The sequence below is a fragment of the Myodes glareolus genome, chromosome 25, assembly GCF_982192425.1.
Source record: "Myodes glareolus chromosome 25, mMyoGla1.1, whole genome shotgun sequence".
In the NCBI taxonomy this organism is placed as follows: Eukaryota; Metazoa; Chordata; class Mammalia; order Rodentia; family Cricetidae; genus Myodes; species Myodes glareolus.
Genome location: NC_142050.1, coordinates 28,930,083 through 29,506,798, shown reverse-complemented (window position 1 = coordinate 29,506,798; position 576,716 = coordinate 28,930,083). Strand labels below are relative to the sequence as shown.

Genomic DNA, 576,716 nt, shown 5'->3' with positions numbered 1-576,716 from the left:
GAAGTTGCTTCTAGAAGGCCAGAATACTCTCTGGGGCAGGTCCCCAAGGTGAATCAAGGCAATGGCGTCTATAGGAGCTGTCATTGTATTCTTTATATTTGGGCATTCATGGAGTGGGTGATTTCACTCAGGATTTTTTTTATAAATTTCTTGTAATTTTGAATTTAGAACTACCTCATTTTCCTGAGGTTCCCTTTCCTCCCTCCACAGCCTCCCATATACCTCTCCTTGCTACCTTTCAAATTCATGGCCTCTTTATAAATTAATTGTTGTTACATGCATACTTATGCATGTATACTGAAACACAACCTTCTCGGGTTGTGTAATATTATTTATATCTGTTTTCAGGGCTGACCATTTGGTATTGGACAATCAATTGGTGTGCTCCCTGGGAAAGGCTATTTCTCTTGCTCTCAGTATTTCTTAGCAGTGGGAATTTTATTTTTATTTCTTTCTTTATTTGTTTTGTTTTGCCAGACAGGCTTTCTTTGTGTAACAGCGAATGACCTTGTGTTTTTTATTCCCCTGCCTCCATCTCTCAGGTGCCAGGATTACAGGCATGCACCACTAAACCAGATTTTATGCCATGTCGGAAATTAACACCAAAGCTTCAGTCATGCTAGGAAAACACTTGGCCAAGTGAGGCCTGTTACTAGTCCCCATCCTTCTCAGAGTCTCACAAGTTGTGATTCTCCTGCTGCAGCCTCCTAAGTACGGGGATTACAGACGTGTACCCTCACACCCAGCAAGGATGCTTAACAATGAAAAGTATTCATTTTATTAAGCCTTTTTCTTCCTTCCTTCCTTTCCCCCCCCCCTCTCTTTCTTCCTTTCTTGTGTGTATCCTTGACTTTCTTGGAACTCAATCCGTAGACCATGCTGACCTCAAACTCACAGAGATGAGCCTGACTCTGCTTCCCATCTTTTCTCTTCTGTTTGTTCATTTATTTGTTTGTTTGTTTGTTTGAGATAAGTTTTATCTGTGTAGCTGGGGTTATCCTGGAACTTTCTGTGTAGAGCAGGCCTCCCTCTGCCTCCCATGTGCTGGGGTTAAAAGCATGTGCCTCCTTTGCCTGGCTGTTTGTTACATTTTACTGATGTATCATGTGATTGGTGCTGAACTATCCCATCTTCAGTTGGTCACGGAACCTACCCCACCACCCTTTCTTCCTCCCTCGCTCTCTCTCTTTCTGTCCCAAATCTCATGTAGCCCAGGCTGGCCTTAAACTTGTTTTGTAACCAAGAATGACCTTGAACGTCTCATCTTCTTGCCTTCATTTTCAGTACAGGAACTGTAGGCATGCACCACCAAGCCAAATTTATTTATGCAATGCTGGTGATCACACACAGGGCTTTGTGCCCGCCATACAGGTACTCTGCCAACAGAGCTACGTTCCCAGCCCTGATATTTAAATGCTTTTCAATTTGGACCTGCTTGTTTTTGTTGTTGTTGTTGTTGTTGTTGAGACTGGATTTCTCTACACAGCCCCCGCTGTCCTGGAACTCGCTTTGTAGACCAGGCTAGCATTGAACTTACAGAAATCCCCCTGCCTCTGCCTCCAGAGTGCTATGATTAAAGGTATGTACCACCACACCCACCTAAATTTTTTCTCTTTTTGTCAACTTTCTTGTCAGGATAAGTGGGTTGTGTCACAGTGACTAGTCCATCAAAACCAGCCCCAGTATAGTGACTATCAGGTGATTCGATGTGGCACTTCTAGGCTACTTCTAGAATGTGTGTGAGGCTGCCATGTGACACACATACGTGATTTCTAAAGTCACTATCCTCTCTAGGGAACCTTCTGAACACAGAGCCCGGGCACCAGAGCTTGACCTGTGGGGCTACATATCTGGCTTGGTCTATTGCTCACTAATAATGAGGGACAGACACCTACCAAGCCCTGGGGCACAGTGAGAAGCTGAGAGCTAGACCCTCTCCTTCTGTTCAAGTGTAAGAGGAACACCTAGAACAAACAATCAAATGGCCAATAGATTCTAAGTTGTTGTATGGAAGACAAAGTGGGTGATAGGAGAGCCAAGATGCTTAGGGGACACATCTCTTCTTCTATTTTCCCGTCTGTGAGACTAAGATTCTGGGGTAGACAGTTAAGAAAGAAAGGGTTAGCGGTGAACAGTACCCAGGGGAGAGAAGAGAAAGAAGAGAGAAGTGATTCAAACAGTTGGGCGATGCAGGAAGCTACGGGGTCAGAGCACCAGCACCGGTAGCCTCGCCAGCACTGGTTAGTCAAACCTTGCAGGGACAGAAGCCGCAGCTCACCAGGGTCCCAGCCTTCCCTGCTGCCTGTTGGTTGAAATCCTCCCCTCTGTCTCTGGCCTCTTTTTTCCATGGGTTCCCCCACACTTGAGATCTCACAGAGTCCCACAGATCTTCTGAGTGAGGCAGGCTGATACTGAAGGAGTAGGGGCCCATCGTGAACAACCAGAGCCCTGACTTTCTGGCTGGGAACACTGATGGGAGAGTGATAAGCAGTTGCCTCCTGAAATCTGGGGGCCCCCAGGCCAGGCAAGGGTCACTCTGTAAAGGCTGGGCGGATGCAGACTCCAGGTTGTGCCCAGCCCTGCTGAGCCTCCTGTGAGCACACTCAGTAACAAGCTGGACTCCGGGAGTTGGGCAGCAGCACTGCAGGGTCAGCAAAGTGTGCAGCCTGGGAATAGCCAAGTCCGGGCTGTGGAAGGCCACCCAGAGCTGCTAAGGAAGCAGGAAACACAGAGGGGGTGGGGATGGACAGGTCTAAGCCTTACCTGATGCCAAACCCTCCCTCCCCAGAGGTTACTCCTTCAGCTTTTCCCCACAACATCCAATTCACCCCTCTGTTATTTATAACCCTCTGAACTCATGGGAATAGTTCGATAATCATGTTCAATAGTCAATGACATTTCCATGTAACAGCCCCTACAGAAAAAACACAATCTTGCCCACCCCACCCCACCCCCCAAAAAACACAGAATGTCACATATTCCAGAATGGCCTCAAACTCAAAATGTTGAGTCTTTGACTCTCCCACCTTAGTGCCAGGATTAGAGGTATGTGCCACCGTGATCTGTCTATGCAGTGCTGGGAATTGAAGCCAGAGTGTCACATCTGCTAGGCAAGTGCCCTACCGACTGAGCTAGAATCCCAGCTTGATCATCTTTCTGATGCAGCAGTAGCAAAGACTCATTAAGGAAAAACTATTCAAAATAGTGAATATATGATATATCTGGCCTGGGTGGAGACCTCGGATGGCAGTTAGGCAGGTCAATGACCATTTGGTTAAGGGACTGCTGAACCTCAGGAAGACAGGTTCATCTTAACACAAGCTAAACGAATTGGAGGCAGAGTCAGAGAGCAACTTCCCATAATTCCTTGAGGAGGATTGTGTTGACCTGGAGCTTGAAGAGTGTAGGGCACCTGAATGTGTGTTATCTACATGTTCCTATACCACACATGCATGCATTTATATATAATAATACATGCATAGTCCATATCCAAAAATAAAAAATAAAAATAAGAAGAATCCTTTGGTGCCAACTCTTATCTAGAAAAGAGCAAGTACAGGAAAAGAGTCTCCGGGTCTGACTGCCCTGTGAACCAGCCACACTGGGGAAGTAAAAGCTGGAGTTAGATGGACAGAAATGGAGAAGGAGTCCTTTTCCTTAGCAAGCACTACACCTCCCACGCTCACCAAAATCAAACCAATCAACCCGCTGTGTCCCAGCTCCATTTTCAGCCCCTGTGCTGACTGCCCCATAGCAATTACTGTCCGTCGCTGGCTTACATCCTTGGCACAACCATCTCAGCCAAGCTGAAAGAGGGTCCCCCTGGGGTTCTATCCCCATTCAGCAGACAGGCAGCTGGCGCCCACCCTTTTCTCTAGGCACCAGCCCCCATGGAGCTATGCTCGAATGGGCTCTCCAAGCTGCTGTTTTAACCCATTCCGGGGTGGGGGGCACATACTTACCCAGTGAGCATGGGCACCCCTTCATTCGTGTGCTATGTCCCCGTACAGTTGCAAATGCCACTGGGTGGAAGAGGGTATCAGTTAGAGACTGTGTGACTTCTATTGTTCTCCCTCTGGGAAGATACCTGCAAGGCCCCTTCTCTGGCCCAGGCAGGGTCAGGAGGAGCAGCAAATGTTGTTCTACCAATGCCACACGTCCACCAGAGTCTGCGTCTGCCGGAGACCCACCCGTCATGCTCAATGCCGTCTCTGTTGTGAGATTCTTTGTGAAAAGCCCCTGTGTTATGGCTCCCGGCTCCAGCAAGGGCTTCAATACAAGGTCCCCATTCATTCAAGGCTCACCATTCTTGGCCACACAGGCTGCTGGCTCCCTGAGGGAAGCTGCCTGGGTGCAGAGTGATCTTCCCATTTGGCGTCTGAAGAGGCCAAAAGCAAGCTGACTGAAATCCCCTTCGTCACCCCAGTGGCCTTCTGGGAAATGCTGGCAGGCTCAATGCACCGGACTAGGTAGTATATGCCAGTCAGCCAGTCTCTGAGGAGAGTGTATAAATCTCTTTTAGCATCTCTGTCAGCTTCCAAGCTCCTGAGCAACATGGTATCAATGGCAGAAGACACAAAGCATACAGAAGAAACTTTGTATCCTCTGATAAGTTAAAGGGGTGGAAAGTACTGGCTCTCAGATTCCTAGATCTGAGAACTGGATGAAAAGTTGGTTCTAAGGAGAGGGGCAGCTGGGAAAGTGTCTGTCTGTTTGTGTAGTACTAGCGATGAAGCCCAGAGCCTTGCATAAGTGTTCTGCCACTGAGCCACATCTCCAGGCCAGATAATTGATAATTGATAATTTGAGCTCAAGTAGGCTATTTTGGTAAACCAATCTTGCTCCCAAAGATTACCACACTGGTTATCAAATCCCAAAGGTACATCAGAATTATCTAGAAGGTTTGTTAAATAATATGGAGGCCGTCCAAGAAATGGCTCGGGGATCTACGTGGAAACAGAGGAGAGTGTAAGAGAGGCAGGTGGTGGATGACTCCAAGGAAACACCGTCTTCCAGACACGAGAGAACGGATGCACATATGAACTCAGAGACTGTGGCAGCACACACAAGACCTACACGGGTTCAAATCTCAGTGCTGAAAAGGTGAAATGGTTGTGATAGCCCACCTTAACCGATAAATGATTTGCGATTAATACCTGCTGGGAAAAGGAAAGTTTTCTCTGATGGAGTGTGCAGGGCAAGTCCCATGCTCAGAAATAGTTGGCCAAAACCAAACTGACTCCATGTTTTTTAGTGAGTTTTTTTCCTAGTGTGGTTTTTGTTGGTTTTGTCATATTGGTTTTCATTTGTTTGTGTTTTATTATTCTTTTGTTTTACTTTGTTTGGGGGAGGGAAAACAGGAAGTTGGGGAGGTAAAAAGGTGAGAACTTGTTGGAAGTAGTTGGAGGAAAGGAAAAGAATATGATCAAAATACATTGCATAATTTTTTTTAAGAATTAGGGACTCTAGTACTGGTCTGGAGTCTGGCAATCAACGTGCCCGGCAAGCAGTTGGGGACTCTCACTTTGTGAGCCACTGGGGCAGAGTCTCCTCAGACTTCAAGGGTTACACACTGTTTGAGACAACTAAGACATAACTAGTATATTCCCAAAGACAGTTTCAAAGCAAAAAGTACCAACTGAGGCAGACAAGATAACATAGGGACCACTGCGGGCAACTAACAGCTAACACAGCCGCAGAGCCATGGGGCAACAGAACATCATTGATCCGTGAAGACTCTTAAACTGGCTGGGACCCACAGAGTAGACATGGACAACCCCAGCTGCTCTTTGCTTCATGAGAATGGTGTCTCCGTGGAGACGGAGCCCTCACTCTGGATTCCCATAGGTTCCCAGGACCCATGTGATAGCTGTGTAAAGAATTCAGATGAGACGTGCATGGCATAGCAGAAAAGGTAGGGAGAGTCTATTGCAGAGAAGAGCAGAGTCACATGCTCCAGGAGGAGACCAGACAATGGCCAAAGGGGACTCTGTGTCCATCTTCAGGTCACACAGGCTTCATCTACTCCTAAAATCTCTAGAATAGGCAGTCTTCCCGAAGGGCTTTGTCCAGCCCGGATGATTGACAAGCACATTTGCACTGACTCTTCCAGGAGGAGAAAATGGGATGACTTTGAACTTTGTCATAAAGCCTTCTTCTAGAAGGTAACCCTGTTAGCACTTCTGAAGTCAGGTTTAGGTAGTTATCTATTAATGACCCTACATGCAGCCGGAATGTCACATTTCCTGATGGGTCAGCAATATGATTTATAGCCTCTGAGTAGTACACAAAGTCCTGCAGCTTGGGTCCTTGATGGTCCAGGCTGTTGAGGGAAAGGTCCAGCCCCAGTGCCCTCCAAGCCTGCTTGCTGCTATCTGCCTGGTTTCTAAGAGCATCATTGGCCTTGCAGAACTGGCTGTGCCCATCTTGCATCTTCTATAGACGATGAGAACAGAAGAGCGAAAACTGGTCCGGCAGTTCAGGGGAGGAACCTCAAGAAGTGAACAGCTCTACTCTTTGTTCTTGCTAACCAGTTCTGGTTTGACCAGAAGCCAAAAATACCCTTAGTTCTAAGAGCAGTTGTGTCCTGGCCAGAGATCAGAAATGCAAAGGAAAATGTTTTAGAGGCACTGGCGTGTGTCCTGGGGCGTAGCTGTTATCTTACTCCTTCTACAGTCCCTCTGGGGACTCTCTGAGGACTCTCTGGCCACAGGGAGCTCTGCTAGCTTTCTCTGGAGCTTTCTTCTGCAATCCATCCCAAATCCCAACCCAAATCCATCCTTCCATTGTTTATGATACTCATTCTTCAAATCTGCAAGACAAAGAATTTGGAAGCCACTGGGTTGGGGTAGCTTTGGTGGCTGCTGATTGGATAATCTGAGACAGCTTGTTCCGTAAATTCGGTACTAAGGTCGAGTGGGCCTGACCTCAGGGCAGCAATGGGTTGTCAAGAAAACCTGTTAGAGGGAGAGAGACTCAAGCAGGATGACAGGCAGATGATTGGGGAAGAAGAGGCGGGAGTACTCACAACGCCACAAGGATAGGGTGAATGATCTCTCCAAGGGTGGGCTGTGAGCTGCTACCGCAGACCTCAGGACCAGACTCAGGGACCGGAGGGTGCCACTTTCCATGCCAGCAGTGGCAGACTAAACTGGTGTTTGCAATAGTGTCAGCAGGAGGGGGCAGCCTTCTTCACAACGGGTCGTGGCAAAGAAGGAGGTGATTCCACGGGCGACGCTGGGGTTAGTGCTGCGGTTGACCTGTCCTGCTCTTTCTCGTTTTCCTGGGAAAAGACGACCCACCCCCAGGCCCAGTTTTTTTTTTTTTTATTTATTATGTATACAATATTCTGCCTGCATGTATGCACGAAGGCCAGAAGAGGGCACCAGACCTCATTACAGATGGTTGTGAGCCACCATGTGGTTGCTGGGAATTGAACTCAGGACCTTTGGAAGAGCAGGCAATGCTCTTAACCACTGAGCCATCTCTCCAGCCCCCCAGGCCCAGTTTTTTACAGAGAAAGGACAAAGGAGCAGGCGATGAGTAAAACAACTCGGAAAGGCCCTCAGACATTTGTCTAGACTATCAGGAGACCCAAATGTCACTTTGTGTGCCTCAAGATGTCTTTTCGGTTTTGTTTTTGAGACAGGGTCTCATGTAGCTCAAACTAGTCTTGAACCTTATGTAGCCAAGGATGGCCTCCTGCCTCTGCCTCCTGAGTACCGGGATTCCAGGCAGGCACCACCACAGCTGGTTTCCTGTGGTACTTGGGATTGAACTCGGGCCTTGGGCGCGCTGCAAACAGTCTGCCCACTGAGAGACATTCCAACTCTGAGATGGGTTAAAGGAGGACTCTGAGTCCTTGCCTGTCTTTGTTCCTCATGGTGATTTAATGAAATCCTCTTCCCTCTTGTTCAGCCTCCAGTGGGAAAAGAGAACCAAAGAGCCCAGAGCCTAAGGAGGGCTCCTCCAGGGACCTGATTCAGAGTTGAAATAGTCTCACTGCTCTAGCATGGCAGGGCTACTTGACTACTCCCCCTGCCACCGGGGAAGGAGCATCACCCTCCAGTGCAAACGTCCCTGACTAAGTCAAGAAGAACCGCGAACAAGGCCCATGACCCTTCCAGTACTCAGAAGTATCTTTTAACCTGGCAGCCAGCGCATGGGCTGAACAGGAAGATTCCTAATTTCTTACAGCTCTGATACAAACTTTAATGGTGTGGGCAGCAGGCCAGGCCCAGACTAGAGAAGAAAGCTGCCATTCCCAACCACGAGAGCCGCGCGGAGTGGAGCCAGGGAGGTGGGGGAGATGCTGTACGAAATTCCTTACATTTTTTTGCTCTTTGTCTCTGGGCATTGAGATGAAGAGCCACGTTTGACTCTGTTCCAGTTCCCACCTCTCTTTTGCATTCAAAAGGGAGATCCCAGGGAGCACCGAAGAATCCACTGGCTCTTTTTTCATCTCAGTGGACACCCACTAGCGTGAGGTAGAGGGCCTGGCTGGGAGGCAGACTTTATTTTTGCTCTGTGTTCCTGCATTTCCCCATCTCGGTGACTGAGGCCTGACTCATGTCTTCAGTGATGCAAATGTGATGCCTTCTTCCGAGATGGGTGGTCCACTCTACTCCTCAGTAGTGGAAAGATCAAAGGTACCTGTGTGCCCGCTGGAAACGGGGCACTGGGATACGCGATTAGTACAGAGACACCATAGCTAATTCCACGAGGGCTCTGGCCAGGTACTGGGATGGCATTCAGTGGTAGGGCATGTGTTCTGTGTGCGTGTGGACAGCTCTGGGTTCAACTTAGCACTGAGGGGAAAAATGAAGAGGGGAGCCAGAAGCCCCTTTCCCAGGACCCTTTACAGACTGCAAGGCTCTTATCACCGGTGTGAGCAAGGATCCCTCTGTTATGGACATAAGGCCCATGTCCTGCTGCCCCATGAATGGCTCACCAACCCCACAATAAGCCTCTTTCCACTCCAGCCAGCTGATTCCCAAGCCAGCACAGGGCCACCAAGCCCAGCTAACGACCTGCATTCCTCCTTCGTGAAAGAAGAGCTGGGATTTTTTTCCTTACCCTCCTACTGCCGTCCCGACCCTCTTGTCACCAAGTGACGCCCTCATCTTCCCAAAGTGGTAGAGAGCCTCACAGAAGGTGGGACAAAGATCTCTTGTCCCACCCAGTACCAAGTCGACAGACCTGTGCCTATTGTCTGGCTTCCTCCCACTCCCACCCCGCAAAAGAAAACTGAACTTCCTTTGAGTGAGCTTGCCAGACTCCCCCCCCCCCCATCACTCATTACAGGACTTCCCAGGAGGAATCACATCCTTACCAAGTTCAATTTCCACCTCTGAGATGGAGGGAGCTGTCATAAAGACCTCCATGTGTTTCCCCCTGCCTGACAGCCCAGAGTGCAGGTATGAGTTACGCACTCCACAGCAGGGATTACTCCCCCAAGTCCCAAGTCCTCCCTGCTTTGGTGTTGGACACGGCAGAGGGATCCCTGTGGCTAGCATCCAGCTCCTGATCCTTTTCGGTTCAACTCTGTTGGTGGGTGTAGACTGCAAACCACAGACAAGTGTCAGCCACACTTGGGTACAACACGTCACTTAACCAGACGAACCACAGTGTTACTGGGGAATCTGGGTTTCCCTTTCATGAGTTCTGGGCCTCCTTACTAAAAGAATTTTAAAAATGGGCTCAGAAAGAAGCTCAAGGGCCATTCTATTAAAGTTAGAAAGAAAGACAATAGGGCAGACAGGCTATAAATCTCAGCCCACGCTGGGAGGAAGGAGACAGAAAAGTAGAAGATAGTGATGTCTTTGAGTTGGACTATAAAACACCAGGCAGAGGCAGGGGTGGTGGTGCACGCCTTTGATCCCAGGGTTCAGGAGGCAGAGACAGAACTCTGTGAGGTCCAGGCCATCCTGGTCTACATAGTAAGTTCCAAGATAACCAGGGCTACATAGCAGACCCTGTCTCAAAACAAACAAACAAACAAATAATTAGACAGACAGACAGACAGACAGATAAATAAACTGGGCATGTTGGCTGGTGGTGCACACATTTGATCCCAGAGCTCAGGAGGCAGAGGCAGGTGGATCTCTGTGTTCCAGGTCAGCCTGTTCTACAAAGTGAGTTCCAGGATAGCTACACAGAAAAACCCTGTCTCAAAGAGAGAAAGAGAAAGAGAAAGAGGGAGAAACAAAGAGAGAGAGAGAGACAGACAGAGACAAGAGAGACAGAGAGAAAAAGAAAAATACTTTTTGAGTTAGAACTCAAAAGCTCGGGCAAGCTGCAGGCAGACTTAGTAGTGAGGATCTGTAAGCAATTGCATAGAGAAAGGCTTCTGAGAGGTAAAAAAAAAAAATCATCTCATTAAGGGAAAATTATTCCTCCTGTCTCCTTCACAAATCTCCACGTAAATCGACATTCCTGAGGGGTGGTCTCCAGCCAGGTGACTGACAGGCTTAATCTTTTTTAACTTTTTTTGGGGGGAAGGGGGTATGCAGGCAACAGTAGGTAATGTTATCTAATTTGGGAGACAGCTCACAATGTCACATTTGCACCCAAAGCCTGGATACATCTCATACCCCATGCTTTTGCCTAACAGGAAATAGTTCTTCCTGAATGAACCTCAACAGTGCCTGAAACACTCACTTTTTCATGTAGTATTATTAAATCTTTTTCCTAAATTATTTTTATACTTATTTATCTATTTGTTTTGCTTTGTTTTCAAAACAGGGTTTCTCTGTGTAGCTCTGGCTGTCCTGGAACTCACACTCTGTAGACCAGGATGACCTCCAACTCAGAGATACACCTGCCTCTGCCTCACCAAGGGTTGGAACTAAAGGTGTGCGCTCAGCTTAGTTTAAATTTTTTTTCCATACAACAGACATATTTCGATCATATTCTTTCCTCTTGCTCAGAGGGGGCAGTTGTGATGCAGGAGGTGCAGTCCAAAGTGGCAGGCCCACCCTCATCGGCCTTCCAGACGGCTAATATCTTTCTAGCCACCTAACAACAGCACCATGAGAACCTTTGAGGACCATGGTCTGGGGCTTGGTAACTGTGTCCCCTCTGAGTGCTGGACCACAGCCTAACCATGCTCAGACCTGGGCTCCCAAAGCATTTCTACTCCAGATTGTCATTTCTGCTCTTCCAAGTTTGGCTCTTTGATCTCTGTGTCCATCTGTTCTTGGATCTCTCTGCCTGCCTCTCTCCTTCGCCTGGAGCCTCTATCCCTCACTGAGTATGTCTAGATGTCTGTCTGTCTGATTTATCTCCTATCTCCATAGGTCCCCCTGATTTCCTTCCAATTTTTTTTTTTTGTCCAAACTTCTACTACTTCTTTTTTTTTAAAGGGAAGCAGGTTTGGGTGTGTCCCCACGGACAGCCTCTGTGCTAAAGCTGCTCTTCTGTAGAGGCTCAAGTCAGTGCAGCCGATCTCCCAGGAAAACACAAACTCCACATACTGAGCATGGTAGCCGGGAATCCAAACTCTTGGGAGACTGAGGCAGGAGGATTGTTGCAATTTCAAGGCCGGCTTGGGCACATGGCCTTTCAGGCTCCCGTGTTACCTAATGAGACTCTGAGGGAGTTGAGGCTCATTTGGTTGGGTGCTTAACCAGCGTGGCTCGTTAAGCCCTGGGCTCAATCTCCAGCCTAAACCATGCATGTTAGTCTGTGTCTGCGATGCCAACATCCAAAGGTGAAAGCAGGAGGATTCACTGTCGGTTTGGGAAGAACAATCATTACAGCTCCATGGCTAGAAGTCTTGCAGAGCAATGTATACTTCTTCAGTGTCCATGGGATGACAAAGGAAAGATTGTAGTACGTGTTGATTGTACCACAAATTTTAGTCTTATTTGAATGTGCTCTCTCTCTCTCTCTCTCTCTCTCTCTCTCTCTCTCTCTCTCTCTTCCTCTCTCTCTCTCTCTCTCTGAAATTCTTCTGAATGTTGTCATTGCTTTAGACCAAATGGAACACTACCACAGCTCCCTTCAAAGACACCGTCCTGGGCCAGGGCACCAAGAGAAGGGGATGGGACGTTGCAGTACATCACGGTCATAGCCTATTGGACCAAAACTGAGCACCTGACCTAAAGGCTACCCAGTGTCCTGTGAAGTAGCCCAGTAGAGATTGCCTAGACCAGATTCCTCCGTGTGATGCAGGGACTGAGCCAGGTGGAGGTCAGGAAGAAACAGATGGTAGGTACAGCTAATAAAACAGAACTAGCTGGAGACGCTGCCCTGTGGTACCAGAGCCGAGAGAGCAGAGCCCTGCTGGGGAAAGTCTGCAAGTCTATGAGTCTGCAAACAGGGAGCTGGCAGAGAGGGGCAAGGGCAATCTGTTTCTATGCACCCCTGCCTTCCAGTCTCTACCTACCCAGCACAGCGGGCACTCTGTGGGCTACCACACAGCTACTTATTGGCTTCTCTGAGGCTTCCTAAAAGTGCTTCCACTCCCTCAATCCACATGCCGTTCTCCCTGAGGCCTCTTTGGTAATCGCAGACTTCCTGATTGAGTGGCTACCCGTGTGTCCTTCAGAGTTGGTCCTTCGTGCCTAACCCTTCGTTTTGTTTTGAGACGACCTTATTATACGTCCCTGGCTAGCCAGGAACTTACTATGTAGAGCAGCTGGTCTCCAACTCAGAGATCCAAGTGCTGGGTTTAAAGGCACACCCCACTTCAAAGCCTCTTTTGGAGACAAGTTTCCTCTTTCTTAGGCTGACATACAGTGGAGGATCACCTGGGACCTCTGACCCTCCCAGGTTTGTCTCCCTCATGCTTATCTTCCTGGTATATACCACTGCCTGCTTAGCCGGGATGCTCTTGCCTAAGCTTCACCCCCACTTCCTGAAGATGCTGTTTTCGTGTGTTCCACACAGGTCAGGTTTGCCACTCATTAAGGTCTCTGGCTGCCATCTGTGAAACTGAAGCACTGGAGAATGGGGCGTGTGGTGTCAAGTCATAGGTACTGATGTAAGACTGAGAATGTTGTTGTCTATCATGCCCTTCAGACCCTCACATGAGGATGCATCTTCCCCCATGCTCATTCCAGAGAGTTATCTCTCTCTTCTCAAGTAGCAAGGATCACCCGCTGGTCTGCTGGATCCCACGAGTCCTCTCCGGGACTTTCAGTGGAAGGGGAGCGAAGCTAGAGAAGAATGTGTGGAAATTTGGGGCTTTCATCTCTTAAACAAATAGCGAATTCCTCTGGGTTGCCGCTGCTGCTGGAATTAAACAATGATGTGTTCAGGGAGGCTCCAAGGCGTTACCTTAGCAACGCCCAGGCTGTTTTCATGCAAGATCTCGTTAAAGAGGAAAGAGAACAAAAATAATCAAGGGGCAGTCCTGGCTGGGGTCCAGAAACGAGGGTCTTTGGCCGAGTATTTGTGTTTTGTGTTCTGATGTCCTTTTTCAAAGCTTCCTCTGGCTCCTCCGGTGTGTCCACACTGGTGAGGTTGGCTCCCTGGAATACTAACACAGGTTCAGAAAGGAGAGGGACAGATGTCACAGGTGGTATGACCTAAGCAGAGGTGACGTGCATGTAACCTGCCAGGCGGGGTCTTAAAATCATAAAGGTCACAAGCCTAAGATACGTGAGGATGCCTCCATCTTCTCCAAGGTGACTGGCTGTCCTTTGATGGAAGCCTGTATGGGAGTGACAAACAGGCCCCTGCTGCCCACAGCATGGACCCTGGTCCAGAAGGATCGGTGACTCTCAGGAGCCTGATAGAAATGCGGTATGCCCCAGCACCCTGGGCGGGTCACTTGTGCCTCAAGCCCAGAAGCTGAAGGAACTGACATGCGGTGGTAGTTCACGTCTATAATCCCAGTCCTGGGAGACTGAGGCACCAAGCTTGTTACACATTCCAAGTCTGCCTGGGCTAAGGACTGAGACCTTGAAACAAACAAACAAAACTTCAGCCCAGCGCGAGCAGCTTTCAGGAGTCGCTCTCCTCTCACCACGTGGTTCCTGGGCATTGCTGAGTTCAAGTTGTGGGCTCAGCAGCCAGATCCCAACTCTGGACCCATCTCTCCAGCGTGAAATCTGTTTCTTTTCCCTTCTTTTTTCTTTCCTTCCTTCCTTCCTTCCTTCCTTCCTTCCTTCCTTCCTTCCTTCTTTCCTTCCTTCCCTTTCTTCATTTGTTTGCTTTGAGACAGGGTTTCTCTGTGTATCCCTGGCTGTCCTGGAACTCACTCTGTAGACCAGGCTGGCCTCGAACTCAGAGATCCTCCTGCCTCTGCTTCCCAAGTGTTGGAATTAAAGGTGCCACTACTGAACAGCGGGTTTATTCCTTAACATCAGTTTTTAAAAAGTGTTTATTTATTTTATTGTGTGTGGGGACACTTGAGTGTATGTATGCCCACCACATGCATGCAAGAGCCTGTGGGGATAGAAAAGGCATCAGAGCCCCTGGAGCTGGAGTTACAGACGATTGGGAGCCATTATACAGGTGCTAGAAACTGAACCCTGTTCCTTTGCAAGAGTAGTAAGTGCCTTAACCTCTGCGCCATCTCTCCAATTCCTTTTTCATGTTTAGCCTGTATGTATATATGTGTCCCACGTGTGTGTATGTGCACCACATGTGTGCAGTGTCCAGGAGACCAGAAATGGGTGTCAAATCCTCTAGAACTTACAGGGTTGTGAAGCAGCCAAGTCCTAACACCTCCGCAAATAGGATCACTGCGTGTTTATGTGTGTATATGTGTGTGTGTGTGTGTGTGTGTGTGTGTGTGTGTGTGTGTGTAATATATAGCCTGATCTCTAATTGGCCTTAATCTGGAATTAGATACAGGGGCAAATGCTGAAAGATCAGGGAGACAAAAGAGCAAGTCATAGCCACCTCTTACCTCTCCAACCCCTCAGCCTGGAAAGGGGTGAGCTCTTGTCTCCACCCGCCTTATATTCCTCTCTCTGCCCAGCCATATCACTTCCTGTTCTCTCTTCCTTAGTACTGGGATTAAAGGCATTGAGATCTCAAGTGCTGGCTTTAAAAGTGTGTGCCACTATTGCCTGGCCTCTTTGGTTAACTAGTAGCTAGCTCCACACTCTGATCTCCAGGCAAGCTTTATTTGTTAGAACAAATACAAAATATCACCGTGTGTGTGTGTGTGTGTGTGTGTGTGTGTGTGTGTGTGTGTGGTTTTGCAAGGCAGAGTTTCTCTGTATTTTTTTCATTATTAGTACTATTATTTCAAGATAAGGTCTTACTACATAGCTCATTATTTTGACTCTGTTCCTGTGCTTCTTTACAAGACACCAAGAATATTCTTTTCCAGCACTACCCTTGCCAAAGACCCACATTCAATTCTGAGCATCCACATGGGGTAATATATGACCACCAATAACTCCAGTTCCAGGGGGCACCTGCCCTTTTGTCCATACCAACCCAATATACATAATTATAAATAAAAAATTTTAAAAAAATTAATAATGTTTCAAAGCCTTTACCTTCCTCTTTCTCCCCCTTCCATTTCCCTGCCTCAGCAACTTTCCTGCTTGGGAACTCTGGACCAATGACGCGACCTTCCCGCTTAGCTGCACTGTAGTAAGAATGTGGTGATGTCCCTCGGGCTCTGTGTGTATTTTTGGTTGTCTTAGAACTTGCCTTGTAGATCAGGCTGACCTTGAACTCCCAGAGATTTGCCTGCCTCTGCCTCCTGAGTCCTGGGATTAAGGATGTGTGCTACCACTTCCCAGATACACACACACACACGCACACACACACACACACACACGCACACGCATGCACGCACACGCACACGCACAGGCACGCACACGCACACACACACACACGCATATAAAGATGAGGTCATTAGTGTCAGTCCTAATTCAAAGTCTGTTGTCCTCAGGAAAGGAACGTTTGGGCAGAGATACACAAAGAGGGAGTCACGTAAGGACGAGGCAGAGACTAAAGATGTCACCATGAAAGGATGTCAGAGAATTTCTGAGAAACTAGGAGAGAGGCATGGAGCCCCCAAGATGCTGTGCTGAGCCCCCAAGAAGGAAGAAGCCATGGGCAGGCATCTGACCTGAGTACTGGCCCCCGGCACTGAGAGACAATGGACTCCAACGGTTTAGAGCCTCCCAGTCTCTGGTGTTTGGGATGGTGACTTTGTCAAACTCCTAGAGCAACACTTCCTGGCTGGTGCCCCGTTCTGTCAGAGCAGAAATCCTCACCTGCTTTACAGAGAAGGAGGCCCTGCTAGCACTCTGTGAGGGCAGAGAGCCGTGGTCCTCGGGCCGCCCATCGAGAGGCAGTCAGAGCTGGGTCTACCTAGCACTCAGCCAGGCCCACGGGACAGGGAAAAGGGCTCACAGAGTGTACGGGCCTGTGACCTGTGTTCCTTAGCTCCCTGCCAAGGACACATGGCTAGAGGGAAGACTAGTCTCATCAGGCTTTTTCCCCATGTGAGATGAAAGACAGTCATGTCCACCATTCCATGCGGGTCAGAGCACCATCATCAGTGCGTTTGCTGGCCAAAGAGTGGACACAGCCCAAGGATGTACCTTGCATGGAACCTGTCTGTTCAGACCTGAGTTGTCAAGTGTTCCTGCCACGATGACCCTTTCTCCAAAGTCGCCATGCCCTGTTGCGTTCTCTTTATAGTATCTCACACCAAGCACAGTACTCCTGCCTAGGGACTGGTTACATGTGCACTTCCGGCCTCCGGGGATAGAGCCTCCATTCTGCTTCGTAGAGCAGGGCTGTAGCCGGGGCTTCGGTAAAAAACGCAGTGAGAAAGTTGAGCGCACAGCTGAGTGGTCGAGCGCTTGCTTTGGATGGCCCTGCCGGTTTGAACAGTGCTGCAGGCTGATCATACGGGATGGATATTCAGGGTCGGGCTGAAGGAGGCCAGGTATGTCAGTCACAGTTCCGAGGATCCTCCTGTCCCTTCTGTCATATCTGCTGGTGACAACATAAGGGAGTCCTTCCGGAGCTTTTCCCGAGGACACTGATGTGGTTTGATGACGACCAGTAAGGGAAATGAGAACAAGGGGAAGGAAAGAATCACCAGGGGGGCTAGCTGAGAAAGCCACCCACCCTGATCCCCACCCTGGCAGACGCCAGCCCTGGGCTTATCTTCCTGTATTCTGTTCATGACGCAGAGTGACGCACCACATATACTCAGACCAAGGTGGGGAGAAGGACACTGCCTTCCCCGACACAAAGGAGAAAGGGGATGCCTAGCTTCAGGAAGCACCAGTCCCCACCCACTGCCAGCTACACCATTGATTCCCCGACCAGTGACCAGCTTCCTCTTCTCTCCCTGGCCCTCCCCACCCCAGCAGAGGTAACTCCACAGTTCTCTGAGGCCTTCTTTGAGTTTTACTTGGACACTGGTCTTTATACAAACCCTGGGCTTCCTGCCTGGATCCTTTGTTAAGGCTCTGTTTCCTCTGCCTGCAGACTCCGCCCCACGCACACCCATGTCTCCCCAGCAGAGGCTGGGAGCTGCTTCTTCCAGCACAGAGCCCCTGAAGCATCTACTGAACTCTGGTTTAGCTCCACTGTATTCAGCTTTCCCCGTGCTGCAGCTGTTAGGGAATATGCTGGCCGGGATACAAGACTGTGTTACCTACAAAGAACCCACTCGGTTCCCCAGAACCTACAGGGGCTCCTTGAAAAGAGGGTTTGTTTTTAGCCAGTGTTCTGTGCCCAGAGTCACACTGTGCACTGTGAAGGACACAAGATGAAGCAGCTAAATATGTTCTCCTCCTAGAAGCCAGATGTCAGTTAAAGGAAAGGAACCGAGATGGTGGCAGGAAATGCCAGAAAGCCATGTTGATTGGGTCAGTAGCAGTGATACCCCAGCAGCACAGTGGCCTCACCTGTGCCCAGACGTCATGCGACAGCACTTGCATACTTGCTGCCGTACCAGCAGCCAACTGAATTTTGTTCCAGGGCTCTTCGGGAAAACCAAGGTCAGGAGAATGTTGGCAAGGCCAGGAGAACACGGGAACCGATAGAAAGATGCCACCAGGACGATTTGGGGACCTGTTCTGTGTGTTTCTCGGAGATCCCTAACCCTGGTGACTGCCAGCAGAGACCAGCCTAAAAGCCTGTCCCCTTCCTGTCACTTTCCAGTTCCGCGCCCATGCTTAGGGAATCCCGTCCCCTCAGGATCACGGGAGTCACTTCCATCTTTGTCTTTTCCGCAGGAACTGAAGCTGCAGAGACCATGACGGTGGTTCTGGCTCACATGACTTTGATCCTGGTGAGGGCTGGGAGCTAGGGCCAGGGGCTAATCCACAATCTAATCTAATAATCATCTTATCGGAGGATTGAGTGCAGGTCAGCTCTGACAAATGTTAGCACAAGGACCAGAGTCCTTGGCCACTCATTACCTACGTGGCCCTGGAGAAGTCAGTCCACCTGAGTGTCTCTGTCTCCTTATGTTATGGCATTTGAAGAATGACAAAAAAAATAGTCGCCGCCTCACCATGACGTGATGCTGCACAAGCTAGTCCATGTAAAGCTATCTAAAGTTATCTAAAACAACCTTTGCCTGTTCAGCTCCGGCCACAAAGCTCGTTTTCACACACCTGCCACTCTGGAAAACACTGCACGTGGGCAAACACAGGAGGCTCATGCCAGAAAGCCGTCGAGAATAATTTTGTGCTTTAGGAATTGGAAAGCCAACTTCAAACTTCAAAAACACTGGGTGATGGTGGCACATGCCTTTAATGCCGTCACTTGGGAGGCAGAGGCAGGTGAATTGAGCCCAGCCTGGTCTACAGAGCGAGTTCCAGGAGAGCCAGGGCCTCGCGGAGAAACACTGTCTCAAAACACAAATAGACAAACCTTCAAAAGTACTCACAGGAGTTAAAAGGTCTGAATAACAAAACAAAGATTTATAAGTAAAATTTTCATCCAGGTGATGGAGCGGGAGAAGAGAAGGCCAGATCTAAGATGAGCTTGCCAAGGGCTTCCAGAAGTCAACAAAGAGGGCCAACTTATTATTATTATTATTATTATCATTATTATTTTGTTTGTTTTTCTTTTGATTTTTGAAACAGGGTTTCTCTATGTAACAGTTCTGGCTGTCCTGGAAGTAGCTCTTGCAGACCAGGCTGTCCTCGAACTCACTGAGAGCCACTAGTGAGAAGGTGAACTTGTATAAGTCATTGGAAAGTGAACCAATGATAGGTGCAGACAGAACAGCTTTGAAGACCACGAGGAAAGCTCTGTGGTCATCATCAGGGGATTCGCGTTGGGAGTGTGGTGGTTCTGATGGGCGTGCCCCGTGACAAGGCTCTCTGAGGTCCAGGGGCACTGGGACAGGAGCTGGCGGACATGACCCAGCTCGTTGGCTACTGAGTAGCTAACTAAAGAAATTCTACAGGTTAGTCTACCTTGTTTTTTGAGACAGGGCCTACTGCTGGGAGCACAAAGGTCATCTTGCTCACAGATAAGCCGTAGGAAACCAAGAATGTTAAACACACAGCATTGTCTCTTCAGCAGAAACCAAGAATGTTAAACACACAGCATTGTCTCTTCAGCAGAAGAAATGGATAGCCTGCTTTTCCACCCAGAAGGCTGGGAGTGGAGATAGTTAATAACTTGGTGATCCATGTTATCTGCAGGGCCAGAACATACCAAGCTCCCACAGCAGGACCGAAGGGGGCACTAATAGTCTAGACAACCTTTGCATTATCTGTGTAGCCAGCAGCTCCCCCAAACCCCCACAACCAGGACTAGAGATACTTAATAGACTGGGAGATCTTTGCATTATCTGTATGGTCAGGAGCTCCCCCAAGCTCCACAACCAGGACTAGAGATACTTAATAGACTGGGAGATCTTTGCATTATCTGTATGGCCAGGAGCTCCCCCAAACCCCCACAACCAGGACTAGAGATACTTAATAGACGGGGAGATCTTTGCATTATCTGTATGGTCAGCAGCTCCCCCAAACCCCCACAGCCAGGACTAGAGATACTTAATAGACTGGGAGATCTTTGCATTATCTGTATGGTCAGGAGCTCCCCCAAGCTCCACAACCAGGACTAGAGATATTTAATAGGTTAGGTGACCTTTGTGTTGTTTGTATGACCAGAGGCTCCCCCAAGCTCCCCCAAGCAGGCCTGGAGGTAACCAATAGTTCAAATGGCCTCCACACTATGCGTATGACTGAGACCACACCAAAGCCTCCTTGAGGCCCTTAAGATAATACATGTAGCCTATCTCTAGACCCCACCTTCGTAGAAGAACTGTCATAAAATGACATGCAGTTTGAGAAGAGCTTCATTGTAATCATTTCTCCTTGTCCAGAGGGATTGTGTTACACCAGGGAACTTTTTTCCAATTGAATTGTACTTAAATATACTTACGACAAACTGCCTGATGTCAGCCTCTAGAAGTCTGAATCAACACTAAATTGGGTTGAAATGGATTTTCTTCTTGCTTCACACGGATCATTACCCTGATGACCCTGGTGGTTACAGAGACCCCCCCACAGTCTACACACACACTTAAACACACATGTACACACACTTACACACACATTCAAACACATATACATACACAAGCAGTGCATGCACTCAAACACACATACACACACACATACTCAAACACATTCAAATATATGCACACATACATACATTCAAGCACACATGCACACACATACACGGAAACATACATGTACACACATTCAAGCAGATGCACACACATGTACACACTCAAACACACAGAAGAGTTTTGTATTTTAATAGGACATGGAAGGAAAGAAGGAAGGGAGGGAGGGAGAAAGGGAGGGAGGGAGGGAGGGAGGGAGGGAGGAAGGGAAGAAGGAAGGAAGGAGGGAAGGAAGTGATGGAGGAGGGTTATCTGTCTATTGTGTTATTTTCATTGGTCAATAAAGAGACTGCCTTGGCCCTTTGATAGGACAGAAAATTAGGTAGGCGGAGTAAACAGAATAGAATGCTGGGAAGAGGGCTATGAAGCAGACGCCATGGAGCCAGCCACCAGGTCAGACATGCTGAATCTTTCCCGGTAAGCCACTCCTCGTGGTGTGATACAGATTAATAGAAATGGGTTAATATCAAGATATGAGAGTTAGTCAGTAACTAACTCTCTAGAGATAATGGGCCAGGCAGTGCTTAAATGAATACAATTTGTGTGTTATTATTTCTGGGGCTAAACTAGCTGTGCGGGAGCCGGGCAGGATGAAAAGCAGGCCTGCCCGCAGTCCCTCACTACAGATGGCGCCCACGTGGATAACTGAATTCACAGAAAGCCTGAGAAAGCTTGGGAAAGAATAGAGTAAAGCATGTTTTCTTGGTATGGTAGCAGCAATTTCTCAGGTCTACTCTGCTTGCTAGAGGCAAGCAAGCGCTCTCGTCTAAGAGAGGCTTCCTGACTCAGCTTTAGCTGCAAAACCCTGCAGCTCATTAAGAGGTCCTGCCACGAAACACTTAAACGTTGATGAAAAGCTGAACGCATGCTTTTCGGTTTTCAGCCATAGCAGGAAAAAACCTGTGCTGCTTTAAAATGCCGGCTTTCTGGGCCGTCCTGCCAGGGCAAACTCTGACTCTTTCAGGCCGGCAGTCTGACTGAGAGTGGTCTGTGAGCAGAATGCTGCAGCTTGCTTGCTGACAAGGACCTTGAAACGCCATAGAGTTGTGGCAGTGAACACAGCTCTGGCTGGTACCTCTACCATGAGTCTTGAAAGCTAAGAAATGGACTGGGTCTAGCCATCAAAGCCACGGTTTTAGACTCATGTGGTCAGAAAAAGAGATATACAGTAAAAAAAAGAGTCAAAGAGGAAGGAAAACCTCTAAATGGTTTACTATGAGTTAAAAATATATGTAGGCTAAAGGTTAAAGTTCTTAGGGTAAAAAAGGAAGAAAGAGAGTAGTTGGGTGTGGTGGTATACACCTTTAATCCCAACACAAGGAAGGCAGAGGTAGACTGACCTCTGTGACCTCAAGGTGTGGTAGTACACACCTTTAATCCAGTGCCTGGGAGGCAGAGACAGACAGATCTCTGTGAGTTCAAGGTGTGGTAGCATACACCTTTGAGCCCAACACTTGGGAGGCAGAGACAAGTGGATCTCTGTGAGTTCAAGGACAGCCTGGTCTACAGAGTTATTCCAGGACAAAGATATATACAGAGAACCTATCTCAAAAAGCCAAAAGTTAAAAGAAAAATTAAAGAAATAGAGGTTAAAATAAAGCTGCATAAAGATGGAAAATACACAGAGAATCTTGATATTGTATGTTATTATGCTCTCTTTGAATTGTTTGAATGCTGAGGAAGGAGCAACAGCTGCTAAAAGACTTTTGTTTATAAATGCTGCTGAATTAACCCAAGATAGGTATTTTGAAAATACCTTGACTTCAGAATTTGGGTCTAAGAATATGATGCTTTGGAAAGGAGGTCCTTCTTTTGTTTTCACAGAGGATGAGACCCTGTGGATTGCTTCTATCCCAATATGGTATGATAGACCACGTCCTCCTGAAAGGTTGCTGTGAACATCCTCAAGAAATTACTTCACTCAACTGCCAACTGAGATGAACCTGGCAGACAGGTTATACCATGAAAGACCTGATTAACAGCGCCCTTATACAGCAGGAAGAAGTTTGGAGAGAAATAACTACGTCCATATTCCCAAATATTGCTTATAAATGTTCTTTTACATTTAAAGGGGGATATGATATAGATATGAATAGTTTGCATTGGTATGGATTTTAAGGTCAATTTTGTTATATGTGTATATATTTCTGATTTTGATTGTGTAGTTAATTTTAAAATGCAATGTATAATTAAAAATATAGGTTGTTAATGGATAATCATCAATAATAGTCAAGCTTGAAGTAATGTTAGTCTGATTTTCTAGAAGTGCATAGATATATTTCAGATAGACATTCACATCTTTCAAAGACTACAGAACATGGCATTTAATGTTTTAATAACTTAGGACTTTTCATGACAATGAGACACGTCTGCTCCTGGCAGCACCAATCTACTTCAAGAGGAAGATGGGCATCGAAGAGGCTCCTTATGGAGTTGGTTAGCCATTTGGGCAAGAAACAGCTCTTGCCTGGACTGTTATATAAACTGGACACAGAGAACCCGCAGAGAGAGGACTGCTGAACTTGCCTAAAGGTGAGATGATCTTTCGGGGTTCCTGATTCATGAAAGAGTCTGTGAGACATTCTGCAGGACACAGCAGATAGTGACTGAACTGTCTTTAAAAGTTCCAGCTTCATGGAAATGTCTGCTGGATATTATGGGCCTGAAGGCCGAAAATGGATGCCCCAACGATACAGAGGAACTTTGGGTGACTGTCCAGGCAGCGAGATGTCTCTGTCATTTCTAGAGTTTTGGAAGTTGCTTACTTCTTGTTTACTTAGGTAATATATCCTTCTAGAGTCTTTGATGGAGTTGAAGAATGGATAGTCATAGTTATAGTTTTCCATTATTATGATAAAGATAGAGTTATAAATATTGTGACTGTAATTCTTGCTTGATAACTGTTTTGTTATATGTAATTTTACTATGTTAAAATGAAAGCCTTTCTTTTTTGTTTAAACAGAAAAAGGGGAAATGATGGAGGAGGGTTATCTATTGTGTTATTTTCATTGGTCAATAGAGAGACTGCCTTGGCCCTTTGATAGGACAGAAAATTAGGTAGGCGGAGTAAACAGAATAGAATGCTGGGAAGAGGGCTATGAAGCAGACGCCATGGAGCCAGCCACCAGGTCAGACATGCTGAATCTTTCCCGGTAAGCCACACCTCGTGGTGTGATACAGATTAATAGAAATGGGTTAATATCAAGATATGAGAGTTAGTCAGTAACTAACTCTCTAGAGATAATGGGCCAGGCAGTGCTTAAATGAATACAATTTGTGTGTTATTATTTCTGGGGCTAAGCTAGCTGTGCGGGAGCCGGGCAGGATGAAAAGCAGGCCTGCCCGCAGCCCCTCACTACAAGGAAGGAAGGAAGGAAGGAAGGAAGGAAGGAAGGAAGGAAAAAGATAAAGAGAACTCTCCCAAGTCCACAAGGGATCTTGCTGGATGCTAGCTACAGTCTTACCTCATATGGTATCTGGACTTGGAAGCCATGAGTTCATTTGAGGGTTCTGAGCAATTCCACTCCCTACACAGAATCTAAGAAACTGAGCTATTGATATTTATTTTTATTGCTAAATTAATGGGAAAGAATAAAAAACTCCATAGGTAGGACTATGTCAGCAGGGACAGTGTCAGGAAGGACGAGCATAAGGTGGAAGGATGGGCAAGGTCCTCCCTAGGGAGGAAATGTTGCAAACGGAGCCCACAGGAAAGCAAAGGGAGACAAGGAGGTCTCTAGGAGGGCAAGGGGAAGGACACACAGGACTGGGGCTGACCGGAGAAGGTTCCTGGGTTGGCCACTCTCTGAGGGGACCTAGTAGGTAAAAAGGACCTACTGTGCTTCCCGAAAAGTGATGTCTGTGGGAGCCAGGTGACACTGATGGACCCGCTACCTGTCACTCCACTCCAATCATAGCATAGGCATCCATACCCCTAAACACAGACTCGTGCGTGCTGCACTGTACATACTTCACACCTAATGCCCATCACACACACCACACCTCTCACACCACATACACAGATCTACAGCTAAACACTCACACCAGGTGCACAGCCACACCTAGCCACTCACACCAGGTGCACAGCCACACCTAAACACTCACACCAGGTGCACAGCTACACCTAAACACTCACACCACATACACAGATCTATAGCTCACCACTCACACAGGTGCACAGCTACACCTAACCACTCACACCAGGTGCACAGCTACACCTAAACACTCACACTAGGTGCACAGCTACACCTAAACACTCACACCATATACACAGATCTACAGCTAACCATTCATGCCATATACACAGATCTACATCTAACCACTCACGTCAGGCGCACAGCTACACCTAACCCCTTTTCTCACATTGACCTTCATCTGCTCATTAATCAACCCTACATAGACATACCTATATTCATATATTAACCCCATGTACACACATCTGCACCTACAAACATACATACCTATATACTAACCCTATAAACACAGACATCCACCCACATACACATCTACACCTACATACTAACTCTGCATGTACATCTACACCCACACACTAACCCCACATTCACACATACACCTACACACAAATCCCACATATACATACCTATCCAAACATTAATTCTACATAAACATCCAGACCCACACACCAATTCTACATAAACATTTACATCCACACACTAACGCCACATACACACACCCACAGTACACACATCACCTGTATACAGACACACACCAAAGCGACATATTTCTTACCTACAAGTACGCTTATACATAGTCACCAACCATAGACCACACCCACGTGTACACAGGCTCAAAACATCCGTAACTACCCACACAAGGAACAGGTGGCATCATATCTCATTCACACCCACAAGACTGCCTCGCAACGTTCACACACATACACGCACACACACATACACGCGCGCGCGCGCACACACACACACATGCACACACTCCATTTCACTAGGAAAGTGTAGAAACTACACTTTCAATAATCACAGGCTTCTGATACATAAACAGCCTGAAACGAATATAATGCCTTTGGCCTTCCTTGTCTAGGGCTATTGCTGAACACTGAGACCCCAAATAAGGTTTGAGGCTCCTGACTTTGGTGTGACCTCAGGGAACTCCCGATTCCACTGCCAAAGGCAAGCACAAGAACTCTCTTGCCCCCTATTCTAGGCTGGGACACAGGGACATCCTGTCCACTCCCCAGCTGGCTCTCCTACTCCCAGGTCTGCTCTAAGCCCTCCTCCTGTCCCTCTGATGCACTCTGGCACCTTCCTGTCCCCAGAGCCCTCTCTCCCCTCTCTTTGGGGATAAGGCCAGGTTATCTGTCCATCTGCTGGCCCCAGCCTGTTTATCTTCTTAGGGCTTTCTTCCTAGAATAGCTCTGGGGTTATCTAAGCTGTGAGCCTGGCCAGGGCCTGACTGTCTGCTGACGGGCCCTGCCCCCCAGAGACAGTGCTTGCTCATCCTTGGTGGTCCCTCCTCCTTTTTCCAAACCAAATCCCACCCAGAAGAGGCTCAGATAACTAACTAAGATGGAGGCCTTCCTGGAGCATCCTGTTCTACTTGGCTCTTTCACCCCTACAAGAGCACCTTTTCTCTCCTCCTCTTAGGTTGTGGTCACTGTGAGGAAGCTGGGCCTGTCACTCCTCTTCTCATATTGGCCTAGGCAGCTGAGATCCCTACTTGGAAATGACTCATCAAACCCAAGCTGGGCAGTGGTGGTGCACACCTTTCATCCCAGCACTTGGGAGGCAGAGGCAGGCGGATCTCCAGATCTCCGTGAGATCGAGGCCAGCCTGGTCTACAGAGCAAGTTCTGGGACAAACTCCAAAGCTACAGAGAAACCTTGTCTCGAAAAACCAGAAAGAAAAAAGCAACCCAAAGCCAGAGTTACCTCTCACCTTGTCCCAAACTCTCCCTCTCCTACATAATACCATCTGTGCAGCCAGCTCAGAACGGCTCCCCGAGACTCCAAGATCAGGGCCTCCCCCGACCTTCTTGGACCCTTGACTTTCTCTCAGTGCCTCCTACTAGTACCACCACCACCCCCCAGCCTCAGGCCCCTACCCTTCCAGACTGAATCCTCTGACAACCCCCACCACCGACCCAGACTTCAGGCCTTCCCTCCCCTCCACCAGAGAAGAGATGCCAACTGTCATTTCTCAGCATTCCACAACTCCTTGCCCCTGGCTGCATCAAGTCTGAACGTGCTTGCCAAGGTCCACCTCCACTTTCTTATTGCCCTCACAGCTACCACATGCACCTTTGGGCCTCTGTATCAGGCCCGGCCTAGCATCCTGTTGTTAAAATTCCTTCCCAGAGGGAGATATGTGCCTTGTCTCCCAAGAAAAACCAAGGTCAGGACTCAACCAAAGTTCACTCTGGGGAACTAGAAATAAGTGGGTTTATTGGGCTTCCTGGCAGTGCACAGGTGAGGGTGTGATGCTCCTCCCCACAACAGACTGCGTTTTTCCCGCAAGGGATGAGGGGGGTCTCTGTAGCTGTATATTCTTCTTGGGCCTGTATATTCTAGCCCCTCTCCCAGGTCACATGCAATTAAGGCAGAGTTGCATATAACAGGCGGTAGTGAGCAACTGCACTCTAAAATGAGGGTCTCTTGAGTCCCTCCAACCCTCTATGAGGGAATGCGAACAGTCAACAGACTCAGCTGGGATAATTGTTTCGCAAGAGAGGGTGCAGCTTAACTTCCCAAGATGATGACTATTTGAAGCAGAGGACAGTCACCCAAACACGCCCTTACCAAGAAAATCCTCAGCATTTCCCCCAGCTCCCCAAGACCTCCTCTCCCTCCAACTCTGTTTTTTTGGTTGTTGGTGGTGGTGGTGATGGTGGTGTTGGTGGTAGTGGGGTGTGTGTGTGTGTGTGTCTTCTGTGATGCTCTCTGGATGCTCATTCATCTAGTCAGTCAGTGTTACTGGAGCTTACCCTGGTGCAGGTGAATACTAGCCACCAGCCTCCAGTCTGAGACACAGTAGTGTAAATTTCACTGACTTACAGACACTGTCACCCCCAACTGAGTCATACATGCAGCATGAGTAATAAAAACCCAGAGACTATTGGGGTTCAAGATGGAAGACAAGAGATGCAAAGGCAGCAACCACTAGAGAACTCTTACCTCTACAAAAATCTTCAGACTAAGGAGAGCATGTTCCTGTCTTCTCTCACTTTATATTCCTCTCTAGTGCTGGGAATAAAGGCGTGCACCACCACCAGGCCTCTATGGCTAACTAGTGTGAATGCTGGGATTAAAGATGTGTGCCACCACTACCTGGCCTGTATGTCTGACTAGTGTGGCTAACTTTGCACTCTGATCTTCAGGCAAGCTTTATTTATTAAAACACAACTAAAATATCACAATACATACGCATGCTGAGGGCAACAGTCTAGTCTCCAACTTGTCTTCATTTGTTCTTTCATTTTAGTTTGGAAAGCTAACACAGGACTGCCCGCTTTTTACTTTATCACACAGGTACATCTTTCTGTTATCAGGTTATCATGAATAGAAACACCATTCAGTAGTGAGGAAGGAAAAAAACATAGTCCCAGAATAAAGGACAACCATTGAAGCTTAGTAAACTGGGCACTAAGAACAACATCAGGTTTTTTTGTCTTCAGCCCTTGAGCATCATCTCAGAGCAAAAGGAACATCCTCTTGATGGAGTCGACCTAGCTAGTTGGAAAACCAGTTTCTCTTTTTCTCCCATTCACAGAGGACTGGGGATGTCTTTGTCTGTATCTGTGGTCCTCCATCTATATAATCTTGGCCAGGGCTGAGCAACAGCTTAAAAGAGTGGAGCCCTTGGTGGAGCCTTGGTTCTGTTGCCAGCTGGAGAAGGTACCCCGATTCTCCTCTCACAGAGTCAGAATACCCTGGAACCCCACCACAGCCATGACTGGTCCTGACCTTGGTGATCCCAGTTGTCAAGTTTGTCCAACCATTTAAGATTGCAAAAGAAAGCCATCATTTACCAAGTTCAAGACCCAAAACTGCACAATGGAGTTACATGTGTGCATATGCACACACATGTGCACACATGCATGTGCACGCGCGCGCGCACACACACACACGCAGAGAGAGAGAGAGAGAGAGAGAGAGAGAGAGAGAGAGAGAGATCGGAATTCATAATTGCATAATTGCACACACAACAGTCACTTGTCTGAACCCATATCTATTCTTGGCCAAACGCAGTCCCATGTGGCCCATGGGCCACACGTTGGACCCATCTGCTCAATGCCGCCTCAAATGTTTGCCTTGTTCCCATGCATCTGTCATGAGGTACAACACGTGGTGGCCCTGACTCTGTCCTGCTCTTGGGCGGTGGCATCCTTGAGTCTCCAGAGAGGCAGGTCAGACCAAGTCATCTGAAAGGCTGGGGAAGAGCAGGAAGCAACGAGCCTCAGAGATAGACCCGCTACCTTGGCTGCCTTGCTCCTGGGAGTGCGCCCAGTGCTTCAGTGTCCCTGAGGTGTGACCCTGCCTCTTTCCTCCCCTTCGAGGCTCATAAGCACAATCTAAACTTTCCATCACTCAGCCTGGGTCCTCCAGCTGCTTCCACAAAAAGCTCCTGAGCCTGGACTAGGGAGAGGAGAGAATTTTTCCAAAGGATGTATATGTGTATTGTTGGGGGCCAAAAGCGTCTCAGTGAACTCAGGGTCATGGCACAGCCTGACAAATGGCAGGAAATTGGGGACTTCGGCCTGACATTTTTTGCACAAAGGCCCTAGAGTCCAGCCAGGTGAGCTAGCCTCTAGGAGGGACACGCATGGCCACCGCCCAGCACTTCCTGCCCTTTGTTGGCCCATGGGACAGCCTTTCTTTCATGACTGGCTCCTGTTCCTTATTTAAGGCCAGGAGCAGCTCAATATAGAAACGGGTGGGCCCAGGAGTCGGTGGAGGATGTAGGAATGTAGACTGGCCGGATGCCTGCCCGGGGTAGAACTGCCAAATTGAAATACTATCACCATATATACCAATCATGAGCCCATCGGCCATTTATATACCTATGGAGATGTCCCATGTGCTCCATGGCATGTTTCAGAGGATCACAATCTGCCTTCACAACAGCCTTTGCCAGCTGCTTCATCATCCTTGGGTCCCAGTGTCCTGGCTGATCTTCATGGGTACCCTGAAGGAACGCCATTTCTTCCTGTCATAAAGAAACCATGGTCACTGCCTTCCTCAGGATCGACCTCTGATGCCAATGAGCCGCTGTGTACAGGGTTGACCACTGACACCCGGGGCCGTTTACATTCCGGTCTACACTATCACCTTCACGCAGAGCTCACATGGAAGACAGAACAGAATTGGAGCTTTCCTTGGGAACTATGGGTCTGGGCTTAGAGTCCCCAGTGCAGTAACAAGAGCCCTGGCTCAGGAAGACCCACAAGCTCTGTTCCTCTCGCTTCCTGACTGGGGGTGCAAGCTGGAGTAAAAGGGCCTTCATCTTCACATTCTGTGGGTCTAAGGCATGCCTGCTAGCATGTACTTGTAACACTGAGGTCAGGAAACGGTCCCGGAGGTCCACAGGGTCATGAGTCTCACACACCAAGTCAGTAAGCTCGGACGGCTCTGACTGCTGTTTTCAGTAGATCTCCTTTTCATTTGCATGCCTAGGTTTCTTTTCTTTTTAAAAATATTTTATTGCATTTTTATGTGTGTGACTGTTTTGCCTACATGTATGTCTGTGCACCATTTGTGTGTCTGCTGTCACTGGATGCCAGAAGAAAGTGTCGGATCCTCCAGAATTAGAGTTACAGATGGTTGTGAGCTGCCACGTGGGTGTTTGGGAATTAAGCCCCGGTCTTCTGCAAAAGCAGCGGGTGCTCTTAACTTCTGAGTCATCTCTCCAGGCCCCCTTTTCTTTTTTTTAGTTAAATTTCATTTTCATTGGTGTCTGTGTGTGGGTATGTGTGTGTACACCCATAGAGATCAGGACCACTGGACCCTGGAGGCAGAGCTACAGGTGGTTGTGAGCTATTCACCGAGAGTGCTGGGGCTTAAACTCAAGTCTGTGCAAGAGCGGAGCACATCTGTAACTTCCGGGCCATCTTTTCAGCCCTATTTTTCTTTTCAGTGCTGGAGATTAAACCCAGAGAGTTACGCACGCTAAGTGTTCACTCTGTTGTCCACTGCCTTGTTCTAAAGCTAATTTTGGGGGGTCAGTTGTGAGGTCGGGCGGGCGCGATGTGATGGCTGCATGCTTTGCATCCCAACCCACAGGAGGCAGAGGGAGGCAGGTCTCTCTTGAGTTCATGGTTAAGGCTCCACCTGTCGTAGCAACGTTCTGCTCCTCGACTTTTGAAGTAATTCTTTTTAAAAATTGCTTTCTTTGTTTGGTCATATGCTCAAACATGGAGGTCAAAGGGCAACTTGTGGGAATTAGTTGAAACTCTCTTTCACAAATGTGTGCCCTGGGCATTAAACTCAGGTCTACTTGTCAGCAAACCCCTTTGCCTACTGAGCCTTCTCAACAGCTCACATTTGTGACATGTCAATCTGTTAGAATTACGTGCAAAATAGCAAGAAGTCCAGAGTAAACGCACAAACACACAAGCTCTCGTGTGCATTTACTGCATAAGCTTGACTCATAAGCGACTTTTTTCTAGTTAATTTCCTTTTGAGTTTTTATGTACGTATGCTTGCATGTGTGCATATGTTTCCATATGTATGTGTGTTCATGTGTGAGTATGCACACGTGTACGTATGCACTCGCCTAGCACGTATTTTGACTCGCCTGAGTTTGATTCCTAGCACTGCAAAATCTAAACTAAAAAAAAGGAAGAATGGTTGTGTCTGTGAGACTTCATCGCTAAGACCTGAGGAAATAACACTAAATGAGGATTTATGTCACCTGGTCCCCCAGCTAATGGGATGAGATGTTACTACCATTTGGAACACACCCCGTCTCCCCCAGTTAACGCTCTCTGGAATCATCCTCCCAGACACATCTAGCAGTCTGTCTTGATCCGACCATGTTGTCAATCAAGATTAGCCGTCAGTGAAAACAGCGAACATTTGCACAGACTTGGACACACACAGGGACTGGCCCTGCAGGCGCGTGCACATCATAGCATTTCAGCCAGTGGGAAATGGCAGCTTGCGCAGTGCCCATTGAAAACCTCCAGCCACCCTGTGAGGATGACACAGCCAAAGCAACATCACAGCGTCAGGAGTTAGTGACCCTTGAGCAGCGGTCCAGGTGACCGCCCCCTGGTCATGGCACTGCCGAGAATACAGAGGTACAGCACAGAGAACCACATGCAGTCCCCAGTGTGGAGCATGAGGGCAGACGGCCGTGCTACTGGTTTGGTTTTGGGGGTTTTGTTGTTGTTGCAGTTGCTTATAATCTATTTATTTTTATTTGCACTGGTGTTTTGCCTGCATGTATGTCTGTGTGAGGGTGTCAGATCTTGGAGTTACAGACAGTTGTTAGCTGCCATGACCAGTGGGTGCTGGGAACTGAACCCCGGTCCCCTGGAAGAGCCGTCAGTGTGCTCTTAACTGCTGAGCCATCTTTCCAGCCCTGTGCTACTGGTTTGTGTGTTGTCTATACCATACTTTTCTTGTCAGTTTAGAATGCACTTCTACTTATAAAAAAATGTACTGTACAGCGGTCTGCTACATTACACAAAAAATATCTTGTTCATCTCATCCTTAGTTTGTCTCCTGATTATAGCAAGATGGCTTGGAGCTGTAGCTCAGAGGACGAGCACTTGCATAGCATATGTGAGGCACTAGGTTGGGCCCCCTAGCACCAGAAACACATACAGAGAGAGAGAGAGAGAGATACACACAGATACACATACACACACACACACAAACACACACAGGCCATGGTGACCAACTGGTGAACACCTCCTAGGCTTCTTTAAGGAACCTCTTTGATGTTTGCAGGACAACAAAATTGCCTTCAAATTGCATTTCTGGACCTAGAAGTGTGGCACACCCCTTCAATCCTAGCACTTGGGAGACGGAGACGGGCAGATCTCTGTGAGTCCAAGGCCAGTTTGGTCTACATGACAAGTTCCAATTCAACCAAAGCTACTTAGTGAGAACCTTTCTGGACTGGAGAGATGGCTCAGAGGTCAAGAGAACTTGTCAGGCTTCCAGAGGACTCAGGCTTGTTTTCCAGCACCTATATCATCAGAGAGTTCACTACTGCCTGTAACTCCAGGTCCAGGGCATCAAATGCCCTCTTCTGGTTTCCATGGACATCTGAACCCATGTGATATACACTCACACAGACATACACATATACACATACACATAAGTAAAACAAGCAAAGAAAATGCATTTCTTAGAGTGGGTCCCTAGATAGACTAGGAAGGAGGCTCAGTTGGTAGAGCTCTTCCTAGCATGCCCAGGGCCCTGGGTTTGGTCTCCAGCAGCTCATAAAGGAACACAGGACATGGTGTCATAGTCCTGCAGTCTCGGCACTTGGGAGGTAGAGCTGGGAGGACCAGCAGTTCAAAGTCATCCTCCTCATCAAAAAGAGGCAAGGGCTGGAGGGAGGGCTTAGCAGTTATGAACACATATTGCTCTTGCGGTTTACTGAAGCCTGATTCCCAGCGCCCTTATGGTGGCTCACAACTGTCCGTAACTCCACTTCAACGGGATCCGAGGTCCTCTTCTGACCTTTGTGGGCACCAGGAATGCAGGTGGTGGACATACATATGTGCAGACAAAACACTCACGTGTGTAAAAAATAAATTTTGAGAAGAATGTGTCCCTCTCCTTCAGAGACACTTGACAGGACTGTGTTGCACACAAACAACTGACTGCCCAGCCCCGGGATCACACCGCTTCACACAGCAGAATGTATTTTCCAGGATGGAGTCCCATGTCAAAGCTTTTCCCCAAGTATTTCTGGTCTACTTTGTGGAAGAAACTGCAGGAAAGTTAAGGTGAGGGTCGCTGGCACCGGGTTCCCTCCTTCCAACAGGCAGGGAGTTTTCCTTGGGAGAGGGGAAGAGAAGAGGTGGCAGAGGGGCTGACCTCAGGCTGGGAGCAAGGCCTGGGCCTCCCTATTAGCACAGGGGATTCAGTGTACTCATAGCCATGAGACTGCCCTGAGAAGAGCTGGGATTTGGGGCCAGAAGCCCTGAGCTGAATTCTGTGCTCTGGAACCACAAAGGCTTTTTGGTATTGTTTCTGTTTTTGCAGTGTGAGGGCACTAGCTCCAACTTGAACCTTAAGTGACCCCAAGGAAGCTGAAACTTTCTAAGCTCCTAGTCCCCATCTCTACAAAATGAGGATAGAGCTACCACATGATCATCCACACTGTGACAAGAGCAGCTGTAGCATTTGCTCTCAGCCTTCTCCAAGGTCAAAGTGGGGCTTGAGCCAATTCGTGTGTGTGTGTGTGTGTGTGTGTGTGTGTGTGTGTGTGTTTGTGGGGGGGCTTTATGAAATAACTCACAATCATCTAGCATACGGTCACTGTTTGTCCCTCATCCCAGACCTTTACTGAACGCCTGTTTTGCCCCGGGCACTGAGTTATATCCTGCAAATTTGGTGATGAAAGAGGCAAGGCATGAAGAGGCTTGGCCTCACTCCACTTTAGTCCTCCCGGGCCGCTCATCAGTCCGGTTAGCCTGTGCAGCAGGTGGGCTGCTTCTGTAGGTGTCACTGTCATTACCCCCTTCGTTGTTGCTGTGGGAATTAAATGGCTTGTTTTATACAACCCATCGCCACACGTCACAGTGCTTGTCAAAGAAGGAGCACTCAATAGTGGTTAGCTCTTTGAAAGTGCCCTTGAGGTCACGGCTCTCTGAAAGACTTGGTCACTGTCTAAGATACCATCCCCTGCTTGATGCTGGTTAATAGCTGAGGCATTTCCATGCCTGACTTCCTTTGCCATGGACCTCTTGGGTCCGTAGCTTTTATTCTGCTCCAGCTGTATGCACACACCAAGTCTCCCTTCTTCAGACAGTGTATAGCCCAGGAAGATAGGCCTGCGGTTATCAGACACTTCTCCTCTGCGGTGCCATGAAAGACAGACAAACTGTCTGCTCTTATCCAGGCGGCAGACATCCCCTCACGGTTTTAGTTGAAAGGTGACAGCAAATGCCTGGTACTATCTGGAGGGCCAGGACCTGGAGGCTGGACAGCTCAGAGACCTAGGCAGAAAAAAAGAAGGAAAGGGAGGAAGGAAAGAGGAAGGAAGGAAGGAAGGAAGGGAAGGAGGGAGGGAGGGAGGGAGGGAGGGAGGGAGGGAGGGAGGGAAAGAGGGAGGGAGGGAGGGAGAGAGGGAGGGAGGGAGGGAGGGAGGGAGGGAGGGAGAGAGGGAGGGAGGGAGGAAGACAAAAAGTCCTAATTCCTAATGAACCTAGCCCAATCATCAGAGAGGCTTCATCAGCAAGTGATGGGAGCAGATGCAGGAAGCCCACAACTAAGCATTAGGCAGAGCTTAGGGAAGCCTGAGGTAGAGAGGGAGGAAGGATTTCTAGGAGTCAGAGGGGTCAAGGACACCAGGAAAACATGGCCCACAGAATCAACTAAGCAGGGCTCACTGGGGCTCACCGAGACTGAAGTGGCAATCACAGAGTCTATAAGGGTCTGACCTAGTGCCCCGAATAAATGTTATGATTGTGTAGTTTGGTGTTCTTGTGGGACTCCTAACAATGGAAGTGGGGGCTGCTTCTGACTCTTTTGCCCGTTTTGGGGACCATTTCCCATCTACTGGGCTGCCTTGTCCAGCCGTGATATGAGGGTATGCATCTAGTCTTATTGTAACTTGTTATGCCTTGTTTGATTGCTATCCCCGGGAGACCTGCTCTTTTCTGAGGGGAATCGGAGGAGAAGAGGATCTGGGGGAAAGGGAAGGTGGGGGAGAGGATCTGGGAGGAGAAGAGGGAGTTTGTAATATATGAGAGAAGAAAAATAAAAAAATTAAAACACACATACACAAAGATGATAAAAGGTCATCCTTGGGGCTGGGGAGATGGCTCAGAGGTTAAGAGCATTGCCTGCTCTTCCAAAGGTCCTGAGTTCGATTCCCAGCAACCACATGGTGGCTCACAACCATCTGTAAGAAGATCTGGTGCCCTCTTCTGGCCTGAGGGCATACACACAGAAAGAATATTGTATACATAATAAATAAATAAATATTTTTTTAAAAAAAAAGGTCATCCTTGGCTACATAGAAAGTTCAAGTCCAGCCTGGGCTACATAAGACCTGGGAAACTTCAACAACAAAAATGAGTTGGGTTGGACATGGTAGCTCAGGCATTGATAATGGCTCCCATAGGTTCACATATTTGTATAGTTGGTCCCTACATGGTGAGCTGTTTGGGGAACTATTCGGAGGTGTGGCCTTGTTGGAGCAGATGAGTCACTGAGGGTGGACTTTGAGCCATTGTACCAAACCTTGTACCATTCCAAGTCTCTAACTATACCTCATGCTTGTGGCTCAGACGTGAGCTCTCGGCTACTGCTCCAGCATCATGCCTGCCTGCCAGCTGCCCTGCCCTCTACCATGGTCCATGATAGTTATGAACTCACCCTCTGAAGCTGTAGGCAAGCCCCCAGTTAAATGCTCCCTTTCATACATTGCCTTGGTCATGGTGTCTCTTCACATATTCACAGCAATAACACAGTAACTAAGAACATATATATGTATGTGTGTGTATACAGTCTATCAATTCTGTTCCTTTAGAGAACCCTAACTCTTGGCTTAGAGGATACATCATTGTAGAAAGGAGCGGCGGGCTGCATTCCCGCCCGGCTCGCGCACAGCTGGCTTTACACCCGAAATAACAACACACAAATTGTATTCTTTTAAACACTGTTTGGCCCATTAGTTCCAGCCTCTTATTGGCTAACTCTCACATCTTGATTAACCCATTTGTATTAATGTGTGTAGCACCACGAGGTGGTGGCTTACCAGGAAGGCTCTTAACCTGCATCTGTCTCGGAGAGGAGAGTCATGGTGACTGCCTCACTGCCTTCTTCCTCCCAGCATTCTGTTCTGTTTACTCCGCCTATCTAAGCTGCTGTCCTATCAAAAAGGCCAAGGCAGTCTCTTTATTAACCAATGAAAGTAACACATAGACAGATGACCCTCCTCTATCACATCATCACATTTTTCACTTCCTCTTCACCTGGCATTTTTCTTCTTTATCTCTGTTTTCATATGACATTCATTCTTCCTTCCCCCCTCCTTCCCTTCTTCCTTCCTTCCTTCCTTCCTTCCTTCCTTCCTTCTTTCCTTCCTTTCTTCTCATTCTTAGAGCTTGAAACCAGGCTCACACACATTCTACCATTGAGCTACACCTCCAGCTATCTCCTGCTTTTCTTATTTCTTATAAACATGTCGTTCATACAAGAATTATGTATCAACTGGTCCTAGCCTGGTTTGTTTGCTCGGCCCCTCCAGATACTCCTTCACTGACGATGAATTATACCCCGATAAAGCCATCATGCACCTTAACTTTGAAACGTGGCACACTTTACAGTTTCTCTTCTCGGGATCATTGACTGATGACTGTCCCTGAGAGTGTTAACCTGGGAGGAGATGAGGATGCAAGATTCACAGCGCAGTTAGTTCACACTGAATGTGTGTGTCTTTCTCCCATCGTAAAACTGCACCATCATAATCTACAGACTTTATGCATTTCCTTTTTTAAGAATTTTATTTAATTAATGTGTACATTGGTGTTTTCCTTGCATGTATATCTATGTGAAGGTGCCAGATCCCCTGGAAGTGGTGTTACAGACAGTTGTGAGCTGCCAGGTGGATGCTGGGAATCGAACCCAGGTCCTCTTGAAGAGCAGTCAGTGTTCCTGACCACTGAGCCATCACTCCAGCCTGACTGTACATGTTTCCAGATAAGTTTGTGTTCTGAGATACTGGGGTTTTAAGACATGAAGGCAGAGGCAGGCAGATCTCTGGGTTCGAAGCCAGCCTAATCTACAAATTGAGTTCTAGGACAGCCAGGGCTACACAGAGAAAATTCTGCCCTCTCCCCCAAACAAAGTCTACCTGGATTGTGTCAGAGCATGGTGAGAAGGCATCCTCTCAGTGGTCATCTACCTCAGGACCCCTACAGGACCCCCCAAAACTACTAATCAAGGTCCCTAAAATACCCCCCAAAACTACTATCTCCAAATATACTCAACTATTCTAAAAAGTTTTCTCTAAATTCTACAAAGGCAGAAAGGATTAGCAATTAATGCTGATCATAAATTATGCATCAGTCTTCGGGAAAATTTATAAGATGGTATAATTTTTATGTGCAGCATGTTCATTTTATGGCCTTCTGGGTAATCAGTTTGAGCTCTACATTGCTGTGCGTTTTTTAAAAGCATCAGAGCACACGTTTATTACTCTAAGTGACAATAAAGGTTTATAGTCCTTTGCTCCTGTGCCATCCCCAGCCATGCCCAGGCTTCTCGTGCCAACTTCTCCTCCAGAAGGCCACCTCAACGGCAGCATTAGCTTTATGGAGAAGACATGAGCTGCCTCACAATGATTCCGTTTCTGGTGAGCTTCCAGGGACACCAAGCAGAGAAGAGCAATTCATTCTCCTCTAAAACTTAGGCCGTAGGGAAGCTCACTATACCATTTCTTTCCTTTCTTCCTTTCTTTTTTCATTTTTCTTTTTTTCTTTTTCTGAAACAGGGTCTCATTATGCGGTCTTGCTGTCCTAGAACTTGCTATGCAGACCAGGCTGGCAATGAACTCAGAGATCCACCGGCCTCTGTCTCCCAAGTACTAGAATTAAAAGTATGTGCTTTGTCTCAAGAAATAAATAAAGCATAAAATAAAATGTGGTCAGGGCTGTCCAAGAGCCTCCCCAGACACTTAGAGGTATTGCTGCTGCCTTTCCTTGCCTCCTGAGATGGAAGGTAAATCTCTTCTACTGCTGAAGACACCAGTCACTCTGCACAGAAGACCCATGGGGCTTGAGCTAGATCTGACCTGAAAGCCTCCTCTTTGAGGACTAACTTTTGTGTGGCCCCAGAAGCTTCCATGTAAGTTTCCTAAGGACGGAAGCCACTGATGGCTCTACGCAGCTCTGAACCCAGGAACTGCAACAACAACCAGTATGCCACAATAACCCTACGGTGCAGTAGTGGCACACTTACCTTGGCAGTAACCAACAGCTCACTAATTGGGTTTTAGACCCTCTTGATGAAAGGAACATCATGTCAGGTTTTGAAAACTTAGCCAACTCCCCAGCTTTAAAGAAGTCATGGATCCTGGAGGAGAACCTACAACAGCTACTTTATGAAACCAGCATAATCCTAGCTACATTCTAAATATTTATTCCCACACCCATAGATAAGTATAGTCCTCACCTCTCATCAAAGAAACTTCTCTGTGCATCAGGCAGAGACCAATAGAGAAAACCACAACTGATCAAGATGGAGCCCCGTTGCAGCGAATAAAGCTACAACACAACTCCTGCCTCCCAGGCTCAGAGGTGATTTTGGAAAAGACAGATTATTAAGAGCTAGAGGAAAAGGAAGTTTGCTGTGAGATCGTGTCTCCGAATAATGTCAGAGAAGTGACATCCATGACATCTCACCAGCAGGGCTACCTAAAAGTGACTTGGACAAGGATGACAACAGCGGACATGATAACGTGGAAGTGGGATGCACCTACGGCCTCAACTGTGGACAATACATGCAGCTAAAGAGTGCTGAGAGCAGGGAGATAGTCCTCCCCAAAGAGGAGCGCTCCTCCCCAAGGAGGAGCACTCCGATTGGCTATCCAGTACCAAACGGTCAGCCCTGAAAACATAAACACGGAAGTGACATTATACAGACTTAACAGGGTATATATTTTTTATTTTTAGGGAAATGCACACACAGAGAGGGTGGAGAGAGAGAGAGAGAGAGAGAGAGAGAGAGAGAGAGAGAGAGAGCGCAACAATTAAAGAAAAAGAGATTATGAATTTGAAAGAGAACAAAGATGGTAGATGGGAGGGGTTGTGGGGAGAAAAAGGAAAGGAGAAACGATGTAATTTTGTTGTAATCTTAGTTATAATTAACTGAAAAGTTACGTGGATGCTGAAGAGATGGCTCAGTGGTTAGGTGCAAGTACTGCACCCATGTTGGGTGGCCCATAACCTCCTATCGTTCTAGCTCCAAGGGAATCCACACCTCTGGCCTCCATGAGCACCTTACTCGAGTGAACATACCCTCATAGAGATAAAAATGAATTAAGTCTTTTTTTTTAAAAAACAAATAAAGGAGGACTATTAAAAACAAAACAAATTCGTAGCATCCCACTCCGTCTCTTTGACCCCTGGCCCATTTTCTGGCTAGGCCACGCTGTACACCTGCAACTACACAAAAGTACATATATGTTCAAACAACCGACCAAAAGTCATTGTAATCAACAGGCCCAGTGTGATGGCACACACCTGTACTCTCAGCACTTGGCACTTGGCAGGTAGAAGCAGGTGATCAGGCGTTTAAGGCCATCCTTAGCTACGTGATGAGTTCAAGACCAACCTGGGCTGCAGGAGACTCTACCTGGAAACCACCAGCATCCACCCCCAAGAAACTGGAGAGGGAAACACTGAGGAGTCATAGGAGGAAAGGGAAGCTGCTGAGCTTGTGGCGTCAAACGGCAGACTCTGGGTCTGCGAGTGTGCAGGCATCGTGCAGAAAGAAGGGGCCTTAGAGGCCTCCTTCTCGGGCACAAATCAAAAGGCTGAAGCAGCATATTCACTGTGGAATAGATAGAACAGTCTCTATCCTGCAGGAGGCAGTCGCTTTAGAAAAGTAATGAAGGGTGAAGGGTAACTTTTAAAAAAATTTTTTAGGAGACAGGGTTTCTTTGTGTAGTCCTACCTGTCCTGGAACTCACTCTGTAGACCAGACTGGCCTTGAACTTACAGAGATCTACCTACCTCTTTCTCCCAAGTGCTGGGATTAAAGGTGTACGCCACTACTGCCTGGCTAAAGGTGACACCTTAATTCATGTTACAGGTTTGCTTCTGAGCGGTCTAAGGTCTTTTGGCAGAAGGACTAGCTGGGTTGGAGGGACAAAGATGATTCTGAAGACCTGAAGGGACTATAAAATCCTGTCTGATATGCCCTGGGCCTTGTTGGTCACTGTAGCTGTATCCAGCATATGAGTACAGAGTTCATATTTCATAGTGTACAGGAGGTGATTATAAATTCTTCCACAAACTGGGCCTGGTGGTACAAACACGTAGTCCCAGCTACTTGGGAGACTGAGGCAGGAGGATCACATGTTAAAGCCTGCCCGAGCTACAGAGTGAATTTGATAGCAGTCCGGGTACCTTAAAAAGATCCTGCCTCAAAATAAAAATAAAAAACAGATAAATACAAAGGAGATACAGTCAGGGGTAGAGTGACTGCCTATCCTGTGTGAGAACCTGGCATCAATCCCCAGTGTCACAAATAAATAAATAAATTCCTCTCTTAGTGGTTAGAAGGTTAAAAGAGGATGGCGCTCAGGACCTCAGACATGCTAGGCAATTGCCACCAATTACACTGCCCAGTTTAAGCCAACACTCTTGATATGCCCTAGGGGCTCAGAGGGCACAACCATGCCTCGAGTTGAAACAATCACCCTGGTCAGTGTAGAAAAGCCACTTGTGCGGAGCCCATGAGAGACCGTGATTAGATATAATATTGGTTTGGACATACATGACCACGACAAAGAAAGCCCAGTCTTCAAGCTTCTTCACCGGCCTCGCTTTGGAGTCTAGACCTGTCTGCACCGGAGTCAAGGCAGATCCTTCCTTCCCTCTGTTTCACAGATAGAGAGTTAACGCTTGAGGGGCTAGCTAGCTTCCTGATAGCACGGGAGGGAGAAGAGCAGGGCCAAGGACAGCAGCTAGAGCAGCGGTTCTCAGCCTCCCTAATGCCGAGACCCTTTCACACAGCCCCTCGCGCTGTGTTGGCCCCCAACCATAACATGATTTTTGTTGCTGCTTTATAACTGTGAATTTGCTACTGCAATGAATAGCAATGCCAATATTTTTGGAGATAGAGATTTGCCAAACAGGTTGCCAACCACAGATTGAGGACAGCTACCCTAGATCTCTTTACCCTTTACATCATCAGTGGAAAACTGTCCCTTTTCCTAGCTGCTGTTAACTGAGCACCTCCCAAAGCTAGGCAACACAGCAGGCCCCGCATTGTAGGTCTGAACCCAGGGACAGGGCTGTGGCCTCACAGAACTTTGGGGACAGTGAGGAGAACAGCAGTGTACACAGAGAAAGACGAAATTCAAAGGCCTGATTGTCAGGATAGTTTCCAACTTGAAAACTCTGGAATTTCCTACTTTGCCTCTGCAAAAAGCCTCTGGGAAGACAGTGGTGTGTGTGTGTGTGTGTGTGTGTGTGTGTGTGTAGTGAGGAGACAGAGAAGGACATTTCCTTGTCCTCTTAGGCTGCAACTTGACTCTCCCAGCCACAGCTCAGACCCTTCCTGCTCAACGACAGCTCCCACAGCTACTTGTGTGCCTGACTGCAAATGTTATCAAAATGTCCAGGCGTCATGGGGAAGAACAATGGCCCAAGAGGTTAGAGAAGTCATGGGAGCCTCCAGTGCTCAGTCCCAGCCTCCACCACTGCTGGTGTTTGTTCATATCTGACCAGTGTGTTTACCTCCATGGTCTGCAGTCCTGTCCTCAGCGGGCATGACAGGGCTGTTCCAGCTGTCCCCACTCTCATCCCCATAGCCGGGGATAAGCTAGAGACTTACAATGTCCCCCGAGACACACGTCATACTGGAGCTTCAAAAACCCTGGATGCTGCCTAAGAAAATCCTTAACAAACCCCAGGCAAGCAGGACAGTTTGGAAGTTCTACGCAGTAGTGAACGGGAAGGGACAAGAGCAGTGGGGTGAAACCACTGGGCTGCTGTGGTCCTTCTGACATTTGCAGGTAGAGGAAGATGTAAAAGACATCCATCTTTTCTGTTGCACTTCTTTATTTCTGGGGGGGGGGGGTCACACACTCCACCATCCACATGTGGAAGTAAGAGAATGATTTGCTGGAGTGAGTTCACTTCCCCCACGGGAGTCCCGGGATTGAACTCAGGTCATCGGTATCGGCAGCAAGGGCCTTGATTCACTGAGACGTCTCGATGGCCGGGGGTCTTTCTCCTGTGTGTTACAGAGTGAAGATGGCTCAGTCATTGAGAGACCCTCGTGCTTTTTATTCAAGTCAAGTAGGTTTGGGGACATAGGGCCGCGTGGCTGTGACAGCAGGCAGTGCAGTTGTGTGAGCGAAACAGTTGTTTCCTTGAATGGAGAGCAGCCCTCGTGGCCGGCTTCGTCTGCACGTATATTCCAGATTACTCCTAAGGGCAGATATTTCATCTTTTAACTGTGTTTATGGGACTCAGCGGGCGAAATGATAGCACAATAAATATCATTTTGTAGCTCCACGCCTTGATCTCACTCTCTGAATAGTGAAGCGGCTTAGGAGCGAAGCTGGCAGGGTTAACCCTGACTCCACTACTTAACAGCTATGGGATTCTAGGCGAGCTATTTAACTCCCCCAAGAGCCTCAGAATCCTTACCCGGAAGTCAGGATTGATCATAGAGCCTGCTTCCCAGATTGGTACTGAAGACTCAGTGCGGTCATCTGGGTTTTAACCTGGCTCAGCACCAACACATATAGCAAGGATTGATAAACTCCAGCTGTCACGATATGAACATCTCGCACGACATGTGGTTGAACTGGTCTCCAGTTGATGGGGGCAATTTGAGGAAGTAGTGGAAACTTCAGGAAGATGCCTCTGAATCAGGACACTGAAGAAAAATCTTTGAGGGCTCTCCTGGTCACTATGTCCTGGCTCTATTTGGTGTTAGCCATCTACCGTGAGAGAAGAACACACTCACGCTACCATGGTGTCTGCCCAAGCAACCCCGGACAGAGCTCTCCGAGCCTGTGAGCCCGAGGAAATCTTTGCTCCTCTAGAACATTTCTATCAGATATTATTTGGTTGTAGCTGTTACCTTGTTCTTATCACCAACTGTCAAGTGCTATCATTTGTGAGAACGCTCACATTTCATGTGCTGGCGACTTGGTCCCCAATATAGCAGTATCAAAAGGTGGGGCCTTTGGATGATGATTGGCTCATGAGGACTCTGTCAACATGATAGATTCTTAGGTAATGGGTTATCTTGAAAGTAGTTTTACCCTGAAAAACCAACTTTATTTAGCTTGCTATGTCTTACCTCGTGATAGCCTTAACTTAAAATACAGTGAAAAGGCCCTTACCAGTTGCCAAGAGGAAGCCAGCACCATGTTCTTGGACTTCCTGTCCTCCAGAACCCAGAGCTAAAGAAACCTGTCTTCTTTATAAATTGCTCTGTCTCAGGATTTCCATTACAGCAGCACAAATTGGATTAAGACATACTTATTCAGCTACTAAGTACTTACAGTGTACCAGATACTATGCTAAATATACACACAGTGGATGAACAAGTAATTAAAGGGAGGCTCTTGCTCTTACAGACAGAACCGAGGTCTGTCACCAAAATCATTCATTCAGACAGTGAAGTAAACAAGAAGTACCTACAGGAGAAAACAGTAAATTCTGATGTGATGGACAGAAGCCAGATCAGAAATATGATGACCGAGCCTCCAAATGCACAGGTTAGCTTTGGGAACAAGAAGCATCATCTACAAAGAGCTGCCAGTGAGAGGGGGTGTGGGAGGCAGACCATGGGAGAGGAGGAGGAAAAGTTAGTTAGGGACTAGAATTTGGAATGCCTTGAAATCCAACTTAGGGAATTTAGGTGACAAAAAAGCAGAGTTTTGGAGCAGGTGGGGAACAGGGTCATCTTTAATTCTGAGGCCCGGTACTATGGTGTCGGGTAGAGGGAAAGCAGAGAGTGGTGAGGGGACAAAAATCAGGCTCTGCCAAAGGTAGGGAAAGGAGCCAGACATAATAGCTGTCCTCACAGAGCCCAGAACTCACTGGAGAAATAAGACACGTGTGTCAACATCCAAGACGGAGATCACAGAACAAAGCCACAGCTACCTTCGGGTCCATGCCAGGGAAATGAGTTTTCATTTCCTCAACTGGAAAACGGGACAATGGTAATGCATTTACCCTTCTGGTTTATAAGGGATGTAATCATGCTCGGACAATGATGTGTTGACAACCATTCTCAGGATACAAACTAAGCTTCATTCAGTACTGCCCAACGGCAGGCTCAGCCCTGGTTGGACCAGGGTGGAGGAAGCTAACTGCATGCTGGTTTTATTGCATGAGAAGGCTAGTGCCTAGTTAAGTGAGCCTGGTTGGGGTATACCAGGGAAACTGAGCCCAGGCTGGCATTTTGGGCATATTTTGTTCCAACTCCCCTACTTCTATCTTCATGCATGCCGCTTTTGTTCCTGCTAGGGGACCTGAGAACCTTCCAAATTATGAGGCACAGGTGTACGAATGAGAACAAAGTTGACAAGGGGGTTGAAGCATCCTGTTAGAACCATAGCAAGAGAGACAGGTTGCTTCTGGGACATTTTCCGTTTGCAGGCTACATGAGTGAGGATGTTGACTGAGCTCTCAGGGCCTCAGTTTTCTTCCTGTGGGTGAAGACGTCAGATCCAGTGACCCCCAACATCCACGGAACTTTAGTCTTTGTCTGAACGTGAGCTGTGTGGGAATTCTGGTACACTTCTCACATAGCTCTGCTTCACCTGAGGAGAAAGTAGGTCCGAGAAGACTTTGTGAATGTTTGGTTGGAAGCGTCACCTCAGCTCCCTGGCACCCCTTTCTACGAGAAGTCTGGAAACCAACAGTCTCCAGAGCCTATTTTAACCCTACCCATCCTCAAGCATATTTTACAGATCACTCCTGCTGTCTGGGCCAAGACTAGCTCAAAAAGGGCCCCCAGTTAAGACCAACACCTGTACCAGCTCCTGGGACTTCACCATTGATACCAGGTCTCCTGACTCAAAAAGACTCCAACCAACTAAAATCTTGTTTTAAAAGGGCATGTCTGCACTTGTGTCTCCCTTATTCACCCGTGCCTCTCCTGTACAACCAGGGCACTTCTCTGTTCCATTCTTTCTGGCAGTTAATGACCCTTCCGATGGCTAACCCCATTCATAGTAACAATATATTCATAATAACAATTTATTTTTTTCTCCTAGCCACCTGCCTTCTCATCCCCCTCAAGGAACAGCTGCCTGCGGTCTTCAGGATGTCAGGGTAAACCTCTTCAACCACACCTCTTGCTATTATTTACCAGACCTGATTTTTGATACAGCAGCAGAACTTTTTTTCAGACACCTATGGGTATCTGTAAGACAACTGGGACAGGGACATTTTAAAATACAATTAAAGGGAACTGGGAACTTCGGATCTTTTAAGATACACCTAAAAGCTGTTAAGCCTGGATGATGAAGTTTTAGCAGGAAACTTAACAAATGAACTAATGAGCTAGCAGTACCATAAGTCATCAAATACCATTAGACAGATCTGGGAGGGATAAATGAGCAGAAATAAGACAGCTCTTTTTTTTTTTTTTCCTACACAGGCAACTTCAAGTCTCTCCATAGTCTTTGGAGAACACCAGCCTTACAAGCATACCTGCCATTAGCTGCTGAGTCCAAGAGGCCCAAAGATTTTCCTATGGGAGGAAGATGTAGTCTACCTGTCTTGGCAGGATGAGATGATCAATCTCCCGGTGTAGCGTCCAGGAAGCTGATGAGGTAGAAGGCAGCCTTTTGCTGTGTGGGTGGCTTTGCCATACCCAAAGGCAAGCCTCCAGGTAGAAGGTCTTTTGTAACCATCCATCTTCTTGGAGGAGCTATAGGATGCTGCAAAAGCTGGCATGTCTCTGTGTTAGAAGCTCTTTGGTTAAATGCCATACTCTCAAATCTGTTAAGGCACTTGAGAATTGGGTACCATTACCTGTTAGTAAATATTTAAATTAGGCTTATACGTTAAATTTAGACATGTATTTTACCCAATTAGTGATAGCTTACCAATGTTAGTAAATGTAAGAAGATTAAAAGGAATATTTTAATAAGTCAGAGAATACTAACACACGTGGGTACTCTTACCCAAGGTGGCAGTGAGGTCAAAATGGAGGTTACCCACCTGTCTGTATTTTTTACAGACAGATGTTGTAATTTGGAGTTACAAGTTTTACAGATCTTAACACACACACACAGAGAAATAAGACAAACATACTATAAAAAACAAACACACATACACCTGTAGACATAAAAGCATAGTGTGGCCACATTATTTTAACAGACAAATAACACTTTTTAGGAACCTGTGTCAGCTGACCAACTTAAAAATCCTGGTATAGGCAGGTGGCAGAAGCCAGGGAAGCACAAAGGTCCCATTAAGAACCAGATTAGCAGACGCTGCAATCTGGGAACAGAGACATAAGGTGGAACAGTTTTACAGTTTTAGAGTGGAAGGACCGGGGTGGGGGTGGGGGACGACACACTGGTCTGTTGTAGAGCCTCCCAGCATGAGACAAACAGCAAACAGCTAGAGAAGTGGGGAGGGGAGTGGGAAAGGGGGGAGTGGGAGCGGGGCACAGCATCCAGAAACTGTGGGCATATGGGGCCTTGTTTGTTCTGCGTTGGGTGTTAGATCGCGACAATTTAAAAGGGGTTTTAGTAAAAGGCAGACCAAGGGCGTTTGGAGATCAGGCCTCGAATTGCAAGTGTCCATTTTTACAAGTCTATGCCAAGTCTCGGGACTCAATGCCTACCCCAATGCATCCACTGGGATAAGACTCTTGAGTCAAAATCAGAAGGGTGTGAGAAATGAGTGGGCAGATGTCTCTGTCCCACACAGTCCCACCTCAGCGAGGACTGCCTCTGCTGCTTTTGGCGTCGAGTGCCTGGCACAGCCGTGACTTCAGCAGACAACTGACAAATGACAAACATAACCTTAGGGGCATGTGTTTGAAAAAACAGGAACTCACCCAGATGAAGCCTATCTTAACCTGATGGAGAGCATGCGTGAGGTGTTTCCAACATGTAGCCCTGGGCCAGTAGGAAAAACAGCCCATCTCTGTGGTACCTCCAAATGTTAAGGTTTTTCTTCAGCCCCGTAAGGTAATAATCCAAATCAGACCAAGTTAGAAGAAGCCCACGTTTAATGGATGCCAGCGCTCCCAGGTGCTCTCCCCGACCCCTAGAAAACACATAGAGGGAAAAGGGGAGACCATATGTTCCTTCTCTGGGAGGCAGTTTAAATAGCCTTTGGAAGTGGTCTTGACCCCTGGGGAGGGGTCACCGTTTGGTGGGTTTTCTTCTTGGAGGTGGAGTCTGGACTGTGGCCACTCCCAGGGGAGGGGGCTTGGACCCCCAGCCAAACAGTAACCTGTAAGGCTTGAGATGAGCATCACTTCTATAGAAAATGTCTTTCACCTGTCATTCTGGGACACAGTATGTTAGAGTCTTACAACCCTAGACTCAGGCTTGCAAGAGGAAACAAACACTTCAGGAACAAAGTGGAAACTGAGGCAGCTCTTCTGTGGATGCAAACATATCACTGCTCATGAAATGAGCACAAGCCAGGTACTACAGACACCCTCCAGCTCCCATGGGGATTCTGTGGGCTGAGGTTTATTTTATAGAGGAAGAGACTGTGGGTCATAGAGGTTAAGGATAATACCGGGATATGTGGCCACCGAACCAGAAAGGAGGGTTAACTTCTGGGCTGACTCATTCCAAGCTCACTCCCCAACTGCCATGACAGATAATCTGTGTGTGTGTGTGTGTGCACACGCGCGTGCACACGTGCACACGTATGCATTAGCGTGTGTGTGCAAGTACTAGCATATGCATATCATAGGGTGTACATCTGCCATGACAGACAATCTGTGTGTGTGTGTGCGCACGTGTGTGTGCGCGCGCGTGCGCAAGTACTAGCGCATGCATATCATAGGGTGTACATGGAGTTACAGGACAACCTTGGGTGTCAAACCTTACTTTTCAACTTGAGACAGGGTTCTCTGTTGTTCACTGTTGAGCGCACTAGACTCTGCTTGCTGACCCATGAATTTCTGGGCCTTCTGTCCAGGCCTCTCATCTCGATCTAGAAGCACTGAGATAGGTTCATGCTGCCATACTCATTGTTACGTGGGTTCTAGGGATCCGAACTCAGGTCCTTTCCCACCGAGCCATCTCTCCAGCCCTCAACTCCAAACCTTTAGCAATGAAGGTTTTGGATTAAGATGAATCTCACTGTCCGTGCTTCTCCTGACTTCTCCCTTTCAGCCAACTCCTTCCTCCTAGTGGAAGTTTCTCTCTTAAGATAAAGCCATGCCCACAAGTCTTCCTTTGACGCCATATTCTGCCCTTCTATCTCTTTCTTTCCTATCTACATAGTCCTTAGTTCCCGTCCTACTTTCAGCCCTTCCCTGTAAAGTCTTCAACTTAAGGAAACCACATCGGTCCTTTCATGACCAGATTATGTCGATGAATCTTAGCCCTTACAGCAGGAGACTAGGATGATCACCGCCTTCCCCCTCCCTGTCTTTTGGCTGAGTCACTCTCTAAGGTGTATTCTCTACCTCGGCCCCTGCCCCCAACCCCCAGCCCTGCTGTGAAAGAGGAGCTTTTACAGACTCTGCCTCAGCCTTTTCTTATCTCCACTGAAGACCATTCCTAGTACTTCCCAGCAATCCTTCAGCCCCACCTGTACCTAGATGGCACCTATTACTGCTGGGTCCTGACCTCTGGTCTGAGCTCCAGTGTCGCAAACAGGACCTCGGACAAGATCCTTAGCATCAGCATATTCTGAAACTGGACTTTTCTTTTCCCAACCTTCCACTTTTTTCTTTCTTATCCTTCCTCCCTTCCTTCCTTTCTTTCTTATCCTTCCTCCCTTCCTTCCTTCCTTCCCTCCCTCCCTCCCTCCTTCCTTCCTTTCTTCCCTCCTTCCTTCCTTCCTTTCTTCCCTCCTTCCTTCCTTCCCTTCCTCCCTCCCTCCCTTCTTTCTTTCTTTCTTTCTTTCTTTCTTTCTTTCTTTCTTTCTTTCTTTCTTTCTTCTTTTGCCTTATCTCCTCCATCTCAGGAACACCACCACTCTCCCCTCCCCACACCTTTCCACTCAGTTAATCCACTAGTAACCAGGGTCTGTCTAAAGCCCTTATGGCACGACACTCCACATACGCAGCCACTACACCATGTCCACAGCCTTATACGTACACAAATGCCTCCTGTAAATGACTCCTTCCCTTCATTCCTATCTCCAGTGTATGATCCACAGTCTTCCTGGATTCATGGTCTTGCACTGGCTTCACATTGTGCTGTGGTCTCCTCTCAGGCACATGTCCTTCATTTCAAGTGTACTGAACTACAGTTTTTTCCCCTTTGTTTCTTTGTTTTGATTTGTTTTCTTAAGATGGGGTTTCTCTGTAAAACAGTCCTGGCTGTCCTGGAACTCACTCTGTAGACCAGGATGGCCTCTAACTCACAGAGATCTTCCTGCCTTTACATCTCAAGCTCTGGGATTAAAGGAGTGTGCCACCACCACCTGGAGAACAGTTGTTTTCCCATGAAAAGTTGATCATTGTCTTAAAGATGTTGGCTATAGCCACCTCTTTATTCACAGACTCCTACACTCTACAAAAACGGCTCTCTGCTTTGGAAACAAAGGAAAAATCCCTGCAGATCTCAGGCCCCAACCTCACCTTGGCCTCTCTCCTTCACCTTTCCTTCTTCCCCTGGCATCATCCTACACCTGGAACCCCACACCGCTGGCCCGGCCCCGTCCCTAACGTCCCTGAGCTGTGTCTGGCTCTCTGCTGCACCAGCATTGGTCATAGTCTCTGCCACCTGCTGACCGTGTTTGTGTACATGTATTACTTCTCCCAGAGGAGAGGGGAGGCTCTGCTGCCCGTGTTTGCATTCTCAGCACAGTGCATAATGTCTGGCACATCGCCCGTTACAGTAGATGTGGTTGGATAATAACACACAGAGCATGACTTTGGAGGGAGGCACTTAATTCAAACCCCAGTGGAAATTCAGAGAATTTCACAAGTTGGCAGTCAAAAATAAAGTGCAGCTTTTTTTTTTTTTTGATAAATTCCAATAAAAGTCATCTGTTTACCTTTGTGCATTTTCTTTGGGCACGGCACTGTCTTCCAGGTCCCGGATTTTAAGATAGATGGAGCACCGCTCTGGCCCAGGATTAGAAAGTCCATTGTAAGAGCATCCCTGATCCCTTATGCAGGGAGAGGAGCCTTGAGGTGGTAAGTGAGTGCATTAGATCGTTATAGGGGCTGATATGGGACAGGGTCTGTCCTACTTCCTTAGATGTTGTGAATATAGATCAGGATGTGTCAGAATGAGGATCAAGAGGATGAACCAGATCCGCACTCAGGGATGCGATCAGCTGAGTCGTTAAATTGTCCCTGACAGGCTGCCAGGGGCAACAAGAACACAAATTTAAACCTTATGCCTAGGTTTCTGTGTTATGGTTCCAAGTGGGCATGTATGATTGCATCTGTAGATTTGCACCTGTATCTCTGTATAACATCTGTTCTACTGCTGTGCTGTTCTGGCTGCTCCGAGGAAGTGAAAAGTAAACATTGAAGACCCCTGTTAAGAGGCTTAAAGTCTGTTAAAGGATGGGCTGGGGCATAGCTCAATGGTAGACTGCTTGCTTAGCATGCACAGGCCATGGGTTTGGACACACACACACACACACACACACACACACACACACACACACAGTAGTAGCCAAAGTGCACTGAATTCCAGGAACACAGGTAACCAGCACATCTATCTACACAGGGCATTGCGGTTCAGCTACAAACTTGTGTTCCAGGCCAGCAAGCCAACGGTGCAGAATGGGCCAGGGTTTCAGCTGAGGGCAGCTCTGCTCACCCTGTGATCTCTTCACTTTGTTGGCCTCATTCTGGAAGTTCCATGGTACACATATTGGGGGGTCCTGCCAGACACTGAGGATTGGAAACCGCAGTTCTGACTTGGTAGTTTTCAGGTACAGAGTGCTCTACTTCCTAAGCCCAGGTATCTGCTGTCAATTTTACCTGTTTGATTTGAGAGCGGGGCCAATTCGAAATCAGGCTTATTTAAAATGTCCCAAACTCTAGCCACAAAGTTAATGTGATTATTTTTGAGTTTGTATAGAAGTTGATTCACTGAATGCAGGAGCATGGCTTAGATTGCATACAAAATAAAAATTTCAACCCCAGTTTTGAAAAAGTATTGCTTGGTTTGAGAACAAGCTTTCTTTTTCTTTCTTTTTCTTTTTTCTTTTTTTTTTTTTTTGGCACTGATGTCAGGAGAACAGCGCTTAAAAAAACATCAAAGATACACACACATCCCAGAATATTTCAGGGAACACCCTCTGTCTTTCCCAAACGCGGCGTGGAAAACCGCGCCAAAACGCCAAAACGATCATGCAGAAACCTCCTAGTGAAAACATTGGGTCAGCCCTTGCCAGGCCTGAGGCGGGCTGAGCGGCCTGAGGCGCCCAGCTCAGGTGCTTCCTAAACTGAGCCAGTGCGCAGACTACTTGAGGGGTTCACCGAGTCCACGGTCCTTGGAATCCGGGAACAATCTCTCCACTTAGGCCCATCTGGCAGAAACGCTCCGGATTAGAAACCCAGGAGTCCTGTGTGACAAATTTTCGCCATCTCCTTTCGGTGTTAGCCGCCCCTCCCCCTCCAGCTCTGTATCCGGGCGCGGCTGAGGTGCCTCCTTGGCAGCGGACTCCAGCGTCTGCAACCCGCAAAGGCCCCTAATGTAGGGTGAATAGGATGCGAGCTTCTTTGTCCTTTCACGGGGTAAATTCGGGTTTATGAGATTCTCCAACCCCAATCCCCAACCCAAATCTACGCCTTTCTCACCCTCGCAGGCTGCTTCTTTCATTGAGACTGTCCAAGGTTCCAGTCCTAGGCTAAGTGCTTTTCCCACGTTAGCAAGGGTCTCAGTAGCTGTTGGAGGTGTTATTAGCCTTTTTGTCGGATGAAAAGAACCCAGGCACACAAAGTAATTTAGCACAACTAGGTTTTTCAGCCCAAGTTTGGTTTGACGCTGAGGCCCTTAAATTTCCATTGCTGCTTTTTATTCAGCAAGATTAATTCTTTATGGAGCAATTATGGTATTACAGACAGTGTGCAAAGTATTTTTCCAGACTAGTCTCACGGGCAAGTCTGCCATTTACCACCTAAGGGATCTTAAACAACTTTCTTAACCTTTTTTTTTTTTTAAAAAAAACAAACTCTATTTTCCTGTCTGCAAAACGAGACTTTAAAATGTGGCTGCTATGAAGAGCTAGAGAATTAATACGTGCAAAGCACTTAAAAAGACCAGCACAAATTCATCGTCGAAAATTTTGTTGTAAAAGAGTCACATCCATTTGTACTTAGAGAAACGTCGGTGGGAGACGTTAAGCAAAAAAAAAAATCGGTCCAGATGGCACGGTGCTCAACCCATAGCATAGACTGGCTCAGGGATGGCACGAAATTCAGGCACCTGCTAAGTAGGTGGCCTGCTCCTCAGGCTGAGGCGCAGAAGGTGCTGAGGTCCGCGGGCACGGAAGGGTCGGTTCTTAGTGGAACTCCCAGGCTGGGGTTCTGTGCCTGCATGCAAGAGACGTAGCATTATGGAGGATCCGGCTGAACCCCTGCAAAAGCTGTGCGTAGGACATCAGCGGCCGGGATTAACTGGCGGGGTCCCTGGCGCGCGCACAGGCAAGCGTACACATCACAAGCACAGATCTACAGGGACACACACGGACGCGCGCGCGTGTACACACACGCACACACGCACACTCACACACGCACTGGCTGGGGCCACCAGCCCCTGCTCCCCCGCCCGCCCGCCGCGCTCCAGGGCGGAGTTTCCTCCTCTGCTTATTGTTCGCGGCCCAGCGCCCGCCCAGCCGCCGCCCCGCCCGACCCCGCTGGCGCTGTGGGCGAGCTCCTGGGGGAGGGGGCGGAGGCCAGCGCGGACGGGACGGGGCGGGAGTCGTCGCAGCAGCGCGCGCGCTGGGCCGCAGCGGCGCAGACACCGCCCGGACCGCAGCCACCTTCGCTCCTCGCTCTTGGCTCCGCGCCCCAGCCCAGATCTGCGGCAGGCAGGAGGGACTGCCGGAACGCGACTCCGGAGTTCGCGGCTGTCGCCAGGCCTCCCCGAGCGGCGCCGACGCTCCAGCCGCGCAGACGAGCGACCCTGAACCAGCGCCGCAGCCACCTGCTCCGAGTCCCGGGGCGAGGACAACCATGGGCCCCACTCTGGCGCTCCCCGCGCTGGTGCTGCTGTTGCTGCTGCCGCCGCCGTCGCTCTCCCAGGATGAAGGTGAGTGGACAGCCGCGGCTCCGCTGCACCCTTTGGTCGTTCCCCTCCACCCCAAGTCAGGCGGGGCTACTGGGAAGGCGGTTGCACCGCGTGGTCGGACCTCTGGCAGCATCTCCCGCGTGGCCGCAATCGGAGTCCTGACCTTGGTATCATCCACGCCCCCTCAAATTGGAGAATGCCGCAGGTGCAGGGCCAGATCGTGGATTTACCTCTGGTTTCCACTCGTGTGGAGTGAACTGGAGTGCATGAGGCTGTAAAGGGGTCACTTTTGGTGGGTTTGCGGGAGGAAGGGGGAAACTTTGGGCGTTGGGAAGTTCCAGATTCCTCAGGACCACCAGAGTGCGATTACTCTTATTTGTGATTGGGGTGACCAGGGACCGTATTGCGAGGTCGTTGAAACTAAGCAAAAAGACAGGCTGAAAGTACATGAAGGAATTCCTGAAGCAGACCGCAAGCGAACCCACGCGTGCAGTGTACTTCTGGTTCCACGCGCTTTTTAAGTCTGTGTTGGAGCAGGTGGAATAAATGCACCTTCTATGGTCCCAGATGGGGACCGTGCCTTCTTGTTGCTAAAGGACCGGATCCCTTTCTCAGAGCATGACCAGGATGGTGAGCCCCTCCCACCCCTTTGTGCTAACAGAAACTTCTTTCACGTAAGAGGTTTTGAGCTTCTTCTTAATATTACCTTAGGCACTCGTCTCCCATCAGACGCACCCCTGGAGACAGTCCCACTACGTTCTTTCAGAAGGTGGAATGTTACTTTCTGTTTGAGAGGTCAGGCAGTGTCTGCAAACATAACTAGAGCAGGTGTCCCAAAGCCCCTGCCAACAGCTGAGATACTCAGCCCAGGGGAGAAGCACCTTTCTTAAACTGTGTAGCCTACCCTTCCTGAGCAGGTAGCTGCAGGAAAAAAGTGTGTGTGTGTGTGTGAGCTCCCCAGGGTCAGAAGTACTGTGGTGACAGCCGGGACAAGGAAGGGACTTGATGCGGGAGTTCTTGTTGGGGAACTGGACTCTCCAGGAGAACAATGAGATAGCAATGCAGTCCTTACCATGCTGGAGAGGGCTACTGCTCCTATAGGTGGCCCAGGATTCCAGCAGCTTGGCCTCAAAGGGAAGGGCGCTCCCACTGGAGGAAGGAAGGGTGCCGGGTGAGGAAGATGGGAACAGCTTTGAGGGCCACAGTCTGCAGTTTAAAGACTCCTTAGGAAAGACAAGTCTGTGGAGTGTGTTGGCTCTTGAGGCAGCCAGACTTCATGGCGGGTCTTCAAATGCAGTCTTTTGGAGGAAGAATTCCTCAGCCCCATTCAGGGTTAGTTTGCCTAGTGATCCTTATCTTACAAAAGTCAAGCCGGTCTTTCTTCGAGAAAATACAGGCTGTGGGGGAGACCTTGCTGTCCTGTTCTAAGGAGACAGGCTCTGGAACCATCAGTGGACTACTCGGGCCCTGGACATCAAGGCTGGGGTTTGTGTCTGGCACCTGAGAGCTGCTTAGAAACCACGTCTGCTGCGAAGCCCTCTCCAGACTCCACACGGGGATGGTTCATAGTCAGATATCGCTATGTGCAAAAAGGAGTGTCCGGAAACCAGTTCTTATCCCAAGCAGCAATTCTCTCAGCATCACTGAGCCCCGGGCACCCAAACCACCAAATGTCATTTTTACAAGATGTACTACAGCGTATGGTAACAGGGAGGAATGACAGAGTGGCTGCTATTCGGTAGTGGTGGCTTTGCACCTTCCTCCAGACCAGTTCCCTTAGCGGCCATCACCAGCAGTACCCCCATCCCACCTGAGTTGCTGGAATTCTGTGATGAGACGCAAACACACTTGCGGTGCAAAGGTCTCTGTAGCAAAGGCATTGTGCTGACAGGTCTCAAGCTTACCTCCTAAGCTGTTGGCTTTACCCCGAGGTAAAAACCTTTATCCCGGGATCCTTTCCGTGCTTTTCCTTGGCCACAGGGGAGAGTCAGACCTTTAAACTCCTCTCTATAAAGTAGAAAGGGAGAGCAAAAGGGACTTCTCTCTCTCTCTCTCTCTCTCTCTCTCTCTCTCTCTCTCTCCCCACTGTTGTGAGATACCTGAACCTCTGTGTTCCTTGGCTGATGAAAAGAGAGACTGGTTTAGTACTGTCTCTCTGTCAGTCATTTGATGGACAGATAAATCCCAGGCAGGAGAAAGGCAGTGTGTATGTGGCGTGGTGGGAACTCACAGACTGGGACCCACACTTGTGTGCCTGTGGACGAGGCGGTGTACGTCCCAAGTCCCAGTGTCTTACTGAAAGTGACCACAAATCTGATTCGTGGGTTGTTCTCATCCGAGGAACAGTAAGGGCCACAGGTCTGGCATTGTACCCGACTTACCAATATCAGCTGCATCTTGGTATTGCGCTAGGAGCCTGAGACAACCTGAACAGCAGGGGTCCGCTGCTGTTGGTGAGTGGCTTTCAATGCTTAGCTGCTTCCTAGAGGCTGGGGGAGGTTGGCTTAGGGAGCACAGTGTGGTGGTGGTGGTGGTGGTGAGCTCCTGGAGTGTTTTCTTATGGAGATTCTAAAATAAAAAGGGTCTGCCCAGGATGGGAGATCTCCTAGGGTCACTAAGCTGGCGTGAATTGTAAGGTGTAGGGGAAATGCAGGTTGTGGGGGGGATGGGAGCCATTCCAGGGAGTTTGAGGTGGGGGTCTGTGAGCAGCAGGAATGCTATAGGGGAGGGAAGCAGCCGCTGGCTAAAGGAAGGGATCTGGAGGTAGGGTGGGGGCAGGGTTTTTCTAGCAGGCACTTAACAGGCAGGATTCACAATGAGGCAAGCGTTTGCAGAGTTAGCTGGACCCAAGGAGCCGCTTATCTGAGGTGAAGCTGACAGCGTCCATCACTGAAGGCTTCAGGTGGGGCATGGCCACCCAGGGAGGGATCGACCAGCAGTTTAAGAGACCTCAGGAGGTCACTCTAGGTGTATAGAATGTAGGTAGAGAGCCTGGTAGTCTGCCTCTCTTCTGGGGCTGTCGGAAAGACAACCTCTGGAACTGAGGGGGAGGGGCCGTGGGTGAGACTCCCCCTGGGGAGGAGGCCGTTGAATAGGTTATCTCCTGAGCTCCTGGAGCCCAACTGAGTTCTGCGGCTTGCTGTGCCTCTCCACACGCAGAGCCCTTGAAGAACAGGAAGCTTGGAGCTTTTGTCTCCATCCTGGGCCAGCCCTGTGTTTTGTCCTGAACAGGTGCCCCAGGCTGTTGACCTGAAGGGGAAATCCTGGCCAACTTGAGTCCTGGGCATGGTTGTCTGGCCAGTGGACTCCTTTCCCAGGTGTGTGCTGGGAACTCTTCCAGCCAGCCTGGAAGCTGCTCTGCACAGCTGGAGACAGGATGAAGTTGCTCCTACTCACCGCTGGCCTGGGCACCCTGCAAACCCAGGGCCAAGAGCACTTTCAGCTCTGGATTCTGTTCTTCCTTGGGCCCACAGTGTCTAGGCAGGGCAAGGACCTCAGTTGGTAGGGTTTCCTGTCACAGCCTGTTCCCAGGAACCTTGCGGGACAAATGCTTCTGTCGTGTGTCTCATCCACTTGTGAGGCGGTGAAGAATCCAGGGAAGTGTCAGATTTGGGATCATGACTCACAGGGCCACAGAAGCCTAAGTAGGTCTTTAAGAAAAGCCTTCAAGTCTGGGTGTGGTGGTGGAGGCCTTCCGTCCCACCATTCAGAAGTGAGGGGCTTTCTGAGTGCCACGCCAGGCAGGAATACGTAGTGAGATGGTGTCTCAAAACAAAACAAACAAACAAGCAAAAACAAACACCAAAAAAACAGCTTTAACGACTTTAGGAAAATCTACTCAAAAGATATGTTATGGTAGCATGGTTGGTAGACTGCCTAGGATGCGTGGTGCTCTCAGTTCAATTTCTAGCACTGAGTGAACCCAGCATAGTGGCAAAAGTTTATGCACGTGGGAGATTGACACAGGGGGATCAGAAGTTGGAAGTCATTGGCTTCATAGGGAATTGCAGGTCAGCCTGAGATAGTGAGACCCTAGCTCAAAAAGCAAAACATTGTAAGGGCCTTCTCATTTGCAGTAATGCTTAAGGGAAGATTCCTGTAAGCAGCAGCCCACTGGCTGTTCAAAGTGGAATCGAGAAACTGAGGATGTAGCTCACATGGTAGAGTGCTCGCCTAGAATACACAGAGCCCCAAGTTCGATCCCCAGTACCGGAGAAAGTGAGCCTGCGTGCACACACCTGTAGCCCCAGTACTTGAGAGGTGGAAGGAGGAGACGAATAAGTTCTAGGTTAGCCTGGGCTGCAGAAGACCCTGTCGCAAAGTCAAAAACAAAAAGAATGGAATGTGGTTGCCCAAAGGTAATTTCTTTTTTTTTTTCCTTTAGATTTATTTATTTATTTATTAAGTATTCAGTGGTCTGCCTGTAGGCCAGAAGGGGGCACCATGTTTCATTATAGATGGTTGTGAGCCACCATGTGGTTGCTGGGAATTGAACTCGGGACCTTTGGACGTGTAGCCAGTGCTCTTAACCTCTGAGCCATCTCTTCAGCACCCCCAAAGGTAATTTCTATACTGCGCCTATGTAACCATTCTGAGACAGAATCCAAGAGCCGAGAGCCATCTGGAACTCGCCTATTGTAACCTATTTAGTTTCCAGATGAGAGGTACAGGCCACGGAGGCGTGGCAGTTTCTGGGTGCTCCCAGGGGCTTGAAAAGACACAGGTGTGTGCCGCTGTAGATCACCAGGACCTGAACTCGGCCTTTTTGGCGCCACTTCTCTGGAGACTGGAGGAGTTTGGTGAAGGTTGACCAATGCAGCTTTATTTAACCAGATCTTTCCCTTCCTGATGGCCATTAAGGTGAACTGAAGCTTGATGTTGCCTGACAAATCAAGGCCAGACAGACCCTCCAAGAACTCAAGTCTAGTTGCAATGCTCACCACTCGAGTTGTGACTGTATGTCCGTGTCTCTAACTGGCCTGAGACCTCCGGGGGGCACCCGCAGCGCCCAGTCAAAGAAACGCTCATGGAAAGAGTGGCGTCGTCTAACTTTGTTGTTGTTTTTGTTTTGTTTGTTTTTTGAGACAAGAGTTTCTCTGTGTAGCTCTGACTGTCCTGGGACTCACTCTGTAGACCAGGCTGGCCTCGAACTCACAGAGATCCTCTTGCCTCTGTCTCCCGAGTGCTGAGATTAAAGGTGTGTGCCACCACCGCCGGGCTCATCTCTAGCTTTCTAACCTGAATTCCAAGCTGTTATATTTTTGTCTCTGAGACACAGAGACCACCAGTACAGCGACTGTGCGAGCCTCTGGACCACCAGTTTTTCCTTTCCTTCTTCAATCCTACGCTCTCAGCACATAACCACCACTGCCTTCTCTTCCTTTGTGCCCTTATCCCCTCAGGTCAGCCACCTCGCACTTCCCTAGGGCCAGGGTGCAGGGTGGCACCCCGTCCGCCAATTGTCATAGCCGGAAAGCTGCGTGCCTCAACCCAAAGGAAGAGAATTCTGAGGAGTGGCTGAGTGAGGCTTGCATTCAGCCCCAGGTTGGGGTGCAGGAGCCCCCCCAAAAAACAGTCCCCTCACAGGATTAGGGCCAACCAGGGGCCCGTGCCGGTCTGAGTTTGAACCTTGCAACACTGACCCTGGTCAGGATAGACAGTGCGGTGCTGTGGCAGAGCCCAGGCATTCTGTGAGTCTTAAGGACCCAGGCAAGCCTGAGGCCTCTGCCGTGGAGCGCAAACCTAGAGTTTAGCCTGAGCTACAAGGCTGCTCAGACTCCGTCTAATCCGACTCCCATGCCGCCCTTTGAGAGCATACCCACTCGTGTCACGGAGTGGGCTAGCACAAGGTTGCCACTGGGTAGCCTTGAATTCTGTCCATTTCAGAGAAGGGAAACTGAGGCACGGGCACAAGAACTTCCAGATGATCACCTGACCAAGTCTTTCCTCCGTCATTCCTGGGCTCCCCACTTGCCAGGTCAAAGCTTCTGCATGAATGTTTTTATTTTTCAGACAGTTTCACAGAACTCTGGCTGTCCTAGAACTTTCCGTGAAGCTGAGGATGACTTGACTGGCTTATTCTCCTGCCTCCACTTCCATTTCCCTATGACCATTTTATAGGGAATAAAATATGTCATTTTATGACAGTTCCCGGGATTGAAGGCGAGGCTTCAATGCATGCTAGACACGCACTCTCCCAGCTGACCTGCGCCCCAGCCTGAGTATCACCTGCTTTGAGGGAGGATTTTCCGGGACAGATACCCCTCACCTCCCCACCCCCATTTTCTTATTCTCCTGTTGCACTGCCTCTCCTGCTAGACTGTATTTCTGCAGGGACTTCTGTTAGTACTGTAGACCCAGCATCTAGAAAAGTCCCTGTCCCATAGTAGATGTTCAGTAAATACTTGTGAGTGATGGAGGGGCAGAGCGGATTTGGAGTCGAAAGTCTTATGGACAGCTCTGTACTCTCCACTCCTGACCTGAGTCCTGAGGGGTGGAGGGAGGAGCTGGCGTGGGTCTGGGAGAATGGGCAAGTGAGCATGAACAGGGACAGGAAGACGCCACAGGGGATGCAGTAGCCTCAGGTCTCCTGTGTGGTCCTCACCCTAAGATCCCTTCAGTGGAGCATTAGGGCTGCTGTTAGAATCTATAACAACAAAAGATTAAACGAGACAGCATCCAAGACAAGTTCTAATGCTCACACGGGGAAGGAAGTTCAGGGTACTGCAATGAAGGGCATTTATGTCCTCATTAGCACGTAGCCTCATGGTCGGTGATAGCTGCAGGGATTCCACCCATCAGGAAAAAAGGAAGGAATAAGAAAGCCACTGTAGTTCCTTCTTTGAGGGTATCTCTCCCAGAACTACACGACTCTTGTTTTTCCTTTGTTTTTTTGACTCTTACTAGTACATTTTGCTGAACTGAACTTATTTGCATGCTGGTATCTAGCAGCAAGGCAAGCGGGGGAAAAGTACTTTCCTTTGGGAAGAGTAACTTTGATTTGACCAAAAATAAGTAGTTACCTTATAAAGAACGAGAGATGGAGACCATGGTAGGTGCCTGGCAAACCCCCGCTGCGGTGGCTGTGGATGCCTCAGGCTACGAATGGCCTTTGTCAACCATCCTTTTCCAGCTGCACCAGGTCTCACTGTGCAGAAGGGAAAGAGAATTAGTTCCTCCATGGCCTTCGACTTTGATGCCTCTGACCTAACCCTGCTCCGCGTAGTCTGCTGAGGTTTGGAGACTAGGTGCTGGGTATTGAGGGAGAAGTTCATTTTAAAACAAGGAAGTCAGCTTCCCCGACCCAGGCTCCTCTGCCCTCGGCTAGGCCACTGAGCCAGTTGTCCTGAAGCTTCCCATAAACTGCAGCCAGGGCAAGTACGGGGTGAACTGGTTCCCACACTGGCCTTGGAATAGGATAGGGGTATCTCTGCATGCATGTGCATGAGCGTACGAGTATACATTCACACATGCACATACCCACACACACTCACACCCCAAAATATGCCCTCCAAACCAGCCTTTGAGGGTGCTCTCCTCACTTTTTTTTTTTTTTTTTTTGGTCAATACAGGTTTTTCTGAAGCCATAGGTGTGCTGATCCTGGGAACACGCAAGGTTGTGCCTTTCACATTTTTCAATGTGGGCTGGACTCTCACGGCCCATTTTCTACCAGGATAAATGTTCATACGATTGGCTGGTAGTTTCTCAGGCCATCCCTGCTGCACCCCTGTCAGCTCTGCTGTCACTTCTGCTAAGCACTTCCCTCCTGGTATCATCCCCCACTACCCAGGCTCCAGCTCCCTTGCCCGGTGATGCCACCTGCCAACCACGCATGGTGTGGTGTTGGCTTTTTGGCCTCAGTTCCATATTTTCCTCCTGGGGTGAATAGAGGTTGGAGAGGCTGCAGCCTCCTCTTGCGATCCAGAGGGAGGAATATTTCCTTAAAAAGCAGAGAAGTGGGATGAAGACAGTGTGAAGTGCTCACAGATCTATGCCTCAGTTTACACAAATGGGAAGCCAGGGCTGGCATTATATGGGACTGTCTTTATACTTTCACATGGCATAGAGCAAGCTGCATGCCACACTGTTTGCAAAGAATGCTAGTGGCCCCTCAAGATTTTAATAGGCTCTCAGCAAATGCTTGGTCAATGAGTTCAATACATGTTCTACGAACAAAAGGGAAACCATGATGCAAATGTTGGGGAATTGCCGCTTACCGTTTCCCTTCATTGAGGCGCAGGACCAAACACAAACCCTCTTTTTTGGATGGGTGCAGGGGATTCGAGACAGGGTTTCTCTTTGTAGCCCTGATTGTTCTGGAAATTGCTCTATAGACCAGGCTGACCTCGAACTCAGAGATCCACCTGCCTTTGCCTCTGACTAAAGGTGCGCGCCACCATGACTGGCTCTAAATACAGTCTCCCGGGTTTCTGTTCCTACTGACCTAACTGTAGCCCAGCATTCTCTTACACTGTAGCATTGAACAGAAAGAAAATCTGTTTCTCCTCTTTTTAAGAGAAAATGTCTCTTGCTGGTCACAGTGGTGCATACCTTTAATCTCAACGTTTGGGAGGCAAAGGCAAGCAGATCTCTATGAATTTGAGAGCAGCCTGGTTGGCATGATGAGTTCCAGGCTGGCCAAGGATACAGTGAAACCCTGTCTCAGTGTACACGCGCAAGTGTGCACACGTGTGCACGCACACATGCATGCACACACACATGCGTGCACACATGGGAGTGAAATAGGGGGATGAGAACATGTACTAACATTTCGTGACATACTCAGGCTCCCTCAGGACATTGCGGGATAGGCAGTGTCCCCACTTACCCAGACTGACAGACTGACTTGGGATGCGGGACATTTACCGTAAAGACCTGGACCACACTGCAAAGCATCAGTGGAAACATTGAGTACTGAGCAGTGTGTGGCTGAGCATGACTCGGGAAAAATGAAAATGAAACCCCAGAGACCTTCTCTTCAAGAGGGTTTCTAGGAAATCATGTGGGAGGTCGTGGTTTGTGAAGGTGCTTGAACCAGGTGCCTGGGAACAAGTTAAGAAGGCTGGGAGGGTTCCCTGGGTGCTAGCCAGGCTTGCTTCCTAGAGGTGGGAAGTGGTATTAAGAGAAGCAGGGGTTGGAGACTGGACGTGCAGCTCAGCTGGTGGACCGCTGGCAGCTGGCAGAGAACACAGCCCTACACTTAATTTTCACTATTTAAGCCCAACAGCACATCCTCCTGGGTGTGAGGGGCATAACCTGTAATCCCAGCACAGGGAGAGTGGAGACAAGAGGACCAGAAGTTCAGAGTCAAGGGCTGGAGAGATGGCTCAATAGTGAAGACCACTGGCTGCTCTTCCAAAGGATCCAGGTTCAAGTCCCAGCACCCACATGGTAGCTCACAACTGTCTGTAACTCCAGCTCCAGGGAACTTGACACCCTCACACAGACACATACAGGCAAAACATCAGTGCACATAAAATAAGATAAATTATTTTAAAAAAAAGTTCAAAGTCATCTTTGACTGCACAAAGTTTGAGGGTAGCCTAATCTGCATGCGCCCTTGTCATTAAAACAAACAAACAAAACATAACTGTGTGTTCCTAATGTCTGATCTTTCGAGTCTGATCTTTATTGCTGGCAAACAGTTTTCTGGTTGCTCCTGGCTCCAGTTCCCCTCCGCTGTCTCCCATCCCAATTCCTGCACCACCTCCTGTCCCAGGTGTCAGGGGAAGAGGCATTCCGAGGACTTGCCGTTGGCTTCTCAGCCTGTTGTAGCTCTAGCCAGCCGGCTAAGCTCGCCTCAGGCTACACCAAACAGCCACAGGGAATGGCTGACTGGCATTTGCTCTCCTAGCTGTCCTGACGCCCCTCTCCCACGTGAGACAATGAGCGAGGGGTACCCTTGCTCAGGTAGGTTGAGCCCACCAAGCAGGTTGCACCCCAGCCCAAGTGCAGTGACCCCCACTGTCTTCCTTGCCTACACTGTTGGGTCACGGTCCAACTCGGGGCACCACACACTTCTCATGATAAGGCCACCCTGGCTCTGGTCTTAACAATGCTTCCTCCCACCCCGTTTTGTTTTTTGAAACAATTTCTGTGTAGCTTTGGAGCTTGTCCTGAAACTTCATCGGTAGACCAGGCTGGCCTCGAACTTACAGAGATCCACCTGTCTCTGTCCTCCCGAGTGCTGGGATTAAAGGAGTGTGCCACCACCGCCCGGCTTATAATGCTTTTTTTGTGCTTCAGGGGGCTAAGGCCCTGCAGAGCCTGTGCTTTGGCCCCTTCCCCTGGCCTTCCTGGGATGGCCGTACGCACTTAGGCAGGGGCGTTCCCTGACTTTACCTTCAGGCCCTGGGAGAACCTGGGAGTTCGGCTCTGTATACTTGCAGAGCATTCACAATAATAGATTCCAGGACACGTTAGGATAATCGCAGATATGTGCCAGCCACAGCCCTCCCTAGGCCCTGTGTAGCTCCAGCTATGGCCGTTCGTGTGTGTTGTGTGGCTGTATGCGGCGAGGGGGACGGGGTTGGCGTGGTAGGCAGGTCATCCCGTCCGAGCTCAGGATTGAACTGTAGAGCAGGGAGAAGGAGAAGACTGGTTGTGGAAGAGCCTGTTCCACCTGGATGGGCAGCCTGGAGGCTCCTGCTGGCCTCAGTTTTCTCATCTGCAAACAAGGAATGGGTTGAGCAGCTCAGAGCGGGGGGGGGGGGGGAAGGAGGTCTTTTCAGATCACTTTGACTCATCTGACGATTTGGATATATTTGTGGATGCACACCAAGAGCATCCTGTGTTGATGCACTGAGGTCCTGTGGATGCCTACAGGGGAGGTGTCTGCAGGCCAGTGGCCTGCTCAGAATAGTCTGGGATGCCACCAACTTCTGGAGCACAGTGGAGGGAGGACATGAGAGCCTTCCCATAGTGTCCTGCGAGCCTCCCTCCTTCTCAGTGTTGGTCAGATGGGTCCCTTCCCCTATCTGTCCAGTAGCTAGAAGTGGCAGGATCTAGGGCTAGTGGTCCAGGGCTAGCCGTGTTCCACAGTCAAAGATAAATAGCTGCATTGGACCTCAGGGTTTCTAGATGCTAAAGAGAAGCGGCTCTGACCATCTGTTGCCCATCTCTTACTTGTTGGAATGGAATCAAGTGGCACCCAGGGTGCCCTAGCTATGACATGACTGAGATGCCGAGGAAAGATAATGCGAGGGAGGGGACCCAGGGTTTGTGCATTCCTGATGTGGATGATGGATGAATGTCAAGTGTCTCTCACAGGGCTGTGTTCAGAGCTCCATTTCCTGCATTTTATTGAAGACTACCCTCATAGTCATTGACTAGGAAGTGTTGTGGGCTTGGCCCCAGCCTGCTCAATCGCTTACTGCCTGTCCTCGGAAGGATGGGTATCAGTTCCTCTGCCTGGGTTACTTTGGACATGCCATCCTGACCTAGCAGGGACCAGGCTCAAAGGCATGTCCAGACAAGCTGTAGACTATTGGGGGAAGGGTCGCTTGTTTGTCCCGGCTGCCCAAAACCAAAATAACCACACAGAAACTATATTAATTAAAACAAGGCTTGGCCCATTAGCTCTAGCTGCTTATTGGCTAACTCTTACTTGTTATTTTAACCCATCTCTATTAATCTGTGTATCACCACGAGGCTGTGGCTTACCGGGTAAAATTCCCAGCGTCTGTCTTTGGGACTCCATCGTGTCTCTCCGACTCTGCCCTGCTTCCTCCCAGCATTCAGCCTTGCTTTCCCTGCCTACCTAAGATCTGCCTTGTTATATAGGTCCAAAGCAGTTTCTTTATTCATTAACCAATAAAAGCAACACAGACAGAAGGACCTCCCACACCAGTAGATTTTGGGGCTGTTGGTCACTATGGAATGAAGGAATCTTGCCATGGAACTATCTCCACTTTCCAAATGGGAACTCAAGATGGGAGGATGGGAGGAGCTTGCCCAATCATAGCCCTTGATTTAGCATTGATCTTATGGTCCTTGCTAAGGACATGAGCTTGTGGAGTAAGCTTAGCCTGGATGGATATCTAGGCTCTGTAACTACTTGCAGCAAAGCAAAACTGAAGATGCGGAAGAGCAGAGACTGAGGTGAGGGTGGTAGAGTGTGCCTGGGATTCTGGAAAGGGATGACACCTTCCCACTACACCCCTGTTGAACTCCAAGGCAAACTTCAAAAGCAGCTCATGTGATCTAAGCTAGCCTGGCCCTTTCCATGACTGGGAAGCTTCAGAAGGAACATTCAATGTAACTCCCACTTCTCGGGAAAGGCAAAGTCTATGTGTGTATGTGTGTGAGCGTGTGCCTCTGTGTGTGTGTGTGTGTGTGTGTGTGTGTGTGTGTGTGCACGTGCGTACGCGTGCATGTGTTTATGTGGTCATGTCCTCTGCATGATGTCATTAAACCTTGATACTCTTAGGGCAGTGATCATTGCTGTTTGGAAGCCTGAATTCTTGGCTCACCTCCTAGGCTGAACCTGTAGAAAGTGAGCTTCCTAGATGAACTCCTATGTACCAGTAAGTTAGGACTCAGCTTTGAAAGGAGCCAGCCCTAAATGGCTTAGTTATAGCCACCGACTTCGCTCCCTCATTCCCCACCCAACTCCAAAGAAGTCCAGATTTTGTGCCCTGTGGAGGGTGGCCACGCTTTCTCTCCCTAGGACCAATCCGGGCGTTAGACCCTGGAATGTTGACTTTCTTAGGTTTTGCTTTGGGAGCTGACAGTTGAGGTGCTGAAGAAACCAAGCCTTAGCAAGTTCCCCGCCGTCCACCCTGCCCCAAGCACAGGGGTGGGAAAGGTGTCACAGTGAGGATTATTTTGTAGCCAGAAGCTCTTGGGTGTTTTTCCTGGAAAAGGGACTTCAGCAACACTGAACACACAAAGCTGGGAAATCTGGAAAGCTACCCTTGTGGTCAGTTGTGGTCACGACCTCTGGCTTCCACCTGGTGAAAGGCGGTCATTCCCTGGGAAATTCACAGGCTTCTTTTCACAGACAGAACATCCAATCTGATTCCCAGAGGTGACTGTCCCACAGCTGGGGATGCAGGACTTCCCTCTGGCTTCATGCCTTTATTTGTGTCGGGCCAAGAGTGGAGGCTGGTCCCTGGCAGAGGCTTCCAGGATCCCCTGCAAAACTGGACATATCTGGCTATATTCACGGGACGGGGAGCTGGTGTGGGAATAATGATAACGCGCCCCCTCAGGAAAATATTCACTGAGGTTGTTTTTGAGCTCAACTATGAAGGGAAGCGCGGAGCGCCAAACGCGCATGCGCTTTGACTCTAGAAGTGTGCGCATGCCCAAGGTGGAGTCCGAGGCTCTGCTGGGGGAAGGAGATGTACCAATACCACAGTGCCCCCCGTGGCATTTTGCTGTGGAGTGTGGCTGAAGGAGAGTGTACCCCTTCAGCTCCACTAGAGTTCCGGTCCAGTTTCTTCACCTAGCCACCCAAGTCTGTAGTCTCCATCTCCTCATAAACAAGGGAAACAAGATAATAAAGCAAGTGTCTGACTGGCATGGGAAGGTTGTGTCTGGTCAATCTGCGGAGGCCTTAGTAAATGTTGGCGGTAGAATTTAAGAGGAAGGCTTTTTCTTTTTTATTTTTTTCCCCCAGGGCACGGGTTTCCCTGTATAGCCCTGGCTGTCCTAGAACTTGCTCTTAGATCAGGCTGTCCCTGGAACTCACAGAGATCCACCTGCCTCTGCCTCCCAAGTGCTGGGATTAAAGGCGTGTGCCCCCACCGCCTGGCAAGATGTAGGCTTTATAACAGGTTGGTGCATAGAAAATTCCACTCTGTGTGTATGTGAGAGAGAAAGAGAGAAACAGAGACACAGAGAGCATATCCACACCTCTGTCTTCATGCCTTAGCAGTCACAGGTAAATCAGTATTTTACCATTGCCCAGTCTGATCCCTTCACAATGCCCAGTCCACACTAGGGTGTTGGAGCCTGGGTTCCTGTTTGGTTCCTCCTGCCTTCAGTCTCTGTGGATTTGAAGAGTCTTTTATGTTGTCTTCAAGGTCTATACTGAAATACTTTTTAAATGTTCATTTTGTCCCAAGGTGGATAGATATTTCTCTCTTGTTCACAGGAAAACCAGACTCTGAGAGACCCCTGCCCACATAGATCTCGGGCCTCCCTTGCTTTCTCAGAGGTGGCCATTGCAACTGGGCTCATGACAGGGTGAAGGGCTCCTTCGGGAACTGCTTTTCCAGGTGCCGTCTTCTGTTGTGGCTTTGCCCTGCAACCTGTGTTGGCAGGTGAGGTGGGGTGAGGGCAAGGCAGCTGGGCGTCACCTCTGTCCCTTCCCATCACTGGCAGCCTGCCCGGACCAACTGACCGGGATTTCACATGGCCAGCAACAGCAGGCCAAAGGATTAGGAGGCCCTGGGAAGGTGCTGCTGAAGGAGGTCGATGGCTCATTCCTGCTCAGGAGGAGCCCAGCCCCCTTCTCTGCGTGGCTAGGCAGGCTGGCATCCTTAGCTGAAACTTCCAGTAGAGGCAAAAGCAGCTGGGCACCCTCTGCAGGGGGACGAGCCAGAGAGAGCGGCTGTGGGCAGGCCCACAGGTAGCAGCCGGGCAGAGCTGGGCACAGCATGGTATTCCAGGCTCTCCTCGTACTTTCCTCTGAGTCACAGTTCTTGTTGAGTCCTCAAGGGTAGAGATGGGGTGATGTCTGGGCCTCGGCCTCCCTGGAGAGGCGCTGAGAAGCACCAGGTGGGGTGGGTTAATGCCCACGCTGGGCCTCTGAGTTTTATGAGAAGGGATGGGAGGGGTCACTGGGCTGTTGAGCCTAGATAACTAAGTCCCTTACCCTCAGTGCCTTCTGTGGACACAGAAGTTCGCCTTAGAGCAGGCCGCTGGCTCCAGAGAGCTCCTCCTCTGCCTCCACCATGGAGTGTCAGCCAGAGAGTGTGAGGCAGGGCTAAGTGGGGTGGCCGGCCACATAGAGAGACCTGACTCTGTCTGGGTGAGAATGCCCGCGGCTGCGGTCCAGCAGCGGGCCCACCATCCCGTCACCAGACTGCCCCAAGTCCACACAGATGTTCACGGGTCATTGCCCGCAGTGCGTGGTACTGCTCTTCACAATGGCCTGAAGTAAGCTGGGAACTATGGGACCATCCATCAGCAGTGGGATTGTTATCAAACTTGGTGGAGGGTCACAACCTGTGCCCTAAGCCAGATCCGGTCACCTGTCCTTAATGAGCCAGTTAAAAGTGGAAGGCAGAAAAAGGATGTATTCAACGTGGCCACAGTGGGAAGAGGGGCAAAGAGATAGGGCACACTACCAAGTCTGTCTCTGGGGTTCTGAAGTGAAGGACCAGAGATGGGCATTGGCCAAGGTGTGGTTCTGCCCACCACTGACTCATTATTGGGCGTCATTCAGTCCCATCCTGCAAGGCGGTCTGGTAAGTTGTTGGACTAAGAAAAATCTCTTACGGAGACAAGTTGCCCTTTGGCTGGTGCTTTGTTCCTCTCCCAACGTGAGCTTCCTGGGGGACATTCTCATTTCTTTGGGGTCCATTGTTTGAGCAGTCTAATGGATCGAGAGACACATATCTCTTTAGACTGTCTAAATTTCTGTCAGGCCCTTTACGGGTGGGGGGGGAGGGGAGCGCGTCCTCGCATGGAATACAGCAATGAGAATCAACAACTGATAGCCACAAATTATGAGATGCAGAGTGGTGATGGTGGTGGTGGTGGTGGTGGTGGTGAATTCAAAAAGGCAGAATGGGGCTGGAACTGTTGTTTGGTTATAAAGTACTTGCCTAGAATGTGTGAAGTCCCAGGTCCATCATCAGCACCTCCTGCTTTGGGAAATGGAAAGAGGGAATACAGGGCAGGTTTATTAAATAAGATGTCCAGTTTCACAGTCTGCTTTGTGAGATGGGATGTGTCCTTTTAATCCCGCCTCTCGTGTGCGTGCGCGCAAGCGTGCTCGTGCGTGTGTACGCATGCGCACGCACGGGTGGCCATGCCAAGGTGTGAGCCTTGTCATGTATCCCAAACACCCAATGCTGTCATTAGACAGTGGCACACACCGTATTGCACACTCGGCTGCACACCTGTCTCTGCAGGGAGCAGCGGACCTAGAGAGAGAGATCTCTTAGAGGCAGCTCCTCTGGCCATAAGGAGACGAAGTGTTGCACTGGCCCATTGTAAGACAGCCAGGCCAAATGGATCACTCTTTGGTCAAGCCTCTCATGCCCAAATTGTCCACTGGGGTCAGATCCCTGTCATGGTCACCCAAATGTCTTGGTTGGAGTTTCTCGTGAACATGGCAGAAATAGGAATCTGGCTTGGGCAGAAATTCGGCTAAGTAGGCAGACTCTGCCTGTAGTGGGATGCTAGCTAGTGTGCCGGAAACAGCCTGCTGCTCTTGGTGGGTTCAGGAAACCGGAGGGCTGAGAAAGCCACTACAGACATGAGGACAGCGCTTTACCTGCAGCAGCCGGATCTGGATGACTGCGGTTCAGGTGATATTTCCTAGAGGAGAAGAGGTCTTGCCTGCCAATTGATGCGACACAGAAAACCAGGAAGCCAGGGACCTCGGTGAGACAGTTTGTTTGTGTGGACACATGTCTTTAAAATTCTTCTCTCATCCAATACATCCTGAGCATTGCCTCCCCTCCCTCCACTGCTCCCCTCTCCCCCAGAGCCAACTGCTCCTCCATTTCCCTTCAGAAAAGAACAGGCCTCCCAAATACTAGGCAGAGTTTGGGGGACCTCTCAGAAGAGGGGGAGGAAGGATTGGAGGAGCCAGAGGGGTCAAGAACATCACAAGGAAACGGCCCACCGAGTTAGCTAAGCAGGGCTCATAGGGGCTTGCAGAGACGGAAGCGGATCACCGCTCTGTGTGAGGTTCTCTGCATATTTGCTGTTTAGCTTGGGGGTTTTGTGGGACTCCTAACAGTGGGAATGGGGGTGTCTCTGACTCTTTGGCCTGTTTATGGAACCCTTCTCCTCCTACTGGCTTGCCCCATTCAGTCATTATATGAGTGGGACAGTTTTTAAAACGAGGAGGAAGAGGCTATGGTGAGGCTGCCCTGGGACCCACATCACCAGGTTCCAGTCACCTATTCTGGTAGGAAGGGAGGGGAAGCAGAAGGCAAGTTAGGTGCAGTGCCCTGGCGGGTGCTGGCTGACTGACTGTTCCTGTCCCTGCTGCCAGCTGGCACTGGTGTCCCCCTGAGAGCCAGGGTATACGGCTCCTGTTGACACCTTCCATGGAATACACTGGTGTCTACTGGGACAGTACTGTGCAGGGGGCAGAGCTGCAGGGGATGGCCTTAGTCCCTCCCATCTAAGCAGTGGGGAGTCGTGTTGGGGACGGCCCTCTAGAGGGGAGGAATCCTGCAAGGTCACATTATAACACCAGTCTCCTCTGTGGTCTGTTGCTGGGCTGTAGAACCTTACTTGGGTTTGTAAATTAATTTTGGCTTTTCTTTTTCTTTTCTTCTTCTTCTTTTTTTTTTTTTTTTTTTTTTGGAGTAGGAGGCAGGTTGGTTGTTTTCTTGGGAGCTGCGTGTATTTTCTGTTTGTATTGCGAGGCGTTGGCTTTGCTTCAAATAGCAGGCATACAAGTGGCCCTGTGGGGCTCTAGGGAAATCACAGAACGGGATTTGTAGCTGAATGAAAGCACAAGTTTCAATCCCCAGACCCAGGAGAAACATCACGTCGAAGGTCTGCCAACAACTGCTTTGCTGTCTGGAGTTGTTAATAAAGTTTTATTGTGATACAGCTATGCTTTAATTAATTGACAGCACCATCTCTGATTGCCTTTGGGCTTACCCCGGCAGAGTGGAGTGTTTGTAGCAAAGACTTCGGGAGTTACAGAACAAATGCTGTCCCCGTTTGCTCATGGAGTGTGTGTCACTTGAGCACGAAGCAGGCAGCCCTTGAAGCCCCACCGAATGCCCAGAGAGGCCCAGAGGGGTGGCTGTGCTGAGCAAGTGGCTCTGAAATCCACGTGAAAGCTGACTTAACATGTGTATTGCGTAATGGTGCTCACAGTCTAAGGGACCTTAGAAACCGGCTGCCCCCTTCATAGGGTCAGAGGCAGTGAGCGTCCTTCAGTCCCACCAACCCCCGGAGGGCTGCAGCGGATCCAGCTTGGTCCTGTCCCCTGGCCCTTTTGTTTCTCCTATAGAGTTGACAGTTTGGAGTGGTAAATTGGAATTGAGGAGGAAGGAGAGGCCAAGCGAGTGTCCGGGTGGAGTCCAGTCCCGCTGCCTTCCTGCCTGCCTTCCACACACCCTCTTCCTGGGGCATTCTTTCCAGTTTCCTTTTCTGCTATTAATAGTGGAGTCAGTCTCAGGTCTGGGAGCAGCCGGGAACAGGAGGAAGCGGGTCCTCATGGAAGGTTTAAACAGCACCCACCTCTCCCTGGGGAGGAGGCTGCTCCATCCTTCACTCTGCTGGGGCGGCTACCCCAGGCCGTGATGGAGCCTTTTCTCCCAGCTGGTACCTGCCAACCTCTCTGCCTTGTTCCCTGTCCCCTCCCCTCTGTCTCCTTATCTTCTTGGATAAGGAGAGAAACAGCCTGGCCTATCTATGTTTCGTTCAGTCATTTCCACACCAGCCCTGGCTGGAATGCTGATGTTCTCTCTGTCCCAACTCATTTGCAGAGTCATCTTTTGGCACCTGCAGGAGGTTGTTGCTGGGACCCTTCCCCTCCCCTGCTCTATGGAGTCACTTATTGCATGACATAGCACTTGCACACAGCCTTCTTAGCTCCTTCTGTATGTTTCCAGTCACCTAGACCCAGACTCCACGTGTTGCGTCGTCACTGGGGTCGGAAATCTGTCTCTTTTTTTCTTCAGATTTATTTTATGCGCCCGCATGTGTGTGCACCATCTGCACGTCTGCTGCCCCCAGAGGTTAGAGCTGGAGTTACAGATGGTTGTGAGCCATCTTGTGGGTGCAGGGAACTGAACCCGGGTCCATTGCAAGGGCAACAAATGTTCTTAACCATTTATCAATGTCTAGTTCCCCCCCCCCCTTGGCTCTAGAGCTGACCATGCACCCAGGTCACCACCCACAGAGACTGAACTCTACCGTCTATTTTCTCTATAACCACCCGGGTCCCAGCAGTCTGCCATCATAGCTCCTCCCCCATGCATCTTCTTCCTTCTCCCTTTTCCAGGCGATCCTACTCTTACGCTCTCCAATCCGACTTCTAAGCAACTGGTGCCTCTGGGGCAGGGGCGCACAATTTGACTGACTGGGTTCATCTTACACTGATGCGCCATGCCTTACTTTGGCACCAAATGCTACCCAACAATCATGTCTTGTTTGTCTAGTACAATGTTTCTGAGAGTGTGGTCCTCTGACCTGCGCCATCAATCCGTGGGGGACCCAGGCAGCAGGCAGCTTGTCACACTCCCATTTCTCTCGTGGCCGCTGTACCCACTGGTATTTTGTAAACCTTCCTGGGGCTTGAGACCCACTCTTGTAGTAAGTTTCTATGGTTTTTGTTTTTCGAGACAGGGTTTCTCTGTAGCCTTGGCTGTCCTGGAACTCACTCTGTAGACCAGGCTGGCCTCAAACTCCGATCTGCCTGCCTCTCTGCCTCCCAAGTGCTGGGATTAAAGGTGTGTGCCACCACCGCCTGACTTCTCTTTTTATATCTTAAAGACCCAGTGAAAAATAGAAGGAGTCCAGTCACCAGTGAAAAGAGAACTGCTGTCTGAACTGACTCTCCCTACCTCCACCCAGAATCTACCCCGCTTGCACTGGCTGCACTGGCTGCGCTGGCTGCGCTGGCTGCACTGGCTCCCTCTGCTGAAGGTGACTTCCAGCCGTGCTATGCCTCTGAATATCACATTGGTCTTACCAGTACCTCCTTCACCCTCATGGCTCAGCAGCCCTGAAGTCATGTCTATTTCCCACTCTCGGTAACAATTACCCAAAATTCAGCCTGGACTTCTGTAAAGCTAAGCAGTATTTTCTGCTTCTATCCCTAAGGATACATTTTGGCAACTTTTGAACTTTATAATCAAGTAAGTGTTCCTTTTGTTTGCCTTGAGGACATGTAGCCTAAGTGAGCCTTAACCTGAGTTCTGCTGTTACTGCCTGATGATGCTGGTCGGGACATTGGGTGCTTGCTATTGTGCCCGTCTTTCAAATAAGGAGTCTTCTTGGCTTTTTTTTTTTAATGAATTCTTATAAATGTAAACATAGTCCCTTCATATTCCTGTTCTATCACATTCAGTGTGTGAATACAACCACGACTTATTTTTTGCAAACTCTGTTGATAAACATTTATTTCTTATCTATATGGAGTCAATGTGAAAACAACCTTAGAAGCCAGGCAGCGGTGGCGCACGCCTTTGATCCCAGCACTCGGGAGGCAGAGATAGGCAGATCTCTGTGAGTTCCAGGCCAGTCTGGCCTACAGAGCGAATTCCAGGACAGCCAGGACTGCACAGAGAAATCCTATCTCAAGAACAACAACAACACAACAACAAACAACCTAAGAGGCATTTATGGGACCCCCAGAGTCAGCATCTCGTGATACAATCAAAAGCTGTAGGTTGAGATTTGTGCATGCCCAGCCGTACTTCATAGTACTGACCTATTTTGCAAAGCATCTGTGCCTGTCTTCGCTAGTCCATATGCTCTTTAACCTTAGAACTCACGTCATCAGCCACACCGTCCCCACATCCTTTGTACCTGGGTCAGGACTTGTAGGGACAGCGGTTCCGGATTGCAGTGTTACTTTGCCTTTGTGCCTGTCTTCTGTCCTTTCCTCTATATTCTTGCTACCAGCTTTCTGACTTTACAAGTTTTGCTGACTTGGAGGGCGTGAAATGGCAAACCCTCCATTTATTTTGTATTTCCTTAACCACTGACATTTCTGATGGGCCTGGGTTATATGTGCCTTTTTTTCCCCCCCGTTGTGAAATAGCTCGTGTTAGTGGTTTTCTGTTGGAATAAACAAAATACTCAAGAAAAACAACTTCGAGGAACAATGTTAATTTTATTTTGGCTCACGGCTTCCCTGAGACGAGGGTCCATGGTCACTTGACTCTGTGTCGGCACTGTTGGGGGAGGGGAGGGGGAGGGAGAGAGAAGAGAAGGGGAGAAAGGAGGCTAGCAGGGCTCACCCCTGACCACCTAGTGACCTACGTCGCCTGGGGGCCAAGTATCCCACACAAGCCTTCGGGGAGAATATCCCAAGCATGGTATCTGCACATGGTGTCTCTTTGCTATTGGGTTTCCTTTACTTTGGAGTGGGGGGGGGGGACTGGACTCCTGAAAGGATGTGTTCTTTGTTTACTTCGGATCCCCTGTCTATCAGAACCCATGTTTGGGTTGGTTCTGATATGGTGGTCGCTGTTCTCACGTGGCCCACGCTTGGCCATGGTGGGGGGTGGGGACAGTCAGGTGGATCCCTCCTTTAGCTGGCTTCCGTCTTTCGGACTTGCTCTGTGGTTTTTGCTGTCTTTCACTCTCTCTTGCTTCCCGGCGTTCCAAGATGTTCCAGACTCAGCTTGCCTGCCTCTTTGTCAGCAGTGCAAGCACACAGCACACACCGTTTTCTGAGGAGCCCTGCTGCGTGTTCCTGGAGATGACATGAGGCGCAGTCTGGACCAGGGCTGAGCTGTGCTGTTGCTTTGTCACAGCGTCTAGCTGCTGCCAGGGGACAGAGAACCCCATCTAGCTACACATATATTAAACATCTATTAAAACTGGAGCTCATGCGCTGGCAAGGTGGTTCAGAGGGTGGAGGCGCCTGCTGCCAGGACTGACAAGCTGAGTTTGATTCCTGGCACTCACGTGGTGGAAGGGGAGAAATGATTCCTGCATGTTGTCTTCTGGCCTTCACACTCATGCCCTGGCCCTGCTTGTCACACAGTAAACAGAAGAATAAGATGTAAAAGTGTGGCTTCATACTGCCCTCTCCGGACTCCAGGATCTGCTTAGTCTCTCTTCACTCCAACCCTCCTTCCCTTGTCGCAGCCCTTTGACCAGCAGTTTTTGACTAAACCCTGTAGAGAGCTATGGGGTTGGCGTTTGCTATTTTTATTTTTGATTTTCGAGACAGGGTTTCTCTGTAGCTTTGGAGCTGTCCCGGAACTCACTCTGTAGACCAATCTGGCCTCAAACTCACAAGAGATCCGCCTGCCTCTGCCTCTTGAGTGCTGGGATTAAAGGCGTGTGCGCCTTTTTTTAAGTGGTAAAATTTTGGTTCGCACAAGGGTGCGGGTTAATGAGTTTCAAAGCAATTTTACCTGTAAAGTGATTGAACAGAACGCAGAGAACACGAGCCGGGTTCACCATGCTGCAGAGAGAAGCCACCACCATTCAGCGAGGCTATGTGGTGTAGTAGGAATGTAGCTAGCTTTATTTTCCTAGCCGTCATTAGCCTCCCGCTTGGCTTATTTCCCACAGTTTGCATCAAGGAAAGCCGCTTCCTTGAGGTGCTTGGCTGTGCTGCCCTCCGTCCGTCACCCCAGTGCTCCCGTTGCCCCCAGAAGCCTCTGTGGCCAACCATCTGTGTTCCAGCCCTCTAGCTTAGCCTTTTCATTGTATCCTGTAGGTGAACTCAACGCTGTGTAGCCTTCTGGCTTCTTTCATTTAAACTATATATATATATATATATATATATATATATATATATATATATATATATATATATGTAAGTGTATGTATACTTGTGTATATAAACATACTTTGTGTATGTAATTCTATATATACTTCTGTATATAAGTATAAATACATACTTGTGTCTGTGTATGCAGTTTAAGCTGGTGTGCTGATGCGCACGTGCAATCCCGGCACTCTGAAGAAAGGAGGGTCACAGGGTTAAGGACAGCACGGACTGTTTAAAAAAAAATAATAGGAGCTGGTCCAGCGAGGTGGCAGCTTAGTGGGTAAAGACGCCTGCTGCCAAGCCTGACAAACTGAGTTTAGACCTGGAACCAACATGGAGAAGGAGAGGTCAGATCCTGAGACTGTCCTCTGACCTCCTCCTGTGCTGTGGTGTGTAATGCACCTGCACACTCACGCACACAGATAGTTAATAAAAAATGTAGGAAAATAAAGGGGGAAAAGTCTGTGGAAATAGCTCAGTGGTGGAGCCCTTGCCTGACATATACAGGTTCCTGGGTTCAGTCGTCAGTACTGAAAATAAAATCAAGATAAACGGCTCCTGTTTTCCAAAGGGCTGACCTAATTTACATTTCTACTGTGTGTGGAGTTCACTTCTAACCTTTGCTTTCAGCAATCCGGGTAGATATGTAATGGGCCATCATAAATTTAATTTGGATTTGCCTCATGATTAATGTTGAGTGTCTTAATGTGTTTATTTTCTGCTGATTTATCTTTGGCAATTTTTTTCTTTTCTGATTTTATTTTTATTCTCTTGGAGGGGTAGGGTCTCACTCTGTGCCCACATTGGCCTCCAAGTCTCAGCAGTCCCCTGCCTCAGCCTACTGAGTGTTGGGATTATAGGCATGTGCATGCCGCCACGCTCTTACTGCTGTTTAGATGTCTTCCATGGGCTAGGCACTCAGTAAGCCCGGTGAGAAGGGACAGCTTTGTTTTGCCCAAAGCACACAGCCAGTCTCTCCCAGTTTATGCAGGCCAGAAACTTATTTGGAGACATCATTTATTAGGCTAGGGGAGTTCCCTTCCTTCCATTCCTAGTTCACTTACATATGACATACAGTCATCTGTCGCCTCCCCCCCCCCCCATCTCTTCCTCTTCTCTTTAGATTGCGAATAGGAGGGGGCTAGAGAAATGAGTAAGGGTTAAGAACACTTGCTGCAGGGGACCTGAGTATACTTCCCAACCCAGGCAGCTCACAAAGCCTGGCTCCAGGGATCCCTAGTCCTTTTCTGGATGCCAGGCACCTGCACTTACGTGTGCATATACTTACACACACGTACACGCAATTAAATAAACTAAATCTTAAAAAGTAAATTGGGAATAAGATGATCAAAGGTTTTTATTTTGTTAATACGGCAGGTTTTGGTTTGGTTTGGTTTTTAACTGCGCTATCCACGCCAAATCCCACTTGGTCATGGAGTGCCGTCCTCTTTAGGTGTCGTGTTTTTGGTTAATCCTTAGGTAAAACTATAGAGCAACCACTCCATGGCTGTTGAAGTGACTGGCATGAGCTGAGGATATCAGGAAACTCCTGCGTATGTAAAATCGGGCAGCCCCTTTGGAAACACAGTTCGGCAGTTTATCAAGATGCTAAATGTAGAGTTTCCATACATGGCATGTCCACTCGTAGAGAAATGGAAACATACATCCACATAAAAACTTACACACACATGTTCCTGGAGGCGTTGTTCGCCGGAGGCTGACGGCCGGCATTGCGCGGAGTGAGTGACGGTGAATGAGGTAACACAGTAGAGCTGCCTAGGGAAATACTGCGAGCGGTGCTGCGGGCTAAAGAACGGCACGGCCTATAGCAGGGGTGAAGGAGACAGGACCGAGAAGCCACATGGCAGGAAATGGCCTGAAGAGGAAGATCCATGGACCCTACTAGAGGAGTGGTTGCCATAGGCAACACGGGAGCTTCTTTCTGCTATGTCTTTAGTGTGAAAGTTGTGTTGGTCCAGCAGGGTTGTGTTTAAAAAAAAAAAAATCTGTTGTTGCTATGGATACCGTTAGTTCACTAGAAGCTGGGGAGTACTCCAGAAGTGCCTGCTCGTCTCCCTGCATAGCTATAGGGCTTTAAAACCAGCAACATTATTTTAGATTTTATATGTGTGTGTGTTGTGTGTGTGTGTGTGTGTGTGTGATGTGTATCTATGTGAGTGTTTTGCCCGCATATATGTATGTGTATCATATGCGTGACTTGAGCCCACAGAGGCCAGAACAGATTGCCTGATCCTTTAAAACTGGACTTACAGATGGATGTGAGCTACCGTGTGGGTCTGGAAAATTGAACCCAGTTCCTCTGCAAGAGCAGCAAATACTCTCATCTGCGGAGCCGTCATCTCTCTAGGGCCTGTATTTTTTTTCTTGCTCCTAGGAGCCTGCCTTTTTTTAACTTCCCCCGGTTTATTCCATTGTTAAAGCGCTTACCGGCATTGTGAGGCAGGGGAGGGGACCTTCTCTGATGTTCTGATTAAGCCCCACTCAGGAAACTGTGGCTTGGGGGGTGTGGTTTTTTTTTTTTCCCCAGTGTTCTTTATTCCTCTTACTATGTTGGGCTTTAGCCCCTGGAGCACCCTTGTAGCAGCATCATTGGTTTTTAGTTTTCCTCTTCTTGTTGGGCATGGTGTTGTACGGGGGTGGTCCCAGCTACTTGGGAACATCAGGCAGGTTTGAGGCTAGCTTGGGCTACATAGTGAGACCCAATCAAAACAAAAACTATTACATGTTTGGTGGTGTTGTATTTTAGTTTTGTCTTTCTTTCTTTCTTTCTTTCTTTCCTTCCTTCCTTCTTTCTTTCTTTCTTTTTTTGTTTGTTTGTTTTTGTGATCAAATCGCAGGTCTTGGGTTCCATCCCCGGCACCACAAGGTTTAAACTAAAATTTACTTAGTCCTAAAGAAAGGCCAGAGAGTGATGGCAGTGTGGGACCGTCCTTAGCATGCTTGGTCCCACCTCCCACGTGGTGGTTTTCCCTGAGCCCAAGCCCAATGGTCCCTAGGAAGCTAGTTCTCCATCTTCAGCTAGTTGCGTGCTCATGTCTAGCCTGCTTCTAGATAATGCCATGCTGATACCACCCAAGGGTGAACTGCTACAGCATCGTAGCCTATTGGGGAGAGCAGGTAGGAGAGCTGGAAGAAAAAATTCTCCCGGCGGCCAACACTTTGCCTAGCGCAAAACCTTGTTTATTTGAGGCGTCACAGGCAATATCTGAAAGGTTAAAGCCCGTGGTTTAGAAGGGGCAGGAAAGGAGAAGGAAGCCAGTCTGCATGGACCCTGAGGAATGAGACCGTGGTTGCACTGGAGTGGGACTGTCTGACTCCGTTGGTCCCCAGGGCTCAGTCTCCACCACCTCATGACTTCTCCGTGGGCTCACAACTAAGTGGCGCAGAACAGGCAGGAGGCTAAAGCGCCAATGTTCTCGAGGCGTGTGTGGTGTGCTCCCTGGCAGCCGTGTTTCCTGTAGCGTCTAAGGAGTCCCCACATGGCCGTCAGACGCCTTCCTCAGAGCCGTAACAGACAGACACAGAGCATGCTTAGCTGTGAGCCCCCAAAGTGTGGAACACAAAGATCCGAAGACATACTTGGCTGCCATTAACTCTGCCTGCTGCTAAATAATAAATCAGGAGGAACAGGGATGGGACCCAGGAGGTTCCCTGCCAGGCTCAGTTCAGAAGTAAATGTGGAGCACTTACCCGGCAGTGTCCCCAGAGACCCCAACTCTCAGAAATGAATCTGGCCTCTATTATTCACAGAACCAGTGGTGTAAAAATGGTGCTTGGTGGTGGACCAATGGCCTTCCCAGGTTACCTCAGAGGAGGATTTGACACTGTTTCTGACCCACCTACAGCATGCAGTAACGATACCAGTGTTTAAACTGAGTTTATTATGAGATTGGAAACTGAGAGTCCTGCCTTTTACCTGCCTACTTTTGCCCTCGTTGCTGCGAGAAAGCTCCCTGACCAAAAAGCGACTTAGAAGGAGACAGAGTTTATTTGGCTTACATTCAAGTCTAAGTTAGGATGCGTACCATGGAGGGAAGTTGCAGTACCGGGAGCTTGAAGCAGCTTGTCACTGCATCCGTAGTCAAGAGCAGGGAGGAGCCGGGTGGTGGTGGCACACGCCTTTAATCCCAGCACTTGGGAGGCAGAGGCAGGCAGATTGCTGTGAGTTCGAGGCCAGCCTAGTCTACAGAAGCTAGTTCCAGGACAGGCTCCAAAACTACAGAGAAACCCCTGTCTCGAAAAACAAAAGAACAAAAACAAACAAACAGAAAAAGAGCAGAGCAGGGAGGAATGCAGGCCCCCTTGCTTTCTCCCATCTCACATAGCTTGGGACCCCCGTCTAGGGAATGGTGCTGCCCTCAATGGGCTGTGTCTTCCTTCATCGATTCATCATCAAGACGGTGTTGCGCAGTCATGCTTGCAGGCGAACCTCACCCAGGAATCTCTCAATGGCGGCTTTCTTAGAGGGTTCTAGGTTGTGGCAAGTTGACATTTTCAACAGGCTGTCACAAGCTTGCGGGATGTAGGGGCGTAATTGGGAGCTAGAACAGCAAGCTCTCAGAGGGACAGGTTCAAAGCCCTTACCGCGAACCTTGTGAACGTGACCTGAGGCACGCACAGTCTTTCTGGTGTAATCGGGACTGTGATGACATCACATGAGCAGGGCAGGCTCTACTAGCGTACCCAGAGGTCGAATGTTGGCTTGGTACCCATGAGGCTTTGGGTTGGGACTCTGGGTCCCCACCCTAAAAACCGAGGCACACGAGGAAAAAAGAGCCATGTGCTGATGGAGTCACAGAAAGAACCACAGTGACACAGCCAAGGAATGCCAAGAACTGTAAGGAAGAAGCAAGGAAAGATTTTCCTCCAGACCTTCATAGGGAATACAGGGGCTGTCGGCTTCAGACCTCTGGAGCTGGGGGCGGTACCTTCATGTTCCCTTGAAGCTGCCTTTAAGAGAAGAACCTGTGCTCCCCTAGAGGTAGATGTCTGCGGGGGCACTGACTCCTGGCAACTCCATACGTGGCGGTGTTCCCCAACATTCAACATAGCTCTCACAATTATTATTTTTGTTTTAACATTGATTTGTGTGTGTGTGCGTGCATGCGCACACACACATGCAAGAGGACAACTTGCAGAAATTAGTTCTCCTTCCGTGTGACTCCCTGGAATTAAACTTGGGTCGCCGGGCTTGGCAGCGTTCTTGTTGGACCTGCCCACACATTTTGGTCTTTAGGAATACACGATGCTTAGCTACTGTTCTAAAAACCCTTTGGCAGGGTGTGTGGATTGCCATACCGATCTTCCTGCCAAGAATATCAAATTACATACATCTTTCCCCTGGAAACTCTATTCTGTCCCTTACACTCGGGGAAGTTTGTTCACGCCCTCGCTGGAATCAGTGTCTGATTAACATACCTGGCCAAGGAGGAAGAGGCACACCAAAGCTCTACACTAGGCTAACAGTGCTCGCTCTCAGTTCTAGGAAATCCAAGCCACCGTCAGTTTTAAAATGCATAACTAGCTAGGCATGGTGACTCAGACTTGGAATTCTGCAATGTAGGAGGCTGAGACAGGAGAAGGGGTCACCATGAGTTCCCCACCAGCTTGTGCTGCAGAGTAAATCTGTCTCCTAAAAATAATTAAAATTGAAAAATGAGAAAGTCAGCAAAAGGAAGAATAGCTATTTCATGAACCACTTAGAAAAAAACCAAAACAACTGTGAAGTCACAATTGACAGTTAATTACACTCTGTCTTCATTAGAGAGACCCGATAAGATTCTCATTCAGAACACGTGGCAAGTATTGCCGAGAGCTGTGCTATCTGAACCGTCAGGGAACACAGTTAGAGTGCAAGTGAGCAGGGCAAACGTGCTGAAAAGCTCGTCCCCGTGTGTACACGGTGCTGCGGTCAAATCTTTATGGTGCGTTTGTATGTGTGTCCGTCCGTGCAACCTCAGGTGTAGGTCCTCGCCTTGGAGAGTCCCCTGTTCCCACCGCCCATCGCACTGTTGGAATGATGTGATTATAGATATGTGATATCGAATCTAGCTTTCCATGGATTCTAGAGATCCAGACTCGGGTCCTCACGCTTGTGGGGCATCTCTCCAGCCCCTCCAACTGAGACTCTGAATTAACACTAATAGCTCTCTCCGAGACTTCGGATTTCTTCATGTATAATTGTTCTTAGGTGTTCTTGGCAATGCAACCGTCCATTCAACTTTGTCTTCCTATAACAAGATGTCCCAGGCTGGGTGCCTTGAGCCAGCATATGGAATGCAGGGTCTCTGACTGGGTACCTATATTGATAAATCAGTCCTGATGAAAAAATTCTCATCTTTCATTTTATCATCCTCGTGTGTATTTTGGGAGCCCTAAGCAAGGTAGGCGTGGCCTTGCCAGACAGGAAAGCAGTTGGATCTACTGAGATGGGAATGTCGGCAGATGGAGGTTTGTGGGTATCTGGTCCATTTCTATGCAGCACTGCAGCCCTGTATGTCAAGGTCAGTTTCGATTCTAGAGACCAGATGACGTGGTGGTCAGGTAACCCAACACTGGGATTTGGTAGCCCCAGGACCAATCTTTTGTCTTTCATCCTTCTCAACTCTTCAGCTGCCAAACGGATCTTCCTTTGCATTTTGAAGTCCTCTGGCTTCTATTCTGTGTGTTGGTGGGGGCGCTTTGTGGAATTAGTTTGGTATTCTCTCCTGTTAGTTGGTGGTTTCATTGGGGAGTCATTGATTCCTCAAAGGAGCATATGGCAGTGTCTGGGGGCATTTTCAATGGTTAGGGTTGGAAGAGTGTCTGTTACTTCTATCTAGTGGCCAGAGGCCAGAGATGTTGCTAGAGCGTGCTAATACCCAGGGCGACTGTCTACAACAGAAAAGAGTCCGGTCCAGAACGTTCATGGTTCAGATTGAGAAGCATTTTCCTGTTTGCCACTGTAAGAAGTCTCTCTTGGTCAGTGTTCTATTGCTGTGAAGAGACAGTAATGACCGTGGCAACTCTTAGAAAAGGAAGCATTGAACTGGGGCTCGCTTATAGTTTCAGAGGTCAGTCCATTGTCATCATGGCAGGGAGCATGGTGGTATGCAGGCAGACAGATAGGGGGCTACATCCTGACCTGAACACACACACACACACACACACACACACAGCCTGGGATGGGTTTTTGAAACCTCAGAGCTCACTCCCAGTGACACACTTCCTCCAACAAGGCCACACCTCATCCAATAATGCCACAACTCCCAATCCTTCTCAAAGAGTGGTACTCCCTGGTGACTAAGCATCCAGATGTACCAGCCCGTGGGGGCCATTCTTGTTCAAACCATCACAAAGGGCCACGTCTGCCTCTGCAGCTCTTAAATTCCCGAATCCCTACTGATGCTGTCACCTCCTGAGCAGCGGAGCTAACAGTTGCTTTCTGAACTGCAAGGAGGGACTTCCCCGATGTCTAGCACCTAGGGGGCTGGGAGGAAGGGTGCCAGTGGATGAAGTGGTAGTGATGCCAACATGAGGCAACGTGTTCAATCCTGACAACCTTGCTGGTAATTCAGGGCTGGGGTAGGAGGAGCAACCCGCCTCTTCACCCCTCTGGCTTTACCCTGTCCTGGCCAGGCAGGGAGCTTCCACAGGTACTCAGACAGGGGACCCTGCACACATGAGCATGCATGTATACACATACACGCATATACCGCACACCCCCTCTCACCCCCAATATGGCTCTAGATTTGTTTGTAGTGGGAGAGAGTTGAAACCGGTCTCAAATAGCCCAGACTTTTCCCTGAACTCATTATGTAGCCAAAGATGGCCTTGCACGCCTGGTTTTCCTGCCTCCTCTTGGCTGCTAGGGTCGCAGGCATGTTCCTCTATACCTGTCTTGCTTTTGTCTTTAGTTTAGCTAGTTTTATTTTTAAAACCAGGGTCTCACTGTGTATGTAGCCCAAGTGGAATCTGAGCTCACCGTCCTCCTGCTGCAGCCTCCCCGTTGCTGGGGCTGGAGGTGTGCACCACTACACCTGGGTCTATTGACTTTTTTTTAATTAATAATATAACATTCTATTGTGTGTGCCTTCAGTCCTATATGGCAGTCGGTCCCACCAATACCACTTCATCTACCGGACTCCCATCCCTTAGAATTTTGACGGCTTTTGACTTCCATAAGGCTGGATGGTGCCACACTTGATACCGCCGTCTGCTTCCCAGTAGACGACAGAGACTGGAGTCTTGTGTATTAACGGAGAGACGCGCCCTCCTCCTGCCCGCTCAGCCACACTTAGCCCTGCAGCAGGGACTTGCCGCTCACTGGTGTCACCTCACCTTTCAGGGCTCTTTGCACGTGAGCACAGTCTCCTGCTGCGGCCGTCGCCAGGTGCCCGTGCTTTGCAACTGACAAAGCTTGTGGATCCAGAGGATGTTGGGGGAAGTTGGCAAGCCTGGCATTTTCAGTCTGTAAGAGGAAACACATGCTGTTCCTGGCCAGTCTCACGAGTGGGGACTTGTCCCAACAGACGTGTAGTCTGGCCATGCACGACACCCCTTCCTTCCCACCCCAGCCTTTTCACTGCTCATGGTAGAAAGCCGGGAGTCAACACCCCTCCCCCAGCCCAACCCCTTCCCCCAAGTTTTCTTCCTTACCCTTGTGGCCACACTGGCTTGATGGAAATCCAGTCCTGAATAAAACCTCTGCTTGTCTCTAACGTCCACAGCTCTGCACCTCTGGCCACCAGTCGTTTCTCTGGATGATTGATAGACACCTCCCCCCCCCCCCCCCCCCCCCGCTTGTCTTGTTACCTTCAGATCCCATTCTACACGGTGAAACTATGGTTGTTTCACCCTGTGCAGTGGCTTCTTTTTACATGTCAATAAGATTAGAACTCAGGTCGCATTTGATCTAGGATATAGTTTTCTCTTTCCCTTTTGAGATGGGGGGATCTCACTATGTAGCTCTGTTTGTTTTTGAGACGAGTGTGTCTGAATGTGTGGCTCTCACTGACATGGAGCTAGAAAGCTAAGAGAACCTCGCTGTGTTCTCAGAACTGTCTGGTGTGGGCAGCTCGCTCCCTCGAAGGCCCACGGTTCTCAGATGCCCCCTCCCCCGTGCTCTAAGCTTCTGGCACATCCCTTAGACCCATCACACTCTGCCCTGTCTTCTCCTTTGAAGATACTTGTTCTCACAGCATTCTTTTTAGCTTAATGGTTAATGGAGGGCAGTTTGCTGTTACAGTGTAGCGATGCATTTCTGTGTCAGGGTGACAAGGGCTGGATTATTTTGGTCAGTTTTAAGCGTCAGCTTGACCACACAGTTTAGAATCATCTGGGAAGGAGATTAATGAGGTAATTGATTATCTCAGTCAGGTTGGCCTGGTGGGCATGGCATGTCTGAGGGAGATTGTCTTGACTGTTAACTGATGTAGAAGACCCAGCCTATTGTGGGGCGCACCTTTCTTCGGGCAGGGGTCCTACACAGTTTAAGAGAGAAGACAAGTAGCTAAGCGAGGAAGGACCCATGCTTTATCCTCCTTGCATTCCTACTTCCTTGATATAATGAACCAGGACCCCTTTTATATCCATAACAAGCCCTTATTATCCCCAGAACTGCTTTTGGTCAAGGTGTCTTGGTTTTTTGAGACAGGGTTTCTCTGGTGTAGCTTTGAAGCCTGTCCTGAAACTCATCCTGTAGGACAGGCTGGCCTCGAACTCACAGAGATCTGCCTCCCTTTGCCTCCCAAGTGCTGGGATTAAAGGTGTGCGCCATCACCGCCCGCCTGGCCAAGGTGTCTTATCACAGCAGGAGACACAAAACCAGGACAGCTGCCTGTACTGTCATCCCCTCCCACCCCCTATCCCCCCCATCCCCCCCCCACCACCATCCCGACCCTCTCCATTTCCATGTCCTTATTCATGCTTCCTGAAGTTACCGCGTCTGTCATTCAGCTGTTCTATCTTCAGGTCATCTCCCTGGGGTTGTGGGTTCTGGTCTTACTCAACAGAGGTCACCACAAAGCCCTGCCGTGTAACGGTGCTCTAAATATACATTCTTTTAAAAGCTTTTCTTCCTTGACCCGCCCCCCACCTAGGTAAAGCTGCCGCGCTAAACAGCCAGGCTCACCGCTTTTCCTCGGCACAGCCCACAGTGGGGCCTTGTGAGCGTTTGTGTAACTGCCGTCGGTCATCCCTTTGTCCTCGGGCTGTGCCTTCCCTGGAGAGGCTGTGTGGCTCTGGTCACCGCTTGCTGCGGAATCAGGGCAGGCAGCTCGGGAAGCATTGGTCTGCGTCATCTTTTGGAGGGTGGGCAGGGCAGGGCAGCAGAGCCAGTGGTGGACTTGAGGGGCTATGTCACTGTAGACTCTCATGAAGGATGCAGGCTTCAGCAAGGCAGGTGTCAGAGATGGGTGGGGAGGGTGGGTCGATGCATCTGGGGGGTGGCTCGAGAAGCTCACAGACATGCTGGCTAACACCTGGTTTGATTCTGTGTTGTCTTCATCAACAGCGCCTGAGAAAGACAAGCCTACTACAACGCAACCTGGAGTCAAAACTACAACTGTTACTGTAGACCGGAACAACCCTCCGACAACAACTGCTCCGGCTACCACAGCATCGACAAAAGCCCCAGTTACATCTTCTCCAACCCAGTCAACCACGGCTCCTTCATCCAAAGAAACAGTGGTCCCAGGCCAACCTCCAGTGCCTACTATTGCATCGCCCCCAGGCTCCGCTGACAGTCAAAGTAGTGACGGCAGTGGCGGGCCTACAAGGTCCAGCGGCTCCCAGACTGACAAGATGGACACAGGAAGGCCACCCAGTGACACTGACACCACTAGTAGCAGCCGACCGCCAGCCTCCTATGTCACCACAGCCCCGCCAGTCACTCAGGGGAGTAACCAGACGACCACTCCGTCTTCCCAGACTCCCAGCCCTTCAGCTACCTCCAAGTCTACTCCTGCCTCCACCACGGACAACACAGCAAGCCCTCTCCCGCCTATCACGACTCCTTCGCCAACCACAGAAAACCATTCTACCGTTGTTTCCAACAGTTCTGGCCCCATGACCAGCCCTCCTGACTTCTCTGTGTCCTCAGGGAAACCTGCCACACATGGTAAGTCATTTCTTGGCATTTTTTTGCTTTTGCTTTTTTTCCTTTCTCTTTTTCTTCTCTTTATTTTCTCTTCTTCCCTTTTTTTTTTTTCTTTTGTTTGTTTGCTTGCTTGTTTTTGAGGCAGGGTTTCTCTGTGTGGTCCTGGCTGCCCCGGAACACGCTCTCTAGAACAGGCTGGCCTTGAACTCAGACTGTCAGCCTCTGCCTGCCAAGTGCTGGGATTAAAGGTGTGTGCCACCATGCCGGGCTGCTTTTGTTTTCCTTAAGAAATGAGAAGGGCTGGAGAGATGGCTCCGTGGGTAAGAGCACTGGCTCTTACCAGACAGAAAGTCTCAGCGCCCACATGGCAACTAACAACCATCTGTAATCATTTGATGCCCTCTCTGGCAACCTTGGGTACTGCATACATGTTGTCCATAGACAAAACTGCAGGTGAAACACAGGGCATAAATCTTAAAAAAGAGAGAGACTTGACAGTACATTTTCCCATAGTGGATTTTAGAGGTGCATGCTGAATTTTAAACATTTTGTGTGTCTTCTGCCTTCATCAGCCCTAGCCATGGGCTCCTTTTTTTTTTTTAGCAGCAACGGAGGTTAACAATGCATAGATTCAACGAAGCCAGAGCCTATATGGTTGTGGTGACAGGAGCTTGGGAAAACTCTAGAACAATGCTTCTCAGATCTGTTTGATAGAAACAAAGTGTAAGAAACATGCTTTTAAGTAAATAAAAACAAATAAATAAAGGCGAGGGGCATGGCCCAGTGAGGTAAAGCACTTGTTGTCCAGCCTGATGACCCGAGTTGGAGCCCAGGGACCATATGCTGGAAAAGGAGGGCTGACCCCCTGGAGACTCGCTTGCTTGCTCTCAGGACGTGTGATGCGATGTGTTTGCTGTCCTCCTCCCCTCCCTTTCTCTTTCGCTCCTCCCTTCTTTTCTCCCTTTTCTGAGACTGGCTGACCTGAAAGGGACTTGCTATGTTCCTGGAGGCCTGGCCTCGAACTCACAGAGATCTGCTTGCCTCGGCCTCGCAAATGCTGGGCTCAAAGGTGTGCAGCACCACACCCGATCTTGTTTCTACCTCCCTTTACTTATTTCTAAAGCGCCAGTCTTAACTGGGGGCATTCGTGTCAGAATCGATGGCCAGCTCGGTTTCTGCGCACGTGCCTGTGCACCGGTAGACAGTGGCCACGCCCTTTTGCGGGGGGCACAGACTGAGTGGGGTGTCTGTCAGAATCCCCCACACTAAGACTTGTGCCGTGTGACCTTGGATGAGCCACCAAGCCTCAGTGGCCTTGCTGATAGATAGGGGCTGTGACGGAGCCAGGTTAAAGGAGCCAGTGCCTTTCGCTCCCACAAAGCAAGTGCCCTGTGGATGTTAGCTCCACCTGTGCCGCCAAGTCCGCCTCCTATTCCTCCATAGCCACTGGCTTCACCTTGGGAGAACTGTGAAGCCGGGAAAGACTGCCTTTTCTTCAGCCTTTGCTCTGTCTGTTACAGCACCGCTGGGCACCTCCAAAGGCACTCTGCCCACCACCATCCAGATGCCAGGCACCTCCACGTTGCCTGTATCCACACCATGGCAGACTACAGGGTCTCTGGGAACCAAGACCGTGCCGACCGCTGAGGAGTTCACCCAGTCCAGCTCTCACTGGACTTCGACAGCCCCTCAGGGCCCCAGCACAACCTCTCCCGTCTGGACTTTGAGGAATTACAAGGTAATTCTAGCAACAGATGGGATAAGAAAGCCAGACTCAAGGGCCCCACGCAGAGCCCCGGCTGGGCACTTCCTGCCTTTCTTCCTGTTCTAACTCAGGCTTTGGGAACAGCTGGGCAGCCGGGTACGTTCCTGGCTCTGAAACTAACCAGCCATGCCCTGCACCTTGCCGTGTGCCCTTCTCCTGTGCCACTCAGCCCTCGCTGAGGGAGAGTCAAAGGTGCCTAACCCTTCATCTTTTGACCTCTTCCAGCTAAAATGTGAAGCCCCCATGATGCCCAGTGAGGAACTACTCATCCTGAATCTCACCGGAGCCAGCCTTTGCGTGAGTACACTCCTCTGAGCCCCCGGCCCAGCCCTCTGTCCCACCCCGGTCCATGAGCTCCTCAAAGGGAACAGCCTCCTACGTCAGCCCGTACACACAGGACTCCCCTCGGTTTTCACTGACCCAGGTGGGCTGAGATTCGGGAGACCCTGGTTGCGTGTGTGTGTGTGTGTGTGTGTGTGTGTGTGTGTGTGTGGTGTTGGTAGGCTATTCTGGGCCATGTGGCTCAGGCCTATAATTCCAGCTACATAAGAAGCAAAAGCAAGAGGGCTAAAGTCTATATGAGGCCATTCCTGGTAATTTAATGAGACCATTTCTCTTTAAAAGTAACAAGAAAGCGAGAGATAAAGATTTTGGCTAGCAAGTGCAAGGTCCTGGCTTTAACTTCCAGCACCTCAGAAAAGAATTAATCTGTCCTGAGCGTGGGTTCAGATTTTCTTGTCCCCCGCATATCTGTGTAAGAGTATAGCAATGTGTACAGTTCCTTCACACTTCCAGTTTTCTGGGCCCACAGACTTGATTGGGCTGCAGCACACGGCCATTGACCGGCTCTTCAATACAGGTGGTGCCTGGCTTATTGCTGCCCTCTACTGGCCAATGCCAATTTTGGCAGCCACTTCTGGAAGCAAGAACTGAAGAGGAGACCTTGGGCTTTGCTATTGTCGCCTTCCAGTTGTGTTTTGTTGACACACATGGAATAAACTATAGGAGCATGCATTTGACCATTGGAGGTTTAGAAGAAGCAGTGTTGAAACTGCCCCTGAGACAATGTTTCAGCTGAAGTCCTTACAGTAACCTCACCATCAGCCCCGACCTTATATTTCTGTGTTCTTTATGCTTAGGTCTGTGTAAGCAACCCGGTGGACACCCCCAGAATCCCATAATGCCTTACTTTCCCTTACAGCCTATTTCTGTCCATAGCCTTAGCCTATGCATGGGAGCTGAGACGTTATTTGGGGGGAGGGGGTTTACTGTCTTGGAGAGCTGCGTGGCCTTTCCAACTGAGTACAACGGACAAGAGGCTAGGGAGCAGCAGGTTTAAATCCCTGGATTGTGGCAGTTCTCCCCTGACAGTGGTGGGGTGCCGTACACTGATTTATCCAGCGGAGCCATGACAATGCAGCCACTGATACCAGAGCCGCAGGGAGGAAAGGGAACCTGGGAGAGGGGGCATGGCCCGCAGACACCATGCACAGGCTGGGGGAATGGAAACCTAGAGAAAGGTGGAGAGAATAGGAGGAAAATACAAGTCGATCCAGGAGTGGCGCCAGTGGAAATGACAGGAGAAAGGGGGCGGCCCCCAAGCCCAAGCTGTTGTCACCACCTCGGGAATCACCTTTGCTCTCTCTGTCCAATAGGAAGGGAACACTCCAGATGAAAAACTCGTGGAAATGCTGTGCCACTCGGTCAAAGCCTCCTTCAAGCCAGCTCAAGACCAGTGCACCCTGCAGCTGGCACCCATTCTCGGCAGCCGGGCGGTGGCGGTGAAAAGAGTCACTATTGAGAGTGAGTGGACGGGGAAGGGACCCTAGCCTGTGTGGGCGGGACTGGGACAGAGGGATGGTCTGGGGGAGGTGCCAGGAACCATCCCAGGAGACCTGGGACTGACTGGGATAGATACAGGACGTCCTTCTCTTGGGAACCCCCGCTACCCATCCCGTAGCACTCCGGGCTGGACCCTGGAGACAGCAGTCTTTCCTTCTTTCCCACAGCGAAGCTTCCTCCTAAAGTCGTGTTTGAGCTGTTGAAGGACAAGTGGGATGACCTGAGAGAGGTAAGGAGTTTTGTCCTGCACGGCCCTAAGTCCAGTGTCCTCTGACGTAGAAGCTCCTTTGTCACTTAAGCATCTGGAAGAGAGGACCATTTGAGTGGGCAGAGTGGGTGGTGGGACGGGGGCAACAGACCCAGATGGAAGGGCTCACCCCTGGATGGGGTGGAGGAGACAAGAGGCCCGGACTCTGTTTCCTGCCCCTCAAGTTCTCTTTCGTGGCTAGGCGGGAGTCAGTGACATGATGCTGGGGAGTGAAGGACCACCGGAAACCAATGAGGACCGCTTCAGCCTGCCTCTCATTATCACCATTGTCTGCATGGCATCCTTCCTGCTGCTTGTTGCTGCCCTCTACGGCTGCTGTCACCAGCGCATCTCCCAGAGGAAGGACCAGGTAGGCGTTTTCCTGCTCAAGACAGGGAGCAACCAGCCTAGGGGAAACTCTCCCTCCATCCTTCCACATAGCGAGTGGGCCTGAACCCTCCTGACAGGCTCCTGTCCCCACTCCTGTCCCCACTGCAAGGTTAGCTTGTCTCAAACAGTGAAGACTCCTTGTGGTGGCCAGAGCAGAAATATCAGCTTTAAGCCCTAGCTCTGTCCATGTCCTGTGTGCCTTGTCATCAACACAGAGAGGAGCTGCTCGGGAGATTAGGGCACTATATGGGCTTAGGCAAGTGCTTAACCAAAACCTCTTTCACCTGACCTACTGGAACCACCATCTCCTCTGGTGTGGTGGCGTACATCTGTAATCTCAGTACAGGCGCTGAGGCAGGAGGATCACAAGCTTGAGGTCAGCCTGGACTACACGGCGTGACCCATCTCATAAACACTATTATAGTGGCATTCCACCGTGGGTCTCAACCCGGGCTGCACACTACTGGGAACATAGAGAGTTCCTAGACCCAGTGACCTTATACACCAAATGAGGCATGTATGACTGATGGCGGTGTGTATCCATGGCCACAAACCATTGCCAGGCTGCCCGCTGCTACCTGCAGCGTGCACGACAGAAGGACCACCATGTTCATCTTCTCCATTTGAGAAGTCCTATCAGTTGGTCTGAAGGCACTCGTCCGTCCTTCCTTCCTTCCTTCCTTCCTTCCTTCCTTCCTTCCTTCCTTCCTTCCTCCCTTCCTTTTCTTTCTTTCTTTCTTTCTTTCTTTCTTTCTTTCTTTCTTTCTTTCTTTCTTTCTTTCTTCTTTTTTTCTGTCTTGCTTTTATTATGGAGTGAGAGGTGTGTAGAGGGAGGGATGGAGGAGAGAAAAAAGAATTTAAGGACAAACCATCTTCAAAAATCTCTCCCCAGCGTTGTCACAGATTGCCACAGAATGAAGGTGGATAATTTTTATTTATTTATTTATTTATTTATTTATTTATTTATTATGTATACAACAGTCTGTCTGCGTGTATGCCTGCAGGCCAGAAGAGGGCACCAGACCTCGTTACAGATGGTTATGAGCCACCATATGGTTGCTGGGAATTGAACTCAGGACCTTTGGAAGAGCAGGCAATGCTCTTAACCGCTGAGCCATCTCTCCAGTCCCGAAGGTGGATAATTTTGAGAGATGGGGAAGGGCTTGTGAGATGGTCAGGCCTGGAGCCAGGGTGACCTCCAGAAGCATCTGCCCCCACAAATGAGCCACAGGAATTTACTTTAGCCAACTTGGGGTCTCTGGGTAGAATGGGGAAGTATGTTTCGTATGAAAGCTCACAGCTCTTAAAAAAAAATTGCCTTCTTCCTGGGGTCTTTGTCCCCACTCTAGCAACGACTCACAGAGGAGCTGCAGACAGTAGAAAATGGTTACCATGACAACCCAACCTTGGAAGTGATGGAGACCCCTTCCGAGATGCAGGAGAAGAAGGTGGTCAACCTGAATGGGGAGCTGGGGGACAGCTGGATCGTCCCTCTGGACGTCCTGACTAAGGATGACCTGGATGAGGAGGAAGACACACATCTCTGAGTTTGCTGGCCAGCCAACAGCACTGAGGAGCTCCAGACCACCCGAAGTGCCATTTGGACCGGGGGAAGCGTCCCACTGGGAGAGGGAGAGACTGCGGAGGGAAAGTGGACTCCGAGGCTTGCCTCCTCCCAATCCCCGAAGGGCCTTAATTTTTCCCTTTTCCAGCTCAACAAGTCACATTCTGTCCAGTTCCCTCGTGTAAAATAATCAACCCACTTGTGCCTGAACCCAGAGCCGCTGGAAGGTGAGAGGAAGGTGGAGAAAGCCACGAGAGGGGCTTTGGGGAGCCTCTAGTCGTGACATCCTCTCGTCTCAGAAGTGAGGTGACAGAGACGGAGAGGTCAGGTGACTTGCGCAGGGTCACACAGCCATTTGGTGTCAAAGATTGTTTCCCTAAGTCTGGTGCGGGACGGCACCATGCCATGCCACTGTGTTCCTTTGTGCTTCTCCCCAAGGCAGGAGGGTGGGCTGGAGTGAGAAACAGGCCACGGTGGTCTTAAAAGGTCAGGTCCCAAGTTCCTATCTCCACTAGCTTGTTGTATCCCACCTCCCACAATTCAATCTTTAGTCCCACCATCTCCCAGGGCACGGCTTTGAGCCTCCTGCTCTGGATTCTGTTTTTCTTACTTTTGCTTAGTGGGATTGGGACTTAACACACATAGGCCTCACTACCCAGTGGCGCCCTGCCGAAGAGGTGGATGAGCAGGCAGCGGAAGGGAGCTCATGCCCAGAAGGCTTCCTCATGGCAGGTGTACTGACACTGGCCCATCGCCCAAGGCACTCCTAGAAGACGCGCCCCAAGATGTCTTCTGGCCTTCTGCTCCCACTAGGAACAAATCTGCAGTACCTACTGAAAGCAAGATGTCCTCTATCTGTTTCTCACTGTTCCACTGAAGGGGTGACTCCCCAAAACCCAGAGTCAGAGCAGTTGTCTAGGGACAGACATGGCCTGGGACCCTGACTGGTTCCTGACTGGCAAACATGTCTCAGTAGACAATCAGGCTAAAGTACCAGGTGTTAGCGTTCCACGGGAAGCTCGGGGACTTGTCAAGTTGCTGAGCATTGTGCTGTGTGTGCCCATTTAGTCCTGCTGCCCACCACCAAGGGCCAAAGCCCGGACACTGGAGACGCTATAGCTTGTTTCACCCTCCTTTGCCATGGAGAAAGGCAGGCCCGGAACATGCAGTTTTAGGTGCCTCTGCCTGCTCTCCCAGCACAGTGCCAGGCTTTCGTTTTCTGTGGTCTTGGTGGCACCCCAGCTGTCCCGTTTCTGGTGGCATCTCAGGGAAGCACAAAGGCATGCCTAGTACCTAGCACAGGATTTTTACAGGCTCAGCTGTCAAGCGGCCATGTAAAAGGCTGCTGAGGGCAGGGACCAGCAAGGTTTCATCTGGCCTTCTGAGAAGGGGGAGTCTGTGGGGAACTTTGAACTTGGTCTGTTTTGTTCTTGGGCATGAATTCCCGTGATCCACTGTTGGTTCTGGAGTAGCTTATTTTTAAAAGGAGCTGCCTAGCTCCACCTTGACCGCCATCACCCTGCGCTATTCCCTGGGGGAGAAAAGGCTATCAGAAATCAAGGGGCCCCGTGGGTCTCCCAGGCGCTGGAGAGATGCTTCTCTCAGATGGCAGGGGAGGGCAGTGCCAGGGAACTTAAGACTTTCTGTCACCAGAGGGTTCGCTCTGTCATAGCCTGTGTGAGAGGCTACTTCAGGGTCACAGTCACTGGGGCAAGGCATTTGATAGACAGAAAATTCTGTTTCCGCAAAGACCAATATTGCAACCCCACAGCCTCTCAACTACAAGATTAGAAAAAGGCTATCTGGGCTGGCCATGGAAACTCTGGCCAGGCTGGTCCAGAGCTCCTTGTGTGCCCAAATTGTGTTGCCTTTTAACACTGGTATCTGGCCTCAGCTTGTTTCACTGCTGGGACATCTGTTCTACAGGACACACTGCTAGCATCTATAAAAGCCATCTTCCTTTGTTTTTACTGGGTTTTTAGAGCTGTTAGTTAATTCAGAGTCTCTGGCCGAGAAAAGGAAGAAGGGCTCTCAGCAAGACTTTACATTCAGCTGTACCAAAGAGAAATCAGAACTCCTCACTCAGTGACAGATGGTTTTCCCAGCTGCAGACCCAAGGGCCTGGTGATTCTGACCGACCAAACCCAGTGGCGACCGCTGCTTCTGTGTGAGTTGGAGAGAAACAGCTAAGCAGTCTGCATGGCAGGCAGGACCCAGGCTCATCAGGGAGACGCGGGCCTTCAGCCTTCCTCGATAGAGGGAGCTAGCAGGCATTTGGAGCTTTATCTTTTTTGGGGGGGGGCTCCCTTTGAACAATACACTGTTGAAACTTTGAAAAATAAATTGAAGTTGAGAGGATATATACATATTTTTGACACTGTAAAAACAAGGGCCACATGTTTGTTTACCCTGCTCTACTTTCAGGGAGTAAATTTGGGGAAAACATTTGATAGCTAAGAGATAGCTAAGCCTTTTTTTTCTCTCAACAAGAATGTAGATGTCTATTTAGTACAAATGATTTTTTTAAAAATGAAAAACAAAACAGGCTGGTAACAAAAGGATTTACCTTGTAGATAGGGCATTTTAAATTTTAAAATGTGGTCCTTGCTCCTCCCCAGCCAAGTCTTAGTCCTACTGTAGTATGGGCTGGTGTAGTATGGGCTGGTGTTCAGAATGTGCTTATGGGCTGATGGTGACAGGGGGAAGGTTTGGGAGACACTGTTCAGTCTTTCTACAGGAAAACACATCCCAAGCCACAAAGTAAGCAAGTGGGTCAAAACCAACCCAGGGACAGGACAAGATTAAAACACCCAGACTGCTCACCCTGTTCTTTGTGTTTCCCAAGAACAGAGAATTTAGGACTGCAACTCACAGGTACAAGGTCAACACAGGATACCACCAATCCTTCCCGACACTTACCCCAGCAATGCTGGGGAGGACACAAGGGACACCCAGCCATGTTGTTGGGCTCTGGAATCATTTGGGTCCAAGATGTACATATACCTTTTTGGGGGGTTGTTTTTGGAAAACTCGCTGAGGAATGACCAGTAGAACAAGGATCAAAGGGAACGCTATTGAGCAGGCAGAGAGGGTGGGAGAAACCCCGTGATGGAGTTTTTGCCACTGTACCTGCTGATTCCCTCAGGTCTGCTGAGAAGCCAACACCGAGCACGGACCACTGTTTCACGGGGCCTTTCTGTTTCTTAGTGAATGTCAAGCAGCTTGCCCAGGAGACTGGGGGAGCATGTATTTTAGTGGACAGGGGTCTGAAGTACACTGGAATTTATTGAGAAATTTGTAAAGACTATAGTTAACTACTGCATTTTCTTACAAAATATATTTTGGAAAATTGTACACTGTCAATTAAAATGCTTTTGTGTAAGCTGGTTCAGGCCCTAATGGGTTGCTCTGGCGTAAATTCTTCACCCACGCACCTAAGGACATCAGCCGCGTCCTCTGCCCTCTGCTCCTGTCCACACCTGCTGTACCTGCCAATAGAGGGGAGATGCTGGAAGAAGGAGCGGAGGACTCCAGGGCTACCCAGTACCTGAGAGGAGCACATTGTCACCCTCTGGCTCCCCTCTACTTCTGCCTGGGATGTTCCTGTAAGTGACCACCCCCAAAGAAAGACGCCGTGTCTATGGGGCATGAAAGCGGCTCTGCTCTGGCCATGGACAGCTGCTGCAGGGCCTTGTGGCTATCTTCTCCGGGTACACAGTGGAGAACAAGAAGATAGAGATTCTTTATGTCTCTGGGCAGCATTACCAACAGCTACATTTTCTCAGCACAAGGGAAGCCCGAATTCCAGGCATGAAGGAGGGAAAGGACTGCCCTGTAGGTCTGGCCCGCATTCTTAATCTGCCTCCACTTCAATGATCATACACAGCAGGGAAGAGAAGGTGGTTTGCAGGGAAGCTTATCTTTTTGGCCTAGGCCCTGACTCCATCTTTTCTGTCTTTGATGCTGGAGTCTTTTTTCCATGCCGCCATCATGCTTGAGTTCCAACAACAGACTTCAGGGCTAGATTGTATCCACAGTTACCATGGAGCTTTCTGTAATCTTGTGTGTGCTGGTAAGCAAGTGACACCCAGAGGGATGGGCCAGAGTTAGGTCCAGGGTATTCTGAGGTTAACCTCATGAGTATGCCAAGGACACAGAAAAGATCCAAATGGCAGGAACTCCCACAGGACTGTGGCCCTGCTCAGGCACACTGTTCTGATGGTGACTCACAGTTATCACAGCCACAAAACAGTTCTAAGGCTCCACTCTCTTCCTGAGTAGGTCACTGACCTGGCTCCCAGCCCTAACAATCTAGAGGTCCTCTCGGTCGCCCAACTTTCCCATTCTAAGAGCCCCCACCCCCAAACCACCTAATATACAACAAACGAGAAAAGAAGCATGGGACTGGCTACTCTAATGAACACAAGCATTTCCCAAATACTCTTGCACATCCTCTTAAAACCTACAGGAGCCTCACAAATATGATCTGCTGCTAATAGTTACTTGAAGAGCTGAGACTTGGTAAACAATGTGTACCAGTTTCTGGTGGATGGAGATTTTTAACTGCCCATTTCATGGCCTGAGCTGCACACACTGTCAAACATCCTTATCTCTTGGGTTTTGCCATCCATCAGAACTTCCCAGCATACATAGCGGACAGGTCACCTTTACCAGCTTTTCTCTCTCCTGTCAGGTGCCTCTGGCTTTTCCTGGTTGGGCGCACAGAACAGTCCCATTGGACATCAGTGGCGCTGCAGAGCAGAAAGGGATGGGTGAGCTGCATTATAGCACCACTCTCAAAGAAGAAAACTGCCAAGGAGGATATAGCACAAAAGCCAGAGGAAAGCAGAGAGCAGACGGGCACAGGCTCAGCCTTCCACTCACTCCCTCACCCTGCCCCATCGCCATGACTTCTTTTGTCACGTGGGAGAAATGACATGTGGGTAGACTGGACGGGGGTAGTTGGCATCTTAAAGGCGCTTTGTTAACTGTTGTCTTCCTGACAGGAGATAGCGAGCAATCTGTCGGGGTTCCTTGTGGATCCCTTTAATTCTCAGGAGAATTAACCAAGGAAAGGGCAATTTCTCACCTTATCACCATCCCTCGCGGCTTCCTGTTTTGGGAACACAAAGAAACATTACTTCTGAGCCATACTAAAGTACACCCTAGAAATAAAAGCTATGCAGGAAGAGGTTGGCTTTCAGGTTACATTTAACCCCTACTTGGAATACATCCCTGACAACGTTGGCTCATAAAGCCTGGATGGAGCATTTGAACCCTAACATGACAAGTGGAGACCTTGCTTTCCCGAGTCCATCCCAGAACTCACAACAATCTGCGCAGGCCGCTAGGTTCTCTTCCTTTACTATCTTCCTACAGTTAATTTTGTTCAGTCTAGTTTTCCTTGTACTTATAAGTAGTACAACTAAAACCCAGGAAACAAGTTCAAACTCACAGAAATGATAAAACTGCTAGTTGCCAAGAGATTAATTTTTTTCCATGAAACTATTTGCCAACTTCCCCAGAAATTGCGAGTGTGACCATTTTCTTTGAGCACTGTCCCAGAGGAAAGCACCCAAAGCCTCCCTATTCATGTCTGAAAGCCTGAATCAAACACTCCAGGGAAAAAACAGACTGTCATGTAGCTCAGGCTGGCCTCAAAATCATATGTAGCTGAGTATGGCGTAGGATTCATTACCGCCTGCCTGTCTCCGATATACTGGGATTACAGACTTGTGCAACCCCACTTGCAGTTGAGTGGGGATTTAAAGCCTGCATGCCAGGCAAACTGTTCTATCCCCAGGCCCCATAAATGTAACTTTTTAAATTTCAAAGTACTTTTGACAAACACAGACATCACACAGTGTTCATATATAACTTTTTATTAAGAAAATGAACAAAATACATTTCTTTCTTCATATATACATTACATACAGCAGAATTCTACAACTGCAGTTGGTCAGCAGAGATCACTCATTTATTCACAAGTAATGGGAACATGTACCAAACCTGGAGTCAGAAAATTACTTTTACTAAAAAGAAGCCCTAGAAAGTCCACACGGACTGGATAAAAGACCAGAGAGGATGGTGGAAGCATGGGGATGGGGCCTGACTGCAGAATTGAACAGAGCCAATATGGCCAAAGCACTGCTGCTGAAGGGATGAGATCAGACCCAAGAGCGCTGTTCCAGCTCTCACAGGAACAGAGAGAAAGCAGAACCCAACAAGGTGATTTTCTCCTCCACACACCAAAAGGAAATCCAATCTAAAAACTGAGGAGCCAAACTAAAACTTGTGGCTCCTGGCTGGTGTTTACATGTTGTTGTAGGCATTTGTGTAGCATGGTAAGGAGCTCTTAGTCCACGGAAATGAACTCCTCAGTCTTTAGATTGCACTCCTTTTGTTTTGCTCTCTGCCTTTTATTTGTGAGTGTGGGTTTAACTGTGGACATATGAAATGTTCATCACCAACAGGAGTCTGCTCATGATGTGACTATGTTCTATATGCCTGTGACAGTGCCTAAATGGCATAAAAATTCCAGTAACTTGAGCAAGTAACACTTCATAATGCTCAATACTCATCACTAGGGATACACAGAGACTACTTTTCAAATCTTATGGCAAGATAATGCTTGAGGAACATATGCAGAGATAAGTCACACACTTGCAATCTGGTACTACCTGCACACCTGCAGTAGAAAGCAGAAAGGCTATTAACATTTGCCTAAAGGCCTTTCTTAGATTTGGCCACTTTGATAAGGAAAAGTAAGGAGAACAAGGTTAAAAAAGAAAAAAAAGGTTAGCCACACCTGGTGGCACACACTTTAATCCCAGCAGCACTCAGGAGGCAGAGGCAGGTGGATCTCTGTGAGTTCCAGGACAGCCTGGGCTACATAGTTCCAGGACAGCCAGAGCTATAACGGCAGACCCTGCCTCAAAAACAAAACCAAACCAATGTGTGTGTGTGTGTGTGTGTGTGTGTGTGTGTGTGTGTGTGTGTGAATGGTCTTGTCAGTCAGTAAATAAGAGCCTTCCTTGTACTTAGTTATTCCCTGCTTTTCTTTAATAGTTAAAAGTTTTAATTACAAAATCAACAAATGTTACTCAAATCAGATACACTGATCCCGGATGTCCAAAGCAGATGCCCTCACCAGGAAGGGCTAGGTGCAGACAGGCAGGCCTGGGGTGATGAGGCTGTACCACCTGCTGGGCAACTGTGATCTTTCACACGTGTGCATGCTCTCTCCCTGGTTTTTATGAGACAGGATTTTTCCTGTGTGTAGCTCTGGCTGTCCTGGAACTCTCTTTGTAGACCAGGCTGGCCTCAACTCAGAAATCTAACTGCCTCTGCCTCCTGAGTGCTGGGATCAAAGGCGTATGCCACCACTGCCAGTTACTGTGATCTTTATCCAATTTCCACCAAAACTTTGGCCCTGAAGTTCTTTATCAGGTGGCATCTTAATTCTGGTCACTAAGTACTTGTATTCACAAAAGCAAACAGCTGACTTTAAACATTTTACCATTTGTCTTGTGTGGATTATAAGTATGTCTCCTCCAGAGATGGAAGACCACATGTTCTCAGGGCTAAGGTAAGAGAAAGGTCCTCACCTTAGCTCCCTTGTACTCTTCTGGGACTGGAGACTCAGCTGTGCATAGCTTTAGAGTGGTGGGAAGATTTCTTTTCAAAAAGGAAAAGTAAACATATAGACTCCAAACAAAATCTGCTCACAGAAAAAAAAAAGCCACATTCTTTTGCAACCTCTAAATTGAGATGACCAGACATGAAGGATAATCAATAGTATTCAATCTAACTGGTTTCAAAAGACACTGCACACATGTCAAAGGCAGACTGGCCTTTTAAAGGGCACACACACAGCGTTTGTGCCCAGGCTAAAAGTAATGTTGGAAAAGGGAGCTACAGCGCTCATGAGTGACCTCTGGAGGCTTATAAACACACTATCTTTCTCTCATAAAACCATGAAAAACAATTATATATCTGGGGCTTCGGCTTCCTAAGTGCCCCCCTCCGCTTTTCTGAGAGTCATCCTCTGTGAGCTTGCTGTATGTGTTTCTTCATTCCGATTTAAAACAAAATTCTCTCCCCACAGGAACTTAGTGATACATAATCTTGCATTTTGGAGTCTGGCGTCTACTATTAAGTGGGCTGGGCTGATAATTACTTTTCTGTGTTCTCACAGGCATGATTGACATTTACATGCAAAATTAGGCCAAGACTTGCAAAGGAACAAGTGCTCTATGACCTCAGAAGCAGACACATTAAAAACAACAAGCTACACACAACTCTGTTCTCAGCAGTCGCTGCATCCCAAGAGTGTAAATACAGCAATACACTCAACAGTCACTTGTCAAATACAGGCCAGCATGAATGGTTTCTGGTCTTTGGTTGCAACTGAATCTGAAGCTTTGCCAGCTGTTAAAGAACTGAAACATACTCTCGGTTCTTTTTTCAATTTAATCCATCATTTTACAGATGTGGAGAACACCTAAAAGCATAAAGTTATCAGAAACCTGCAACACTAAGGACAAATGAATAGAACCACCAGGATTGGGTAAAAATAATTCAAGGCACAAAACCTGCCTATGCAATTCTGTATGGATCTGAAGCACACAATGAGCATTTTCTCTATTTTAGGGGCTTAGTAAATAAATGAACACCAACCTAGCAACATGAGCTAAGCTGTAGGACTTTCTTGAGACTTGCTAACATGGGAGAGAAACAAGTTCCGAAGAGGGTCTCTGAGCAATCCTCACTGGCACACGTGGGCTCGTGGCATACGGAGCACAGTGTTTCTTTTCTGCCAACTAACTTGGCATCCACTAAGCAGCAAATGAAACTGAAGAATGATGATGACTTCAGGCTGATTTTCAACGGCAGCCAGCTCAAGCACTGAACTCCTTGCTGGGTTTGAGGCTAGTATGCAAGATGGTCCAGGCTATGCTTCAGCAATGGCTCAGAAAAGATGACTAAGCAAGTCCTTTGTGAGGCACCAAATTGCACGGTGAAACATTTCACTTCTAGGTACCCCACCCCCCACCCCGTGGGCTTATCAAGGAACCAGCCACATGTAGGAAACTACTTACCTAGTTTTAAAATATAAGGATTAGCCTGGGCTGTTCTAAGGTCTATATTTGCAGAAGAGAAAAAAGGTTAATTACCTAGGAAATGTTACTTTCTCAAGACTATTCAGAGCACAAGTTTTTTGATAACTTCTTTCCTAGCATTGAATCCACAGAATTATTCAAGGTTAATAATGAAGTGCTTTCTGCCTAGCTTAGCTTTGGGAACCTTCAAAGTAGAATTTTTTCAAGTACACTTTCATTCTCCTTTGTAGCTTCTTCCTGGGGTCAACACATCTCAGGTTAGAGTACATGTACATATAATAGCGTACTGGGGCTACCTGTGTAGCAGAAAAAGGAAGATGCATGATTTCATAATCCTTAGAACTGGTTCCTTCCCTGCTCAACACCCTGCCACTGCCACCTTTTCTGTTGTTGATCCTGCAACTGTCGGACAGCATCCAAGCGAGCCCGGCTGTGTTTGGGGAGAAGACTGCACATCTGCAGATCAGATTTACAAACAGCTGGGGTATGTAAGAGAAACTAGAACCACCCTTTGCTTTCTGTGTTGTGAACAGGATTCCAATTCACATTTGTGGCTTTCAAAAAAGATAGTAACAGGAATTTTCCAGGAAGGTATTTCTCTCTGAGTACTAGAAAGTCTAACTGTACTGTCTAAGGACTCCCTAGGCCTCTAGGCTAAAGAATACAGATGTTATGGTCTGATGATTATCACTGGCTTTATGACTGAGAAAGCAATTTAGCCACTCAGAGTGGAATCTAAGTTCATATTCTTTTAATTTTTAAAAATTTCATTTACTTATTCATTTATTTTGTACATGTCAGAGAAGAAGCATAGGAAGCAGGCCTCTACTTCCCCCATGTGTGTCCTGGGGGATGAACTCTACCTGCTGAGCTCTCTCACCTACCCTAAATTCATGTTCTTCATGAGAAGAGACATTTATACCACTATATCATTTTTACTTAAGAAAATAAGGAATATCAATTATTTAGTGGCAATAAAAGCCATTTCTAATAATCAAACTGTATCAGTAATTAACCCTGCCCCCAAACCTTGAGATGGAGTCTCACCATGCAGCTCCAGCTGGTCTAGAACTCACCAGGTAGATAGACTGGCCTTGAACTCGCAGGGGATTAAAGGTATGCACCACAACACTAACAGTCAATTATTAGCACAAATTTCAGCTTCAACAGGAAATCAATGCTACTGATGGAGGTAGAAACAGAAAAAAGGTTGGCTAAAATTACAACCAAAAGAAAGGGTGACAGCAGAGGTGACACACTGATTGCCATAGGTCAGCTTTCTTTCAGAACCTGTATTCTGCTAATATTTCTATGACAGCTGTTTCCAGTACCAGGAAAAGAGGCTAAAACATGCTTCCCAGTGAAAGCTGCCATAACCATCCCCAAATGAAAATCGCACACACATTTTATAGCAATATCTAAATGTTATTACTTCTTTACCAATATACATTTTTAATCTCATTATTCTTGTCATACACAGAGCATGTATGATTTACAATGATTTGATTTTTTTTAAGCAATACAACAGTTCTGAACAGTGTCATAGAAAAATCTAGGAAGTAGTGAATAAAGTTAAATTAGCCGAGGAAAAGAAATGGAAACACAATTCACAGTAATTGGTGAGCAGAATAAATTTAAGGTTAAAAAGTCATCTAAAAATAAATCTGAGATAGCATTTATTAAGAAAACAAGATCATTTGGTGATGAAATCAACAGACTGCAATAACCCACCCCATAAACAAGCAAACTATTCATGTCATTCATTTGTACTAGTCAGCTCCAGGTAATTTCAACAGATGTGAAAACTCTGAAATTCAGCTGACACACCTATATAGAGAAGATTCTATATATATAATATATATATACCTGACATATACTAGAAGCTTTAGATAGCCAAATCATTTCAACAGTAAGACATATTACACAGACTAAACCCACAATCAAAAGCAACATATAAAAATTAGTATTATTAGTCTAATACAGAAAACAAAAACTGCGTTAGAGAGCCCAATGACTTACTCTGTAAATACTGTCTTATACAGACCTCTATGACATATCTCCAGCAACTATAGAAATTTTTTTTTTCTTGTACAGCCTGCACATCTTAGACCACAGACTAGCTAAAACTTGGTACAAATTCAGGCAAGAATTTCTGCAAAGGGATGAGATTGTAGACGAGCAAGGGTTTTTAAGAAAGCAAGTGCTAGAAAGGGCATTTTTAAAGAGCTTTTGTGACTTTGTCTAAAGTGCAGACTATCATGACTTCCTCCCAAGAAGTCACTTCAAACCCGAAGTCCCAACCGCCACAGAATACTCAGTCAGCCAAGTATTTCACACTTGCTTCCTTCAGGAAATAAACGACTCACAATTACCCAACAAAAATAATTACAAAAAAACTCCTTTATATGCATAATTACCACGAAATTGAATATAACTCAGAGGACAATAATAAGGAACATTCAATCTCTTCCTCCCACTAAGTGGTTAAGTTCCTCAGCTAGTTTCTACCTGTACAGATTTCAAGCCTATTTTGTCACATGAAACTGTTACTGTGTATTTCTATGTAACTTTCTAAGGCAGGTGTGGAGAGAGCCAGGGGGATGACAAGCTGCCCACACTTACACACAGAATACACATTTCACTCAATATAGTTTTATACACAAAGCAAGCACTGGGCCTTAAATCTGACATACTCTTCTATAACAAACCAGTGACTTAACTTTCCAATGTTTTCTATTTGTTTACTCCCTAGACAAAGAATGGCCAGTTTTAATAGAAATGGAAACCATATCGAAAAAGGACTTTGATAAAGGGTAATATTGTTTGTCAACTTTAACAACACAGAGGTGGGAATCCAACTCTAAATTACGGTGCGTGTGTAGAAACATGACATAACTCTGAATCAAACAAACTGATGGCCAAGTAAAGTCTCATGCTATTACCAATAAAACACAAATGCACTTGTAAAGTGATTTGTGATTCAAATTCTTAGAAAATACAAGGGTGAAAGTAACATCAGATATCTATAGCTTATTTCTGATTGAAAGTCATATGTTCTGCTAGAAAAAGGAAGATGGAGGTGAGGCTGAAACTGGGGATTAAGTCAAGGAAACAGTTTCCCACTAATGTATCTAAAGCTAAGTGTTTTAATTTGGGACTAAGCTAGAATATGAAAGAAATTTTAAGTAGTAAAGTATACGTATTTGGTTTCTTAAATACTAATTTTATTGTTTAAATTATAATATTCTGCTGTTACTCTTCACTAAATAAATATCTATACAAGTTCTAAATCTGGGTTCTAACGTGAAATGTTGTGAGCGACATGTCGGTCTTGGTCCTGGACATATAAAGCCCACCCTTTCTCAAGTTACCCTGGCAGTGCCCCCACTAAGGCCTCAAGGCACAGATTCTAACTGACTAGTCAGTTACCTCCCCATCTAGTGAAAGCATCTCACTCAGGCAACTAACTAAGTGGTTTCTTATGATTCAACCATTTAAATATGGTAGTGAAAAATGAAAAATTCCAAACTAAATAGAAATGAGGAAAGATGAAATTAAAATAGCCATTATAAAAACAGGAAAAGAAAAGCAGTTAAGAGCGAAAAAAGAATCATTGAGGCCAAGAAATGAATTTCATCCAAAAAACAGAGTCTGAGAATGGATGGGAAAACGTAGGGGTGGAGGGGAAGCACGTCTACACAAAGGTGGTAAGCAGCAGAAGCCCATCTGGTTGTACTGTCAAGGCGCCAGAGTTCACAGTGCCCAGCCACTGCTCTCCTATTTTGGCAGCTTCCAGTTAAAGTTCATTTTGTCAACTACTTGTCAACTATTTTGTCAACATCTTAGACAAAATTGGTGATATACACTTTACGTTCCTGGCTGTTAGTCAGAAGAACCACTTTAGGGTTGCAAGTCTTTGAACAGAAAGGACTTACTCAAATGTACAGTTAACTGATTATTCAATATTTATACAATTTGCTACTTGCTAAACTATACATCATATTTTTCACAAGATAAGGACCTATATGTTTAATAAATTACTACTGATTGCTTTGGAATGCTTGTAAAGTTAAAAAGTCATGATTCAATCCTACAACTGGAAGAAATATATTCTTGTTCATCTCAACTGACAAAAATGTATTCTCATTCATCCTCAGAAGCAAAACCATGAAGTAAAGACAGAGGGAAAAACTTATCAGATCTCATTCCTATACATGACACTGTTTGAAAGTACAGGTCAATTTCATAATCACCCACTCTTAATCGCTGGCATGTGGATATAAATTCTGCTTTCAACATGGTGGGTTACCAGCTACAAACTACACATTTTTTGAGCAACTGTGAACACCAACTAGCCAGATGTAGGTTTCTCATGCTACATTCCACAACACTTAATAGGAAGATATGCTCCTCTGTTCTTGCATACACAAAAATGGCACAATGAAAAGGGCAATTTGTCGTACTTTTCTGTCTAGTGAAAAATTCTTGGTATTATTTGTTTTCCTTTTGTCCATTTAAAAAAGCCCAGTCCACATGCTCATTGGAATGCTTGTCGGTTGTACGCCACAGGACAACCACACACCACTGCTCTTGCGAACAACAAGGAAACATCAGAAAAAAATTAAAGCGCAGCTCTGGAACCCATTTTCCCAGATAAAACTGTGACATACAGATAACTCAGAGGAGAACAAGAGCTGGTTCTGCATAACTCATCAGAGCGGAGTCATTTCCTTCCCAAGTCTCTACAAGCACACCAACGAGAGAGTGTTCAGGACAGCACCTCTCCTGTGGTCATCTACAGCGGACTCTGAGAGTTTCTGGGTGACAGCCTTGGTTTCCGGTCTTTCTGATTTGAAGCCAAGGGCTACTGTAATGTCTACTATAAAATATCAATATAGAAATACCAATTTCTGATCAGGTGTCTGGGTCAATTGAGTTTCGCTTTTTGGTTGTATGGCAAAAAGTATAAACCGAAGTCCTCTAACCTCTCTATTGTTCAATATAATACAAGAGAAGTCAACAGTTGCACATATCAGCTTAACCTACACCAACTGAAATATACACCTGTTAAGAATGAGAAAGTAAACTAGTGACATCACTTACAACAGCTGTGATGAAGGAAAGTAAAAGGGAAAGAGAGGAGAAAAGGGAAACAAAGGCCAAACAACCCAACAGCAAAACCCCAAATTCCCACAGCACTGAGTCTATCAGTGAGTGCTGTTTTCCTAACTAAAAAGAAACTTTAAAAAAATTGGAAAGCAAAAAAAGGGAAATGCCTAATTTTTATTAATATTTGTTAATTCTTCAAAGCTAAAGAAAATATACATAATTAAATGGGAAGTATAGCAATTTCACTTTATTAGCCTAATGCAGGAATATGAGGAAAAGGGGATTGAGGTCAGGTACGAAGGAGAGGGTTAAAACTTGTGATAATAAGGATCCTTCAAAACTGATGCAGTCCTCAGTCACTGCGACGTCACCTCTGCCCACGCCAACAGCAAACTCCGACTCCTGTCTCCACTTCTAAGCCTAACACGTCCTCCACTGACTCCCCAGGTTACAGTGTGATGAGGTCTACCAGATTGCCTTTAGGAGGAGTCATGCTGTCAGGAAAGAAATTTACTAAGGTGTCAAAGAGCTGAGTTCTCTGAGCATAGGTGTGATCCACATCTGAAAAGCCTGGGAAAGAAAAGAAAACAAATGTACGTATTAGTTCAAAAATTCAACACGACAGAAAAGTTAATGTTACCAGCATCATGAACAATGGGAAATCAAAATCAAGACAGGCTTCAAAACTAGTTAAACTCTACCAACGTGATCCTGGTTCTACCAGATCACAACACCTAGAGCAGTGATTCTCAACCTTCCCAGGACTGTGACCTTTAATACAGTTTCTCATGTTGTAATGATCCCCCCCACTCCCAACCATAAAATTATTTTGTTGCTATTTCATAACTATAATTTTGCTACTGTTATGAATTGTGAAGCACAAAAAACATCTGTGTTTTCTGATGTTCTTAGGCAAACTCTGTAAGGTTCTGACTCACAGTTGAGAAGCACTGCCCTGGGGAGGGCTGCAGCACGGTGGCCTTGGCACTAGGAGCCTCCTTGGCGTCCAGCACCCACTTCCTCACGGATGTACAACTGAGATCCTGTTTTACTTCACAGAATTCTGTGCAGATTAAGTGCAACTATGTGGAAACACCTAGCAGGAAGACTGCTGCTTTAGTATTAATACTGACTCTCATCTTCCCTTTGCTAGGTTATTCCTCTACTACTTCATTAAGGAAATTCCACTCTTCTATATCTTGAGTGCTTCTGTCCCACTGATGTTTTTGGTAATAAAATGTAACAAAGTGACAATGAAGAGATCTTAGGAAAGCAGGCTAAGATCAGCAAGGTCTTTAGAGGTGGAAGTTTACCAGAGAACTGAGTGAAAATATAGACAACCAAGAGAAAGAAATGTCTGTAGAGCACACAGGGAACATTAAGAAATGCTATTATTGTGGTTCTAAGTAACAGGGTCTATACTAAGCATATTTAATGAGAATAATTAAGTATTTTAAAGCAAATAAATACCAGAGGGTAGAAGACTTTTTTCTTAAAAGACAGGGTTTCTTAATATAAAGGATTCTTTCCTCCATTTACATCAAGCAACATTTAGTTTTCAGGTTCACACCAACCAGTGCCCCATTTTGGTCAGTCTGTACGCTGTTCTCAGCTGCTTCAGACTTCTAACAAACAAATTAAATAGTTGTATGACAAACGATTTTCCTATTCCTGAATGGCTAGCTGGGACATGTTAGCCTTGTTGCATGTCATCAGGAAAAGAACCATGGCTGTGATAGTTTAGGGAAAACACAAATTGAACTGATTCCACTCAACAGTTTTAGGTCCAATTTGTTTTAATCTTATAAAGAATAGAAACAGAATACAACATTGCCAAAGATACTAGCTTCCTGGAAGGAAATAAACAATGCCTTGAGAATAGTTCATTCCTATTTATTTTTAAAAAATTGTTATTACTATTAGTTTTTTTAAGTTTGCAGGGGAAATGTTTCTTCCTTTGAGTTTAGCTTAACAAAGTCTACTATCATATCATAGAAATGAATAGAAGGAAATACTGCAAAATAGTAACAAAACTTATTTGTGAAGGTGAGAATGTAACCGTTTTTCTTTATTATGCATTTCTGAATTTTCCAAATCGCTTTACTTTCAAGACATTGCAAACACACAGAGGTTTTGAAAGTATAATGAGAATTTATTGAGAACCTTCGCTTTGATGAGTCTGCTGGTAGTGTCTTGCTTGACATGTCCTTATTGTGGATGTATATATGTCCAACTCACCAACTTTTTGTGGAAGCACCTATGGGTTTTGTACATCCTCACTCCTGAATTACTGAACTCATTTCAACTAAGAACAGAATATCCACTCATATAACCAACAACCCCCCTTTTTCTTCCATCCTTGCCCCAACTCTACGAATACACATTTTCTGTGGTGTTAAGGAACAAATCTAGGACCTTGCACATGGCAAGTGTTCTGTCTCTGAGCTACATCTTAATCCTCACTATATATTAAATTTGGGAAACTTAACACTGATGTTTTAATCATTTTATTACTCACTTATCTCTAAGCCAAAAAAAAAAATCTGCCCCTGCATTTGGATTTGAAGTCTCTCTGATCTGGATCAAATCTGCAGCTTCTCCATCTTCTCATGGCTCAGATTATTTTTGTTGCATATAGAAAAGTTGCACAGTGTGTGTGTTAAATTTGGATTAACGTTGTCTTGACAGTTCTGTGATCAGACACTGGTTTATGTCGTCTTGGTAGAATACTTACAGAAGTGATACTGTGCCCTTCTCAGTGCATCATCTTGGAAAGCACAGGTTGTCAGTCTGGACCGGTATCAATGATATTAACTCTGATCATAATGTTAACTCAGCCTATGCCAAATTTCTCTGATAAAGTTTTATTTCTACCTCTGATATTAGTAATCTGAGAATGGGGAAAGTGTCTGACAGCACATAAGTCCCTGTTTTCTCAAACCTCAGTACTCAGTGATCAGCAGTCACTATCACCAGCAATTATATAACCACTGCGATCTTCTAGCCGTGATTCTTTCTATAGTTGCTAACTGGCATTCTGTTATAAAGATCTCGCCCACCCCCAACATCTGCTTCTTTTCAAGACAGGGTTTCACTATGTATCTCTGGATGTCTGGGAACCATTTGGGAATCTGTTGACCAGGTTGGCCTTGAACTCACAGAGATTCACTTGCCTCTGCCTCCCAAGTGCTGGGATTAAAAGCATGCGCCACTATGTCCAGAAACATTTTTTTTATCTTCCCTTTTTAAATTTATTTGTTTGGATCAGTATGTACTCCTGAATTTGTCTTTTATTCAATATTAAACTCATCATTGTCACCATTCATTTTGATATTCATATAATCTCAGATTTGACCAGTAAGACATATACCCACAAATTTTTAACATCTTCTTACTTTCCCATTATAATAAGGTTTCAAGTTCGTTATTACAAAACCCTGGAGTTAGTCATTTTTCCAAGGAGGCATAATTCTTTGTAGTAGCAAATTATTTGAGAAATCCAAAATCAGTTACACTAACAGTCAACATATCATTTCTAGGTCTGGGCACATAAACTCCACTATTAGAATCACCTAAGAGAGTTAGTAGTTTAATAAGGTCTCATAGACAGTGGGTGAGGGGACTCTAATGTCTATCTGCTTAGTCTTATTGCATTTAAGTAAGGGTATAGCGCCATAGGCTATGATCACTTATTCCTCAAAAGTATCTTTACTTTCATCACTATTCACCAATAAGGAAATCAAAACTGACACTACCATCAGATGGACTATGGAGGTCCTTAGAATACTTTCGTAAGGACATAGCAAATATAGTAGTTTCACAAAAAAATTTCAAAGCCATACAATTAAATAAACTATGCTGTATAGTAAATTTTTACACTATGTAACAAAACTCAAAACCATATGGTTACATATGCACATTAATATAAAATCTTGATTAAAGATTCTATATTTACAAAGTCACCTAATCACTGGAATTGATTTGTAGCCCCACAATCAAGACTTGTGGCATTATTGTGAATATTTATAGACAAATGCAGACTGGCAGAATATTTGAGCTGCCAGAAGCACATCCCCAGTAAAGTCTGCCTTCTTGTTTCAGGTCTTGTATCATTCAGCTGTCATTTCATGTTCTGTTAGGAGACACCTTGTTCAATTCTGTGCTGTTTGACGGTGACCTGGAGCTGCAATCTAGTGTTTCTAAGAGTAAAACGTTGTGACCTGCCTTTCAGAGACAAGAAGCTAAACAAACTTCATTTAGGTAAGGGCTTTGTCCTCCTGACCATGAGTTCAATACGAATAAATAAATAATGTTGACTAGATAAGGACATATTAAATAGAAATACCAAGGAATCAATGTTATACAATGATCTGTTGGAGGGGCTCACAGAAATCTAACTCTGAGTTTTTCACAAGAGTCACCTCACTAAGTGCAACATTTTCTAGTTCCACCCACTTTCCTGCAAATCATTTTTCTTTATGATCAAAATTCCACATGCATCACACTTTCATTATCTATTCATCTGTTGATAGACATTTAAGGCAGCTCCATTTCCCTGCAAACAGAGCAGCCATGGAAAAGGATGTACAAGTATTTCTGTGGTGGGATAGAGTCCTTTAGGTCCATGTCCAGGAACGACATGGCTGGGTCATACTATAGTTCTATTTCTAGCTTTTGAGAAGCCTCCACACTGGTTTCCACAACTGCTACACCAGTTTGCATCACCGCCAATACTAAACAAGGACCCTCTTTCCCAGTATCCTTTGCCAGAGTTTGTTTTCATGTTTCCTTGAGGACAGCCATTCTGAAGGCTGCAGTGAAATGGAGTCTCAAGGTAGTTCTAAGTTGCACTTTTCTGATGGCTAACTACATAAAAACTTTTAAAGACATTTATGGGCCCTTTGAATCTCTTCTTTGGAGAATTGTCTGTTTAGTTCACTGACCCTGTTACTGATTGGCACAATTATTAATTAATTTAGGCTTTTGTGTATATGAGCTTAAATTCTGTAGCTCTTTATATATTTAAGTTGCCTAAAGTACTGTTGCGGTTTACTAGGCGGACAGCATTTTGCTGTGCAAAGGCTACTTCATGTGACCATTTCCTACACTACTGGGGTTCTATGACTTTAGTTACTTCAGTCATCCATTAATACCATTCCATTCCTAGCACCATATTTTTTTTCAAGTAATTCATTAATACTAAACAAGAGTACTTCTTAATGAAGACTAATGCTCATATCTGAGAAGTTTGAGGGGAAAGAACCTTAAAGCAACTTGAGGAATCAATTTATCAACCATTAGCAATTTTCACTTCTAAAGAAAGATAATTTATTTTCCAAACATTTCATTCCCATTTATCAACTCCTGACACCACACAACTCCCCCCAAATCAAAGAGAAAACAGTCCACCCAATCAAGTATTGATTCCAAAGTAGTGCTACAAAGATTGGTTTTACTTGACCATGCTTCTATTGCTATCAGCCTGCTTCAAGTGGCATATGAACCACAAACTGCAACCAGGAACTGGCGAGTGATGCCTGAGAAGTAACCTTCTAACACTATTAACAATTGCACACAATTGTTTGAATGTACACCTCACCTAATGCTCCACACAAGAGACCAAAATCCAAACGAACATTAGTGCAACGGGATAAACTGCTGCATACTCACCTAGAGCTGTGAAGTCTGAGCCAGATTTGAACAGAGCTGAGGCTAGGAGTTGAAACTGTAAAGAAATACAGCAGCAAATTAGCAGGCTGACACACTTAAGAAAAATAACTTCGTGACCTTTCATTTATTATAGTGTCTATATTTAAGCATTCATTACATAGATCTAATCACCAAATGTTGGTAATATCCTGTGTGTCCCCCCCACACCACATTTAGATTGAAAATAAAAATCATGTTGGTTTTCTACTTTATTTTTTATTTTTTGAAAAAAGTTTTCACTGTGTAGCCAGGCTGGCCTTGAACTCATACTTCTCCTATCTCAACCTCCTTGGAAGTCTTTAAATTTTCAGGTAAAGTTTACACACTGACATTTTGTAAGGCTCAACTGTCTTTTAGAAGTCTGAAATGGGACAAATATTCTAGATCTATCTTTTCTTTTTATTTATTTTTTCTACTATTTTATGTATATGGATGCTCTGGCTGCATGTCAATCTATATACTATGTGAGTTCCTGATACCCATGGAGACCAGAAGAATTTGTTGAATGCCCTGGAACTAGACTTACACATGGTTGTGAGCCATCATGTGGGTGCTGGGAACTGAACCCAGGTCCTCTGGAAGAACAGCAAGTGCTCTTAACTGCTGGTTAAGTCCCAGCCTACAATTTTTTTCTCATAGTAATATTTTTGCTTAGCTCTCACAGCAGAATTACAATGGAGTCACATAGATTCAGGAATTCATCTGATTTCTAAGTTTATGTAGAATTAATTATAGCTTTTAAAATGATCAATAGAATTACTGATAGAGACACTGGGGCTGGAGTATTTCTGAAAGACTTTTAATTACAAACTCAACTATGTAACAAATATGGGATTCTTTAAGGTCTTTTATTTCTTATGTCAGTTTTGGTAAATTACATCTTTTAAGCAATCTTCTGTCCATTACATCACATTCTTCAATGTGTTGATGAGGTTTTCTCTATCGTATCCTGTTGTTACTCTTCTCATATTGCTGGAGTTCTAGTGATGTCACTGTTTCATGCTGTGGTGGTTTGAAAGACAATGACCTCCCAAAGGGACTGGCACTATTAGGAGGTGCGGCCTTGTTGGAGTAACTGTGTCCCTATGAGGATGGTCTTTGAAGTCTTTTTCTTGAACTTCCCTCAGCATGACAGTCAACTTCCTGTTACCTGCATGCCGCCATGCTCCCCTTCATGATCATAATGGGCTGAACCTCTGAAACTGTTAAGCGAGCCACCCTCAATTAAATGCTTTCTTTATCAGAGTTGCTGTGGTCATGGTGTCTCTTCACAGCAATAAAAACCCAAACAAAGATACATGTGATGTTCATAGTTTATGTTTTCATTTTTTCTTCATGAATCTTGATAAAAGTTATCCACTTTATTTACTTTTTCAAAGAACCACTTTATGTTTTATAGCATGTTTTCTATTTTAATAACGTTTCATTTTATCTTGAGTTTTTCTTTTCTCTTTTCTAACTCCTAAAATGAAAAATAAACTTCATTGATTCCTTTTGGAGAAGTTCCAGAGAAATCTGTTCTTTTAACAAACTGACAAAGTAAACTGAACTGATAATATAATTGTAACAGATACCAAATTGAATTACAGACCTCTTTCCCAAGTTTCTCAAATGTCCAACTGCAAGCTAAACACCTCAACCTGGTCTCATAGGCATATCTTGGACATAGGCAAAATTAGGCTACTATCTCAATTAGGAGCCCCTAGTGCCTCCAGGAGAAAAGCAACTCTCAACTCACTGTTCTTTAACTATATTTAAGCCATCCTATGTCCACTCTATCTTCAAGTATACTCAGTCTCTAATCTATTTTTACTTCTTACCACTCCACTGGGATCTGAACTACCATAGCTTATTGTTTAGACTTCTGCCACCTCTCTCACAAGTCTTCCTTGCTCTGTGCTTGTTCCCTATTGGTCTTTCCTCAGTACAGTAGTCAGAGTGGTCTAATTAAAATACGGAGACCTTATCACTCCCATGCATCATATCTGGAAGAGTCCTTAATCACTCAAAGTAAAAGCTAAAACAGTCCTGCCCAGGTTTATGAAGCCATTCATCCTTTCCAATCTCTCTCTACATGCCTCATTTCACACTTCTTCAGTTCTTCTGACTTCTCCACTTCAGTAAGTATGGGCTTCTTGCCATTCTCCTAAACCATGCCAGAATGCTCACAAACCTACAAGGATCTCTGTCCAGCTGTCGGAAATTATCTTCACTACACTATCTCCTTAGAGAACTCCCTTAGTTTTTCAAGCCTATGTGCAAATCTAATTTCTATTGACGTCTATTATGATGAACCCATTTAAAACTTCAACTGCCCCAATTCTTACCCTTATAAATTATGATCTCCTTTAGGCCCAACCTCCTGCCAATGATTTTTTGATACAAGGTCTTATGTAGCCCAGGCTGGCCTTGAGCTCACTGTATTGCTGAGGATGATCCGAAATGACATATCCTCATGCCTTCATCTTCCAAGTGTTGAGGTTTCAGGTGTGGGCCGCCCTGTGCTGCTGTTTAACTTTTCTTACATTATATTAGCCTTCCATACTTAACCAAATGATAATGGACTATGTAATTTACTTACTTAATATGCTTATTATATTATCTCCCTTATTAGATGTTAGTACCTTCTGAACAAGCCTTTTCTAGGAAATCATTTTTATTAGCATATGTTAATTACACATAATAATATGCTTCATCATGACATTTTCATACATGTATAGTATATAATGTATATATACCTAACCTTTCTAGGTCCCCTCTTACTATCAACTGATCCTATTTCTCTTTTTATGATTTTTTTTTTGTTTTATTTTGTGGGCTTTTGCTTCTTGTTCTTTGGTGGTTGTTTGTAAACTACATCTTATTAGTACAAACAAAAAATAGGATCCTGAGGGATTATTTACAAAAGCATGGGCTCAATTTAATTTTTTATAAAGTTTATTGGAAGTTATTACCAATTCAGAACCAAAGTCCTAAAGACTGAAGGAAACAAAGAACCATGTTTTGATTTACAATGGTAAATTGTAACTGTCACTCCTAATACTAGTTATAATACAAAGATGAAGATTATAAGAACTTTCATATCTATTCAAACATAAAATATTTTTGGTTACTGAAAAGTTAATTTAAATCATGAAAAAATGTGTAAAACGTACAAACAAGAAAAAAAAAGAAGCAACCCAGAATGTTGGATTATAAAGTAGTTTAAAGTTAAACCTGCTTATCCATTTTGAAAACACAGTATAGTCTCGTAGACCCACCCTTCCCAGTATCAAGTGTTTTGTGTTTGCTGTACATGCAGACAGAAGTGAGGTGAGAGCACAGCTGTGAAGTTTAGAGATGCTCCTAACGTTCACAAGCACGTGCCCCTCGCTAACTTCTAGGGCTAAGCAACTCTTGCTGAAGCTTTTAGAAAATGCTGAGGAAACCTGTATTAGACAAAATGTATGATTCACAGACTATTAGAGCCAGCTACCAATACTTAAAAGTGTCTATGTCTGAACTTGCAATAGCTCCCTGTCCTGGTTTTTCCAACTAACTCTAAGAACAAACTGTTTTCTCTGACCTACTTACAGCTTCTACAGCTGAAATTATTTACTCTGAAATATTTTGTTTTCGTCTGGTTTTTAAAAATAAGGGGAAAATAATTGTGATCAGTTGTGGCCATTTTATACAGAACATGAGAAAATACAAGGATATCTATTTAGAACTCTCAAATGCATGGTGCAACAAAAATGTTCATTAGTGTATTTTCACAACTACATGGCAGATTAGGTTTCTCAGCAAAACTACAGTAATTTCCCACATTTCAAATGGTATTAGGAATCAGGTAAACATTCAAAAACAACCAACTTTCTGGGTGGTGGTGGCACATGCCTTTAATCCCAGCACTTGGGAGGCAAAGGTAGGAGGATCTGTGAGTTCGAGGCCAGCCTGGTCTACAAGAGTTAGTTCCAGGACAAGCTCTAAAGCTACAGAGAAACCCTATCTAGAAAAACCAAACAAACAAACAAACAAAAAATACCAAAACAAAAACCCAACAACCAACTCATTATCCCCAAACAGAAGGCTCTAAATTGTAGTTTGATTATTCTATACCTAATGAAGAACTGCAACCAATACTGAGTGAGAAAGACAACATATTTTCACTGTAGGCTATGATAGAATGTCCTGTTTTGCTTTGGAAAACATGCAGGTTTTACTGTTTTAAAAATACGATGATCCTCGTACATGAGAGAATTTGACATTAATCAAAATCTATGTCAACACTGAAGGGAGACAAGTGTTTAATGCTGCAGTTAGAAAGCCAAAGCAAGGCAGCAATAAACACGGAAACAGGTGTAAGGGGCAGAGCTGTAATCCTTCAGCACCAGCTGGGAGTAGAAAGGCAAAATGACTGCAGCTCAGATGCTGCTAAATGGACAAAGGCAAGCAAAGGGACAAAGGAATCTCTGAAGTGCCAGAGATCCAGTGAGACACACCGGATAGGCAAATGTGCCTGTAATAACAGAAACCTACCTCACAGAACAATATCCTGAGACTCATTTCAGAAGGTTAGAAATTAGTTAAATGAGGTTAGTAGCCTATAATCAAGTTATACTGCTAGAAACGTGCTAAAAATAATTACTAACACTGCAAGCATTCCAGCCTGCCCCGATTTTCTACACACAAAGAGGGGAAGTTCTTTCTCTCTCTCTCTCTGATTTATTTATGTATTATGTATACAGTGTTCTGTCTGCATTTATCCATGAAGGCCAGAAAGAGGGCACCAGATCTCATTATAGATGGTTGTGAGGCACCATGTGGTTGTTGGGAATTGAACTCAGGACCTCTGGAAGAGTAGCCAGCACTCTTAACCTTCTGAGTGATCTTTCCAGCCCTTATTTCTCTTTTAAGAGATCTTAACATCAACAGAAGGGCATATTAAACAACTGTATATAATCTTTGATGATCTATAAAAACTAAACTTAAAAATAAATTCCTCCATAAATACAGAACTAATGTCTAATTTAAAATTTCATACCTAAAAATTCTTTTTGAATGAGTCAAATGTGTCTGTTCAATTTCTTTGTCTTTTTCCTCTTGGATGGACAGTGTTCTTAGATACCTTGTGACTTAGATTAGCCTTTAATTAGTGACCCTCCTGCCTCACCCTTCCTAATGTTAGAATGCAGGCATTTAGCACCACACCTGACTCCCTCTGGTCACTTTATTTTTTGGTTTTTCGAGTCAGGTTTTCTCTGTGTAGCCCTGGCTGTCCTGGAACTCACTCTGTAGACCAGGCTGATCTTGAATTGATAGAGATCTGCCTGCCTCTGCCTCCTGGGATTAAAAGCGTGTGCCACCTACCATCTGACCACCTGCTGACTTTTCATTTCACCCATATTTTTATTATCATCAAGATCAGAGCATCATATTTTCTTCATTTTCCTTTAATTACTCAAACTAGAAAAACATTTAAAAGAATAATCCATTTCTGAATTTTACTCCCAGCTTTACCTCTTTTGTCTCTTCCGGGTCTGAATGATCCACAGTTACATAAAGATCATTCTGTAAATACTTCAGAGCACTAAGAGGATCCATTTGGGCCTTTTCTTCAAACCTAGAAAATACGAAACAAGGGAAACAATTACCTGTTTTATGAGAAATGCCTTTAAGACGTGAAGAAAGGTATACTGCTTAGAGATGAGCTATTCTGGGATCTAAAATTTTTTGTAAAGCAGCTAGAAGATTAAGAATTCTCCCAACCACAGTACAGATGTTAAGTCCACAGAGATGCGACAGAAATGCAACATGGCACAGCTGTGTTGCTAGAGAGTCTGTGACAGCACTTCTTACCTTCCCTATGAACAGTGTGTGTAGCCGGCAAGACGGCGAGCAGATAGGCTCCTTGCCACCATATTACTGTGTTGAGTTCAATCCTCAGAAGAGACTTCCCTAAGCTGTCCTCTGTCCTCTACACACATACTGCAGTGTGTGTACACAATTGTGCCACACACTCATATAACAACCCCAATGTGTCACATCAAAACCAAAATGCTTTCTTAGACTAACAGACTAGACTTTTTGATGATAGTTCTTCATGGTTTTGAAGCTGAAATGAATAAATCACTTTTTAATTAAAAATATTTATGTGAATAAGTGTTTTGCCTGCATATATGTATGTGTGCATGCATGCCTGGTGCTCAAAGGCCAAAAAGCACCAGATGTCATGTAATTAGAATTACAAACAGACCCATTATGGCACTTTTAGTAAGTACCATTAACACAGGTTAAATTTTTTTGGGGGAGTGAGAATTTAAATTTTATTTTTAAAAATTTTCCCCCTTTCTTCTCTCCAATCTTTCTCATGATCCTTCACTCCCTTTCAAATTGATGGCCACTTTTTCTTTGATTATTATTGTTATATGCATATATATGTATAAGTATATAAAATAAAGCTTGCTAATTTCATTTAATGCTATGTATATATGATTTCAGAGCTGACCACTTGGTATTAGGTAATCAACTAGGGGATCAAGCATGATCCCCTAATTTTCCCACTCTCAGCACTCCTTAGTTGCCTGCAGTTCTTTGCCTAGGGACAAGATTCCTCCCTTCCCTGTTAGCAATTGACATTGTCATTGTTCAGGTCTTGTTTAGAAAGTTATATATCACTGGGGGGGTCAGCATATATTATGGGTGTCACTTCCTTGTCATTTCTAAGGAGACACAGTCTCACAGCAGACTTCCTGGTCCTCTGGCTCTTACAATCTTCCCACCCCTTCTTCCATGATGTTCCCTGAGCTTTAAGGGCAGGAGTTGCGTCACAGATTTATCCCTTAGGGTGGGTACCCCACAATCAGTTGATCTCTATTTCTACAGCAGTTATTGATAACAATAGAAAAAAAATACAGTAACAATTTACTAAGCATCTGAAATGTGCCTGATATTATATTAAGTATTTTACACATTTCATTTATCCTTTCATAACTCTCATAATATGGCTACACTTTTCACCATTTGTAAAAAATAATTAAGAAATTAAGGTCCCCCCCCAATCCTCACCAAATTGTGTCAAGATAAGAGCTAGAAAGCAATCACAATCAAACACATGTGAATAACTTCACAGCTGAAAAGGAAGAATTCTCTTAAAGAAAAAGAAAATCTGCCTGCCATGGTGACCCATGCCTTTAATCCCAGTACTCAGGAATAGAGGCAGGTGAATGTCTATGAGCTGGAGGTCAGCCTGTTTTATAGAGCAAGTTTCAGGCTTCCCATAAGACCCTGTCTCAACACACACACACACACACACACACACACACACACACACCAACAAAACAAACCCCAAGTGTCTGTAGCTATTAAGTAAGATAATGTTCTTCTGTTACAATGTGATTACATGTGATGCCTTTAACAATGCTATGTAGTTGATACAGACTACTTAGTTTCCTCTGGGTAAGGAAGATGGTGAAGACCTTTCCCAATGGTGTTCAGGCTGACACTGCTTCAATGACAGGCTGTTTCTACTCTAGCAAGGACAAGATTAAAAGATTTTGTTCTCTAGTACCAGGTAGTAGTCAGATAAGAGACCCCTTAGCAGAGGTCATATTACTCTACCAGCTTATCCACAACAGATTAGATAAAGGTACCTGAGCTAAAGGCAATTGTCTCAAGCTTGATCAGTAGCTTATCAAGTGGCTTGGCAGAACCCTTCCCAATAGGGACATTCTTTAAAGAACTTTCCCTTAAGAGAACCAAAAGATGGATATATAAGGATGTGGTGGTTTGAAAGAAAATGGCTCCCAAAGGGAGTGGCACTATTAGATGTGGCCTTGTTGGAATAGGTGTGGTCTTGTTGGAGGAAATGTGTCACTGTGGAGGTAGGTTTTGTTGCCTGCATAATTGTAGAACTCTCAGCTATCTCTCTAGCCCATCTCTGTCTGCACACCTTCACTTACCATGATGACAATGGACTGAACCTCTGACTGTAAGTCACCCAATTAAATGTTTCCTTTATAAGAGTTGCCTTGGTCATGTGTCTCTTCATAGTAACAGAAACCCTAACTAAGACGAAGGACATATAAAAAGTAGACACAGAGGAGAGAGTAGGCAGAAGTCATAAAATAGTCAATCAGTCAGCCAGCTTGCCTGCCTGCCTGCCTAGGCTCTGAGGACTAGGGAAAGCAAGGTCAGAAGAAGTCAGCTGAAAAAGAGGACACAATGAAGCAAAGAGAAAAGCTGCTGAAACTGTTCCAGCTTCACACACAACTCTCCATTTGGTCTCATTACTATAATGCAGAGACAGTACCTTAATGCCTGGACTATTGCTGAAATAACTGTTTCAACTGACGTATCATAGACATACCCCAATCCTCTGCACTGTGAAATAAACCCAAATTTTACTTTCCATTCTATTAAGTTCAGTAAAGAAATCAGTTTCCTGGAAGCTAAGTCTGCTCTCTTGTTTGTGAGTTTTGTTGTTTCCAACCTGGTCTTCTTTATGTGTAAAAAGGTGCTTCTGTAGTCTAGAATTGTTTAACTAACAGTTCTTCCCTACTGTTAAACATGAATTTAATGCTTTAAGAAGTCTTGCTCCTTTCTACACACAAAACATCATCAAATTTAGAAGATGAATATTATTTGAAAAGTTAATGGTGACACTATTTATATCGTTTGCTCACAAGGCACTTCTTTCCCTCAAAATATATACATTAATTAAACAGAAGAAGTAACTTTCCACAAGAAAAACAAAAACAAAATATCACCCTAGTAGTGTAGAGTAGGTGTCCATAAAATTAAAGATTGTCTAATAAGTATGCTATTTCTATCAAAATGTACTAGTCACTTTATAGAAACAAGCTTCTATTCTATGTATATAGGAAACTCTTAAATTTGGCTAAAGTTTAGCAGAAGAAAAGGTCTACATGTTTTCAAACATTTAAAGTAGGCCTTCCATTATCCATTTGACAAATGTAGTAGAAAAATGTTCCAGGGTCACCCTTGACACCTCTTTGTTTCAAATCCATCCTTCTATTGCAGACCCTTCACTGTTCATCCAGAAACTTACTGTCCGTTTCCAATCTCTCCTCCCGTGTGCCTCCAGATAACACCAACCCCCCTCTTACTCTCCTCATGCTGCGCGCTCTCCAGACAACACCAAACCTCCTTTTCCTCCTCACTCTGCACGCTCTCCTCTGCTGATGACTAAATGATATATGGTCAGCTCAAGCCTTCTTCAAATGTTCACAGATGATTTCCCTGTTACATAAAAGTTTCCCAAACTGAATTTAGCCTTCCAAATGTATAAACTTACTGTTTCTGAAGAGTTCTATACACCTTACACCCTGTTTTTTGTAAGTCTGAGTGTGTTACTCATCTCTGAAAATCTAACAACTCCTATTTCTCAGAGTAAAAGCTGCAGGCCTTGCAGAATTTGTCCCCATTTCTCCATTCAGCCTCATCTGCTACTTTCTGAGATCCTATTGGAAATAAACATGTTTATTTACAGGGATGTTTAGAAGTGGCTTCTGCATTAATATGTCTAAAATACAACTTATGAAAGTAGAGAAAGATAAATAATTAAACATGGTAAAAAAAAGCATAGACTCGCTTTACACATATGCAGATATTTTAGGCAATTATACTCTACATATAATCTAACATGTAAGTATTATGTGATAAACATAAAAATGCACACATATGTGTACATGTATACTCACAAACATACCACATGCAGTGGTTACATGAAGCTCTCTGTAGTCAGAAAGGTCAGGATCAAACCATTGCTTTGCCACTTCAGATGAGTGACCTTTTGAGTTACATAAGTCATTCAAAAACTACCTCAGTTTTCCACCTTGACAAAATAGTGACAGTGGTAGTCTCCACTCTATTAACTAATTATGAGACTAAGAATCAGAGATCAATATGCAATAATTAATAAATAATGACCTTCTTCCAAACTAGAATTTAGCACCTAAGACTGCACATTTCTACATTTTTAGTGGCTTGCTACTAAGACTAAATCATGTCTAATCAATCACACAATTTCAAAATTATTAGGCAATTGGTATTTTTCAACTACTACTTAGAAAATTTTACTTGCTTATTAAAAATAACACCTGTATGTATCATCACTTTGTATCTTCCTTTGAAAGAATAAAGCAAAAATAGACATTTACAAAGCTCAGTCTCTTCAGAGCACGCGACCACTTTACAGGAACAGAGCGAGAGCAGCGGCCACAGCTAAACTGTACCAGAGTAGCTGACGACGCTGACTAAAGACTCTTCGTAAGAAAAAATGGACTCGGATACAGGATCTCACTCTGTAGACCACGCAGTCCTTGAACTCATAAAGATCTACCTCTACCTCTAGAAAGGTTATATTAAAGGTGTGAGCTACCATACTCAGCTTAGTAAATTATATTTATACCTGTGTTTTCTTATGAGGTACTTGCAATGCCTCAGTAAGTAGTCTTTTGAAGGTCTACACAACTTCAGTGACCAGAAGTCATCTAGTCTCATCTTTGGAGAACAAGATTTTCCTGGATTTCCACCAAACAAATAATGAACCTAGAAGAAACATGACAAGTCAGAATTTAAAGAACTCATACATACTCAAAAGACTATAGTGCTCATAGGGAAATTTCTTTTACCAGGAGTACACGATAGTTAACTCTCTTTGCCTTATTCATTTGACAATTTTTTAAATTGATATTCTTACCACAGGTTTCCCATGATTTTTCTCCACTCCATTTTACTTTAAAGTACTTTCCTAAACTACATGTGGATTAAAATCATACCACTAAAATTAAAATGATAATGGAAATGAAACAAAAACCACGGTAGGAATAAGCTAATCCAACACATAGTTTAAAGAACTACAAATAAAAGGGCTATCTAGTTAATCAACTGTTGATCAAAATAAAAAAATGCTAATTCAAAAGAATTCTGACATGAATTTTAAACAGAATCATTGAAGATTAAGAATATATTAAAACTTTAGTAAAAAACTTCAACATCTTACCATGATATAACCTAAATGCCAAAATAGTAAAAGACATAACTTTCAGAGTATTATTTCATTGTTCAATTAATGTCAAACAAGAAATGTAAAAGGATTACAATAGTAATTCACCATTCAAGTATAATTTCAATGTTTTTCTATACTTATACTAAACATTAAAATATTTTCCTGAAATTTGAAAAAATCTATATTCATAATATTACAAAATAAATATTATTTCTAACCGACTAAATAAAAATTCTTCAATAACCCCTTAAGTTGGGAAACTCTAGGAGTAAGGGCTTATATTCATTTCCATGTTATCTTTTATCTGAAGGTTTCAAGATATACAGCACAGATTTTAAATGTTCATCTGTGGCTTAAACAGAAAAAAAATTATTTCCATACAATCTGAGTCTAGTTGCTAAATTACACATCCAATTTAAAGAAAATAGTTACAGAAACTACTCTGAAAACTTAGTGATACAGAAATTATTATTTTCATAATGCTGGTAGATAGGTCACTTATATAAAAAATACATAGAAGAAATGTCTTCCTATACAATTGGAAAATCTAATGCCTGGGAAGTCATATACTTGTTCCTTTTCAAAATAGAAAGAAAACACTGACTTTTATACTTGGATACTCACAATGTACATACAATGTACATACAATGAAACATGTTATACACTGGCTCTATGGAGTGAAATAGAAGTCACCGATAATTCTCAGATCAGAAAATACGTTATGGTGTACACTTGTGATCTCAACATGTGGGAGGCTAAGGCAGAAGAATCTTGAGTTTGTCAGAAACCTGGGCTACATAGTAAGAACCTGTACCAAAAGAGAAAAAAAAAACCAAACAATACAAAAGATGAAAAGTGTCAAGAATTATTATGTACCATACAAAAGGTTTATTCTCTTGAATAATTCTAGGAAAAACTGGGGCTAGTGAGATAGTCCTGTAACTCTAGCTACTTGGAAAGCTGATGCAGGAGGCTTGCAAACTTTGCATGGGTTACATAGTGAGTTCAAGGACAGCCTGGGCAACTTATCCAATGCCAAAATAAAAAGTAAAAAAGGGTTGGGAATAGATACACAGTGCAGTGGTAGGGTGCTTGCTTAGCATGTGTGAGGTCCTGAATTCAATCCCTATTGTGTATAGAGAGGTGTTAAAAAGAATAATATTGAATGCCTGCTACATATTCTGTTAAATGTCAGCCTCTATATTAAAACTGGTCATTCAAATCCACTTTTTAAAAAAATCAGAAATAAGATCTATTCAGGAATACTTTCAGACTGTAGTCCATTGAAAATTTACAGGCAAAGTGGTTAGCGCACCTTGTGTAATTCGTCATAAACGAGCTGATGGGCAAACCTTGGACATGGTTCTTCTTCCTGAAGACTTTTGCTCAGATTATCTTTTGCAGCTTGATCGTTCTTATAGACACAAGACCTGGAAGACACAGCTTTTAAGACACTGTACTTCAAAGGATCAGCAACAACCACACTGTTCATACACTCATAGGCAGTAAGCTAACAGCCAAAGCCCAATTATCAACAGAAGAAATGTACACTTGCTCACATCCAAGTGCAAAGTCAGTAACTCTCATAAAGGGACATGCACTTGTTAGAACCAGTTCTGACTTTTCAAAATAGCTCACTTCAGAACAACCTATCTCGTGCCTGTAAACAGGAATTGTATACACAAAGAGCTAAAAGGGAAAAGGTGTTTTACTGTGTACTCACAGAAGAAGACTCAAGCACATTCTCATTCTGAATGCAAACAAAATGTCTTACACAGAAAACAACAGATCCCACAGTAGCTGAGCATATTGTCATAGAAAATGGAGCTGGTTCTTGGAAGTGTTTCTGTTGTCACTGAATACGAGAACTGGATCTTCTGCAACTGTTTCCCAAGCAGAACAGGCAGCATCTGCTCTGCCAGATGCTCTGAGACAAGCCTTGGCTTAGGAATACTAAGTCAAACCTACTCTTCAGCAGCACTAGCACATAGAGATGTTAGCAGAACGTAAGTTTCAACTTTACCTAGCTACTTGGTGGTAACTTACAGCAAAATACAACTCTTTAAAGCCCCAGGACAGGAAGTATAAGTGAACAACAGAGTAAATCCCACTCATTTAATGTCACTGTATACACAAGTACTTGATCTTATCAACGACACTGATTTCTTTACATTACTGATTATTTTAGGCCAGGTGGGGTGGCTCACAACTATAATCCCAGGCAGAAGCAAGGAAATCATGAGTCCAAGGCCAGCTGAGACTATATAGTAAGTTTGTCTCAAAATATATAACAAAACTTAATATTCTTTCAATATCACAAATTAACATATGGCTCCCACTCCGCTCATATTTAAATAAATCAACTTCATGCACATATTACTGGGATTTCAGCACAGACAGGAGTCCTTACCAGCTATTCCTCACAATGTCATAAATCCAGAATGAATTTCTGACGTTCTCTTCCCTTTTTTCTTTGTCTTTGCTAAGTCCAGATAATACATGTATTTCATTCAGTTCAGGATCAATAGTTGCTCTCTGTGTGAATCCTGTCATTGGTACTAAAAATGGAAGGAATACATAAATTTTTTACAATATTTACAATAAACAGCAGATCTTCATTTTGTTCTATATACCCACTGCATTTATCTTTTAACATACCCCACAGCCTTTTGTATTAAACAACATGTGTACAGCCTCCTTTCTGCTCTAGAATGTGAGTGACAGAGAGGCAGAGGTTGCTTTGTTCAGTACTTGGTTCTTGGTGTCTAAAGTAGAACACATATAGAACACACACAAATAAGAAGTGGTAGGGTGAGAAGGAATGAGGAGGGGGAGAGAGGGGTGGAGAAAGAGAACATGCAAGTGTGAGTATGTGCACAAGAAACGAGCACCGGAATGAGAGTTGCAAATGACTTTAAAAATAAAGACAACTTACATAATGTGAGTAAAGAATTATACGTCATATATCTCAAAGACTTGTGTACAAGGTAAATAATTTATAGCTTTAATTTTAAAACAGGTAAAACATTTCCAAGAATATACAGAATTGGTCAATAAGCACAGTAAATAGTACTCAATATCATTAGTCCTTAAGAAGTATAAATCAAAACCATGATACATTTTATGCAGGCAAGGTAACATACACCCATATAATCCTAGCACTCGGGAATTAAAGATCAAGACTACGGTTGAGGGGAGGTAGAGGGCTGTTGCCAGGACTGGCTTTTAAAGTACTTAATACATTCACTACACACATTATTTCTCCTTGCAGAATCTTGCCCTCATTGATTACAAAGTCAACAAAATGCTTGCAGTCTCTCAGTTTTGCTGTGGTCATATTATTTATCATAGCTCCCCTAATACTTGTACTATCACTTTTCTTGCAAAGTTACATGTTTAAAGACAATGAAATAATTCCATGCATGTTTTCTAAAAAGACCTATACAACATTTAATAGATGGTTCTGATCATGCTCTTTATTTGGGCAAATTACTGAATATGGAAGTTCTGACCGTGCTTTCTTTAGATTCATGGTTCATATACTTTGCTTTTGATTAGATATGTTGTGAATTTACTGATTTCTTTTGAGACATCTATAGTCCTCTAGTGTCTAGTCATGTTGGTCTGTGAGGAGGTATTGTTTTTCAGAGAATAAGCAATATATTCTTTTGGATAAGAAAAAGTCAGAGGCCATAACTGAACTGGGACCAGTATCAGTGAGTTTATGGAAAACAAGGGAAGAGCCGTAAAAGAGTGATGGTGTAGGAGGTTCTTCTGTTCATGTGTTGCTTTCATTGGTTAATGAATAAAGAAACTGTTTTGAGCCTGATAGGGCAGAACTTAGGTAGGCGGAGAAGACAGAACTGAATGCTGGGAAGAAGAACAGAGTGAGAGACACCATGGATCTCCTGCCTGAAAAGGACGCTGGTTAGAATCTTGCTGGTAAGCCACAGTCATGTGGCAATACACAGATTAATAGAAATGGGTTAAATTAAGATGTAAGAGTTAGCCAAAAAGAAGTCAGAGCTAATGGCCAAGCAGTGTTTTAATGAATACAGTTTCTGTGTGGTTACTTCAGGTGTAAGCTAGCCAGGACAAACAAGGGGCCCGCTCCTTGTAACAGAGTGAAGCCTATCCACAAAAAACTGTCAACCACTTCTGTGATTCTTACAAATTCCTACATGAGGATTCTACATTTTTCAACCCTTTGGGGGATAAAACAGGAGCCAGTCACTGAAAAAGACAAGTAGAAGAAATGACCTAGTGAGCACTTCTGAGTTCCTGCTATGGTCATCTGAATGAGAATGCTTCATTCTAGTTGGCAGAATTCTTTGGGAAGGACTGGGAGGTGTGAACTTGTTGGAAGAAGTTACTAGGGGTCACCCAGTATCTCTCTGTCCCTGCTTCCTGTTTATGGATCAGGTGTAAGCTCTCAGCTACTGTTCTAGTGCCATGCTTAGCTGCCCAATGCTAGGTTCCCTGCCATAATGGTCATGGGGTCTAATCTTCTGGAAATATGAATCCCAAATTAAACTTTCTTTTGTTAGTTGCCTTGGTCATGATATCTTGCCAATGCAACAGAATAGTAGCTAAGACACCTGCATTGCACAATGATGCTCTTTGGATTCTGACAATGAATGGGCTACTGCTACTCCTCCATAAGGAGGGGCCAAGAATTAATAATTCAAAGCAGTGCGGAGAGAGATGTTTTGGATCACTTAGACTGCATTTTTAGAGTCCACTTGCCTCTCATTTTTACTCCTCGGTTGAATTTGGGTAAAGAAATTAGCAGACTATGCTAGCTTACTATTCTGGCAATAATACTACTCTGGCAATAATGCTTTGTACTAAAACATCTTTTTTAAAAAATATTTATTTATTTATTTATTATGTATACAATATTCTGTCTGTGTGTCTGCCTGCAGGCCAGAAGAGGGCATCAGATTTCATTTCAGATGGTTGTGAGCCACCATGTGGTTGCTGGGAATTGAACTCAGGACCTTTGGAAGAGCAGGCAATGCTCTTAATTGCTGAGCCATCTCTCCAGCCCTGTACTAAAACATCTTGCATTCTTTGAACCTTGCTTTATTAATTACATGCATCATTTTTATAATAATAAAACTAAAAACTTAGCTGAATAAAAATCAAAACTCCAAAAGACCCAAAGGTTTTAAAAAAAGACCATAACTACTAATCTGGTCTTCTGTATTATTTCTTCCCAAGAGAAAAACAAGGCTGTATTTTTACTTTAATAATTTTTAAGAGGTGACAGGGGCAGTGTGAGGGGATATAGGAGATTTGTAATACATGTGATTTAAAATGCTTTTCAATTCAACTGCTTTTAAAAAGCTTGACCAAATGCCAGAAACTTTCAGCAGTCTCTACACACTGACTCACAGAAAGAAATGAGTCAAGCAGATAAGTAAATGAGATCACAAGTTAACCACACACAGTTTGAATGCACGCTTGTCTGAGATCACAAGTTAATACTGCATACATTCTGAATGTACACTTGCCTGAGATCACAAATTAATCTCACACAGTTTCTGAACACACACTTGTCTGAAAACAGGAATTATACAGCAAATATCTGCCAGTCTGTTACATTTGGTCTGTCTAAAAATTACATTAATGCTTAAGACTTCCTGCTGTGGGATAACGCTTTTGTACACTGTAAAGACTTGTCACTCGTATTGGTTTAATAAAACACTGATCGGCCAACAGCCAGGAAGGAAGTATAGGTGGAACAACCAGACTAAGAGAATTCTGGGAAGAGGAAAGGCAGAGATAGTCACCAGCCAGCTCTAAGTGTCATGCACTTACAAAGAGCATTTAAGAGATGGAGTGGACTCCTTCAGCACCTCTCTATTGTCATTAGAAAGGACATTTTCTAAACACCATACAACACTTTGCCATGTGTGGCTAGCTAGAACTGAGTTTCACAAAGTCAAGTGACATAATCTGTGAAAGGATAACGATGGCGGGTGTGACTACGATTCATCCCTGGTACTGGTACTGTGCCATTAAACAAAACAATAAAAAGGAAAAGGAACGATAGCTTCTAAATAGGCAATAACACTGTGACTTATTATTATTTTCACAGACTTATTTTTATTTTATCTGTATGAGTGTTTTTGTATGCATCTATGTTTGTATGTGTGTCATGTGTTCAATCCCCAGTACTCCATAAACTAGGTACTGTGGTGCAAACATGTAATTTCAACACTTGGGAGGTTAGGCAAAAGGATCAAAATTCTCTACTACATGGGCAGTTAGAGGCCAGTCTTGGCTACATAAGACCCTGTCTCAAAAATGGAACAAGAAAAATTATCATTCCAACTTAGTAATTAATATTAAGAATAACAAGTCTTTAGCTGGGAGTCTCTGTACTGCCAAACTTGGTCTTGCTCATTGGAATAATGTGAAAGGGTCAAATCCAAAGCAACTTCTTTCATCTTTTTGCTTTCTTCAATGTCAATAAGCACAATAAACACAGTTCCATGGGAAAAATTAAAGGATAATTTTGCTTTTAAGGTTTCCATGAAAATAAACTGATAGAAAATCAAGATGTTACAGACATTATTCATACCACCCTGGTATAATAGAGAAAAAGGGTGAAATCTAATACTTTCAGGGATGGATGAAACTCTGAGCTCAGCTGGGTCGACCCTCTCATTTTCAGATGGATAATCAGGTCCAGAGAAGTTATACAATTTTGCTAATGGTGAAGACCTAGATGAAGAGAGACCAAGTCTTTTGACTCAATTTACTGTATCAAATACATTAATCTGCTACAATAGCTAGAACACATGGAATAAAGAGTGGCGAGAATGGGAAGGCAGAAGAGACATAATTTAAAAACCAAAACAAGTAAACAGGAAGCTATGATATTAGCGGGATGTGACCCTAGGAGCTCTGCATCACCAATGCACCTGCTACATTGGGAAGGCTCAACCAAACAGAAGCACTCTTACACAGATGCCCTACAGCAATTTACATAGCTATGTGGTGACAAATTATCTTCCAAACATAATTCTCAAGTGCTGGTAAACACAGAACTTACATGTGAGAAGTATGCTAAACTGCTTGTGCTCACAGCACTAATGCCAAAGGCAACATAGAAATACACTAACTTTTAGCATACTGAATTTTGATGTTAAACACAAAGCTAAAAAATCTCCTTTCTAAGCAACTACCATTCGCTAATTTAAATTATAATTTTCTTCTAAGGGAAGTGCAAAATTGCTATACACAAGTTAGAAAATAAAAAACTGAGCCAAGTAAGAAAAAAAAAGAGTTGTCTTTCTAGATATTGATGCTAAATCTAAGATAATATATTTAAATAATTATAAAGAGCAATGGCTGGAGATTTTACAGTACTCGACACATGGAAAAATCAACAGAGAGCAGCAACTTTGCTATAAGAGATAAATTGTCTCTAACTGGTGATCTCAACTGTTAAAAATTCTGCTCTATGATTTCAAACAATACAATGTAAAACTCACATTGTAAATGTAGTCTTAATCAAATAACCCACATGAGTGAAGTACAGACATATAATTATATATATGGTCCATTTCAAACTACAGTAATTAACTGAAATATAAAAACTTCAAAAAAAAAACAGCTAGTAAGCACTGGAATGGTTTAATACATGACCAAATATCTATTTTTGGGTATTTTTCTAGGAACATTTAAGGATGTGAGAAATTCAATAGTGTTCCACTTCATTACTGAAAAATTTTTCAGTGTCTTAAAAGATAAGTAGTGTCCTAGTGAGATAAAATAAAATTTAAGTGTATACTGATTGAAGTAAGGTAAAAATAATTCTAAGCAAACACAATACTTCCTGATGTGAGCTTTTCTGAATAATCTAACTTTGTACAGGATATTTTAAAAGGAGAGTTTAAAAGGAGATTTATGGATGTGTCCTTCCCCCAGAGTTTTGCAACTCCTCTGAAATGCAGAGTCAAGGTTGCATCTGTACTAGTGTTAGCAATTAAGGCCAGAACCACATGCTTTAGCTCCTAAACTATTTTGAGGTATTAGGAAAGAATTTCAAGAGACCAAAATCTATAAGGTAAGATATGAGAGGTGACCCAAATTAGATTTTAGAGGTAAGATAGAAAAACTGGGGAAACAGCATGGTAGAAGTTCAAAGACAAGAAAACGCATGTTATCTCTAAAGGTACTACTTGGTCCTGATGAAACAAGCAATAGAGGGCTGCAGGGTCAAGCTTCAGCCCATCATGCAGGCAGGCTGTTTATAAAGATTCTTATCAGAATTAGCTCTAATCAAAAAGTCAGATCAACTTACTTGTCTTCTCCATGAACAAAAAGGGCGTATGAAGACAGAATCCATACTCATACCTGCATTTCTAGTGCCTAGGTTTGTCGTTTGGCACCTGGGAAGTGATCAAAAACCATCTACAAATTAAATGTTAGGCCTATGGCTCTGACCTTCATGAGTCATGCAGTAGAGAATGGGCTGGGAAGAGGTGAGACAGGTGGGGAGAAGAAGTCAAAGGGCAAATGGTGAGACAGCTCAGATTAGTACAGAATAAAGTGGTAACGGGCAGAGACATGCTACAAAACTGAAGTTAATGGTTGAATCAATGTTACTGGAGGGTGGTGAGGACACCTGGAGAAAACTGAGATACTCAACAGTACCAGCCAAACTAGAGAGTCAGTCCGCCTCCACTCAAGGCTGTGTGTGAGTAGGCCACCACTTTTCTTCAAATTAATCCTGGCAATTTACAAGTGTATATGCACAGTCTGAGGCACTAGGTAAGCCTACCTGATACAAACTGAAATAGGACCTGAACACTAGACCAAGGCTCTCAATTCCTGCCAGGTACTAGAACCTTCTAAGAGAGTAAGAGGGAAAGCAGAAAGGGAAGACACGAGAAAGGAAACAGGAAGGAAGGAAAAGGAAGGAAGGAGGAAAGGAGAGGTATAGATGAGGGCAGACAAAAAAAAAAAAAAGCAAAAACAGGTCAATTGAGCCACTATATTCTTCAATTCAATATAACTCTGTGAGTTTTAGGTAGGAGCGTTTTCTAGCTGGTGCAAAGCAGATGCTCAGCACTGCCAGGAAGCCTCTCAGTAAACACTGTAAACATGTGCGCACATTGGAGCTTTCTGAATAGTGAAACTCCTAGGATTACTGTAAAAATCAGCCACTTGGAAATATATTATTAAACAAGACTGATATCTTCAAAAGACATCAAATCTAGACCCAGAAATTAAATACTTCAATAACTTTATTTAGGGGGGGAAAAAAAAAACCTTTGTTTGGGTGGTTCTTCCTAATTCTCTACTCATCTTCAGTCCTCCGCAGAGATGGTTTCCCAAACTACTTTATCTAAATGACATTCTCATGCTACTCATTAGAACAGCCTCCAACTTCTTCTCTTCGCAGTGCTCAGGATGCAACTGCAGGTCACTCTTCACTGGAATATGAGCTTTTTGAATTAGCTTAATCCCCAGAGTCCACATAAGGATCCTTAGTGCCTAGAAAAAATCCTTGGTAAATAGAAGACAATAGAATATTTGAGGAGAGAGGGTCTATATACCTTAAATTAATTATTATTATTAAATTAATTATTAATTAAATATTATTAAATTAATGAATGGATTTGCTTGTTTTGTGTGGTTAATTCCCTATAAACCAATTAAAGACTCAAACAATGCACAGCAGAACAGTAGTTCTGATTTTGGAAGAATTGGCTGGAGCAGTGACTAATGAATGAGGTAACCGGCCTTTCTGTTACTTTTAGTTCAGCAATAAAACTATGATAAAGAAAAAAAAACATAAAAATTAAATATAAAATTTAAAATATCAGAAATAAAATTTGATAGAAATACCCTCTTAAAGGATTAGGAGATGCATCAAAATGTCAATATTATCTCTGGATGGTTAAGATTTTTTGGTATCATTCTGGCTTGTTTTTGGTGTTGTTTTAGATTCTCTATGTTTTAGATTCTCTACCATGAGATCATTACTTTTCTAATTACGACAACAACAAAAAGAACTGCCACAATTTGCTAGTCATAACTGTGACTAAGGATAACAAAGTTGTAAACAACTAATTAAAAGAAGAGGCTTACTCAAAATACTGCTTATAAATAAATGATACCTACAATGTGTATATGTGTGTGTTGGGGAGTGGGTGGTGGATGTGTGCTTCAGTGCCCGAGGAGGTCAGAGCTCAACACTGGGCTGTTCTCTAACTTATTAGTTTTCTGAGACAGAGTCCCACTGATTCAGCTGAACTGGCTGATCAGCAAGCCCCAATGACTTGCTTGTTTTATTCCCCAGCACTGGGCTTACAGACAAACACAACCATGCCTGGCTTTTGAATGCAGATCTGAATTTGACTCCTCACACTTGTGCAACAGCACTTTACTGACACAGTTTACCTCTGCTGCTCTGACACTTAAAAATGTATTTTGTAAAAGCACTATTGATAAAAGGATCTTTTTTATAAATGGCAGCTAAAATGAAAAGCAAGCTGATCTAATTTCTAACCCCAGTGCCAAACTGGGCCTTAATCAAATCGACTCTTCTGTATATAGTATTCACTGGTAAAGCAATTACTGTATTGGCTCACTGAAAAGGATCAAAACAAGACTTTATTAAGATAAAACATTAAGTACGGTGTCTTACTAGCCATGCCAGGGCAATGTGCATGAGCTTAGTAAAGAGCCACCTTAGTAGCAGGAGATCAGCTACTTAGATGACTATCTTGTAAGCTTGCAGGCATAATGGACTGCATGGACTCCCTTAGAACAGCAGACTCCACTATAGCTCACTGCAGTGAAAACAAGTAGACAGCATCAGCAAGTGCAGAATACTTCTTAAGATCTCGATCTCACACACACACACACACACACACACACACACACACACACACACGTTAACTTCAGAAACTTGCATTTCTGCTTAAAAGAAATAGTAAATCACATTTTTAAACAAATGAAATTAGAGAGTTTTAATCCTCTTATTCAGAATTATTTCAATTAAAGAAGTAAAGAGAGTATGAAGGACAGTTAGAAAGAGAAGAAAATGGACATCAGTTTTCTATAAAAAGTAGTTAGAGTGCCAGGCAGTGGTGGTGTACGCCTTTAATTCCAGCACTTGGGAGGCAGAGATCTCTGTAAGTTTGAGGCCAGCCTGGTCTACAGAGCTAGTTTCAGGACAGGCCCCAAAGCTACAAGAAACCCTGTCAAGAAAAAAAAAATGTATTTAGAGCACGAGAGAGAGATAGTCTATATTCTTACCCATTCCAGAGTCTTTCTTGGTGCCGTCTGAAATTATGTCTACATGATCAGAGTCCACATCATAACTAAAGAAATCATTCAAATAGGTCTTAGATCGCTGGCCACCAAAGACATATAGGCAACGATTTTTCTACATAAAAAAAAAAGAAAGAAAAAAGGAAGGGAGTTGTCATTTCCAATGAAGAATTCAGAATGATCTTTCCAACTTTCCATCTCTCTAACAGTAGTTTCCTGAGAGATCCCACATAACTTTCCTTTGCTTGGATGAGGAGGAGAGAGGCAGCTCTCTTCACGCTACAACAGGCACTGCACACCACCTATTAGGACAAACAGCAAGGGCTGCTGCCTTTGTATGACTGTGAGAGAGCAAAAGGGAGCATAAGCGAGCAAGCAAGAAATGTCATTGGATAAATCAAAACATAATGAAAGACAACCCCTTCTTGTGCTTGAAATAAAACACAGAGCTATTTACAAAAGTACCTTGACTTAGTTTTATTTTATAACCATATATGTATATTTTTATAGAACATTGAATTTAAAAACAAGCAAAAATGAAAAAACTATCTGTATATAAAGCTATGACTTTATGTATACGGAATTCTCACCACAATCAGAAGTATAATACTAATTTTTAATTCAGTTTTTTTGATAATATATCCTTATAGTCTAAGTACTAAATTAAAAATTAAACTGGAAACAATTTTAATTTTGCAAATACTAGTGATTTTGCTGTTAGCTTTGACAAAACAAGTAATGTAACACAAATAAGACTTTGGCCTTAAAAGATAAACAAGTACAAAAACCAAAGTGACTAAGTAAAACAAACAAACAAAAACTTAATTTGAATTAGATTTACCAGTGAGAACTCATGATTTGTCCTTTGTTTTAGCAAAAAGTGTGTGTGTGTGTGTGTGTGTGTGTGTGTGTGTGTGTGTGTGTGTGTGTGTGTGTGTGTAGAGGACCCTACTGGCCAAAGACAAAAAACAAAACTGAAAAAAATAGCAACACTGAATTTAAAGTGTGATGTATATAAAAAAATTCATGAGCTCATAATTACAATGCTTTTTACTACCTCACTGGTTAACTTTGGAAACTGAATTCATTAACATGCAAATCAACAAAACAATCAGATATCTATCCATTCACTTAGATTTATTTATTTGAGATAGAGTCTTACTACAAAGCTCTGGCCGACCTGAGTGGCCTCAAACTCACACAGGTTCCCACTGCCTCTGTTCATATTAAAGGCATGTACTACCACACCCAACAATTCATTTAGTTTTTTTAAGACAAGATTTTTCTATGCTATGCTGTGCATAGCCCAGGTTGATCTCAAACTCATGGTCTGCCTTAGTCTCCAAGGTGCTGGGATCACAAGTGTGCATCATTAGGTCTGGCCCAAGAATCATATGGTTTCATTTTAGAGTAACCAAACAAGTCATGACATAAAGAGGATGTTTTGTTGTTCTTTTTTTTTTTTTTAAAAAAAAAACAAAACCAAAAATAGCCACATATCTTTAAGCCCAGCACTCAGGAGGCAGAGGCAGGCGAATCTCTGTGAGTTCGAGGACAGCCTGGTCTACAAGAGCTAGTTCCAGGACAGCTAGGGCTGTTACACAGAGAAATCCTGTCTCAAAACACCAAAAATCAAAAAAAAACCAACCCTCCCCCCAAAAAATTACAGTTAGTAAGTGTAGAAGAAACAATAATACCAGAAAAATCACCATTTTGCAATAACTAATGAAATCTAGACAATGAATATCCATTGAATATCAATAGGTAAAAGTTACAGGAAATTTCATAATTGATCACTCAAACTAATAATGCCTAAACTCACTAATATACACAAGAAACATGACATCATTAGGTGCCTCCTGACACCCTACGATCAGTCAGAGTAGTACTAAAGTGTTGGTGTGTCTCTTCCTGGCTTCCCTGAAAGGATAGCGACTATAAATCAAGTCTCCAGATAGAAACGACTAGTTTATAAAAAATATGATAGAGAACCACACTAAATAATGCAATCAGAGAAGTTAGAATAGAAAACACTGCAGATATGTAAAAACTCAGAACGAAGAGAGTGTGGAGCAAAGAAAGAGACACAACAGTGCACAGGTGCACCCTGATCCGGACCTGAACAAGCCAGTTCTGAACAGGAGAACAACATGAATGAAGACCAGCATTATATAATATTAATAAACTGCTCGACTGTGTGATTATGATAACAGTAACACCATTTTTAAAAGTTTGTATCTGTCTGTCATACACTCTAGTATCATTTATAGATGCAATTGTCCCTCAGTATCAGCACAGGTCCTCATTCTGATTCACAAATCGGGTGGCCCCAAAATCCCTGAGGATTTGTATATAACATACATATATCCTCTTAATGTACTTTAAATCATCTCTACATTAGTTTTAATACCTAGTATAGACTGTAGGACATGATAGCAGTTTTTAATAAATAAAGGTTGTTTGTTTTTTTAAAAAAAAAGTCTATACACATTCAGTAGAGACAAAAAAAATTTTAAAAATATTTTCTGTTCATGATTGCTTGAATCTGTGGATGCATAGCTCAAAGATATGAAAGATTTTAGCTGAGGTCTTCCTGAGTAATAAAATGTAATAAGCTCTAAAAATAATAGGGAATGTAATTAAAGGAGATATATTAAAAACACAGACTGTTTACTGACCAAACTGACAGATATGTACACTGAAATTCACTATTATCTCCTTTGTACTTCATATAAAGAACATTTTATTTTATTTTTTTTAAAGATTTATTTATTTATTAAGCATACAATGTACTGCTGGCAAGGAAGGCACCAAGTCTCATTACAGATGGTTGTGAGCCACCATGTGGTTGCTGGGAATTGACCTCAGGACCTCTGGAGGAGCAGTCAGTGCTCTTAACCTCTGAACCATCTCTCCAGCCCTAAAGAACATTTTAAAACATGCAAGTTATATAACATGTGTTAATACTTTGTTCACAGAAAAAAGGATCATCTATTTCAAAAAGCTAAGGAAAATTTGTTTTTGTCAGTAAACTCTTTTTCTAATTCTATATAATCAGTATGTAATTAATTGAGAGTAGTAACAGGAAAAGTAATTCAAAATTATCTACCTAACTGCTAAGAAAAGTTTGCAAATGGTTAAGTCCTAAAAAAGAGAGCTAACTATCCAACAGCTAGGTAGCCAGTAAATTAGGGAATAGAGTGCCTACCTTTATCTTCAGGTCATAATCACTTAGGAGTTCCTAGGTTGACGGAAATGACTAAATGACAGCTCACTGCTAATGTTCATTTCTAGTGGAAAACTTTGCTTTCTTACTGATTTATTCCTATAAAGGTACACAAGACACAGAATAGTCTTACTGAGTGGAACAGCATGCAATGTCCAATTCGAGATTGGATGTCCTCAGGGCCAGCATTACAGGAGTCCTCCCGAAGAAGTTTCCAGGTTTGACACTGGCAGTTGAACGCAAACAAACCACTGAATTGTGGTTCACTAGCTCTGCTGTCATCTACGCTGCCATTACATGTCAAAATTCTACCACCGAAGGTGTAGATCATATGTTTTTCTGAGTCCATGCACATCTATGAGAACAAAGCAACAGATTGAACAGTTTTAGTTTGTTCCTGTCCTATGTGCCAAAATGAAATCAGTATGTATGTTTTCACATCCTCAAAGAAATCCTGAATTTTGCTCTTAATGATACTAAATACATCTCTTAATTATTGTACACACACATTATACCTTTTCAATTTTCATTTACCCCAATAAAAATGAATATACTGAGTTAAGTAACTTCATTTTCTTGATGCTATGGTACATGATTTTTACCAGAGTCAACGATGAATCATGGGTTTTACTAACAGTGCACACTGATCATAACTCTATGGATGAACTGTGATCATACACTCCTCTCCATTCTCCTTAGAGGGAAGTATCTTACTTGTTACTTGTTTGGCAAGAGAGCAGATACCCAACCTGCAAACTAGAATGATTCAGCTAAACGAACCTCTACAATTATTTTACAAAACGCTTCATATTATAAAATAATGCAACAAGCCGGGAAGTGGTGCCACCTTTAAGCACAGCACTTGGGAGGCAAAGGCAAGTGGATCTCAGAATTCAAGGTCAGCCTTGTCTGCAGAATAAGTTCCAGGACAGCTAGCATTGTCTGCAGAATGAGTTCCAGAAGAGCCAGGGCTACACACAGAAACCCTGTCTCAAAATCAAAAGACTTGCCTCCAGACTGACTTCCATACCATAGGGTGAAGAACTGTCTCTTTTACCCTATTAATTTAATTTTAAGCGATGCAATGCAAGCCAACCTTGATTTTTACACTCCTTAAAGCAAAAATATAGCCTTCCACAAAACAACATATGAGGAAACGGCTGTTTGTCAGAAAATAGTAACAATCCAATTCTATCTCAAAGTCAAGCTGGAGTTCAGATATCAAAGCAAGGAGCATTTCCAATTGAAGAATCTAGTATGAACACAAAATAGCTGCACTCTCAGTGAAGCACAGTACTAGTTGTTACAAGTTTGAGTCTCTTCTTCCACCAAACTGCTTTTGTCATAGAAATACTCTTTAATTTTTAAAAGCCAATAAAAAAAAAAAGCACTTCAAAAAAGGAAGATTCTAGCAAAGAGAGAGAGATAATTTGAGACAGGTCTCTATATAGCCTGGTGTTGCTCTTTCCTTCTGGTGGTTTTTGGTGTAGCATTCATAACTGTCATCAGGGCTACATATACACATTTTTTATTTTGCTAATTCATAAAAAACAGGAGGAGCGGGTATCAGCATGAAGATTCTTCTCCATACTTCCAGCATACAGGACATGAAATAGGGATAACTTTATTTATATACTATATACTCCTGTACTAAGGGACATAGTTTTTAATTTGTTTGTTTTTCCGAGACAGGGTTTCTCTGAGTAGCAGTCTTGGCTGTCCTAGAACTCATTCTGTAGACCAGGCTGGCCTTGAATTTACAGATATCAGCCTGTCTCTGACTCCTGGGTGCTGAGATTAAAGGTGTGTGCCATCACATCCTGGTCTATTTATTTCTTAATAAGGGTCAATTATCAACAAATTTTAATCACTCTAGGCATCTTAATGCTGTTTACCCAGTTTAAATTTCTTCACTTTTTTGTTTTTGTTTAATTTTTTATTCTATACTTTAAGCATTTATTTTAAATCATGCATATGTGTGCCTGTCTATGCATGCGCATGTGCACATGTATGCAAGGTGCCCCAGCAGCTCAAAAGAAGGTGTCAGATCCCCTGGAGCTGTAGTTACAGGTAGTTGTGGGACTTTGGGCATGGGGCTCGAAACTGAACGTGGGTCCTCTGTAACAGTAGCACATGCTCTTAACTGTCCAGTCATCTCCAGGCTCTGTTTTATAGTTTTTAATGTCTTGAAAAATGGTTATAAAAACTTATGACAAATGGTGATATTTTCATAAAAATTTGTACATCCATTTGAAAGACTAGTGGATGTGGTGGCATAGGCCTTTAATCTCAGCACTCAGGAGCTAAAGCAAATGTCTTTGAGTTTGCTGGTCTTCATAGTGAGTTTCAGGACAGTTAGGGCTACAAAATGAGAACCTGTCTCAAAAATCCACAAATAAACAAACAAAATACCCTAAGTGATTTAAAAGCTGGAAAACTATCTACTCTGTCAAGTTACATAATTCCTAAAGCCCAATAAGAAGTAGACAGACCAATTTTCTTTTTCTACATTTTACAAATTATCACAGGTTATTGATACTTCATCAGACTAGAGGATTCCCCTGTTATTTAGTCCCTAACACATAACTTAATATTTGTTTAGGGCATAAAGTCTTCTTGGCTTTTACCCCTCAGGCTTTGCAGTATTAAGCCAAATCCTGAGTTCCCCTGGTGGGAGCTGATCTACCTTCAGGAAAGCTCCCTGCACTGCTGCTGCTGCTTCTGCTGCTCAGCACCGTGTCTAACGCGCTCTCCTCCCTGCAGATCCTTGTAAGGAGGTCACTGAAAGTATGTTTTGCCCTGTCAATTACTTGGTCCAGAAAGGAGGCCGAGACACTGAGATCTTCAATTTTTTGTTTTGTTTTTCAAGACAGGGTTTCTCTTTGTAGCACTGGCTGTCCTGGAACTCGCTATTTGGACCAGGTTGGCCTTGAACTCACAGAGATCAGCCTGCCTCTGCCTCCTGAGTACTGGGATTAAAGGAGTATGTTACCAACTCCTGGCCCTAGTAATTTCTAAAAGTGTTTATATTTAAAAGGCAGTTTGGTCAGATCTTGAAAATCTGGTTCACACTATCTTTCCTTGAACACCTTTTAAAACATTGCTCTTTTGTCTCTTGGCACTTGCTACAGTCTCGCAAAGGTGAATATGCTAATAGTGCGGCACCATGGTGGCACTACTGACAAATGCTATAGACTTTTCAGCGGTGTAGCCTTTGGAAGATCATTCGACCATTAAGACTGTGAATGCAAAGACTGTGAGACTCGGTCTGTCCTTCTCTTCTGTGCACCTGTTCACATAAGTAGTCTGGTTCTGACACATGACTGTACTAATGTATGCCCTTACCTTAATCCCAAAGCTATAGAGCCACCTGACCTTAGACGCTCTACAACTATGAACCAAAATATGTCTTTTCTTTTTCTTTGTTTTTTTTTCCATTTGTTTTGTTTTTATTGTGTCTGTTTATTTTTTGAGACAGGGTTTTTCTGTAGCTTTGGAGTCCATCCTGGAACTAGCTCTTGTACACCAGGCTGACCTCGAACTCACAGAGATCTGCCTGCCTCTGCCTCCGAAGTGCTGGGATTAAAGGCGTGCGCCACCACCTCCCGGCTCGTCTTTTCTCTTTATAAGTGCCTCAGATATTTTATCACAGTGATATAAAGCCAAAACAACAGCAAAGTAGATATACAAACAGTCTCCTTTTAGTTCTAAGTGGATTAATAACTCTGTCTGACTAAAAATAATGTTTTAAATTTAGTGTTATTCATACACTTTAGAGGTAGCTAGCTGGCTGGCAAGTTTGAGCCACCAGCTTTCATGCTGTCGTTGCTAGAGTCCAAACTTGGCAATAAGCACCTTCACCCAATCTTACTGACTGGTTCTCACGATCTGAATTTCCCTAGCTCACTGGCAAAGGAAGCCAGTGCCCCCACCTATCAAAGTACGTTTTCTTTTTAGAATACACTGTTCTCTTAAACCTGTTGGGCTTTCTGACACTGCTACTGGTTAATGCTCTGCCTCCCCTGTTATTGCTCTGTTCTTGCCACTCAGGATTCTGCTGTACCTCTGCAGGGTTCCCGCCCACCCATATCTCAAGTGTCTTCACTGCACAGTGTGGGCATTAGCACACGTACCAGATTTTTCTTTTTTTCTTTTCTTTTTTTAAATTAAACTTGGGGATATTATGGCCTTTCTCTGGCTCCCAGTTTTTCTGGACACGTGATTTACATATGGTTTTTTAAAAACCTTTCTGTTGGAATTCTTGCTGTTCTTGAAAACTAAGCAAAACAACAACATGGAAAGTCTGAGAGCTAAGCTGCCATATGCTCACCAGAAATACAGATCTTTTAACTTCAATTCCTTTAAGGTTAATATTCAAAATGGAAACAATAATTTTTAAGTATGTCTTTATCTTTCCCTCATCCTTCTACATTTTGAATGTTAACTATGAAACCCTAAAACATCATGGCACAACAAATAATGTTTGGAGTGTCATGAACACGAGTTAGTAAGTTCTAACTTGCAGCTTTATATACATGAAATCACATGTACACTGGAGGCTTAGACAGGTTGCTGCCTGCTCAGCATCATAAAAGTATAATTGTTAGGCTGAATTAGGACCAAATTCTGGTTTTTCCATCTCCCTGGTTCTCTTATACCAAGTGACCAGTTGAAAACTTAGTATTATTTATTTAACAGTAGTCAACTTCCAAGGAGCATTTCTCAATCTCAAGACAAACAGATGCTACACACAACTGTAAGCTATGGCCAGACTATGCCATAGCTCTCCTATTTTCAAACTCATACAAGTAATTTTTGCAAAATTCAGTAATTTTTGGTAAAATATTATCAATTTTTGATCAAAAGAATAAACTGTTCCCTAACAATATCATGCGCTGACATTCTGTTCTTAGATAATCAGAATCAGCCTAACTTCTTGGACTTCTTTTTCCCAGAACAACACAGGATGTCAGTAAGAATGAGCATGGCTTTGGAAACTCAGCCATAAAGACCCTGTACAAGTTCCAAACTCAACCAGAGGATCCTAACATTTTTATTTTTCACCTTCAGTACTTGATGGATATAGTTCTTCTTCATCATTCTTTTATACCAGTCATGTATTAACAAAAATATGAAAATAGGGTCATTTCAAAGCAAAGCAAAACAATCTATAAAGAAACAATAAATAAAGGCCAAGGGACTCAGCTGCAGTGTTTAAGACTTTAGGCCAAAGCTGGAAAGCAGCACAACTCTATCACAATGCCAGCTGATAAAGCAAAACAGATCTTATCTCTCCCACAGGCTGAAAACTGTTGTAAACAGGTCAACTGAGTAAAACTTCTATGTGAACAACAAAGCAGTTACTGCTGTTGTTGACTATGATAGTGATGTCTAAGAAACAATTGTCTTGTTCATAACACCATTATATGCTGGGTTTCAACTTAATCTAAAATGTGCCAAATTTTACATAGCTTTGTTTTAAATTTCTGTTTACAAACAAGACAAAGTATATTTTAGTCTAACTCTAGATTTTAAAGTTATTAGCAAATGATTTTAAATTTCAGGGAAACAGAATAAAAAATATTAACAGGGTAAACTGAACTGTTATAGTTTATATATTTTTTAAACCTCTAAACTTGTTTTTCCTAATATTGCTTCATCTACTCGCTGTACTAAAGTTTTAAACAGGTTAACAATTCTGTAAATATTAACAGCTTAATATTTATCCTATACCAAAAATAAAAAAGTAATAATAACCTTACACTTCCTGAAATAATTATCTTTTTGCCGACCAATAGTATGTAATAATAACCTTATACTTCCTGAAATAATTATCTTTTTACTGACCAATAATGTCATTAGTTAGCTAACACCATAAAAACTCTAAAGTAGACCTCTAAGAGCAAAAATTACTCAGCACTAGTTAATTCTACCATCATTTAACTGCATCCAACCTGATGGTCAAACACCAGTTTTGGTCCACCATCAGCAGCAGTGTCTTCACTTAGCAACATCCAGGTATTGGTGTCAATGTCGTAACGGTAGAAGTCACTTTTTAGAGACTTGCTGTTCCTCACAGAGGAATCCAAGTAACGGCCCAACGTGTAGATTTGCCTCCGTTGAATGTCAATGCACATTTTATGACACGACCTGGCACTGGGACCATTCTGGAAAAAGAAGGGTAGAAAGAAAATAGGAGTGTCAAAAGCAAAGAGCAGAAATGTTCTCTTCTGTTATATATATTTCATTAAAACTCATAAGCAATTGATGTGGGTCTTTCATTAAACTTATAATAAATCTCTAAAGAAAAGCAAAAGAAGCAGTAGGAGACACAAACTTTACCCTAGAAATGCTTTAAATCTGCCAGGAAAAAAAAATATAACTATTTTATACTTGCTGGCACTTGTTTTAACATCCATTGCATCATATACATATTCATATCCATGAACACAGTTCAATTCCCTATCAAAAATCTTCTTTAAGGCGTACTGGATCTTTAAAAGTATTGTGGGAAAAAAAAAGAAGTTTAAAAAATGTGCATGTATGGTCTATGTATGTATAAGGTGTGTGCATGTGTGTAGGCCAGAGGCCAACACCAGCTGCCTCGGTTTGACTGTTATTCATCAAATGACTATAGCTTGTTTCAAGCTGATATAAAACTTGCCAGCACATTTTCTCAGTTAAGATTTCCTCTCGCCAGATGTCTAGGTTTATGTCAAGTTGACAAAAACCAACCTATACACTTGCTAAATCCTGTTTACATTACTGTGGATAGATGTGCTTCACGGATCCCTTACAAAAACTCTCTATATAAGGAACTCATTATCACTACTTCACAGTCTAAACTACTTGTCTAGAGTTAGAAAACGAGGAAGTGATAATGACATCTAAGCCCCACTGTAACCAGATTTAAAAACACTATAAAAACCCTATCTTTTTTCACTTCAACAAGCAATTGGGTTTTTTTTTCCTCAGAAGAGAGAAATAAGCAAAAATCTAACTGCTAATAAAATTTATATGCTCATGACTGAGATGATGAAAAATAGGAAGCCTGCTGAATGGCTATCAGGAGACTGGGTGTAATCTGTAGGAAATAAAAAAAAAAAAAAACCACTATAAGGTCCTGGAGCAAACAGAACACAAAATAGCAATATCATACGGGGAGCAACATAATATAAGTAACTTGATTAATTGTGGGAATATTACACAGGAAAAAGGCTTGACATTAGTAATAGCAATTAAGAAAGTAAGCTGAGTGCAATCTGCGCTTTCCTAGTCACACAAATTATTCTAATACTTAAGTTTTAAGGGTTTTTTTTGATAAGATTTCATAGGTAAGGTAGAAATATTATTTAGGGGAAAGTTTATTCCATTATCAGGTAATCTCTAGAACAAAGATGGAGTTATACACAGTGTGCCCATGCCATATTCCCATTAGTATGAAATTTAATTTTAAATTAGAGACAGCACCTCTTGCTTCAGTCAAAGCACTAATACCATTAAAATGACAAGTAAATTATACCCTAGAGAGAACAAAAATTAAAAATGAAGATAACAGATAATAGAAAACGAGAAATAGAAAATGTTAGTTTTTTTTATAAAGGAAGAGAAAATTCGACCAACATCAGAAATAAACTCAGAGATATCACTGAAGAATAACAGAAATTACAAGGAAAATAATGTTTATTAAGAAAAACAGGTATAATTTGACAATAGTTAAAGGTGTATGTAAAAATTTGGCAAATGAAATTGCAAATAAAATGGCCACAGTCTTTGAGAAAATATAACCTATCAAATGTCATGAGACATGACACAAAAATGCAAAGTCCTTCATCTAAAAAGTGAATTTATCATTCAAAATCTTCCTATAACAACAGACTCAGATATCTACCCTGGTAAATTTTTATCAAGCATCCATATAAAAAGTTATTATTAATTTTAGACAAAAATTTCAGAACTCATAAAGAAAAACTCCAATTTGAACTCTGTTCTATTCCATTTCTAATAGCAATACAGAAGGAAGTTCTGACATAGTTCAATACATGTTCATGATAAAAAAATCAAAGCAAAGCAGGAATAGAAAAAAATGCTTCAATCTTATAAAAGATGAAGACAATATGAAGCTACATTAGTGAGATTCTGTCTCATAAAACAACAACAAATATCCAAATAGTACACTCATTCAATAGTAATAAATACATGTTCTACAGCTAAGTTCTGAGTCAAGAATGTTTATTCTCACCAACTCTATTTACCAGTGCTCCGCCAGGTCAACTTGGTGAAATGGAAAGACATCAGAAAACAACAGAAGTCATGAGGAAATGAAGAGAAAGAGTAAACGAGCTCTCTAGTCACACACACCCACTTCATTATAGTAAGTGGATTTAGTAAAATGGCATAACACAAATGAATGCCTCTCTTTGAGGCACTCCAGACAGTCTACAAGGTCAAAGTTCTTTCCATGAAAATACTTAAACATTTGTCTCTTCATTCTCAAAGTTCCCAGGGGCTACATGACTTTCTGACACACTAAAAGTCTGAATGCAGAAGTAGATGTGACTCAACTATTTCCACTACTTTCTAGTACATCAAACACTGACTTTAAAAGTATGAAACAAGGCCATTTTGTGTAAAATGGTTGTCTCAAAAAGCATTGAGTGTAGTTTTTGGATTTCCAAGTTCACACAGAGGTTTTTCTCATGGTCTATATTAGAACAATTGTAACTAATCAAAGTATCTTATTCAGTTGGGCATAGTAGCATACGCCATTAATCCCAGCACTCAGGAAGCAGATGCAAGCAGATTTCTGTGAGTTTGAGGCCAGATTGGGTCTACATAGTGAGTTCCAGGACAGTCACACCTACATTAGTGAGACCCTGTCTCAGAAAACAAAACAAATATTCAAATAGTATACTTATTCAGAAATTATGATTAAGACAGAAATTTTCTCAAAGTAAAAAAAACATGAAAACTGAAGTAAAATGGAAAAAAATCTGTTGCCAACGATATAATACACCTTTTAAAGAAATAAACAGAATTGTGGAAAACTGTCATTGATCTTGACATCTTCTCAATGTTCAAAGACTTTTCTATTGAAACTGATCATGATATGAACAAATGTATTTTGGGATAGCATATAATAAAATATGCCAACATTTAGAAGTGACTCAGTATTTTTCAAATAACCAAATCATAAGTGAAAAAGCATATACAGGCTTGATAAAATCCATTCAATGAGCAAACAGACCAATGAATTTTAGCACAGCAGGTACAAAGAACATGTAATATGGTCCACATGACAAGCTACCATTAAAAAACAAACATGCTATTTGGGACACGAGCTCAAAGAAAGCAATATGCAGTTGCCTGGAATGGGTGCTAAAGATCTATCCTCTTGCCTAGGTACATCTATAAGTGGTCCAATTTTCTTCATTTTTTTTCATGTAAAACATGTTCTAAGAGAGTAAATATATAAATATATAAGAATCTAGCTGTCCTTGACCAACCCAGTCATTAAAGGTATCTCTAAAAATCTAAAAAAATGCCATTTTTAAAAACAGCTATCTTAACAAAAATATGTACAACTGTTTTTTGTAAATTAATTGATAGATATTAAAGATATTTCTAACATAGTGACTTTCAATAAACATAACCCAAACAAATTAAGAAAACACTAGCAAGTTTTTTTTTTACATACACAAAGGAATCCTACTACTCTAAGATTTGAAAATCACTAATACAAGTAAAATCCTGTAAGAAGAGCCCTGCCTAATTTCTTATTGCTTAATAATCCTAGGAATGAAGTTAGAGACATTTAATAAAACAAAAGACACAATTTAAATGTGTGTGTGTGTGAGAGAGAGACAGAGACAGAGACAGAGACAGAGACAGAGAGACAGAGTCACTGATACTGAGACTGAGACTGATTCTGGGCATAGCATGGGCTTTGAGGTTTCAAAGCCCACCCCCAGAGACACACTTCCTCCAACAAGGCCATGCCTTCTAATCCTTCCCAAATAGTGCTACACTCTGATGACTAAACATTCAAATTATTAGCATATGGAGGCCATTTTTATTCAAACCGCCACAGGCATCTATATGAAGAAGTAACAAACTATAATAAACCCGAGCTCCAGTACTGAAACATTTTATTACCTACAAAATAACAGAAAAGTTATCAAAATAATCACTGTTCAACTTCATTTTTCATGTTACAATGTATGTGTGTGTGTGTATTTATATTTATAGAGAGAATATAAAAAAATAATAAAATGAGCGGGGCACAATGACGCATGCCCGTATTCCCAGCACAGAATATGTAAAACCAGGAGGAGGAGAAGTTCGAGCATAGCCTTGAATTTGAGGTCAGTTTTCCTTATCTAGTGAGATCATGTATGTCTCAAAAACACAAAACATCTGTACTACTCATAAAGCCTCACCCCAGGACACCCTCTCCTGAATTGTACACTCATCATTCCTTTGCTTTACTCCAATACCCACTCTTTACTTAATTGACCTTATCTGGTTATTTACAAAAGGATATCTATTATTTCTTTAAAAATACATATTCTACATAATATATTTATGCCTATCAGGAATTCAGAGTCTAGGTGGGAAAACAAGAATACAAACCAGTTTCAGGTAAAGGTGAGCGCACCAAAGGTGGTTTAAATTCTGCTTAGAGAGCTGTAAGACAGGCTATATTGAACAAGGAAAGTCTAAACCGAGTGTTAAAGAGCATACAGGCTGAAGCTGGAGATGGGCGATCTCACTGAGAACACAGAGAGAACGCTGGCAAATGAGACAAGTGAGGACATTGTAAAACGGCAGAAATGGTCCGTGCAGTCATCACACACAGTTAGGGTATATGGCTGGCAAGCTGGTGGAGATCAAACTTGCATGAGAACTGGAAGCTGTCACTAAATTAAAGAAATTGGGATAGGTACAATGTCTTTTATTATTTGGGTTTTATCCCCCTCCCTGTACTTTCTTGTATAGATACCTTATAACATGTATAGATACATGGACTTAGTTATCTGACTCTTTCTGACAAATGAGACAAAAACAAACTTGGTTTTGGTGGGCTGTTCATGGCTATTTCATCCCCTGGCAGCCCTGCCTATAATCATACTCTCCTTTGGGTCAGCAGCTCACAAATAATGACACGGAGACTTATTAATTATGAAAGATCAGCCTTAGTTTATGCTTGTCCACTAGCTATTTTTCTTCTTTCTCTCCCTCTCACCCTCCCTTTCTTCCTTTTTTTCTTTCTTTCTTTTTTTGTTGTTGTTTAGTTTTATTTTTTGTTTTTCGAGACAGGGTTTCTCTGTGTATCAGTTCTAGCTGTCCTGGAACTAACTCTGCAGACCAGGCTGGCCTCGAACTCACAGAGATCTGCCTGCCTCTGCCTCCTGAGTGCTGGGATTAAAGGCATGTGTTACCACCACCTGGCTCCTACTAGCTCTTATAACTTAAATTAACCCGTATTTTTGTTAATGTACATTTTACCATGTGGCTTTTACCTCTCTCCCATTTTGTGTGTCTCGATCTGTATCTTTCTTGATGGCGTCCTCGATTCATATCCTACTTCCTTTCTCTCTTTGCCTCAAAATCGCCCCTATACCTCCTGCCTAGCTATTGACTGTTCAGATCTTTATTAAACCAATCAAAGCAATGTATCTTCACAGTATACAAATATCACACAACACCTGCCCTTGTCGTAAGAACAAGTCCCAGTTAGCCTACAAATAGGCAAATGATTAAGTAAAACAGTCATTTAGTCTCAGCTAAAGCAACCTTAGACTAGCCAACAGCTGTCTCCCAAATGAGGGCACCTACCAACAGAATGATCCAGATAACCCACTGACTCAGAAGCAAATAAATGCTTACTACTATACGCCATTAGAGTTCTATGAATGGTTAATGTTAAAGAAAACTCAGCAAGGATAAAAATTAAAGGTTTCTAAAAGATTATTCATTTACTAATTTTGTTTCTTTAAAGGCAGGATCTGGGTGTGTGGCACAGGTTAACTTGGAACTTCCCTATATAGACACAACTGGACTCAAACTTAAGGCAACTCTTAAGATGGTCATGTATTCCTGTAATTCCAGGAAGAAGTATCACAAGTCAAGGTCAGTCTAGGCAATTTCATAAGTTGGGTAGAGTAGGGAGTGAAGAGGAGAAGAGAGGGAAAGTGATAAACAGAGAAAAAAGCAGCATCAAAAGAATACAGACAAAAGGACATTTGAAATGCAGTATTGACATCAGTGGACCTTTGGCATAAGTTTGACACAATCAATGAATAGGAAAGATTTTAAGATGAAGCCCATGCTTACTAGAAGAACAATTAGTTACAGATAATTAACTCAATCCAAAAACTGCTGAGAATAAACAAATTAAGAGATTTTAGATATGTCTTTTATTTTTGCTGAGGACAGAAATAACCATTTCAAAATATGATACTTCAACACTGAAAACGGAAGACCATTTTTATGTACCTGGGATTAGAAAGAGAAATCAGAATGTCAAGGTTTTATGGAAAAATAATTATTACCCAAATGATTAAGCCTTGGAACAGACTGAGTAAGAAAGAACTCCATTTTCAAAGACTGAAGGCACACCACCAGATCTTTTGAATCAGTCTTCCTAAACAAAAATCAGTTGGTTTGACTTAGGTCTTTTTCTCTTTTGCTTTTTTTCTTATAGTTTATTTTCCAATCTACAATCTGAACTAGCTTAGATGAAGAATACAGTAAAAGTTTTACAACAATTTTGGGGGAAAGATGAGTATTTGCTTTTCCCCTGCATATAATCATGTAAGCATTTAATTCAAGGCTATAAAACAAAGCTATTTTCATTATAGAAATGTTTCATTTATACATACATAGACACAAATACAAATATATGTATAGATACTATTTCAATTAAAATAAATATCACTTATGAAAACTGACAGGTATAGCTTAATGATGAGGATTAAACCTGAGAAACGCATTGTTAGGCAATTTCATCATGTGCCAATATTCTATACAACATCTACATAAACAAATATGCCTGTGATAGCCTAAACAATATCTTATGAGCCCACCACCATGTACATGAACTATCAATGGCTAAATACTGTTATGTAGCACATGAATGTACAGTGAAATAGTGAATGGTCAAAGTAGAGACAAAATGGACAAAATGAGACAAGGGGCTGGAGGGACGGATCAGCAGTCAAGAATATTGGCTGCTCTTGCAAAGGACCTGGGTTCATTTCCTAGAACTCACACGGTAACTCACAACCATTCATAACTCCAGTTCCTAGGGATCCAATGACCACAAAAGGTCCCAGACATGCATGTGATGCACACACTTGCATGTCGGCAAAGCAAGACAGTGCAGAACTAAAGCATCAACAGCACATTCCCCAGAGGAAATACAAATAAGATGGTGGGGCTAGACTAGTTCAGTGATACTGCACTTTGAGGCTTAGGTTCCATCCTCACCAGTGCAATAAAAAAATAAAATAAAAAAACAGGATGAACATTGGAAACAAGAATAAAGTGCTAAGTCACGAAAAGAAATTATATGATTATATTTCTAAGGTAAAGTAGCTTAAAATTTAAAAAAAACTGCTATTTAATACTACAAAGGAGACTTGGCTACACCAGTAATTGATGAACCAGGGATAGAAATTCAAATGCAAGATTTCTTACATCCAATTTATTCTCTTCAAAATCCTTTTGTACTACCACTGCTGGGAAGCATCAGAGAAGGAAACAAGCATGCAGCAGTGTATACCCATGAATGAAAAGACTAGGAACTTGCCTCTTTCTCAGTGTCTCTAGAGATACATGTCCACTGGTTCTCCTTCACACTGTATGCCCAGAAGTCAGCAAGATCTTGTGTTCCATCCCAGCCACCAAACAAATAAACAGTCTCTATGAAAATCAAAAAGGTATGTATTAAAAAATGCCACAGGGACAAGAGTTAAGGACCAGACTCACTCGTTTCAAAGAATATTTAAGAAGATACTTTTCATTGTTTTCACAGTATTATCATTAAACTTATAGCTTTCAAAATGTGCTTTAGCACATTAAACCTAAGTATATGGAAAGACTGCTGCAGAAACATGTTTTGCGAATTTATTTAAAAATCAGATCACTAGGCCATGTCCCCCAAGATTCTGATTCCAAAGTTATTTAGTGGCTAAAAAGTTTGAATTTTTAAAGTATCCCAGATGAATCTGGTACAGCCAGTTTAAGAACTGATCTATTGGACCGTGTACAATTTATATTTACCAGTTTCTTAACAATGCAGCCAAGTTTTAGCTACTAAAGGCTGACAGAGTTACTCAAAACTTAAAAATCTCAAAATTTAAAGGAATGCAAAATTCAAGAGTAACACGAGGACACGTAGCTGTTGCTGGGGGGAATGAGAAAGGATCACATTAAAGGTGATGTCTCCCTAATGCCAAAGCAATGGTTAAAACTAGCTGAAAGTTAAGAATAAACTGATACATAACAATGGTAACCTCATGAAAATTGGGCTAACATTTTCCCAAATATATTGTAGTAGTCTTCTTTTTCAAAGATTAACCTAATATTCTGAGAAATCAATATCTTGTCACTCTGAAGTATCTATTGCACTTATACACAAAATATTTCTCAGTGAATTTTTATACCTGATATCATATCACAGATCCCTCCCTATACAATGCCTCTGCTTTTGTTAAATGATCCCCCCTCTGTAAATATGTTATACCTACTGATTACAAACTGTCAAGCCACTGACCCTTTGAAGTGTGTGTTTTTAGACTATACTCATGGTAGCTATCATCTAACCATAAAGATACACAATTCAAAACCACATGTGGACTCCATTCACAGTTGGGTTGTCATCTAAGATTCTGTCATGTTTTCATATAACTTATAATTTTAAGTAAATTTTCCGAGTGAAGCATTCACAAATGCCTCAGTGCTGTCAGAGTAAGAACCACCCACTAGAGGAAGACTCAGTTCTAGTTGCTAACTGGACACTATGGTCTGAAAATGAAATGCCCCCCAAAGGCTATTCTTGAAGATTTGGTCCTAGCTGGTGGTACTATTCTGGAGAGGAGGCCTTAGCTGTAAGAGGCAGGTCACAAGGAGTGAGACCTGTGAGACAATATGCTGTCCTGGCACTCGTGCCCTCTTTCCTGGCTACAATGGTATGAGTTCTCCTAACCCCTTCATATGCTGGTAGATAAAAACCCCCTAAAAATGTAAGCCTAAACTGTTTGTCACAGTCACAAAAAGCTTTGATAATATAGAAATTTGATGCTAGAGAAGGAGGGTTGTTGCTGGTGACTAACCAAGGCCATATGGTTCTTTGGAATTGGTTTGCAGAAAGTTTGTAGACGATACTTAGGATGCTAGAGATGGAGCTTAGTCAGCAATTCCAGAAGCTCAGAAGGTGAGAAGACATGGTCACTGCTAGCTGCTTTTAGTTTACAGAGAAAACTGAGAACAAAAGGCAGATAGAAAGATTTGAAAAACTTAGTTTAGAAAAACTGTATACACATTTGTAACTAAGAAGGACGTGGTTTGTGAACTGCTTCAAGTAATTAAAGAAGCTAGTTTCTTCTCAATGAGACAATAGGAAAGATGACATGGAAGCACCTCAGGAATTGGCCAGATGAACACCATAGCAAAGAGGAAATAAATTAGAAGACTTTTCATTGAGAAATCAGTGCTTCTAGGGCACTCTGACCTCACCTATGAAGTTATTTCTAAAGATTATTTAACTAACCATGCTAGGTTACCCAGGCATTGAGCCCACTTTAGCTAACAACAGACTTCAGTGTAGTTTACCTGATGTTGGTTTTGCAGATATACAGAATGCTAGAGTCACAGAGTCATGAAGGTTTCTATTAGATTTCAAAGTTAGGCTGAGAAGTGAGACAATACGTGCATAGAGTTCCTGAAAGGGAAATGCATGAAGCTGGAAGAATGAAGACAAAGACAGAAATGAATAGCAGGGAAGTTAAGAGATTTCAGGAATATAGAATGTATACTGAGGAATGCTGCACGTCAACAAGAAAAGCTAGCCTTAAAGAGAGGCCATGAGGGTTGGAACCATCAAATTGTTGGAAGCAACCACTTTTAGAGCTGGACTGTCAACGGTGTTTCTGAAATGCATGTCTCTTTCTCATTTCACACCATCACATACCCCAGATGCTGGACATGAGCTACAGATACATTTCTATGCCTCCATCCCTCCACTCCAGAATGGAAATGTCTATCCTGCCATTTTATGTTAGAAATATATCTAACTTATTTTAAAGAGGCTTACTTTTAAGAGCTTGTCCTGTGTCTTAGCAGCGATTTTGGATTTGAACTTCTGTCCCCTACAGGCTCATTCTTAAAGGCTCAGTCACAGCCAGAAACACTACTTTGAACCTTTTTTTCTTCTCTCTCTCTCTCTCTCTCTCTCTCTCTCTCTCTCTCTCTGTTTTTCAAGACAGGGTATCTCTGTGTAACATTCCTGGTTGTCCTGGGACTCGTTTTGTAGACCAGGCTGGTCTCAAACTCACTGAGATTTGCCTGCCTCTGTCTCTCAAGTGCTGGGATTGACGGTGTGCGCAACCACTGCCTGACTAGAACAATGGGCAATATTTTCCCTCCCTCCCTCCCTCCCTCCCTCCCTCCCTCCCTCCCTCCCTCCCTTTCTTCCTTTCTTCTCTCTGTTTCCTAGCCACCATGATGCCTACAACAATGGACTAAAATCATGAACCAAAATACTTTCTTCCCCTAAGTTATTTTTCTGAGGTATCTAGTAACAGTGGCAAGAAATTAATAGAGTGATCAAGCACAAGAACTTTATCTTCCTCAGTCTTAAGATTTTTTATTTACAAAATTCTGTTCAGAGGTTCCTCAGATTTAAGTTATACAAGTTGTCAAAAATAAACATTTCTATTTAAAAAGAAGGAAAACAAACAAACTTCCAGCTACCTTTCAGTCCTAAGTACCTCAGACACTGTAACAACAGTATTACTGTACTAGACTCCAAACCAACCAAGACCTAGAATCCCTTTGGTACCGTAAAAATATGAAACAATGGTAATTATTTAAATAAAAGTCTATCTTATTTGACAACTATAAAACAATCCATTATCATTAGTTAAAATAACACTTTCCCAGATGACATACAATAATGTCCAGACACGTAATTTTATAGGAAAAAGAATAAAGAATTTTCATATGGCTTAAGATTATTTTCCAAGACCTCACTATAACAGCAGTTAACCCTGCTAATTTCTGAAGCTTGTAGAGTGAGGCCCATATAACAAAAATAGCAGTAGCAATCGACCTTTTGTTTTATAGTACTTCTGGGCACTCTCTGGATAAGGTTACCCTGGTTCATTAACTTTAATAACCCTTTCTCTTGGGCTCTGAGTTCTCAATGTTCTTTCTGAAAAGCAGGTCTCTTTGTACGCATAAACTCTCACAGCAAAGAAAACCCACATTTCCACAACAGCCTCATTGATAGCTGAGCAAAATAAAATCTGGCACAGGGCAAGCATCCCAAAAGAATTAGGCAAAGATGTTATTCCTGTTCATGGATGTTTTGTGATCCAACTGAAGCAATAATAAAGCTAAATGAATTTTGTAGAAACTTAATATTTTGATTTACCTGAATAAAGAAAGTGCAACAAAAATTTTAATTAAATCACCTCATCACTTAAATCTCACAAAGATAAGTCATATAGAAATAAATACCAAACAGTGTCATTACTCCACCAAAAGACAAAAAGGATTAACCCATACAGTTGTCTAGAGAGAACTATGGTAAGAAGAAGGTGTAGAAAGAGGAAAAGCTGAAATCCTAGCAGGAAACCCATACCCTCCCACACAAGTCTTGTAAACATGTCATGGATAGCCTAGGAACCTAATCTTCTTCAAGAAGCAAACTTTTCTTTTCATTTCTCCCGCTTAAAGGAATATAGGCTAGCATGGGTATGCATTGTCCTAGCCCTTTAGCATATCTATTTGATAAGTTTAAAGTACTGATTTGAATTCACAAACGACTGTAGGAAATGGAAAGAAATGGAATAGTCCCTTGTCCTTGAAGAACTTACAGTCTAGCCATAACTATATGTGCTTAAGGGAACATAAGCCACTACAACACAGAATAGACCAAGTGCCACGCAACGGCAAAAGCACAAGTGTCCTAAAGGGGAAGAGGACATGTGGCTGAGAACTCGACAGATTTGTGGTAAGAGTAGTCTCTGTCCTGGAGTCAGAATGTGGCTTTGTCTTCTGGTCAGTAGAATGTGGGACAGAAAAAAAAGCCTTTCAAGCAAAGTAAAATAACAAAGAAACATAAACAGAACAACACAACAAAAATGTTTGAAAAGCCATAAACTCCAAAGTCGGGCAGATTGTAGCCCCAATCTTGACTCTATACATACATACATACAGCTGTATGACACTAAAGTTCCCTAACCACTAGTTTCCTAATCTTTCAAATGTTTATCTTTTGTAAAGATACAGTGAAAACTAAAATCATACAAAGCATGCAAAGAAGTTGCAAAGATGAATAACTAAATTACAGAAAATGTACAGAAAATTTGGACACAAAGGTAGTAGGCAGACAGAAAGTTTAAAAAGACAGACAGTGACTAGATCATGGTCAAGGTTCAATTATTATGGCCTAAACTTAATTCCATAGACACTGAAGAACTAAAAACAATCTTAAGCAGAACGGTTAGTCTGAACTTGCTGCAGAACGATTGAAAAGGAAGACACAGGAAACTAGAGAGAATGGTGGCAATATGGTTAGCAGTAGCCTATTTTCAAAATTTCAAGCCAATCTCATTTAAGAGACCACATCAGGTAATCATCAACCAATCCATCAACTATTACTCCATAAATCTTACAATTCAACCATTATTCTTTGGCACAAGGATAGATCATTTGGTACCAGAACCTCATAAGTCATGGATCTATTTACTCCTAGTAGTACAATTTACATATTGTTCCTGAATTAAAAATAAGGTATGTTAACATAAGTAAAGAATTTGGCCTTTTATACACCATTTGCACTCCTTTTGTAAAATAAAATGGGCTTTTTTACTTCAAGTGCTTAACAGAAATATCTATCACTCTATTCTAAGGAGCAAATCAGACTGCTGATTGTATAAACCTCCACAAGATGGCACACTATTCATAATTAAATGAGTCTGTCCATTTTGAAACTACAGACTAGATCAAATATGTTTAACAGAAAAGCCAAACGTCATACACAAATCAAGTATCAACAAGAAGACAGTGAGATGGCTCAGTGGGTAACGCCTGAAGACCTGAGTTCCCCTGACCACAGAGTTGTCCCCTGACTTTCATAGGCACATCTTGATACTGATACCCTAACAGGAATCACACACACAATAAAAACAAGTACAAATATAGCCACATGAAAGTTTGATGACAATTAACAACCCAAAGTCCTCTTTATTCACTTCATTAAAAACTTCAAGAAAAACTGAGACATATGTCTTGTGTTTGTTTCAAAGCACTTTAATGTAAGTAGTTCAAGGTTCAGAAGCATAGAAAAGAGCTTCTAAATGACAAATCCCCAATAACTTTGTCTGCAGGCATCAAATGATAGGTATGTGTTGTCTGAGCTTTTTCCCTAAATTCAGTAATAATCACATAGGAAGAATAACCTAACACAAGACAATCCATATTGAAATAAAATCTCTCCACACAAACTGTTTTACCTAGACCACAGATGAAATCCAAGACACAATTAAAGACTATTAAAAGGAGAGGTGTTAGATTCAGGGACTACAATCAATAAAACAGACATACATACAGTAGGTCAAAGTAGCATATCCATCCACTACCATGGTAGGTACACCATATATACATGTAGATGTACAAATATGAAGAAATAATGAAAAGAACCAGAGACATATATCCTAGATGAATATACATGTAAAAGTCCTTAATGGAAGTCTTGGAAACTAAGTTCATCAATACACTGAGAGACTATATTCTACAATCATGCCAGTTTCATCCCAGGGATACAAGGATGTATCAACACATGCAAATTAGCAAATACAACATATAAATAGAATCAAGGGGGCAAAAGTCACAGGATTATCCTAACAGATAAGATACAGAGAAGGCATCTAAGAAAATTCAACATACCTTCATGATAAAAGTCCCAAAGAAACCAGGAACACAAGAATCATACCTCAGAATAATAAAGTATGTGTATAACAAACTAATAGCAGATATCATGCTGAGTGGGGGAAAACTGCATGTATCTCCTCTAAAATTGCCATTATTATTTAATGCAGTATTTTAAATTTTCACCAAGTAATGAGCAGGGAGGTTGAGATTGAGATGAAAGGGTTACAAGTATAGTAGCCATCATGAAGAAATTAAAATCAGGGGCTAGAAGATGGCTCAGCCAGTAGAGTGCTTGTCACATAAACACAAGGACCTGAGTTTGATTCCAACACCCACTTAAATAAGCCAGGTTATCTACGTAGATTGTAATCCCAACACAGGGGAGAGAGATTGACAAACTTCAATGTCAACTTGTCTCCACATACACATGCATAAATGCGCAAAAACTTATGTATGGGTACACGAACACAAACATGGGACACACAGGTGTGTGTGTGTGTGCGTGTAAAATATATGCACACAAAATTAAAATCACATGACTGTAATAGTGATTCCTACTATACTTTTTTGTTTGTTTTTTGTTTTATTTTGTTTTTGTTTTTTGAGACAGGGTTTCTCTGTGTAAGAGCCCTAGCTGTCCTGGAACTAGATCTTTAGACCAGGCTGGCCTCGAAATCACAGAGATTCACCTGCCTCTACCTCCCGAGTGCTGGGATTAAAGGTGTGCACCATCACCACTTGGCTGTCCCACTATACTTCTTCAAACTACAATTTCTACAGTTAGACAAACAGGAATGGCAATACGGCCACTGGCCTCTTAGAACCTGCTGAAATTCTGTCCCTATTGCATAAAACAGTATGGTATAAAAGATATCTATACCTTCACCTTTTGAGTTTCACAATAAGGACCTCTGATAACTCCAATCTTCAGTCACATTGTTCACGCTAAGTTCTGTCATGACATCTGTTTATCACTTGAATCTTTGTTTTCCACCTTCAAATCCCATACATTATCTTTAAATTATCTTCTTTCCTCATATATGTTTTTTCCCTGTCATGTATGGTCTCTTTCCCACAGATAGCACAGTAGTAAACTGTAATGGCATTTCAACTGTGTTTTAATAAACAGAGCTTGCCTAAAGATCAGAAAGTAAAACAGACCCACTGGTCACCTTTAATCTCAGCCCTAGAGAGGATTACAAAATGGGAAGAGACAGCTCTCAGAAACAGTCTCATTCTGAGATTCCTGGAGACAGGATCGCCATTTTGGACTCAGGTCGAGGTAAGAGCCAGTGGCTGGCTGTTTTGCTTTTCTGACCTTCAGGCTGAACCCCAATTTCTCTCTCTGAGTTTTTATTAATTGTTCTTCAATAAGCACCCTGAAACTCCTGCCTGTTGAAAGTGGGCTTTAAGTATCAAGGTCACCTCACTGTTGGATGAAGGGCATTTTGCTGAGAAAATTAAAGAGTCTTTTTCAGACAGTTTCCTTCAGTGTATTATTAGCAAGAATTTGCCTCTTTAATAAACAATAGGCATGTTTGTTGCTCTGACACTGAAAAACAAATGCCTAAAAGGCTACATCATATTCAAGCCTACTTCTGTATGGTAGGCTAGTATCTGCAAGGAGGCGCACAAATTAGGAAACAAAATCTTATACCTTGAAAGAAAACTTTTCCAAAGAGACTCTAATAAGAGTCTCAAGTTCTAAAAGTTACTGTATGTATTTAATATGTAGTTAAAGGTGAAATAGTCAATCTTATTACTAACATTTTTGAAAATAGTCAAGATTTTGTATCCATACTGTATTTTTTCTAATTAGTCACAAAATAATCTCAATCTACCAAAGAAATATTTTTATTTCCGAAGTACTGAGTCAGCACAACAGAGTAACAAAATGGTATAAATACTCTTAGAAAAGTAAACTGCTTGAGCGAATACTGGTTTTGTACTAAGTGGAACCATGTGAAGGACGCATCTCTGTTAGGGTATCTAAGGTCAGCTGGGCAGCAGCCTCCTCTCTGTCAACTTTCAGACATGCATGCAATCAAAGTTATTCTCTTTGCCATCTGGTTTAATGAGTAACATTCAACCTATCTCATAAATGGAAAGAGAAGTGTGTCCACTCTCATAAAGCATTTGAAATGCAGACCAATGATTCTGGCATGGACTGAGGAGCTCTACCCATACTTTAGAACTCTGCTGGGACACTGCTAGTGTGACTCACCTGTCTGAACATCAATAACCATCTGATGGCCCCCTCTCATTCCTGGTCGGTTATCTTCTCCATCACCTGGAGAAGAAAAAGTATTTTCTATAAAGAAATAATAAAACTTTCAATTTTAGAGGAGTAACCTCACTTGTAAGTATATAAAGGGTAGTAACAACACTCTGCATGTATTCCTTCAAAATAGTATAAATAAGTGAAAGGAAGAATAAAGGAAGAAATATCTTTGTTTCAACTATTCAAAAAGTTATAGGACTCTAGGAAATGGTGTATATACATGTGTGTTAAGGATAAAACCCAAGTTCCCATAAAAGATAAGCAAGAATTCAAACACCAAGTTATATTCTCAGCCCTAAAATAACAGGATTCTAATATCACATTTGATATAAACCAGGAAGTCTAAGGTTTTCATCATAAATTTCCCATCAGTTGAATTTATTAGTTTGGCAAATGAACTTTCCTGATTTTTGTATGTAAAATTGACATCATTTAACTCTGTACACAGGAGTTTCACAGGAGTACTATAAAATAACTGAGATGTGTAAAGAACACATTTTGTCACAGTGATGAAAAAAGATTTAAAAGATAATTTAAATACAACAAACTAGGATTGGGACTATAGTTCACTGGTAAGAGTGCTTACCTAACTTGTACAAGGCACTTAGTTCAATCCGTAGCCTCAGGAGAAAAAAATGATGTATAATAATCCACTCTGCCACCTAGTTAGGAAACTCATGTTCTACAGGAAACACGTGCTCTTTATTAAGAGAGTGGGAGAACTTGTGGGTAAACCAATGACAACGGACAGGAAGGACAGTGCAGCTCACCTTTGGTGCTCTTAGGAATGATCTGACTCCACCGCGGCTTATACTCCTGCTGACTGATATACTGATTGAATAAGCCATCTGCAAGTATTAAAAATAAGAATTATAGCTCAGCTGATTCTCTAACCTCCCAATATAATACCCAAATATAAATAGTAAATGATTAGTTGACACAACAACAGAAACAAATTGCATTAGGAGCAGCCCATATCAAATGCATGTTTCCACAATTACTATATTCATTGCTATAAAGTTACTACTGCATTCATGAATAAGCATGTGACCTCAACAAAACCCTGAAAGAAGGAAGATACTAAGAGGAAAAAAGTCAAGATGACAATTTAAGGTTGAAAACCAGAAGCAGCAGAAAATAGTTAATAAAATAATCTGAATATATGTTTTATTTCAATGAAACACAGTCATATATACCTTAAAATCATTTTTGGCATCAAATACAAATGGGAAAAGAAAGAATAATCAAAGTCAGGAAGAATATTTGCTTTCTGGTGATTTTCCACGATCATTCTTTATTTTATTTACTACTTTTAAAATCTTTATCCCTTATAATAAATGGATTCTTCAATTCCAATGTCTTCCCCATGAAAAGTACTTAAGAGTTCATAAATTTTGTTACCAGATTACAAAACAAAACAAAACAAAACAAAACACGAATAAACCCTAAATAAGAAGATATGAATGCAACAGCTTTGGTGTAGGCACTTTATAGTACAACCTCAGAGGAAAAAAAAAACTCTTTAAAACACAAATTCTAGTTTTCTGTGGGTACAAAGTAACAGATAAAAGTACCACCAGAAGCAACAGAACTGTGTTTATTGATGCTGCCAAATGTTAAAATCTGTTTTGTCTTAGTTCATTTAATTCTAACAACCCTAGAAGAATTTGTATCTCCTCTTCTAAGATGGAGAAGTACCTATTCAGAGAATTAAAGAACTTTATCAAACTCATACATATCTTAAGTAGTGGTGGAAAGTGGATTCCAGTTTGTTTTTCTTCTCAATCTTTGTTTGGTAAACTTTTCATCTACTTCCTGGAGGAATTATCACTATAATATAGTGATTATATGCATATATAATATATGATATATATGATAAATATTATATATATTATATATTACACATTTCACTAGTTACTATGGAGACTGCCCTTCTCCAACACATCTCTCTATTCCAAATGATTTTCACCCTACACCCATGTCTGTCACAAGTTCATAAATGATATATAAAATCAAATTCTAGATAACAAAGCAGGAGGAATCTTCTAAAGGACTTGTAAGCAATGTTTCATTGCTTCTAAACAGACATACAGTTAAGAGAGAAAAAGACTTTTGTCCTCTGGATACACATAACACACAATGCAATATATAATGTATGCAACTACTAAATTCTATTTGTAGAGCTAGGAAAAGAATAAATTCTATAGTAATGACAGAGCAGAGAAAGATAAAGACACTACTAGATCACTGAATCAACCAACCAGGAAAGCTACCTCCCCCTTTGGTCTTCTTGTTAAGCCATGCAGAGACTTTTCCTTACCACGTTAGAGTTTTCTTTTACATGTATCCAAAGAGAAAACTGACAATGTGCTCATATTCTCAACAATTCTATCCCTTGACCCTGATTTCTATCTAAATGAGGATTTCCTGTGTCACTGAAAACAAAAACTTGTTCAAAATGCTTTTTTTTTCATAACTTGCCTACTCGGGATTTAAACAACCTCCCTAATCTCTTTCTTTTCTGGGTTAACTAAGAAGCTGTCGTAAACAACCCTATATAATCATCAAATTTCTTTCTTCTTTGCCTTTGTAACCTTATCAAATCAACAGAAAAACTTTTTAAGTCAGCACCCAAGCTAGATGTGGTGTTTATGCCTTAGTCCTTGTACTCTGGAGGCCGAAGCAGAAGGACTGGCTTAAGTATGACTAGTATGGCAGCTGGGCTAGCTAGTAAGTTCCAGGCCTTCTGGGGCTACAGCTGGAGGGTCTGTCTCACCTCCAAGTTCTTCCACACTTAGAAGGTGGCATTTACATTTTCATTATTATAGGAAGGATCAGTATATGCAGTACAATTTAATTTAGTGAATGTGTCTATTACATAATTTCATAATTTTAGAGCCCTGCTTTATTCAGCCTTCCTGACTAAAACCTCCTTTATCATAGGATTTGGAAAACTAAAGACTGAAAAGGGCCTAAAGACTGTAGTTCAACAAATACTTGCCTAATATGTACAAAGTTGTGGCTTCAATCTCCAGAAGCACATAAAATTGAACAAGTTAGCAACTATCTGTAATTCCAACACTTGGAAGATGAGGCAAGAAGATCAGAAGTTCCAAGTTAACCTCAACTATAAAGCAGCCTGGCTACATGAGACCATGTTTAACAATAAATATTACTGGTTTTATTAAAATAATGGAATCAAAATAATTTAAAAGGTATGTTGTATAAACACTATATAAAAGTAGGTAAGCAATACAGAGTAAAATTTAATTAAAAGCAAAAAAATTAAGATGTGTAACTAAAAACATGGCAATAAGAGGAAGAAAATCAGAACCTGTAGACAGAAGTTTCTGTCTTGTCTGGTCCTGTAGTTGTTCAGTCCCCCCCCCCCCAAAAAAAACCACAAAGAGGCTTATATTAATAATAAACTTTTGGCCTATTAGCTCAGATTTATTATTAATTAACTCTTACAATTTAATTTAACCCATAATTCTTGCCTATGTTCAGCCACGTGGCTTGGTACCTTTTCTCAGTAAGGCATTCTCAATCTTGCTTCTTCTGCATCTGGCTAGTGATTGACGCTCTGCCTTTCCTCTTCCCAGAATTCTATTAGTCTGGTCACCTTGCCTATATTTCCTGCCTGGCTACTGGTTGATCAGTGTTTTATTAAACTAATACGAGTGACAAATCTTTACAGTGTACAAGACCATTATCCCACAGCAAAAACCATAAAGAGATATACAACCCAAACTTCCATGGGAGCATGTTAAGATACATTCTTCTCAGTAACTGAGTCAAAGAGAAACTACTGATAAAGATTTGTGCAATGTGATGAGCAAACCTGAGCTACTAGATATATACAGAACACTGCCCCCCAACACCTGCCAAACTCACAGGCTGCTCAAGTATGAATATTTCCAAAAGCTGATCAAATCTGGCCATATCTCAAGTATAAGTTTGAAAGAACTGGTAATACATGTACCTGACCACTATTCAACTCCATTAGAAGTCAGTAACAAAGACAATAACCAAAAAATGGGATACATTTGGAAATTAAAAAATAATATCTATAAAACTATAACTCAGAAAAAAGCCATTTCATTAAAGAAAATAGTGAACCAGACAAAAATTTAAGTAAATATAATTTTATATCTTTAATAAATGTGAGAAAAATTTAAAATCTGATGATTAGCTAGGCATCCATCTAAAGATGTTATAAAAAAGATACAAAGACTAAGCATGGTGGTACATGCCTTCAATTCCAGTACTCAGGAGAATCTCTGTGAGCTCAAGGCCAGCCTGGTCTACAGAGCTAGTTCCAGGACAGCCAAGGCTGTTAACACAAAGAAATCCTGTTGAGGAAAAAAAAAAAAGAAGGAGGAGGAGGAGGAGGAAGGAGGAAGGAGGAAGGAGGAAGGAGGAAGAAGGAGGAGAAGAAGAAGAACAAGAACAGAACAGAAAGAATAAAATAAACCCACAAGTTAGTTATCTCTAAATGACTTTTCTGATGACAGTGATGGGACTAAAAAAAGAACAATTTATTACTAACTAATATAAATAACAAAAAATATCCTAGGAAATCCTGCAAATATTAAGTAGTTAATAAGATATTAAATAAACCTTTATCTCCTAAGTTTTAAATTTAACATGTTAATAGACAATTCCTCACAATAGTATAACTGATTAAAACTGAAGTAAAAACCCTGATGAGTTGTCCTTCACTGTTCATACAAACTGAATAGGTACGCAGAGTGCTGCCATGAACAGATAGGCAGAGTGCTCCCACCTGGCCATTCCATGAACAGATAGGCAGAGTGCTCCCACCTGGCCATTCCATGAACAGAGAGGCAGAGTGCTCCCACCTGGCCATTCCATGAACAGAGAGGCAGAGTGCTCCCACCTGGCCATTCCATGAACAGATAGGCAGAGTGCTCCCACCTGGACATTCCATGAACAGATAGGCAGAGTGCTCCCACCTGGCCATTCCATGAACAGATAGGCAGAGTGCTCCCACCTGGCCATTCCATGAACAGAGAGGCAGAGTGCTCCCACCTGGCCATTCCATGAACAGGTATGCAGAATGCTCCCACCTGGCCATTCCATGAACAGAGAGGCAGAGAGCTCCCACCTGGCCATTCCATGAACAGATAAGAGTGCTCCCACCTGGCCATTTCATGAACAGATAAGAATGCTCCCACCTGGCCATTCCATGAACAGGTAAGAATGCTACCACCTGGCCATTCCATGAACAGATAAGAGTGCTCCCACCTGGCCATTTCATGAACAGAGAGGCAGAGTGCTCCTACCTGGCCATTTCATTAACAGATAAGAATGCTCCCACCTGGCCATTTCATGAACAGATAGGCAGAGGGCTCCCACCTGGCCATTTCAAGGCAGATAATCCAACTCTAAGCTCTTCCATGTAAGAAAGTAAGAAAGATTTCAAATTTTAACACAAAAGAGATTAATTTTTGAGTTCACTAGGTGAAATCAGAATCTAAACCTGAAAGAAATATAAAGAAAAAAGCATTATTTGGTCTTCTTGCTATTAAAAACAATTGGAAGAATTCAACGTAAACATTAACCAATCTAAATCCATGACAGACCCAAAGAAATACATGATGACCAAGCTTAGTATATATGAGAAATAAAGTCATCTTAAAATTAGAAAAATCAGTAATTGATTTCCTACATTAATAAGTTAAGACAAGAAAAATTCATTATCACAAGTGGTAGAAAAAATAATAAAATTCAGTATTTGTCTGTTAATATAAATTCTTAGACACCTGGGAATCTGATGCAAGGTCCTCTAAAATGTCACATGAAATATAATGTACAAGAACCATATGTATGATTTAATCATTAAATTTCTGTAGACATTTTTCAGACTGGGGGAATTTCTATCTCTAGTTTGCCATACTCGATCAAGAACAGACATTGTATTCAGCAAAGTTTCTTCTGTGTTTTCTGAAGTGATAATAAACAGATTTGCTTTTGAAGACATGAACTACACCAGAATATATATATGTTTCCATTACACCTTCAACTTTCTTTTAGATACCTTAGTTCAAAGAATTGGACAAAAAGAGAAAAGGAAAGAGGCTAGAAAGAACCAAGCCCCTGCATTCCTAAGTATAAACTGAGCAAACATGAATACAGCATAACATCATGTGAGTTACAACTACACCAGTACTAAAAAGGGGAAATTTAACCAGTGGCTTCAACATTCATGATAAGAATCTAGAAAAACGGGGAAGCCTGGAGGTACAAAATTGGAATTTCAGTATTATGAAAGCAGAGGCAGGTGGATTGCCCCAAGTTCAAGGCCAGCCTAGACTATAAAAACAAGTCATAGAAAGACCCTGTCTCAGGGAATGAGGGAAAATGGAGAAGAAAAACAATGAAGAGTAGGTCATGACATAAAGACTCAAAATTTAAAATGTAAAAATCTATGAATAACTTTATACTGATAAATTTAGCAACTTAAATGAGGTGTGCATATTCCTCAAAATTTATAAATTAGCAATATTCCCTCAATAATACAGAATACAGTTAACAGTAATAATTTTGAAGTTTAAAAGTCTCCACAAAATTAACTTCAGGCCCACTTTCTACCATTCATCTTTTTTAAAGTCCACCATGGTACTATTAATTCTATATAAACACTTTCAGAAAATTAGAGACTAATTCTCACCTCATTCTTTCTGTGAAGACCAGAAGTATCTACACACAAAAACAAGGTATATACTTAAAACAAAATTGCAAGTCAGTATCCAAACTACTCAACTGTGTTTACAAACACTCAATAAAATTTTGTAAATCAAAAGTAACAAGATTTAAAATGAGTATTAAACAGGATTTTCATAGTATTGCAAAGTTGAATTTAAAAATGAAAACTAATATAACTTAAGATCCGAGCAGCTGAAAATAGCACATCCTTTCACCATCTCAGAGGACACAGGAAACATTTGATAAATTGCAGTATCTATTCCTGATAATGATATAACAACTAGGTTTCCTCAATCTGATAAGATGCCTATAAAAAGTTATAACTAACATTTTACTTAATGATTGCTTTACAAAGCAAAGATATCTACTGTCTCCACACTGCTTAATATTCTATGGAAACTCTGAGTGAATACAGTAACAAAAATTAAAAATATGAAGACTAGATAAAACATGAAAGATTTTACTTATTTATTATGTACACATATTCTGCCTGTATGTCTGCCTGCATACCAGAAGAGGGCACCAGACCTCACTATGGATGGTTGTGAGCCATCACATAGTTGCCGGGAATTTAACTCAGGACCTCTGGAAGAGCAGCCAGGGCTCTTAACTGCTGAGTCATCTCTCCGGGCCAGAAAGTCTTCTAAAAGTGATGACAAGACTAAAAACTCTACACTCAAGCAGTTACCAAGAGAAGTAAATTAAGCAAGGCTGCAGAGTAAAAAAATCAACATAAAAACACATAATTCATTCATATACACTAGCAACAATCAGAAACTGAATTTTAAAAATATTATTTGTAATAGGAATATAAAACATACTGTGGGACAGTCAACATACATATCTAAGACCCAGCTACTAAAAACCAAAGAAAATGAAATAAATGATAAAATAACTGTAAAAACGAAAGTATAAACCATGTTTGAAATAAACACTGAACATAAAGATTTCAATTCTTGCCAAATTGACCAATACTATACTATAAACAAAACAAAACCGTAGTAGACATTGTTTTTTTAGACACGGACAAGCAGATTCTAAAATACTCATGAGAATTTAGACCACCCAGAATAGTCAAAATAGTCTCAAAACAGAACAACACTGGAAGACTTAACACTACTTGATCTGAAGATATACTATTAAGCTGAGTAATCAAGATGATGTGATACTGATTCCTACCTGGTACCATACATAAAAATTAATTCAAAATCAATCATAACCATAAATGTAAACCTTAACTATAAAACTCTTGGAAGAAAACAAGGAGAAGGTCTGGTCTTGCTTGAATTCAACGTCAAGCGCATAGTAGCAGTCAGGCAGACAGGACTCTTACCACAAGCTAAAACTTCTGATGGTCAAATACATAAGAAGATGAAAAGCTAAGCCACAGACTATTGATTATATATATTTTTTATTTGTCTAGTGTTGTTTATTTTTGCTTGTTTTGAGACAAAGTCTCATGTTTCTTAAACAGGCCTCTCTAACTTGCTCTATGTCTGTCCTGCCTCCATCCACTAAGTACAGAGATTACAGACATAGTGTACCACCAGATACTGTGAAAATGTAGTTTCTTATTTTCTGTTTTTTTATTAGCATATATTATTGCACAAAATAGTGGGTTTCATTATGACATTTTTTTATCATACAGTAGTAGAATTTTGTTTCCCCCATACTGAAACAATATATTTTCAAATCCTTTATCTCCAAAAAGGCTAGAGATATGACTCAGCTGTTAACAGCTACACTCACAACCAAAAATCTCTCTCTAATAAACCACTCATCTCCAGATAGAAAAAAAAATCCCCAAATGCAGACTTAGGGAAACAATTCACTACAAGAATGGGCAAAAGATACAAACAAATGCTTCAACAATGAAGATACAAAGATAAAAATGTCTATGAAAATATGCTAAGTATCATCAATTACTACAAAAATACAAATTAAAACCAGAAAACATATACATACACGCACACACGTATACATATTTCAGAATAGCCAATATTCAAAACTATTGACAAATGTTACAATATATGGGCAACTGGTCAACTGTGGTTTTTTTACATTTATCATTTTATTTTATTAATTTTTAGAATCTCAACTCATTCTCAATGTAGAATGAGTACTACATTGACATCATTTCCACCAACAACTTTTCCCCTCCGACTCCTCCCACGCCTTCCTTATTCACTCTCCGTTTCATGACCTCATCTTATTATTGTCACACAACTGGAATTTTTATACACTATTGTGTGAATATAAAACAGCAATACTGAGGAACTGAAAATTTAAAAAAGTTAAAACACACATACAACATGACACATGGTAATTCTATTCCTAAGCAGAAAAAAATAACAACACCTTGAATTTTGCAGGCAAATGGATGGAGCTAGAAAACATCATTTTGAGTGAAGTAACCCAGACCCAGAAAGACAATTACTACATGTACTCACTCATAGGTGGTTTTTAAATATAAAGCAAAGAAAACCAGCCTACAAATCACAATCCCAGAGAACCTAGACAACAACGAGGACCCTAAGAGAGGCATACATAGATACAATCTACATGGCAAGTAGAAAAAGACAAGATCTCTTGAGTAAATTAGGACCTTGGGGGAGGGTTGAAGAGGAGGGGAGAGGCAGGGAGGGGAGCAGAGAAAAATGCAGAGCTCAATAAAAAATCAATAAAATTAAAAAAAATTCTAAATAAAAAAACAAAAAGTGAAAGTGTGTTTTCATTATAGTGACAGAGAGTAAATATGTAGTTGCCTAAGGATGGATGAAACAATGCAAGAAAGATTACAAAACAATATGAGAAAAATTTAGGGACTGTCAATGTTTGTTACTATGAGTATAACGGTGGTGGTGGTGCCAGGCAGGTGAGCATATACTCATCTATGTCAACACATATCAAAGTAACCATTCCAAGCATGTATATCTTATAATGCCATATATGTGTGTATATGTGTGTGACAAAATAACCTTATCTGGTTTTTATAAAATTTAGTCTTATTCACACATGAAAATTTTAGACAGGTGTTAGAAAAAAGGAAGAAGAAATATTCAAATGAAGATCACACTTAAGATCATAATAATGAGAACATTAAATGCCCTGAAAAAAGTTTGTTTGCTCTATTGTAAGGAGCCTGATAAAAGATGCTTCAGTGTCCTACTTTCCTATTCAGTGAGCAAAAACTTCTTGGCCTCATCTACGTTTTCAGTGGAAGAGAAGCCAAAAAATTCTGCACTGTTCTTTTCCTTATTTGTTCAACAAATCATCATCAGTGAAGTCAGCAGCAAAGTGAACAACCCTGAAAGGAATAGTTACTAACCTAGTGTGCCAAGGCAAAGAAGATGATGTAGCTCTAAGTTTCAGTTACAACTGCTTTGCTAAACCAGGCTTCCTGTCTAGAGTCAGAAGCACAGGTAACTATAGGGAACAGACTTGCATGTGCTTTGAACAGCTTCTCCTAACCAACGGGGTACACAACTGAAGAGATAGTTGTAAACAGCAAATATCATTAGCCTAATAATCAGTGAAATTACACATGGTGGTTGCTGTTACTTTATATCACCAACACAACAAATTACATGCCTTAGTGATAAAGATGTGAAACGAGCGAACACCAAAAATCATAGAATTACCTATATGTTTCTCTAATACTGAGATTAGAAAAATATATAAACTAACTTTTAGAAATGGAGACAAATTTATGTATTTTCATTGGTACCATTTTAGTTGTTTGATATGGGATTATTATCAGTGTTTTAAAGTATACTCCATTTCAAAGCTATCACTTCTTTATTTGTGAGTATAAATCATCATCAATTAAATAAATAACAACAATGTACAAGGCTTGGAGGTATCTTTGCTAATGTATCTTACAATTGAGCTGGAAGCAACTGATTTTGGGAGTTTATAAAGTAGCAAAGTATGACTCCTGGTTTCCTTAGTTATACCCAACACAATATCTGATTAATGCAAGAACCTAGTAAGAATACAGCAGGAGAGTAAGATATATGAAAGGGAAGGATTAAAATACATAATTATTCCTTATTCTTTATATAAAAATATACTGAATTCAACTCTACAAATTTGTTTGTTGAGACAGAGTTTCCCATAACTTAGGCTAGCCTGAAACTTACTATGTATCTGAAGATGACTCTCAACTACTGATTCTCCTGCCTCAACTCTCCCCATTGCTGGGTTACCAGGCCCAGTTTATGCAATGCTGAAGTTCCATGATTCTGAGTATGCTAAGCAAGCATTCTACCAAAATGAGTCATACCCCAGTTCTCCACAAGCTTTATACTGAGGATCTCTAATGTTCCTTGTTACTATGAAAACCACTGCGGAAGAACAAAAAGGAGAAAAAGATCAAAGAAAGCTCTCATTCACTAAGGGATAACAGAATCCTCTTTTTACTTCAAATAACTATGAGACCTTAAATATTCAAATCTAAAGCATCTCATCATCATATTAGATATATGTGTGTGTGTGTTGAAGCCAGATTATAGACCACTTTTGAAAGTCAGAAATCCTATAAGAAAATCAAAGATTATGTAGTATCATTCATATTATAAAGGAAAACATTTTAATGCAAATTTCCTTGTCTGTTACATTTACTAATACTTATTGAATATAAATACAAACCTGCAGAGGTAGGCAGATCTTGAGTTTGAGGTCAGCCTGGTCTACAAAATGAGTTTTAGGATAGTCAGGGCTACTCAGAGAAACCCTGTCTTGAAAAAAAAAAAATGAGAGAGAATATTGACCATTAAAAAAAAATTACTTAACGGAACAAATCATTGATAATAGAACATAACATCAAAAAATTGTTTCTCACTTGATTTATTATTAGTTGAGTGCTTCGTTTCCCAGAATGACAATTCAATATAGGTAAATGAGTTCAAATCTGTTTCTATTACTTTTTTAAATTCCTGTGATAGTATAAACTTACCTTACATAAAAGAATTCCCTACTCCAAGGAGCTAACGAACTTTGTAGAATAAAAACGCAGGAAAAATAGAAAAGAGTAATAGAGTAAGCAGCATACATTCTTTTTGAAAGTTTCCTGTAAATACTGAAATTATCCTAATAATCCAAGTTTCTAAGTTTCTTACCATTTACAGCTTTTTCAATCAACTCTTCACAAGCATCAAAGTCACCCTTCAAGACCAATTTGTCGTGCATATCTGTCAACATTGGATGTTCCAGTGCAATCTTGGTTTTCTTTTGCAGGGATTCAAAAGCCTCTGTATAGTTGTGTTGTCTGAAGTGTTTTAGGCAAAGGCGAATGGCTTCTTGTTCGCGGTACTACTAGAACACAAGAAAAGTAGGGAAGAAAGGAAATCTGCTTAGCTGCCACTGTAGGAAACAGTAACAATAAAAATAACTAAACTGAGAATTTACTATTTACCAAGCACTATATTCAATCTTGTTCATTAGTTACTATTATTTTCACCTGTCAAGTAGTAAAACTGAAGCTTAATGATACTGTAACAACTTGCCCAAGATTTTAAGTATGTTACTAAAGGAGATCAAACCAGACATAATCTAAAAGCCTAAATTTTTGGGGGGGGCTGGGGAGGTAGTCAAAGACTACATATTCTACATTAAAAGCCCTTAAGGCTATAAATTTTGCAATTCCCAGGACAGCAACTAATAGCATCACAATGCAGATGTTAAGAGAAGGACAGCATGAATTTGAAAGTGAGCACTCAATTTACAAACCATTTTCTTTAACAGGGTTAATACCAGAAATAAATATAAACTCAGAAAAATAATTTAAAAACAAATAATAGTTAAAAAACACAAAAATATGTGCTGGGATTACCTCAAATTTTCTAAGCATACAGCTTTATAATAAGAAGAAAACAAAATTATATAGAAACACTGTATGATAATTTAAAAAAATGAAAAACAATTATTTACCTATAAGTATTACCCTGGAATAAGGAAAATAAAACCCCAAAAGACTTGAAGAATGGCCAGTTTATAGTTACCTCACTTATCAACTAATAAAAGGTTATCAAATCAAATCCCTATTGCTTATACAATATAATTATCAGTATGCAACCTCATCAAATAACCAGAGTGATTCTGTAACTCCACTAATTTCACCTGCCCTCCCCTCCTCTCCCGCTTTGGGCCTCAAAAACAGATTTAATATTTAATATCTATATTAACAGCAGTTCTATTAAAGAACAATATTTAGCTATCCTGCTGACTTTAGGCATTTCAATCATATTCAAATATTAACATTTGTATCAGGTTGTAAAAGTAACCCAGCAAAAATTGTATTAAAATATTCATATCATTTTATATTAAAAATCAAATTGAGGGCTAAGTGAATATAATAAAATAATGTCGAACTGTTCAGCCCTATTGCCTGAGTCCAAATTCTGGCTCAAGCACTTCACAACTTTGTGAGCCTCTCTGCTCCATTTCCTCATCTATGAAATGATAAGGATTGATAATTACATCTCGTAAAATGATAATGATTTAAATGAGTTAGGAATGCTGAGCAGATGACAACTATAATGCTTTAAAATGTTAACTGATTAATCTTAATTTTTACTATTATTCCCAACATTTCATATTGGTCACAACAAAGAAATTGGCAGATTTCTTCTTCACTAGGAATCAAAATCTAATTGTAAAGCAGTCCTACCTTGCTGTACCAGTTCAGACAGGGCTGCACTATATCGGGGTCATCAATGCCACTAAGCTCAACATACCAGATGCTAAAATTAAAGCTGGGCCCCCAGGAAAGAAGTGGAACTTTAGGAGGAAAAGCAAAAAGAGGGAAAAAATTAATATAGTTCAAATAAAGTTTCAAAGAAGTAAAATTACTAATGTTTAAGTCTATATGATTTATTCATCAAAATCTCTGCACACCCCCACCTGCATTTTCAGTCTTCAGGAGGCTATGGCAGGAGGAACAAGAGCTTCTGGGCTACACAGTGAAACTGACTCAAAAGAGCAACAACAAAAAACATGCATTTAGAACTATTGTTTAATTTTTAAAAGATGGTTCATAATATTAAAAAACAAATCTGACTAAACTTACATTTTCTTAGTCAACAAAAACTGTAATTAACTTCAAAGCCATCATACATCTACTCCTAAATAAATAAAATCCAAACTAGATAATATAACAGACATTACCGATCCTACATACAGCAGATATTTTAAAATTGTATCCCAGTATAGATTAAAGCTTCAACTATTTATTAATATATAATCCTAAAAACAAAGCCAAAGAAAAAAATATTCACTCTTAAATATGAAAAAAGTCAACCTCAACTATTCTTAATACCTAAATAATAGCAAAAAGAAGCAACAAGAATAAAAAATATCTCGTAGATTTTCCTTATAAAAAAAAAGACTTTTTTTTTCAAAGACTACAAGATGATCTGATAAAAAGAGATATACAGTGGTGCAATTTACCACCTTAACAAAAGCCAAAAGGAAAAAATATGCTCAATTACTTTTAAAAATCATCTTACGTCTTAAACATTAAACCTGAGAAAATATTAAATACTATTGTTCAAGTCAGAACAAGACAAAGAAGCCAGTTTCTCTACTAATCAATACTACACTAGATGTCTTAACCAGAACAGTGTGGGTGGGGCTGGGGGTGGAGAATGGTTCAGCAGTTAAGAACACTTGCTGCTCTTCCAAAGGACCCAGGTTTAGTTCCCAATACAAACATCCATAATTATAGTTCAAGAGGATCAGATGCCCTCTTCTGAGCTTCTCATGCACTAGACGCATAGTACATGGTGCACACACATGAAGGCAAAACATATGCATAAAGTAAAAATGAAATCTAATTTAAAAAGCTGACAGTAAGAAAAGAAACAGTCACTTGAGGATGGCATGGCTGTCTATCTGAAAGACTTGACTGGCTGTCCAATATTACTGTTCAACTACTAGGTACACAAAAGAAATTTAACTGCAACACAAGTACTTTAAAAGGACTTTAATAAATCAATGCTTTGTTGGGACTTGAATAAATACAATAATCACTACCACAGTCTTGAGGGTCTCCATGATTCCCTTTGAGTCTACTCTTGAACACTATTATTACCAAAAAAAAAAAAAATCTCAAAAATCAAAATGTGGGATTCTGGAATTAATCATTGTTTTTCAATAATAAATATGATTTCTTTGATTCCAATTTTAATATAAAACTTCTAAAGGCGTGAGATAGAGATAGAAATCCAAAGGCTCAGTTCTTATCATCCCTGCCTTCTAAATACCAAATCTAGAGGAACACAAAATTTAACAAGCCTAGCCTGAAGGATGTATTGCAAGCACTTTCATAAGCTTAAAACACTTGTTAATAAGCATATGCTTTAAGACAATATTTCTGAACTGTAGTTTGCATATCATGTTGAACCATGAGATTGATAAGTTTAACCAGAATGTCATGTAAAAGGTGAAATAGACAAGAACAAAGCAATGATCACACTACAGTGCCTTGGAAAACTCATCAGTATTTGTGCTCAGCTGACAGCTCTAGAATAAATGACAAACCTCCATGCATGATTAAAAGGCAATCAGATCACAACAATCCTATAAAATCTTCTAAGAACCTTTTCAAAAGAGAAAATACTTAGAAAAAACATCCTCACTAAATTACTGTCATTTAATAATGGATTCATAAAGCAATGGTCAGCAAAGATTTCTATAAAGGGCCAATCTTTTCAGTTTGGTGGGCTATGTGATTCTTTAAACGATTCACCTCTACCTTGGAGCACAAAAGCAGTCAAAACCAGTGCACAAACTAACCAGTGCAGCAACACTCCAATTAAAAAAACTACAACAGAGGGACCTAGAGAATCTGGTCCATACACTAGAGTCTATGAACGAAAGGCACTAAAAAACTGTTTTAATTCCAAAACACTAAAACCTTACCAATTTTAATGAATCGACAAGGGAACATTTGTTCATCAATTTTATGTTTCAACGTAAATGTCTCTTTGTTATAATCATTCTTCAAGCCACTGTTGGGTGGGGGAGAAAAAAAAAACTACATGTTATCAAATATGATTTCACAATTTAGTAAACACACTAAGACACTCTGCTCTTACACTCAGATGTTAAAGTTTAAATCAGTGCTCACACTGCATATACAAAATGATATAAATAACAGAACATGAAAACGTAAGTCAAAATGTGTATATCCAAATTAACTGCATACTGTTGTGCTTTTCAAAACTATACAAAAGCTAATGAAAAAATAGTTCACATTAACTAAAGAATGGGGCTAGCTGTATGGAAATAGTGTATAATTAATTTAATCTGAAAATTTTTCAAGTTGTAGAAAAGGAATTAAAAACCATTCATATCTAACAAGTTCAACAAGGCCAAATATTAGAATTTATCAAAGAATTACATTTATTAATTATCTTTTTATCATTCACAAATTTTCAAAGGCAATCTTGGTCTGCTAAGTGATTTAATTGCATCTCCTTGAACATAAGTAAACACTAATCCATATCACCTCTTGTTTAACCAAAACTGATACAAGTGTTTACAGGAAAATCCCTTCTCATCAGACTACCTTACTCCCTAAAATACTTCTATGACTTAAAATAGAGCATACAACCAGTATTTATTTCAGTATTTTCTTGATGGGATTGCCATATCACAAATACATTCTAATATTCATGGCCCTCTTTCCAATGGCTATCTGACTTTTCATCATGCTTGGATGTAACTGCTTTAGAACTCCAATTTTCTGAGCTCTTTCCAAACGGCAAACAATGCGTTACATGCTGCCACATTCTGTTTTGTTTTCATTTACTGAACCTTCTCCTTTTTCATCTCTAACAGTAAAATCTCAGACTACTATTTTGGATTAGACAATTCATATTTTGTATAAGGTTTATATTTTCCAATAGTCATGGTTTTTATGCTTCCCCCACAAATGGGCGGTTTGCTCTGGAAGTGATAGAGACTGAGCCCAGAGATTTTCATTAGAGTAGAAAGCATTTCTAAAATTATTGTGATATCAAAATTATGAATAGGAAAAAAGAAACATTTGATTCTTTCTTCTTTATTTAATAATTTTAACTAGTATCTGGTATATTAAAAAAAATAAAACAACCCCCATCAACTTAGGCCACAGTGTTAACAAATACACAAGGAATAAAGCCAGAGAAATGTTCTTTTTCTTTCCTTGGAAAGGGCACACAGGTTCAGCTATAAAGAAAGTAGACTAAATCTGCAGTGTATTTCAAAGACAGTCCTTTCTTCCCCACAACCAAGCCTACCTAGACAACAGTTCTGTCATATTTTCTTCATTCATTCCACCAAAGACTTTGAATTTCTTCAAATTGCAGACATGGGTTTTCTCATACTTTCCAAATGTAATATTCTGAACTATAGCAGGCCTTTCAAGCTTCAGAATCAAGTACTGGGGAAGAAAAAAGAAAAGGAAGAAACAACAAAACTATACCCTCTGCTTAAAACATATACCAAACTTTAACTATTATAACTTTTGACAGTTAACAGAATAATAAGTTCCATCTTAGGATGAAGGCTGGAAGATTTTGTTTTGTTTAAAAGTTAAGGAATAATTATATAACACCTCTATAATGACTGTTACCATTCTTCACTCAACAGAGACCACCAGCTACATTCTTCTGAATGTTGAAAACAGACTGAAAGAGCCAAAGTGATGTAAATTCTAATCAGTGAATGATATAAAGGCATAACCAGACTAGAAAAACCAAATAAGTGAGATCACAATGAAAAAATAGCAATCACCCACTCCCATGAAATGAAGTTGGCAGATCAAAATCTTATTATAAACTATATATATATAAACTATACACTTAAAATTAATCAAAACTTATCAAAATTCATTTCTTAGAATAAAATATTTAGATGTCATTCAGATTAAAACTTTGAAGCACTCCATGAAAACCCTGAAGTAAACCTTTATGGCATTAGCTTTGGCTGGGTACTCTCAGGTAACATACTACATGCACTGATCTCTGTATGTGGAACCCTCCCAGCATCTCTGGACTAAAGCCAACCTCATCATCATGATGGTCTTTCTTATGGGCGTCTATACTCGGTTAGTGAGCACTTTACTAAGAAATTTTGCAGTGCACTAGGGAAACTGATCTAATTATGTGTGTTTATATGATTTTGTTAGCTGTTATCAGAGCAATATAATACTGCCTTTAATAAGGAATTCTGTAGTGTTTCTTCATTTCCTACTTTAGGAAAGAGTTTCAGAAGAATTACTTTTAGTTTTTTGGAGGTCTGGTAAAACTCACCAGTGAATCCAACTGGGACTGTACCTTTCTAGTGAGATTTATTTTTATTACTACTTTAATCTCACTGCTTGTAACAGAAGTGGTTAAATTATTTCATCATAGTTCAGTGTTGGTATCCCAATTTTGATGAACATAGAAATGTATCATTCTTTTTAGATTTTTCCAGTTTAGTACAACACACACATGTATATACATATCCATGTTGGTTTTGAGATGGGATCTCACTATGTAGACCAGGCTGGCCTGCCTCTGCCTCCCTCACAGTGCTGGGCTACAGGCATGTGTCAGCATAGCAAGTGAGCATACACTCCTAAAGCATTCGTTTTCCATCTCTAATTTTATTAAGTTGGGATATCTTTTTTGGTCATTTAGTCTGAGTTTATAAATCTTGTTTATCCTTTCAAAGAACCAACTCTTTTTTTTCAAAATTTATTTATTTATTTATTTTTTAAAAATATTTATTTATTTATTATGTATACAATATTCTGTCTGTGTGTATGTCTGCAGGCCAGAAGAGGGCACCAGACCTCATTACAGGTGGTTGTGAGCCACCATGTGGTTGCTGGGAATTGAACTCAGGACCTTTGGAAGAGCAGGCAATGCTCTTAACCACTGAGCCATCTCTCCAGCCCCTCAAAATTTATTTATTATGTATACAATTTTTATGTATACAACATTCCTTCCATGTATGCTTGCATGCCAGAAGAGGGCACCAGATCTCATTTTAGATGGTTGTGAGCCACCATGTGGTTGCTGGGAATTGAACTCATGACCTCTGGAAGAGCAGTCAGTGCTCTTAACCTGTGAGCCATCTCTCCAGCCTGAACCAACTCTTTTTAAGTGACTTTTTTCTGTACTATTTTTGTTTTTTGTTTCTCATTAATCTCTGCCTTTAGCTTTTTATTTATTTTTGTGTGTATGGGGAGGTAGTGTAGAGAGCCTAGAAGATGTCAGGTGTCCTCCTCTATTAATTTCCACCTTACTCCTTTGAGGCAAGGTCAATCACTCTTTAAACCTGAAGCTCAATTTTCTTTCAGCCAGGCTTAGCAGCCAACAAACCATAGTGGCCCTCTTGTCCCTGGTCCCCCGGACCTGTAATTAATGTGCACATAGCAACATAAGTGAGTGCAGAAATCTGAACTCGGGACTGCACGCCTGCACAGCAAGAGCTCCTAGCTCCTAAGCCAGATCTCCATGTTCTTAAGCATTTCTTTTTATCTGCTGATTTTGGAGTTTTGTGTGTCAACTTGATACAAGCTAGAGTGATTAGAGATGAAAATGCCTCAGTTGAGGAAATGCCTCAATGAGATCCAGCTGAGGCATTTTCTCAATTAGTGATGATCAATGGGGGAGGGCCCAGTTCACGGTGGGTGATGCCATCCCTGGGCTGGCAGCCCCAGCCAGAATGCAGAGTGGGCAAGCCATGGAGAGCAAGCCAGCTAGCAACACAACTCTGTGGCCTCTACATCAGGTCCGGCCTCTACATCAGGCCCGGCCTCTACATCAGGCCCTGCCTCTAGGTACCTACCATGTTTGAGTTGCTGCTCTGACTTCCTCTAATAATGGACTAGGATCTAGAAGTGTAAGGCTAATTAATAAACCCTTTCCTCCCCAACTTCCTTTTTGGTCATGGTGCTTTGTCACAGCAATAGAAACACTAAGATCAGGGGTGGGTGGCGGGCAGTTAGTTTGTTCTTATTTCTACAACCCGAAGATGTAGTATTAAATTATGAGGTCTTTCAAATTTCTTAATGTAGGCACTAAGAGTTCCAATATTCTTTCTTAGGACTACTTTCATTCTATTCCACAGACTTTGGTACATTGTGCTTCATTTTCACTTGATTTGTTTGTTTTGAAACAGGGTTTCTTCATGTAGCTTTGGAGCATATGCTGGAACTAGCTCTGTAGATCAAGCTGGCCTCAAACTCACAAAGATCTGCCTGCCTCTGGCTCTGGGGTGCTGGGATTAAAAGCATGTACCGCCACCACTTGGCTCACTCGATTTTTAAAATATTTTTATTTCTTTTTGATAGCATGTTGTTAGACCTCTATAAGTTTGTATATGTTCTACAATCATTTTAACTGTTGTTTTGTAGTTTTTCATTGTCATCAGATAGAATACAAGGAATAATTTCTATTCTCCAATAATTGTTCAGATTTCTTCTATTTTCTAATATAAAATTTTAGACAAAGTTCCACGGGCTGCTGAGAAGAATTTGTATTCTGCAGTTTTAAGAGAGACTGTTCTGTCAATATTTATTAAATTCTTTTGACATATGATGTCATGATCCAGATGCTTCAATTTACTTTTTGACATGAACTCAAAATTGACAGAGAGGCCGGGCAGTGATGCCACGCACCTTTAATCCCAGCACTCCGGAGGCAGAGACAAGCCAATCTCTGTTAGTTCAAGGCCAGCCAGTCTGGTCTACAGAGTGAATTCCAGGACAGCTAGAGCTCACAGAGAAACCCTGTCTTGAAAAACAAAACAAAAATGGAGTCAAGTCGTGTCTTTGAATCTAGCGAAGTGTGTCTTATGAAAAAGGGTGCACTTGTATTCAGTGCATGTATCTATGTTTAAATACATATGTTGGATAAATCTCTCTTTTCTTTTGTGTTTTCAGGTTTTCTCATTTTTTGTTAGTTCTTTGAGAATTTTGGACAATGCATTTTTATTATAGCTACATACCCCTACTTCTCCCAGATCCATCCTTACCCACCCAACTTGTATCCTCTTTTTCAAAATTCATCAAGTACAATTTATGCTGCATATATACTCTAGGATGTGTGGCCTTTACTAGAGGATGGTCCACCTACCAGGGGCCATACCTTAAAGAAAAATAACTGCTCCTCTCCCAGCAGCAGCTATCAACTACCAACAGCTCCTTAGTCAGAGGTGGGGCTTCATGCCCACCTCTCCTCTCCATGTTGTAACTGGGCTTGTCTAGCCTACACAGGTCTTTTGAAGCTGTTCTAACCACTGTGAATTCACATGTGCAACTTCCCTGCTGTGTCCAGAAAATTCTGCTTCCGTTTAGTCATCTACTGACAATCTTTCTGTCCCCTCTTCCCAAATGATTCCTAAGCCTTGGGAGAAGGGACTGCTATACGAATGTCTCAATCTCTTACTCTCTGCACCATGACCATTGTGGATCTCGGGTTTATCACTACTGAGTACAAAAAGCATCTTCTCTGATAAGAGTTGACAGATGTACTAATTTATGGGTATAACAAGTCATCAGGAGTCAACTTAATACTATGTCCATTAGCAGAGTATTAGTAATAGATTCTCTCCTAGGGTCTGCAACCAATCTAACCAAAGGTTCCTGTTCCTGATAATGATGCCATACCTGTGGGGCAGGCCTTAAATCCAATCAGGAATCTTTCTTTCTTTCTAAGGTTCATTCTATGACATTTCTGCAGCTACTGTACCAACAGGCACGTCTTGGCCGGTAGATCATCATTGTAGAACATGAAGTAAGCTTTATCTCTTCAGATTAGGCTATTTTTTTCTCACTGGTGGTCATTGTGCCAGGATTGTAACTTGTGGGGGGCAAATTATATTGGTTTTTCATGTTACCTATTGTTTTGAATTGGAACTTAAATCAGAAACTGTTAGTTGTTAGGTTGTTACTTAAATCAGAAACTGTTAGTTGTTACTGCTGATTGAAGGTTACCTTTCATTTTTCAATGGTACTGTCTGCAATTTAGGGAAAGGACTAGGTGGCAGCATGGTTGAGGTGTCACTTTCCCCTGTTAAAAGACTGTTCAAGGTAGCCAGGCAGTAGTGGCACACGCCTTTATTCCCAGCACCTGGGAGGTAGAGGCAGGTGGATCTCTGTGAGTTTCAGACCAGCCTAGCCTACAGAATGAGTTCCAAGACAGCCAATACTACAAAGAGAAACCCTGTGTCGAAAAACAAAGATTTTTCAAGGCCTCAAACTCTACAAACTACAAAAATAGACACTACCCAGGGGTAGACTTGCCCTGACTGTTGAGCTCCATCTGGCATCTCCCACATTTCTTTTCTAGTTCCCAGAAGGCTGTCTTGTGCTAGCAGTTCCTCTTTGAGTCTCCATCCTATCTGCTCTGTATCTGAGGACTATTCTAGATCAGTACCTGGGTCTGAATCTTGTTTTGGCTCTGACTCTGGATCTAGGTCAGGTTCTAGTTCTGGCTTTGGTATGATATTCAGAAATCTCTGCAAGTGAGAGACTAACTTTTGGAATGAGTTTCTAGCATTCCTACACTGAATAAATATTTGGTTTGCTGTTAGGTGTTCCCTGCCTTAGTTAGTCTTGGTTCAGTTAGGAGTGTGCAAATTTAGTCATGGAGATAATAAGTAGTGTCAATTTATGGATGAAGTAGCTGAGTTAACCCGAATTCCAGTAGGTATCATACAGTTTTTGACCTCAGAGGTGTGTTTCCAAAATTAATCTTAAAATATTTTGACAAATAAGTCAAACAAAAACACACATTTTGCCATTTATATAACATTCTGGTATTCATGTCTGTAATTCTAGCACTCAGGAGACTGAAGTAGTAGCATCACCATGAAGTTGTGGTCTACCAGCAAAGGTTTGACGGGCTCCAGTGGAGGCATCTGTATCCTGTGGCGGCTATATGACTTCTTGCTAACTCCGTCTACTCTCTCTCTACATCTCTGTTCGAATTTCCCACCTGCCTTTACTCTGTTAAGCCACTGGCCAAAAGCAGCTTTATTCATTAACCAATAAAAATAACACATATACAAAAGGACTTCCCACATCATTTCCCCTTTTCTGCTTAAATAAAAAGGAAGGTTTTAACTTTAACATAGTAAAATTACTAATTATCAAGCAAGAATTATAGTTACAACATTTATAACTACTTTACCTTTTATCATAACTAAAGAAAACTGTAACTATAAATAGCTAGTCTTCAACTCCATCAAAGACCCCAAAAGGATATAATATTACCTAACAGGAAGTGCACTGTAAGCAACTTGCAAAACTCTAGAATTGAGAGAAACATCTCGCTGCCTGGACAATCACCCAAAGTTCTTCTGCAACACTGGCACATCCGATTTTCAGCCTACAGGCCCATAATATCCATCAGACTTTTCCATGAAGCAGGAAATTTCAAAGTCAGTTCCGCCTATATTGGCTGTTTGTTAGTCATTCTCTTCTGTGTCTTGAATGTCTGTCAGACTCTCTCATGAAGCCGGAACCCAAAGGACAATCTCACCTTTAGGCAAGTTCAGCAGTCATTTTTCTGTGGGTCCTGCATGTCCAGTTCATACAGCATAACAAGCAAGAGCAGCTTCTTGCCCAAATGGCTAGCAAATTCCATAAGGAGCCTCTTCAATGCCTATCTTTCTCTTGAACTAGATTTGTGCTGTCAGAAGCAGGTGGGTCTCATTGTCATGAAAAGTCTTAAGTTTTTAAAACATTTTAAATACCATATTCCATGGGTCTTTGAAAGGTTTGAAAATTATCTAACTGAACTATATCTCTATATATCTAGAAAACCTAACTAATATGACTACAAACTTGACTATTACAGATGACTATCTATTAACCCGTATTTCTTAATTAACATTACATTTTTAAATGAGCTGCACAAACATAATACCTTAATCAAGAGCAGAAATATACATGTAACAAAATTGACCTTAAATTTGTATCAATAGACCAAGATCCATACCAATGCAAAGTATTCATCTCTAGAGCATATCCCCCTTTAAATGTAAAAAAAAAAAAAATTTATAAACAATACTTGGGAATTTGGGTGTAGTTCTCTCCAAACTGCTTCCTGTTTTTTGTTGGACAAAGTAATTTTTGGGTGTGTTCATGGTGACCTTTCAAGGGTAGAGTCTTGGTCCATCAAAGCACACTAGTGTGGAAGGAATCCACGGATTTTCATCTTCTGTGAAAATAAAAGTAAAACCTCCTTTTCCAAAGCAACATATTCTTAGACCCATATTTTGAAGCTAAGATACCTTTAAGATATATATGCTGGTTTACCATAACAGCCCATACAATGAAATGTCTCTCTGAATTAGCTCCTTCACAGTCAAAAAATTTAAAGAAAACACAATAGTTATACATAATCCAGACTCTGTGTATATTCCATCTGTATGTGGCTTACTTTTCTTAACTCATTTAATCTAAGACTGTTTGTACTCTTTTAAATTACTTTTACTGTCTCTTTAAAGACTTTACTTCTTTTTTTATAACTGTCTATATTCTTTTTCCTCTCTCTCCCAAGCCTACATACATTTTTAAACACATTGTGTCTCGTTTAGAGGTCTTTTATGTCTGAATCTGTCCTATTGTGTATCTGAAATCCTTTTCTGACCAGGACTGCTTCTTAAACTGCTAAGCAGCATGCCTAGGACTAATGCTGCTTTGCCTTTTGGCTCTGTCCAGTCTAAAATGGCAGAGATCTGTTTACCACCTCTGCAAGCTGCACACAGCACCCCAGCTCCAGGGACTCAGTGGTTCTATGTTGAACCACTAAACAATTTGTAACATGCTACTGACAGACCCCATTTAAGTGCAAGACCTCCCAAAAAGCTAGAGTTCATTCTGCCAGCACAAACCAGGAAGCCGTTTTTTAAAGAGGCCGTGCAGTTTTTGCTACTAACACTGAGTCAGAAAACCTTTTAAAGTAGCCATGTCTCTGCTTGCCACCAGCAAACAGAGCCTAAATGAAAAAAAAAAAGTGGCTAAACTTTGGTTTTTTGTGTCTAGAATTCCTTTCCAAATTCAGATTTTATGTGGATTTAGCTGGCACATGTTGGCATGCCAATCTGTAGACTCAAACCAAAAAAAAGGAAAGGAAGGAAAGAACACTGAGCAAGAACATGATAAGATGCAACAGACAGTGAAAGAGGACATCAATCAGGGGATGCCTAGAAACAGACAAGGTTGGTGGACTAGAGATGGTATAAGGAAAATTTCTGGAGGTAACAGATATGTTTATATCTTAAGTATAGTAGTATTATACACCAGTGATTGTTAAAAGACGAATAAAAGACAATGCTAAGGAAATGAATTGTCAAGCTACACACAAAAAGAAACCCAAAAAAGGATTCATACACAAGATATATAAGCAATCTCCAGAGCTCAATACTCAAAGAGAAGCAATGTTGTTTTTTAAAAATGGGTAAAATAATTTATTAAAAAGCTAAACAAGGCTGAGGAGAGGTGTGACTCAGTATTAGAAGACTCACCTAGCATATGTGAAGCCCTGAATTCCATCTCTAGGACCCTCCCTGACCACCCCCCAAAAAGTCCTAAATGAACAGCTGGTGCGGGAGAATTGTCTGTATTCTGTCAATCGTGTATTTTAATAAAACGCTGATTGGCCAGGCAGGAAGTATAGGCAGGTCAACCAGACAGGAAGTATAGGCAGGGCAATGAGAACAGGAGAAGGCTAGGAAGGAGGAAGCCCCCTCTGTCATTCTTGCCCAGACCACCGAAGAAGCAACATGTGAGCTGCCCAGCTAGAAAAGGTACTGAGCCATGTGGCTAACGTAGATAAGGATAATGGGGTAACATAAGTTATAAGAGCTAATAAGTAGCCTGACCTAATGGGCCAGTCAGCTTATAATCTTATGGAGTCCTGTGTATGATTTTCTTTGGGGTATGCTGGCTGTAGGGTGCTGGGTAGGACAGAAATCCCAACAAGTCAGCCCCTCATGCTACAGACATGTTACAGATGGCGCCCACGTGGATAACTGCATCTACAGAAAGCCTGAGAAAGCTTGGAAAAGAATAGAATAAAGCATGTTCTCTTGGTAGCAGTAATTTCTCGGGTCTGCTCTGCTTGCTAGCGGCAAGCAAGTGCTCTCATCTAAGAGAGGTTTCCTGACTCAGCTTTAGCTGCAAAGAAAAGACCTTGCAGCTCTTTAAGAGGTCCTGCCACGAAACACTTAAACAGTGTTGATGAAAAGCTGAATGCATGCTTTTCGGGTTTTCAGCTGTAGCAGGAAAAAAGCTGCACTTTTTAAAAATGCCGGCTTTCTGGGCCGTCCTGCCAGGGCAAACTCTGACTCTTTCAGGCAGGCAGTCCGACTGAGTGTGGTCTGTGAGCAGAATGCTGCAGTTTGCTTGCTGGCAAGGACCTTAAAACGTCATAGAGTTGTGGCAATAAAATGGCTACAGCCAGTACCTCTGCCATAAGGCTGGAAAGCTAAGGAATGGGCTGGATCTAGCTGTCAAAGCCATGGCTCTCCATATTGCTTAGTAAATTAAAGGCTCATGTGGTCATAAAAAGAGAGATATACAGTAAAGAGAGATTCAAAGACAAAGAAAACCTCTAAATCTTTTACGGTGTGTTAAAAATATATGAAGGCTAAAAGTTAAAGTTCTTAAAGTTAAAAAGAAAAAGAGAGTAGATGGGTGTGATGGTACACACCTTTAATCCCAATGCCTGGGAGGCAGAGGTAGATTGACCTCTGTGACTTCAAGGGGCAGAGGTAGATTGACCTCAGTGACTTCAAGGTGTGGTAGCACACACCTTTAATCCCAGCACCGGGAAGGCAGAGACAGAGGGATCTCTGTGAGTTCAAGGACAGCCTGGTCAACAGAGTTATTCCAGGACAAAGACATACAGAGAACCTGTCTCAAAAAGTAAAAGTAAAAATAAAAGAAATAGAGGTGAAAATAAAGCCACATAAAGATGGAAAATACACAGAGAATCTTGATACTATATGCTATGATGCTCTCTTTGAATTGTTTGAATGCTGAGGAAGGAGCAACAGCTGCTAAAAGACTTTTGTTTATAAATGCTGCTGAATTAATCCAAGATAGGTATTTTGAAAATACCTCGGCTTCAAAATTGAAGTCAAAAGGTATGTTACTTTGGAGAAGAGATTTTGCTTTTGTTTCCACAGGAAATGAGAGACTATGGATTCATTCTGAGTTAAGAAAAATCCAGTTTGACCTGAGAAATCTCCAGTAGAAACAGATGGCCCAGATGTCTGAGTTCTACATCCACAATGGATTCAAGATGCTGCCTGAGATGATCAGGTCTCATAGGATACTCCAGTCAGGACTTGATTATAACTCTAAATTTTCTTTAGGTCCCCATAAGATCATCAGCGCCCCCAACCAGCTGGAAGTAGCCTGAAATACTATGTCCACATTCCCAACAAATGGACTATGGGTATTTTCCTTTTTTTTTTTTTTTAAAAAAAAAAGAGGGAAATGGTGCGGGAGAATTGTCTGTATTCTGTCAATCGTGTATTTTAATAAAACGCTGATTGGCCAGGCAGGAAGTATAGGCGGGTCAACCAGACAGGAAGTATAAGTGGGGCAATGAGAACAGGAAAAGGCTAGGAAGGAGGAAGCTCCCTCTGCCATCCCTGCCCAGATCACCGAAGAAGCAACATGTAACTTGCCCAGCTGAGAAAGGTACTGAGCCATGTGGCTAACGTAGATAAGGATAATGGGGTAACATAAGTTATAAGAGCTAATAAGTAGCCTGACCTAATGGGCCAATCAGTTTATAACCTAATGTAGACTCCGTGTGATTTTCTTTGGGGTATGCCAGCTGTGGGGTGCTGGGCGGGACAGATACACCAACAAGCAGGCCCCTTCATTCTACAAACAGCTAATAAGTGAACAGAGGGGGAATGCTTAATATCATTAGTCACCCATGAATTATAAATTAAAAATACTTCATACTAACAATAATTACTAAATTTAAATGTGTGTCAGGACATTGCATAAGGCTGTAAAGCAACAACTTTTATAATTTCATATAAAGTATCCCTGACTTAAAGTACAATTATATATTTAAATATTTATCCAAAATAAATGAAAATATGAATTATCCTTTAATCTTAGAGAGGATTATTATGTAAGATTTATTCATAATTACACAAACTGAAAAAGAAAAACCACATGCACATAAAAAAGAATAAATTGTTGTACACACGTAACAATAAAGCAGCATCTCGAAACACAGAGAAATGCTAAAGCACATGAAAACAGATAACTAGTAAAAACTTTCCAAGCATAAAAGTACATTAAGTACAGAAATTAGGCTCCCATAAATTCTACTGCATTGTTTACCCACCTACTTTATCACACCTTCAAGAACATAGACATTATAAATGTACCTATTACACCCTAAACATATACACTGAAAGTGTATAATGAAAAAATGATCCTTTTTAAGGATAGTAATACTTAGCAATGAAAAAGAGTATGGCTCATGGCCATAATACCTTCTACACAGACTATTTTAACATAGCAAACCAAGCCAGCGTGGCTTAGCCGGCTTAGCCTGTAGAGGTGCTTGCAAATCTCAGGTGTTAGAAGGAGAGACCTGACTCCCATAATTCACCATCCCATCTTGACATGCACATATGCACTCACACTCTACATTCACATTCCACACACACATACATAAATAAACAAGAAACATACTTTTTTAAAGATTAAAAGGACAATAATGTAACAAACTATGTTGCATTTTCTCCAAAGGGCCCTGAGTCAGCGTTCAGAATGACTGGAGTAAAACATGACTTTGGGTAGGACCAGGGCAAGCACAAGCACAAGCACAAGCATTTTCCTCGTGAGTTTTTTTAAAGAACGAAACAAAACTTAATTTTGCATTCTTATTAATATACAAAAATAAATTAGAATTTAAATTTTCAATAGGAAGAAGTAAAAATGTCTCATCAAATTCCACATTATTTTAATCTATAAAATAAAAATGTAATAGACCAAAAAGAAAATGTAGCTTACAATCCCGAAGACAAAATCCTTAATGGGTTCTAGCTAGATAGCTGATAACAACTGAGCAAGTACCCATCTATTCCGACTTTTAAACAGTCTCAGATGTTACATGTAATCGTACCTGGGGAGGATAGTTGCTCTCTGAAGACCATCTGGAAGATTGATCATTTGGTTTATCCACTAAAATGTTCCTGGAATAAAGAAAAGAAAAAAGAAGCAATTAGTTAAAATAGTAAATGAAAATCAATGGGCAAAAAAGGAATAACCCACTATTATCAAACTATTGAAACTAGCACAAAGTTATTCAGTGTTTGCAGTTTGAATGAGAATAGCATAGAAACCATAAAAAGAAATACAAATGGGGGCTGTAGAGATGGCTCATCTTAGGTTAAGAGCACTGGCTACTCTTCCAGAGTCCTGAGTCCAATTTCCAGCAATCACATGGCGGACCACAACCATCTATGATGGAATCTGTTGCCTTCTTTTGGCATAAAGTTGACAGAGCACTCACATATATAAAATGAATAAATGTTTTTTGTTTTGTTTTTTTTTTAAAGGCAGAAAGCCTCTAGTAAATTGAAAAGAATACTTGGCCAAGAAGGAGCCAACCGAGAAGTGTGAAAGAAGCTGGAAAAGAATAGGAACAAAATAAAGGCGGTAGTATGCGGTTATAACAGAAGTATAAAATAATACCCAGAGTCCATACCACTACAAATAACCCTAATATAACTATAAGAAAAACATCACACTACCTCAAACTGAGAAACTTTGAGTAAAACACATGACTAGGATTCTTCCGAACACTGTTAAGTGGGGGGAAAAAAGCAGGGCTGGAGAGATGGCTCAGTGATTAAAAAAACTTGTTCTTGCAGAGGACTAGTGTTCAATTGTCAGCACTCACACAGGGAGGATTACAACCATCCATGACCCCAGCTCAGGGGACCTCACGTGCTCTTCTGACCTCCACAGGCACTAGACACACATGTAGTACACAGACTTACATGTGACCAAAACATATAATAAAACAAAATAAACATATCTTTAAAAATTTAGAAAACAACCAACAAACAAAAATAACACCAACAAAAAAGGAAGACCGGAAACACTGTCATGTATCAAGAAGTAAAAGGGAACAAGGCAACTAAATGGCAATGCTGTGTCTTGAATGCGACCCTAGATGAGTAAAAAACATTCTGGGGAAAGTAGTGAGATCCAAAAACAATGTAAAGTTTAGTTAATAGTAACAGATCAATGTTTGTATCTTTGTTGTGACAAATTTACCACAGAAATATTAAACGTTAGCAGTAGGAGAAACTGCTTAAGGGAAATAATCTTTGCAGCTTTTCTGCAGTCTGTAATTATTCTAAAACGAAAATATATTTTTAGAATGTTAGCTGTATATCTACAGAGTGCTTAATAAATGAGTGAAGGAATTATATAATTATACTACCACAAATGATAGATTTATTATGACAAGTAAATGAGTAAACAGCTTTTTATTTAAAAAAAAAAGATTTATTTGTTTGTTTGTTTGTTTGGGTTTTTCAAGGCAGGGTTTCTATGTAGCTTTGGAGCCTGTCCTGGAACTAGCTCTTGTAGACCAGGCTGGCCTTGAACTCACAGAGATCCGCCTGCCTCTGCCTCCAGAGTGCTGGGATTAAAAGCCTGAGTCACCACCGCCCAGATAAAGATTTATTTTTAACTTGTGTCTGGGTGCTTGCCTGCATGTTTGTGTACACACAATGTGCATGTGTGGTGCTCACAGAGGACAGACAGAACTAGAGTTTCAGATGGTTGTTAGCCATGATGTGGGTGCTAAGAACTGAACTCAGGTTCATCGCAAAATAAACAAGTGCTCTTTAACCACTGAGCCATTTCTCTAGCCCCATGTGAAGAAATTTTTAAAAGAAGACCATAAAAAAGAACTACTTTCATTTACATATTCAACAAAGATTAAGGTAAATATAGAATTTAAAATTAATTAAAAAGAAATCAATGAGAACACAGGAAATAAAATACACAAGGCAAATAAAAATCTAAACATTTAAATTACTTAAATATAAATAATCACATAATAACAGGCAAAATCTCAAACACATAAAACACCAGTTCCAGAGCGCTGACACAGAGAAACCCCGTCTCAAACAAACAAGCAAACAAAACAAAAAGTCCAGAAAAAGCATGTTAGAAAGTAAATGAAAATAATCAAAGATATGCAAAAAAGCAAAGCAGTAAATAGGTCAAGTCATACTTCAAGCAAATCTTTCTAAATTAATCTTCAATCCACAGTAAAAGAATAAACAGTATGCTAGGAAAACATACCAAGAAACACAGGCTTTTGGTTTATTTGTTTGTTTGAGATAGGGCCTATGTAGCTCTGGTTGCCATGGAAATCGCTATGTAGACCAGGCTACCCTAAAAATAAGATATCCACCTGCCTCTGCCTCCCAAGCCCAGGGAATAAAGGAATGCACAAACCATGCTCTGCTTGTCTTTGTTGCTGTTTGTTTTAATGTCCTTGAGCATTCAAGTAAAAATATCAAGACATTTATAAGAAACAGAACTAAACTAACCATGAGGGCTTGGCATAACAGAATGCAAATGTACACTGCAAAAATGTAGACAGCACATCTTTAATCCCAGCACTCGGGAGGCAGAGGCAGGTGGATCTCTGTGAGTTCGAGGACAGCCTGGTCTACAAGAGCTAGTTCCAGGACAGACTCCAAAGCAACACAGAGAAACCCTATCTCAAAAAACAAAAATAAACAAAAAAATTTAGACAGGATTCTGTCTTGGTGTCATAGGCCTTTAATTCTACCTAGCACTTGGGAGGCAGAGGCAGGCCAACCCCTGTAAATTCTAGGCCAGCATGATCCATGAGTTCCAGGATAGCCAAAGCTACAAAGAGAGGAAAGAGACTCTGCTTCAAAACAAACAAATGCAGGAAGCATAGTTCTAGCTAAATTAAAAAAGAAAACACAAAATGAAAAAAGAAAAGAAAAAAGGAAATGGGAAGTGGAAAGGAAAAGATGGATGCTAGATATTCTTGTTGAGTATCTCAAATATTAGCTAGAAGTTAAGGTGATCACTTAAAATCAGCTATCGGGTAGAAAAAATTTGTAGAGGTTCTTTGTTAAATCCTTAGGATGGCCTGTTATAGAAAAGGAACTGAACTGAATGTTACCAATGAACACACAATTAGAAAGCATGCTAGTACTGAACAGAGTACCAAACACACATCTGTACTCTCAACATTTAAGAAGAGGCCAACACTGGAAGATTACAAACTTGGGGCCAGCCTGGACTGTACAAGGAGATCATGACTGGAAGGAGAGAAGATGAGAGTGGAGAAGAGAAGAGAGAAAAATAAGGGAGTGGAGGGGAGGAAGAGCCGTAAAAAAATCAAAATTTTAAGTTTGAATACACAGCATATTAGAACCAGACTAAGGTAATACAGATTTTATAATTATCAGCTAAGAAATGTTTTTAAATAACTATACTTATAGTTATTTAAGAGTTCTAAAGAAACAGGTAAATAATAAATAGGATAGGTGGGTGGCATTAAAGAAGGAATCTGAGCTTAAAAATCTCCTAATAAAAAACCCCAAACTGAAAAGAAAAAAAAGGAATGAAGGTGTCCAAAGGCGATAAGACACCAAAGGGCTATGACTTATGAATAGCTGCAATAAAAGACAGGAACAGGGACAGTAGAAATATTTAAGGCAATACAGTGACAGAGAAATTTCAGAAGCCATAAGAGACATCAAACCACTAATCCAGGAAGATGAGACAAAACCAATGGAAAGAAAAAGGATCTAAATCTAGGCTATATTGGTTAGATTTTGTTAATGCTATGATAAATATCATAACTAAAAACAAATGGCAGGGGGAGGTGGACAGAGGGATGACAGAGTTCAACTTTAAGAAAAGTCAGATCAAGAGCTCAAGCAGGGACAGACGTAAGAACCATTGATGTGGGATGTTCCTCAGTATGTTGTCAATATGTTTTATTACCAATGATTTAAAAAGAAGTTGCTTTGGCCTATGGCAGGGCAGAAAATAGCTAGGCGGAAAATCTAAGCAGAGAGAGGGGGAGAAAAAAGGCAGAGTCTAAGAGACACCAGCAGCTGCTGGAGAAGCAAGATGAAAGGTAACAAGTCACCAGCCTCGTGGTAAAATATAAAATAATAGAAATGGGTTAATTTAAGTTATAAGAGCTAGTTAATAATAAGCCTGAACTAAAAAGCCAAACAGTTTTGTAATTAATATTAATCCTTTTGAGTAATTATTCAGGAACTGGTGAGTGGGAGAGAAACTTCCAGTTTCAAACCATGGAGAATATCACATAGTGACTTGTTCTCCATCACTAGCTACTTTGTTTCTTCATACAACCCAGGATCACTTACCTGCTGTGGCAATTAATCATTTATCAAGAAAATACCCCATAGACATGTCCCTAGGTCAATCTGATGGAAGCAATTTCTCAACTGGGGCTCCCTCTTCTCGGGGAGGGGAGGGGTGTCCTAGGTTTGTGCCAAATTGATAAAAACTAACACATATGCGTGTCATATTCCAATAACAGAAAACCAAGAACACAAAAAATTTATGAAAAAATGTCAGAGAATGGAGAGAACTCATCTACAGAGAAACAAAGATAAAGCTACATTACACTTCTCACCAAAAATTCCACAGGCAAGTAAAGAAACTATGTCAATTGTTAAAAGGGGAAAGAGGACCAATCTTGATAGGTGATTTGAAAGTAGAGTGAATACTCAAGAGTTAAAGGTCTAAGTGCAATGGACATAGTGGATGGATGAGGAGGAAACGGGCTTAACTAAAACTAAGGATGTATTAAATATCCTCCACTACTCTAAGCCCTTAAATTAACTGTAAAGGGATTTGAACACAGGTTTCCTGCATGGATAGGTAATCTTTCCCCAAACATGGGTTATTAAATGAAAATCTTAGTGCCATGAGTGGGATAGTTCCTTATAAGTTATTCATAAAGAAGGCCTTAGAGGTGATACATCCACCAAAACAATACAGTCTACAGCCACTGCTCTTGACTGCCTACATGAACTAGATTTTAAATACCCTTCTGCTGAAGACACAATACATTCTAATTGTAGGACATATAAAAATCAAACTGAAATTGACCTGAAAACTTCTTCACAGATGGCCTAATTTTCATAATGCTGGAAGGTGCCATGCAGGCAGGTAGGAAAGTCAAGTCATCAATGATATTAAACAACAGTGAATATCCTGGATGCTACAATACTGACTTACCAGGCAATAGTGGCATGAAGATTATGGGGGTAACCAATCATTTTCTGGTTGGATCTAAGGCCTGCTCCATAGAAGGGAACCCATGTCTGGTCCTATAAACCTGGTCAAAAGTCTTTAATTCTGGAAGTCATAGTCCCTGGGGTGCAGCCCATTACTGTTGTTCTACTAATGGATACACAATCATTGTGTACCAATCCTTTTGTTACCTGCCTCCCTCTCTCTGTCCTTCTGCCATGAGATGCTTCAGACAGAAGACCTTTTTGTCAGGTGTTGGCTACTGAATCATAGATGGGTCAGTTTCTAGAACTGTAATCCAATAAATTTCTACCTATTACAAACCACCCAATCTATGACACTCTGATATAATCATACAAGAGAGGAATAAAATATGTTTTGAAAATCAGTTATCTATACCACTCATAAACAGTATTATTTAAAGCTGGAGTTAGATTAGTCATAAACAAACTTTGCAAACTCTAGGATAAGCACTGTGATGGTCTGAATGAGAAATGCCCTCAGAGTCTCAGGCATTTCAACACTTGGTCCCAGTTGCTGGCACTACTTGGGGAGGTTTAGGTGGTGTAGCCTTGCTGGAGGAAGTATGTCACTGGAGGAGAGCTCTGAGAGTAAGATGTTTGCCTACTTCTAGTTATTGCCTCTGATTGATGCTTACAGTTAAAAGATGTGTGCTTTCATCTTCCTGTTCCTGCCACCTATTTCCATGCTGTACCGGCTGTTATAGACTCTAACTCTCCAGAACTGTAAGCCAAAATATACTCTTCTATTAACACAAGAACTAAAAATTTAAATGAATATAATTAATATGCAAAAGAAAGTAAAGTCACATTGAAGGCTAATTTCAAATCAGACACAGAAAAAGAAAAGATGCAAGAAACATATGCATGAATAGAAAAATGTTACAAATATGGTAGATATGAACCCAATTGTATCAGTAATCAATTTATATGTAAATGATTTAACTAAAACAACTAAGAGAGAATGCTGGAATGGGTGAGGAAAAAAAAACTGCTCAAATACATCATCTATAAAAACTCACATAAAGAACATGGGTGAATATAATGAAACAGATGAAGGTGCATCATGTTTTAAGCAGAAGGTGAAATAGCCGTATCGATATCAGGCTTACTTAATTAGAGGGGAAATCATTAGGGATAGAGGGGCATTAATAAAAATGTGTCAATTCTTCAAGAAGACATAAAAATCCTTAATGTGACTGCACCAAACAAAGTGTCAAAATACTCGAGGGAAAAACTGTCAGAATTGCAAGAAGCACTATTATAATTGGAAATATCAACCTCCTTCTTTCAGCAATTGACAGATTCAGCAGGCAAAAATTCAGAATACTATTGAACTGAAAAGCACCATCAATCAACTGGATCTGACATCTCCAGAACATTTCACCACCAAAGTGCATTCTCCCCAAGCTCACACAGGAACACTCACTAAGGCAGAAAAATACATTTTAGTAACAAAAGAACAGAACCTTATACACAGCATGTTCACAGATCTCAGTGGAATTAAATTAGAATCATTCATAGAAGATAACTACAAAATCTTAAATTATTTGGCATAAACAACACAGTTCCAAATAATACACAAATCAAAAAAATCTCAGGATAAACATAGAAATATTTTGAAATACATAAAAATGGGGAGAAAAACCTTACAAGTGTTAAATATACATTAGAAAATTAGAAAAGTTTTTAAATGAATCACCTAAGCTTCCACCCTAAGAAACTAGGAGAGAAAAGAAATGAAAGCATGAATATGACACAAATAACAAGCAAAACAAAAATTACAGTAAAAATCAAACCGAAATTGAGAGAACTAGAGAAAAGAATGAAGCAAAGTAGGAAAAAAACCATAGACCTCTAGAGGCTTAGGGGCTTTTTTTCGGTGGCAGGGGAGTGGAGGAGATTAGGGTGTGTGTGTGACCAAAGAGGACATCAGATCCTCTGCACATGGAGTTACAGGCAACTGTGAACCATCAGACATGAGTGCTAGAAATGGACACAGTCCTCTGAGAGCAGCAAGTGCTTCCCTTAACCACTGCACTGCGCCATCTTTCCAGCTCCAGAGTTTCTATTTTTTTCATTTAACATATACTATTTATACTGACTTATGTGACCACAACTTTATAAATCAAGTCCATGTACAAATACAATGTATAATGATCACCAGAGTACTCAGCCCTTCTATCCCCTCAAATACTATCATGCCTATGATCCTGGGAACCCAATTCCTCCTCTCCAGTTATTTTGAAATATATAGTTAATTGCTTTGGATTAGTTCCCCAATTTTGTAACAGAAGAGAACTACTACAGCAGCTACTCCTGGGTACTGATTATCCTGCCCTCTGACTGTTTTTTCTTCCTAGCCTCTACTAATTGCTATACCACCATCTATTACTGTGTGATTAAATGTCTTTAGCTTCCGCAATATTTGTCTCTGTACCTAATTTATTTTACTTAACACAATGCTCTCCAGTTTCAGTCATGCTGCTGCAATGTTAGGATTTCATCCTTTTTATGGTTAAATAGTATTCTCCCCACCCCCACTCCACACACCTATAAAATAAAAAATCGGTGTGCACAGGTATATATATCTGTGTGTGAATGCCATTTGTGTGGGCCAGAAGAGGGCATCAGAACCCCTGAGACTGAAGTGATAGATGACTGTGAGTCATCTGGGTGCTGGGAATAAAACTACAGTCCTCTGCAAGAGCATCAAGCATTCTTAACCAGTGAGTCATCTCAGTCCTCATAATACTTCTTTTTAAAAATCCATTCATCTGCTGATGAACGTCTTGGCTATAATTCTGGTTCCTGTGAATAGTGCTGTGATAAACATTTACGTGGTTATCTCTTTGATGCAATGACTTTTAGGAGTGGGTCTGCTGGGTTGTAAAGTTTTTTTGAGAGACCTCTGTACTGTTTTCCAAAACAGCTATACACTAATTATATTACTATCCACAATATATAATTCTCTTGCCTCTAAATCCCAGTTAAGTTCTTACACATACACACATACACATAAAAACACAAATCTATAAAAGCAAAAATCAGGCCACAGAAAGATTAAAGTTTTGCTCTGAGAAGGACTGTGTTAAAAGAATAAAATACAGTCTATATATTTTTTAAAAAGGATTTACATCTAGAACATACAAATGATCACAACAATTTAAAAAAGAAGAGAAAAGAAAAGAATTCAATTAGAAAAAAAGGCAAGGCATGAACAACATTTCATTGGGTACATATAGGAGACAGAAAAACATATAAAAACATGTGATCACCATTAGCTATTATAAACATCCACAATCAGTTTTCATTACTTGCTTATCAGAACAGCTAAAATTAAAAACCAGTGACAGCAGCAAAGTCCATTACAAATTCAGAGAAACTGTGGATGGCTGACATGGCTCAATGGGTAACGACCGGAATTCAATCCCCAAGACCCACATGGTAGGAAAGAACTGACTCTCGTATGTTGCCACATACACATATGTACACACACACACACACACACACACACTAACAATAATAAATAAAAAAATTAAATACAACAAGAAAAAAAAAGAACTCAGAGAAACTGGAACACCTGCACACTCATGTGAGTGTGAAATGGTCCAGTCATTCTAGGTGCCTACTACAGTTTCTTACAAAAGTACCTTTCATATAATTCAATAACTAGACTCTTGAACACTAATGCAGTAGAAATAAAAATTTATTTCCAAATAAAACCTACATCAAGTATTTAAAGCAGCTTTACTTCTACTAATTCCACACTGGAAACAATCAAGATGTCCTTCAGTTGATAAAGATCAAACTACAGTACATTTAAATGAACAGATATATATGCAGTTGCTCATATTTGCATGAATCCAAAACTAATAAAAATGGCTATTAAAACTAAAAGGAATAAAAAGTGCTGAAGGGACAGAAATGAAGACGTACAGTTTAAAATTTGAAACCATAGGGAATGGGCAGATGGCTTCTAGAATAAAAGTACATATTGCTCTTGGAGAAGACCCAAGTTGGGTCCCCAAGCCCCACCGTGGTATCTCAAAACAATCCATAACTTCAGTTCAAAGGAATCCAACACCCTCATCTCCCCTTCACAAGTAAGTGCATGGTACACACACATACATACAGAGAAAATGCTCATATTTGTAAAAATAAAATAGATCTAATTTTTTTCTTAATTTGAAACCGTGGAAATATTTTTTACATTTATAAACAAAGCAGAAAGAAGCAAGAGAATCTCTAAAAACTGAAACTAAAACAACTATCTCCAAATGAAAAAAAAACTGACAACAAATAAAAGTAAATTAATACAACTGGGTATCAAATTAGTGATATAACCATAAAATTTTTGTTTTCTTTCTTTTTTTTTCATTTTTCAAGACAGAGTTTCTGTGTAGCTTTGGAGCCTGTTCTGGAACTAGCTCTTGTAGACCAGGTTGGCATCGAACTCACAGAGATCTGCCTGCCTCCTCCCAAGTGCTGAGATTAAAGGCGTGCACCACCACTGCCCAGCATGAAAATATTAGTAAAAACATGTATTTAATTGACATTAGAAGCAATGCCTTTTAATCACCCTCAGTTGAATACTCTGGGAGTGGACTTGCAAAGAAATGTTAAACTTTACCTAATAATACTAATACTCTCTGGAAATTATATTTGAGGACACACTTGTGTGTACCAAACAGAGAAATGACTAAGTGGTAACTCTACTAATGCTATTAGGAAATATTACCAACATTAAAAAGTAAAAACTGCCGGGCGGCGGGGGCACATGCCTTTAATCCCTGCACTCAGGAGGCAGAGGCAGGTGGATCTCTGTGAGTTCAAGGCCAGCCTGGTCTACAAGAGCTAGTTCCAGGACAGGACAGGCTCCAAAAGCTACAGAGAAACCCTGTCTTGAAAGAAAAAAAAAAAAAAGTAAAAACTGAGGAACCAGAGAGATAAGAGTACTTTTAATTCTTTCAGAGAACCCAGGTTTGGTTCCCAGCACCACACAATGGCTTACAACCTAATCCAAGGGATCAATTACTCTTTTAACCTCTGTACCAGCATGAACTTGGTGCATAAAACCATACAGGCACACATACATGTACAAAAAAGTATTAAATTCTTTAAAATATTTTTAAGTAGCAAATGTAAAATGAAATAAATTATAATCTGGCAAATCAAATCCAAAATTAAAATAGTCTAAGATGCACATTATTTTCTCTTTAAAAGTTACTTCCTTATATATCCTAGAGAGGTTCAAGAAAAAGACAATCTGGTAGCAACAAATTTTCCTAGTTTCCAATAATACATTCTAAATATTATTCTCTTACTAATGTATATAAAGGACACACTTCTTATGTAAAAAATATTTGATATAATAAAGGGGTCAAGTCAAGGAACATAGGAACAAGACTGAAGAGGCTCCTATTATTCAAAAATGCTAACAATCTGGCATGAAATGTAATGACTACTAAAGTTGTTTGAAATATAGTGGAGGGGCTGGAGAGATGGCTCAGTAGTTAAGAGCACTGGTTGCTCTTCCAGAGGACCTGGTTTTGGTTCCCAGTACCCACATGGCAGCTCATAACTGCCTGTAACTCCATTACCAGGAGATCTGACACCCTTTTCTGGACTCCCCAAGTACTAGGTATGAATTTGGAGCATAGACATACTTGTAGGCATAATATCCTTACGTAACATGAGGGCCTGCTCGCCTGCCGCTCCACAATACAACATCCTTACACATAAAAATAAATTAAAATTTTTATAAAAAAATAAGATAAAAAGATACTGTAGAGATATAGTCTAGTGAACAAAGGTTTTCTTTAAAAACAAAATCAACTATATACCTAGAGAAATACCCAACTTAATTCATTATTCTGTAATTAGTCATTAAAAGGAAAGAATTAAACACTTATCTTACTTTCCAGTTGACTGTATTTCAGTAACTAAAAGCTCTTATCAATGAGGGTAATTTCAATGCGTAAAAGTCAACTGGTATGCGTGGTGAAGGCCTGGGTTTGATGACCAGTAAACGTGACGGGAGGAGTAAATTGCAACTAACAAATGTGAAAATAATATAAAAATTACATATGACCAATTTCCATGCCTTGTTAAACATTTTTTATTCTGACAATGATTATCACTGAATATTAATACCATTAATAAAAGGCTAATAGGAAATCTTACCAGAAATTACCACTAGACTATGCAGCCTGAAGTACTAACAATACAAACTACATTATACCACCTAGAGAGTAGCCTTTAAAAAAAGATTCGAAATATAATTCCCAGTATTTTTCAGAACTAGAGAAAGTAATTTACTACTACTGTGAAAAAGCATCTAGACTTACTTAAATATGGAAGCTTATTCAGAGCAAATGACACAGTTTCCTCAAAAATATCAGTTGGTAAGGATGGGGATAGCTCAAGTTGGCAAAGTGCTTGTCTAACTAGCAGCACAAAGTCCCAAGTTCAATTCTTTTTTGTTTGTTTGTTTTTCAAGACAGGGTTTCTCTGTGTTGCTTTGGAGCCTGCCCTGGAACTAGCTCTTGTAGACCAGACTGGTCTCGAACTCACAGAGATCCGCCTGCCTCCTCCCAAGTGCTGGGATTAAAGGCGTGCACCACTACCGCCCAGTTCAAGTTCAATTTTTAACATCCAATAAACCAAAATGGTAGCATACACCTGTGTTCCCAGCATTATGAAGGTGAGAGCAAAAGGATCAGAAGTTCCAGGTCATCCTTGGTAGATAATGAGTCTGGGACATCGTTGGATACATGAGACCCTGTTTTAAAAATCAATTATAAAAAAAATCAGCAAGATGAAGAAAAATGGCAAAAAGATGGGAAACTCTTCTTAATAAGAGAATTTTAAAGGGACATAACTATAGAATGAGTGTTTAGATTCTGATTCAAACAACAAAAACAGAAAGCTGTACATGGAAACATCAGTTGTTATTAAAACGTCACTACTAAATCTATTAAGTAACATCAAAGAAATTATAAATAAACATCTCTAGACCAGCAATTCAGAGAAGGCTCCAAAGGATTTCTACTTGTTGATAATCCTACCTTTATATAATCAGTCCCTAGTGTAGGAATAGCCTAGCGACTATTTCAAACCAACAGAACAGAGCAATGGTGATGTGGTGTCATTTCTAAACCTCGGATACATAAGTGTGATTTAGATCTTACCAACAGGCTCTCCCTTGCTGGTTTTGGTGAAGCAGAACATGTTAGAGGCCTAGTTGGCAGCCTCTGCCCAATAATATTAATTATCATTTTTAAAAAGATTTGTTTGTTTGTTTGTTTACTGTATTCAGTATGCCTGCATGCCAGAAGAGGGCACCAGATCTCATTATAGATGGTTGTAAGCCCCCATATATAGTGGCTGGGACTTGAACTTAGAACCTCTGTAAGAGCAGCCAGTGCTCTTAACTACTGAACCATCTCTCCAACCCATTTATTGACTATTCTTATCTTAAAACCATTAAAAATTTCAAAACCATATACTAAACCTTACTACCAGGGAGACCACCAACCATAAAATCTTTTTGTCTGATTTTGTGATATCTTTCAAGTAAAATTTCAAGAGCTAGACTTATTTGCTGTCTTGTAAAACATTTTTACTTATGTGTACATACATACATGAATAACAGTGGGACATGAATGTGCCACATCATGTGTGTGGAGGTAATAGGACAACTGTGGAGTCAGTTTTGTCCTTTCATGGGTTCTCAGGTTACCAGGCTGGTACAGCAAGTGCCTTTGCCCACTGAGCCATTCGTGCCACCCACCCCTATCTTCAATAGCTTCATAAACTTTTCCTAAATGTGTCAATGAGTAATAAGCTCTTTTAAAAGCCATTCTACAGGTTTGCTCATATAAAATTAAATAAACCCATAACTAGATCATATTCACTGAGGACTGGGCAGAGCTTGTTAACTGTGTAGGGGCTGAGAAATGACTGAGACTTTAACAGGCTAAAGCTCTGACTTTGTTTTTACCCTTCCCAGTACACAGAGAGGCTTTCTGCCACATTCACTAGCTTCCCACCCTGACTGGATCTGCAAAAGGGAACACAACTGCCTTCAGTCTCTCACTGAAATCTCACTAATTAGGGGACACTAAATTCTTATCACAGAGACAAAGACTGAACTCTGTCCATATATCTAGGCATTCAAATACAACTTGTCCTCTATTTCAAGCCCATAAAGAATTATTTACAAACCTCTGTCTGTTTTGTAGGCCCAGCAGACTTTGTCACAGGACACAGTATGTTCTCCAAGTCCACTGAGTTCCATTAAAAATCATTACCATTTTCCTAAAATGATTGGCATTCCCCATTTCCTCCTTCTCTATAGGAAATGAAGTACATATATTATGCTGGGGTAGTAAATAATCACAATGATTTTCTCCAAGAGTTGATTTTTTCCTTTTGCATATTAATAAAATAGTAGGCCTTTTCCTATTAGTTTATTGCAATAAGCCTTCAAAAAATAAGGGAGTAATTTCCTAAGGCATATAAAATGTTCATGCTTCCCTCATCAACCACTTAGAGGGTCATATGGCAGGCTCATCATGTCATAAACAGAGTACATAGATTCAGAGTGCTTTACTTACCTTCAAATTATATAGAAATGAGCAATTCAGTGAGATAACTTTGAAGTCAAGATTATTATAGGTGAATAGCCAACATCCTTGCTCAACTTTTAGACAAGGGAGTCATCAATCTTTCCACCAGCAAATATAGTTTAAGGTAAGGGCTAGCGAGATGAATCTGTGGTTAAAAAGTGCTTGCTACTTTTCCAGAAGACCAAGTTTGGTTTCCTGTACCCACGTCTGGTGACATACAACTGTTTTGTAACTCCAGTTCCAGATCTGAGGCCCTCTTCTGTTTTATAATAGCACCAGCACCAGCACAAATGTGTCACACATTCACAAACACACAGACATAAATAAAAATAAGAATAGTTCAAGGCATATGTGCTAGGATAGTCCTAACAAGCCAGCTCATATGTTGAGACAGAGAAGTCCAAGGACAGTCCAGTGACCTAGAGCACCTCCCCATAAAAAATAGTTTTGTCTGCCCATTCTCAATAAGGCAACACTTGACACCACCTCTCCAGTGGGTAATTTATGGTCAGGCACATCCTGGTAGAAAGAAATAAAAAAGGTTAGCTTAGACTGGCACTGGTCCAAGTGCAGCCAACACCATCCTGTCCGTGTGATGACCTGTCAGGAAAATTTCTTATTTACCATCCCAATATATTCAAGATAAAGCATCCATAAGCTTAAAATCATGAGATATACAACACATTTACATGCAGATCTCCCAAATTTATATAGCAGCCCATTTATCAATCACGGGTACCCACTTCCCTCCACTAGATTCATAAAAAGGACTCAAAAAAAAATCCCCAAAAAAACTCCAGGCATGTTTGAAAGAAAATGACCCCTGAACCCCCAAAGGGAATGGCACTATTAGGAGATGTGGCTTTTGTAGGAGTGGTAAAGCATAAAATGATAGAAATTTATTAATTTAAGATGTAAGAGTCAGTTAGTAAGAAGCCTGAGCTAATAATAGACCAAAGAGCATGTACTAAATAACAGATGTGTGAAGAAAACCCAGTCCAGGGGGACCAGCAGGATGGAGGACCAGCTACATTTGGCACCCAACATTTGGAGCTAACCTGTGTGGCCCGCTACCAATTTCAAGTCTGGTGCTTGTATGCCCACCCTGGGTTAGGAGGAAAGTAGCTAAGAGTATGCCTGCAGCTCAGTACTCCCTGCCTAGGCAAGTGGGTGGATCAGGGCTGCTAGGCAGGCACAGACAGGAGAGTCCACCATCATACACAGAGACATTTCCAGGCTGCGCAGCACGCTGAGTGGGAGATTAGAGTTTGTGTGCTGCATGATGATTTTATTTTATATTTAACCATGAGGCTTGTGGTTTGTTACCTCACATCTTGCTTCTTGAGTAGCTATGAGGCATCTGCCAGACCCCGCCTTTCTCCCTACATTCAGTTTAGTTTTCCCACCCAGCTACATTCTGCCCTGCCATAAGTCAAAGGAGCTTCTTTATTAACCAATGGTAATAAGACATATTCATAGCATACAGAGGGAATCCCACAGCAACCCTCTGTTCAAAGAGATAAATAAAGAAATTGAATAAAGGGAGTGGTGACCTCAGGACAAGATCCCACCCAGCTAAATTTCTAACTTGTGGAAACAAACTAAAGAAAAGCTTAGAGCCAGTGTAGGGGGCACACCCTTAATCCCAGCACCTGGGAGGCAGAGGCTGTGAAAGACAGAAAGTTGGTAAAGATGTAATTGAATGAGGGAGTCATGTTCCAGTCCCAGTAAGCCACAGGATTTGGCATCTTTGGCCAGGTTATTCTGGCTTTAGAGTTAAGGATAGAAGAAAGGAGTTATAAAATAAAGCTGCTGAGGGGCATGTGTCAGAGGTGTCCCTGAAATGGATGCCTAATAGAGAGGTCATTGTGTGAAGCTGTGAAGTTGAAGCCTGGATTGCCTTTAGAGAACCCAAGATGTTAGAGATACCAAAGGTGAGCTGCTAACAGGAAGTGGAACCAGTCCAAGAAAAAGAAGTATGTTATAGGCAAACAGATTTGGAGATCTGAAGAGTGTTCTGACATCAGACATGGAGATGCAAAGCTTAGAGTTTACCCAGCTGGTTTTTGGTCTTTCTTTGGTCTAATATTTTCTCACTATGCTCCCTTCCCTATGTTTTGAAATGGGATCCTGTGACACTGTATGTTGGAAATATGGGATCTGCTTTTTGATTTTGATTTTACAGAAGGCTGCAGTTAAAAGATTGCTTAAGTCTCAGAAGAGACTTTGGACTTTACTAAGAGGGGCTTCTGAAGTTGGACTGAATGCATTATTTTGCATTATGATATGGCTATAAGTCTTTGGGGTCCAGGGAGTGGAATGTGGTAGTTCGAAAGAAAATGGCCCCCCAAGGGAGTGGGACTATTAGGAGATGTGGCTTTGTTGGAGTAGTGTGGCCTTGTCAGAGGAAATGTGTCACTGTGGGGTGGACTTTGAGGATTCCTATGCTCAGGATACCACCCAGTGTCTCAATTGACTTACTGCTGCCTCCAAGATGTAGGACTCTTAGCTCCAGCATCACTTCTGCCTACACACACCGATGTTCCTAGGCATGATAATGGACTAAACCTCTGAAACTGTAAGCAAGCCATCCCAATTAAATGTCTTCATCATAAGAGTTGCTGTGGTCATGGTGTCTCTTCACAGCAATAAAAACTCTAAGACATGGAGCATGAGACACATGCTTGCTTGAGCCTGCTTCCATTCTATAGTGTGCACTCTATACTTTTACTCGCACTTTTAATAAATTTATATTTTCATCTCTCCCGTGTGGCCTGTTCAATTCTCTTTCCAAGATGCAAAGTCCTCAAAAACACCTAGTAACAATTTTATTTTCTACAGACTGCCTGCCATCTTTATAGTTCAGTGCTTATTTTTGCAACTTTATTTTACTTATTTCACTCCCTGTATTATATAAGAATGTATGGAAAATAAAACTATAAAAGCCTACCAATATTAATCCAACTGAAACTCTAAACTTAGCCTTTACTACTTTCAACTACGTCATTCTACTGAAAAACAATGGCACACCATAATCAGATAGTCTTACCTCTTTAAGTATTACCCAGAAGTCAGTAAAGTACCCTATACTTTGTGGTAAAGATAGCCAAAAATATGAAAAGCTCTAATTGTAACTCATAGTATAGCAATAAAAATATTTTTCAAAATCTGTTGTTAATCTATCATCCAGAAATCACAGTCTGCTGAAAACCAAGATTTCAACAAATGCCAAAGACATAGATGTATGAATTTTCAACTATCCAAAATTCTAAGCTGAGAGGAATTAGAAGTTATTTTCAGCATTTTAAAAATCTATGCTTCAGTTTATATGAGGAGAGTAAATAAACATGTTTCATACCTTTCAAAAATAGTTTATTCATATTTATATGCAAATAATATAATTTTTGTTTGTTTGAGACAGGGTTTCTCTATGTAGCCTTGGATGACTACTATATAGACCTGAAAGTAACTATACAGAGAGCAAGCTGGCCTCCGACTCACAGAGATCTATCTCTGCCTCACAAGTGCTGGGATTAAAGGTGTGTGTCACCATGTCCATCCTTAAATAATATAATTCTAAAAGTCAATTTCTAAGCACAAATCAAGTGTGCTATACATAGATGTGTACATGTAAAGTACGCACAGTAATAGCACAAATCAAGTGTGTTATACATAGATGTACATGTAAAGTATGCACAGTAATAGACGGGAGCAAACATACTCAAGGAAAGAAGTACAGAGTAAATATGTAGACAGACATTCTCAACAAAAATAAAGGAAGATAAAAGACTATCCTACCACAAAAATCAGTACAACTGAGTTTAACAGCAAATTAATCTAAGCCCGTATGGTCATTTTCAATATAGGGTTTTCATTTATTGAGTTATTTTAATCGATTTAAATAAATTATTTTAAAATAACCATTTAATAGTTTTTTTAAACACTTCTTCAATAAGAAAGGGAGAAGAAAAAGAACTGACAAAAAAAATCTGACCGTTCCCCAAATAGTTAACCCCAAAAATTCTACTCCTAGACACACGTGGAAAAAAATGAAAACATTAAGTTCATGTAAAAAATCTTCACATTAAACAATGTTTATTGAAACCTTGTTCATAATGTCTGAGAAGTATATATAATCGAAATGCCCATCAAGTAATAAATGCACATTCATATTACTTTCACATCTTTACACATTCATGTTAGCAGACAGGAAATGGATATGGCACAGACATATGATATAGTATGTATGAACTTTAAAAGCAGCACCGTAAGTAGAAGAAGCTAGTCACACAAAAAAGCACTTCATCATCCCATCTATATGAAAGACCTGGAATAAAAAAATTGGCAGGGACAAAGAGTACTTAGTAACTGCTTATGGACAGAAGGGCAGTGGAAGGGGACCATTCTTCATAGCAACTACAAAAACATGGTAAAATAACTACAATAATAGTTGCATTTATCTCTGAATATATTAAAACCCACTGATTTGGTTATTTTAAGTAGCTAAAATATATTGTACATAAATTGTATGCTAATAAGAATATTATATAAAAACCCTAAAAATTCTTATAATCAAGAAACTAGAAGAAACCATATCCTAAAATCAATCAAAACATTGGTAGTATCCTTGAAACTATTATTAGGTAAATCAAATTTTGCATTAAACTGGACTGAAATTTTAAGGTCTTATTAGAAATATTGTCTTTAAAAATTTTAAGTAACTTCACAATAAAAGTCTCAAAGACACAGATAAGAAACACTCCATTCCAAGTCCTTTCAATTAAATCCTTGACCATTTCATTTAAGATACTCTCAGACTTTGCTAAAAACCGTTTAAGACATTTAAAATAAATTATTTTCTATTTTGAACATGTCAACATGATATTCCAGTGCCAAACCAAAATTACCCTTCGAAAGAAAAATGTAATTAAAAATGTCTTGTTAATTCACTCATCTATTCAAATACTAATAAACATTATGCTTAGATACAATGGTGGGGGAGCATACCTTACTCCCTATGAAGCTCATGGTCCAGTTGAAGGAAATAACTATTGAGCAAGTAACCAGACAAATAAGTACATGGCTGAAAAATATAATACATGATCTATCAAATAGGCACATATTGTTAATCAAGTACTCAACCATAAAGAATTATGGAGAAGAGGGGGGTAGACAATGTCCTAATAAAAAAGAGCGTTTTAAGTGACATTTGAAGAATAGGAGTTAAGTCTTATGATTCTCCCAATGAAAACTACCTAGATGAAAGTGGGAAATGGGGCAAAGTGGACAATGAAAAGTAAGGGTATCACACCTAGAGGTGTTAAATATATGCTGCTTTCTTTACATAAGTCCATTTCTTTTACAACAAACACAAGGTGATAATACTAAGTATCTGTTTTGTTACTTTTCTACTACTGTGAAGAGACACCAAAACCAAGGCAACTTGTAGTACTAGGGGGCGAGAGCTGAGAGAACAGAAAAGCAAAGCAGCCATCCATAGAGAGCTCTCACCTTTACCAATACTCAGGCTGAAAGGATGATCCTGTCCTCAGGCTGCCTCTGTCTCCACCAAACCTCAGACCGTGCTGAGCTCTTCTCTCCTCCTGCCACATCACTTTTCTCTCCACCTCCCTAGTGCTGGGATCACCTCTGTGTGAGCTCTGTTTCTCTTTTAGACAGATTTGGTCTTGTGTAGCCCAGGGTGGCCTTTAACTAACAGAGATTCCCTTGTCTCTGGACTCCTGGATTAAAGGTGTGTACCACCACCTACAGAGGCTCAGCTCTGCACTCTTATCTTCAGGCAAGCTTCATTTGTTAAAATATAAACAAAATACCACTGCAACACTTATAAAAGAAAGTATTTAACTGGGGGACTGCTTACAGTTTCAGAGGATGAATCCATGACCATCAATAACAAGGAGCATGGCAGTACGTAGGTAAGCATGGTACTGGAGCAGTGACTAAGAGTTTACATCTTACCTACAAGTTGGAGGCAGAGAGAGGAGAGAAGAAGGGAGGAGAAGGGAGGAGAGGAGAGGGGAGGAGAGGGGAGGGGAGGGAAAGGAAGAGAGAGAAAGAGAGAGAGAGAGAGAGAGAGAGAGAGAGAGAGAGAGAGAGAGAGAGAGAGAGAGAGAAACTGGACCTGCCCTGCAGTGGAAGCCTAGCCCAGTGACACACCTCCTCCAATAAAGCCATACCTCCTAATCATTCCTAAACAGTTCACCAACTGGGAACCTTCAACTATGTGAGCCTTCAAGGGCCATTCTCACCACCACAGTCACAATCTTAATAAGATATACTAGTCACAGTAAAGGGATGTAAGGGTATTCTTAAAGTATTAAATACTAACAGTCATAAGCCAAAAGACTGACACTAAACCCAATTGTCTCCCCTCTAAACATGCCTTAACATAGTAGCCACAAATGTTTAAATTAAGTACAAGTAGTATGAAATCATGTTGCAGGAAAGGAAAAATAACATATATTTATAAAAAAGATTACATTTTCAATTCTAGACCTTACAAAAAACAAGTCTCAAAAAAGATTTATAGATCAATAAAACCAAAAGTAAAACACAACTAAGTAATTGTTAATAAGCAGATGCTAGACAATGCTAAGATGAGCACATAGGCCTACAATCACAGAAAGAGACTTGCAACATAATCTTTTTAATATGCAGAAGAAGGAAAGAGAAATCTGAGCTAGCTCTAACTTAATAGTAAGATAAAATACTCAAATCTTGGGACAGTAAGATGGCTCAGTGGGTAAAGGTACTTGCCACCAAGACCGATGACCTGATTTTAATTCGTGAAATCTACACAGTGGATGAAAAGAACCAACTCCTGAAATTTGTCCTCTGATGTCCACAGATATGCATGGTATATATACACAAATAAACACACTCACACTCTCTCATTCATTTAAATTCTCTTTCCAAATAAATGATGAACAATCTTAATTTTGAAAAATCTGTGTGTTGGTAAAAAGAAATAGACCTCAAATATGAAAACACAAAACATGCACAGTAAGAGGAGGGCTGGACAAGTAGCTATCTAACACACATGGAGTCTTGGGTTCCTATCACCAGCATCACCAAGGAAAACCTAAGTAAATCTTACAATCAAAATAACAACAACCCAAATAATGCGGATGAAACCACACTAAGCAGATTTCAAAAGCAGGAAGCACAAAGTATTATTAGAGATTAAAAAAAAAGGGGGCATGTTATACCCATTCAAAGGCCCAATTTGCTAGAGAGATAAACCTATAAGTTTGTATGCATCTAGTCACATGACTTCAAAACATACGGTACTTGAAGAAATAAAAGAAAAAATGCAGATTCATAATCATAGAATCACCCTGAGGTATACCTCTCTGTAATGAAAGGGAGAAAAAAATTGAAAATCAGTAAAGCTGGGATGTAGCTCAATGAAAGAGTATGTTCCTAGCACACATAGGGCCTGGGTTCAATCACCTATACTCTAAGGGGAAAAAGAAAAAAAAGAAAAAGAAGCAAGGCGGCAAAACGGCTAACATTTAAAATCATCTACAGCTCCTGCCTAGTGACCCAAGATTGAGGTCAGAAACCCAGGTAAAGGTCAAGGAGGAAATAGACTTCACAGTTGTCCTCTGACCTCCTTGCAGGCCATGGCACACACATCATACAAACACACAAAATAATAAAACTTAATTTTAAAAAAACACAATAGATTACAGAACATTTGAAGAGTAAAATCCAACGAACGTCTGACCTGCATTTAATCCCAAGAGCCACATAAGATGGAAAGAACTAACTCCCAAATTGTCCTAATTGTCACAAGCACATTGTGACACACATGTGCAAATGCACACACACAAACCATAAATAAAAATGTGACTTAAATAAAATCAGAAGGGCTGGAGAGATGGCTCAGAGGTTAAGAGCATTGCCTGCTCTTCCAAAGGTCCTGAGTTCAATTCCCGGCAACCACATGGTGGCTCACAACCATCTGTAATGGGATCTGGTGCCCTCTTTGGCCTGCAGTCATACACATAGACAGAATATTGTATACATAACAAATAAATAAATATTAAAAATAAATAAATAAAATAAATAAAATCAGGAAATCTCTCATTTCTAAATTCCTGGATGACCAAAATGTAGTAGAATTGAATGGTTATAAAGCATTGAAATACATATTATCTGCATATGAAACATCAAGAACTTCCTGTATCATGCCCAAAAAGTTAATGCAAATATAAGAGCCATTTGTTCCTCTACATTTTTTTTTTCAGAGACAGGATCTTATTATGTATACTAGCTGGCTTCAGACTTACAGATATCTACCTGCCCCTGCTTCCCAAGTGCACAAGTTAAAGGCTAAGGCAAGAATGTTGGCTCATTGAAGGTCAGCCTGGATTACATAGTAAATTCTATGCCAGCCTGGGTTATAGAGTGAGACCTTGTTTCAGAAAACAAATGAAGCTGGGCAGGTTGATGCTCACCTTTAGTACTAACACTAGGGAGGAAGAGGCAGGAGGAACTCTATGGGTTGGAGGCCAGCCTGGTCTACATAGTGAGTTCCACAACAGCCAGAGCTACATAGTGGGACCCTGCCTCAAAACAAAATAAAACAAAACCAAACAAAATTAAAAACAGAAACAATGTGATTCTAAATTACCAAGAATGTTAACGACCTGGCCCAGGCACCCAGAATTCAACAATCTACAGAGATCAGCAAGTAGTCTTGCTTAAAGTGCCTTTAATCCAGCCATTCAACACCTAGGAACTCAGAACTAAGGAGTTTCCTTTTTTTCTGCCTCATCAGTGTCAGGTGTGGCGATGCATCTTGTGAGCCCAGCAACTGGGAGTAAAAGGTAGGAGGTTCAAAGACAAACAGTTACACAGCAAGTTCAAGGCTGACTGGGCTACGAAACAAACTCAGCTAGAAAGCAAGTTGGAAGACTGAAGGCTCTATCTAAAAAAAAAAAAAATTATCAGACAAAGAATCTCACTATTTATAGTGACCAAAGAATAGCAAAAGCAAAAATAAAAGTAAAAAAAAGATTAAATGCCCCAATAATAGGAAACCAATTAAATAAAAATCATTGTCTAGAATATAAATGTATCCATGCAAGTGAAAAAAAAGAATATTCAATCTCATAAGAAAATGTCTATTATATAAAATGAGCATCCCTTACTCAAAATGCCTGGAACAGAATCTCTCTGATTTTGGAGTTCTTTAAATTTTGGACTTTGATGACTAAGAATCTCTAATACAGAAATTAAAAATTCAAACTGTCCCCAAATCCATATGCTCTAATAGCCAAAACATAGATGCTCAAAAGTTTCAGATTTCAGAGCTAATGGGTTTTCAATTAGAAATACTTACTTAAGTATACTTAAGTATACTAAAGAGCAAAAAAAAGGACATTAAATACCAAGCTGAAAAGATAAGAGGCATGACAGATCTGGAATCATGTATCTGAAGAATGGGCAGGAATCTCTGCTTGGGGGATTAGGGTAATTTACATTTGTTTCTGTGGATATTTAAAAACTATCCTAACTACAAACTTTGTCCATTTCTGCAGAGAACAAAACACCTACTTATTTTTAAATGTGAAAAATTTTAATTAATTGAGCTGAAATAAAATTGCCTATTGTAACCAAATGTTACTATTAAAATTATTTAATTCAGTCAAATAAAATAAATTTGAGAATTATTCCCCATCAATGGAATTATCAAAGAGGTAAAGTCAGCTTTAAAGACTCAGTTTTCATAGCAAAACCATAAATACCAATATAAAATACCCCTCGTTGTTCTAACTTTTGAGTAAATTTTGTCTGCAGGCACAGAACAATCACATTACGTACTGAAGCAGCTAAAGGAACTTGTTAGGGAAGTCAGAGAGCCCAGGACAAGAGTCCTCCTCCTCAGAGCTGAGCAGGGTAACCTCTGTATCTCAGGTTCCCTAGCTGTAAAACATGTATTACATTCATCTTGGTGTTTGGGCGGAGATTAAGTCTAGGAACTCATCTAACTGCTTGGTAGAGAACCGAAGAAATAACTGCTTGTTATTGGTAGAGCCAGTGAATAGTGGGCTTAAAAAAGAGCTTGCCAAGCTTCTGGAAAGCTGTATGGTGTGGGCAAGTATCTTACATACTGTCTCAGCTTCGTCATCTGCAAAACACAGGAAACTTGTTGCAGGTTTGTGCTTAAGATTAAACAAAACTAGATGAAAAAAGCATCTCAGGGACAGTGAGTAACTATAGCCAACATTATCACAACCTACAACAATAAACATCTAATAAGGATCATTATAAAATGTCTTTACATGTAGAATGTTCAATTCTACCAATGATCACTTATGTGTACTTCCCTTAGTTCTCAAATTAGGTATAAATTTTAGAAACAGGTAAAATACAAGCAAATTAAACACACCGGAAAATAAAAAGCCAATATTAGTTTCAAAGTTTAAAAAGAAAGTGCTATCTTTAACTAGACTTGTTTTAACATTTTAAGGTTCAAATCAACCTTAAGAGTTAAAGGAAAAATGGTTTTCTAGGAAGAAACCTGAGATTAGAATTCTTGCGTGACTTCATGGTGTGGGGGGTGGGGTAGTCCTATGCACATGTGGTATACACGAACAGATGAGGGTATGTGCCAGAGAGGCCAGGAGGACATATGGTACCCTACTCTATCACATTCCCCCTTGTTCCTTAAAGCCAGAGTCTCTCACTGAACCTAGAAGGAGGTTGGTACTTGGCCTCAGGGTCCTTCCAGTCTCTACCCCACCAAGAGCAATAGGGTGACAGACTCGCCACACTAATCTGTCCATGCTATGATTTAAATTCGGGTCCTCAAGCTTGTACAGAAAACACTCTCACTGAGTCATCTCTCTAGCCCTTTACATGTCTTTAAACAACTAACTGAAATACAAATGCCTTTACTTGAAGAATTCTTCCCAGTCTATGATTCCTCATACAAACACAGTAAAAAAGCACAGTGGTTAGGGTCATGGACCGTGGGACCAGATTCTAGCCTCACGTAGGTGAATGGCCTCTCCGTGTCTGTCTCCACATCTGAAAATGGAGATCTGGGGGACAGAAAGGGACAACATAGGTCTCACATAGATAGCCCAGGTTAACTTTAACGTTACTATGTAACTGAGGATGATGGCAAACTTCTGATTCTCCTGCTTCTGCTTCCTAAAAGCTTGTATTACAAGCATCTCCTACACTTTTTGAGGAGGTTCAGCTTTTTGAGAGTCTTTAAAAAACTGTTAAGGATTAAATGAGTTTAAACACTTGAAGTATTCATAGTACAGACTGGCATATGAAAGACATAAGACCTCACCACCCCCCAAATGCCTAGATTTCTGTCAATAAATATTTGCTATTTGTGAACAATTTCAACAAATGGTTGGCTACACTTAAAAAAAAATTCACACCTGCTTAAGACATTACATAATACCTTTTATTGTCTCATCCCATTGGAGGTCATTTAGACCCCATCTCAAAAAAAGTCAATCCCTTTCTTAAACTTCCTATCATTCAAAGTTATAACAGCCATGCTTACTAACATAAATTCAGAACCAAGAATTTTGCAATTAAAGTAGGCACACACCAACTAGCCTGACAAAATTCTCAATCTCAAGCCACCTAACAGTCAACCACTCTCCTTCAAAGAAAAGTTTTCAGATTACTAAACTCTACAGTGCTTTAAAATAAAAAAAACTATACTACATTTTTAAAATGTCACTGAGATTAAACAAGATACACTAAATGAGAGTACAAGTTATATATGTATTGCATACTATTTTTCTAACGGCCTTAAGAAACCTATAGCGATGGATTTCTCCCAGTTACATTTTAACTGCAACAGCTGGTTCCGACTACTCCAAATCAACGTCTGATTAAAGTCACTATCCCACCAGATCAACTCTAAAGAAATGCTTTCTTCCTTAAGGTGCCCATACAAAAAACAGATAACTCAAATGGGATTTGGGATTTCCAAGTCTCGTGCCTACACCAGAACTTTAAAGGAAGGGCAGACAACCTAATCTGTATAGTCTCTCCCTCAAGATCAGAAAAAGAAAAACGCCATTCGAGGTAGTGGAACGCCACCAACTCTCTAACCTAGACACAGAAAAAAATGTGAAGTAGCTTCGGAGTCAAAGAAGACTTAGCCAAAACAAAAGCAAACAAAAACAGAGGTTCTGGTACCTACAGCCACATGGCAACTTCAACTGAAGGTTAGTGTTGATCCAGCTCACCCTCAAATTAAAAGCTGGGTTCCAACATCAATCGGGGATGTGGCCATGTAGCAGCCACCACCAGGCCACAACCGGCCAGATGAGACCACAGGTCAGCAGCCTGCGCTGGGCCAGGGCTACAATGTCTCATTGGCAACCCTTGACCTGGTGAGGAGGAGGGCAGGTTGGCAGTCTAGGAAGATTCTTCTACAGGCAGCTTCGCTTTGAGAGTTCTGCCTGAGACGCTACATCTGGGCAAATGTGAGGGCTTGTAAAAAATATAAGGGGGGGGGGAATTGTTCAGTGCACTCCCGAGATGCAGTCATTTTATTTGTATAGCAACAGAAAAATACATCAGTTCCCTGTTTTGCTCGTGAAGCCCTTTCTGCTGAGCTGCTAGTTCCCTAAGGCGAGCAGCACGCCCCCAGACCTGCCCTCCTTCGCTAGCTTCCCCAGAACTTCCAGCCCCCACAGCAAAGACACCCCTCTGCCAGCCCTCCCAAGTTCCTGCCAGGATGCAGATGGACTCCGTAACTTCTCCCACCGCTCGGGCAGAGCTAAGCACTTTTAATGCGGGCTCCGGAACTCCGCGGCTGCACGGCCGATGCGCCCTGGAAGGGCCCGGCCCCCGACGCCCGGCCACCTCTGACGGTGGGGGCGGCTCGCACGCCCGCCCGCTGGACCCCGAGCCCCGTTCCACCTCAACTCCCTCGCCACCGCCCCCAGCTCGCTCCCCGGGCCCTCACCCCGGCCTCGGCCCGCCAGGCCGGAGCTCTCGGCCGCCGCGCCGAGACGCTCCGCTCCGGAGGCCGCGCGTCCCCCTCACAGGCCCCGCCTGGGCCTCTCGGCTCCGCTGCCCTCCACCGCACGCTCGGCCCGACCGCGCTCCCGCCAAGCAGCGCCGACAGCTCGAGCGCGGAGCCCTGCACTTACTCGGGAAGGTAGGTGGAGGAGAAGGAGCTCCACTTGTGCAGCGCGTAGGGCAGAAGCCGGCACTCGGGCGCCGCAGCAACAGCCCCGCCAGCCGCCATCTTGTCAGCACCGTAGCGGCCGCCACCGACCGCCGGCCCCGCCAGGAGGAGGGCGGGGACGTGGCCTGCTCTTAAAGGGGCCGCACCGCGAACCCAAACGCGCTGGGCGGGGACTGGCTGGTCCGCGGCCGCTTCCTCCGGTTTCCCACGCTGTCCTTTCCTAGCTGACTCTCCCAAGAAAGCTTTCCCGCGAGGCTGGAAGAAGAGTGGCAATGAGGACTTTTCTTACAAGCCGCAGGTAAAGACAAAGACAAAAACATTTTTGGGGGAAAAAAAATTCTTAGTTATAGAACAGGCAGGGAAAATGAGATCCGCTTTGGAAAGAGAATACCTTTCCGACTTTGGAAACCACTGCCCTAGCCTGATTATAAATCCTTTAAGGAAACAGTGGTGAAGAGAATTGAAGTGCAATAATAATGTATGGTCTTTGTCTCTGGACTTGTCCTGAGGTTAAAAAAAAAAAAAAGTCCTTGTCACCGTGTTCCAGGGTCAGGTGGAGAGAAGAAAAGGAAAAGCTAGTGTGTTTTGCTTACAGTCTACATTGTAAACATTTCTTGTGAGCCCTCTCCTACTAATAACATTATTGTGACGTCGTTTTTGTTTTTGTTTTTGTTTTTCAGAAACGACATTAAACCACATACTGGGAGAATGTTCTTAGAGTTGGGAAGCTGTGCATCATCAATTGTCTCAGTTGGTAGGTCTGCTTGCTTTTGATTTTAACATAAATTTAGCCCAAACATTTGGAAAGAGGGAAATGCTTGAGAAAAGACCGTGTCCTCTTCAGAAGCAATAGTGAGTACACCATTGCCCCAGCTTCCCCCCAATACACACACTGTTCAGAAAGCCAGAAAGGCATCATCCCAGCTTCTTATCACAAAAGGAACACCTGGTCTAAATATGTGGCAAAGATAGATAATGCTCCCATCTGGAGCACGAATTCTAATCAGTATTAATAATAAAAACCCAGAGTCAGATACCAGGGTTAATGCTGGAGATCAGAGAAGCAGAGCAGTCAGCTACTAGAGAGTTCTTACCTCTACCAATGCTCAGACCGAATTGGTGATCCTGTCTCTACTAACCCTCAGACTGCATCCATCTCTATGAATCCTCAGATTGCTCTGAGCTCCTGTCTCCTCCCACCTTATATTCCTCTCTCTGCCCAGCCATATCACTCCTGTCTCCACTTCTCTAGTGCTGGGATTAAAGGCATGTGACCCCCCCCAAGTACTGGGATTAAAGGTATGAACCACCACCACCCCACTCTTTCTCTTTTAGGCTGGATCAATTTTATGCAGCCCAGGATAGACCTTGAACTCACAGAGATCCATCTGCCTCTGTCTCCCAGGTGCTGGGATTAAAGATGTGTCTGCCCTCTATGGCTAACTAGTGACTTAGGTCTGCACTCTGATCTTCAGATAAGCTTTATTTGTAAGATTACAAACAAAATATCACTACACCCATGTAGTAGCTGTTTGTCAGGGTATAAATATTTATATTTCCTTGCTTAGCCATTGACATTACCAAAAAAGTAAGAGGTTGGACTTCTGAAAGTTTGGATGGTGTCATATGTCAAGCTGAGAGTGAAAAAGCTTAAGCAAAGACTTTCTCAATAAATGATCAAGTGAACCAATACTCTCTTTATGATCGTTAACCTGCCCATCAGCCCTCTCCAGTTCTTTGTTGGATTCATTTCCACTGAAGAAATTTTTGTAGGGCAAAAGGGCCAGTTAAAGAAACCCACCCTGGCCCTGAAACCAGAGTCAGTGAAAGAAACCCACCCTGGCTCTGAGACCCAAGCCAGTGAAAGAAATACTTTAGCCCCGAACCCAGAACCAAAGAAATGCATCCTGACTCTGAAACCAGAGCCGAAGAAACACACTTGGACCCTAGAATCAGAGCCAGTGAAAGAAATATACCCTGACCCTGAAATTAGAGCCAGAAGGTTAAAAAAGGCCCGTGTAAGAAATATACTTTGACCCTGAAACCAGAGCCAAATCTGCCTCTGAACAACTAAGATGAAATCAGCCAATCCCTGTGCGGGGAAATGAACCAATCACTGAGCAGAAAACCAACAAATCCCTGAGCAGAGATCTAATCAATCTGAGCTCAAGGGACTGAAGTCTGACCAATTCCCATTCTGAGATCTTCTCCCTGGAAAACCCCTGTCCCTAAGAAGCACTATATAAGCCCTGCACCTGTTCAGTTTGCTGCTGCCCTTTTTCCACCCTGGCAGATGCAGCCATTCTCCTGGATTCTTTCCTCCCAATTAAGCTCTTGAATGAGGTTTGGGTGAAGACCTTTCGCACCTTCCCCTAGCCTAGCAGAGTTGTTACAGTCGGGGGGGGGGGGGGCACCTGAGCCGAACTGTAACAGCGTCACTGGGGAAGCCCTCTCCTGCCCAAGCAGAGCTGTTACATTGGGGAAACCTTTCCCCAGAGCAGGACTGTTGTGTTTATTGTGACCTGTGGTATTCCTTGGCTCCCGATTACCAGAATACTTTTCCATCTGAGCTGTAACACTCAGTATTCCCTGGCTCCCAACTGCCAGAATACTCTTCCATCTGAACTGTAACACTTAGTATTCCTTGGTTCTCGACTGCCAGGATCCCTTTCCCTCTGAGCTGCACTGCTTACAATTTTTGCAGTGGTCTTTACTAGGATACCGTTAGAAATGTCAGCTAGGCCCCAAGTGTAATCAGTCTTTAAGATTCCTGTGCTTTAAGGGTGAGACTTTGTTGGGAAAGTATACAGTCCCGGAGGTATTCAGCTAGAGAACTGCCTGGGATCGAGGGAATCAGGTACAAAGAGATTATCATGGTGGGAAAGGTTGTCTCTAAAGGGGAGATAGATAGGGATTCACTCCAGTTATTTCGAGGACCCACAATTTGCTAATGCCTTTCCTTACCTCAATCTTAATAAGTCCTTTCTTATTTTTCCAGGCATAGAATTATATAGTTCCTGATCAAACTTTGTGAAAAAGCAGGTCTAAACCAATTCTTTTTTTTATTGAGATTGTAATGTAATTACATTTCTCCCTTCTCTTTCCTCCCTTCAAGCTTCCCATAGAACCAATTGCTTGCCTTCAAATCCATGGCCTCTTTTTTCATTAATTCTTATTACATGCATATATGTACTTGTATATAAATGTTTATTCCTAACTATAATCTGTTGAGTCCAGATAACGTTACCTGTATGTATGTCCTCAGGGCTGACCATCTCGCACTGGACTGCCAATTGGTGTGCTCTTCCCTATGGAGGGCCACCTCTCCAGCTTCCAGCTTTACTCATACTCAGCTGCCCCTTGTTCTCCATACAGCTTTGAGGCCCCTTGGGCTTCCTTCCCCCTCCCCACCCCCAGGCAGTTTTAAACCAATCTTCTTTTTTTTTAACATTTATTTATTTATTACATACACAATATTCTGTCTGTATGTATGCCTGCAGGCCAGAAGAGGGCACCAGACCCCATTACAGATAGTTGTGAGCCACCATGTGGTTGCTGGGAATTGAACTCAGGACCTTTGGAAGAACAGGCAATGCTCTTAACCTCTGAGCCATCTCTCCAGCCCTTAAACCAATCTTCTTAAGTGTTAAACTTTCCTGTAACTTGGAGGGGCGGGGGGAAGGCATGAAGTGGAAGTTGTTGCCATTGTTGTTTTCACAGCAGAATCTTACTACCTCAACCTGACTGGGTTCGAATCTACAGAGGACCTCTTGCCTCTGCTTCTCTTGAGGACTGAGATTGCCATGCCCAGCTCTTCTGTGACTTTGTATCCTCTTCTGCTGTAAATGGCTTAACAAGGGGCCCTTCATTATCCCTCCAGCATGTGCTCAGGTGCTCTCCTTTCTCTGCTCCCCCCCACACACTTCCTCCTCTGCACTCTATTACGGTCATACTAGTCAAGCATTCCAAATTGCTGCTTACATGGCACGCATCCTCTCTATCTCAAAGACGCAGTCTATTCCTGGTCTCCCCATCCCATATTTCATCTGGCTGACTCTGCTTGCTCTCCAGATCATTTGATCTCAGAAAATCTTTCTTCATCACCTATTTTAAGATTACTTGACATTTTCTACATTTCCCTTAACATCCTGAGTTCCCCCAACTTAGCTTACCAATCATCACAATATGTTTCTGTTTCTTTTGTGTTTCTCTGTCCTGTTGAAGATAACTCCCACTGTGGTAGGAGCCATAGGTGTCGTAGCTATGGATTGTAGTCTCCATGTACTGTAGTCTAATAAATAGTAGATGCTCAGTAAGTGTTACTGAAGAATGAATAAACAGTGCTCACAGAGAGTTTCAATCAGAGGCAAATGGACTGCAAAGGAAAGAGTGTCAAAACACTGCACATATGTGTCCCTTAGCTATGGTTGCCAAGCACAGTATAAAGAACCAGAGGATCACAGATTTCACAAATGATGGGAAATTTAAAGTAGCCCTATGCTAATAGAAATACAGACAGATGTATTGACACAAAACTTGTAGAAATGTGAAAATTGGAGACGCCAGAAATTGCAGACTCTGCAGAGGATCCCTAACAGCTAGACTTCTAGGGGTTCATCTTTACCTCCTTATGCCTCTGAGGCATGAGTTTAGGTGTGGGGGTTGTTTGCAGAGATGCACATGGAAGGCCTGTACCATTGTACTTCACAGATGGGACCTATTACACCACCATGGAGCATGAGGATCATCGGTTTTCTGAGGTCAACAGTGCTATGGTAACACACAGTGTTAGTGACCCAGTCTTCTTATTCCCCAGAGGCCTCTGCAGTATGTTCTCAAATGCTTCTTCCTGGGGGCAGCTGATTATGGTATTGGGACTTTGCCAGCCACTCTCTCTTTCTCTCTCACTGCAAGAAGGACTTATTGGGGGAAGCTATGATACCCCACAAGGTGAGCAGAGGAGCCAGACAAGGTCTGACTTCATGAAGCCAGCATTGTCTGTTTGGCCAACATGACCAAACATCTAGATAATTTTTAGTATCTGCTAAATGCTTAAAAGAGACTAATCCAGAGAAATTATTCAATTGGTCAGATTCCCTAAGAAGATAATATTTAAGCTAATGTCTATATAATGAGGAAGAGCCAACCACTATAAAAGGCTGGCTTGAACCAGGCAGTAGTGGCACACATCTTTAATCCTAGCACTCAGGAGGCAGAGGCAGGTCAATCTCTGTGAGTTCCAGGCCAACTTGGTCTATGAATTGAGTTACAGGGCAGCCAGAGCTGTTATATAGAAAAACCCTGACATGAAAAACAAACAAACAAACAAGAGTCCAGGCAAAGCATGGATCAGGATCACTGACTGATGCAATGCTTATTCCAGGAGACCCAGCTGCTCAGTGAAACATGCAGACCCTCTTTGGTTCAAATGCCCATCCTGTTTGATCATATCACAATTCTTCCCAAATGAGTTGATAATTGGGAATAATTAATAAACTATGAAGTACTTTCAAATACCAAATATTCCAAGTAGTAGTAATAAAGGTCACAAGAGAGGCAAGGCAAAACAAACAGGGCTGAACCTGTTTTCCCGCAAAGGAACATACCATTTGGTTGAGGGCAAAAGGCTTTTGCTTATAGTCCAGGATGGGGTTTCACAGTTACGCTTGGTAAGTTATACACTGCCATGACAAAATACTTGAGACAAGGTAATTTAAAAAGGAAAGAAATTTATTGCTCATAGTTCCAGAGGCTGGCAGTTCAAGACGAAAAGGCCAACAGGTTCAGTGTCTACTGAGGGCCTGTCTTTCTGCTCCTAAGATGGCTTATGTCCTCCAGGGGAGATGTGTCATAGCAGGACACACAGTGAAAGAGGCAAACCAAGGAGCCTATTAGTTCCTTCTCACCTTTTTATAAGAGCCCATTTTTTTTTTGAGACAAGGTTTCTTTTAGCTTTGGAGCCTGTCCCAGAACTAGCTCTAGTAGGCCAGGCTGGCCTCAAACTCACAGAGACACACCTGTCTCTACCTTCTGAGTGCTGGGATTAAAGGCGTGCGCCTCCAGCGCCCAGCTACTGATCCCATTTTTGAAAGGAAAGCCCTCTATACTTACTGATCTCCTAAAAGTCCCATCTCTTAATTGGGGGTTATGTTTCAACATGAATGTTAGATGGGTTATAATATTCAAACCATAGCAAAGGATTAAAACATGCTTGAAACAGACTGGAATATACTCATTGCTCTACATGGTCGATGAAAATAAGACAAAGTGTAGCAAATCCTTCTCTGTACTGATAGCTCCCAAATAACTGCATGGAGACTTATTAATTATAAAAGCTTGGCCTTTAGCTTAGGCTTGTCTCAACTAGCTCTTATAATTTAAATTACCCCATTTATATCAATCTACATTTTGCCATGTGGCCTTACCTCTCTTCCATCTTGCACCTCCGTCTCTGGCTAGTGAATCCATCTTTCTTTGTCCCAGAGTCCTCTGTGTCCCCAGAAGTCCCACCTAGTTATTGGCCATTCAGCTCTTTATTAAACCAACCACAGAGACACATCTCCACACAGTGTACAAATATCCTACAACATAATAATTCATTAGTTAAGGAAAACAATCTTGACAGAGAGGTGCATAGGTTCTTGCTTTAGCTCACCAAAGACGCTCAGAGTTCATCTAACAGATTTTGATGATTAGAACAGGTGACACATGACAAATTATTCAATTTGCTGTCTTCTAAGCAAGCTCTGATGTACATGAAAAAATGTCCTTGTACAGTGGTATTCAACATATGAGAACACTAATCCCGAAGATGTTAGCTGCTGTGACACCTAAGACATTTATACAATCGAGCTGTGTGCAGATGTGCATCTAGAACCCAACCTGTTAGTGAATGCGTATTCGATCGGTAAGCTAAAATAACCAGATCAGCTCAAAACAACAGATATAATTTAATAATTGAAAAACGGGAAACTCGTGCTACTGAAGTAGGAGGTCCGAAGTCCAAATGGGTCAGACGAGCACTGTGCAGAGAGTGCACACCTGTCCCTCCCCCATTTATCTACCTGTAGAAAGGAGCAGCGGGCTGCATTCCCGCCCGGCTTGCGCACATAACAACACACAAATTGTATTCTTTTAAACACTGCCTGGCCCATTAGTTTCAGCCTCTTATTGGCTAATACTCACATCTTGTTTTAACCCATATTTAGTAATCTGTGTAGCACCAAAAGGTGGTGGCTTACCGGGAAAGATCCTAACCTGCATCTGTCTCGGAGAGGAGAGTCATGGCAATTGCCTCACTGCCTTCTTCCTCCCAGCATTCTGTTCTGTTTACTCTGCCTACCTAATTTTCTGTCCTATCAAAGGACCAAGGCAGTTTCTTTATTAACCAATGAAAGTAACACATAGACAGATGACCCTCCCCCATCATTTCCCCTTTTTCTGTTTAAACAAAAAAGAAAGGCTTTCACTTTAACAAAGTAAAATTACATATAACAAACAGTTATCAAGCAAGAATTACAGTTACAATATTTATATCTACTTTATCTTTTATCATAATTAAGGAAAACTATAACTATAACTATCTATTCTTCAACTCCATCAAACACTCCAAAAGGATATAATATTACCTAAGCAAACAAAAAATAAGCAACTTCCAAAACTCTAAAAATGACAGAGACATCTCACTGCCTGTACAGTCACCCAAAGTTATTTTGGTGACATTGGGGCATCCATCTTCAGCCTACATGCCCATAGTATCCAGCAGACACTTCCATGAAGCAGGAACTTTTAAAGGCAGTTCAGTTACTATCTTCTGTGTCCTGCAGAATGTCTCACAGACTCTTTTATGAATCAGGAACCCCGAAAGACCATCTCACCTTTAGGCAAGTTCAGCAGTCCTCTCTCTGCGGGTTCTTTGTGTCCAGTCTATGCATCAGTTCAGGCAAGAGCAGTTTCTTGCCCAAATGGCTATCAAACTCCATAAGGAGCCTCTTCGATGCCCATCTTCCTCTTGAAGTAGCTGGTGCTGCCAGGAGCAGACGTGTCTCATTGTCATGAAAAGCCCTAAGTTATTAAAACATTAAATGCCATATTCTGTAGTCTTTGAAAGATATGAAGAATGCCTATCTGAAATATATCTATGCACATCTAGAAAATCTAACTAACATGACTACACAATCACAATACCTTAATCAAGATCAGAAATATATACATATAACAAAATTGACCTTAAAATCCATACCAAGGCAAATTATTTATATCTACATCATATCCCCCTTTAAATGTAAAAGAACATTTATAAACAATATCTGGAATATGGACGTAGTTATTTCTCTCCAAACTTCTTCCTGCTGTATTGGGATGTTGTTAATCAGGTCTTTTATGGTATAACCTCTGTGCTAGATTCATCTCAGTCGGCAGTTGAGCAAAGTAATTTCTTGAGGGTGTTCATAGCAACCTTTCAGGAGGACGTGGTCTATCATGCCATATAAGGATAGAAGCAATCCACAGGGTCTCATCTTCGTGAAAATAAAAGAAGAACCTCCTTTCCGAAACATCATATTCTTAGACCCAAATTCTAAAGTCATTATACCTTTATAATAATATACATGGTGGTTTAGCCTAGAAGCCCATACAATGAAATGTCTCTCTGTACTTAGCTCTTTCACAGTCAAAAATTTTAAAGAAAACACAATGTACATAATCCAGACTCTGTGAATTTTCCATTTTTATGTGGCTTATCTTTTTTTTTAATCTATAACTATCTGTACTCTTTTTCTTTAAAGACTTTACTCTTTTTTTTAAAGGCATTAATTTTATTCTCTATATTTCTTTTCTTCTCTCTCCCAAGCCTACGTACACTCATTCAACACTGTTACCAATTAAGAGGTCTTTTATGTGTGAATCTGTCCTATTGTGAATCTGTAATATTTTACTATCCATGAGCATTTTTGCTTGCATTTTTAAATCACTAAGCACTTAGTAATCTAAGCTGTGACATTCCTAGGTCAAAAACAAGTACTGCCTGCTTGCCCCGCCCAGCCCAACATGGCGGAGTACTCGTGCCTCTGAGCCTTCCACATTGCACCGCTAGCATGGCAGAGGCACTTGTGCCTCTGAGCCGCAACACACAATGACCTCCTTTTAGGCACACAGTGAGTCTAGTTGCCATCAAACAAATCGTAGCACTTTACACCAAATGCTCCATTCAAAAGCTCTGTCTCCTGCAGGAGCCAGAAAGAGATCGCGATGGCGGCACAGCCCAGAAACTGGTATTTCAAAACCACCACTTTCTAGTAGACCTGATCCCACTGCTTACTCAGGCAGGAAGAGCCAAGTCATGGGCATGGTCTCAGCTACTTTGTTCCCGACCCCAAGTGGGAACACAAACATCCGGGCCCAGAAATGCTCCATAGCCGGAGTTTGTACCAGCGGCAGGACCCAGGAAGCTGCGTTTTAAAATGACGCAGCTTTTTTTCTGCTGCTGTTGCTGAATCAGGAAATCTCTCTACAACACGTCCTAGCAAACAGCAAAAAGCTGTGTTAAACTCTCTTTCTTCCCCCCCCCCCCCTTTTTTTAAAAGGTCTCTCAGATTTTCAAGTGGATTTAGTTACCATGTTGGGCGCCACTCTGTAGTAAGAGTGGCCCACCGCCGGCCCTGCTAGCTTTACCCGAAATAATTACACGGAAACTGTATTCATTTAAACACTGCATGGCCTATTACCTTCAGCCTCTTATTGGCTAATTCTCACATCTTGCTTTAACCCATATTTAGTAATCTGTGTAGCACCAAAAGGTGGTGGCTTACCGGGAAAGATCCTAACCTGCATCTGTCTTGGAGAGGAGAGTCATGGCAACTGCCTCACTGCCTTCTTCCTCCCAGCATTCTGTTCTGTTTACTCTGCCTACCTAATTTTCTGTCCTATCAAAGGACCAAGGCAATTTCTTTATTAACCAATGAAAGTAACACATAGACAGATGACGTTCCTCCATCATCTACCTGGGCTCCAGGTGACCACACCCTAGCCAGATGTGATTAGCTGAGCTTCCCCATCACCAACCCCTGATTTTTCTTCTGCATTTCATGAGAAATGTGTGTCATATATACATTATATATATTATATATATATAATATATATATGTTACTGTTCTTCAAATTCTCTATGATAGGCATATGCTAGATACTCAAGAAACATGTCTCAGTCTGGTGGTGGTGGCACATGCCTTTAATCCCAGCACTCGGGAATCAGAGGCAGGTGGATCTCTGTGAGTTCAAGACCAGCCTGGTCTACAAGAGCTAGTTCCAGGACAGGCTCCAAAGCTACAGAGAAACCCTGTCTTGGAAAAAGAAAGAAAGAGAGAGAGAGAGAGAGAGAGAGAGAGAGAGAGAGAGAAAGGGAACGAGAGAAAAAAAAGAGAAACATGTCTCTTGGTTCCTTCTGAATTTCTTCTTGACAATATACAATTATGTTTCCACAAAACTCAAAACTGGATAGAACTAAAGGCATAAGGTTGTCAGTCCCCACTTGGCAGGATCCGGCATCACCGAGGAGACAAACCTCCGTGAGCTATCATCTAGATTAAGGTTAGCTTCTGGGAATGTCTGTGAGAAATTATTTTGATTAGGTTGATTGTTATGGGAAGACTGTTTCCTAGGAGGGGGATTCTAAACTGTACAAAATGAATAAAGCAGGCGGAGTGCTCACATTCCTGGTTCTTAACTGTGGATGCCATGTGACCAGCTACCTCAATTTTGTACCTGTGATCTGTGAGATAAAATACTGTGATCTATGAGATAAAATACACCCTTTCTCCCGAGTTGCTTTTGTCAGTGTGCTACTTTATCATAGCATCAGGAAAAGAAACTAAGGTAGAAAATTGGTATCAGGAATGGGGTAATTGCTATGATGAACCTGACCACATGGCTCTTAAGCCTTTGAAATTGATTGACAGGAGGAATGTCGAAGAGTTTGGCACTTGGGACTAGAAAAGCCCTGGAAGGCTAGAAACAGAGCTTAATGGTTGTTCTGAGAGGGGCTTTGAAATACAAGAGAATAAGAAAAATACTGAAAGTGGAGACCCAACTCATGAGTTATCAGAGGGAAACAAAGATTCTACCAAGAACTGAGCTAAGGACCATTTGTGTGATATTTTGGCTAAGACTCTAGCTTTGTTTTGTCTTTATCCTGAGAACGTGAATGAAGTTGAATTTAAAGCTAATAGACTAATTGTTTAGCAGAGGAAACTTTAAGTTCGGAGAGCATTCAGGCTAGTGATAAGGAAACTGTAATTATTAAGTAGAACAGCACCACTAGAGAGAAACCTCCTGCGCTGCACTGGGGGGTTGGAAAGGCACCCCGAGAGCGAGATCCCACCCATCAGTGGCTCCGTATCATGAGTTCTAAATTTGTTTGCAAGGAGAGCCTAGACAGAAGTGTTCTCTGCTCAAACACAAGCACCTAAGGACGTGTTTCATCAAGGCCAGCCCAGAAAGCACATGAATACTGCTATGGCTGTGGTACAAGGGGGCCAGGCTGCATCACGAGCTGGCAGCAGAATTTGGCAGCATCCTCCACATGGCACCGGTTTTGAAGTCATTAAAAAGGAAAACTTAGAAGCAGTCATGGAGCCCTGACCTGTGGCATCAAGGAGCCACTGGGGCCAGGAAATGTGCGGCAGAGTCACAGTCCCTACAAGGAGACCATGAAAGGCCAGTGCGTGAAGCTGTAAAGGTGGCACCCAGCCTGCTGGGGTGACCAGGGGGCATTAGCGATGCGAGAACCATGGGGCGTTTGCCAAGGAGCACTGACAGCACGAGTGGAGCCAGCCTAGGAGAGAGGCTATGTGCGCTACAGACAGCAGAGCTGGAGCGGGGCCATCCAGGCCATTTGGAGCCCAGATGATTATATTACAAGCCTCTGATGCTACACACAAAGATGTGGGATTTGGTGTTTGCCCTCCTGGATTTTGGTCTCACTTTGATCCAATCATTCCTATACCCCTATTTGTCCTTTTTGGAATGGAAATGTTTACTCTGTGCCATTTTCCGTTGCAAGTATGTAACTTGTTTTTTATTTTATAGGAACTCAGTTAAGAGACTTGTAACTGTTCCTGGCTATGGCAGCAGTCCTCAACCTGTGAGGGGGATCAAACAACTCTTTCATAGGGTCACCTAGCAGATATCCTGCTTATCAGATATCTACATCATAATTCATAACAGTAGCAAAATTACATTTATGAAGTAGCAATGAAAATAACTATGGTTGGGGGGGTCACTACAACATGAGAAACTATATTAAAGGGTTGACGCTTTAGGAAGGTTGAAAACCACTGAGCTTTTTTTTATGTTGAGATGCATGCACTTTGCTTTATAAGATGGTTATGAGGCTGTGAGGATAAGGGAGTCAGGTCCTTAGGAACAGGAATTACAGATGATTACGAGCGACTGTATGGATTCTGGGAACTGAACCTGTGTTCTCTGCAAGAGCGACAAGTGTTTTTATGAGTTATCTCTCTGACTGCAGAAAACCCTTTTCAACTATAAGTAAGACCATTCCCCAGGTAGGGATTCTGAAGTGAATAAAGTATATAAAGTGAACTGAGAGCCAACATTCATCGTCTTTTGCTTTCTGACTCTGGGTCTAGTGTTTCCAGCTGCCTCAATTCCTCTGCCAGGGATGGGCTGTACCCTTTTGGTATGAGCTGAAATAAACCCCTTTTCCCTTGTGTTGCTTTTGTTATGGTTTTGTGTGTTGTTGTTGTTGTTTAGTTGGTTGGGTTTGTTTGTTTGTTTGTTTTTTATCACAGCAACAGTAAAAGAAACTAAGATATTAAAGAAAGTCCCCAGGGAGATTGGAGCCATGAACTCACCTCACTGAACATTTCTTGAATACTAGGAGTTTCCTTTACTATCTCAGCCCTCACAACAGCCCAGCAAGTACTGAGATACTTGGATATCAAGAATCACCAAACCCAGCCGGGCGATGGTGGCGCACGCCTTTAATCCCAGCACTCGGGAGGCAGAAGCAGACAGATCTCTGTGAGTTCGAGGCCAGCCTGATCTATAAGAGTTAGTTCCAGGACAGGCTCCAAAGCTACAGAGAAGCCCTGTCTTGAAAAAACAAAAACAAGGCACCAAGCTCCTGTGTGCCCTCTCTATTGTAAAAAAAAAAAAAATCCCATGTGTTTGCATCCTCACCATCGCTCAAGGATTCGGGATTCACAGAACTAAGAGGAGGAATCTCTGCTATATTCCTAAGACTAACAATTATGATGCCAGGCTGCGGTGGCTCATGCCTGTGATCCCAGCACTCTGGAGGCAGGGGCAGGTGTTCAAGGCCAGCCTGGTCTACAGTGTGAGTTCCAGAACAGCCAGAGCTGTTATACAGAACCCTGTCTCGAACCACCCCACCCCCCACCACAAGAAAGAAAGAAACAAAAAAACCTAACAGTTATGAAGTCTTTATTTTTTTTTCTAGTGCTGGGATGGGGCATACTAGGCCCTTTCACCACAGCTGCACTCCCTAGCCCTTAAATCATGTCTTTAAGCCAAATGCTGTCAAAAAAGAACAAAAGAAATGCAAAAAAGACAGATGTGATTTTCTTGTTGTTGTTGAGTAAAGTGGGTAGTTAGTTTGGGGTTGTTTCTTAAGTCAAAGGTTTTTCAGCCCTTTGCCCAGCAGGGCCTTTGGCTAAGTCTCTAGTGAACCTAGACGTGGGCTTCAGGTGTGAAGTTCAGGTCTGTCTTCTCCCAGGAGGTGGCAGCAGCAGCAGCCGCGGCCCCGGTAGTGTCAGCTGCTGGGGAAATAGGGCAGAATGCATCTGCTCTCCCATTGGCATTCAAGCCTAGAAATTCCTGGTTCCAGAGATCACTTTATCCCTTCCTAGATTTGCTGAGTTTGTTTGGGGCCAGGCACTGGGAGTGCAGGAGCTGGCAGAGTCCTCTTTATAAGTGCCTCGCGGTCTCTGTAAACATTTTGGTCTAGGCTGTGACCTTGAAGCATGTGTGAAGGAGGCTGAGAAAGTCTCTAGCCAACAGGAAAAGGGCTTCAAAAAGAAACAACCAGTAACCAAAACGCACAGCCCGACAAGCATAACTCTGGAGGACACCATGCAAAGAATATAGATTCCTGACCTGGGCTCGCAGCCACCACCAGCCTGTTGACCTTGTCCTTGAACCTGCCGGAGCTGCAATTCTTACCAGCCCTTTGTGGACTACAGTGATCTTCGAGCTCCTGCTGATTTTTAGTTGGCAGGGGGTGAGCCTGTACAAACGTACATGTGTAGCTGACTGCTAGAGGCCCACCTCGCCTGTCGTTCACTTTGTGTCTTTGGAAAGGTTCTCTCACTGACCCTCGCTGCAACCCATAGGGACCTGCCTGTCCCCACCTTTCCAGCGCTTGGGTTAAAAGAGCACACTACCACTCTGGGCTTTTTTCCATGGCCACTGGAGATCGAATTCAGTTCCTTATGCTGGAGCAACTAGCACTTTTACCCAACCAAGCGATAGCCTCGGTCCTCATTTTTCAATTTCACTTTTAGTATTTGGATTAAGTAGGACTGCCCTTCACCCTTGCAGCATTTAAACACATCTTAGACACAACAAAGCCCTGCTTGGTTCCAAGTTAATCCCAGCTGAGCACATATCCTGGTGAAAGACTCCCCGCTGGGCGTCTTCCCTCGGGAGAGACCCCCATGTCCAAAGATCAGTCGAAAGCACGCAGCCGGATGCAAACTGCAAGAGGTTTATTGGAGATACACAGGCACCTGTGGGCGGCAAAGTCTCTCAGAGGATTTGCGCGCCCCCAGGTTGGGGGTGAGGGATTTTTATAGGAGAGCAGAAGCACGGGTACAGAAGCAAAAAAGCGTGGTTACGGGGATTCATTTCATTGGTCAGTTCAAATAAGGCTAAGCTGAGTGGCACATTCTTGACCTTTTACCTAAATACCAAGGAGGGGGTTGTCCAGACCCACCTGGATACCAAGGAGGGGGTTGTCCTACCTGTTTTTCTTATCTCTTCCTGCCTTCCTAGCTTGGCTGGCGACTAGATGTCTGATCGCACAGCCCCTAACTCGTGACGAGCCTCGCTTTCTACGTGACTCAGGCCTCGCAATCTTCTCTTTCTTTGTTCCTATGACCAATTCAGAAATTCCCTGTTTTGCAGCCAGATAAGGCTGTCCTTGCTCTAACCTCAGGTAGGTATCTTTGCTCAGCGGAGGCCTTTTATGGAGCTTGTTATTTGTTCAGCATTCCAGGAGGTCCTGAGCTAAGTTTGTTATTTGCTCATCCTTTGCAAGAACGGTATGACTGTGGTTAAAGCGAATTGGGGTCCTTCATTCCCCAATTTTTTTTTTTTTTTAGTGCCTAGTTCTAACCATAGAACTAGATTTCAGTATCCTCTTGACCCTAAAAAAAAACATTGTGTTGGAGGTGCAACATCAAAACCTGAACAGCACCTGTTCTTTTTCTAATAAAGGCAATATTAGTAGCAGAAGCAAAGTTAGGAGTGGTCCCATAAGGGAGGATATCAAAGTAGTCATCCAGGGAGATCTATTCGCATAATCCTCCATCCTTTAAGAATAACAAATCTAATTTCCTTCTATCCTGTAAGACCATTTCTGAGAGGGAAGTCAATGACTCTTCGAGTTTGGAAACAGATTGTTTTAAAGCCCTCAAATCTTAATACATTGAAGTACTGAAGGGCCTGCATTAGGGCAGCGGTACCTGTCCCAACACCGGCAGCTTCTCTAAGGCCCAGGATTACTGCTAGTGTCAGAGAAATAGGTTCTCGTCGAAAGCGAGATGGGTGCCTGTCAAACTCATACCAGTTGTGCAAGCACATAGTAATCTTTGGTAACGTCAAAAATTAACATTGACATGCAAGGCATCAAACCTGTACTACAAACCCATCATCTATCTAAACCAGGAACCAAGTACCAAGTGTCAGGAGTCTTAGGGCCCTTTAGAGTCTCATTACATAACCTCAGTAAAAGTCTGTCTATGATTAGTCCTCTAAACCCAAGCCTTTTGACTGGTAGCTTTGTCAAAAGCCTCGGATACTGTAGTTTGGGTAGTTCAGGAGCTCGCTTCATGTGGGGGGCGTGGATCCAGGCAGAGATGCATACTTCTTTCAGTTGTTTTCAGATCTGATGTCTCTCCATTTCAAGGACCTTTAGACAGGGAAAATAAAGGTCTAGAAAGAATAACATCAGGATTACACATTTTATCCAACTCAGTGAGCAGTAGTAGTTCTCCACATAGGATCTCATAGGGGATGAGTTTAAATCGCCCCTGGGGTATTCCAAACCTGGAACAGGGCAAAAGGGAAGGAGGGCTGTCCAGTCATTTCCGCAGGTCTCTTTTAGAATTCTATTTATCCTTTCTATCTGTCCTGACTCTGGGGTCGGTAAGCACAATGTAATTTCCAATAGATCCCCAATTGGGCGGCCAGTCCCTGACTTACCTGGGCAACAAATGCAGGTCCATTATCAGATCCAATTACCTTGGGTATCCCAAACCTTGGGAAGATTTCTTCTTTGATCTTCTTAGCCACCGCATTGGCTGTCTCAGTCCTGGTAGGAAAAGCTTCTACCCAGCCTGAAAAGGTATCTATAAAAACTAATAAGTACTTGTTGCCATATCTGGCTGGCTTAATTTCTGCAAAATATACTTTCCAATAGGCTCCAGGCCAATCGCCCCTGAGCCTCTTCCCAGGAGCATATATGGAGTGTCCTGCATTAATCATAGCACAGTCCTTGCAGTTTTTGACTACTTCTTCTGCCAAGACAGAGAGTCTGTCGTCTGATTTTCTTTCAGCCACAGCATCTCAAGCTTTTTGGTGTCTTGGCCAAGTATATGTCTTTTCCTGCAGATGTTCTGTATATTGCTCCATGAATATGAGCAGTGGCAAAAGCATACCTGCTGCCAGTGTAGATGCTGAGACTTCTCCCTCTGTCATTCGTATCCAAGCAGCAAGTCCGGCTTTTTGTGCCAACGTCCTTCAGGGAGGCTATGCCCAGGCCATTTGCTTCCCATCCACCACTGCTGTCCCCGCCTTCCGCTTACCTTCAATCACGAAACAGCTGCCATCTGTACACCAGCTCGGACTTTCAGGCCACGGCTGATCCTTCAGATCATTTCTGGTGCCAGCTTCTCAGCGCATTGATGAGTAGACGAGATGTCATCAGTCTCAGGCAGTAGGGTAGCGGGATGGAGGACAGCAGGGGGAGCGAAGGTCACTGGTTCAGTCAACAAAAGGCTTTAATCATCTCCAGCCTGGTTTGAGTAAACCCGATCTGGGCCTTCAGCTTCATTAGCAAGTCTCCTTCTAATAAAGATAGGACGCTCGGGGATAGCCAGGAAGGAATGAGTCATTTGTCCTCTCCCCAAATCTACAGTTCGTGAGGTGGTCCACAGATACTGTTTCTATCCAGTTGCTCCAATTATTAAAGTCTTTTATTCTCTCCCCTCTAATCATCTTTTGCTAGGGTCAGTACCTTAGAGTCCCTTCCTTTCTTCTTTGGGCAATTTCTTGCCCAATGTTCTTTTTCTTTGCAATAAGCACATCGTCCTTTGTCCAAGGGGTGCCTGTCCATGTTCATCTTTGGTCTTCTGTTGCCCAGGTTCCCTATCTGTCTATGTTCTATCTTTTCTTTCTCTCCTACCATTGCGGCCAAAATTCTATCAAATTTCTCTTTTGTCTGTGATCCCTCCAGTCCTCTTTCTTCTGCCTCCATTTTTTTCTCTCTCATGCTTCTCTTTCTCCGTCTCTTATTTATGAAACATTTTCTCTGCCTCCTTTAAATGCTCAAGAAACATAGACGGCAGAGCCCTGCGGTGATGGACTGTCAGCTGCTCCCTACCTGCTTTAAGTTTGACCTTAAAAACATACATGGGGACCTAGATAAGGCCCATCTGTTTACATATTTTTTTAACCAAAATTTTTCCTTGCTTTTAGACAACATAGCAAAAATTTCTCTTGCTTTTAGACAACATAAAAACTCTTACCAAAGTCTTTCTTGTGGTTTTTCTCAGTGGGGATATATGGCTATGTTTTAAACTAGAACAGCATACAAGAACAGCATATAAAATCCTATACCAGTGTGAAACATTTGAGACCAGCGATAGGCTCTTTTTTTTAAAAAAATAAAACATTAACCAATGATAATTTTTAAACAAGAACAGCACATACCAGTACGAAACATTTGAGACCAGCAATTTTTTTTAACATTAACCGACAATAATTTGTAACCAGCCCCTATAAATGATGACAGATATTTATAATAGTTATAACCCATAGGATCTGAAAGAGCTCTTTAAGGCTGAGAGCCAAACTTGGGGTGAGGATACACATTTCAAGGCTGTCAAGGCCTGTGCCACAAAGACCTTGTCCCTCCTCATTTGAGCTGGCATGTAGCACACCAATCAAAGACATATAGCACTTCCACCTAGACACAGCATGCCAAGAATATCTCTGTTCCCATCCATTCCTAAGGAAGGAAAAGGCAAAATAGAGTAAGAGATAAGAGGTTGAAGGTCATCTCTGCTGCCTTCATATGAATCTTCCACAGCAGGACATTCAGCATCTACTGGGTCATCTTTTTTTCTTTATTTCTCTTGTCAGTCTTGCTGGCACCCAAATGTATGTAAGCATTCCTAGAAAAACATAAACAAAACTCTCCTCCCAAATTAATATTTAAGAGTATTAAAAATCTCAGTGTAAAAATTCAGCACAATCAGTACTGGAAGTAGGCTGGTTTTGAACTTAGAGACCTATAAGTCTCTGTTTCAAAGAGCAAATCTTGTTTGCCCGTGCCATAAAAGCAGGCCTTAGAATTAAACCGTTTTAAATCTGGCACAGATGAGATTATTGCTCTAAAAATATGAGAAAACCGCTTTCCTGTTCCCAGCCTGGAGTCCTAAGATAACACAGTCACTGGGAATCGAACTTACAACCTCTGGAAGGGAAGGCAGTGCTCTTAACCTCTGAGCCATCTCTTCAGCTCTGCTATTCAGATGAAAAAAAGCCTCTAAGTCTAGCATTGTTTATCTTATCTTATCCGTTGCCTGAGGATAAGTCCGCCTCTGTTACCTAGGATACGGGTAACCAGCAGCAGAAGGCGGCGGCTTCGACAGCTCCGCCTCTGAGGCACGGCCCACTGTGGCGCGCTCAAACAAAGGCATGGCCCTGCCCGGGCCTTGCGCGTTTCCGCCGGCGATCTGTACACCCTGAATGAGCCCGCCCATGTTGCTATGGAAACGCAACTTTCCGCACAGCCCGTGCTCAGGTGCAGAAAAGGTCCTCCGAAAACCGCAACCCTGCCAGAAGGCCGGGACACATAGCCTCTGATGTCAGTCACTTTAGCCCGCCCAAGCCGCCGCAGTGACCTGGCTTTTCCTAGACGCCTCTGCGGACTCCAGCAAATTCCCGCCAGCATCTGGTTAGCATGGCCACGCCTCCCGGACGAGCCAGCACTCTCCGGTGCTGTTCTGCACCTCCCTCCCGAGCAGCCGGGACCATAGGCGTGCGCCACCGCGCCTGGCCCAACTCCGTGTCAGTTAGCCACTGCAACGGTTGCCCAGTATTTCAAACATACATATGAGAGCCAGGCATAGAGCTCTCCCATCAAAATTAGGCGAGAATCACCTCAAAAACTCTGTGGCTCTTTAAGAACAGGGAAGACAGTTGTCAGACACGATCAAACCCTGCCTCCCTACGAGACTCCTGCCCCAAGTCTTTATCAGCCGGTACGCAGGTGGATGGAGAGGGGACGGAAGCCGTGGTTTCCCGTACCCCATTGTCCTCATAGTCCCGCCTTCAGTTACCTCATTTTTTTTCTGCTGTTTTTTCAAATTCCTCCTGCGCTGAACTTAAGGGATTTTTCTTCCCCGTTGCTTTTTGTACCTTCTTCCAGATACCTTAACTTTGATTCTTTAAACAAACAGACAAACCATAAGCTGCACAATAGAACAGACTGACAATCAAACACGCTGCTCAAACGGGGCTATTACAAAGAGGCTCCGGACACCTCGGCCCCCCAAACGAACCTCGTACCTCGGACAAAAGTCCGACTCTGGCCGTGGGTTCAGACAAACGAACCTCGTACCTCGGACAAAAGTCCGACTCTGGTCGTGGGTTCAGACAAATGAGCCCGAAAATTCGAGCTCCCAAATTCCCGCGGGACGTCTCCCGGGGTGCGGGGGGGAAAGTCTGAGCTCGTCAGCTCCTCTCCAAGGCCCGCCAAATACAAATCGACCCAGCTGAATCGTACAAATTCAAATTCGCAGCGCAACAATCAGACGCAAACGACGCAGGACATACAACATAGAACATAAAACATAGAACATAGAATTCTGGCCAGCTCACCTCACCTCCCAGCAGTGATTCGGCGGTCTCTGGGATAGGGGCCTCAACTTCCCGGCCCATGCACCAAATGAAAGACTCCCCGCTGGGCGTCTTCCCTCGGGAGAGACCCCCATGTCCAAAGATCAGTCGAAAGCACGCAGCCGGATGCAAACTGCAAGAGGTTTATTGGAGATACACAGGCACCTGTGGGCGGCAAAGTCTCTCAGAGGATTTGCGCGCCCCCAGGTTGGGGGTGAGGGATTTTTATAGGAGAGCAGAAGCACGGGTACAGAAGCAAAAAAGCGTGGTTACGGGGATTCATTTCATTGGTCAGTTCAAATAAGGCTAAGCTGAGTGGCACATTCTTGACCTTTTACCTAAATACCAAGGAGGGGGTTGTCCAGACCCACCTGGATACCAAGGAGGGGGTTGTCCTACCTGTTTTTCTTATCTCTTCCTGCCTTCCTAGCTTGGCTGGCGACTAGATGTCTGATCGCACAGCCCCTAACTCGTGACGAGCCTCGCTTTCTACGTGACTCAGGCCTCGCAATCTTCTCTTTCTTTGTTCCTATGACCAATTCAGAAATTCCCTGTTTTGCAGCCAGATAAGGCTGTCCTTGCTCTAACCTCAGGTAGGTATCTTTGCTCAGCGGAGGCCTTTTATGGAGCTTGTTATTTGTTCAGCATTCCAGGAGGTCCTGAGCTAAGTTTGTTATTTGCTCATCCTTTGCAAGAACGGTATGACTGTGGTTAAAGCGAATTGGGGTCCTTCACTGGTTTGGCAGACACTGCCAGCTGCATAGGAGGTGGGCAGAAGTCCCAGGAAATGTCTGGATACCACACAGCTATGGAGGGACTGTCAACTGCTGGAGATTGCTTTGCAAATTACCACATCCAAATGAAGCCGACAAAACGATATTTCAAAAAAGCAATTAACGCTAATTCCTAGTGTATTTGGAACCAAATGGCCTCAGGGGCTGGGGGCAGGGTGAGACTGCCTCAGAAAAACTGTAGCCCCAGCCTTCCTGGTTGCCGTGTCCAAGGGTAAGGAGCTTTGAAGTCAGACTTTTTCCTGTGCTCTCCTCCCCCACCCATACCTGGTTTGTGAAAACCAGGCATAACTAGTTCCTCTCATTTCCTCTCTTTCATCCAGTTGGCTCTAATTCCCTTGCTTTATTAAACTTCCATCCATTCATTGAAGTAAGCATTTACCCATTCTCTCCCATGTACCAGGTATAGAGAGTGTATCTGGCTTATAGAAGAGTCTGTTCAAAAATGGTTGGTGTAAAAAAAAAAAATACAGTACGAGTGGTAATATTGGAGATGGCAATAGTCCTGTTTCTGTAATGCCAAAGACCAAATGTCATATTTTCTAATGATGGGTATTGACAGAATAGAGCAGAACCACCTAGAAAGAAGCCTATAGCTCCATAGAAGTTGGCCCCCAAGAGTCTGTCATGACAACTCTTTTTATACAAAAGGCGTCATATTGAAATCCCTTCTACAATTGGAGCATTGGCTCCAGAAAGCCAGTGTCGGCGTCAGTGGGGACACATACATGGAAACAGAAGCTGGGCGGAGTGGGAGGGGTGACTGTGATAGGAACGCTGCTCGTCACAAATAACTGCGGACAGTTAGCTCTGCGTCAGAGAGGAGAACCCAGAGGGCAACGCTCAGAGGGCAAGGGGACACAAGGATGTCCAGGATGACACACAATGCCCTAGACAGTGGCACACAGCAAAGGGGAAGTCATCTACGTCCCCTTGTTCTACTGGGTCCCAGATCAATCGGAGTTAAATTGATATCCAAGGTCAAAAAGATAGTAGATGTCATTGGAATCGAGTTGAATCATCTCACGCCCTAGGGTAGCTTGTGGGAGTTTATTCTCTCCTACTTTGTGGGTCCTGAGGATTGAACACAGGTCATCAAGCTTGCCAGCAAGCGCCTTTACTCAACGAATCCTCTTACCAGCCCTCAAATGGAAAATTTTGTAGAAGACTTTATTGTGTTGATAATTTTTTTTAAATTATTTATTTTGTGGGTTCATGTGTCTGTGTGCTCTGAAGTGCTGGGGGGGAGGGGATGGGGTAAGTTTCTGCTGAGCCATCTTGCTAGTCCCTGAAAATTATGATTCATGTTCTTGCATATTTACAGATACTTCTCTAATAACCTCTTCTTCCCAGCTCTACAACCAACTTAAAGCGATGTCATATACTAAATACACAGGACAAAGGTTCAGAACCTCTGACCTTTGGCTTCATTTTCTCCAACTTGAGTTGGGGTGTACTGACTTCTTAAGACACATGCTTTGCCTTGGTTTCTTTCTTTTTATTATTATTATTTACCCAGAGTCTTACTATGTAATTTTGGATGGCTTGGAACTTACGGACCAGGCAGCTCTGCCTGCCTCTGCCTCCAGAGTTCTGAGCTGAAAGCTTCTGCCCTGATGCCTTACCTATCTGTTTCTCTCACCATTGCTGTGATAAAATATTCAGACCAAAGCAACTTGAGGAAGAAAGGGTTTATTTTAGCCCCCAGTTCAAGGCCCTGTCTCTCACATTAGGGAACTCACAGGAGCAGGAGCTGAAAGTGGCTGATCATGGGACATCCACAGTCAGAAGAGAGCAGCGAAGGCCTGCCTGCTAGTATTCAGCTCCCAGGATTCAGTTAGGGAACAGTACCACTCACAGTGAAGGGTCTTCCTACAGAATGACAGTCCCTGCCAGGCTTGCTCAGAGGCCATCTTCCAGGTGATTCTAGAGTTTTCTCAAGTTAATGGCACTAACCATCACATGCTTTGAAAAAAAAATCAATATAAGTCTTTTTGCAGGGAGATGAATTTGAGGCAGGGTTTCTCTGTGTAGTCTTGGCTGTCCTGTGATATAGGTGGGCCTTCTGTTATGTGTTATTTTCATTGGTTAATAAAGAGACTGCCTTGGCCCTCTGACATTACAGAAAATTAGGTAGGCAGAGTAAACAGAACAGAATGCTGGGAAGAGGGCAATGAGGCAGATGCATGGAGCCAGCCACCAGGTCAGACATGCTGAATCTTTTCCGGTAAGCCACCACCTCGTGGTGCTACACAAATTATTAGAAATGGGTTAATCAAGATGTGAGAGTTAGTCAGTAACTAACTCTCTAGAGATAATGGGCCAGGCAGTGTTTAAAGGAATACAACTTATGTGTTATTATTTCTGGGGCTAAGCTAGCTGTGCCGGATGAAAAGCAGGCCTGCCCGCAGCTCCTCACTACAGTCGTGGAACTCACTTTGTAGACTAGGCTGGCCTCGAACTCACAGAGATCCGCTTGCCTCTCCCTCCTGAGTGCTGGGATTAAAGACAAGCGCTACCACCACCTAGCTCTAATCTAAATCTTGAGCTTTTGTCTGACTTTTGTTTGTTTAATTTCCCTGTTTACTGATTTCTGTATTTTCTTATTTTATGTTTGATAGTTTCTCACTATGTAGCGCAGAGAGGCCTGGAACTCAAGTTCCTCCTGCCTTAGCTTTGCAAGCATTAGGACAGGCATGCCCCACCAGGTCTGACCTTATTTATTTGTCTCTATATGTGCAAGCTGGAAAGGAGAGAGAGACTGATGCAGAGACAGAGAGAGACAGAGAGAAAGCCTGTGTAGGCCAGGCTAGCCTCCAACTGTCAATCTTCCCTTAGTCTCCCCTGAACCGTTCCCTCTTTGGCCAGCATTCTCTTCCCTGTCTTCTCTCTTCCTGTCTGGTTCTGTCCATCACTGCCATTCTGTCTTCTCTTACCCCGATCTGTCCCTGATTACTGTCTGGTTCTCTAGCCTTTCTGCAGCTCCCATCTCCCCTCTCTGTCCTTTTCTCTGACCCACAGTACATACCTCTTTGCTCTAGTTCATCATCTTTTCCCCTTGAAGCTCCTTAATTAGAAGGTACAAAGGAATAAAGCAGTCAGACATTTATAATTTTATTATTCAACAAGATACTTTATTTTTAAGAGCAGATACGTACTAAAAATAGATTTTTTTCCCTTCAAAGACCCTAAAAATGAAGGGGGAGGAAGAACCCTTGCTCACAGTGTGTTCCTTAAATACTAACTGTAATAATTATTATTTTAGTGATTTCCTGGATCGGCCACAGATGACTTTGTTCATGTAGCTTATTGACCCTTGGTTGGAAAGTCCGTCTCAATTCTTCATAATCCAAGACAGCAGCTGACATCAATGTAAAAAGAGAAAGAAGCTAAAAACAGTTGCGTGTGTACGCCCTGAATTGCATATTCAGTTGCAAAATCATCATCATTATTATTGTAATTACAGAGGGGAGGCATTTCAATAATTGTTCAAAGTGTCTTCTTGAGGAAATAAGTAAATCAGGGCCAGCTGTCACAAGCCAATCTACAATAATGATCCCCGTATGTGCGTTTTCGGGATTCATAACAATCTACAATAACAAATTTGTGCATTCGTCTACTGTCCCTGAACAGCCTAAAAAATAACAAACCTATGATCCGCTCTGATGTCCCGCTTGGTAGTTCACTTGGATTTTTAAATAGCATCCTTGAATAACCTTAGAGTCAAAAACTGCCAAACAAAAATTGCATCACCAATTTAATAACAAACAACGGTGGGTAGCCTGGCATCCGTCCACCTGTGACAGGATGGCCACAAACCGAGGTTTCTGAGCCAAGGGGAAGCCAGGTAGACAGATCTGCAGACAACGGAGACTGTTTGGAAAGACGCATCCACCAAGACAGACGAGCTCTTTTGGCTTGAAAATTACAAACAGAAACTGTGAAGGCCTTGTTTTCAGCCTACTTGTGAAATCAGCCCCAAGTATTTCAGATTTTGTTCCTCCCAAGATCCAGCTGTGAAATGACTAATAGAAATTAAGTGACACTGCACCAGGAACTAAATGTGCCACTTCACTGAACGGAAAATGTCCCCAATAGAGGCCATCCTTGTAGATTAATACCTATGAGAGATGGCACAGAGAAAGTACTGCCCTGGACTACCCCAGAGGCTGAAAGGCAGATTTATTGGGAATCAAGGCAGAGAGAAAAACAAAATGGTGGGGAAACAGGCAGATTCTATATGACACTCAACAGAGTAGGGATCTGAGATGACACAGACGGTTGGATTGACCCGGAACTAGATGCCCTTGCCTGACGTGGCTGGCATTTGGGGGAAAAGTAAGGGGCAAGATTCCTGATAAACCATAAGAAATCTGCTTTTCTAGTGAACACAAACCTTCAGGCTTGCTCAAAATCCTTCAGCTTACCCAGCCAAAGTCTTCCTGTTTAGGACAATGTCACCTGCACTGCCATTTTGGAGGAAGGAGGCTTTTGGACCTGACAATACCCTGGGTGCTTTAAAGAGGACCAGCCAAGCACAAGCACGGTGCAATTACAAAGAATGAGAATCATCTAAGAGCCTTCTCAAAATGTCCTCATATCTTGGTAGCTTTGAATTGTGGTTATATCTCTAATTTCATGTTCTCGAAGAACCTCCAGAGACAGGGAAAGAAAGAGGAGAAAGAAAATTGCTTATCACATTGCTTTTCTCTCGCTGGGCCACTTAGGCTTTCCAGATCCAAGTTTTGCTGAAGGCTGGGCCCGAGCCAGGAGAGAAGGGTGAATGACCTCAAGCTGCTTTAGGAGCTTGCCAGCTGCTCTGCGGCAGCCTTCTCAGGTGCTAAGAATCATCTTCCTCATCACAATGGCTCCGTACATTTCCATATTTGCACTCCCAGCTAAAGGCGATTTAAGCAGCGTGCAACCTTATCTCGCTTCAGTAGTTCAGAGATTTCCTCCAAAAGCATCAGAAGGGGCATTGAGAGATATTTGGGAAGTTGTGTTGAGGTATATTTTGCATATTTTTAATTGTAAAAGACATGACAATGATGAATATAAATGGAAACTTCAAAAGGGTTTTGTATAAAAAGACAAAGATGCCCTTGCTTTTATCACAAGTTAAAACTCTGAGAACTTTCTCAGTCTCTATTTTTCGTTTCTAGAATGCATGCAGTGTAAATTATGTAAATATACATTATCTTGTATGCTGTATCTAATAATATATCAACAAAATTACATGTCAGCACATGGAGATCGTGTAGTCACTATATGTGCCATAAAGCCAACCATTGCCTAATCAATGGACATTTAAATTCTTTGCGCTTTATACTATTATTACAAATAATGCTCCCATGAATAACCTTAAATTTAGAAACCTCTGTTGTGACTTTATCCACAGAATAAATTACTTCAAAGAAATTTCTAGATCATAATATATGTACATTTAAGATGTACACTCAATGACAACTCTTCCTTGCTCATCATGTGCAAGGTCCTAGGTTCAAACACACACAATTAAATGCTTCCAAATTGCAACCTTCCACATTGTCCTGATTCAGTTTCCATAGCAGTGTGCGTTCACTGAACTTTGCTAAAAAACATATGTTATTGAACTTAAACATCTGTCACTCAGAAGCCTGGGTGTGTTCTCACGGCTTGCATTTTTCTAAGCACTCATGAAGCTGAACATGTTTTCCAAGGGATTTTGACCACTCCTACTTTTGTTTGTTTGCTGCTGTTGTTGCTGCTTGTAAGACAAGGTCTCATTCTGTAGCCCTGGCACCCAGAGCGATCTGCAGCCTGCCTCAACTTCCCCTCAGGACTTGGATTGAAGGTATGTTCCAGCACATGGCCACTATTCTTATTTTTAGTATGTGAAGTATTTGCTTGCATTCTTTGCCCATTTCTCTGTTCACTTTGGTTTTTGGTAAAATTGTGAAACTAAGATCTCCTTGCATAATGCACAAGCACCTTTTCTGTCGTTCCGCAGAGGATCTCCTCCTTCCCCATCCATCTTTGGCTCTCTCTGTTTACAGTGGTTTTCTGCTGCGGCTCTCATTGTCATTATCCTCATTTTCACCATGTACAGGTTTTAGATGTTTGACATGAACTCATTTATCAGCACTTTCCTCTTTGGCTTCTGAATTTGTTTGTGTTTTAAACGTTAGTTGTCTTGTAGTTGGGCCTCTTTGTAGTATAGTTTGATTCGAATTCTACTGTGTCACATGGTACAAACTAAGAAATTCTTCTGGGTATAGTGGCACATGTCACTTGATTCCAGAATCTAGGAGGCGAAGGCAGGAGAACTGCTGTGAACTCAAGGCTAATGCGGATTACACAACAAGACCCGAGCTCAGTAAACATGGGGCTGGGGAGATGGCTCAGTTGGCAAAGTGCCTACCAAAAGCATGAGTGTAGCATGAGGGCCGGCTTGTTGGGGTTTCTGTCTCGCCTGGTACCCCACAACCGACAACTCCCAACGAAAATCACACACAGGACTCCATAAGATTATAAAGCTGATTGACCCATTAGGTCAGGCTACTTATTAGTTCTTATGACACATATTACCCCATTATCCTTATCTACGTTAGCCATATGGCTTGGTACCTTTTTCAGCTGTCAGCTTACATGTTGCCTCTTCGGTGGTTTGTGCAGGAGTAGCTGAGGGAACTTTCTCCTCCCTAGCCTTATCCTATTCTCATTGCCCCGCCTCTACTTCCTGTCTGGTTGACCCACCTATACTTCCTGCCTGGCCAATCAGCGTTTTATTAAAATACATGATTGACAGAATACAGATAATTCTCCCTCATCACATGAGGACTGCAGTTTGGATCCCCAGAAGTCACATAAAAAAAAGCTTGGAGAAGTTGTATACATCTGTAACCCGAGCACTAGGAGGATGGAGACAGGGAGGTCCCTGTAGCTCATAGCCAGCCAAGCTAGCCAGTGAGCACCAGGTTCGGTGAGAGACCCTGCCTCAAAGGATAAGAGGAAACCATCAAAGAAGACATCAGCCTCTGGGCTCCCTGTTCACACATACAATCTCTCTCTCTCTCTCTCTCTCTCTCTCTCTCTCACACACACACACACACACACACACACACACACACACACACATACACACACACACAAAGAAATTAGGTTTTATTGTGGAAATAAAAAATTGACAAAGCCAGTATCATTCAAAGAAGATACAGAGACTCCATGCTCCATTGTTGCTGATCAGAGAATGGTTTATATCCCATTTAAAGGACCCCCATCTCTCTCTTTTATATGCATAAGAATGAGATCCACCTCCTTAGGGAAAGGGATAAGGGAAAGGGACTATGTTGGCCCTGGGCAGCCTGGATTTTGGTGCCTGTTTACCAGAGTTGCCTGGAAAACCCACATACCTTGCCCAGTGTTGGATTTCAGAGGCAGCATAGAGGCTGAAAGCAGGAAGAGACCAGGGTCTGACCTGAACAGATGAAGCAAGACTGTTTATTAACACACACAGCAAGGGACAGCCCCTCTCCCTTAAAAAATGGAGGGATCTGCCAAGAGAACCAACTGACTGGGACTCTTTACAGGGACTTGGGGATGAGGAGACAGCTGATACCACCGTGGGGGCTCCAAGGCACTCTATCGCCGCGCTTAGACTTTTGGGATATTTATTACACAAGGAACAGGAAGCCAGTGACCTCGTGGGAAGCTGAGTTTGCGCACATATCTCCAGGCACATCTACCCATCCCCAGGCCCTGCCTCAGTCTAGTCCCATACACGTGGTTTGTGCTAGCTCATTGCTCAGGCAACTCTAAAGGGAAACTCAGATCCATTTAAGGCAGTCTGTTCCTTCTATTGTATTAGGTTAGTAAGGAGTCATGAAGTAGAGATGACTCTCCAACCCCAGCTTTTTATTTTGAAGACTCTAAACTCCACAAAGTTTGAAAAAAAATCCAATGAATGACTCTGTACTTTTCATCTCGGTTCAGCTATTGTTTATATTCTTTTCACCTTTGCTTTATCTCTTCCTATGATTAGGCATGCTTATCCAGTGAAGCATTTGAAAATAAGTTGAATATTGAAATTTTTAATTGGCACCTCACTTAAAATAATCCAGCATACATCCTCAAAGACTAAGGGTATTCAATATAACTATAATACCCTTTCAGACTTGGGAAAATTAGCAATGATTTAATAATATCTTTAAGTTCATATTAAAAGTCTACAATTGTCTAAATGCCTTATATAAACATTTTCCCCTTTTCCTTGGTCTCAAAGACCAATCTTTGATCTTTCTTTCTTCTTTCTTTCCTTTCTTGCTTTTTCATGCTTGCTTACTTTTCTCTTTTGGACAAGGTCTCAAGTAGCCCAGGCCGACAGTGATGGCCCCACCTCCCTCCCCGTCCCACCTCACCCCACCCCACCCCACCCCCACCCCCGTGGATCCAAGGATGGCCTGGAGCTCCTGGTCCTGTCACTCCCTGCCTCTGAGTGCTCTGCAGATGGGCACCACAAACCCCAGTTTATGTCCTGCTGAGGCCGGAAGCCAGAACTGTGTGCATGTTAGGCAAGCAGCCTACCAAATGAGCTAGAGCCCCAGCCGCTGGACTAAGATCTTAACATTGCATTTGATTCTTTTTCTCTAGTTCCATGTCTCGAGATGGACACTTAGCAATACCCACTGATATTTTTGATCATGGGATGCTTCTGGCATTGCATTAATTCACTTTCTCTTGCAATAACAAGGTATATGAGGTTGGATACTCTATAACAAGGTTTACTTGATTCATAGTTTTGGAGGCTGAAAGTCCAGGATTAATTAGATGATCATATCTGTTTGGTCAACTCCTAAAAAAGAATTTCAACTTGTTTAAAAGTTAGACATTTAGACAGGATTACTCCAACACACCCACCTCCGTAGAACCTATTTCTGTCATCCACTAAGTCAGGGCTCTTGTTTTTCTCCCTGGAGAGGTTTCATGATTGTTCCTCAAGGGAAAAGACTCATTATCATTCCTAAAGTACAGCCGTAGTGAATGCTGTCATCTGCTGAGAATTCTGCTGTACATATATTTAATTGTCACAGCAACTCCGTACATAAGTAGTGTTGCTACATATCATGAAGGAGAAACTGGAGGCTTCAAAGGAGATACCAGGAAAATCATAGCCTTCGGGAATGGATGGTTTGAAATCTGCATCCTCTATTTGATTCTGGATCTGGGGCCTCTATAGACATCATTTACTTATCTGTACCATGCTGCAGATGAGCAACTGGCCTCGTAGGTTGAACATATCTGCCTACCTGACCTACAGTAGATGTTATTAGCTCTGTATAGATCTTGACGATAGGTTAGAACTCCTGGGTCATGATAGATAAGCCATAGTAATACAGAGTCCACGAGTCCATGAATCAAGAGTTGATCAAAGTCATTAATTCAGATAATTTTACCTACGCTTCAGTGGAAGTTTAACTTCAGGGGTATTTGGGGAAAAAGAGTTTGCTGATCAAGCCCTTAGGCAATATTGTGATTATGACCATTCAACTTCTGGGAACACTTAGGGGAGGACCTTTAGCACCTCACATGCCCACCAGGAAGCTCTTTGGAAATTAATCTCTAAGACACTCCAACTTTGTTTATCCCAAAACAGTGCGATCATCCCTTCCACAAATAACAAAGGGATGTGTTCTAAGAGAGCGTAGAGAAGCAATCTTGTCCTTATGAGACTATCGCTGGGTCTGCTTACACAAGCTTGGATGGCTGCCGTGTTACTACACCATATAATCTGTAGGTCATTGTTATTCATGCATTCTGTTTCAAATATATTTTATTTCTAATTAATTGTGTGTGTGTGTGTGTGTGTGTGTGTGTGAGAGAGAGAGAGAGAGAGAGAGAGAGAGAGAGAGAGCCCAAGGAGCCCAGAGAGCATCAGATCTGGAGTCGGAGTTACAGGCAACTGTGAATTTGTGCTAGGAACTGAGCATAGGTCCTATGGAAGAGCATGCTCTTAACAACTAAGCTCTCTTGCCAGCACCCCATTCACTTCATTTTTAGCCCAAATATTACTAGGAGGTACATGATTATGGTATTAAGGGCCACTGTGTTTCATGAAATGTTCTAGGCACCTGGGGTACATCAGAGACTAAAACAACTATTCTTTCTTTTTATTGGGGATAGATGGGCGAAAAAGCAACAAATTTGTAAAATACATGTAAAAAAAGTAAGTGCTAATGACAAAACCCTTTAAAATAGGGATAAGCCATTGTAATTTTAAATTAGGACATGCAGTCATTTAAAAGGCACTACTGGGCATGGTGTGGTGGTACCGTCTTTAATCTCAGCACTTGGGAGTTCAATGTCAGCCTGGTCTACATAGCGAATTCCATGTCAGCCAGGGCTATATAGTGAAACCCTGTCTATAAAATTAGAGGGCGGGGGAGTGATACTGGAACAGAAATTTGGATGATGTTTAATAAGTAGCATCCATCCTCCCACCACTTCTTAAACTTTTAGGGCTGGCAAGGTAGCGCAGTGCTTAAGAACACATCCTGCTCTTGTAGAGGGTCCAGGTTGGGGCCCCACCACACATATCAAGGTTTCACAACTGCCAGTAACTCCAGACAACCAGCCCCCCTCTCCTGGCCTCTGTGGACGCCTGCATGCCCATGGTGTATATACATACACACGTACACATGGACAGACATTAAGAAAGAACTTCTGATGTCTTACAAGCATGTTTTTCCTTATGCGGCTCCAGCTCCTCTGTATTTTCTGTGTCTTCTGAAAGCACCCCAGCACTGTCCCACGTTGAAGGTGGAAAGAGCAGGTGGCTGTTTTAGATATAGCCAGTCTATATGCCAATGGAAATGGTTTAACATGCTGCTTTCTTAGGGCCTAATGTGTCCCCTGAAGGGAGCTACCAGCAATAATGAGACTCCATGACCATGTGACCCCAAGGGAGGGACTCGCCCTTGAAAACAACTGAAGGACTCAGTTAGAAAACCTCGTGTATTCAGTAGACACTTAGGAACAGCTCAGGACCGTTTGTCTGGGTAGGAGAATATTGGTGACGTCACACAACCGTCTCAGAGTAAGATGAAGGGACAGTGAAGCTGTGGTTTATTTAGCATCTACTGAGCGTAGACAAATGCTCTCCAGCATGTACCGACTAAGGCTTAGAGAAGGCGGGTAAACTGTCCACCACACACAGGGTGACTTAAGCACAATGCAGCCTGGCTCCAGGGCCCATGCTCCTACCTCATTAGTCAACGCTGTCTAGGAGTAATCAGATATGGATTATAAATTGCAATTGTTTCTGGAGCCCTCAAAAGACTGTCTCTCTGGAATGGTTCCAGTTCTGAGTTTCCAAGTGCCTGGTAGACGTAACTGTATTTTCTACTCTTATCTCCAGGTATCTCTTAGGCAGGCCTCAGGTGCTTGCCAGAGTCCCTTTCTACTATCTCCCAAACTTTCAGTTGCTTATTCTGTCCCGCCATGACTGCCTGGGACATGCTCCACTTGTAGCCCGCATAGTCCTGCAACCAAGAGCTGCTGCCCCTCCCCCCATGCCCCTCTCACACTGAGCAACTGGGCTCAGCAGGTCCTGGTGCAGGTTTCTAGGTCTCCGCCCTCCTCAACCCAGGTTAAAAGCTGCACTGTAGAGGGCCAGCTTTAGCTCGCTAAGAAGCTGACAGAGGGAACAGGTAATGTGACCCAGCATTGAGAGAAGGGAGGTGTGATGGACTTTGATCACTGGGAACGAGGAGAGACGAGGTCCCAAAAGCTGGTTTCCTTGTCTCCCCCCCCCCCCACACCCCCAAGCGCTTACCTGAGGCATGGTTTCATCCCCCAGCACAGTGATATTCCGCAAAGCCACTTGAGCAGGCATCCTGTCTTTCTGTGGCTTGCTGAAGCACCCTGGGGCAGAATTGCCTTGTCTTCCTGCTTCCCCTTTCCTCTGACACTCGCTGCCCCAGGATTGCATCTCCTAAATAAAACATTGGCATTACAATTTAGTTTGAGTTCTATTTTTCTAGAAAACACGAACTAAAGAAAATATTTAAGTTCAAGTTCTCTTCATGGGACTACATTCTCTTGGGTGTGTTCCAAAATGTAACTGTTGATAATAATGTCTTTCATACACAAACACACACACACACACACACACACACACAGAGAGAGAGAGAGAGAGAGAGAGAGAGAGAGAGACGCACACAAAGATAAAAATAAATCTTTAAAAATCATACTGTCATTATCAGTACACCTAGTGGTATTTGTGTATTTCCCTTAAAACATGTACAGTGTATTTGAAAAGCAAACCTTTGGAAGAGTCCTCGGTGCTAAAAACAAATTCAGACGAGATCGGGCGAGTTCAGGGTGGTATGACCGTAGACTAAAAACAAATTCAAAGCCAGGAACTCATGACTGGCCTTGCTCCTGAGTGTCTCATAGGAACCTTCCCCTTGCCCAGGTTTGGACCCCATTATTCTCATTTAGACTATTATAATTCCTTTTAAATTTATCTTTGGTTTCACACTGACTACTGCCTTCAAGTATGTAGTCCTAAAGCTGATTTTATCTTGCTCCGCCATGTTCAAAAACCTTTAGCAATGTCTCATGTTCAGAAAATGATGCCCAGAGATCCTTCTAAAAGCACTCACTGGTAACTCGTAACAGAAGCCTGGTGCTCGGAGTCCTCTGTAAACTGTTGACCAAGCCAGGTAGACCCCTTTAAGGAGCAGGATATGAATTATACTGGAGGGAGTCAGGTATTGTGGGCAGAAGCTAAACGGTACATGAAAAACAATACCTACAGTCAGGTGGCAACAGACACCATTGGGTAATAGAAGCTGAGGTAGAAAAAAATAATAGAAAGTACCATGGAACAAGGTCACCAAGGCAGGAGTCACAACAGCAAGACCTCTGCAGGCTACCGAAACAGCACTGCACTGTGGAGCGACCCACAGGGATGGCTGAGTTGTATACCAGATCCAGCGTCCACTGGTCATTGCTTCAACTCAGCTTGTGGTAACCTGAGTTTAGCCTTCTTCTAGAAATGAAAACGTTGCTTCTTGAGATTTCTGTCAACCAAGAACATGGCAGGAACCTGAAGACACATCAACTGAGACGTCGAACATAAGGTGGAGAGGACATATTTAGACGGCACAGGCAGAGTTATGGTGGAGGAAGCCAGGGCTGAAGAGAAGAGGGCATGGAAACCCAGATGAGCAGGAACTATGGAGGAATACAGGTTCATTGAGAGCACCGAAAGCACCCTGCTAAAGAAAGGAGAGCAAAACCTCAGCTCTTCCTCCTGCTCCCTGATACTTGCTGATGTCTCCCACTGGACAGCCCAAGGGTTAGTCAGAGGGCAATGGAACCCAGGTGACACAGCATGGGAGTATCAGGTTATCTGATACAATCCAGGCCAGAGAATAGTACGGTGGTTCCCTGTTCTCCCTATAAATGTCCACAGCCGAGCTCCAGAACCCAAGGGTGCTTATTACATTCTGGGACAAAAGATGAGATTGCAATTGAGGGTCCTGAGAGAAGGCTGATCCCACATCTGGCTGGTTCCTCTGTGCAGGCACAGACATTCGTACGAGGGAGTAACGGGAATCCTACGCCGTAGACGAGGAGGCGGTGTGACCACAGAAACAGACTGGCCTGGAGTGGCCACAAGCCAAAAGGAAGCCTGAGGCTATCGGTAACTGGAAGAAGCAAGGGACAGATTTTCTCCCCACCCCCAAGCCTCAAGAGATGCCAACCCCGCCCAAACCTTCATTTCATTTGTGGCCTCCAGAACTGTGAGAAAACAAAATTCTGTTGTTTTAAGTCAACCAGTTTGTACTAATTTGTTACAGCAGTCACAAAAAAAAAAAAAAAAAACAAAAAAACCCCAAAAAACCCAACAGAGGCCAAAGGGACAATAAACAGTAAAGCCTCTATTCATCTCATAGCATGCTGATGGCCACCGTCCTGTTGGCCGGACACTCTTCCACCTACTTTCTGTATTCCATGTGGAGTTTCTGCTAGGACCCTTCCCACGCTGTGCACCACAGGTTCCCAAAGCACAGTGGCTTTCATGGGCCAACGTCTTTTCATTCAAGTAAAAGTATGACCTTGTGAGCAAGCACCAGTCTCTCATACCTTGGGAGCACATCAGACTCCTCACACATTTCTTTGAGTGGAGTAATTGGTGAATGAGAGAGAAAGCTTCCATGCGTAAATGGAAAATAAGAGCCACTAACTTTGCCTCTCAGAGGTAATGATGGCAGTGTTTCCCAAAAACAGTTGCTGTACCTGTAACAGAGATGATGTATCTGACGTACTCATTCCTGCTAGAACAATTCCTTAGGAAAAGGAAGTTACGTTTCATTTTAGTGAACCCTCTCCTCCACACTGAACTAACCTGCCAGTAGTTCACCCAAGGAAGATGAGGCCAGGAATTAAAACACCGCAACGGGTGGGAGGTATGGTGCGATGGTAGAATATTTGCCTAGTGTGTTTGAGAACCTGGGGAATTCTACCTGCCCCTTAGCCCTGAAAAAATAAAATCAGCAAACAAGCAAACAAAAAGAGAAACTTGAGACTGAAATACAAGTGCCAAGGAACCATGACTCATATAATCAATGTTTATTAAAGAACTGTGATGCCAAAATACAGCCTATAGATGCTGAGGAAATGCAATAAGGCACAATTGCGAGGAAGCAATTATCACAACCTAAGATGAATGCTTGTGTGTGTGTGTGAGAGAGACAGAGAAAGAGAGAGAGAGACAGACAGAGAGAGACAGAGAGAGTGAGAGAGAAGGTCTCACTGGTCCCAGAGCTAGACTGGCAGACTAGGAAACCCCAGGGAGCTTCCTGTCTCCCCTTCTACAGTGCTGGGATTATAGGTGCACACTATCAGGCCCAGCTTTCTACATGGGTCACTGGAGATCTGAACTCAGGTCCTCACACTTGTGCAGCAAGCCCTTCCCTGAGCCCTCTCCCCCATGAATGTTTTTTATAAAAGCAAAATGCTAGGGGCTCAGAAAGAAGGGAATGGATAACTCTAAAGACGGGAGTCTCGCTCCCAAGGAGCTGCTTTCAAACGGGTTAGGATTTCATCAGGCAGAGGCAAAGTCTGGCGCATTCCAAGACCAAAAGCAACAACTGCCTGTGTCTTTGCCAAGCAAACCACACCCTGTTCAGTCCTATTGTGTCCGCAGAGGCCTATTTTTATGCATTGTTTTCATAGCCACTTTTTAAGACAAAAAGAGAATGTGAGCTAAGTCCCTTCTTTGAAATCAGGTATTTTATAAGTTGAAGAAAGGAGACTCTGAGGAGGGGCTGTAGAGGTTGATTTCCGGTGAGTCCAGAATCCATCCAAGGAGTAGAAATGGAAGCTCTTCCCTTCCTGATTCCTAAAAACTGAGCTGAGGCTGCCCCAGTGTGCTGTGGCAGGTTCTTCTCAGCTCAGAAGAGAGCAGGAGGGAATGAGAACATCCCAACCACAGGCACTGCTTTGTGTCAAGAATGTCTTGGCCAGGACTGAGGGTCCTTCTTCCTCCTCTTTGTTGCCCTTCAGATCCCTCTGGGAGAGCAGGCACCACCCAGCCTCCCTCCCAGACAAGTCCGGCTAGGCCTCTGAGACCAGCGCTAGCTGCTTGTGAGTGGGAGGAAAAAAAAAAAAAAACCTCTCGGGAAAGCAGCCAGGACAGAGGAAGGTCAGCAGACACCTACCGAGGGGCACAGGGGTCCCCATCCTCACCATGGAGCATCCACTGGGGAGCAGCGATGTGGGAAACTAGCATCCCAGCCTCCCACTTCTGCATCCCTCATCCTTGTTTTCCCAGGATGGCGCTACCTTGCAGACCCTGCCAGAAGGCCTGCGGCATTTTCGTGAAGCAGTAACAACAAGGACAGAGCGTTCTAGCCTGCCGGAGCCTGCTGGCTGGTCACTCTTTCCACTGCCTTTTGTTTCCGTGTTTCATTCCTCTCAGTTGCTTCTCAGATTCCTCCGGGCTTTGAAAAAGCCACAGCAACACCACCCAGAGGGCTGGCAGGCATCTCCAACATGCACCCTGTCCTAAGCCTTGGTGGTGCGTATAAAGGACTTCCAAAAAGGGACCACCTCCTATCAGCCTAGCTGGCAAAGGCAGGGCTGTAAGTACCACCCTGTGGACTGGTAAAATCACATCCTATTGTCTTATTCAGCTGCATCTGCAGTGCCGGGCGTGGTGGTGCACATCCGTAATTCTAGCTCTTGAACAGCTGAGGCAGGAGGATGGCAATTTCCACACCACCTGTCTCAAATTTAGAAAAAGAAAAAAGAAAAAGAAAAGAAAATTGAAAAGGGAAAAACAAAGAAAAATATATCTGCAAGGTTTGTTGCGCACACTTTCTTTCTTCAATGATCCAAGCACAGCCAACACGGATGTGTCTAACCAACACAGAGAAGTTTCACTATGACAGTTTGAATGTGAGATGTCTTCCACGGTTCCTGTGTTAACACTTGGTGCCAGCTGGTGGCGCTGTTTCGAGAGATTGTCAGACTGTGGCAGAGGTGAGTCATTGAGGGTGGGGTTTTGAAGGTTACTGCCTAGCCTGGTTTTCTATTGAGCTCTCCACTTCCTGGTCAGTGGCAATGTGAATCATCTTTACAAAGACCAACCAACCGCAATGCAATGGTCTCCCCTCCATAGGTCACCCTATTGCCCCAGACCATGAACCAACATACAACTCTCTTCCCTTAGGCTGGTCTCAGTGACACTCACCTGTCAATGTGTATGCATGTCTATTCGGAGCAAAGAGGCTCTCAGCTCCTCAAAATCCTCTGAAGCCTGTTTGCAGTCATATTCTTAAGCTACCCTACAGGAATCTGAGAGGATGACCCAGGAAGATGCTTACTTCCTAATACTTTAAAAATATTTTACATGTTTTTATTTATAAAGTGTGGAGGTCAGAGGACAACTCGGGGAAGTTGGTCCTCTCTTCTCACCTGGTGGGTCTGGGGCATCAAACTCACATGATTAGGCTTGGTGGCACTCGCTCCGGCTTGGTGTTGACTTTAAAAACTTGAATGTATTGGTTTTCAATGTGGAGCAAGACACATTCTCAGAAGCCATTGATGAGAGAAAAAATTGGATAAGTTAATGTTCAGGGTAACCTCTAAAGAAATCTGGTAAAGTCAAAAGTGCATATCCATTTCCTGGCAATGTCCACCCTAACTTATACCCCAAATCCCTACATGGGTCTCAGGAGACAGATGCAAGAATGTGGGTGATAGGAAAACCTGAGATCCCCAAACAAACAAACAAACAAACAAAACAAAACAAAACAAAACAAAAACAACAACAAAACTATCGACATAATGAATTTCTACTTATGGGAGACAAGAGTCTAAAATAGTTAGACAATAGGTTAATATATTTCAGTACTCCATAGTATAATAACATGAGAAAAGAACTGTGGGAAACTATGTATACTGTTTATATACATACTTGACACTCTAAACTAATACTTTGTATAGTTAAAAGTATCTTTAAGAAGTTGGCTACTTCTGGGAAAATTGAGATGCAAAGGACTTTGAAAACTGGATATTTTATTAAGGGCACTAGGGAGGCAAAGGCAGGTGGATCTCTGCATTCAAGACCAAACCTGGTCTACAGAGGGGTTTCAGACCAGCCTGAGAGTTACATGATAATCCATGTCTTAAAAAATACATGAATAAAATTTTTAAAAAATTTCTGGATAATGGATTATATGTCCTACAAGTAACACTGAGGAGCCTGGGCAGTATAGCCCAGTTCTCATGAGGTCCTTGGAATTCTTACTTATGGAAAGTAGCATTTGTTTTATATAATGAGTTATCTCCATAAGCATACTAATAAAGGCACTGATGCACTCTCTTAGAAATGTGTCCAATAGATGTGGCTCTCGTTAGTGGAGAAGCCAGACAGGTTCACTTACCCAGATACCCTTGTGACCTGCACCCCAGAGTGTCCTGGAAAGAATTGGAGCTACCGTAGGATGAAGAGAGATCCTGGACCATATGTGAATATAATTATAACCATACCCAGAAATTCCCAACATTGGCAGAAAATTAGATAAAAATGTTAATGCGGTTGTCCGTGCCTCCTCATCTGAGAGCATGACGCAGCAGCCCTGGGCCAGGGAGCCTGGGATCTGTACTTTAAAAGGCTTTCCAAGAAATTTTGATGATCGGCCAGGCTTGAGAAATGGCAGCCACCTCTGGTTATGGTCTACCAGTGTTTCCAGAGAAAGTGGGCTGGAGAAAATAAAGCACACACACAAAAAATAAAAATAAAAAAAATGGAAGGAGAAAGGGGAGGTGGAAGGAAGGCATGGCCAGCCTTTAACCCTCCCTCCCTTCCTTCCTACTTGGTCTCTTCCAGGCTTCTCCAGCTCTGAATTGTCTTTTCAGAAGTCTAACTTTCTGTAATACTCATTTGGCAATTCCATATGTCCCCATTTGTTCCAAGTATGGCCACTGTTGAATCCAGTAAGCTTAACCTATGTTATAAGCATCTTAGAGCATCTCTGTATGTTCTACAGTGTCTAACACGGTGCCTCAGTGAGTAAGCAGTAACGAATCATAACTAAAAATGCATCAAGTTCAGAAATGCGTTAGGATATGAAATAAATGTGCAAAATCAGTTGTACTTTTATAAGCTAGCAATGATACCCACTGCAATTCCTATCAAAATTTCAACATCTTTTCTTTTGCAGAAACAGACAGGGTGGAAAAAAGTCATGTGGAAGAATAGCTGAGAATAGGAACAATAGCCTTGAAAAAGAACAAAGACGGAAGATGAGTATTTCAAAACCTATATAATATGATATAAAGTATGAGGGTACCTATAGAAACCAGCAAAAATTGATGGTATCGAGGTAAATCCATATTACGGTCAGTTTTAGACAAAGCGACTTAATAGGGGAAATATGTCAGGTTTTGCTTGTTTATTGGGCTTTGGCCCTGGGGCCTGAGCCTCCTCTGTGCAAAGTAACCGCTCTACCTCTGAGCTATACCCTTGTTCTTCGGTTTCACCGTTTATTTGGACATGGAATGTCACTAAATTATCTACTGGCTTCGAACTCTTTCTGTATCCTGGGCTGGTCTTGAGCTTGCAATACTTCTGCCGCAGAAGTAGCTAGGATTACAGGTCTTGTGGTGTGGGCCCAGTTAAAACGATTTTTTCAAACAATGGTGCTGGGACAGCTGATTGTCTACAAGTAAAAGAGTAAAGTGGGGCTCTCTGCACTACGCTCCCCCCCAATACTATTTAAAGTACAGAATGGGTGTGTGAAAATGTCACAATGAAACCCATTGATTTGTACTCTAATTGAAAATTTTAATAAAGTACTAATTCACAGTGAATCATTGATCTAAAGGTAAGAATTAAAATGATACTTTTCTTTCTATTTTTTTTTTCTATGGTGTCTTACTATGTAGCCTGGCTGGCTTGGAACTTGCTATGTGGAGGAAATTGGATCTGAAATGTGATGATCCTCCTGTCCCTGTCTTCTGAGTGCTGAGATTACAGGTGTGTCCTACTGTGCTTGGCATAAAACTAAAAATTCTTCCTAGGATAGAGATACAGCTCAGTGGTAAAACATGTGTCTAGCATGTAGGAGGCCCTGGGCTCAATCCACAGCCAGAAAAAAAAAAAGATAAATATCTCCGAGAGGAAGCAAAGGGGCAAGGGAATCTTGTAAAAATCTTTGCAAAACCTTGCAAAAAGGGAATTTAAAATAAAAGTGTCAAGAATTTTTAAAAAAATGGATTAATTGGATTTTAAAAGTAAAAAATTTTCTGCTTCATGGGCCAGGAAGATAGTTCAAATACAAAATAATTGAAAATAAACAGGCTTGGTGTGTAAGCCTAATGACCTCCCTTCAATCCTCAGAGCCCACAGTAGACAAAGAGAACTAATTCCCAAAAGTTGTCTTCTGACCCCCATGCATGTACCATGGTGTGCTCCCACACAGATATACACAAAGAACTGGTGTGGGAGGTCCTTCTGTATATGTGTTGCTTTTCTTGGTTAATGAATAAAGAAGCTGCTGTCAGCCAATGGCTTAACAGAATATAGCCAGGCTGGAAAAAATAAATAGAGAGAGTAGGCAGAGTCAGGGAGAAGCCATGTAGCCACCACTGTAGACAGATGTGCTGGAACCTTGCCTGTAAACCACAGCCATGTGGCGATACACAGATTAATAGAAATGGGTTAAGTTAAGATGTAAGCACTTGTTAGGAATATGCTAGAGGCTGTGGCCAAGCAGTTTGTAATTAATACAGTTTCTGTGTGAATATTTCGGGTCAGGGCAGCAGGGAACAAATAGCCTCTGACAACAAAGAATAATTTAAAAGACACTCCTGTGTTTCAAAGAACACGATCAAGAAAATAAAAGGACAAATTACAGATAAGCCTTTGCAGATATATGACAAGGACCTTATATCCAGAGTACAGAAAACCTATCAAAACTCCATCATAAAAGAATAACCCAATGAGCCAGGCAGTAGTGGTGCACACCTTTAATCCCAGCACTCAGGAGGCAGAGACAGGTGGATTCTCTGTGAGTTTGAGGCCGGCCTGGTCTACAGAACGAGTTCCAGGACAGCCAGGACTGTTATATAGAGAAACTTTGTCTCAGAAAAAAAAATAACCCAATGAAAAACATCAGCAAGAAATCTGAATAAACATTTATCATTTATCAGAAAAAAATCGATACAATTGGCCCATGCAGACAGATGCTTAGCTTTCATTAGGAAAGCACAAGTCAAAACCCCAGACACAATCTTCACACCCACAAGAATGTCCCTTGTTAGTGAGACTATAAAGAAACTAAAATCTTCATATAGTGCTGAGTACTGAGTCCTGAAAATGCTGAACTACATAGCCACTTGAAAATTCTTTCCTAGATGTATGTGTGTGTGTGTGTGTTTGTGTGTGTGTGTGTGTACATACATATACACCAAGAGAAATGAAAAGATGTACATTTGTATTATGTATAAATACTTGTACGTAAATGTTTATAACAGCATTATGTATAATGGACAAAAAGTGAAAGCAATCCATGTTTATTAATTGAAGAATGGATAATCAAAATCTGTTATAACCATATAAAAACAGACATACTGGTAAGTACTACAACATGGGGGAAACTATGAAAACACTATGCTAAATGAAAGAAACTGGTCATGGAAGATGATACGTTAGGAACTAGCCATGACATAGATTTACAATGTGCAAATCCAGAGAGGCAGACAGTATATTAGTGACTCCCCGTGGGTAGGGACTGGGATGAGTTATGACATCTGTGAATACAAAGCTTCTTCACTGGTACAGGAAATTGTCTTGGATTGGGTAGTTGAGATAGACGTATCAGTCTGAAAATACTTTTAAAACAATGAGCTGTATATTTAAATAGACAGCTTTTATAATATGTAAAATATTACCTCAATAGCTATAAAAGAAGTAAAAACTAGTTGTTCCTTGTGTTCAAGGTCAATTATTGTTCCTGCCCCTTAGGATCTTGACATTTGCGGCTTCACCAAGTATTTGTATTGTCACGGTCTTAGCTACTTTTCTATTCCTGTGATGAAACACCATGACCAAGGCAACTTACAGAAGACAGTTTGTTTGGGCTTACAGTTCCAAAGTGATAAGAATCCCACGGGGGAATCATAGCTGCAGACAGCAAACATGGATGGAGGAACAACCGAGAACTCACATCTCCAACCCTAAGCAGGAAGCAGAGGGCACAACTGGGAATGGCTTGTGGCTTTGAAATCTCACCTCCACCCACCCAGTGACATACTTCCTCCAGCAAGGCCACACCTCCTAAACCTACCTAAACAATGCCACCAACTTAGCAGACATGCATTCAAATATCTGAGCCTCTATGGACATTCTCATTCAAACCATGACAGTCAACTTCTCATCATTTAGGTCTCCTTTATTCTCTATCCGTTGGGTGTTTGTCCCCATTCCTATTCATCAGTATGGTGGTGGCTTCAATGAGATGTCCCTCATAAATCTTAGTTGGTGGCTGTTTGGGGGAGGATTAGGAGGTATGGCCTTATTGAAGGAATGATATCACGGGTGCAGACTTTGAGGTTTCAAAGGACTAGTGGCATTCCCAGTGAGTTCCCTGCTTCCTGCTTGCACACCAAGATGTGAGTTCTGAGCGAGCTATACCTGCAGCCAAGCTTTTGTTGTACCATTGATCCTCTGAAACCATACAGCCCAATTAAATGCTTCCTTTTGTAGGTTGCCTTAGTCATAATATTTTGTTGTAGCAATAGAACAGTAACTCATACAACTTGCAGTAACCCTATCTTGTTTTTCCTGTAGCATGAGTCACTATCTGAAATGATGTCATCTTTGAGTTTGCTACTCCCTTGTTTGTCTCTCACTAGAGTATAAGCTCCATGAGAACAGAAACCTTACCTGAGTTAGCTATGGCTGCCACTTACATCGGTGACAGTGCCTGACATGCAGTAAGCATGCAATAATGTTTGTTGTATGTTGCATGAGTGGAAGGTGGCTAGTCACCAAGCTTCCCTTAATCTCTCTAAATCTTCATTTTCTAGTGACAAAACGGCATAATAATAATTGTACTCAGCCCATAAATAATCATGCGTGCAAAAACACAGCTTGTTACAGACATTCAATGGACGCGAATAGTGATTATTGTTACGATCTCCACCACCACCATTAACCTATAATTAAGGTGGCCCACCTGAGGATAATAATCACCTGAAATGAGCTATTTTCCCTTGGAAATGAATGATTGAGTCCCTTCTTGGAGGGTGGACAAGCTTGGCATTCTAAGCTCCTAGGATTTGGTTCCTCTTTAAATGAAGTCAATAAGTAGTAGCTATAGTTATTACATTTTTTTTTCTTTCTTTTAGAGAGCTTGAGGGGTCTGGAAATTGAATGTATGGTAGAGCGTACCTAAAAATTGTCTCTGTCATTGAGTTACATCCCAGACCAGTAGCTGTAATTATTACTGGGATTATCTCAGTTATAAAGAAAACAATGAAGGAAAAAGAGAAAGAAAAATACAAAATAACAAGGCTCCTCAAGTAAGCGAAAGATTGGGAAGATCTATTATCTGTTGATAATAATGTAATAACTTTCTCCCCCATGTTCAGTAGCCCACAAGAAGGTAGTTAATGAATGCCCATTGAGTACAAATACAATAGCCGCTGGGTGTCTGACCTTCCTTGTTGGCTTAAAGAGCCAGGGTATGAAGCCGGGGCAGCAGGACTGTGAAGCGGGTGAGGAGAGCGGTGGGGTGCCCAAGAGGGTCATGCAGGTGGCGAGCGACTTCCCCTGCTGTCAGTACCCACCCTGACGCCTGTACATCCACAGCGGCTCTCATAAAAGTCAGGCAGAGACTGGGAAGGTGACAGGTTACTGATGTTTGTGAAAGAAATGATATGCTAGAGTGCAAAGCCATCAGGGGAATTATGGGTATGCTCCAGGAAGAAGTGACCCTGAAAACTGCAGTGACTTACGACAGCCGACGAGCCATTTGTGCCTCTTGTCCATCAGAAGCCTTCGGCGGCGGCAGAGCTGCTTCCATGGTCTCCACTCTGAGGCCGGCACTGAGGAAGCAGCCGTAATCTAAAACACGGAGTGGGAAGGGGAAGACGGTGAATGGAACTGCCCCACGCGGATGCAGCTTGCCTCCGCCACCTGCATTTGTGGCTGAGGCTGCAGCCTAAGTGAGGCAGAAACTTCATTATTTTTAGAAATTGATGGTAGGGGTGGGTGGAGAATGTCTCACGGGGTCTCACTTTTACATTTCAGAATGCCCTTTTTGGTGTGTGTGTGGGGGAAGTACCTTTGAGACGTAACTGCAAATGCTCCATAATAAATTACCACATAGAAAAAGATGTCCAACACTAGAGTCTAGATATAGAAAAATACACACAAAAATGCAAATAAAGGCACCCTTTGAGAAGTGTGGATTCCAGAGTACGTGGCTTAGATGCCTGTTTCTCTCAGACCTCCACAGATCTGACCTTGCCCTCCTGGGCCCCAGTCACAGAGGGATTTCTTGAATTTTCCTGAGGACTGAGGTTTCCTGTCTGTCAGGAAATTGGTGCCTGCGCTGCTGGTGGCCTGTTGGGCGCTGGGAAAATGCAAATTCCTGACAGCCGGGATGTTCAGTGTTAACGGCACTGTTTTCTGGGAGGTGAGGGTTTGTTTACCATCATGTATCATGGCTGCGTTCTTTTAACCTAGAGCCCCCAAGTACTCACGTGTTGCTGGAGAACCGCGGTGGTTAAGGGTTGATTTGTACATTCCCAAGCCAATGCATGTTGAAGCCCTAACCCTCAGTACCTCAGAAAACAACACTATTTGCAGATAAGCGTTTTCAAGAAATACTTAAGCTAAAATGAGGCCTTTAGGGTGGGGTCTTATCCAACATGAGGATGTTCAGGGCCAGGGTTGAGTTTGATGGGAGAGAACTTGCCTTGCCTGTGTAGGGTTAGACTCCCAGCACCCCCAAATAAACAAATTAGGAGAGACCATGTGGGGATTTAGCAAGAAGGTAGCTATGTGCAGCCTAAGGAAGAAACTCACAATCAGAAACGAAGCTTGCTGGCACTTTGGTCTTGGACTGGCAACTTCTAGAACCATGAAGGATTTCTGCTATTTAAACTACCCAGTCTATGGAGTCTTGTTTATGGCAGCCCTCTGGCTAACACAGTGGCTCTTTCGAGTATTGATCTGTGACAAGGAGGACAGGAGGACATATCATCTCCCCCCAGTGCTGGAGGCGAACGCAGGGGCTTCACACACGCACGGGCTCAGGCTGTTTTTGCTTTTCACCGCAAAGGTGCTGCGCGCCAGCCACTGCTCCGCCCTGATATCAGCGGTTGGGAATGTGAGAAATCTTTGAGAGAAGTCCTTCACAGTGGCTAGCATGCACAGGCCCCCGGAAAGCCCTCACCTCTGGGAATATCCTCCTCACCAACCCCCACAAAGGTCTCTCTAGGGATTTTCATTAATTGGTAGAAATTGGTCCAGATGTGTTTAAAACCAGGGGAAAATGTCATTTTAAATGATGCTTAATTACAGAGAACTCTTAATAACATGGGGGAATGATTATATTATCATTTAAGCATAAAAAAATCAGCATGCAAAATTAAACCGTATAGACAGAGCCACCTTATCTATGTAATCATATGCATAAGAGAAAGACTGACTAGAAATACAGTCAACGTTAGCATTAGCTTTCCCGTGTGATGAGATTATAGGTTATTTTTGTTTTCTTCTTTGTATTCCTCTGCATTTCTGAATTTTTCATGTTGAGCATGTGTGAGCTTTACAATCACAAAACAGGCTTATGTTTTAAAGATTGGAAGTTGGAGCAGCGTGGATATAACCCAGCGTCACAAAGGAGAACCACCTCCAGGAGGAGATACAGGCTCCAGAGCACCTAAGTCAGATCCAAATCCATCCGAAATCTGTGGCCCACGACTGAATGGGAATTCCAGCTCCTCTTTAGAATAGGTCTCTGCGAGTTCCTCCTCCCTTGAGACCTCTAAGCTCTGCTTCTGAACTCAGACTCTTCTATCCCAATTCAGGCTGTCCACACTTCTCTTAGCCAATGACTCGACACGACATTTTCACTCTTTCCGTATACTTTGCTCCCAAACCCTCTGTGCCCTGAAGCTGCCCTGGCACCTGTGGTTTCCATGAGCAGACCGGCTGCAAAGTAATAAGCAGGAAATAAAAGGGTCAGGGGAGCAATGCTTCCGGAATTTTCCTCTCTGTGGTGTGACTCTCCTGGCTCCTCCTACCTTCCTTCTTGTTCCTCCTCTTGTCGATGAGTAGTTACATCAGACTGACACACTGGTGAAGAACAGACAGCCATGCTTAGCCGACCTTCATCCCCCCCCCCCCGCCCGCCCCTGCTCATTGTATCTGCCTGCTTGCAGTTAAGACTATCACCTTGCTCTTCTGCCCAGCCCTCTTCCTAACCCAGCTTCCAACCTCAGCTTGCACGAGCCTGCCTTGATCAAATGTTGCTTATGATGGAGCCTGTCTATCTACTGTCTACCTAGCCACGAAATACAGCCTTCCTATTAGAGCTCACAGTTGCTCTTTATCAATAATCAAGGTTGGTATGGGCCGAAAAACACCGCCCTCCCTAATCTATGTGTTGATATGCTACTCTTACCTCACCCCTGCTTCTCCCAGCCAAGTGATAGCGTGCCAGTTACCTTCTGTCACTATGACAAAGTATCATGACGAAAAGCAACTTAAAGAAGAGTTTCTCTTGGCTTTTGGTTTGAGGGGGATAAAGAGTGCATGATGGTTGGGAAGGCATGGCATGGACACAGGAGCAGGAGCTGGCTGACCACGTTTTATCCACATACAAGAAAAAAGGGGCGGGGATAGTAAAGGGGGTGAGGTTATAAACACCAAAGTCCACCCCCAATGATGTACATATTCCACCTCCTAAAGACTCTGTCACCTCTCCGATCAGCACCACCAACTTGGGACCAAGTGTTAGACTACGGGAGCCTGTAGGAGACATTCTCCTTCAAACCACCAGAGATGGAATTAAGAGACTGGATCTGCGGGAACCAGCTAAGTCATTGAGAGTGGAGCCCCTCATGAGTGGGATTTAGGCTCTACAGGAAGCTTTCTCGCTCTTTCCAGCTCATGAAAAAACATCGTGGGAAGCCAGCACTTAGTGTCCAGGGAGATCGCGGAAGGATCCTCGCCAGAACCTGACCGTGTTAGCATCCTGATCTGGACTCCCAGCGCTTGCAATCCTGAGAGACAAGCATATATTTATCACACGCCTGGTCTTCGACATGTTCTCAGCACAACTGGCACTGACGAAGGAAGAAGTGGTGTTTTGGTCTCCATGTGTTCACTCTTTGTTTGGGGCTCAGGGAAGAGATCTCAGTATCTCAAAAGGAACTGACTTTGGAGCGTCCTCTGTCCCACCGAGATGGGGCTGTACATGTGCTGGAGCATTTGTTATCATTTGTGTTAGCATTTTCCTCACTGTGACACAGCACCCACGAAACCACTTGGGGAAAGAATGACACATTCCAGTTTCAGAGATCTCAGCCCATGCTTGACTGACTGCTTTGTTTCTGGGCCCGGGAGAGTGAGGCAGAACATCACAGAGGAAGAAGGTGGAGAAGAAAACCTTGTAATAGCCAGGAAGCAGAGAGAAATAACAGGAGGCTAGGACCAAGACACAGCCTTCCAAGGCATAGCCACAGCAACTAATTTCTCCCAACAAGGTGCCACCTCCATGGTCTCCACCACTTAATAATCTGTTCAGAATGGAGCCCTTAGTGGGTGAAACTATTAGGTTGGGTCGGCACCCTCCTCATCTAAACTGCCTTGGGAAACTCCCTCACGGACACCCCCAGAGGCTTGCTTTACTCATCGTCTGGGCATCTCTCAGTCCAATCGAGTTGCCAGTCAAGATGAACCCTCTCACCCCACAGCCACATGTGTTATTTTCTCCTCTCACAAATAAGGAAATGACATCTCAGAGAAATTAAGAAACGTGCCTGAGGTCTCACAGTCAGCAAGGGGCAAACATCTGTCTAATCTGAACGCCCGAACACTTTTTAGTGCTTAAGGTCTTGTTCTTGGCCACCAATGCATTCACAGGGACTGAGGCAACAGCCCTATTGTAGGAGGAGGGCCCGCTTGTTCATCTCGGCCACCCAGCTTGCTTAGCCCCGAAATAACCACACAGAAACTGTATTAATTAAATCACGCTTGGCCCATTAGCTCAGTTTCTTATTGGCTAATTCTTACATCTTAATTTAACCCATTTCTATTAATCTGTGTATCGCCACGTGGCAGTGGCTTACCGGGAAAGATTCATCATGTCTAACTCTGGCGGCTCCAAGGCAGTTCTCTCCCTCCACTTCCTTCCTCCCAGAATTCAGTCCTGTCTTCTCTGCCTACCTAAGTTCTGCCTCTATCAAACCAAGGCAGTTTCTTTATTCATTAACCAATACAAGCAACACATAGAAAGAAGGACCTCCCACACCATCCTATGTTCCTTAAGACTTCATCACGCCACAGCTTCATTGCTAACCATCTAAGCTTTCAACCGAGCAGCATGCCAGGGAGGTAAAGTCAATGTGACAGAAGGACAAGAAGGCAATGGTTATACAACTATAGATTAGAAAACACTAACTATTAAGAAATATATTTTCCCTCATCACCTCAGAGACATTTTTCTCCCTCTGAGACAGAATTTTACTCTGTAGCTTAGGCTGGCCTGGATCTCACTGTGTAGCTCAGGCTAGATTCTAACTCACGGTGATCTTCCACTTCCTGTGTACTGGGGTTAGGTGTGTGATACCACTCTTGTCTGTCTAAGGCTTTGACCAGTTACCTCACCTCCTCTGTTCTCCTGTGCTCTGGCTCCCCAGCTGGGGAACAGTGCAGTACTAGCCAGTCTTACATCAAACCACGTCATACTTCTCTGAGGCTGGGCATCAGGACAGCGGTCCCTTAACTCCTGCTTGCCGTTAGAAAACAAATACATGTCCTACTGCATATGGATTGAAATAATTTAAACAAATAATGGATTAATCTAACCATACATAAAAGTCAGGGGTAGTGATAGTAAAATTTAGCTGAAACTAAACAGAAGAGCGAAAAGGATGCTTGACTCTGACCCCTAAAGACAGCTGGCCAGCTGAACCACAGCCCTTTCCAGTGAGCCAGCACATACCCAGCTGCCAAGGGACCAGGCAGTGTTTACAGGATCTCAAACCACCGCTACTTTCTTCTCATCTTCCCAACGAAAACTCACAAAGTACAAGGGCACCCCGCAGGCCACTAAGCACATCCCCACATGACCCCCAGGGAAATCTGATGTTGAAAAAATGGCACTTTTCCAAAGTAGTGGTTCAAGCCAGATGAGGAATTACAGAAAAGATGACCTTCCATGGAAAATACCCTGCCTCCAAATCCCCAACGTCTTCATTAGGGAACTGAAAACGCAGGCACAGCAGCTGGTCTCCACTGTGTTGAAGTGCTGTGCACAGAGGGAGGAGCAATGTGCAGGGCTGGTGTGTAAGTGCTGTGCACAGCGGGAGGAGCAGTGTGCAGGGCTGGTGTGTAAGTGCTGTGCACAGCGGGAGGAGCAGTGTGCAGGGCTGGTGTGTAAGTGCTGTGCACAGCGGGAGGAGCAGTGTGCAGGGCTGGTGTGTAAGTGCTGTGCACAGACGGAGGAGCAGTGTGCAGGGCTGGTGTGTAAGTGCTGTGCACAGCAGGAGGAGCGGTGTGCAGGGCTGGTGTGTAAGTGCTGTGCACAGACGGAGGAGCAGTGTGCAGGGCTGGTGTGTAAGTGCTGTGCACAGCGGGAGGAGCAGTGTGCAGGGCTGGTGTGTAAGTGCTGTGCACAGCGGGAGGAGCAGTGTGCAGGGCTGGTGTGTAAGTGCTGTGAACAGTGAGAGGAACAGTGTGCAAGGCTGTGTGCACAGCACGAGGAGCAGTGTGCAGAGCTGGGGACAAGGCAACTCTCCTAGGCCGGGGTGTAGGGATGGTGTCTACAAAGGCAGCTTTCCCAGGCCCCAACTCTGCCAACGGTCAGCTGAGTGATCTCGGCAAAGGGCGTTCCTGGGCCTGATTTGTTAAATAAGACTTGACCAGACAGCAATGCTTTCTCGTTCTAAAACTCTTGGTATTGTTCACCTTTGGATCAGGACCCTTCATTGGATGAAAATGAAGGCAGGTTCTTGAGTGTTTCCCAGAGATTCAACCACTCTCTTTTTTGTAGCCTTCAGCGGCTTTCCTTGCACGCGATTAAGGGTAAATTCTCCAGGGTGGTATTCAGAATTCCTGGTGATTGACATAGCTATCAATCCCGGCACACCTCCCCCACTGCCACCAATCACCTACTTCATGCTCTGGTACCCCTGCACTGTTTCTGCTTCCCCATGAGGCCCTTGGTGCGATGTTGAGCATGAGCCATGTGTTAGACACTCTTCCAGTTGCCTACTTATACTGCCTTCTTTGCTTGAATGTCTTGTGCTATTAACGGCAGAGCTTGCTGCTATAACAAGCAAGCCGTAATGTACCAGTAGATTATGAACTCACTGTGTCATCTATGTTGGCTCCAAACTTGCAAACCTTCTTGACTCTGCCACCCAAGTGCTAGCTAGCATTATGGACATGTGTGATAATTGATCTTCACTGTTAACTTGGCTAGATTTAGAATGATCCAGGAGGCAAATTTCTGGACATGCCTCTGATGATATTTCCATAAAGGTTTAACTAAAGTGGGAGACCTGCCCTAAATGTGGGCCACACCATGCAGCTGGTGTTGAGGAGTAGCAGACATAAACAGGAGAATCCACCATTGCCATTCCCGACTGCAGAGGCAATTGACCTGTTTCTTCACGCTCCTGTTGCCATTCCTTCTCTGACTTGATGAACTACACCCTTAAACTGTCAGTCAGAATAAACCCTGCCTTCCTTCCTTAAATATCTTTAGTCAGGAAACCCTGTCACAGCAATCGGAAAACAATCCAGGAAGTCCATACTAGGAAGTGCGGTTGTTGCTATGATAAACCTGACCTTGTGGTTGGTAGGCCTTTGGAATGCATTTGCGGGAGGACTGTGGAAGAGTTCAGAGTCGAAGGCTAGCGAAACCTTAGAACGCTGTGAGTACAGCCTATGCTGGTAGGGGCTTAGAAGTCCAGAATGCTGAAAGATACGTGGACGGTAAACTCGTGATGCTTTGGAGGGAGCAGGACTTTATTGGGAACTAGGTTGGAAACAAGGCATATCATAGGCTGCCAAAGAAGCTAGTTTCATTCTGCCTGTGTCCTAGGCACTCAATGTAGGCTGAAGTCAAATGTAATGAACTAGTTTGCTCATCAGAGGAAATTTCAAGACAAAATAGCATTTAAGTTGTGGCAGAGTTATTATTGTTCTTTCTTCTTGCTTACATCTATGATGAAAACAAGTAAAAAAAGACCCCAAAAAAGGTGTAGTTGGGCAAGGAAAGGAGTGTGCACAAGTTTAAAGTTACTGTCAATGTAGGTGCAGGGAAAGCATTGTTAAAATTAGTACCGCTGAAAAGAAAATTGGTACCTAATGCTCTGCACTAGGACAATATAAATCGTGTCCCAAGGACCAAGATCCACTCACGGGAGGTTCCAATTTGTGAAAATGCAAACTAATTCTAAAGGAGAGCCTGAACTAAGAATACCAGTAAAGGAGTCCCTGCCGGAAACAACTCCAAGGAAAGTGCGCTCTCCGGTTCAGCCACCAAGGCATGAAGAGGCACTGTACACGTGATCAAGGGTAGCCAGACCTTATCTCAAGTTTCAGGGTTATCCACATGGTTTAGGTTTTACAAACATGCAAAATATAAAAGATACAGGGCCACAGAAGCTTGCACGAAGGTTCCAGAAAGCCACTGAGGCCAATGTGTAGTAGCGTTAGAGTCCCTGCAAGGAGGTTGTGCACGGTCATTTCATGAAGGTGAAGATGCCCAAGTTGCAGTGGAGACCTCAGAATGTTGGAGATGCTAAGACCATGGGACAGCCACCATAGAAAGCTTCAGGGAGAGTGGAGCTAGCCAAAAAAGAGGTCAAGTGTGCTTTCTGCAGCAGAGAGGCTGTTCAAGGCCCTTGGAGCACAGAAGATTTTTTCAGAAACCCACAATGTCAGACATGGAGTTTCAGGTTTGATGTTTGCCCTGCTGAGTACCAATATTACTTGGGTCCAATCTTCCCTTGCTGTGACCCTATGCTTCACTTTCAGAATGGGAATATTTACTCTGAAATTTGGTAATGAAAGCATGTCATTTGATTTTGTTTTGTTTTGCTCTCAGTTAAGACATTTGCCTCTGATCTTAGGAAGGTCTTTGGATTTTGGGCTTTTAAACAGCGTTTGGACTGTTGAAGACTGGGGAGTTCTAGCGATGGACTAAATGACTTTTGCATTATGAGATGAAAATGAGATTTCAGAACCAGAGATAGAATATTGAGACAAATTGATATTTGAGGGTATCAAGGAAACATGGGGGAGACTGATTATGTTTGATTATATTGATTATGTTTTAACCTTCATTATCAAGCTGACTGAGTTTATGATTACCTAGAAGACAAATATCTGGGTGTGTCTTCCAGAAAAGTTTCATCGGGGTGGGAAAACTTACCCTAAATGTGAACGGTACCATATCACGAGCTGGAATCTTGGCCTGCATAAAAATGGAAAAGTGGGCAGAGCATTAGAAATCCCCTTTCTCTGCTTCCTGACTGCGATGTGATGTGACCAGCCACTTCATGCTCACCCTCATTTTGAGTCAACAAAACCTTCCTTCTTTAAATTGCTGCCATTGTATATGTCCCAATAGAAGTTCTGTAACAAATACAGCACGCAATCAAACATGCTGTGACTGTCGAAGATAGGAATCTTGTCATTTCATGTTTGTACTCTGAAAGCTTAACAAAGATCCTCATAAGTAGTTTAATATTGATTGATTGAATTAATGAATGGTTTCGACGACTAGAAGCAGCAATGAATAATCACACTAAGGAAAAAATGCTAGCTTTTATGGAACAGACCCACTTGAAAGAAAATAATTATTCGATATTATACAACTTTAGGAAGAAAATGTTTGCCATACCAGTATAACATTATAGTTAATATTTAGCATTATTATTTATTTAGAATATGGTTTTTCTAATAAGCTCCATGGGGCAAAGACCTTATACCTATTATTCTTTGTCCTGTCTCCAGTACCTAACACACTATTTACAAAACGTAATCAATAAATATTTTGGTATGGCTAAATGCATAAAGAAATGAGTGTATACATTCACGAAGGTTGTACTCATGAGCCGCATAAAGGCCTAACTAGATCAGAAAAGCAAAGTCTAGACTAACCAGCAAAAAGTCACCAACACTAGAAAAACAGCTCTGAGTTGTACAGCAAGACCGGCCAGTGTCGGCCTTCACAGTCTATGTCATTACCTTCTTTGTGTAAGAAACGAACAAGCGTTGCTTGAAGTCGCGAAAACCTCAGCGCGAGTGAGCGAGGACGCACAGATGTCTCCACAACGGCGGCGGCGCGATGAACCGGCCTTTGTAACCTGGCTAATGAGAGAAACAGGAGGAAAGGCTGCTGACGATAAGGGAGCCACGACAGCTACAGAAAGTATGTTGATTGACTAAAAAACAAACCCTTTTCTTTTTTGAGACAGGGTATGGCTTCTGGAGCCCAGACTAGCCTCAAACTCATAATCTGCCTATCAGAACTTTGAAAACACTGTTAAAATATTTTTTTCTTTGAAGAGGTGTTGCAACGGCCTGAAGGTTATGTCTCCCTCAAATTCATACATCAAAATCTGATCCTTACAATGATTTAGAAATGGGACTTGGGGAAGTGGTTAGCAAACAGGTCCAGAGCCCCTAAGAATGTCCCCAAAGGGACCCTCTTACGTCTTGGGCCACATGTGAACCTGGTGAGAGGGTCCCATCCATGAACCAGAAAGCAGCCCTCAGCAGACACCAAAGCTGCTAGTCTTTCTGCTTCCAAAATGGTGAGACACAAATGTCTGTCGTGCTGAAACTACTCCCTTATAGTGTTCTGTTACGGCAGCACCAACAGGCTAACACAGGTAGCAAAATCGTTCTTTAAATGCTCATAACACATTTATAATCTCATAGGTCTCATGTGATCATTTAGTTAGATAATCCATGTGGCTTCACGTGGAGCCCAAACCAGCGTTACCATGGGAACCACCAGGCAAGGCAGACAAGGAGCAAGCGCCAGGGCAGTCTATAGTCCACACCTCTGCATCGTCTTCGTCCGGGTATCTGGAAGCTCTAGAGAGACGTATGCAAAAACAAACAAGCTTCTATGTGAACTGACTCACGGGGATCGCGAGATAGATGCTGATGTGAAAAGATAGAGTTTTTCCCTAAAATAACCGAGAGACAAGTGGAAGGTTTGGGTGTGAGGGAATCAAATAGGGAAGCCCACTACTCTGTACACTTTTGGTGACTTGCTTGCTTGCAGGCGCCTCTGTGGCAGAAACCAATGAGCCGGGCACACAGCTCCAGCCTGCTAACCTCTCTGGAGGCTGAGCACCATGGGCCACCTTTTTGTGACTCAATAGTAACGGGTGCCAATCTCCTTGCCTTGCCATTATAAAAGTTGCCTGCTCCGCTTTCCTCTTGGTCACAGCAGGAAGAGAGGTAAATAATCTCTGGAGTCCCAGGTGAGGAAGGCAGATGGAGATCTCAGGGGTCTGGAGCTGCCTCTGGCTAAGAGCACTTGCTGCTCTTGCAGAAGACCTGGGTGTTCCCAGCACCCACAAGGCAATTTACTATCCTATATGACTCCCTTTCCAGGGAATCTGGCACCCTCTGGCCTCCATGAGCACCAGGTATGCACACAGTGCATTTACAAACATGTGGGCAAAACACTCCTACCCATAAAATAAATCTTCTTTTTTTCTAAAAGAAGGTATTCAGTACCAACCTCAACATTAAACAAACTTTCTAGCAGATTCTGTAAATTGTAATAGAAAAATTGGAAGCCATGGATATTCCTATGGGACCACACAAACTACCTGTGTCTCTCCACCCAACCCACTGACTGCCCCTCTGGACACACTTATGCTCTTGGGAACAGGGAGAAGCTGCCTCTGAACAGCTGTCATGTGAATCCCCAACACAGCCTATGCAAGTTCATCTATTTAGAGTTCAAATGATGCCGTATTTAAACCTACTTGTCTCTGCCTTTGTTTTTTATTTTGTCTGCACAGGGTGATTAAGAAGAACAAATAAATTGTGAAGCAACTTTATGTCTAAGAGTCTCTTTTTTAGGTGATTATAAAATGTGGTTAGGCACAATCCTAAAGGACAATTAGGGGGACCCAAACATCATGTTGAAAATGAGACCTTTGGGTGTTTGCCTGAAGATGTTATTGGGAAACATTTGTTTACCTGCCAACTGTGAAATTTAAGACTGTCTTCGAGGAGCCCCAAGGTATTAAGAACAATAAATAATAATGTGCTGACGGAAAAACATTTAAAAAAAAGAAACTTGTTAGAGTCTTTCAAATAATAAAGGATAAATTCGGCTTAAACCAGAATACATGCTCCAGACCCATGTGGCCGGCATGATCAAACACTACGCCGAAAGCTGGAGTCTAGGAGCCATCTCTGTAATGCTGCTCTAGCAAACGTTTAGTAGGGGGCAGTGACTAGGCTTCCAGAGACTACTAGAGAGTTCCTGCTTCCTCATTGCTAACCTGGGCCACTGACAGGAAGATGGTAATCGGCCTTTCTCTCTCAAGTGAGTCTCCAGAGAGGGAAAAACCTTGGAGATAGCTGTGGCTGGGGGTGGGAGGTGAAGAGGGGAAAGCTGAGGTAAGAGATGCTGCAGCAAACACTTAGAAGAGTCCCTTTGAACTGAGACAGAAGGGGACAGTGGGAAACAGGTCTGTGGCTTCACGTCCCGAGGCTGAAAACTTAAGCTCCAGTGCTCCTCTCTTGTGGCATCTGCTCCATGAGCTTCATCTCCATCCTCTTTTCTTTTCTTTTCTTTTCTTTTCTTTTCTTTTTTTTCTTTTCTTTTTGTTTTGTTTTTCGACACAGGGTTTCTCTGGGTAACAGCCGTAGCTGTCCTGGAACTCACTCTGTAGACCAGGTTGGCCTCAAATTCACAGAGATCAACCTGCTTCTGCCTCCCGAGTGTTGGGATTAAAGGCAACCTCCATCACTGCCTGGCCTCCATTCTGTTTTCTTTCCACTCCAAATCCCAAGTCTCTATCCACACCCAGGCAGTTTATCCCTAGGGCTGGATCAACATCACAGAGAGAGCCTGAGGTTCAAGCCTATAATTCCAGCACTTGACAAGCTGACACAGGAGGAATGAATGCAGTGAGTTCAAGGCTGGCCTGGGCAATAAACTAAAAGCTTGCCTTAAATCAGGGGTAGTTGGGGCGGGGGTGGGGGTGGGGGGGAGGCGGTAACAAGATGCTTCAGTGGATTAAAGCATTTTCTACATAAACCTCCCCAACCTGATTTGGGTCCCCAGAACCCATGTAAAGTTAAAAGGGAAAAATAAACTCCACAAAGTTGTCCTGATTTCCTTATCTACACCACAGCATGTACCCATATATCACACACATTCAGACATAATAATAAATAAATGTTAAAATACCAAAAAACTCATAAAGGGATCAAGACATGGAACAGGTGAGTGTCGGCAAATGCAATGTGATCAGTAGAACTATCTTCCCCAGCATAAGGTTCTTCTATCAAAAAAAGAGGGTATGGGGCTTCCCTGTATATCTAATTGGAGCCCTGGGTCTACACATAAAATTTAAAAAGAATCTTTTTTGGATACAGAGTTTTGCTGTGTACTTTGTGCTGGCCTTGAACTGGGGGTACCTTGACTCAACCTCCTCAGTGTTAAGATTACTGATAAGCATCAGTACACCTGGCTTGACAGACTCTTAAAGGAAATCAATATGGCCATGTACAGCCTATGTCTTTTTCAACTTCTGTTTTCAATGATCAGATTCATCACACACACACACACACACACACACACACACACACACACTCACACACACACTCAAGAGGTTTAAGTATAGATTTTTATCTATAAATAAGCTACATTTATAAAAATTTATTACTGTAGGCATTGAATTAATGAATAATGTACATTGGTTGAAATCATCACAAAATAGGAAGTATTGGCCTTATTTTAGAGATGAATAAACTGAGGTTCAGAGATATTAGGTAAATTGCCCACATCTGCTTACTGAAAACTAAATTCTAGTTGACTTTCCTTCTACATCTATAATCTTTCTTTTATATTCCCTTCATTTATTTTTTTTAAATTATTTATTTTTATTTTATGGTCATTGGTGTTTTGTCTATGTGCATGTCTGTATGAGGGTGTCGGCTCCCCTGGAACTGGAGTTACAGACAGTTGTGAGCTGCTGTGTGGGTATTGAGAATTGAACCTTGGTCCTCTGGAAGAGCAGTCAGTGCTCTTAACCACTGAGCCATCTCTCCAGTCACCACCACTACTACTACTACTACTACTACTACCACTACCACTACTACTACTATTACTACTACTACTACTACTACTACTACTACTACTACTACTATTACTACTACTATTATTACTATTATTACTACTACTATTACTATTACTACTACTATTACTACTACCACTATTATTATTACTACTACTACTATTACTACTACTACTATTACTACTATTACTACTACTACTATTACTACTACCACTATTACTACTACTACTACTATTACTATTACTACTACCACTATTACTACTATTACTATTACTACTACTACTATTACTACTATTACTATTACTACTACTACTATTACTACTACTACTACTATTACTGGTGGTGTGATGTGGAGGTAATCTATGCTATGGAATATGTTTTATTGGATTGGTTAATAAAGAAGCCACTTTTAGCCAATGGCTTAACAAAGTAAAACCAGGTGGGAAAGAGAATAGAGACGTAGAAAGAGAATAGATAGAGTCAAAGAGAAGCCATGGAGACACCATAGGAGACACACACAAGAGACAGATTCCAGACGGACAAAATCTTACCGGTAGGCCACAACCACGTGGCAATACACAGATTAATAGAAATGGGTTAATTTAAGATATAAGAGCATGTCAGTAATACACTTACACTATTGGCCAAACAGTATTACAAATAATATAGTTTCTGTGTGATTATTTTGGATCTGGGCAACCAGAAACAAACGAGTGACCTCTGACAACAGATTGGCACACTCACGTGGTCTGAAACTTTTGGGGCTGATGCCCTCTACTCACTTCGGGTCTGGATGTTTTTGTGCCCACTCAGGGTCTGGAGAAAGTAGCTGACACCATGCCTGCGGCTCAGTGTTCCCCGCCTAGGCAGGCAGCAGGATGGGGTCAGCTAGCAGTGCACAAGCAGGAGAGCATGGCAGATTCCCACCATCATATACAGAGATATTTCCAGGCTGCACAGTGCACTGTATGGCAGATTTAGCTTTTACTCATATAAAAAGGGTTTATATGCTGCACAGTGCTACCCAGAGTTGAGATGGTGAGGATGACTCCCACCCAGCAGTGCCAAAGCCAGTGGTGAGCTACCTCCACCATATTGGAAGCCAGAGAGGTGGAGCCAGCATCAAGGGCACTGAGACTAAGCTGCTTACCATTTTAAAAGTGTTTCTGATCAGAAAATGATTACAGATATGCAATAAAGACAATTCAGGTGGAAAATACCTCTAAATGGGTCACAGTGTTGCATAAATGTACATAGGCTTGGGAGAGAGAAGAAATATTTATTTTTTTTAAAAAAGTAAATGGTTTTTAAAAATAAAACAAAGTCTTTAGGAGACAGAGTACAGACAGTCATAGATAAAAGGAGTAAATAAAAATAAGCCACATAAAGATGGAATATACACAGAGAGTCTGGGTTATGTATATTATTGTGTTTTCTTTGAATTTTTGGAATATGAATGAACTAAGTACAGAGAGACATTTCATTATATGGACTGCTAAGCTAAACCAACATATATGTTTTAAAGGTCTCTTGACTTCAAATTTTGGGTCTAAGGATATGTTGCTTTGGTAAAAAGGTTCTTCTTTTGTTTCCACAGAAGATGAGAACCTGTGAATTCCTTCCAGACTAATGTGGTTTGATGAACCAAGACCCCTGAAAGTTCGCTGTGAATACCCCCAAAAATTACTTCATCCAACAAAAAGCAGGAATCAGTTTGGAGAGAACTATGCCTAAATTCCCCAAATATTGTTTAATAAATGTTTGTTTACATTTAAAGGGGGCTATGCTACAGAGATTTGAATTAGTATGGATCTTGGTTTACTGATATAAATTTAAGGTCAATTTTGTTATATGTATATATCTGCTCTTGATTAAGGTATTGTGTTTGTGTAGTTCATTTAAAAATGCAATGTATAATTAAGAAATACAGGTCATCTATAATAGTCAAATTTATATTCATGTTAGCTAGGTTTTCAATATGTACTAAGATATATTTCAGATGGATAGGTAGTCTTCAAACCTTTCAAAGATTATGGAATACAGCATTTAAAATGTTTTAAGAACTTAGGAATTTTCATGACAATGAGACACATCTGCTCCTAGCAGCACCAATTGCTTCAAGAGGATGATGGGCATCAAAGAGGCTCCTTATGGAGTTTACTAGTCATTTGAGCAAGAAACTGCTCTTGCCTGGACTGTTTGATGTTATGCTTTATGAGGTGGAATGCAGGACCCACAGAAAAATGACTGCTGAACTTGCCTAAAGGTGAGATGATCCTTCAGGGTTCCTGCTTCATGAAAGAGTCTGTCAGACATTTTCCAGGACACAGAAGAAAGCAACTGATGAACTTTGCCAGTACATGGCATAAGAGATCTTCAAACTTTCTGCTTCATGGGAAGGTCGTCTGGATACTATGGACCTGTAGGCTGAAGATGGGTGCTCCAATGATACAGAAGAACTTTGGGTGACTGTTCAGGCAGTGATATGTCTCTGTGAGTTCTAGAGTTTTGGAAGTTGCTTACAATGCACTTCCTGTTTACTTCTGGGGTCTTTGATGGAATTGAAGAATGGATAGTTATAGTTTTCCTTAGTTATGATAAAAGATAAAGTAGATATAAATATTGTAACTATAATTCTTGCTTTATAACTGTGTTGTTACATGTAATTTTACTATGTTAAAGTTAAAACCTTCTTTTTATTTAGACAAAAAAGAGGAGGTGATATGGGAAGTGATCTATGCTGTGCAAATGTTTTATTGCCATTGGTTAATAAAGAAGCAGCTTTCGGTCAATGGCTTAACAGAGTAAATCCAGGTAGGAAATCTGAACAGAGATGCAGACAGAGAATAGGCAGAGTCAAAGAGAAGCCATGGAGCCACCACTAGAGACAAACGCCTGATGAACGGAACCTTACCAGTAGGCTACATCCTCATGGCAATACACAGATTAATAGAAATGGATTAATTTAAGATATAAGAGCTAGCAAGCAATATGCTTAAGCTATTGGCAAAACAGTATTACAAATAATATAGTTTCTGTGTGATTGTGTTGGGCCTGGGTGACTGGGAAAAAACGAGCAGCCTCCGACAACAGTGGTGATTTTCTTTCAGTTCTTTGAGGCAGTGTCATGCCACTCGGGTAGCCTTGGACTTGCTATGTAGCTCAGGATGAACTTGAGCTTCTAATCCTCCCGCTGCTAGCTTTCAAGTGCTGGGATTACCAGCATGTGCCACTATGCCAAGTATGCAATGTTGGCAACAGAACCCAGGGCTTCTCGGGGCAAGTGCTCTACTCACTGAGCTGCAACTTCTACCCTATTTGTTTATTTCTGAACAGGATCTCACTACATAGCTTCAATCTGGCCTTGAATTCAGGTCCTCCCAAGGTCCTCCCAATTCAGCCTTCCTGGTGCTGGTGTAGGCTTGTGGTACCAATCCTATCCCTGTATACTGTCTCTACATCAGATGACATAACAAGGTTTCTTCACATGGACTGTGGTCTTTACGGTGACCTACCCAATGTATTCTCCCCACAGCTTCCAGACTTGTCCTGACCCCTCCCCACCAACAGATGACATTTTTCCTTACTCCAGTCAATCTCTTCAGACTTTGGTGTGGGTAACACATCAAATTTCCCCAGGCATTTTTAAAGTCCTGGATATAGTTAAACTGCTTCTCATATAATCCTCATAGAACCCTGAGAGTCTGGAGAACCTGGCCTAGAAACTGCAGCTGGCAGTTCCAAACGGATGGAACCTGGCCAGCAGGGAGTTCAGCACCTAGACCCAGGCACAGCCTGTTCTCTCCCGGGATTCTTCCATTCCTTTGATTCCACTGAGTGTCATAACCACAGGCTGAGTTGAAGCAGAAGGATCCTTCTACAAAACAGAGTTCCTGGTGGACATGGGGAGGCTCAGAGAAGCGTGCCAGCCCACGCTACCTACCAATGGGACGGGAGAAGGACAGGAGGAGGAAAAAGAAAAGGAGCAAGCAAAGGCAGCGAGCAGACTTTAGAAACAGAAAGACAGTATATGACTTAATTCTAGCTGCGAAAGAAGAAAACACAAGCCTAATGACATCCTAAGGTTGAACTCTGTTTCCCTGTGCAGAGGACTCACAACAACTGCCTGGATGAAAAACAACATAATTGAAACAAAAATGAATATAAAAACAGATAGACAACAGAAACCAAAAAGCCCTCTGGGGACCCAGAAATCCAGGGCAACCTTGGGCAGAGACTAGCTGACTCAAGGATTTAACTGCTCTAAACAAAGTATTTATTTGGAGATTAAAATTAACTCATTTTTTTTAGAAGTTCAAATTCTTAGTTTAAAAATAACAATGAACTTCTTTAACTTAATTTTGTGAGTCTTCACTGAGTTGGCTCTTCAGTTTGCAGCAGCCAAAAGTCACAAGATAAGAACAAGAGGGACAGACTCTCCCCCATTCTAAAATGGGTGGCACACAACGAACAACTAAAGATTATTTACTTGCTTTCCAAAAAAAAATTTTATTCCTTAATTTTTAAATTTTGGAACATAAAGTGATTTATCAAGATGGACACACACATCCCACTTATTTTAGAACATTGTAAAAACAATTCTCCAATATCTGAATTTCAAAAGTGTTCTGTCATTAGCTAAATGTCAGAAAAAAGTTGTCTATGGCTAAATTCTGACCAGGTTGGGAGACCCTTCTGGGGCCCAAACAACACATAGTTTCTTTCAGACCTTATATTTCATATTCTGTGCTGATTAGCGAGCTACCCATTAGGATAAACTAGAGCTTCAGGATGCCATCCATACCATAAAGAGGTTAGTCTCTCTGTATCTCTCTGTCTCTGTCTCTCCCTCTCTTTCCATATATATATGGAAAGATATATATATATATATATATATATATATATATATATATATATATATCTGCCTCAGTCTCCATCTCTTTATCTCCCCCTCCTCTGCCTTCTGTGACTGTTTGTTTTTAGACACATTCTTTCATAGCTTGGGCTGTTTCCTTGGACTCCCAATCCTCCTCCTTCCACATCTCAAATGCTGAGACTTCAGGTACATATCCTCACACCCAGCTTCTCCACCCGTGCTCTCTGAGACAAAGACTATGCCCTATGTGCCAGGCAACATGACGTGAGTATTTAATACAGAGGTAATTTTTTTTCTAAAAGTTCAATAATCAATTCTCATCTTTCAAAACTTCAACCTGACTCCATATTAGCCTCATCAATTGTGGGACAACCAGACATTATGTCTGACCTAAAATGATGTAGCAGGAAGCACACAGATTTATCCATGAGAACTTTACCCAAGTGTACGCCTGATTCATACCAAGTCTTTGGATCTATCTAAATTTCAGTTTACAAGAAACACAGAGAAAAACATGTTAAATAATAGCATAAAGAAACAATCAGATAATATAGAACACAGACTATTCCATGCAACAATCAGATGGGACTCAGCAGAAGGCTGACATCATGAGAGTGCAATGCATGTGGCTATGGAACGAGGAGGCAATGCGAGATAGAAAGAGTCTTCATATGCAGAATGCCTGCATGAAGTATGAGTTCTTGCTTGAATTAAACAGAACCACAAGATGTTTGGGGGGGCAAGGAAAAACAGGAATTACTCTTCGTGGGTAGAGTTATTGTTTGGAGATAGTGGTGACGGTTGCACAATGTTGTCAGTGTGTTTAGTGCCACTGAATTGTATGGTTAAGATAGAAATCTTTACATTATGTACAGTCTACCACAGTTTTAAAGCAATATTTCAGGGAACAAATAAGGAAATTCAAGCTGTGGATACATCATTAATAATGTTAAAAATGACGTGGCTTTTCTGAGGCATGATAGTGAAACTGTGTGCCCCTCACAAAAAATGTGCTTATTCTTCAGAGGTAAATGTTGAAATATTCAGATGACCTATAAATTTTATTTAAATAATAAACAAGCTTATCTTCCTCCAGAAAAGAGGAAAATAAAGACTACATTGCAAATGTTTGCAGTCATTTGATCTCCATGATAGACATTGTGTGTTCGTGTTGTGATTCTGTCTCTCTAACTACACTGGAACCGTGCATGGGGAAAACAGCGAAGGGCAGAGTCCTCTCTTGTGAGCATCCTGATGGAAGTCTACACAAGACTTACATCCGTTTAAAAGTCAAAGACGGAAGTTAAAGAGTAGACGGAACGTTAGCCTGTGTCCTGAGTCTGTAAGTAGATGTGTCCTGAGTCTGTAAGTAGAGTCGCTGCCCTTGGCTGGAACTACTCACTCCTTATCGACCCCCGGCTTCCTTCAAGGCTTGAGCAAGCCCATCCTACAGAAAGATCAGACAGTTGCATTTCTGGGAACTAACAGGGAGGGAGCAGGACTGTTTCATCCAAGGCACCCTGCAGATCAAGTCATTTTCCTTTTAAGAGTCAATATGCCACGAGCAAGTCACTGGGTCACGTCTCTTCCAGGTGGTGGCCTTGCAGTTCACATCCCCCCTTAGGGCTCTTTCACAGATAGAGCTGTACTATACCCCGGCTAGCCATGATCTCAGATCGGAAGGGAAGGAGAGGAAAAACTCACCGAACATATCGCCATGAGAGTACGTCTCTGGGAACTGTAACTGATGGCTTTCTCTGTTCCACGCTGATAAAATCTGCAAAGCATTTCATTTGCACAAACAGCTGTAACTTTGATATAAAGCACAACTCGCTTTAATAATTGCACAATTTCTTTCTGGGTTGGAAATCCTACTCGAAATCTTGAAATGTGCCGATACCTCTAGCGCAAGCATGTCCTCACGTGTCCCTGGATAGCTATGGAAGCAGCCCGACACATTTATAGACGGCACTGTCATGTCACCGTGTCAAAAGACTGGACACTGCAGTGGATCACTGACTGGCAAAGCAGGGGCAGCAGCCTTACTCACCAAGGCATCTGCTAAGGCTGCTTGACCTTGTCTTCCACCTCCAACCTCGCAGCTTGGCCTGAAGCCCTCCTCCCCTACGTTAGTTCTGAGCGGTGGTTCTACTAGATAGAAGATTCTTAGTTGGTGCCCTTTTTTTTTTTGTCTCTTTCAGCATTGTGAAAATATCTCCCCACTGTCTCCTGGCAACTACTGCTTATGTGGAGAAGTCAGCTGTTTGTCTTATTTGGGTTCTTTGGTACAGGCTTGCCTGTGTTTTTCTTGTTGTTGTTTGTTTGCGGTGTGGGCCTCACCCATGCTAAGTAAACGCTCTTTCACCGCGACACAGCCTTAACCTGTTTGTTTTGCCTTTGCTATTGCTTGATCAAATTGCTGTCACAATTCTTTTCCTCCTCCGTCTACACTTTTACTTCAGTGTATCTAGACGCAGTAGTTGTTCTTAGATGACTAGATGGATATATGGATATATTTCATACAAATTTCAGGGGTTTTGCCCATTATCTCACTGAATCCTTTCCCCCAGTATGCATCTGTTGATGTATTCACTACATTTTACCACAATTTGTAAAAAAAAAAAAAAAAAAAGTGGCAAAACAATTTAAAATCTCAGCACTCAGGAGGCAGAAGCAGGTGGATCTCTGTGAGCTCAAGACCAACCTGAACTATAGAGCGAGTTCCAGGACAGACTCCAAAGCTACAGAGAAACCCTGTCTTGAAAAACCAAAAAAAAAGAAAAAGAAAAAAAATTAAATTAAATTTGGTAAATTGTACATAATGCAGTTTCCCATTTTAATCATCCAGTTCAGTGGCATTAAGCACATGGACAAAACTGCACAACCATCCCCACCATTTCCAGACTCTCCCCACAAGGAGTAATCCTAATCCCTGTCTTCCCCTCCCATTCAAACACTCTTGTGATCCCGTTACACTAGAACAAGATCACATACTCCATCCGGTCATTCTGCTTCTTAAGTAATTCCACATCTGTCTGAGACTCTTTTCCATATTTCTTCATTCTTTCCCTCTGATCCTGAGATCAAAAAAAAAAAAATCTTCAAATCCACTGAATTGCTGGGTACTGTGGCACATGCCATTAATCCCAGTGCTCAGGAGGCAGAGAAGTCTCTGGGTTCAAGGACAGCCTGGTCTACAGAGGGAGTTTCAGCCAAAACTACATAGTGAGACCCAGTTTCAAAAAACAAAGCAAACAAAAATCTGCTGATTCTTCTTCTAGGGTGAATCTACCACTGAGCTCTTGGAGTGAAGTTTTTATTTCAGTTCCTGTACTTTTCAACTCTAGAATTCCTACTGTTTTTTTAAAGTCATTTCCGTCTCTGCATTTAGACTGTCAACCCCTATCTAGTGAGACATGTCCCCACGCACCCCCTTTCCTCTGTGAGCATGATTTCCTTTGTTCTCTGAACATACAACATCTGCCTTGAAGCCTTTAAGCCCAACATCCAGGCCATCTCCTGAGCAGTTCCCACTGAAGTCTGTTTACCTCCTTGTATAGGAGACATATGTCACACGTTGTTTTCCTTGCTGCAAACAGGATGTATAACAGTGCTGATTGCTGATTCTCGTGATGCAAAGTTGATTGTCACTCAGCTACTTGGTGGACTGCCTGAATTCTTTTGGTGAGAAGTCCTTTTCCCATTTGACGTTGCTCACATGGAGGTGTGAAGTGGAGTAGCTAGTGCCACACGCACAGTTACTCCAGGATGGCGGTGCTTTCAGGAAACCTGACTGTGTCTGTCTGTCCATCCCTCCCTCTCCTTCAAGTCTTCGGCCTCTAGTGATATGATCCCTAGGTTTTAGGCTCTTCTCCTTGCCATCTAACTGCACTATTTATACCCACAATGCCTTGGGTCATAGATTTCTCCACACATAGCCAATTACACAGCAGCCTCTTCACGGTAGCTTTGGAGGTCAGTCTTTAAGATTTGTCCTAAGCCCAGAAGGCTCTTCTTGGCTCTTTCTTTCCCTAATATTCTCTAGCAAACCAACCAGCGTAAAGCTTGTCTAGTTCTCTTGCGGGGCCACCAGCTTCCTCTTCGTGCTTAGGACCCAAGTCTCAATTGTTCTTAAGAACTGACTTCAGTGTGGACTTTGCCACGCCCTCTTCCAAACACAGCCTCTCCTCATCAGCACTCTCTGTTCTTACAACTGCCCCCTTCCCCCGTTCTTATACAGAGTCTCTAGGACTCTCCTCTTGAACACGGGCACTTTGCTTGGCCTGCCGGCCCTGCTTTACAGAAAGAGCACTGCGTGTGGGAGCAGTGACCTCTGGTTTTGGTTTTCATTTTCCTTTGTGGAGACCGTGTCGCACACAAAGCGTGGATGCAATTGGTCCCCAGTTTTACTAGTCTGCCACATCTAAGGGGAGTCTTGGACAGGAATGAAGTCCTCCACCTTTAGGCTGCACTTCTCGGGGGATGGGATGGAATTTAGCACCTACAACATAGATGTGGCAAGGAGACACTGTTGGCCTTGACTGACAAGAGCCCTGCCTTCCCGGGCAGGTTGGAGCGTCTGTCACAACAACCTAGGTTAGACGGAGTAGGAGGGAGCGTGGTTCAGATGCCATAAGTTCTCTCTCTTATTGAGATTAGTAGATTTTCTTAAGTAAACGAGTACTTGCTGTATACCCTGAGGAAGCTTTCTGGAGACTTTGAATGATTGTTTTTACAATATGAATGTTTTGTTGACAGGGGACCGTAGGGCTCTTCACAGCGCCATTCTGGAAATCGCCTTCTAATAGGATCTTAATGACTATAAACATTGTCTTGACTGCTAATAATGTTTTTCTGAGCTTCCCTCCGGGGTTCAGGCTCTGATAAATGGAGGTGAATTTGGAGATAAAGAACTGCTTGATCATCCCAGGCCCAATGAAAACGTTATGGACAATGCTCTGAGAACTGCACAGAATACCACAGACAGTGGCCAAAACAAAGCAGAAGACCTACAAATCCCTAGATTTCGCCCTGGTGTTTGGAGTGCTAATACATAAAGCAGCCTGTCTCCTCTGAGTCGAGCTCCCAGGAGTGGTTTACTAAAGCATTTCTTGCTAAGTTTCCCAAAACATGGGAAACTTAGATTGGATTTACAGTAGAAAAAATTTCATCAAACCAACCCTGTTCCTTTCCCCTCCTCCTCCTTTGTTCTGAGCATGTCTCCTTGCGGTGTCTGCTTGAGCTTTGGGGCCCACTGAGTTAAGAGTTAGAGTTAGTACAACTGTCGGCTCATTGAGATTCAGAATCCCCTGGAACACGACCTCTGGGCATGCTGCTGGGGAACACTGTTGACTAGACTAAGTGAGCTGGGGAGACCTGACCACTGTGGATGGTGGTACTGTGCCCTGGGCTGAGTCCTGGGATGAATAGAATGAGGAAACGGAGCTGGGCATATGCATTTCCCAATGTCTGTTTCTAATCGTTAAAACGCTCTAACCAGCTGCTCTGGGCTTCTGCTACTCTGACTCCCCGCCACGATGTACCCTTGAACAGTGAGCCAAAATAAGTCCCCTTTCCCTTAAGTGGCTCTTGTCAGGGTCCTTTATCACAGCAACAGGAAGAGCAAATAAGACAATATTCTAAACACACTGACATAAGTGTGTTTATGGAGACATAAGCCAAGTCACAAAGTTGTGAAGTTCTAATTGTGAAAGAAGGTTAGGAAATTTCAAGTCCTAAATTCTGATTATCTAGTGGCATCTACTGTTCTACATCAAAATAATGTCTCATCCCATCACCTGATAGATTAACCAAATTCCTGGTGGTTGATGTTAAATACATGTATATATATATATATGTATTTTATATATATATATATATATATATATATATATATATATATGTATGACCAGCACCAAATGGGTTCAGTAAGTTTCATCGATGCATGTCTGTGTATTGTGCATATGCAATATATATGTGTGTGTGTGTGCATATATATATGTAACAGTTATAAAGAAGAACAGGTCATGAATTTGCAAGGGAGTGGGGGCATGAAAGTCATTTGAGGTGAGAAAGGGAGGGGTGGAAATGATGCAGGCTCAGCACTCATCTATAATATCATCAAAAAATTAAGGTAAAAATACATTTAGTATTTAAATTGATAATTACAAATATTTATTATGTAGAGTATAATTTTTGTAATATATACACATTAAAAAGTAGCCAAGTTGAACTGATAAATATGAATTACTTAATGCAGCTGTCAATTTTTTCCCCAAGATGAGATGTACAATCTGCTATTTTTTTAAAATATTTTTATGGTTTACTTAACTTTTTATTTTATGTGCATTGGTGTGAAGGTGTCAGATCCCCCGGAACTGGATTTTCAGACAGTTGTGAACTGCCATGTGGGTGCTGGGAATTGAACCCGGGTCCTCTGGAAGAGCAGTCAGTGCTCTTAACCGCTGAGCCATCTCTCCAGCCCACAATCTGCTATTTTTGATCCTCAAAAATATATGTATAGGCCAATAGTAACTGAACTCAGTGGGTTATTAAGAAAATAAGAGCTGCACAGTGGTGGCACATGCCTTTAGTCCAAGCACTTGGGAGGCAGAGGCAGATGGATCTCTGTGAGTTCAAGGCCAGCCTGGTCTACAGAGCAGGACACAGCCCGAGCTGTTACACAGAGAAACCCTATCTTGAAAAAGAAAAAGAAAAGAAAAGAAAAGAAAGAAAGAAAGAAAGAAAGAAAGAAAGAAAGAAAGAAAGAAAAAGAAGGACTTGTTGGGGAATCCCAAGGAGATCTGGAGGGGGGTATGGGATGGATACGCTCAAGATGTATTATATACCTGTATGAAATTCTCAAAGAATAAATTAAAAATATTAAAAAATAATGTCTCATCTCTCTCAAGCACTAACATTTTTTCCCCACTTAAATTGAAGCTTGTTCCTAAATAGTTCCTCCCACACTATGTCCCACTAATTTGAGAACAAGGTTTTCCTCTAACAAGATCTCTGTAAAGGCCCCCGTCCCTGACATAAATTTTTAGCACTGCTCGACCATTCGAACAATTGCAGATCAAGAAGAGTCAGCTCTATCGGTTCAAGAAGTTAAAATCAATCCCCTTCCAGAGAGCAGGTTTAACAAGTTCACCCACGCCATGAGGACCTTTGTGCCACCATCCCCCATGTCTACAATGACAGCAACTGACCAAAACAGGCTTTACCCAGTTCTTTCTCTGACTGATGCATTAGTCACCTCATTACTTTGGCCAAGCACCTACCTGACAAAAGCAACAGAAGGAAGGAGGGAGGGAGGGAGAGAGAGGTGGGGGGGGGGGAGAGAGAAAAGAAAGGAAGGAAGGAAGGAAGGAAGGAAGGAAGGAAGGAAGGAAGGAAGGAAGGAAGGAAGGAAAGAAGGAAGGAAGGAAGGAAGGGCTTATTTTTGGTTACAGTTCCAAAGGATACAGTCCAGGATGGGCACGGCAGTGGGTGCTTGAGGTGGCTGGACACATTGTATCAAACACTGAGGGAGCTGGGTGCTTGGGTTCAGTTTGCTTACTCTTTTTTTGCTCAGCCTCCAATGATCCCAGCCCGTGAAATGGCATCACCCACCTTTACAATGGGTCTGCCCCTCTCAGTAAAGTTGGTTGAGATAATCTCTCACAGATATGCCTTGGCGATTTTAAATCCCATCAAGCTGACAACTGAGATTAGCCATCGCCCTAACTATCACTCTGCCAGCAGAAACTCCACAGCATGACCGCAGTGTTCAACATCTTTAAGGCATGCTATAAAGTTTGTTCCCAAGAATGTCACTCATAGACTGGAGCCTAGGTCCCCAGTGTGGTGGTGACGAGGTAGTAGGGTCTGGTATAAACCAATCAGGATATGTAGACTCTGTCCATACAAGCAGGTCGATGCTGGTTTAATGAATCCCATCTTGCCATGTGACCTCCTCTACACGCATATTCACCCTTGTGAAACCATCTACCATGAGGGTCCTCAACAGATCATGCAGATGCCAGCACCATGCTCTTGAATCCTGAGACTCCTGATAAATAAACCTTTGTTCTTTACAGAGTATCCTGCCTCTGGTATTTTGTTACATACAGCAATATAAAATTAACTAGAGCAAAGTGTAAATTTGGAAGTGGATGGTGATAATGGATGCAGAAGATTGTAAGCATACTCCAAAAAAACAGAAAGTGCGACTTGGAACCCACGGAGAGTGTATTCTAAGCACATGCTGTACCAATGACCTACATCTCCAGTCCAAGACCATGCATGTACTTTATGCCACTGAATTGTACACTTCAAAAAGTCCAATGGTAAACCGCATGTTATGGCCATTTTACAACATACATGCATACGCGCTACATACTTGGGGCTTCATTGCTGCCGGCTTTCTTTTTGCTAGTTCTTGTTTTGAGATACGGTTTCACGTTTGCTGCAGCAGGTTTTGAATCACTAATCACCTGGCCTCCATCTTCTGAGTGCCAGGAGCGGCTGGTTCTCTGTGCACAGTAGTTCTCAAAATGCTTCCCAACATCCAGCTTGGAGCTTTGCCAGAATCTGAGTTGGTTTTTTTTTTTTTTTTCCCTCCAAGAGCCAGGCTTAGGCTTCCTGCATATTTTTGCCATTCATATGATGAATGAAAAGGAGATTAACTCCTCTCAGACGGTTGGGAGAGAGATGTAGCTACCTAAGAGCCCAGGGACAGAGAATGGCCTGGGATGGGTGTCTGCACATTTGAAGTTAGCCTGAACTGAACTGGTGTCTGCTTCCTTGTGCTCTTGCTAAATGGTAGCTAGCGGGATCCTGATTTGTTAGCCTTAATCCAGAATGATGACAACACAGTCTCAATTAGCTGCCAATAGTTTTGAACATCCTTTCCTGATCGATCAAGTCCTTTTCCTGTTAGCCCGCGACAGCCTTGTGACCCAAGGCTCTGGAATGGATCAACCCGCCTACGCCTGCACAAAGCACTGTGTCTCCATGGAAACAGCTCGTCAGGCCCTGCTTGGCTGCAGGTACCGAAGACCTCTCATTTGCAGCCTGAGTTCCACAAAGACTCAATCGTAGCAACCAGGCAGGTGTTAGGAGCCCCATCCTTTTTAGTTGCCAGGGTCTGGCCTCTCACGAAGCCTCCTTTGCATTGCACCGGGAAAGTCCCCAGCCCCACCGACATCCACGTGGTCCTCAAGGCAATGGAAGGGTTTCTGCCCCAGAAACCTCCCAACAGGTCTTCTTTTCTTACTGTTGCCTCCACCCACCAAAGCCTAGAGCGATTAGAATGCCTGCCACCCCACCTGGAACAACAGTTCTCTACCTCTGGGACCCTCCAGTCTGCATTCCTATTGCCTCTGGTGTCGCCTGGGTCTGCATCATTTCCTTGTCTCTGGGCTACAAGATTCTCCACACTGGCCCGTATATTCAGTCTTCATCTTACAATTGCGTTCTAAAAACATAACCTAATAACAGGTCATGAAAAGAGGCTTCGCAGGGTAGGGGATGTGGGACAGAGGAAGACTCAACAATGCACTCCAGTGAGAAAGAAATGATAGCACAATGGGGTGACTATCGTCTACCGCGTGTTACTCCACTACCAGGAGCTAGAAGACAGGCGTTTGCAGGGCCTGAACACAGGGCGTGACAGATGTCCGATAAGATGGAAAGGCCAATCCTGCTGATCTGATCAATGCACATTGCATATATGGATTGAATCATCGCTCTCTACCCCGTAGATATAAGCAATTATTACATGCCAATTACAATCAGTTAAAAATAGGATATTGGAACCGAAATGTCAGAATCTGATTATTACCATAGTTTTTTTTCCTGTATATGTTAATTCCCATATAATTCTATGCAAAAAAGACAAAGCTTGCATACTCTGTGAACTATGAGCCGGGCACTGTATGTTAGGTATCATAGAAATAAAATTGAACAGGGTCCTAACTTTAAATTAGCTTATGATTTCCTTTAGGATTCTGATTAAGTCTGGTAGGAAAGTCAGAGACAGAATGAAGCCTATTTTTCGAAGTATTCGTGTCTTTTTAAAATTTATTAAATAAAAAAACCCAAAATATTATTAATGGGAAATAAAAAGAATAATTCATACTTTTCCCAATAAACATCTGTATAAAGTTTGTTTGATTGAGAGCAAGATACAGGGCTGGGAATGAAGTTGTATGATACATGTGATAGGGTATGCACACACACAAACACACACCTCCACCCCTATCCTGGGCTAAGAGAACAAAAATATTTTAATGTCCTTCCCTCATCCTAGGACAGTTAGTGGCTCCCAGTTCCCTCAGATAGACTTCAGACCCTATAACAAGCAAGATCACACTGTTATTGATTAACCTGGCTCACCTCCCAGACACATCCTCTCTCCTCCTCTCCAGTGGCATCTGTTCAGCTTCTACCCTTCTCTACGGCCTCTGCCCCTTGGCCCAGCTTCCTGCTCCTGGCTCCATGGTGTGTCTTAATTTCATTTCTGTGGCTGCAATGAACTACCTTGGCCAATGTATGGAGAGAAGAGGTTCATTTCGGCTCACAGCTCCGGGTTATTGCCTATAACTGCGGGAATTCGAGGCCTGACCTTGAAGCAGCCAGACGTGTTACTTCCATAGCCAAGAGCAGAGAACGAACGAATGGACCCATGCTTGCTTACGTGTGCTCAGCCTCCTCTTTGTTTATTCCGTCCAGGACCCAAACCCAAGGGATAACACTGCCCACGTTCAGGGTGGGTCTCCCCCTAATGAATGCACTTAGGAAAAGTCTGTCACAGGCATGCCTATTGGCCAACCTGATTGTGTTAGTTACTTTTCTGTTGTCACGATTAAAAGACCTTGATTGGGGCTGGAGGGATGGTGCAGTGGTTAAGAGCACTGGCTGCTCTTCCAGATGACCTGGATTCAATTCCAGCACCCACATGGCATCTCACAACTGTCTGTAACTCCAATTCCAGGGGATCTGACACCCTCACAGACAGACATGCAGGCAAAACAAAAGGTACATAAAATAGAGATAAATTATTTTTTAAAAAGTTAAAACACCCACCATGATCAAGGCAGTTTATAGAAGATTTTACTGGAACTTATGGCTCCAGAGGCGTAAGAGGCCATCATGGCAGGGAATCTTGGCAACAGGTGGCAAACGTGGCGACCGGAACAGCTCCCATCTCAATCGGCAAGCGGTAAACAGAGAGAAGGACCTAGAAATGACATGAGTAAATTATGCTCTCAGAGACTTCAGGACATAGAATCCATATCTCCTAACCCCCCCAAACAGCACCACCAAGTGGGGACCAAGCGTCCAAACATCCGAGCCTATGGGAAGATATCTCCATTCAAACCACCGCACTGATCTAGGAGATCCCTCATTAAGACTCCCTTCCCTGCTGGCTCTACATTGTGTCAGGTTGTTCAAGGTAACCATCACACCACCGTTTTGTACGGCTTCTCACACACCGGAGGGCTATGCTCTCAATCTTACAGCTGTGAGTTTCTTTAAGTTTTAAGTGTCTTTCCCACATTCTTCTACTCATCTTTCTGCGGTGGAGGGCAAGATGTGTGCCCACCTCCAGCTCAGGGCCCACCACGGTTACTCTGATGCCTGGTGCACAAAGGGAAGAAGAACAGAAGCCTCTGGAATGGAATAACAATGTCACCCCACGCCGATGGTAAACAGATCCTGTTGATGGCTCAGTACCTCTACTCCACCAGCCTAGGCCAGCCGTAACTCAGTCACATGCCAAGGTACTGCAGCACAGGCTGCTGGCTGCTGGATTTGGGGATGCGTCTGTAAATGGGTCACTGACTCTGCTCAGCTCTGGCTACCACTGGTTGCCTCCTATTTTGTAAGACACCTGGGAGGCCTGCACCAGCCTTGGGGTTGGGCCCATATGGCTACGTCAGCAGCTGGAGAGCCATTCCTAAGAGCTGAGATAAGAAGGCAGGCTTTCTCCTGGAGTCCCAGAAGATTCTTTTTTTTGCTGGTGGTACAACTTCACCCAGGAAATGCTTTCCTAGGGGAATCTAAGATCAGAATCACAGTGAGAGGAGAAAACAGCCAGACGTCTCAAGACCTGTCCATTGTCTCCAGGAGACAGGGTTGTTTTGTCTTGTCTTATTTTGTTTCATCAGGGGAGGCTTGGGGTTAGTGACAGTGGCAAGTCACATATGTCATAGCAATCAAAGGGAGGGGTGAATGGATGAGGACCCTGGTCCCCCAGAGTACGACGGCTGGTCTAGGAAAGAAGCCAGAGGGAGGTGCCTACCACACGGTGTGGTGTGAGGCAGCAGGTTGCCTTCAGCCCCCATCTTTCTCCTAAATCAACACATCTTTCATCTTCTAGAAATGAGAAACCAACTTTTGGCCGTAGACCTGGATGAGATGCAGAAAGAATGGATTTTGTTTCAGTGTGAGCGGAAGGCTAGCGCAGACAGAGAGGGGGAGGAGCAACCAAAGGCCCAGTTCTACTTTCCCCGCTGCAGTAAGTAAGCAAAGGAGCCATTAAATGAGAAAATGTATGTGAAGGCACTTAGCACAGTGTTTGGCAAATGCACGGGATTCAATAATATTGACTTGTTTATTTTACGTTCACTCAGTGGCAGGACTATAAGCAGAAAGGATACCAGGGGGACAGTAAGGCTGGGGTGCATTCTCTACCTGGATAGTTGATCAATTTTGCCATTAGATGGTTCTGTCTTTGACTCTATCAAAACCTCCGAATCCATCAGAGGCAAAAAAAAATTATCTTCAGCTATTTTCATTTTACTATTAAAGCCGATTATATTCTCCAGCCCCCGTAATAACGTAAATGCATCAAACACCTAGATGGGGAAGTGGTACAAAATTTCTAGTGAAGATGAAGCAAAAACTGGTCAATCTCAATGATAATACAACTAACTTACTATAATAATAGTATAATAATAATAGATAATGCACATAACTTATACTATAAAACAGAGCCAGGCCTGACAACCAGCCGATAATCCCAGCTACTTGGGAGGCTGAAGCAAGTTCAAAATCAGCCTTGGCTATTAAGTGGGCCGAAAGCAACTTTGGAAACTTAATGAAGCTGTTTAAAATAAAGAGCAAAAACGGTGACTATGGCTCCATGGCTGGTGATGCCTCCTTAACAGGAGAATCCGAGTTAAGTTCCCTAACACCAACAGAAAAAGCAGGTTCAGAGATGTGTGCCTATAGCTCCAACACTGGGGTTGCCGAGACAGGGTGATCCCTGGGTTTTGCTGGCCGGACAGTCTAGTCAAATTGGTGAGCTCCAGATTCAGCGAAAGAATTAGGTGGGGAGCGAGAGGAGATGGTACGTGTCGTTACCTCTGCCCTTCTCATGCACGCACACGTACCCACAGCTCCATATTTGTATGCACATACATAGACATACACACACAAAAGAAAAGTGAAAAAGAGGGCTGGATATGTGGTCAGTGGTAGAGAGTTTTCCTAACAGGCAACGAGGTCCCAGGTTCAATCTCCAATACTAAAAAGGGAGTTTCTCATGTGTGAACTTTAGCAAGCCTAGCTTCCCAATAGAGATTGAGCAAGCGAAGAGGGCAAGGAGACACCCAGCCATCTTGCCTTGATGCTACGGAGATGTCATACTTAGATGGTTAGGGGTGGGAGAACGGGAGGACACATCTGTTGACGGCTTAGTGAGAGATGGGGGAGGAGCCAAAGGCTGGCACAAATCATGGGCTCAAATACACAGAGAACGCTCTTAATGGACAGCCTCTAACTTTACCTCCTGGTTCTCAGAACAACCAGAACCGAGGACGCTACAGACAGTCCTTGCAAGGGCCTAACAAATGTTTGTTTAACCAAAACCAAACTAAACGCGGAACAAAACGAAACTGGAATTTGTCCACATCGGTCACCGAAGCCACTCACACGAGGCTCGAGAAAGCTACTGGATTAATTTCAGCTCTGACAGTGAACTAAGCCAGGCATGTGTTTGTATTTGCTCATGTCCTGCACGTACCTTCTCTTCGTGTTCAGCAGTTCCCCGAGATGGGTAGTCCTCTTTAATACTTCAATTTACAGAGATGGAACGCTACTGCAGTACCAGTCTTGCTCAGATTAGGGGGAAGAAACTGGTTTTGAGACAGGGGCTCACTCTGTAGTCCAGAGAGGCCTAGGATTCATTGTATAACCCAGGCTAGCCTCACACTGCGCATCATTCTCCTGCCTCAGCTTCATGAATGTTGCTATGGATGTGTGTCACCATGCCTGACTAAATTAACAAGAAAATAAACACAAACTCCAAATTTTAATTATATGTACACACATGTCAGGCCAGCCAAGGCTGTTTGTTACACAGTGAAACCATGTCTCAGAGAGAGAGAGAGAGAGAGAGAGAGAGAGAGAGAGAGAGAGAGAGAGAGAAGATATGGCCACTGAGCTCTGACTCAGATGTGCGCGCACGCACACAGCATACATGTGTGTGTGTGTATTTCATTCTCTTTATTATTATAACAAAGAGCTATCCTAAGTCAATAATTAAAAGGCAAAAACCCCAGTAAAAAAAAATCAGCAAAAGATTGATCTATCAAATAAGTGGGGATCCCTGTAACACTCAAAGAAACAGATTATTGGTTTCAGGTTCTGCCTAAATGTGAGTTCTAAGCCTCCTGGTAATTTGAGCTAGATGAGACCTCACAGTCAAGGCTGAAAACCTATGAGGCCCCTTTCTTTTCTTTTCTTTTCTTTTCTTTTCTTTTCTTTTCTTTTCTTTTCTTTTCTTTTCTTTTCTTTTCTTTTCTTTTTTTCTAATACCAAACCTAAATCTTGCAATGTTAACTAACACCCTCCACTGGAGTGAGGTTAGGAAAGTGACGGTGGCGTCTGGAGGAACAGTCCAGTACTGTCTGGGCTTTGCAGACAAATGGCATCAGCTGAGGCGGAGGAATGCAGAGAGCAGTGTCCCTAAGCTGCAGGCTGTTTCCTGGAGACAGAGGAAGTCTCACCCCTTTCCTCCAGAGCCCCTGGAGCCTTGCCACTCCACACGTGGTCTCCAAGCTAGTGGGCCCTCCAGGGAACTCACAGGTGTGCAGAAGTCAGCCTTCTGCCCGGGCTGCTGAACTGGACTCTGCATCTCAGCCAGCCTCCGAGGTGACGCACACGCAGATCTCAGGGTGCAGGCGCAGGGCAGACACAGAGGCTCGGTCCACGCAGGTGCTTCGTAACCGCCGGTAGGATGGAAGGTGCGGGTGGTCTCTCAGGAGCCCTTCAGAACTAAATCGTTGAATTTAATGAAAAGTGTCACACTCAGCCAAGTCGAATGGTCCCCACTTCACCAAAGGCTTTATGATTAATGAATTAATAATGGGGCCACGGTGCTGCTGTTCCTACAAGTGAATTTAGAGTTCTGATTAGCATCCTTTCACTGGGCGGCTTGATAGACCCAGGAGGCATCAACAGAGATAACCCCATCTCTCATCCAGTCTTGCCTGTCCGCCTCCCACGAGAGGGAAAGCAATGGGGGTGTAAAATCGAGAGAACTGAGAGGGAAAGACAGACCTGAAAGGACGGGATAAGAGAGTCTCATGACCTAAGGACACTGGTTGTTCTTTTCCTGTCTTCCCTCCCCCAAACAGTCCATAAGTTTTCTCCTGATACCATCCAAGAGAGTGTGGATGGAAGAGAGGGAGGGAGGAGAGGAAGAAAAGACTAGAAAGAGAAAAGAAAGGTAGCCAGGTGTGGTTGTGCTGTCCCTTTGACTCAGTACTTGGGAGGCAGAGACAGGCAAATCTCTGTGAGTTTGAGACCAGTCTGGTCTATAAAGCAAGCTCTGAAGCAGCAAGGTCTATATAACGACACCCTGTCTAAAACAGAAAGAACGGGGGTGCACCAATATTCAGGGACCTTTGCGCTGTCCTATAAACGGACAGAGGCGCAGATGCTAAGTCTGGTCGCTGAAGTCCCTCCAAGGCCACAGTGCACACACCACCATCTCCACCTTAACTCTACTCACTGTCTGCCGGTCTCCTCACGGAGCAGACTATCTTGGGAGCAACCCACCCTCCAGCTTCAAGGTTGTCTCTGGCTTTGGGGGCTGCCAAGAAAGCTGTTAGATACAAGGAAACAAAAGAGATCCGGGGATGGAGAGGCGTTCTGAGTTCGGCTAATGAGTGAGGTGACTCACAGGCTGACTCAGAAGCTTGGGAGAGGGAAGCAGTGGGGGGACAGACCTCAAAGGAGCCCTGTAAACCAGAGCGAGGAGGCCAGGGACAGGGTGGGCTGTCTTTGTTTTGTTTGTTTGTTTGACAGGATTTCTTGGAGCTTTAGATGGGGAAACAGATCCTCAAGCAGAGGGACATGAGGGCTGTTTTCCCTTTTTTCTTGCCCAGAAGCTGGGTTGTGAATCTACCAATCTGGGCTTGGAGAGCGGTGGAGCATCCTCCAGCTAAGCTGACCTGAGCTTGGGCAAATCTCAGGGCCGAAACTCCATAGCAATAATTGTCCTCAGGTCCCCAGGCAGTGAGTGAGCCGAATCAGGTCCCACCCTCTAGTGTTCTAAGGCTCTCCATGAGGGGGGCGAAACGGCCTCTTTTGATTTTTTAAAAAAGTATTTTACGTTTGAGAACACTGTGATCCAACCTGTGCTTATAAATATATTGCAAATTGTTCTAAACATATGACTAAGGCATCTTCTCTTCTGTGAATGGCTAATTGAGGTTCTCAGATGAAAGAGCCCAAGGTCATTGTTATAAAGGTTGGTACTTACACTGCCCTCGGAGGGTTGTACCGGAAATGACATGACTACCCCATACACAGTACAGCTAGATCTCCTGAAGATTACACATTTATGACATGGTCGATTGCAGGGACAGACTACCTAGGTGACGAATTTTCTTCTTGTGTTAAATAAGCCACGTGGGCTCAAACCCGCAGCCTCAGCCCGTTCAGTCAATGTAAACCCACTGAGCTAGCTAAAAATAACTCTAGTTGATTACATATTTATATGTAATTTGATGGTTGATGTCTCAAATGTACTTCGGCAGAGCATTATGAGCAAAGGCAGAAGGAGTTCTTGGCAGCTTGGCAACCTGTCACCTTTCACAAAAATGAAAAAAAAAAAGTCATAGCCTTTCAGCTTCCCCGGCCTCCAGCAGACAGCAGCAGCAACGTTGGCTGCTGTGAATTTCAGCCCTGGCGAACGACATTTCGCCGCCATCATGTTGCCTGTATTTAGTGCTGGGTGTTTTGTAACATTCTAACCCCATCTGTCTGATAATTGCGAAAGTGCCGCAGAGTATTGGATGTGCTGATAAGAAGAGGCTGATTCTGGTGAAAATAAAGAGATCGAAGCACCCGGTATAGTGAGAGGAGTCCTCAAAGCTGCACGTGAGTAAGGAGAAACGGGCCATCCACCTACACTGGTGATAGAACCCAGGGCTCTACCATGGAGCGCTGGGAGTGGTGGGCTCATCCAGAAAGACAGAGACTGAAGAGACGTGGGAAATGCTGGTGGACCTATGCAATGACCAGCAGTCTGCAAAAATGAGGAAATGTCATCTAAGGAGTGGAAACACACTGGAATGGAAAACGAGTCACAACACTGAATACCTAAAATCTAAGCACGAATTCAGGTGAGGGCTGAAATTCCACGCAAGCATTTGGAAGGCAGATGTGCTTAAAGCGCCTTCAAAAACATTTGCTGAACACCAGGTGGCTCTGTAGGGTCAAGGCCACTTAGAGCCACAGCCTCACCTTCTCCTGCGGCCCAGACGTAAAGCTTTGAAGGAACCAACAGGGCTTCCGGAACTTAAATCGCTCTTGACAGCTGACATATTAACAGCCATTCAGAATTCACCTGTTTAGAAAGCACATACACATCCCTGCGCAGTTTACGAACTAACTTTTCTTTTCATTGCACAGTTCTTTGACATGATTCTGTACGCATGTGTGTGCATGGGCATGTGGAGGTCAGAGGTCAGCCCGGGTGCAGTTCCTCAGGAGTTGATATTTTGAGATATGGTCCCTTACTGGGACCTGGGACTTGCCAATTAGGTTAAGATGGCTATGCCAGGAGGTGGTGGCACACGCCTTTAATCCTAGCACTTGGGAGGCAGAGGCAGGTAGATCTCTGTGAGTTCGAGGCCAGCCTGGTCAACAAGAGCTAGTTTCAGGACAGGCTTTAAAGCTACAGAGAAACCCTATCTCAAAAAAAAAAAAAAAAAGAAAAAGAAAAAAAAGAAAGAAAGAAAGAAAGAAAAGAAAGAAAGAAAAAGAAAAAAAAAAGACTAGACAGCAAGCCCCAGGATCCTCCAGACTCTGCCTCCCCATCACAGGGTTTACATAGCTGGCTTTTCCAAACAAAGGTTAAACAGGAGAGGATTCTCAGGTTCAGACAGCAGTGCCATACAGAACAAGTTATCTCCCCAACAACTCACCTTTTTTTTGTTTTGTTTGTTTTGTTTTTCAAGACAGGGTTTCCCTGTGTAGCCTGACTGTTCTGGAACTCACTCTGTAGACTAGGCTAGCTTTGAACTCAGAGATCCAGCTGCCCCTGCCTCCTGAGTGCTGGGATTAAAGACATACACCTCCATCTCTCAGCTTCCTTTTTCTTGAAGCAATAGTTTGGCATCCCATTTCCTTGCTATGCCATCTAACCCATCTTTTGCTGGACTCAGAAGAATGTCACTTGTCATAAATCACTATACATTTCTGTCAGAATAATTAGCAGAGGTTACAGGTTATGCTTAACATCCTAATATGTTTCTTATTTACCTTGAGATTGGGCTGACTAACATCTCTCCCAGAAACACATCGATGCTCCATTCAAACGGCCCATAGTTCTTTGTCAAATAACTGAGGATGGTTTATCCTTTATCTCCATTTTGAGAGGAAAAAAATTATTTCTAAAAGTTTGTTGGATTATCACTATGGTATTTTTGTATGAACACACACACACACACACACAACACACACACACACACACACACACACACTTATACCCTTGGCCAATTTTCTGCTGAAATATCTGTCCTTCAACTAGTGATGGATAACAGTGTTTTCTAGATCAAAAGTCCTACTTCCCCCAGTTTTCATGGATCTTGTTACTTGGTTTATAGTGGCCGCCATTGTGTTTCATCTCTAAAGCGGAGATAATAGCAGTCCCGATTAATGTGTATGGCTGACGAAAAGATTTACTGAGAAAATTTTGAGGGAAATTCTATGAAGCACCAAGCATTTTTATCCCATTCTTCCAATGATGAGATGACCCTGAAATCAAAAGGGCTGGCTGATACGCCTAGCATGAATTTGTAGACAAGCTCATACCCTGGTCTTAAAAATATCTTACCAAACAAATTAATTTTAGTTTTAACACCTACTAGGGATTGCTGTAATTCACACATTGACAGACTTCCAAGTGTCTAAATGTTAAAACTGGTCCCAAGGTAGTGCTCGAGCAAGGTGGTAGAATCCTTGCCAGACGGGGTCTAGTGGAAGGTCCTTGCATCACTGAGGACATGCCTTCAGAAGGGACTCTTTCTGTTTGCTTGCGGGACATACGGTGGACATTTATGCCCTGGCACTCACTCCTACCACAGAGTCTGTCTCACCTCAGGCCTAAAGACAGGGGGCTAGCTGGAACCTTTACAATGATGAGCCAGAAATCAACCTTCTCTCTTTATATGTTAATTATCTTAGGTATTTTCTTACAGTGGAGAAAAGCTAAGACAGGAATGCTATGAAGATCAGCAAAGGTTTTCCACAGAAAAGCACTCAGGAACTTTTAGATGATCCCACACAAAGCCAGGTCGCTGCTCTAACGCTCTTTCGCTTTTTGTTGAAAGCTCTAATTAGCCAGGGACAGGCTTGTTGTAACAAGACAGGCTCCACATTCCACGTGGTTTTTACCTCAGCCGTAAGAGTCCTATGCAGCGCACCTTCCCAGGCAGTCCTATTCTTGGCTCCTCTTCATCTGAAAACAAAAAGAGGTCAGCCAGTGGAACACTCTTCTGCAACAGAATAAGATATTTTTAATTATGCAGTTTTATAAATAGATAAGAAGAAAATATTTAAATGAATACACGAGCCTTCATTCCCAGCGATGCTACCATCCTCCTTCTGCCCTCATCCCGGTCTCCATGGTTTCCTGCATATCTTTCCTGTGTTTCGTATATGCAAACAAATCCAAACAGACAGCACTTCCCTGTTCATACATGAAGTCTGCTTCATTTTCGACCTCACCATTTTCGATGTAATGATATATCTTGAGGGCTGAGGCTGACACTTCAGGATAGAGCACTTTTTAGTATGTGCCAGACCCCATATTCAATCCACACCACCACAAATCAAAGTAAAACGCAAGTCCTTGAATACATCTTGAGTAGAAGACCTCCCTTGGGAAGACACAATATAAACATGAGACATGATAACACTGCCTTTAAATATGAAAAATTTAAAAATGTTCAGCCAGGCGGTGGTGGCGCACACCTTTAATGCCAGCTCTTGGGAGGCAGAGGCAGGTGGATCTCTGTGAGTTCAAGGTCAGCCTGGTCTGCAGAACGAGTTCCAGGACAGGCTCCATCGCTACAGAGAAACCCTGTCTCAAAAAAACAATAAATAAATAAATAAACAAATGTCTCACCACTGGAAATATATAATTATGTGAGGGAATGCATATTAACTAGCCTCATTTAGCCTTTCTAAAATGTATATATTTATCAAAATGTGCGTATACCATAAATTCATAAGACTTGTGTTAGCCAATCAAGGAATTAACTAAGCATAATATAAAGAAAATAAACAAATAAAATAGAGAAGCCAGCCCTCTCCCCACAGTCTTATCTTGACTCTGTCACCATAGTCAGAGAATCTCGGAATTGGTTACCATAAAGATTTTGTCACTCAGGCATCAAAGCCTGCTTCCCTTTTTGTCTAGGGAGAATATTGCGCATACCCCCAGCTCCGGCTGTCCTCTGTGTGTGCTGTTGCTGTCCCTGCTGCTGCTGCTGCTGCTGCTGCTGGGGACTGATCTCAGAGCCTGGAGCTTGCACGGCACACCCTCAACCACTGAGCTACACCCAAAGCCAAGGCTGTATTTTAACTTTCCTCTTGGCTGGATGTGGACACGGGACACATTCCAGCAGATTAATGTGGGCAGAGTACATGAGCACCATTTCCAGGTCCAGCCAAACCCATAGCCCCAATACTCCACGTTCTCCCCGCTTGCCAGAGATGGTAACACCTAGAGTGATCCCATAAGCTACACAGTGAAGATGGCAGAATCACAAGTCAGAAAGCTCCGGTCTTGAGACTGTTGCTCGAAACAGTCTAAAACATCTTAGATGTTATGTGGTAGGAGAACCTTCCCATGTGGTTGAGCCATGAGATTGTTCTTTAGGTATACTGCAGCAGTTAGTACTGTCTTCACTAACACCACAGCCAAACAAAGCGCCTTCTGTCTGTCCCAGCATCCTCGATCCCTGGGGTCCCCAGCAAATGACTATGAACTCGGCACTAGAAGTACATACCACTCATATTCCTATCCTTAGTGCTTAGAACAACTGACATACAGCAGGTGTTCAGCAAATCCTCCAAATCCTTTTGGAGGAGTGAATGCATATTGGAGCTCCTGCAGGGACAATGGATTAATTCATTACCATATCACTTAGTCTGATATTATCCCATGGCTTTTTCCTTTGATCAAGCATACTTTGTCAGTTTGAGATATCAGAAAATTAATAATATGAAAATAAACTCCTACACTCCACCACCCTTGAAATTTTTGTTTGTTTTCGAGACAGGATTTCTCTGTGTCACAATCCTAGCTGCCCTGGAACTCACTCTGTAGACCAGGCTGGCCTTAAACTCACAGAGATCTGCTTGCCCTCTGCCTCCTGAGTGCTGGAATTAAAGGCACGAGCCACTGCCACCCAGTCACCACCCTCTAACTCTTACCACTTTCTTATTGTCTTTCTCAGGTACAGAAAATAAATCCAAGCTGTCCTGAAGACAGCCATTCACCTGCTTGACAGTACCGCTCCTTCCTCTCCTATAACAAATCCTCCAGGCTACAGGCTAAAAAGTCTCACATCCTTCATCCCGTCTAAGACAGCAGCGACTGGAACTCTTAACACTGATTTGCCCTCTGCTAGTAGACAGCCCTCAGGCCTGTCACTGTTCCCTGTTCAGCTAATACTCTGGGTGTAGCATCATACTCTTGGCATGCCCTGCCCAGCCTGTGGTAGACCAGTTGTCCCTTCTAACTAGGCCTTTATACACTAACCAAAGTAGCTCATCCATTTTAAAAGTCTCAGAGGCAGCTATGTCGCCTGGTGATCCATCTGAGCCTTCCATCAAACTTGCTATTTCTTCTCCCTATCGCAGGAAGAAGTCCCCTGACACCAACCTACACCTACACACCACCTCACCATGTAAACTTAGACAGGTCTTGTATGAAAAATGAGGTGGCTGGGCTCCGTGATTATTGAGGTTTGCTTCCCACTCAGAAATACTTTGTGTGTAGAACAGTGAATTCTGGCAGGATGCGTGAACTCTGACGTAGGATCTCTCACCCACAAAGCAACGGGAGTGTAAATCTGTCCAGAAACAATAAGTTTACCAAACAACATGAGGCTGAACAGGTCGGTTTTCTCAGCCATGTTAAACGGATACCAGTGTCTGGACACTGCGACCAACCAGAAGTAAATACTAGAGACAACGGCTCACTGGTATAAAAAGTCAGGAAAAACACAGCACCAGCGAGCAGTGACGAAGCATAGGGGAAATTAATGTGTGACTCCTGGGAAGCCAGTGCTGGGGAATGAACTATAATGGCCATACCGTGGGATTTCAAACTGCAGAAAGCCTCGTCGGGTGCACTGCCAACTTCCTCTGCACATTTCACATCAGAATAAGCGTACCCACCTCCAAAGACCCTCAGCTACTGGGCCAAAAGTGCTGTTTGCTGGTAGCATGAGATCATGTCTGTATATCTCTTGCCCTTGGTCAGGTTCTTCTAAAGCAGACATCTTGCTTGCTTTTAGCTGATTAATTTCTCTTGCTGTTTTTGCTGGAGAGTGTCCCCCTGATCCACACTTCTGAGGCTGGATCCCCTTCCCACCTCAGACTAAAATTCTGCGCATTATTATTTGACCTCTTTTGAAAGCCTCGCTGCCAGTTTTCTAACCTGATCTGGGCACACTCCCCATCGGGGCCTGCATTTCCTGTGGATGATGAGTTGGTTTCCTAGGTGACAGAGGGAAGGAATAGACCTGTTAGCTTGTGGCTTCTGACTCACTCTCTGCAATGGACGTCACAGCATCCTGGCTGGGTAAGTGGATGCCGATAATAAGCTTGCGCGGAAGGGAGCAGCAGGGCCCTAATGGCTAAGACAGTCGAGTTGTACCAGCTCGCCCTCCCACGAGGCAAGCCAGCAGACCCCATAAATTCTGGATCTGAAGAAACAAACAGCAAATCCCAAGCCTCTGAACCCAGACCTTTATAAACGCACAGTGGAGCCGTGTTCGGCAACCATCTTGGCACAATTTGCTTTTCCGGAACATGAAGGAAACAGGCCCATGAAGCCTGAAAGGAGAGGTGGCAACAGACCAAATGCTCGAATTCAGTTTACTAAGATGGCAGCTGTCTTTAAACAATCACAGTTCTTCCCAAAGGGGGTAAATAAACTCAAAGTGACCTAATCAGACATCAGAGATCACAATGAAAAATGACAGATTAATCTTCAGAAAAGTTAAGACTACATAAAACTTGGAACCACACACACACACACACACACACACACACTTACTTTTCAACTCTTTCTTTTTCTGTCAACTCATCCCAGGCCTGGACATGTCAATGAAAGCTACGTGGAACCAAAAACTCGAAGAGTTCCTTTGTTCGTCGTGTCCTAATCAGAGAAGGCTGAACGGATTCTTAAGATGCCTGAATTCCTTAAATGACCAGCAAAGCTACATACAGTTCCTTCCAGGAGATAAAGCGTCTTGTTTTTCTCAGGGGCCTTGAGGGGACTTTAAATAGCACCAGCAAGCCTCCGAATGAATTAGACAGCAAATGTAGGTTAGCTTTATTTAGACAGATAAAGAAGTAGAGAAAGTTGTCTGGTTCAAGGGCAGTGCAGCCTGACACGACAGCATTTCTCAGAGGAGGGGAAATTGCTCTGGGAAAGAGAGGTATTTTGGGCAAAGAGCAAAGTTCCTTTGTGTCTCCAGGGACAGGGATGTTATGTTCTTCAGCCCAGACAAGCACAATTTAAGAATGGCCAGCAAGCCATTGAAGGAAAGAGTTCTAGAACTGCAATGTAAAATGGAGCTTAGCATCTCTGAGTTCACCTTTTTTTTTTCTTTCCTATTCCTTAAGAACGGCAGCAGAAAAAGATGAGCTTCCTGGAACATTAGCTGGGTCAGGGAGCTCCTGCAGCTTCTCAGAGCCAGGCTCAGATTTATAGCAATGACCCTAGTATCCACAGGGAGTAGTTCTGGGATCTCCCTGGGAGACCAAAGCATGAGGGTGCCCAAGTCCCTTCTACAGAACAGTATGCTGCGTGCACAGATCCTATGCTCATTTTCCTGCATAGTTTAAATCCTATTTAGGTACCTTGTAATACATCACACCATATACATGCTGTGAAACTGTTGTTATGCAAGACCGTCCAGTTCAGGAATAATAATAATAAAAAAATCTAAGAATGTTCAGGATATATGCACCCCGCCTCCCAATATCTTCAGCACTGTTGGCTGACTCTGAGGATGCAGGATCCATGGATACAGAGGGCCAGCTAGACATCCAGATGGAGGGCCCCTGGAGATACAGAAGCCCAGAAAGTAGGAAAACAGGCAAATGTGTGGTGACATTTATGCATTCGCAAAAATGTACGGGCTTGAGAAAAAAGTCAATAAATAAGTTTGGGGTTTTCTTCCTGCTTTTCCTCTGCACCTTTCTCCCTGGGATTATTTTCTGGAGATGTTGTCCCTTTTTACATGTTTCCTGAAAGTAAGTGATGTATGGAAGGTCATGTATCTAGGAAGAAAAGATAACATTCTAAACATGTGTGCCATATTTACGGTATCTTCCCTAAGTCTTTGCTGGTTTCTTCTCAGTACACAAAAGTCAAATTTGATCTTGTGTCTTAAAGTTCAGCAGCTATTCCCCAGGTGCAATTTTAAAATGAAAAAGACATTAGATTTATTCACTTGAATAAATTATGATTCTGAATAATAATTTTGAGCAAACCAATTTCTTCCTTATGCATAATTTTGGGCTCTTAAAGTAACACCGAATTTGCACTCATTAAAAAAAAAACAATCTAAGAAACAAACAAACAGAATCCAAACCAAATCTTGAGCAACTTAGTTTTTTTTAATTTCTTATTTTACTTTAAATTATGCATACCTGTGGGGCAAGAGCACTGCACTCTTGAGTACAAGCGCCCTAGGAGGCCAGAGTGGTAGGTCTCCTGGCACTGGAGCGGCAGGCGGCTGTGAGGCTTCACAAGGGTGCCGGTGCCTGGTCCTCTGCGAAAGCAGAGCTCACTAGGAACCACTGTTACACCGCCGCCATTTCTCCAGCCCAGTTCTGTTGCTGTTTCTGTTGTCTCCTGCTCTTTAGAGGACACATAGTTCTAGAAACAGAACCTATCTTTTGGCTTATAACAGTTTGTAGCTCCAATTCCACAGATCCAACACTCTCTTCTGGTTTCAGAGGGCACAAGGCACACATGGTGTACACACACACACACACACACACACACACACACAGACAGACACACACACACGGGCAAAGTGCTTATATACACAAAATAAAAATAAATACATTTTACACTTAACACTTCTTAAAACTGGATATATTTATAGATTGCCAAAGCAATGTCATAGCGACAATGACGTAACCCTGTTGTGAAGACCTATGCTCTGAGTTTGATATTCATACATAATTTCTCCTCTACCTGACTCATTTCTTCCTTCAGTAATTATCAACAGATTACGGGCACATGCAGAGAAAGCAAAGGTCCCTTAGTGTCTGCCTTCTTCCTTACGGCTCTTCTCTGCTTGACTCATCCTTCTCTGCTCTGTCCACCCAAGCTCTTCTCCAGTTACTCTTGCTGGTCACTGGAGCGTATGCTGAAAGTGTATCCAGCGGGGAAGCACTGTTTGCGCCGGAGCCAAAGTACACATAACTTGCCTCATTCGCTGCCAGACTCTCAACGTACTTTTAACTCTTTGTGACACTGGAAAATGACGAGTCATCTGAAGCCATTCCAACTCTGGGAAGGTGGCAGAATGCCAAAAGGCATGACGGCATTTGTAAAGTAACATATTCAAAATGTCAAGTATATTCAAATGCTATCTCAACCTTTTACCGCTTTTTCATGTGTGCAGTTACGAGAATCTAATCTGTCTCAACCCCTGTGGGGGGTTGAACAACACTTTCATAGGGGTCACAGATATCCTGCATATCAGATATTTATGATTCATAACAGTATCAAAATTACAGTTATGAAGTAGCAACGAAAACAATTTTTTTGTGTGGTTTTTCAAGGCAGGGTTTCTTTGTAGCTTTGGAGCCTGTCCAGGCTGGCCTCGAACTCACAGAGATCTGCCTGCCTCTGCCTCCGAGTGCTGGAATTAAAAAGGCCTGAACCACCACCGCCCGGCAACAAAAATATTTTTATGGTTGGGAGTCACCACAACATGAGAAACTGTATTAAAGGGTTGCAGCTTTAGAAAGGTTGAGAACCACTGATCTAATCAAAAGGAAAATTACTTCTTTTTTAGTAAAGAGACTAATATTTCTCTGCATAAACCAAAATGAAATAATACCCATGGGATCTCTCTTTCATGCTCTGATGTCTTCAATCACTGTCGTTAAAAATATATTTGTTAGAATTTCTCAGTGTGTGCTAATCATTCATCCTTTTAAATGTTCTTCACTGACACAATTTCATAGCCTGTAAAAAGTTCTTGAGGACAAAACATTTACACGAAGGGACAGAGCTAAGTTGTACTCAGTTGCTGACACAAATAAACAAAACACATTGCATATAACTGTAAAAGTAACAGCACTCTCCCATCTCTGTAGTTCTGCGTTCTTCATGTTTGATTTGCCAAATATGATTTCAATAATCCCACGTCACGGCAAAGAAGAAAGCCTTGTGACAGCGCCGGGCAAAACAAGCCTCACACATTTTATTTTTGTGACATTTGCGTCTCTTCAACATGACACTGGAAGTCTCCCTCTCATGATGCAACTTCCTGCTCTGTGTTTGTTTCGGCCAGGGCTTGTTTCAGGCTCCCCTTGTCCACACAGTTTGCCTGGGAGGTACTTAGCTGCGGCTCCGTTCTCTGCAGCTCTGCTTCTGCCGTCTGTGGCAGAAACACCTAGAAACAGCTACACACAAACGTCTAGTACCTCATCCAAATGGACACCCACCCAGAAGTTTTAATCTCTCTCTCTCTCTCTCTCTCTCTCTCTCTCTCTCTCACACACACACACACACACACACACACACACACACACACACACACCTTGACTCTTCCACCCTCCTACTGGGAGCTCACACTACCCCAGCTATTTGCTGGCCCTGTGGATGAAGGCAGTGGCCCCCAACATCAGTGCTGTCATCAGAGAACGGATGTCAGGAAGCTGGGAACACGTACAGATCTTGGCCACACAAGTTAAAGACGACAGAGAAGGCTTCAAGCTGTCTGTCCTGGTAAGGGCAGAAGAAAAAGCAGTTGGGTTCCTTTACCTGGAGAGCTCTGACTACTGACACCCATGCATTGGTTCCTCAGGGCTTAGCTGGGGTTACCACTCTCTGGAGCTTTACCCCGGACACCACTGCCTCTGCCTGTGCCTTCTGCAATCCTAGTTTAGATATTTTCTCTTCCTTGGGGCAGCAAGCCCTTAGATTGAGACTTTCAGCAGTACAGACATTGGCTGTTTCAGCTTTATTCTTAGTAACTGATACACATGGGTAGTAACAGGTACTCAAAGAATAAGTGGAAGCCATGCTCCCCTCTCATGGGAGACTCTGATGGAAGGAGAGACAAGGCTCCGAGGCTCTGCCCTGGCATCCCTCCTAAGACCGACAGAGAAGAACGCACCTCATACCAGGAGCTAAAGGTAAGAGTAACTCAGCAACAAATAGTGCGGCCTGGTGGCTTGGCATTCACGCCCACATGTCTTCTAGAGACTAATAAGTAGGTCCAGCGCTCCCCACAAGAGGAGACAGGCAGGAAGGCACACACCTTTCATCCCAGCACACTGGAAACGGGGGCAGGCTGTGAGTTCACTGTGAGCCCAAGCCTGGGCTACAGAGCAGGTTCCAGACCAGCTGAAGCTACACAGTAAAATCCTGACTCAAAAATAAATAAGTGGAACAAATAAATAATTTAAAAAAGAGTCTCTCAATACCCTGCAAGAGCAGTTACACAGAGGAAGATCATGCTTAGCAAATGGGAAAATGCATCATATATCCTTGACGGATAAGGTCCGTATCTTAGAGTAAAATGTTTCAATATTGAAAAGGTCTGAGTATAAAGAGGAGGTAAAGCTGGGAGGGAATTGCACCCTCCTCCTCTTCTTCTTTATCATGAAAACCCCAGCCCGCTTATTACAGGGGTGAACCCTGGTCCTCGTGGTGGGTGTATGGATAGGATTTCTGGTAGCAAGCACAGACACCAGGGTTTGAGAACTGGGTTCCCACTGACCAAGGTCAACTACAGCAGGGTCCTGTCATGCTGGATGAAGATGTCTTTGATCTCCTTCTTCCAAAACCTTGCCCATCTATTTCTGGGAATAGGCCACCAGGGTTTTGGAGATGGCCTGTGTGAGACAGCACAAATCTGGGTCAGCTGACCACCACCCTTCACACAGACTGGGATGTCCAGGCCAGCAGACTGCCTTCCACAGGACTGGGCACCTGCTCACTACGGCCAGGCCACTTCCCCGTTGGCAGCACACCGTAACTAACTGTAGCTGTCTACTGCAGTGGACCCTTGGGTGCCAGCTGCTCGCCATGAGGAGACAGTACCCCTGAGAACAGCTCAAGGCTTTACTTGAAAGATCTGTCTATTTTGCCCCAAACCAGAAGTGGTTGTCTTCCTTTTCCACAGTCACAATTGGGAAGCGGCCCCACACTCGGGAGAATGAGGACTTGAACCCTGTCTCTTTGTTACTCCCAAGAGCTATTTTCTGTGAGCTTGTTTGTTTGTCTGTGGGTTTGAATTTTTGTTTGTTTGTTACAAGCAAGTGTCGCCAAGCCCAGCTCCAAGAGCTATTTTTAAGCGTCAGACAGCTTTTCAGAGGGGCTGGAAAACAGCCTCAATGTTTGCTAGGGGTGCAGCTCCGTGGTCTTGTGCTGATTTAGCACGTCTAAGGGCCTGAGTCGGAGGAACTCCAGCCCCATAAAGATTGAATACTTACTGGACCCTGCGGGTCACATCTGACTCTGGACATTATGGGAGGGATGGAAAAATGATCTTCCACTCGGGAGTAAGTATCAAGGCTGAGAAGTTGACACGCAGCTGCTGGCTGACTGATAAAATGAAACAGGGTTTGGGGTAAGGGATTGCCAAGGCTTACAAGAGAGCTGGAGGAGGCGATCCACTCAGATTGGGGGGAATCCGGAAGCTCCACAGAACACCGGGAGGCAGCTCTGAGCCGTGCTGGGAGCCAGCTCAGGCGCTAGCCTACTGCAGCGAAGGGAACGGGTTGTGCGCAGGGTGGAAGAGTTCAAGCCAGTTCAGCTGAGTTCAGCTTGGGGCTGGGATAGTTGAAGGTGAAGGGGGTGGAGGGGCGGAGCCAGACCACAGAAGCTTCCGCATAGGCGTCTGAACTAGAAATGGGGACTGACTGAAGGTTTCCGAGTAGAGAAGGCAATGATCCAATTAAGTCCTTGATTAAAGGACCAGAGGTATTGCTGAATCCATTCCGACTCCAGTATACAAACTCACAGAGAAATATAAGAGGTCAGTATTCTTAAGACAAAACCACCAGGATGAACAAAACCTTGACAGAAACACAAAGGCCTGCTTACCTCTAAGAAAAAACAGCCAAATCAAGCCATGTTCCTCAGCCAAGAATGGCCCCATTTTCCTGACTGGAGGTCATCCCCATCCACCAAAACCCACAAGGCATCAAATTTAACCCCTCCTCCCCTCAGAGAAAAAAATTCCAGCTGGGAAATGACAGTCCCTTCCTTTCCTTCCTGTTGGGCCGTCAGCCTAAGAGAGATTGCTACCCTGTTCTCACCTCAGCCTACCAGACCCACTAGCCAGAGTGGGAACAGGATGCTGATGGCTTAATTGAGTTAAAAGGGAAAAGTGCGGGTCCTCTAAAAGCCTCTCATGGCTTCAATGGCTTCAGAGAGGCACTCAGGGCTCTGAAAACCCTGTGGTAGCGGTGGTGGAGGCTCAGTCCCAGGGCTGGGGAAAAGCAAAGTGAATTTCCCATCGTGCAGAATTCAGGAGCACTGAAAGCCAGCTGCCCGAGCCGGCACAAACGGCTTGTTTACATTTTTCTCTTGGGCTAAAACCCATCTATTTAAACTTTAACCAGAGGCAATTATAAACCCAGGAAAGCCAGACATGGCAGCCTGCACAGGACGCGAGTCAGATGCCAGCAGTCTGGCACCGAGGGAGGAAAGAAGAGAGGAGTATTTTGAGAAAAGGGTCGAGGAAGAACCACAGAGGTCTGGGCGTAAAAGGTGTCCGTGGGTGGCGGGTCCCCAGAAGTCGCACAGAGAAGACTGGGGTAGGGCAAGAGGGCTGACTGGTGATGGGGCCTTCTGAAACCTGCCCCATTCCATGATTCCAGGAGCCTACCCACAGTCACATCTCTGAGCCTGCCACCTTAGCCTAGGCTAAGAACAGTCCCTTTCTCCTGATTCCGGGGGCCATTCCATCTTCCCAGATCCCAAGGTGTTCTGGTTTTTTCTCTGGTACACAGGCAGCCATTTCCTTACCGAGCTCTGATTTGGTCAAAGAGGCTACGGCTTTTTCTTTGTAAGGGCACTGACCTCACTCATGAGGGTGCTGGCTTCAAGACCTAATAAACACCTTTGTTTCCTTCCTGGGTCAAACGTGCATTAACCTGAAGAGTCCACGGCTATAGGAGAGACTCCCCTTCCCAAGGGGCAAGCAGGTTTTTCTGGGAGCCCCGACGAGCAGCCTGGGGGCCTAGGGTATACTCGACAAGAGAGGTCATCTGGAGGCTTGATCTGGGCGACTCCTGCCAGCCAGGGCTGAGATATGAAGCCACAGCGTTCCAGTTGAAGTTTGATTCTGAATTCCAGGTCTCTGGTGGCCTGGTCAATCAGGCCCGACTGGAGATACAAGAACTTGAGGAGGAAGGTATGGTGGCACATTAAACCCAGCACTTGGGAGGCAGAGGCAGGTAGGTCTCTAGGAGTTGCAGGGAGGTCTCTAGGAGTTCGAGGCCAGTCTGGTTCACATATTGAGTTCCAGGCCAGCCAAGGGGACATAGCAAGATCTTGCCTCCAAAAACCAGAAAATCAAACCAAACTAAAAAGCATGTGAGGAGGGTTTGGGATACCAGCTGCTATGAGAATGCAACCCTTCCTCCTCCAGCTCAGGTGCTGGAAAAATTTACTACCAAAGTAGAGGCGCTAGCAGTTGGGACTTTAGGTGCTAATAGTATCATGTTATGAGGCCAGAGCTCTCATGAAAGGGGTTAGTGCCTTTAATAAAAAAAAAGGGGAGTGGTGGTTAGTATCTAGTCAGGCCCCAGAGTGCTGCCTTCTCTCCCCACTATGTGAGGACCATAAACCAGAAGGCTGGCCCTCACCAGATATGAAACCTGCCAGTGCCTTGATATTAAACTCCAGTCTCCAGAGCCATGAGGTATAAATTTTGTAGATTATAAGTCATCCAGGCTTCGGTGTTCTGTTACAGCAACCCCAAAGCGCCGAGGCCCCAGCTAGCTCTCTCCATATCGAGGAGCCTGATGCTACTGCTAGGGGCCTCTTGTTTTGAAGCGTCTTGGTTGTGCTGTCTCTGTAAAGCCGCTCATGCATCATGCAGAAGACAAGCCTTAACTGGGATGTTATCAGCTGGTTTCTTAGCAGGATTCACTTTCGGCTCGTTCTAGCCAGTCTGACACCAGAGCCCTGTGGGAAGAAGGTCTGGGTGGGCGGAGGCCCCGGGAAGTACTAGTGGGAAGCAGGCGAAAGGAGCTAAGTGTTTGTGTGCCAATGAGATGCCAGCCCGAGCGCAGAGAGCGGCAGCCCAAGGTCTCCCTGACTTTCTGTGAGTCCTCCTCTCTCCCTCTTCTTGCCAGGGAAAGCCATTTGGGGCCCAGCCAGAGGAACACAGGTAGAGTCCGAGGATTAGCGAGCACCTCGTGATGTCCAAGGCCCTGGTTACGGTCTCCTAGGGTAAACAGGCCAAGGTCATGGGCTTCTTTCCAGACCAGTTTGCTCCCATCACCGGAAGGTCTGTCCTGCAGCTCTGAAGCACTCTCTAGACTCCAGCCAATCACCTAAAAAATTCATGACCCTGTTCCCAAGAGCCTGGATGGCTCCTTGCGAACTCACCCTGGCTGGTGACGGACCTCAGGGGAATGTCTCTGCTTACGTGGGGGTAATAACACACACAAGGGTGATAACACCATTGCTGAAATTTTAGTTCTTCAAGTTTGTATGTTAAAAACTGTTTCCTCATCCTCTGCTTCCTGAAAAGAAAGGTCAGAGTCTACGTCTTCTGCAGGGTGGACCCTTGTGATTCTGATTGCTAATAGATGTGCCAGGAGCTGCCCGAAAGGTTTAGCTTGTTGCCCAACATGAGATATTAGACATTGGTGGAGACATTTCATGAAGCCAGACATGAAACTCCAAAGGAAATCTAGGGAACTATAAAGCAGAAGCACCAAAGGATGATGGTTAAAAATGTGGATCTCAGTAACTGTGGAATGGAACCCTCTTCCCCAGGTCTCAGTTTCTCACCCACAAAATTCAGACAAGAGTCGTTCCCAATTCCCAGGGTTGTTGTATGGGAGGCCTGAATTACTATTTAAAGAATTAAATGTGTTCATAATATTTTTTAAATGCATAGAGCAGTGCCTGCTACATAGCTGTGGATGGTGTGATGGCTAACTTTGTCAACTTGAAAATCATCTGGAAAAGAATCTCAGTGACGGTCTGGCTATATTGGGTTGACCAATGGGCATATCTGTGGCGGCGGTCTTAATTAAACTAATTGATGCGGGAAGTGCCAGTCCACTGTGGGCAGCACAATTCCCTAGGCAGGAGGTCTTGAGTTGCATAAGAGTGGAGAAGCTGAGCGGATCACCAGGATGTATGCGTTCATTTTTTTCTACTTTTGACTGTGCTTGTGATATGACTAGCTGTTTTAAGCTCCGGCTAGTCCGATTTCCCTGCTATGATGTATTATAACCCGGCGCCGTGAACAAAAGCAAATCCTTTCTCCCCTATATTGCTTTTTGTCAGATTATTTATCCCAGCAACCACCATGAAACTAGAAAGGGATGGGGAGTGTGACCTCTGAAAAGTCACGTGATCACATGACCACATTGCCAGGCATTGGACACTGAGTTGATTCTATGGTGGTCAGGGTCTTCAGTTGGTCCCCACAACAGCATGAAGAGACAAAGCTCTCTGATACTTCTTGCCGTCAGAGAGGTTCCATTCTGAATTCTAACCACAGAGTCATGCAAGACCCAGAACAAGCAGCACCGACAAGAAGACCCCCCCCCCCCCATGGCTGCACTGGAAACAATAATCCTTCCATTGGAATACCTCTCAGCTCAGGGACCTGACCTGTCGTACATCGCTAAATGCTGCCCCTCCTGGACACCCTGCACCAAGCCAGGGTTCCAAAACAGATACTGAGAAAGGGGTGGGGGTGCAAGAGCCAGGAGGTGGTTAGAAAAAGCAAGGGCCAATGCAAGAGGAAACCAAAAACACCAGGAAAAAAATAAAATTAGAAAAGCCAAAGAAAGTACAAGGAAACTTTTTTGCGTCTCTCTATTTTTGGCCAAGTGGGAGAAAAATAAGCACAAGAGAAAGAGACAGAGCCGGTGAAGGGACAAAGCCAAGCACAGAGCTGCAGATACAGGCTAATTACCTCACCCTCCTCCTGTGTGGGGCTGCAGGCAGCGCCCAGGAGCCTAATCATGATTTCATCTCGCAGCCTTTCTTCCACTTTTTTTTATTTATTTTCTTACAAAGTCCATTGCAATTCTGTTTTGCTTTAGGAAGTAGAAACAGGATCTATCTTTAGGACGCTGAAATGCCAACTGAGCTTGGAGGAGCACAACTGGGGAGGAAAGAAGAGTTGCTCTGACCAGGACAAATATCAAATCACAAATATTTGAAATTCTTCCCCTCTGTGCCCTGAGAGAAGAGCCTTTGTTTGCTGAACTGGCTCCCAGAACCACTTGGCCCTTGGCCTGCTGCATGGGATGCTGGGTGGGGGAGGAGAAACCAAAGGCAGGCAAAATATTAGTCAAGTACCTACTATGTATCAAGTCCTCTCTCTGTTAGACATTAGAAAACTGACTGTGAGCACCACAGACCCCTGCCTGCAGGAAGCCTACACTCTGTATTTTTTAAGCTAAAATCTTGTGGCCAAACATTATTATTCATCACCGTTACACAGCTGATCTCGATGAATTTCCCTCTTGCAAAACTGAAACTCTATACACCCATTAAATTGCACCATCTCACTCATCCCCAAGGTTTTGGCAACTAAGATTCCCTTTCCAGCTCTATGAATCTATTTTAGGCACTCCTATAAGGGCGAGTGTACAGTAACTTCTCTTTCCTGTGATTAGCTTCTTTCGCTCGGCACAGTGTTCTCAAGGGTTATCCGTACCCAAGTTGTCAAAATTCCCCTCATTTATCAAAGTTGAATGACATCACATCCTATGCACACCTTGCTTACTTCTCTATTCTTCTACTGGTGGACACAGGGAGCGCCCACCTCTCGGCCATTGTGCATAGTGCTGCTAAGAACACAGACATACAAACAACATCTCTTGAAATTTACCCCCTTCTCTTCTTACTGCTGTTTCCTCTTCCTCCTGATCAGATCTTACTATGTAGCCTAGGCTGGCCTTGGACTCAATCCTCCTGCTTCAACATGAATTCATATTTCTATCTATCTATCTATCTATCTATCTATCTATCTATCTATCTATCTACCTACCTACCTACCATCTATTCACAGTTGGTTTTCTGAGACAAGGTTTCTCTATATAACAGTCCTGGCTGTCCTGGAACTCACTCTGTAGACCAGGGTCGAACTCACAGAGATCCTCCTACTTCTACCTCCCAAGCGCTGGGATTAAAGGCATGTACCACTGCCAGTTGGCACAAATTCTTATTTCTGGTCAAGGTATTGTCCAAAGCCTTAGAAACACTTGTTCTAAACTAAAGACAAAGGCTGTTGTAGTAATCTGTTTTCCATTGCTTTAACAAAATACACAAAGCTAGCTGGGTGCTTTTATGAAGAAAGAAGATTCACTTGGCTTATAGTTCTGGGAGTCAAAGATCCTGAATCTGATGATAACCTTCCTGCTACCACAGTTGCAAAGTGGCACAGAACATCACATGACAGAAGACAAAGTATTCATGTGTTTTCTGGTCTTTCTCTTCTTACAAAGCCACCTTCCCAGTCATTCCCTCCACCCCCGGTTTAATCACCAGGGCCCCACATTGATAAGTCTACTCTTGATCATCCACCAAAAGGCCTCATCTCAAAGCACTATCTGTGGTCATGGTCATGTCACCTACCACACCCAGCTACACTAACGACAATCTTGAAAAAGATTTTATTTGAGTTTTTATTGTGTGAGTGTACACATGGAGCATATATACACATGGAGGAGATATACACATGGAACATATATGCACATGGAGCATATACACACATGGAGCATATATACTCATGGAGCATATACACACATGGAGCATATACACACATGGAGCATATACACACATGGAGTGTATATACACATGGAGCGTATATACACATGGAGCGTATACACACATGGAGCATATACACACATGGAGCATATACACACATGGAGCATATATACACATGGAGCATATACACACATGGAGCATATATACACATGGAGCATGTACACACATGGAGGATATACACACATGGAGCATATACACACATGGAGCATATACACACATGGAGCATATATACACATGGAGGATAGATATATGCACGTGAGTACGGAACCCACATCAGTCAGGAGAGAGTTGGAATTTTAGGTTTTGTTTTGTTATTTTTTGGGGAAAGGTAACAGTCCCAGCTGTCCTGGAACTCACTTTTGTAGCCCATGCTGACCTCGAACTCACAGAGATCTGCCGACCTCTGCCTCTGAGAGCTGGAATTAAAAGCTTGTGCCACTACTGCCCAGCCAAGAGTTGGAATTTTAAGCAGTTGTGAAAATCTTGATCTGGGTGCTTGGAAGTGAATTCAGGTTTGCTGCAAGAACAGTGCCTGCTCCTAGCAATTGTACCACCCCCCAGCCCCTAAACCAACACTCTTTTAATATATCCTATTATATTTGTCTTATATTACCCATAGGTCTGATGGGTCAATTTTATTACTATTATTTCATGTGTGTGGATGTTTAGCCTACATGTATGTTTGTATACCATATTTGTGCCTAATGTGGACATCAAATTCTCTGTAACTGGAGTTACAGGAGGTTATGAGCAGCCATGTGGGTGCTGAGAATTGAACCCAGGTCCTTTGGAAGAGCGTGCAGTGCTCTACCTGCTGAGCCATCTTCCCAGCCCACCAATTCAATTCTTAATTATACAGAGACCTGTGTCATTTATCTTTGTAGGCCTACTTCTTGTACCGCGTGAGCACATAGTAGGAGTTCAAAAAATATCTGTTAAACAAAATATTCTCCTGCTTCTTAGTCACTACTGTTGCAGCTGTCTGCTTTACATATTTTAATAAATAAGTTTTGCAATGTTAATGACTGCTATTTTGATTATATTTACATACTAAGTTTATATAAGGGGAGCAGCACAAAAAAAATATCTAGACCTCAGTCAAAATTCGCTTTCCAGATGAAATGCCGCTGAGAGTTCCTTCTCACCCACTTTGCTGAAAGTCGGCACCTGTCGCTCACACTCCTCTCTGGACCTTATTAGGTGGTGATATTGCACAGACCTGGAGGACACTCATCAGGGGTCTCCTTGGTTCATGGGACCTTGTCTGAAGGAAACCAGGCATGGTCTTGAAATGGGGTTGGCTCAGTTTAAACACTTTCACAGAGCACTATTTTCCTCAGGGCACAGGATGATCAAGGCCAAGCCTCAGGGCTGGAAGAACTCAGAGAACCGTCGCTCTGCTGGGTCATTCTCCACTACAATTCAGCAAGAGGTCTACGTTTTCTCAGGCGTAGAAAATAGCGTTCACAACCGTTCCCTGTTAGTCCGATGAGAAGCGCAATACAACTCCAGTGCTCAGAACCTGAAGGACACTGGGAAACTTCCGAGAAGCTCCTTTAGGTACTGCTCTGTTGCTGTGATAAGGACCACGGCTATAAGGAAGAATTTGTTTTAGTTATTGGTTCCAGACGGGTAGGAATCATCTATCACGGCCATCAGGCATGGCAGCAGAAGCTGGGAGCTGATACAACCACAAACACGAAGAGAGAGGGAGGGAGAGTGAGTACGCATGTGCGCACACACACACACACACATACACACACACACACACACACACACACACACACACGACACATTCCCAAAACAGTGCCACCAACTGGGAACCAAATGTTTAAGTGCACGGGCCCTTGAAAGACACTCGTTCAAACCACCATAGCCACACTGTCTTTGGTGATAATTACAGCGGTAAGAATCAGCAGTGGCTGAAGTCACTTCTGTATTTCTTTTTAAAATGCATGGTAGAATCCAGAATTTTGTTCAAGATAGCACTGCCGTACCTAAGCCTTGGAGGCATGTGCTCAGTTCCAAACACAAAGCAGTGGTTCTTGTGTTTGCTTTACTATAGAAAAAAATGTGTAAGGCTCAATTGCTTTAGAAGGAATAAAAATTTAGCCAGGCGGTGGTGGTGCCCGTCTTTAATCCCAGCACTTGGGAGGCAGAGGCAGGCAGGGATCTCTGTGAGTTCGAGGCCAGCCTGGTCTACAGAGCGAGCTCCAGGACAGCTAGAACTGATACACAGAGAAACCCTGTCTGGAAAAAGGTTGAAGAGCCTGCATGTGATCCCAACCTATCAGACTCTCAGAGTAGCACAGGATGTCACATAGCAAGAGACGAGGGGTGTGTCTGTCTGTCTGTCTGTCTGTTCTATTTTTCTCCCCCTTATAAAGACACCAGCGTTAGTCATAGGGTTCCACACTGATGACCTTGTCTAATCCCAGCCAAAAGCTCCACTTCTAAGCATTGCAGTTAGATTAAATTCCTACTCTGTTAATATCTCAAAATGAGGGTTGAATCTCAACATGCAAACCCCTGGATATATGTCCACAACTTAACAGTTATTAAAGTACAAAAGGAAAATATTGGTCCAATAAGTAAAATTTTTCTACGGGCCAGAAATGTAAGGCGAAGAATGGAGCTGAAGACAGGGCCCTGAGTGGCCTGTGGGTCTGAGAACTGGTGGAGGATAGACGAGGAGAGTGTGTGTGTGTGGGGGGGGTGCGAACCAGGTCCAGTGCTTAACAATACGGGCTAGACTGAGAGCCCCACCCATTACAGGCTTGCTCAGGAGCCCAGAAGGTTGCCTGAGGTCTGCTGGTGAGCATCAACTAGGGAATACACAAGACAGAAAATAACAGCCAACGTACCTTTGCGACTGCCTCTATCTGCTATCCCCGCACGGTAAAGGAGATATTAATTCTCTCTGTCCGGGTATTGTTAACCTGTCTATTAAGGAAATCGAGCAGAGGCTGGAATACCTGCAATCCTAACAGTCGGGAGAGCGAAGAGGCTACGGCACGAGATCCAATCTCAGCGCCACCCTCTCGATTCTACAGAAACGGTAGACATTAAATATTAAAGATGTTCATGAATTAGAACATTCATTATCATGAGGAGTTAGGTCTCCTCAAGATAACATTTACATTCAGTGCACACTGGGAAAAAAAAAATCCCAATCTGATTGGAAACATGGAACAACGATCACAAAATTCACATCAAAAATAAAAGTTCAGGGTGGGTAAAATGGCCCAGCGTGCTAAGTCCACTTGATCCAAAGCCTAACAAATTGAGTGCAATCTCTGGGACCCACGTGGTAAAAGAAGAGAAACATCTCCCGGAAATAGTCCTCTGACCTACACACACATACACAATAAATAAATATAGTTTAAAAATCCAAGTTCAAACTGTAGCTGCAAATAACAGGATATACAACATAAAGCATCTTCGACGGTAAGAAATTTATTATTTCAGCTCGCAGGAGACCCGATATTGGTTACTGCAGCCGCACGATGACATCATAAAGAACTGGGACCTTTCCATCTTTCTGTACAGACAGTCTCAGTGAGCCGGCTTCCAGTGTGTCTCCTGCAGGGGGACGATGCCGCCACAGTATTAGGCTTTGTATTTTACAGAAAGAAAAGGGCAAGTCTCCTTCTTATGGACTTTTTAGAATAAAAAGGGATCTTACCTATCCCCTCCACTTTGACTTTAACATAATTCCATCTACTTCTCATTGGAAAGATACTGGACCCACTTTAAGGGCTGGATCTAGACTACACAGCATGGGTCCAGGGTCTACAGACGCCTGAGAACAATGGAGAGTCCCAGTTAGAAAGGAGAAAGACCTCCATCTGTTGGGCAGATGGTCTGCCATGAGAGTGAAGAAGTTGAAGGAAAATACAAATCTGGATATGGTTCTACCAAATATCAAAATTTTAAATTAGAGATGGCCCAAGAAATCAGATATGAAAAAGCCCAAACTACTGAATAGGTGTGTGTTGGGATAATTGTATATGCATATACTGTTTTATCCCACAATGGCTTAACTTGGTTGAAAGACTTAAATGTGAACTTTAAAGTTTACATATTCCTCAGAAAAAATATAGATTATCTTTACACAGTTGGGATGGGAAAGAAATCAAATAAAGTACAACAGTATAAAACATGAAAGACTGTATTTCAGCAATTCAGAATATAAGGATGCCATTAACAACATAAATAGAATAAACTTAGATGTTTCCCAAATGTAAAATCATCAAAGTGCTAGCATTGAAAATTATAATGATCTCTTAGAGAGCAATGAAAAAAAAAACTAGAAAGAAAATTGTCAAAAGATTTGAATAGACATGTCCCAGAAGGAGAAACCTAAAGATCAAACACACAAGGAAATGTTCACTATCTGTAGAAACTATGGTAAAACAAAACTTCAAATGTCACCGTTTTATATCTATAAATTGCCAACAAAAATTTAAACTCTGAAAATATCTGATATTTAAAAGATAAACAGAACTCTTGGGAAACCAAAATCAAAACTTACATGGCAGTCGATGCTGACAGCCAGCAGCCCAACCCTTGGGTCCACGACCTGTATTAGTGACTCCAATCAGCAGAATCAGCCAAGGTGATTCTGGCCCTGAGGAAACACCTGCCAGTGTCTGAAGACAACTTTTGTTATCACACATAGGAAGTAATTCTGAGCGGGGGGGGGGGGGGCTGCTGATTGACAGATTACTCCCCAACGAAGAACCCCCTTCCCCCCACATCGGCAACGGCAGAGAGCTCTGGCCTGGAAACCTCTGGCATCACATGCCCTGGGAAACTGGTATGCAAATGTTAATTGCAGCATTGTTTGCTAGAGCAAATAGCAAACTAAAAATAACCCAGGAGTTCTTAAAGTAAGGGAAGAGAGGAACTTGCAGAGAGTCAAAGGAGGCACGGATCTACAGCAATTGGAAGAAAAGAGTTTATTCTTTGGGTTGCAATACGAAATCTAAAAACTGATGATGGGTAAAAACTACATGGTGATGCCATGTCTTATATTTTATACTCTAAAAACTAAGCAATACTATATATATATTGCTTATTAATGCAGACATATAATGAGGGTATATAGATACATGGGAATGACATGATTTATAACAACTTAAAAATAGCAATTACAATTTTTTTTTTCAAGACAGGGTCTCTCTGTATAGCTTTGTAGCCTGTCCTGGAACTAGTTCTTATAGACCAGGCTGGCCACGAACTCATAGAGATTCCCCTGCCTCTGCCTCCAGAGAACTAAGATTAAAGGCATGTGCCACCACCGCCCAGTAACAGTTACTTTTGGGAGGAGGAAAGTGATTGGGGTAGAAGAAACTGCAACATTATTTAAAGACTTCCTACAACAGACGTACAAATAATTCAAATACTAAGATCTGTACAGGTGGGTGTTTCAAGTGCAGATGTCTGATAAAGCATTTTCTGTTTGTTTGAGATGTTTCATAATGAAGATATATTTAAACATCTTAAGAGCAACATTTGCAAAAATAAGTGTGTGTGTGTGTGTGTGTGTGTGTGTGTGTGTGTGTGTGTGTGTGATTAGCTGAAAGCTAGTGTAGACAGTCCTGGCTTCTGGAAGAATCCCATCCCAAAGGAAAAGAGAAATAGAAGTGGTCCGTCCAGAAAGCTGAGCAAGCTTGTGCAAAGACCCTCTTCCAGGTTTCTTGGCTTAAGGAAAACGGATTTTCCTGCGGTCAGGGGCCCTGTAGCCAGACCACTGTCCATGGTCCTATTCTGCCCTAGCAGAATTCAGAGGCAAGCTCCACTCTGCTTGGCAGGAAGATGTGCAAATGTTGTAGACAGAGCCCGAGGAGCAGAGAGAAGGGAAATGTGGACACAGCTGACTTGAGTATTTGGACAGAAGCTCCTCCCACCTGCAGCATATGCTACTGGCAGAAAGAGCTCTGTCTGGAAGACCATTCTCTGCGGTTAAAGAGCAGCTTCCCACCGTGAGGCACGGAGGCCTACCTGGTGAGACAGGGTTGTCATCTCCCCGGCACCTCACATTTACAGCCACGAGCTTTCCTGTCCCAAAGCTTTTCATCCTCTCTTCCCTGGGAGACTAGTCCCAGGTCAATAGTCACCTCTGCTTCTGCAGAAATAAATACACAGAGACTAAGTCCTCTCACAGGCTCGGGGTCTATTAGCCAGCGTTTTATCCTAAGTCAAGGGGGCTAAAAGAAAGGCAAGAGGAACTCAACGAGGGGAACTCAACCTGAGAAGATCTCTTATGAGCATCCTAGAATAATTTCCCATCTTTTTTTTTTTTAAAAAAAAAAAAGAGAGAAAGAAAGAAAGAAAAAGAAACAGCATTTCCTGGGATCCCAGGAGGTGTCTGGCGTCACAAAGTGATCTGAGCATGAGAGTGCAGAATACAATGTTTGGGAACACAGTGCTCCTCCTTGGGGACTTCAAATTAATGCGGCTCCAAAACAGCGCTTAACAAATACAAGAGCTGGTCGGAATAAAAAGGGAAAGACAAAGTGGAAAGCGTCGGGCCCCACCCCTTACCCCAGCCATAAGCGGGGAGAATGAGAAAGCAAAATAGGTTAAGCCAGGGGACCCGGGGAGAACATAAACTCAACAGGATGGGCAGAGTACAAGGATATTTACCCTGCAAAGCCAACTTTTTAGAATTGGTTACTTGTACACACACACACACACACACACACACACACACACACACACACACACATCAATAGCTATTTCTGAGAAGTCACTGGCAAAAAAAAAAAAAAAGACTCCCCACCTCCCCACCAAACAAAACCCCCTCAACAGCCCCTCCACTTGTTATTTTCTGTAGATGGAGTCCAAACCGTCTGGTAACAGAGAAACTGTTCATGGGGGAAAAAGCACTAGAGTCAGCAGACATAATGACCCAAACTGGAAATGCAGCACAGGGTAAGGGCTCTAATGGAGATGGCACGATTGGGTTGTGGACAGTGATTTTTATCAACAAGAAGAAACTGTGCTAAAAGCTCAATTTGGCGTACTTTAGGTTCCTTGGTAAGTTAGTGAGGGGTTTTCACAAGGCTGTTTGTTATGTAATGGGGGAGATGCAGCAACACATGGATTCTGTGCTACGCAGGTCAGAAAGCATCCTAACGGAAGTGAGTTCTCTGAAGCGGTGCTGTTGCCCCGCCCAGGCGGCAGAAGGCCGCTGGAAATGCAGGAGCCTTCCCGGTCCTTTCCGCTTTCTCTCCCACCGGAGCCTGTGCTTTCTGCTATAACTTCAACCTTGCCAACCTAACCTGAGGAGTTGGTTTTTAGGGGATTTAGTTTCTAAGTATCATGATTTTTAAAATTTTGTGTGCGTGTGCACGCACGTGTGTGTGCATGCGTTTGTGTGTGCATCTACATAGAGGCACGTACAGGTGAGTACAGGCACCTAGGGAAAACAGAGATATTGGATTCTTTTGAGTTGGAGCTACAGATGGTTGTGAGCCAACTCACTCAGTTTGGAACTGAACTTGGGTCCTCTGCCAGGGCAATTTGTGTTCTTTACCATGGAGTCATCTCTCCGTCCCGAGTCAGTCGTACACACTAATGTCCAGCTTCTAATTTTGGGTCTCTACAGCCACTACAATTTGCTCACCTTGACATTTGGATGCTCACACTAGTATTATAGTCATAGGCTCCATGCCTCTATAGGTAGATTTAAAGGGTCTAGAACTTCTGTTCCACTGTGGAAGGTAAGTCACCAGACGGCTACTTCCACATAGCTATCTAAAGGGCGTTTCAAAACTGACAAGGTCAAAGGATAATTCTTGTTTGTTTCCTTAAACTTCTTGTATCAGATAAAATAATGGGTTGAAAGGCAGGTTAACGTCTTAATTATTTTTAAGGAACAAGATGTATGACTGGAATGTAGCTCAGTGGAGAGGGTGCTTATCTAGCATGCACGAAGACCTGGGTTCAATCCCCAGCATTGCATATGACCAGGAAAATGACAACACATAATCTTAGCACTACCGAGGCAAAGGCGGGAGAGTCCAAAGCTATCACTCATCCTCCGTCTTCAAGTACGTAACGAGTTCGAGGCCAGCCTGGGGTTATGTAAGACTACAGATCAATAGAGGATTAATGGTATTGCTTCAGCCACTCAACGATACAATTTAGGACCCAGGCATGCTTTTTCTACCTTGTCATCTTTAGCGTGTTGAGCTTTAACTTTCATGCCTTTTTCTTAAAATCAGGATTGTCTACCAAGGTTCTGACAATTGTGATGGAACTCCAGACAGCTACATAGCCCCCAAAGGCTTTCGCTCAGATCTCATTAGCCTAACAAGACTCTCTTAGCAGCAAAGAAGATGGGGAAAGTGAGTACCTATCGAAAGAGAATGGGATTTTTATGACTGACTCACGCCACTGTGATTCAACACTTGGTGCTGGATGCATTAGCGAGGGCTCCGTTAGCAAGGAGGGCGAGAGGAGCAGTTACTGGGGAGGAATATCAGGGCTACTCCTTACTCTGCCCCTGACTCCCAGAGGAGGGCTTCGGATTCCCTGGAGCTGGAGCTACAGGTGCACTGCCAGATCTGGGTACTGGGAACGAAACTCAGGTCCTCTGAACTGAGCAGGCGCCGAGTCATTCTCTCCCTGCCCAAGGATGCGTTTACTCTCACTCGGCTCCTGACTGTCAATGTGACTAACTGCTTGAGTTCCTGTCTTGACTGCCCCAAAATGACGGACTTGGGATTGTCATCTAAACTCTTTCCTCCTTTAGGCTGCTTTTTATCACGTTAACTGTCGCAGCAGCAGAAATGGACGTCGAACACGCCTTCTCATGTCGTCTGGAATGAACATGCCTAATCGCGTAGCCTGCAAGGAGAAACAAGGGTGCCTGTGTTTTCTAACCCCTCATCTTAGTACATGAGCTTCCAGCGAGCGGGGACTTCACCTGTTGTTGTCACCGCTGTGTTCCTGCTACCTAAGTGTTGACACATGTTGAGGTCTCACAGATGTTTCTGAACGAATGCATGCATGTGTGAAGGGTGAGATTTTAAAACGCGAACTTTGGGGAGGGGGGTAAAAACAACATCTGTAACATATTACCAGCAGCCCTGGAATGATCCATTGTGGAGAAAGATCACTTAATTAAAAGACACAAAATGCCTATTGCTTCAAGATACCACAATAAATATCATTGGCTGCAACACCGATACCCTCAACTGCGCCTCTTTGCCCACGCCCTCTCTTCCAAAGTTGCACATGTCATTTGGCCTCTAGTTCTGTTACTCAATGCCATCATTAAATGTCTTCCACAGCAGCTGAACTTTCTCTCTGCGACAGCGTGACGGCCTTTTCTCGCCATTTTCTAAACGTCTGGGAGAACTCGAAAGAAACATCTGGGAAATGTCCTCCCTCCCTGCATTTTTGGCCATGATTTCAAAAATGGGGAAAGCCTAAATGTTCTTGAGAAAAGATGGGAATATTTAGCCTCTGAAATGCTTTCCCTTTTTCTTACATTTTCATATTTTTACATATGCTCCTTCCAAAGGCCAAAGCTATCTCCTCCTCCTTAACCAAAATATAAGAAGTTTTCATTGAATAGTTCACCCAGTGAAAATAATGACAACGTCAACAAAATGAATATGGCATCTTTTTTCTTCTCTCTTTCTATGATATTCCTCGCCTTTTCCTGGCCTTCTCAGTTCTAAGATGGCCTGCTGTGGGCTCAGATTTTGAGATCGGCAGTTAGTGGGGTCCACACACCTAGCCTACACTGCAGATCTCCTCTATACCTACAGGTCAAACAGCACATGGAACTTAAAATGGGGGACGTTCATGTCCACAGTAGGGACATGACATCTTAGTAAAGCTTACTCAGCATATCCAAAATGCACCTATATTGAGAAAAGTCAAGTATCACTCAAAAATCACATGCATGTGCACACACGCTCACACACACAATCACTTCATGTTTGAACTTCTAGGATTGTTCATCGAATCTAATAAAAGGGTTGGAGCTGGAGTCCAGTGACAGGACACTGGCTGAGCTCATACAAGGCTCTGGGTTCAATTCCCAGTACTGTAAAAAAAAAAAAAGAAAAAAGAAAAAACCATGAAAATAACAAAAGATTTACTATCCTCAAAGATCTTCCGTGACTATACGAAAAACAGGAACAAACTATGTTCTGGATTCATCAAAATCTCAGCCTCTGTCCCTTCTTTATACACAACTGTACTTCTCCAGAACAATGTTGTCCTCTATACACAAAGATGCCCTGCTTCAACCCTAACCCTAGTCTCTACCTCTTAAAAATCCACAAGCCCTTGAAGCACAATGTGTTTCAAAACAGGTACATCAATAGGTATTTTTTAAAAACCATGTATTGTTGAAAACTATTAGGATGCAGACCCCCAAATACATATGCATTTAAAAATAAGATCGACATGTAGGTTTAAACACTAAACAATGAAGGGGATGAAATAGATAACCTCTTTGATACAGCCCTATCAAGAGCCCGTTTCCAGACTGCATCTCAAGTTTACTGAATGACTGTTTTACTACAGTGGGAGAAACTGTGACGATGGCTGCCCCAGACTGGTTACCCAGGGAAAGAGACACTAACCTAGGGACTGCGGTTGAGGGATTTTAGTCCCCAGTGAGTTGACCTGAATCAATGGAGACTACTCAGATAGCCTGGACTTCAGGTAGCCTGGACCAGTCAAGTAAGTATTTAAAGGAACCATTTTCCTCAGCTGGTAGAAAAGGAAGCTGAGATTCCAGACGGGGGAAAGATGTCAGGGTGCTCGCTGGCCGTGGAGATGGAAAACTCAGGGAAGAAGGCATAGCCCAGTCGCTAGGAGCGGCTGACATTCCGAGCAGCTTTTCTTCCCCAGGGCACCCAGAGGAAAGCCGAGTCTAATTGACGCCTCGCTTTCTACCTTCAGAACCTTAAACAGAAAACCCAGTCAAGGCCACCTGGACTCCGAGGATGCCTGAAATAGTGAGATCCGCTAAAGACCTGGGGTGGTGCTCCAATCTCTCAAATCTGTGGTCATCTGTCCCACCACAGTAGAAAACAAATACATCCCCTCAGCTTCCCCTAACTTGAAGAAAAGTCAACAGCACCTGGCTATCCTAAGAAACATTGTATCCTAAGAAACATTGCAAAACCAATGTGAAGCTTCAATGGGCATGTTGCAAGTTTGGCTGGAAAGAAACATAGAAAGTTATAGCTGCCTACTGAGATGCTCCTATTAATTACAGTGCGCACTGAAGTTCAGTCAGGAACAAGGAGACGCTTTGACCCCGGGTATGCTTGCTGTGGCATACTTCTTGCAGAGGCAGGGCAGAGCTAACTTTAGAAGCCACATCACAGGGATTGAGAGCATGGGACTGCCCCTTCAGAGAGGACGTGACTTAACCTGCCGCTTTTCCCGTTCATAAAATGGTCTGCAGAGTTTATCTTGCCTCGACATTTCAAATTCAAAATCTTTTTTTCTTTTTTTTTAAGCTTTATTTCTGTAGGAGCCAGGCATGAAAAGCTAAGTAGAAACAGACCACCCAAAGGAAGTTCTTTACTTCCAACCATTATTACCTGCCAGTGTAGGACTCAGCCATGGATAAGTTTAATGGAGGCCTGAGTCTCAGGAGTTTACCCTGAAGCAATACCTGATTGCAGGAAGGACCACAAACTGAGATTATCCGAGCACCACCCAAGAACAGACCATCCAAAGGAAATGCCTAACGTTCCAATCATTGTAAATAGGATCACCTTTCAGCACACACTCACCAAAACACCCCTCGACAAATGTCAGCCAATCAGGGGTCCTGAACCTCAGAAACCCCTCTCCCCCACCTTTACTACTATAAAAACCCAATCCAATTCTAACAGTGCTCAGGGCTCTCTGATTATTCCAATACGGTGGACATGCTAAGAGACAGAGTTTAAAAACTTGCATAAAATAAAGGCTCTTTGCTTTTACATACAGGACTCGATCCTTGTTGGTTTGGGGGATTTAGCAGATCCTGGCATAACAATTTCCCTTCCTGAAAAATGACCTTCTCCTTGGAAAATTCTGTTGAAATTTGGCAGGCTATTTCTGATCTTGGAAAAAAAAAATCATGAGAGAAGAGACCAGGGGGATCATACACATTTCAATAGAACTGATCACTGAGATGGAAGACAGGCTCAAAACAGGTCACAGACATTCTGAGCACAGACTCCTCTCTAGACAGGGAAGGGAGTGCCACTGAACCTGCTGGCTCCAATTTCTCCTCCAGAAAGTGAGAGGTAACCATGGACACTCTGATGAGTGCAATTCAAGAGCAGATGTAGTTTAAACAAAGCTGTGCAGGGAAGAGGAGGGGTGGGGAGTTAAAGAGCAAGAGGTTGTATCCAGAGTGAGAGCACTCCACTCCGACTCAGGAGTCAGCTTTCCACAGAGGAAGAACTGGCTGCAAGCTTGGGGAGGAAAGCAGCGTGGTCCTAGGCAAGGGACTGCAAGTGACACCAAGGCCCCAGGTTGTGGTTTACCGGGGCTAAAGCGGCAATTTTTCAATGTTCCCAGCACAAGGCCTGGACCGTGGAACACTTGATTAATGATGGCTGCGCTGTGAGTAGGCAAGCTCATTCCCTATGCTTGCCCCAGAGTTCCTATAATCATCTATATTTGAACATATACAATCCTACTCGCTAGATCCAAGCAACACGTTCAAAACTAAAGACAAGAAGCCATTATCCGGCCCGGAAGCCCACAGCAAGGACAGGAGTTCTTACTAGACTCACAGGGGGGAAGGACTTACAGGCAACCATCCACAAATAAAGATTTCATTCTAAAACAATCCTGTTTTCTGGCCCCATCAGTTGACAATGACTTGGCCATTGAAGAAGATATTTTTCCAACAAGGTCCACTTTCTTGGCTCTCCTAAGTCATTAATTACGACCATGTTTTCCCAAATGTGGAAATTCCCCTTGCTCAGATACAACCACTTGCTGGCCAACCCTCCTTTCCTGAGAAACCTCCACAGCACAAAAATATTTTTGTTTTCCCCAACTGCCCACAGGGAAAATTTCCTCACTCTTTTTTCCCCCCTCTTCCTTTAAAGCCTTCTGGCAATTTCCAGGAATACAAAGTAAGGCATCACTACTTACATAGATGACTGGAGAGCCGCTGAGACATCCTGCATCTCACACGACAAGAAGGGATAGGAACTTCAGATTTCACATGAAGAAAACCACGTCTATGACTTTCTCTTAATCAAGGAAGGCAATCTGACTAAAATCAAAATGCCTCCCACTCCTACCCAAGAATATGTTTCCAGGACCAGGATAAATAAGGGTGGATGGTGTCCCCTCGAGACAAAGTAGCATCACACAAAGTGTGATTAAAACATAGGCGAGCCTTTGATGAACACAGGCGCTAAAGCGGATCTACGATATAGACAGATCAGTCAAACAGTAAAAATCTTAGAAAGGAGGCTGGATATATCTCGTGTGATAAAGTGTCACCTTTGATCCACAGAACTCGAGTTTTAAAAGGCTGGTGGGTGTGATGGCGTGCGTGTGAGTCCAGAGAGCTTGGTGTGATGGTGTGTGACTCCACGGAGCTGGGCGTGGTGGCGTGTGAGTCCATGAGTTCACTGGCCAGCCAGTTTACTGTACTTGGTGAGTTTCAGTCTGGTAAGACACCCTATCTTAAAAAAAAAAAACCCAATTTTTAAAAGGGATAAATAATTAAGGAAATAAATAACTCGCTTGGGCAGAGCTGGAGACTAATACCTGAGGCGGTTCTCTGCTCTCTGCAAGCATGTGCAGTGTGCACGTGTTGCTTGTGCGCAAACAAACACACAGAATGTTAGATGAGTCATCCAGGTTGCCTTATTCCTGTTCCGAGCTTGTGGAGCAAGGCTGACGACAGCAGAGGAACCCTGGAGATATTTTGTTCTTTTCAGAACATTCAAGAAGCATTTCTGTGCCAGAAACTAAATTTAGTTGGTAGAGAAGGGGTGATAGAGCGATGAATCAGACTGGGTCTGTGCCCCCCCCCCGCCAGTCTTCACAACCTAGTCAAAAAGGCAAGATGTACACCCCAGTTCTCTGGCTGAGGGAGCTGCCAATCCTCCCTTCCCTTGGAGAACTCTGGCAACAGCCGGAGACATTTTTGATTATCAGAACTGGAGGGGGAAGAGCCATTGGCACCTAAAGGATACAGCTAGCCATCCGATAATGCAAACACAGACTTCCAATGACAGAGAATTTTCTAGCCCCAAAGTCAACAGTGCCAAGACCAAGAAGCCTTATTCCAGCTGTATTAGCTAGAATAGAGGACTTATTGACGGCCTGCTCAGTGAATTGATTGACTGGTGGTGGTCCACATGGTAAATGACCCTAAGATCCCAGTCACTCTGCATTGACTGTCACCCACAATATCTGCCAAGGTCCTTTTGAACACATGCACATTTAGACGGGTGCCAAATAAAGCGTGAGTTCAGGAGACACCGGGCAACCTGAGTGGCAACTGAGGGTGAAATGTCAAAAAGATGACATTTGGGATAGACAGGCTTAGGGGTAGCACATTCACCCAGCATGCTTTAGGTTCCGTCCCCGGCATAGGAGGGGCTGGGTTCCGAGGAACAAAGTTTTTCTAGATGATGTCACAGCACTCAGTGTTCAGTGAAAATGAACTGAGCCCAGCAGCCATGCTTAGCAATACTTGTTTGCCTGAAGCTGAAAGCAGTCGATGCTTACAAAAACAATCCTGGTGCCGGCGTCTTGGAAATTCCTCATTGTACATACAATACCATGAAGGGGGTTTGAGATCAGCATTCAGAATGTTCCAGACTTCAAATTAGTCTGTTCCTTAAATCATTGGATTAGCGATTTTGAACAAAGTTTGAAATTTCAACTATTAAAAAACTGAGATTATCACTTGACGAATTTAGGAGGAAGAGGCAGTGGGATTTTAAAGCGGACCCTGAACATTTTATATACGATGCGGCTCCTGCTCCTTCTATGCAGGAACAGGCAAAGCAGAGCATCGGTTGTGAGCATGCACCACATGCCTTCATTATGACTGCATAGCTTCCCCAGAATCTGACAAAGACAACCCAAAGGAGATCGGACGCCTCCCTTCATTTCTTCCTTCCGTCCTCCCCTCTCTCCCTCCTTTCCTTTTCAAATTATTTTTTTTTTAGTTTTGTGCATTTATTTGTTTGTTTGTTTTACGTGTATGGGTGTTTTTCCTGCATGTATGTCCATGTATCACATGCATGCCTTGTCTCTCTCAGAGGCTAGAAGAAGGGGTCAGAGGCCTTGGGAATAGAGAGAGACACAGGTTGCTTTGTGCCACTGAATTCCTCCTGAGAATCGAGCCTAGGTCCTGTGGAAGGAGCCAGTGTTCTTAACTGCTTAGTCATCTCCCTGGCCTCGCCTTTTTAGATAAAATTAAATCATTTTGAAGTTTTAGAGAGAGAGAGAGAGAGAGAGAGAGAGTCCCACACTGTAGCCCAGTTTTGTCCAGAACTATGTAGCCCAGGCTGGCATGAAACACACGGCAACCGTCCTGCCTCAACCTCCCAAGTGCTGGATTGCAGGCTCGTGTACGGCATACTATGTCTGGCAGAGAGGGATTTGTTTTGGCTCATGGATTTGGAGGGTTTCAGCCTATTGTGGAGGGAGGGTGTAGTGGAGGAGTTGGGACTGTGGGAGCAGGAGAGAGATATTTCACATCTATAGGCCAGGCAGCCAAGAATATGCTAAAACCAGGGGGGGTCAGGCTACAACTTTCAAAGGCCTACCCTAAGAGACCTACTTCCAGGAGCTAGGCCCGAACTTCCCAAGGTTCTACCACTTCCCTTAATGGTGCCACCAGCTGAGAGACAAGCATTCAAAACAAGAGCCTGTGGGGGTGAGGAGGTGGGGGGTATTTCAGATGCAAACTACAGCACAAGTCCTAATAATAAGAGAAGAGTTATGTATCTCCTTTAGTTTGGGATTAATTAAAAATGAAACTATATTATTAATGCTAAACACGTCAGTGAAAACACAGGATCTACTTTACTAAAACTATTACCACATATTTTTCAGGAAAAAAATGGTGAGGTAGTCTAATATTCTAATGTCAGTGGAATAAACAGCCATTGTTACTGAGAAATCTGTAATTTTGATGAAGCAATTACCTTCGCTGTGCTCTGTGGGTTGCCCAGGAGACAGTGGCTTTCTTCTTTGGCCTATCTGACCTGTATGTAAGTTGGTGAGTAAGTCAGGAAATGGCCTGTAATTGTGTATTGATACTCGTCAAACACAAATGGGAAGGAGAACTACCACGCAGATCTCAAAGACAAATACCTAGAATAATCTGTCATTTGGATCAGCCTTGCTGTTCTCTGAATGTAGCATACAGCACAGAGACCACAGGGTGCTTGGTGTTTGCAACATGAAGAAGCAGAGCTTGGGAATTTTCCAGTCAAATTTTTTTTGGCCTAATGTGAATTTAGTAAAGCGTGCTTAGGAGCAAAGACGGAGTGTTCTCTTTGCTCCTCATAGAGGAATAAATAAAGAAAATCATTTCAGCTCTACATAACAAAGGCGATCTCATGGAGGATGGAGGCCCTGAGTAAATAAATGGGACTTTAAAATGATGCACATTTTTAATACCAAAAATTCAAAATTTAAAGGAATAAGATTTGGGTCGCCGAGGCAGCTCTCCTAGGGAGCGTGCCTGTCATTGATGAGGTCCTGGGTTCAGAGCAACCCTTGCAAAGAACTGTCTTGGGAAAACATGTAATATTTTCAGAAAAAGTGCTGAGGTTGGAGTTCAGTTTCCCAGCACCCACATACAGTTGGGTGTGGCAGTCAGTGCCTGTAATCCCATCATTGGGGAGATGGAGACAGGAGGCCCCCTGAGGATATAGGCCAGCCAGTGTAACTGGATCGGGGAGCTCCAGGTTCAGTGAGAGAGTATGTTCTAAAAGTTAAAGTGGAGAGGAACTGAGGAAGACACCCAAGGAAAGCCTCTGACTTACCCCATATATTCACCCCCACACATGCACATACTCAATACAAACCTTCACACACACAAAAGTGTTATAATTTGTTAAAATGGGCCATCATTGTCACCTCCTTTTATTTATAATAAAAAAGACAAAATTTTGGATTTTCTTCTATTTCCTATTCTAGGGATAAGGTCTGAAGTGTTTAATAACTGATACAGCTAGGCACTGACCAATCAAAAGGAATGTCCAAGTAACCAGAGCGGCTAATATGCACAATCTAGACAGGAGCTTGCATTATTTAATATCATCCAGAGCTGATTTCCAAACTGAAGACATTAAGAAATATACCTCCTTTACTGCAGTATGGTTCAGCACAGAGGGGCTGAACTGAGGATTAGAATATGTGTATGTAGAAGAAAATTCAAATATTCTCAAGGCTTATCGAAGTTAGGGTTATAATTGCTTATCAACTGAGAATTCTAATTAATTGCCTTCCTATCATAGCTTTCAGATGGGTTTTTTTAAAAAATTAAAATTAAGGGTCTGGGTTTCCTTATTGGACTATCCACAAAGCGAAACATTACAACCCAAATGTATGTCACTAAAAAAAAAAAAAAAATCCCAAACGACCCTAGCACTCAGAAGGTTTGAACATGAATTTCATACTCAAGGCCAACCTGGCTACTTAGTGAATTTTAGGCTAGCTCTGGCTACTTAGCAAGACCCCCGTGTCAACGAACAAATGAACAGATTAATAAATAAATAAATGGGCTGACAAAGCGGTTTAGCAAGTAACAGTGCTTGCTGCAGAAGCCTGAAGACCTCAGTTCAGTCCCTCGAACCGACAAGGTAGAAGGAGGGAACTGGCTCCCAAAGGTTGAACTCTGACCTGCTGTGGGATAGTGCTCTTGTACACCGTGAAGATTTGTCACTCGTATTGGTTTAACAAAACACTGATTGACCAGTAGCCAGGCAGGAAGTATAGGTGGGGTGACCAGACTAGGAGGATTCTGGGAAGAGGAAAGGCAGAGAGTCAGTCATCAGCTAGACTCAGATGAAGCAAGATTGGAGTGGCTTACTGATAAAAAAGATACCAAGACAACATGGCTAAACATAGGCAAAAATTATGGGTTACTTTAAGTTGTAAGAGCTAGTTAATAATAAGCCTGAGCTAATAGGCCAAATAGTTTATGACTAGTATAAGCCTCTATGTGTTTCTTTGGGACTGAATGGCTGCAGAACTGGATGTGGCAGAAACTTCCGTCCACACTGATCTCCACTCTAGCACTGTGACATTGTGTCCTGCACACACACACACACACACACACACACACACCCCACATACTCACATGCACACACACACACAATAAAAAACAAACCAATAAGCTTTTTTTTTTCTATATCTCACATAATGTTCTCCTAGCATTCAAAAAAAGTTATCTTTAGGTGATGGAATACAGCATAGTTTCACATTCTCTCTGTGAAATTCAGCATGTGAATGTCTTTACAAGTCATTAAATAACAATCATCTAAAAATCCTCTCAATTCTACTTATTTAGCCAACATCTCAGTTCAAGCTTCTTGCCTCTCCTAACTCCTCATCGCCACATCCACTGCCGTGACTCATTTGACAAGAATCTCGCATGTATCCACAGGGAAAGGACGGGCTAGCTGGCTGTTTTCTCGCGGCACTTGACCTCTGTGGCACTTCTCCTCTGCTAGCCGCATTCCTTGTATTGTCATAACTAGTCGTTTCAAAACACTGCTGCACTTTCCACAGCCTTCTAAAGGGAGGCGCACAATACAGAGTATTTAGGAAACTTGGGGGCACAGGGCTCAGCTTAAGTAGTACTTGTAAACCTCGGACTATCATTTAAGGCAGGGTCCCTGCGTGAAATAATCTCATAATTTCTTGTGTTGCATAGGTGTGTTAGCGGGTAAAAGGATGAACCAAGAAGACATCTGGATGATGCTCAGACACTCGGGCTTGTGGGAACATCTCACTGTTTTGCCCACATGGTGTGGTAAGTAGGCAACTTGAACCAATGAAACCTAAGTGTCCCTTAGCCATATGACTCAGCTTCCCTGCTCTCCCCAGGGATCCTAAGGGGTATACTTCCTTGAGACTATGTAGTAGCAGGATCCCCTTCCTCTTCCTCCTCCTCCTTTTCTCACTGGATTTATAATGCCATGTGCGCTTTAGTGGCCCACCTAAATAAAGTGAGGGGAAAAAAAAAAAAAGGATGAGTTTTTGCCATGGGAAAAGTCTCAGAGTCAGGCTGCATGACTTCCAGGTATGCCTCTGAAGGGCATACACCCATGAAAAAGGACTTGAGTGGATGGACCTCTCATCTTCATCTTTGGATCCTGTGACTTGAGTGGACCTCTTGTCTTCATCTTCAGATTCTGTGCTCTGAACTCTGCTCGTCCTTCTTACGATCCATCATCCTGGAAGGATGAGAGTTTCTCCTGGCCACCATCCTCACTTGGTGTCGAATCAGAGGCTTCTTTCTGTGAGAGTGCCAGCTCTGAGAGCTAACCAGAGGGGGAGAGGTGGGCGGACAAGCACTTGTGGGGATGTGGAGCTGTCCAGCAGTGACGGAGCTGCGACGGTGAAGTCCCAGGGAATCACAAAGGGTGGCAGCTGGCAGTGGAGATTCCGGGGATTCCGGGAGAGCATTCCTAACCAGAAGGATGTGTGGATGCCTGCAGGGGGGCAGCTGTGTTCTTTTACCTTAGGTTGCAGCTACTCACATAATCCTTGGTCTTAAAATATGAAATGGACAGTTCCAGAAATGAAAAAGTTGTAAGTTTGAAATCGTGTACCATTCTGAGAAATATGATGCAAGTTCAGGCCATGCCCTCCTGAGATAGGTATTATCCCTTTGCCCAGGGTGTCTACATTGTAAGCGGCACATGAGCCACTTAGCAGCCACCTGGGCTAGCATGTTAACTGCCATGAGGTCAAAGGGATTCCTCCAAGTAACCCTTAGCTGACTTACTAATGGCTTGAAGGCGTAATGGTGCAGACAACAAAGAGATCATAATGCAATTCCTTTAAGTGAAAAGGTGAACTTTGTTAGCTTGCTAAGGAAAGAAAAAAGTAGATGCTGAGGTTTTGGAGCCATACAGGAAAAGCAAATCTATCTGTAAAAGGGTAGAAAACAAAAAGGAAACCTGTGTGTGCTAGCTTTGCTATTAATTCCAAACTGCGAAAGTTATGGTTACCACATACAATGACCATGATGGAAAAGGAGTTAAATACAGGCCTTGGTTCTATGGTTTCAGGCATCTACTGACTATCGTATGAGGGGGGCTACTGCACCCAACCTACTGTATGTGTTCACCCGCCCGCTCTAAGGGGAGGTGAAGAGAGAGAGGAACAGAAGTGTGCAGGGGAAGGAAAAAGGAGACCTGAAGAGGGACGGAGGCAAAGGCAGGGTTACCATACACACAAGCAGTCTCTCAGCTTGCTATTGTTGATCCACTTCGTATCTGCATGCGTGGGTGTGCACAAGTGTGCACATACACACACATAATCTATAAGTCTGCCCTGTGAGTGTGTCACAGTTTCAGTATTCATGTTCTGCAATCAAAAATAGTCATTTAAAGCATTTTTGGGGGGGGGGGATAAAATAGGTAGTCAAAGGTTTTCTTCCAACAGTGTGTGTATAACTTAAAATTTAAAAACCAAGAACATTTGCCTGATAAAATACAATAATCTATTGCACAATTATTTTTTATTAAGTGACTTGATACCTAGCCATATTTGTCTCTCCTTCCTTTCCAAAGGGGAAACCAACATGACCACAAATACCCTAGAGCTGGGAAGAGGGAGGGAATTGGGAGCATTTCTTGTCCAGATTTCATATCCCAGGCAATTAAATATTATTCCAATTTTCTAGGAGCATTCAATTGATGATAGAAAGGCAATGTATTCCTTTGTCACTTTTAAATACTTAAAAAACTATAAGCTAATAAACATATTTTTATTTAAAAATTGAAAACCCATTATAGAAAATGTGGGAAATACAAAAATATGTATCAGAATAAAAACTTAGAAGTCTTATTTCATGTACACTGATTTCTGAATGAAAAAAAGTAAAAATAATTTTTAGTCCAAACTGGAAATCATTGCCTACAATGAGCTACTCTTGAGTCCAGGGAACCAGGGTCTTGCGTACCTGCCATGCTACTGGGCTACCCCTCCCCAGCCTGTTGACATATCTGAACCAGCTCCTTTAGCATCCTCTCTTCTTGGAGACCAGTGGACAGGAAGTTATCGATGCAGTGCTAGATCCAGCAGGCAGGTTGTGGGCAACTCCTCATCTTTATCTTCATAGCCAGAGACCCAAGAAACCATAAAAAGAAAACTGGTATCACAGGACAGCTTTCTTTCTGTGAACTAACATGGAGGGCTCCCCACTTCGGACAGCTGTTGTCAGTCATGTGCTTCACCGAGGAAAGAACCCCACAGAGGAAGAAGGTAGCTCTAGCCTTGAAAAAGTCTTTTATCCTTCGTGATTTTGATGCCTTTAAATTTGTCACCTGAATGTGATATTAACATAATCATCTGCGTTTTCTGCTAATGAATGCACCTGCTTCTAAGACTTTATTTTAGCAGTTTTAATGAGCTCTTCAAAAGAGTTTGCCTGGACTCGCTGCATGGCTAGAGAAAAGCAGCTGTAAGCAACTAACACTGCATTCGGAATTCGAGGGAAGGCTCTCTGTGAAGTTGTTAAACTTGAGATGCAGTATCTACCCATCTGTCTGCGAGAAGATGGAGCTAAGATGTAGCTACAGCAACTGGGAAAGGCGCTAGCAAAAGCGGGCCTGGCCAGAGAAGTCTCTTTGCGGCTTGGCCAAAAGGAATGGGCCTCAGGCAAGTCTCTGAATCTCAATTTTCTCATCTGTATAATATGGTGTCTACTTGTTCGTGATGATTTCATGCCTCGTGTGATAAACACTCGATAATGTCGCATTTCCTTATACCCACAGTGTTCATTCTGAAGGAAATGCGATTTAATGAAGGGCCACCTATGGCTAGGATTCACTTATGTGAAAGATCCAGCCCTGGGAACCATGGAGACAGAAAGGAAATGGGTGGTGGCCAGGTTCCGGTAGGAGGGAGCGAGCACCAGGCAGAGGCTACTTAATGGATACAAGGCTTCCCTTTGGGGATGATAAAAATGTCTGGGAACTGGATACAAGGGGAAGTTGTGCAATGTCACAAAGACGCTGAAGGCCTCTGTGTTGCTGCCTTTAAACCGGTGAACGCTGTGATGTGGGTCTCACCGAAGCAGAAAACAAAAGCACTCCCTTCAATACAGAAGGGGATGAAGAAAGGATCCAGCATGCGTCTTAGGACTGCAGGTCCTAAGAGGGCTCTAAGGTGAATAGTGACTCATCAAGCCTCCTGCTAAGGAAACCAATCTGGTCTCCTCCACCGAAGCCATCAGGACGTCCTTTCAGTGCTGAGTCACACCTTGCCTCAGGGTGAAAGCATCCCGAGGAAGAGTCATTAACCAATCCGCGGATGTTCAAATCCCATCCTGAAAGACTCGAGGATTTCAAAACCCTCTGTGGGTGCTAGCGTAGTAGGACAGACATGCGGTGCTTCGTGTCATCAGATCTGTCTCGCGGTTGCCACGCTCTGACTTCAGCCACATTTGCATGCCACCGTCTGCGACCCCCCACCTTTCCTTCCACGCGGTGCTCTGTGGAACGTTCATTGGAAAGGTTTGAAGTCAGAACCAATAAACTGCCCCGAACCCAACTCCACGGGACGTGAAAGCTAGGGCAAGTGCTGCTTAAAAAAAAAAAAAATGTACAGGGCTGGAGAGATGGCTCAGTGGATAAGAGCATTGCCTGCTCTTCCAAAGGTCCTGAGTTCAATTCCCAGCAACCACATGGTGGCTCACAACCATCTGTAATAAGGTCTGGTGCCCTCTTCTGGCCTGCAGGCATACATGCAGACAGAATATTGTATACATAATAAATAAATAAATGTAAAAAAAATGTACAGACCTCAGAAGTCATGAGGCAGGAGCATCCTAGATTAATGGTGCCTCCCCCCTCCACAAAAGTGAGAGAGCTACTAAAAAAAAAAAATCTCCCATTCCCTTTGAACTTTTATTTCAGTAATAGTGAACAAGAGTGGCAGCAAGGCCTCTCTGGAAGCCTCTCTTAACAGGATGCTAGTTAAGAGTCTTCCCCAGGAGTTAGGGACTGGCTCATTGGCCATTCACCCACACTCCTCCATGCTGCAGCACCATGAAGGAAACAGGCCCAGCTTAGGAATCATCACCAGCTTAACATGGGTTTCTTGGGCAAGGTCCTGATTTCTAGAATTCTCCAAACCAAGGCTTCTGGCAACTCTGCGCACCCCTACATTCTAATAGAGCCCCTTGATCCGGACTGAGGTGAAACATCTCTCCAGAGGACTTTGCAGTTCTGTTCTGGGACCTCCGCTCTGTAACCTGAGCTCACCTCCAGCCACCCTCTGGCACTGGTCAGCCACCAGGGCACCGGCTGCATGCTGACGAAGGTCTCGCTACAGAGCACACTGTGGTCCTCAGAAGGGCAGCATCAGCATCACCTGGAGAGCATCCCCAGCTGGCGGTGCAGGCCAGGTCCCACCCTCAACCTACTGCATCAGAGCCCACAGCTCAGATCGAGGTTCAGGAAGCAGCAAGCAGTCCAAGGGATCTATCCGCTTGAGGTGGCTTTGGATGGCAAGGTGACTCACCATGTCGGGTTCCCAAGTTGCATGGTGCACTTTGCACTTCAGGGTTCTAACATAGATCTCCCTGCAGTGCTCCCGAGCAGGCTAGCTCTGCTCTGGATGAGTTCCCACCCAGTATGCCTCTTGGTGATCTCTGTGCTTCTGTGTGCTGAGTGGTCACACATTTATACCGCACAGCCTCCTGTAAGCCAGCTACGCCCACCCCCTAGGTCATTGTGCCCTCCTGTTCCCGCAGCGCTAGTGGTACCATGTTCATAAATTGTCGTTAAAGAAGGAAATCACCAGAAGGGGGGGAAAAATAATGTCCATAAACCTGCATAGTTTAGAGCTAAAGAATATGTTAAAATTTTCCATTGTGGAAATTTCCCAGCTACTGGGCTCTTTAGATTTTTTTTTTTTTTTTCAGAGCTGCAAGCAAAGAATGGAAATTTCCAAAGGCAGCATCAAGAGCTGCTGTTCTGCTGACTGTCTCGCTCAGCCGGGGTCATCTGCTTCTCTAAGACATCAAGGAATGCCAAGGTAGGTCTGAGAGAACACACAGGCTTCCTCCAAAGGCAGGAAGGAGAGCTGGGAGGAGGGGAGGGGCGGCAGAGGTGACAGCCCCTGCTCCCTCCCCCTGAACAGGAAGTTTATCCTACTTGACTTCTTTCCAGGGGCAGCTGGCTGGCAGGGTTTTTTTTTTTTCAACATTCCTAAGGTGGAGTTATACAAACATGAAAGAAATAAACATTTGTTGGGGTCTAATCTTGAAAGCACTACCTGGTAGGTCTATCACTCCATCTCTATGTGACTTGCCCAAATAAACAGTTTTGTTTGTTTTCTGTGACCTAGTGCAGGCTGGCCTTGAACTCCTGATCCTCCTTCCTCCACCTCCCAAGTGCTGGGATTACAGGCACGTGCCATTCCATCCAGAATTAAATTCTGAGTTTGGAGTCTTCAGCTGTACCTCCCAAGACAACCCATCTTCCTATCCTCCCCCCCAAACCAAATCATCCACAAATATCCCAGCAGGTTCTGTCCCCACCTCGGCACTAACATCAACAGCCCTGTTCCTTTCCACTGTAGCTACGTAAAAATACGTTCCAACTCACAGCTGGTCCTGCTGCCTGAGTCAACAGGCATCGAATAGTTCACTGAGATCTGGCATGTTCCTTCCACCCACGGACGCTGCTCCTACAGAAGGCTAATGGCAACAGCTCCATGGAAGTTGGAGTCAAGGCGTCAGCATCCTGCAGATGCCCAAGGACCCTGAGCGGCTTTGAAACGGAAAGAATATTTTCAGACCGAAGCCGTGTGGTTTTTGTCTGAATTGTTTGGAAGTTTTGTTTTTGTTTTTCACTTTTCAGAACATTCTTAAGAAACAGATGCTACCTGTGAGTTCTGTCTTCTGACATACCCTGATCCTAGGGAAAGGACAGCTATGGAAGGTTTTTGATATCCTTATTGTTACTTATACTACACATTACTTATAGATACAAAGTTCCAACAGTGAAAATTTTCTGGCAATAAGCTTTAAAAGAAATCACACGGCAGCTCCTGCCTATAATCCTAACACCCGGGAGGCTGCAGCGGGGGACTCCACGAGTTTGAGGCTAACCAGGGCTACATGGTGACCTGCTATCTTGAAAAGCTGAGGAGGAAAATGGGTTAGAAGGTAGCTCAGCTGGTAAGATGCTTGCTGGGCAAGCATCAGGACCTGGGATTGGATGACCAGTACCCTGTTAAAGTCAGGCAGGATGGCGTGCATCCCTAACCCCAGTGGTGGGGCGGCAGACACAGGAGGGCTCCTGGAGCTCACTGGCCTGTCCATCTAGCCAAACTGGTGAGTTCCAGATTCAGAGAAGTCTTGTCTCAAAAAATAAGAGGAGGGGGGAGTAATTGTGGAAGACATTCGATGTCTACCTCTGAGCTCCCCACACATATCCATGTACCCTACAAACATACACATATACCACGGGGTGGGAGGGGAAGAGGAGAGAGAGAGAGAGAGAGAGAGAGAGAGAGAGAGAACACAACGGAGTTGGGGAAAGTCATCAAATGGTTAATGATGGCTGTCAGTTCAGTCCCATCTATATGTAGCAGCAACAGTGCCAATTTCAACAACTCCCATAACAGCAGTGAGGCAAGGAACAATGGCAATAATATCCAGTGTAGGTCTGCTTAGACATTAGCCCCCAAAGATGTTCCGTGCCCAGCACCGGGTGCGTCTGTGATAACGATTTGCTTTATACCTTTAATGGGCTAAAATCAAGCCTGGTTCCCCGGTGAAATTCATCAGGTGGTACTTGAATGGGGGTCTGGGACTCATCCGACAAGCCTCATTTTACTCCTCCTCTATATCGGTCACGTACTCGAGGATAATGGTCGCCTCAGTAGAAGACACTGATGATTCATAGCTGCGGGTGGGGCCGAGCAGACATGTATGACGAATACATCTTTCCACTTGAGACCACAGAGATGACATTTAAAAAAAAAATCCGTGGTTGGAATGCATGCTGCTTTGGATTATGATTGCTTGTGATTTCAAACACGGCCCTGGCCCCGTCCCTCCGGTCCCCCTGCTGTTCGCAGTGTCAGTTTGCGGTGGCTCTAATCAAGAACCGGAGCCCATTTCCAGACCTTTCCAGTCCACATTGGCCTCTTGCCTCTCTCTCTCTGGCTACCAGAAAGGAACAGAAGTAACTGTGTGCTGAATCCAAGCTGAGCCTCAAGTGTGTACTTCCACTTTCTCTCTTGAACCTGCCACTGCTGGCTGAGCGTCTTCCAACCCGTGGGAGGATGAGGGATTGCATACAGCAGGGAAGAAATGTCCCAACCGACGGTATCCTAGGTCACCCAGCCCCAGGTAGTACACTGTGTCTGGCCCTGAGACCAGGTTTTGCTGACCTTTTATCTAAATAAATGTGTTACCCACAAAAGCGTTAGTACCCACTCTGGGATGCCAGTAGAGCTTCACGGCAGCTCATCTCCGTCACTCTGGGGAGCGGGGAAGGCAGAAAACTAGCTTCCTCATAACAGAAGATAAGAAGGGGCTGGGGATATGGCTCAGTGGATAGAATGTTTACCTAGCAAGCCCAAATTTGGAACCTCATCACCAAATAAAACTGGGCATGGCTAGCACATGCCTGGAATCTCGGCACTTGGGAAGTAGAGGCAGGAAGATGAGAAGTCAAGGTGATCTTTGGTTACATAGGAAATTTGAGACCAATTTGGACTACATGAAACCCTATTTTAATTTAAAAAAAAAAAGGAAAGAAAGAAAGAAAAAAGGGGAGTTGACACAGTACCGAGATTGCACTGGGCAAGAACCACACAGAACAATAAAAAAATTAAAAGCCCCTTAGCTGCTTCAACGCCAATGGTTGTTTGGTTAATGCTACAGGCCAGAATGATCAAGCAATGTTTCATTTCCCAGCCTCTAACCTCTAATACTCATTTAGCAAATGCACACTGTATGTCTCAGTGAGGATGGGGGCCACTCGTTCTTTGCCTGCTTGGAGTTCCCCGAGTGTATTGTGCTGTTTCACGCCTCCCCAACTCTGCACACAATGTTCCTTCTGCCTGGAACACTCTTAGCCCTCTTCTCTTACTGGCGAACGCCTACTCACTGAGCAGAGCCGAGCTCAAGGATACTGCCTCTTGGAAGACTTCCCCAGGAGCACCTCCACCTCCTCGCCCTCAACCTCCGGCCACACGCGCGGTCTCAGCATTCACTCTGCCAGCCTAACAATTAAAGCAGAAAATGCTTCTATGGCACTAGGCACTCACTGTGTGCCGACACTGTTCCGCGGGATCATTCGATTGAAATTTTCCATGTCCTCGCGTCTTTCCCCAAGGCGGGCGTATGTTCCGTGCTTCGTGCTGAGTTCTTCCCACCTGTTGGGCAAACAAGTTCTGCAGTGATGTATCACACAAACCATACACCCACCGAGGGCACCTATTGCATCTTCGCATGTTTGCAGTATCTGGAGCAGACGCTCAAGGGGCCACAGAAGAATGAATGAAAAGAACAAATATTTAAACAGCCCAGAACACACCTAGGCCGTCCTCTCGGCTCTCCACCAGGACAATCGCGTCCAGGAACATTTTAGAGGACACTGTGGTGATTACCATGGTGCCACATATCAGGGATGGAAGGTATCAAGAATTCTCTGATAGCTTTCCAAGACTGCACAGCTAGGGCGTGAGAGAACCGCTTCCAGAGGCTGTGCTTACAACCACGGAAGGGATGGGAAGCTGGGCTGACTCAGCACGAATCCATTTCTGACCTCAGGGAGGCAAAGGGTGAAACGTTGAGGATATGAACGGTGTCGTGGGCACGGCCGGATGCTCGGGCTTGATCACCGATCGGCTTGCACTCACGCAGGCACTCGGTGCTCAGTGTGAAGAGGCGGCGGTAACTGATGGGACCTCCAAAGGGTTTCCTGTTGTCATGTGTGCTCAGCATGGTGCCTAACAGCCCACATATGCTGTTTAAGGCCTCCCTGACAGCAGGCCGAGTCTAGAGGCATAACCCCTATGCTGGCCAAAGGACACTTTACAAACGAGCATCTGGAAGACAATTACTTGGAATTGTCTATGAGGCTGCTGAACCTGGCTAGGCAACTGGCACTTTCTGTAAAAACACAATGGCCAGATGCTCACGGAAGCTTTGGTAGTCCCCAGGAGGCCTCCCAGGCAGAGTGCCTCTCAGTGACACAGATAAAGGCAGGGACACACAGGGACTGAACCACAGCCGTCTCAGCACCGACCTGCTTGACTGAAAAGACAAAGAACAAATTCTTGGAATTTTGCTTCTGAGACAAATACGAGCTTGGAAAATGTTGGGTCTGAGCACTGGGACATTGGAAGACGGGAATGGCCAGTTTCTGCAGCCCCTTCATGTTCACAGTCCCTCTGAAGACAAACAAGTCCGCTCTCTGCTTCTCAGTCGTGTCCAACCTGTGTTCTACAGGTCGTGTGAAACCAAGCTAGCTATGGATTTGGCCTACAAGATTTGTGAATGACACCATTATGTTGCAAGGTCAAGAGGTTGGATGCCCCTGCAGATAGCCCTCGCCCTAAAACTGGGCTCTCTCTAATGGTTTAAAGGGCCAAGCAGTGGCCAGGATGACCTACCACAGGCTCTGAGTCCTTAGCACAAACACAAAAGAGGGAAAAAGAACTCCAGGACTCCAAATATCCACCTGCCCTATGAACCTGGACAAGACTGTGCCCACTGGCTTTCCTCCTGGTGAGGAACTTCTCCCAAAGACACTGACGGCCTTGGCTGGAAAATGCTAGAAACATCCATTTGATTTGTATTCATTTTCAGGGCACAGGTAGAATTGATAGCACCTTACTTTCCAGTTAAAATAATAACCCAACTGTTGTGCTTACCACCTCCAGATTAACAACTAAAAGTCTTTTGTTGGGTTCCTGGGCAAACTTTTATTTTTCCCAACTGACCATATACTCCTTGAGAGTCAAGATCGTAATCTTACTCCTTTGGACTCCTTCATGCAGACAATATGTCACAGTCCTTGGCGGAGGTCAGAGGGACAGAGCACAGTGTGTTTGGAGACACCCACCAGCCCGCCCGCGCTTGCACACCCAACTCCGGCTCTGTGGAGGTCTTGAGGAGCACTTAAGTCTGAGATGCAATTTCTTCATCTTAAGATCCCTCTCTGGCCTTCTGCCTGTTGGGAAGATCAAATAAGATAATGCATGTGAAAGTATTGTGTAATCCAAGAACTGCCAATGACTGAAATGTAAGGAACCCTTAGAGAGGCACTTAGTAAATATCTGATTGATTTTTAATGATAAGGTATTGTCTCTCCTCTTCGCTACAATCAGTCCCTTTAAGGATTTTATTTCCTAGAATTTAATTTTATGTGAGTGGCAAAGCCACTTCCCATTTTCCTGATAGTGCGCACTTGCCCCCATAGTCACCTTAAAATCTGATTGTAATCTAAGCAAAACCAACCCCAAAGAAGTCACAAAGCACGCTACTGTCACGTCAATCACCCGGGATTCATGGGAACAAACACATTCAAACCCCACTTCAATTTCAGAACCTTTCTTGTGCTGCTTTCAGACCATGACAATTGTTCCCGAAGGAAGGATTATGCATCTTTGTGTTGTAGCACACTCAGTGGACACAGGAGTTCTCAGCTTGTAGCATCACTAAGTCGGGGCCAGCGGGGAAGATGAGAGACGGCGTGTCTCATGTGGGAAATTTCACATCGGTGATACTAGAATATCTTAGAGCAAACCCTTTATTTGTAGCCTTCGTTCTGTATTTGTTCTTAGCAAAGACAGCACTCCTGCTTATCAGAGAATCCTAAACGATACATTAGAAGTCTTTCAGACATGGACCTTTCTCAAAGGGATTTTAGAAAACACTAAGTGCAGTTTCTGGATTTCTTCTCTCTTAGCTAAACAAAAGAACCAAGAAACAAAAACAAGAGACACAAGGAAATAAGTTGTATATTGCAAGGATGAGTTTACATCTGATTTTCTGTCTAGTTCTCTGGGACCAAAGGCCAGGAAAGTAAAAATAACTAGATTGTATAAAATGGACAAAAAAAACCCAAATAGCTAAAGAACCACTGACTCAGCTTAAGTTCTAGTATCTCTCACTGAATAGTTCAAGGTTCATTTTCAAATGCTTATGAAACTATATGAGCCTATGTCTCTTCCAAGTTCAACCAAAGTGTGAGCCATTGGATTTGTGTGCAGGTTTGAAATGTGTCATTAACATTATCGGACTTGGGCCAGTTTTGAACAATACTACTGATTTATGAAGCCCCTTTTAGGGGGCTGCCTTCCAGAGGAGTTAATCACACTAAAGCGCTTATCTGTTGTGTGGTATTTTGTGTTCTGACAAATCAAGCTTGTTTAAAGTCAAAGGGTGGAGCTAGTCACTAGTTAACCATAGAGGTCTGGAGGTCTGTACAGAGAGGAGACAGGAAGTGATAAGGCAGGCCTGAGACAGGATCTTGGCCTTTTTGGACAGAGGAACAGAAGAGATAGGAAGGGATTGTGGTTCTCTCTGCTTCTCTGATCTTTCAAGTTGTTGCCTCAATATCTGACTCCTGTGGGTTCTTTTCTTTTTTTTGATAAAGATTAATTAGATTTACACTTCAGTTGTCTGTGTTAAATACACCAAAGATAGAAAGAATAGTAAACAAACTAACAGACAAAAACCCCAAATTCATCATCAAACATTTGACAACTGTAGGCATAAAGCCAATCTTGAGAGCCTTAGTTTGTCTTTGAGATGGTCTTACTAGGTAGCTCTGGCTGGCCTGGAACTCCCACTGTAGACCAGCCTGGTCTTAAACCTGCATTGATTCACCTCTCCTAGGCCTCTAGAGTGCTGGGATTATAGGCAAACACCACCACATCTGGCCTTTGTGTTTAGTACCCGAGAGCGAGGGCAGGACCTGGCACAAGCTAAACATGCATTCTCAGCTCCTGAAGCTTTAGTTTTTAGCAGATATTAATAGTAGCCTTATGAGATATCGAAATACACCTTAATGTTCAAACCTGATAGCAAGCTTATCTATCTTTATTTTCCTCTAATTAATTCTATTTTCAGCAGACACTTTTCTTTCTTATTCCCAAAGCTTTCCCACTTCTCCTGAGGCTGGTAGGAAGCCAAGTTCCCTTCACAGTCAGACCAGAAAGAAAATACCTAAAGGGAGACAAGGCAGCTCGAAATTTTTACTCATTTATTAATTATTCTCTTCTGAGACATGGCCTCTCTGCCTGAATTGTTGAGGAAGTTGGTGGTATTGGGAAGGCAGTCATTTCCAGCAGTGGAACTGGTTTTCAGACCCTCTTGTCCCAGTGACACAGGGGCTCTGGAGAATGGCAATACTATGTGGCTGGGTAGTACTGTCCCACTGCAACCTCAGTATAAAGGGCGAGAGCTCCAGGGGCAGATATCGTAACGCACGCATTTCAGAGTGGACAGCGTCTTGTACATGCAGGTTATTCACTTATTTCATATTTATTACTAAATGTTTTCTCAGAGTACAGTTTTCTATATGGAATCATCATTCTAAGACTTACCAAAGTCTACATCCATTTACAGTCGAATCATACTTATAGGCGATCTAAAATACCTTAATAAAACAAGTGAGAAGAGAGAAGTTGGGTAGAAGCTGTATGGCTTTAATAACAGTTGAATTTCTCCTTTTATACTGTTCCAATGGTTAAAAAAAATAAGCCAGCAGCTTTCCTATCTAACTGGTAACACTTGAAGCATTTGGTTAATTTTAGGATCCTTGATTGCTATTGGGAACAAGCCTACTGCTGTGGCATGAAGCGGAAGGTGTAATTGGGAACCAGACAAGAGACAAAAGACTTCCTTCACAAGCATCACACTCAAAAAAAATGTAGCAAGCAAAGAAAAAAGATCGGCGATTTCACTGAGTAAGATAAAGCTACATTTCCCATGCAAGTTCCTGAAAGAGCCAAAACCGACAGTTACACAAACCTTCCATGGAAGGTTTTCAACCCTTAGAGATCAAATGCAGGAGCAGCCAGATGACTCATCAGGTAAAGGTGTTGCTGCCAAGCTTGCTGCCCATCCCTGGGACTCAGGTGGCGAAGGGAAAGAACTGACCTGGTTCTCACAAATTGTCTTCTGATCGCCACTCAGCCATACACATTCGGGCAAGTCTATTATTAAATGCAACATTAAAAATACAACAACAAGAACAAAAACAGTCAGGTGATGGTGGTGCACTCCTTCAATCCCAGCACTTAGCAGGGAGAGGTAGGTGGATCCGTCTCTGTGAGTTTGAGGCTAGCCTGGTCTACATAGTGCGTTCCAGATCAGTCAGGGCTACATAGTCAGACCTCTCTCTCTCTCTCTCTCTCTCTCTCTCTCTCTCTCTCACACACACACACACACACACACACACACACACACACACACACACCAGAACAACAAACAAAAGCAAAAGAATTAGGGTACTGTAATGGTTTGAATGTGAAAAATGCCCAACAAGGTCCTATGTTTGCCACCTATGCCCTAGCTGGACATGGCGTTCAGGGACACTGTGGACTTTTTAGGTGGTGGAGCCTAGAGAGAGAATATAGACAACTAGGAATAGGCCTCTGAGGGATCCAGCTTATCTCCAGCTCCTTGTTGGTCCACCTCTCTGCCTCTCTTCTGCTGCCATTGTGACCAGCCTGCACCCACTCCAGCCACCAGAAACCCTTCTGTGCTTTCCTTATGGTGACGGACTGGAACGTGAAGCTACCCCAAAGCTCTCTTCACTTAGAAAAGCCAATACAGACAGCAAGCCAAGAGATGTCCCACCCACAGCCTCACTGTTCCTGATCATCGGCTGGCATTCAGTAGAGAAAGCCGAGCACAAGGATAGACACTTCTCATTCCTGCTCACGTAGGTGCTTTGTTTCCCTTTGTTTTGAGACCAGGTAGCCCAAACTGGCCTTGCACTTGCCAATTCTTCCCTTAGCATCCAGAGTTCTGGGGTTATAAACATGGCTCTCTGTGGCCTTTGGAAATCTGGGATAAAAACTTAACTTCTTTCTCCATTAGGAAGACCTGGGAAGGAGTCTAAGAATTAAGGGCAGTTCTTCTTGGCTGGGTTAGACAGAGGTCATATCTAGCTCCCTCTAAGAGTGTGGGTGAGGTGGGGGATCCATAGCTATCTGTGAGTGACATCAAAAAAAATGAGGATAATGAACTTCCTTAATTGTCAAATGCCTCCAATGACCTTATGTGTCATGGCTGAAAAACTAAATGACAATTGTTCCTCGGCATATTGATGGAGAATCTCTGAGTCAAGAGTGCATGGTTAGACTTGCTTACTTTCAAAGAAAGAAAGAAAGAAAGAAAGAGAGAGAGAGAGAGAGAGAGAGAGAGAGAGAGAGAGGGAGGGAGGGAGGGAGGGAGGGAGAAAGAGAGAAAGAAAGAAAGAAAAAAAGAAAGAAAGAAAGAAAGAAAGAAAGAAAGAAAGAAAGAGAAAAGAAAACCCTCTAATGGGTAACATAGAAAAAAAATTCCCCGGGAAAATGGTCATGTCAGTAAACATAAATAAGGAAAAAGAGAAACAATGAAATCTAAAAACTAATGAACATAAGAAGGAACAGGAGTAAAAATACATTGGAATGAGTTTCTCTTTCAAAAGATCTGCGAGACTGAGCTAAAAAATTAAGATATGTACAAGGAAATTATCTCAAAAAAGTGACAAGAAGAGTTATAAAATAACCGTCTGGGGGATCTATGCCAGGCCAATCCCAAAGTGGAGGCGGTGGTATTGATGAAATTCAGGGCCACGCACACTTAATAGAAACAAATGACGGAGGTTCAAGGCAGAGCCCCATGGATGCTACGTCAGATACAGTTGTCCTGGTTTAATCTGAGGTGTCGTGTGTTTGGAATAACAGTTCCTCCACTCCCCTTCCCTGTTCTTCTTTGCGGTGCTGAGGACTGAACTGAGGGCCTTGTGGGTGCCCGGCAAACACTGCACCTCGAGTCACAACCCTGCCCTACAGTCTTCTGCTATAGGTTGAGGTTAGGGATGTAGTGGGTGGGGCCTGCTGAGGCAGAACTGATCTGGGAACTTCTCCAACGAATAGTTCTCTTTTTTCTCTTCCTGTCTGGAATACACAGAGAGCGGGAGCCGTACGTGCCATCTTACAACTGGGACTTGGAAAATGACTGCCAGATATTAAAGGAGGCAAAAGAGGAAGACAGGAAGCAGCATCACAGACGATCAAGGAGCCACTAAGCCAGTCCTGGACTTCCTGTCTCCAAACATCTTTCATGTTTGAGAAAAATGCATTTCTATTTAACAAGGCCCCACTCTTTGATTATTTTGTCTAGGTATGGGAGTCTAATCCGGTGGAATAGATACAAAGACGAAAATGTGCTAAAAATTGTCAGCTTTTTGCACTAAAAACAAGGCACAAAATTAAAAAGGGAAATCAAAGACAAGGAGTACGTGATGACGCAGACGATCACAATGGTAGGCTGTGATGTACCCTTTCAGAACTCTCTAGAACACGGCATGAAAAACACGCAAGGATAGCCAGGACTACAGACTCCAAAACACTGTCTGCACAGAGACGTGAATATGTTTCTGACTAGCAAAACAACATAAAAACCATATTTTTATATACAAAAGGGGAATATGTAACCTTTTATGGAATGTTTACAAAATCAATCAATATACTTGGCCAGAAAAGAAGAACAGGTACTGTGGTCCAGCAACAGAAGAAGGGCGAAAGTTGATCAATCTTCCCGTGCCTCATTTCTTAAGTTACTGAGGGCAATTACTAATATAACAGCCATTAACCTTATCTCCTATCATTTTGATTGCCCCAACCTAGTGTTTTCCAGTCTGATAGTGGTGTGGCAGGTCACTAGCTCTGGGTAGAAGAGCCAGGTCATCAGATGGCTGTCGCTACTCCACACCGATAGGGCCAGCAGCAGGCAGGAAGGTCGGCATTTCTCGGACTGTCCCCAACTGAGCAGGGAACACAGGCCCTACCACAGAGTTCAAGAGCACCGAAAGAATGTTAAATGGATGGATTGTTCCTCACAGGAAAAGAAACAGGCACCATGCTTCCAGTCATTCTTCGCCACAGACAACAGTTAGCTGTCTCTGCTGGCTGGCACGGCCACTGGATGGGGACACTACTGAAGGAACCCTGATGAGGACGAATGAATGTGGCCAGTGAAGCTTTTGGACACAGCCCCAGCTATATTTTTGCTTATTGCTGGCAAGCTAGCATGAGGGAAACAATCGACAAAACACGTTGTGAAGACGGCCCGAAGGACAAGAAGTCTTTATAGCCCGTCGCGAAGAGAAGCTTCTCATACCATCGGGGATCATCTAGGGCATAGGACTGGGCTTCGCAGTCGAGCTGTTGGGTCAAAGGTGAAAAACTAACAAAATTCTTCCCAGAGAAGAACATACAACATTTCTACTACAAAATTTAAATATCGAAGTATTTAAGACACTTAAAAATCAACCAATCGAGCTGAGCATGCTGGGGTGTACCTACAGTCCCAGCTGGTTGGGAGACTAAGGCAAGAGGTTCACTTGAGCCCAGGAGTTCAAGGTCAGACTGGGCCATACAGTGAGACTGCCTCAAAACCCACCACCAGGACCACCAATAATTATAGGGAAAGATGAGATACCAGTGACATAATAAATCCTCTATTTTATGATAATAGAAGTCTATTAAGAGTCCTATATATTCACCCCATCTCTTAATCATTTGTTTCATATAATTAAATTACAAACATATATATGTTATAGTATGTATTTAGTTCTTTGGTCAAATTAAGTATAATAAAAATATCAATTATATTTTAAAAAATCAAGTTTGCTGCTGAACTTGGAGGGCAAGTAAAAATGAACTGAAGACAGTAAGTTCCCCAACTCATTTTAGGTCACTGACCAGGCAGAAATTGGCTGATGTCATCTGGGGATGAATGGAGTGTTTGTTCTATTGCTTCTGGGGACCTGGAGCTTAGGCGGCCTCCTCACAGTGGGCCTGTGCCTTGAATATAGTTGTATGTTCTATCTTAAACATGTGGATATACAAATAGGTGAGCTAAAGGTACAGGGGGTTTTGCTTGTTTCTTTGATTGTTTTGCGGTGGGTGTGGGTGTCCAAAATGACTCCTACTTAGCCACTCTTAATTTTTTTGCATTATCTTAAGGCATCTTCTTTAATTTTTTTTAAAAATGGGATTGCAAACTCAGCTTCCTAATCAGCAAACTCTAATTTTTGCACATACAAAGATCTTTTCCCAAGTAACACCTGTAATCCCAGAAGTTGGGTGGCGGAGGCAGGAGGATTGTTATAAGCTCAGAACCAGTCAGGGCTACATGGCAAGATTCTGTCTCAGTAATAATAATAATAATAATAATAATAATAATAATAATAATAATAACAATAAATAGAAGGAAGGAAGAATGTGTGAGAGAGGTGGGGACAGAGGAAGAGGAAAGGAGGAAGGGTAAAGAAAGAAAAAATAGAATTTTTTACCCCCTAGTGTTTGATAAAGCTGGTGTCATTTACGGAAAAGTTCACCTAACAGGAGCATTTCAGACTGAGGATAAAGCTTTCTTCCAGTGTCTCTCTTACACACAGGTGGGACACACACCCACACCCACACAGGCACATGCACACATGCGCGCACCCCCTCACCCCTACACACACAAGTAAGCACAGCAGAGATGTTAGCGTACTCCCTTTAGAACTACATAGTGTCTGCTTACCAGGGAGGGAACAGGATGGAGAAGAGAGACAGAGAAGTAAGGAGAAGAGCGATGGGGATGAGGCCCACCTGGAATGAATTATTCTGGAAGCCTAGACTGTTCTTCTATAGCCCCACTGATGAGCGCTGTCTGTTTTACTCCACTTGGCTTGTCGTAGTGTGTGTTTGCTGGACTGAACTCTCAATCCTTAAGACCAAGCTGAGAAGTATGTGAAAATGGAGTCTCGCTTTTGTTTTTGAGACAAGGTCATGCGATGTGACCCAGATTGGCTTTAAACTCCAAACCCCTCTGGAGCTACCTCTCGGGTGCCATCATTCCAGGCATGTTCTGCCCTCCCTCTTTGTCTCGTTTTTGAGTATGTGTGTGTCTGTGTGATTATACATGTTTTGGAGGGCACATATGTACATCTACGTGTGGAAGCACAAGGCTGGCACTGACGCTGGGAGCCATGGCTGTCTTATACTTATTTGCCGAGGCAGGGTCTCTCTGTTGAACTCAGAGCTCATCAATATGTCTTGTCTAGCTAGCCAGCTTGTTCTGCGAATCCCCTTTCTCTGCCTCCCTGGGATCTGGGATTAGCGGTGGGCTACTACGCCTGCTCCGCACTTAACATGGGTGCTGGGAATGTGACCTCCAGTCTTTATGCTTGTTTGCCATGCGTTCCACCTGCTGAGCCACCTCTCCAGCCCCACACCTCAATGTCTGTTTGTTTTGGGGTATTGGAATCTACGCCAAGCCCTCTTGGCAGACAATAGTTCTACCTCTAAATTAACTGCCAGTCCTCAAACTTCATGAAAATTCTTAGAAAACCAGCCAAGGATCATTATCTATGGTGAAGAATGTCTTCACAAGGCAGGCCTGCATGTGTCAAATCAGGTAGGGCACTAAGTCACCTTCCATCCTTGCCTCCTCCATCACAGAGGGGCCACATAGCTCCTGTTGTCCTTGTCCTGTGATGAGAGGAGATGCCCTGAAGACTTTTTAATTAGTGGAAAAGAATAAAGAAGAAAGGAACGTGCAGTCTATGGGATCAGGACTCTCTTCCCATGTGGTTACTTGGGGACTCAGTTTTTTTTTTTTCTTGTCCCTATTTGTTTTCCTGACACCAAGTAAGGAAACTCAGCTCTGTCCATTAAGAATTTCACCCACCAGCTGAACATGGTGGTGCATGTCTTTAATCCTAGCACTCAAGGGGCAGAGGCAGGCAGATTTCTGTGAATTCAATGCCAGCTTTCTCTACATAGAAAGTTGCAGGTCAATCAGGAATACATAGTGAGACCCTTATTCAAACCTTTTTTTCCCCCATCTGCCTCTCTGCATGAGTACAGACAGTTAAGGATGGTGTGGCAGGAAGTGTGGAAACTGAGGGTTCAAAGTTCTTAAGGCGACCAAAGAAGGAAGGAAGTGAAAGCCAACAAGTAATTCCCACCCTCTGTTTCAACTTCAAGTAGCATTTCTGGTTAAATTCTGTGCTTTCTAGATCTCGCTAACCCTCAGAACGCTCCGAGGTGCCCTTCTTTGTTCATTAGTCAAGAAGGAAGCTACCTTACCCAGCATTCAGCCACTGAGGATGAATCACAATGCATGACTCAAGGGTCAACCAGATATAATACCGTACTCTTCTCTGCCAGGTACTTCCCACCTCCAGGGAGCTACAGATTTTTGTTCCATTGTATGTGTTGTACAAATATCTCTGTGTATATATTTTAAAAATGCAATGTAGAAGGCTGGTTGTGGCACACACCTTTAATCCCAGCACTTGGGAGGCAGAGGCTGGTGGATCTCTGAGTTCAAGGCCAGCCTGGTCTACAAAACGAGTTTCAGGCCAGTCAGGGTTACACAGAGAACCCTGTCTTGAAAAACCACCAAAGAAAATGCAATGTGTATGCATATAGTGTTTGTAGCATGTTACACTTATAAGCACAAGTTTAATGAAGTGTTGATTTGTCAGTCCACCCAAGACAAGGACAAGTGACACATCATGGATTATTGATTTTGAAATCAAGCCATCCCCATTCAACCTTACAAACTTGGCTCACTTTTCTCATATACTGGGATCCAATGCTCTATTTCTTACATTTCAATCATTCATCAGGGATGTCAAATAACACATAAAGATTTACAGTGAGATTAATATTAAAGATGAAGCACAAGTGACTGTTCCGCACTGTATCCGACAGTATCTCTGTTTTCTCAGTTTGCCAACAAGCCCAGTAATGGGTTTCACTCTGCAATTCTCCGTAGGGGACATGGGCCTTCCATATGGCACAAGGTGAGTGCTTTTGCTTCTTATTAGCTCATGTTCTGGGACTTCAGCTTTCCTGCTAATAAATTAATACTTGTTGCAGCCAGATAATCATCCTCGACAAACCTTCCAAGGCCCAGCATCACTCCTGGTCAGAAACAAAAGACGCAGGCTCAGCCGGGCGGGGGTGGCACATACCTTTAATCCCAGCACTTGGGAGGCAGAGGCAAGCTTTCTTGGCTCTCTTGTTTCCATCCTAGTGCCCTTTCAGCCACTATAGGAGGCACCACAAGGCCTTGTGCTCTTGGGCTCCCCAACCCCAAGAACTATGAGCCCAACTTTGAGTTGTTGCTATACATCGATTTCTGTATTGTTTGAATCTTTTCTTTTTAAACCACCTAGGCTGTGGTGTTCTGTTAGAGCAATAGAAAAGCCAGGAAGACGTTCCCCCATACTAATTGCTACGTGACTCTCAAGTTCTTTGTCTTTAATATATAACATAAAGTCATATCCATGTGTTATATAAAGCCATAAACATATATCATATAAAGGCATGCACATGTATCATATAAACGCATGTACATGTACTATATAAGGTTATATACATGCATTGTATAAAGTCATAAGCATTTGTTATATAAAGTTATATACATGTATTAAATAAAGTCATATAAATGGTAATTTTATTTTGTTTTTAGGCAACAGGACGGTATATATGCAGCACTCTAGACAGCTTCCTTTTCTTCAGGGCCTGTCTCAGATTTCCTCTTTGCCCTAAAGCTGTCTTCATTCCTTGTCATCTTGCCTTCCATCTCAAACACTTGGCATCCATGGCTCTCGGTTGCTTTCTGATCTGTCTCTGACGCTTGGGCTGATTCATTTTTTATTTAATGTGGGGGTGTCTTATTACCAGAATGCAAAATCTTTGAGGGCCGAGATGTTATCTTGATCTTTTGTGGTATTTAGAATTGTATGATGCATAAAATAAGTATTTGATATGATTTTATTGAACAACTGAAGTTCGGGTTTCCGGTTTCCTGATCTAAGGCAGGAAACCTCTGCTCAAATGTGGGTAGAAGCTCAGATGAACAGAGGTAAAATGCTTCCTGAACTGAGGCTTCCTGGGCTCGCCCTTGAACTCCAGTCTGTTCCCCATGGTGGGGAGGGGAACAGTCTGGGAGACTGGACAAGCTCAGCAGCCCCAGGGAAGTCAGGCCCTGGGTGCAATGCTTCCCCTGACCCTCAGACCAAGGACAGCTCCACTGGCGGAGCTCTCGCGGCCACCCTGGAGGGTGAAGCCTGTGAAGGAAGTCAGACTACCCAGGAAAACACTGTCTCAGACTGTTCAGGTTTCTAGAAGTTCGCCTCTCACAGAACCAGTTCTCCAGTGGACTTAATCACAGGCACCAAGAGTTGAACTAAAATGTTACTCTCCCGGCATGACAGGAAAACAGAAACGGCTAACGAAACAGACTTGGTGTTTTCTTTACTAGTATTTCCTGACCAGTGGCCTACTCGGTGTGCCTGTTTCTTTCCCTTTCCTCTGCATATGTGTGTTCACGCTCGTGTGTGTGCCGGAGTATGGAGGCCAGAGGCCAACCTCAGCTGTCGTTTCCCGGTCACTCCCACTGGGCCAGACCTCACCAAGTAGACTAAGCTGACTTGCTTGCCCATGAGCCCAGAGCTCCTCTTCTCCCCATCTCCCCAGTGTTGGGATTACAACTGCACACCACCACAACTGGCTTTGTCCTGTGGATTCCTGGGGTCGAACTCAGAGCAAGGCAAGTGTCCACCTCCTTAACCCTATGGCTCAGTCTTTTAGTCTCGCTACAGTTTTTAACACAATTTACTTTTGTCTGAGCATGCGCAGCATACAGCAAAGTCTGGAACACAGAAAGTTGTCAAAAAAAATGTTTGTAAATGAGGAAAGTCCAGTTCTGACTGCTCATACCTGAGCCAGGAATGAAAATGGTTTTCTGCCTGGCCTTTTAGCTACAAGAGGCACACAAGAACCCTGGTGAGCAGTTGGAATGGTGGGCATTATGAGCAATGTTTTCTGAGAAATTTTATTCAATTCCTGTTACAACAGATTTATTTCAGATTTTTATTAAACTTTGTTTCTTGAAATAAATGGCTTGTTATATGGAAAATCTCTTTTTGTTCGAGATTTCCTCTGAAAGAATATTAGTCATAACTTGAAGGAACATTCCTTTTGATAACGTACATGTCTCCTATTAATAGATTCAATTCTTAAAGTCCAAATAACCATTTTTAAAGACCTGACTTAATACTTAACAACCAAGACTTTTACTTCATAAAAAAAAAAGTTCATTTTTTTGTCCCAGAGGAGAACTTATAAATCCTTCAGAAAAGAAAAGATGATTAAAGCAGCCGAAATTAATTCTAGTTGGGAGGCTAGTGCTTGGGATAGTATCGATAACCAAAATTATTAAACTACTTAGAGTTGTTCATCGAGGCAGTCAGACGGCTCAGTCTGCAAAAGTGCTTGGTGTACAAGCCTGAGACCCAAGTCGTGTTCCTGAAACCCATAAGAAAACACAGTGTGTGACGGTGCCCATCTGAGACCCCAGCAGTCCTATGCTGAGGGGGAAGGTGGAGATAGGGAAATCATCAAAAGCTCTTAAGGGTGAGACAGCTTGGGGAGCACAGTCAGCAGAGAGGTGACAAACCAACAAGGTGAAAGGCAAGAATCAACTTGTCCTCTTATCCCCATTCACAGACCACGGGATGTACGTGCCCACACTCTCTCACACATACAAATGGTAAGGTCTCAAGTGCTTTGGAAAAAGAACCCTATTCATCCTATAGTCTGTCTAGTTGTTGAGACACTGGTTAGCCATCGAGAAAATCCGAAGCAATGAGAGGTGATATATGGACACTTGCACTTGGTATCGATTGATTGTGAGTTTTAGGTTAACTTATATCTTTGATCATAGGGGCAATGTCTATAAAATAAGTTCACACAGCCTATTTTAATAGTTGATGAATGTCCATCAAGGGTAGCAGCTAAGAGTATGGGCCTGGAGGTCAGTAACACGAGGGTTTAAATTTCACCTTTCTAACTTTCTGTGTAAGTGAATTTAGGCAAATTATTTAACCTCTCTAATACTCCCAATGTGTAACACTTATTTCTCTGGTAAGGATAAAAAGACATAATACAGGTTAAGAGTTTACCAAGTGCTCCATGGATCTTTTGCTGGATCTTTTGCTTTCTTTCTAAAATCACTTTAGGCGGGAAACAGCAATCTTGTGACTGCCCAGCTCGAAGCCCCTTGCAGTGTACTCAATAAACTATTTTGTTCTCAATAAAGTAAAAACAGGCCTGGGAATAGGCTCAGTTGGGAGGGTGCTTGCTTAGCAAGCACAAAGCTCTAGTTCCATCCCCAGCACTGTGTAAATCTGGTACGATGGTGCATGCTGCAGTCCCAACATTCGGGAGGAAGAAGCAGGAAGATCAGAAGTTCAAGGTCATCCTCAGCTATGAAGCAAGGACAAGGATATCCTGGGCTACATGAGAGATTCGTATCTCCCCAATTCAGATCATGGGTTCTTTAGTCATGCTAAAACACATAATATATTATCTAACAACCCGTACTGTGGAAACAGTCAAGTGGGAACCTCGAAATAGGGGTAGGAGTAACTAAAATAAACACAAATTAAGTGAGTCATTAAAGAGGCTTAGTTTGTAAGTGTCAAGGTGCGAGGTATAAGTTGTTTGTTTTTTGCCTTCATTGCCCAGAGGTGTTCACCTTCAGGGTAAGAAGGACACAGCCAACAGCATGTGGAAGAGACAAAGGAAGCAGTTAGGAATGGAGGGATACTGAGTCTTGGGGGTACTGATAGGCTGTAGGGCCAGCTATATCGCTGACCCTTGATGCTATAGATAGGTTCCAGAAAAGGCCTGGGAACTCACCTGCCATGGAGACTCAGCCATGCAATGTCAGGAAGTTGTGTAGCACCTCAGATTATAATACTTTTTAAATGACTTACTTAAAAAAAATCTAATAACATTCTGTAGTTAGGATGTAACTGAAATACAGAAACTCCAAGAGATTTAAGAAAGATTAAAATCCAATTAACCATGCCTTTACTATCAGTATTTATGCTCCTTCATCATATGTCTTAGTTACATCGTTATTGTGATGATAAGACACCATGATCAAGGTGACAGATTAAAGAAAATGTTTTGGGACTTAACAGCTTCAAAGGGTTAGTTTACTCTATGGCCATCATGGTGGCGAGCATAGCAGCAGGCAGGCAGGCATGGCACTGGAGCAGGAGGGGAGAGCTCACAACCTGAGACAACAGTTAGAGAGAGCTAACTGGTCAACCTCAAAGCCCACCCCACAGTGATGCAACTCCTCCAAAAAGGCCATATCTCCTAATCCTTCCTAAACAGGATATATCTGAAATACAGGTATTAGGAAGTCGAAATACTTCCTAAACAGGAAGGATACCACTGGGTATCAAGCATTCTATATATGAGCTTATGGGGACCATGCTCATTCAAACCACCACAGTTTTTGTGCGTGTGCACACACACATGCACGCATGCATGCACATATGGAAACCAGAGGACAACCTCTGGTCCAGTTCTTCAGGCATAAACAACCTTTTGCTTTTGAGACAGGACCTCTCACTGGCTTAGAGTTCACCAAGTATGCTTGACAGGCTGACCCACAAGCTCTAGTGATCTCTGTGTCCCCAACACTGAAGCTGCAAACACAGACTACCACATGGCATTTTATGTGAATTCTGGGGATCACACCCTGATTCCCCATGCTTGAAAGGCAAACAATTTACAGACGAAGCAATCTTTCTTCATCTCTTTTGTGTGTATATTTAAGGACAGCTGAACCATAGCTATGCAACTATGGATCCTGGTTTTTAATATAGCATTGTTAGGAAAGCATTTTCCTAGCTGCTAATCAGCCTTCATAACCATCCTTTCAACAGGCAAATAATGTATCAGTAAGTAAAGGAGGGGTAATTTATTTTGTTTAACTGTCTCCTATTGTTTGATGTCTTGAACCTCTCCAACTTCATGACATTATAAACATCACTCTTTCCTTCCCAGATCTGAGACTACCTTCTTAGAGCTGATTTTTGGTAAACATAAAGTTGTAGGACACAAACATATTACAGCTCCTCATCCTTGCTGCCAAATTACTTTTCAAATTGTTTATCATGCCCAGTCCCAAGACTGGTGGACTGGTGTGTGAGAGGGTAACCCCTTCTGAACTCTGAAAACATTGGATTATATAAATACATATCACAGCTTCTATTCCCAAACTATGATGGTAAACATTGAGTGTGTCGGAGGATATGCGAGTGAGGGAGGCAAAAGCAGCAAGAGAGAGCCAGTGTCACAGAAGGCGATCGAGAGGGGCTTTCTGAAAGGGGGACAGTTATCTTTGCATAACAGCACACCTGTAATTCCAGCTATGAGGGAAGGTGAGGCAGGAGGATTCTAAGTTTAATAATAGCCTGGGAAATTCAGTGAGAATCTGTCTCAAAATTAAAAAAAAATAAAGAGAGATAAATAAAAAATAAAATATTAGGCATATAGCTTAGGGGAAAAAATTCTTGACTACCATAGTCAAGACCCTAGGTTCAATCCCCAAAATTGCATAATAATAATAATAATAACTGTCTTAGTTAGGGTTTTATGCTATGAAAAGACACCATGACCACAGCAACTCTTATAAAGGAAAACATTTAATTGGGTGGTTTACAGTTTCAGAAGTTTAGTCCATTGTCATCAAGGAGGGACATGGTGGCTTGCAGGCAGACATGGTGCTGGAGAAGAAGCTGAGAGTAGAGAAGGAATCACATCTTGATTTCACTGGCAACAGGAAATGGTCTGAGACCCTGGGCATGGCATAAACATATATAAGAACTCAAAGCCCACACTCACAGTGACACACTTCCTTCAACAAAGTCACGCCTACTCCAAGAAGCCACACCTCCTAACAGTGCCACTCCCAGTGAGCTTATGGGGGCCAGTTACATTCAAACTACCACAATAATAACAAAAGGCATCTAAATGAGAGCTGAGGGAAGGAAAGGGTAAGGTACGAAGGACTGAAGAAAGGTGGTTTCAGGAAAGGCCAGTGTGAGGACAGAGGGAAAAGAGAAGCTAGGACAGGGAAGGCTTGATGAAATATTGTAATTTTTCTGCTCTGAGCTGAGCAAAATGAGAAGCCACTATCGAGCTCCTGTAGGAGCCATGAGTATGGCGAAGTCCGAACTGGCTCGTGTTTTATATGGCTCTGTGATCCAGCATATTCAGAACAGATTCACCACGTTCATTCAAACCAAACTCAGTATCTTCCCTGGCAAGCCTCCTACATTCTCAGCATCCCTATCCTCTGACTCAGTGGAGCTCAGAACCTTCTACAGTCTCAAACCAGTGGCTGTCAACACCCTGCCAGTGCATCCTCCATCCGTTTCTTTCGGACTCTTTCTCCGTCATTCCTACACTCCAACTCTTTCTCAACACATTCATGAGCCCTCTCCCATTGTCTTCCCCTCCCAACCAGACCACCTGGGGCTGCTGTAGCAATTAACTGTGTAAAGATGTGTTACATGTGTTTATGCTGAGGAATATCACTTTAACCTTGTAAAGATGTGTTACATGTGTTTATGCCATATTTGTTTAAGGATGTAAAGGTGCGTGTTCAACTATGCAAAGAGGTGTTGTGTTTGTTTCACCTTGCCCGCCTGAGGTGATTGGTCTAATAGCTGAATGGCCACTAGCCAGGCAGGAGAAGAGTAGGCAGGCTTGGCAAGCCGAGAGAATAAGGAGGAGAAGAGAAGAAAATGAGAGAGAAGAATGAAGAAAACAAGGGAGAAAAAAAAGGAGGTGCCCAGGACCAGAAGCCAGGCAGCCACTAGCCAGACACAAGAAGCAGTGAAAGCAGGATGTACAGAGAGAAAGAAAGGTAAAAAGCCCTGAGGCAAAAACACAAAGGGAAACAGATTAAAATAAGAGCTAAACCAGGTGGTACTGGTGCACGCCTTTAATCCCAGCACTCAGGAGGCAGAGAATCACTGTGAGTTCAAGGCCAGTCTGGTCTACTAGAGCTAGTTTCAGGACAGCTAGGACTGTTTCACAGAGAAACCCTGTCTAGAAAAACCAAAACCCAAACAAACAAACAAATAAAATAAGAGCTAAACTAATAATAAGTCTCTGTGTCATGATCTGGGGACTGGTTGGTGGCCCAAAGAAAGCCTGTTACAGGCTGGTCCCTCTTGAAGCATGTCTTAGTTTTTATTTTCTGTTGCAGTAATAAAATGTTGACCCAAACCAACTAGGGGCGGAAAGGGTTTGTTTTAGCTTAAGCTCACAGCTCATCATCAAGAGAAGAGCGGGAGCTCAGGGCAGGAACCTGAAAGCAGGAACTGAAGCTGAGGTCCTGGAGGAACGGTTTGCTGCTGGTTTGCACTCCAAGGCTTGGTCAGCTGGTTTCTCATACACTCCAGAACGACCTGCCCCGGGCTGGCACCACCCACAGTGGCCTGGGCCCTCCCAAATCAATCACTGATTGAGAAAATGCCTCCACCAACTGCCTACAGGACAATCAGAGCGGGGCATTTTCTCAGTTCAGGTTCCCTCTTCCCAGACGACTCTAGCTTGTGCCAAGCTGGCAAAAACCAGGGCGGAATCTCCACCATTTCCCTGTTCTCCAACACCAGGAAGGTCCAGATTCTTCAGAATGAAATCTGAGCCTAACCACAGTTCTAATCTGTTGGTCAAAACTCGTCACTCGTCATTATCCAGAAGCATGCTGCCTTCCGGTCTAACAAGTTTTCCAAACCAGCTCTACACTCTCCTACCCTGCACCTTTGCTTACGCCGTCTCCCGCTTCTCAAACCTTCCGCTTCAAGTCACTGCAGTCCCACCCACAAAGTCTATCCACGCTTCTAGGACCATCCCAAGTAGCTCCTTCTCGAAGCCATCTCCAGCTAGAACTGTGCTGATTTACTATTGTCCTCTCTAGTTCCTTTATTACCAACATATCTGGTGCTATACTAAGCCACTGCTCAGTGAATATGCTTCTTCCTGCTCATGACACAAAAGCAGGAAAATTCTTCTAGAAAAAGTCTATGCTTCAAGCGAAGACACAGGGAGAACGATGTTCCCCAGAGGCAGACATCCTGGCCTTTGTTTCATATTTTGTATAACCTGTGATAGGGCTGTGAGCAAGGCCCTAGGCAGTCTGAGAAGGCCTCTCTTTCCAGCTATGACCAGACCTGGACCTAAGTTCAGTTTTCCATTTCTCTGTATTGTTTTTTTTCTTAATGCAAGTGGGCATTCAGCCTCAGCTGATATGGCGGTGGTGGGGCTCCAGTATGGGTCCTTAGAAGAGCTATGGATGTTGTTGTTGTTATTTTATCTTTCTAGCTTTCAGAGCACCCATTTCCAATCCGTTGAACGCAGCGGGTGTCCAGTCAGTGTTCGTGGAACTCAGGTTCCCCGGGGCTTTGTTCCTAAGTCATTAGCGGCTGAACTCACAGCATCTGACTGCAGGCTCTCCACACCTTTCCTGACAGCCTTTCCTCTCTCGGACGTCTATGGTCCACTGTCACCTCAGCTGAGCTGCATCTGAAACAGCGGCGGGATTGTCAGTCAGAATGACGAGGCAAAAAAGGAAAACTGAAATGAACCAAAGGCTGGAATTTATTTTCCATGTAGCTATTAAAGCCAGTGGGAACATCTGACTTCGAATTCAAATTAAAAAGTAAACAGTGAAAAACAGCGAGAAAGGCCAATAGCACTCAAGAAACATTTTAGCTGGGAGAGTCTGATGTCTGAGTTGCACTTTATAGCCATTAAGTCGCCATGTTTCGTGGCATAAACTTGTGGTCCAAGGAAATAAACGGAAGAGAAAAAAGAAGTATGTTTTGAGTTTTCCTTCCTTCTTGAACAGCTCCCAGTAAGGCTGCTAGTCCCTAAGAATATGACTTAGGGATGAGGCTCTGAGGCCAAGTCTCATTCCCAATGACCCTAGTCATCCTCTGACTTCCAAACTATTAAAACACAGCTAACGGGCCAGTGTGTGCTAGGCTGGGCTTCCTCTTTGAAATCTGAAATTAAAGAAGTAAATTACACTCACAAAACACGTCCTATGCAGGTACATGTTCAATGAGAATAAAATTAAGCTGTAGGTGTAAAGACCAGCAACTGCTAGCATTAATGAAGCAGACATGAGACTTGAGAGGGAGCACTTGAGATGCCCTTGGGAAGAGGAAGGTTTGGCTGACAATGAACCTGTACTCTAAGGACTCGCTGAAGGTCGTAGGGTCAGGGGGTGGGGGTCACGCCAGGAAAGGTTGTTCCTCCCCTCACAGTCTCCATGTGCGAGTACAGCAACTGAGAAGAGAGCAGGATTACTGTGAAGAGTGTCCCATCAGGGTGTTCATGAATTTAAATAAAAGCCTTAGCCATTCCTACAAGAGACAGGGGGAGGGGGAGGATGAAGTGGGAGCAGGGATTCTCCTCACTTCCATACATCTCCCTGAGAGCCAATAGGATTCCTGTCAGGCAGAGAGGCACACGACAGGAACGGGACATAAAAGGGAGCTCAGAAGTCATTTTATAACCCTCCTCTCCTGGATGGCAGACCACAGACTTTATAGCCTGTATCTGAGAAACTGTCCTCTAAGAATTCCTCAATTCTCCTCTGCAGAACTGGACCTTCCCTGCACCCCCACCCTGCCCTGTTCTCCAAAGAGACATAGAAAGAGCTTTTTGCCTTAGCTAAGGCTCATAACTGCTTCTGTAGGACCGGCTTGTGCTTCTGGACTTGGGGGTACAGGGTATAGAAGAATGGGGAAGAACTGAGGCTCCGAGACAGATTTGCACTTGAACCACAGCCGTGATCACAGGCAATTTACTTAAGCCTTCTAAGCCTCAATTTCCTCACCGATAATGGAGAAATGATAATACCATCCAGCTGATCAAATTACTGTGTTGAACAATCTAGAACAGGGGCTGTCCAATACAAATAGAACATAAGCCACAATGAGAGCCACACGCATGATTTTTTTTGAGTAGCTGGTTAAGAAAAGTAGGAAATAAACAGGTAGATTTAATTTCCATACTATAGTTTACTTAACACACACAGAATATTGTGGTATTTTATACTCTGGGTCTTTGAAGATGACCTCACACTCCTGAGCCTCCCTCCTCTACTTTGCAAATACTAGGATCACAGGCATGTGCCACTATGCCTGTTATATGTGGTGCTGAGGATTGACCCCAAAGCTTCGAGCATGCTAGACACGCATTCTATCAACGGAGCCTTATCCCAGTCCTGGGCAGCATCTCTCCAGTCTTGTACCCCATTTCAAGCCCTTGATGCTCAGATACGACTAATGGAGAGGGGGTCTAGGGAAATGCTGTGAGGCATCTGGCTTTGTTCTAGGCATGCAATCTACAAACAAGCATGAATATTAGTCTCAGGAGGTTCCCATAATCTCAGGGCTTCTGCAGACTGTCCATGGTGCTCTGGGAAATCCCTGGAAAAATTGGCTGCTCATCTTGGAGCCCTCACTTACCTTAGAGGCCACTTCCTCATGGCTGCAGCCATCTGTTATATGGAAAAGAAGTGTAAAAGGTGGCCTTGAAAAGATCTGTGTGGAGAGTATATCCTGCAAACACCAATAGCTTTCGGGGTACTGACTCATGAAGCCCGAAGAATGAGCCACCACTGCTGCGGAGTTCTGCATCCAAAAGGATGCTTCTGGTCACTTGGTCTTGCATTTTCCATTTCCCAAATAACGAGAAACTAAAGTCATACACTGTGATCAAAGTTGACTCGTTAGGCTAATGTTTGCAGTCCTAGTACCCAGGAGGCAGAGGAAGGGGCACTAGACCACTAGACGGTCAAAGCCAGCTTTGACTAGACATATATCAAGTTCAAGGTCGATCTCAGCTTTGACTAGACATATATCAAGTTCAAGGTCGATCTCAGCTACGTGACACACTGGGGGAAAAACACAAGTTAAACATAGAGTTACAATACCAGGCAATTTCACTAGGTATATCCTCAGGAGAATTGTAAAATATGTTAACACACACACACACACAGGTACATAGCACCATTTTTCATAATAGACAAGAAATTAGCCAGGCGGTGGTGGCGCACACCTTTAATCCCAGCACTCAGGAGGCAGAGGCAGGCAGATCTCTGTGAATTCGAGGCTAGCCTGGTCTACAAGAGCTAGTTCCAAGACAGGCTCCAAAGCTACAAAGAAACCCTGTCTTGAAAAGACACAAAAAAAGGAGCCATAATAGACAAGAAATTGAACCAACAGATCAGCTGAGGAACGAGTGTAGTCAAATGCGGTAGGCTCATAGCATGGGAGACTATTCAGTTATAAATGGGGATGAAGGGTGGATGTGTGCAGCCTGAATGGGTCTTAGGAAGCATGCGAAGTGAACGAGGACCGTCACAGAAGTCAAACTTGGGAACTGCACTTGCACGGGATGAACATACCCATGGGGTAAAGTTCTGGGGGTTCTCTCTGGTGGCAGAAATGTTCTAGAATTAGATCCTGGCAGTGGTGGCTCCATGTTGTGGATAAGCTAAAAGCCAACGACTCGCTCATCCCAAAGGTTGACTTGTTGCTCACAGGAAGCAGAATCACACATTCAAGCACTGTCAGAGCCCCAGAATAGACAAGGATTTGTGAGACTAAAAATAGAAGAGGTTACTCATGACCAAAACATTATTTGATAAGATATCATCTTGAACTACAGCATACTTTATACTGAACCTGCCCTTCTTTCCCATACATGAGAACTGTTTCAAAGTTGAGAATCAAGCATAGCTACTACTAAGCAGGCACAAACCTAAGGACACAGACACAGATGCACAGATATCTATGTATGGGATGGGACAGGTATCTCTGAACAAAGGTGCCTGCCGGTCCTCTGCTCACGATTCTGCGGTAGCTCCATCACACCCTGGGGAGCAGTCCCACTTGTCTGCATGCCCCGTTGTCCTCCTATGGAGCAGAGGGATAGACTACAGGGCCAGGCAGACAGCTTAAAGGCCAGATTTTACTACTCTCTAGCTTCACGACTTCTGGCAACTTCTCTCTCTCTTCTATGCCTCAGTTTCCCTTTACAAAAAGGATTTGATCCCAGTACTCTGGAGGCAGAGGCGAGCAGATCTCTGAGTTCAAGGCCAGCCTAGTCTACAGAGTGAGTTCCAGGGCAGCCAAGACTACACAGGGAAACCCTGTCTGGGAGTGGGTAGGGTCTGGGCTTGTGGTGATGGTGTTGGGGGGTGGGAGAGAGAGGGTTAGAATGTGTAATCCTCTCAGATGAGTGTCTGGCCATGACAAGCAATCTCTCAGTGTTTTATAAAGAAGGATAAACCAGGCCCCCATACCATGGAGGTATGTTCTCTGGAATTGCTTTCCATACAACAGCTCTTTCTCAATCTTTTGTTCTTTCCTCCATACTCCAGGTGCCATTTGGTGACCCTGGCTTTCCTTCTTTCCGCTTGTAGAACTTATCACTTTTCAGAATTCCCTGCAGCCGCCTGCTCGGCTCCCTTATCTGTGGCCATCAACTCTCCCAGAAGACACAGGTCTGACTGTCCTGTTTGTCTTTGCATTGAAAGAACCTAGGATGGTGGCCAAGCGGGAAGAGACAGCCCTTGCTGTTTTCTACGTGGATGGGAGAGGCTGTGGGGAGCGGAGAGATTGACAGGGGATGAAGAGCTCCTAGAGTGAGGGGAGAGCCAGTCAGTGACTGGCAAGGACTCTCAAGGAGAGCGGAGGCTGCCACCGCCGGCCACTGGGCAGAGGGAACACAGAAATGGCTCCCAGACACAGGCTGAAGGCAGAGAGTGTACAGGTCAACAAGAACTTGTTTTCCTGTTTTCTTCTGGCGCCAGAGGATGAACCCGTGCTCGGAGACCTGCTAGGTTAATGCTCTACTACTGAGCTACATCCCAGCCGGGACAAGAAATTTTAATAAGATCTTTCGTGTTGCGCAATATGTATCCGGAGCCTACGGGTACAGCGAGGTACTTTTCCATGGCATAAGGCCTGTTTCCAGGCACAGTAAACAGAAGGTTGTCGCTTGCTTGTACGACTGCAGTCCGGATAAGCAGGTGGCCACAGGGCCTGGGAGTCCTTGGGCAGGACACAAAGCCCGCAGATAATGGCTTTTCTTATTCTCTCATTTTCTGTCCAGCCCTCAAGAAAACTAATAAAGTCCCATACACCAGCACACTGACTCCAAAGACCCATCCTACAAACGTACTCTGCCTGGCCTAGAAGCCGGGTTGGGGGGGAGGCGGTCCTAATTGTCTTCGGGGGGCTGCTAACCCCTCGTCGGCATCTCCCACTTCTTCCTCGGAATAGGCTTCTGTTTAATATTGTCCGGAGAAAAACAACCGATGACTCACCAGCCCCTTGGGGAATGTGTCACCCCTTCCAGGAGTTTTGCATTAAGGAAAAAGAGGTCAATATGAAGGAAAAGAAAGACAAATGGCGACGGGCGATGGGGACATTCACAACGCGGCCGAAGACAGTGACCCCACAGGTGACAGTTACTGAATATTCACTGTGTGTCGGACGCTCTCCTAACAGCCAACACCATTATCTTGTGTGCTTGCAACTCCAACCACCCTTCGAGGTAGATATTATCTCATCCGTGTTTCAGATGAAGAAATGCAAAAAATCACACGCCCCGAGTGGCAGGCTAAGGGCTGAAAACGATCTATGTTCCATCACGGCACTCTAAGGAAGACGTTTTAAAAATCTTTAAATCTTTGCACGTAGGTGTGTGTGCGTGCGGATGTGTGTGCATACGTGCATGCGCGTGTAACTCTGTGGATGATGGGGGTGTGGCATGACGTCTGTGTGGAGCACAGAGGACAACCTGGGGTGCTAGCCCTCGCCTTCCACCATGTTTCTGGAAAGGTCTCTTACTGTTTGCCTCTGCATCTGTCAGTCTGACTGGCCAACAAGCTCCTGGGGATTCTCCTGTCTCTACCCGCCACGTCACCAGAGGACTGCCGGGAGGACAGACGCACGTGACCACATCCAGCACGGACAGGAGCTCTGGGGATTCAAATTCAGGTCCTCATCCTTGGGTGGTAAGGGCTCATTGCCCTGGTCCAAGTGAAGAGCTTGGGAAGGGGTTCTGGGTCTGTAGGGAAAGGGGGGCAGAGACCAGACGATCACAGCAGCCCCATGTTTCTGTGATAGCCGAGTTCAGATCCTCCTGTGAAGGTTTCCTGGGCAAGGCACAGACTCTCCTTGTGCTGGGAGTTTTGATTCGAGCTCAACGAGACAAAGCGATGACAAGAGCCACAGGTGCAAGCACAGGGCCTGGAGGCTGCATGTTGAGATCGGAGGCTCCAGCATTACAAGCCCTGTTCTTAAGGTCTAGCTTCCCAAATAACAGAAGTGTTCTTTTACCTGGGTTTCTACTGTGGTTACTGGCCCATTTTCTTTATATTTTAAATGAAAAAATGACCCCCTGGAATTTTGAAAGGAGACACCCTGAATTCGAGTTCCCTAACACTAATTTTCTTTGGACTTTTGCTCATTCTGAGAAGCCGCGTGGAAAGGACACCGCGCTGAATCAGGCTTGGGCTTTTGTCTCCAAGAAGCTGTCCGACTTTAATAAAGTTACATAACTGCCCTTTGCCTTAGTTTTCCCAAGTATAAAATGGAGGGGTGAGGCCAGATGAACTTTAAAATCTCTCAACTCCAACGGGAGGTGAGTCTCTGCCTCTCAGCTCCTTTCCTGGGCTTTTACAGTCCTCACAGGGAGATGAATGTATAAAGTGACATTGACAGAGTTTGTTAACTTCTCAAACTACATCTGGGGAAAACACTTCACAGACAAAGAGTCTGTAAGGGAAAGGCGATAATTAAAAACTCAGGAAGCCTCAAAGGTAGCTACCAAATGCTACACGAATTAATACCTTAATACCTGCAAGATGGCTATGTATACACGTGAAGTATTAATCATTTGAAACCTTAACTATAAGTAATATATTAAATTTGATACGGCCCTTCTAATCTCTGTTGAAACACAATTCACACGGTAAACATGAGAATGTTCCATCAATGGAAAATTTCCAGACAGTATTTGTAATTCTGGTAATGTTTCTCTGTAAGCAAATGGAAAAGGACAACCAAAGAAAAAGAGGGAGCGTTCTAACTAATAGATCAGATGAGCAGACGCAGGTTAGTGTACAAGTCCAGAAAGAATCTACCACTACGAACACCATGAGTTCTGCCTCCCTCCCACTCTGCCTCAAGCCGTGTAACATGGTATGACCTTCCTGAAGGGCTATTTGACTATACTAATCAGGAGTTTTAAAATTTCCCTTCATTGAGCTAGTCCATTACATGTAAAGAAATAGGCACTAAGCTCACAGACAGGGCTAGAGATGTAGCTCAGTGGGTGGGATACTTGCCAAACATGCACAGAGCCCTGGCTTCAATCCCCAGCACTGCCGAAAAGAGAAGTGGTAGCACATACCCCTCATTCTAGCGCTGTAGAAGTGGGGGCAGGAGAAACAGAAGCTCCGTCATCATTGGCTCAACGGAGAGAGTTCAAGGCCAGCCTAGAATATGTGAGATGTTGTCTATAAAGATGATGATGATGATGGTGATACTTTGAAACAGTATTATATATATAAGACTGTAAAAAGCTGGAGCTGGATGTGGTGACACATGCCTTTAATCCCAGGACACGGGAGGCAGAGGAATCTCTATAAGTTAAGAGTCAGTCTGACCTACATAGTAAGTTTCAGGTCAGCCAGGAGGACCTAGTGAGACCCTGTCTCCGAAAGAATTAGAAACGGAAGCTGGCTCAGTTGGTAAGGTGCTTGTCATGTAAGCATAAGATCCTGAGTTTGAATTACCAGCACCCACATAAAAACCCTGGCATAGTAGTGTGTGCCTATGATCTCAGCCCTGGGAGGCTGGAGACAGGAGCATCGCTGGGACTTGCTAAACAGCCAGTTCAGGTAAATCAGAGCATTTCAGACTCAGAAAGAAACCTTGTCTTAAATAGCAGACTGAAGAGATGGCTCAGCAGTTAAGAGCATTCTCTGCTCTTGCAGAGGATGGGAGTTCAGTTCCCAGCACCCAGCTATAACTCCAGCTCCAAAGGATCTGATACTCTCTTTTGGTCTCCAAGGGAATCTGCATGTGTGTATACACATATACATAAAATTAAAAAATAAAGAAGACACCTGACAAGAATCTCCACCTCCACATACACACATTCATACGCACAGACACATTAACATATACATTAAAACACATGAAAAAGAAGCAGAAGCCACCTAAATCACCAGAAACAGAATAGTTAAAGTCATTGATGTTAAACATCTACTAAATACATGTATATATAGATATATTCAGAACATTTATATTTAACGTATATGCAGACAATTTTCCTGCCTCAGCTAGATCACAGTATAGACAGCAGAGGTGCCTGTTGTAACTGGCTTAGCATCTGGGGCTTGCCAGGAAACAGAGGAACTGGGATGGATGTCTCTGTAGGCAGAAGTGCCATCAGTTTATGTCAGCAGCACCAGTTCAATCAGGATTGTGGAACTTCACCTAACCTCTTCTGTGGTGCATCTATATTATCTTCCCATGTATTAGTCAAGGTCCTCTAGAGGAATAGAATGTGTAGAATTAATACACATGTGCGCATGCGCACACACACACACACAAAGGAGGGTTATGAGAATGGCTTAAACACTATGGTCCAGCTAGTTCAACAGTGGCTCTCTAGCAACCAAAGGTCCAAGAATTCAGTCGTTGTTCAGTCTCCGGGGCTGAACGTCTCAGCTGGTCTTCGGTATACACCAGAATCCCACAGAAGTAGGCTCTAATGCCAGTGAAGGCATGGACTGGCCAGTGAGAACGAGAGCAACCAGGCAAAGAGAACGCAAACTTCCTTCTACCATGTCCTTTGTATAGGCAGATGGGGTGGTCCAGAGTAAAGGTGGATCTTCCTGGTTTAAAGATGAGTCTTCTCATCTCAAATGATTTAATTAAGAAAAAAAAAATCTCTCAGAGATGCACCCAGCTCTTAGTTAATGCCAGATGTAGTCAAGTTGACAAACAAGAATGGTCATCACATCCCTCATAAGTGAGAGTCCTGTCTTAAGGAAAACCAAGCAGGGCAGAATTGGAATATTTATCTCTAACCACTTAGCCGCAGAGCCCACTCAGCTGGTCTATTTCACAGGACCACACTAGCAACCTTAGCAACTGCCACCACCAATACGATTATCAAGCACTATCAAAGACTGTTTTTCCAGTCAGTTAGGATAGACCATCAAATTATTGTTGTTCTGAGACATAATCTCATTGAGTTGTTGAAGCCGGTCTCCAGCTCCAGATCGCAAAGTAATTTGCCTACCTTCGCTTCTTAAGTAACTACAAACCTGTGCCTCCGTGCCTGGCATGTCTCTCTCGCTGTGTTACAGCCTCAGTGGACTCCATGTATGTGGACAGACACCGTCTGCCACCAGTCTCACACACGAATAAAGCCGAAGAAACATGAACCGTCCTCAACCTGTGAGCCTTACTTGGGTCCTGCTTCAAGTTCAAACATCACTGAGACAACTGAAAATTAGGATGTTGAATATTTAATACTTTTAAAGAATTGCTCTTGTAAGTTCAAAAATAATTATGTTTTATAAATCTTTTTTTAAAGATCCATATTGAAATATTTAAAGATAAAATGATACATCTGGAATTTGTCTCAAAATGTCAGGAGTAGGGCTGGGACTTTGGGTTAGAGACAGAATGCTTGGCAAGCAGGACTGAAGTCTTGGTTTTTGACCCCCAGCTCTGCAAAGATAAAAAAATAAACAGGGGCTGGCCAGTGGTGGCACACGCCTTTAATCCCAGCACTCGGGAGGCAGAGGCAGGCTCATCTCTGTGAGTTCGAGGCCAGCCTGGTCTACAGAGTTGAGTTCTAGGACAGCCAGGACTACATAGAGAAACCCTGTCTCAAAAGACCAATAAAATTAAAAAAAATTAAAATGAACAGGGAATGCAGGGTTTCTGACAGGCTAGCCACAAGCTAATAGGGACAGTGGTTTGTTATGCTCCATACCAACTATGGTTTATATTTTAAATGTTCTATGATAAAAATGTGAGCACACATTTATATGTTGTGAAAATCTGGAATAAGTGCTTAATGTGTGTGCATGTGTTATTGGTGTGTATGTATAAATACCCATTAAAAGAAAAAAAACCTTGAGCATGGTGGCTCATATCTGTAATTATATTACTCAGGAGGCTGAGGCAGGAGGATTCCAGTGAGGTCCAGGCCATCCTAGATTACGGAATGATAACTTTTTAAAAAACTTTTCAAGACAGGGTTTCTTCATACAGCCCTGCTGTCCTGGAACTCATTCTGTACACCAAGCTGGCCTTGAACTCACAGAGATTTGACTGCCTCTGCCTCCCAGTACTGGAGTTAAAAGCATGAGCCACCACTATCCAGCCTTGAGAACTTTTTTTGCTTTGTTTTGTTTTGTTTTGTTTTGAGACAGGATTTCTCGGTGTGTAGCTCTGGCTGTCCTTGAACTCTTTGTAGACCAGGCTGGTCTCAAACTCACTGAGATCCGCCTGCCTTTGCTTCCCAAATGCTGGGATTAAAGGCATACGCCACCACCATTGCCTGGCAACCCTGTACTTTTTAAATATAACAGGGCACAGAAAATCCCTCAGTATTTAGTCATATTTAGTTTTCAGATGGTACAGATGACAATTTATGAAAATACAGTTCTCAAGTAAAGTTCCGGGCTTAGAGACTTTGCCATTTGGTACAATGGGATCATCTCAGATTAGCCATCTGAGAGTAAACAGTTAACTTTTCTTCTTCTTACATAACATGAAAAACAACAGACCCATTTGGCACCATGTTTCTCCTCCAAAGTCACCTCTGCACAGAAATCCCACGCCTCAGATTTCAATCAGATATCCTGCAGATGGCGGAAGGCTTCTTAGCAGAGACTTCCTGCATTTTACCACCTTGTTGGCTGCAGACAGCTTGGGAGAATCCTTCCTTCGGACCTCAGCGGGAATACCTCTCTTTCCTCTTAACCATCGGATACCCAGTGAGGGCAAGGAGTTATCAAGTTGGATCACATTCAGACAAAAAGGCACGGACAGGAGAAAAAGAAGGGAGTTAATGGATATTTTTAGTGTAGTGCCCATCAATAGTAGACCACAGTGTTGGTCACTTGATGAGACCATTAAAATCAAGTCTTCTAAGACCAATAAGAAATGCAAAACCAAGGAGTCTTACAAAATAAGCATATTTAATAATTCTATGTACTAAATGTTTTTATACTTAGATGACTGGATGGTTATTTTGAAATTACTTGGAAATAAAGATATCTTATTCATCTAATTTTCCCTCTGCTTTTTGCTTATCATTTTCACCTAAAAATCATTATGAAATATGGTATGAACTATAGAGACAGATGGCTACGAGAATATTGTTTGCATGTGGACTTGAAAAAAACGTCAGAGGCAGATGTAGCCATGCACCCGCGAGTGCAACTTTCTGGGCTAACAGGTATCTAGGGACAGATAATGTTGGTGAGGCTGCTCCTCCTGTCTGCCTCTCCATAGTTTATTCTCTTCCTCGCACAAACTCCATCAACACTCAGATCGATATAATCCCAACCATCTAATAACAAACACAAGAACCCCACAAAATCATTGTTTTAGACAAAAGTTAGACTCGGTCATTAAGAGCAAGTACTGTTTTTTTTCAGATGACCAGAGTTCAGTTCGCAGCACCCGCACCAGGCGGCTCACAACCACTTGTAATTCCAGCTCCAGGAGAGCCAACTCCCTCCTCTGGCCAGCTTGGGCAAATGCATTAACCTGTGCAAACCCATGTATATATATATAGAACTAAAAATAAAATCTTTTTTCAATTAGAAAATAGGCTAAGGGGCTGGAAATCCAGTTCAGAGATGAGATACTTGCCTACCACAAACTTGCCCAGGATCACAAACATCAATAAATAAATAAATAAATAAATAAATAAATTCTTGTTCAGAGTCTCATAATAATCTAGTTATTCCAAGTGTGAGATGATCAGCTTCAAGCCGTGAGCAATGACAACTGACAATGTCTGCCATTGTTCTTAGTGTCTAGGACCCAGCCTTGAGCTGGACAGGATATCAAGTCTCTTGTATGACTGATCTCTTCCTGGGGCTCCCCACCCCTCCGAGAATGGACACGATGTTGACTGGTGTGGAGATGGGAGTCTGCAAACAGACCCCAGCATCTGCACCACTGAGGAGACAACCACTCCCCTTCAGCCTGGACCTTAATAAAATTAAAGGAAGCCCAGGCATCTTTAAATCTGGGAAAAGACAACATTTTTGAGTTGGTGACAGACTACAAGTCAACCCAAGAAAGTTAAATTTTGACATCTTCCCAGCAAGGGTCACTTGTTCCAACCCAGTGGGCTCAACATTTGGAATTAAAAACCTCAACTTTAGCAAAGTATAGGTTTGAAATACTGGGAACTCTAATTAGACATGCATCCCAAACTGCCAGGAGAGCCCAGTCTATTCATTTACTCTTGGCTTTATGAAAAACTATTTGCTTGGAATGCAGTCTCTCTAAAGCAATTTACTTTCATGTTTAAAGAATGGAATATTCTAGAAAATAATTTTCCAAGTTTTACTGACGGAGTGATAAAATGGGAAAAAAATATGTTTACAAGAACACAGCTCCTTTGCAATTAAAAATAATTTATTGAAACACTAAACGCAATGGAATATTTAAGCCTAATTTCCCAAATGGACCCCTGATCCTGGCTACTAACATCACAGTGGTATCCTATGGAGCACCTACTGTGCATCCCATAGCCAAGCGACGCTGTGAGGTTGCAGGAGAGATCTAACAGGAGGATCTGTGCAGAAGCAAAGACAGGTCAAGTGACACTTCGAAAGCAGACTTAAACGGGAGGGCATTACAAAGTAACAGGAACAACCAAAATAAAGCATGATTAAACTCTCTCGCCACCAGCCAAACCAACGCTTCCAGGGACTGGAAGCCAAGAAGACAGATCTCCACCAAAGGCTAAGACACCGTTTGAATCTACGAGGTCGCCACACTTGACAAGAGGAACCAAAGCCCTGGAGACAAGCAGACCCCCCCCAAGCCCCGCCCCCTGGGAAGAAAAGAATGCAGACCTTTAGCAGCTCCACCGCCCACTGTGGACCGCCAACTGCAGCCTGCAGCCCATTTCAAAATTACCAAATCTCCAAAAATTACAGGAGATGGGTAGCTTACAATCACAATTGCTTTGATCACATAGGTCAAGCCTGCATTAGCATAAGTGGTAATTATCGGGGAAGGGGTCATCTACTTCATTCATTTAATAGCCCATTCTCTCTCAGTCAGATCTGCCGCAGATCCAGCCCAACTCAATTAGGCGGCCCAAGAATATTGGATTGAACTATTTTTCAGTGTAAGAAGGTTGGGATAATTTAAGCAATTATGTGCTCTATTCCTCCTCTGCTAATTTACAAGGTATTCAATGTAACTAGTTTTATTCAAACCTTTACATTTTATCCTCTTCTTTCTAGAAAGAATTTAAGTTGTATCTCAGAAGGCTTCAAGGGAGGAAGGTTCGGTGTCTGGTTTCTAGCATTTGCAGCCTGTATCTCGTATCTCCCGCTGCCCTGCCCCGACCGCAGGCCCACAGCCCAGGCAAGAGGCTGACCCCTCACTGTCGTTAAAAGTTCTGGATACTTGAAATAAAGAAGGTCTGCACCAGTTTGGTGAATGTGTTAAAGCGCAGTCTAGATGTCTCCATGCTGTTCCCAAACACCACAGATACAAGAGCTCTATTACCCTGTTTGTACCTACGTGGCCCTTTCTCCTCATTTGGATGTAACATCTGCCAAGGAACAAGGTCATGTGAAAAAAAAAAACTGAACTTGGACTCAGAGTCCAGTTTTGTGGACTCCAGTTCTTGACAGTATGTGTGTGTGTGTGTGTGTGTGTGTGTGTGTGTGTGTGTGTGTGTGTGCGCACGCGCATGCGCGCGCTGGTAAAGACAGTTTAGTGCTTCAGGCAAGTGTGTCTGCTAATGTCCATTGCACATTGCACAGACAGGAACAGGTTATCCACCTGGAAGGTTTGTTACTCTAGGAAAGTTATTTCAGGCTCACGCCTCAGTCTTCTCTTTGTGAAAAGTCACAGCACTTGTAACATTGTATCATGAAGCTCGACTTCTCTGTCCACCTCTACACCACCCCACCTCCACACTGTTAACAGCTTCCCCTCCAAACCACCTCTGCCTCCCCAACACACTGGATGCGCCTGGCCCGGGACAGATACTCAACAAATACTTATTTAAACGCCTGAAATAATCGAGCAAGGGATCGTCACATCTGCCTCTTGCCATTAGAAGACTACCCGGCTAGCTCGTTTTTCTTCCTGTGAAACATACTGATAAGCCGTTTCAGACGCTTGTATTCCTTTCTTCTTTTCTGTTAATAAAAACCAATAAAGAAAGAAAGAATAATGATTTCATGGAGCGCCTACCAAAGCCAGGGAATCTGTAGTTGTTCACTGGATGACTCAGCAGATCTGACTCCTGATCAATCCCTAAGGTGCTGAGATGCACAAGCTTATAACTTCTTCCCTGGAGCTCAATCTGACATTAAGATTGCCCAGAAGAAATTTAATCTCTCCAGCCTAGGACACCCTCTCAAAGTTCAGAATTTAGAAGATGGTTGTCTGTGCCGCTCGACACACCCACCCACGCGCTCCCGCATGGCCTTGGATTCTTTCTGCGTTTCTGAACAACGCTGTTTACCAGAGCCTTTATTATCCTTTTGTTTTCTTCTTAGATGATCTTCTCTGTCTGTCAATATCTCTGTCTGAGCCCAGAATTCATCAAACAGAGCAAATGTGGTCTGATCCCCGGCGAACACTAGAGAGCCAGCTCCACTCTCAAAGGCTCGATTGCTATTTAATACAGGAGATTGGATTTTTTTTTTCCCCGAAGGGGACATCACACGGTGTTGACTCACCATCTACAATCAACAGGAGGCTCTAAATCTTCCTGACGTGTGTGTTGGCAAGTCATCGCGCGCCCACTCTGTACCTGTTTAATTGGATTCCGGGATCTTTGAGGACTTGTTATTTGTAGCCATTAACTTCATATTGCCAGATGATTCACTCCTGCAATCCGTCAGCACTGGGGTAGAGGGGATCCTGACTGTGTCCATTGTTACTAACCCTCTACTTGTACGCCATCTGCCAAGCTGCTTAGCATGCCATCAATGGTATCGTCTTAGTCATCAATAAAAAAAAAATGTCAAGGGAACATGGATTTATACCAGGCCTGTGTTAGATCCCCCAGAAACCTGTGCACATTTCAGTACCTTAAAAACAAAACAAAGCAAAAAAATAAAAAATAAGAAAACAAGAAGCAAGAATCCTTAAAGATATCATTGAATCAGGAGGTCGTGGCACGTGTCGTCCATATACCGCTTCAAACACTGAGCATGTTGTGCTAAACAAGACAAACCCTCTACCCCCCTGAAGCATACATTCTAGAGGTTCGTGTGGCAGTTAATCTTGGGTCACCTTGACTGGATTTAGAATCACCATGGAAACACACCTCTGGGTGCATCTTATGATGGTGTTTCCGGAGAGGTTAGCTGAGCAGGGAAGAGGTACTCTGAATTGAGATGGCACCATTCCATGGGATGGGATCCTGAACTGAATAAACGGAGAAGTGCCCGAGCACCAGCCTTCATCCCTGTCCCATGACTGGGAACATAATGTGGCCAGTTAATTCCTCACAGTCCCACCGCCTTGCTGTCCCTGCTGTGATGGGCGGAGTCCCTTCTGGTCACATCAAAGAGAAAAATGACTATAGACAGATTGGCAATTTTTTAAAAAGGAAGACAGGTAAGTAACACTAAATGTTAAACAAATGCAAGTAAGAGACCAGGAAAGCTTGGAATTGAGGTACACAGAATCTACTGAAGAGTGTGGTACATCATATGTTGGCATTTCATAGAGGCAGCTGTCAAGACTGGGATGTATACAGGGTGAATTATGATGTCATCCATTAAGAGAACAAAAATATGAAGACAAGATAGAGAAGCCGCAGGGGAGGCAGAGACACATGCCTTGGCCATGCTTCTGGTGCCTGTGGATATTCACAGAGCAGAGACAGGCGGCTGGATCTAGAAACTGAATGAAATAGGTTTAGAAATCATCAGCCCAACTTTGCTGGTTAATTTCGTCAACTTGACACAAACCTAGATATACTTAGAACAGGGAACTCACTCAACTGAAGAACTGCCTCCATTCGATTGGGTCTTGATGTGTCTTTAGGTCAGTTTCTTGATTGCTAATTGATATCGCAGGGTCCAGTCCACTATGGGCAATGCCTTCCCTAGTCAGCTGGGCCTCGGCTGTATACAAAGGGCAGCTGAGCAAGACAGAAGAAGGATGGGACAGGTAAACTGAAATAAACCCTTTCCTCCTCAGGTTGTTCTTCATCAGGGTTTTATCACAGCAATGGAGCAGACTAATACAACACAGGACAAGCGGATCCACAGGGGTGAACGAGACAGCCTGGGAGGAGGATGTGTTGGGAAAAGGAAAAAGGCCAAGTAAAGACTCCAGAAGAATAGCAAAGCTGAAAGCCTGGCTAGAGAAAGGGTTTCCCCCAAACAGGAAGAAGGCATGTCCACCGAATCAAGGGGAGGGATGTCAAGGGTAACACATTACAGCAAGTAGGCTGGGGAAGGACTGCTTAGAGATCAAAGATGAAAGACCAAGCATCCCACAGATGTACCAGGAATTCAGGACCAGTTTGGCTAAAACCAGCTCCCTGTGAACGGAGATATGAACAGTAGCAAAGCATGTAGCCAACCATTTCAGAAGTTTGCTCTGACGGTGGAAGAAGCCACACCATATCCTTAGACTTCCTCCCCGAAAGTGGGGAACAGGGCCCTCATAAAGGCTATTGAAAAGGGATTCCCAACCTCCTTGACCTTAGCAACAGCTGATTCACAGCAGGGCATCGGGGACACAAAGCTAACAAGTCAAGAGTAATCTACCGACTAATGTTGGACTTGGTTAAGGCTGTAGAGCAAACCAAATCCGCCACGTGTATTCTTTGTCTAGGTCTCAAAGGTCCACACAGGCTTCCTGGACCAAGGCCCACTGTGATGGACGAAGGCTCATCTGAGTTCTCGGGCTGCCCGTGACAGAAACATCTCGACTGGGACAGATCTGCTCCTCACCCTCACTTCCTGTCCCCTATTGTTGTTGATATGGTGGAAGCAGTCGAGAAGGAGGGGAGGAGCTTGGTCACCTTGGAATCTGGAACAGGCAGCTGGCCCCACAGCTGGCCAAGCAGCTATGCAAGCGGGGAGCCTCTCTGAAAGCAAAATCCAGCAGCCAAAATGAACGGGTCAGGTGGAAAACAGATGACCACGTCGGCAAGCACGGCTGAAGGTTGGTCCTGGGGAGTGAAGGTGAGCCTGGTCCTAGGGGACAGACACAATAAAGGGTTTGATAAGGGGAAGGGGTGGGAAGCACTGCAAGAGAAGGGACCAAAGAAGCATTGCCATACTCTCTCTGTCTCTCTCTCTCTGTCTCTTTCTCTCTCTCTCCACACATACACACACGCGCGCGCGCGCACACACACACACACACACACACCCCAAGGCAGGTACACCTGTGCTGCACAGATGTGCACTTCCCCATCAGCTCAGTTACTCCGCATCCTCTCTGGCTCTGTTTGTGTTCTCAGGCTCCCAAGATATGAGGTCAGTTTTCTAATTCCTTCTTAGCCTGGGTCCCAGGAACCAATAGGCTTGCACGGCAGGGTGCCTTTGCTCACCAGCCCACCTTCAACAATAGGAAGCAAGGTTTACATCTGCCCTCCATAAGCAGGATTTCTGTAACCCCTTCTCCCGCTACCACAATCAGGAATTCCAAGATCACAGGAAAGCTGTGGCCTGGAGCTTCTCAGCCATGCACCCAGGCACCAAGGATAACGAGCCAGAGACCACCACCACACGGATCAGGTAGCCCGAAGGGGAAACAGAAGCGTGATAGTTTACTTAGGCCCAAAATCCACAAGAAAACCAGCGGAGTGACCTCCCCTGTGGGAAGGCTATTCCCAAAGCTTCACCCTTCCGGGTGATCCTGGGTTCTCCGAAACACATGCAAGACCTAAACCAAAAGGCTTATCTGCCTCCAGCTCCTGACTGGAGCGCAGAGGAGAAAAAACAGTGCAAACAGCACACACCAACCCGTAGTCACAGGCAGGCTGAGTTACAGTTACAGCCAGAGATTTCTTCTTAATCTCATTTTATTCAAGTCAATAATCATTTACCTGCTGGCTATTGCTTAAAACAGACATTTCATCTAATTCTCATTTAATAGGCCCAACAAGGAAAAACTAAATAATAATACCTCATTCGTGTATAATGCTTATCTTACGAGAAGATACCAAACCATCTGGAGACTCTAAAGTACCCTGACAATACTTTTATAATGTAAACATTAAAAAGGGCATAAAAGAAACCCAGGGTGATTGGAGGGACAGGGCTGGCTCAATGGAACTTCACTTTGAAGGGGTCCTGGAGGGTTTTACTCTTCATGTTTTTACTACCTTAAATCAACATGTTTAGAGATGTTTATTCCAATTTTTCTTTCTTTCTTTCTTTCTTTCTTTCTTTCTTTTTTCTTTTTTTTTTTTTTTTTTTTGTTTTTTGGTTTTTTGAGACAGGATTTCTCTGTGGCTTTGAAGCCTGTCCTGGAACTAGCTCTTGTAGACCAGGCTGGCCTTGAACTCACAGAGATCCGCCTGCCTCTGCCTCCCGAGTGCTGGGATGAAAGGTGTGCGCCACCACTCCATTCTTAAATATTAAAATTGAAAATACCTTGCTTAAATAATATGGACCAAAACACTTCCGGGTTCCTCAGATAGATCAACTCTCTTGCACAAACTCAGCTCTACACTCTTCCGTTTCTTCACCACCCAGCTCTGCTCTTCCGGAGCCCAGGCTTCCCCTGACTCCACACTGTGTGAACTGTATCACCCCCGCACAGAGGTGTGTGTTCTGTGCCAATGAGCATGTCATCCTGATTGAATTTTGGAAGTTCCATTGTATTGTTCAAATTTTGCACAGATGTAAAATTGTCGATTTTTTTTTCTTTTTTTCAGACGAACTCTCAAGTAGAGGAGGCGAGTCTTAAAACTTAGTATGGGACAAAGGACCCTCTTGAACTCCCGATCCTGGGGTTACAGGCATGCATCACCCCACACCCCAACTGGTGTTACCTCTTCTTATTAGTTTCCATCTGAGGGGTACTAGTTTCCTAACCTTGCGTGTATTAATTCATTCTCTCACTTACTCAGTCACACTGAACGCACTTGGTGGCTCAGAGCACAGAAACGCTCTTCTAAATGCAAAGGACAAAAACAGGTATAAGATCATAGACTCCAAGAAACGCCCGAGCCAAGGCGAGTGTGGGAAGATTCCACAACTGCTGCGTACCGCAGTGGGGGTGGAACTGGAGCTGCAGTTTTGGGAGCACAGAGCGGGGATCTGGCTGGCAGAGTGGGTGAAGACGGCCTCCTCCCGGAGCTGATCATTCCAGGAAGAGGCTACGGTTGTTCCTGGTACAGGGAACATGGTGTGCAAAGGCACAGACAAGTAAGGCAGAGACAACGAACACAGCCAGAGACTACGGAGATTGTGGATCAGGAGAGTCTGCAGCCAGTCACTGCACAGGCCCTAGATGAATACATCAATGACTCTATAAAGGGAAATGTCTAATTCATAGTCATCTATGTAGAACGCATTCTGTGTATTCTATATCTGTACCCATAGTCCCCCAGGGAGCTTAGATTCCGTATGGGCTATCACACAAAGAGGAGCAGAAAATCAGCACCAACACGGTCCTCTCGAGGTTTGTCTTCTCCCGAGTTCACAACGGCTAAAGTCTAGGGAATAACAACCAAGCCCAGATAGTCATCAAATCTAGGGAGTTGCTTAACCATTACTGAATTAATACTTTTATATTGCAATATTTCCAAGTATAGCTCCTTCAAATACATCCAGTTGGGCAGAGCAGGCTTTCCTGCCGACGGCTTCAGCAATGCTCAAACTAGTGCTGCCCTGTCCCGAAAACACTGAGGGCCAGTCTGGTAGGCCTCAGCAGCCACCCCACATACTAGCAAGGAGTGTTAGCAGTAGTTTCTGAAAACCCTATCCTATATGCCTGCTGCCATGACTCCTCCCCAAGCAGGCCGGAGTGAACCTGTCAGGGGAGAAAACGGTCTACTCAGAGAAGAAGTCATACAGGGGCTTCCGGGACTGAAGCTCTGAACTCCAACTCTGGATGCCACTATCGTTCGAGGAAAAGTTTGCATGTTGAGTCACTTCCTGGTCCCAAAGAACCTCACAGACCTATCAGCTCCTGACCAGTTTATAAAGCAGCGTTCTCCTTTGCCCAACTGCCACTCATTTTTGGCAAGCATCTCTTTCCTCTCTTCCAGCTAACCGAATGCACGGTCCGTCCTGATTGCACCGCTGAGAACACGGAGCATCTCAGCTGGGAAGTCAGGTCCAAGGCCAACTCTCGATCACCCCACCTTCCGAGCAGACTCTTGGAAGAGGGTAGATCAAGGGATCCATGGTCATGTCCTCTTACGGAAACACAATCTACACTTGCCTGCCTTCCACATAGCCCTGCCCTCCTTCCCGTGTCAATGGCTGTGCCTCAATCTCTGTGTGGGAAGTCACTTTGAACTTGTCCCTGTATGACTGCCACAAGGACCACCGCTTGTTTGCTTCTTTTCTTCCTTTCCTTCTTCTCCTCTCGCATAATTTTTTTTTTCTTTCTGAGACAAGATCTCACTCTGGTTCCTTCCTTCCTTGGTTCCCTCCCTCCCTCCCTCCCTCCCTCCCTCCCTCCCTCCCTCCCTCCCTCCCTCCTTGCCTTCCTCCCTCCCTTCCTCCCTCCTCCTCCTTCTTCCTCTCTCTCCCTCTCTCCCTCTCTCTCTCTCTCTCTCTCTCTCTCAAGCCTCACTCTGATCTACTTCTGTCCTCCTCCTTTCCTCTTCTTCTCCCCCACCCCCACACACTGCACATGTTCGTTTCCTTTCCTGAGAAAGGCATTACTCTGCAGTCAAAGTTAGCCTGTAACTCACAATGTAGCCCGGGCTAGCCTCAAACTTATGTCAATTCTCTTGTATTCGCCTCCCGAAATTATATTCATGAGTCACCATAACTGGTGTCACTGCTTTAGATACCATATATCAGGGGCTGGAGACATTGCCTAGGGGGTAGAACTCTTACCTAGGTGGGATCCCATCCATGAAACTGGACACCAAAAGATCACACAATCCAATAAAAAAATGGAGTACAGACCTAAACAGAGAACTCTCAACAGAGGAATCTAAACTGACTGTAAGACACTTAAGGAAATGTTCAACATCATTAGTCATCAGAGAAATGAAATCAAAACAACTCTGAGATTCCATCTTACATCTATAACAAAGATCAAAAACACTGATGACAACTTATACTGGAGAGGTTGTGGGGAAAAGGGAACACTTCTGCATTGCTGGTGGGAATGCAAGATGATACAACCCCTTTGGATGTCAGTGTGGTAATTTCTCAGAAAATTAGGAAACAACCTTCCTCAAGACCCAGTAATACCACTTTTGGGTATATATCCAAAGGATGCTCAATCATGCCACAAGGACATGTGCTCAACTATGTTCACAGCAGCATTGTTTGTCATAGCCAGAACCTGGAAACAACCTAAATGCCCCTTGACTGAAGAATGGATAAGGAAAATGTGGTACATTTACACAATGGAGTACTAACTACACAGCAGAAAGAAATAACGACAAATTGAATTTTGCAGGAAAATAGATGGAGCTAGAAAACATTATTTTGAGTGAGGTAACCCAGACACAGAAAGACAATTATCACATGTACTCACTCATAGGTGGTTTTTAAACATAAAGCAAAGAAAGCCAGCCTACAAACCACAATCCCAGAGAACTTAGACAACAAGGACACTACGAGAGACTTAAATAGATCTAATCTACATTGGAAGTAGAAAGTAGAAAAAGACAGAATCTCCTGAGTAAATTAGGAGCATGGGGACCTTGGGGAAGGGTTGAAGAGGGGAAGGGAGAGGCAGGGAGGGGAGCAGAGAAAAACGTAGAGCTCAATAAATATCAATTAAAAAAAAAAAAACCTTGGGAAGGGGAGCAAGTGTGGAAGGGACTATTAGTAATCAAGCTTGGAGTGACTGCAAGATGCCCTGTATGAATGAACAAGTCTGCAGACAAAGGCTGAGTACTGCATGAATGTAAGGGTTCAGGTACATCACCATAATCCATGAGACAGCCCAGATGGCACACAGTGAGCCAGAACCCTGAAGAAAAGAATGCAGATAGCGGCTGGGTGGTGGTCGCGTGGACCTTTAATCCCAGCACTTAGGAGGCAAAGGCGGGCTGATTTCTGTGAATTTGAGGTCAGCCTGGTCTATAAGAGCTAGTTCCAGGACAGGCTCCAAAGCTACAGGAAAACCCTGTCTTGGAGGGGGAAAAAAAATGCAGATAGTAGTTAAAAAAAGAGCCAAGTGAGGAATGTGGACAGGAGATCTTAGAGAGATGAATGGGAAAGGGGCCAAGAGGGGTCTCCAATAGAGACATAAGTGACCTTTCATGAAAAAAAAAAGATCCAAAGCTCTGGGGGTTAGAGGGTGGGGGAGGATGAAGACTATAAAAGGCTTTGTAATTAGAACACAGGATGCAGGGCTGGATTTATCTAGCTCAGTTGGGAGAGTGCTTGCCTAGCATGCATAAAAGTAGGTGTCACAGTGGTACTTGCCGGTTCTCCCAGAATTTGGAGGCTTCAGAATCCTGAGAACCAGGAGCTGGGCCAGGAGGAAAGAGGGGAGTCTTGAGTTTACCAGGTTGTTGTCTAGCCTTTGGCCACAAGCCAACCTTGAGTTTTTGCACGCCGGCAAGTCCAGTTCAGCTCAGTGTATATTTCTTGAGTGCTTGCTGTGTTTAAAGTATTTGGCTCAGCACTTACAGTTCCCAAGCAATACACAAGGTGCGATAATATTTTGGCTTTTCACTTCCTGTCCCACATCTGCCTCCTTCCAGCCACAGCTGTCTCTCCTCGCGAACCTTGCACTATACACACACACACACACACACACACACACACACACACACACACGAGATCCTCCATATAGCATCGTTCTTACTAGCTGAAGGTTTTCAATGGGCACTCAGGTTTTCTCACCTAGTCCACATTTATGAAATAACCCAGTTTAAGGTATATGCTCGCCAGCTGGCTTGCTTCCTCTAGATATCCATAGCCTTACATGTCAAAGTGGTTTTGAAAGCTTGGCACTCCAGTGCCACTGTCCCCAGCTGGTGTAAGCAGTGTCCAAACCTAAGCGGGCATCTCCCCTGTCCAGAACATAGTTCCTCCTGTCACACTCACTGAAGATCACAGGGATGTTCTGACGGCGCTGTTGGCTTGAGGACGCTGCCTATGCAATTCAGATCTGAGGTTCGGTTTATGTTTGAGCCAAAATCTCACCCTGTCGCCCAGGCTGGCCTGCAACTCACTATAGCCCCTCCCCCATTAGTCTCCACCGCAGTTTTCCTGCCTCAGCACGCACCGCACCGTCAGAGCCAGCAATAGCTCTATCTGCACTTTAAATGTTGAAAAAGAACACAAAACTTACATTTTATACATTTAACATTTTTAAAACCAATTCTAACATTTACTCCCCACCCCCTAAATACTATATTGTCACATTTATTTAGCTAGTTAGTAGCAAAAGTAGCCAGGGTTTGGGAGTCCAGGAGATCAGTATTTGAATCCTGGCTTTGTTAAGCAGTCCAGTGTTTTTGGACTGAATCACCTGTGAGTGAGCGGGAGGTGGGGTGGGACAGGAGGGGTGGGAGTGGGGGAGATACTCCTAATCTGTTTATGCTGTAGAGTGGTTCTGAGGCGCTAACCAGAGCAGGGTGGTTAAGTGTGTGTAAGTGCTCAGTGGCCCGGGTTTCTTGCTTTCCTTCTCTTCCAGCCCCTTGTGTCATTTTGGGTTGTTACTCAGCTAAATAAACCTTTCTCCTAGTAAAAGAAATGAATGGAGCCGTTACTGGAGCCAAGGACCAAATGAAGACACATTGAGGTATCAGCTGTGGGTTCCCAGCTCAGACTTTCTGTGTCTCGGTCTCAGCTCCCAGGCTTATGAATACACAACCAGGAGCGCGTACACATGACACTCTTGAGTTGTGGTGTGTCACCTGGGAGATGGGGATAACACCCGGAGGGTAATGGGTCGAAAGCATCACACACAGTAAGCACACTTGTTATTATCGTCACTTTGAAACCCCTCGGTCAACCAGGTTTTATTAATCCACAGTTTTTTTGTGTGTAATCACTTCATCTAATGCTATGGTACGATCGTGTTCCTTGATGTTTCACACTGTCCAGCCGGGAATCTCTCGGCAATGTCAGGTATGATAAATATGCCTGCAAGCCAGTCACTAGGAGGGAGGGAGGAGGTCACGTGCCAAGCACTTGACCTCTAGGGCCTGCAGCTTCTGCCTCAAAGGGATAAGGCACCGCCTTCCTTGGAGGTCTGGAATGAGGATTTTGAGGTTTGAGGTTTAAGACGCTTTGGGATGAGGAAATCACAGTACTTCACAGTACTTCACTTCAATGAACCCCTGCTGCTTCATGTAGATACTAAACTTTCCTTTCCTAAGTGGTTACCTTATCAGTCATTAGGGTCTGGAATTCACTTCTCTTTTTTTAATTATTGGCAAAGTTAGCAGGACCTAATGGAACACGTATGTCAATTCAGCACTTGAGAAGCGGGAGACAGAAGAAGTATCTTAAGTTTGAGGCCTGCCTGGGCTACGTAGCATGCCCCTGACTAAAAACAAAACGAAAACAACAACAACAACAACAACAAAAAAAAACCCAGATTTTTTTTTTTTAAGCAAAGTTACATAATCAGGATGTGGTACTTCCCTCAGCAATTCCTCACAACACACTCATCGCTGGAAATTCTTTTTGTAGCATATATGGAACAGAAGCTTGGGATTTCATTTAAATTTGAATGTTTCATTTAAATTGAAATTTAAATCTCATTTAAATGTACCCTTCCTTCATTCATCATGGGCTCTCATTTCATAGTAAGTTCCTCCTTGGCGAATCTTTTCTTTCTCTGATTGTAAGAGCTTGCGGGAAGATTTAAAATACTAAGGTAGTTTAGAATCGACAGAAATCATAGAGACAATTAACTGATTTTGCTACCAAGGTATTGTCACCGTACTTATTGTACTGTGTAACTCTCCAGTCTGGTACTCCCCACCCCCAAGAAAAGACATTTAAATAAATAACCAAGCCGGGCTACGCTGATGGTACACACTTTTACCCAGCACTCAGGGGGCAGAGGCAAGTGGATCTGTGAGTTTGTGATCAGCCTGGTCTACATAGGAAGTTCCAGGCCAGCCAGAGCTTAAATAGAGAGACCGTACCTCAAGAAAAACATGTGTACATATATAACATGTAACCAAATAACATTTAGAAATGCCATGACATCTTCCAAAACCTGCTTTTTACTGTGTGCCTACACTCATAGGAGTATATTACAATTCACACAATGGTATATATTAGACTCTTTGGTCATCTCCAAATATTACAAAAAAATGCCTCCTTACATAATTCCACATTAAATTTTGTGAGCATGTCTGATTATATTCTTTGGAGAAAGTGTTAAGAATAAAAATCTTATGTTAAACATTAAATGGTTCATACATATTAGGAGGGTTTTCACTGTTGCTGGTATTAGGTCTTCTTCCTTTTTCTTGTCCAGGTAGGGTTTAACTGTAGAACTCGGGCTGGCCTTGACCTTGGGATCTTCTGGCCCCAGTCTCTCAGGAGCTTGGATTACAGGTTTGGGCCACCCACGCCTTACTGTATGCGCTAAGGTTTTAAACACACAGTGTCCGGACTCTGGCCACACACTTACACAGCCTTTGAAGCGCTTGCTGATGTGTTAGGAGGCACAAGGGCCTGGCCACTTACTGACTGGTCAGTTGACAAGTGCTGAGGGCCAAACCCACTGTCTTACACCTGCAAACCCCTCACTCTGCCAGGGAAGGCGTCTGCAGGACCCCATAGCTCCTTTGTCCCCCGGGCCCAGGTGACAGTTCCGTTCTGGACAGTCTCTCCCTCATGGTCCCACCACGGTGCCCTCAAACTCTTCAGACTTGCACACTTCTGTTTTCAGATCCAGGACAGCATCTCAGCTCAGCATTCTCAGCAAAAGTCCTGACCCCTTGGGTGGGAGGAGCCTAGGTCACATGTCCATACCCAAATCAGTTACTAAGGGATGCCCTTTGCTGATTGGCTCAGCCTGGGCTACATGATTTGTCCTCTGGGTGAGAAAGAGGAGTCAGAACTCTACAGGGGCTACAAGGAAGGGGCAACTCAGGTGGGGGTCGGGCGTACTTAGAGGATGACTAAGGCTGCTTGTATCCTTATTTCTGGATCATTTTTGCAATAGAAACTGAAGCGTTTTCCCATTCAGAAATTAATACTGCAGACCCTAGAGCTAAAGACGTGTCCTCCCCCTGGAAGGCCATGTTGCCTGTGAATCGCTTAGGTACAGCGTGGTTTCTAAAGGTCTGATAATTCGCAGCAGGAACAATTCCTTCAACGATCAAGGTCAAAACGTCTGTATTCCTCTCCTAGCCTAGGTTCCAAAGACGGACGAGACAACCAATGGTTCCAAACTCTTTATTCTTTATTCTGATGTCTCTGTCCTCTGCCTTCCTTCTTCTCTATTTAGACCATTCTTTGAGTAATTTGGACCTTGGAACAGCAGGGTTCTAAGTTAGCCACCCAATTGATTCTGTTTATAGTGGGCACAGCATACTCCAAACGTGCTAGATGTGGTTTGAAGTGTCCTGCTGAGGGCAAGCCACTATTGTCAGACCCCATCTGAGGTAATGCCCCTTCATGCATGCCTGGCCTTTCCAGCAGACATTCCCTCTCAATTCACTCTTGTTCTGTGGCACACACATACAGTGACATGGCTTGCAATGGTCCCTTTTCACTGTCTTGGGATTTTTTAAAAAAAAAGACATGGAGGTCTTGGGAATTGTAGCACAATTTCTAATGGGTCTTAATAAAAACTCGGAGTCAGATATTAGGGGGTGAAAGGTGAAAGATCGAAGAAGCAGAGCAGTCAGTCTCTAGTTCTTACCTCTATAAAATCCTCAGACTGAATGGGGTATCCTGTCTCTACAAGACAGAATCCTCAGGCTGAATGGTATCTCTACAAAACAGACTGAATCCTGAGCTCCTGTCTCCTCCTGCTTTCTATTCCTCTCTCTGCCCAGCCATATCACTCCTGACTCCACCTCCTTAGTACGGGGATTAAAGGCCTGTGATTCCAAGTGCTGGGATCAAAGGTGTGAGTTCTGTTTCTCTTTTCGATTGATTCAATCTCATTGTAGCCCAGGGTGGCCTTGAACTCACAGAGATCCATCTGCCTCTGTCTCCGGGGTGCTGGGATTAAAGGTGTGCACCACTACTGCCTGGCCTCCATGGCTAACTAGTGTGGCTAGCCCTGCACTCTGATCTTCAGGCAAGCTTTATTTGTCAGATCACAAACAAAATCTCATCACCACAGGGAACTTTCGACTGGAGTCTGCTTTCTGACTTCAGTCATGTCTCTACTGTTTGCTCCTTTTCCAAATGGCTCAGGAGTGCTCATTTGATAGCCTCCTCATCCTTCACAGGACGACTTCCTTCCCAACGTGGACTCCAAACTCCTGTCTGACTCTTTCTGACATTCTGAGGGCCGCTGGTAGAGCTTACCACTTTCAGAACACAAAGTGGGCCCCTTATCTGTCAGGAGCTTTTGATCCTGACAGACTTAGATGGTAAGGAAGACTTCAAACCTCCCCTCTTCCACAGCCAGTCTGCAGGGGGGTGCAAGGCAATCATCGATATTAGCCTCTTTAGAAAGGACTTAAACATGAAGCACCCCTAGTCAGACTATAATCAGCATTTAGGAACATAGCAGGCTGGGGAGATGGTTCACTTGGTAAGGTGCTTGCCAACTAGCATGAAGAGCTAGATTTGATCCCCAGAACCGACGTCTTTAAAAAGCCAGACACAGTGCCATATGCAGGACGTAGAGACAGGTGGGTCGCTGGTACTACTTGCTGGCCAGCCAACCTCACCTAATAGCTGAACCCTAGGTGACAAAGAGACAAGGTCTCAGAAGTCAGGTGGCTGTCACTTAAGGCTGACATCTGTCCTCCATACAAACACATGTGCACATGCACACACACACACACACACACACACACACAGACATATTTTTAAAGTGGCCTGGGGTATAAATAGGTCAGTGGCAGAGAACACGATTACCATGAATAAGAGTCTGAGTCTAATCCCCAGTGCCGAGTGGCAGGCCCGGCGGAAGGAATGCTTTGAGTTTGAGGTTCAAAATTCCAACCTGAGAACCTGACCAACCAAAATGGAGCAAACCGGCTACCTACAGGGTTCACCCCTGCAACCCTAATAACTGGGGGTACTGCCATGGAAACATATGTTCGCAGTCAGATTCAGCTCCATAGCACAAGACCCTGAGTAGAAAAAGAAAGAGGTGTGTGTTGGGGGGTGAGAATACGAAAGAGAATGTATCAGGGAAAGAGCCACATGTTAGGATCTAGAAAGAGCTAGAACTGAATGAGCCAGTTTTCACTCAATGACTCTAGTCTGCCCCATTCAGCAGCAGACTCCTCCGCCATTATCCTTTACTATGAACATCAACAACACAAATGGCCAGAGGATGCCTGCCGCTCAGGGTCAGAACTCTCGCTAGCGTGCATAAGACACTGGGTCTGACTCCACCATGCGAACAAGAAAGCCATTCATTGTCCTCAATCCTTTCCCCAGACTCCAGCTGACGGTGGACCTTTGCTTGCACATCATTGTTCTCACAGGTCTGAAGCCTGCTTTTGGAGATGGCCCATTTATACACTGGCTCCATTCATCTGGTTTTTTTCCCCCTGTGATCTCAGTTATGTTTCCAACTGTTATCCCCAAAATATCAAATAGAACAGTCCTAAAATAGACAATGTATATGTTTTAAATAAAATCTTGTCTAATACATTGCTATGTCAGTTACTGTCCCTAATTTATAAGTTAAACTTTGTTATAGCTATGCACAAGGAATAACCATAGTACACTCAAGGTTTCTGAATCTACATGGTTTCAGGCATCTGGGGTTCTTTGGGGGTTCCTCAGTTACAGGGTCACATGTATCTCAGTCTGGTCTTAAACTTGTTTTAACTTCTGAGCCTCCCTATCTGCACTCCCAGAGAGCTGGGGTGACAGACATGCATCACCAGATTCAGTGTGAACCCGGGGTTTCGTGCTGGCTAGGCGAGCACCCTGCCAACTGAGCTGTGTCCCTCACACCCACCTGAGGTCATAGGATGTAGGCTGTTTCACACAAAGCAAACTTGTCGCTAATTCCCTTTCCTGCCTTTGCACACACCCTTTAAAACTAGGAGCTGATCAGGACTGCTCCTTGAACAAGCACCTACCCTGATTTTTTTTTACTTTTAACTATTCCATTTTCATTAACCTGGAATTATTAATTGTATGGAAATATACTTCTCCAGACCTTGTACTCCTCTAGAACTTTCTTTCCTAGTTCTTGGCCAGCCAGAGGTTCTTCTGCACATGCTCTCTTAATCTTGTCCCGGCCAGTTCGGTGAGTCCGGAACTGCCTTCTCTGGCTAGTTCCATTTCAAGAGTGCAGGAGTAGCGGTTTGTCACTTCTGTTTCGCCAACACATTTTTCTTGTCTGGTTAGAATTAAGCATAGAACAGCACCTCTTCAATAAGGAATTAGTTTAAACCCCAGTTGTGCCAACTTTATTTAACACTTGCTTTTCAGCAGAGTGATATTGTCAGTTGAGTCTACATAAATTGAAGCTTGCTATTACTCCTATGTTGTGCCCCAGTACCACTAATGTGGTCACCTGTATTGGGAAAACGTTACTGATGTTGCTACCAAACGCTCACAAGTCATTCTAGAAACTGTTGGTAATACATAGCCAGTGGAGAAAGGACAGGCACCAACCCTGGGCTGGGGGTACGCCCTCCATAGGGCATGGGTTGCAAATATAAAGGCCTGGGATAGGAAAGCCAGGCTGGGAAAGTCCTGTTGTCCCACATCAAGGTAAAACTCAGGAAGCTGTTTCTATGAAGTAGACCAGCCTTATTCTAGTGGGTTACCCGGGAGGGTGTGACACCTGGAATGGGTCCCAGGGGAGAACACAGTAGGGTGCGAGCAGTAGAATACAGACGCCTGTGGAAGGCCAACAAGGCATCTGAGCCATGGTGGAACAGGCTAGAGAGCCCAGGGAAGCATACCATCAGGGGAACACTGGCATTCAACACCCAGTGACCAGAGGATGAAGGGGCAGAGCTTCGGGTGGAAGTCCAGAATTAGTGGGGGGCATAACAGGAGGAACGTTTAGGCGTCTGAGCTTCAGATGCCCTGGCTGGAAGGAAGCAGCATGTGCTTTATACCCAGTTACAATTGACATTTAAGTGCCGGGAGTGTGGACGCTGGGGAGCTAGGCCTGTAGGTAGGTGGAGCTTCACAGGCAGCCCAGCAGCTGGTTGCTAGGGACAACAGCTGGCCAGATGCCTTACTGTATGCTCCTGTGACACTATCACTTCCGCTTTTATGTTCACCCAAACGCTCCTTATCAGGTTTGTGGGTTTCTAGATGTGTCTGTGACTCTGTGGCTTCCAGGTTAGTCTGCCCTGGCCTGTTTGTGCTTCTTGTGAATAAGCTGTACAGGCCTGCTCCCCTGTAACAACGGCTGCAATTTATCAGTTGCTCACTGTGTCCCAGGGCGTAGCAGATTGGTGCAGACTAACTTATTTGATCCCCAGCCTCCTTCGTAGGTAGTTATTATTATATCCCGTGTCTGAAATGAGGAAACTGAAATTGTACGGTGTATATAATCAGCCCAAGGTCGCACAGCTGGGATGCAAAAGAGCTCACACCTCAACCTTGTCCCTCCCCTGGCTGCCTTCAGTTGCTCCTAAAGACACACTTTATGCATTTATACAGCAACAAACCCAGGCAATTCTCACTGATCTTTTTTTTTTCGGCCACTAGATTTTCTAAGTAGCTACTTCTCTACCCATCAATGTTCTATCCTCTTTTGTCTCCATCATACCCAGCATAGCACCATGTACAAGCAGACTACCAACATCTCATTAATTATGATGATCAAAAAATGTGATTAGTGAGCCAGGTGTGGTGCTGCATGCCCTTAATCTCAATGCTTGAGAGACAGAGACAAACAGATCTCTACGAGTGCTAGGCCAGCCTGGTCCACACAGTGAATTTCAGGCAGCCAGAGCTACACAGTGAGACTCTATCTCAAAAAACAAACAAACAAAAAACCCAAATGACCACACAATATGATCAGTGGGAGCTGGGGACATAGTTTAGTTGGTAGAATGTTTGGCGTACAAGTATGAGGACCTGAGTGTGATTCCTAACACCCATATAACAGACCATATACAGTGATGCAAGTTTGTTACCCCATCACTGGGAAGGAGAGAAAGATGGATCTGTGGAGCTGGCTGGTGAGCCCAAGGTACCAGTGAGAGACCTGGTCTCAAAACAAAAACAAAAACAAAAACAAAACAAAACAAAACAAAAAACCAACCCTGCTGGGAGGTGGTGGCACACACCTTTAATCCCAGCACTCACTCAGGAGGCAGAGGCAGGCGGATCTCTGTGAGTTCAAGGCCAGCCTGGTCTACAAGAGGGAGTTCCAGGACAGGCTCCAAAGCTACAGGAAAGCCCCGTCTTGAAAAACAAACAAACAACAAAACCAAGCTGGAAATGCAACAACAAAACCAAAAAATACTCATATTAGATGGCTCCCGAGGTTGACCTCTGGCCTCTACAAGCATGTGCAATCCCATGCACATACCTACATACACATTCAGGAACATTCTCACACATCTGCACACACTCACAAGCACACTGTGGTGGTTTGGATGAGAATGGCTCATATATTTGAATACTTGGTTCGCAGTTGGCAGAACTGCTTTGGAAGGATCAAGACTTGTGGTCTTGTTGGAGGATGTGTGTCACTGGGGCAGACTTTGAGGTTGCCATCCCCAGTGCTGTTTCCCTGCCTCCTGCAGGATGTCACCTCTCAGCTACCGCCCTAGTGCGAGGCCTGCCTGCCTGATGCCATGCTCTCAGACGTGATGGTTTTGGATTGTCTGAAATTGCAAGCCCCAATAAACTATTTCTTCTATAAGTTGTCTTGGCCATGGTGTCTCATCATAGCAATAGAAAAGTAACTAAGCCACACACACACACACACACACACACACACACACACACACACAAGACTGATTAGAGCTCTTGTTTTATCTTGGCTTTATGTATTTATAAAGTTAATTAGGAAAAATTCTTTATCACATAAAATACAATCAAGAGTCATTTAATTATGGAGACACAATCCAAGAAATGTGCTTGAGTGGTTTGGTTATTTGTTAAACAGGAAGCAACCAGAAACACCTATATTGTATAGACTATTGTTTACTTGAGATATATGTGTATGTGTGTGTTAGGCATATATATACATATGTAATAGGCATAATACACACATATACAGATATATATTATATTATGCCTTATATATACACATATATAACACACATATATTGTGGAATATTATTTTGAGATGTGTTACATTCATTTATGCTGTGGAACATTTGTTTAATGGTGCAAAGATGTGTTGCGTTCTTTCATGCTGTATTTGTTTAACTCTGTAAAGCTGCGTTACCTTGCCTATCTAAACCACCTGACTGGCCTAATAAAGAGATGAACGGCCAATAGCAAGGCAAGAGAAAGAATAGGCGGGGCTGAGAAATCTGATAAAGGAGATCAAGCAACCAGATCTAGGAGTGAGAGAAAGAGAACTTCAGGGTCCAGTGATGCAGCTACATAGCCGGACACAGAATAAGAAGGAAAGAAAAGATACATAGAAACAGAGAAAGGGAAAAGCCCAGAGGCAAAAGGTAGACAGGATAAGTTAAGAAAAGCTGGATAGAAATTAGCCAAGCTAAGGCTGGGCATTTATAAGAAAGAATAAGCCTCCACGAGTATTTATTTGGGAGCTGTGTGGTGCTTCCCCCCCTGCAAGAGTGAAAAAAAAAACCACTACAATTATAAAAAAGTTTATTGCTCACAGGGCCACGATAAATAAAAAGTTATATTAAATCAAGCATTAAAAAAAGATATGAGATTGACGCTGCAATAAATGGCATAGTATCTTACAGTAATCATATTTATTGGTAGGAGTATGCTCTGAAATAAAGAAGTAACCGAAAGTACAGCATAGTAAGCACATAAGCCCATGCCATGGTCCTTTATAGTAACCATCAAGTGCACAGCTGTAGTGTAGACTCTTATGTGGCCAGACGTGTAGGAGGCTCACTGGCGCCAGCATCACCCTACCCATGTCGATAATGCGTCCTGCCCCAGCGTTCTGAAAGCTGTGCTATCACTGAGCAACAAGAAGTTTTCAACCCCATCGTAGTATCATGGGACCATGATCACACATGGGTCCGCTGCTGGCTCAAATGCCCCAACAGTCACTGGTGTGCACACTAACTATGTGGAAGATGGGAGCATGCAAAGACGACCGCTCCCGGGGGACACTTCTGTCCCCGAGAAACTCAGACGCAGATCGACAGCCCAAGGCGTATGTCCATGCAAACTTGAGAAGTGAACAATCAAGGTTAAGAGATATTGAGATGAAGCAAATTGTTGTTTTTGGGAGCCCAAATCTGGACAGCTTTTTCATAACAAGATGTTCACACTTATCTAAACCAGAGGTTGCAAAACTACTCCCCATTGCCGCCCATATGCAGCCCACACCCTGTTTCTGTGTGGTCCATAAACGGAGAATTGTTTTCATATTTTTAAAAAAATGGTTGGAAAAATATTAAAAGAGGACTGAAACCTCATGACATGGGAGAACTGTATGAAATCCAAATTTTGTCACCCATAAATAGCTTCACTGAAACATGGCCACGCTTATTCAACAGCCCCTCCCTGCCTTGCTCCCTCTCTCCAGTCTTTCCTTCTTCAGCCATCCTGCCATATGACCTAGGTCGGTCCTGACCTGGAGACTTTCTGCCGTACTCACCTCCGGAATGTCGAGGGCCAGGACTGCAGGCGTGCACTCCGTACTCAGCTCCGGTCATGCGTCTGTGACGGCTGCTTTCTCACTGCAATGACAGCATTAAGTATTTGGAACCGAGAAAGAGAAGCCTAAAATATTTTTCTATCTCATCCTTTGTAGAGAAAGTTTGCTAATCACCGATCATAATAACGCTAGGATGTCACAAGCCTTTTAATATCAAAGCTACTTCTATTATTTTAGTTTCTAAAGTTTTTGTCTTTTTTTAAGATTTATTTCATTTTGAAATACATTTAATGTGTACAGGTGCTCTTATAGGCTAGAAGAGGGTGCCAGGTACCCTGGTGATGAAGTTATAGTTGGCTGTAAAGTGCCCAGTGTAGGCAGGTTTTTAGGCTTGGCATTGTAGAGAAAGAGGCACCTCCTCAATCCCAAGTTCCTAAAGTTTCTAATTCAAGGATGTCTCCCCCACTCCAAGATAGCTTCTCACATAGCCTCAGCTGACTGAGAGCTCCCTGAACATCTGACTGTACTGTCTCTGTCTCCCAAGAGCTGGTATTATAGTGTGCTCTGCTCCAGTTTGTTTTGGCTTTGTGTGATGTTAAGGTTTGAACTCAGTGCTTCGTGCAAGCTAAACAAATACTCTTCCAATTGAGTACACCCCCACCCCCCCCCCCCCCGTGCCAAGAACACTCTTCCGTCAACAAGTCCCACATTTTCAGAATGAAAGCCGCCCCTCTTCTCTGTTGATTTCTCTACAGTCTTTTCTGGTAGCAGGGACATGAAACAGTGGCAGACTGAGACGCCTGTGGTATGTCTATAAGGATGACAGTCTTCCTGCCTAGCGTCCTCTTTCTCTGATAGGAAACCGATGCTGCATCTAAGAGCGCCTATGGTGCTTTCTGGAACTTTAGCGACCCCATAATGGATTTGCCAGATGAGATCCACTGACTATGAATGGAATAAAACGAACTGTTCTTTTTATTGTCTAGGACCTAAAGAAATACAAAAGCGACTTAAATGTCCCAGACACAGGAATTACTTATCAGTGTTCTGAGAGGGCACTTAATATAAAGGAGTATGGTCCCATGAGTAATTAATCTGCCTGTTGGGTCACAAGTAAAACAAAGTGCACAGGATTATCTGTTTCCTACGATTCCTTGTGGTGAACCTCAACTAAATCTTATTTATTTATTTAATTACTAATTTATTTTGTGGCGCTGAGAGGCAAAGTCAGGGCTTTCTACATGGTAGGTAAATTCTACTCCTGAGTTCTATCCTCAGTCTGATTGATTTATCTCCTGAGATCCAAACATAAATTTGACAGTCTCTGTCTGTCCATCTGGGTATTCCTGTCTTTCTCCCACTTTACAAAAGTTTACTAGCTATTTATCATGTGTAAGGCACTCGGCATGCAAAAATATATAAAAATCCTAACTTCTTGAAGACACCAGGGCTCAGGACGAAGACTATTTGAACTTTGGGGTTGTTGAGAGTTAATCCATGACACAGTCACCTTTTCGTACCTTGATGTAGGTGGGTCTTCTATCTATCTGTTGCTTTCATTAGTTAATTAATAAAGAACACTGTTTGGCCTGATAGGTCAGAACATAGGTAGGCGGAGAAGACAGAACAGAATTGTAGGAGAAAGAAAGCAGAGGCAAGAGATACCATGAAGCTCCGGCCCAAGATGGACGTAGGTTAGAATCTTCCCAGTAAGCCACCACCTCGTGGTGCTACACACATTATTAGAAATGGGTTAATCAAGATGTGAGAGTTAGCCAGTAAGAGGCTAGAGCTAATGGGCCAGGCAGTATTTAAATGAATACAATTTGTGTGTTGTTATTTCGGGTGAAAGGCTAGCTGTGCGGGAGCCGGGCAGGATGAAAAGCAGGCCTGCTTGCCTCATCGCTACAGTACCTTTGGCCTTATGGTCTCTTAGTCCAACTTCTCTGGGTTCTGATTGTCTCCACTGCCAATTTCCTCTTCTATTCAATCTCTCTATTAAATGCATTTTTATTTTATCTTGCTTTTGCCCACCCTAGGCAATCTCCTAAATTCATAAATCCAGTTCCTGTAGCACTTCTGAGCTATAGTAGACATCTTCACTGGGGCATCTTCTAACGTCTAGTCATCTCAACCTTCTGGTTGTTGTAAGAGTCCTCATTTCAGCCAATGACGCCTCTGCCCACACATCTGATCTTGGAAGAATTCTCAAGTCCACTGTGACAATGACAGTGTCTCCTTCTGTGTTACTCACCATGTCCTGTCTATTATTAAATTATGTAAAATAGCTCTGCGGGTTCTGGGTATTTCTTGCCCCATTCATGCTACCCTCTTTGCTGGGCAGCCATCCTTCCTCACACATCTCTGAGACACCCTTCAGAACAGTCTCTCCACATATGTTCTTGGCCTGTTTACCTTCATCTTCCCCTTGATAATGTGTTCCAGACCAAAAAAAATGTAGATCTCACTTAAAAGAAAAAGGCAGCAAAATATACGTGTTGTTCTTCATCTGACTTTTAAATATACTTAGTAATGCATTGTGAAGCTCAGTTCCTATTGATGTGTCTGGAAGTGTCCCACAGCTGTCTACCTTTCCCTTCCGTCTACACACTGTTTTGTTTACCCACTTCTCTATTTGGTGGCTTTTTCAGTCTTTAATGACTATAAATAATGCTTTGGTGAAGGTCCTGGAAGAATAATCCTTCAGTACATGTGTGAATCTGTCTATTGGGTAGAGACCTAAAAGTAGGCTTGTGAGGTCAAAAGGCTTTGCATGTTTGAAAAGTGATCAACACTGCCAGGATGCCCTCTACAGAGGTCACAGCAACTTCCTCATCCACTTACTAAGAACAGGTCTGCTTCCCCTATCTGCCTACACAACCAAATACTTGACAATTTATCTCATTGCCTTTGCAATGGCCATGTTTCTGTGTTGAGAAAGCAAGTAAGTATTTTAAAACATTTTAACTCTCTTTTGTATTTCTTTGGTTTCAATCTGTGTGTTACATACTTTGCCCAACTTTCCAGAATTTTGAGTTGGTTATTGATTTCATCTGAAGTAATTCTAACTTCTAGGTTCAGTCAGAAATCCTAGTTGTTTTTAATACCATTCAAAAGCTGGGAGTGCTCATGGCTGTATTGCTGTAGACTATTTTTTTAAGCCACAATCTTGTCATGCTTTTGCTAGATTTAATCTGTATGTTCATGGGGAGGGAACCATGTGTATGGAGGTCAGGGGACGACCTAGAAGAGTTGGTTTTCTCCTACTGTGTGGGGACCAGGGATCAAACTCAGGTCATAAGGTTTGGAAACAAGAGATTTTAATCATTGAGCCGTCTCAAGGGCTCTCAATTTTTTACTCTAATAATAAGTACCAAGAGTTATATGACAGAGGGACCTCACATTTGGCGGTAATGAACTGACCCTTAGAATTCCTGACTGCCTGAAACAGCTTGACAAGATCACTTTATCCTCTATTCAAACCATCTCATTTCATTTCCCTAACAGCCCAATGAAACACAGAATATTTCTTAACTATAAAGTGAGGTTCAGAGAATGTCAGTGACCTGGGTAACACAGCCAGGAACTCTTCTACTTCTGAAACCCTAAAAGACTAGTGCTCCATCATCAACCCCCATTTCACCTTTTTCCAACACACTAGATGCCAATTCTCCCCCACCCCCTGCTTTTTGAGGCAAGAGTCTCACTATACAGCCCAGATTGGCCTTGAACTCACAATCCTCCTGCCTCAATTTTCTGAACTGTAGTATCAGAAACAGTAACAGGTATAGTATAGTAACATATGCATATAGTTTTAGAATATATATAGTAACTATATATAGTATAGTAACAGGTATAATATCATAGCATATATATAGTTTTATATAATATATATAGTAACTATATGTAGTATAGTAACAGTAGAGTAACAGGTTTGTGCCGCTATACCTGCTTCTAGAAGATGGTTCTTCATGTCACTAATTTCTACTAATCTGTCACTCCCTTTTTTCCCTTCTATAAACACCCAATGGTCAGTGCCAAGCTCCAACTATGTGGCAGGAATCTTCACTGGATTTACATTTTAGAAGCCCTCAACTATATGTAATAAAGGGAACGGTAGTGTGGCTTTGGTAATTAAATTATGTTACTATGAAGATGACCAGGGGGGTGAGAAAGGGGATAGGAAAGGACACTTCAGGTGGAGGAAAGGCTCTTGGAGGAGATGATGTTCTAAGAAAAACCAGAAGGAGGAAAAAATATCCCTATAAAGAAAATACTGGAGGCATGGTGGGGCTGGAACCTGGGAGAAAGACTGGAGACCGAGCTGGAGAGCTGGTCTAGGATGCCACATAAGGCATGGAAGGCCAGAAAAGGAGTCTAGCCTGCATTCCAAGTACAAGCAGACGACACGGAAGGATTCTAAGAGGAGAAGCCACATGGTAAGCTTTGGTTTATATTTTATGATGCCTGGCTTGAATAAGTGGTCTAGCTGTGCTGGACAGAACATCACCCACTAGAGCCTGGAATCACAACACTCAAGAGACCGAGGCAGGAGGATAACAACTTTGAGGCCAGCTCAGGCTACATAGTTAGTGAGACTCTTGTCTTTAACCTTTTTCCTCCCTTCTTTTTTTTTTTTTTTAAAAAGCCGTATTATGAGAATAAAGAGAAGATGCTGGTTTGGATGAAGTTGGTAGCAAAGGAGATAGAAAGATTAAGTTTGGGAAATGTTTTAGAGGCAGAGTTGCCTTGAAGGCCTCATGAACTGGACGTGCAAGTTGGAGAAGCAGAAGAACCAAGAAGGTCTACACATGTTTTCAGTTCAGGGAACTGGCGGACGGTGCTGCTAGTCAACCGGAAGATGCCCAGGAGAACCCAGAGTTCTCTTATGTCCGTCTCTTCATTTCCACCGTACACCCATAGCTTTACAGACCATGAGTTCACGCTCTTCCTAGTGTCTTCGTTTTGTTCTTGACGTGCCCTTCAGTCCTTCCTACCTGAGAGCTTCCTCCAGCTCCTTCCTCTGTTCTCACGTGCCCCTCGGTCCATCACAGTCTCATTATCTTTTCCCCTTTGTCAACATACTTTTGGCCAAATAGACAGATGAGCTTGGTTTCTAAATCCAATGGCTTTTCAGCCCCCATTTATCTTAAACTCTCTGGTGTTTAATGTTGTTTTATGTCCTCACAAAGCATCTAAAGCTTCTTGTTCCTTCTCCTTCCATCTCTCCAGTTAGTTCCCTAGCACCCTCCCTTCCTCACCTTTTTTAAGTGGCATTTCCATGGTGCTGAGTCAGGCCTGCTTCTGGTCCTCTATCCCTTCTCATTTGGGGATTTCATTTGTAACCATGAACTCCCAATTATTCTAATGACTCTGACACAGATGCCTCCAGAGTTTCAGCTTCCTCTGGTAAGTAGTACACAGCTTCACTTTGATATCCTATGGATACTTCAAACTCAGTAGGCTTAAAATTAAACTAATTCCTTCTTGCTGTGACCTGCTTTTCCTCCTAAGGCCCCAGTCTTGGTGACTGATACCGCTATCATCCTGTTTACCTAAGCCATAGTCTCAACCATGCGGATAAAACCAATAATCAAGACTCGCTTGTCTTAGTACTGAACTCTTGCCTTTTCTAGAGTCCCCTTCTTGCTGTCTTAGCTTACGAGGTTCCTGTCCCTACCCCCTTTTTTTCCTTAGGATGCTGAACATCCTTCTGATTAATCGCCTGGCTTACAGTATCACTAACAAATTCTCCAAACAGCAGTGATCTTTTTAAAGTGGCCATTAGGCAATTCACTAGGCCGAAGAGCTGGCTCAGCAGTTAAGAGCACTCACTGCTCTTGCAGAAGACCTGGGTTCGGTTCCCAGCACCCACATGGTGGCTCACAACTGCCTGTAACTCCAGCTCCATGGATATCTGACGTTCTCTCCTGACTTCCCCCGGCTCCTATATACATGTGGTACATGCATACACTCAGGCACATGCAAAGACACATTAAATAAATAAATATTAAAACATAATCAACAGCTTTCCATTGGCCTCGGAGTAAGTCCAAACTTCTTAGGAAGGTCAAGCCTCTCACGTGACAGAAGCCTGAACACCTTTCAGGACTTCTGTCACGCATGTGTACAGTATCAACATTTGTGGAGCATCTTCTACTTGCTGGGCACCATCCTCTCGGCTCAGCTTTTTGGGTATGCCTTTTGGTCTGGAATTGGCCTGCCTTTATTTTGCTCACCACTCCTGGAGCTCAGCACCCTCCTCTGAGCTTTCCTGTTGGCAGCATCTCACTATGACGTGACCAACCGTGTCTTCATTCGTGTCCTCATTGTACCATAGGATCCTGTAGGCCGTAGACTGTGCTTACCTTTGTATTTCTAGGACCACAGCAAGCGCTCAATAATGAATTGAGCAGCAGAGTTGGGTTTCAAAGTCAGGACTTCTCTTTCCAGCACAAATCTCACATTTCTTCACACTATTTTTTTTTTTTGTTTTAATATCTTGGGTCTGAGGGATTCTAAATTACAACTGGGTATGTTTATATCTGTTGCTAATTAAAATACAGGCAAACAGATGTTTGGCTCTATCAGAACCCAACTGATAACTGGCTTCGGATAGCCCTTCCTCCATCATTCCACCCCTGGCTCATTGAGGCATTTGGGTTAACTACATCTGGGATAACTGGAAGGCCTATGCCTAGTCTCACAAACATTTGCACTTTTTGGCCTGTTGCTTCTCTACCACGACAAGGCAAAGAGAGACGAAACGCAAAAGGAAACCAGGCAGATCTTCCCCATGTGGCAAGTGACATCAAAACTCCATGCACCACCACCACCAAGTCGCCTTTCACACGAACTCACCCCAGTCGCTACAGCTAGGTGCTAATGGTTGAGAGCAGGAAAAAAAAAATCTAACAGCTAAAAATTGGAATTAAACGCAAGGAAGCATCAAGATCTTTTAGTAAGCTTCCATAAAACCACCACCAACATGCAAAGAGCCACAATGGCTGCCCAAGCCCATCCAGTACACAGAAGTGGAGACCGATCTTTCTGCAAAGCCGGATGTGCTCTATTTTCCATCAAACAAATTATCTCCATCAGAACCCACCTATACACAGTCTTATTTCTCTGCTATTGCCTTGGTGATAGCCTTGTTATAAAGAGGAAGGAACTGGTAGCAAAAATATAAAAAGCAAGGCTTGCCTTATCAGGGACATAGGGAAATCAGTAAGAGAGACATTTAGTTCACAAAGTGACAGGGTTTCCCGTATGTAAAGCAGCCCTGCAATCACACTTAGTACTCTCAGGGCCACAGTGCCAACCCATACTTATTTGTCCTTCCTGGGTCTGGACTGCATTCAAGTCTACGCCTTATTTAGTTGAAATGATTCCTTCAGCTTCAATGTGTATTTTTTTATGCTTCATTTTGGAAATATCACACTTAAATATTTTTTCTTCTTGAGTTTTACTTCCAAAGCTGAGGAATGAAGATTTTTGGGGGGTGAGGAGTGGGGAATGGGTTTTTCTTTGCTTTACATATCAAGAATGGCTTTCTCAAATCACTAATAAAGTAGCCTGGCAGGGCCTTAAGCCTCCTACAATGACGTTTTCCATGAAAATTAGCATTTAATTGGGATAATTTGTTTTCAACGGAAAGCAAAAATTCTTTTCTAAGAGGATCAGCGTGATAATGTCTTACCAGCTCGTGCAACGAGACCAAATATAAACCAGTTCTGAGAAACAGGAAGTGAACCTGACTGGTCTAGTCTGAGTGTCCCTGGCAGTGACGCACATACAGAAATCAAATTAGGAAAACAAGATATGTGGGTGTGAGGCAATCGATAATAGACCAGGATGCTACAACATAAGCAAAGAAGCCTTTAACCAAATGCCATTCATTTTAATAACACCCTGAGCAGTTTGATTTTCCTGTACCACACTGGTGATTAGCGAGCGGGGCGAGCTCGAGTTCCCTAGCAACCGTATGAGCTTTTGAGACAGTCCTTAGCCTTTCCGTTAATCCCCTCAACCCCTTCCTTCGAAATGTATGACTGACATGAAAATGTTGCAAAAAGTGCTTCTGAAGACTTCCAGGAGGGACATGTAAAGGAATAATAATGATAATTAATAATGATAATTAATGATGATAATAAAAATAATAACTGTCCTAAAAACTATAGGCAGGTGAAAAGAGCAATGTTCCTAGGTGCCCAGCCTGTCTCTACTGCTCACTGCTCTCAAGTCTATGTTTCCGATTCCCCTGGGGGAAAAAGGGCAATGGAGCTGAAATTGTCGGGAGTTTAAGGTGGTCTCCTCTTAGAACATGGTGCAGTATTGTTTTGTCTCTCAGAAGCAACCCTCTGAAGGGAGGATGAACCCTGGCGTGTACAGGTGGCCGTTCTGGTAGGCTGACTGATGGCTTGGGCAGGGCAAAATATACCACATTTTCTTTCTCCTTTAAGCCCCATGAATTACCTTGGTCGAAGGTGCTTGGGGTTGGGGGCCGGGGAGGAACGGAATGAAGCTTTTTCTTATTGATTGTTTAATTGCACCAGAGGCTCTGGCCAATAGCGGTTTTTTTTTTTTTCCTCCGTGTGTTCAGTGAGGTTGGACCATTTTCCCACCCTTTCCCCTAGATTTGAAGAAGACAACCCAGAAAGTCCAGAAAGGCTAGAGGAACCTGGGGTGTGTTGGCCTTTTGCTATTCAAGGGTGTCCTGCAGCGCCACAGCTGCTGGGATGAAGTTCCTGGATCATTGCCTCTAGCTGGGTCCTGAGTTCGGGATCTACAACTCCACCCACCGTGTGACCTGGGGCGACTGTCGGGCATTAGTCAAATAATTACTCTTACTGCTACTGGCTGGCCATCTTTTCTATGGCCTGGGTCTCTGTTAGCTGGGCATTTGACTCCTTGGGGCCCGATGGCTCCTAGTGCCACCGCCATCCCACCTAACCCCCCTGCGCGCTCCCTTTCCCAAGGCGACCACCTGCGCCGCCTAACTTACCCTTGCCCCGCAGGGAGGGCCCCTCGGGGTAGCAGAGCCCTCCCTGCTCCCGGGCGGCTCAAGGGGAGCTCGGTGTTTGCCTCCAGCCCTTTGCTACCGAGGATCAGGTTCCTCCCCTCCTCCCCCTCCAGCTCCGGCCGCCGCCGCCGCCGCCTCCTTCTTGCATGACACAGCACAACCGCAGCTGCCGCAGCAAGTCCAAACCATCCGCCCAGGAAGCGCCGCAACCAGGGCTCGGGAGGGGCGGAGGGGGCAAGGTAGGGGTCTAGTCCAGGGGTAATCTTGGCCCCACTTTGCATCACACTCTCCCTCATTGCCCAGGGCAAGCCAACAAAATGAGATTCAAGATGACCAGGCCGAGCCGTGGAGGAATGCTGGGGCTTGCCCGCAGAAGGGATGGGGCCAGAGAGGAATGGGTAAAGCAGACCCCAAGAAAGGGCAGGACATTTCAGGTAAAGAAAGGTAAGCCGGGTCCGTGAAGTCAAGGGCCAGGCTGTGGAGATTAAAGGAGGTCAAAGAGAGGTAAGGAGGTAGAGTTCCTGAGAAGAGAACCAGCTGCTGGTGGTGGGGGCGGGGGCGGGGAGGGGTGTTAAGTATTTGGGAAGGCCTGACCTGGGCACATAAGCGAAGGGCCGGAATTGGGAGATTCAGGGAAAAGATGGGTAAAGGATGGACTGTGAGGTTGGAAGGCCAAAAGGATGGTGGTTAATAGAATTCGAAAAGATGTAATGTGCCATCGTTTATCGCAGCTGATGAGGTAGGAAGGCACACTCTCAAGGCCAGGCCAGAAGGCCATCACCCCTCCCACTCTTCAGGTTACTGAGTTGAGTTCTTTTCTTTTTCACAATTCTGCCCATCTAGTTTTCCTTATAAAAAATGGGAAAGAACATGGGCTAACAGAGGAACAGCCATTTATTTTAGGTTTATAGGATAATATTTCCATTATCCATAGAAAGTTTGAGACAGAGAATTGCAATTCAAAGTAGAATACCCTCCCCAGACTGCAAGTCAGTAAGGCTAAGTACTTCAAACTGTTACTTTCTATACATCATTGGACTCGAATAAGCCTTTAAAGGCTAAGGTTAAAGTTAAATGCTAGCAGTGGGGACAGAATTAGTGGTTTCTAATATCATGAAAATGCACATGCTTGCTTTCTATCCACACACATGCATATATGTATACATAATTTCTAGTGTGTAACATGTACAGTATGATTAAAGGATAAGCATGTTTTCCTGATCATCTTACTTCCAACCAAACACGCGTTTTATAGCAGTCATCTTGCCACCATTTGAAAGAATGTGGTCAGAAAAGTAGTACCCAAACTGCCACTTTGGTTTTGTCTGTACCTTACAGGTCATAGCTTCATACCTCACTTCCTGACACAAACAAGTTTTTACTGTTGTCAGCAACAAAGCCCTAATATAGCTGCGGAAGAGAAAAACTGCGTTGCATTTTGCCTCTTGAGAGCATCATCAACAGTTACCGGAGGAATGTTAATTCCAGAAAGCTCTGAAACTGGTGGTGATGGGAGTTATGGAACAAATGCCTGGTTTTATTTGTTGTTATTCTTTGGGCATTTCTGTTCTACCAGCGATCTGCGAGTGAGCTCACTGAGGGGGCAAATTTGGTTTTTCTTTTTGACTTTGTAAAATTTAATCAGGCCTGAGAGGAAACTCACAGCTTTCGGGAGAAAATAAAGTAGGAACCACGAAATGTCATTTAACAGAGCGTGGGTTTGGTGACTGCAGGAAAGGATTTAAGGACGCTCCTGTTCCGTTTGCTGTGTAATGAGCACGGGCTCCACGCACGCACCGACGCCACAGCTCCCGGATGCAATGGCTCCCTTATCTGGGCTTCTGCAGCGCCACAAGCCCCTTCGGGATGCTGCGAGGGGCTCCTGGTGGGTGGTGGTACAAACGCTGCGGCCGCTACCGCCGCCACCGCCGGTCCTGCTGCTGTTGTTGCTGCTGCAGTCACGTGGGAGCCCCTTTAAGTTTCCATAGAGAGGCCTCTCCGGTGTCACATGATGGACATGATATAATGAAACAACATTGTGGAGAGGAAAGCATTAGGGGAGCCCACGGCTACAAAAACAAGTGAGTGAGAAGAGGTGGGAGAAAAAGAAACTACGCCACCTCCCCTGCAGCCGAGCGCACGCAGCAGCCTGGCGTGACAAGTGGGCGACGCCGGGGGCAGGGAGTGGGGGGGTCCTCGACCCGCCCCGGGGACCCTGTTGTCCACCGTGCGCAGAGCAACTTTTAACCGGCAGCTCCGCACCTGTCTCTGAGTCCCCATCGCTCCCCGCGACCATCCTGGGAAAATTCTAGAAGAATACGCTCTCGGAATCTACGTGCGCATCATTTTCCTCCTCGCTCCGGAGGAAGGAGCCAGAAAGGAAAGCAGAGCTGCGTAATGTTCAGACCACCGGTAAGTTCTGTAGGGTGGGGAAAACGGGCCCAGTAGGACTTGGGGACGGGTATTTGGTGCTCGACTCCCACCCCTGGGGGTGAAAAAGGTGTCCCCGCACTCCCCGTGAGGCAGATGGGTTGGCGCGTCATCCGAGCTATTTTCCCGGTGGACTCTGCTGACGTCCACCCTCGCACTCCCCCGGGGCCTCTGGCCGCTCCCCGCAAAGGGCTTGCGGCTGCCGATCAGGATGCTCGGCGGGCGAGAGATGGAAGGTAGGGCTGCTGCGTGAGACGGGCATGTCGGAGCTATTTCGCCATGTTTGTGTTGCTAAGAGCACTTTTTTCCCCTTTGCGGTGGCTTGATGCCACATGGCTCCTCCGGAGCTGCTGCCGGGTTGAGAGCGAGTGGTTTTTTTTTTTTTTCAATGTCCGCATTCCAGCTAATGTTGCGCAGATAAAATTCAAACTTGAGGTAAACAGACGACGAGGAGGAGGAGGGGAGGGACCGGCGAGGGGGGGGGAAGGACTGTTTCCATTTCGAGATTCCACCTCTTCACTCAGCGGAGACCAACATCCCGAACCTGGAGGCAACTCAGGCATGGCTCCCACGCCCCCCACCTCTGCTGTCAACAAGAAGTAAGGGCCGGGGGCGTGCGATTGGGAGGGATGCGACGTCTTGGTTCTCAGGGGGAAGAGGCAGCCCCTAGGAAAGCGGCACTTTGACTTCGGCTATTATTTTGGCGGAGGGAAGCAGGATACGTTCTTTTGCTCTGGAGATGAGGAGTGGGGAGGCAAGGGGTTCATATCCCCCCCTTTCTTCCTGTGACTACCCATGATCGTGTCGTCTCCACTTCTGCCCCCCCCCAGCATAGTTCCCCCCCTTCCCGCAGGCTGGATGGGTGGGACTTCGGGTTTCCAGAAGACAGGTTATCTAGCAGGTGTGTGGGGTGGGCATTTGGATTTGATAAGTCGCTTGGATTTGGTAGGAGACCATGGAGAGGCAAAGCAACTGCGTAGGTAGAGCTGAGTCTAATACTTAGGTACGGGGGGGGCGAGTTTAAAATCAATAGAGAAAAATCAAGATCCCCCCCCCAATATGTCTGTTTGAGCTCACAGCAAGGCTGCTGCGTGAGTGGCGAGGACGAGGACGAGCTTCGTCATGTGGCACACTGTAGGCTTCTGACAGCTTGGAGCCATCTACCCCCTCCCGCGCGCGCCCGGGGCGGAAGGTGTGGGTTGGGTGGTCCGAGGAGGGTGACGTCCGAGGCGGGGTGGGGACAGGCTCCGGAGCGCCTGGGTCCGCTCGGAACGGCGTGTCAGGGAGGAGGCGGCCACGTGAGGTGGGGGGGTCCGCAGCAGCGCGCGAGCTGGAGGCTGGGGGCGAAGTGCGTAGCAGAAGTCGTGACGGGGGTGACACGCAGCCGCCGAGGCCGCTCACCGCCCACGCAGGCCCCCGCCGCGGGTGGGTGCGCACTCACGCGCCCGCTCCCGGGAGACCGTTTCCGGCGCAGGACCCGAGCCTGGCGGTAAACAGGGTGGCGCCCTCTGCCCTCCCGCCCCCGTCCTGGCGGAGGCGCGCGGTCGTGGCGGACGAGCGGCGGTGGCGAGCGCGCGCTCCCGTCCGCGCGCTCGCCACCCCCGCCCGTCCCGCCTCCTCTGTTTTTGTTTTGATGGAGCCCGCGTGCAGCTGGCGCGTGTCGAGTCACGTGCCGCGGCCGCGAGGGGGCTGGGCGCTGGCGGCCCGGACGCGGGGGAGGGCGCAGGAAGGGTCGCAGCCCCCTGCCCTGTCCGAGAGCTCCGCCGAAGTACGGTCTTGCCAGGCTGGTCGCAGTTATTCCCCCTGGAGCAGCGGGATTTGGGTTCGTCGTCACAGCATCCCTGCCAGTCAGCTGTCCCCCGGGCTGGAGGATCAGCTGAGGGAGTCGAACGGACCTCACAGCTGTGTTATCACTGGACACGGAAGTCTCTCCATCTGGCTCTTCATCCAGGCTGCACGGTATAATCAACCGGAAACCTTTAAAATTATTCCCAGTACCCACTCTCCATAGCGAGGGACCTGAAATCCGAATAGAGTTAGGAGGAGGGCCATTTTCTTCACCACCTCTTTCTCCAGGAGTTGTGACGCAGTAGGAATGAAACTGATAGGTAGCCAGTCTGATAGACTAGATAGTTGTTGAATCATTCATATTTACGCACCCAACAGTGAAAAATAGCCCCAATAGTTAACATGTCGATCTATCGCTAAATGGGGCCTCTATGTGCCAGACAGGATGACTGCGCAAACATGGCTGTAACCTGGAGGAGTAACAGTTTTACATTTGGGGAAGTGGAAGCCCAGGAGGTTCTGGCAGAGGTGATGGTGTGAGGACTCCTGACTGGTATCCAGGGGGGCAGATCCCAGAACACATACTTGGAACCATGACTTGGGGCTGCTTGACCTTTGTGATCAGCCTGAGAACGGTGCGGGCTGAACCGAGGGCCTGAGTTTGTGTATGCGGATTTCTTCTGTGGAGGCTTTTATCTGACATGTTCCCTTGTTTGAAAGGGAGGAGAACCCTCTGGTAAATTCCTTAAGGCCTTCTGGCTACCTAGTCAGTTCACTGTGGAGGAAGTGGGGGGGGGGCTCTTCGCAATAGACGTTAACAGGTGGATCCCTGCGAGTATTTTCGTGTTTGTTGTTGTTGAACATACGTGTAAGCTGAAGAAGAGTTCAGAGGATGCATCTGTGTTACACTCATGGTCTGGTCGTGAATAAGGATGTCATGGTGGTCATGGTTTGGATATGACCAAAAGTACCCCTGTGGTCTGTGTGTCTGTGAAGTTCTGCCATGAAAATTTTGGGGGGAAGCACACACTTTCTGGGGCGTAGAGCCGTACTTTTTACCGAAGTCTCCTTGGTTAGTTTGTTCCTCGTTTGTGTAAATTTGATGGGAACATTGAGATGTGGTTGGGGGTTCCGGTATGTGTTCAGAAAATATGCTTGCTGATAGAGCAGATAACAAGATAACAACTCAGTAAACAGAAATGTCTCCCTAAACACGGAGTTCTGATTCTAATAATCTTGTGACTCATTTGCCTTGTCATCGTTGTCTCCCGTGTCCTAAAGATCTCTGAATATGCACACTAAGGATTGTCACCCAGTAGTGTTTGCTGCGTGGTGTACGTGGGTAAGTATATCAGAGATAGGGTATCAAGGTGAATGTTGACATTCTTTGCTGAGCTAGAGGACCCACCCAGGCCAATGCGACATAACCCGCTGGTTTGGGATAAGTAGTTCTCCGGTTGTGTTCCTTCTCTGTCTATCCAGTGCCACCACCACGAATGACACTTTTCCCCTCAGCATTGTCAGACCATGCTGGCATAGTGGTTCTCAACCTTTCTAATGCTGTGACCCTTTAATGCAGTTCCTCATATGTGATTACCCCCATCATAAAATTACTTCTGTTGCTACTTCATAACTGTAGTTTTGCTACCGTTGTGAATCATAATGTAAATATTTGTGTTTTTGATGGTTCCCTTAGGCCCCTGTGAAAGTGTCGGTTGACACCCCCTCCAAAAGGGTCACAATGTACAGGTTGAGACCGCTGGTTTAGGGTGTCCTTGCGTAGCTCTGTTAAGAGGGCTTGTTTGCTTCTTGGGTATTTCCTTCAGGAAGTATTGGGTATTTCCTGTTGTCTTTTCAAGAACCTTTTCTTAAAAGTGAATTGATTTATTTACGTATTTGGGTGTTTCATCTGCATGTACATCTGCACACCAAAAGAGGGCATCGGATCCCATGGGATTATAGTAAAAGACAGTTGTGAGCCACAGTATCGGTGCTGAAAATGGAACTCAGGGCCTCTGGAAAGCAGCCAGTGCTCCTAACTGCTGAGCCATCTCCAGACCCCATCTTGGCTCATTTTGTCAGACAGGACTTAATTGTTTGTCACATGCTGGGTGCAAAAAAATGGTTCTTTTCAAAGCTAAGGAATGATTTTTAAAAAAACAGTGTGTCAGTGGCACATATTAACAATAACTTCTTTTGCATTGGCCGCCATTGAATTCTTATATTTGCATCGCCTCCCTCCCTCCCTTTCATTTTGAAGCATCCTTACCACCTCTGCTGTGAGTTGTCAGAACAGCACACAGTCTTGTGGAAAACAATACGGTGTCACTAACACAGTTATAAGTGGACTAGAGAAGACGATAGTGACATACAGTGATTTTCACTTGTTTACCAGTTTTGCGGGTTTTTCCCCCCTTTGAACAGTGGTTTTTCTTACTAATACTGAGGGAGAGCAGCTTGCTGCTATTGCCACTTTCCCCCTTCTTTGGGGCAATAGAAATGGCACCCATTACCAACGGATATGCTTTTATGTGCTGTGGTAGGACATAGATGCTGCTTCAGATTTCCTTATACTGTCATTTTCAGATTTAGTATACAGAGATGTGTGTGAGCCCCTCCGCCCCGCACGGCTTTCGGAGATGACGAAGCAGTTTCCAAAGCTGCGATCTCTAGCCTGTTACCTGACTTACATCCTCAGTGTGGCTTGTGTGACGCAGGAACTGAACTTCGAGTTGATCCACTAGTGGCAACAATACAGGACAGCAGGGAGGCTTTGCTTCCCTTGGAGACTGACATGGAATGAGCAAACATTTAGGCTAAAGTAGCGTACCTTTAAAAGAAAATCCTAGGGCACTGGCACAAATGCTTCTCATTCCTAGATTATAGGCACTTGCTGGTGATGTTTTATCTGACCCGGGTGAGGCCCTCATCTGTAGAACATCTGTATTGTTACATAAGCTGTCCTACTTTATGTAGTCTCCCTTTCAGGAGCAGAGTGGAGAAGTTGGGGATAGCTTTAATGACAAGTAATTATTTACAAACGGATGGGAGTGATTGGTGCCTGTTACAAGTTGAATGTTGTTGTTGTTGTTGTTTTTTAATGTGCTGTAAGGGCCGGGCAGGATTTGTCTTGCTGACGGTTACATCTCCAGGGCTTATCACACTGCTTAACATTAGGAGCACTCAAATATTTGTTGAGTAAGTCAGTGGTCACGTCGCCCAGCCCTAGCGCCCATGTTGAAGGGTGGAAGAGCACGGAGGGCAGGGACTCCGACGTCACGGTACTTCCAAGGCATTCTGGTTAGGTGTCACCTTGATTTCTCGCCTGTAAGAATCGGAGCAGGAGCTGTCACCCTTATTTGATGACAGATTAAAAATAGTCGCAAGATGCGGTGTACGGGTCAGAAGGGGGCTGGGAAGAATATCCACACAGACGAAAGGAAGGATGTATTTCCGTTGTGTTCTGACTGTCCCTGTACTTCTGGGAAAGAAAATAAAATCTGTGCATTGACGAGCATGAATTAGGTAAATTGACTCATGGAATAAGAAATTATATGTGTTAATAATTCTAAAAAGAAGACCAGAAATACAACCCCAAGCGTGGTGTGATATTGAGAAAACAGCTTCAGCATAAGAACGGTAGTGGACTGTCCGTAACTCTTCAGTCTCATCGTAACACCCGAGTTAAACTTCTCCAAGAGGATATTTAAGGTAGATGTAGAAGTGGAAGCAAGTGTTGATTGGTGTAGGTAGCTACTAGGAAATAGATGAAAACCATAGGACATTGCCAGTAGATGAAAACCATAGGACATTGCCGACATGTTTAGAACAAGAGCGTGGAGGTGGGAAACTTGCAGTTTTCTTCAGTGCATCAGATTCTGTGCTGGTGCGGGTTGGTGATGAGATGACGTGCATGGTAGTGTTTGCAGAAAGGTGCTGCATAGGCCCCGCCATCTTGTGTGTCACATGAGCCTACTTGTCGCTGTGAGTGTACCTGTGTTCTAGGTCTGCTTTATCCTATGGCTTCTTCTAGAACTCCTGCTTTTGGCACTGTATGTCCCACAGTGAAAACGAGTTTTACTATAGAATAAGCACAACACGGTTGGGAATACTAACCTATCACTCAAAACAAAATCAAAAGTCATAGAGATCACTCCAAGGTGAAATGTGAATTGCAGAGGGAGCAGGCAACCTTCTCTTAAGAAATTTCTGTCTATTCTTTGTGGTTAGGTTTTAAATAACCCTATCTACCTCTTTTCTTTTTGTTACCTCTTTTTTTCTTTTCTTACTTAGACACGGTCTGATTGGGTAGCCCTGCCTGTCCTGGAGCTTGCTATGTAGATCAGCCTGGCCTGCCTCTGCTTCCCAAGAGGAATTCCTTTGGGATCAAAGGTGTATGCCACCACAACTGGCTGAATCTTATCGATAGAATACAAATAATAATAACATAAACAAATGCAAGCGTCTCAAACTGTCAACCAAGTGTTCCAGTAATTCCCGCTGTTGCCTTAGAAACAAAACCAAAATACAACCTTAATAAGACAGAACCAAACACTACTGATAGCAACAGAAGTGAGCTGGACTAAACAAATACAAGAAGCCTGTGCTGCTTGACACATGAGAGGTCAACCTTGTGCAGGCTGCTTTTTAGGTATTCGTTATAGTTGGTTAGCACAAACAGTTTATATTTGCCTGGGTCTAAGTATCTGGAGATACTGTTAGATTGACAGTACAGAAACCAAGTTGCATTTGCCTATGAGAGCCCGTAGTACTGGTAGGATTCAGGTATAATGTTAAAGAATCACTTTGAGCTTGCTAAAAGCTGTTTATAGTGAGTGACCGTGGGCACTATGTTCCTATAAGAATTTAAGGAAGCTGGGTGTGTTTCCAGTGGCCATCCTGGCAGAGGATCACAAGTTCAAGGCTAACCTACATGGTGAGCCTCTCAAAAGCAAACAAAAAAGGTTAATGACAAAATGATTGGCCTTAGTTCTTTTCTTTATGCAGTTGGTTACATTGGACCCATGGTTATCAAGCAACAGAGGGCTTGTTAGAACACGTATCTGTGGCTTCACATGCCTTCCGACTAGGCAGGCCTAGGGTAGGCTCAGTAATGTGTACTTAGATTTCCCAAGATTGCTGGTCAAGATTCTCAGAAGACCACACATTAAATTAGGTAACCTTTTCTGCTCTTTGTGACTCCACACGCACATGCACGCATGCATGCACCTCCCCTCTATGTACCCGCTTACATTGCAAAACCTTACCTTTGCTTGAGTTCTCCTTCATGACGTTTAAAAAATTACTGCATGGTAATAATTACAAATTTTTGACAAGTTTCTTGAGCAGCCCATGTTTTCAGAAAACCTTGAACATTCTAACTCATTATATATGTATTCCTGAGTAGTCATGGAATTCTTAATAAAGATACATTGAAGTCCGGTGTAGTGGCCCATGCCATTAATCCTAGCACTTGGGAGACAGAAGCAGGCAGATCACTTGAGTTCAAGACATGCCTGCTCTAAAAGCGAGTTACAGGACAGCTAATTAGATTAGATTAGATGCTGTTTATTAAAATATTTCTGATGGCAAAGAACAAAACTGTAAGCTGCTGATTTAACTTCAGTGTGTTAAATCCTAACCAATTCCTCTTTTGTTTATGCGTGTGGATATTTTTCCTGCATGTGTGTCAGTGTGCCATGTACATGCAGTTCCTGAGGAAGCCAGAAGAGGGTGTCAGAAGCCAGAGGGTCCCGTGCAACTGGAGTTACAGATGGTTGGGAGCTGCCTTGTGGGTGCTGGGAATTGGATCTCCGGAAGTCAGTTCTCTTAACCACAGAGCCACCTCCTGCCCTGTAAACTGATTTTTAACATAGAGCTGCAGAGTGGTGGTTGCCGCAGTATTGGAGCTCACTGAAGAATGGGTCTATGGCACACAAATGTTTTTTCCAGCTAATTACATTGCTTTGGGTCTGTACTAGACTGAGAGCAACAGAGGTCCAGAGGTCCTCTGAGAACAGCTGACTTAGGCAAGAGTGTGTGCACAGGAAGGAGATGCCCCATGTTTATATGTGCAGGATGCGTAGGAAGTCAAAGCACTGTCTGTCTGTGGTTCAGACGGCCCAGTAACAGCTCTGAGGCTTCTAAAGGAGAGGCCTGTGGGGCTGGGATCTGGTTGCGAGGGGTCAGGGCTAGCAGATTCATCTTAAAAGCAGACAGCATATTCTTGGGGTGCTGTGGGTCACTCCAATATGGCTTTTAAGGGCTAGGCTTCTGGAGCCACTCTAAGTTATGATCAGGTGATTCAGGGTCGGAAATGAGCTGAGTTGAGATTTCACAGCGTATTCTAACGCGAGGGAAGTTGTTGGAAAGAAAAGCCATTCCCAAGGGAAATATGTAAAAATCTTCCCTGAGAGGGAAATCAAACAGGACCTGTGAGGAGGAGGGCCTGGTGACGGTGAGATCTTCTAAGATCTTAGAACATTTCGAAGACTAATTAACAAAACCAATTATAGCAGCACACAATTTTCTGTTAGAAAATGATTGCGAGCTTTATTTTCTGTGACTGTCTCCACATACTGCTTCTTAACTCATGTCAGACTCTGCAGAGTTCTGCTCGAAACCAGTGCTTCCGTTTTTAGATGGCTTTAATAATTGCTCACATGTTTGAATAGGTTTCAAAGGCAAGCATGTCGCTTCCTCCAGAGTGTGTGTGATGGATTCGTGTGGGCCACAGCGGACTGCCGCCTGCCTCCAAACTGGCTCCTCTGCGCACAGTTTAGTGTTCTCTTGAAGTCCTATATTTTGTTTTTGTTTTTTTCCCAAAGATTTATTTATTTATACAGTATCCTGCCTGGAGGCCAGAAGAGGGTACCAGTTCTCATCATAGGTGGTTGTGAGCCACCACGTGGTTGCTGGGAACTGAACTTGGGACCTCTGGAAGAGCAGTCAGTGCTGTTAACTGCTGAGCCATCTCTCCAGCCCCCGAAGTCCTGTATTTTGTAACTGCTCTTAGGAAGCACTGAAACATAACACTCTGGGAGCCAATTTAGTACACACGTGACTTAGGCTTTTACAGATGGGGCTCTAGGTTCAAATCTACTTTTGAAAAGACGTGTTACTGAGATCTACAGTCTTTTTTTTTTGTGTTTGATGAAGGGAATGGAGTTGTTTATTGGCTCAGACACCTGGACATGTTCTCTGCAGTTGACTCTTTAGATTCTGTTTTCTTTTGAGATAGTCTCACACTGGGGCCAGGAGTCCCTTTTGTACTCACTTCTGTAGTCCAAGCCGCCTTCAAGTGCAGCAGCAGGTCTTCCCGGGCCAGCCTCCCCAGAGCGAAAACCTCTCCACACAGCTCTGTGCAGGGAACTCTGTGACACAGTCTTAGATACTGAGAGTTCTGGGACCCCCAGAGGGTCGGTTGTCCCGGTCTGCCCTAGGATTCCCTCTCCGAATCCTTCCTTCGGCATCCCTTCTCCTTTTCGCTAGAGCAGCAGTTCTCCATCTGGAGGTCTCAACCCCTTTGGGGCGGTCAGATGAACCTTCACAGGAGTGTTGGGGCACATTATTTTCAGGTGTGGGACTTTTGTTTATGCTGCATTTGTTTAACTGTGTGAAGCTGTGACTCTTTGCCTGTCTAAAACACCTGATGGTTCTAATTAGGAGCTGAACGGCCAATGGCCGATAGCAAGGCAGGAGCAAGGATAGGCGGGGCTGGCAGACAGAGAGGATAAATAGGAGAAAGGAGGAGGCAACTGCAAGAGAACAGGAGAGGAGGATATCGGAGGTCAGCTACTCGGCCAGCCACAAAGTAAGGAAAGATACAGAAGTCAGAAAAGGAAAAATGCCCAGAGGCAAAAGGTAATCGGGTTAATTTAGGTTAAGAAAAGCTGGTTAGAAACAAGCCAAGCGTAGGCCAGGCAGTCATAACTAAGAATAAGCCTCTGTGTGTGATTTATTTGGGAGCTGGGTGGTGGGCCCTTCAAAAAGTGGAGATAGTAAAAGATAACACAACACGGGGGGGGGGGTCTCCTTAGAGACTGCAAGATAAATTACCTTATGATTCATTAACAATAGCAAAAATACAGTTATGAAGTAGTAATGAAAGTAATTTTATGGTTGGGTCACCACAACATGAGGAACTGTATTAAAAGGGTCACAACATTTAGGAAGGTTGAGAACGACTGCTCGAGAGTTCTGAAAAATCTGGGGGCTGGAAGGAATGACTCAGCTGGTAGAGTGCTCAGCATGAGGACTTCACCCCAACCCACATGAAGGGCATCAAGGAACACGTTCCTAATCTTTGCACTGGGGTCCATCCCAGCGAGTCTCAGATCTTGAGAGAGATCTGTCTCTCAAAAACAAGAAAAACAAGGTGATGGTATCTCAGGAAGGACACCTAAGACAGACCTCTGTCCTAGGAACATTCCTGTATGTACCGTGTACTTACACATACACATGTACCTGTGTACATACACACACCAGCAACAACAACAAATCCTATGCTTTAGAGTTAAAATGTGAAGGACAGTTGTAAGGAACTGTATTCGGGAGCATCTGTCCCATTTTCTTTCAGTCCATTTACTCTAACCTGTGAGAACTGGTTCTGTCCCGGCTAGGCGTGCAGTGTCTGAGGACCAGCGGCTCTTCCTCCCTCCACACACTCTTCCTGTTCCTGTCAGCTCTCTTCCCGTGCTGCTGCTGATCTTAGCCTCAACATTGAGAAGTACTTACCATCCTTCTGACAGTGATTTGTGGCTACTTGGTTACTCTGCTTGCCGCTCTTCCCTTTAGGGCCCTAGGAAGCTTCTTTCCTTGGGGAGACTTGGGATGGACAAAAGGGCTTGCTGACCCTCGGATGCTAAATAGATCCTATTTGTACACTGGTACATGCAGTCTCTTCCAGGGGTGTGTGGTTATCACACATGGCTGGTAATGGAGAGAAGTGGGGTCTTGATGTAGGGACCAAGGTGAGAGAATCCAGAATTCCTTAAATGAGTTTATTAAACTCATTATTGCTGTGGTGAGAACACTTAATTACGTTTTATTCACATTCCTAATTTAGTTCTTTGAATTTTGTAGTTTTTCACAATTTTATACTATTTAATACAAGGTATGTTAAAAAAATTGTGAAGGCGCTATAATTTTTTTTTTCTGCTTCTTGCTTGAACCTGCATCTCTTTGGCCCTCTCTATCCTGGAGTTTAGGTGAGTCCGAAGGACACCCTCTACATTCTGTGCCATTGGCAGAACTCTGGAGGTTGAAGTAGAATCCTGCATCTGGAGAAGATCGCCGACCAGGATTCGGAAGGTTCCTGCTGCCTTTTTTGCTCCCAGGAGGAGGTGGCTTCTAAAGTCAGACAGCCTTTCCAGTGATGGTGTTTGAACTACTGAGGGAGTTTCTGGGAACTAGCTTAGCGTTTCTGTTACTTCTTATGCACTCAATTAAAAAGAAAAAAAAAAGACTATCCCAGATCTTCCCTTTTGCACAACTTGTACAGGGCCCGTGACCTTGAGAGCTTGTGTCCTATTTTCAGTCCTGTTTTCAGGGGAATTCTTGCCAGTAAGAGATCCCAACTACACCAGGCTGCTTATCTGTCCGTGGTCAAGGCCACTGGCGGTTGTCCTGCTCGCTGGTGTCTCCTGGCACCATCTGCTGTGCTGCACGTGCTGTTCATGTTCGGAAAGCTTTGGGTGCTACCCGTCAGGGTTAGTTAGAGCTGGGTGAGAAGGCTTAATCAATCACCTTAGTCCTAGAGTTATGTTACTTTGCCTTTGCTTTTCTTTAACCTTTTCAAAATTTTATGCTGTATGTAAACTCTGTCTGAAGCCTTTCTTGTCTGAAAATGCTCAGGTTTTGATGGGAAGAAGTAAAAACATTTTTAAACATCGTTCATAGCCCTTCTTTGGATTTCATCTTTGAACTTTCTACCTTATGCTTTTGCTGTGTAGAACATAACTGTGCATGTGTTTATATCTTCCTTTTATTTTCATGGGAAAGTATTCCCAGAGCCCTCCTTGCTCCCACTTTTAGGGAGTTCCAACTTGAGATTTTTTTTTCCTGCTGCTAATTTAATTCTGGAAGAGAAACCAAGGGCTCCGCTCATAGCCACCCTTCTTTGTAACTATCTAATGAGCCGTGTGCAACAAGGACTTCTTTGCTTTAATGAACCAGTGTCCTAGTTAGTCATTTCATATTATTACCAGGATTTTTTTTTCAAAATCAGAGATTTTTAAAAATATAAGGTCAGGGCTGGGGGTGTGCTGCTCAGTGTAAGAGCTTGTGCATAGTGTGGGCCTTGGGTTCAGCCCCCAGCACCACAAAAGCCAAAAAGATTATTCGGGAATACAGACAGCAATTTCGGTCTCCAGTGTCCCGATGACGTTTCTATATTGGGGACATGGTGGTGGCATGGTAACGTAGGCACATGCTCTGTCCAAGTGATCCCAGACCGTTAACCCAGAAAGTCACCCTGCGTTCTTGAGGAAAGCCGCAGCAGCACCCCAAGAGTCGACTGGAAATGCCTGTACACTGCCTTCATTTTGTTGTTGTTGGAGGGTGTCTCCTGGTTGCGAGGGCAGACCTGTAATTGTGTGAGCTTATGTAACACTTGCTAACATACCGTGGCGCCCTTCTGGAGTCAGGGCTCTGAGCTTGGGGGAGGTTATTCTCCAGTAACCTGTGGGCTCCTGGACGTTAACCCCCACCCCGGCGTGTATTTGGGATTGTGGGTATTTGAGTTACTTTTCATTGACAGTCCTCCGAGTCTTCAGTGTGGAGCCTAGCTAAAATGTGCAAGTAACTGTGATCTCTTTGGTTACACTTTCTGTCCCAAAAGAAAACAAACAAAAAATCTTTGAATGTGTATGGAATGTGTCTTGAATGTTTTGTGGGATGCTGGTATACTGTGGCTCTGGCGTACCAAATTTTGGCCTCCCCCCATTCTGTCTCCCGCTTTCCTTTTTTTACTCAGTTTCTCAAATACACACACACACACACACACATATATATATACATATACATACATATATACATATACATACATACATACATACATACATATATTCTATGTGGGTTCTATTTATCTGCCTTTCCCATTTGCTCTTTCTAGGACTGCAGATAAATGGAAGGTCCCACATGACCCCCCACCCCCAAACTGAGGGCCCTCTAAAGCTAAAGACAGCTTTGACTCTAATGTTGAGATTGTTGTAGTCTATAAACATTCATGCTGATGTATAGTAATGGGAAATACTTCTGAAGTTTTAATTTGTTTATATAAGTTAATCTTTGCTGAATGGCAAGTGCATGTAAAATGTATACTTTGTTCTTTAGGAGACATTCAAGTAGAATTCAGAAGTATATTTGAAAACATTCTCCCAGGATTTAAGTCATTTTTAAGTTACAAATACCAGGATTGTTTTTAATGAAGAATTTGCTGAATAAAAGTAAACGTTTGGGTTCAGGCAGTTTTTTTTTTAAAATTGCTTAAACTGTATTTGGTGTGAACAATATGACAGTCAAATTTGTGTTAAATGCAGCTGTCAAGGATGAGAGTACAGTCTAGCTGCAGAGACCGTCGGAGCTAAGGGACTTGAGTTTTGTTAGTCCTAGATCATATAGCTGACTTATAGTGGCATAGTTCGTTAGTAACACAGTTGGCCACAGGTAAGTAATATTTCTCCTTCTACCGAAAACTCGGGAGACTTGGAAATGAAGTACAAGCAACATGAGACTAGCTTTGGAGCTTTAGTAGTTTTCACTTAGACATCATGTAGTTATCAGGTGTGGATTGATGTTTGACCTCTCTGGAACTGAATTACTGAGTAAGATACCTCCTAGGTCTGGGATACAATTTGTTTTACTTTGGTACAGTTTCCATTGACTCAGGGCCTCATCCGTGCCACCAAACCTCTAGTGTTTGGCATCTCAGCTAAATGAAGTGGGTACACATCTTCCAAATTTTAAATCTGGTAGAAAGGTCCCTCCAGTAATATTCATACTGGGATTTTGAGGGATTCTCCTCATTTCTATTCTTTAATGGGTTGAGAGACCAGTGTTACATAAAAATATGAGAATTTTGCTGTTGCCAACTCAGAGTTGCTTTGTTTGGGGTAGGAGAGTAGTTTTTCACGGTTCTCACTAGGAGAACCCAGCAGTCGGGCAGAAGGAAGCCAGTTGGAACAATCTGGAAGAAGAACTTTGGAAAAAGTTGGAGAAAAGCTGGGATTGAAGCTGGTTCTGAAAAGCCCATAAACTTGAGTGCCGAGGCTTCTCTGTTGCTTAGCACGTTGTTGGCCTTTGTAGGTTGGCAGGACGCTGTTCTTTTGCCCTAAAGAAATGAGAGAGAGGCATGGAGAGAAGCCTTTTTAATTTTCACTCTCTAAAGGGCGTGCTACCCACCCAGGGCTGGGTATGTGCAGTATCACACACAGGCTGATCTGTGTGTCACAGTTCTGGAAGCTCAAGGCGCTGTCAGATTCTTGTCTGATGAAGGCTGGCTTCCTGGCTCATAGTGATCCCTTCTTGCTGTGGCCACAATACAGTGCAGAGGAAGCAGGCTCTGTAGTTTGTGAACTAGGTCTTCCATGATACAGCCCAGGTTGCCTTCCAGTGGACTCCCGGCCTCCTTTCTGCCTCAGCCCAAGCCTTCCTTGGTATTTCTTAAAAGGTCACTAACTCCACCCATGAATGCTCCACCTTCCTTACCCCAACTAATCATGATCATTTCTAAAGCACTTACCTCCCAGTACCATCTAAGAGGTAGGGTTTCAGTAAATGTGTTGGAGTAGGGTGGGTGGCAAGGCAGTCTATAGGAAAAATGTGCTTTGTGCCCCTTACCTTAGTAGGTGTTTTTGGAGCTGCTGTGGGAGGAGATGTGATGGGGGATGATATCGAGGAAGCCAGAGAATTTCATGGGAAAACACAAAGAAAGATGTAAGAGTTTGTCTTTTTCTGGAGAAAGAGATATTTTGTCCTCTGGGGATGAGAGAATCTTGGGGGTTTATTTAGGTAGAGAAGTCCAGAAGATGTCAAAAAGAACTCAGTGTACCTTGAAGATGTATTTATACCACTTTTAATAATAAAGGAAATATGAAATCTATGAAAAATTCTGGCCACAGTATGAACAAAGAGAAGGTGGTTTGGGACTTAGAATTAAATAAAAAACCAAAAAAGGTCAGCCAGGTGTGTGAGTTCAAGGTCAGCCTGGTCTAAAGAGCGAGTTCCAGGGCAGCTAGGGATGTTGGACAGAGGAACCCTGTCTCAAAAAACCATAAATGTCTAAAGTAAGACAATGATTTGAAAAAATATATGGAAAATGAATATGTAGAAGTAAATACTCAATTAGCAATAATATCTGAACTTAGTTTTGTAAGTACAGTCTTCCAAGTAGCCCAGGTTGGGATCTTAATCATCTTGCCTTAGCTTTCTAAGTAGATCTGGAATGATAGCTTTTTTTTTTTAAAGTTGCATATCTGTAGAGTCAGCCAAGCATTTAGAAATAGTTGGGAAAAAATCTTGGCATTTGTACTTTGTATTAGGTGTTTAGCCTAGAGATGACTTAGGGTGTCTTGGAAGGTGTGCATAGAGTATATGCAAATGCCAAGTAGATGTTAGCATCTGCAAATTTAGGTATGGGATGTGTGTCTTGGAACCAATCCTTTGTGGATACCAAGGGTAATCATAATTGTAGGTTTGAATGTCTGATGTTCGTTCTTTAAAATAACTTTCTCAACACTGAAATGTTTCATAGAAGATGAACTGTAACATTACCATCAGAATTGGCTCAGCCAGATTCTTTTGTTTTCATGTTAACACAGAGTTAATGATTCTTCAATGCCTCTAGTCTTGAAAACCAGTGTTCTTAGTGTTCAGTCAATCCTAGTGTACAGTAGGCACCATGTGCTTATGAAGACAGGAGGAGAGGACCTGTGCGGTGGCCTGTCACGGACCCTCCTCTAGCCAGATGAGATGAGAGGCCATATATTTGTGGGTCTTGTGTAAGCAACCACAGCTTCGGTGAGTTTGCAACTGCAAAGCCCGTGTCATACCCAAAAGACCTTTAGGTTGTGCTTCTCCCCATTCTCTGGCTCTCACTGAAAAACAAAAACCTACAAATACAACATGGGAGATGAAACAGGTGTGGCTATCCACCAGTTACTTTTAAAATAAATAATTGTTTCAAAATAATTGCATGCAGTGGATTGCTATCATTGCCATCCCCATGTCTTCTCCTTCTCCCAGATCGAGCCTCCCGTACATCCTCACTTCATGTCCTATTTATTTATTTGTTGGTTTATCCAATCACCCTTTGACATTTCTGGCTGTGGGGCCATTGGAGTGTAGTTGACCTGTGAGGAACTAGTCTTTTAAGGAAACTAATTCTCCCTCCTCCAGAAACCTTCAACTGTTCATAGATCTCAGAGTTGCACTGTGAGCAGAGAGACAGTTAGATACCCTGTCCATTTAGCAAAGTAATAATAGCTTCACCCCTGGAGCCTGTGAGCTCCCCAACTACGACCTATTGACTGGACTTGTGGTCACCAGGTATGTATGTCCTTCTGTGGAGTGGGCAGTAAATCCAACCAGAGAGCAGTTGCTCACCTCCCTAACCTTGGTGCCACTGTTGAATCCATAGGCATGTCTTGTGGTGCCTGTTGTTATTTGCAAGTTACTTATAAGTACTCTGGTAAGACTGTAAGTACCTGGGTAAGTCTGCACAGCATCCTCGTACCTAGTAATTAGCATTAGAGGTAGAAAGCTTCCTGGTCAGTACTGACTTTCTTTCTCCATGTCCTGTGACCAGTGAACGTGGTTTTCACTGGTCTTCAGCAGCTGGCCTTACCATCAAGTTCTGTCAGGCAACCAAGGGCAATGATAATAGTCTGTATTGTTTTGAGTGTTTCCGGAACATCTCCAACCACAAATTTGAGGGGAGGTGTCCCACACCTTAGCACTGGGCTTCTTATTTCACATCCTGTGTCTCCGAGGTAAGCATGATCCCCAGAGTAGGGTAATTCCACAATTAAATAAACTTTAATAAAATTGTTTGCATGTGCTTTTTGGAGCATCCCTTGGGTTAGACTCCTCTGCCCTATCCTCTTAGGCTTGTATATTTGGATGGATTGCCATTTGTAAATAATACTAACCAGTCACTGGAGAAGGCCTTTGTAGTTGGTTTGTTTGATGTTTCCTCCTTCGACACTCAAGTTTTGTGCTTTGGTAGACCTGTCATTTAGGGGACATGTCCTTACTGTATCACGCTGGAGGCACATAGCATCACTCCTGACAAGGTCAACTTTGATACCAGTTATGGCCAACCCCCTCCCCTTTTTTATTTAACGTTTTTTCGAGACAGGGCCACTATATAGTTCTGGCTGTCTTGAGACTCAAACTGTAGACCAGGCTGGCCTCAAACCCGCAGAGATTTGCCTGCCTCTGCCTCCCAAGTACTGGGATTAAAGGTGTGCACCACCACCAGCTCTTTTTAAATTCAGTTATTCTACCATTTCCAAATAAAAAGTTCATGGAATAATCTTCTTTAGACTTTTACTATTCTATTATATATATATATGTCTAATTTTTTCTTGCTTGATTTATTTAAAAACACTGTTTATTTGGGAGGGGAACTTAGGCATGCACAGGGCTTGTGTGGAGGCCGGAGGACGGCTTACAGGAGTGGTCCTCGGGCTGTCAGGCTTGGCAGCCGCAAGTGCCATAACTCACTGACTTGTCTGCTGACCTGCTTCTGTGTCTTTTGCTGCTAAACCTTATGGCTCATTGATTGATGCTCACCATCCAACTCAATTATTCTTATGATGGCATCTTGTAATTTCAAAGTAAAATTTTTTTAAAAAAATTAATTGATCTTCTCCTAAGAGGTGCTTCAGTCTTCAAAGTACTGGGATTACAGGTGTGAGTCACACTAGCTTCTCAAATTAAAAAAATAGCTATAGTCAGTCTGCTGAGTCTTCATCCTTGCTTCCTCTGCATCCTGGTGGAGCAAGCAGCCTGCTCTCATCAGGATAAAGAACTTGCCGGTTCTCTCTAATAGTAGCTGCATGGCTTCACTGTTGCTCATTTAGATCCTGATGCATTTGGCGCTTATTGTGTGTGGTCCGAGGTGGGATGTGGTTTTATTTATCTTCAAATGGCTATGCAGTCTTTTTTAACACCATTTCTTTAAAAGTGTGTTTTAATCAGGTAATGTTCACGTCTGCTTTAGTTTGTATGAAGCTGCATGTCTCCTTGAGGCTGTTTTTAACGTGTGTGAAGTCCTTGGTTTGTCTAGTCTGTGCATCACACTTTTCATTATGGTGCTGTTATGGTAGACTATACCACCTGGAAGAATATACCATCCTCCCTCTAGTACCTGAGTGTTTTGTTTTCAATATGAAATTCTATATCAGTCTATATCTATCTATCTCTATATATATTGGTATATTTGTGAAAGTTATAGTTATTTTATATATTTACTTAAGTGAACTGACACTTTATGTTAGATTGTTCTGTTAGAAAATAAGAGCTCTTATTTGGTTAAGTGTTCTTTTGTGTCTTCTCTGGAATGTTTTAAGGTTTTCCTCTGATGGATTTTACACACTTCTTATTATGAAACTTGCATTTTTTCCACTGACTATTCAAGCAGGTCAGTACATGTTGACCTATTTTACTTTGTAAAATGGATCCAGGGTAGTCTGCCATGCCCCAATTTAATTTAGCTTTGCCTCTGTTGATGTATGCATGTTACTTTTAATTTTTCTCACTTCCAAGCAATTAGAATTGGAATTGCTTATTCATAAACCATCTGGATTTGGGGGTAATAAGTGCTGCCAAGTTATCTGATGAAGTTATGCAAACTTTAGTGCATATGTACATTGTTTTCAGATCTTCAAACTTCTTTTTTAAGGAAAAACACCGCAAGATTACTCCTAAAAGTTGTGTGTGTTCGTTAACGTGGGTAATACACAGTAGCCGGGGCTGGGGGTACAGTTCAGTGATTGAGTGTGTGGGAGACCCGGGGTTCAGTTGCCATAAATAATAAAGTTGCATAAGTCACAGCTTCTACCTTGAATAACTGGAACATAGTCTTGAAAACAATATTTATATACATGTGAAAGTTCTTATGGAAGGAGACCTTGAGTTGAGCCCCCAAAAAGGTATTTTTGGGTCTAGTGTCACACCCTCAAACCCGCACTCAAGGGGCAGGAGCAGGTGGATCTCCTCACCACTGCTCAAGAGTTCGGAGCCAACTTGGACTGCACAGCAAGTTCCAGATCCAGGGCCTTGCTGTGATCTTGTTTCATCCTTCCCTCCCACAGGAACATGCCGAAAGTTAGTTTGGTGTGCTTGTGCTCATGGCATAGGTTAAAGTGGCCTCACCTTGCCAGGGCTAGAAGCATCCTACTCTAAATGGTGTCTGTGTGCAAAGGTAAGGAGAAGGCAGCAGTTGACAGATGACTTTGAGGTGAGGCCCAAGGAAACACTTGAGGTTTGGTCTCCTTGACATCAGAGAGTCTTCTGGCAGGTGACAAATCACCCTCGGATTCCGAGGTTGGAGTTAACAGTAAGCACTAATTTTCTCTAGCGGTGGGGCGGGGTTGGTTGGGTTCGGGACTGGGATCTCTTCTGGTATTCAGTCAAAATGTTAGGTTCCAGTCCTCCTGCTGAATAGGCTGGAGGGTCCTCTTGCAGGGTGGTGCATTCCCTGTTGCTGGTGGCTTGTGGAGGTGTGAGTTTCTCCACAGAGTGGAGCGTCCATAGACCTGGCAGCTTTACCCCCGATGGAGAGATCCAGTGAAACAGGGCAGATGCTTCAGTGCCTTTTGATCTTCCTGTTGGAAGCCGGCTGCTGTCACTCTCTCCACGTTCTAGTCCTTAGAAAGAAGCTGTAAGTTCAGCCCACACCCAAGACAGGGGATCTAAGTTTCACATTTTCAAGAGGGAATGTCGAAGAATCTGGGAACAGATTGTGAAACCTACACACTGTCCTGTCTGTTCTAAAAAGGAGGAGTGGTGCTAACATTTGAAAAGGGAAAGCACTCCTCCCCCTCCGCCACCCCCAGGGTATCTAAGGGGATGAAGCTAGTCCTAGTGGTGAAGGTAAACTGACTGAGACCTCCCTGTGCAGTAATGGAGCGCCAGTCGATGAGAGGTCTAGCTGAGGTGGGGGGGGTGAGGGAGAAGTAGGGCTAGTGGAAGAATGGCGGCCTCAGAACGATGAGCAGATGACGTGACAAGAGAGAGACGAAGCATGTCAGAATCGGGAAGGAAAGCAGGCTTTGAGGGAAAGGGGGAGCTGATTTGGTTGTGAACATTCAGGGGGAGATTCCTAAGGAGTGGAAATAGAACAGCCAAGATCCAGGTTGAAACCTCTCTCCAAAGAGGTGCCACCATGAGGGCCGGGACGGGGCAGGGGGCGCTGCAGTTGGTGCAGGGCTGGAGAAATGAGGCAGATGTGTAGCGTGAGGGTGAAGGAAGAAGCAGCTGCATTCCTGGCAGGAGGGAATTGGAGTGATCCAGAGCGCTCAGGTGTTGGGGTTTGAAGAGCTGTGTTTAGAACGAAAGCATTTGTGGAACTGTGAAGGAGATGGCCATTTAAGTGTGGTAGAACTTTGGAAATTGGATTATCACATCTGCATAGATGCTCACCTTTTTAAATTGCTTGAGATTGGGAGAACAAGTGATGACTGGCTTTCCAAAAGTTCCCTTTCTTTGATGTTGACGTCTTCTGTCTTCCTGATTTCTTTTAGAACCACCGTGGCTCCCAGGGATGGTGTTCTCTGCAGGAGGAGTTTTGTCTCACACACTTCTGGGAATCTTTTAAGTGTAAGTGAAATCTGTTTCCTTTCTTAATTTTTTTCTCTCCACAGCCGCCTTCTAACTGTCCTCCGCTCTTGAAATGTGTTTTTATATGTGTGTATGCTCAAGTATGTGAACCACAGCACACATGTGGAGGTCAGAGAACAGCTTGTGGCCACTGGTTCTCTCCTCCGAAGTAAGGCAGATCATTGTCAGGCTTTGTGGCAGACACCCTTACCCTCTGAGCCATCTCACCAGCCCACTCCTCCTCTCCCATCCCTTCTGCTTATTGCTTTTTTAACGCTTTTATAAGAGACTCTAATTTCTTATCTCCCACATTAAGCATGATTCTCTTAAGTTTTTGTTAATTAAGCCTGGAGTTTATCCATAACAAATATGATTAAAATGACTGTCATGTAAATGGTAAATTGAGATCATACTTAATATTCACCTGTGCATGTATGTCTATATAATACATAATCAGTTTTCACATTAGGAAAATAGCTTGTAAGTCTTTGTATGTAACACAATATATTCTAAGGTTTCAATAAAGACTTGAGGTTAAATGCAATAAGGACTTCTTCAGATTAAACATCAAGGTCCCTCCGAATCGTGTCTGCATTTCCTCTACCATGTGGTATAGTGATTATTTTCCTGTTGTTTTTCTTGAATAAGATTTTAAGTCTACTAAATACTTAAGAGAACCTAAACCAGACTGGCAATAATTACTGTGGTTCTAAATTAAAGAGTTTTGCTTTGTTTGATGATGTTGTTGTTATTGCTGTTGTTTTGAGATAGGATTTTATGTAGGTCAGGCTACCATGAACTCCCTGTAGCTGAGGTTGGACTTGTGGAACCCCATTCTCCCCATCTCCCATTTCCCCAGTGCTGGCTTTACAGGTATACACCATCCTTCCTAAAGAGCAGCATATACCTTATGCTGGGATAAAGGAACTATTGTTAAGTTTATTATAGCACAAAAATACCTGATTGATTGTGGTCAGTATGATCTTTAAGTCAGTAGGGCAGCCTTACATAAATGGAGTCTGGTTTTGCAGAATACATGGAGGGTGAGCATGGGGAACCAGGAGTATGAGAAGAAACAGCAGAAATGGAGGGTTGGGAAGACCCTACTCCGTGTAGCCCAGGCGATGAGTGACGACAGGGCATGGAAAGGGGTTTGGGCTGCAAACCCGCCCTGCCTCAAACTGCAGGTTGTTCTTAGTGCTCCCCAAATAGGCATCAAGCTGCTTCCACGTGTGCGCAGGGTAAGAAGAAAGGCAGGAAGAGAGGAGCGATTGTCATTCCCGCATTAAAGATCTAAATAGATTGACAAACATCTTTGGCCAGTTTATTTGGGCAGTTGACAAAAAGTCTGGGTAATTGACTCCCTCCCTTTTCCTGTTTCTTTTCTCTTTTCCTGTTCTTACCCATCCTATCCGTACTGCTTTTTCTGTAATTCTCTCTTGGACATCAACAGATCTAGAAAGTTCTTAGATCATTTGTCCCATTCCCAGTGTCTACACTCTCAGGAAATACTGTCACCCTCCAAGCTCCTCTGATTCCAGAATGTTTTAGAAACTACGTCATTGAGCTTTCAGGACATCTGTAATATTCATTTACAAATTTGATGTCCAAACTGGTAGCTCTTCAGAAGAAAGGGTTAAGAACAGACTTAGTTGAGCAGCTCTACGTTTAAAATGTTAGTGCACAAGAGCATGCATGCTTTTCTCTCCCCGTTCATGCCTCCAGAATAGCAGCGGCACGGGGGCTGGAGATCTGGGGCTGCCTGGAGTGGACTGGCAGAGCTGCCCATCTGAAGTGTTCTGAGGCGGGGGTGTCAGGGAACCAGAAACCACATGCAGTGCTGTGGCGTACGCTGCGTCCTCATGCCGGCCTGGCCAGATGTACGCTGCGTCCTCATGCCCGGCCTGGTCAGATGTACGCTGTGTCCTCATGCCCGGCCTGGTCAGACAGTTGGCAGTTAACTTGCCTGGGGTGGTCTGGGCATTCTGAGGTTTGTCTGGAGTCCTCTAGAAAAATGACTGTTCATCATACTGGGGAGAAACAGGAAAGGTTTCGGGCACTGTGTGGCACACTGTAGGGGTGGGGACTTCATGGCTTGAGCTCGTGGTGGAGGAGAGAAGTAAGGAATGAGCTTGGAGGAGGCGCTGTGTAGAGCGCTGATGACGGGTCTTCCTTCCCCATGCTGCCTGGGGGGATTGCGGGATGTTTCTAATTCAAAGGAATGATATAGGTTGGCTAGAGGACTTGAAAAGATGGGGACTTCTTGGAACAGCCATTGTGGGGATTTAGAAAGAGCAATGAGGGAGGGGGGCAGGAGAGGAGACGGATTATTTCCCAGTAACCAGGGCATGGTATAGGTTGAAGGTAGGGCATGGAAGGAGTTCGAAAGTCCTGAGCTTTCTCTAAAAGAGTAGCCTCTTGCCTGGGAGTTAGAACTGCATCATGATTGATCTCTTAAATCGTTGCTGTTTTTCAAGACAGTTTAAGATTCTTTTGAATATTTAACTTTTTAAAAATGAACCATTGTGTGTTAAAATAGTGTTTTCTATACTTAAGTGCGCAGATGGCATCACATACCTCAGTCCCATTGCCTCTCCTGCAACTGAGATGTTGTGCATAGTAGACGTCTCTCCCTTCAGATGAGCCAGACAACATCTATCCTTCTGTGACGGACTTACGTCACTTCGCTTAGTGTCTTCACAGTTCATCTATGTCTTAGCATGCATCAAAGTTCACCTCAGTATTTCCTTGAGACAGATTTTCATTATGTGGCCTGCACTGGCCCAGAACTTAAGCATCCTCCTGCCTCAGCTCTGCAACCGTTGGGTTGACAGGTGTGCTTTTTTAAGGTTGCACTGTTGTCCAGCAAAGGTATCCAGCTACTTTCAGCACTAAACAGTTCTGATTCCGTACTTAAGTCTTTCAGAACAAATAGGGGACTAGAGAGATGGTTCCACAGTGAAGAGCACTTGCTGCTCTAGCATAGGACCCAGGTTTGGTTCCCACTACCTGCAGAGTGGCTCACAGTCAGCTCCAGGGTATCTGGGACCAGCTGCGATGACTATAGGCATCAGGCACACATGTGGAGCACATACATACCGTAAAAAAAAGGTTAAAGTCAAAACCGTATCAGACCTTTTGTTTCAGATGAGAATTGGTTGTATATAACTAATTCATCTCAGTCTTTAGTCTGTATGAGGTTATTGTCCAGTTAGTGCTGATTTAGCTGTCAGAACATAGTTGATAGATTTGGAGGATAGATTTAAGAAGGAAACTGCCTTTTTGAAAAAGATAAAATAGCTAAGAGGTTCTATCAATCACAGAAAAGAGACTCCCTCCAAAAAACCTCACTGATTTCTAAGGCTCTCTGAAAACCAAATATTATTCAAGTAATCTGCATTGCAAGCCAAAAACTATAATCTGAGAATTGCTATGTTGAAGGGTTGCTTTTTGCTTGCTTCTTTCTTTTTTTCTCTTTTTCTTTCTTTCTCTCTCTCTGTCTCTCTCTCTCTCTCTTTCTTTCTTTCATCTCCCTTTCTGGGTCTCTACATATTGTGCCAGTGAAAAATCATTTCTCTTTGAAGATCTAAGACGGATGAGCATGAAACCCAAGGCTATGGAGTGGGCAGTCCTGAGAGAGTACCCAGAGCCATTCATTGAGCCATAGCCGCTCCACCCGGGGCCTCTGGGAGGAAGCCGGGCCTTTGGTGTAGTTTTCAGCTGGCTTTTTCTGCGCGTCTGTTCAGCGTGTTGCTTTGGAACCTGTGAAAGACCTGCTGGTTGAGAGTTTTATCATCATCCCATGACCAGTTGTCAGAGAGAACCATGGTCTGAAGCTCATGTTGATTTTAGAGGTATTCTCGGAAGCCCTTTCTGGAAGGAGATAAAAGGCAGGAAGAGTGAGTACCAGCAGCTGGATTCGGTTTTGATATGGATGCTTTGGAAAACGATAAGTGGTCCTGTGGGACCATCCAAGGGGATGAGATTACAGCCCTGTACAAGGGAAGACAGCTAACAGTCTGAAAGGGATGCCAAATGTCTGCAGGTCTCCTCCCAGCAGTTCTGGAGAAGGGATGAGTGTTTTCTGTCCACTCCATCTCCTTCCCTAAGATGGAGGTTGTAAAATCGCTAGTCTGTCAGTGGTTCATACAGTTCAGTTTCTAAGTGAGTAGCAGTCTCAACCTCGGATTTAAGGTGGTTGTCTTGTCGAGACGGAATAGATTTCATAACAGCTAGTTAACACCTTTCGTGAAGGCTGTAACAACTGGTTAAGTTCAAGTCTCTGGAGGAAATGGTCTCATCTTGAAAACCATGACAAAGAAGGGCATCTGACCAAAGCCGAGGGATATGGACTGTAGTTGTGTGGTCGCATGCTGCTGTTTTATCCGAGTGTAAAGGAATGCAGGGTACACATGCCATGGAAAAGGATATTTTTATAGGATGCAACTTGTGTGACTCTGTGAGTCAGGTGAGTGGGTGATTCTGGGCATTCAGCAAGAAGTGAGAATCCATATTGAGTAGAACAGGAGTGAGCCCAAGAATACACCGGGTAAGGGGAAGATTCTAGAAGGAGGAGATTGGGTGGTTAGATGGTGGTTGGTCCAACAGCTGTGGAGGGAAGGCATTTAATCTGAAAGGACTAGATCTGGGACCCAACAGAAAAAGAATTTCTCTCTACTCCAGACTTGAGACTTGTGCAGTCTGGGTCTGGTGGAGATGGACTGACTCCAGGGATTGCTAGCCAGAAGGGTTTGGAAGGGTCCCTTCTGTTAGGCCTAGCCTAGTAATTGAGTACTGTGCGGTTATTGTGCTTAAAACATCCAGACAGGTTTTTTATTCCAAGATGCCTGCCTGTTGGTGAGGTTTTTGGTGTATTCAGACAAATTCTCAGTCCGTTACTTAGTGCAGAGCACCAGCTAGGTGTTTCTTACTAGCAGATAAGAGAGCAGAAGATGTCTTCATAGACTTCGTTTCCTGTGTATTTAATTAAGATGGGGTGACAATCCAAGTGTGAACCCTTCCCTAGGGACCGACAGGAAAGTGCTGTATTTGACACAGCCTTCTGCCTATAGGTAGATTTACTAACTGGCATCCTCACAACATTGCTGGTCTGGCTCACTTCATAACAGTGGAACAGGGGCTAGAACTGAAGTTCCTGCGTCCGTTGGGGATGGGAAATCAGTGCGAGAGGCAGAATGGAGTGTCTGGAGCTGTAACGTTAATAGGTGTGTGGCGTGAAGGATAGCTATGGTCTTGCAGTGGATATCTCTGTGGTGCATGGGCTTCAGCAACTCTTACCTAGTTTGCTTTAGCACTGGCTTTTGTCTTCGTCTCCAGTGTCTTCATTGCCATTGGTTTTTAAGAAACCCAGGCAACTTTGTAGTTTCAGTGGGAGAAGGCCTTGTTTTTGAGAGAAGGTCATACCTCAGCTAATAGTCAAAATCAACGTGTTTAGTCATATGCTAAACACAAGGGGTATTTGCATAGGTGTGATATTTGATATTGAATGCTTTGGATTGGAGACACACACACAAAGGGATTGCTGGGCTGTGGAGGTCAGTAGGGAGCTGCCTGAACACGCATGAGGATCTGAGTTCAGTACCCAAAGCCCGTGTGAAAACTTGGGTGTGGTGATAGTGGTCCATACATAATCCCAGCCCTAGAGAGGTGGAGACTGGTAGGCCCATGGACTTAGCTGGCCAGCCTGCTTCCTTGGTAAGCCCCAGACTGATTGATGAAAGACTGTTGGAAAACACAAGGGGGCTGGTGACGGACTGAAAAACGACATTTGAGGCTGACCTCTGACCTGCACACACACGCACACCCATGAAGGAAGAAATCGGGTTAGGTTTTGCTTTTGCACCGTCTGATCTACTGGGGCAGGTGGAGAAGCACTGTCGATGGTGATCGAGAGCTCTGATGAGCTTCAGATAAGAGTAGAGCCCTGATGAGTTCAGATCGTGCAGTTGACATGGGCCAGATGTTCAACTGTGGAAAAGGTTCTCCTACACCTTGAAAGGATCCACATCTGGCACATGCCAACAGGAAGATACCTTAGGGTACTCGAGGCCCAAAGCAGACAGTGGTTGTAAAGGGTTCAGAAGCCCTGATTGTATATGACTCGAAAAGCACAGAACCAACAACACGTCTGGGAACTCAGTGCTGTTCCCAGAGTCCAGGGAGTGTGACTTGGTTGGAAGTTCATTGCTAGAGATAAGGGTTGAGGTGTTCTCTGTATGGAAAGGTCACCCAGACTGGATGGCACTACCCTGAGAAACAGGCCAGAACTAGAACAAAAACAGACAAGTAGTTAATAATTCCCATTTTCTTTGACATTAGAAGATTAAAATAGACCTATTCAGAAATGACAGTAACTCAGGTCATCCATTCTTGTAATACAAACTTGTTGAGCCAGTTACGCCTGTCTAGGGCTGGTGTCCCGTGGTTCCCTTCAGGAGCCATGGTGGTGGTTGACTGTCACATTTGCCTGGTTTACCAAATTTGGAAGGTTTCAGGAAAAGTGAATAAAACCAATAAATAATAATTTGACAAATTAGAAAGGAGTGGCAAAAATGGCTCAGTGGCTAAGTGTCCTTTCCACAGAGGAGGCGGAATTAGGGGATTCCTCTTCCAGATCTTGTCAAGTAAGTTCCTGTGTCCTGATCCTGGCCTAGAGCCATAGGTGGAAAGGGGATTCTGGGAATTAAAGGGTTTTTGTTGTTGTTGTTTGTTTTAAACTAAGCCAGCCCCAGCACAAAACCCTCACAGTTATGCAGTGAAATAAATTTTTTTAAATAAATTATTGTTTTGGAAACTGGGAAATACATGCAGCATTATTTCTGTTTAAAACTATCTGAAAAGTTTGTTGGTATAGTAAATAAATTGGCAAATATTTAACTTGATTATATAATTGTTTTTTCTCAGTAACCATATCTGCTTCTGAAATGACATAATAGCTTTAAAAAATGTGACTGATTTGATCATATCCTCGTCTCCTGAAAGCATTCTTGACAGCATTTGACAATTTGAATCTCATTATGCATTTCTGAAATTACCCTGTATACTGCCATCTAGTGGTAGATAGTTTGCTTGTTTTTGGACAATAGTTCATATTTTACTTTTGATAAATCATTAATTTCATTTCTAATCATGCATGTTTATTAGCTGTATTTAAAAGGACAGTCCAAAAGATCAAATATTTACAGATGGAAAAAGAACTAGAGAAGGAAAAACATCTGGAAAAGGTTCTTCGTCTCTAGCTTTTCTTGTCCAGCAGTACATGCACCACATAGCTGGTTCCCCATTGTCTGTTTGTCTGACAACAATTTGAACATAGGCATAAAATAATTTTTTGTTTATGAAAGTCACATGCTTGATTCAGAAGTATGATGTGAGGGATAGGCCTCAGCCTCGAAATCGGGTCATGCAAAACTTTGTTTCAGAATTGCTGTCTGCCAAGTGGTGTTCTGTCCATTTTGTATGTACCAGGTCCTTAACTATTCACAAACTTTGATTTCTCGTGCTAGAATTTACCTTTGCTACACACCCCACCCACCCTGTGTGCATAGCCCCTCCACCCTCTTGATTGCGATAATTACATCTTCATAATGCTCGGCATTTACATTGTAATGACTTGGAACACGTTATTCACAGCAGAGTCCCTAGTTAGCTTTTCTCTCCATCATAGCCTTTTGTTTTGCTTTTAATTAACAATTGTGTTTGGGCATCATGTATCAAGATATACTTAACACTTTTCTCGTTCCTGGACTCTTCCTGGTCCTGTGAAACAGACCCTCGGGATAGCAGTTGCTAGCCACACGTGGCCCCCTCTCTGGCCCGATAGTCTCTTCCCTAGTAGCTGTGGTATGGTATCTTTGTTGCCTCCGAGAAAGGTTGTGGGCCTTAGGGTCAGGCTAGAAGTGGGGCCCCCTCTGTGTGGCTGAGGCTCTGATCAAGAGCGCGGTCAAGCATGAGCACTCCGGGAGGCAGAGGCAGCCACTGTTGATAGTGACCTGTCCTAGAGAGCTAGAGTGGGGAATATTCTAGAGTTGCAAAGCAGGAACAAACTAACTAAAATCTTGGTGGACGCAAACAAAAACAAGAAAGATTCCTTGACATTAGTTAGGTGGCTTCCTGGGGAGGCAGCTTCTTGGGTCTGGTCAGGAAATGACAAAGGAGACTCCCACGGTGGGAAGTCTTCCTTATCTGCCTCTCAGCTTGGTTTGGTCCAGAAATACTGAACTGTTACCTGAGGATCGGCATCACCTGTGTAGAAGAACAGGAGAGAAAGGAGTCTGCTTGCGTTATTTTAGTAGAAGCTTTAACTGTGGACATAGAGGCTGTCATTCTCCGTGGCGAGCACTAGGAGGCCACAGAGGACAGACTCTGGATGCAGGGTTCTCTTTGGGAAGAACAGCAAATCCTTGGGAGAACAGCTCTGTGCTAACAGAGCAGATCGGCTAAAGAGGTCACTATTTCATAATGCAATGAAGAATGATCTGAACATTCTTCTGAACGCTATTGCTCTGTTTTTTCAGGGTGTTGTTTGTAAATAAGTTGAACTGAGTAGTCTGGTTAGGAGAACCCCTGCTTAGAATTGTACCCTAGTGCTTCTTTGTTGAATCTCTGGATACAGGTCTGTTTTTTATGCACAGGTGTTGGATTACCAAACTGTCTGTTTTCCTGAAGTCCACTGTGTTAATGGAAAACAATGATTTTTATAAAAAGCAGTTTTGAGCCACAGGCATTCGAAGGAGAATCTTCTGGTTAACTATTAAGCATTATTTCAAACTCAAGCTTGTCCATCCTCCATTAAATCATTACCTACCTCAACAAACGCTTGTTGAATGTCTTTGACCTCCGGACCCTACTAGCTAGATGTTGGATACCAAGCCACATGCTTTCTATGTAGACATGCCTTTTCTCAGTTCCCCCATCTCCTCTACTGATAGCAAGCATACCTTACCCCCTGAAGTTTTACCTTCCTGTCTTTAAAGGTAAATCAGCACGTAAGTCATAATTCTCTTTATTTTAGAGTTGGTCCGTGTTCACTACCTGCCTCACCTCTGTCACCCTGACCCCCCTGGCCTCTGTATGATGTAATCCACACTACATTTATCTCATGTGCTTGCTAATTCTCTATTAAAATTGTAACTGTGTGTGCTATTGCTTAAGGACAGGTGCTTTACTTCTTGTGTTTCTTGGTAGAACTGCATGTGATAGGAAACAGGAGAACATTTTCTTGACAGTAGCATATCCTTTGGGTGGCTTTCCTTGCAGCCTCAGCCCTGTTTTCTCCCATTCCTACTCTCCCTTCCTTCTCCTTATGCCTTTCCTCCTCCTTTCTCCCCATCCCTCCACTTTCCGATGTGTCATATTTCTGTCTGAAAGGGGCCCCGAAGGTAGCTCAGCTGATAAGGTGTTTGACAAGACTTTAATTCAGTTCCCCAGAACCAAAACCAGGATGGTGGTTTAGGCTGGGGAGTGAGTCAGGCAGAGTCCTAGGCCTTGCTGGCAGTTAAGAGACCCCGTCTCTTGAAAGGTACATGTGAGGAAGGACACTGGAAGTTGTCCCCTGATGTCCACATGTATGGACCTGCTTACACACCAACATGCACATGTATGTCCATATAAAAGATACACAGAAAATTTTGAAATCGAGTTTTTTGGGGTGCTTTGGCATTTTATTTGTCCTTAATATTTTATTTATCATTGTTTTATATAAAACTATGATTTCTAGGAGACAGATTACCTAACTTCCCTTCACGGTTTTGAAGGTGGCCCTTTTTCTTAGGAATTTTAGACTGAGCTCCTTGAAAGACTCCATAGAGATTTTAGTTACAGCTGGTGAGTCCAAGTTCAAGGATAAGGGACATTTACTCTAAAAGAATAGATTCCTTCATTTGCTCAACTTGTGACTTTTCTTTACAAAGCTCTTGTGGGTTCTTTTGTTAGATATATCCTTAGGAAGCTTAGGAAGTGTGTAGTTTCAGTTGACTCACACCTTTAATCCCAGCCCTTGGGAAGCAGAGGCAGGCAGATCTCTGTGAGTTCGAGGCCAGCCTGGTCTACAGAGTGAGTTCCAGGAAATCTAGGACTGTTAGATAAGAGAAACCCTGACTCAGAAAACAAACAAAATTTATTGCATTATTAAATCATTATCTTTGTTGCCTTTTCTAGTCCTTAAAGGAAATGCTTCATTAACAACTGTGAGTTTGTTGGCATTTTAACAGTACTAAACATGTCTTTTTGTTCTACCATGTCAGGTTTTATTTTCCAAATATGAAGATAGTTTAAGAATAATTGTTATTTAAGGATAAATTAACCCAGGATAAATATTCTGTTCACTTCCCCAAACCTTAAGGAGAAAGTCAGCCCTGTTGCCTAGCAATGCGTGGTAACTGTTCTGTTTGGTGAACGTGCCTGTGGTATTCGGAGCTGCAGGTGAATTCTGAATTCTTGGTGTGATGCTGCACCGGTGAGTTCCCTAGGAGACCACAGTCTGCAGCATGGGTGTCTGACTTCCATGGGAACTCGGAAACTGGCGGGTATCACTAGAGGACACCTTCCTTGCTTTCTGTTTGTTTGGAACATGAGGCTTCCAAACCAGCATGTAATGTGTCGTGTCCCCCCTCCCCCTTGGCTTGATTCCTGTCTTGACGCCAGAGAGAAGAGCTTGTGGACAGACAGGTGGACTTCTCCCCCAGACAGAAGAACCTGAAACTGTATTCTGTTCCCCTAAGTCCTCTGCTGGCACGCCGTACTTTCCCCCAGGATTCATGAGCAGGTTGCTGTGTGTGTGGCCGTTGGTAATTGGGTAGCTCACAATGTGGTTTGAAATCCCACATGAGCCATGTGCAGGGTGTCCAAACAAAACACAGAGAGGCAGTGTTCCCTGGAGCAGCCTGACCTTTACAGTTCCCACACCCCCAAGGTCTGAGTTTTAACCATTCGTAGAAGAGTTACATTTCCACTAACAGTAGATAATATAAATTTGAACATAAGATAGCATAATATGCTATCTTTTAAAAAATCCCCCCCCAGCCATGTATATCTCTCTATACTTTTTTTGAGACAAGGTTTTATTGCATAGATTGGCTTGTTTGGAATTCACTATGTACACCAGGCTGGTCTTGAACACATGAGAGATCTTGTAGCCTTTGCCTCCTGAATGCTGGGATTAAAGGTGTGCACCCACAGACCTAGCATAATATATGTTAATTAATATATACTAATCTCAAAATGATTATTCTACCAAAAATTTGTCCTGTCCAGTAGGTAGGTTTTTACTATTAAGAGTAGAGCTACTAAAATTAAATCTGGTTTAAAAAAAAATTCCTTGGGTACAGTATAGCTCAGATAAAGTATGAGGCCCAAGATTCAATCCACAATCCAAGCCAGTCAGCCAGTCCTTTCTGAGTTAAATCAAGCCATACATGGCTCCCATATTTGATAAACATCAGTTTAGGAAGTTGTATTACACCCTGTGAGGGTTTTATTTATCTCATTAGGTTATCAGGGAGCTTTGCATTTGTACTGTATATATTACATTTTATAAGGAAGTTTGGAGAAGCCAGTCAGCATATCCCCCAGGGACAGTTCCAAACCCCAGTGTATTGTTCACACGATGATCTGCTAGAAAAGATACTTCTCAGATAAGTACCAGGACCAGTCATACTTACTCCAGGACTTCCTTCCCAGCATCCCTAGGGATAACTTTGTAATCAGGTTTTTTCTTTTCTTTCTTTCTTTTTTTTTTTTTTGATGTGGTTGTTGTGGTGTGTGTGTGTGTGTGTGTGTGTGTGTGTGTGTGTGTGTGTTTTCTCTTTATGTCAGGGACTGTAGAGCCAAAGTTACAGTACAACTGATGAAGTCCCCTGGCTTGTACACGCGTGTGCTTTGTTCTGTTCTCCAGTCTCTGGGAATACCTGCCAGAAAATCCTTTAGCTGACTTCTCCAAAGCACTTTAATGTTCAAAATAGTAATTAAAGGACTCTCAGTGATGGGGTTGACAAAAGACTTTCAGGCCTTTCAGTGTTGCTAAGGAAATTCAGCTGGGAATATATTTGTGTCTTAGTCAAGCTCTGTGGACAGCTTGCGTAAGGAGGCTACTGGTGTCTTTTTGGAGGAAGGGTTCTTTTGGATAACACAATTAAATTCTTAGTTACTCTTTCTCAGTGAAAAAACACACTACCATGCTTTCCTCTTTTCTGTTTTATTCTGGAACTTACAGGCCAGTATGATTGCACATTTCAGGCCAAAAGGTAAAATAAGTTTATAAAAAAATAAGTTTTAAGCCTTACATTAAAGGAAAGTTAAAGGGTTAGGCATTCTGTTGGGCAGAGTTGGTGAACATACTTGACTTGGGGCTTTCTAGTTGCTAAAGTGAAAAACAGAAAGCACAGAATTGCATAGTTTGTGTGTGTTGACAACCAGAAGCACATAAACATCTGCAGAAACCAAACATTTCCTGGAACCAAACTCAAGCAGAAATGTGTCACGTGGACCTTTGTTTTAAGAGTCTGGTGAAAAATATCGTCAACCACAGTTACATAATAGGCCCAAAAGCACAGTGCATGTGAACCGGGTTCTCTAGGAGGGGGCCAGGAGGCCCAGCGTGTGTCCTAGGCACAAGGCAGGTGAGCGGAAAGGAGCTCAGAGACCCGAGGCCAGGGCCTGTGCTGTTTGGCAATTACAGGAGAGAGCTTTAATGGGACCATCTGATTGACTTTCTGCGGGATGCGAGATGTTGCCAGTGCTGCTTCCCATGGCGTTCTCCCGAGCCCAACAGTGACGCCAACGCGAGGTCTTGCTTTGATGATTAATGTGAATGAAGTCCTGAAGGAAGAAGAGACTGTTTCGCAAGGAACCGTAGGGGCTGGCATTTGCCCGCACAGAAGTCTAGTTCACTTCTGAGGGCAGGGTAGCAATCCTGAGTCTTTAAGACTTTCCATTTTTTCTATTTAGGTTTTTGGACACCGTATCTTAACCTTTCCTAACTAATGTCATAGGGCAGGAACAGCTTCCACCCTCTGTGAGGGGCGACTGCAGCCAGCTGCCCGTCTGAGAGAATCTGATCATAGAAGGGTCATTTCTTTAAAGAACCACGTCCTCCCTTGAGTTGATTTAGGTGTGATGGTTTGAATAAGAATGGCCCCCATCAGCTCATATTTGAATATTAGTCATCCAAAAAATGTGGTAGTCCTGAAAATGTGCCTGAGGCTAAATTGAGGAGTTTTGGATTAAGGGTGTTGGCAGAGGAGATTTCAAGACACAGTTAAGAAATTGCCATGAGTCTCGGAGACTCTGAACTTCAGACTTTTGAACAGTGCTGAGACTATGGGGACTTTCGGAATCGGACTAAATGCGTTTTTGCTCTATGATATGCTACAACTTATGGGGACCAGGGAGTGGAATGTGGCGGTTTTAATAAGAAGGGCTCCTATAGCTCATTGAATGATAGTCACCAAGGATGGCAGCATTGGAAAGAATTAGGAGATGTGGCCTTGTTGAAGGACGTGTGTCACTGAGGGTCGTAGGATTTGAGGTTCAAAAGCCCATGCCACGACCATGTCTTCCTCTCTGCCAAGGATCAGGGTATAGCTCTGATCTACTTCTCCAGCATTATGCCCTGCTGCCTTGCTTCCCACCGGGGGATAATGAGCTACACTTCTGAAATTGTAAGCAAGTTGCCTGGGTCATGGTGTGTCCTTATAGCAACAGAACAGTGGCTAAGACGCCAGGGTACTGTACTTGCTGGTTTTGTATGTCAGCTTGACATGAGCTAGAGTTACCAGAGAAAGGAGCCTCAGATGAGGAAATGCTCCATGAGATTCAGCTGTAAGACATCTTCTCATTTAGTGACCATTGCAGGAGGGCCCAGGCCGTGGTGGGTGGTGCCATCCCTAGGTTGGTGGTCCTGGGTTCTGTAAGAAGGTGGGATGAGCAAGCCAGGGGAAGCAAGCCAGGAAGCAACTCCCCTCCATAGCCTCTGCATTAGCTCTTGTTTGAGTCCCTGTCCTGACTTTCTTCAGTGGTGAACAGCAGTGTTGAAGTGTAATATAATGAACCCTTTCCCCCATCTTGCTTTTTTGGTCATGGTGTTTTGTTGTAGCAATAGAAACCCTAATGAGCACAGGTATGTTAACTCTAAAAATAAAAAAAAATTACAAAAAAATAAAAAAATACCCTAGCCTGTCTTGTATTTCTCATATAGATATTAATTACCACCTGCCCCCAATGGTAAACATGAGTACTATTTTCTGCTATTTGGGGTCTGTATCCGCCTACACAGCAATGTGAGAGGATGTGCTAATGTGGCAGGGAATTATGGATAGCTCTGGTGATGCATACATATGTCTATTATCCATCTGTCTACCTACCTACTTACCTATCTATTTGTACTGCTGATTGAACCTAAGACCTCGTGTAACCAGCCAGTGTATCCCCCAGGGACAGTTCTGAAGACCCCAGTGTGGTGTTTATATGATAATCTGACGGAAAATTGTCTCTCAGCTAAGAGCTTGGGGCAAGTCATGTTCCTCCTAAGACTTCCAGCGTGGAGTAACTAGAGATAGCTTTGTATTGCCAAACCCTGTTTGCTGAGCTGTAGCCCCTGCCCTTGACTTTCTGAGCCAGGGTTCTGTCTAAATTCAAGCTGCGTTTGGAACTTGTCACAGCCCTCCCCGCCTGCCTCCTGAGTGCTGGGATTACAGGCGTGTCTGCTGCACATGGCCATATGAAATGTAGTTTGTTTTAGATTAAAGGGGCTAGGTGGATCAAGTACCTAGCACAGTTTATGGATAATGGCCACACACTTTCTCCTGTTTTTGTTGTGTAGTGTTATACTTCTGGGACTTGAACCCAGGGCTATGTTGTTGTACAAGGAGCAGCAGGCTCCCCAGCTAGTGTACACCTGAAATAATCACACAGAAACTGTATTCATTTTAAACACTGCTTGGCCCATTAGTTTCAGCCTCTTATTGGCTAACTCTCACATCTTGATTAACCCATTTCTATTAATGTGTGTAGCATCACGAGGTGGTGGCTTACCGGGAAGGATCTTAACCTGCATCCATCTTGGCGAGGAGAGCTATAGCGTCTGCCTCATTGCCTTCTTCCCAGCATTCTGTTCTGTCTAGTCCACCCACCTAATTTTCTGACCTATCAGACCAAGCAGTTTCTTTATTAACCAATGAAAACAACAGAAATACAGAAGACCCACCTACATCACTATGTAAGTGCTGTGTCAAGAGACACATTACTGTCCTTGCATTAAGTTTTAATGCTACATCATTTCCGTGTATATTTCTAGGCCTTTTGGATCCTTCCATGTTTCCTATCCTGGTTTTATCAGTATGGATTTATATTGATATTTAAGAAAAACAGTGACACTGATTTGTTTTGTGGGTTTTTTTTTTTTTGGTGTATGTGTGTGTTCTTTTTTGAGATAGTTTCTGTATTATGTAACTCTGATTATCGTGGAACTCAATCTGTAGATCAGTGATTCACCTGTCTGTTTTCCAAGTGCAGGGCTTAAAGGTATGCACCACTATGCCCAGCTGACTGAGTCTACTACTTTCTAGAGTCCACTAAGAACAAGCAGAGGCTTACAGTCTGGGGGCTGTAGAAGTGCAGTCTTAAGAGATGGGCTGGCACACAAAGTTGTTGAAAACATTGAGCTATGGAATGGATGAGCTAGGCAGTTACTACACCTTGAAGTAACTCGAAGAGCCTGTGAGAGAGAGCGGCCACAGTGAAACTTCTCCCTCTGCCGCCATCCAGGTTTATGGTTTACACAGCTGTGTTGTCTCCTATACAGCATGTAGCAGTCAGCGTACCTCATGAAGGCTTTCAGAGAAGGGCTTTCGAGAGTGTCATAAGCAAAATATGGAGGACTTAGAGATGAAGTGTGGCGTGATGGCTCTTGGGGTGGAGCTATGATGCCATCTCTGATAGGAAGGACTGGTATGGTGGAGGGATCAGTTCCATCCACCGAGGGAGCTGAGAGAGGCATAGGCAGAGGGGATCTGAGAACAGGGCAGAGTAGCCTGGGAGGCTGGAGACCAAGCCACTCAGGAGATAGCAGGATCTCCATGGAACTGTTGAAAAGTTCAAGGTAGAAAGGGACAGTGGTGTTTGTAGCGTGCTAAGGTGTGACGTGGTGAATGGATCAGAGGGACGGGAATGGACACAGCATGTCAGGTGAAAAGACAGCCTCTGTGAACACTGCTTAGGCTGAAGCATGCAGTTCAAGTTAAACATGGGTTCCCTCGCAGGCGCAAAGACCACTTTGTTAGTGTCACTAGAGAAGGGTCAGCTGAAGGGTAGTGTTGTCAGGTGATTGACATGAAATCAAGCTTAGAAAATGCATCTGAGAGAACTTAATGAGATCATGCTTCTTTTCTTAGGAAAAATAATAGCAGTAAGACCAGTGTGAGAGAAGGCAGTTGTCTGTTGGGGAAACAGTGGCGGTCCATAGCAGTGTACACCCAATCCGTGATCTTCTTGGTGTTCGCATGCGTAAAGATACCGTTACATAAATATTCAATCACTTTCATATTTTAGAAATAAGCCCAAGGTTTCAGTCCAGCTTACCAGTCAATAACTCCATCATTCTGTTTTTCTCTCCTCTCCTCTCCTCTCCCTGTTCTATTCCCCCTTGACCTCTCTTTCTCCTGCCGTCTTGAGATGGGACTTTACAGTGGTCCCAGGTTGGCCTAGATGTACTGTGTAGCTCAGGCTGGCCTCCATACGGCAGTCTTCCTACCTTAGCCTCCCACTTTCCCTCTGTTACAGATACACACCCTCGTGCCCAGCTTCAGTCCTTTGTTTTCCCTTCGAACTGGGGCGATTGGTCAGTGACTGCTCTCATAGAGGACCTGGGTTCGGTTAACAACACCTTCATGGTGGCTCACAACTATCTGTGATTCCAGTTCCAGGGGACCTGATGTCTTCACAGAGACATGAATGTAGGCAAAACACCAATGCACATAAAAATAAATAAATGTTCCCCTCTTTTTGAATGAAAAGTGTTTGGTCAGTTGTATGGTTAAAGGCAGCAGGTGTATCTAGGGAAGGGTCACGCTGGTGGAAAGTAACCAGGCTGTGCTACAGGGTGTGTTTGTTGTGCCAGTCTAGGCTTGTGCTGGAAGGGATGTCTTATAGCAGAAAGGACAAGAGATTGCTGTCTGTCACCCACCGTTCCAGGGTGATGAATTACCTTTAATCTGAGCCCTCACTTTAAAAAAACACAGGAGAAGAATGAAAGGAGCTGATTTCTTTCTGGTCCCCTGATAGTTCTGTGCTGAGTGTAATGCACTTTCTCTTCTCCCACAGGAGCTAGCAGGAATCTGCAGTGTCTCTGCCTTGCTGGTCCTCGCTGATGGTTCACAGGAGCATTGAGCATAGCTCAGAGCCACTGGTAAGTAGGTGCTGTCCCACCTCCTGCCTGCTCATTGTCCAGCTTTTTAACAAATGTAGCCTCCTCTGCCTCCACATGCATGTGTACAAGCATGCAAGAAACACACAATGTAGAATCTTAGAACTTTAAAGTTTTAAAACGTGGTAAACTTCAATTGAGTTCTTAAATTTTGTCACTGGAAAATAGTGGTGATTTTATAATAAATAACTTAAAATACTAAATAGGTGTAAATGAAGTGATTTTGAGAGAAGGTAGCTCACTGATGGTAAAAGTCATGAACACATTTTCCTTACATCATAATCACAGACAGCATAGTGATGCTTAAGTGCAGGTGTTAACATGTTTAAAGCATTCTCCTTGGCGGTTTGTTTCTCCTTTATTAAAATGCAAATGTATAGGTGAGGCAGTTGCTCTAACACGGGAAGGTCAGCTGTGGCACCAAGACTGTCTTTCCATGCGGGGTGGTGGGCTTTGGTTAACCTGAGATCCGTGGCAGTCTAGTGGTCTTGATAGTTGTATTTGAAAATAATGGTTCTGTTACGTTAATGTAGATAAGATTACAGAGTCTTTCTGGACTTGTTTCTTAATCACAGGGAGCAGGGGGAAGGACCCTGGCCTTTCCAGTTAAAGCATAGCCAGTTATCTCGATAGCAATGACTTCTCAGAAATGACCCCATTTCTTCTGTCCTATTCTTGGAATCATTTTGACAAGACTAGTAAACCACGAGGCTGCCTGAGAATCTTATTTTGGACTCTCCAGTTAATAACGAAGAGTAGATGTTGAAGATCGGTCTCATTTTATTGGGGTGGTTTAATTTGGGTCAAATCATAATGTTGTCTAGTATGATGGCCACTTGCCCACATGTAGTGCCTGAGCATTGAGGTGGTAGTGCTGCTGGAGATGTGTTCTGCATAAGTTCCAAGTATTTAATATAAAAGGAACATGTCGTAGGAAAGGGCAGTGCACGCCTTTAATCCCAGCACTCGGAAGGGGCAGGCATATCTCTTTGGGTTCCAGGACAGCCTAGTCTACATAACAAGTTCTAGTACAGTCAGGACTACATAGAGAGACCCTATCTAAAAAAAAAAAAAGAAAGAAAGAAAAAAGAAAAATAGAAATAAAACAAGGCAACAATAAAAAACCCACAATATTTAACTTTTTTATGAATACTAATAAATGTTGAAATAACCTTTCTGCTACATTGAATTAAATAAAAACGTTTAAAATTTCCCTCCCCCCCTTCTTAACATGTGAAAGGGAGCCTTTTGTCTCTTCTCCCTTGCTTTTTTATTTTTAAGGTAGAATTTTGCTGTGTAGCCCCGGCTATCCTTCAGATCTTTTGCCTTAAACTCCTGAATGCTAGATTGCAGGCATGTGTTAGCGTGCTTGGATTAGAACATTATTATTTGTACTGCGAATTTATCTGCTCCTCTTTTTCTTACTTATGTAAGGCAGGGTTTTTGTTGCTTATGCATGTATGTGTGGATGTATGTATTTATCAGGGTATCCCTGACTGGCCTGGAACTCACGGCAATCCTTTTATCTTGGCCTTCCAAGTTCTAGATTATAGTCTTGTACCACCTTACTCAGTTTTGAACCATATGGTTATTCTTAACCCTCCGTTCTTTAGTGTTCTCTACTCCCAGCTTTCTTGTCTGTTTGGATAATTTCATATAAATCTGTATTGTTTGATTACTATGATTCTTTGATTCGCCAAGTGTTTATTGAATACCCACCATGTGCCAGATAGTGTTCTAGGTGTTTATAGCACACTAGCAAGCAGAACCCTGTAACATGAGGGCCGGCTTGTTGGGGTATCTGTTCCTGCCTGGTACCCCACAGCTGGCAAGCCCAAAGAAAATCACACACAAGACTCCATAAGATTATAAACTGATTGGCCCATTAGCTCAGTCTTCTTATTAACTAATTCTTACATCTTCCGGTAACCCATAATTCTTGTCTATGTTAGCCATGTGGCTTGGTACCTTTTTCAGTTGTCAGCTTACATGTTGCTTCTCTGGTGGTCTGCGCAGGAGTGGCCGAGGGAGCTTCTGCTTCCAGAATACTCCCAGTCTCTTTCCTCCACCCCTACTTCCTGTCTGACTTTCCCGCCTATACTGCCTGCCTGGCCAATCAGCGTTTTATTAAAATATGATTGACAGAATACAGACAATTCTCCCACACCAGAACCCAATTTGTGGAACATTTGAGATACAGATATAGAACAGATGAATGAATAAAATTTGTTTTATGCTGCAGCGTGAAGTTTGGAAGACTGCAAGGCAGGCAAGGAGGGTTGGGGACTCCGTGCCATGCGGGGCAATTTCAGGAAGACTTTCTTCACTGAGAAAGGGCTCCTGGGCAGACATTGACGACAGAAAAGAAATCCTGTGTGAAGAAGTGTGACGGGAGAGGTAGCAGAGATCTTAGGATGCAAGCACGACAGGTTTGCCTGAACAGGAGGGAGAGGCTGGAGACAGGAGTGGAGTGAGGGGAGAGTGCAGACGGACGGACATTCATGCATGCAAGCAGTGGTTACACTTTGCTCCTGATGAGATGAAAAGGAGAACTGGTGGGTTCAGGGACAGAGGCATGCAGTGCCTGCTCTCTGGGGCTGCTGTCATTGGAATGCTCTGGGGTGGGTCAGGACGTTTACAGGGGAAAGCAGAGAGTATTCCAGGGCAGAGGTCACCAACAGAAGTGAGATGGTGTTGGCAGGGGCCACAGGGATGGGATAGTGACCGGACAGCGTGGTACTGTAGAAGTCAGAAAAGCTGCAGCAGGAGTGAGAAGCCTGCCTGGGCAGGGCAGCTGATGGACTGGATCAGAGGGAACCTGAGGGTGGATTGAGCTACAGTGGCAAGATCAGCAAAATGGACAAGGATAATTGGGAAGATGCTAAAAATTGAGTGTAGACCCTTTTGAGTCAAGAGGAGCCAAGGGGGGTTGTTTTTTCACAGATGAGAGAAGTCAACACCTTTTCCAGGCAGTTATTAGGTTTGTTTTCCTGAAATGGCTCTCCAGATTGTGACATTGAAGGCCAAAACCTGTGTAAGTAGGCAGGCAATGGGAACAGAGGTTTGCTCTGGAGTTGCAGGGGGCGTGGAGTGAGGAGGCTGGCACTGATGCCACTAAAGGCTGCTTTGCCATTATGAAATTTGGCTTCATTTCTCCTGGCTGAGTGCCATTTACATCCTGACAATCATAATTTTCAAGGAACAAATGTTAAAACTAGTTCTTGTCAACGAGAAGTGCCAAAAGGCTGGTGCGTGCGGGATAGTTCCCTTTCCTTTATTTTAAAGGAAGTTATCAAGACACTTGAAGAAAGGCAGGCTGAGACATGTCCAAAGTCACAGAAAATAAAGCATCGCCTAAACATCTAGATATGCAGATGTAATTTAAGAGTGTGTAATGTCTTCGTTTAAGTCTTCTAAGCGGGGTGTATCTGCTGTCCTCTGACACCTTTGTGAAGGCCAAGTGGAGACAGTCGTGAGTGCTCACTCGTAAGAAGAAAACATCAAGGATAAGTTTAGTTGGAGGTTTGTCATTGCTTGTGGAATAACTGGGGAAAGTGGAGGCTGACAGATTCTGGGCTGATGGTAACTAATTCACGGGCACATTAACGGGACCTCCAGAGACGCTGCCATTTGCCTTTCTCAGATGTGGTGCTTTGATTTAGAATGGTCCCATAGGCTCACATAATCCTTGCCTAGTCTCACCAGGGAGGATTAGAAGAATTAGGAGGTGTGGCCTTGGTGGAGGACGAGTGTCACTGGGGGAGAGCTTTGAGGTTTCAAAAGCCCAAGCCAAGCCCAGTGTCTCTCTCTTTCTTCTTCTGTGCCTGTGGATCAGGATGTAGGTCTCAGCTCCTGCTTTAGTGACTGCCTATGTGCTGCCATGCTCCCCACCATGGTAGAAAAGACTGAGCCTCTGAAACTGTAAGCAGGTCCCCAGTCTTTTTTGGTCATGGTGTCTCTCCACAGCGGTAGACCAGTGACTAAGACATTAAGCTTTAGTGATGACAACACACAGTCCTGTTTGGGTCATCCTGGAGTTCTGTGGTCAGAGTTTTGACTGAAGTTCAAGAATCAATCAGTTTATCCTCAGGAGCCTCAGCATTTCAGAACATCTGCTATTTGGGTCCCAGAAGGTATTATTAGCTGGCATGGGGCATGGAGTCATTCTCCCTGTGGAAGATACTCAAGTTAGGGTGATAAGTTTTATATTTCAGACTTGGAGAGCACAACTTCATCCCTGGGGTAGAACTAGAGATAACACTTTATTTTCATAGCACAGTCCTTCTTTATTTAGAGGAGATCCTTGGAAGGCAGTAAGCTTTAGCTAAGAGGGGCCCGGAGGCCCCTTCTGTCTGGAGCTGCCCATTGTCTGCGCTGTGGATCGGGCAGCAGGTTCTGGAGTTCAGCCATTTTGCCTCTGAATACCCTCATATCTAAAATAGGAGACTGCACTTCAGTGTCTTTTGAGTAAAACCTTACATTTTCATTTTTTGAAGAATAGTTTGTATTCTTCGAAGGTTTCACACATTAATGCAGTATATATTGGTTGTATACACCCCAACTCTCCATCACTTCCCCTGATACCTCCCAACGCATCCTTCTCCTACCTTTATGTCATTTTAATGAAAAACCCTAATTTAAGAAAAAGTTCCCAACGTAGCACAAATTGAAGAAAATGGTTTAGAAACAGCTGTTTGACTGAAATGTACCAAGTCAGTGTTCTCTTAGTCAGGTGCCCTAACCCTTCCTCTCCCTCCAGGTGACTCCCCCAAAGAATGGAGATTTATAATATGCTCATATTTTTCAGGCAGTCAAAAGGTTTCTAAGACATAGTTAAGATTAAAGAGTAGCATGGGGACTGGTGAGATGGCTTAGTGGTTAAAAGCATAAGTTGCCTTTCTAGGTTTGATTCCCAGCACTAACATGGCCTCTTACAGCCATCCATGTAACCCTAGTTCCGGGAGATATGATGACCTCTTTGGGCATCCATGGCACCAGGCACAGGCATACATGCTGGCAAAACACTCATCCACATAAAATAAACATTTTTAGTATGACAGTGGAGGGGAGGTGTCTAACCTACCTCTGTAGAGAGGAGGGGCATGCATGGTGACTTGGGAAACCTGTAGGAAAGGATTAAGTGTTCTTTGTGGATTCTCTTGTTTTAAGGAAGATACTCAGAAAGTGGAAGAGGCTAGCATGAAACTAAGGACCCCCTGCCTCAGCTTCCCAAGTGCTGGCATTGTAGATAGGCATGCACCACTCTGTCCACCTTGGGAACTGCACTCAGGAGTGGCCTGTCCTTATGACTCAGAGACTAGGAGGGCATACTAGTTAGCCAGTCTTGCTTAGGATCAGTGTGAAGCCTTCCCTCAAATACAGTAGAAAGACACCTAAGCCAGGTGGTGATGACCGTGCATGCCTTTAATCCCAGCACCTCAGCAGAGACAGGTGGATCTCTGAGTTCAAAGCCAGTCTGATCTACAAAGCAAGTCCCAGGACCGCCAAGGTTGTTAAACAAAGAATCCCTGTCTCAAACAAAAAAAAGAAAGAAATCTAATAATGGGTCTTGACTTTTGACCTCCACATGTACACATGAAAACTTGCACATATGTAAACAAAAGATTATTTGTTTTTTTGGGGGGTAAATGCTGGAAAAGATTACCTTAGTCTTGTCTTAATTTAGGAAAAAAGCTGTATAGGTCACTTTTTTTTTTTTAACTCATAGACAATTGAGTTACATTGAATAAACATAATAAGTAAATTGGAAATGAAAGTTTTGAAATTTAGGATTTGCAATTAGCACCAAGGGTAAGTACCCTATTTTTATCCTTTGACATCAGTATGTAAATGAGGGTGACATTTCACTATTTTGGGAAGTGTGATTATTTCTGCCTGTCATTCAAGGAAGTGCTTGCTGTAATAAGTAAATCAACGATGTACAAAAGAAAATCCTATTTATGTCCTTAATGGATAATGTTGGGGAAAGATATGAAAAGTTACTCTTCTTGGCAAAACTTTCATCCACTCTTCACTTTGCTGTTTTGTTAAGTAATCATGATTATATTGACAATGTCATCAAAATAGTTACTTCAAAACTACATTAAAACACAAGGTAAAATTAGGGTAAGCTGAGCCATGGTGCATATTTGAAGTGGCATGTGTAAACAGAGACTGCATTTTTGTTTCCTGGCCACCCAGACCCAAATAATCACACAGAAACTATATTAGTTGCAACACTGTTTGGCCAATGGCTCAAGAATATTCTTAGTTTGCCCTTATATCTTAAATTAAGCTATTTCTATTCATCTGTGTATGACCACGAGTCTGTGGCTTACTCATAAGGTTCTGGTGTCTTTCTCCTTTGGCAGTTAAATGGGATCTTTCTGCCTCCACCTATTTTCTCCCTTTATCTCTGTTTTTATATCCCACCGACCTTTATTCTGCCATGCCATAGGCCAAAGCAGCTTCTTTATTAACCACTGGTAATAGAACATAATCACAGCATACAGAGGGGAATCCCACATCAGACATGTGGTCAGCATCTGCTTTAAGTGAAGTCTTGATAACAAAAAGTTTGTCATGGGCAGATGCTGTGTGTCCAGATGCAGAGCAGAGTGTGGACACGGAGTTGAACACAGTTCCTTGGGGAAGGTCCCTTGAGGAAGCCAGGAACATGACCTCATATGGACTGGTTCCCTGGAATTGAATGGCATGGATGAAAGTCCCTCCTCCACTGTTAGCAAATTCTAGCCCTCCTAGGCTGGGCTGCCACTCTAGGAAGCAGACTTTTGTGTGCCACAAGAGGGAGCTCCTGAGTTAAAGCATGGATTTCTCTTTATTTTGCTAGTATTTTGTTTTGTTTTTAGCTGGGAACTCATTATATAGCCCTTGTCAGACTGGAACTTTGTCGACCTGGCTAGCCTCGAGATCACAAGATATCCACCTGCTTCTCTTCCTCAGGTGCTTTGGTTCAAAGGCACGCATCACCATGCCCAGCTTTGCTGGTAGTTACATAGAGAAAAACTATGCGCACATTGTTGTGTGTTTGTGTAGTTTTACTGTAATATTTTCAGTAAAGGTTCAGGATTTAGAAGGCTTATTCTTCAGCATCTCCCTTCGCCCTGGTTTCTTCTTAACATATTTTTCTCTGTGACGTGGTGTCAGGTTGAAACAGTACCCCAATTCGGTCGTCCTGTTCTGGTTCACATTAGTGCTGTTCCTGTGAAGGTCATGACCAGCCTTTCCTGTGGTTTACTTCTCACTCCGTGGAATCTCATCCTGCCCCCAGCAGAAGAGAGTGGGGTTTCTGTAGAAAGCAGGCATCATTTTATCTTACTGTGTAGCACTGTGTTACACATGCTCACCTCCCGCCCCTGTGTTTCTGTCCTAATACATCCATACTCCTGTTGTGCACAAGTGGTCAGCCCTCTTGTTCAGGGTAGGGGCAGAAAGAAGGTAGAGAATGGTTGACACAGAGACAAGCTGGGTCTTTAAATTCATAGATCATTTCAGTAATACAAAGAATGTAATACAGAACTCAAATGGTACGTGGCATTGAGATGTGCATATTTCTCCCATAAACCTTTGCTCCTCATTACCTTCTAGGTGGTCATTAACCTCTATACTGAATTTGTTGTCATTCTAACACATTTTAAAAACATGACCAAATAAATGTTCACACATAAATTCTCAGACGTAGACAGCGCCATTCCATAACATGCGGTACCATGGTGCACGTTCTAAATCAAATGTCAGTTGTATCTTTTACAAGTGGGGTTCCAGGGAAGCCAAGGCTGTGGCAGTTAAGATGAAGGAAAGTTGTCAAGGAGATGCCAGGGCTATTGCTTATGGAAGAGAAGAAATCAGGATTGGACAGAGGGACAAATAAGTCATAAACCCTCAAGGAAGGCTTCAGCTAATTCCTGGGTGAGAGCCACATTGGTGTGGCTTCACATCTACCAGTCACTGGATGGAGAATGGCCTGGCGATGGGATAGGTCCAATGAGGCTACCATCTTGACTCCCAGCACTCGTAGGAGCTAGGGACCAAGACAGCATGTCTTAGTGTTCTCCATTTTCTGTACTGTGTGCTTTGTCTGGGATTTCTCATCCCTTGATGTGACAGAGGGTATTTCTATTAATTACCTGTAGCCCTTACTCAGTATTTCATTGTCTTGAAGTATGTCACCTGTGTGTATGTGTGCTCTCCAATGTGGAGGCCAGAGGTTGATGTCTACTGCCTCTCCTTAATGGTTCGCTACCTTAATCTTTGAGATGGGGTTCCAGTGCAGCTGAAGCTCGTCAGTTTGCCTTTGCCAGGCCTCCTCACTGTGAGCTTCAAGGATCTGCATCTGTCTGTTCATCGCTCCAGTGCTGGGGTTACAGGCGTGTGCCTCTGTCCTGGGAACCTTAGTTCACTAACCAAGCATCTCCCTAGATTTATGTCACTATTTTAAAATATTTTTTCTATTGAAAGATTTGTATTTGTAATTTTTCACTGTTAGAATAACTGTACCTCCTCACACACACTTTTATAGGGAGTGTACCAGGGCCCCTCCGGGGTAGATGGCTAGAAGGCTCCAGCTTAACCTTTAATAGCTGTCATGAATGCCACAGCCGCGTCAACACCTGTCATTGTCAGAGTTTAATTCTTTCAAAATTAATGGTATGAAAGTTCTAATTAGAATTTTGTTGATTGTATGGGAGATTCAGAATTTGTTTTCCTAGCTTTGTGTATGCATGTATGTGTGTTTGAAGTTGGTATTCAGTCATTGGTTCGTTTTTTAAGAAAAACTTTAAAATTTTTATGTGTGTGTGTTGTTCATAACATCTTTTTAGTAAATATACTGACATTTAAAATACAAATAAGCCTATCTCTTACTTAGCCATGTCCCTGCTGGTGTTTTGGTCAAGTTAATTTCACAATGATTATTCTTGAAATCACATATTTCCCATGATGTTTATGTAAATATCAACTTACAGTTTACTCTGACAATGCTAGGAGTGGTTTTGTTTTGTTTTGTTTTTTTGTTTTTTTTGAGACAGGGTTTCTCTGTGTACCCCTAACTAGACCAGGCTGGCTTCAAACTCAGATCTGCCTGCCTCTGTCTCCTGAGTGTTGCGATTAAAGGCATGCGCCACCACTGCCTGGCCAAATGCTAGGAGTCTTATATTGTGTTGATGCAAAATGCTACTTGGGTGGGAAGTGGAGGCAAACACCTGAAAGTTGTTCAGTTTGGCAATGTTCCAACTTTCAAGTTGTTTTGTTTCCCTGTCATGTGGCCATCAGCAGAACCTGTGAATGACAGGTACTCTAGACCCTATGAGCCCGTTGTCACTTGCCTTGTTTATAGATAACCTTACTGCTCTCTACCAACCTCTCTGTGTTCCTTATCTCTAGCCACGCTCTTTCTCGTGACCCAAGTGGTCTGAGTCTGTTCTTTGTAGAACACCATCACCGTTATAGCTTTTCCCAGGATCTTCTAGACTATTTCTGCAGTAAACTTTCCCAAATGAACTTTAAGAGGATTTGGTCATCCTCCACCCCCCCCCCCCCCAAAAAAAAAACCCTGATTTTGATAGACAGTATGTTAATTTTCTGAGACATTTATATTTTAATTTTCTTGCCTGATGATTGCTGTGTATTCATCTGGTTCATACATTCTGGAACTCTTCAGTTAGAGCAGATTAGTCTCCAGATTTCTTTTTCGATTGAAATTCAGGGCAATTAAATAAACCCATTTCAGTATACACAATCGTGCCCACGTGTTTGTTCTGCAAAGACAGAATGTTTTTCTGTATTGAGCAGCACCTGAAAGACTTAATGGTTCGCTTGGTCCCACGTGTTTCCTGATTGGACAGTTTTAAACATTTGTGGGGTTGGGAGGTCTTTTCGGGTGGCCTGCTTTGTCCTTCGGAGTTTTAAAGTTTCCCCTATCCATGCTTTCCTGTGTTTACAGGGAGGAAGTCTGACATGCTGCTCTGTTGAGGCTGTATAACTCTTTCACACCTGCTCGGGCTCTGGCAATGGTGTTTGCTAAGTGAAATACAAGGGCTGGCTTGTCATGTGTTTCCACAGAACACATGGCTCCTGGCCAACCTGTTTAGTCTTTTTTCTTCTTGCATAAAGTTGCCTATTTTTCACTTCAGATGGGGCTGTGAGGCAGTTCTGAGGTGTTATTTTTTCTTGTTGCACACACACCATCTGTGGTCTCTTGGCATCTCAGACAAGTTCCCAGATTGTCCAAAGTGTCGGTTGGTCAGCACTCAGGGCGATCAGGATCCCAGCCTGGGCTTGTCCCTCTTTGTGTGGCAGTGCCACCGCAGTCATTGAAGTACTGAGCACTGATGCTGTGGGCTCTGTGTGTTTGGAGAGCCTGCACGTGCCCTGCATTGCTCACAAGGAGCAAACGTGGGAACGTCTCTGTGAACATACATCACTGGGCACTCGCTGGTGGTTCTCTAGTGTCCATTTCCTGTTCCAGGTCTCCACTCAGATATGCCATGTTACTCTTAGCCTCATGCTTTTTTAGAATTGGCCTTATCAAGTAGTTGACTATAGGTGTTTAATTTCTTGACTTTCAGTTTTGTTTTGTTTTGTTGAGATGGGGTCCCATGTAATCCAGGCTGCCTTGGAACGACCTTGCAGCTAAGGATGACCTTGAACTTCTGATCTTCCTGTCCCCATATCCCACGTGTGGGGATTACAGTGTGCACGCACACTATATCTGGTTTTCTGCTCCGCTAGGGAACCAGCCCAGGGCTTCATGCCTGGCAGTTAGGTCCTTCACCAGCCGAGCCACATCCCTGTCCAGAGCACTGCGTAGTCAGTTTTGAGGCCCCGTGTCTTAGTTTTGTTGCTGTGACAAAACACTGTGACCAGTGCAGCTTGTAGAGGAAAGCATTTCGTTGGTGGCTCGCTTCAAGTTTTACCATCATGGTAAGAAGCATGGCCGTGGGTAAGTAGGCAGACTGAGATCTCACATCCTGCTCTAAAGGCAGAATGCAGAGAGGACTGGCCCTGGCATGGGCTTGAGCCTTTGAGGCCCACTCCAGTGACACCTACTCCAATAAGGTCACACCTTCCGATCCTTTCCAAATATTTCCACCAACTGTGAGGGCCATGCTTGTTCACGCCACCACAGGCCACCACAGACAAACTGAGTAAACAGTTTGCAGAATGTCTCTCAGCATCCGTTACACTGATTATTAGATAGGGTGGTGTCTTGGAGTTTTATTGCTATGAAGGAACACCTTGACCATGACAAGTCTTATAAAGGAAAACACTTAAGGGGCTGGCTCACAGTTCACAGGTTTCATCCATTTTTGTCATGAAAAGAAGCATTGTAGCATGCAGGCAGACATTGTGTTGAAGAAAGAGCTGCTAGTTCTACATCTGAATCTGTAGGATGCAGGAAGGAAATGCCGTCATACTAGCATGGCTTGAGTTGAGACCTCAAAGCCCACCTCCTAGTGGCACATCTCCAACAGTGAGCCACACCTCCAACCAGGCAACTCCCTATGGCCAAGCATTCAAGCCTATGAGTCTAGGGGGCCATTCCTACTCAAACAACCACAGGCTGATTTGGAAAGGAAGACCACAGGCTGAAGTGTTTGTTTTGTCAATCACACCCACATGAAGGGCACATGCTGTCTGTGTGACGTCACCGTTGATAATCACTTGTTACTTGGCTTAGTGTTGCCAGTTTTCTGTAAATTCTTCTCTCTTCTCCCTCTACCTTTGGGAGCAAGCCACCAAAGACCGTAGTCTCAACTGTAAGGTTTTGTTAATTATCTTCCCTATAGACACTTGAAATAACTGTATTTGAAATCATGCCTACTTTGGCAGGATGTATCTGATTTCAATTGTCTATAGTATAGACATGGTATTGAAAACCTTAAATGTAAGAATTTAAAAAAATGCCTAAAGGCAGGAATGTTTTGAAGCCGTGTTGTTTAGCAGCAGCCTGCATTTTGGTTTTCCTTAAAAATCTCCATAGTCTGAGCCCTGTTCTGCTCTGGTGCTGCACAGGTCGCTGCCGACCTTAGCACAAGGACACCTCCTAGTTTTCGCTTGTAGTTGGGGAATGTTTAGCAACATAACATTTTATCCGTACTGAAGTATGCCTAGTAAAGCACCAAATACACTGATTATAATTAGTTGGAGGGAAGTATTTTTGAGTATAGAAATGTTCTTAAGAATCCCGAGCTTTCCGTGGACTCTGGGGGCTGGAGCAGCTGTCACTGCTCCCTCAGAGTCACCTGCTCCTCCACCTGAAAACAGTTGGCCGTAGGAGGTCAGAGGTTTCCTTTGTCAGCCATTTTGTCTGTGTTGCATGAAGGGGTGAATTTATTGGTTTTGTCTGTTAGTTTCTTAATAAACTCAAGGCCTCACTTATATTTATGAAAAAAGAAGATTGACAGGTAGTCATGGTGCACGCCTTTCATTCCAGCATTTGGGAGGCAGAGGCAGAGGCAGGCGGATCTGTGTGAGTTCGAGGCCAGCCTGGTCTACAGAGTGAGTTCCAGGACAGCCAGGGATGTTACACAGAGATACCCTGTCTCAAGAACCACACCCCCCAAAGATTAAACTAGTATTATTTTAGCATATAATCAGTATAGTTTGGAAATGGTATCTGAGTGATAGAGTTTTTATATGTTCTGTCTCAGAATTTGTGACTAATTTGCTGTTGCCAGAATGACTGGCTTTGTGGTTCACACTTGGAGCATTCTGTCACCCACAGCTGTAAGTGCTGCATCTGGGAGGCCTCACTAAGTCATTTTTCAGGACTGTGGAACTTAGTCTCCTCTCGTGTTTGTGTTACTTTGACCTTGGGAACTGTGTTTAGAGTTGTTTGACTTTGAGCCAGTTTCAGGATTCTGCACCGAGGGAAAGGTTGAAAAAATACACATGAAAGGGGGTCTTTGCTCACTTCATGGTCACTTGGAATGACAGCAAAAACGAGAGTAGTGTTTTTAATCCACCGCAGGGGACTTTGCTTGGCTTTCGGTTCCATTCTCAGTCATGTGGGGTTTCCCATGCACACTGTCAGAGGCTCTTTCATATATGTAGAATACAGGATAGCGCTGTTCGTGTTCTTTCTTAATTCGGTGAAGTCTGTTCCGTGTACCAGTGCTGTTTTAATACTATTCATTCTTAGTGTATGAACTGGCAGAGTCTGAACATCATAAAGTTAAATACAGAAAATTGTCACCAATTAGGTTAGAATCCATTTAATGTAAGGTCTTCGGATATGTTTTGCATATGATATATATATTATGCTCTACATATATAAAACTTTCTAAAAATTTATGTAGTAAGAAAGAAAAAAATTAAAATGCAATGTTGAATACAGGATTCCAACTCATACCTGTCTTTTATTCACTTAACTGTGCCCTCTTGCATTAGCCCTAGGCCACCATCCTTGTTCAGGGGATAGGATGTATGGGGTTTTATCTTTTAATTTATGTGCAGGAGTGTTTTTTTCTGCATATCTGTATGTGTACCACATGCATGCCTGGTGCCCAAGGAGGTCGGAAGAAGGTTTTGGATCCCTTGAACTTTGAGTTACAAATGGTTGTGAACCACCATGTGGTTCTGGGAATTGAACCCAGGTCCCCTGCAAGACCAACAAGTACTTTTAAATGGTGAACAATCTCTTTAGCTGTGGGATGCATTTTTATGACTTAGTTTCTAAGGTTTGGAGACAGCCTTAAAAACAATAGCTGTAGACCCAGTTGGGGGAAATACATTGATATGACAGCTGCAATCTAGTTGACAGTCTCATTATAAAATAAAATGACTGAAATTAGCATACTTGCAAGAAAGTTAAAAAAAACAACAACAAAGCTCCATGTGGACCACCCTTACTGTGTTTAATTTTGTAGACAAGAGCTATGACTTCTGAGACTTGACACTTTGTTTAGTCACCCTAGTTTGTGCCCCTCGGAGCCAGGTACCCCACTTCTGCTCCTCAGCATACAGAAGCTGGCCCTCTGCTCCACTTTGCAAGCCTTTTCCTACAGAAATATAGAAACAACAGTCTTAACTGCAACTGAATTTGACTTGTTCCAAACTACAGGGAACTGTATAAAAGCTGTACCTGAAAAGTTGACTCTTGTACACTAGGCCAGTCGTGTTCATTCATTCAGTGAGCAGTTACTGCGACCAGGCTTTGTGATAGGGGCAGGGCTGCAGGGCTAACAAAGGCTAGGAGAGATCTGGGCTTCAAGAAAATGAATGAAAGCCAAATGATGAAAGGTAAGGGTTCCAGAGGGTGCCAGGAAATGCCAGATCCTGGTGGAATCTCTGGGAGGGATCCTTCTGCATTGGAGGCCCATGGAAAGCAGAGTCCCTTCTATGGACTTGTAGAGTCTAATTTTTGCTTTAGGTTGGGTACCAGTTGGGAAAGAAGAGTCAACATTCAGCTTAGAGCATGCACTGTTAATGCAAGACCCCTAGTAGGTATATAAAGACCCACTCTGAAGTGGAGAGATGACCCGGCAGTTAAGAGCGTGCACTGCTGTTCCAGAAGAGTCGACTTAGATTTCTAGCATGCACATCAAGATGCTCACAAGTGCTCAAAATGATGTAGAGGTGGCTCAGAGGTTTAGAGCATTGACTGTTCTTCTGGAGGTTTCGAGATCAATTCCCAGCAACCTTATGGTATTTCATAACCATCTACAATGAGATCTTGTGCCCTCTTATGGCATGCAGACATTCATGCAGGCAGAGCACTGTATACCTAATAAATAAATCTTAAAAAAAAGAACTCAAGGATTTAAACTTTCTGTCTTCCTTGGGTGACGTGTACACACCCACACATGTAGTTGAAATAAATCATACTTAAAGAAAGATCCATTCTTAGTAAGGACTTAAAGGAAGAATGGTCTGACTAGTTATAACGGAAAAGATACGAGGCCAAAAGTCTTTCACTTGAGCCTGACACAGTGGTGCACACCTTTATTTAGTCCTAGCATTCCGGAGACAGAGGCAAGTAGATCTTTAGGAATTGGAAGTCAGCCTGTTCTACGTTGTGAATTTCAGGATAGCCAGAGCTACACCGTGAGACCCTGCTTTGAGAAATAAATAAATAATCCTTCACTTTGATAGTTGGAAGTCAACTAAGAGAGAATGGCAAGGTGTCCCCCAAAGCATATTTCAAGTACATGAGAAAGTTGTGTTAGAATCAAGTACCCCTGGAGAAACTGGTTATTTCATCCCAAGGAGGTTGCAAGTTACACAGCTGCAGCTTTTCTCTGTCGGTTAAACTTGGGACACTTCTTTTCATAGGCTGGAGGACATGATGGGACACCATTATGCTTTTCTAGGGGATGGAGTTCATGCCAGTGAAGCACTTTCTAAACTAGACTGGGGGGTACACACATTTTTATCTTGCGGTCACTAGGGAGCTATAGTGGGAACTGAGTAGAAAGGAGGTCCTAGTTCTATCTCAGTTTGGTGTGGCGAGTGGAGCAGCTTCACTAATTGGGGGAGTGCTGGTGCCAGCCCGCAGGTCTATTCCCTCCTCCTTTGTACCCTTTCTCTGGAGCAGCCCTGGGCAGCTGCACTGCTGAGCTCTGGGGGTTGGTTTTAATTATTGTGGGTAAGTGGTGATTTGGAAATTTAAGAAAGCCATCAGAATTGACACCAGAAGCTCAGGGAACATAGAGACAATATTAATAGGCTCTCTCTATCTCTACCCCTAGTCAGGCACCCTCCCTCCCCAGGCACATTCCAGAACCTTGGTACTAGAATTTTGGTATCAGCTGGCCTTATTGTTGAGTCTTCCAATAGTATATCTGACAAGTTTGTTGGAATAATGATTCTCTCTTTCTTCGAAGGCCAGTGGGCCACATCTCTTATAACCTGTTTACATATGTACTCTGATTAGATCAAACCTCTGTACAGCTACCGGAGCCTAGGCCTCTACTCTAGACTGTATGGTGGTTCATGATCAACACCATCAGCTTGACATACAACAAAGTGACCTATTCAGCAGTGATGTCAGGTCACCTTGTAGATGGTGTGTAAGGATCGCAGGGAGCCTGAGCTGGGGTGGGGGTTAGAGTGGTGGGCATCTTTGGGGTTTGGGGAGCATCACATGACTGCTGGCTGTGTTTTCCGTGGGTATGTCCTTGACCTTGCTTTCCCACTGTCTTCTCTGTTATCTTTTATCCTAACAGTCACTATCTTGCCAATACTGACATAAAACAATATTCCATAATTACTTGTTATTAGATTACAACTTTGTAGTTTTTTTTTAATGTGTGAATGTTCTGTCTGTACATATGTATGTGTACCACGTATTTGCCTAGTGCCCATGGGGTGCAGAAGAGAGCAACAGATCTTGGAGCTGCAGTTACTTGTGAACTGCCATGTGACTTCTGGGAACTGAACCCTGGTCCTCTGCAAGAGCAACATGCAGATAACCACTGAGTTATCTCAAGTCTTGGTAGGGTTTTTGAAAGTAGTAGCCATTTCTCTTCTAAGTTTGATGTGAGCAGGACTTAGCTTCTTTAACTTGTATTTGTATTAGGAATATTTGAAGTCGGCCATTACTCAGACTCTTTCTCCCATGCCTTTAGGTTGCACAAATGGCTGACTCCAGTAGCTCAGGAAGACTTGACTCTCAAGCAAAGATGGGAAGTCAGCCTGCAAGCTGGGATGTGAGAGCTCACTTGCAGTTCTCCATTTAGCCAGGAGGTTTCCTAGGCAAGCACTTAAGCAGTAAAGAGGAAGAACGAAAAAGGTAGGTACTTAGGAATCAAATCCTAATACTCACATGCTGTGGTCACAAGTTGGGATCACAGTGTGCGTTTTTTGTTTGTTTGGGTTTTTTTATTTAACATTAAGTAAATAAAAAACTCACCGTTTAATTAGAGGACACACATTATAATTAGGGTGTGCATGCTGTGCTTTTATTTGTAGCTTTTTCACACTTTTCCTTGAACAGGATGTCACACACACACACACTTTTATGGCTGACTTGTTTTTGAAGATTGACGTGAAGTCCTTGAGTGCATTCTTCTACGTGTGGGGTAGGTCGCTTATTAATGACACAATGCTGCTTTCTGTTTACAGTGCTGGGACTTCCCTGGCTCTTCATTTGAGTTCTTTGCACGTCAATTTCTACTCGGTTGACCAATACTTTACTTCCCTTGAAGTATGTTCAGGCTCTAACATTCATTCATTTCCAGGTGAAAGAAATAGGTGACATTTTTGCAAATACACCAAAAAAAAAAGAAGAAAGCCATGCTGGTTCCATGACAGCTCATCCATGTGTTTAGAAATAGCAGATGCTCATAGAGAAACAGGATATACAAGTGTCTGCTCTTCTGATCTCGATAATATGGTTAAGATAATATGGTTCTGTGTGGAGAAGGGCTGCAGGCTAGGATACTCCTCTGTTGGAGAAGGAGGGGATCTTTCCCCACCCTGAGCATCTGTGGGCTTTGTTCGCAGTTTGAATGATAGCCACAATAACTAAAATTTTCAGATGTCACAGTTGTTTCCCATCTGTCGCCAACATGCCTGGAGACACTCCTGCTATACAGGATGGTGGCTGATAAAGTAGGTGCACCCTGTTACAGCCTCCCCCTCCCTGGAGTCCTGTCACAGGGAGCCCTAGGGAGCCAGACTCCGGAGTTTACTGTAGTTTCACAGTAGTAGTGGCAAAGTGAAAAAAAAATTAATTATGGAATTCAGATTATGTATTTGAAGTGTCTGGTTATACTGGATGAGCTTTCTTAAATTATGCTTTCAGAAAAAAGTTTACAAATAAGTGAATATTTTACCTCTCTGTTCTGTTGCTGTTACATCTTTATTCATGTGGGGCTCATGGCGTCGTGGCTTACAGGTGGAGGAAAGAAGATGCCTTGTAGGAGTGTTCTCTCCCACTGTGTGTTGTTGACTCAGGTCGCTAGGCTTGGCAGCAGGCACCATTAACCTGCTGAGCCATTTCATTGGCACCGTCTTGTTATTTTTAATATCTACTTTTTGGTTTTTTTTTTCTGTGAGGTGAAAATTAGCTTGTTTAATTCACTCACTACACGTTCCCATTAGCCAGTGATGGTACCAGGATGTGGGTTGGATTCCTGTTTAGAACATCCTAACAAATTAAAACGGTATGCAGATGAGAAACAGCAAAGACATCTATAGCACTCAGGCAGGTCATAGGTTAATACATAGTCTGATGAGATGCTTGCCACATCCTCCATTCTTTCCTCGAGGAAATTAACCAGAGAGAACCCGAGAGGTAGTGTTTGCCTTGGCTTATGAATCGTGTTTGCCCAACAGTACAGTAATAGGGCTGTTAGGAGAGAGTTCCAGCAAAGCAGAGAAGCTGTTGCAAAGATCAAAAACAGGTGTAAATTTTAATGGCAGCTTCCAGAAATTAACAAGTCTATTCCCAGGAGGGAAAGGGTTAAGTCTGCCCATGTAAATGCTGTATTTCATGAGACCACAGGTTAAAACAGTTCAGACATTGGAAGATGGGAGATAGTTACAAAACAATGCTCAGATCACTTACATCTTCAAGGAAAAGGCAGACAAATCTCTCCTCTTTCAGTTACACACAGGTATGCAGCTGCAACCGTCATGGAAGACTTTGGCAAGTGTTCTAGGACACCCCCTCCTTTTTTTCCCTGAAGCAAAAGTAAAGGATCTGCGACACACACACACACACACACACACACACACACACACACACACACACGCCACTTAAAAATTAATAGAAATATTTATTTAGACTCTATAATAAGTATATGTGTGTGTGATATCCCCCAAGTTTTTAAGATGAATATAAATCCCCAAGACACTTCTTTGAAAGCTCGCAGGATTGTCCGATACTCCACCAGTGTTAGTGTTGCATGAAGCTAGAGGAAAGACTGACAGGCAGGAGGCAGCTCATGCTGTACCTGCTTTACTGGTTTTACCTTCCAGAAGGTAGACCTGGAGCCCTTACAGCAGCTTAGCTACCAGACCCTTGCTTTCCACCCTCGTGTCCCAGCCTGAGGATGGGCGCATCACCTGGGTCCACAACCCACGCCCCTGCACACCTTGTGATTGTAATCTATTCACTTTCTCCCATCCATCACCAACGACTGCCTTTTTTTCTGCCCTGCCTAGAATTTATTGGACTTTGATTGCCCCATTTACCTCTTTGATAGATGAACTTTATCCTCTAATTAAGTTTATTGCCCCATCCAGTTCCCTGACTTCTTGGGATTTGTGATCCCTTACATCAGTGCTCTCAACAAACCATCCTCAATTTCCCACTCTCTAAATCTTGTCAATGCATGGCCCTTATCAGCAAGTCAGAAATGCTGTGTTTGACCACACTCTTGTGTGCATCTACTCTCCACTTGTTCCTACTTCTTCTCATCTACCTACTCGATCTTTTTAGAGGACTTTTCCTTCCCTTCCCCTCCCCTCCCTTCCCCCCACCCCCTCCCTTCCTCCCTCCCTTCCAATTGAGATTGGAGGGAGATTGAGAGAGAGACATGAAGCCAGAAGAAGGGTCAGATCCACTGGAGCTAGAGTTATAGGAGGTTGTGAGGTATGTGTTGTAGGTGCTAGGAAGTGATCACACATCTTCTGGAAGAGCAGTAAGTGGGCTCTCTCTCCTCTGTCTGTCTGTCTGTCTGTCTGTCTGTCTTTCTGTCTTTCTCTGTAGCTTTGGAGCCTGTCCTGGAACTAGCTCTTGTAGACCAGGCTGAGATCCGCCGGCCTCTGTCTCCCGAGTGCTGGGATTAAAGGTGTGCACAATAAGTGCTCTTGAGTCATCTCTCCAGTCTTCGTTTGTTTTCATCTTTATCTCTGTTTTCTTCCTTCTCACCATTGTTTCTCTCAGCCAACTCAGAATCATACTTAAGATTTAAAATCAGTCTCTTGACAAAGTCCTCCATGTCTAACCTTTTAAGCTCTGGCACCTGGGCTCTCCTGACTCCCTTCATTCACTGCTCTACAGCCTCCTCCCCAGCCTCTGGTCCTTCCCTCTGCTCCTCCACAGCCTCTGGTCCTTCCCTCTGCTCCTCCACAGCCTCTGGTCCTTCCCTCTGCTCCTCCACAGCCTCTGATCCTTCCCTCTGCTCCTCCACAGCCTCTGGTCCTTCCCTCTGCTCCTCCCCAGCCTCTGGTCCTTCCCTCTGCTCCTCCACAGCCTCTGGTCCTTCCCTCTGCTCCTCCACAGCCTCTGGTCCTTCCCTCTGCTCCTCCCCAGCCTCTGGTCCTTCCCTCTGCTCTCCTCCAGCCTGCTCCACAGTCTTGGGTTCATTTGTCTCTAGCCATTATGTCCTTGGCATCTGTACCTGAGAACTTTCTGGTTTCTCCTCAGTGCCGAGTCATCTTAGTTGGTCTCATCTCTGCCCTTTGTAAAAAGATAAGTACAGATGTCCGTTGGGAGACAGTCTTCTGTGTGGCTCATGCTGACCATGAATTTGAGATTTTCCTTCCTCCTTCCTCTGTTTGTCTTTATAGACATCTAGTGTCTAGTAGAAAATGTCTGTTTTTTACAGAGTACAAGAAAAAAAGTTGTGATTTTTGTTTCATTTTTGCAGTGGTGGGCACAGAAGCAAGAGTCCCATTTAGATTAGGCAAACACTCTACCACTTACCTACTGGCCAGCTAAGGAAACACTGTTGAGTTTCTGTCCCTTTCTGCTGAAAAACTGGGATTGCGCAGATGGAGGACACCATGCTGTCTCTGCATGATCTTAGCTAGATGCAATGCTGGCATCTGTTGGTTGTGGAACTAGTTCTGCACTCTGCAGAAATAGTCCCTTGGGTTTATTCTGTATATGTAAAGAAAGTGGGTTCATTGGCAGTTTTCAGATTAGAAAGGGACTCCCAGACAGATCAGCCCTGGCCAGAAATTCTTGTTTTCTTTTACAGGGTCAAAGAAAGCAATTTTGATAGTGAGTTGATGAGCTGTTTAAGACTAGGAAGTCTGGATTTAAGTGTCAGCCTTCGCAAGTGTCGTTTGGGGCCATCAGCTGTCCCATGTCCAGAGACCGTGTGACCCATGAGAATCCCCAGGACCTGTTGAAGCGCACTGAGGAGCACTAGTGTGAGGAGCACAGCTAGTCATGGCAGCACAGCTGTGCTGAGGGTCAAAGGGGGTGAGTCCTGTTGTCTCTGACTTCGGGAGTTGTACATCTGACTCCTTCACTCATGTATTGGGGGCATCTGGAGAGTCCCAAGAAGATGCAAGAGTGTTGACCCATTAATGTGTTCTTTCAAACTGGATTTGCTGTTAGAGACACTTCACTGTGCCGTTGTCCAGTTGTTAAAGAGTCAGATAACAGAAGCCCTGAGTTACATTTGCAGAGATCCTCAAGATCTGAGTCGATGTGGTAAAAACAACTTAACAACAACCACGAAAAAACACACAGAGGAAAGGAAGCTTCCATGCTTTTGGTTGTGCCCCCTTCCTTACATCCATAGCTGAAGTCTTGATTTAGATGTGATAATGGCTTGAGCTAAAGATTCTGGGAAGTATTGTTTCTATGACGTCTTGTGGGGAAACACACCACACAGTGTGCTGCTGTATAAATATACACCAAGTCAGGAGGAAAGCCCTCACCAGGCGGGCACCAAGTGTATGTGCCCTTTAACCCTCCTAATTCCAGTCTGTTGAACTAGAAGGAATGACTGCAACCATTTAATCCTTCAAATCTGTGGGGGTAGTGAGTTGTTTTGCTTTGTTTGTTACAGTAGCCAAAGCAAAAGCCTTCCCATCCTGCTTAATACAAAACACATGCAAATGGCACAAACCTGATGCATAAAAAATAATTCCATGCTGTATCAAGTATAAGTAACATCCCATTGATACTTTTCAACCATTATTCCTTTCCAGGAGCGTTGAGACCCACACTGTCCAGTGGATAACCATTAGCCTGTTGGGACCCTTTCACTTAAACTAATTATTTTAAATTTAATTGCAGAGGCTAGCATCTGCAATCCCAGCATTCCTCACTTTGGCGTGGGAGACAGGAACAGGATGAGCACCCGGAAGCTCCTGGGCTAACTAGTGTGGACTTGTTTCACACTGAATCAAACGCCAGAGAAACCCTGCCTCAGCGAAGTAGAAGTCAAGAAATGACTCTGAAATTGTCCTTTGACCTCCACATACACTGCAGCACACGTGTCCCCATACACACAAATTTAAGCTAAGTGCATTTTAACCTTAAGCTTCCTCAGTCATGCTAGCCATCTTTGAGGTGCTCAGCAGCTGGTGGTACTGTGTACCCAGGGCAGGTGTAGAGTGTTGCCATCATTGCAAACATTCTGTTAGCAGCAGGGACCGAGATGAATTCCAGTCATATATAAGCATGTACACACAGTTGGCATAACATTGTACATACTGTTTCGCAGTTTGTTTTTTCACCCAACAGAGAAACTGTTAACTCAGTGTGATCCACATGCATGCAGGATCATGCCAGGAAAAAATCAAAAGGAATGCATTAGCAAATGTAAAAGTTCAGTACATCAAAACTTTGTAATTTCAGGTTTTAGAGATCATTGCATCATCTCTTAGTGGTTATCCTAATTGTAAATAATTGATTTTGTAGAATGTGTTTGCTCACCTCTGGGCATGTTACGAAAAGAAGGCTCAGAATATGTATTCAGGTCGACACTGTTGACCTACCCACATACCTAGATGTATACAGACATATAGTTCCTCTTGTTCCTCTGTAGCATCTAAAGATGCTCTTTTTCTGTCTTCTCACTGGGCAGTGACTGCTGTACACACATTGCTATTGATTAAAATGAACTCCTCCTCAGCTGGATGTCAAGTGTCTGCAGCCACATGTGGCACAGTGGCTTTAGTGCTGGGCTGTCTCCATGGTTGCATAGGGCTCAGTTGGACAGTATTTATATGTTATTACATAACATTTAAATGTTAAGTCACATTTAAGATGAAGTGCAGTGACATTTCCCTGGATGAAGGATGGGGTGGTGAGGACAGAGGAGAGTGGCTGGGAATGCTTGCAGATACCCTTCGCACTGGAGGGAATGGTCCTTCTCTACTCTCTGGAGAATGGGCAATCCCTGGAAAGTGAAGCGAAAATTGGTATTTAGTTTGTTGACTTGATTGTTTGTGTGTTTCCCTTTCTCTTGTTGAGACAACATCTCATAGAGCCCAGGCTGGCCTTGACCCTGTCATCCTCTCACCTTCACTTCCTGAACATGGGAATGGAAACTGTGCATCACTATGCCCCATCTTTTATGGGACACTGAGGATAAACGCAGGGCTTGGTGCTTTAGTCTGGAAAGCTGTTGACAAAATCTTAGCTAACAGGATATATTTATACCTCTGTGTATTTAGGAAATACATGATCTGGAAGGATTCACAGAAGTGAGAATAGTTCTTGTAGGGAAGGAAACAGGGACCAGACAAGTTTTCTTCATGCATCCTGTAAACCCAGGCGTCCTGTGATTGTAATGTGATTCTTCCAAAGCCCTCCCAGCACACAGTAGCCTGGGGCTGGCACACCTTTGCTTCTCAGTGATTCCAGCAGTGAAGGCTATGTAGAACTGGTTTTCTTCATAGAATTTAAGTGTATTTATGAGGAAAAATATTGTTAACGTTGAAATTTTCCCCCATATAACCATTCTTCACACTTGTGAAGAGAGTGCAGGAGATGCTGTTTAAAACTATTGGAAATAATTAGAGCAGAAAGATGAAGCTGACAAGAAATGATTGCAGGTCTGGGGCACCCTGCTTCAGCTTGTCTATGGAGAAGATGAATGGTAGTGTTGATTGCATTGGGGTTGAATAGTGACAGTGGAGCCCATTCAGCACCCGCCCACACTGTCGAGCCCACACTGCCCCTTCTCCTTGCACACCCATGGCTCCTGAGTGATGGAGACGTGCAAAGTGGGGACAGCGGAGACCCCGCCCCCATCTTCGTAGTCCAGCTCCAAGGAACCACACCCAGAGAAGAGTGATAAAGTAATCATTTTTAAAAATGGCTTCCCCTCACCCTGTCTGAGGAGTAGATAGAGGATGGGTGGGGGGAGTGGGAGAGAGGAAAGAGAGGGAGCTGTGGTAGGTATGTAAAATGAAAAAAAGAATATTTTTTTTAAAAAAAATAAAAATGGCTTCCTTTAATTCTGTAGTATTAACTTTTCTAGTAAATCAAGTTGCTGGATCTGTACCTTACTCTTCTGGAAAGAAAATAGTGAAGGAGTCAGGGGAAATCGTGAATTGCTTAGCTTAATTTGGAAGGGAAATCTTGTTTGTTGTAGAACTTTCAAGGGAGGCTTCCTCAGTGCCAGAATCAGTTTCCTAACGCAGGACAACCATGACAGCAGTGACTGAGGGTAGGGACCCTTCAACAGCCTGGCGGTGAGGCCACTGTGAGGTGAACATCCATGCCTTCTCTCCCTCTTGTAGGTTGTGGATCTGTGTTGTGATTTGAGGCAGAATCCCATCATTGTATGGGGAGAGGTAAATAGATTATCACGTGACTCCCTCCTGGGAACCTGCCTTTAGGGACTGCTCTGCTTTGTCCTTGGCCCTTTTCTGTTCTGCCTTGAATGTGTGGGTGCCACTGTTTGAGGCTTGGCCACAGCATGAGAGGCCATCCTGGGTTCTTATAATCTGAGGGAGAGAAGCTCTCAGAGCTAACCAGACTTTAGGTTTCCTCTCTCACCCAGCCAAACCCAGTCCTGACTCACATCAGTTCATTTGCTAGGTGAGTTCAACTCGATCGTATTTACGGTGGCATTCTCCTCCTCTTGAGTTGAGTCAGGAGACAGAGCTTAAAGAAAACGGAGGAAAGGTGTCAGACACTTCCCAGGTCGAGCCATACTCTACTCAGCGTGCAGCCTCTCCATTTTCATAGCCCAGAAGTTTGTGTTCACCTTTGGGTGGTGCCATCCGATGGCTGTGGCCCATGGTTTTGTAACTTTCTCATTTGGCAGAGTCCCAGTTTTGTGGATTTTTTTTTCTTTTAAAGAAAGACGTTGGCTTTTCAAAGAAATTCATCTGTGGCTTTTTTGAAAGTGACAAACAAGTTAACTGCATTTTAGTCAATAATCGTTATCAGAAAACCGTGTTCTGAATTTCAAAGAAACTCATACCATTCCTTTCATTTCCAGTACCTTTTTAGTTGTCATTTGATAATTATGAAATTTCTGTGGAAAGAGTAGTTTAAAGAGAGAGACTTCTGAATTGTTTTGTTTTGTCTCTATAGAAGTGATTTTCAAGAAAACTTGAAAATTCTTTTTCCCTGTTAGTTCTCCCTACATGTCTCTCCCCTGTCTGCATGGTAATACAGAATTTAGGGCCACTGACACAAAGTTGCAAGTTCTAGTTACATTGTTAGCATTATTTCTCTAAAGTGTAGAGGAAGGAGAGTGGGCCTGACATGGCTGCCAGGGGGTGGGGCAGCTGGCAGCTGACGCGGGGAGGGCAGGTGGGGCTCCGTGGTTGTGGGGAGTGAAGACAGGCAGTGAAGCCTGCAGTGGAGAGGGGGCTCTTGATCTGCTGCCAGGGCTCCTTCTGTTGGTGCCCAAGTAACCTTTCCAGGTTTATCCATTTCTGTCCTCTCAGGGTGGAACTTAACTGCACTCGCCTAGTGTTGTTCTTGGTGCTGGCCCTGCAGAGTGTGCAGAGAAGAAAGCATGACAAGTGAGTTGGGAAGTTTGGTAGGGTGTGGGTGCATGTGTTTACATGTGTGCCGCGTGTGTGGGGTCAGGGAATAACTTCGTGGAGTGGATGGAACTCAGGTTGCATGGCAGTCAGGGGCTCTTACTGAGTGAGCCATCTTGCTGACCTGTTTAGTTACTGTCTATCGATGTAAAGTACTCTGCTGTGATACCTCTCCTGTAAATTAGCAGTGTATAGTTAGGATTTTGAAAGACTGCAAAGTTGGAAGTTGGTTTAACTTTGGTCCAATTTTTGAAACTTACTAAAAAAACTAGACATTGAATTTTTTTTTTTAATGAAACAACATGAAAAACTTTGTGGGGATGAGGCAAACCTGTAATGCCGTCTCTTGGTAAGCTGAGGCAGAAGATTACGTTTGAGGCAGTCTAGGCTAAGGTAAAATATTCTCTGGGAACAAAACAACAGCAAAGCCCGTTAATGTTCTTAGGCTGTGTTCCTCTTTAATTGCTGTGGAGCTCGAGGAGAAGGACCCACCAGCTATAGGCAGCTACTTGGCAGTGGGAGCCTGAGGCTTCCTGTTAGTATCTGGACATCTCAGAGGGTCCCAAACTTCCCCAAACGGATGAGACACATGAGCCTGTGGGAGAGATTTCACACCCAGAGCATAGCAGGAGCTATTTTATGGAGTCTTGAGATGAGCAGTTAACAGTGATCTTGGGCACTGCTATTAAGTGGATTGAGTTTCTGGGTGTAAGACTTTGAACCGAGCAACTTGGGGCTTTGGGTAGGTGCTGTTTGTTTTTATTTGCTAATCCATATTCTCAGATGGTTCATGTACTTCGTGTTTATTTCATAAAGCAGAACTTTGATCCTTGAATAGCTTTTTGAGATCATTTCATCCCACCTCATTGCCTGTACAAAGGTTGAATAAATTACTTTCCCAAGTTCAAACACTAGCAGTGTTAAGTCTGGCCGGTCCTAGTAATGGTTGCTAGAGGGAGTCCCTGCATTGTAAGACTCTGTCCATGTTGTCTCCAGACTGATGGATAGGAACGAAAGTTCATGTTGAATTTCTACCATGTTTTGACTCTGATAAAAGGAGTAAGAGGTGTCCTTGAGGCCTTGAGAAAAGACGGAATCACACCTGACTCTGAAGAAATTCCTTCGCACGGTTAAAACGAGAAGCTTCCATGGAGAGAGATGCCACAGAGAGCTGTGGAAGACTGACGTCCAGCTAGACTGTAGGCAATGGCTGCCTGGAGCCCGTGCACGCTCATTGTTGCAGGAAGTGTCTGGTATCCTAGTTACAAGTGTGAACTCGAGTGTTGACATCTGAAGGCTCCATATTATGCTTTAATTTAGGTTTTTCTTAAAACATCTCCATTGATGATAGTAAACCCTTGCTTATAAATTAGTATGTGAAATTGAATCATTCTGTTGTTGTGATAGGTACCTTCTCTGTTATATTTATGGTTAAAGTATTGCCTGACTTGATTTTTGTGTGTTCATCTCAGGCATTTTTTTCCTTGTTTTTACAAAACTCAGCCTCCTGTGAAGCAGTATATTACGCTATGTCATAAGCAATGCTTTCTGGCACTTGTCTGCCTTTCACGCTGCCGTATCCATCAGGTGACTCCGATCTCCCCACTAGCCCTGAAGAACGAAAATGCCCTGTGTTTGATGTCTTACGTGGGAAAAATTCCTGTTTTGAGAAACTCTGGGGCACAGTTTCCCAAGTCTCATATCTGTTGCAGCCTCATTTCCCTTCAGAATTAAGAAGAGGAGACTTGAAGGCAGACATGGTGGTACATGCCTTGCTGGTTCAGTACTCAGAGTCTAAGGCAGAGGGGGCTAGCTGCTGAGACTCTCAAAAACCAGGAAGGAAACCATAGAAGATTTGACAGCCAGACAGTAGTAATCAATGTCTGGTGAGACTCCGCTAGTGAGTTTAAATGAAGTCAAGCATACAGAAGATGAGACTGTCTTATTTCTAAGAAAAACTACAGTCTTCCTTTTGGCCCTGTTGACCCGAGGGTCATCTCGTAATAAGGAATTTACTGTCATCTACTTTTCTCTTCAGTGCCCCCAGGATGATACATGAAGGTCCTACATTTTTAAGGCTCCTTCAGGGACAGACAACTTGTTTGTTTTTTGTCAAGGAGTTTTTGATGTTGTGTGAGGATATTACAAAAAGGGTTGTATTCTGGAGTCGAGCGAGAGGACCACAGACGTGGTGACATGAAGTTCCTCCCCTGCCCGAACTTCTGTGCTGGGAGCATGAGCAGCTCTCTGGCTTGTTCTGGAAACCCATGTGATGTCCGCGTGGTGAAGGGACTTCCCCTTTAGACAGGCCATGCTGTATGCTCGTCTCTGTGTCTTTCTGTGTATCACTCCAGCAAGTGAGGCAAGCAGTATCAGTCACCACGCTTTGTACAGGTGACTGAGATCTTTTTGTTGTTGTTGTTTTGTGTTTTTTTTAAATCGAGGTTTTATTTTGCTTCTCAGTTCAAGGGCATAGCCCATCATGATGGGGAAGTTAGGACAGCAGGAATTTGAGGGGGCCGGCCACACCATATCCACACCACATCCACAGTTAGGAAGCAGAGAACAAGACTGAAGTTTCTTAATGGTTTTTTAATTTGTCAAAATCATGGTGTAACTATCATGGCTGACCCCGTGTCTGCAGTGTTTTTTTTTTTCCTGTAAAAGAGAGCAGGTGACTGTCCAAAGGACAAACTCCAGAATCCTTCCTGCTACTTGAAAACCTGCCCATCTTAAATTGATAGCACTTAATTGGAAGAGAGCGTAGGTGCAGAAAGGAGACAGAGGGACCAGCTGCTGAACTGTGATCGCCCCCCTTTCCCTTTGCATCTGGAAGTGGTGCCAAATTCAATCAAAGTTCTTCCATGTTGATTGTGGTTGTATGTGGCCTCTTAGTCTGCAGTGCCTGCTGCATTTGTAGAGGGGACTTAGATGTTCATGCTCCATAAAAACACATCTTAGGTAACTCGAGAAGTATCTACTGACTTTCAGAGTATCCAGGGGTGGCCATTGCAGTTGGGAGGTGGTGGTTGTTATCTGAGAGCCATCCATGCCGCTTTGCAGAACCTGCGTCTCAATTAAAGGGCCTTCAAACTTGAATTGGGGGAGCATCCCTCAAGGAACCCTAGTTGAAAGTGGGCAGATGGAGTCACATGGTGAACACTCTTAAGTGTGTAGTATGCAGAGCTAACTAACAAGTGTGATACCTGCAAGTGTGGCCAGAAACCAACAGGAATTGGAATTAGGACCAGGTTCCTAATGCAAGAAGCAGTTTGGGGCAAGCGACTTAGCACCGAGGCTGTATGGTGTACTGGGTGCTGTTTTTCCAAGGATTGCCCTCAGCAGACTTAGGGAGTCAAGTGCAGGAGGTGCCGCCACTTAACTCTGATGATAAATGCAAAAACCTAAAACACAGATGGGTTTGGTCCAGCCCAGAGCGGGACCCAGTCTTCACTGGTGGTTGCATGATCGACTAGGGCTGTTGCTTTGAAAGCTGTCTAAGAGATACTGTCTAGAATCTCCTCTCATTCGCTAAAGTGGGGTTTCATATGTGAATCTGTGTTATCAACCAGGGAAAGCTGATAGGAACCAGACTGAGGACCTACGGAGAAAGGACCTTCCGAATTGCCAGTGGTGAGTGTGCTAGTTCAGGTCTTCCCAGTCATGGCCTACATCTGTACTCCCAGTGGAGAAAGAGGCAAGAGGATTTTGAACTCAAGACCAGCCTGTGCTACATTGGGAGACTGTGCACAAACATTAGGTCTTTCTGGCCAGATACCACTCTGTGCTCCATCATGGTCGTCTCTTGCTGAGTGATCTCTGTCCTAAATTTGTGTTGGTGTAAATGTCCATTAAGTCATTCGAGAGAATTCTGGGGTCTGTCCACCCTGTGAGATGTGCATTTTCTCTGTGAAGTGAGCTGGAGTCGGTCTTCCCTTCCTCCTTGCTAGGTCTTCTATGAATGGATACACTATGCTGTGGACTGATTGTTCTTGAAGAAACAGTCTTCTTAGACAGGTTCTGGTTCTACAGCCCAGGCCAGCCTCAGCTTTGCAGTCCTCCTGCTCCACCTGCCCGAGTGCTGGAACTACAGATGGACACCAACATGCCTAACTCAGATTCCTTACTTGTGATTAAGACAGAGACTCAATCTGTAGTCCAGACCCAGTGGAACTTTAGCCCAGACGGGTCTCAGATTGAGGGCAGCCTTCCTGTCCCAGCCTCTCAAGTGCTGTGATTATAGGCACAAACCACCATAAGCTAACAAATTCTGTTTCTTGAAACAAGGTTACATTGAGGTAGCTCTGGCTGACCTGGAACTCACTATGTAGATCAGGCTCACCCCAGACTCAGAGATCTGCCTGCCTCCGCCTCCACCCAGCTAACAGATTCTTAGACGTTTTCAATATATAAATAGAAGGCAAAATTCTCTGTGGTCCTGACTGCCCCACTAACTACTACAGTACTAAATTCCCATAAATTTTGAGATATATATATATTTTAAAAATCAACACAGGCCAGGTGTTAGTTGCACATGCCTTTAATTCTAGCATTGGGGAAGCAGAGGCAGGAAAATCTCTGCATTTGTGGCCAGCTTGGTCTACATAGTAAGTTCCAAGACAGCTAGGACTATATAGAGAGAACGTGTCTCAAAAAAAAAAAAAAAAAAAAGTCAAAACTGCAAAAGAATTAGCGTAGTTGGGCTGGAGAAATGGCTTAGTGGTTAAGACCACTGACTGTTCTTCAAGAGTCCCTGAGTTCAATTCCCAGCAACCACATGGTGGCTCACAGCCATCTATATTGTAGACCTGGCGCCCCCTTCTGGCTTGCGGGCACACATGGAAGGAATGATGTACACATAATAAATAAATAAATCTTTAAAGAAAAAAGCATAGTTACCACCATCACATAACCTCGAAAATGCACCGTTTTCTCTATGAAAAAGTGGTTTCATTTTGTAAGTAGGGCACATCATGTGTTGAAAATCATAAATAATCAAACTAAAACACTGTTGTAGGCCAGTGTTTTCTAATGTCAGTTTGTTTCAGAAGCTGTCAGATAGAGCAGCAAAGTCAAGAGCACTGAATTGCAGCGGGTCTTTAATGCTTGGAAAGACTAGTGTTGTGAGCTAGCGGGTTCCTAAGCATGAGTTGTAGCTTCCATCAGTGGACTGGAGCTTGAAAACAAAGTGATGCCCACTGGGGACTTGGCCTCCTGGTGCTTGGAATGGCATGGGCCAAAAATAGAGATACTGGAAGACACCACCTGTGAAGCTGAAAATATCTTAAGTGGGAATAGAGCAAGGGTGTGCTTGGGGTGTGTAAATGGGGGAATAAAGAAGAGAAAATAGACACCCTGTATCAGTGGCTTCTCAGAGGTGTGCGGTTAAGCACCTCCTTTGCCAACATCTTCTCAGCACATGGTTGAGATTCATTCCCAGCTATAGAGCTTCAATTCCTGGTTGGCGGTCCAGCTGTGGACCTTGGAACCAGAAGTTGGTCATGTGTACTGTCTTATTTGTAGATAATAAAATAATGAAGATTTTTTTTTGAAGCTCAATGAAGTTGCAAAATTTGGATTGTAAAGGCCATTCTTTGTCTACTGCAGTCTTTTCCTGTCTCATGTTTACTTAGAACTTAGATGCTGCTTTTAGACAACTCCTGGTTCTGCCTGAATTAGCGGAGACATAGTTGTGACATAGTTTTGGTAGGTGTACTATAGCCGAAATTCCTAGCATAGTGCTGGCTGGTATTCTCTGTAGTTGGTAGTGGGGTGGGAGGTCTTCACTATGGGATGTGTAGACATTCTGAGCTAAGATGTGCAGGAGAAGAAGGTTTCGGAGTGTGCAATCTGTTTCTTGGTGACTAAAAAGCTGGTTTCTTGTATTACATTTGATGCCTTGTTCTGAAAGTGTCCCTCTCAAATCTCCTTGTCCTTCCTCCTTTTGACCAGCAGATGGCACCTCCCTGTCTCCACTTCTACCTATCAGTTTTGCCTTAAATTCCATTCCTTCTCTGCTCCCTCCATACACACTTATCAAATGTTTGTCACCAGGATGATGCTGTTAAAAGTCTCACCGTGACAGGCTGTTTTGTCAGAGGGACAAGAAGGAAGGAAACAGGTTTTGTTCAGGCTTGATCTCAGGTGTCTTGTATTTCTCTACTAACACATCTGCTAGGGAAACATTTTCTGTTGGAAGCAGATCCAACATTTCCTTATGATGCTTCGGATGCCAGGCCTCCATTCCCATCTCCACCCCTGCTGTACAGCGTGTGGAGTGCTCCTCTTCGCTCCCTTTTGTTCGTGTTGCCATTATTACTATTCTTATTCTTATTCTTATTCTTATTATTATTATTATTACGAAGGTATATTTAAGATCTCTGTAATGGCTGGGCAGCGGTGGCACACACCTTCATTCCCAGCACTCGGAAGCAGAAGCAGGTGGATCTCTGAGTTTTAAGCCAGCTCCAAAGCCCTGTCTCGAAAAACCAAACCAAACTCTGTAATGTCCAGGTGACTAGATTCCATTTGTTTGCATTTGAATTATTTTACAGACTATGCTGAATTTCATTCTTTCCCCTTTCCCATTCTTTCTCAATCAGTAAATATTTATTGGCTGCTTCCAGGTTGAGTATTGACTAGAAAGAAATGTTTGAGACCTTTATTAGAAATCTAGGTCTTAGTGAAAGTCACTCGCAGCCTGCTCCCCATACAAGGTCAGCCTGACTTCCTCTCTCAAGTGTAGCCTCTCGTCCTGTCCAAAGTCAGGTTGCAGCTCAGTGCCCCCTCCATAGTAATTATCTCGCTCCTACTTCCACTCCACCCCTCTCCAAAAGCATGGTGCCTCACATGCACCTGTAATGCCTGCATCCAGAGAGTTGAGGCTGGAGGATCAGGGTTAAAAGCCATTCTCAGCCTCATAGTGGGTTGGCGATCCAGTGTGGGCTACCACAGACTCTCTCTCAAAACAAAACAAAAGAAACGCATTGGTTTCATTCTCTGAACATCTTCAGCATTTCTGGACTTTATCCTTGCATACTCTACTGCTCTGACCTGTACATGCATATGTTAAAGTTGACAAGGTCGGTGCCCCTCAGTCCCCACGAGAGTCAGCACAGAGTCCTGTGTTAAAATGCTTTCCAACAGTTGCTAGGTTTATTCTTAAGGGCATTGGCTCAGAAGTCAGTCAGATCTGGGTTTGAATCTCAACCCTGCTATTGGCTAAGTGTGTAGTTTTGGCCACACATAGACCTTTCTGAACTTCTGTTTGTATAATCTGGAAAATGGAACTGATAATGACTATTTGAGAAAAACTTTTCAAAGGTTTTAAATAAAATTTTTCCCAGTGCATAGTGTATTTTCAGTAAACTATGAAATACATGTGCACGCATTCACAGACATGCACACACATCTTCACACATGTGACATGTACACAGCATATTTTGAGGTTATAGTCACTAGAAGAAAATTGAAGCTCTGATTCCTGGGCTTGTGCTGCTTCAAGAAGAAATAAGAGCCATTTTGAAAAATAAATTTTCAGAAGCCACAAGCGTGATTATGTTGGGAGTTGACATCTGCTGGTCTGCCGTGCCCTTTGAGAGACTTTCCACTAGTGTCAGTTCGAGACAGGGTTTCAACTTCTGTAGCTTTGAGCCTGTCCTGGAACTGGCTCTGATAGACCAGGCTGGTCTTGAACTCACAGAGCTCTTCCTGCCTCTGCTTCCTGAGTTCTCAGATGAAAGTTGTGCGCCACTACCGCCTGGCCAGTCACTAAATATTCTTATAAATTAAAGTGTTCAGTGTGAAATGACTCATAACTCCTCACACAGCTGTTTGTAAAAGGTCTATTATTTTTCACAGTGTGGGAGGTGGGTCTGTGACCATGAGTACACGTGTGTCCCTGAGGCTAAAGGTATCAGACTCTAGAGCTGTGTCTGTGCTTGGGACCAACAGTGTGGGTTCTCCAGCCTCAGGGTAGCTACTTGTAAAGGTTTGTATTCCCTCAGCTTTTTTGGTTTGTAGAGACAGGGTATTTCTACGTCACAGTCTAGAACTAGCTCTTGTAGACCAGGCTGGCCTCGAACTCACAGAGATGTGCTTGCCTCTGCCTCCCGAGTGCTGGGATTAAAGGCAAGCGCCACCACTGTCCTGCCCTCAGAGGTATTTTTACTGTGCCTGCTGGGCTTGATTTATAAATCTGGTTGTTGTTTTCTGATCCCTCTCAACAATCAGTGCACACCCAAGTGTGACTTAAAATGTTGTAACTTTCAGAGTACAAAATTACCCTGCAGTGCAGGTATTATCTTTGTGGCTACACAAGGGACCCTGGTTGTTGTTTGCAGAACATGCGTGTCTTGCTTAACGGGCAAATGCTGTGTAAGCTTCCCTTTACTGCAGCCTCTTTAGGCACTGGAACATAAGAAGAGGCTTAGATGGTTTATCCTGCATCCTCAGGAAGTTTAGGTTTAGATGTGAAAACTGAACAGACGAATTAAACAAATTTTGAGGTGATAGAGTGGAAGAACTTGAGTTTCGTAACAAAAGCATGTATCTGTTTTATTGATTTTACTCATCTTCACCTTTACTAAGATGTTTAAGTTTCCATACTTGGTGAGAAGAAGGGTTGGTTACTAAAGGCAAAAACGAATTCATCTTGCTTTTGTAATGATATTTTCAAAGCAGTTGTTGTGTTTATTAGGCATTCAGATATTCAGATATTAGGCAAGCAGATATTCTAGGGGACCACCAGGCATTTTCAGTTTGATCGAGGTGAGCTGTGGAAATCACCTTCCCCCGACACAGAAGACAATTGTGTCTTGGTCAAAGGGTCTTCTGTGTTTGAGCTGAGTATGTTGTTAACAAACCACAGAAACCGGATGCTACATTCTCACTTTGCAGTACCTGCCTCTTTCCAAAGGGGATCCCCGTGGAGCTACACTCCAAATCAGTTTTTCTTCCATCTGAACAGTTAGATCTACCTGCCCTGGCACCCAGCAGCTAACATAAAGGCCAAGCATTTGGGAAATGCTGAGGGAAGTTTTCAGATATTACAGTTGGTGTTGAACCCTGGTAGCCTAAATCTTCCAGGAGAGTCTACTTCTGAAACAAAGCGATGTTTTATAGTATAGGTTTGGTTTTGTTTGCCTTTGCAGTGTTTACTGACTGCAGGGCTGTAACAGTTAAAGAAGTAAAGAGTGGTTTGTGAAGCAGGGGCTGAACCCAGCTTTCCGCCCCCCCCCCATACAGAACCGTGAGTTAGATGCTGTTAAATGTGCTAGCTGTATTCACACTAGCTGGTATTCACACCATGAGCAAAGCTGTGAACTCTGTTTTAAATACGTAATATTTTAAAAGCTTTCCTCACAGGTAATTATCTGAAAATGTAAAATGGTTTTGTTTATTTTAAATAATATGTGAAGGTTGTTTTTTGCATTTTGGTTCCCAACCCATACAATCTAAGGGGTAGGGGATTCTTTTTTCAAGCTGTAACTTTGTAACTAAACTGAGGGAGGAGTTGCTGACATCCCTTATCACACCTAGGCTCCCGGGAAATGTCCCCTTCTTAGAGTAAATATTTGGCCCTTCTCAGATAGGCATCCCAAAGGGCTTTCAGGTGCAATGATTTCTCATGGATGCCCCTGGACCCCACCTGGTGTCTCCTGCAAGTCCGCATTCCCGAATGACTTGGCACATACAGGCTTCCCTTGAGTTCAGGAGAGTGGGTCACACACTGGCAAACACAGGTGAGCGGACCATGCCACAGGTGTTCTCAGATGCTGGCTAGGTCTGGCCATCTAAGCCTGTACCCACAGCAGTTGTAAGGCTGAGCGAGAAGGCTCACCAGCGGCAAGACCAGCTTGGGCTACATAATGAGTTCCAGGCCAGGCTGAGGAATAGAGTGAGAGCCTGTCCTCAAAACAAAAAATCCACAAAGATGTCTCAATGGCATGCTGCGTCCAGTAAGAGTTCTCTGCATGTGCCAGGCCTCGAGAGCAGCCTCCTGGGTGCCGTGGGGTGGATGACAGCCTGCAAGCTTGGAAAGCTTGTTCATCAATGATTGCAGAGTTTAAACTGCAGCCTTCAAATATCTAATACATTTGGACATTTAGAAACTGAGATCTTAATATCTTGGAAAGACTTCATGGGCATCTCCCCTGCTTCTTTCTTTTAGATTTATTTTATGTGTGAATGTTTTGTCTGACTGGATGCCTTTGTACCAGAAGAGGGCAGCAGATGCCACTAGAGATGATTGTGAGCCACCACCATGTACTGGTTAAGAATTTAACACAGGTCCTCTGTGCCAGTGCTCTTAACTGCTGAGCCATCTCTTCAGCTCTGAGCCAAGTTCTTTTGACTACTACTACAAGCAAGAAGAGTGATTCTTTGTATCTGGAAAATCAGGGAAAGTCTCCTGAAAGAGGAGGTAAAGAGATCTTTGTGGTCTCAAAGATTCAAATGTAGGGATGGATATTAGAAAAGATGGCACCCTAAGGCTTGATACCTTTTGAGAGAGTATGATTTCATAGGAAAAGAGTGTGTGTCTCACACCCAATTGCTGTCCTTTTTGAAATTTTTTTTTTTTTTTTTGTTTTTCGAGGCAGGAACCTCGAAAACTTCGGTGGAACCTGTCCTGGAACTAGCTCTTGTAGACCAGGCTGGCCTTGAACTCACAGAGATCCGCCTTCCTCTGCCTCCCAAGTGCTGGGATCAAAGGCATGCTCCGCCACCGCCTGGCTCCAGTTGCTGTCTTTGTTAAAAACATCAGCTGTGTATTTTAAAAATCTATTGTTAATAAGCACCCCCCTTACCCATTAGACATGCCTAAGGTTAATCCCCTTTAGAGTTAATCCCCTCCTGATTTTTTTTCTTGTTCAGATTTAGGCCTTTAGAGTGATAACTGTGCCCAAGTTGGCTGCCTGTTGACTCTTGCGTGCGTCATCGGTGTGCCCTAAACTCAGCCTCTAAGAATTAATAGCCTTCTGTTTGTTCGTTCATTCATCTGTTTGCCCACGTGAGCAATCTAGAGTGCCTACTTCTGTGTCAGATCCTGGAGAGTTCCAGGCACCCGCCAGAGAACAAGCTAGAACTGGACAGGTGAATCCTGGAAACCACCTGATGTTCTTATCGTCAAGGTGTATTAAAAGATAACAGCAAAACTCTGGCTGCAATCAATAACCTCAAGGCCCTTTTAGGAGCTCGTATGCTGTACTGTGAATAGGGTCAAAGCTTTGGCTAGGGTGGCTTCCAACCAGGCAGTGTGAGGGTGGATGGTGGGTGGAGCCTCGGGATCTTTCCAGCCCTCTAAAACATGGCTTTTTAAAGCATTGAGGATGGTGTTGTCCTATCTGCACTTCAAGGGAGAAACCAACTGTGATACTACACTGAGAAAAACCATGGCACTGGGGAAATTAATTAGACGTATATAACTGGAAAAGGGCTTTTGTTACAGTTTGTCTTGAGGGGCAGGATAGCAGGGCCCACAGGGCTATGGAGCCTAGTGTGTCCCTGGAGAATCACCGCCCTCTGTTTGCCTCTGCACAAGAGCTGTGTTGATGGTGGTAGTGACCCATTTCGACGGATGAGTGAGGGTCAAGTTATATCAGCCTATTGAGGAGGGTTTGAATTCTGTCTTTCAGAGAGAGAGAGAGTTTTTTTCTGTGTTTGTGTTTGCCTGCTTCTCTGTAATCTGGGTGGATAGAAAGCTAGATGACGTGCCAATGGTGATTTCGCCTTCCCTTTCTCATGCTGCCTGCTCTCCTGCCCCCTGGACTCCAGGGTTGTTTGTTTTGTAAGGCTGTAACATCGGCTTTTAATATGTGACCTTGAAAAAATCCTGATTAAGTAGTTCTGGGCAAAGCTCTAATGCTGGAAAATAGTCAGGCCTCCCACACATACCTGCTCAGCCAAGAATTTGTTTGCCCCAGAAACTGTGGGTGGGCCGACTGGAAGCAAGCTCAGGCCCGGGCCCATGTGAACTCTGCTCCAGCTGGAGACTGCTCTGCTGTTGCCCTTCCTAGGCTCCTGGCTCGCTGCTCTTTTTCTTGTTTTCCCCCCCTTTGGGATTGATTGGTACTGGGACTCGAACCCAGCGCTGGTGCATGAGTGCATTAATCTCTACAATACTTCATATGCCCTTGGGTTATTTCTTTCCACTCAATTCCAGACAAATATTTTTATTTTACAAAGCACTTTGTAATATTTTCCAACACTTTCCCTGTTTGTTTTACCAAGGTTGTCCTCTGTCTCTGCCTGGGTATAGATCTGGTACCAACTTCCGTCACGCCCAGGTGAACTACGTACAGTGTCCATCATGGTCTGGTATTGTCCTCCTCAGGCTTCCATGGCAAGGCTGCCTTGAAATGGCTGTGGAATGTGGAAAATAGTCCTTCAGCCAGAAACAGATACTTCTTGCCCTTGCCCAGAGGCATCCCAAGCCCTGGCTGTGGCCAGAGCCTTTCGCCCACTCTCTTTTTGGTCCTGCTTGAGTGTTGCGTTCCTGGCTGCCATGCCTGAGTCCTTGCATTCAGTTCTCTGTGACGCACAGGTGTGACCAGGCCCCCGTGTGTGGCAGTTCTGGGACTGGGGTGAGAAGAGGGCTCTGCCAGCCTTGAAGCCCCACTGCAGAACTGAGCTTCCAGGAGTATTGACCACCGCTAGACTCCATTCACCAACCTCCCTGTCAGCTCTGTCTCCCCAAGAGGTTATGGTAATGGTGAGTGAGGCAGGTGTGTATGTGTGACCACAGATGGGGTGGGGAGTTTGCCTTGTCCTTTGAATCATGGTCGATTGGGTCTTCCCCGAAGAGGTAGCTTTTCCCCTGTGGCAGAGTGAGGAATTGTTGAAGCAGGCATTCGCTTTAAGTTTTTTCATTTTTGTTTCTGGACTGGTTTGCTCAGCCATAAGGAAAAATGGGTAGAATAAGCACGTGCACTCAGCATACACACTTAAAGCTAGATCCTCTGGACAGACAGTCTCTGATGGAGAGCGGCTCCAGACATCCTCTGGACAGACAGTCTCTGATGAGAGCGGCTCCAGACGTCCGTTCACGTTCGTTGCGCTTCTTACCCTTCTCCATTATACAAGAGTTAGCATCTTTTTCTCAATCTGATGGCATATTGATAGGTGAGGAAGTGTCTGCTGATGCTCTACAGCCTACAACCTAAAGAAGTCTTGAGGCTAAGAAAAGGCCCTCATTGTCGTCTCCTAACCTGTGCCGTTCTTCTCAGGGAGAAACTACCACACTCCTAGAGTAATGAACCCCGGACTGGAGAGTCATATGAAAATAGCTCCACCCACTCTGAGGAGGCTGTGACTTACTTGTTAGGCACTACCCAGACACCATTCTGAGTTGGCCACTCTGCCACCCAGGGCAGCAGTCTGAAGGAGAAAGGGGTACTTAGAGGATGCAGGCCACCTGTCAGGTGAGCACTGACGGGAAGGATAGGTGGTGGGGCTGCTGGTATGGACCGGTAGAGCTACTCTGTGGTGTCAGGTGTGTGGCTTGGAGAGCTTGTAGGGAGGGAGCTGATGTGAGTTACGGAAATTCTTGTGAATAGCAGTTACTGTTTGGGGCAGTGGTACTGCAGTTCCCGGATTTCTTATTTAATGGGATATTCAAAAGTCCTATATCAAACTGAAAAGTCTAAGTGAGAAGTGACCTTCATAGACATGACCACAGGCTATATCCCTGTTTTAAGAATTTTAATTGCCCAGTAGCATATAAACAAATGAACTATAGTGTTAGGTTCGAGAGAGAGAGAGAGAGAGAGAGAGAGAGAGAGAGAGAGAGAGAGAGAAGGAAAAATAAAGTTTCTCTTTTTTGTCCTGATTAGTAATGTTGGGGTGGAAGCTTCTCTAAATTGGAATTTTTGAAGATGGCAAAGTGTTGCAGGTCTGTTCTGGGGTGAGCAGCTGTGTGGCTTTCATGAAAGACCTGTTCTAATGTGCAGCACATTTTCTTCAGGCTTCGCAGTAACCACAAGTGATTGTTTCCTTCTTTGTAGTATGAAATAATGTATTCTTAATTAAAAGGAAATTATTAGGATTGTTTCTAAAGGAGTCAGCTCTACCAGTAGGTTATAAACACACTGACAGTGATAAGCGGTCCCACCGAAGCACATGTCTTTTCTATGCAGAATTAAGTAATCCAGAGTAATCCAGGACCTACATGTGCTCTGCAGTGCACCTGTTAGTTAGGTGGCAGCTTGAGCATCCTCTCCCTCCGTCTTTCTCTCCCTCTTCATTTGGAGCCTCTATCATCCAGTGAGTGCACTGTGGTCCTTGCTGAGGCTGCACAGAGAGCGAGCTCATGATGCTGCTTCTCCAGACCTGGTCTGCCTGCTTGTGTCTCAGAGACGGCGCCAGGCAGGAGTGGATGCAGGCTGGATGTGCTGCCTGTTCTGCATGTGCTGAGCAGAGTGGAGGGAGGCAGGTGCACCCACTTCAGACGAGGTTGGAGTGAAGCCCAGTGTTGAGTCTGCAGGGCTGCTCTGGAGCTGGAGAAGCATTCTAGTCATGGTGCTTGTGACGCACACAGTTGTGATGTTGCCCTTGGGGGAGGGATCTGTAGTCTGGTCTTTCTGTCATACCTGCTGCAGGAGATGGAGTGAACAAGGCTGCTTCAGTAAGGGAAACACCTTACTTTGAAAATGATGATCTAGGTTGTGCCTAGGTCCCTCATGCCCTCGCCTGACTTGGCTTTAAGCTGCGGGAGCCTCACAGATTGAGTCTGTTCTCTGCTGTGTGCCCTCAACACTTTACCTGGTTTGTTTTGTTCTAAAGTCACCCAAGATAAGTGGCCTTATCTCACAAATTTGCTGAGGATTCTTTTTTTTTTTAAATATTTTTGGAAAGCATTGTTTTCAGAGAATATTTTCTGTTCACTTTTCCCCTCTCCTGACCCCTCACAGAACTTCTCACCACTCGACTCCTCATCCTCACTTTCTCTCTCTCTAAACAAAATACAAAATTAAGAAACACGGGGAGGGGAGGGGGCTGACGAAGAAAAAAGTAGAAGCAAAAGACTAGGAGTGGTGGCAAATAACTTTTAACCCCAGCACTCAGGAGATAGTGGCAGAAGAATCTCTTGGGTCTACATAGTGAGTTCCAGAATGGCCAGGACTGCACAGAGAGACCCTATCTCCAAACCAAATAAAATATACAAACAAAAGAGCAAGAAGACAAAAAAAAAGAAAGAAAGAGAAAAGAAACAATAAAAGTTCCAACAAAACAGTTTAAAACAAAAATACCATTGAGTTCATTTTGTGTGAACTGTCTTCTACTGGGCACATGGTCTACCTTGAAGTGTAATTAATAAACCCAGTAAGACTCTATTGGAGAAAATTTTTCCTATGCATGCTGCTATAGTCTCAGTAAGTAAAGAACTGCTTTTTTTATGTTACTTATGATTTTTTAAAAAAATCTTTGGGGTGTGTGTATAAGCCAGAGGACAGCTTTCAGGAGTTGTTTCTCTTCCACCATGCAGCTCCCAGGACTTGAAGTCAAGTGGTCAGTCTTGGCAGCAAGCACCTGTGCCTGACGATCTTGTCAGTGCACAGTTATCCTTCGAAGCAAACTGAAAAGGAAATAGAGGCTGTGAACTGTCGAAGACGGCCGGGATATAAGCTACAGTTGTTCCGAGATGAAATGTTGAAGGTGCCAGTATGTCGTTTGCATATGAGCCTCCTGGATCAAGTGTGCTCTCACTGCCCCAGCTGTATACACATCAACACGGAAAGAGTTCTACCATAGGGCAGTATGGCAGCCTCAAGATCACCCATAGGGATTTGCCTGTCTTGGCACAGTTTGAGAGAAGCTGAGTGAACACAGCATGCCCGTTCTGAGAGCTAAATACTGAACGTGTTACTTTTGTCTATAGCTAAGACTAGGCCAGCTGACGGCATTGGAGTGAAGTGCTGTGGAAACGGAGGGCAGGGATTCTACTCCTGACAGACGGCAGCCCCCATGGCTGAGGGACTCAAAGCAGCCTGTTGGGTTTTAGGACACTATACTGTGACCTCTTCCCACCCCCATCTACCCACAGAGCAGGGAATAAAAAGGATACTTAATTTTTAAAGACTTTCATCATGTCCATTGTACTGTCTATCGCCTTACCACAGTTATCAGAGCCAAAGTCTGTATATAGAAGCATGACTCTTCCTCTGTGTTGTGTTAGGTGTTGCTTTGGGGCTGACCTCCCACTGGCTCAGCCACACACTTGAAGCTGGCTTGTAAGGGTGGTTCTGTCTGGTGTTCGTTTGACTGGATCAGTAGATCTTCATGTGGAGAACCATGTTTTAAACACTCATCACCTGGCATGACCACATAAATATAAGGGCCTTTCTCCTTAGCTAGGGACAAAGCCCTTCATTTTCAGAATAAATGTAAAATACTTGTACATGGTGGTGGCCAATGTAGGAATACATGTATACTCCGTGTTTTTTTTTGTTTTTAAATAACTATGGTTTGATATTTTCTACTGTCTGATAATAATGGATTACTTCTAGATTAAAACCCAGTTTTCTGTCATAAAGACAGTAGTTTAAACAGAAACCTAGTATATTGTGTTAGTTAACTACATATCTATATGTCTATCACTAAAATAAAATGCCCAAGATTATAAATTTATAAACAGAATAGGTTTATGTTGTCCTACAGTTTTGGATGTTTTAGTTAGGACAGTTGTCCCATTGCATTAGGCCTGTGAAGGGGACTGTGGGCGGAGCAAAATGGGCACAGAGAGACCTGTAATGTAAGATCCCACCACCTCCAGGAATGCTAGGATGGAGACTGAGCCTTGAAACGCCTGGATCTTTGGGCACAGGTGTAAACCATAGCAGTGGAGAGATCCAGATCGCTATGACCAGTGCAGGGCATCCCTTTGTATTCCAGGAAGAATCCATCTTTTAGATGCCCATTCGTGTCTGTCCGTAGCCCTGGCTACTCTAGAGACTAGCCTTGCTTCTCCTCCACTCTCCCAGGGGCGCTGGAGCCGAGCGCTGGAGCCGAGCGCTGGAGCCGCTCTCTCCGCTCTGCCCCTGCCCTACGTTATAGGCCACACAGCAGCCCGATCTGTCAAGAGCCTTCCCAGAAGACCTCTTTCTGTGCTCTGGAATAAAACAGAAGTGTGCCTGGCCTATTTGCATGCACACGATTCAAAGAATGAATGCAGATAACTCTCTAACCATGTCTAGATGAAGATTTAGAACCAGGCATTGGGGAAGGTTGGGGTGGGGGTGTCTCTCCACCAGTTTTTTTCTTAATCCCCTCACAAAAGGGACCTGAAATGTGAATGTGAGGGGAACATCTTTTCAGATTCACACAGCTGTGAACCGTTTAAAACCCCAGGCATCCAGTTAGGAGATGACAGTTGACTTGTGAGGTCAGTGGGAGGAGAACACAGTGGTCTAATGCCCTGTTCTCGTGTACTCCAGGGATGGGAGGAAGGCAGGAGCAAGGCCTTCTCCACACTGCTCTCTGCCTCAGCTGTGGTGACACACTGCAGCAAACGCAGCCTTTTGCGTGTGTTTCCCAGCATTGTGCCAGCTGAGGACTTCTTGGCCAAATGTATGTTTTCCTTTTTGTTGATGGTGTTTCTTAGTAACCTCTGCCAGAGGCCTTGCTGCAGAATTGCTCCTCAGTTGTCTTGAACTTTGTGCTCTTTCTTTTTTAATAAGTTCAGGTTTATTTTGGCCACAGAAGCATAGGAAACAGCAACAATAACAACAAAAATTGAGCCATGAATATAGACAGAGCCCGTCTGGTTCCTTGTTCTCTTGGAGGAAGGGACACCGCAGGGAGGTCGGCATTTGGTCAGTGAAGCCATGCGGTCTGCCCAGCAGAACCTTCCCTGCTTGTTGATGGTTCATTGGGTTCTATTAGTTTTATGTCTGTTGGGGGAGTCTGCTTGCTTATATCTGGCCATCCAGACTCAGAAATCTGTATTAACTGCAATACTGTTTGGCCAATAGCTTAAGTACATTTCTGGCTAACTTTTACATCTTAAATTGGCCCTTTTCTATTAATCTGTATATTGCCACATGGTTGTGGCTTACCAGCAAGGTTCTGGCATGTCTGTCTCTGGCAGCAGATACATGGCTTCTCCCTGACCCTGCCTACTTTGTCCCATTATTTAGTTTAGTTTCCTGCCTGGCTCTATTCTGTTAAGCCATTGGCCAGATACAGCTTCTTTATTGATTAATGGCAATAAACCATAATCACAGCTTACAGAAGGGAGTCCCACATCATATGCCATCGTTTCTTCAAGAAAGGTCTACTGAGCCCCTATAGTAACCTGTGCCAGTCAAATGAGCGGCTCCACCTCGGGGACCTTGTGGGCTAGTGAGGAAAAAGGTTAAAGAGTCAGAATGTAGAGGGGATCAGGACCAGAGCAGGCCGCGTCAGCTGTGTTCCTCATCCGGACGTCAGGGTAAAGAGTGAGTGTGGTTGAACCCTGTCTGATTCGTGGTTTACGGCTTTTCCTCAAGACACATCTTGGGTTAGAGACTGGGAGGGAATAGAGTTGTTTGCCCAGGGGAAGGCAGTGGCAGGATGGCCTAGGCTGGGCTGGATTGGAAGGACTCTCACTGATGGTGGCTCCAGCAGGCTCACCAGACAGTTCATTCCATGGATGCTGGTGTCTAGGATTCATGGGCCCGCAGGAGATGATGTGTGCTGGCAGAACAGGAACTATTGATCAAGCTAAGTGGAGCTACTTTTTTGGCCGTTCTGATTTTCATTACAAATGAGTGCTGGGTACTAACCCTATTTGCCCTTTCGGAGCTTCCCTGACATGGGGTTTGCTTTAGTCTAAGACTTGTGAGAAACCCTGGAGTTGGCCTCTTGGCTTCCTGGCTGGTCACAGACTCCCCAGGGTAAATGTCACTTGAGCCTTGCCTAAACAGAAACACCCGTTTTTGACAAACACTTTCCCTGTTATATTGTGTTGAATCTCTAGGTAAATCTTAAAACTACATCTGTGGATTGGTCTTACCTCTCTTTAGAGTTGTATTTGCTTCACATAGAGGGTGAGGTGAGATGTTAGATGGTCACCTACAAATGATCGTCACAGGGAGGGTGATGTGGAAAACATCGAGGACTGGCAGGACGGTTCTGCCAGGGAAGGTGCTCACTTCCAAGCATGACGACCTGAGTTCAATCCCCAAGACACACTTGGTTGGTGGGAGGAGAGGGACCACTACTGCAAGGTGTCCACTGACCTCCACCGGTGTACTGCGGCACACACGGTCCCCACCTCGATAGTATTAAATGTGATTGTATCAAACAGAAAAATCCAGTGTGAGGTGAACCTCAGCTAAACCGAATTATTTTTCTTTGAAGCCATGAGATACTTGTTTCTCAAGTCCTTATTCCTAGTGAACATAGAGATGGTTTCTTAAATGGGTCTTTTTTAAAAAATTAAGCACAATAAAGTTATTCTGAAATGATGAATTAAGGTTTCTCCTGAGTTTAGAAAATACCAAATAACAATCGAAAATGTGTGGATACAACTTTGTGAACACTTGCTAACAATTCTGTCCTCATATTTTGCAGGGGAAAATGTCAGCAACCTGGGCTCTTGTTACAACACAATAAACCACCAAACAGGCAAGTGAAATTAGTTGTGTGTATATTTATTACATTAACATTTATAAATGCTTAAAATAATATCTGACAAAGGAACCAGTATGTGTTTGCCCATTCAGTAAGTGTCCGTAGGCCCCAAATGAACTAATTGTTAACATAGAAAATGCCACGCAAGGTCTTGCCTTCTGTTCCAAGGGTGAATGAACAGCCTTGGTAGGTTTAGATACGGCCCGAGTGGATCTAAGAACCTTTTATCTTGGCCTATCAATTCATTTTTGCCTTTAAGCACTTTATAATAATGTAAGTCATAATAACTTTGAATGTCAAATTGGTTTCACTTTTGAAACTAAAGCACTGTTTTGAAATTTGTTGATACTTTAAAAATTTTAAGTAATAGTGTTTATTATGGTTATTAAACTTTTGAAGACAGAACCTCATATAGTGCCAGCCACTCCCAAACTCTTTATGTAGCTGAGGCTGGCCATAAAGTCCTTATCTTGAAGCTGGGTGGTGGCATACAACTTTAATCCCAACACTTAGGAGGCAGAGGCAGGTGGATCTCTGTAAGTTCAAGGCCAGCCTGGTCTACAGAAAGTGTTCCAGGACTGGCTCCAAAGCTACACAGCAAAACCCTCTCTTGAAAAACCAAGGGAAAAAATTTCTGATCCTTTTGCCTCTGCCTCCTAAGTGCTGGGATGACAGGTATGCACCACCATGCCCAGCTTGAAATTCCTTTAATAAATAAAAAAGTGTGTGTTAGGGGCAAGGACACGGTCATCAAAGGATAAGTTCTCTATTTCTCTGCCATGTGAGTCCCAGGGATTGACCTCAAATCATCAGACTTGGTGGGAAACACTTTAAATTGCCTGAGAGTTTATCATTTGGGAAAATGGAATATAGTTTTGTTTACAGGTGGTGGCTTCCAAGGTGGCCTAGGGACTAGCATTAATGATACATAAAGATGGCAGTAAGAACAGCACCCCATGTTCTGAGGGCAGAAGATAACTTGGATGAGAAATCCCCAATTGTTGAAGTCCAACTTTGTGGTACCAGAGAGACTTTGGCACTGAGCTAGTGATGATAAAGAGACATGTTTGTGAATTTAGCAAGCACCTCCTCTTCCTCCTCATTTGCCCTTTGTCTCTTTGGTTCTGCACGTGTATTCGAACTCATGTCTCCTCACGTGGCGATGCTCTTTTTCAACTTCTCTGTCGTCTTGGTTTCTCTCCTTCAATGCATCAGCGGCATCCCTTTGCTCAGGGTGAGGGACTGATCTGGTAGACTTCTCTGGACGGCCTTCATGATGCAGCTATCCCCCCTCCCCAATGTGACTTGGTAAGTTACCTGCCTGCCTTATTTTAAATGCAGTGACACTTAGTGTTTGCTGTGGCTCCCTGCTTGGGTTTTAGGGTTTCTCTTCTGGGAGGTACTAGCATGGACATTACCGGTACCACAGGTGCACTGAATATGCCCGTCAGCAACACTCAGACCCACAGGATGAAATACTACTTAGCACTGCATTCATTTATAACTGTCACAATTTTCTAATTTTTGCTTGTCTCTTTACATAGCCCTGCCTATTTTGAAACTCATTATATAGACCAATCTGACTTCAAACTCAGAGATCTGCCTGCCTCTGCCTTCCTCAGTGTAGGGAATAAAGGTGTTGACTATCACACCTGGCTCTCCCGTCTGTGTTTTGCTAACACTTACTGTTTCTTTTTACTACGGATTCTGACTCCCAGGGTATTGTCTGGCAGACTTGTGAGACTTTGTGCTGTGTCAGCGGCCCGTGGGTCCTTGCCCTTGAGTTTGTGTTCCCATGCACTGCTGCTTCTTTGTCCCTAAAACCCCTGCAAACCTGGCATGATTTAATTTTCAAAATTATTTAATATGTGTGAGTGTTTGCCTGAATGTGTGTGTGTGTGTGTGTGTGTGTGTGTGTATACACTTTGTGTGTGCCTTGTCCTTAGAGGCCAGAGAGCGTCGGATGCTCTGAAACTGGAGTTACAAATGAGGCTAAGGATGCTGGGAACCCAACCCAGTTCTTCACTGCTTATTTCTTTGCCACGAACTCTCACCTTTGTGTATCTGACCTCCTTGTTCTCCCGGCCACCCTCTACTCCACTGCCTCTCTGTTTGAGCTCTGACACTGCTTTCCTGACCAGTAACGATCATATTTGCCGTCCTTCCATGCTGCAGACCAGAAGAGTAAGCCAGTCAGGAAAGTGCTTATCCTATAAAGCTGAGGACCTGAATTTGGATCCAGCCTCCATGGAGAGAGCCAGGTGTGGCAGCATGTCTCAGTAATCACTTAATCGCTAGCACTATGGGGCAGAGACAGGAGAGTCCCTGGCACTTACTGGCCAGCTAATTAAATCAGTTGAGCACTAAAAGATTCTGTTGCACAAACAAATAAGATGGCCACAAGTGATCCAAGGACACCTTTAGCCTCTGCCTGCAAGTGTACATACGGACGAACTCATTTGTCCCCACACAAAGATCTTGCTATTAAATTTTAAGGAAACAGCTACTTCTGCACTAATTCTCATTTTATATTGAAATGTGCAGTTTCTCAGAAACAGAACTGTAGTGGTGCTCTGATCTCAAAATCCCCCTATCTTCACTCACCAGCCCCCCCCCCCAACCATGAGCGGTCAGGTCTGGGGTTAGCATGGTGGTAGAATAATAGTGGGGTCTTCCTGTTAACTGGCCCTCTTCTGGGTTGGTGTCAAACACTGCAGAGAGACACCTGCTGGCCAAAACGTAGTATTGTGTGGTGTTCTCTTCTGGAATTTGTCATAGGGACCTTAAGCTTTTTATGTGGCTATGTTTTATACTAGAATGTACTGAAGTTTTCCTGCCTAAGCCCCTCATACATACTTGCCGTTTGTAGCTCACATCTGATGAACTAAGAAGTATTCACATCTTAGAATTTGGTTCAAGGGGTAGAGATGTAATGGAGGACAGGATTTGATGATAAAATCCTCGTCCTGTGCTTCCTGCATGGATAGGGGGGCTGCAAAATACCGTGCACTCATTGTTTCTCAGACTTGGGTCTTTTAAAGGATTGTGAAAGGGGTAACTTGCTTCTCCCAGACAAGTTAGAGCTTCCCTTTTTAGATGGCTTAGTTTTATTACATGAGAGGTGCATTTGGTCCTGTTTACAAACTTTGCAATGGAAAAGTAAAGCCAGAGACAAGGGGAGCTGGCTCAGTGATTAAGAGCACATGTTGCTAAAGAGGACACTCGCTTGCTTCCCAACACCCATAAGGCTGCTCACAACCACCCTAACTTCAGCTCCAGGAGATCTGATGCCCTCTTCTCACCTCCTTAGGCGTGAGATGTGCACGTGGTGCACATATATACGTGCAGGCAAAGTACTCATACATAGGAAATAATCAAAAATCAAAACAAATTCTTAGAAAAAGAAATCCAAGGTACGGATACTTTGCTTCAGAGCTCCAATCAGGGCATCTTGGTGGTTCTGTGCAATGCTTATCTGGGGAAAGAGTCACTGAGTGTGGAGGCAGGCTGGCTTCAAAAGACATAACAAAATACATAATTGCATGCTTTGAAGGCTATACTATGTCCAGAACAAATTTTAAGGACTGTTCATGTACAAAATGGTCTTTTAATTTAAATAAAGCAGTAGTAACCCATCTATCTCCCTTTGGTAGATATTCGAAAGCTGATAGGTAACTGTTAAGAGCCTTGGACTGGAATATTTCTCTTTTTGCTCAGGCATAAGATTTTTCACCTGTTTGCTAACTTGTCTTTGTTTAGATTTCTGCTCCTAGATGAAGGGCAGTTGGGAGGAAACCACTAGAATGTGTGTGTCCGTCCCTGTAGCCAGCAACTCTGAGCAAGCAAGACTTGGAGCTCAGTGTGGGTCTACCTGCCGAGCATCCTCATGATGTCTCTGTCCCTCTTTTTTTTCAGTAGGTAAGCTCCGTGTCACAGGACAGAATTGCAGTGGCTTCAGAGAGTGACAGAACTGGGCAAACAGCTGTCGACTTAAGGGAATAAATCAAGCAGCATCTGGGAACATAAAATAATTGAGGTTTTGTAACCTCAAATATGAAGGATGTTTATTTTAAAATAGGTTTTATATCTTTCTGGCTATTGTCCTGTGGATGTTCCTTTTGTCAAGGCACCTGGATTGATCTGAAGATCGAGAAAAGCCTGTGTCAGGCAGCCAAGCTTAACTGAGACTAGAAGGGGGCTAAACAGGAGGAGGTGAAATAGTGTGTTTGAAGCAGTGTGTTCAGAAGGCTGGTTTTGAACCAGGGGCTGACATCCTAAGCGTCTGTTCAGATAGTGTGCATATTAATTGTGTTCAGCAAATAGCCAGTGTTACTGCCAGGCCCCAGGTGAGGTGCTGCCAAAGCTGCAGCAGGAAGTTGTTGCATTTGTGTTGGGAGTTTTGATCTGCTTTGCCTTTTCTGGATTTACGTGGCAAAGAAAATCATGTTAGGCTAGGGAGATAGCTCAGTCACTGATCCCGCTATGCAGGCATGAGGACCCCAGTTCATATCTTGGCACCCATGTGAAGTTAGATTTAAGTACATGTCTGTAGCCGTAGCACTGAGTGTTGAGAAACAGAGATAGGATTTCTGAGGCTCTAGGGCCAGCCAGTATGTCCAGTTCATGAACTCCTGGTTAAATGAGAGCCCTGAACCCAAGATAGGTGTCCAAGTAACTGAGAAAGGCATCTGATGTCAACCATTAGCTTCCCCATGTGTGTGCACACACATACACACAAAACAGTAACTAGTTCTCAAAGGTAGTAATGGTGTTACATTTGGGAGTCATACGTACTCAGCATTAGTTGAAAACATAAGGCTAGGCTCTACTGCTGTTCAGTTTAATGCTCACAAGATCGGGAAGCCCAGGTGAGCATAGGCTTAAATATACTTTCCTATCCTTGTTGAGAATGATGGGACAATCAGAGCCTCATTGGAATCTCAGACTAATTGGGTCTAAGTAATATTGAAGCAGAGGAAGAGACCTGGTCAGTCATCCTCATCAAGTTAGATCATGAAACCCAATACATGGGCAAGTTCAAAAGAACTGCCATACATGATATGGGCTGCCTGTGCTTGCTTCGGCTTTGCCAGGGCATAAATTTCATTTTTCAGTTTCAAATATTGAAGCAATGTTTGCAGTTTTAAGGGGCTTCTCCTTTTACATTAGGGGTATAATAGAATAATACAATGACCCACGCTCTCTGCATTTGGGAGCACTTTAATAATTTTGGTGTTTCAAGCTCTAAAGTGAATACTTGAAAATTGTACTCCACGTTTAATCATCAGATAAAGTAATATAATTAGGAGTACCTTCCCCAGATGAAGTGCTTGTGTGCAGCAAGGTGTCACTGGATCAGCACCTCACACCTGAGGTGTTGCTGTGTCAGGGATTAGGAAGATAAGAGATGGACATACAAGCACTGGGTCATTGTGTGTGTATATGTGTGTACATTTATGCACAATGTTTTGTTGTAGCTGCTTTTTACACCAACAGATACTGTGGAAGGGCTACAGTTTCTCATTTTTGCTGTCGTGATTTTTTGTTTTTTGTGTATTTGTTTTGTTATAGTAACCATCCTGAAAGGTGGGAAGCAGTAGCCTGCTGTGGTTTGTTTTGTTTGGAGACAGGGGCTGGTTTGCTCTGCCTCCTAGTGCTGGGACTGAAGGGGTGCTCTCCCTCACACAGCTCACACTGTGGTTTTGATTTGCATTTTCTTGCAAACCAGCAATGTTGAGAATCCTTGTGTGCATCATGGTCATGTTTGTATGTCATTGTTGGAGAGATGCCAGCTTTAGAGATGGCACCCATGTGTGCTCGGTGAGACTGTCAGAGGTCTCCTCTCCAGCCCCGCCTCCTGTGCCCTGCTGAGCGTCATCACTTGCTCTGATCCCATTTGTCTGATTTCGCTTTTATTCCTTGTGCTTCTGTCATGTTCAAGAAATCTCCTGCCTAGATGCAGTGACAAAGATCTAGCTTCCCTTCGATTTTCTCCAAATAACTTAGTACATTCAGGGTTTAAATTTAAGTCTTTAGTCCATTCATGTACGTTTTTAATTTTAAAAATTACTTGTATGTATTTATGTGTATGAGTATGCACTTCTGCATACACAGGCAGTACAGGCCATGTGTGGAGGTCAGAAGATGGCTCACAGGGGTAGGTGCTGTCTGGTCCTGGAAATGGAGCTCAGGTTATGAGTGACAGCAGGCACCTTTCCCACTGAGCCACCTCACCAGCTCTTGGAGCACATCATTTCACAGGGTGTTAAGGTAGATTCAGTTTTATTATTTTCCATCTTCTTGATACTGTATATTGAGGAGCCTGTTCTTTCGTATGTCTGGGTGTCCTTGTCGAGATCAATTGACTCTACGCATAGGTTTATTTTCCCACTGGATCCGTCTGTTCTACTGATGTTACCATACTGCTTTAATCCCTGTAGCTTCATGGTGTATTTAGAAGTCAAGTCGTATTGTTCCTTCCTTATTTTTTCTTGAGTCTCTTTGGACTGTTGCGATTCTTTATTGTTCTTAAGAATTTGAGGATACATTTTGCTGAACATTGTGACCAGGATTTATTTTTCTGTTTTCAAACATTATTTATTTTGTGAGTGTCCGCTCACATCCTAGTTCACTGGTTTTTCCACTTTGCCAGCTTGAGGGCAGGAAGGACAGAGGCCCACCCTTATCCTCCAACAATGAAGGCTTTGTGAGCTACTTTCAAACCTGGAACAACTTCCTCCTTTAACAAAAGCTCCTCCCTTAAATGTTCCCGGTCCTCCCAGCTCTGCCCTCTTCCTTAACTCTAAAATAACTGCCCTCATTTCTGTATTCTAGGGAGACCTCAGCGAGATCCTTAAAACAAGCAAAACCTGCGGCTACAGAGTTGGTAGCCGTGCTGTTTTCCCTGGCATATATGCAGGGGTTTTACGATGGAGGTTTCTGTTGTTGTTTTGTGTTGAGACAGAGTCTTACGGGGACCTCAGGCTAGACTCAAATTCACTATGTAGCCAAGGGTGACTATAAACCTTTGATCCTCCTGCCCCCACATCCCAATAAGTGGATTACAGGCTTGTGGCACCACGCCTAGTTTTATTTACTGGGAATTGAACCTTGGCAAGTGTTCTAACAGCTGAGCCATGTCCCCAGCCCCTGGTGCAGTTTTAAATGTGTTAATAAATTATGTTTGCAGAAGAAACCTTTTTTTTGTATTTGATTCTCGCCACATTTGAGGTTTCCCCCCCTCGGCTCAGGTTGTCTTGAAAAGAATGCTCCCGCTGGGCTCAGGAAGCAGGCAGGGTAAGGGGACAGGAGGAAAGAGTAGCAGGGCCAGGAAAGCCCTCGCGTGCTATTGCCCTTGCCGCAAGCGCCGACTGCTCGTGCAAACATCACTGCTCTCCCAAGGGTGTCTTTCTCAGAAGCAGATTGGCTGTATTAGTACACAACTGAATCATCTTTTTATTTTTTGAAACCACAGTGTATGTTCCAGACCATGTCAAATGTACTGGTGTCAGACACACTGAGTACTTTATAGAAGTGAACAGCTCAGTCTGTTCGTTAAGAGAAACAGCCTTCAGATACCTAAACATCATTTTAATGATGAACTGTAAAGTCATCTTTCCTGCCTCTTCTGTGAATTAAGTCATATGTAAACAGTATTAGTCAAGGAGGATTTTACTTTAATGGTGCTGTCTGAACTGTATGTTCTAAAATGAGAATAACTTTTAATTTTTAATTCACCTAGAAACTATTTGGAAAAATAAAAAGGAAGCGTCACACAACACAGTCACTGCAGTTAAGCCCCAGATTTCATTCAAGTGTTTCATACATTTAAAAATACCCTAAGTTGCTGGGCGGTGGTGGCACACGCTTTTAATCCCAGCACTCGGGAGGCAGAGGCAGGTGGATCTCTGTGAGTTCGAGACCAGCCTGGTCTACAAGAGCTAGTTCCAGGACAGGCTGCAAAGCCACAGAGAAACCATGTCTCGAAAAACAAAACAAAATGCCCTAAGCTATTCTGAAATTTAATCCTCCATGTTACAATGTGTAAACCATCCACATATATTAATTTTAATAACTTTGCTCATTTTTCCCCAGAAGGTACTTGTGTGGTAGAAGCCTGCAGTTATAGTTACATGTCAGGTGAGCACCCGAGTACTGCCTCCATTTGTTAGTTGCACTGACTACTTTAGCTCACACAATGGAAGAAGGGCTGTATCGTAGCTGTTTACTTAGCATTCGTGCTAGGTTCTTTGACTGGGAGAAGCAGCTTAAAGGAAAAAGGAACTACTTTGTCTCACAGATGAAAGGGACACAGTCCTCAAATCTGCAAGAGCTAGTGCACATACAGGGTGGAGCCACCCTTCACAGCAACCCCCTTCCTCCAGCTAGGCCCCACCTTTTAAAGGCCCCACAGTTTGTCAGAACATCTCTATCAAGTATTCATTAAGCATTCAGCATAGGAGCCTGTAGGGTGGCATTTCATATCCAAATTATAACCTTTAAATAGCAATTTGAGTGGTGTTTAAAAAGTAAGGTTCCTACTCAAGTCTGAGTCCTAGGACTCAAGCTGCCAACAGCAGTGTTGATTCTTACTGTCTGTATAGACTTTGTTATAAAAGCACGCTAAGTAACCTGAGCGGAAACAAGGAGGATCGATGGGAAAATGCTGTGCCTCATGTCTAATGTTTTCCTGAATTCTGGCTGCCTATGCATCACACTGTTTAGACCTCCATTCTTTCTCTGAGTCTGTTTGAAGCTGGTGAGGCCCCTAGTGAGGCGCTCCTGGGGCTCCACACTACAACCGACTCCTTCTCTTGTGGTTTTTTTCTGTTTTGACTTTTGTTTGTTTTTGTTTTTTCGAGACAGGATTTTTCTGTAGTTTGGAGCCTGCCCTGGAACTAAGCGTTTATAGACCAGGCCAACTTTGAACTCACAGAGATCCACCTGCTCTATCTCCCCAGTGCTGGGATTAAAGGCGAGCACTGCCACCACCGCCAGGCTTGTGTTGTGATTTAAATAAGAATCAATTAGTGGAGAAATGTGAATCTGCTTGTTGCATTGCAGTGGGCTTTTTGTTTTGTTTTGTTTTGTTTTTCTGCGGCACAGAGGAAGATGGATATTCTGTTGCTCTTTTAGGGAGCTTTGTGGTGTGCCCTAGGGCGTTAAACAGGAGGAAGTGAGACTTGGGGGTAGGTAGTTCATGTTTCCTGTCTCCCAGTGTCCTCACGGTTGTGATCCTGATGCCCTGCAACAAAGAGCATGGCTTGATATGCCAAACTCCATGTCTCATTGCAGGCAACTGACTTAATGTTTGTGGTGTTTGTCTGTAAAACAAATACTTCCGGTGTCTAATTTATGGGTCTGCTGAGCGGATTGAGGGGGTTAATGGTGTATACAATGTATAAAACATGCTGTGGCACATGATAAACAGTGTTTGATAGCTGCTATTACTGTAATTAATCTTGTTTAACAATTAACAATTAACCCTATGTAATGGATTTGAAGTAGGTTTTTATTGTTGGGTTTTTTGTTTTTTTGTTTTTTGTTTTTTTAAGCTTCATTCTTTCTTAACCCCGCAGGGAGAATAGATACAGGGTGACTGACGGAATAATGACTTACAAGATACCTTTAGGATCATCATTTAGCATAGTGTAAACACATCTTGGTTTATGGATTAGTTCCCATGATAAGAAGGATGGCATAGTTCCAATTCAAATTAAATTTACGTGTGATCCGCCCACTTCATTTCAAGCATCATTTCCTAATGGACCAGTTTCTTTCCCAGAAAGGATCTTTTTTTGGTAATTTTTTGGTTTTTCGAGTCGGTGTTTTTCTGTGTAGCCCTGGCTGTCCTGGAACCCACTCTGTAGACCAGGCTGGCCTTGTCGAACTCAGAGTTCTGCCTCTGCATTCTGAATGCTAGAATGAAAGGTATATGCCCACACTGCTTGGCAGAGTACGTGCCACACACATGTAGTTACATAATTGTGATTAACTCTTGCGTTTTTCTAAAAGTGCTGCCTACAGCACAAATGGGTTACTGCATGCTTTGAAACCCCTCCGTTAGATCACAGACTAGTGTCCCAGGGACCCAAAGGAGCAGGCTGGAGTTGTTCTCCCAAGCTCGCCTGCAGGCAGAACTGGAAGTCTACCACTGAGCACTCACACACTTTTATTATATAAAACAGTTTTTAAATTTAATTGTTTTTGTTCATATTCTTCCTTCCCTCTAAGATCTCCTCTCCCTCCCTACTCACCCAACTTGAAATTCTTCCTCAAAAAATAAAGAAAAATCTGGTAGAAACCCCACCCCCCAAAAAACCCAGAAAGCAAAATAGACCACCACCCAAAAAGAAGAGAGGAAAGGAAAAAGAAAAAAAAAACCGCCAATTTATAAACAAATGAAAATACACAGAAAAGTTGAGGAGTTCATTATATATTGGTCAACTAATCACATGCTTTAAATGTCACCAGTTAATCAGTTAATTTTGGTATGCCGAAGTTCATGTGCTCAATTTTTAAAAGACCTTATTAATATTACTCTAGTTCAATTTGCTTTTGGCAGATGTGTAGTGTTGAAATGGGTAAGAATGATAAGATTGGATCCATTGATCATTCTCATAAGTAATTTAAAATTATTAGCAATGCTAATAACTAAAGGTTTTTCAGATTAAAATCCCTAACTCCTTCTTCTAAAGAGTCTTTTTTCGGAGGACAAGACCTGAAGAATCAGATGCTTTCCTGGGCTGCCCGAGGCTCTGGCCTGTGCCTGTTGAGCCAGCCCCATGCCTGTGGGAATTTCAATGCCGTTCATTGTCGGACACCACAAGGCTGACTACACTGCATGACACCATTCTGAACCCTGCCCCTGTTCTCGCCATCTGAGTCACTGGACAGACCAGATAGCTACTTCTCTGCAGTATTGACCAGCTTCTTACCAAGCTTACCACACAGAAGCGTTCCCAGATTGCTTTGCACACATCCTGGTCACACACGTGGCCACTCAGCAGACCTAACCTGCCTTTGGTCAGTCTTCCTGCAGTCTGATTATCCTGGTACAGGGTGTGTATCCAACACAGTACCTTTCTGCTGAACTGGGAGGAATTTGGTCACTGTTCCCCTCTCTTCCTGATAACTTTTCCAGCCATGTTCTTGTCAAGTCCATGTATAGGAAGTAGGCACACATCTGCATATTAATTCTCTCTTCTCCTAAGAACAGTCATCAATCACAAAAACGTACTGTGTGGTTAACTCAGGAAGTTTCCCAGCTTAAACCTCCTTACATTTGCATGTAGGCAAATGAAGCTCATCCTTAGCATGTTTCCCCACCGATGTGCTCCACAGATGCACACCTGCTCTTCACCACTGTTCACACAGCAGCATGCACACATCTGAGTGAAGCCAGCTCTGTGGACTAGCCTGGGTCCCTGACAGTCATTAGAAGCACTGCTCCTAAGGGAAGACAACTCCAGTCCTAAGCCAACAGGTAATAATAATCTTTCTTTCAAATCATTGGTTGTTATTCCCTTACTGTGCCTAATTTATGTTTAAAGTTTACCTTGGGCACATACAGTGTGTAGTGGGGTTCTGTGCTAGCCGAGGTTTCAGGTAGCCTCTGAGGGTCTCAGAATGTATCCCGTGATTAAGGCAGACATTTTAAATGCTCTTAACTGTGCTAGAATGTTTCCTCATTACTTTCCGGACAAAACTAAGCATCAGAATCATAGGGAAATAGACAGTTGCTGAAAATAATGATTTAAGCATGGATTTGAAAATGCCGGATCATTCAATACCCGTGTGTATTTCTGATACAGGAATATAAAGTTTCCTACTGATTTTATTGATTTAAAATGTGTGTTTATTTGAAGTGACAGTTGATTTTGGAGCCCTGTGTCTTCCCAAGTCCAAGCTGGTGGCCCTGGGTAGACTTCGGCATCCATCTCCTCTCACTTTAACCATTTTTTTGCACATACACTTGACATATAGCAGTTTTTTCCCCAGGTGAGACATGTCTTTAAAACCAGAAAACAGCACCCAAAAGACAAGAAAGGACTTTCATGTTTCTTTGTTGGCGGAAGCTTAGAAATAACCAACTCTTAGAGATGGTGTTTCGATCTTTGCTCTCTAGCCTGACGTGGTATTAAGATCTTTTGATTAATGATTGCCTAACATGAAGTTCTCATTTCCCTTTGAGTTTCTGATAATGTGTACATAAGCCTGCGGCTTGTAATATGCATGCCTCACACTACAACCATGTACCAGTTAAGAACACAGGCACGTCCTGAAAAAGGTGTCAGGTGATTCCCTTTTTTGTAGGTGACAGGGCCTGCTTTGCAAATGAAGACAGTCTGGTATCCCTGAGCAGTCATACTGTGTGGGTCTGTTTCGGGGTAAGGAGCCTGTCCTTAGCAGAAAGGCTGTTACATAGTGCAGGGTTTCATAGATTAACATATCAGGAAATAAAAATTAGTTGAGATATAATGAACTCTCATGCATCAAGATGATGTTCGCATCAAGAAACATACTTTAACATGTTTCTAAAATGACTGTAAACTCATGCTAAGGATAAGGCTGACTAGGGATGCAGGTAGAGATGGTGTTTGTGTTCACACCTGTTGGAGGTGTGACTGAACTCTGAAGCTCATTGTAGAACGTAGGATGTTTGTCTGAGGTTTAACCTGACATGGCTTTAAAAAAAGCGTAGACATACCTCACTCTGAGACATAAAGGCATACATAGATAAAGTTTAAAGAAGTGTCAAAGGGGTTGGCTGTCCTACCTGAGGTATGGTGTGTTCGAACAGGAGTAAATCAGAAGGGCTGTGTCTTGTGGTTGCTGCGTCAGCCTAGGGTGCTCTGCTGCCGTTGGTAGTGTGCAGTGCATCTTCACCTGAGATGTTATTTGGGGAATGGAAAGGATTCCATTGGGTGCTAATATAAAATATGAGAATCTTTATTCTGACACAGCCAAATTAAACTATTAGGCAAAATACTGGCAGCACCCCCACCAAAAAAGAAAAGGAAAAGCTGGATCAGCTAGCAGTACAAAGTGAAGAGTTAGCTTCCTCCCTGTTTGTGTCAGGATGTCCCCGTAGACAGTGATCCGGAAACACAAAGGGGCATGCGAAGACCTGTCCATGTTTTCTCAGTTGGGCTCCTCATTCAGAAGTACCTATGGGAACATATAGAATAAGTTAAAACCCTTTTGTAATGGAGAAGCTTTCATACTTAATATTGTATAACATTCTGAGTCCATGTTGTGAAGATGAAATTTCCCCAGCATATTGGTCTAAAATAACTGGTGATGATGGAGGAGAGATGTTGGGAAAGTCGAAGGTTTCTAGATGGTCACAGACTTGTTGAAATTAAGATGAAGCAAAGATAAGAAATGCAGAGGTGGAGCTGGAGCTGGAGCCGTGGCTTAGCGGCTGAGAGTGTTGACTGCTCTAGGGGTCTGTGGTCCCCTTGACCTCTAAAGACACCTGTCTCCATGAGGTACACATGAACTCACGCATAAAACATTTTACCCCTCCAGCAGGGGGGTGGGCTCAGCACAGGTAACGCAGTCACTCTGCCTGGAGGTGTCCTCATGTGAAGTGACGGAAGTGTGTGCAGTCAGCTGTTGAGTTCTGTAGATAGGAAGGATGGTCGTCACACCTCAGAGTATAGGAGAATCACCCAGAATGCTTAACTGAAGAGCACACTTCTGGGTCCCACAGAGGCAGTCTAGACGCAGGTGGTTCAAAAACACATTGAAATATTTGTTTAAAAGGATCAGTTACACACAACTCTTCTGTTAGTGTTAGTTTTTCATGTCTTATTGGTCACCAAGTAAATCAAAAATTAACATTACTTTTATATATATATATATATATATATATATATATATATATATATATATATAATTTTACCACTCTTTGGTAGAATTTGCCACCTCTACAGAGCCTCCAAACAGGGCCCTTGTTCTCTTAGCCTAAGAGTGTGCATACCTTGCCCGTACCTGCATCTGACTCCCAGGCGGTCATATAAAGAGAGCAAGCCTGGCATTGGTGTGGGATTCGTTGGTAAATTGCTGGTGTCGACATCATAATTCTTTTTCGCCTGGTGGAGGAGCCAGATCTCCTGTGGTTGGCTGTGGTTTCCTCTGGGCTAGGGAGAGTGCCGCGGGAACAACGAACCCTGTCTAGTTTTGACTCTCCTGGGCTGTAGTGCATCCTGCGTCTTCTGAGATGGCCTGTGAGAGGCTTACCCGAAAGTTGGCAAATCAGACTTACACACGCCTCTGTCTCCTGGAGCCAATGGCTTGCTCAGACCACATATATTACCCTGTGTGATTTCATTCATCAAGGGGATCCCCATCTTCAGCAGAACACAGCCTCGAGTCGACTCTGGCTTCTCCAGAAAAGGAAGTGCACACAGCTTGCCCCCAGAAGAATTCAAGGTGTCCCGGGTAAGCAGAAACAGAGGAATCCTCTCCTAGTTTCCTCTGGGTGGATTGGGGGTTTTAGGGAACTGAGTCTTTTAGGAAGAGCTCCGAGCTGCTTTCCTTGGGTTTCCTACACAGCTGCTGTTCAGCATGTCTGTCTCGCCCTCTTCGTGTGTAACCCAGCCTCTTCGAGCTGTCCTTTCAGTTTCAGATTATAAATTACAGTATTCTTCTTTTTGTTCTGTAGCTGAAATTTCTTTAATAGTCACAGTTGCTAAGTTACTAATTACGCCTAGGGTTCCTGGTTCTAAACCAGAGCCCACATTTTCAGGAAGTGCTTTCACAAGTAGGCAGAGGAGAAACCTCCCTGCTCTTGCTTTATGAAACAGTGATGGTAACATGTCTGTCAGGCGTCCCTGTCTCAGAGGCCAACCTCAGAAATAACCACCCTGCTGGATGTCAGGAAGCCAAGATCTCTATTCCCCATTTGTTGATGTGTTTTCTGTGGTCCAAGCCTGCTCATCTCTAGTCTCTAGGCGTGTGGTTTGGTGTGTGTACATTCAGAGCTATGGCATTTTTCTAGAAGTGACTAAGGCTTCTTGGATGAATTCTGTCTTTGAAAGAGGTGGTTGGATTGCATCAGAGAGGCATTTACAGTAAATGGCTCCCCCTTCCTGTGCTGGCCACATGTGAAAGAATGCATTAATTCTTGTTTTGAGGAAGCGAGAGCCCTAGATCTCTATGAAAACTCCCCAGTCTCATTAATTAGCCAGATTTGAATCTTCAGTTGTTTTTTTTTTTTTTTTCAGATTGGAATCACTTTGTGCTCCCTAAGAAAATGTTACAGGGCGAGAGAACTTTCCACTCCAAATTCTATTTGGAGCAACTAATAATTCTGAGTTCATAAAGAGGAAATGGCGTTGAACATACACATAGTAAATGACATAAATCCAAAGTAACTTCTTCCTGGCCATTTTTGTATTAAGTTCATCTTTTTCTTAGATCTGTTGATGCTTGGACTTTGGGGCACTAATACTCAGTGTGGTCTTTGCCTGGGTTCTCAGGAAGTGGGACTTCCCCCTGGTGGAAATGTGTGAGGGTATTTTGACTATATGATAAGGGTATTTTAAGGGGTGAGCCCCATACAGAAAAACGTGCCCAGTGCCCCACGTAACTTGACGTTGGGTGTTAATGTAGTGAAACGTTAGTTTATAATTTCCTTACACTAGACTTAGCGCCACTTTTTTCATAAAACAAAACCGTTTAGCATTTTTACATAGAGAGTGCCACTCCCCTTGCTGTCTAACAGTAGTTCACCCTTTTATCTGACTACTTTAAAAACTTTAAAATTAACATTTGTATGCCCACGTGCTGCACGTTTGCGGAGGTCAAAGGGCAGAGTGCAGGAGTCAGGTCTGGTTTTCCACCTGACGCTGAGTTTAGTTCTCAGTGGAGCTCAAGACAGCAGACTTGGCAACAAGTGCTCTTGCTGCTGCCGTCCTGCGGGTCTCACTTGGCTCCCTGCATCCAAGTGAGTTACAAGGTTTAATCAAATCTGAAAACTCTTTGTATATTGAAATAAGAATATTTGATTGTATATTGCTTTTTTCTTTTTATGTTGAATCTAGGGAATTGCCTTAAGCTTTTTTAAAGCTGTGTATAATTAATATTACATGGGGTTTTATTGTGGAGTAGTACCACATGACAGAATTTTTTTTTTCTTAGAAAAATAGGACTTTGGGAGCTAGGATCGTGACTCAGTGGGTAAAGTGGAAAGTTGTACACACTAGTAGTGCCAGTGCTACCTTAGAAACTTGGGTCCCAGCTAGCCTGGCACCCAAAGCTAACAAAGTTGAGGACCTCCCCCGGAGGTTGTTTTTTGACCGGGCCCTTGTGCCTGTGCTCACTTCCAAGCATCTGTGCACGCACGCACACCTGCACACACGTACACATGCACATGCTGGTTTCTTTTAAAGAGGGCTCTGTGGTTAGTAGGGTTTTGAAACACTGATCTGACTGCTCTTGCTGCCTTAGAAGGAAGGGCGATGTGGCGAGGATGCTCCCCCAGTACTGTCTTCCCCGGGGGTTTCTGGTCCTGTGCACTTTATTCTTTCCAGCACTCACGTGGTCTTAGGGTGCTCCCTCCCTCTCTGTCGAAAGGAAAAGCAGGTCTGGAAGGACATTTACCTGTCATGGTGTAAATGAGCCAGGAGTTAGAAACAGACACAGGTGTTCTTGCTGTGGGGCACTGTCCCTGTCTTCTCACGGCAAACCTGTTCTGTGCCTTCAGTTCTGCACTTGCGACAGTCCCGTCAGCCTTGCTCGCCATGGGCAAGGGACCGACTAGACAGCAGTTTGAACCTCAGGGTCACAGCTTGGGGCTGGGCTGACCAGAATAGTGTTCCTTAGTTCTTGCTCCTGGGCTTGTGATTTTTTTTAATTTTGTAGGCCGTTTATTTGGATGATGTCTTGATATTGTGTGGATGTGATTATAGTTTGTCAAATTTACTAATGAAAGATTTTTTTTAAGAAAAGAAACTCTTTGCCATCTTACAGTTTCTGTTTGTTGTTTACCTTGGTTTTTTCTTGATACCAGGTCTCTCTCTTTTTGTGGTTTCATTTGTATCAAAGTTCCTTCTGAGTGGACGTGGGGAGCTGCCAATACTGTGGTATTGGAGAGCTGCTGAGAGTTGGAGTGAGGACTTGGTTTGGGGGTTCTCATAGCTACATTAGTAGTTTAGTCCCTGTGAAGCTCTTGCCTGATCTTAGAGAATGGCTTCACTATTTTCATTTCATCTGGCAGGTGAATAAGATCTGTTCTTCCTCACGAGCACAGGAAGTAGGCATGGGATAAATACTTGTGTGATACCAAACATTGCTATTGCCTTCGTTCCGGTCTTCTTATCACGTCTGTCCCATATTACTTGCTTTCTTTTCTTTTTGAACCTTATGGGGTTCTTCTGAATGAAGTCCCTTGGCCCTCTTCAGTGTCTGTCAGGCACTGAGTTCAGAATGTGAGCTGCTTAGCATATTGGGTTCCATTTTACCCTCCAGACATTTGAGCAAAGCTTTCAGACTCTGGCCTGGGTGTATAAGGTGTGGAAGTGTATGTATGGGTGCCCTGCATCCAGTGTTATTCTTAGTTATAGAGAGGGAACCAAGATAAACAGCAGAAATACCTTTCCGTAACTGTAATGGGATGTTCCTGTAGCACACCACCCTGCAGCACCCATCCGCCCCTGCAGCACCCATCCGCCCCTGCAGCACCCATCCGCCCCTGCAGCACCCATCCCTGCAGCACACCACCGTCTTAAAATGTCAAGACCTTCATTAGGTGATTTTTCAGAATTAAACCCAAACAATTAAGTAAATAATTGTTAGCTTTCTCTTACAGAGACAAATACCCTAGGTAGTCCACTTACAAGGAAGGAACGCATTGGGCTGGTGGTTCTGGTTACAGGTAGTCTGCCTGCTGTGCTGGGTCTCTGTTGAAGCAGCACATGGTTGTGGAGTTGCTGACGTCATGGTGGTTGGGAACAGTGTGAGCCCCAGCATAATGCTTCATGAGCTGCTCCCTAATGACTTAACTTCTGTCTACTAGCCTCCACCCCTGAATGGTTCTGTCTACCACTTGATACCATCAAGAACTTAGGACCAAGCCTTCAATGCATTGAATCTTGAGAGCTTCAGGATTTGGTGTTGTGTCATGGAAAAGAGTTAGTTAATGGGACATCATGACAGAAATGGGGTTCCTGAAAGCTAACTTCGGAATCACCTGATTGGATGAAAGTGTGAGGTGATTCTGAGCTGGCTGGTTCCAACCTAGTCATTAAAATCTATAAAAGTAGTGGTAGTTGTTCTGACCTGTGGCTCCAGTGCTGCTTGGTTTCCTGACATCGATGGCGGCCATTCCCTCGGAAGTATAAACCCTCCCACTTCCTCTTGTTCTGTGAGATGTTTCTAGATGTCCCCATTTGTTTGCCAAGAGCCCCCAAGTCCGTGTATGCAATGAAGTAGGAAAAGTAGATCCCGATTAATCAGGTCTTGAACTTCCCTGACACAGTTGATGAATTACCATGGGAAAGTACACAGATTTTTAAATGGGACTCATATGCCGGTAGTTCCTTTATATTGTGTCCCTTGTGTTTCTCGCTAATTCTTCCCCCTTGCTAGCTTAAACATTTCTGTTACACTAGTTCCATACAGATTGAGTCAGAGTGGAAACTCCTAGCTACCGTCCTTCACCCAGGATCTTTTACTGCGGTGTGTATCCATTCTTCATTTTTCCTTTATTTTTCTGCAGTATTCTGCATACTGCTGTAGAGACTCAGTTTGTGGCTCTTCCTGATCTCTGTTTGCATGATTTCTACCTTCTTAGCTATTATAAATATCAAGTCATTGGGAGTGGTTTTTCTATTCTCTTTGAATTTATGGGCCCTGCATACCTTTATAGACGCTTCTTAGCCAATCCCTAAAGTCTTCGTATCATTTTATGTATTATACCAATAAGCAGGGTGAGTTCCAGGTGCTTGGCTCCTTCCTAGCTATGGATGTTACTGATTTTCTATGTTAGCTCGTTCTCTTGGATATCAAGTGGTATATCATTAGGCTTTTAAAGTTTGCATTTTCTTCATGAATAGTATATAATTGCTGGCATCTACATATCATATTTTTATAGTGTCTATTCATTTGACTTTTTTTTCCTTTTCTTTTTTTATTTTGCTTATTTTGCTTTATGTCCCCGACTGGCTTTGAGCTGTTGAGCCTTCTGCCTCCCAAATTGTAGAGTAATTGGTATATATCATTATGCTTGAACTTTATTTGCTAGTTTGTAAATTAGAAAGTGTCTTCTGCTGAGAAGTTTAAAATTTAAAAATTTAAACAAAAACTTTTTGAACTGTTGGTACATATTTTTTTTTTAAATAATCTTTGTCCCCAACTCTGTGAAATTTCCTCCAGTGTGCTTCTTTAGATTCATCCTCTGGCCAATAATGAGTCTCCAGTTAGCTGTCCTGTGTGTGCAGGGAACCTTGCTTCCTTTGTATCCACTTTCCTGTGTGACTTACAAAAGGTCTTTACTTTCCTCATTGACTTGTGTCAAGGCACTGTTGTTGATAGTTGTACATATATGTGTGGCTCTGTATCAAAGGAACCTAAGCTATTGTATAAAATGGCCAGTAAATACATTTTAAAAAAGAGCTCAGCATTTTCAACTATTAGGAAAATGCAAATCAAAATCACATTGCGATTTCATCTCACCCCAGATGTCATCAGGAAATCAGAAATCAGCAAGTGCTGGCGAGGAGGCTGTAGGGAAAACCCTTACTCACTATTGGTGGGATGTAAATTATTGCAGCCACTGTGGAAATTTAAATAGAGGTTCTTGAAAACCTAAAAATAGAACTAGCATATGACCCAGTCACACTGCTTCTGGGATACACCCAAAGGAATCAAAGTCAGCGCACAGCAGAGACACCTTTGCATCCATGTTAGTTGGAGCACTCTTCATAAGTTATGGACTCAGCCTTGGTGTCCAGGAGACAAATGGATAAAGAAAATGTGGTGCACATGCACAATGGAGTTAGTTACAAAGAACAAAATCTTGTCTTAGCAAGAAACTGGTTGCAAATGGAGACTCTCACACTAAACAAAATAAGCCAGACTCAAACAAACACCATTTGCCCTCATGCAGAATGTAGATTTACAATGAAAACCAAAACCTGTGGAAGAAGAAAGGAGCAACTGGGGATAAGGGGAGTAAGAGGAAGGAATGAATATGGTCACAGTACGTTATATACACGTATGGAAGGGTCATGATGGAACTGAAGATGTACAGTGGATTATATGCTTTAAAAAGTTAAATATACAGAGAGGGTGGCACACAGCTTTAATCCAGCATTTGGGATGCAGAGGCAGGCAGATCTCTGACTTCAAGAATAGCTTGGTCTTCGTAGAGAATTTCAGGACAGCCAGCGTACAAAGTGGGACTTTGTCTCAAAACAAAAGTTTTCTATGTATGTGTGACCTAGGTTTGGGAACAGCTGCCATTGGCTCAAGTGTGATTCAAGTGTGATTGTGCTTTTGTGGCTTGTGTGTAGTGAACAGTGCTTTGGAGGTGAGTGACAGAATCTGTGTTTGAGGCATTATTGTACCTGTGTTCCAATGATGGTCCTGCTGAGGATCCCAGAAGACCCATGATTCCCATGGTAAGTGCAGTCTTTTCTTTATTTTTATATGTATAAATGCCCTATCTGTATGCTTGCATGCCAGAGGAGGGCATCCCATTATAGGTGGTTGTGAGCAGCCAATGCTTTTAACCACTGAGCCATCTCTCCAGCCCCAAATTTTATGTTTTTATCTGTGCAGACAAATGTACCATACGCTTAGATGCATCCCAAGCCTGCAGGTGTCTTCAGAAAGAACAAAGATATCAACTTCTGGTTTCATCTTTTAAAACTTGGATGCATGTGGACTGCAAAGTAACTGATTTGATACTTAATCTAGTAGATGAGCAAGTCCAAAACATTTACATATTCCTAAAGTGGTTTTCTTATAAAACAGATTGTGAAGCAGAGTATTTTAATAGCAAGGACAAAAGCAGACATACCTGAGTTACACAAACACTGTATACTGACTGGGAAACTTTCATACAAGTTTTAGTTTTCTTAAAATATAATTCAGGATTTTAAAATTTTGAATATATTAATTAATATTAAAAGATCCTTTGACTTGAAACATAGAGTATTAATAATAGTGTAAGAAAGACAACAAAACTATTCTGTTAAAGTTAGCCTGAAACAAAATACCCCAAATATGAGTAACTTTAGAAGAGGACACATTGGTTTTGACTTGTGTTTTGGAGGTTCCAGTCATGGCCAGCCTTTACCCATGGCCTGTGGAGGATGTTAGCACCCTGAGTGTTAGGAGAGCGAGTGGGCATGGACTATCTCTTTTGTTGTCTTCTGGGTTTTAGACTTCAACTTGGCATCTTCATGGAAATGGCCAGTGCAGGCTGAGATAGCACAGTTGTGCTGGCTAGAATAGAGATGTCCTCTCGGAGTGCCTGCTTCCAGGGTGGGTTAAAGCAGTCAAAGGGCACAGAGGCATGCCTGGTTCACAGCCTGTTTTCTTAAAATTAATGTTATTTTCATGCTGAAAGAGCAGAAGGTATGCTTTAAGAGGATCAAAAGCAAGAATATATGAACTTCTCTGTACATTGGCCTTTGCGTTCATCAATCTGCTCCCAGCTGAACAAACCAGGCCTTAGTATTACTCCTTTCTCACCCAGAGGATGTGGAATTGGGAGACTTTCTTTCAGCACTCCTAGGAGATGCATGTCCTGAAAATAGTAGGAGAGCATTTATATTAATCACTGGAATTTCTTCTCTGTCTACACAAGGACTTTACGAGGAAAAGGAGTCTAAGTTCACATCTTTTCTTGTGCTTAAGAAAAATAACTTCCCCTCAACTTGGAATATCACCTTCCAAGCCTGTGTTTGGACTTACATGTCCGTGTTTAGCTCCTGGCCTGCTTCTCTTGAGCAGTCTCTGGCAAAAGCAAAATGAGTGCTGTGTCTGGGAGAAGTGGCTAAGGTGGGTCTTTCCCCAGCTGGGTTGCTGCAGTGCTCTAGCAGGGGCCGGACAGTGACAAGTGTGACCCTGCTGCATTCACACTTCCTGCATTTAAAAGACCCAACAACCCCACAAAATAGACCCCAGCTCCAGCTGATCTGTGTGAATTTACTGATTTACAGCCGTGGTGCTTCATGAGTACACATGAATCCACATCTGAATCCAGAAGGCTGACACCATGTAGCACCCAGGATAGCCCGTGTGTCTGTCCGTTGGTGATGAAGCCTGAGGAAAGTCCACTTGACTGCTGACAGCTGACTGACCAGATCCTTCCATGTTAAGTATGAGACTCCTCTGAGGCCACAGAGAAACCCACTAAACAGTTACTTTCCAAGTCCCTCCCCGTGTGTTTTCCCAACTGCACTGTCACTCCTGTGTGGCAGAGAAAAGAGGAGAGAGAGGTTGGGCTCATTGCCTGTCTGCTGCCTTCCCAGCAGCCTCCTGTCTTCAGGGCTATGAAATCCTGGGTTCATCTTCACCTACACTCCGAGCCTGTTACTGAGCACTTTCCCTTCCCATGACCCTCTGTCCCTGTTGGCGTTTCCAGGGAACCCCGAAACCTACTCCAGCCCTGCTCTTTTTTCAAGCATGGTGCTTTAGTGGTTCCTTAGCTTGAGCCACCTCATCATTCACGTCTGCCAGGACCCTGCTTCTAGAAGTGCTGTCCCTACTCCCTTACCTTGTTCTTGTTTGGGTTTTTACACTTGAGACCCAGTGGGTCCTGCTGTAGCCAGACCTGATAGCTGTACAGCCGTGTTCTTTGTGGCTTCAAACTAAGAGTTGTGCTCCTGTTTGTGGCCTCTTTGTGATAAAGCAGTGTTTGATGTACTCTCTACTCTGCCCTCCTCCCCCCAGTCCCTCTGGCCTTCTCCAAACTCATGACTCTTGCTGGGTCTTTGTACACACTGCCAATCTACCTGCTTAGATCCCAGGTGGACATCTCCCTACAGTGCTTTCCATGGCGCCTGCTACCTAACTGCTTCCGGACTGACAGAATTACCCAAGCCTATGGTCTGTGACTTACTATATCCATTGGACCCTTTTAGATCCTTCTCTCTCATATTTGAAGTCAAATCTGGTCAAAACTTTATGTACCAACCGTTCTCACATCTAACTTCTATGGTCTCCATTGTATCCACCTCCTTTCCATTGTCTTTGACCAAAATTTCCATGGGAGTGGCCCTGTCCATGCTCTGGATATTTTCTCTTGGACCATTCTTCTCTGTGTTGCAGCATGATGCTTGTTAAACCCTCCTATAGTGTCATGTTTCTGTGACGTCTTCACATGGGTCACCTGCGGACACTGCCCAGTGCTTGAAGCATTCAAGGTGATGGAGTGAGGGCTTCTCTTCCATGCTCCATGGTATAACCTCATGAGACCCTCTCTGGACATCCACCACTCCTAGCCTTGGGCTCCCCATGTCTTCCATTCTTCCCTATCCACCTGCTTCTGGGCTCCAGACCCTCCCTCCTGGAGAAACCCTTCCCTGTCCCTCTCTTTTTCTCATTCATCGTATTCCCAGAAAAGTTTGAGTCGCAAGCTTCATCTCTGCCTGTTTACCTCCTGGAGAAGCAGATACTAAACAAAGATGCTTTCTGTCCCAACTCCACTGCTTGAAAGCCATGGGACTGCTCTGCACTTGAGTCCCTCGGATTTAGAGTGCAGCTTTGTGGGCTTGAAAGATGTCTGATGGGTATCCCTGTGTGACGCAGGACGTGGGTCAGTATGATACCAATGACCGTGTCACTTTCGGACTAACATCTGTCTGTCAGACCAGATCAGAGCTCCTTTGTGTCTATGCCAGCCCCTGTATCTCCTGTAGACAGTTTTGGCAAGTTTATTGGAGAAAGATTGGTGACACCACAGTGCCGCCCAGGACCTAGGCTAATGCCTGGGATGTAGTTATATCCTGTGAGCATTTAATAAAGACTAAATGGTATCAGGCACCTTGAGCAAAGAAAGTTATAATACATTGATTCGGACATCAGTGACCCTGCTTGGTTCATAGTGGACCTATCCCTGAAGTTGCGAGGGGTGGGTCCCTTTGTTCCGCTCTGCAGTGCTTGACAGCTGAGAATGAAAGGGGAAATGGAGTGAGACAGACTTTCCCCCATGCTTATGTTTTTCATGCTTGCTGCTGCTGTTGCTTGGATTTGTAGGTTCTTTCCTAGTTGTGGGGAATTTTTCAAGCTGACTTTAATGAAAGGGTCGCAAAAAGCCACAGGGAAGTCTTGAGTGTTCTCAAGTTAACACAGTGCCTCTTATTTCATTTTTCATCAGTGTTTCTGAGCTTACTTGTGTAATTACATTTAAAGAATTTAGTATCAAAAATACTGTTTTGATGTTTGCGCCTTTGACTTTTTCTTGTACCAGTTAGAAAACACCCTTAAGACATTGAGACACCGTTTTTAAAGAAGACACCTGTATTAGTATGGCTGTGCTCTTAAAATACACGTTTCCGGGGCTGGAGATGTGACTCGGCAAGTAAAGTGCTTGTCAAGCAAGCATGGGGACCTGAGTTCAGATCCCAGCTCCCACATAAAAGCCAGTGGCAGGAGGTGCATGTCTGTATCTGCAGCACTCACTGTGGGGTGGGGTGGGGTGGGGTGTGTGGGTGGCTGCAGAGACAAGGATCCCTGAGATTCACTGACCAGCTGATGTATAAGAACACTGACTGCTCTTCTAGAGGACCCAGGTTCAGTTCCCAGCACACACATGGCAGCTCACAACTGTCTATGACTTCATTTCTAGGGGACCTAGCAGCTGTGGCAAAAACATCAATGCTCATAAACTTTTAAGAGTGTGTGTTTGTGTGTGTGTATTAGATGGATTAATAGAGGAAGATACTGAATGTTAACCTCTGACTTGCATGTGCACATATGTGGGCGAGCACACACACACAATACTTGCATTTCTAATTGTGGAATGCAAATGTGTTTGATTAAATGAAAAAGACATTTTGGATCCATTTGTCTTTTAATTCAGTGTAATCACACAACAAATGCATTGTAGTTTGATAATTGAAATTTATATTCTAGGTCGAATGTTTTAATTGGTAGCCAGTTCTGTTATGTATTCTGCTGAGATGCAAATAAAGCTTTGCTGCTGACCTGCTTAGGTTTGATTTTCATTGCTCTGATTAACAAATAGTAGAAGTGAAAGTACCATTTATTTGGACACATGAAGCTGACTTAATAGATGACCTGTGCTTGCTCAGGGATTCTATGACTGGCAATGATTTTGAAGATCTAAAAGATAAACGGAAGTGTGGATCACCACCTCTGCCCCAGTGCATGCATGTGCAACATGCATACACACGTACTCTTTTATTGGACATGAAACACCGGCAATTTTTCCATATTTCATGGAGAGTTGAGGTGGGGAGTAGTATAGTTAGAGTTGACTGGTGCTCCTGAGCCCTGGTTCCAAAGCTACTAACTAGTAGCTCTTACCTCCCACTTGTGCATTATTTCTCTTTATCTCTATGCACAGCTGTCACCTACCCCATGGGTACCCCCACTTTGTGCTGTAGACTGCCAGCCCTCTCTGCAGAGCTCCTCACCCTGGGATAATACCCAGGGTTCTGCCTCTCCTGTCCCCAGAACCACCTAAATGGAGTCTGTTCATCTCCATTCCCCTCTAGACCTTCAGTGGTCAAGAGACTGAACTTCACCTCCTAGGTTTGCTTACAGGATTCCTTACATCTGACCTCAGCCCCTTAACTCACACTTGCTTGGACCAATTCCTGAACATTGATCTTAGAGCCCTGTTTTCCCATGCCTCTGTATTTCTGTTTTTCTGGACTTGACTTCTCCCCCACAGAGCCACCATGCTGCTGATAGACAGGCGTGAATGCTTCCTCACATCTGGAGCATCACACCAGTCCTGCTCTTGAGTCGAAATTCCCATTTGAGCATCCTTTCCATTACTTAGCATCTCACCAGTTTTACCCTTTTTTGGCCCCTTTGAGATAAGTCATCAGCTTCTCTTCCCAAACCTTGGCAGCTTTGAACTGTAGCCACTGCCCACTCTAACTCCAAATTACTCATTTGAAAATAACACTTCTAAAAAGTTTTGAATTACATATCCCACTGTCTGCTTTCTCAAGAGTTCTTTTCATCAGAACATGATGTATGTATTCCTTAAACACCAAACTCTGTCCACGAGGAATCTCCGGTCTACTGCCAACTTGGTGACTTTATTATTATAGGGACTTCGTATGCATCAGATCACAACACGTTTGTCTTCATGTCACTCAAACGTCGTCCTCAGGGCCCATCCCTGTAATCGTGAAAGGATTCTTTCCTTCCTAAGGCTTAGTAATATTCCTTTGTGCAGGACACATTTCACTGGTGGACAGCCAGGTAGCCTCCAGTTTTGGTTGTGATTGTGAAGGTGAGTGTTGGATTCCTTGTCTTAAGTTAATTAGATCCTAAGATTTACTGATCTCAGCTCCTAACATACCTGTTGTTTTCATGGATCCTTGTCTTCCTCTTTTGTCTGTTGTCTTCCACATGATGCTCAGCACAAAAAACATTACCTGAGCGCAAAAAACTTACACTTCAAACAGAAAACCTGTGTGCACATAAACTCAACGGAAGTTGAAAAGGCAGAAAAGAAAATGAACATTGGCCAGGCCTGGAATCCCCGCCTACTCTGTGAAGCAGTGGAATGCAAGATCATGGTTTCCCTCAGCAACAGTGCATTCAAGGTCAGCTTAGACAACTTAGTGAACTCCCATCTCACCGTAAGAAGTGAAGAAGACTGTGGAGGTGGCTCAGGGGTATGCAGACATGCTGTGCCAGCATGAAGACCTGAATTTGGGTCTGTATTACCCACATGACAGCTTTTCAAGGTGGTATGTCCCTGTAACCTCAGGTCACAGTGGGGTCAGGCAGGAGACTCACTGAAACAGGAAACTCCAGGTTCAATGAGAAACTTGTATCAGAAATCAAGGTGGAGAGCAATAGAGCAGCATAGCTGGAAGTTACTGTGATCAAAATATATGCACACATGCGCACACGTGGCTGCATATACATGCATTCATTACATACCAAAAAAAGAAAATTACTGTCCTTTGCTATACCAATGAACATCATTATTGAGCAATGCAGTGTAGTCTTTTGCTCTTAGAATCACATGGCTGGCAGGGAGCTGCAGGGTCCAGAATTGCCTGAGAGGAGAGTTTTGATTAGAGACCAGAAGGTTAAAGTTCCAAGTGTGTCTTCCACCGTGTGCACATTGCATTCATACCACTGAATCAGAAAAACATACTGGCAGTTGAGGGCCACGAGTAATGTTCTGTTGTCAGGATTCTCACAGAGTTGTGTGGAGACCATAGGCTAGCTGAGAGAGAGGCTTACTTCCCATTCCCGCCCCGTGCAGGCTCCTGCTCTCTGAAGGCATACTGAAACTCCACAAGTCAAAGGAAACACCTTAGCAGTAGAGTAGCCATCGGTGGCGGGCTACATCTTGCATTTTGAAATTTAACTGGTACAGTAACAGGTTCTTCATTTGTCAGTCCTAAAGTTGTAATATTGTTATGAAAGGTATGACAGTTATAAATAACTTGTAAGCTACAGGAAAAGTATAATACACAATAGCACCACACACACAGGCAACCACTGTGGCATTTTTATTTCTATTCTTAGTCTTTTTACTGTGAATCTTCATGTATTATATCTTTTTTTTTAAAAAAAAAAACCCAATCTTGTCACAGAAGATTCTTTATGTATTTATATTTTATGTGCCTTGTTGTTTTGCCTGCATGTATATCTGTGTAAGGGTGTTAAATTCTCTGGAACTGGAGTTACAGACAGTTGTGAGCTGCCATGTGGGTGCTGGGAATTGAACCCTGGGTCCTTTGGAAGAGTAACCAGTGCTCTTAACCACTGAGCCATCTCTCCAGCCCCCATGTATTATATCTTAAGGTCTTAAAGAGGCATAAACAATATAATTTTATTAGAGCAGAAAAATATAACCATTAGCATCAATTTTTATAGAGATATTTTTGCTGAGTGTTACAGAGTGGAAGTTGCCAAAAATATTATGTTTCTGACTTGCTTCCAACTCCCAGCCTAGGTGTGTTACAAAGCAAAGCAAAATTTTCTATTTCTTATTGAAGTGCCTTGTTCTCACTGGGGAAAATGAGACTGCATCCCAGAGGGGAGGGAGGAGCTGGGGAAAGGGCTCTGTAACCCTTTCTGGGGCTTCCCTTGGCCCACATTACCCTGTCCCCTCCCAACCATGAGGCTCCACCCTGGCCCTGCCCCTCCCAGCCAGAACAGGCTGGTGGAGCCAGAGGGTAGGAACAAGGAAAGGGTTGGGGACCAGGACCTCAGGTGTGTAGAGTCAAACCTACACCTTAGCTGACTTGGTTATTTATGGTAACTCTGGCAGATGGGAAGAAGTAGAATATGGTGGCAGAGCCCCAGCCTAGGGAAGTCAGACATCTTGGCTCTGATTTCTGCTGTCTGCCAGTTCTGTGTAACAGGAAAGTTTAACTTCTCTAATTTCTCTCGACATACAGAAGAGGGAGAGAGCTATGCATGTTCAGCTTGATTCTAAAGTTGTAGTCCAGGCAGCGTTCAGAGCCAGGCCCACATGATCTGCTGTGGTCCAATCAGTGGGTATGAGACCAAGCTTTCTAAGATGAGGCTGGGTGTCACCTAACACTCACCTTGGGCAAATTTCTGCTTAATTTCCCTGACTGCTCTTAATCTGTCGTAAGCATCCCCTCTGAAAGATGTCTCCCCTAATTTTTTCTTTCCTGTGTGTGTAAGCTGTAAGGAAAGGTGGACTCAGGGCAGAGGAAATCCAGGACTGGTTTCCTCTTACCTGGTTTCTCTTACCTCACCCGCTCTGCCTCTTGCCTAGCGCTGTATTATAACTATTTCTAAAAGGCTAAAATAACACTATAACAGGCCGTATTAAAGTGATAGAAGGAATGGCTAGGAGCAAATGCCTGCTCCTAAGCGTGGTAACCGTCACTAGTAATAGGTGATTGCTTAGGAATGTATTAGTCGTGGGAACTGCATTGAGAAACGAAACAGCAGCCAGCCAAATCTTTTTGATTTCCAATGTTTTTAGTGATACATTCTCGTTTAGACAAGTGGCACAAAGACTATACCTCAGATAATTTTTATAATGCAAAGCCATCTGTTCTTTATACTCAGTGCTTTTTGTCTTGGAGTGATTGATGTGGTCTGATATTGGGTATAACTTAGATAACTCACAAGGGTGATTCACACTGTTTACTGAATCGTTTTTATAGACTCAGATATTCTAGTGAAAATGTCAGGACTTTATAACATTTCCCCTTGAAAATGTATTTGCCATAGTACCGTATAGTGCCTCCTAGAATCGTAGAGCCCAGGTAAATCTGAGCAGTTCGCCAGGACTACACAGCTCTATGCAAGAGAGAAAATAATACATGTTTATAAGGAACTACAGCTTGGTTTCATTTGATGACGTTCTGTATTCTATGGTCTACAAATAATACTGAAAAACAGCCTTATGCGTACCTCCAGTGGGCATTGTCTTCGTTATCCTCAAGTAAACAACCCCTCTGATAATTAAGCCTTCATTTCTCTGTGCGCTGCTTTAATCTCACTTGTTTTTTTTCTTTTCTTTTCCTTTTTTAAAAACGGTCTGAGGGACTTGTTTTCAAAGCTTCCAAACAAATCCTTATTTCACAGAGAGCACAGTCCATTCGTGGCCCCGGCTCCGTACATCCCAAGGATACTATTTATACATGCCTGTTAAGTTTCTTTTTCTCGCTGTGCTAATCTACTGCCTAATTGTCTTTACTGTGGGTCACGTGACTCCTCCCGCCCATAACACACGCACTTAAAATTCTCACTTCCTGATTGAGCCATCAAGATTACATAAAGTGCAAATCGGCCTAAATACCTAGGAGCAGAAACTTTCTGAGGAAAATGTTGTTTTCTTGTTCTGTTTTGATACTAAATCCTGAATGTGTGGTTCCTTAGCCAAGAGGCTGTTAGGTTGTTGTTTTTTTTTTTTTTCATCCCTTCCCTTTGAGATTGAATCAGACTTTGCTTTCATTATAAAAAGTAACATGCCAACCAGATAGGCTGTGGGGGTGGTTCCGCTGGAGGAAATCAAAACGGTTCTGATTACCGAGAGAGCCACCCACTTCTTCATGATCCAAACGAAGGGCCTGCTGCTCTCAGAAGGTAACGATTTCGTGTTTCCCAAGTGTGCTTGACCATGGAGCCTCTGCGATCTTCATTTCTGGCTGGCAGGATCTTAAATCTATCACCTTTACTCACAGGAGACTTGAAGTTTGCGTGGCATAGCTGCTTGGTGTTTGGGGCTTTCGGTGGTTCTTCAGCCTTGCTTTATGTTGTTAACTGGCATTTTCTGTTTACCCCTCTCTGAGAAACAGTGCCACTCACGGCTCTGGTACGTATTTTGTGTTCTCTCAGCCTGTAGTTTAAGGGCTTGATACTTATAGGTGCTTTTAGCAAAGGAAGTAAGATAGTTCTCAGTTGGCATCACGTAAGTTAACGTGGGCTTCCTATTACGGTGTAAAACGGCATGAGCATTAAGGGTTCAGGATTTAATTTTATTTCAGGAGGGTGATATACAGGGTTCCCACAGATGCACTTCGTGTGTGAGTCCAGTTAAAGCGTTTTTTTGATTTAACATTAAGAATTGAGGAAGGCAAAAGAACAGTGTATCAGTCTCATAAGAGGCAGTTCCTCACTTAAACAAGTAGCATTTAAATACAGCACCAGACGTGTGTTCTGTTAGTTACCAGACCTCAGCACAGCACTCCGCAAATTACTTTAATACTGTAAAAATTTAATCTTTATCGGAAAAGTTTGTGGGGAGCTACATGTAGATAGAAATGAGTGAAGCTCTGGACAGGAATTCTTGCCAATATGGCGGAGGTGAATGAGGAAGCCAGTCTTTTGGGTGGAAAGAGAACAGGCAGTACTGGGTATGGACGTTGGTACTAATAATCTAATGTACCATGTGTGCCTTTGCTTTCCTGTAAGAATGGTCAGAAAACTGAGGCATTTCACGATGGTCCCGTGTGTGCATTGTGGGTACAAATGCTACTGCCACTGTCCTGGCCGTGCTTTGGTGTTCGTTCACCCGTGGGCTGTGCGAGGCAGCTGGGGCAGCTTGTGCAGCCAGCAGCACCAAAGGTGCTAATGCATGGCCAGTGATGTCAGGAGTTACGAGACCGTGGTTTCAAAACACTGCAGTAAACAAGGTCAAAGTGTCCCCTTTTGCTGGAGAGGAGGTTTGTTTTTACGAGCTGGACAGCACATGGATGAAGTCATTTTCCAAACAAACGTCACGTTTATATGCATGGGTTTTTTTCTTTCTGGATTAAAAAGAAACAAATTATCCAGATGAGCTTTGTTACTGGTTATATTATAAAGATTACTTTTTCTGTTTTTAATGAGTGAAATAATCTAGAATTCTATTTCGTGTTTGCTTTTTAAAATACATTTCTGTTAATTCTTTGCGTGTTTAATACAAACATATAATGTGTTTTTATCATGTCTACTCCCTTCTCCCAATAATTCTTTCCAGTTCCATATCCCACCCCTCTACACACCCCACCTTCATGTTTTCCGACCTGAGGATTTTAAATATATGGTAGATTTCAAATCACTGTAGGTTGCAGTCACGTTCAGTAGCAATGTGGTTCCTCTAGTCTTGTATGATTTTTACCGGGAGAGTGTCCAAGCTAAAGAAAGCTAATGGTGCAGAATACTGCTGATTGGACGGCTCCTGTCTTAAGACGCTTTCCATCCTTGATCCTGAGAATTCCAGTGAGTGGAGTCACGGGCAGATATGTTGGTCTCAGGGTACTGGAGGTAACAAGTGGGTGTTTAGGGGTATGTGTATGCGTCTGTGTAGTCACAACAACAGTGCAGCCACGTGGCATCCAGAGGTCATCTCCATCTGCCCTGGGGTTCCTTGTTCTCAGACCCGTGAGCTTGAGGCACTGAGAGCAGCACAGGCGCTTTGGTGACCCACAGCAGCCCCGGGTGTGTTAGCACAGGCACGGCCTCTACAGTGAGACCCGGGCCTGGAGGAAGCAACCGCTGCCTGTCTGGCACACAACCTGCTTGCAGCTGAAAAGCCAAGTAAGTTGGGATTTTGTTGTTTTTGTTCAGACTCGTCTTCATGCTTTCCGTTTTTAACAATGTTAGATTTCGGTGCCTGGCGAGGGCCACGTTTCCACACTTTGTTTAGAAGTGGGAGATGTAATTGCTTCTTTAATCATTTCTGTCTTCCTATATCTAAGATGCTGGCTTGCTTTAGAGACTGAGTAGTATCAAGAAGACAGGCTCAGTTGCTCACTCCCCGCCCCACTGGCTCTTCTGTCTCAGTTAAGTGACAATGACAGGCAAGCTTCTTATATGCTGTACCGGAGCTCCTTCAGCTAGACAGCCCAGTTCACTGCCTGATTCCTTTGGAAGCAGGAACGGTGTGTGTCTTCAGGGCAGGTGTACAGGCAGAGTCTCTCTGAACCCCTAAGAGGAACTGGGCCAAAACCAGTGAGGAGGGGGTTCGCAATCAGGAGGGAATGATTTTAAAATCTGTAAGGAAATCGAAAATTGCCAAGGGACACACAATATATTTAATGATGTTTTAAAAAAATTTTAAAAAGTTAGGATAAAGTAGACAGAGTCTTGTCAAGAGAAACAACTTTTTCTCTGTTAGGAGGCTTCGTACTTTGTAGATCTGGAGAGAATGTGATTTTTAGCCTTTGGAATACAAAGAGGCGTCGTCACCTACGTCGGAGCCTGTGACGGCAGCTAAATCTACAGTGGGCCTGTATCTGGGATCCCGTTGGGTTTCTGAATTGAATCTGTCTCTAGAGGTGGCTTGATTCAATTTTAATAGAAAGTTCTGTGACTTTGACTTTGCAAGCAGAACACAGAGCAACAGTATGGTTTGTGATTTGTAATTAAATTCTTTATAGTGGGAACTGCTATCTCTGTAGCATGCTCTTGAGTAGGACTTTGAGGGTAGAAGAGGCAGCATGGCTGTGGTACAGAGTTGGGAAGCTGAAGAGGTGCCTTGCGTCTAAATCTCTTGTGGCATGTGGCAGGGAGCTGCAGAGATGAGACTGAACATGGCCAACATCCATCTCCAACAGTCCAGGCCTCCACCCCACCCCCACCCCATATAAACATCTGAGGATTACTGATTCAGCAAACATTTTTAAATATCTTCCTTATGATAGTGACATGATGGACATTATGATGTTATACAGTTCAGTTTACAGGGCTTCAATTTGTAAATTAAAATGGGACCAGGTTGAAGGGTGAACTAGCAGAACATTCCCATGGAAACTTTTCTTGTTAAGGATGGTGCCAAGCAAGCCTGCCGTTCCCTTGTGAGACGCCCTTCCTAATTAAAGGGGAAGGTGGCTGCCATCTGTCCTCTTTTCATTCAAGGCAATAGGGGGCTGGAGTGGAAGGAAGCAAACTCCCCTTTTATTTTTCTCCTCCTCTTTTTTTTTTTTATAGTTAGCTTTCTTCCTAATCAGTGACCCAGAAGATCATTGACGATCTGTCTGTCTCAGTATGAATAGCACTATAAGCATGCCTGGCACTTGCAAAACGAAGTTCATAGCAGTGCGTTTATCCCTTTAGAACTCCACTTGAATTACGTCTCAGAATATTGCAATTTCCACATGGCTGTCTCTGCCCATCTGGTCCTGAGGTTACTCCTGGTAGGAAAAATGGGGAGTTTTCTTTTTATTGATTTTACTTTTTCATGAAAATAGTTTACATTCCACTAAGCTTAATCAAAAGATGGCAACATGTGACTGTGTACACGGGTCAGGGGATGTGTCCACCCGTTAATTACAGTGCATGTATGTTATCTTGGGGGAGAGAACATGGGTAAGGATGTTAGCAGATGTGTGATCACTGGAGTCCTTCACATTGTTTACCCTCTGGTTAAGCAGTGAGCTTGTTAGCCCCGTCTCATGACAACATACTCGAGAATTCAGTTAGAGTTAGGACTTGATTGTTTATGATGTGCATCAAAATGATTTCACTTTTTTGCCTCAGTTTCCCTCTCTGTCAGAGAAAGAAGTATGTTTTGCTTTAAGTGTTTGAGAGACTATGAAATAATAATTGTTTTCCATACAAACTATTGTAACTGAGAATTTATAAACTGTTTAGTTGGTTTTATTTTCAGTTTTAAATATACGTTGGCAAAACGCTGTAGCAGCCATATTAGACGGACCAGGACTGGCCTGAACTTCACAACCAGTGCCAGATTTCATGCTGTCTGTGTGGCATGGAGATGTGGTATTTCTTAGCCCTGTGGTAATGTAGGTGGGAAGCTCAGACGTGGGTTAGCCCTGTAATCTCTCTCACAGCTCCTTTCAGATTCCCCACCAACCTGTAAAGAGCTTTCTTAGGAGCATGGGTGCGTTTTGCTCTGTAACATCTGGTGAGGAGTGTGGGCATCTGCAGACAAGCACCCAGTGTGCACGTCTGCAAGCATAGGCCCAGCAGTGAAGGGGTGGAGCGGGTGCCCGCAGCTCGTCCTCTCCTTCCTGCAGCCTTCTGCTCTGCTTCTGTTCCGTGTTTCATAGGTAAGAACTTTGGGTGTTTAGTTACTTTTGAATTAGCCGTGTACGGTGTGAAATCCCTTTTACCTTTAGTGTGCATTTCAAGAGGACTAAAATAAATTATGTATGTCTGTAAAGTATGATTGTGAGGTGATAGGGTTAGTTTTTATGTGTATATGTGAGCATATGAGTACATGCTCGCGCTTGTGTTTATAGGTGCCCATGTGTAGGCCAGAGGGTGATATTGGGTGTCTTCCTTGATCGCGTTCCCCATCATAACATCGAATGTCGGGTTTCTCTCCAGAATCTAGAATTTGCCAGTTCTGCTTGTCTAGATAGCCACTTCTTCTGGGGGTCCTGCCTTCATTTCCTGAGTGCTAGAATTATAGGCAGGCCACCATGCCTGTTCCCCCATATATAGGTGTTGTACTGGGCATCTTTAGGTGGCATGATCTTGATCCACTGAACTATCCCCTCAGCTCCATGTGATCGCTAGTTCAACTCATGCGGCAAGAGACACATCGACAAGTTCTTGTGAGCCGGGAAGAGTGAACCGTACCAGTGCGATGCAGAATCCCTGGAGCACGCCGCACCTGCCTGCCTTTGCATTGAGAACGTTTGGTCTGTCTTTCTGTCTGTCTGTCTGTCTTTGGAGTAGTAGGAGCCGTTTTGCTAGCACTGATGAATAATGTGGCCGTCGGACTCCAGAGCCGTGTCTGTATTTGTCGTTGTTGGCACCCAGTGGGCCCTCTGCTTCATTCCTAGAGTTGGTGTCACGTTCTTCTAGCTAGCTCATGGATCCAACACTCCAGGAGGACACTCTACAGTGGGATGGATGACACCATGTGACTACACTGCTGAGTGGTGGGTGGGTACTATAGCTGAGGAACATGTTAGAACCCAGATCAGGTTCAAATAAAATCTTACGATAGAAACTTGGAGGAAATGAAAATTGTGTGCTTGGTTTAGAGTTGCTTATGTAATCAAATCTTAGCTGTGAAAGCCTTGCCCCTTCTTAATATTGAGGCTTTATTTCTGATCTACAGTTGCTAATCAATTAAAATGTTTTCATCCAATAAGACATTTTCTTTCACCTTAGTTAAATTGTTGATGTCCAAAAGGCAAGATCCAAAGTTTTCTGAGATTCTTGGAATAACTTTGTATTCTCTGAGAAGACACAGAGTTATTGCTTTTTAAAAATATGTTAAACTTGAGAGGGCCAGCCTGGTCTACATAATGAGTTCTAAGGGTTAACATGTCTGACTATATTTTCTTGGTTCTATATTTAGTTATTTTATGTATTTACTTACTCACTTACTTATTTATGTATTGGGACAGAATCTTTCCACATAGCCCTGTTCACTCAGTTCCTGGCAGTGTCTGAGGAATGACCAGGGCTAAGTCGGTGACTCTGGACATGGAAGGCTGCTGCTCCTTGCAGAGACCCTTCAAGTGTAGGGCTTTCCCAGTGCATGACTGAGCACCTGGACCTGATACTGTAATTGCAGAGCCTAAAGCTAAGATTCTGTGCACAGATCAAGTTAGAGAGAAAGGTAGAGAAAACTGTAGAAAAGTGGAGATAAATATACTAGCCGCATGGCAACTTGTTAACATGAAAGGCTAATCAGTGCAGAGGGAGCAAGAAATGCTTCCGGATAAAGGAACTTTGAGCTCAGTGTAGAGAGAAAGGTGTGGTGTTAGGCGTGAGACTTGGAAAGAAAGAGTCCTTATCTCTGGGAGCAACTGGTGGTGATGGGAAATAGCAATGCCAGAGTGGTCATTCCGTAGGTCTCACGGTGGCTGGCAACAGTGAACCTGCAAGTGACTAGGAGACCCTCAAGCGAGCAGAGGTCCCGTGAGAGCCAGCTCTAGGAGGGGCCCCATTTGCTGTGTAATTAAACAAATTAGTTTTAATACTGAGTCACAAGGGATCAGAAGAATTTAGGCAAAGTCCTGTGCTGGTGTGTGTGAAAGGGTGTGGCCTGGACAGTGGAAGGACCAGCAATGAGGACTCTGTTGAGATTGTCCAGGACGGGGGTAGGAAAGGCCAAAATAAAAAGTGCTGCAGTGGAGAGAAACAGAGTCTTGGAGGCAAGATCTCAGCACTGCTTGAATCATGTGATGTTAGCTAGGCAGAGGAGTGTTCTCCAGAGTAGGTGGTAATGGCGGCTAAGGTACCAGGAGAAGCCAGAGAAGACTCTCATTTCTAAGTAAAAGCAAGTCAGTGACCTAGTGAGCTTCATCGTTGAAGGGTGAGGGACACAGAGGGGAGAGGCTGGCTCTGGATAGGAGTCAGGAAGCCCAAAAGCTGATGTGGAAGAGTTTCTTCATGTGCAAGCCGAAGTCAAGGTTGTAGAGAAGGATCAGTCACTAGTGAAGGATATGGTGACTTGGGACTGAGGCATGCCTTTCAAGTATGCTTTCTAAGGATGGTACGAACAACTAGAGAGAAGAGGGAATTGTAATGGTAGAGCCAGGGAAAGGGTCAGTAACATGTAGGACCCAACCTCTAAGTAGGCTTCAGGATAAGGGGTCGGAGGAAGAGCTTTCAGAGACCATGAAAACAACAGCGCAGTTTGGATCCTGGGAGACCACAAAGAGTTGGTGCAGATGGAGGAGGTATTAGCAGACTTTGACACCAAGAGCAGATGAGGGGGTGACAGAATGGGCTTGCCAAGTGAAGGGGTGTGGAGACATCAACGACTGAAGCACAGCCCCCACATAGTACATTCTGTGCTGAAAGAAATAACAAAGAGGACTATGAGGGCTTGCAGAATATGAGTCCATGGTAGTGTCTCAGAGTCTTAGTGTGTTCTGTTTCTCTGACAGTCCCCTTTAATATAGAATTCTTTGCTCTGTGTCCTTGAACTAATTGTTTACTCTTTGTGTCTTCATTTGTGAAATGAGCAGCTTTCTCCTAGGGCTGTCCTAAGAATTCATTGAGTTACAGTGTAGTTCCTAACATAGTAAGCATTGCATAATCAGTGTGAGCATGCATGTGTGTATGTGCATAAAATTAAATATCATGGCACATTTTAGACATTTCCCTTCATATACAGGCAGGTCTGCAGTGCAGTCTTGTCAGCTTCTTATAAGCAGGTGTTGCTGTGGCTGACTGACTTTGCTCCAGTGGCTGCTCATCTAATCTGCACTGAGAGACCATCTACTCCCACAGGACCTCTCTGCGTCCTTAGGCGTGACAGCAGGATGCCTGGAATGGCTCTGCCAGCCAGGGAGAACACTCTGTTTTAATGACCCCTATTCTTCCTAGACTGGACTTGGTGCTGAGAGCACTGTGTTTGGACACTGGCGCTTCAGACACCCACTTTGGGGATTGTGACTGCATCCTTCTGGCTCATCCCTGCATGCATCAGGTCTTGTAGATGTACTTTGAAGCTTTTCTATAGACTTCGCATGCACTTCCAGGGGAACATGGTTTCACTGGCCTGTCCTGTATTCTGTAACAAAAAGTGAAGTCACTGTGCAGCCTAGAGGCTTTGCCTTAGCAGAGAGCTGTCTGAATGGCTGCCCTCTATTGAAAGGACAGTGTGATTGCTAATTTGACGAGGGCATATAACCCAGATGTTCGATCAAACACCAGGCTAGATGTCCCTTTAGCATTCAAGTCAATGGGAATTCTGACTAAAGCGCATTACTGTTCCCAGTGTACTTGGCCCAGTCTATTGAGAACTTTAAGCGACAGCAGATGGTGGTGCACGCCTTTAATCCCAGCACTCAGGAGGCAGAAGCAGGTCCATATCTGCAAGTTTGAGGCCAGCCTGGTTAACAGAGTACTTAGGACAGCCAAGACTACACAAAGAATCCCTGTCTTTAAGCAAAACAAAACAAAAAACTTCAGGAAAAATATCTATGGGGAAAGAATTTTGTATTTAATGTATTTGAGACTGAAGTAGAAGCTCTTCTCCCAGGGTCACTAGCCTGAACTACACTATGCAGACACAAATCTCCAAAACCCCTAATTCCTTAAGACACAAATTGATGTTCTCACACATGAACATCTTCCATCCGAAACTCCAGTGTGATACCAAAACATGCCTGGCTTACTAAAGTAACTGCTTTGGGCCTCTCAGCGTCTTTGACACACATGTGAATGACTTGTCATGTAGACAAGAAGGATGAATTATCGGAAGGACATGATGTATCACACTAGCTCAGGGAGTTGATCAGAGAGCCACAGGTTTCTTCTGGGACCATCGGACTGCCTATTTGTTCTTTGTTTCTCTGGATTTTATTAGCAAGGTAATATAGTTGCTGGGTTTACATTGTCTAGTTATTACTAATGGGATTTTTGCTGTGTTCCAGCTACTGTGTTAGTGATTTGGTTCTTACAATCGCACAATGGAATAGGGATTATTCTAACCACTACTGTGTTGGTTTTAAGCCCTAAGGTCCACTAGGCATTATGGACCTTGAGTGATAGACTAGCGCCGGAGACCCAGGAAGCCTGGCTCCAGGGGCTGAACTCCTGAACCCTCCTCTGCCTTACTGCTTCTCAGCCTTGTACATACTGCATGCACTCTCTAGATCTCCCTTGAAAGCCTCATGTGGGACAGACATTACCATCATGGTGCTGTTGGTGGGAGAGCATGCTTGCTTCTTTTCACCAGAAAAGTTTTCCTCAATAGCAGCAGCATCAGGCCTAGCAGCCCTGGTAGCCATCTGGTCTACCCAGAGTGGTCTAACAAAGAGAATGGTGAACAAGGGTCGGCTCCTTGTCCAGTCTTGGGGAAGAAGAGAACATGCTCTTGTGTTTTCCTTGATTGTCTGGGAGAATGACCACCATAATCGATACTATTGGACATGTTGTGTTAACAAGCTACAGTGGTAAAAGTGCATTAGGATTCAACACTGCAGGAGCTGGCCTTGTTCTGTTTTACATGTTAGGAAGTCACTGACTGAGGAATTAGCTAACATTTCCAAGCTTAAGTGGTGGAACTGATTTTAAGCCTCATTAGGGTGACTGCTCCACTGCTCTTGGCCGCTCTCTGTGCGTGCTAGCCACCGTCCTTATGTCTGTCCCTCTGTCCTGTTAGACTGTGGCTGCCTACAGGCAGGAACTTGCCCATTGTGTTCACCACATTACAAAGTACTATTCCTGACACATAGTTGATGTTCCCTGTTCACACACTGAGCCTGAATGGAGAGACTGCATATCTGTGATCATATCAAATGGCTGTGCAGTGGAATAGATGTTGCTTCTAATTCCTGCTGGGGCCAGGGAAGGAGCACAAGCACGTGAGGGTATGGCAGACTCGTGTGTCAATCCATCCAGCCCTGCCTCTAGGGTGTCCTCTCCATCCACACTTTGAGATGAACACACTTGCTGGCTCTCCTTCCAGAGCAACTCGGGTGATAACGCCTACCTCCCTGCTGCCCACAGCCAGGACCACCCTTTTGTGACTTGTCCTCCTCACTAGTCTGCACTGACACGTAAGGAACGTCAGGCTCTTAAGAATTCAGCAAATTCTGTGTTTTTAAACAATTCCTGATGTTCCAGACTCCCCCCCTCTTCTTGATGCATACTCTTATTTGTTACCTATTTCTTATCTCCCTTTGCTTTTTAAATGAAGCACACGGAAAACTAGGCAAACTGAAACCAGTTGTGTGTATTTCCTACCATTTTTTTTTTTCTCCTCAAAGTTAACTTTGTTTTTACTTCTTAAAACTGGGGATCCGTGGTACTGTTTCCACTACCAGTTATATACGTTTATTTTTCCTCTTGGAAATGTTAATTATGACTAAGTTTGTTTTTTAAAAAAATGTAAGTCAGAATTAGATAGGATGTGGTGCTCTACCTGCCTAATCCATTCACCGTTAGTTGTGCAAGTTGATTTCTGGCAGAATAAAAATATTGCTGTTTTTTTTTCTTGTATAAAAAAACCTATATAATCCTATATAATCCCTAGGTTTATTTCCTTTTTGTTTTGAGCAGATGTGCATGTGCATGCATATGAGGCCAGAGGTCAGCCGCAGATGTCTTTGCTCAAAACCATCAACCACCTTATTTTAAAACAGGACATTTCCTTGGTCTGGAGCTCACTGAGTATTCAGGCCTGGCCCATCAGTGAACCCACAAAGTGCCACCATACCTGACTTGCCTTTCTTCACAAAGTTGGCAAGGACTTCTTGGAATAAGGCATCCATCCCTCTAGCCCAGGCCCAGAATTTAGATGTTTCAGTAAATGCATGAATAATGAGTCCATGTTCACACCTAAGATGGGAGCTAATGTTTCTGCTTTCTTCCATATTTTTTCACCTTTAAAAAAATAAATAGTCTATCTAGAAACTCCATTCTGTTGATGTGAGAAACCTTAGGACTTACATCCAAACCAAGGCCTTGGTAAGACCGAGAGAAAACCCCTTAGCAGCTGACTGCTCTGTGCCAGGCGGTAGCACCTGTGTGATTTGGAGAAGCTTCAGAACATTACATCTGTGTTTGAGAATGCCATTCAAAGTGATGAGCTAGATCTCAGGCAAGACTGTCACATTCAATATTTAAACCGGAAGTACTAATATGTGCAGGAAAGCAAAGGCATCCTTACTTAGCTACAGAATTAAATGTTGAAAAGTCTATCTCCTCAAAGATCTCAGAGTCAAAATTTTGCTGGCAACCCTCATTTTCAAGGGTTAATCTGCTTTCTCTCAAGTTAGGAGAAAGAAAAACCTTTTTCTTAAGGAATTCACTAGAAATTAACGTCAGCATTTTGTGTCCTTTAGAGCCTGGTGCAAGCAAGCCTTGGCTGAAAGGGCAGCACTCACTTGGTAAGCTATGGAGAAGGAAGCTGGTCCTGGGTTGTTGTCCTGACTCACCTGCCATGATGGAGAAACTGCCATTCCATTGTAATTCTTCCATTCTCTGGCTTGCCAAGCCCAGTGGCTTCTGTTAGAACATGTGGCAACTTCTCCCTTGGAGGCTAACTCGTCCAAGTTACCATAATATTTAGGACTAGCTACAAAGGCATTTTTTTCCCCTAAACCTTATGCCAAAATCAAACTGCCTTCTCCCTAATGGCCGTTCAAAAAGATTCAACTCTTATATAAGAAGTGCAAGAATCCTAGCCCCCACCCCTTTTAACACCTATTCAAACAGATAAACAGGGCACATCATGCCTAGCATTGCTTTGAGCTCATTCACGCCTGTTTCACTGTTCACTGTAAGAATTACTATAACAAATTGTTTCCTGTGCATACACACTGAAGGGGGAAGGGAGAATGGCCTAAAAATCATTGACACTCAACAGAGCCTGAACTCTCAGCAACTTTTTGGAATGGTGTCAGCCTCTGGGGACAAGAAAAAGTGGAGTCATTTACCTGCTAAAGCATTAACTGAAGATAAATAGCATCAATTAATTTTGCCTTTTAAGAACAGCCTTGAAGACCAGAGAAGATTCTCAATATGTAGGTTCTGATCTTAACCCTGGCAGTTTTCTCCTTGGTAGTTGATTTGTGCGTTGTCTGTTTACTTACTAAACGGTGGTACCCTGCAAGCAATTTCATCAACATAAATTATTTTCCTCATCCTTTAAAAGGATTACTTTACTTATTGTTTTCTTACTGTTTTGAAATAGGAGCTACTTTCAACACATTTTTGTTGGGTGGCTGATGTACAGTTTAAAGATGGTGTCAGTGAATCATGGTCTAGCTTAAGAAAATCAGCACACTAAAACATTTGGGAATCTTCCTCTCTGCTTCCTACTATACTCTCTCTCACACACACACACACACACACACACACACACACAGCTGAAGATTTTAATTACAGCATTTTTCTGGTGCTCGACAGATACCCATTTCTATCATATAAATACACATTGGTAAAAACACTCTAAGATACAAAAATTTGGCACCACATTATATGCGGTCTTCCTTGCATCTTGAGGTTTTCTCCTGTGTTGTGTTTACAAAAACAATTGTAGGACTTGGTCACAGGTTTGACAGCACAGGTGGCCTATGTCAGATGAGGATAGGAGTGAAGATGGTATCTGGAGCATTGAGTGTCCGGAATGTGGGAGACGGGACCTGTTGAGACTTGGGTGTTGCTGTTTGTTTTTTCCTTATGTTGTGTCTTTCTGGTCGGTTGGCTGACCTCAGGTGTGCTTTCACCGTGCTGCAGTGTTGATAAATAGGGAAGAAGAACAAGGAGCTTCAAGGAAGGAGGAGGAAAGTGTAGGTAAGCTCTACAGGGTGACGTGACGCTTGGGTGTTGCTGTTACTGTATCTCCTAGAGTCTTGTGAGATGGAACCAGCAGATAAGTTTGCATTGTTAGGTGAAACATACTGTATGGAAAATCACCTTTCTTCATTTTAGTGTCTGGTTCCTCTTGTCCACCACGTACTGATTTCCCCATGGTAACCTTTCCATCATTTCTTTGCTCAAGCTAGAAGTAGAAACAGTGCATAAAGGGTGGACTGGCATTTGAATGCATGGGATCAGTTCCTAAGAACTGTGTTCTGTCCCTATCTAGCGCTGTTCTTTGAATGACAGGTATTTACCAGGCCCTGCAGCTTCAGGAGTTCAGAAATTTCAAGTTCACATTTCAGAGTGTCTGCCTTGAATCCAGCTAAGAAACATCCTGAGTGCTGAGGTTCCTATAGGCTTGTTTACATGGTCCTAGTGCCTGTTATATATTATAGTTTCACCTCTGAACGCAGCCTCAGTCCTTCGCACATAGCCCAGCTCCCGAGTGACACTCAAGTTCTGCAAGATTGACCCTGCTGAGCTGATTGCGAGTAGTTTGTTTTAATTAAAATATTAACTTAAAAGCTGGATTTGATCTGCCAGCCCCACCCGGTGATAAGCAGTGCTGGGCCTGACCCCTCTCACCACGTGCATGTTTGTTTTGTAAAGCCATGTATTTTCAGGGCATCTGGCAGAAATCGGAAAGCACTTGAGTTTACTTCATAAAATACTTAGGATTTTATATATATGTATATATACACACATATATATATACATACACACATACACATACATACACATACACACATACATACACACATACATATACATACACACATACACATACATACACACACATATATACACACATACATACACACATACACATTCATACACACACATATATACACACACATACATACACACATACACATACATACATACATACACACATACACATACATACATATACATGCACACACATACATATATATGCACATACACACACATACACATACACACATACATACACATACATACACACACATGCACATACATATGCATACACACACACACACATACACACACATATGAGAAGCCAAGCAGCAAACAGAGAGCAAAGGTGCTTTTTTCTGAAGACCTTTGACACTGATGGGTGCTAGAATTAGATCAGAGAGCTGGCCCTGGTGTTCTACCTCCACTGGGAGATGCTGAAGGGGGTCATTCCTTCTGTAATGCGTGATTCCATCCACTGTTGCCAAAGAAGTCAGGTGAGATGGAGATGGGCAGGTGCACTATGGTGGCTCAGGGGAGGGACAGCTGAATTGGTACCTCCCGCCTTACTGCTATGTGTACAGGTACCGGGCAGGTAGTTTTCATGTGTTCATGAGAAAGCTTCACCAGTCAAGGAAAAGATGGTAGTTTCCCAGGAATAGGAATTGTGAACCATCTGAGGACAATACACAGTGAGATTTTACCTTTGTCAGTGGAAGGTTACCAGGAAGACCAGAGTCCCTGAGCTGATCCCACATGTGGATGTGTTTGTGGAGAAACATCAATGCTAGGGTTTCCTCCATGTGAGAGCTGACTTTCTAAGACTGGCCTGACTGTCAGGGTTTTAATGCAGTTATGGGAAGGGAGCGTGTGTAGCCTACCTGTTGACTCGGGCAGTTCCCAGGGCAGCACAGATGGGTGGGAGTGACCCCTGTCTGACGCTGCCATTGTCAGTGTGCCGCAGTCTGCACAGCCCAGCAGGTCCGCTTCATGACTGTTTCTTGTGTTCATTGCCATTCTCTGCAGCCCTTGTCATTTGCCCTCGAGCCTCCAGCCTGACCTAGCAGCTGCCTTCGTGGAGCCTTAGTGAGCTGTGTGAGCTCGTGTTCACCCGGCCAGCCCATCCCTTCCACCTCTATTCCTGAGTGTAGAACACTGGTGAGCTGTCTGTGCTGAGTGGATAGATGGAAAAGAGCAAGAAGCCAGGAGACCTGCACAGGCACCCAAACCTCTCCTCTGGATCTGTCATCTGAATGGGCAACTGAGACTTGATAATCTCTGAGATCTATGCTGGCACAGAGTGACCTATTTATGATGCGGTGGAATAAGTCTTACGATGAGGAACCAAACATTCCATTTCATCTAGACCTGAGTGTTCATGAGCATTCTGTCCTGGTGACATGACCGGCCTTCCTGACTGTCCTGGGCGAGGTTACTCTCCACTTCCACTGAAGCTACTGAATGCTCATAAGTGGCTATCTAAATCTAATGCATCCTTTTAATGAAGTCTTGTGCATGTGGGTAGTAAGAATACAAAGAAATTGCTTAAGAAGTCCTCCTTCCTAAAAATGCATATGCAGTGTGGGTCTCATACTCATAGACACACTAGTAGCTGGTGGCAGGTGGGTCAAGTGGGAGCAGTCAGGAGATTCCCCTAGGTCTGTGTCTCTGTACCACTGCCACAAAGCGTGTTGTTTAAGGGTCCTGGGGTCTTCCATGGTGTCATTCAGTCATATTTGCCAGGAAGTATAAACTGGGTGTATGAGAAATGAGAGGAAACCGTCAAGGTGCCGAGTACAAAACTGAGCAGTAGTTGCTCTGTTCCTCCCATCCCTCCTTATTTTATGACTCTGTTCTGTCTCTCTTCCTTTCACCCTTCGTCCTTTACCTCATTTTCCACTTTCTTTCTCTTTCTTCCTTTAACTTGAGGAAGCTTCCAGGCTTGTGGGGAAGCACACTGTGCAGGTACAGCATGCATGCAGTCGGAGGCTATGATGGAGCATGCACCATAGGGCGTCTAATCCTAACCTGGGCGCCTGCAGTCAGGACAGCTCTTCTGCCCCGGCTCCGTCACACGAGCGCCAGGTTTTGTGGAGATGTGTGGGGCCGAGTAGCCGTGGAGATCGCTGTTAGAGGTTTTCTTTTTCAGATAGGTTATGGATAGGAAGGCAAGTAGGTAGTGTTCCTCTCGAACACTCAAGTGAGCTTTACAGGATTTGTTTGGTGTGAAATTGAAAGAGAAAACTCTTCAAAAGTTACTTATTTCACAAATAAGTTAGAGCAAGGTGTCGTCTTCATCCAGTGTCCACTCCAGAAGAGGATCTGGAACGCGGGGGGCGGACAGGTCTGTGGTGTGTACAGTGGCTAAGGGCAAATACCAGCAGTGCCATCAGACTGGAAACAGTCAGGAGAGTATTGGGGAGTGGGGACAGGGACACGGGACACAACAGCCATTGCCCTGCCCTTCTGAAGAGCAGGCAGGTGGGCTAGCTCAACCTTGGTGTGCAAATGTGAACACTTGGCAGGTTCTGAAGCCAGAAGCTTTTCAGCGCAGCTTCACGTGTTTCCTGTTCCCGGGCAGGTTGAGGAGCTTGAGTTCTTTGCAGTCCCCACTCCCCAAGGAAGCAAGCTAAGGAAGAGACTTCTGGTTCCGCTAGTCAGTCTGGACTCTTCAGGATCTCTCAAAACAAAGTGGCTCATCTTCCTGGTCCTTCTGAGTGGAAACAACCAGGGCTTTAGAACTAACCCATTTAGAAAGCTTTCCAAAACCAACAATTGGAGCAGAAACTCAGTAAAGCCCAGAATTATCTGTGTGTCACTTTCCTTATTAAGGAAGAATGGTGGGCATTGCGCTTGTTCAGGTTTGTGTCTGATCATGTGTTTAATCCATTTAAAAATAAGCTTTAATATTACTAGCGTTCTTTACATGAAATTCTAGGTCTTTTGTGAACAAACAAAGCAGGACAGTTTATGGCAGGAATTACATCTAGAGCCCAGTGGTTGTTTGCGACTGCTGAATACCCAGACAGCTGGGGTATTCTGGGATAAAGATGTGTGGAAGGTTTTAATCACAGGTTTTTTTGTGGCCCCTCCCCCTTTAAATATCACCTTACAGTAGTTGCTTCTTAATGAGTGACTGATTGTTTACTGAAGTTTATACCAGGGATTTGAACATTAAACAATTCTAATCAGAATGCAGTTTTGGAAGAAAATTCCTGCACATTTTCTTACCCTTACATCAGAACCATAAAAATAAATTAACATCCCCCCTCTGGGCATGTAATGTTTTGAGAAATCCCATCATTCTCTTTTCAGAAACTTGGAGTATAATAAATGAGTTCAGAAGAAATGTAATTATAGTTCTTAAACTATAAGCCTCTGGAAATGGGTAGGGCCATTGTAACTTCCACCTCTTGAAATAGAAGAGCCACATGCAGCTAGAATAAAATTTGACCTCTCAAGAGTGACTACCATCTAAAGAAAATCTCTAGTTACAAAATCATGTTTTCCTTCTCATTTTAAAATTATTATTTTCCTTACTTGCTTACTTTATCAGTGAACACGAAACACACTTGGGTGTATCTTTAGGCAACAGGACCAAGAACCCAGCATTTGTTACCTGCGTAGATTAGGTCATTAACATCTTGTGGATGACAGTGGCTGACAGGACCACCTGAGGGGAACTTCTGGCTTTGTAAACCTGGGCTCTCCATGGCAGACCCTTCCGAAACAAGCTTGACATGGAAACCTCAGAGGAGCGTGCTCTGGGAACGCTGTTTTGTTTTGTTTTGTTTTGTTTAAAAGCTAGTAAAAGTGACAGAGCCTCTCAGAAGTGTTTCTCCCCCAGGAGTTCTCCACTGCCTTTGACTATGCTGCACTCAGACCCTCCTACAGGCGTGGTCCATCACAGCCCTCCAGCCTGGGTTTACAGCTTGAGCTGTCTTCTAGCTCCCTGAGCACTGCTGGTTCAAGCTAAGGCTGGGAAAAGCTGCAAATTGCCACAGACACAGGGAATTGAGTGTGGGGCAGATACTGAGCAGCCACAGAAAGTTCTGTCTTGTTCTGTGAAGGGAGTGGATGATGGCTTTCATATCCCAGCTGCAGATTGCACGGGGTGTCTATAGTTAGCAGTGCATTTCTATTGAAAAGAAATGACCTGATATTCATGGAGCTAAACATAATTCATAGTTGTCATGGAAAGGTGAGACGCGGGAGACTGCTCTTCAAACAACTCTGACTTCACAAACAACTTGGAGCTGCTGGCGAGTTTGTGCTGCCAGCATCTAGTGTCTTCACCGGTTGGCTTAGACCCTGCAGCTGGCTGCTACCCTGCGTATTTACTTGCTCAAACTTAAACTCTCTGAAACAATGTGTGTGTTCTGCTGAGATTACCTGCCTTCATGAGTGCGTAAGTATCTCCAGAATGTGTGTACCATTCCTCTGACCGAGGCTGGCCTGTAAACACTGGGGAAGTTTAGCCCTCCAGAGATTTGAATAGCTCCCCCGATCACTGCAGGCCTTTCTCAGGAACAAGTTTAACTCGGGAACTGTGATTGGTTCAGGATTTTGACCAGAGCTATCCCTGGCCAGAGGTCTGTTTCATTTGTCCAGAGACTACCTTTCTGTGTAGGCTGCATGCATTTGTTTCTGCTTGTGCCAGGGTTCTGCAGCCCCAGAAGGTATCAGAATGAGACTAAAATAGCCCTGCCACTGGGACAGAGTGAAGCCCATTTGGCTTGTGCCTTGTTATTTGTCCCTCCAATGATTCCGAGTTGTAACGTCAAGGCTGCCATTCAGCACAGAGCAAAAGGAAACAGTTGGCCTCTCTGCATCAGTAGCCTGTACAAGCCGCTGTTCCTTAGGCATCCAGAATGCTCTGTCTGGCAAAGCTGTGCATTCCATGCCTGGGTGACCTGGTTAAATGGAGGAAACCGAATGCTGTTCCCTGAATGGTCTCCAAGACAAACCTCCCCCTCCCCCCGCCCCCTGCCAGGCGGCTCAAGTTTAGGTCCCACAGCTTCCAAGGACTGAATGGCTGGGCCCTAGCTTCTGTTCTTTCAGTTCCTGTGCAGCCTCTAAGGCAGGAATACCATTAGCATCGGCCTTGATTGGCAGCCTCCTCCACAGCATCATTACCATGCCTAGGTCAGTACTGCAGGATCCCTTCTGGAAAACAAGTGCTGCCCTTTCGGAATCACACTCAGAAATGTCATCTGGTGAATGGCAGGCCACCTTTTCCCTCTCCCAGCTTCTCCCACCCCCAGCCTCAGATTGTTGAATTCCGGGCAGATGTGTGTGCGCGCACATATTTTCATCTCAACTCCTCACTCTTCTCAGCACTTCTGTGCTCTTGTTTATTTGTATTTTTCTGAAGAGCAATGCTTTGCTTAGGGGAGAGGGAGCAGACGGTAAATCAGAACCGTGTGTTTAGGGAAAAGCTTGCTCCTCTACTGCAAGCACAGTAATCTCGGGTGACCAAACACTCCCTGATCATGTTTTGATCCCTTACAGTAATGGATGCCTCAGCTCTACCAACTTAATACTGAGTCATCCTCAGCCATGCTTCCTTGAGTTTCTTTCTGGCGAGCTCAGAAGTGAGTGTTTCAGTCACTAGGAAAAGCATGGGTATGGCAAACCACACTGTGTTTCAGGGTTGTTTGAGACAAGTCACTGTGTTTGAGGTTTTGCATTAGAATTCCCGTTCAGCCTTTCTCCGAATACCCTTTCTGTAAACCTTGGACTGAAGGATGTTGGCAGAAAACAAAACCACTTAATCTAATACATACACAAATCGCATGTATATTTAATGTCAGGATCTTGATAAAGTGAGGCCTTGATTTTGGAGACAGGGTCTTGCTGTATAACCCAGACTATACTCAAATTGAATTTAATCCTTCTTCATGTTGGGATTGTAGGTGTGAGCCAACACGCCTGGCTCATTGGAGCTATTTTACATGTGGGTTAGTTGTTGTGGATTTATTTTTTAGAGACAGGCTCTCCCTATACTTTGCATAGCTTGCTTGGAATTTGTGATCATCCTGCCTCAGCCTCCAGGATACTGAGATTACAGATCTGTGCCACCACCCCCAGATTGTTTTTTGAGGCGGTCTCGCTCAGTAGCCCAGCCTGACCTAGAGATTACTGTGTAGCCTAGGTTGGGCTCACGTTCACAGCAATCCTCCTGCTTCAACCGCATAAGTCTTGAGATTACAGAGCTAGGCCATCACCCCTGACTGGTGAGCCCTTTTTCTCAGATTATTATAATACAAAATTCCCCCTTGGTCCCCAGCTCTTCTGGAAGGAAGTGGAGATCTCTGGATGGTTGGGTAAAGACAGACTAGACGCAACCTGTGAGCCGTGTCAAGTGGTGATTGAGACCACGTGAAGTCTGCTTTGTGCTTGCAGGCAGGGCCTGCTCAAGGCCAGCCTCAGAGCTTGCTGAGGCCCTGATGGTATAGAAGTGGTGTGGTATCTGGAACCTGTGAGTTTAGTTTCTTCAGACTTGTGGAGTCAGCCTGCCTGGGGCTGTTGGAATGAAGGAGAAAACCAGGGTACCACCTTGCAGCTGTGCTGGAGTTGAGCGTGATTTACAGATGCTTGGGTTTCTCTTATACTGTTTGAGGAGGCCCACGTTATCTGAAGGTATCTCAATACAAACTAACTTCAAATTGAATCAACTGCTTTATTAAGACTGTATGTCATAGTAGAAAATACTTAATTTGTTTTTTATTTGGAAAGGATTTGATATATGATAAAGTCATGTTATTCTTTGGTCAGAGATTGAATGTCAGCTTCTAGACTTTAGAGAGGGCGATTTTTGTAGAAGCATTTGAAATTTTCTCAAGTTCATCTCTGAAATTTTTAAATATACAAGCTACTCTTAATTTAAAAAAAAAAGAAAATCTAGCCTTCGTGTAATCATCTCTGTTGGACTTTCTCTTCCTTAAGCCTGATTCTTCAAACTTTTGACTGTGTAACTGTCGGGGTCTTACATACATGCAGTGTAATTTTGTGTCATTTTTGTCGATTTGATTGAAAGTTTCCCATTTTGTAGGAATTACAAGCTGACTATATTGTATTTACACTCTATTCTGTGGTGTTAGCCAATCAAGAAGGTGAAGGAGAAGGTAGCCCAAGGCCTGAACACTCCATGACTGTGTTTGTCAACATTATAATTAGGATGAGCTTCACTTCCTAATGCATAGTGGTAGCTACAGGAATTGAATGATTCCTCAGGAATCAAGAGCCCCCACCCCAAGTATATAGTGTTGTCTTACCCTTTTCTTTTTGTATGTGTGTGCACATACGTGTGTGCAGATATGTGTGCTCTGGCCACCAAGGCCAGAGGAGAGCTTCATGTGTTTTCTATCACTCTCTGCTTTATATCCACTGAGACACGGATTCATACTGAATCCGGAGCTTTCCAGTTTTGTTTTAGCCTAGTTATTTTTTTCTGTTTTTCTGTGCTCGTTGGCCAGCAAACCCCAGTATGCCTGTCTCCACTTTCCCTCCCCACCCTCTCGTGCTGGTGTCGCCATGCTGAGCTTTTGTGAAAGGACTAGGGATCTGAGCTCGGCCGTCATGCTTGCACAGCAGGCACTCTGAAAACTGCTCTTTAAAACCTGTGTGATCATCCTCACGTCAGTTTGCATGCCATTCCTGACATGGTATAGCTAATACAATCTTGGGCATGTTGCGGAACTTCAGGGTTTCGTTGTGTTCTTCTTTATTGTCATTTATGGAGGGGTATGCGCATTATGGAGGGGTATGCACATGGTCCAGCACACTGTGAAGTCAACAGTCAGTTTCCCTCCTTCTGTGTTAGTTCCCCGAATCGAGCTTAAGTAATCGGGGTTGATGGCAAGCGCCTTTACCCACTGTACATCTCCCCTGCCTGAGACTTCAGGTTCTTGATCTGCACTGTGCAGTAGTGGGTAACACAGCTGTATACTCTGGTTGAAAGTGCTAGAGCCCATGTATGTAAAACCTCTGAGAAACGCACAGTGCTCATAGATCAATACTCAGAGTTCTAAGCATTGTCCTTCTGAGATCAGTTTGTGTGTATGTGTGTGTGTGTGTGACTTTTTTTTGTTTTTGTTTTTGAGATAAAGTTTCATCAAATACTCTGGCTTCTTAGTAGTGACTTAGATTTTATATAAAACTTTCATACTTAAAATTTTAATGAAAATTTGGAAGATGACAGACATAATTTCTTTTCTATAGACTCAGAAAAGTAACTAAAGAGTCTTCTGTGTAGTGACACTCAGAAACTAAGTTTCAGGAGGTTATGGATGTGAGTCTTTATGTCATGGAGTGGGTCATCTGACAGCCATTTTCCTCATGCAACAGGTGGGACTACTCGGCAACTTCAATGGGAATCACGAGGACTTCATCTTTCATTGCCTTCCGCCACAGTCCCTGGTCAGGTAGTGACCAATTAAAAGGACCAGCCTGCTCATCCAGGAACAGGTGACAAGATGTGTGAGGGAAGACAGACAGCAGGGGTGGACAGCTGCTGACTAGGCTTGGTGACAGATAGGCCTGACTCAGTGAAGATGGAGGTGAGTGCCCATCTCCCAAGCGTGGCTTGGACGACTGTTCTTCTAGTTAAGGTAAACAAGTAAAATGTAATGTGTATTATTTCCACTTTGAAATAGGATAAATTCAGGGCCAAAATAACTTGGAGACTGTTAGAAATGGTGTACTTTAGTATATTTTTCTGTGTGTCTCTGTGTGATTGTGTGAATATACGTGTCTGTATGTGTGCTTGTGGGTGAGTGTCTAATCCTGTGAGTGTGTATCTGCCTGTGGGTGAAAGTGTGAATGTGTTTCAATTCTGGGCCCAGGATTACATACTGCTCAATGGAATCACAAGCCTCATACCTTCCTCTGAAAGCCAAGCTTGTCCCCAGCTTCGTGCGAACGTGTGTGTGTGTGCGTGTGTGCATGTGTACACGTGTTGCTGGCTGCATCTTGCTGTGGCACTGAGGAACAGACTTCACCAGGCATGTTTTGTAAACCACCCTGTCAGCCCAGGGGTTTTCAGTCCTGTGTGCACTGGTTCTGCGTTCCCCACCAACACAGAAGCCCAGGGGTTTCAGTCCTGTGTGCACTGGTTCTGCGTTCCCCACCAACACAGAAGCCCAGGGGTTTCAGTCCTATGTGCACTGGTTCTGCGTTCCCCACCAACACAGAAGCCCAGGGGTTTTCAGTCCTGTGCGCACTGGTTCTGCGTTCCCCACCAACACAGAAGCTCAGAAGTTGCAAAGCTTGTTTTCTTTAGAAATAGACAGGAAATTTTGCCCGTGCCTTTAAAATAGGCACATGTACCCCGTAGAGGTCTTTGGGTTGTCACAGTTTTCCATCTGGCCATGGGCTCTGGAAGTGAATTGGGGCCGCTCTAGAACACCCAGGGCAATGTTCGAGAGAAAGGAGAGCTCCTTCTGCCATGATGGGATTAGTCTCTACAGCGACAGAGTGTGATACAGGCTCCCCAAGAGTGAGTGAATCACCCTTGGTAAACTAGAGTATGAACTTGGAACATCTACCTACCGTCACTTCCTCCCTGTAGTGTTTACACGTTTGATTTACTATCCCATCCAGGTTCAAGTTTCTATGACAGGAAGTACATTTGACTGGCTAAGATAGCAGTAAATATTCTTGATCTTGTGACTGTCGTGCAGGGAGGAACTTTTAATACCAAATAAGCGTGTGGGTCAGGGACGTCCTGACCTGTAATGTAATGTGCATCAGTTTTCCAGAATCTCGGTCTTAAGTGAAGCTAATAACAGAATAGTATTATATTAATTAGTTATACTAATTAATATCAGAATGGTATATTTAGTTTAGGAAGACATTTAATTTTTTTTCCCCTGTGATCCAACATGATACAGAGCAGGTAAGGAGAGGGAGATAAAACCAGGGCATCAAACAGACTGACTAAGCACTCTGCTACCAGGTACTAGGAATGATTCTATGGGGAACATTCTAGACCAAGTACAGATGTACATGGCATTGGAATGAGGGATGGCCTTTTGCTCGAGGACTGAAATGGCACTGAGACCAAGGAGACTCCCACTTGCGCCTTAGACCACCTGCTCTACAGGTACTTGGGAAAGGCAGTTTGATGGGTCCCCGGGAAGGACATAACTGAGCACATTCAAAGGGGAAAGAATTGCATAAAACTCAAGTGTATTCCTAGTCAGCAGGACTTCTACCTGCTTTTCCTTGAAATAAAAACAGGCACAAGGGAAGGAAGATCTTCCTTTTTAGGCCTGGATGGGGCGAGGGGAAATGTATGGCTCACATTAACACTGCTCATGCTTCCAAAGGTGAGTGTACATCGGAGAGGTTAGGGTGCCCAGTTCCTTACGCATTCGCAGCCTCGGCCAGGTGTCTGTTGCATCCCAGTGAGCAGGGGTGTAGATGTGAAGGTCTGAATTTGAGCCCTCTTTAAACACCCTGGTTGAAAACAGGTCCTCAGAATCCTTCTACGTCTCAAATTTAGTGTCATTGATCCAGCAGGCGAAGTTTGTAAGGCACATGAAGCTGTTTACTATAGACAGACTGACCTTTTCATTCTAGACTTGTGTTAGCACTTAAGTGTTAGATAGAAATTTTGATTAAAATTTGTAGAAAACTATGTTTGCAAGTGGCATGTTGATAATGCCGCCTCCTTAGGGCCCCCTGTGGCCTTAGGTGGTTCCCCTGGGGCCCTTTGACTAGAGGTGCGCCTCAGGCTCTGACTTGAGTGCCATCTCCACTGTCAAACTCCCTGTCCCCTTATCTGTAGTAGGATGGGGTAAGAACAGACCTTAGCCTATAGGGCTGCTCTGAGAATCGTTTGGGTAGTGCCCAAGTCAGGCCTGTGTGTTGCGGATGATTAAACTGACCTGAATAGGTTGGATGACCTTTTAAGAGCAGATCAGCAAAAGGTGCTGGGACCCAGAGCTGGCATCCTACCTGCATGAGGCCTCTGTGTCTCCTGCCCATAAAGTGCTGTGAAAAGAGTCCGCCTGTTTGCGTTGTCTAAAGGGGACTCTGAGTAAATGTTAAGTATATGAAGCGCTTTTGTGTCGGGGTTTTATTTTGTTTGAAGAGGGTGGACTCTGTACACTTGAATGGTGTTCACAACAATGCAAGTAACAGCAAGACCTGGAACAGCCTTGAGATTCAGTCACATTCTGAGTGTCTACCTTAGAATACCCAAGCAAGCACACCCAAGGACAGCAGTGACCTTCAACGCTGCCTCGTGCTCAGGCGTGTTCTCTGCCCCCCTCCCAGCTTCTTCCTCATGATCTCCTAGTTTGACTTTGCTTTCTCCTTCTTCTCCTAAAACCTATTCACTGACCTCCCAAGACTCTCCTGGTCAGCAAGCAGAGACATGCCATGTCTGCCACACAGCCATCGAGACTTGTGGGAAGGGAAGTTTCCTGTTGGTAAGAGGAGAAATGAGCATTTGAGCCATCCTCAGAACGCCAATCAGTGCTTTCCCTTCCCCCAGCGTAGTAGCAGTAGGAGTTCTAAAACACTGACTGTTTCTCCGTATAGAGAAATCTCACTCCCTCACTGAGGTCTCCTTGGGTCTCACAAGATGAGTATGGTTTTGTATAGTGAGTGTATATTCTCACCTTCAATTATAGATCCATTTGGCTTGCCCTCAACTTGTAAATTATATTTGCATTGTGGAAATAGATCCCATGCTCCTCAACAATATCAGTTTGATAGCCTGAGAATACAGCCCCACAGGAGAGTGACTGACCTAGGGCGTGTGAAGCCCTGAGCTCAGTCCTCAGTACTGTCACAAGCAAGCAACAACAACAAAAGTGTAAAAATTACAGAAACAGTATGTTCCATCTTAAGTATCCAACAATGAGGAAGAACAGAGTCAGGGCAAACATCCAAAGGCACTGCCACACATGCGGGTGGGACGTGGTCTGTCTCCACTCCACAGCTGCGGACAGCAGACACTTCTGCTCCCTCCTCTGGCCTTGGCTCACAGCACTCCCCACACCTGTCTCTGGCATCCTCACCCACGGTGAAGGCACATGAATTAACAGGCAGATAGAAACAAGACAAGCTTTAGAGCTGCCCTTGCTCCAGCCTCGGTCGCCATCGATACTCCACCCTTACTAGGAATCGAAAGAGTTCTACTTCTCACACCATCCTGTGACATAAAGTAATAGGTTTGGCAAAATACAAAACATATTTTGCTGGCAGCTTTAGAGGATACGTTAGTGTTGGGTGACATGTGGACTGATGTTAATGTGACTGTCCCTTCAGACAGGCCTGGAAACATGCTTTCTTTCACAGATGTAGGGGGATGGCAGCGGAATTTGATTAATGTCATCTGAGAGGAAAGAGGATTTCCACGTTTGAAATTTGGGGACAAAAGCAACTTTTTCTTTCCTGCAAGGGTTAATGCCCTAGCCAGCTTCTGATTTGGTTCTCTTGAATCTTAAAATTACTTTTCTGGTCACGCGCTCAGAAGGTCTATGCATTTGTGATTCACCCCCACCCCATGCTATTCTCTTTGGCTGTCTTAATTACACAGGGGTTGGGAAACCAAATTAAAACTAGGCGTGGCTGGGTAAACAGCACAGCGATCACATTGCAAGCTTTTAGCTTCACTGTTGGAGTTGTTTCTCTTCCGTCTGTAGCTTTCCTTTTCACTTCTTATTTTTCTAAAGGAAATAGCATGAGGTCTTTTGGAAATACTCACAGGAAGTGGTCTCTGTGTGCTGGTTACTCACCAGCCACGAAGTCCTGACAGGTGGCAAGTGCTGCTGCTGCCTCTCCTGATTTATGTGGAAATAGCCCCCAGAGGGGCAGGCGCAAGGCTGGGTGGGTGCACAGCCCAAAGGGCTTTTTATCCACCAAGTGGCTTTCACAAGGAGACTGGTCATTGCGAGGAAACTGGTCATTGCGTGCCATCTGGAGGGAGGGTGACTCAGGGAGCTGAGCTGGGGTCAGTGCGCACACGTGATAGCTACTCTGGGGTTTCTGCTCAGTTCTCAGAGGGCAGGCTGTCCCCTAAAAGTGATCACTCCCCTACAGCCGCTCTTCCTCAGTGAGTCACTTCCAGAAATGAATAGCCGCAGATTTTGGAATGAGCATTGTGAAATTCCTCATTTATAATGGCAGGTTTTCAGTTGGTGGCTTGATCACACAGGCAGTTTCTCAAGATCAGAACGAGACCTTGTCTTTTAAAAGAAAAGGAAAAAGGAAAAAAAGAACAAAACAGAAAGTAAGCCCTGTGGATTCAGAAAGCAAAAGTCTCCCCCTGAAGAACTGTCACAGCCAATCTAGCCACCCCATGTCGAGCTGTGTGTCCTTAGATTTGCCTGCATGGATGAGTTCTTGGAATTACCAACCTCTAACCAGTAGTAGCTGGTGATTTCCGATGCAGAAGGTCACTACACGAAACAGCTCTCTCTTCTGGGTGAGTAGGTGGTAGTTTCCGAATGTGTTCAATAGCTTGAGTCATGGATTTACAAGGCAGGTTTTAAAAGCTGGTAGCTTTTACACACTTGTGCTTTCTGAAGTGCAGTGGCTGACTCTGCCAGACGGCAGGAGGACCCTGAGGAGTGTTTTAACAGTGGCTACTGCGTACGGTCTTCTGAATATGAAGATCTTTTGAAGAGGAGAAGGTATTTTTGCAGAAGGAAGTGGTTTGTTCGACGGGGGGTGGGGAGACTTTTAGAAGTGTAATTAATTGGGTTTCTATGTTTGTTTTAGGCATCAGACCCTTCTTTGGGGTGACAGAGATAAATAACTTTCATGGTCTCAGTAGAGAAGTTATATGGTCCTACACAGCCGTACCCTCTGTCAAAGGAAGATGCTAAGCCCAGGGGAGACTAGGTACTGGGTCTGCCAGGCCCCTTGGGCTCTTGGGTCAGGGCAGAGAGAAGGAGCTGGGTTACTGGAAATGGGGAGTGTAGCTGTAAGGATTGTTCTCTCAAGTGGATCAGTTGCTTGACCTACTGACTCATTTCATAGGAATTAGGAAAACAACCTAGTGTGGTTTATTGTTAATGCTCGAAGACTGCAGAATCCCTGGGCCTGCCTGCAGTTAAGATGGGCTGGAGGAAGGCAGTGCTGCCCTCGCAGTTTCTGCTCTCCTCTGCTTCCAGGACAAGTCCAGCCTGTGCTTGGGGATCCTTGGGTGACCGACCGGTCAACCGTGAGTATGTGTGACAGCAGTTTCTGGTGCTCACTGAGTCTTGCTTAGAAACTTCTGAATGGTGTTGTGTCTGAGGAAGAGCTGCCAAGAACCATCTTTCCTGGTATATTTGTAATGTATTTCACTTAACCATACAAAGTACTGTGGGTGTGGTCATAACTACAGAACCGAACATAACCTGTGGGCAGCCATGGAAGTTGAGAATTAAGATTTACTTCTATTTTTACAGCATACAGGTAAAAATGCAGTTGCAATTTTGGTATAGTAAGTGCTTCTTTATTTAAAGCATAATAGGAAATAGGTCAGTGTATTGTAGCAAAAAAAATGAAAGATGTGCATCCGTGACAAGTGATATAATATTTATGTGAGAGAGGCTTGTAAGTCCTGATGTTCTGATGGCCACCGTGTTAGCATGGGCTCGGAAGAGAGCACAGAAACTCCGCCGAGCCTGCGGGAAGATAGCTGTGACTTGCAGATACAGAATTGCCTCTGTCTTGGGTGTACTGTTTGTCACCCCCAATCACATCCTCAGATGATATCCTCAGGATGCTTGATGGGTAATGGCTGTGAGTGTTCTTATTCTCCCACTGTGGGTCTGAGTAGGAGGTAGAGCCTGTCGTAGTGTGTCTGTTTATTGCACACTGAATTATGTCCTTAGAGTGATCACTCTGTTCTGTATGCTAGACCCCCACTGAAATCCAGGTGAAGCCCTGAATTCCTTTAACCTCATTGATACACAACATTTGTTTGCACTTGGAGATATCCATTGACACAAAGAAGCCTCTGTAGATGCCCCAGGTATAGAAGCCTGAACTAGACTCTTGGGCCTTTTCTGGGCTATGCTGTTAGGCTACCCAAATTACTACTGTTAAAAACAGGAAATAACCAGGCCAGAAGTCACTCCATGTGGATGCTGGGTGGAGATCAGAGGCAGGGAAAAAAGGACAGAGGGGTGTGGAGGATACATGACTAATAAATATCAGAGAGCGGTTGATACTATCAGGAGTATCCAGTATGGAGCCCAGAGTTTCTATATTCAGCCAGAAAGATCTATAAAGTAATTATGAGTTCAGGTAGCGAGCTGAAGACTTGTTATAAACCACTTTGGCTAATTTTCCTTAAATCATCTTTTTTTACATCATAAAATCAGGAAATTCCCCCCCTCCTTTCCTCCCTCTCTCTTTCCCTCCCTCTCCCCCTCCTTCTCCCCCTCCCCCTTTTGTTAGTTTTTCCATAGTTAGTATGCCACCAAGTCACCTGAGCTTCAGGATGTAACTCCTAACACTCATAACAAATTGGAGAGATGGTTATACTCCTAAGAGAAACGTGGCAGGCAGGGTAAGTATATAAGGACGGACTTTGTTGAATGCAAAACGAACAGTGTTTGAAAAAAATAGTCTTTATTGCTCAGTAGCTACATTGAAACAAATACCATTGGGGCCATCGTGGACCAAGAAGACAGGAATCTTGAGTGTTGAAGGGGTGTGACACGGAGGCTGGAAGGAATGGATTTGACTGGTGCTGGACGCATCGTACCCAGTTTGAGTCGTGCTTGAAGACAGGTGTTGGGCGACTGTGAAGTGCCGATACACAGTCAACAGAATTACACACCACCCTTCTTGGGAAAGATAACGAAACAGAGGGTTTAGTCCGAAGGAAAGGGAGGCTTTGTCTCTGGCAGTCGTCTGCACTAACTGCTTGCTTTCTCTTGTCTTCTTGGGCCTCCATGCTGCCCACTTTTCCCAACTTACAGCACAGTGCATAGTTACCAAGTTAGGATTGCTTGTAACACTTCCGTAATAATCTCACTGCAAGTAAATACATCCAGATAAATCCAAGGAACTATTGGTATGACACAAAATAATAATACATTTTCGGGTTTTGATGAATAGATACGGTGATAAAATAGTTGAACTGAGGGATGTCGTGAAGTCTTTGGTGATGAATTTCTAACGATGAAAGAAAGGAACTATACTGAGTGGTAGAACATTTGTTTCAGCAGTCACCAGGGCCGACTGTGGTAGGCGGGTTCAAAAGGAAGATCACAATGCTTGCTGACACTGCTGTGGGGACATAAAGCAGCGTGTTGTGGCATTCAACCACCACCTTATGTGGCTTCCTGATGGAGTGGAAGTTCACACTGCCTCCTTAAAGAGCAGCCATTGAGGTTAGCAAGATAAAGGAGTTAGTGGTGAGCCGTCCCCATGAGAACCTGGTACACAGGGGCACTGATGTAGAGGTGTGGCAGGAGGCATAGGTCCAGAAAGGAATGAGGGAGCTGTTTACACAGGACTTGTGTGCCACACATGGTGACCTGGTGATTGCCAGGAGGGTGCCCTGATAGATGCACAGCCTGGAGCATTGTGCAGGTAGTAGAGGGACAGGTCAGGCAGGATAAAGAGGTCCCTACGCTTGAAGGTAGTGGATCCCAAGAGAAGAGTGAGCAGACAGATGAGGCAAAGTCAGCACAGTGGCTTGGCTGCTGTGTAGGACCACTCACTGTAGAACAGTGAGACACATGCCAGGGGAAGTCCAGGCCTGGAATGAACACGTGGCAGTGGCACACACTGGCTAGGTAACTGGAGATGTGAGAGAGAGAGTGAGCGGAAGTCCGCTTAATGGACGTGGACTTCAAATTTGATGAGCAAACAGTTCAAATGGGCAGGTGGTCTTGACCAGTGTAAACACCATTTCCAAAGCAATGGTCATTCTCTTGATTTTTTTTTTATTGTTTTATTGGTTTGTGACAAGGTCTACTTTTAATAGCCTTCACTGGCCTTGAACTCTCCATGTGGCCCAGGCATGCATGAAACTCAAGCTTTCTGCCTCATCCTCCTGAATGCTGGAATTACAGGCATGCACCTCACCTGGCCTTTGTATTTTAAATTTGATACAAAGTTATTGGTAGCATAAAAATTTCTACTGTATATGTTTAAGGTATACAGTATGACATTTTGATAGAATAATTACTTACAGTCAAATAAATTTATATGTGCATTTCAGGTAGTTGTTTATGTATATCAAAGCACCTAAATTCCCCTATTGTACAATATTGACTGCTGTTCTGCCATACTTCACATTGGTTAATTTCAAGTAACAGAAACTATATCCCTTTTAACCTATACTCCTCAACCCCCTTGCCAGTATTCTGTTTTGTTTCTATATACTTGCTTTTCTTCATAGTCCACATATAAAAAGGAAGTAAAATTATCTTAAGTTCCTGAAGATCTGTTGGTATTAATGCCACACATTAATGCTTGTGTATCTCTCTTCCCATAGCTGCCTCCTCACACTGTGTACATGAGTTTTATTGACCTTTGATCTATCCCACTTTGTAAATAAACATCTTCTCCATTAAAACATTTTAATGGTGTCTTGTTTTCTCCTTTGGAGGTTCATTTTTTTCATATTTCAATAGTTATCCTTTAAACTACACAAGTCCTGAAAATGTGCTTCCTATGGGTATGGGTATGGGTAGCTGCATACCTTTAACCCCTGCACTCGAGACCAGGTCAGCCAGGGCTATATAGTGAGACTTTGCCTCATTTTATTAGTTTTGTGACTTTCTTAGAGTATGCTTAATTGTGAGTCTTGAAGGACCGGACGTCAAGATGTTACTAAAGGTTGCTGACTTGTTTTCTCAATCCCTTGCAGCATAGTAGACTCACTGTTAGCGGACTATGGAATTTCTCACTGTCTCCATAGGCGCCATTCCTACCTTTTCTGGTGGTCTTCAGACAAAAACAGTACGTTACTTCTGGTTCATTTATTCAACAGGTCAAGTATGTAATGCACGCCCACCCTGTGTGTGTTTACTAGTAGGCTGAGCCTTGTTCACGTGTTCCCCACTCTGTTTTCTTTTACAAATGACTGCCAGTGTTGATTACCTGTATTTCTGTTGAACTATGACTTCCTGAAATACAGTTTCTAAATTCTGTATATGAGAAGTACTTGGGCAAACTATTCTCCCTCCCTTCTGACTTCACATTTCTCTCTCTCTCTCTCTCTCTCTCTCTCTCTCTCTCTCTCTCCTTTTTTTTTTGGTTGTTGTTTTCCTCAAGATATACAAGCTTTTCCCCTTGGGTGAATTAGTGGTGTGTGTTTGTTTCCCTGGCTGAAGCTTGCTCCTCTATACTGAGGCCTTTCCTCTTACTCAAGAATTAGATAGTATTTGTTTTATTTTTTAAGAAGTAATTTTCATTTTCTCTTAAAGTTGACAAATTAAAAGGAAGGCATAAAGCAAAGACTCAGATTCAGATGGGTTTTTTCAGAGTAAATCCCCAGCCTGGTGCACTGAGTCATGGGTCTTCCCCAGTCGTTTGTGGTCTTCCCGTTATTTTCTGCCTCCACACTTGGTTTTGCAGCAGGATGCGATAAAGCACTTGGATGTTAGCCCTTGAGTGGAGGGCATGAGCATAGTTTTTACAAACATTTTATTGTAAAAAAGTCAAGTGTACAGCAAAGTCGAAAGAGTTTGATAGTAAACCCTCCCATTTGCCATCTGGTTGATGATTCCACAGTTTGTATTTTAGCACTCTATTATTAAAACCATGTATTTTGCCAGGCAGCGATGGCACACAATTTTAATCCAGCACTCAGAAGACAGAGGCAGGCAGATCTCTGCGAGTTCGAGGCCAGCCTGGTCTACAGAGCAAGTTGCAGGACAGGCTCCAAAGCAACAGAGAAACCCAGTCCAAAAAGAGTCTTAAAGAAGTTTTCCCTAATCCATATTTGATATGTTTTTAATTTGCAGATTTGCTTTTGAGGACTCTTAGAATTTATATCATTAGTACTGTAGACAGTGTACAGCTCAGTATGTATCAAGGAAAACTATTTCCCAGCATGTTTTTGTGATCTAACTTGCTGGCTTGACTTCCAAGGATTATGAGGTGATACATGTATTTCTTAAGCCTGGTTCCCTATTACAAGTGCCCTCTGCTAACAGTAGTTGTCCTTCCCGAGATACTACAGCAGCTGGGGAATGGGAGGCTGGGCTGGGCAGAAGCAGCTGCCTTAAAAACAGACCATGTCACAGGTTCCTTTCCTGCTTTCCCGAGATTGCTGTGCAGGGAAGCCCTTCCCAGGAAAGCAGACTGTCCTGGAGCCTGGTCCTCCAGACTGTTCCTCCCAGAGAGCTATTTATAGGGAGCAGCAGGTCTTCAAAGACCGCAGGTCAAGGAGCTCCAGCCCTCTGTCCAGGCTGAGAGCCACCACCACAGATTCCCAGAAGATCATGACCCTTGATGGGATCACAGCCTGAAGACACGTTTGTAACCTTGCTGTAACAGCTAGCTGGCCTCTGCTTCTGTTTAGCGCACAGCCAGCCAAACGGAAAACACACAACCTGCCCGGAAATACTCATAGATGCTCACCAAAGCAGTGTACCATACTGTTTTTCCCCCAGTTTCCCTCAGTTTTACATCCATAAAAATGCCTTGGATTTATGGTTACACCGATGGTTTCCTTATCAACAATGCATGACTTCTATGATAAACCACTGACTATAGGTTAGTATCCATTCTTTCTCAGAAATCTGGGAGGATGATTTTTTTACCCCATCACTTTCCTAAGCAGTACCTAGTCATGGTGAAGTTCACCAGACTTTGCTCTGAAGTTAGGATTTTGAGGCTGTTAGGTGAGGCTCTCTCTGCCCATGGAATGGGGAATGGGGTGAGGTCCAGTAAGTAGAATGGGTGACATCCTTGCACTCATACACGGAAGGTTCCTTTTCTGGCAGGAGTTTTGGTGGTTGCTAACTAGCATTCTGCCATGACCTCCTCCATGAGACACACTGATCCAGTGTCACCTGGGTACTAAATCCCCTGCTTCCCAACAGAGGGGACAGTTGTGTTTTAGCCCACAGTCCTCTAACTCCAAGAATACCCAGAGAAATCATATCACCTAAATTAAGGTTCTAGCAGGTTTGGTGTTCAGACCGGCATTCTGTTGGAGCAGGTGGTTTTCAGGGAGACTGACACATGGTTTTCCTGATGTCCCCCTCGCCCCACTTCTGTGCTCCAGGAGTCCACTTGCTGCTTCCTCACCTCGCTCCTTTACCCCCCTCTGCGTCAGGACTCCGGCCAGGACAGCCAGCAGCTTTACAGAGGCCCAGATGCTAATGGACACTGTTTGACTTTTACAAAATTATCCAGGAGCAAAGGGGGAGATACACAACTTTTCTCTTACATATTATTTTCCTTAGTGATAAAATATAAAGACAGATGTAAAGACTTCCTCCCCGCCCCAAACCTCTCATTACCATGGTATGCACAGTTTATATGAATCACCTTCTAAATCCATGACTAGGGTTGAGTTAGCTCCAAGGTTAGATCTGCAGGAAATAAGACTGATGAGGTCATAAGCCCTGTGGAATCCTGAGGAGAGTGTCGTAGGAATGCTGCTCTTAGGCTGAGTCATGCCCATGTGGATGGAACTTTATCTTCCAAGTGTTACCTTGCTAAAATACTAAAATCTGCTCCCGGTTTAGATGAAACTTAAAGTTGGGATGTGTATTCATAGACCCTGAGGTTACATAGCAGGTTAACAAAGCAAATAAGACTATTTGCCACCCTGTGTGATCAGCACACATGTACTTCTAATTTGTTGGTAGCTGAGGCAGGAGCGTAGAGCTCAAGGCCCTCCTGGGCTACAGAATGAGTTGAAGGTCAGGTGGACCACACAACTAGACCCTGTCTCAAAATGAAACAAGACAAGCTATGCAGAAAGAATATAAATTATGAGGTGTGACTTTATTTTAGAAACTTGGTCCTAGGAACTGCAGTGGGCTGTTTTGTGCTATTACCTCTGGAATACTTAACAGAAAAAAATCATAGGGGGATTTTAGCATTTTGGACAAGTCATGAATATTTTCCAGGGCAGCATTTTTATGTTTTTATTTAACTGTGAGATTTCCTCACTTGAAGTTGAAATGTAACTACCATGTGCCAAATTGCCAACTCACTCATAATGTACCACGTGGTAATGATGTCAAGCCCAGAACCACAAGTTACTGTGGGTACATTTCCTATGGTCAGTGTTCTGGGGTCAAAGTAAATAGGGAAAAGTCATTTTTGTGTTCATGTTCCTCATTCCTGTAAACTATCCTCAGTACAGAGTCTGATTCAACACAAATAGAAGAGGCCCGTGACAGCAACACCATGGGCCATGCACTGTACCGTGTTCTTTTGTGGCAGGAGATCACTGCAGTACCCACCACACACAGAAAACTAAGGGTTGGGGAAACTGGAGTCGTTTTCCTGGCAGTCATGCAGCCAACAAATGCAGGAACCAGGATTCAAGTCGCAGTAGGTTTGCCAGATACACCCAAGCTTTGAATTTGTATCCTATTTGGTTTCCTGACTCACTTTAGATTTTATCTGTTGAACCATTATTCAGTCTGATGTAGTCACGTATCTTCAGTATATTACGGAAGAACACTCTCATCCAACTGGATGCCTTCATGGCATTCCTTGTTCTAGGTCACCTTGTGACCGCTTATTAATGATGAATGCTCTCTGCCTGTGGGCTCTACAGAATGTGCCGTGACCATAAGAGACACTTTTCAACAAAGGCAGGTCACAGAGTGGCTGACTCAACTGCCAAGGGTAAGAAAAGTTGTGTGGCTCATGGTGGGCCAACTCCCTTTTCATGATTAGAAGGAAATGATCGCTCACTACTCTTGCGCCTGCCAGCAGGTTCAGGTCCCATAATTTAAATGTGGCATCGCAGCCCAGAAGTCAGTTGTCTTTGATCTGGTTGCTGCCTGTTACCTATGGACATCTTCTATGGGGGGAGCTTGGCCTCCAGTGCACTCTGGGCCTGCTTCCCCTTTTGCAGTGATGCTGTCCAGCAGGATAGACAGAGTAGGAAAGGGCTGAAGCTTTTCCTCCCTCTATCACCTCAATGGAACACACCCCTTCTGGGTACTCCCAAGATGTGTTATGACTCACCAGTATTTGCCTTCCTGACTTAGGAGCTGGGAATTGGATAGTGGGCACTTTGGGGTAAAATACCCAGCCTTTGGTTGAGAGTCAGAACTGACAGATTTGTGGAACACGTTCACACATATGTAGATCCTCACTTTCTCTGTCCCCATCTCATTGATGAGGAGGTAGCAGCTTGCCCTGTGCTGACACGTGATTGGTGAGTGACAGCCAGGGCTTCAACTCTTCAGGCCTAGCTCTTGTTTTCTGGTTCCCTGTGTGACTCTTCCTTAGCAAATGTGTAAGACTGTTCTCACAGCCTTTTACAAAAGTCATGTGTTGCACTTTTCCTAATCAGCTGGACTTGGTTTTTTTCCCTTTTTGCTCTGTTCTCCCCCAATTAGCAGCCTCTTGCCCCACCCCCACACGTTTTCACTTAAAGTTGTGTGCACTTAAAGTTGTGTGCTCCCAGGTGGAAGAATCTCTCCCCATTGCGGGACATTGAGTCTTTTGTTTAGACCAGGCTGGCTACATCTCGTTATTGTAGAGATTTGATAAAGTAGAAAGCCATGACATTTAGGTAAAGTGCAAGAGCAAATTGAATGTGCAAACCATGGTTGTGTTAGTGAGAAGTAGTGAAGAACATAGGAGGTGTGTATACCTAGGCAATGAGGAAGTGAGCAAGAGAATGTGTGTGGGCGGCCCATGTGCTTGGCACAAAAGAGGCCTGAGAGGTTGCTGGCTAGGACAAGCTGTGTAATTAAACAGTTGAACAGGTCCTACCAACAGCAGGGCGGTATTCCCCACAGGCCTCAGGGAACCGGGAAAGCGAGAAAGCTGGAGATGTCTTTGGACACATGGAGCTAGACATGAGTTTACAAGCAGGTAAGCTGATGGACGGAGAGTCCAGGCAGCAGGTCATAAAGTAGAAAGAAGGAAAAGTCAGCCCAATGTTCAACTTGGCTCTCTTTTAGGTAATATTGGTCAAAGTGGGAGTTTTTAATTTCACAGAGAAATTAATATTGCCACCACAGTAGAACACGGGACTAAAGTTAACTGGTTGTCTTCAGTGATTACTATATTGGCCTGAGATTGCCTAGTATGTGTTATGTCTCGCTCTCTAGAGAGACCTTCCTCCTCTGGTGTTCGAAGGTTGGAAATCTTCAGCTCAGGAAGGCCAAGGCTGACGGCTGACCGTGTTTGTCCTGTGTTCACTGAGCATGTGCTGTGTGCCGGTCGCCGGCCAACACTGAGCTAAGAATGATGGATGATGGGTCAGGGCAGCCATGTCACCTTTACCATTGTGGGACCTAGGTGAACCTTGAAAGGGAGGCTCTAGGAGGGGTGAGGGTCCCAGGCGGAGTGAAGGATCAACCATTGAGCCTGTAGAAAAGACCCAGAGCAGTGGTTCTCACCCTTCTCATACGGTGACCTCCAACAATAAGATTGTTTTTGTTGCTACTTCATACCTATAGTTTTGCTACTGTATGAATCATAATGTGAATGTCTGTGGGATCTTGATGGGCTTGGGTGACCTATGAAAGGGTCGTTAGAGCCATAGGTTGAGAACCATTGCCCTACGGAAGGGCAAATTCAATGTTAGAGGATCAAAATGAAGGCAGTACACTGGGTGCCTCCATTTCAGAAGCCTCATGGAATCTCTGGATACGCCCCTGGGAAGTTTCCAGGCTCTTAGGAGAGCCCCACCCTAAGCCACTGCTTGCCACTTCCTGTTCCTATGACTGTCCCTTGTTGAGGGGAATAAACAAAGGCAGTGAAAGCATGCGACAAGGAATCTGAAGCCAGCCCCATGCAAGGTGCCCCTAAGTGCAGCAGTGGCTACCAGACTGTTAGAACTGGGGACAGAGGACCCGTATTGTTGTGCTGCGGTTCACATGGCCAGGTGATGAACCAGAGAAAGGTGATAGGATGCCAGACACAGACAGCAGTTCATTCTGGAAAGAGAAGCCTACACAGCGGAACCCCAGCCTTCCAGGGAGCAGTGTCCACAGAATCAAATGGACCTTCTTTCTCTGCATTGCAGCCTCAGCAAGGTTGAGACACTCCTATGCAGTCCTGTGCTCCCTCATGTGCAGACCCCATGAGCATCCGTTTACTTTTCTCTATCCAGTTCCCCCCTCCCATTCTGCTTTTTGGAAGTACACTTTGCTCCACTTTAGAAGAAGTGAACTTCGACCTCCGAGGCTGGTTGGGGTGGGAGCTAAAAGGAAGCGCCGTGGAGCCCAAAAGTGTTGTGTCAACACTGTGGTTCTGAGCGTCTAATCTTTTACTACCTGTAGGGACAGGTGAATGTGGAGCTGCTGCTGGCAGGGAAGGCCAAATTCTTTCAAGGTTATGATTGTGCAATAGAGAACATCTTGAAGCTGCAGGAGGAGGTCAGAGCAGCCCCTTCACAAAGCTCGCTCTGCTGAGCTCTTCCCTCTACAGGAGCTCATTTGCTTAACTATCTGAAGTGATTTCCATGCTCGCATAAAGCTTATAGCTGGGCTTTCAAAGAGTGGTCATGTCATCTGTAGTGACAAGAAGGACATTTGGTGGTGGTGGTAGTAGGGACCCTCCTTTTAAAGTTTTCCTGAGGTGCTAAAGCGCTCACTTGGACCATCTGTTCTATTGTTTGAGGAGAAAGGTGGGGAAAGTTTTCCTTCTCCAGCAAGACGTGGCTGTAAGCAGCCATCGCAGACGGTGATGGTGAGGCTGTGCTGAGCTTGCGTCTGGGGCTGTAACCGGACGAGAGGAAGTTTGAGAAGTTCAGGGTATTTTTAGCTGATGAGGGCTGCTGTGAAATAGGTCCCTCCCCCACCCTGTAGTCCCAATGGAAGATTCAACGATGAGTGCCTTTCACTCTGATTGGATGTGTTACCATTTCAGACATGCAGGAAAAGGTGTGCTTGGTCAAAGTGAAGAAGTAGCTTCCAAACTGACATCTGTGGACATGGCATCTCTTTTTTTCTCCATGCGTCCTGTGTCCCTTCCTTTCTGCCAAGTGTGTGGTGTGACCAGAAGCCCTTTCTCAGAGCTGTGGTTGCCCCCAAAACCTGGGGACTGGAGAACTCTTGTCCCTTTCCATTCCTCTGTGTGCTCTGAGGCCTGGCGTGGAAATGGTGTGACTGCTACAGTACTTTTGGGTGTAGTGACGTAAGCAACTGGGAGTGTTATTTAAAACCCTCTGGGAGTACAAGTGCAGGGGACCCTCCCGGGGACCCGTGGACAGTCTCTGGAATCCCTTGCAATGGTGAGTGGGTTTTTGCATGTGACAAGAAAAGCATACACCCCTACTGGAGGGCTTTAACATGCCTTTTTTGTTTGCATGGTGGTTGGCCCTGCTGGGCGGCCCCGCCTGTGGTACAGTGGAAGAGTGCTGGAACAGGACTGAGAGCCCCGCGTCCTGCCTCTTCCTCTGACTCTCCGCCTCTCCCCACATGTGGAATTGAGAGCAGATAACAGCTCCGCTGTGGCATGTATGCTCAGAAGATGTAGCATATATACTGGAAAAATCCTAGCTCTGCTGCTTCCAGACTGAGCCAACTCTTGCCTGCTTGTCTTTCTCTCATTGGAGCTCTCTGTGGTCTCCCTGTATTATTTCCCACTTGTAAGTGTTGCTTATAGGCCCAGCCCTGGGCTCTGTGCCTAGGCAGCAAGTCAGGAACATTGGTGCTGTTGACACCCAGACCCGCTGACTTCCCAGTGCTTCTGCAGCGTTTTCAGTGGGAGAACTTTGCTGGAATACACCCTCCAATTTTCCGTTGCAATGGCTGTGCGAGGCTGCCACCTTGTGGCCAGAGCCAGGCAATGTTGTGTGACTTGCTTCATGTTCCAGGAAGGACATTTAACAGTGATCCCAACACTCACTGCACACATCAGTTCAGCTTAAGGATTTATCAGTTCTGCTTTGTCATCTATATAGTCTGTGTTTCGGTTTCTGTGGCTGTAGAGTCGCCTTCCATATGCTCTTCTGCTCTGCTCCAGGCCAGTCTGTCTGAAAGGTGAATCCGTTCTCTCGGGTCCCAGGCTCTAAGCCAGCTGTCAGGAGCTCTGCCAGCCTCTCTGCCCCACAGTGCCTTCCTCTCCAGCTTACCTGGCTGATGAACATTGATGTGACAGTCACCTCAGGTCCCCACCCCCCGTATCAATTTCCTTCTTACCGCGCCTGGCTCACTTCCCTCAGCATGCCTCAGCTCCTTTTCTGGAAGAAAAAGAAAGAAATGGAAAGCCGAATGGCTGGAAGGAGAAGAGGGAGGGAGGGGGAAATCTGAGAGGATCTAACAACTGTGTTATAATCAGATGTTTTCCTTCTTCCACAAGCTACTTGAAAGTAGAGACTGTCTTTTGTCTCTGGGTCTCTATGTAATAGGATCGTGCCTGGCATCTGACCATTGCTCACTGGCTACGAGAAGGAATAAAGGGAAGAGAATCAAAGCAGGCAGAGGCCTTCTTTGAAGTGGTGGAGCTCAGAAAAAGCTTGGGGGTGCTCACGGGGTTTAGAGTGCTGGCCAGGAACAGAGTGGGGGTGCTGAAGCTAACTGGTAAGCAGTGCTCACAAACCACTCCGCCTTTTTGCATAGAAAGTGTCCTCGGCCACCCCCAGTGCCAGCAGGCACATTGCTTAAAAGTGTGTTCCCACCGCTCTCCTTCCAGATCTCTTCAGTAGCGCTGTAGTTCTGGGCCCCATCAGATGGCCCACCCTACCTATGGTCTGTACGTGAACTTAAGGGCTTAGCAACTGGGTGATAAATTGCCCATTTGATAGACTGTGTGGCAAAGGCACTTCTGGAAGCGTTTGGTTGAACTTCACTGAGGATAAGACTTTGTGCAGGTCGACATGGGAACCATCAAAAGAGGTTGGGGCATGATACAAGAGCCATTCAGGAGAGTGGCAGCAGAGAAGAGACTGTCACAGGCAGCTTGCAACTAGTGGCCAAGTCCATGGCTGGGAAATATGGTTCTGATATAAGAAAACACCTATAGAAGATGCCTTTCTCCTATGAAATGCCCCATTCTTGACCCGTCCTGTAGTCCCCTCACACTTCAAACCTTGGAGCGCTCAGCCTTCATGAGAAGGTTGTGGGCTCCAGGCCTCACTCCAGGTTGCAGAAAGAAAGCAGCAAATGCCATGTGAAGTTGCACACACACGGTACCAGTCAGCACCTCCTCACTCCCTTCCTTGTGGACCTCTTCTTTAAAATTCTGTACAAACAGTTCTGAGTTCCCAGGGGAAGCTTCTGATGCTTTGAACAGAGCCAGCCACCTCCTCTCTGAGCCCCATTCCCCTTGACGAGCATGCCATCCTTGCTGTGGCTGCCCTCTGTCGCTGTGACCTGACTCCCCAAGGGACTGGTCTCTGTCTTTACAGCCCTAGCACTTGACACAATGCCTGCGTACACTGTGGACTTGAAAATGTCGTCAGTTGAAAGTACTTGACACATACGGAGCCAGGGAACATCAGTTGATTTGACACCATCAGAGCGTGATTGCTGGGAGTCCAGAAGAGGCAGCATGTCAGAATGGATTTGGGTAATTATTACGGAACAAGTAGGAATTGTTAGAACTGGACAGCTAAAGTTCTTTACATTTAAAGGATGAAAGAGTTAAAAAAAAAACAAAAACAACAAAGACTTCTCAGAGAAAAACTCAGTTTCTGAGATTTCTGGCAACATTCTCTTGAACAGACCAGGAGGGGAGAAGCCCACCGTGTGAGCAGAGGGTTCATTTACAGGTGGGAGACTGCCCTGGGAGAGCTGGGTTTCAGCATGGAGAGGCCTTGGGCGCACTCGGATGTCTTGTAGCTAGTGTCAGTCACATCTTCAGAACTCACCAGTGCCTTCCAATTGGTGTCTTGCAAGGATTATCAGGGTCATTTTGTTCTCTTCTTTTTGAAATAGGGTCTCAAGTAGGCTGTACTGGCCTCGAACTTACCATGTGGCTGAGTCTGGCCTGAAATTTCTAATCCTCCTACCCACATTACCCAAGTGCTAGAGTTTCTGGCTCTGCTACTGTATGCTGCTTCAGAGTCTTCTTTATAAGCAAGAGGTGCCCTGTGAGCCTGCCTTCATTTCCTGTCATGGCATTCACCTCAGCTTCCTCCTTGTGGCCTTGTGGCTTTGGTCTTGTGACCCACACTTCTTAGGGTGCAGGTGTGAAGCCCCCTCAACCACAGGACTGGCTCTTGTGAAACAAAGACTTTCCTTCAGGTGCGGCCTTTGGCCTGGCTCTCTGTGCTCTCTGTCTCTTGGGTCCTTCTGCCCTCGTGACTATAATGACCTGGAAAGTAACAACATGTTGGCGGCAGGTGGTCCTCCAGAGCTGAGTCACCGCCCTGGGAACAGTGCCCTGGGCAGGCTGTCCCAGGCTGACTGGGTCCTCTCCATTTGGCCTGCAAGCCTGAGAGGGCTCTTTGAGTGTGACAGGGATGGCAGACAACATGGGTATTTTCTGGCAGAACACACAGAAGGTTTTCCCGTAATTGCAGTTAAGGTCCGTGGTTGGCCATCTTATTTCAGTACACCCAAATTATCCACTTACAGATGTCTTTTAGAAATAGAAGGGAAGGGATTCTTAAATGATGTTTTGTTTGAACTTGTGGTTTAAGAGAGTGGAAGAATAGTATGGCATGTGGGGGGGGAGAGGTACAGACCATTAGTGTTCTATTAAAATGAAACATGGCTATGAGGTTCAGGTTATTTTTGTGGGGGGAGGTGTTACGTAGGCAAGCATACACACACATGTGGAAGCCACCTATCACTCACCACCTTACAGGGTTGAGACGGGATCTGTCAATAAAATGGAAGCTCCCTCTTGCCTAAGCGGGTTCTTTGGATCACCTGTCCATAATGAGGGGGTTACAGGAATGCGCAGTCATGGCTAGCTTTTTATGTGGTGCTGAAGGTCTGAATATGAACCTTACACTTTTAGAGTAAGTGCTCTTATCCGCTGAGCCATCTCCCCACCCTGGATTATTTTCATTTATTTATTTATAGACATTCTGTTGGTTGTTTTAAAAAGTTCAGGTGTTTATCATGTCCAAAGCAAGAGAAGAAAAAAGTATTCCTTTTGAAAGCTCCTCCATACAGCCATCTGGCTCAGACACCCAGCACACAGCAGAGAGAGATGGCCTCAGTTTACCGAATCTATAGCCGTAAAGTTATTTCTCTCTTTGCCTGAGACGCAAACAGCAAAAGAAAATGTGCTGTTCTGACTGACCAACTGGTCATGTCAGCCAAAGTTTCCCAAAAACAACACAGAAGCTCTCCTGACTGAGTGGTGACTATTGTTACAAACGAGCAGAACGTGCATGATGTAAACGTTATATCGTGGCAAATTGTGATGTCCCCTCTGGAGCTCCCCGAAAGGGAAGGTGAAATAGCGGGGCTTTTGCTTTCCAAGTGTTGACCCTCTAAAACTTACGAAAGTTAAGTTCTTTTCAGTTTTTGACCACATATACCATGTGACCAGATAATTCTGTTGTTGAGCAAAAGTGTCCTAAGGGAAAAGCCCACTCTTGTTTTGACTAGTCGTTTTTCAGCACTAGGCATTTGTGCTTGCCGAGGATCATCCCGGGGCCTTCCGGAACTTTGAGTGCTCCACTAAATTCAGATGCCTGGTGCAAGCTTACAATGTAGCCTGTGGTCCAGAAGTTGGGACTTGGACCTTATTTTTCTGTTTGTCTTGTATGTCGTGTACACAAAATGTAAGAATGGCCAAGAGGTTTCCTAATACCTACCTACTTTCCTTCCTTCCTTCCTCCCTCCCTCCCTCCCTCCCTCCCTCCCTCCCTCCCTCCCTCCCTTCCTTACTGTGCATGAAACCCATTCCTCCTAGTTTTATTAAAATCAGAATTGGGGGAAATTCTAGAATCCAGAATCGGACCCAATTCCTGAACCTTGGATTTCAGGTCATCCAGAGTTAGTCACAGTTGAAGTCTTAGGCCTGTTGGTCCTGTAGACCTCACTCTCCAGGCTCCCTGAACTGGAAGAGTGTGGTCTGGGGGAGGAGGGGGTCATTAGGAGGGAGGAAGCGTCCTGCTCTATTTTGAGACCGATGAGAGAACTGACTTGTTCGCATAGAGGTCACAGAAGAGCCAGTCTTGGTGGCCACATGCCATCACTGAACAGTGGGTCCCAAAGTGAATCTTCTGTACCTGCGAAATGTTCGAGGATGGCTCTGTGGTGGATCATACAGAGGCCTCCACAGGGCCTCGAGTGAGCTTGGCAAAGGCTCCAGCAGGCATGGGTTTGTTTATCTTGCTTTTCTGAAGTTGAAGCCAATGTCCTTAATGGCTTTGAATGTTTGAGAAAACTCAGTTTTTTTCAGCAGAACAGCTTTTCAGGCATGGGCTAAAATCTCTTTAGGTGAGTTAAAAGCAGAAACCAGCCTCACACTTAATGTCATTTGTTTAAAAAAAAAAAGTCTCATTTTGGAGCAAATGGAAAATGGCTTGCTTACTTCAGACAAAGGACAGCATCAGGAGGCCTGGGCCCGCTGGGGTCACAGGTCTGGGAGAGGAGCCAACCCCAGACAGGCTGGCCGCTGGCTCTGGAGCCTGGGACTCCCAGTCCAAACCACAGAAGAGGTTCCTGCCTGTCATTGGCTTTGAGGAAAATTCTGGGTGGGAAAGGAAAGCCACTGTTTAATACAGAGTAGAACAGACGTGTGTGCGCTATAGGCAGGCTTTTCAACAATCTAGGAAAGGCCTGCCCATGTGTTACACATTTATTAGCTCTTGCAGAAAGTAATGGAGAAAGAGTGTTGAAAGTCTGTCTGACAGAAGTGAACCTCACAGACCTTTGTGGGGTTTTCTCTTTAGATAAGAACTTACATCACAGTAGTTCTTAATAAAACAAGCCTTCCCACAGGAGAAAGAATTGAGCAATGTCCTTAGAACATGGTGTGCTCCAGGACCTGAGTAGATGTCACATTTAGAAGATGCTCTGGGCACTTGGAAGTCCCCTCGGGGGAGATAGAGCAGAGGAGGAGGTGTCCAGGGGCCGGTGAGGGCTGCTTAGAGAAAGCAGTTAACTCACCCATGCTGCCCAGCTGAGACTGCAGGGAGGTAACCTCCAGGAGGAAGGACTCATTTCCTCATAAACCTAGGAGGGGCCAGCTGCCCCTGCTGTGTTGGGGAACATGCAGCACGAGCCCCAGGAGACACCAGACCACATGCTGAGCCACACCAACCAGAGAGGGCACAAGATGACATTCAGCACCCATAGCACGCTGGCGCTCAGCCACCAGCTTTCCCTTCATAAGCAGGGAAGACAGTGTAATGCTGCCTTTATTTGTGTAAGGGCAGGAACCTCAGCCAAGAGATTAAATAATTTGTCTAAAGTCAAAGGCATGGGATTTGTACCCAGATCTCTGCCACGAAGCCCTGTGAGCAAATCTGCATGTCCTTCTAGGTAGGATTTCAAACAGTTGTCATTCACGCCTTAGTTCTCATAACGGCCCCCTAATTGCAAAGCTTGCATTCCCTGGAGTGTGTAAACCTAGCTTGTCAGCGTGAAGGGGAGGCTCTCCTAGACAGCTGTTCTTAGCTCTGGTGACAGTGCTGGCTTTCCCTCCTCAGAGCCCATGGAAGGGATGTGGATGGATACCATCTTGCATAGTTCTTAGCATGAAAGAGTAACAGTGCCCCTGCTCCCAGGACCTAGATTGTCTAAATATCTAGGATAGGAAATTTATTTTAAGGTGATTTTATTTTTACGGAAAGAGCTTGGCAAACCAGTGTGTCTGTCCATGGCGGCCTTGGCAGGAATCCCTTTTCTGGAAGTAGGTTTTGTCATAAGACACAAAGAGATAAGACACAGTAGTAATTGTTCCGTCCAAATGTTCTGTGTGGTGTGTGTCTGTGTGTCTAAGCCAGATGAGGGTATTGGATCTCTCGAAGCTAGAACCCTAGGCAGTTAGGAGCCCCCTAACGTGGGCGCTGGAAACCAGACTCCAGGCCTCTGAGAAAGTAGCCGGTGCTCTTAACTGCTAGGGCCATATCCAGCCCCTACCTAGGGATTTCATTTCTTTCTCTAGAGCAGGGCCTTATCATGGCCATGTCCTACAGAGTGGCTAGCTTCAGGCTGGAGGCTTTACCTGCTCCTGGGTCTTGGCCTCCCCTTCCTTTGCCGTTCTTTGTGAGGCCAAATGTCCTCACTTAAAGTTGCAGGGAACACTTGTTTGCATCTTTTTGTGCTTCAGAAATCAGGCCAGTCTGAGTGTGATGGGGCTGGTGACAGCTTCTAAAGGAGTCAGGAAACAGAAAGGACCAATGCTGGGCCAAAGGGCCTTTAGAGGATATGCTACAGTCTTTCTCCCTCTCCAGCCAAACCAGGTTAGAGACAGGGACATGTGTATACCCTGTGATGAAGGGCTTTCCCAGCCACCCTGGGACACTCCAAAGGAATCGACCCTTACCATTTACTCTAAGCATTACCTCTGTATAAAAAAGAACAGCACACCCTTGGGGACACTGACCCAGGTCCTGACCTGTGTCTATCATAGTGTTTCTCACCTCTCCTGGTGTCATCTGTGTGTCTTAAACCCCAGGGTGACTAGCATCATATGACCCTGTTGCATTGCTATTGGCTAATCTGTCTACAGAAGACGTGGCATGTCCCTTCCACGTGCATGGTTTATGGGGTCTGGCACCTCCTGTGTTTGCCCATGTTACACCTTGTCTTTCTGTCTGGCACCACTTCCTGTACTCTGGCTTCCCTCCTCCAGCACCTGGAGTACCATGAAGGCAGTGAAGCTGTGGGACCTGAGTGGGCGGGCTGAAATGGCCAGAGTACCTCATTCTGTTTCTGATCTTAATCTCTTTTACTCAATTCTTGATCTTTTGTTTTGACATCTCGGCCTGGCCTTGACCTCCAAAGAAACCTCCAGACCTACCCACAACATTTAGCTACTAATGCCCAATCCTGTTGTAGTCTTTCTGCAGTCTTAACATCCTGATTATAAGTAGAGACAATCTAGATATTTTATCTGAAATGTTAGGAAAGAGACACATTTATTGAAAACCCTCTGAGGTGAGGGTGGGGAGGGAGGTGTGTGGGAGAGGGAGTGAGAATTTTTTTGGAGACGATCATTCTGTGTAGCCCAGGTGATCCTCCTGCCTCAGTTCCTCGAGTGCTGAGATTGCGGGTGTCTACTGCCATCCATAGATTTTCTTTTCTAAGTTTCCACAGCTGTCAGAGTTAATCCTAAAGAAAAGGTGAAGAAGTTTACCCAAGGCTGTATAACAAACAGCAGAGGAGAAATTGACATCTAGGTCTTTCTAATCTAGGGCTTAGGCTGTTTGGTCCTTCTAATCCCGGGTTGGAGGTGTCATCAGTAATGAGATCCCTTTATGACACTTGACAAAGGGAACATGTATGTTCAGGCACTTGGTAGCGCTGATGCTCGTGAGGAACAGGAGTGACAAGGAAAGATGCTTGTTGGTAGGTCTGGTTCCAGGGTAAGTCTGCTTACTGCAACCGCTGCCACCTTGCCAGAGGCAGCCAGGGTGCCTCAGTGGGTGTGTCCCCACTGAGCTAGCTTGATGCTCCGTTCTGGCTGGTGGTGGGTACCGTGTGAGCCTCGCTAAGAGCTGCTGTCAGGAGCTGCTGTGACAGCCAGTTCTCATGGGAGCAGCAGGGAGGTGGGAGACTGCAGGTGATGTCAAGTCAGACCCTTGGCTATGAGAAACCAGCTGCAGCAGGACCTGGCTACTGCTGTACAGCACAGGACACCTTTTGGGACGCGGGTCCCTCTCCTTACCTCTGTGACTAGATAGTTTGGGAAGCTGCTAGTAGTTTCGGGCAGCATTGGATTTACTACCTGCACTTTGGTTTTCACTTTGTGTAGTCTTGACACATCTTCCTTCCTTCCTTAATTCTGAACCTGAGGGGTTCCCCCCCCAAAGGCTGTTATACAGTTAACGTGGTGTTGAACATAGTTATGGCTACTTCTCAATATTTCTCTTACCAGCCAACATTCAGACTTTAATCCCTGTGCTTCTTCCAAGAACTCTCCCAGTAGACACTGCATTGTTGTTTGGAAATTATCTTGAAGGGTGTGAGCTACAACAAGAAGAAACTGTGGGCATCTTCAGGGTAATGGATAGAACTGAGGGTCATTGTGTTAAGTAAAACAAGCCAGACTCAGAAAGATATGTCATACTGCATGTGTCTTCTTATATATGGAATCTTAATTTTAAAAACTAAAACACTGGCATTTTTGTTTAAGCCCAGCAATGGGCGATAGAGGAATCATCTGAGCGCCAGGCCAGTGTCGCCTACAGAGCTAGTTCTAGCCTGAAGTACACAGGGAAATCCTGTCTCAAACCGACAACAGAAATCACTGATCTAACCCATACATTTACATAAGAGACATGAAAAGCGAGAGGGGAGTGTTTGGAAGGAGACACGGGTGAGAGATGATGTGAACATTGGCCAAGTACTCACTACAAGTGTGTGGAGATGGCGTGATGAAACCCGCCCTTTGGATAGTGAGATAATGCTAACAGTAGAAAGACGGGTGCAGGGCCTGGCCTGTGGTGCACAGCAGCTCTCTGCCAGCCTGACCCGCTTGCAGACTGGACCACACCATCCTGGTTTGATGATAAGCTCTGAGCCTCTGCTGTCCCAGGTTCCACTGGGGGCGTTGCAATCATTAACTTAGGAATTGCAGTTGTTGGAAACTTGACTGCTGAGTCACTTGGCCTCTCTCTTGTTGAGATGTTAAGTCCCTTGTAAAGTATCCTGTGTGGGCCTGCAGGGACAGCATTCTTGGTTTATTAACTTGAGTGATCAATATTTTGGAATTACAGTGTCTCTGCCCTTGGCTTGCTGTCTAGCGAAAGGTATTTTGAGTAGAGTATAATGTAGTTTGAGTTCCATATTGCCCTCTGCCTGGCTGTGAAGTAATCAGAGACTGCACTTGGAGATACATGTAATGAGGTGCTCCCTCTGTGGGCCTTCTGCATCCTGCATTGCTAAAATGTGGGGGCTGTGAATCAACCTTGAAAATAGAAGCCACCTATCCTGTGTAGGGTGCTTTTCCTCCATTCCTGTGTGATCGGATCCACCAGTTTATAAAGTTGCAGCTCCTAAGCCATCCTGCACAGCACACCTTGCAGATCTGCAAAATGGAAGGTCAAGGGGCTGCAGCTTCCTTAGTTACAGACGCCACCACTGCCCCCCCATCCAGGCAGATTTCCAGTGCAGAGCAGTGCCTACATGAGGAGGCAGATGTGACGCACTGGACAGGAACTCTCTCAGCTTGTGTGTCTCGGGCCAGAAAGAGGAAGGACTTTAGAGTTCATGTTCTGAGGGTGTGTGACTGGGGGGACCAGAGGAGTGACGGACCACTAGGAGGATACACTTTAACTCCTGTGCTTCCCTGGATGCGTCCTGATGCTCAAGTCACTGAAATACCACACACTGCTCCTCTAAAGAAGGGCCTTCCCAGCATGTCTGGGGTATGTCTGGAAAATCCATGCCGGTAGGTAGCCTTTGTGGTCCTGTGGAAGCAAAAACTCATGCCTGCAAATGACCTTTAAAGAGGTTTTGCTGTACTTTGTTCATGGATGAATCCTTAGTAAACTTTCTAAGTGACGGTCTGCATTTGATATCTATTCCTTCCTTACACACCCAGCCGCCAGTTCACAGTCGGGAAAGATCTGCATGAGTTTGTGCGCAGCAGCAGCAGCGCAGGTCCCGTGTGTAGGCCTTCGAGTGGAGAAGTCATCGAGTGCACCTGAAGAGCGGTCTCATTTGCCAGCTGAGGCAGACATATTAGCCACACCCCACTGTTTTGTACCCAAGAAAAGGTTTGTGCTGCTTTGCAGCCACCTCTCTTCTTAACTCCCTGATGTACCCTCCTGTGGCTAGTGCGGAGGGTCAGGTAATTACCCTGGTACAGAGAGGAGACCGAGACACAAGGAATTGGCTCTGCACGCCACCCGACTGCCTGGTAGAAACAAGAAGCTTTGGAGAGAGAGATATTTACTGTTACATGTGGAATATGATCTGGGAACCAGACATGATAACACCCTTCACTTGAGCTACTTAACGTCAGTTGGGACAAGGCTACAGAGAAGATGGGGTACGCTCAAGAACACACTGCAAGTCAGGTACATGATTGAGAGTCTCTGACCATTTGGTGTGGCCAAATATTACTGACTTCCAAGTCTTCCTTCCCACTGGTGACTGGTTTGGGGGTTTCTGAATTGGGGCCAGAGCTGGTGTTAATGGGTAACTGGCAAATCCCTGGATTTGGAGTCAATGTATGCTCCCCGTGTCAAGCAGAGCTAAACAGTTAAAATAACTGTAAGGCCTCTGGCAGCAAAGCCCTGGCGACTTGGGATCAGGCTGACTAAACAGAGTCCCAGGCTTGCCGTTGACAAGCTGTGGAGCCTACACCCTCGCTGTGCTGTCCCTCACCAAGAAATCCACATCTTTATGTTCAGATGACTGTGCATGTCCAGAGTGGCGCTCGGCACACCGCCAGAGTCAGCGTTCTGAAGGTGTATGCTGCAAGTATTTCTCGAGTACCCTTCCTCCCTCTACCTGTTCACTCTGGCCTTCTCCCTGAAAAGACAATCCAGGGTTTCGACCCGTCAACCTAACTGCCACCACATAGGAGTAGGCATCTCTTTCTAGGTCAGGGAAATAGAATGATCTGCCCAAGATCACGTTGCAGGTAAGCAGCAGAGCCAGATCCCTGCTCATCTCCTGCGCTAACATTGACTGAAGGCATCGCAGTCAATGATGAAGGCGTCTCCTGAGCATGGCTTCCAGATGTGTTAGCACAGCTGCTGCAGCGACACAGGCGTCTGTGGGCTGACATGCCGAGTCCCAGTGTCCCTAGCATTTTCAGGCTGTCTTCAGAAGGTGTCAGTTCAGGATGGGATCCTTCTTGTGCAATCCCCAAGCCCTGAGGGAACTTACCTTAATCCAGTTTGCTCACGCAAGAACAGACTGGCCTCTCACGTCAGTGGGAGCAGTGCGCGTCTACTGCCCGACTTCACCACACATGCGTCCTGCTGTGGGTTACTGACTCACTCCAGCCCCCAACTTTGCTATCAGATTTGGAAGAAGTACACCGAAGGGCAGTGTGTTGAAAAAGCAGCGTGAAGCATGCCGAGTGGGTTGTGAATCAGACTCACGTTTCCGTGACTGGTAGACTGAGAGATGCCTAGGAGTCTATTCTTGTATCCCAAGTATGTGTTTTAAAGGTGGTTTTTTTCAAGTGTTGTAGTACTTTAAAGTTATAGCTAGTTTAAAATAACAATAATCTGAACTTACAGAAACATAGCTCTCTTGCGTCCTAACCCCAAAGCATGATCAAGCTGTCTGTAGGGAGAATGGAAGCATGGCCTTTCTTCTTGGGAGGGCTGTGCTTGCAGCTGAGGGCCACTGGAGGCATCAGAGTCCACACCACTCGCTGTCACTCCATCTTGTGTGCATCTCCTGAAAAGAGATTGTCAGAGTGCCCCGGCTTGTCCGTCTCTCTGCTGCTAACTACTGGTTAACGCCTCATGGTGAAGCTTCTCTTACGGAACTGGACTTGCTGAGGTTATATGAAAATGGGCCCAGACTCAAGATCCCTGCATGTATGCATGCATGTTTTTATTGTATGCTTGTCTGGTTATAAGTATGTGCACATGTGTATGGGTGCCTATGGAAACCAGAAGAGGGCTTTGGATCCCCTGGAGCGAGAGTTGTAAGCCACCTGTTGTACTGGGAGCTGAGCTCAGACAATGCCTCTTAACTTCCAAGCCCATCCTCCAGCCCCCAAAAGTTTTATAGATTCTAGACCTAGGATCTTTCGGATTTATCTGCAGTGAACATTTTCTTTCAGTTTGGTGCTTTTTTAGAGAACAAAAAGGTTTTCTTAAGCTAATCAAAGATTTATTCCTTTTTTTGTTTTTAATATTTAGGTTTTTTTCTTTTTGAAAAAGTTTCTGACCAGCCCAGCCCAGCTGTGTAGCCCAGCCGCTGACACATTGTTAGATTAAGATTCTGTACTGCAGCAAGACTGAGGTCTAAGAGTGTGGAGGGAAGTACTAAGGAGGCAGCAAGGCTCAGTGCGTTAGCGAAGCTGGTGGAGCAGACGATGAACAGCCAGGTGGGAAGCTGGTTTGCACACGAATGGTGAGTTGCCATTAAAGGCAGCAGTGTTAAGGACTAGAGAGTCCCGTAGCCTTGATGAGACCTGAATTTATGCTGGCTGTCTCACAGTCCTGAGGATCTGTTCATTTTCTCAGGACAGTGTATTGTAGTTACACAGAAAAATGTCCTTTTAAAAATAATTTAGTGTGATCTCGATTTTCCTGAAGCAGTGTTGTGTCCCGGCAGCTGGGAGCAGAGAACCTAATCGATCCCTTGCTTTCAAACATTGCAGCAAGAACCATGTATATAATGTTTAGGTATGATATAGATTGTATGTAGTTAGCATATTTGAAGCAAAAATGCTCAGTTTTTGAATTCAGGAGCTACAAATTTAGGAATTCATTTTACTGTCATTGAAAGTTAATACCAAGTGATCAGCCCTGAAATCAAATCATAAAAGTAACATTATATGGACTGAGCAGGTTATATTTATGTATTTGGGAGGAGAGAGAGGGCATTTTTAAAACAGACCATGAATTTGAGAATGAATGGGAAGGAGAAAAATGATACTAGCCATATTTTAATTCAGTACATCTCAAAAAGAATTATTTTTAAAAGTTATCATATAACTTCATTAAGTTTTTTTTAAAAGATAAAGTTAACATTTTTACATCTGAAATGTTCCCCAACAGCTTTTAAAAGAATGTAGATGCCATAGTTAGCAGGATTTCTGGCACTCTAAAAGGATTGACAGCAAACTGCCTAGCAAGACCGGGTCAAGAGTTAGTGGGAGGGAGACACGAGTTTGTACACAAAAATAACTTCGTGTGGTGGCCACAGCACAGCACTCAGGAGGCAGAGGCAGGCGATCTCTGAGTTAAGAGGCCAGTTTGTCCACAGAGCGAGTTCCAGGACAGCCAGGACTACATAGTAAAACCCTGTTTAAAATAATTAGTGATAATTATTTTGTCAGATCTGCTACTCAAAGCCTTACTTTTGGAGGAGAATTGAAGGTTAGGGAAAGGCCTGAGCTCACTGCTGCACAGAAATCCTGTTCTGGAAGGAAGGGGCGGGGCCTCATTAGCATCTCCGAGTCACTTCTCTGTGAGCTGGCCCAGTGTTTGAGCTCCTCAGAATCCCAAATTGCACTCATTGGTCGGATCTAATGGAATGATCTGGAAGTAAAAAGTGTCCACGGTTCAGCTGCGCTGGCTCACTCAGCACTGTGCATGCTGAAGCTTCCTGCACAGTGTCCCATGGCTGCTGGGAGCAAGACCTCAGGAGAGTTCAGGGCTCAGGCTGCGTTTTACGTTTGTGGGGGAAGAATGTAGAGAGTAGCTGGCCCAGGATGAAGTCAGCGCATGAACGAATGCCTGAAATTGGCAAGTAATGCACAGACTTCAGCTTTTCCCTTTGTAGGATGTCTGGAGATTGTTGGAAGAACATGAAGACAGACGATAAAGCTTCTTCAGGAAGCTGGTTTCATATGGTGGTTTAGATTTAAATAGTGATTGTCTAGCACCATTTGAAATCAGTGTTCTTGGTGGAGAACAACTCTGCAGCCAACCGCAGAGGGAGGGCTGCAGCCCTGAAGTATCCAAAGTGGAAACAGGCTACCAGAACCTGCTCAAGTCGCAGCGGGCCTGCCCATGCCCTGCTGACATCAGTGTGTGTGTAGCTAGTTAGTCATCGCTGGTAGAGTTTTATACCTGTTTATGTAATAAGTAGACTTCCTGTCTGGATGAAGAGCCGTACATACGACAGATTGAAGGCTTGGGCGTCTCCAATCCACACGACCTCCTGTGACCCCTTAGAGGATGACTGATTTCTTTTGGTGTTCAGAGTCAATAGAATTTTCTAGCACCATCTGAAATCGGTTATAAAGATTGGGGAAAAGCATCATGCCGCCGGCTGACACAGAGTAATTTATTGCTGACTTCAGGGCAACAGGTAAGAACTAGGAAAACAGATACTAAGAAATACTGAGGTACATTTTCTTCTTCCTGTTAACTTGAGTTTAGTGACGTGTTACAGTAACAAGTGATTAATTATTTACATAGTGCTGGCGGTTACATTTTAGAGAATTTGTTTACTTCGTTTTGGGTTTGGTGAAAACTGGAGGATAAAGGGCAAAATCAGTAACTGACCAAGGCAGTTTGAGAGGAGCAGGCA

General features: G+C 43.9%; 3 protein-coding genes and 3 long non-coding RNA genes across 20 annotated transcripts; 3 read left to right on the top strand and 3 right to left on the bottom strand.

Moving 5' to 3' along the window:
- Positions 1-31,705: 31,705 nt before the first annotated feature.
- On the top strand, positions 31,706-96,762 carry Podxl (podocalyxin like). The gene is made up of 13 exons (XM_087901742.1): positions 31,706-31,815; positions 34,076-34,221; positions 39,155-39,346; positions 50,156-50,502; positions 52,222-52,314; positions 53,445-53,871; positions 86,971-87,576; positions 89,076-89,293; positions 89,546-89,617; positions 90,976-91,123; positions 91,330-91,391; positions 91,612-91,779; positions 93,149-96,762. The coding sequence occupies exons 1-13, from the start codon at positions 31,706-31,708 to the stop codon at positions 93,344-93,346; spliced, it is 2,787 nt and encodes a 928-aa protein (XP_087757868.1). The 3' UTR covers positions 93,347-96,762.
- Positions 96,763-107,748: 10,986 nt separating this feature from the next.
- Positions 107,749-217,310, bottom strand: Mkln1 (muskelin 1). The gene is made up of 18 exons (XM_085683695.2): positions 217,162-217,310; positions 190,163-190,232; positions 178,295-178,437; positions 176,934-177,022; positions 174,682-174,791; positions 173,132-173,324; positions 162,053-162,130; positions 161,226-161,291; positions 152,652-152,764; positions 144,793-145,005; positions 138,972-139,193; positions 135,598-135,727; positions 126,725-126,872; positions 125,630-125,744; positions 123,715-123,854; positions 118,803-118,905; positions 113,265-113,319; positions 107,749-108,164 (listed from the first exon to the last, which is right to left on the bottom strand). The coding sequence occupies exons 1-18, from the start codon at positions 217,257-217,259 to the stop codon at positions 108,043-108,045; spliced, it is 2,208 nt and encodes a 735-aa protein (XP_085539821.1). The 5' UTR covers positions 217,260-217,310; the 3' UTR covers positions 107,749-108,042.
- Positions 217,306-252,194, top strand: LOC146889448 (uncharacterized). The gene is made up of 4 exons (XR_014999900.2): positions 217,306-217,497; positions 217,880-217,953; positions 241,640-244,207; positions 251,942-252,194. It is a non-coding gene; the product is annotated as an uncharacterized LOC146889448 (long non-coding RNA).
- Positions 231,929-407,411, bottom strand: LOC146889447 (uncharacterized). 12 transcript variants are annotated; one of them, XM_087901886.1, is made up of 15 exons: positions 406,953-407,405; positions 397,949-398,030; positions 393,371-393,553; positions 343,809-343,916; positions 300,236-300,299; positions 295,413-295,603; positions 291,407-291,560; positions 282,041-282,113; positions 272,130-272,224; positions 271,370-271,492; positions 270,552-270,593; positions 261,889-261,997; positions 250,184-250,342; positions 245,766-245,830; positions 241,101-241,735 (listed from the first exon to the last, which is right to left on the bottom strand). In XM_087901886.1, the coding sequence occupies exons 12-15, from the start codon at positions 261,954-261,956 to the stop codon at positions 241,608-241,610; spliced, it is 420 nt and encodes a 139-aa protein (XP_087758012.1). In that variant the 5' UTR covers positions 261,957-261,997; positions 270,552-270,593; positions 271,370-271,492; positions 272,130-272,224; positions 282,041-282,113; positions 291,407-291,560; positions 295,413-295,603; positions 300,236-300,299; positions 343,809-343,916; positions 393,371-393,553; positions 397,949-398,030; positions 406,953-407,405; the 3' UTR covers positions 241,101-241,607. The 12 variants fall into 12 exon arrangements, 7 of the variants coding, with proteins under 7 accessions (XP_087758012.1, XP_087758013.1, XP_087758016.1 ...); XM_087901887.1 differs by having other exon boundaries at positions 272,191-272,224; positions 406,953-407,404; XR_015736706.1 differs by lacking the exon at positions 241,101-241,735 and adding an exon at positions 242,119-244,657 and having other exon boundaries at positions 406,953-407,398.
- Positions 407,412-407,567: 156 nt separating this feature from the next.
- On the top strand, positions 407,568-492,730 carry LOC146889446 (uncharacterized). Of its 2 annotated transcripts, none has more exons than XR_014999901.2 (5): positions 407,568-409,382; positions 429,938-430,013; positions 447,351-447,435; positions 464,043-464,206; positions 492,667-492,730. It is a non-coding gene; the product is annotated as an uncharacterized LOC146889446 (long non-coding RNA). The 2 variants fall into 2 exon arrangements; XR_015736662.1 differs by lacking the exon at positions 407,568-409,382 and adding an exon at positions 409,895-409,999.
- Positions 492,731-505,656: 12,926 nt separating this feature from the next.
- Positions 505,657-507,374, bottom strand: LOC146889445 (uncharacterized). 3 transcript variants are annotated; one of them, XR_014999880.2, is made up of 4 exons: positions 507,050-507,373; positions 506,725-506,968; positions 506,236-506,353; positions 505,657-505,896 (listed from the first exon to the last, which is right to left on the bottom strand). It is a non-coding gene; the product is annotated as an uncharacterized LOC146889445 (long non-coding RNA). The 3 variants fall into 3 exon arrangements; XR_014999879.2 differs by having other exon boundaries at positions 506,714-507,374; XR_014999878.2 differs by having other exon boundaries at positions 506,725-507,366.
- Positions 507,375-576,716: the final 69,342 nt, after the last annotated feature.

Coding starts and splice junctions, on each gene's coding strand:
- Podxl (XM_087901742.1), top strand. CDS start 31,706: ATGGCAGCTTGCGCAGTGCCCATTGAAAACCTCCAGCCACCCTGTGAG. Junction 39,347..50,155: donor TGGCTATCCAGTACCAAACG/GTCAGCCCTGAA, acceptor CTTTATTCACAG/ACTCCTACACTCTACAAAAA. Junction 52,315..53,444: donor AACCCGCAAAGGCCCCTAAT/GTAGGGTGAATA, acceptor TTCGCGGCCCAG/CGCCCGCCCAGCCGCCGCCC.
- Mkln1 (XM_085683695.2), bottom strand. CDS start 217,259: ATGGCGGCTGGCGGGGCTGTTGCTGCGGCGCCCGAGTGCCGGCTTCTG. Junction 162,131..173,131: donor GATTGAAAAAGCTGTAAATG/GTAAGAAACTTA, acceptor TAATACTTGCAG/ATGGCTTATTCAATCAGTAT. Junction 139,194..144,792: donor AACTGGTGTTTGACCATCAG/GTTGGATGCAGT, acceptor TTGTTCTCATAG/ATGTGCATGGACTCAGAAAA.
- LOC146889447 (XM_087901890.1), bottom strand. CDS start 261,956: ATGGAAGCAGCTCTGCCGCCGCCGAAGGCTTCTGATGGACAAGAGGCA. Junction 250,343..261,888: donor CAAATGGCTCGTCGGCTGTC/GTAAGTCACTGC, acceptor TGTTTTATTTAG/GAGATGCAATCCTGGGGCAG. Junction 241,736..245,765: donor GAAATCCAACACTGGGCAAG/GTATGTGGGTTT, acceptor CATTGATGTCAG/CTGCTGTCTTGGATTATGAA.